The 576716-nt window shown below is 37.5% G+C and overlaps 1 protein-coding gene across 1 annotated transcript; it reads right to left on the bottom strand.

The window, feature by feature from the left end:
- Window positions 1–285355: 285355 nt before the first annotated feature.
- On the bottom strand, window positions 285356–498994 carry LOC137245146 (uncharacterized). Its single transcript, XM_067775333.1, has 17 exons — window positions 497437–498994; window positions 420900–422168; window positions 412456–412679; window positions 391329–391474; window positions 388529–388967; window positions 380906–381043; window positions 375466–375612; window positions 375018–375146; window positions 371841–371914; window positions 341177–341396; window positions 340937–341045; window positions 337249–337340; window positions 336023–336246; window positions 328137–328233; window positions 326664–326806; window positions 313204–313440; window positions 285356–285928 (listed from the first exon to the last, which is right to left on the bottom strand). The coding sequence occupies exons 2-17, from the start codon at window positions 421937–421939 to the stop codon at window positions 285845–285847; spliced, it is 3543 nt and encodes a 1180-aa protein (XP_067631434.1). The 5' UTR covers window positions 421940–422168; window positions 497437–498994; the 3' UTR covers window positions 285356–285844.
- Window positions 498995–576716: the final 77722 nt, after the last annotated feature.

Genomic DNA, 576716 nt, shown 5'->3' with positions numbered 1-576716 from the left:
CGTCTGTCCGTTAACACGATAACTTGAGTAAATATTGTGATATCTTCATCAAATTTGGTACACGAGCTTATCTTGATCCAGAATAGATTGGTATTGAAAATGAGTGAAATCGGATGATAACCACGCCCACTTTTTATATATATAATATTTTGTAAAACACAAAAAACCTGATTATTTTGTAAATAATACACCTAGAATGTTGAAATTCGACGTGTGGACTGATACTGAGACTCTTCAAAAAAATTTGGAAAAATTTTTTAAAACGGGCGTGGCACCGCCCACTTGTGATAAAATCAATTTTACAAATGTTATTAATCATAAATCAAAAACCGTTAAACCTATCGTAGCAAAATTCGGTGGAGAGGTTGCCTTTACTATAAAGAATGCTTTGAAGAAAAATTAACTAAATCGGTTAATGACCACGCCCACTTTTATATAAGAATTTTTTAAAAGGGTCGTGGACGAATAAAATAAGCTATATCTTTGCAAAAAAGAGCTTTATATCAATGGTATTTCATTTCCCAAGTGGATTAATAACAAGAAATAGGAAAACCTCAAATTTTAAAAAATGGGCGTGGCACCGCGCTTTTATAACTAAGCAATTTTCTATGTTTCGAGAGCAATAACTCGAAGAAAAATTAACAGATCGTTACAAAATTGGGTACACAAATTTTCCCTATAGCAGGAAATATTTCTAGAAAAAATGGACGAGATCGGTTAAAGACCACGCCCACTTTTAAAAGGGTTGTATACGAAAATTATAAGCTATATCTTGGCGAAAAGGAGCTTTATATCAATATAATTTTACTTTCTAAAATTTTTGAAAATGGGTGTGGCATCGCCCCTTTTATGACCATGCAATTTTCTATGTTTCGGGAGCCATAACTCGAAGAGAAATTACCATATCGCAATGAAATTCTGTACACATATTTTCCTTATAGCAGAAAATATTTCTAGTAAAAATGGACGGGATCGGTTAAAGACCACGGCAACTTAGATATGAAACAAGTTTAAAAGGGTCGTAGACTAGAATAATAAGCTATAACTTAGCAAAAAATAGTTTGAATCAATGATATTCCACTTATCAAGTTTTACTGTAAGAGGAAATGGGGAGACATTTTTTTTAAACGGGCGCACAGTGTTTCGTGTAGAACAAGCTAGCTGGACAAAATTATTTTATTAGATTTTCCGTTTCATATGCAGTCATTTATTACAACTACGTGATTTTTTTCAGCCATATTTTCTTTTTTTTATTTTTTTCCAAAATTTTACTTCATATGCATACATTTGCTTATTTCATATACAGTAACTCATGTGAATAAGTGACATAGGTCCAAACAAATTTAAAGGACTTAAGAATAATACTTTATTGTACTTAAATTGAATGGACTACAAATCTCAATACTCTAAAAAAATTTTAAAAATTCCGAAAAAAAATTAAAATTTTTTATGAAAATTCGTCGAATTTTTCAAACATTTTTTAAATATAAGTTAGTTTTTGTTATAGATCGTGACACATTTTATTATGGGAAATAAGTTAAAATAAATTAAAAAAAAAAAAATAAATGTAAGGCGCGATAACCTCCGAAGAGATCTAAGGCCGAGCTTCTCTTCCAATTTGCGTCGTGCTCCTCTTGATTTTTCCCTACAAATTGGCCGGACGGGACCTACATATTTTTTATGCCGACTCCGAACGGCATGTGCAAGGCAGATGAGTTTTCACTGAGAGCTTTTCATGGCAGAAATACAATCGGAGCGCTTGCCAGACACTGCCGAGGGGCGACCCCGCTTAGAAAAATTTTCTTCTAATTGAAAAATCTTATTTCTAAAATTTTGATGTTGCTTTGCCCGGGAGTTGAACCCAGGGCATACGGTGTGATAGGCGGAGCACGCTACCATCACACCACGGTGGCCGCCACCGAAAGCGAAAATTTAAGAATTGTCCAAAAAGGGGTGTCTACTTATTTATGTGAGTGACTGTACATATGTACATACATATTTTTTTATTTATTTAAGTATTTATCCTGGCACTACAATTTTTACAAAATTATTTTATAGTACCAGCCAGGAATTTAAAAGTGAATTACAATAATAATAATAACAATGTAAATAATTAAATTAATTATGTGAAAATTACTTATTACAAAAACTTAAAAGTAAAGTATCATACAAAGTAGAAAAGACAATAGATTTAAATTAAATAAAACCTGATCCAACAAAAAGTTATAGGGTAGGTTATCTTTTATAATTATGCTATTATTCGCTATCATCACTTTCATTCGATGAGTCACTTGTGGAATAGTCATGCGCATCAGCAACACTACTGTGAAAGCTTGAAACAACTTGACTCCTAAACATTATCGGGGGACAGTAAATTTAAGACTTCTGAAGTCAGACATTTAAATTTTTTCTTAGGTATCTCCCAAAAAATGTTAACTAAAGGACCCGATATTATAAGCAACATATTCATAAGATCTCTATTCGTGGCTTCACGCGACTGCTTTTGTGTGTTATCGTCCCTGAATCGTCTCAAACCTTTGTTACGGGCTTCCTCAGAAAGTTGACCAATAGGTAAAATTGCTGATTTTATAATATCAGTACTATGCACTAAGATTATATGAACTGTAACAGACATATTAAACCATGGATAGAGATCTATATATAGTTTTTTAGTCTCGACCGCAAATTTTTCAAATCTTTGGATATTTATATTGTACGCAGATGCTAATGCGTGAAGGAGAGTGTCGAATCTTTTGATGAGCGTTACATCCAATCCCGTATTCTCAGCACTAGCCTCAGAATTTTCGTTCAACCTACGAGCAGCGTTGCCGTCATCGGTATTGCCGAAACCTGGTTTTGGTTTATCTACTATCAATCCAAGTACACTTTTAAATTTATTCTGGATTTCGTTGGAACGTAGCTTTACACTCTCTTTATCTGCCTCATTCATAAGCTGCCATTTTTATATCAGTTGAGCAGAGCTCACAGAGTATATTAAGTTTGATTGGATAATGGTTGGTTGTACATATATAAAGGAATCGAGATAGATATAGACTTCCATATATCAAAATAATCAGCATCGAAAAAAAATTTGATTGAGCCATGTCCGTCCGTCCGTCCGTCCGTCCGTTAACACGATAACTTGAGTAAATTTTGAGGTATCTTGATGAAAATTGTAGGTTCCTGAGCACTCATCTCAGATCGCTATTTAAAATGAACGATATCGGACTATAACCACGCCCACTTTTTCGATATCGAAAATTTCGAGAAACCGAAAAAGTGCGATAATTCATTACAAAAGACCGATACAGCGACGAAACTTGGTAGATGAGTTGAAATTATGACGCAGAATAGAAAATTATTAAAATTTTGGACAATGGGCGTGGCACCGCCCACTTTTAAAAGAAGGTAATTTAAAATTTTTGCAAGATGTAATTTGGCAGTCGTTGAATATATCATTATGAAATTTGGCAGGAACGTTACTCCAATTACTATATGTACGCTTAATAAAAATTAGCAAAATCGGAGAAGGACCACGCCCACTTTTAAAAAAAAATTTTTTTTAAAGTAAAATTTAAAAAAAAAATTTAATATCTTTTCAGTACATAAGTAAATTATGTCAACATTCAACTCCAGTAATGATATGGGTCAACAAAATACAAAAATAAAAGAAAATTTCAAAATGGGCGTGGCTCCGCCCTTTTTCATTTAATTTGTCTAGGATACTTTTAACGCCATAAGTCGAACAAAAATTAATCAATACTTTTGAAATTTGGTAGGGGCATAGATTTTATGACGGTAACTGTTTTCTGTGAAAATGGGCGAAATCGGTTGATGCCACGCCCAGTTTTTATACACAGTCGTCCGTCTGTCCTTCTGCATGGCCGTTAACACGATAACTTGAGCAAAAATCGACATATCTTTACTGAACTTAGTTCACGTATTTATCTGAACGCACTTTATATTGGTGTAAAAAATGAACGAGATCCGACTATGACCACGCCCACTTTTTCGATATCGAAAATTACGAAAAATGAAAAAAATGCCATAATTCTATACCAAATACGAAAAAAGGGATGCAACATGGTAATTGGATTGGTTTATTGACGCAGGATATAACTTTAGAAAAAAATTTGTAAAATGGGTGGGACACCTACCATATTAAGTAGAAGAAAATGAAAAAGTTCTGCGGGGCGAAATCAAAAGCCCTTGGAATCTTGGCAGGAATACTGTTCGTGGTATGATATATATAAATAAATTAGCGGTATCCAACAAATGATGTTCTGGGTCACCCTGGTCCACATTTTGGTCGATATCTGGAAAACGCCTTCACATATACAACTACCACCACTCCCTTTTAAAACTCTCATTAATACCTTTAATTTGATACCCATATCGTACAAACTCATTCTAGAGTCACCCCTGGTCCATCTTTATGGCGATATCTCGAAAAGGCGTCCACCTATAGGACTAAGGCCCACTCCCTTTTAAAATACTCATTAACAAAATTCGTTTGATGCCCATATTGTACAAACAAATTCTAGGGTCGCCCCCGGTCCACCTTTGTGGCGATATCTCGAAACGGCGTCCACCTATGGAACTAAGGATTACTCCTTTTAAAATACTCATTAACACCTTTCATTTGATACCCATATCGTACAAACGCATTCTAGAGTCACCCCTGGTCCACCTTTATGGCGATATCTCGAAAAGGCGACCACCTATACAACAACCACCACTCCCTTTTAAACCCCTCATTAATACCTTTAATTTGATACCCATATCGTACAAACACATTCTAGAGTCACTCCTGGTCCACCTTTATGGCGATATTTCGAAACGGCATCCACCTATAGAACTAAGGCCCACTCCCTTTTAAAATACTCATTAACACCATTCGTTTGATGCCCATATTGTACAAACAAATTCTAGGGTCGCCCCGGTCCACCTTTGTGGCGATATCTCGAAACGGCGTCCACCTATGGAACTAAGGATTACTCCTTTTAAAATACTCATTAACACCTTTCATTTGATACCCATATCGTACAAACGCATTCTAGAGTCAACCCTGATCCACCTTTATGGCTATATCCCTAAATGGCGTCCATCTATAGAACTATGGCCCACTCCCTCATAAAATACTCTTTAATGCCTTTCATTTGATACGCATGTCATACAAGCACATTCCAGGGTTTCCCTCGGTTCATTTTCCTACCTGGTTATTTTCCCGTATGCTGTCACCATAGCTCTCAACTGAGTATGTAATGTTCGGTTACACCCGAACTTAACCTTCCTTACTTGTTTTACTTCGAGGCGATAACTTATGTGAAGCAAGCATTCAAAACATCTTATCCATGCATGGAGAGTAGACAAACCAAAACCAAAATTATCTAGGTTAGGCGTAAAGTCCCGTAACTCATTATTCATATCTTTTGGAGTGGCACCACAAATATAACACTTTTGTGCGGAAGAAGTTTCAGTCAAAGCATTGCAAACTTTTCTGTCTATCATTGTAAGAAGCATATTGTGATTTATGGAAACTTCGTATTCTTCGAGCATGTACTTTGTTGGCAACAACGCACTTATCTCCTCTAAAACTTTGTTCGTTTCAAAAAGAATAAAATCTTTTGTTTCTTTAGAAAAAATAAATTTAATTGGTAGAAGAAGGTCGAGGATTCTGCCAAACAATGTTACCTTTTTATACTCAGTTGAGCAGAGCTCACAGAGTATATTAACTTTGATTGGATAACGGTTGGTTGTACAGGTATAAAGGAATCGAGATAGGTATAGACTTCCATATATCAAAATCATCAGTATCGAAAAAAAATTCGATTGAGCCATGTCCGTCCGTCTGTCCGTTAACACGATAACTTGAGTAAATTTTGAGGTATCTTGATGAAATTTGGTATGTAGGTTCCTGGGCACTCATCTCAGATCGCTATTTAAAATGAACGATATCGGACAATAACCACGCCCACTTTTTCGATATCGAAAATTTCGAAAAATCGAAAAAGTGCGATAATTCCTTACCAAATACGGATAAAGCTATGAAACTTGGTAAATGAGTTGAACTTATGACGCAGAATAGAAAACTAGTAAAATTTTGGACAATGGGCGTTGCACCGCCCACCAAAAGAAGGTAATTTAGAAGTTTTGCAAGCTGTAATTTGGCTGTCGTTGAAGATATCATGATGAAATTTGACAGGAACGTTACACTTATTACTATATGCCTGCTTAATAAAAATTAGCAAAATCGGAGAACGACCACGCCCACTTTAAAAACATTTTTTTTTTTTTAAATTCAAATTTTAAAAGAAAAGTTAATATTTTTACAGTATATAAGTAAATTAAGTCAACATTCAACTCCAGTAATGATATGGTGCAACAAAATACAAAAATAAAAGAAAATTTCAAAGTGGGCATGGCTCCGCCCTTTTTCATTTAATTTGTCTAGGATACTTTTAATGCCATAAGTCGAACAAAAATTTACCAATCCTTGTGAAATTTGGTAGAGGCGTAGAACCTAGGACGATAACTGTTTTCTGTGAAAAAGGGGGAAATCGGTTGAAGCCACGCCCAGTTTTTATACACAGTCGACCGTCAAAGTCAAAGTCGTCAACCTTAAGAACTAAGGCCCACGCCCTCTTAAAATACTCATTAACACCTTTCATTTGATACCCATATCGTACAAACAAATTCTAGAGTCACCCCTGGTCCACGTTTATGGCGATATCCCGAAAAGGCATCCACCTATAGAACTAAGGCCCACCCCCTTTTAAAATACTCATTAACACCTTTCATTTGATACCCATATAGTACAAACAAATTCTAGAGTCACCCCTGGTCCACGTTTATGGCGATATCTCGAAAAGGCGTCCACATATAGAACTGAGGCCCACTCCTTTTTAAAATACTCATTAACACCTTTCATTTGATACCCATATCGTACAAACAAATTCTAGAGTCACCCCTGGTCCACCTTTATGGCGATATTTCGAAAAGGCATCCACCTATAGAACTAAGGCGAACGCCCTTTTAAAATACTCATTAACACCTTTCATTTGATACCCATATCGTACAAACCAATTCTAGAGTCACCCCTGGTCCACCTTTATGGCGATATCTCAAAAAGGCGTCCACCTATAGAACTAAGGCCCACTCCCCTATAAAACACTTATTAACACCTTTCGTTTGATACCCATATTGTACAAACGCATTCTAGAGTCAACCCTGGTCCACTTTTATAACGATATTCCGAAAAGGCGTCCACCTATAGAACTAAGGCCCACTCCGTTTTAAAACACTTATTAACACCTTTCGTTTGATACCCATATTGTAAAAACGCATTCTAAAGTCACCCCTGGTCCACTTTTATAACGATATTCCGAATAGGCGTCCACCTATAGAACTAAGGCCCACTCCCTTTCAAAATACTCATTAACACCTTTCATTTGATACTCATATCGTACAAACAAATTCTAGAGTCACCCCTGGTCCATCTTTATGGCGATATCTCGAAACGGCGTCAATCTATAGAACTTAGGCCCACGCCCTTTTAAAATACTCATTAATACCTTTCATTTGATACCCATATCGTACAAAATAAATTCTAGAGTCACCCCTGGTCCACCTTTATGGCGATATCTCGAAAAGGCGTCCACCTATAGAACTTAGGCCCACTCCCTTTTAAAATTATCATTAACGCATTTCATTTGATGATACCCATATCGTACAAACAAATTCTAGAGTCAGTCCTGGTCCACCTTTATGGCGATATCCCTAAATGGCGTCCATCTATAGAACTATGGTCCACTTCCTCTTAAAATACTCTTTAATACCTTCCATTTGATACACATGTCATACAAAATAAAATACTCATTAACACCTTTCATTTGATACCCATATCGTACAAACAAATTCTAGAGTCAGCCCTGGTCCACCTTTATGGCGATATTTCGAAAAGGCGTCCTCCTATAGAACTAAGGCGCACGCCCTTTTAAAATTCTCATTAACACCTTTCATTTGATACCCATATCGTACGTTATGGCGATATCTCGAAAAGGCGTCCACCTATAGAACTTAGGCCCACTCCCTTTTAAAATTATCATTAACACATTTCATTTGATACCCATATCGTACAAACAAATTCTAGAGTGAGGCCTGGTCCACCTTTATGGCGATATCCCTAAATGGCGTCCATCTATAGAACTATGGTCCACTTCCTCTTAAAATACTCTTTAATACCTTCCATTTGATACACATGTCATACAAACACATTGCAGGGTTACCCTAGGTTCTTTTTACAATATGGTGATTTTCCCTTACTTTGTCTCCACAGCTCTCAACTGAGTATGTAATGTTCGGTTACACCCGAACTTAGCCTTCCTTACTTGTTCATTCTGTAATTGAAGAGGAACGAAAGAAAATATAAACAAAAACTCATCAGTGTCAGAACTGCATGTAAACTTTTGCTTATATGTGCTATGGCCAGAGCTTCCATCGCAACCCCACTTGCTGATTAAAGTATACGTCAAGTTTGTAGCTAATAAACTAACAAACACTTCTTGATTTGTTAAAACTAAATGCTCAACAGTTTTATTTAATACGGACTGGACTTTAATTTCCGCACGTGTTTCACCCACATCAATTTAATTTGTATAGCATTCTGCCTTAGCTTTTCTTAGACTATAAAATGATGGATAAACCTTATAGCCTGCCTTGATGCTCCACTTCCAAGTCGTTTTATACCCATGAGTCGTCGACTTGCTATCTACGTAGTATGCTAAAGCTTCTACATTGCTCAATTATCTTGCATCTGGCTCACATGTAAATTTTTGCCGGATATTTGAGTGGTTTCCTGTGATTTTTTTTATAATGTTAGCAACATTTCTGTTGCCGGACATACGCGTTGATACCTCTGCCGCATAAAGTAACTCACCAGGACTTCTAGATTGCAAGAGGTCATCCACTCGACGCCGTTTGGTTTTTTCACTGCAGCTAACAAAGTCCTTCTTCCGTTTTCCGGGGTCGGGGTTACCTGAAGAAGTGGTTGGTTGGTCTGATGGCAACTTTGAATCCACCGTTATTGTAAATGTGAAGTCTGGACTCGAAAGCCACTCCGAGTTTTTATTCAAAAATCGCTCCTTATGTCTTCCAGAAGTGTTCCACTTTTGATTCAGCTTCGACGAATATGCCGATATTTGTAAGCTTAAACTTTTTATCGAATACTCGGCTGCTTCGCTTAAATCGTACTTAAGTACAACAAAACTCAATAATTCTTTATAACTGGTTTCCTTCGAATGTTGAACCCAAATGTCAAAAAACTCCGTTCTTGGTACGGTTATAACTAAACTGCTTTGTGTTGTTGTTTTCCGACAGGGTGAATAGCTGATGATTGTTGTGCTGCCATCTTAAGTGTCGTTGATCGTTCTGATTTGTTATCAGTTGTGCAGTATTTATATTACATTCAGGTATTGGCGTAGATGCTACCAAATGGGGTTGTTTTGTATAGCGTTCCTGTGTGATTATACCTGCATTAGGATTGTTTTGTATGTACCTGTTTTTATGCCTTGGTGACTGGTGCGGTAGGTTGCGGCAGGTTGAAGTCAGTGATCTTCGCCTTTTTGCTTTTGGTGTGCTCTCGTTGACCTTACGCGTTTATTTTTGTATGTTTTATGGCTACGTGTTTGTTCCCTGTACCTGGGAATTGGTTTTGCCGTTTGTAGATCAGCTTTAAAGGTTCAAATATCTCGTCGGAGCTGGTACGTACATACATCTTATTTTATATGTGGAGATAACAAAATCTACAAAAAAAAAATTTAAAATAGATGTGCAAAGAATTCGCAATGGTTTTTTCTTTCTACTATTAGAGAATACTTCCGACTATAACATATGTAAAATTTAGCCCGGATGTCCGCGGATGTATGTAATTTGTTTGTCCCTAAATTTAAAAATATAGAGAAAAAATACGTTTTCTTATTAATAACGGAATGTTAAATATATTGAAAATACGCCAATTGCGAAAGAATTACTATTAAAAATTTTTTCTTACCTTCGGGCTTAGAATGCATCAAAAAAATTATATAAAAGTGTTCACTTAAAAGAAATATGAAGCTTAATATTTAACAAGAATTTTGCAAATTAATCAATGCATTTTACGGTCACTCCTGCCTTCTTACTTCAATTACTCAATATATATGAGCAAAAATATCAAAAAAAAGCAGAAATCCCGTTACTTAGTTTGTTTTCTTTCATTTCTCATTACACTTTTCTTGGAATAAGAACTTTGTTTTTGTCCAGCTAGCTTGTTCTACACGAAAGACTGTGGGGCGGTGCCACGTGTTATGTAGAAAAGTAATTTTTCTGAAATAAAATATACAATTGAAGCGTGCTTTGCACACAGAGTATATTAACTTTGATTGGATAACGGTTGGTTGTACAGGTATAAAGGAATCGAGAGAGATATAGACTTCCATATATCAAAATCATCAGTATCGAAAAAAAATTTGGTTGAGCCATGCCCGTCTGTCCGTCCGTCCTTCTGTCCGTTAACACGATAACTTGAGTAAATTTTGGGGTATCTCGATGAAATTTGGTATGTAGGTTCCTGGCCACTCATCGCAGATCGCTATTTAAAATGAACGATATCGGATATTTTGATATCGAAAATTTCGAAAAACCGGAAAAATGTGATAATTCATTACCAAAGACGGATAAAGCGTTGAAACTTGGTAGGTGGGTTGGCCTTGTGACGTAGAATAGAAAATTAGTAAAATTTTGGACAATGGGCGTGGCACCCCCCCACTTTTAAAACAGGGTAATTTAAAAGTTTTGCCAGCTGTAATTTGGCAGTCGTTGATGATATCATAATGAAATTTGGCAGGAACGTTACTAATATTACTATATATATATATAAAAATTAGCAAAATCGGATGAAGAACACGCCCAATTAAAAAAAAATTTTTTGTATGTCAAATTTTAACAAAAAATTTAATATCTTTACAGTATATAAGTAAATTATGTCAACATTCAAATCCAGTAATGATATGGTGCAACAAAATAAAAAATTAAATGAAAATTTCAAAATGGGCGAGGCTCCGCCCTTTTTCATTTAATTTGTCTAGAATACTTTTAATGCCAAAAGTCGAACAAAAATTTAGCAATCCTTATGAAATTCGGTAGGGGCATAGATTCTATCACGATAACTGTTTTCTGTGAAAATGGGAGAAATCGGTTGAAGCCACGCCCAGTTTTTATACACAGACGACCGTCTGTCCTTCTGCTCGGCCCTTAACACGATAACTGACCAAACATCGATATATCTTTACTAAACTTAGTTCACGTACTTATCTGAACTCACTTTATTTTGATATAAAAAATGGCCGAAATCCCACTATGACCACGCCCACTTTTTCGATATCGAAAATTACGGAAAATGAAAAAAGTGCCATAATTCTATACCAAATACGAAAAAAGGGATGAAACATGGTAATTGGATTGGTTTATTGACGCAAAATATAATTTTAGAAAAAACTGTAAAATGGGTGTGACACCTAACATACTAAGTAGAAGAAAACGGAAAAGTTCTGCAGAGCTAAATCAAAAGCGCTAGGAATCTTGGCAGGAATACTGTTCGTGGTGCTACATATACAAATAAATTAGCGGTACCCAACAGACGATGTTTGGGTCACCCTGGTCCACATTTTGATACAACTAAAGGCCACTCCCTTTTAAAACCCTTATTAATACCTTTAATTTGATACCCATATCGTACAAATGCATTCTAGAGTCACACCTGGTCCACCTTTATGGCGATATCTCGAAAAGGCGTCCACCTATAGAACTGAGGCCCATCCCCTTTCAAAATACTCATTAACACCTTTCGTTTGATACCCATATTGTACAAACGCATTCTAGATTCACCCCTGGTGCACCTTTATGGCGATATCTCGAAAAGGCGTCCACCTATAGAACTAAGCCCCACGCCCTTTTAAACTCATTAACACCTTTCGTTTGACATCCATATTGTACAAACGCATTGTAGAGTCACCCCTGGTCCACGTTTATGGCGATAACTCGAAAAGGCGTCCACCTATAGAACTAAGGCCCACTCCCTTTCAAAATACTCATTAACACCTTTTGTTTGATACCCATATTGTACAAACGCATTCTAGAGTCACCCCTGGTCCACGTTTATGGCGATATCTCGAAAAGGTGTCCACCTATATAACTAAGCCCCACGCCCTTTTAAAATACTCATTAACACCTTTCGTTTGATACCTATATCGTACAAACGCATTCTAGAGTCACCCCTGGTCCACGTTTATGGCGATATCTCGAAAAGGCGTCCACCTATAGGACTAAGGCCCACTCCCTTTTAAAATACTCATTACCACCTTTCATTTGAAACTCATGTCAAACAAACACATTCCAGGGTTACCGTAGGTTCATTTTCCTACATGGTGATTTTCCCTTATTTTGTCTCCAAAGCTCTCAGCTGAGTATGTAATGTTCGGTTACACCCGAACTTAGCCTTCCTTACTTGTTTTTATATAATTTAAAGGCATTAGAAACCAACTGAAATTTAATATTTAATTATATATATATATAAAGACTTAACAAAATTATTACAAATGCAAGCAGATGTCAATGCTATCGCATACGTTGAAGATATAAAGAACAAACAATAATGATCCCCTTCTCTTTGAATAACTTTTGATTTTGCGAAAGTCGTAAATTTTTCTCACAACGTAAAGCAGTTTTGTATCCTTTATGACTGTCACACTTCATGCTGCTGAATCAATAATTTCTCCACCCACATACTCAGATTAAAAAAAATAGTTTATACCCGCACGTAATTTGCTCAATAAAGTTTTTGCTGCCTCCGCCTTCTCCACCAACTACGTTTTGCAACTTTCTCGATAAATCGCGTTGTAGTATTGAAAATAAAAGTAACATTACTTTGCTTGATTTAATACCATTGCGGTTGTTCATATGTAGAATAGTCGACAAGTTTTTTAATCATAGTTACCCAACACCAACAAGTTCAACAAAAGCTCACAGCTCTTAAATCCAGCTTAAAACTGAAAGTTGCAAAAACGATAGGGTGGCACAGCTGTAGAGTAAACCACAGCTGCCCCCAGCCGAACCGCAGACATGACCGCATTGCCATTGGCGGTAGCACTAACGGCAACAGCATAACTAACTGTTTTTGCGTAATTATGCTGCTATTTGTACAAAAACAATATTTGACAAACACAAACTCGTGCACTCAATTCCAATGTTTTGCAAAAAAAGGGAATATTTCAATGTTTTTTTTTGGAAACTACTTTGCGTTTTTGTTGTCTGTCATACTATTATTTTGGCATATTTGTGGTTACATGACTGTAATTAATTTATTGAATTAATAAAGCCGATATTCAACATATTGATACATTTACAAAGCCACAATTTTTTTTTGCTATTGTGAACAAATATCCGACCTTAGTATGTCAATTAATTGAAAATGGAAGTCTATAAAAAAAAATTAATACTTCTGATGTTTGATGCGTGAACTAACTTTGATGCATTAGGCTGAACCATGAGCACCGCACATAGACTGAACGGGTTTTGTTTAACAACCAAACTGAAAAACCAGGACCTATGTTATAGTTATAACTCCATCCTAGCAGCAAATACAAGAAACTTTCGTGGACATGTGCCACTTACTACTTCTAGATCGGACAGCCGTATCACTCCTTATATGTAGCTGGAGTATGAGCCTGGCAAGTATAGGGCAGGAGCAGAAAATGTGCTCGATCGCTTGCTCCAAGCCTAATTTAAAGGCATGTGACGCCGCCAGAAGGCAATGTAGAGTCAAATACCCGCCAGGAGTCTAAAGTAGTTTTTTTAATGATAGAAGTAACTTTGTTAGTCCAAGGTTGTAAGACCTGTACATGATCATCGACACTTTTCAGCCTAGCGCTTGGGTCCACGCTTTACCCTCTTGATCGATAATGTGCACTTCTCGTCTTTTCTTAATCTTGTTCAATCTTATTTGGACGTTTACGGAGCAAGCGAGCGGTGTTCTAAAGTCACACTTGGCATTCACCTTCATTTTGCATTACTAACTTGAGCTAAGAGATCTGCACGCAAATTTTCAGGGATACCACAATGCAATGTCACCCAAATAATATTTATTCATATGTAACTTCATGCTACCGCAAGCGATTTTAAATATTGGTGGGCTACGCTTTACCGCACAGTTTCGAGCTCAGCGCTAAAATATCCGTTGGCTTGTCTGAATGGATTGCTTAACTCATTTGGAACTTGGAAGACGATGCCCTAGTCGCTCAGCCTACAGTTCCGGCTCATCCGAGTTCCTTAGAGAATAAGCGCCCTGTAGTAAGGAGTCTTTCTTTCACCATCGGCAATAGTATAAATAAAAATAATAACTTGGCGGTATATATTTCCAGGGGGATTTATTCGAGCCTTCTTCTCTATGACGTCTACTATTTTGCAGTCCATTGTATGCTTGCCTATTCTAAAGACTGCGCATGGTCGATTTCTTTATCAGATAACTTCAGTTGCCACCAAAGCCTCCGACTACAACATGTCCAACAAAGCGCCTCGTCCTAAATCGATTTGGTTGAGCATGTACTAGCTCTTCCTGGTGTTGGAAATAAGCCTCTTATAAGAATGGTAATATACTTAACGGAGCTTGAAGTTGGTTAATTAGATACCAAATTCAGACACGCACGTTTGCTTTATAAAATTTTCTTAATGAATTTTGCTAATTAGTGACACTGATACCCATACATACTTGCAGTTTATTCCTTGAAGTTACGCATGTAGGCATATCCTGCCAAGTGTCGCATTATCAATATTTTATGCTTGGAACTTCATACATTGTCTTTCCACAACAACAATAAACATTACTAGAATATTAACATACAGGGGATGCGTAGATCAGAATCCAACATCCCGAAAAAACCGGAAGACCGTAATTTGTAGCTTAAAAAATTGTTGATTGGTAAACAGTTTTGCTTATGCTATGGAAAAGCCGAGAATGATGCGTAAGATCAGTGCAAGCGTAAGCGCAGCCTTTAAAAGTGGTATGGTGTAGGAAGGAATAGAAAATGTACGCTTACGAAAAAAAATCGATATGTTATTAAAAAGTTATTAATATGTTTTCGAGATGTTATCGGAGTGTTGTCGATTTTTATCAAAAAATTATCGATTTGATATCAAATTTTTTATCGATTTGTAATACAAAATTATTCAGTTTGTTATCGAAAATTGATCGTTATGTTATCAAAAAGTTTCCGATTTGTTAGCGAAATGTTACCAATTCCTTATCGGAGTGCTTCAATATTGTTATCGGCGTCTTACCGATATATTAACGAGGACTGTTTATGAAAAAGATAGCGATAAAAGTGCAATAGAAAGCAATGACACATTTGTGCTCGGTCGCTAACAAGCCGATAAGAAACCAATAAGAAGTCGATGACTTAGCAAACCAGTAACTCGACGATAATAATTCGCAAGCGATACTAAGCCTATACTGATAAGAAACCGACGTAGCTCTACTCTAAAAGCGCGAAATTATTTGTTTCCCTTAGATACCATTTAACATACGAGATCCCGTAAATCCGATATTACAAATATATTACAAAATCGGCATCCCTAATATAAATGAGTATAACGCCATGAATTTAAGTACATACATAATTCATTCAGATGTAAGCTCCAATGACTCTGTACCGCGCATAGTCTTTTGATAAAATTGAATACCATATTCAGGGACTACCGCGAGACCATCTATTTTACTTGGCACGTACTTAGTTAACCGCCAAATATAATTTGAGAACATACATTCAGGCGTTAAATAAGTGAATTATGGTGAAGCACAATTGTGGTATTTTGCTTTTGTATTAATTATGTGAGCGCGTTAAACTGCTTATTAAATTTTAGCACTGTAATGTGTAATTGGCTAAGTTCTCAGGATTGTCGTATGCACGAATAAGCATTATATATATACATATATATATACATATATGTAAGTATACATGCATGTTTTATATAAGTAAATATATTTTGGAGTTAAGCTAGAAACAAAATCTACAAACTTAAGCTTTTAGAAGGTTTTGTTACAAAGAAAAGGTAAAAGAAAGTCATGAATGGGGCTGAACGAAAATCTTAGCCCATTCGTAATATTCAAATAATCGGCTGTAAAAGAAAATAAATATATAGTGAAGAGATATACATTAGGGTGGGTCGATTTGTATGGACGAAAGTTAACCGATATCGCGCCATCGATTTTTCAATAGGATTTTGGCTCAGGAAAAAAAGTTCCACTACGCATACCCAAAAAAATTATTTTCCAGCCTGCGAAATTTTATTTTTTTGACTTTTTCGACTTTGATTTTTAGGGTTTTTTCATGACCTACTAAAAAAACTGTTCGCTAAAAACGTTGTCGATAACAGTTTTTTGAAAAAAAAAAAAAATATTTTCAAAAAACTATTATCGCCAACGTTTTTAGCGGAAATTTTACATGGAAATTTTACAATCAAATGAAAATTTTTTTAGTAGGTTATGAAAAAAACCTAAAAAATTAGAGTCGAAAAAAAGTAAAAAAATGAAATCCTATCGAAAAATCGATGGCGCGATATCGGTTAATAAATCGACGCAGTCTAATGTACATAAGTAAGCGATTTATAAGATAAATATAAAATAAAACAAGTAAGGAAGGCTGAGTTCGGGTGCAACCGAACGATACATACTCAGCTGAGAGCTTTGGACGCAAAATAAGGGAAAATCACCATGTAGGAAAGTGAACCTAGGGTAACCCTGGAATGTGTTTGTATGACATGTGTATCAAATGAAAGGTATAAAAGAGTATTTTATGAGTGAGTGGGCTTAATTCTATAGGTGGACACCCTTTCGAGATATCGCCATAAAGGTGGACCAGGGGTGGCTCTATTAAAGGTATTAATGAGGGTTTTAAAAGGGAGTGGCTCTTAGTTGTATATGTGAAGGCGTTTTATAGATATCGACCAAAATGTGGACCAGGGTGACCCAGAACATCATCTGTCGGGTACCGCTAATTTATTTATATATGTCATACCATGAACAGTATTATTGCCAAAATTCCAAGGGCTTTTGATTTCGCCCTGCAGAACTTTTTCATTTTCTTCTACTTAATATGGCAGGTGTCACACCCATTTTACAAAGTTTTTTTCTAAATTTATATTTTGCGTCAATAAACCAATCCAATTACCATGTTTCATCCCTTTTTCGTATTTGGTATAGAATTATGGCATTTTTTTAATTTTTCGTAACTTTCGATATCGAAAAAGTGGGCGTGGTCATAGTCGGATTTCGGTCATTTTATAGACCAAGATAAAGTGAGTTGAGATAAGTACGTGAACTAAGTTTAGTAAAGATATATCGATTTTTGCTCAAGTTATCGTGCGTGTTAACGGTCGAGCGGAAGAACTGGCGGTCGGCTGTGTATAAAAACTGGGCGTGGCCTCTACCGATTTTGCCCATTTTCACAGAAAACAGTTATCGTCATAGAATCTATGACTCTATCAAATTTCACAAGGATTTCTAAATTTTTGTTCGACTTATGGCATTAAAAGCATTCTAGACAAATTAAATGAAAAAGGGCGGAGCCACGCCCATTTTGAAATTTTATTTTATTTTTGTATTTTGTTGCACCATATCATTACTGGAGTTGAATTTTGACATAATTTACTTATATACTATAAAGATATAAAATTTTTTGTGAAATTTGACTTAAAATTTTTTTTCTAAGTGGGCGTGTTCGCCCTCCGATTTTGTTAATTTTGAGTGAGCACACCCATAGTAATAGGAGTAACGTTCCTGCTAAATTTCATTATGATATCTTCAATGACTGCCAAATTACAGCTTAGAAAACTTATAAATTACTTTCTTTTAAAAGTGGGCGGTACCACGCCCATTGTCCAAAATTGTATTAATGTTCTATTCTGCGTCATAAGGCCAACCCACCTTCCAAGTTTCATCGCTTTATCCGTCTTCGGTAACGAATTATCGCACTTTTTCGGTTTTTTCGAAATATTCGATATCAAGAAAGTGGGCGTGGTTATAGCCTGATTTCGTGCATTTTAAATAGCGTTCTGAGATGAGTTCCCAGGAATCTACATACCAAATTCCAATAAGATACCTCAAAATTTACTCAAGATATCATGTTAGGGGCAGACGGTCAGACGGACGGACGGACATGGCTCAATCAAATCTTTTTTTGGATACTGATGATTTTGATATGTGGAAGTGTATATCTATCTCGATTCTTTTATACCTGTACAACCAACCGTTATCCAACCAAAGTTAGTATATTCTGTGTGCAAAGCACGCTGAGTATAAAAATAGGAATGTACTTTGTACTATGACCACGAATAACTTATTTCAACAATATATGACGTGAGCGTTAGTTTTTTGATGAAATTCGAAGCTTTTATCCGAAAAAGGGGGCAGAAATGACAGTTTATATGGGGTATATACTATATATACCACCTCTATGATTTTTTCAGACAACAAAATATGCTATATACGTAAGCATTTGGAGAAAGTTGAAGGCTCTAGCTATTAAAATGGGGCAGAAATTACGAAAAGTTTGTTATCTGAACAATCGGTTGTACATACAATATACACGACCGATCTCTATGATTTTTTCAGACAACTATAAATGCTCTATACGTAAGCATTCGGTGAAATTTGAAGGTTATAACTGTGAAAATGGGGCAGAAATTACGAAAAGTTTCTTATCTGAACAATCGGCTGTGGGGTATATATGCTATAGATACGACCGATCTCAGCCATTTTTTTCAATATCTGCAATACACGAAAGCATATGGTGAAATTTGAAGCTTCATTAAGATAAATTGAGGAAGATGTGACAAAAATCCTCTTTTCTGAAAAATCGGTTATATGCTATAGTGGTCCGATCCTGCCGGTTCCCACAAATGTCTAATCGGACACCTAAATATACCCGCTTACCAAATTTTATCAAGATATTTCAAAAATTTAGGGACTAGTTTGCATACAAACAGACAGACAGGCATGGCTAAATCGACTCAGCTCTTCATCCTGATAATTTCGGTTTACTTTCTATTTTCCTTTAAGGACTTACAATTTTGAGATTCGTGACGAAGTTAATATACCATTTCATTTTCATGAAAGGTGTAAAAAGCTCCTACGCATTTCAGTCTGCTAATGCAACTTTTTAAGAAACAGCGCATTTCTTGTAACATTTGTTATTAGAAAATGTAGTATTTTATATATTCCTTTGTTTTTTTGACGAGTAAACATCTTTACTCACGCTATGAGAGAATCCAGAATGAAAGCGTAAGGTAAGTGTAAAAGTTAGTGTAAGTATAAACGTTCGAAACACGAAGTGGACGCCGGTCGTTGCCGGATTTTCATATTGTTCTATTACACTTACTTTTCGAGACGTTATCGGTTTTTTTATCCATTTGCTATCGATATGCTATCAGCGTATTAACGCCGAAGTAAAAATGAGTTATCGATTTGTTACCCAAGTGTTATAAATTTGCTGTCGCTAATATATATTGTCGATGAGTTATCGAATTTTTCTTGACGGGTTATTGATTTGATAATGATTTGATATAGAAAGATTATCGATTGCTTGTCGATTGGTAATATAAAACTGATTGATTATTTATCGTAATATTACTGAATTCTTACCAATTAGTTATATTCTTGTTCCCAACAAGTTATCGCTTTTTTTCGAAGTGTTATCGGTTGGTTAAAAAAGGTCCTAAATGGCGAAAATAAAGCAAATAAAGCTGGATTAAAAAAACATTAAGTTCTTTTAGTATACTAAGATTACTTTTCCATGGAATTATTTTCGAACACAGCCCCCAGTTGCTTCGGGGAGCGTGTGATATATCACAGTGTTAAAAAAACCCACTGTTTCAACGAAGTTATCAATTTGTTGTTATTCGAATGACAAATGGCGCTCCGGCTAAGAAAGTATTTTTGTTAGAGCACGCCTATGAAAGCAGAGAAAGGGGGAAAAACACGTGGAAAACGATTTAGATTCCCTTGGCGTGAATAATTGGCGCCTGTTAGCAGAGCGAAGAAGCGACTGGCGCGCCTTGTTGGACGGCTATAATCGCTTAAACGGTTAGGCGCCAATTGAGTAAGTAAGTAAGTATCGATTTGTTGTCGGTCTTCCAGTCTGCTTGAAACTATTGCAGATACCTTCTGGTTCACATGTTGCACTTGAGCGCAGTTTATTGGTGAAAAGTCTAATCTTACGCTTTGAAACAATATTTCGAGGGAAGAATTCAAAGCCAGCTTATAGTGGTTTGTACATTTTTGTTTGAAATATTAATTCTATGGTTTCGCAGCCTGTTAGAATCTGCGCAAGTCTAGCCATTTTGTTATTCTTATCAATTCCTGATTCAGCTGTTTCAATCTTTTTCTATCCGTAAATAAAAAAAAATAATAAATAAAAAAATACAAAGCGCGGTAGCTCCGCAGAGATTTTAGGCTGAGCTTTTCTTACAACTTGCATCGTCACCGTTTTAATTTTTCCTACAAATTGTCAGGACGCAACCCACATGCTTTACGCTGATTCGAACGGCATCTGCAAGTGGGACAACTCATGTTTATTTAGTGTTGCCTTTATGCAGGTAAGAACATTTTACACAGCGCTCATAGCCCTTCTGCAGTTCTGAAGTCATGATGCCTGAGGGGTAGTGGTCGTATAAGCCTTTCAGAGAGTACAATCATGTTTTTTGAGTTACCCCGCAGGATTCAAGTACAGGATCGACCCCGTTCTAGATGTTTCTACAAAGCGAATTTCATTATGCTTAATGATCTGTTGGCTTCCCATGATTGGTCGTATCTCTATGCTTGCACTGATGTCGATTCGACAATATCCATATTTTACAGTATACTTGACGGCTTCTTTGATAATTCCTATTCGCTATACCCTGTGTTCCATAAGCCGCCTTGGTTTTCAAGGCAACTTATCAGACTTAATAACATCAAATCTAGGCTTTATAAGATATTCAAGAAAACTGGAACATCTGCAAACTTCTCTAAATACCTAATAGCTCGTTCTAACTTTCACCGTCTTAATCAGCTTTGTTATAAAGATTATTTAAGTTTTTGTAAAGTTAAATTTTTTGAAAATCCAAAAAAGTTTTACAGTTTCGTAAATTCAAAACGGAAAACTTCTGGTTATCCTTCCTCATTAACCTTTGGTTGAAAAAAGCTTGCACTGATGACGACGTTGCTGAACTATTTTCTGAGTTCTTTAAGTCCACGTATTCATCCAGTGGTTTTCATTCCGGTCAATACCCCTATCGCTTAGATAGCTCGAATTCCATTACAAATCCTGCTATTGATGGTAATATTGTTCTCCATACTCTACAAGTCACTTATCGTACCCGTCCTGCTATATGGGGCAGAAGCATGGACCATGACAACAGCAGATGAAGCGGCTTTGGGAGTGTGCGAGAGAAAAGTTCTTCGAAAGATTTATGGACCTCTACGCGTTGGCGATGGCGAGTACCGAAGAAGATCTAATGATGAGCTTTACGAGCTATACGCAGACATCAACATAGTCCAGCGAATTAAAACGCAGCGGCTGCGCTGGCTAGGCCATGTTATGCGAATGAAAGATGATGCTCCGGCCAAGAAAGTGTTTCTATCGGAACCCGCCTATGGAAGCAGAGGTAGAGGGCGGCCCCCACTCCGTTGGAAGGACCAGGTGGAAAACGATTTAAACTCCCTTGGTGTGACCAATTGGCGCCGGTTGGCGGAGCGAAGGAGCGACTGGCGCGCCTTGTTGGACGGCCATAACCGTTTAGACGGTTAAGCGCCAATTAAGTAAGTAAGTAAGATGGTGTTCCTAGTTGTGTGCTTAAGTACTGCGCTGAAAATATATATGAGCCTGTTTAAAAATTATTTGAGCTTTCTCTGGGATCTGCGTCATTTCTGTCACTTTGGAAACATTCTTTTATTATACTCCTATATAAAAAAGGTAGTAGGTCAAAAGTTGAGAACTACAGGAGTATTGCTAAACTTTCGGCTATTCCTAAAGTTTTTGAACAGATTGTTACCAGTCAACTTCAATACCAGTGCTCTTCCCTTTTATCTCCATGCCAACACGGCTTCATTCGTAAAAGGTCAACCACTACAAACTTGCTAGTATTTACCTCTTTAGTTATGGAAGGATTTTTAGCGAACATGCAAACGGATGTCATCTATACTGATTTCAGCAAATCATTCGATAGCGTCAACCATGAGTTACTTATTCATAAGCTTGATTTACTGGGCTTTCTTTTTGACATATTAATGTGGCTGAAAAGCTATCTTTCTAACCGGACCCAAGTGTAATCTGTCGGAATCGTTTGGAGTTTCTTCCGGGCTACCTCAGGGAAGTCATGTATGCCCTTTGCTCTTTACCCTATTCATAAACGAATTGCCACAGATAATATTACTTTCCCATATTATAATGTATGCGGATGATGCAAAACTTTGGTACACTTACTGTCCTACCGACCCCGGTCCTGAGAAATGGTTTTGCTGCATCTGCCGGAAAAGAATCTTTTTAGGACGGTCATACTCTGCTCAGTGTGTCTCGTGCAAGGGATGGTTGCATCGGACAGGTTGTTCTGGGCTTGATCCCAAAACCCGACGTCCACGTAACTTTTATAAATCTTTTGTGGCTCCTTGCTGTTCACGCCCAAGGGCGTCCCGTAGTCTACGTCTAAGCCCCCCCCCCCCCCCCCCCCACTACCTTCCAGCAGTCCCGCTGCTCAGCAAGCCACAACAAGTACCCGCTGCTGCTCGCGCCCCACGGCGCCAACAACTCAAACAGCTGCTACCACTCATAACTACAATCTTCGTTGTAGAGTCGGAAGCAATGCTGAGCAGCAGCCCCTGCCCCCGTCTTCTCCCCCCCTCTTTTCCGGCAGCAATAGTGTAGGTCAGGGAAACAGACTCTTAGTCCCTACCTCCGTTTGCACCGTTTGCCAGCACAGAATATATATGTTTGCGACATCCGCCCAATGCAGCCCCTGCCTTGGGTGGTGCCACTTCCCTAGATGTTCTGGTCTCCGCGACGGCAACCCCCCGAGGGGTTTCATCGCGCCATGTTGCCAGGCCGCAAACCCAAATCATCCGGGTACCCCAATGCTTGCCCAAGGACGCCCAGTCCTAGGGCCACAACAGCAATTGCGTCCTGGCCTTCCCCAATCCAGGCGTAGTCACCCGTCACTTACCCCCAGAGTGGCGACGTCTCATCTTATGCACTTCAGAATACTGCAGTTAAATTGTAATGGACTAACTGGGAAGATTACGGAGATAGTCGATTTCATGAAGCGGCACAACATCCGCATTGCTGCGATTCAAGAGACTAAACTCACAGCAAGATCTGCATTGCAGACCTGCTCTGGGTATAACGTCCAAGGAAAGACCGCGAAAGCGGAAATGGAGGCGGTCTCGCGTTTATCATACACCACTCTGTGCAATATTGTATATTTGATCCTGGCATCGACCGCAGGGACAATGTCTTAGAACGTCAAGGCCTATCTGTCCGGTCAGGCGATGCAAACCTAGAAATCATCAACAACTACATCCCTCCTGCCACCTGTTGCCCCAGTGGATACCGCCCTAATATCAGGGCCTTACTCACTGGCAACAATCGCATTATCTTAGGCGATTTCAATGCCCATCATGATCTATGGCATTCAAACTTGCGGGCGGACAGTAGGGGTGAGATGTTGGCGGATCAAATAGAAGAAACGACGTTCTGCACAATACACGGAGACGCCCCCACACGTATGGTCGGAAGCTGTCACAGCTCGCCAGATATCTCAATCGTGAGCGCAGAACTCGTAAACTGCGTCAACTGGCAGCCGATGGTAACATTGGCATCCGACCACCTGCCCATACTTATTTCGCTTGAGCGTAACACCGACTTCATCGTCACTGAAAAACGCACTTTCATAAACTTCAAAAAAGGAAAGTGGGAAGAATATAAATCCTTTACAGACAGCCGCCTAGCTGCCCTCTCTATCCCGACTGATGCCCGCCAAGGGAAGCGTGCCTTCCGTAAGGTCATTAAATCCGCCTCGGCACATTTCATTCCCGCCGGGAGAATTCCCGAAATCCGGCCCCACTTCCCGGCGGAGGCCGCAAACTTAGCGAGAGAACGTGACCTTATAAGACAGCTTGACCCAGGCGACCCCCAAATAAGGGATATAAACCAACGCATCAGATTGCTTGTAGATGAACACAAGCTGGAGAAATGGGAGGAGCACCTAAGAGGTTGTAACCTCTCTACCGGTGTGGGTAAACTTTGGTCCACCGTAAAGTCCCTATCGAATCCGAGTAAGCACAAAGACAAGGTTTCCATCGCCTTTGGCGACAAAGTGCTGTCGGACGCGAAAAAATGCGCGAGCGCTTTCTGCCGACAATATATAATGCATCCTACGGTCGACAAAGATAGACGGAGAGCCAATAGACGCGCACATAAACACAAATTCAGCGCGTCACCAATCACCATCACCGCTAAAGAGGTTGAGGACGCCATTGGTCGTGCTAAACCATCCAAAGCAGTGGGCCCAGACGGCATAGCCATGCCGATGCTTAAAAACCTAGGGAAAGAGGGGTTCAAATATTTAGCACATGTCTTCAATCTGTCTCTTTCCACCTTTGTCATACCTGAGAAATGGAAAATGGCCAAGGTGGTCCCGCTACTAAAGCCTGGGAAACCAGCTAACAGGTGAGTCGTATCGTCCGATATCTCTCCTATCGCCAGTGGCAAAGACGCTTGAAGCCATTCTGCTCCCTTATTTCCAAGCAAATTTGCAGCTAGCCCCTCATCAGCATGGCTTCAGAAAACTCCATAGCACTACCACCGCGCTGAATGCCATTAGCACCCAGATAAATTGCGGTTTAAAAAAATACCCCCACCATAGAACAGTACTCGTAGCGCTAGACCTATCAAAAGCTTTTGATACGGTCAACCATGGCTCGTTACTGCAGGACGTGGAAGGGTCTACCCTTCCCCCATGTCTTAAAAGGTGGACCGCAAATTATCTGGGTGGTCGGCAGGCATCGGTGCAATTTAGAAACGAAACATCAAAACCAAGGAGAATTAAACAGGGGGTGCCACAGGGTGGTGTCCTATCCCCAGTTTTGTTTAATTTCTACATATCTAAGCTACCTTCACCACCGGAAGGAGTCACAATCGTTTCCTACGCCGATGACTGCACAATAATGGCCACAGGTCCAGGCCCAAAGATCGATGCGCTATGCAATAAAATAAACGGCTACCTCCTTGATCTCTCCAGTTTTTTCGCCTCGCGAAACCTGGCATTATCACCGACTATATCTTCCGCGACCTTATTTACAACATGGACGCCCCAAATGTCGACCATTTTGAACATCCACGTCGATGGCACTACGCTACCGACTGTCCGACACCCCAAAATCTTGGGTGTGACGTTTGATCAGGATCTACATTTTGGTGAGCACGCAGCCGCAATTGTTCCGAGAATTCAGAGCCGTAACAAAATCCTCAAATCCCTCGCTGGCAGTACTTGGGGAAAAGATAAAGAAACGCTTATGACTACATACAAAGCAATTAGCCAGCCGATTACGTGCTACGCGTCACCCATATGGTAGCCAAGCCTAAAAATCACCCACTGGAAGAAACTACAGGCCTGCCAAAATACTGCTCTCAGAATCGCCACGGGTTGTCTTTTTATGTCCCCAGAACACCATCTGCATAATGAGGCGAGAATACTCCCCATCAGGGAGAGAAATGAGATGCTGACCAAACAGTTCCTGTTGAATACCCAGAAACCTGGGCGTATATCTAGTGTAAATGATCTAGGTGTACTTTTTGATCCGAAACTGAGTTTCAACATACATATTTCATCTATTGCCAACAAAGCATTGGGAGTACTTGGGTTCGTTAAAAGATGGACTAAAGAGTTCGATGATCCGTATCTCACTAAGATTCTTTACACATCGCTGGTATGCCCAATACTCGAGTATTGCTCATGCGTTTGGTCCCCTGTTTCTCAAAATCATATAAAGCGTCTTGAGTCAGTTCAAAAGCAATTTTTGATATTCGCATTACGTGGCCTTAACTGGGACTCAAGTCTCCACCTTCCACCATACAGAAACAGACTTCTTGTTATTAGCTTACCCACTCTGGAAAACCGGAGAATATTACGGGGGGTATTGTTCATCCATAAGCTCATTATTGGTGAAATTTATTCTGCTGACCTTCTCAGCCGATTGTTTTTTGCAGTTCCTCCTAGGATTTCAGACACTACGTTCCTTTTTATTACCCCTTTGTCGTCGAAACTTTGCTAAAAATAATCCTCTGCTTATTTGGTGCTCGCACTATAATGACTTGTATAGCTGTATCAGTCTTGAATGTACTTTTGCCACTATACGTAATGCAATACTCGCCTATCTAAACTAAGAGATACAAGCTAATTTATTTTTTAAAAAAGCTGGAATTATTATTTCTTCCGTCGAAAACAGGCACGATCGTATAAGGATGGATTGGATACATCGGTACTTCAACCGGTTCGCGCGTTCCCACTGGGAATCGGGCTCCTTTATGAGCACGTCCCGTCAGCCCTCTTAAGGGCACCAAGCTCCTTTCTGAGCACCTCGCGTAAGCTGCCTTCTGAGCTCCTCACGACGACCCGCCACTGGGAACACTTATATTAATCTTATATATACTATATATATATTATACTTTAAATTTTTAGCAGTCGACCGCTCTATTTTTGAGTCGACTATAATTTTAAATAAATAAATAAATGAATAAATAAATAAATAAATAATCAATGAATGAACCAAAAGCTTTTTACTGTGAGTGCTTTGTAAAAACAGAATTCTGCAAAATAGTAAGGGCGAGTATATAAAGCGTTTTGGTATACCATAGTAAACACTCGAAGTAGAAAGAAGAACACTTCTTAGCTTCGAGCCAAGGGCATTGGCACTAATCACTTAATTGGTATGGTGGTATGTCCTTGGTGCGCTTAAAATTTGTTACACTTGGCCATTCTGTGCGCTTAGGTAAAAGCAAACATTTTCAAAAACCAAGGACCGTATGTCAACACGAGGCCAGTTATATGTACCGTAGCGACTCGGGGTTTGTTTTTAATTTGTTACTTCACTCTTACAATCACATCGTGCCAACAACTCTAGTAAGTTTACCTTGACGTTTTACATTACTTGGCAGATTTGGGTACTGGTAGCACTAAGGGACGGCGATGTTGACTTTTCTTATTATTTTAACCTCTTTTTCAATACTCAAATATGGCATTACAATTATTTTAGTTTTTTCCACTTACTTTTCTTATGTGCATTTAATATTTTCTAGTACATTGCATTCACGTACTCCAAATATTTATTTATCTGAGTTTTATTGCGATTTGAAGTGCGCTCATAAAACGCCAATACAAAGTTATTAAAAAATGGCACAGCACTATGAAGTGGACAGAAAATGTGGATGGAAAATGTCAACGAATGCTTAACTGTGACCCTCACAACGCATTTTAAAGTAAGCAAGAGTATGTTCAGATGAAAATGAGAATTATATACCCAGATGGTGCATTTTTAAACAGCTCATATATACATAGGTGATCGACATTTTAGCCAGAAATCAATAGCACTCTTGAATGTTTGAAGAGTGACTGGCATTTCAAATGACCAAAGGACGAATATCAGATTAGCCTCATATCAACCGTCAGGTAATAACTCTAAATTATCATCCTAAGAGCAAATTTGAACAGTTAGAACTTAAAATATGTGTAGGACCCAAATACCAAGAAATACAGAAATGCACTGAAGTAATTCACGACAGCATCACAAAATGATTCGAAAAATAAACCTGAAATTATCAGAGTATAGTGCCCGATTGATAAAGAAACATTTTTGATATAGTAACGAAATTCTTTCGAAAGAAATTTTGAAATGATCCTGATATACTAAAGAATTAATTACGAACTTGTTCCCTAATTATTTTAATATTGGGACTATATAAGGCCCGCAACAGGTCTAGAAAGATCTTCAAATAATTTCCAGATTTTACCAAAAATTTTCTGAATACAACATATTAATTATTTTGAAATAATTCCGCGAGAATCTCGGCCTAACATCTCTTCGGAGGTTATTGCGCCTTACATTTTTCGGTTACGTTTTCGGAGACGGTTCTTTTTCTGAAGGAAACCCGGTAGTTATCCCAAAACAGTTCCCAAAGCGGACTACTGCCAAATATTTTTTTTTGCATAAAGGGGAACATGGGTCCACGCCTCTGGGAAATACAAACACCAAACGAAAATAAATAAAAGTTTAAAATAAATTATCGGTCGAGCTAGTGTAAGATTTATTGATATGATTTATAAAGATTTTCCGTTATCCTTTGTCAATGTCGATTGTGCCATTGTCAGTGTCGATTTTCGTTCTATTGATATTGTTTCAGTAGCAAAAGACACAAAGCTTTTTCGTCCTCTTATAGTAATGGGGAGACTATCCAAAGGGAGTTTTATCGATGTTGATGAACCCTTGCCGGAATACCGAGAGTTTCTCTGACATACTTCGTTGGATATAATAAAGCCCAACTATTGTGCGGGTGATATGATTTGTCAAATAGAAGACGGTTTGAGAGGCCGTGATCACAGCCACTCAGCGATTTACTTAGCTTTGAACTGTCCACTTTTATCCTACAGAAACAAGAAGTAACAAGCATGCAAAACATCGTCCGTTGCCTGCCTCAGTTGTTTTATATGTTCAGTTATGGTTTATGGTTATTCCTTTGGCCGGCGGCCGCCGTGGTGTAATGGTAGCGTGCTCCGCCTACCACACCGAAGATCCTGGGTTCACGCCCCGGGCAAAGCAACATCAAAATTTTTGAAAAAGGTTTTTCAATTAGAAGAAATTTGGTCTAAGTGGGGTCGCCACTCGGCAGTGTTTGGCAAGCGCTCCGAGTGTATTTCTGCCATGAAAAGCTCTCAGTGAAAACTCATATGCCTTGCAGATGCCGTTCGTAGTCGGCATAAAAGAAGTAGGTCCCGCCCGGCCAATTTGTAGGGAAAAATCAAGAGGAGCACGACGCAAATTGGAAGAGAAGCTCGGCCTTAAATCTCTTTGGAAGTTATCGCGCCTTAAATACATTTTTTTTTTATTTGGAAGGTCTCTTAGAAATTAATAAGGAAACTAGTAGAAAATCGCATATTGAGACGATAGCCCCTACGCTCAGAATCTTATGGGATTTCGAGATATTCTTTGGAAATAGGGAGTCTTTTTACAAATCTTGACTACGAGATCTGATTCACAGATGGATCATAATTTGATGACGAAAAAAACGTGAGCTGGTAGCTATGGGCCGAACATAAAGAAAACGATACCAATGTAATGCTACTCCACTTTTTTCAGGCAGAAATCCATGCAATAAAAATTTGCGGGAGTAAATGTCTACGAAGGAGCTAATGCTCGAGGAGTCTGATGAAACTACTTTTACGCAAGTGAATGAACGCACTGGAGTCGGTTACCAAGGCCGTCGGTTCTATGTACCGGAGCGACTCGGGATTTTTCCTGACCAAGGACTGTCATTTCAGTGTAACCCCATTTAATTTGTTGCGTCCCTCCTACAAACTGTCATCCTCCCAGCAGCTCCTTGCAGCTGGACTGCTCCATATTCTCTTGCTCCGGGAAGGTATCGAACACAATCTGGGCCCGTCTCCTGACCCCGGTCTTGAGAAATGGTTTTGCTGCATCTGCCGGAAAGGAATCCTTTTAGGACGGTCATACTCTTGTCAATGTGTGTCCTGTAAGGGATGATTGCATCGGACGGCTTGTTTTGGGCTAGATCCCAAATCCAGACGTCCACTTAACTTTTATAAATCTTTTGTGGCTCCTTGCTGTTCACGCCCTAGGACATCCCGTTGTCCGCTCGGCTCGTTTCATTCCCGCCTGTAGAATTCCCGAAATTTGGCTCCTCTTCCCGGTGGAGGCCGCAAATTTAGCGAGAAAACGTGACCTTATAAGACAGCTCGATCCAGGCGACCTTCAAATAAGGGATATAAACCAACGCATCAGATTGTTTGTGGATGAACACAAGCGGGGGAAATGGGAGGAGCACCTAAGCGGTTGTAACCTCTCTGCCGGTGTAGGTAAACTTTGGCCAACCGTAAAGTCCCTATCGAATCCGTCTAGGCGCAATGACAAAGTTTCCATCGCCTTTGGCGATAAAGTGCTGTCGGATGCGACAAAATGCGCGAGCGCTTTCTGCCGACAATATATAATGCATTCTACGGTCGACAAAGATAGACGGAGGGCCAACAGATACGCACATAAACAGCGCGTCACCAATTACCATCACCGCCAAAGAGGTTGAGGATGCCATCGGTCATGCTAAACCATCCAAAGCAGTGGGCCCAGACGGCATAGTCATGCCGATATTTAAAAGCCTAGGGAAGGAGGGTTTCAAATATTTAGCACATGTCTTCAACCTATATCTTTCCACCTTTGTCATACCCGAAAAATGGAAAATGGCCAAGGTGGTCCTGCTACTAAAGCCTGGGAAACCAGCTAACATAGGATAGTCATATCGCCCGATTGCTCCCCTACTTCAAAGCAAATTTGCAGCAAGCCTGTCATCAGCATCGCTTCAGAAAACTCCATAGCACCACCACCGCGCTAAATGCCATCAGTACCCAGATAAATTGCGGTTTAAATCAAAGCCCCCACCATAGAACAGTACTCGTTGCGGTAGACCTATCAGAAGCTTTTGATACGGTCAACCATGGCACGTTACTGCAAGACCTGGAAGGGTCTACCCTTCCCCCATGTCTTAAAAGGTGGACCGCAAATTTTCTGGGTGGTCGGCAGGCATCGGTGCAATTTAGAAATGAAACATCAAAACCAAGAAGAATTAAAAAGGTGGTGCCACAGGGTGGTGTCCTATCCCCACTTTTGTTTAATTTCTACATATCTAAGCTACCTTCGCCACCAGAAGGAGTTACTATCGTTTCCTACGCCGATGACTGCACAATAATGGGCACAGGCCCAGGCCCAAAAATCGATGAGCTTTGCAACAGAATAAACGGCTACCTCCCTGATCTCTCCAGTTTTTTCCCCTCGCGAAACCTGGCATTATCACCGACTAAATCCTCCGCGACCTTATTTACAACATGGACGCCAAATGTCGACCATTTTGAATATCCACGTCGATGGCACTACGCTACCGACTGTCCTACACCCCAAAATCTTGGGTGTGACCTTTGATCAGGATCTACATTTTGGTGAGTACGCAGCCGCAATTGTACCGAAAATCCAGAGCCGTATTAAATTCCTCAAATTTCTTGCTTGCAGTACTTGGGGAAAGGACAAAGAAACGCTCATTACCACATACAAAGCAATTGGCCAGCCGATTGCACGCTACGCGTCTCCTATATGGTCGCGAAGCCTAAAAATTACCCACTGGAATAAGCTACAGGCCTGCCAAAATACTGCTCTCAGAACCACCACGGGCTGTCTTCTTATGTTCCCAGAACACCATCTACATAATTAGGTAAGAATACTCCCCATCAAGGAGAGAAATGAGATGCTAACCAAACAGTTCCTGTTGAATACCCAGAAACCTGTGCATCCCAACAGACATCTGATTGATGAGGCAACACCGCCTAGGGACTTGAGGAGTCATCACCGTAAGCATTTTGAGGAAATACGGCACCTGAGAACTCGGCCGTATGAAGCAAAAAAACGCAAGCAGGTCCTTGGTGAACTCCACAAACAGGCGTCGGATCTTTATGCCGGGAATTTCCCGGTGAATCCAGTACTCAAAGAACAGTACCCAAACTTGCAGAGGAGGAACGAATACTCCCCAGGGAAACGCGAGTCACTCTGGATCAACTTCATTCTGGATACTGTAACAGTTTAAACTCTTACATATCCATAATCAACCCCGACATACAAAATGTATGCCCCGCTTGCAATGTGTCCCCACATGACGCCAACCATCTCTTTAATTGTAATGTGGAACCAACGCCTCTAACACCCCTTTCATTACGGCCCCGTGTTGAAACAGCAAGTTTCCTTGGACTCCCGTTAGAGGATATTGATTACAATTTGTGATCCGTCGCAGCTATTAGGTGTGGCGAAGTACTGCTACAACAACAACAACAACGCACTGGAGTCCTCAAATGATCTGGTAGCGAAAAATTAGGTTTTTTGGAAGAGAATACGAACGAACAGTCGTGCCGTACAGACGTGTTGTGTTATCGCTCTGCAAACTTTATTTTGTTTTACCTGGTTTTCTGTTTTTTCTGCCAATATTGGTGCAATGGATAGTTTCTGTGCTAAGTGTGATAAGAGTTTGGCCGAAGTGAGACTCTAATTGTGACGTGCGGTGGCTTTTGTAAAAAATTCTTCCATCGTACATGCTGTGAAGGTAACATGTCTACATACGATGTAGAATTGCTAGCTATGAACCGGCATCTCAGTTACTCGTTCATGGAATGCTTAAATGCCTATTACAAGCTCTGTAAGGCACATAAAGTCTTGGCGTCACATAAAGTTGGCCTAGAATCTGCCTTGCTTGCAATTGATGTAAAATTTAAACTTTTGACTGAACAAATTGCAGAAATAAAAAATGATATTAACATTCATGTTAAATCAAAAGCTAATTCTCACAAAAACAATGAAGACTGTGTGGATGAGACGACTGATAGTATCAACAAAACGTCAATTGTTGTCAGCTCTCTCAATGCTGCGAAAACATTGCGCAGTGATATTAATAGTTGCGCGCTTACACATGTGTCGTTGTCGCCGTCTCTTGTTCTCCCCGATCAACAGTGTGTGCAAAGCCATTTTTTCGACCGATGACCTGTTTTTGCAAGTATTAATACTGCTGTTAATAACGGTGGGCCATCGTCTACATTGCTTTCTACTGCTAACTAACTGCATTGGCTTTGAATGTTCGTTTCCCGCTTTACATACTGCTATACTCTTATGTTTAGCCTGATATTGTAATTTTATTTTTATACTTAGTTGAGCAGAGCTTACAGAGTATATTAACTTTGATTGGATAACGGTTGGTTGTACAGGTATAAAGGAATCGAGATAGATATAGACTTCCATATATCAAAATCATCAGTATCGAAAAAAAATTCGACTGAGCCATGTCCGTCCGTCCGTCCGTCTGCCCGTTAACACGATAACTTGAGTAAATTTTGAGGTATCTTGATGAAATTTGGTATGTAGGTTCCTGAGCACTCATCTCAGATCGCTATTTAGAATGAACAATATCGGACTATAACCACGCCCACTTTTTCGATATCGAAAATTTCGAAAAACCGAAAAAGTGCGATAATTCATTACCAAAGGCGGATAAAGCGATGAAGCTTCGTAGGTGAGTTGAACTTATGACGCAGAATAGAAAATTAGTAAAATTTTGGACAATGGGCGTGGCACCGCCCACTTTTAAAAGAAGGTAATTTAGAAGTTTTGCAAGCTGCAATTTCGCAGTCGTTGAAGATATCATGATGAAATTTTACAGGAACATTACTCCTGTTATTATGTGTATGCTTAATAAAAACTAGCAAAATCGGAGAACGATCACGCCCACTTTTAAAAAAAAAATTTTTTTATAGCCAAATTTTAACAAAAAATTTAATATCTTTACAGTATATAAGTAAATTATGTTAACATTCAACTCCAGTAATGATATGGTGCAACAACATGCAAAAATAAAAGAACATTTCAAAATGGGCGTGGCTCCACCCTTTTTCATTTAATTTGTCTAGGATACTTTTAATGCCATAAGTCGAACAAAAATTTAGCAATCCTTGTGAAATTTGGTAGGGGCTTAGATTGTGGGACGATAACTTATTTCTGTGAAAAAGGGCGAAATCGGTTGAAGCCATTCCCAGTTTTTATACACAGTCGACCGTCTGTCCTTCCGCTCGGCCGTTAACGCGATAACTTGTGAAAACATCGATATCTCTTTACTAAACTCAGTTCACGTACTTATCTGAGCTCACTTTGTATTGGTATAAAAAATGGCCGAAATCTGACTACGACCACGCCCACTTTTTCGATATCGAAAATTTCCAAAAACGAAAAAAAATGCCATAATTCTATACCAAATACGAAAAAAGGATGAAACATGGTAATTGTATTGGTCTATTGACGCAAAATATAACTTTAGAAAAAAACTTTGTAAAATGGGTGTGACACCTACCATATTAAGTAGAATGAAATGAAAAAGTTCTGCAGGGCGAAATAAAAAACCCTTGAAATCTTGGCAGAAATACTGTTCGTGGTATTATATATATAAATAAATTAGCGGTAATCAACAGATGATGTCTGGGTCACCCTGGTGCACATTTTGATCGATATTTCGAAAACGCCTTAAACAACTAAGGGCCACTCCCTTTTAAAACCCTCATTAATACCTTTAATTTGATACCCATATCGTACAAACAAATTCTAGAGTCAACCCTGATCCACCTTTATGGCGATATCCCTAAATGGCGTCCACCTATAGAACTATGGCCCGCTCCCTCATAAAATACTCTTTAATACCTTTCATTTGATACACATGTCATACAAACACATTCCAGGGTTACCCTCGGTTCATTTTCCTACATGGTTATTTTCCCTTATGTTGTCACCATAGCTCTCAACTGAGTATGTAATGTTCGGTTACACGCGAACTTAACCTTCTTACTTGTTTCGTATACAATGCGATGTCAAATGTTTATAACATACTAATTTTCTATGTACCTTTTTTAAATTTTTAATTTTAAGAATGGCGCTGTACTTACATATATATCTGTCTATTACAATAATTAGTCGACCGCTTTGTGTTTGCGTCGACTTTAAATAAATAAATTAAATTAAATCAAATCTCGGGAATCAGGGACATGGACGTAATGAAAGGGCAGACTATTTAGTCATTCAGGATACAATAACAGCATTCTATGGTCATACTAGGAAAATCATAAGTTACAGGGAAGCAAAGCAGCTCCGACAAGATTGCATTCAGTGCACAGGGCAAACACTCCCGGTAACGAGAGCATCGGCCAAACTCATTGATCTAAGCAGAGAGGGCCTACAAACTCGGTATTATACAGGACAATGTAGCATACAATATCGCCTAAGTAAGTTAAAACTGTGAGCTGGAGAATGAAACGCCGGTTCATATTTTCTGCGAGTGTATAGCTCTGGTAAAGCACAGACTCTCCCATTCAGGTAACGTGATTCTTAATCCCTTCGCGATGTTTGGTAAAAATCCTAAAGAGGTACTTAAATTCATTAAAAGCTCTCACATGCAGAAATAGGCGGAGATTTCAAACATAATAGATAATAGATAACAATAACATAACGATATAACGATATAACATTTGGACTAGCTCTTGCTAATTTTTTATAAAACCTTAGAGATATGTTGCTATTCAGAAGAGACTAGACAGGATACAAAGTATACATGAAGACAGAAATATCACTTTGTACCGAAGAATCCAAAAAACGAAAGTGCACTGCTGGCCTTATGAGCAACTCTGCATTTACCTACGTAATCCTTATTGGAATGCGACAATGGAAGCAAAATAAAGAGGCCGTGCTCCAATCCGCTGGAAGCATCAGATGGCAAACGATTTAAATTCCCTTGGTGCGACTGGTGCAACGGTTAGGTGCAATTTAACTAAGTAAGAAAGTATCAATATACGTGATCTGGCTACTATCTTTCAAGCGGAAGTATGAAGTACGGTAAGCACTCACTGCGCTAAACTCGCATATTTAATCTTAGAAATGCCATCAGTTATTGATTGGTGCATAAACCGACTTTTCAGACACCACCTCGAGTTTAAAGACAATCGACAAGAATAAGGCCGTCAATACCCTTGAGGTTGACGTTGGTTGCGCCCTACTATGTACTGCTTTTCGCATTGATATTATTTCCTTTATTCGACATTCAAATATTCACCATATCAGCCCACCAAACCCAGGCTTGACCTTGCGTCGGGCCTTGGTTAATAATTTAATTAGTTTTAAAGTTTCCTCTTTGAATTCGAGTTTTTAATTTATTTCTTTCATTCCTCTTACTAAGTTTTAATCTGTAAGTGCAAACAATGCACAAGGCACAACGACCGCTGGTACTTGATGTTTTAATTGCTTGCAACAAACTTGATCTTGAGTGCTGGTTTACTACTTAGATTTAGAAAACTCTGAGTAGCTCATGCAGTCTTTGCAAAACCTGAAACAACTAGAAAGTACTTGTAACACCTGCTGCGTAAATGTTACGTCCATTTGGCATATTTGTTGCTCTGCATTTCCGCCTTGCATGCTATTTGGGTGTGTGCTGCACCATCACCACCTCAGTCGGTTGCAAAAACTAAGTTCAAGTGTTGTCCACTTAACTAAAATTTAATTGAATTTTATTAGTCTCAGTTTTGACTCTCATCACCCACACCTGCATCCGTAATGTTTACTATGTAGCAATTAAAACAAGTTATTGCATGTTTAGAGTAGAGTTCAGTCAGAAGGAGGTACAACAAAACATAAAAACAGTTTGGTAAAAGTAACAACCATAGTGATGAGGAGACATGAAAAGGGACGATAGAGAGTAAAAATTATAAATTGAAAAAGTATTGACTTAAAAGTACTTTTGAACTACAATCTGAGATTAAGAAAGCAAGAGAAAAAAATGGAATTAAAAAATTAAGAAAAAGGAAGACCAAAAAACAGGTTAAGCAGCCTGGAATATGCCAGAGGTAAGACGTGGGTGTCGTAAGACGTAACTCAAAGCCATTGATCTGAAGCTTCGAGGAGTGAAAAAACTGTTCACTTCGGAATCACATCTCCACCAAGGGACTACCAAAACCCGCGTGCACTCCCATTGACTTTCAGGCAGTGTTTTTGGGGTTAAAACAATAGAAAATAGACAAAGGAAAACGGAAAGAGTATGACGAAAGTGCTGCGGAAATGGAAAAACAAATGAAAGGTGATAAGGTAAGTATATTCAGAAAAGAAGATATATAAAGAAAAAAGTTTAAAACAGGAAGGAAAATCAAATAGCAAATAAACCTAAACAAAAGCAAAAAGGAGCATCGCTTTCAAAGGATAAAAGAAGAAAGAGAGAGATAAAAAGCAAAAAAGGATAAAACGTAGAAATGGGAGAATGAGGTACAGAAAGAGGGAATAAGAAGAGAAAAAATAATAATAGTAAAAAAGAAAAAAACAAAGACAAATAAAACAAGTAAGGAAGGCTAAGTTCGGGTGTAACCGAACATAACATACTCAGTTGAGAGCTATGGAGACAAAATAAGGAAAATCAATCTGGGGTAATCCTGGAATGTGGTTGTATAACATGTGTATCAAATGAAAGGTATTAAAGAGTATTTTAAGAGAGAGTAGGCCATAGTTCTATGGATGAACGCCATTTAGGGATATCGCCATAAAGGTGGACCAGGGCTGACTCTAGAATTTGTTTGTACGATATGGGTATCAAATGAAAGGTGTTACTGAGCATTTTAAGAGGGAGAGGGCCTTAGGTCTATCGGTGGACGCCTTTTCGAGATGTCCCCATTAAGGTGGACCAGGGGTGACTCTATAATGTGTTTGTACGATATGGGTATCAAATGAAAGGTGGTAATGAGTATTTTAAAAGGGAATGGGCTTTAGTTCTATAGGTGAACGCCTTTTCGAGAAATCGCCATAAAGGTGGACCAGGGGTGACTCTAGAATATGTTTGTACGATATGGGTATCAAATGAAAGCTGTTAATGAGTATTTTGAAAAGGAGTGATCCTTAGTTCCATAGGTGGACGCCGTTTCGAGATATCGCCATAAAGGTGGACCAGGGGTGTCTCTAGAATGTGTTTGTACGATATGGGAATCAAATGAAAGGTGTTACTGAGCATTTTAAGAGGGAGTGGGCATTAGGTCTATAGGTGGACGCCTTTTCGAGATATCGTCATTAGGGTGGGCCAGGGTGACTCTAGAATGTGTTTGTACGATATGTGCATCAAACGAAAGGTGTTACTGAGCATTTTAAGAGGGAGTGGGCATTAGGTCTATAGGTGGACGCCTTTTCGAGATATCGCCATTAGGGTGGGCCAGGGGTGACTCTAGAATGTGTTTGTACGATATGGGTATCAAATGAAAGGTGGTAAGGAGTATTTTAAAAGGGAGTAATCCTTAGTTCTATAGGTGGACGCCTTTTCGAGATATCGCCATAAAGGTGGACCAAGGGTGACTCTAGAATGTTTGTACGGTATGGGTATCAAACGAAAGGTGTTACTGAGCATTTTAAGAGGGAGTGGGCGCCTTTTCGAGATATCGCCATTAGGGTGGGCCAGGGTGACTCTAGAATGTGTTTGTACGATATGGGTATCAAATGAAAGGTGGTAATGAGTATTTTAAAAGGGAGTAATCCTTAGTTCTATAGGTGGACCCCTTTTCGAGATATCGCCATTAGGGTGGGCCAGGTGTGACTCTAGAATGTTTGTACGATATGGGTATCAAACGAAAGGTGTTACTGAGCATTTTAAGAGGGAGTGGGCATTAGGTCTATAAGTGGACGCCTTTTCGAGATATCGCCATTAGGGTGGGACAGGGGTGAGTCTAGAATGTTTGTACGATATGGGTATCAAACGAAAGGTGTTACTGAGCATTTTAAGAGGGAGTGGACATTAGGTCTATAGGTGGACGCCTTTTCGAGATATCGCCATTAGGGTGGGCCAGGGTGACTCTAGAATGTGTTTGTACGATATGGGTATCAAATGAAAGGTGGTAATGAGTATTTTAAAAGGGAGTAATCCTTAGTTCTATAGGTGGACGCCTTTTCGAAATATCGCCATTAGGGTGGGCCAGGTGTGACTCTCGAATGTTTGTACGATATGGGTATCAAACGAAAGGTGTTACTGAGCATTTTAAGAGGGAGTGGGCATTAGGTCTATAGGTGGACGCCTTTTCGAGATATCGCCATTAGGGTGGGCCAGGGGTGACTCTAGAATGTTTGTACGATATGGGTATCAAATTAAAGGTATTAATGAGGGTTTTAAAAGCGAGTGGCCCTCAGATGTATATGTGAAGGCGTTCTCGCGATATCGACCAAAATGTGGACCAGGTGATCCAGAAAATCATCTGTCGGGTACTGCTAATTTATTTATATATGCAATACCACTAACAGTATTCCTGCCAAGATTCCAAGGGCTGTTGATTTCACCTTGTAGAACTTTTTCATTTTCTTCTACTTAATATGGTAGGTGTCACACCCATTTTACAAAGTTTTTTCCAAAGTTATATTTTGCGTCAATAAACCAATCCAATTACCATGTTTCATCCCTTTTTTCGTATTTGGTATAGAATTATGGCATTTTTTTCATTTTTCGTAATTTTCGATATCGATAAAGTGGGCGTGGTTATGGTCAGATTTCGCCCATTTTTTATACCAAGAAAAAGTGAGTTCAGGTAAGTACGTGGGCTAAGTTTAGTAAAGATATATCGGATTTTGCTCAAGTTATTGTGTTAACGGCCGAGCGGAAGGACAGACGGTGGACTGTGTATAAAAACTGGGCGTGGCTTCCACCGATTTCGCCCATTTTCACAGAGAACAGTTAACGTCATAGAATCTATGCTCCTACCAAATTTCAAAAGGATTGGTAAATTTTTGTTCGACTTATGGCATTAAAAGTATTCTAGACACACTAAATGAAAATGGGCGGAGCCACGCCCATTTTGAAATTTTCTTTTATTTTTGTATTTTGTTGCATCATATCATTACTGGAGTTGAATTTTGACTTAATTTACTTATATACAGTAAAGATATTACATTTTTTGTTAAAATTTGAATTTAAAAAATTTTTTTTTTAAAAAGTGGGCGTGTTCTTCATCCAATTTTGCTAATTTTTATTTAGCACATATAGAGTAATAGTAGTAACGTTTCTGCCAAATTTCATCATAATATCTTCAACGACTGCCAAATTACAGCTTGCAAAACTTTTAAATTACCTTCTTGTAAAAGTGGGCGGTGCCACGCCCATTGTACAAAATCTTACTAATTTTCTATTCTGCGTCATAACATCAACCCATCTACTAAGTTTCGTCGCTTTATCTGTCTTTTGTAATGAATTATCGCACTTTTTCGGTTTTTCGAAATTTTCGATATCGAAAAAGTGGGCGTGGTTATAGTCCGATATCGTTCATTTTAAATAGCGATCTGAGATGAGTGCTCAGGAACCTACATACCAAATTTCATCAATATACCTCAAAATTTACTCAAGTTATCGTGTTAACGGACGGACGGACGGACGGACGGACATGGCTCAATCAAATTTTTTTTCGATCCTGATTATTTTGATATATGGAAGTCTATATCTATCTCGATTCCTTTATATATGTACAACCAACCGTTATCCAATCAAACTTAATATACTCTGTGAGCTCTGCTCAACTGAGTATAAAAATTTAAGAAGATTAAATCAAAAGAAATATAAAAATGCAAAATAAAAGTAAAGTAAAGAAATCAATAATATGAAAAAACAAGGAACATAAAAGATGAGGGAAAATGATAAAAAAAAATAGAAAGAAGAAATATAAAGGGAGAAAATTGAAGGATAAAAGAAAAAGGAAAATTAAAGAGAAAAAGTAAAATAAAGGAAAAGAAAAGGAGAAAAGAAGAGGATGGAAAAAATTAAAAGAAAATTAAAAAGATATAGAAAAACAAAAAAAAAGTAAAGAAAAAGAAAACAAAAACAAAAAGGAAAATAAAAATAATAATGCATAAGACATAAATAAGAAAATAAAAAGAGCAAGGCCAAACAAAAAAATTTTATAAAAAAATAAAATAGCCAAACAAAAAAAATTTAAATGGAAAAAAAATAATTAAATACAAATAAGCAAATAAAAAAACAGAAAGAGAAAAAGAAAATGAAAGAAAACAAAACGAAAAAAAATAAAAAGCCAAATTTAAATTGAAGTTTAAGTTAAATTTAAAATTCAAGTTCATATTAAGATTTCAATTTAAATTAAAAACAATATTAACGCTTGGGTTAAATTCAAATTTAAAATTAAATTAGTTTTAATATTATAACTTAAATTTAAACAATTAAAATTAAAATTAACATGAATGTTAAAATTAATATTAAAGTTAAAATTAAAATTTAAGTTATAATTAAAATGAAGGTTAAACTCAAAATTAAATTTAAATTAGAAATTAGAATTTAAAATTTAAAATAGGATTTAAATTAAAATTAAAGGTGACACTAAATTTAATATTAAAAATAAATTTTAATTTAAGTTAAAATTAAAAATTAAAATTTAAATATGTCAAAGTTAAAATCAAAAATAAATTTAAACTTAAAACTAGAATTAAAATTAATACTAAAAAAATATATTAAAATTAAAAGGTAAATTAAATAAAAGGAAATATAAAATAAAAAGGAAAAGAGAAATAAAACGAAAAGAAAAATAAATTTCAATTTCAATTTAAGTTAAAAAATAAAAATAAATTTAGGCATACAACTAAAATCTAAATTAAAATTAAAATAAAAAAACTCATTACAATAAAAAAAAAATAGTAAAATAATGGGAAATATGAAGATAAGAAGGCAAGGAGAAATTAGACGAAAATAAAAAATTTATAAAAGTATTAAATAATAAGAAAAAAAAAATAAGGAGGCGAAGTAAAGGAGGGAAATAAAAATTGAACAAATTAGAGAAAGTATACAGAAACATAAAAAAAGGAAATAGAAAGTAATTAAAAAGTAACAGAAAAACAAAAGGAAGGAGAGAGAGAAAAATTAAGTAGAGAAGAAAAAAAAAGGCAGGGTAAAAACAAAAAGGATGAGGTGAGATGAGTAAGTAAAGCAAATATTAAAATAGGAAGAGAAAGGATGACGATAAAAGAAGCACAAATAGAAGAAAAAGAAGGAAATAACATCAAAAGGTAGTTAAGGTTAAGTTAAGTTGTGGGCGGCATGCAAGCACCCCCAATTGGCTGAATGGGTCCATACTGCTCCAGGAAATTTGTTAGACGACAAAACTGTTACATCGTGTGAATAAAAAATTTGGTTCGGTCTTATGGCAAAGATGAGTTATCTGCTTTCGTTCAAAATTTTATATACAGAGTTTCGCTAAGGCTGAGGAAAGAGTGTCAGCTCGTAACCACAATTCTTCAATTCAAAAATCATATATGTTTTTATAGAAAAGAAGATTAAGTTCTTTCAAATGATGGGAAACAATGGGTATTCTATTATATATTGTTTCTACCAAACCCAAACTCCGTGTTTGCCTATTTTGATCGACTGCTAAAACACGTCCAAAAATGTTGAGTGGAATATCGAAAAGCGCGGGCTAACTCAATAATTCGAACGAATTTTGGACAAGAATCATGAGCATTTTTATTTTTTCACCGACGATATCAACGTGTGATAATATTTTATAACTTATGCACCGAACATCAATTTATTACACTTGCCTAGATAAAATTAAATTATCATGACTAAATGTGTGAATCATAATTTTTCACTTCACTTTCGACTGACTTTTGCTTAAGAAAATCTGCAACGAATTTATTTTTAATTAACCAAAAGTTGATTCAAACTATTCTGCTAAAAAAAACGTTTTCTAAGAAACCCAATGAAGATGATAGCAAAAGCCCTAAAAAATTTTCCAACTGCCAAAAGTTTCAACTTCAATGCTTCCTTGAATAAAAGAAAAACTATTCGTGCTCTTAATAAAGTAGCAAGAACAACTGAATCGGTGTCGGTTGCGCCTATTGAGCGCACTTCAGTCGCAGCTTCAAGAATTTATGAAAATAATTTGTTACGAGGCCTTAAGTACCCACCCATTGAGAAATTGAACGAGGTACTCTACACTTGCGTGCAAATAAGGCTAAAAAATAAAACGAGCTCAAAAGCGCAGCATGTTGGAAGCACTATTTAAGGGATATTTCTATGCTCAAATACATACATACAGCTATACATACGTACAAAGCTGCATACTTGCATGCAACAGCTGCTATTTGTTTTTCACGGCCAAACTTTTCTTCTCTTGTCGTTGGTCTGGTTGCCTATTTGTATGTGTATGCGTGCTTCCGTTTTTGGCTTGAGTGTGTGCCATTTCCTTCTTGACGCCAGTCACAGCTGGACCATAAAAACAAACTATTTCAAGTAATAGTAGCAAATAGCAGCAAAGTTCACAGAAGACTGTCACCATCCGATCTGAGGCGTTGTTAGTCGAAGTGCAAATATGCCATGTACAGACCGCATATAGTTGGGTCAAGCAAAGTTTACAACCTAAAAATGTCGCCGGCCAGTATGCTTTATGAAAACTTTTCATTTTGGAAAGAAAAAGGAGGAAATTTAACTGGTTGCAATGCGTAGCAATGTGTGACGTAGTGGAATCAGAGTATGATGAGAAACGAAATCAGTTAAATAAAAAAGTAAATGTAATGCGCGAAAATCTCCGACGGGATTTTAGGCTGAGCTTCTATTTTAATTTGCATCGTGCTCCTTTTTAATTTTTTCTACAAATTGACGGGACGGAACCTACTTGTTTTATGCCGACTCCGAACGGCATCCGCAAGGCAGATGAGTTTGCACTGAGAGCTTTTCATGGCAGAAGTACACCCGGAGTGCTTGCCAAACACTGCCGAGGGGCGACACCGTCAGAAAAATTTTCTTCTAATTGAAAAAATATGTTTCTATAATTTTATGTTACTTTGCCCGGGCGTGAACCCAGGATCTTCGGTGTGGTGGGCGGAGCACGCTACCATCACACCACGGCGGCCTTGAGCTCGAATCGAACCTTGAATCCTTTATCAAAAGGCCGATAAAAAAAACAATTAATATTTTTTTAATTTTAGGTAAGCGTCTGCTCTTGTCGTGCCTTCGTCCGAGACTCTAAAGCATCTTCTACTATAGATCAGTTCCGGATAGCGTCGAAACACAAAAAAGTCTTAACAAAGCAATCCAAAATTGTGGCTGACAGGAGGGATAGAGAAGCTGTAATTTAAATATAAGAAGATAAAACGACGATAAAAAATTCGTAACACATCAATAAAAAATCGACACATTTTTGATAGAAAAGCAATCGTTAATCAATAGCAAATCGAAAATATTTTGAAAACAAATTGATAACTATTCAATGACAAATCGATCACTTTCGGAAACAAATCGATAATACGTTGATGGCAACATGATAGAACCCGCATAACACATCGGTAACTTTTTTTGATAAATAGTCGATACATTTTCGATTATAAATCCATATTTTTTCGATAACAACTTAATATATTTTTGACAACTTATGGATGAAAAATCGACAAATGTTTGAAAACAAATCGGGAAAGCCAAAAGCAAAATGACAACAATCGGAAAACAAATCGATACGTTTGTCGATAATAAATCGAAAAATATTTCATAACATTCCGGTAACTTTTCTATTAAAGAACTATAAATTTGGGTACTAAATCGATAACATTGTCATTAAAAATCGACAACCTTTTCAAAACAAGTCGATAACGCTGATGGCAAAATGAATGACCACCCCGGAACATGTCGCTAACTTTCAATTGATAATCTATAAATTTTAATAAATCAATTACTTTTTGGTAACATGTCGATACCTTTATGTTGGCTTTTTGATAACATAGCGATGTAAATTCAATACGTTTTTGATATAAATTCGATTATTTGCCGACAAAAATCGATGACTCATCTATATCCTTTGCTATCGATAACACATATCTAACACATCAATAACAAATCGCTAATCTGTTAATGTCTCGTCGGTAACAAACCTTTCCTTTCCTTACCTTGTCTGTGTAGTTTTTGAAAACAAAGTTGGGAACTCAAAAATCAAAATGATAACAGTCCGAAAACAAATCGATAGTAAATCCATAAATCTGTTATGACGTATGCGCTACTATTCGATTCACAACCTATAACTTTTATAATAAATCGATTTAGTTTTGAATATAAATCGAAAACTTTTTGAAAACAAATCGGTAATTTCCGATAGCAAATCAGTCACTTTTTAGTACTAAATCGATAATTTTTTTATAATATATCGCCAACTTCTCTATTACTTTATGATAACATAGCGTTAAATAATCAATACATTTTTGATAGAAAATCGATTACTTGCCGAAAAAACCGATAACTCATCCATAAACCTTGTTATCGCTAAAACTGTATAACACTTCGATAACAAGTCAATAATATCCCAGCCAGAATTTTTTGAAAATTTTGATCAAAAAATATTTAAATATCATACCCCAAGATGATTAAAAACTTTCAAATTTAAAAGCATTTTCTGTTCGAAAATTAACGTTTCGTCGGGAGCAAAATGTACCATAAAAGTGATTATTCTTGAATAATCATTTATGATTCCTATTTCGAAATGCTTTTTATTCATATTTGATATCATTGTAAAATTGAGCTTTAATATTTTTAGAGAAATATTTGACTGCTTTTCACAGTCATTTTCTGATCATATTCGTGAACATATTTCAATGGTTTTGGTTGAGATTTTTGAATAGTTTTTGAATGCGATTATGATGCATTTATTCTTCATATCTCTTTCAAAATAAGCTACTGCATAGTAATCTTACTTCATCAGGGGAAGAAAGCATGCGGAAGTGAACTATTTGAACCACAGGTCACTCGCAAACAAACTTGACCGATATACAGCTGGACTACAACATCCAACATCAGCATTATCGTCTGCATGTGAAAATATGGATACGATACGGGATGTTGAAGCCGTATCCAGGTGTGTCAAGATAGTTTCACTTACCTGGGGTTCAAATTGCTCACAACCTATGTATTGTCCAATCATTATGTATTTTCTGGGAAGCTGAAATGGAGAAATGGTTGGGGAAAACTTCGTTCACGAGCAGCATTACATTATTTTTGTCTTGAAGAAATCTTTTGCATAAATAATACAATTTTTATTTATTTCTTTTTAGCTTCATGATTGAAAAAATATGTGTAAGTGAAAAAAATAAAATTTTTAATGAAAAGTAAGATTTCAACAAGTGTAAAATTCATTATACAGTCAACAAATATATTCATAAAAGATTCAGAAAGCTGAATGAGAAATGATTATAAGTTTTTGATCACATAAAGTTAACACATTTGATTCAAATATGATTCCAAAATGTGATTGAAAAATGCTTTTTAGTTTTTCATCATCAAAAGTATTCATATTTGATTATTTCTTCTGCTCAATTGTATGATAACTCATTATTTAGCCAGAAAGAGTAATCAAATTGTATTGATATGTAGGGAAATTCAAAATTGAATCACCTAAATGCTGAGTGGGATGTTTATATCTCGTCCATAAAAAATCTTGTCTTGCCTTGTCTGCATAGTTACCACATTATGCTACAGTGTAGTGAGTATACTTACGCTTATCCGTGAACTTGTGATTTTGTAACAGCTATTGAGAGATCATATTAAATAACAGCGACAGATTAGAAGAATTAACCATGACTAAGTGACTACTAAAGCATCTGATTCTCTTTCCCAATCACGCTTACCAACAACATCAATCACATACTCAAACATAGATCTCGTCACGGGAACAATTCGCTGATATGCTATGAACCAATGAGCATGTTATTTAAAGGGTGACTTAATAACAATAGATGTCAAAGAAAATGATACAAAGGCGATCGCTGTTAAAGCCAAAGGTAAAAATCATGAGAATCAAAGTAAAGTTTCCAATTTATTTTTCATGATAGTTCAAATCGATATTAGAAGCCAGGGTATTGTGATGACTTGGACATTTTTATGTAAGATGCAAAAAAATATATGTTTTGTTCTATTCATTGTATTGATATTCAGATTCATGATTCAATCACAAGAGGTTTGCTCGACAGACAAATTTTTTGACAATTGGGGGCAATTTGCTCCCAAATCGAATTGACATCCGTTAACTGTGTTGTTTCTTTGCGAATTTTCGAAAAATATTAGTAGTAGAAATAGGAAGCAATCAGTTTACAAATACCGGATAAGTACTGAACTGCATAATTCCTTAGAACATTTTTTTAAATTTTATAGTGAATTTATTAACTATGCCTCGATCCATTAGTATGGCTGAACATTGAACATATGTAATTTTATGAAAAGTGAGGACACCAAGAAATCGTGCACTTTCGTAAATCTGTGAATATACGAAACCTCGACGGCCACCGTGATGTGATGGTAGCGTGCTCCGCCTACCACACCGTATGCCCTGGGTTCACACCCCGGGCAAAGCAACATTAAAATTTTAGAAATAAAGTTTTTCAATTAGAAGAACGTGTTTCTAAGCGGGGTCGCCCCTCGGCAGTGTTTGGAAAGCGCTCCGAGTATATTTCTGCCATGAAAAGTTCTCAGTGAAAACTCATCTGCCTTGCAGATGCCGTTCGGAGTCGGCATAAAACATGTAGGTCCCGTCCGGCTAATTTGTAGGGAAAGTCAAGAGGAGCACGACGCAAATTGGAATAGAAGCTCGGCCTTAGATCTCTTCGGAGGTTATCGCGTCTTACATTTATTTTTTTTATACGAAACCTAAACCAATTCAAAATTCATCGATCAACGCCAAAACCTCGACTATTAAATCGATTCACGTAAAAATGTCATTAGTAAATAATGGAGATGCCATAACGAAATGTACTCATTGGCATGTTAACTTATTCAGGTAAAAGTCTAGAACAGGAGTATACTGCTAATACGCGTCCAAAAATATCGAGAGAGGTGACCTCGGCAATAATAATCCTAAGGGGGAAAAGAAAAATTGTATCTCTATCCGGAGATATTTGCAGTTGAAGTTGGCAATTTTCATCTGGTTGTTGTAATGTTTTTGTGCACTGAAAAAGATTTTGTGTACAAAGGGATTTTGCACGCATTTAATTTTGATCCTACCTCATTGATGGACCGGCCAGGGTAAATTTTTATAAGCTCGGCTGAAGGCCGCCAACGCAACCCGGGGTCATTTTTCGGGTTTTCGTCAATCTCGTTTGAGCGAGCTAAAATTTTTATTTCCGCCTTCGAATTATTGTTATCGAGGTCAATACGCGTCCTTTGACACTTCTCTCAATATTTTTGGGCGCGTATTAAAAGTCGTCCTTCTGTTATATTAATTTGGTATGTTCGGAACATTCGTCTCCATTTAAAAATTTGGGGAATCGGTTTATGTTTGGAATATTTTGTATATACTTATTTGATATATTCGGATCTCGTGAGGTAGTATCAAATGAACGTCTTCCAAATATTCTAAATTAACGGTTTATCCGGAACGCTTCCATGAATAGTTAACGGAAAAGAGCTTTCCGAAATTTCAAAATAAAAAGGTGAATACTTCCTGTGTAGCAGGACCGCACAAAAGCTTAACTCTTCTGTCAAAGTCAAGGTAGGAATATAATGTTCTAAGACAATAAGCCATTTTCTTTTATTTTTGTTTTTGTCAGTACATTGCGGCTGCTGAGTAGCGTATCACCCCATGTCGGCTGCCTGTTCAAAATCGTGCTAACTCAAAATATTTTTCAAAGATTTCCCAATTCAGGATATGTCACAAAACCACCCTATATTAGAGTTATATTGAAGAACGCTTCATCTCAGAATGCTTTTCATTCAGGGCTGTCATGGAATCCAATTGTGGTCGGAATCGGATTCAAAAACGACAAAAAAATTACTTTGGTGTCATGAAATCCAATGTTATTGGTTTATTGTTCGATGTGGAATTAGTGTCGGTTTTAGGTGTTGCAGAATCCGATAATATCGATTTTGCTATCGGAAGCAAACCAATCAGTTATATGCCGTGGGATTTCATTTTTTCATAGTTGTTTTTCTCTTGCAGTTGAATCTTTTATAAAAAGAGATGTAAATTTACATATGTTTTCATTTTTAATAGGGGAAAGCATAAAAATTTAATGCAAAACCGTGTTTTGATTGAATTTATGGAGATATTGCGAACGGCTTCAGAAAGCCCATCATCTAAAATCGTTGACACTGTGCTTCTACCTACATTTATGATAGAATCCTTGCCAACTTGTCTTTGATAGGATCCTTCAGCTAAAAATCGTAACGTAGCTGCTAGTTGCAGCACTGGCAGAAGTTTCGAGCGAGTTAAGTGCCCTTCTATGGTGTCCAATACCATTCGGAAAGCATCTTTGTTTATGCGATAGTATGCAATGAATCTGCATGTACATTATAAATATTTAGAAATCCACATTAAGAAATATTTTCAATTACGCTGTCTCTGGCAACTCAAATGGATTGCTGCGGTCTCTCAAAATTTTTCTTTTGACCTTCTCGCAACTCTCTTCTTCCAATAACATAAATGCTACACATGCTGATGCCATTTTGATCTCAATAAACAATTATTCTATAAAATTTTCTCAAAAAAATTAACATCAAAGTTGCTGGTGCACCGATAACACTGCAAAACAGCTGATTCGAACATCGCTTTTATTTACATTCGAAAAGAGCAAAACCAATACGGTTTTATGACACCAATTTAAATCAATATTGGTTTGTAATTCCAACAAAACGCAAAACCGACTTGGATTCCATGACAGCCCTAATTAACTCCCTCTTATGACAAAATGCATTGAACTTATGCTCATATAGGGAGTTTTTGAAACCAATGTTGAGATAGTGCATTTTCTATCTATTCTAACGTACGGCACTCTTCAAACAATTTGTGAAAGAATGACCAAACCAACATAACTTTATCAATTCACGAAATATTTAGTAGAAAATGAATTATTTCCCCAAAAACTGTTGGCTTTTACAAATTTATTATCACTACTAATATACTACCAAAGATACTTTTCTACTACAATTTTCACTTGAATTATTCCCCGTTTTCCTTACTTCGTAAAAGCAACCCGTCCAGATTTTTCAATTTGGGAGTGCCAAAGATCTGTCATCATTGGAGAACAAGCCTCTAGTAATTGAATCATGATTCAGATTATACTTAGTTATAAAAACGAAAAAAATGAGCTACCAAAAATGTAGTGACATAACAGCTTAAGTTTTATAAATACTAGAAAATCTCAAAAAAAGTTTTGCTAAAAAAGCCAAACTACTTATTTTGTTTTACTTACTTACTTTCTCTAGCTATTGAATTTAGAAATCCTGTTCTGAAGGTATTGAATTTAGAAAATCCGCGGTACTTCTAACTCCGAAATTTAACATTTTCGAGTTAGCTCCCTTTTGAACTAGGTGTGTGATATTAAGTGGTGAACTAAAATACAAATTACATACTTCGATATGCATATCTAATGTACGAGTTTCAAGTCAATCTCAGTTCTTCAATTTCTAGTAATGATTTATTAATTCTAAACCCTCTCCTGAAAACCTATGAAAAAATGTTGCATTAACAGCGGTTTTATGTACATATCTGCTGACAATGAGGGTGTTTGCAGATGCTATTCGGTAGGCTTTTGCAGCCACATATAATGCTGATTTTTCGTGATGGTGACAGATCACGTTTTTCCCTAAAAAAATGGAGTTGGCCAACACGAAAGCTTACATTCTAAATTCCCCCATACTGTGAGCAAAAGGTACTAAAGCATACAATATTTGCTTTTTGTATTATTGCAAAGTCTGCAAAATCGAAGTCTGCCTGGCAACGAAAACATTTTTCATCTGCATGCATAGTTTATAAAAGTGCCAGGGTGTGTAGTTGTTGCCCAAACTGCAAACAACATTTTACTATATTTATATATGGGAAAAAAATTTATAAACACAATTTAAAATACTTAAGAGGAATCGAAAAACTTTAAAGCAAGCTGAAAGTGAATAAAAGCACTAAAGAATATAAAAGTTTTCAGACAAAAAGTTAGTGCTATTTGTTAGTAGACAGCAGAGAAGAAGAAAAGTGTCAAGCAGTAATTAGCACCAAAAGAATGCGCATAGTTATGTATATGGGGTATTCCATCCCATTTCGACCAATTTTGAACCCGACCCCTTTAGAATTGGCTGAAAGTTTTTCTTCTTTTTCTAGCTTACGAAAGACGTTTTTCAGAAGTTTTTCAAATTTTTTCATCCAACTCAAAAAAAAAGTTATGAATTTAAAAAAAACACCGTTTTTGTTTTCAAAATTGACCGTTTGGGATCGTTTTTTTTATACTCAGTTGAGCAGAGCTCACAGAGTATATTAAGTTTGATTTGATAACGGTTGGCTGTACATATATAAAGGAATCGAGATAGATATAGACTTCCATATATCAAAATAATCAGGATCGAAAAAAAATTTGATTGAGCCATGTCCGTCCGTCCGTTAACACGATAACTTGAGTAAATTTTGAGGTATCTTGATGAAATTTGGTATGTAGGTTCCTGAGCACTCATCTCAGATCGCTATTTAAAATGAACGATATCGGACTATAACCACGCCCACTTTTTCGATATCGAAAATTTCGAAAAACCGAAAAAGTCCGATAATTCATTACAAAAGACAGATAAAGCGACGAAACTTGGTAGATGGGTTGAACTTATGACGCAGAATAGAAAATTAGTAAAATTTTGGACAATGGGCGTGGCACCGCCCACTTTTAAAAGAAGGTAATTTAAAACTTTTGCAAGCTGTAATTTGGCAGTCGTTGATGATATCATGATGAAATTTGGAAGGAACGTTACTCCTATTACTATATGTACGCTTAATAAAAATTAGCAAAATCGGAGAAGGACCACGCCCACTTTTAAAAAATTTTTTTTTTTAAAGTAAAATTTTAACAAAAAATTTAATATCTTTACAGTATATAAGTAAATTATGTCAACATTCAACTCCAGTAATGATATGGTGCAACAAAATACAAAAATAAAAGAAAATTTCAAAATGGGCGTGGCTCCGCCCTTTTTCATTTAATTTGTCTAGGAAAATTTTAACGCCATAAGTCGAACAAAAATTAACCAATCCTTTTGAAATTTGGTGGGGGCATAGATTTTATGACGCTAACTGTTTTCTGTGAAAATGGGCGAAATCGGTTGATGCCACGCCCAGTTTTTATACACAGTCGTCCGTCTGTCCTTCCGCATGGCCGTTAACACGATAACTTGAGCAAAAATCGACATATCTTTAATGAACTAAGTTCACGTGCTTACTTGAACTCACTTTATCTTGGTATGAAAAACGAACGAAATCCGACTATGACCACGCCCACTTTTTCGATATCGAAAATTACGAAAAATGAAAAAATGCCATAATTCTATACCAAATACGAAAAAAAGGATGAAACGTGGTAAGGTAAATGGATTGTTTTATTGACGCGAAATATAACTTTAGAAAAAACTTTATAAAATGGTTGTAACACCTACCATATTAAGTAGAAGAAAATGAAAAAGTTCTGCAGGGCGAAATAAAAAACCCTTAAAATCTTGGCAGATATTACATATATAAAAAAGTAAGGAAGGTTAAGTTCGGGTGTAACCGAACATTAAATACTCAGTTGAGAGCTATGGTGACAACATAAGGGAAAATAACCATGTAGGAAAATGAACCGAGGGAAACCCTGGAATGTGTTTGTATGACATGTGTATCAAATGAAAGGCATTAAAGAGTATTTTATGAGGGAGTGGGCCATAGTTCTATAGGTGGACGCCATTTAGGGATGTAGCCATAAAGGTGGATCAGGATTGACTCTAGAATGCGTTTGTACGATATGGGTATCAAATGAAAGGTATTAATGAGTATTTTAAAGGGGCGTGGACCTAAGTTCTATAGATGGACGCCTTTTCGAGATATCGCCGTAAAGATGGACCAGGGGTGACTCTGGAATGCGTTTGTACGATATGGGTATCAAATGAAAGGTGTTAATGAGCATTTTAAAAGGGAGTAATCCTTAGTTCCATAGGTGGACGCCGTTTCGAGATATCGCCATAAAGGTGGACCAGGGGTGACCCTAGAATTTGTTTGCACAATATGGGCATCAAACGAAAGGTGTTAATGAGTATTTTAAAAGGGAGTGGGCCTTAGTTCTATAGGTGGACGCCGTTTCGAGATATCGCCATAAAGGTGGGCCAGGGGTGACTCTAGAATTCGTTTGTGCAATATGGGTATCAAACGAAAGGAGTTAGTGAGTATTTTAAGAGGGAGTGGGCCTTAGTTCTATAGGTGGACGCATTTTCGAGGTATCGCAATAAAGGTGGACCAGGGGTGACTCTAGACTTTGTCTGTATGATATGGGTATCAAACGAAAGGTGTTAATGAGTATTTTTAAAAGGGAGTGGGCCTTCGTTTTATAGGTGTTCGCCTTTTCGAGATATCGCCATAAAGGTGGACCAGGGGTGACTTTAGAATTTGTTTGTATGATATGGGTATCAAATGAAAGGTGTTAATGATTATTTTAAAAGGGCGTGGGGCTTAGTTCTATAGGTGGACCCCTTTTCGAGATATCGCCATAAAGGTGGACCAGGAGTGACTCTAGAATTCGTTTGTGCAATATGGGTATCAAACGAAAGGAGTTAATGAGTATTTTAAGAGGGAGTGGGCCTTAGTTCTATAGGTGGACGCCTTTTCGAGATATCGCCATAAAGATGGACCAGGGGTAAATCTAGAATGCGTTTGTACGATATGGGTATCAAATGAAAGGTGTTAATGAGTAATTTAAGAGGGAGTGGGCCTTTCTGGAACAGGGGTGACTCTAGAATTTGTTTGTACGATATGGGTATCAAATGAAAGGTGTTAATGAGTATTTTTAAAAGGGAGTGGGCCTTCGTTCTATAGGTGTTCGCCTTTTCGAAATATCGCCATAAAGATGGACCAGGGGTGACTCTAGAATGAGTTTGTACGATATGGGTATCAAATTAAAGTTATTAATGAGAGTTTTAAAAGGGAGTGGTGGTAGTTGTATATGTGAAGGCGTTTTCCAGATATCGACCAAAATGTGGACCAGGGTGACCCAGAACATCATCTGTTGGATACCGCTAATTTATTTATATATGTAATACCTGCCAAGATTTTAAGGGTTTTTTATTTCGCCCTGCAGAACTTTTTCATTTTCTTCTACTTAATATGGTAGGTGTCACAACCATTTTATAAAGTTTTTTCTAAAGTTATATTTCGCGTCAATAAAACAATCCAATTACCTTACCATGTTTCATCCCTTTTTTCGTATTTGGTATAGAATTATGGCATTTTTTTCATTTTTCGTAATTTTCGATATCGAAAAAGTGGGCGTGGTCATTGTCGGATTTCGTTCATTTTTCATACCAAGATAAACTGAGTTCAGATAAGTACGTGAACTGAGTTTAGTAAAGATATATCGGTTTTTGCTCAAGTTATCGTGTTAACGGCCATGCGGAAGGACAGACGGACGACTGTGTATAAAAACTGGGCGTGGCATCAACCGATTTAGCCCATTTTCACAGAAAACAGTTAACGCCATAAAATCTATGCCCGTACCAAATTTCAAAAGGATTGGTTAATTTTTGTTCGACTTATGGCGTTAAAAGTATCCTAGACAAATTAAATGAAAAAGAGCGGAGCCACGCCCATTTTTAAATTTTCTTTTATTTTTGTATTTTGTTGCACCATATCATTACTGGAGTTGCATCTTGACATAATTTACTTATATACTGTAAAGATATTAAATTTTTTGTTAAAATTTTACTTTAAAAAAAATTTTTTTTTAAAAGTGGGCGTGGTCCTTCTCCGATTTTGCTAATTTTTATTAAGCGTACATATAGTAATAAGAGTAACGTTCGTACCAAATTTCATCATGATATCTTCAACGACTGCCAAATTACAGCTTGCAAAAGTTTTAAATTACCTTCTTTTAAAAGTGGGCGGTGCCACGCCCATTGTCCAAAATTTTACTAAATTTCTATTTTGCGTCATAAGTTTAACTCATCTACCAAGTTTCGTCGCTTTATCGGTCTTTTGTAATGAATTATCGCACTTTTTCGGTTTTTCGAAATTTTCGATATCGAAAAAGTGGGCGTGGTTATAGTCCGATATCGTTCATTTTAAACAGCGATCTGAGATGGGTGCCCAGGAACCTACATACCAAATTTCATCAAGATACCTCAAAATTTACTCAAGTTATCGTGTTAACGGACGGACGGACGGACGGACGGACGGACATGGCTCAATCAAATTTTTTTTCGATCCTGATTATTTTGATATATGGAAGTCTATATCTATCTCGATTCCTTTATATATGTACAACCAACCGTTATCCAATCAAACTTAATATACTCTGTGAGCTCTGCTCAACTGAGTATAATAAATTAGCAGTATCCAACAGATGACGTTCTGGGTCACCCTGGTCCACATTTTGGTCGATATATGGAAAACGCCTTCACATATACAACTACCACCACTCCCTTTTAAAACTCTCATTAATACCTTTAATTTGATACCCATATCGTACAAACTCATTCTAGAGTCACCCCTGATCCACCTCTATGGCGATATCTCGAAAAGGCGTCCACCTATAGAACTAAGGCCCACTCCCTTTTAAAATACTCATTAACACCTTACATTTGATACCCATATCGTACAAACATATTCTAAAGTCACCCCTAGTCCACCTTTATGCCGATATCTCGAAAAGGCGAACACCTATAGAACGAAGGCCCACTCCCTTTTAAAAATACTCATTAGCACCTTTGATTTGATACCCATATCGTACAAACAAAGTCTAGAGTCACCCCTGGTCCACCTTTATTGCGATACCTCGAAAAGGCGTTCACCTATAGAACTAAGGCCCACTCCCTTTTAAAATACTCATTAACTCCTTTCGTTTGATACCCATATTGCACAAACGAATTCTAGAGTCACCCCTGGCCCACCTTTATGGCGATATCTGGAAACGGCGTCCACCTATGGAACTAAGGATTACTCCCTTTTAAAATACTCATTAACACCTTATATTTGATACCCATATCGTACAAACGCATTCTAGAGTCACCCCTGGTCCACCTTTAAGGCGATATCTCGAAAAGGCGACCACCTATATAACAACCACCACTCCCTTTTAAAACCCTCATTAATACCTTTAATTTGATACCCATATCGTACAAACACATTCTAGAGTCACCCCTGGTCCACCTTTATGGCGATATTTCGAGACGGCATCCACCTATAGAACTAAGGCCCACTCCCTTTTAAAATACTCATTTACACCATTCGTTTGATGCCCATATTGTACAAACAAATTCTAAGGTCACCCCTGGTCCACCTTTGTGGCAATATCTCGAAACGGCGTCCACCTATGGAACTAAGGATTACTCCCTTTTAAAATACTCATTACAACCTTTCATTTGATACCCATATCGTACAAACGCATTCTAGAGTCAACCCTGATCCACCTATGGCGTCCACCTATAGAACTATGGCCCACTCGCTCATAAAATACTCTTTAATGCCTTTCATTTGATACACATGTCATATAAACACATTCCAGGGTTTCCCTCGGTTCATTTTCCTACATGGTTATTTTCCCTTATGTTGTCACCATAGCTCTCAACTGAGTATGTAATGTTCGGTTACACCCGAACTTAACCTTCCTTACTTGTTTTTTTTTAAATTTGTTTTTAAATGAACTTTTCGGGAAAAATTCAAAAAAATGTTTAAAGTTTTTTTTTATTTTTGTAATTTTTCAGTTTTTCGAGATTTTTCGAATTTCGTCCTTTTTTTTCTCATAAAAAACTTCAATCAATTTTGCAATCATCCCCACTAATTTTTTTTTTTTTATTTAATTGAAAAAAAAACTTTAAAATTTTTTTTTGCATTTTTTTCGAAAAGTACATTTAAAAACACATTAAAAAAAAAAAAAAAAAATGATCCCAAACGGTAAATTTTTGAAAAAGTTATAGCATTTTGAAAAAAACAACGTTTCCAACTCAAAATAAGTTTTAAATATTTTGAAAAAAAACGATGTTTTTCCAAATGCTATAACTTTTTCAAAAATTGACGGTTTGGGATCATTTTTTCAATTAAATAAAAAAAAAAAAAAATTCTCGGCCCACTCCGGGATTAGTGAGGATGATTGCAAAATTGATTGAAAATTTTTATGAGAAAAAAGGACGAAATTCGAAAAATCTCGAAAAACTGAAAAATTACAAAAAAAGCTTTAAAAATTTTTTTGAATTTTTTCCGAAAGGTGCATTTAAAAACAAATTAAAAAAAAAAGATCCCAAACGGTCAATTTTTAAAAAAGTTATAGCATTTTGAAAACAAAAACGGTGTTTTTTTTAAATTTCATAACTTTTTTTGAGTTGGATGAAAAAATTTGAAAAACTTCTGAAAAACGTCTTTCGTAAGCTAGAAAAAGAAGAAAAACTTTCAGCCAATTCTAAAGGGGTCGGGTTCAAAATTGGTCGAAATGGGATGGAATACCCCATATATACAGCAACGAATAGAAAAATGGCAGTAGCATTTTTCTTTAAATTTTGTCAGTTAAGTTTTCCCCATTTTCTTGGATATCTTAGGCAAAAATTTCTATAAACATTGTAAATCAAGCTTAACAATCGAATATTACAAATGGTTTCGTTAAGATTCGGAAACTCAAGAAAATTTAATAAAAATTCCAAATTTTTTTGTAAAGTTTTTGGAATTTTTTTGAGTATGCAGTTTTATAGAATAATCAATTTTGTTTCATAGGTCCCTCAAAATTCGCGCTTATTTTTGACAATTTCTTTTCCGAAGGTTATTTCATATTTTCTTCCATAGACAAAAAAAAAAAAAAGAATTTACACTTGTATGTAACATGACATAAATAATTATACCATGGTATATAGGAACATCTGAAACACACTCCCGAAAAAAAAGTTGTCGAAAGTTAATGCAAATTTTGAAAGTCCTACAACTTGCACTTTGTAAGGCTAAAACTGACTGGGCTTTCTAACAAAAAAAAAACAAAAAATTCAGAGAACACCAGATAAAAAGATCAAGTTTTCGTGAAATTTTCGAATATTTTCGAAAACGTTTTTGAAATTGGTTTGCAAAGTTTCTGTTACAATTCATAGAAGTTATTCCCTTAATTATATATAATTAAAAAACAAATAGCTAGAAAAAATTTAGGTTGGGTTCGAGTTGACGTAAACTTCTACCTATATAAAGAAATACCCTAAATCACTGGAACTGTTGGTAAGTGAAAAAAATTAAAAGTTTTGATGAGCATACTTTTCAACCTTAATTCAAATGTCAAAATTCAAAAAAAAAAAAAAAAAAAAAAAATTCTTACATTTTCATTTAATTTCATTTTTAAATTTGTGTATGCATAAGTACATATAAAATGCTCTTGTCCATTCATTTCAAGTAACACCTATGTTAAGAGATCGAAGGGCGGTGATCCATGCTACGCTTAAGGTCCAATAGATTGTACGTAGTGGTGGGCTCAAATTTATTCGTCTTAATATTGGCGGCACATGAATGGGATCCCGCTTCTCAAACATGGGCCACAATCTGCACATATATGGCAGCCAAGTGGAACTACTGACCGAAAAAAAGTTACTAGCGGCGTGCCAACATCACAGCATTCAATTCGAGATTGTCACAAACGTCCATGTGTATGTGCTTCATAATAAAAGGAAAAATAGTCTTATAAAATAGAGCTGCTGCATCTTCTTGCACTGTTTTTTTGGATATGTACTTGCCATGCACCCTCCTTGACCCCTGTTCTGCTTAAGCATGCATAGATATCGCCAAAATTATCAAATTTTCCATCTTATTATTGTTTTTCTAGCAGTTGTAACCTTGTGACCTTATCACGCCTTTAGTGCTACCAAGACAATATAAATTAAAATTAAAATTGTTTAAATACAAATTAGGTTTATTTCATTAGAATTATCAAATATATTAATAAAAATTTGCATAGTTATAAAAAATGTGTGAATTAAAAGCGTCTGCTTCGGATGCTCTTCATTTTCTTACTTAACGTTATTACAAATCGCTGTCAAACTCCTTCGAGTTATATTTAGTGTTGCCAGTTGATTACTTTTTTGATAGATATCCAACCTTTTTTAACACGTGCAGTTTTTCAGGAAGCACGTATAGTGCATTACTTCTGTATGCATATGGTTGTATTAATGCCGAATGCATACAAAAGCACTAGAAAAATATGTATACATCCAAACGTATGTTTCATACGTACGACAGCACTATCTCTGCACTGATAAGTAGGAATTTATTCCACATATATAATTACAAGAACGATAACTTCCAATTTGCGTCGTGCTCCATTTTTTTAATCTTTCCTACAAATTGGCGGGACAGGACCTACTTGTTTTATGCCGACTCCGAACGGCATCTGCAAGGCAGGTGAGTTTTCACTGAGAGCTTTTCATGGCAGAAGAACAATAACATTGATTTGATGAAAAATGGCGAAACTTGAAGCAATCAAATTGGCTTATATGAACCATGTATACACATACAATTTTAACCGGTTGGTCAAACCTTACCATCCTGAAAATCGCCTTCACAAAAGTTCAATGGCGGTCAAGCATCCTGAACCAAACGGTCGGCTGTCATAATTAATCCTCGATATAATCCAAATTTATTAGTGGATTTATAACAAGAAATAGGAAAAACTTCACATTTAAAAAAATGGGCGTGGCAAGGCGCATTTTATGACTAAGAAATTTTATATGTTTCGGGAGCCATAATTCGAAGAAAAATTAACAGATCGTAATAAAATTGGGACACATATTTTTCCTATAGCAAGAAATATTTCTAGTAAAAATGGAAGGGATCGGTTAAAGACCACGGCAACTTAGATATAAAATAAATTTAAAATGGTCGTAGACTAGAATAATAAGCTATAACGCAGCAAAAAGTAGTTTTGAATCAATAATATTTCAGTTATCAAGTTTTATTGTAAGAGGAAATGGGGAGACATTTTTTTTAAACGGGCGGTGCCACGTGTTATGTAGAAAAGTAATTTATCTGAAATGAAATATACAACTAAAGTTCACGCTGAGTATATAATCTTCGGTTACACCCGAATTTAAACACCTTTACTTGTTATATAAACAAATATGTTTAGAACTCAAAAAATATGAATCTTACATACCTTTTCATATATTCAGTATACATTAGGCCGGGTCGATTTGTGGGGAGGCAAAAATCGCCCATTGCGCTGTGAAAATCATATTCTAGGGATCAAAATAAGAAACTTTGCGAAGGAACCACACCTCCAAAACGAATTCTGATGTCCCCCCCTTTGGGTAGTAGGGGCAAATTTTGAAAAATCCCACTTTGAAACGCCTATGTTTTTTCTTTTTGGAGTTTATTTTTCTCTTTAGAAATTTATTTAGTCAGAACATATGTAAATGAAAAAATGAATTTAACTTAATAATAGAAAAGAAATTAAAAAAAATTATTAAAAATTTGCGTTTTTACAACCCCCTTTTAAAACTAAGGCGTCACTGTGATGAACTTGCATGTCGTAAACATAGTTGTGTGGGTTTTTTATTCAACCGTTTTAAAAAATGACACAATTGCAGATCGTAAAATTGCTTGTGTTGTTTTTTTTAAGCCAGCAGAAGATACAGCAGGTAGAATTGAAATTGCCCCTTCCCAAAAGTTCGACCCAAAGGGGGGGACATCAGAATTCGTTTTAGAGGTATGGTTCCTTCGGCAAAGTTTCTTATTTTGATCCCTAGAATACGATTTTCACAGAGCAATGAGCGATTTTTAAATCGACCCGCCCTAGTATACATACCTCCTGTATGCATACGATTTATTTTAGCTAGGAAACAATCAAGGTTGTTAAATGAACTCGCACAGTTTTGACAGCTTTTTCCCAAATTATTGCAGTGCTGGAAAGTTCCAATGGAATATTAGTTTAGGTACTTAAAATTTAGGCGAACTCGCACCCAGCCTAGGGCTATGCTGCTTTTGTGTTCACTTATGCATAAATAAATACATTTGTATATAGAGATTTGTATATAAACTTTAGTGTTTATAATCCTCTTTAACACATACACATACATATGTTTTTTGTATAACACATAAATGTCATGTTTAAATATCTTAGTACACCACACAACCTAATTTAAAGCAAACCGCAAAAACTATTTATGTTTTTTCCTTGTTTCGAATGTTTTTGGCAGGTTATCTAAAATTTTTGTTTTTGTTGCTTTAACAAAAGCGCACATAAATATTAATTTTCCAATTTCAAATGTTTTTGTGGTCAATGGAATTGAATGCTTGTGGCTTGTATCCATGTATAGTGGGCCGGGTCGATTTGTGGGGAGGCAAAAAAATCGCCCACTGCTCTGTGAAAATCATATTCGTAGGGGCAAATTTTAAAAAATCCCACTTTGAAATGCCTATGTTTTTTTTTTTTTGGAGTTTATTTTTCTCTTTAGAAATTTATTTAGTCAGAACATATGTAAATGAAAAAATGAATTTAACTTAGTAATAGAAAAGAAATTAAAAAAATTATTAGAAATTAGCGTTTTTACAACCCCCTTTTAAAACAAAGCCATCACTGTGATGCATTTGCATGTCGTAAACATAGTTGTGTGGATTTTTTATTCAACCGTTTTAAAAAATGAAGGTATCACTGTGACACAATTGCAGATCGTAAAATTGCTTGTGTTGTTTTTTAAGCCACCACAAGACACAGCAGTTAGAATTGAAATTGCCCCTACCCAAAGGGGGGGGGACATCAGAATTCGTTTTAGAGATATGGTTTATTCGGCAAAGTTTCTTATTTTGATTCCTAGAATACGATTTTTACAGAGCAATGAGCGATTTTTAAATCGACCCGCCCTAATGTATAGGTATGTATGTGTGGAAATATGTGGCTGCGTATGAGTATTAATTAAGATAACACTTCGGGTGTAGCTGAATATTTTATACTCAGCTGTGAACTTTAACAACAAAGTTTTTGTAGTCTAGTCTTTGATTAACGAAGTTGCATTAGTAGTTTGGTTATTGGGACGGTACATGTAGTACCGAGACAGATTACTACCCTCGCAAACTGAAGTTTGAGTACGGTTGTAATACCGCCATTCCAAGCAGGAACGATTGGAAGAGAAACCCGGGCATAAGGGTCGACGACATCCAAATCTACACTGACGGCTTCAAAATGGAATATGTAGTGGGGGCCGGAGTTTTCTCTGAGTCCCTAGATTTGTCTGCATAATTCAGACTCCCATCGCACTGCAGCGTGTTTCAAGCAGGAATACTCGCGATTTGGCAAGCTTGCAAATCACTGGAGGGCTTGAATATAGCTGGCAAAGTTTGCATCCTGTCGGATAGCCAAGCAGCGATAAAAGCGCTTTGCTGGCCACACATTAACTCAAAATTAGTGTGGGCTTGTAAGCGACTCATATCCCAGTTATCCACGAATCTAGAACTACGCGTTATCTGGGTTCCGAGTCATAGGGGGATAGAGGGTAACGAGAAGGCCGACGAGTTAGCACGCAGGGGCTCATCGGAGATGAACGAGGAAATAACCAGTGTCGAAGTAGGCATACCCTTAGCAGTAGCCAACGGGAATATCCAAAGCTTCTACTTGAAGAAAGCACAAACAAATTGGAATAACATCACCACCTGTGCGATATCAAAATCCATTTGGACAAACTATGATGGAAAGAGGACAAGAAGTCTTCTGAACAAATCCAGGGCTAACACACGCAAACTGATAGCAGTCTGCACCGGTCATTGGGCCGTAGGTACGTATGCGGAAAAGATGGGCATTCTGTAACGAGTACTGCCGAAGCTGCAAAGTTCCAAATTCCAGGGAGATAGTAGAACACTTTATGTGTAAATGCCCGGCTCTAGATAGAGCCCGGATAAGGTTCCTTGGAACCCCGTTTCTAGAAGACCTCAGAGGGTTATCTGTGATAGCAATCTCGAATATTTTTAATTTTATCAACAACTCTGGGTGGTTGTAATACATTGACCATAACATTCCGTATGTTTTTAGACCAGTTACATGACATCAAAACGGCTTTAAATAGCTACCTGGGCGACCAGGGTCGCAGCCATTTCACCTATCTACCTGGATTATTTCGGTCAATTTTAATATTTTGTTTTTAGTCTATTTGACCTATTGTGGGTTCCAGAAGGAAAAAGAAGCGGTAAAGATGGGTTTGATGGTGAATGAGGACAAAACGAAGTACCTGCTGTCATCGTACAAAGAGTCAGCGCATATGCGCCTTGGCAACCACGTTACTGTTGGCAGCCATAATTTCAAAATAGTAAAAGACTTCGTTTATTTGGGAACCAGCATCAACACTAGCAACAACATCAGCACTGAAATCCAGCGAAGAATCAATCTTGCCAATAAATGCTACTTTGGAATAGGTAGGCAATTGGAAAGTAAAGTCCTCTCTCGGCGAACGAAAATCATACTCTACAAGTCACTTATCGTAGCCGTCCTGCTATATGGGGCAGAAGCATGTACCATGACAACAGCAGATGACGCGGTTTTGGGAGTGTTCGGGAGAAAAGTTCTTCGAAAGATTTATGGACCTCTACGCGTTGGCGATGGCGATTACCGAAGAAGATTTAATGATGAGCTGTACGAGCTATACGCAGACATCGTAAATTAGTCCTTCCGTCTGCCCGTCGGCCCATCTGTCCGCTACCACGATAATTTATGTAAAAATTAAGATATCTTCACGAATTTTTTTTCCATCCCTAAACCACGCCCACTTTAACGATATCGAAAATTTCGAAAAAAAAAGCTTTAATCATCATATTACTATTAATACTAGGTCTGGAAGCACTGCGATCTTTGTGCAGATCTATTGTGGAAGACTTTTCAACCTAATTTATATCTGGGGCCTCTTCAAACTTTTTACTCCATATCACCTAGATGGGAGAGTCTCTGCCTAGACAGAGTGACGCATTCGCAGATAATGTGAACCGGCGTTTCATCATCCAGCTCACAGAAACGACAAATTTGGGTGTCGGATAGATTTAACTTACTTAGGTGATATCGTAGACCGCAGTGTCCCGTGTAGTACCCAATGAGAGTTCTTAGTTCTTCCCTGTTTAGATTAATGAGTTTGGCTGATACCTTCGTTGCCGGAATATAAACAGTTTGGCCTGTCTTTGCCCTGGGCAGTCAATGGAGTGACGTCTGAATTGTTTGGCTTCCCAGTCACTTATAGTTTCCCTGATGTGTGATTCTGTAAGTCTACAAAAGGGATCTGGACCATAGAATGCTGATGTAGCACCCTGCTTTGCTAAGCAATCTTCACGTTCATTACCTTCATGTCCCTGATATCCGGGAACCCATCCTAACAAAACCTTGTTTTTGGCTCTCAGGACATTAAGGATTTCAGTGCATTCATCCACTAGCTTAGATGTAACTGTGTAGGATTGCAAGGCACACAGGTCCGCCTGGCTGTCCTACATAATGTAGGTGCTCTTCGATGTTGAGCCTCTCCGCAGACATTCTCTAGCACAGACTATTGCATGGATTTCTGCTGAAATATGGTGGGGTAGCATGCCTTCAGATTTCATGAAGTTCGGCCAATAGATGCCAGCTCACATTCTTCTTTCATCGAATTTCGATTCATCCGTGAACAAGACCTCTGAGTCAGGGTCCTTATAGGGATTTCCTATTTCCCAGTGCGTCCTGTCCACAATGGATACTGCAAAGTTCCGTGAGATTCTGCGCTTAGGGTTAATTATCATGCAATAAAAGTGATGTTGGTTGTTTGGAAATAATTCCTGCGGTTCTACGTTTGTCGATTCTTTATTAATTTAAAAGTACATGTTTGCTACAAATAAGGAATGTGACCAACGATTTTAAATGAGAGGTGGCCAACCGTCAATTGAAAGATGGGCAACCGCTTAACAAAGGGTTAATAAAAGCTTTATAGCATCAGAGCTTCCGCAACGCAATTGTCAACCTCACCTACGCGATACAGGATACAACTGTTATAAATATGAATATGTCATACATATATTAAGTAGGCGAGACTCTGGCGGCTCCAAGTTCCACATAAAACTAGGGCGTGGGGGTGGGTGTGTGCTGTGGCCTAGAAGGTTTAATGTGGTCATGCTAATCGTTCCCGAGATGGTCGGGCTAGTACCTTAATGGTGCTTTGTTACCGGAAATTAGCGGATCTGAATCCGGCAAAGGACCATCAATATCGATAACACCATCCAAAACCGTCGGAGAGTGTCTTTATCGTTAATACAACAATTAAAAGTGCTACAGCTAGGTGAATTGACTTTTGGAAGCAAAATATAAATTTCGTAAACTTTTGTAAAATGGGCCAAGCTATCGCCTACATTTAAAAGAAAAAACATTTAAAGCTAGGCAAACCATGGAATGCGTGATTTTAGAATGTAATTTAAGAGTAGCATTTAGAATTTTTTCTGCTCCACGGGGAATATAGAACGTAAGTGTGAGGTAACTTTATGTGTAATGTGTAGGAATGGTAGAAGGAAAGGAAATGCAAGGGGAAAAAATGAAGACGAAATATGTAATGAGAAACCGAAACTGAAACTTGAGCCTAATCGGGATGGCGTGCTTTGTTTTGTTATCGATGATCTATCAGTTTGATATCGATAAGAACCTTTTGTTATCGACAGATTGCTATTAAAGGGTTATGGGCGTATTATCTCATTATTTTCGCAAAGTCTTACTCTAAAGTTATTCGCAATTTATCGCCAAGAAAAGTAAAATTGAGAGAATGCAAGCGAAAAAAAGTGAAAGAGGAGACGCAAGTTAAGAAACCAAAACCGAAACCGGATGGCGTGTTCCTGATTTTTATAGAAGTGCTATCGGTTTGTTATCGATAGAAATGTGATCAAATACTTATCCGTTTTTTTCGGTGGATTACGAGATTTTTATCGAAGTACTATTGGTTTGGTATCGCTAAGAAATTGTGTCCATTACCTATCGCTATTTTGTCACAATTTTAACGAAAATTATCGATTTGTCATCGAAAATTTACTGGTTTGTTAGGAGAGTCTTACCGATTTGCTATCGTCGACTTATCGGCGTGTTATCGATTTCTTATCTACGAGCTATCGATTTGTAAAGGGTGCGTTAATGAAATGGTACCGACACATTAATTCAATGTATATCGACTGCTTTATGGAATATTGACCTATCTCGGCTGCCGTTGCGAAAACGCCGTATTTCAAAATTTTTTTCAAAACCTGTCTGAACTCAAACTCAATACATTTTGACATAAGCTGGAGTGTCATGACAAAAATTCAGAGTTAGGACTTTCTTCAACCGAGTAATGAGATGGGACGGCATGTTCTTCTGGTAAAATTTCCTCTGTTGTGTTTAAATTTCATAAACTAAGCGAGCTCTAGCTAACTATAAAACAAAATTTTTCTAGACTACACTAGTACTTGATTTCTTAGCCGATTTTTTAGATCTCAACAAAAAACTCAACATCTTGACGGTGTACTTGGTGTCATCCAAAAATGTGTCGCCACATTCTCGCCTTTTTCTATATGGAAACCAGAATTGACAGCGAAAACTATGTCAGCTGGGAAATCAAAAGGAGAATAACTCTTGTAATCAAGAGCTACTTTGTGCTGAGAAGGCAATTGAAAAGTTAGTGAACCGAGCGACTCGTGTATTGCTCGGAATCACGGACTGTGTCGAGAGAAGATGAGATAGTTCTCGGAATGTTCGAGAGAAAATTCTCCGACAGATTTATGGAAGGCATTACTTCCATATTTTTAAGAAGCACATTTCGGCTTTCTTTTTATATACTTCTCGTGAAATTTCTCTTTTAATTTACTTTAATTTTCTTTGTGAGACCAATTAGCTGGGTATATAATGTTCCATTTCGGCCGAGATTCTACCGTTCATTTTTCATTATGTTACAATTACTTTTGTGAAAAACCTCATTAAATAGGCTTTTAGCATATTCAAACTAACACTTCTGGCAAACGTTCAACAGCAGTTTTACTTTGCCCTAAGGAAACTCTTTAAATGTAATAAAAATGCCGCAATTGGTCTCTTGCACTTCAAGCATCGTATCAATATTGACTGCTCGTGGCAATTTCATTGCAAAACTCTTTTATACCAAGTTCATTAAGGAAATTCAATGAAAGTCGATAGCAGAAAATTTAAAGCAAAATTAAGTGAAATACCCGCACACACATCAATCGAACCTTTATTACAACTTTAACTTACATTGTTATGCATAAGAACATTGTACATCAGTTGCAACAAGTTGTAAGCTACGAATAACATAATTTTGCCCATTATTATTATGGTCCGGTTGTAATGTACAGCTGCTTGCATTGCGGTTGGACATAAAATACATCTACAATTAAGAGTATATATGTTTGTTAATCTTGGTTGTTTTGCGTTTGCTTATGGAAGTCTACCAGTGCTCTGTATGCAAGTATACGAGAATCATTTATACTGCTTATCAGCACAAATGTGGTCTCTTACTATTTATGGCGTTAAACTACTAATGGGGTTTGCCTACTCTACTCTGCAACTAGTAGGCGGTTTGACCTACATGTACTTGTTTGGTAAACTGCCCTTTTTATATCTGAGTTTACTTAATACCCACCAAAATTTTATCTCTTTAACTTATTCCCAATATATGAGAAGTAACATCCATGAAGGGGAAGAGAGCCGAACAGGAAGAGGAATAGGATAAGCAACAGGAGCAGAAATAGGAGTAGGAATAGGAATCGGAAAAGAAATAGGAATACCAATAAGAATGGGAGTATGATTAGGAGTAGGAATAGGAATAGAGATAGGGATAGGATTAAGAATAATAAGTAAAGAAGGATAAGTTCGAACATTACATACTCTTCTGCCAAATTACAGCTTGCAAAACTTTTAAATTACCTTCTTTTAAAAGTGTGCGGTGCCACGCCCATAGTCCAATATTTTACTAGTTTTCTAATCTGCGTCATAAGGTCAACCCACCTACCAGGTTTCATCGCTTTATCCGTCTTTGGTAATGAATTATCACACTTTTTCGGTTTTTCGAAATTCTCGATATCGAAAAAGTGGGCGTGGTTATAGTCCGATTTCGCTCATTTTAAACAGCGATCTGAAATGAGTGCCCAGGACCTTACGTACCAAATTTCATTAAGATACCTCAAAATTTACTTAAGTTATCGTGTTTACGGACAGACGGACGGACGGATGGACATGACTAAATGAGTTTCTTTTTACGCCCAGATAATTTTGATATATATCTATCTTGATATGTTTATGCCGTACGGGGTACCGTTATGCGAACAAAATTATTATACTCTGTGAGCTCTGCTCAGCTGAGTATAAAAATGACGGAATAGGAACAGGAACCGGAAAAGGAATAGGGATAGAAATTGTAATAGAAACAGCAAAAGGAACAGCAATAGGAGTGGAGTAGGAGTGTGAATAGGAGAAGTGCTAGATAAAGGAATAGCAAGAATACGAATAGGATTAGAATTAGGACTAAGAATAGGGGTACCAATAGGATAAGACTAGGAATATAAATAGGAAAACGTATGGAATAGAAATGGCAACAGGAATGGGAGTAGAAATAGGAATACGAATGTAAATAAGAATAAGAGTTATATCAGAAATAGGAATAGGAAAAATAAAAGGAATAGGAGTAGGAATAGGAATAGGAATTGAAATAGGTATTGGAACAAGGATGGGAATAGGATTAGGAATGGGAACACGAATAGGAATAAATATTAACAAATATAAGGCACGATAGCCTCCGCAAAAATTTTAAGTTGAGCTTCCCTTCTAATTTGCTTCGTCCACCATTTAATTTTTCTTACAAATTGGCGGGACGGAACCTTCATCTTTTATGCCGACTCCGAACGGCATGTGCAAAGTATATGAGTTTCAATGAGAGTTTTGATGGTAGAAATACATTCGTAGTGCTTGCCAAACACTGGCGAGGGGCGACCCCGCTTAGAAAAGTTTTCTTCTAATTGAAAAAAACAATGTTTCTGAAATTTTTAAGTTGCTTTGCCCTTGGCGTGAATGAATAGGAATAGCAACATGAATAGGATTAGGAGTAGAAATTCGAGTAGAAATAGTAATAGGAAAAAGAACGGTAAAAGGATAATAAGCAAGAATTCGAATATGAATAAGAATAGGAACAGGAGGGGCAAAATGAATTGGAATGGAAATAGAAAAAGAAATTGGAATACGAAAACGAATGGGAATAGGAACAGGAATAGGAAAAGGAATAATAATAAGATTAGGAAAAGGATTAAGAATAACAGAAGGAATAGATTTTGGAACAAAAATTTATATACGAATGGAAAGAGGAACAGGCATAGAACTAAGGCCCACTCCCTTTTAAAATACTCATTAACACCTTTCGTTTGATACTCATATTGTACAAACGTATTCTAGAGTTACCCCTGGTCCACCTCTATGGCGATATCTCGAAAAAGCGAACACCTATACAACTACCACACTCCCTTTTAAAACCCTCATTAATACCTTTAATTTGATACCAATATCGTACAAACATATCCTAAAGTCACTCCTGGTCCACCTTTATGGCGATATTTCGAAACGGCGTCCACCTATAGAACTAAGGCCCACTCTCTTTTAAAATACTCATTAACACCTTTCGTTTGATACCCATATTGTACAAACGCATTCTAGAGTCACCCCTGGTCCACCTTTATGGCGATATCTCAAAAAAGCGACCACCTATACAACTACCACCACTCCCTTTTAAAACCCTCATTAATACCTTTAATTTGATACCTATATCGTACAAACACATCCTAGAGTCACCCCTGGTCCACCTTTATGGCGATATTTCGAAACGACGTCCACCTATAGAACTAAGCCGCACGCCCTTTTAAAATACTTATTAGCACCTTTCATTTGATACCCATATCGTACAAACATATTCTAGAGCCACCCCTGGTCCACCTTTATGGCGATATCTCGAAAAGGCGTCCACCTATAGAACTAAGGCCCACTCCCTTTTAAAATACTCATTAACACCTTTCATTTAATACCCATATCGTACAAACAGAGTCTAGAGTCACCCCTGATCCACCTTTATTGCGATACCTCGAAAAGGCGTCCACCTATAGAACTAAGGCCCACTCCCTTTTAAAATACTCATTAACACCTTTCGTTTGATACCCATATTGTACAAACGCATTCTAGAGTCACCCCTGGTCCACCTTTATGGCGATATCTCGAAACGGCGTCCACCTATGGAACTAAGGATCACTCCCTTTTAAAATACTCATTAGCACCGTTTTTTTTGATACCCATATTGTACAAACAAATCCTAGAGTCAGCCCTGATCCACCTTTATGGCGATATCTCTAAATGGCGACCACCTATAGAACTATGGCCCACTCCCTCATAAAATACTCTCTAATGTCTTTCATTTGATACACATGTCATACAAACACATTCCACGGTTTCCCTCGGTCCATTTTCCCTTATGTTGTCACCATAGCTCTCAACTGAGTATGTAATGTTCGGTTACACCCGAACTTAACCTTCCTTACTTGTTTTTGGATTGTTTTCGTTACTATTTTATGGAAATTTCGGAATTTTTGCAGAATCATTTCGGAAATGCTTTGGGGTCTTTTCGGAACCATTTCGGAAATATTTATTGGTTTATGATCGGCTTGATATCGACGGGTTATCGATGCGCTACTGACTTGATGAACAGTTATCGGGGTTTGATTAATAACGAATCTAAGTGACGTCGATAAATAAGCTATGGTTAGCAAAACCTTTAACTCTTTATCGGGGTGATAGCTTATCAAAAACAGGCTGGTTACAAAACCGATAACTCTTTGACCGATTTCAGGCCGATTGGGTATAATGGTTGATATCGATAGAAAAAACTTAACACTTCGATAACAAATCGATAACACGCCTTTCTGTTTAAATACAGTTTCGATTTCAGTTTTGGTTTTCCATATTTTTTCCTCTCTCCCAATACTTTTTTTATCGAAAATAATTTTCTCCAATTTGTCTTTCAATTTGCGTGTGCTCCTTTTTAACTTTCTCTACAAATTGGCGTAACGGGACCTACGAATACGAACGGCATCTACAAGGCAGATAAATTTTACCTGGGAAGCTTTTCATGACAGATATACACTCCAAGTGTTTGTTAAGTGGTGACACTGCCTAAAAAACTTTTTTCTAATTTAAAAACTTGTTTCTAAATTTTTAATGTTGGATCTTAAACCTTTGGTGTGGTAGGCGGAGCACGCTACCAGCACAAGCATTTAACTCCCTTTTACATACGTATATCAAGTATTAATGCAGTAACTACATTAACATTATGAACAATTGGTACGACTGAGAACTAGCGAATATGCACAAATATAAATTCAATCTATACAAAATATCTCGAAGAAGTGAATGGAATGAATACAACCTTACAAAACGCAGGTATAAACATATTATATAGATTAAAAAGGCCAAGTATATGGAACAATGAATCACACATAATGTTCGGGACAGTAAGACAATGTGGAAGCATTAGTAGAAAAGTATATGTATGTCCAAAGAATATAATGGAATAAATAAATATTGATAAACGACCAACTATATACTCAGGAGAATGAAAGAGCCGAGTCGCTCAATAACTATTTCATTGACAGTACAGTACAGTACAGACAGCTTTTTCGGCAGTTCAAAGTAGCACTCTTACTTTCAAATTTCAGAAGGTATCTGCAAGCGATAGAAATAGTAAATTCAAAAATAAAATTGGAGAGAAAAAACTTATAACTGAAGGAGTCATAAGGGACTCTATAACATACACGGGATACTTTTATACTCAGATTGTAAATGAAAGTCTAGACAAAAGGGTAGTTCCTAACCTATGGAAAACTTCAATTGTGGTACCAATAGTGAAAGTTAAGAATACTATAAGCGCTGATGAGATAAGACCAATTAACACGTTAGCGTGTAATGAAAAGATACTGGAAACTGCAGTTAAAAACCAGCTAGTGAAGTACCTAGATGATAATAAAGTTATTATATCGCAGCAATCAGGTTTTCGGAAAAAAAATTCTTGTGAAAGTGCCTTGAACCTTGTTTTAGCTAACTGGAAAGAAGAACTGAGCAGAAATAAACATATAATAGTTGTTTTCCTAGACTTAAAACGTGCTTTTGAGATTATCGATCAAAATTTATTGCTAAAAAAACTTTATAGCATAGGTGTTACTGAAACGGAGCTAAAATGGTTCCAAGACTTTATCATGAAGAGAAGTCAGAGGACTGTAATTGGATCATCCCTGTCAGAAAAAAGAGAGGTGTCTGTGGGACTTCCGCAAGGGTCGGTCCTGGCACCTATACTGTTTAATATCTATATTAACGATAAAAAGTACTGTGATATTAAACTCTTTGCTGACGATACATTGTTGATGCTTAGTGGAGATAATATCACTGAAATATATTGAAAATTACAAGAAGACTTAAACAGAGTATATGATTGGTTATGCTCGAATATATGGAAACTGAATATAAACAAAACAAAATTTACGGTTATATCAAGAAGGAATTTTCAAAACAATGAATTACCACTTCTAAATATAAACAGAGAAGCAAGTACTTAAGTAGACGGCACAAGGTAATGGTTTGCAGATCGATAATCGAACCTCGCTTCATATATTGTCCAACATTATTCTCCATTATGAGAGATAGCCAAATTTACAAACTGCAAAAGCAACAGAACCGAGCTATGCGATTTATCTTAGGAAACGCTATGACACACCTATCAGAGATATGCTCGCCGCTCTAAATTGGCTAAGCATTAACCAGATACTGTTTTATCATACGATGAAGTTCATTAGAAATATAATAGAAGGCAACTTGCCTGATTATTTGAAAAGTAACATAAAATATGTAAGAAATATTCATTCCTTAAATACAAGAAAAAGGAACGATTTTAACTTACCAGCTTATAGAACAGAATCAGACAAATGTAATTTGTACTATAAAGGACTAAAATTCAATAATGAATCACCAAATGAAGTAAAATCTAGTAACATAAGGGAATTTAAACACAAATTGTACAATTACTGTAGAACACTGCCATTCTAGTGCAAGGTGGGCAAACTTTCGAATCACCAATAGCATTGCATATATCCCGAGTACTCTACGCTGGCACTAGAAAGCTTTCCCATGTATGCAAAAAGTAGCCGAAGCGCATACTGTAACGCATCACTCAACCTAAAGCTGGAGACATTGGTGCTTTATCGGTAACCGTATCGGTAACCTTTTAACAGCTGATTCGACCAACCTTATGAGAATCAATGCAATCGATTATTGGTGCCGCTAAGGTCGTAACCGTATCGTAGCCAACCAATTGGGTTTTGGTTTACCGTCGTAAGGATAAACAGCTGATTACGTTAGGGATACGACTACAGCGATACGACAAACGTCACCAATGACTCCAGCTTTATAAGTGCATCGCCGTTCAGATGTCGCCTTCGCAATTTAAATACGTTAACAGCGCCAGATACAACTGGTACAATCCTAGCGTTGGTGTCATTCGTCTGCTACCTATCTCTCACTCCATTTGGGCAGTCAATAGACTCATATAAATAACTTAATTTAGATTATTTATTAGTTACTGTATATAGATATAAGCTAGGCTTAGTATAAGCTGTAAGAAGAAATAAATAAATAAATTAATAAATAAATAAATTAAATAAAAATGTTACGTATACGCACCGTTACCCGTCCTTTCATGTGGTATGGCGATGTTTGCGTGCTTTATTACGCAATAAATATTCTTGTCTCTTTAAACTTTAAGCAACTAGTTCCTTTTTGCACCGACTGACAACAAACCTGGGTGGTTTTGTAAATAATTTGATATGATATTGTGGTTACATAATGTGAATGTGAGGGACTGCAAAACTGTGAGGCATCATTCAAAATCAGGCCAAGCAATGCTAAACAGATTTCAGTACTAAAACTAAAATTTTAATGTTACATAATAAAATATAAATTTTTTAAATATCTAACTCAACTTCAATTCAAGATTATTCACTCAAAATGAATAAAGTCATGTCAGTGTAATTACCTAATATCCCCAAGACAAATTTTTATGAATGTAAAACGTTTAATACTGAACAGCTCACATGTCTATGCTTCGCTGCGCTTTGCAAAACTTAACATTCAAGATTTATCACAGGTGTACGTTCACGCTAAAAAATTGTGAGACAAAACATTCTTTGACATATTTTATGCCCACATACACACACATCATATATCTAGATATGTATATATGCATGTGAAAATCACGCATGCATGAACGTCCTGATTACCTCTTTGCATAAGGCTTTTGATTATGTTGTTTAAGCGCTTCCTTTGAAATAAGTTCCATAAAAATAAAATGTCTAAAAGGGTTAGATTTAGAGACGCTTAAGACAATATTTGGTTAAACTAAATACAAACATAAACTTGGTAAGGCCGTACAAGCGAGTGTGGCAGGCATACCATTTATGTGATGTCACAGGTGTGTGCTGTGATTTTGAGGCGTGATTATATGGTAATGTTTGGGCGGATATGTTTCTTGGGGGGAAATATACGAAATTTATTCCCATACCTTCTATGAATATTAGAAGTTTTATAATCTGCAGCAGTTGTCAGATGCCTATTTCTATCAAAAGTAGCAAGAAGAATGAAAGCAATAATAATAACTATTTATTTATCGTTAATGTGTCACGGTTGAATAAAAATATAAAGGTCTAGTTACTCGGAGGGATACAAAGCTATAAAGCAAAAATATCTGTGGTGAAGCAAATTTTCTAACAAAAATCCAAAACCAGATGACATTTCAGGTATAAAGCTGCGAACCCGGAAATAGCAGTAGCAATTTTTCAAAATTGGTCAGTCAAATAATTATTTTTGCTAATTAAAAAAATATACAACCTACTCGATCGTTTCTTTCTTCAACCCTCACTTCCTACATTTACTATCACTGACTAAGCATAATTTAAAGACGTGTGACACTAGAAGCTAGTGTAAAGTCAGAATACCCATCATGAGTCTGCAGTCCGCTCTTTCTAATGAGTAACTTTGTTTGTCTACAGCTGTAAGACCTACAAATGATCTTCGACACTTTATAGCCCCACGCCTTCAGGCTTGGTCGATCCATGTGCAACTCTCGGAAAATCTTGTGGGTTTATCGCCTTTTCGTTCAAATATTTTTCCATATGCCTTGTTACCTAATATAAATATATGTTTTCCTTAAAAGGGATTGTTGGTGTATAACACGTTGCGATGTTGCACTATGAGAGATTATTGCCTTAATTACTGCTTGGCTGTCAATATAAAAGTTAAAGTGGCTGCAGTTTAATCTTTTTTCCTTCAATATTTCTAGTGTTTTAGTAACGGCTTCTACTTCTGCCTGAGAAATACAGTGATCTGGCAGATTGTGGGATTTGTTTATTTCTAGATCAGCACAATAGATGCAGAAATGCAGACCCTACTCTTTCATTACTTCGGAATCATCGGTGTACACATATATCGCCTCGTCTGCCATTAAGGCACCCTTGCACCAACCACCTACCTCTGCTGCTGCTCTAAGAGAACCTTCAAAACGCTGGTTTGGAATAAGGTAGTCTTTTCTTCTAGTAATTTATAATACTTTACTACTATGGTCATATAGTTTGCGTCAGGATGCCCGGAGGGGTGAAAGGTATAAACACTTTCGCACATCCCAACTCAACATTCTTCCTAAAAACAGGTTGAAGCAAAGCTGTTTAGAGTCGTCGGAGCTTGTTTGTATGAACTCAGTCATGCTTCATGTTATATCAACCAAATTATGACAAGGAAGAAAAACTGCCAGAAGCGGATGCCTTTATTTGTTTATAGTACCTTTTGGAAGTAAGAGAACTGCACAATTTTAAACTGCCTTAAACGACTTTAGTGTCCTTTTAAAATACTATCAAATAGATATGAGATTTACATAACATACAAGAAATATATGATAGGATCCCTTTCTTTCTTTAGTGGTATGTTTATGCCGTTAGGAACACAGTACCAGCTATGCTCATCACCGATGCTGGTAGCAAGATAATGCGTCTTAAAGTGGCTTCTTCAGCATATTTAGGATTAAGGCTATATGAGATTCACTTCAGCTATTTGCTACGAGCTGCAATGATAGAGGGCTTCCGCTTTAAAAAAATGGGCACGCTATATAGAAGTGCTACTATTAATTTGAGTTTTAGATCCACCATCTCAAAGTCGCTTCCAACAAACTTTTTTTCCTTATTGAAGAAGTTCTTTTGGCAAATGTTTCAAGGATCATATTTGAGTGTATTAACTGAAGTCTTTAGGTCTTTTGACATCATCACTGAACAGAGATTGCGGACCGGTCAGGGAATAAATGCAATGCCTATGGTATCTACTCAAATTATAGAATATGATGTACTGGCAGAATTGATATTTGAGCAATGAAAGGCCGCAATAATAAAGATCATCGGAAGGAAGTCATTATTGGCGTTTACAAAGTTTTTGGCGCATATCCATCATATAAAGAAACGTGTTGCTTTTGTGCAGCCAAAGAAACACTTACGGTTGTCGCTTTTGTAGTTGTTATTGTTATTGTAGCAGTGATCAAGGCAGCCGGTTCTATGTACCCGAGCGACTCGGGATTTTTCCCGAGCAACGGCTGTCATTTAAGTGTAACCGCACACTTAGGGTAGTTTGCGTCTGTGAATTGGCATGCAACCGTAGCTATTTTACATAACATCTATGTGATCTTTAGAGGCAGAGTACGAAACGAGTTGTTGGCTTAGGGAAGAGAAATTCTAATTAGACGCTGTGATATCTTTCAATTCATCCCCAACATTGCGCAATAGACTTTATTAAGGTAGCCGGAAAAGTACCATTGTTTGCATGTGATCCGTATACGCGATACGTCCGAACATAATCAGCTTCGAATGAGATGCTATTATGTTATGTACCTCAATAGGCAATCTCTCATAAATTGATCGCATGACTCAATCAGATCCGTAAGTTTTTTGTAAATATTTTGATCCATACGACAGCTATAGAAATTTTTTCCACACTTATATCTTTATCTGTCGTTGACATCTGAAAACAGCATGCCTCTATCTTACGGGGGAGTTACCCATAATCCGATTCCAATTATCCCACTACCAAGTAGAATTTTACGGCTTTTAGAACACTGCGTTGATCCAATGAACTAATGTAAGGTTTCAAGCTCTTATTTAACGAGAACTTTAAATGCGTGGATTTTGTACAGACTGATATTTCAGGTCTCTATGTTACCAGGAAGGTATCTAAAGCTCGACATTAAAATTACCTAGTTGGGGTGACTTTTTTCGGCATCAAGATACTTGCGCCACCTAAAGAAAGTTTTGAAAGTTTTTGATGCTTAAGAATCTTCAATCGCGGTATAGGAAATCCAGAATGTAAATGTATGGTAAGTTTTGAAGTGTTATGCTATATGGGCTGGTCTAGAATATATGCGTAGGTTTGGTTAGATGGGAGCCCTAGTAGGGAAGGTCACTTGGACAATGTGAAATATAAGCATATATGTAGTCAAAACACTCTATCGTAATGTGAGTTAACAAGTAGAAGTTTCTTATCCATTTCTTAGGGAAGAGTTACATATGGGAGTTTGCGATTTGCTACCGAAATATTTTAACTTTCTGTGGAAAAATGGTTATCGATGAGTAATATAATTTTTTCGACATAAAAAATATTCGGTTATTTTACGACAATTATCGATATGGTATCAATCATTCTTTGATTTAATCTCGAAATATTATCGATAAACCATCGAAAGTTTTCGCATGTTTTCTAAAAAAGTCATCTTTTTTTTTCCAAATTTTATCGATTTGTTATCGGTTTGTTATAATAAATTTATCGATTTGATATTGAAAAGCTCTAAATTTTTTTGGGGGTTTTACCAATTTGTTACTGGCGCGTTACCAATTTGTTAAAATCGATTTCACATCTGGGGAATTCTATACGACAGCATTACATTCTTATTATACGTTCAAAAATATCGTGAGGGGTGACATCGACGATAGACGTCCCAATCCGTTTGGGAGAAATCAAAAGGAGACAGAAGGTGCGTATGATCCATCAAGCTAAAAAGGCGTGGACAAAAGCGCGGGCTGAAAAATTTCTAAGATCGTGAGCAAAGCTTACGATATTAGACTCTCAAAATGGCTCATATATATGAAGAGAGACGACTTAAGGCTCACGATGGGCATACTGACTGGGCACTGCTTCCTGGCGTCACATTTATTTATTATTTATATTTATTATTATAAGTTAGGCCTCGTCAGTAACAGCAAGTGCGGGAAGTGTGAGCTGTAGAAAGAAACGCGTCCTGCGCTCGCCAGGTCAAGACTCGAGCAATTAAGCTTGGTCCTAGAAAACTGCTAATGTTTGCAAAGAGGACGGATTTATTCTATAACATATGTCCTCACATTTGACTGGGGTTCTTCCGTTTCGTCGTCATACATATTTTGGTAACACTATGGACACATTCAGTCTATGTGAGGCCTTTATTTACCGGCCAGTTAAACCTAACCATCAGATAACAAGCCAATAAAAACCGATAACTTGACTAGCATTCTGTTTCCGATAATAAAACGATAACTTGTGGGTATCGGTTGTTACCGATAAGAGGCTGAAGCAGCTCTTCTCAAATAGCCCGAAATTCTTTGTTCCTTGTAAAGTTGGCTCTGTCATGGTTTAGCATCAACCCGTGGACGAGCTCTAGTAAACAAAATTTGTCAAAGCGTATGCCTACTTGATGCTCAAAACTTTTTCTCCCATGCTGCATTGTCATCGGATTCCGAAGTATGTTCCAAGTCCAAAATTATAGCTACATGGAAAATAGTCAAAAGCGGGTTGCAAGATATTCCAATCGCATTTGAAATTTTCTTAAAAACATGAAACCGGCTTTATATAAAGAAAGTAATTAAAAATAAATTTGTATATAATTTTTAAACATATATTTCTTCGAACTAAGATAGTCCACAACGGCGTTTCATCTTCTGTACTGTTTTATCATATTAGGAATCTACAATAGCGCTCTACATATCCCTTTCTTTGCTACATTTCTAAGGGAACTAGGAATTGGGAGAACTTCACTTGGCTACTCTCTTCTCGCATTATCTGTGTCAGAATTTTTAATCTTTCAATTTAAATTTTGCTAACTAAAAAAACTTAGTGGCCTTAATCAATAGTTTAGTATAAAATTTTTCTCAGAATCAACAAAACAAAATTTTTCACTTACATTTTTTGATGTGCGCGAATTTATCCTTTATTGAGAACATTAAAGTAATGCCATAGCGTCTCAATGAGCCCTGAGGTTTTTTGAGGTGTATAACATTATCATGAATATAGATTTCCTCATAAAGAGCACTGCATTTGTGATAAATAAAACTAAAGAAGAAATTACAACGGAAATACTCCCACCACAATGGTCACGAATGCTTAAGCGGCAGTTACCCACGAACGTACGTAGAAAAAACGTGTTTGCTGACACGACCTATCTTATGAGTGTGCAATGTAAACGAAAACTCACCGACGTGCAACGCCCGTACGTACGTAGCCCGGAACGTAGAAATCAAAACAATTTTGATTTTTTCCGTAAGAACATGTCAGCTGATCGCTCTCTCACTAGACAGAGTTGCCTAGTAAACTTTTGTGCGCTGATTTTTGACCGTTTGCAATTTTATGCAAAAACGCCTAATGCAAGTTTGAAAAATTGTGAAAATAATTCGAAATAATTATGTAAAAGTGCTGATTATAATTATTTAATCTATTTATACTTATTTACTATGTATTCCGGCCTTTTACAATATCAAAAATTAAATTGGAAAAAGTTGATGTTTCCATAAGCATACATGCAAAATGGTCAATGGCAACAGTGCTTATCTGTAAACAATACACACACAAATATGTTATGTACATGTACACAGACGCAAACATTGATTCCTACGGGCTTGAGAGTTCGATCAAACGTGTTTCGTACGACAAACGTCCGTACGTACAGCGCACGTCGGTGGGTAACTGCCGCATTAGCAACTGTCCTACGAGAAAAATCAAGCTAGTAATCTTTTATATATTATTTTTTTTTTGCGGAAAATTGGTGCTGCTTTAAGTTTGAAATTGACGTTCCCAACAAGCGTATCTTTATTAAAGAAATCTTACTTTGTTCAGGTATTCACTGAAATAAATTTGTGGGATATTATCAGCTTATTTAACTGTGACAATTCAAATACGTGCTTCAGTTAAATTCTTTTGTTGTACTCCCTTCCACTTAAGGTTTTCATTGTTGTGCTTCAAATATCTTGTAATTTGTTTGTTTCGTTTATTAAATGCTAAGATATTAAAGTTGACAATCAATGGAAACGCTTAAAGCATAAAATCGAAGCTGGAATTTTGTATGAAATTTTTGAATGAAACGGTGATAGGACAAAGCTTTTGATGGGGTTGGGTATTTCTTTTGACTATTTTCATTTTGTAAGATCATAAATGCAACCATGTCAACTAATTGATAGAATAAGCAAAAATACATCACTGTAAAGGAAGAAAAGAGAAGATGGTGGACTTCAGGTTCATTATTGGATTGACGACTGAAGAATAAATTATTAAGATAATTAATCCGGACGTTTCGCTGTTTTATTAACCATCGAAGGTAGAAATTACATCTCAGGTGTGTTAACAAACCTCGCGCAGTATTATAAACAACTATTTTGTAAAATGGATGCTCGATAAGGCATTATTAACGTTTTAACTGAAAATAATGTGGATTTTCCTCCTACTGTCAACATTATACAAATACGCAGATTACTGCAAAATATAATTGGCGTGCGAGATAATAGCTCCGCAAATACGATGAATACCACTCCGAACACAAATATATTGGAGAACATTCCGGACGAAATGATTGAGATAAACGCTGCCGTTTCTATTGAGTCCTCTGCCGCCATTGCCGTTACCGCCGTTCATACTGCCGCCATTGTCGTTCCAACTGCCTCTACTACCGATATTTTGGTTGAATTCAATTCAACACCTGCCGTTCACGATGTTTTTGCTGCTACCACTGCCGTCACCGCCGTTCATACTGCCGTTCCAACTGCCTTTACTACAGACGTTTTGTTTGAATTCAATTCAACAGCTGCTGTTCACGATGTTTTTGCTGCCGCCCCATCAAACTCTGCCCCAATTGACGCAAGAGCCACGACCATAAGTGTGGATGACGAACTGGTGACTAATGGAGTCGTCAAGAGCAGACGAACGATTTAAATTGCTTACTTTTCGTCGCTGCCTGGTGGAAACAGCCAAAGTTTTCCTTACCACCACCAAAGCGCTAAGCTATGCCGAGTTAAAAAAGGCCCTTACGACGGAATTTAACGTGCCGATACAGAGGAACGAAGTTTATAAGATGTTGGCAAGACGCAAGTGGGACAAAAAGAGCGAGTCATTATATTGCTACGTTCTATTGATGCAGGCAATAGGAAAACGGGCAAATATATGCGAAACAGAAATCATCGATTTCATAATAAACGGCCTTGGCAATGTAGTGCCAAATGCACATCTACTGTTACCGGATAAAACACTTGATGAGTTGAAGGTATTAGTGAGCCATTTTCGAAGAAAATATTTCACAGTAGATCCAGACTAATATTTGTTAGAAATTAAGTTATACTGTGTCGAGGTCGATCACAGTGTCAGATTGGCCGAGCGGTAACTCTGAACACAAATAGCGAATTGTATCAGATTAAGAATGACAGTAAAAATAGAAATTAAGATAATTTATCAAGGTCGATACCGTTTCAGGCTGGCCGAGTTGTAAGATCATAAATGCAACCATGTCAACTTATTAATAGAATAAGCAAAAATACATCATTGTAAAGGAAGAAAAGGGAGATGGTGGACTTCCGGTTCATTATTGGATTGACGACTGTAGAATAAAGTATTAAGATAATTAATCCAGACGTTTCTGCTGTTTTATTAACCATCGAAGGTAGAAATTACAATTTCTTTTATCATGCACTATTTTTTAGAATTTTCAATGATAATAACAATTTATTCCCTTAAGATTAGGTTATATGAGCCACCAGTGCCAGCAATAGTGCACTTAGGCCCATAAAGGTCCCGTTGTGGTACCACGTGGATCTGTCCCCTATTCACACCAACGGGTCGATTCAGCAAACGTCAGGAGTTTCTTTGGTTCCTACTTAGACAGATCACCATTATTATCAAAAAGCGAAATCCCATATGTTCCTTCCAATTTTGCTAAAGCGAAGGTAATCACACAGGGAGTGCTAAACTGTTTCTAACTACTCCTCGTTTCTACAGCTCCTGCAGTAATCATTATAGGTAGCACTCAACCATTGTGCATGCCTTTCGATTGCTATGTGGCTGGTTAAAAGGTTCGACCACCGGAGATATGTCCCTCCTCCCAAGAAGAAGCAGACTTTAAGTGCGTTTCGCATCTCATTCAGGTCGCAAGAGCTTAGTGTGATAGCAGGATTCAAGATTCGTCCATTTCACACCCACTTCCCCAAAGAAAATCCCTTTAATAATAAGCTTACAGATAGCAATCGGCATGCTCAACCACTTCCAGGACGACAAAAACGGAACGGATATGGCCGTTTCTGCAAGCTCATCAGCCAGCCAATTTCCCTGTATATCCAAGCGCCTTAAGTGCAGCCTGGATGTCAGAATATATACTTATTTTATTATAGCCATGAACAGCATTTCTCAGGTGATCAACGGTCTCATTAGTTGCAGCGAGCTCCGCCTGAAAGACGCTGCAATGATCGGGTAGGCTAAAAGATAGATTCCACCTCAGTTAATACCGCTTCCCATCTTATTATCCACTTTTTAGCCGTCAGTGTATATCGCCCATCGCCCAGGTTCGGCGGTTCCTTCAACCAATAATCCCTTTGTGGGATGAAAACATCGTACTTCATATTGAAAAAAGACAGTCGGAGCGCAATAGTTCAACGACAGCGAACCCAGATTCTTAAGAATTATTCCCAAATTAACATCCAAAAACATAAAAAAAAACAAGTAAGGAAGGTTAAGTTCGGGTGTAACCGAACATTACATACTCAGTTGAGAGCTATGGTGGCAACATAAGGGAAAATAACCATGTAGGAAAATGAACCGAGGGTAACCCTGGAATGTGTTTTTATGACATGTATATCAAATGAAAGGTGTTAATGAGTATTTTAAAAGGGCGTGGGCCTTAGTTCTATAGGTGGACGCCGTTTCGAGATATCGCCATAAAGGTGGACCACGGGTGACCCTAGAATTTGTTTGTAGGATATGGGTATCAAATGGAAAGGGGTTAATGAGCATTTTAAAATTGAGTGGGCCTTAGTTCTATAGGTGGACGCCTTCTCGAGATATAACCATAAAGGTGGACCAGAGGTGACTCTAGAATATTGTAACGAATTTACTGTAACTCCACTTATTTTCAACTTTCTTCTTACGTTCGTATCGCTAAATTGTCGAATAAATAAATCAAATATTTGATAATGCAAAACGGTCTTTATTACACTACTTTGAATAACACTTATACTTCACAACTGTTATCGTGTTTAAATCAAACTCAAGTCAGACTACTCTGCTTTTGCCGCTTTTATACTCTTTTCTGCATCATTGGGATATTCCAGATGTTTCTCCTTGTAGAATGTTCTACTTGTTTACCCTAGTAATTGAGCTACATATATGTATACCTATTTGTAGTTTATAGACTCTCACATAGGCATATGCGTGTAGATATGTGAGTAATACTCTGACTGTTGACTAACTATGTACATCTGTGTGTGAGTTATCTCTTCGTTGCCTTGTGTGCATGTGGGTAAACGACGGTTAATGTGTTTATGTGTATTTCCCCACTGCGTGTATGTAAATGTTGCTTGTGGTGATGTGTACATAATGATTTATTTATTTACGCACATACTGCTTAGAATCACCCTAGCGATGTGATGTGAGTATCACTTAGTGATTCTAATATTCGTGACACTGCCCTCCACCTAAGTCGGATCGTCCCGATTAGACAAATCTCCTGATATAAACGCTGCTAGCCTCTCCAAATGAACCACTTTTATTTTGGTTCGTGGTTTGCCGATGGTTTGTATGCGGTAAACTACATCGTTGATTCGCTTTAAAATTTTGTATGGGCCTTCACAATTACACTGCAATTTCGGGGACCTACCTTTCTTCCGTTGTGGGTTATATAACAGCACCAAATCGCCTTCCTGAAAACCTTCCGAATTAATTGCTTTATCGTATCTGGCTTTCATCTTGTCACTCATAATCTTTGTTCGTTGTCTTACAAGATCGTGTATTTCTCTCATCTCTTCTTCCAAGACACCAGTGGATTTCTTGGCATTTCTCTCCGCATCGGCATTAATCCCAAACTCCAAATCGACTGGCATTCGAAGGTCATTGCCAAAAATTACTTTTGCGGGAGTTTTGCCCATTGTCTCATGCACTGCCGATCGGTAAGCCATCAACAATAATTGTATGTGCGTATCCCACTCTTTATGGTACTTGTCGACTACTTTCCTTAAGTGCTCCTCCAAGGTTCTATTGAATCTTTCCACCATACCATCGGACTGTGGATGCAATGCAGTTGTCCGTGTTTTTCGAATGCCCAGTATTTTACACATTTCTTGGAACACAGCTTATTCAAAATTCCTGCCTTGGTCAGAATGTAATTCCATTGGTACACCATACCTTGCAACCCAATTATTTACAACCAAGACTGCAATTGTTTCCGCTTCTTGATTTGGGATTGGGTATACCTCTGGCCATTTGCTAAAATAATCCATAACTACCAGTACGTATTTTTGTCCGCTGTTGCTAGTAGAAAATGGACCCGCGACATCTAAAGCAATCCTTTCAAACGGTGCACCTGAGTTATATTGCTTCATCTGGCCATGACTTCGTGTTCTGGGCCCTTTGGCTCTGCTGCAAACCTCGCAGTTGGCAACCCACTCAGTGACCGACTGACGGCAACCAACCCAATAGAATCTCTGTTTAATCTTCTCGAGCGTTTTCGTGATTCCCAGATGACCTCCACTTGGACCATTATGTAGCTCGTTGAGAACGTCAGGCATCCTTTTCCTGGGAACAACTATCAGTTTCTTCTTGCACTGGCCAGCCTCACTCTCCCATATTCGATACAGGCAACCGGATATCAATTGTAAACTATTCCACTGGGCCCAATATGACTTCACAATAGGACTTTCTGCTGACATCTCCTCATTATTCGGTCTCTCATTTCGTTCGAGCCCGTGCATAACATGGGACAGATCTGAATCTTCTAGCTGACACTTCATTAGTTGTTCCATGTCCCAGTCATCCGAACACGTCATAGTCATAAGCCGAACATCTATAATGTCTTCTTTAGCCTCGGCCTTTGAACAGTGCTTGCATTCCAAACTACATGGCCTTCGTGAAATTGCATCGGCATTTCCATGGGTACTACCTTTTCGATGCTCAATGGAAAAGTCATAGCTTTGTAGTCGCTCGATCAACCGTGCCAATTGTCCTTCTGGATTACGGAACTGCAAGAGCCATTTTAACGCTGCGTGATCTGCCCTGACGCGGAATCCCTGCCCGTAGAGGTACTTGTGAAAATATTTAATGCACTCTACCAATGCTAATAGCTCTCTCCGTGTAACGCAATAGTTCCTCTGGTTTTACAATTCATCGGCTATAATATGCTACTACCTTCTCCTGTCCATCGACCAGTTGTGATAAAACGCCTCCTATAGCATATCCAATCGCATCGGTATCTAGAATAAACGGTGCTCCTGGAATCGGATATGCCAACATTGGGGCAGTGCACAACTGCTCTTTCAATGTTTGGAAGGCCACCTCTTGCTCCTTTTTCCACTGAAAAGGTTTATTTTTTCTTGTAAGCTCGTGAAGGTTATGGGCTACGCTGGAAAAGTTTGGTACAAATCGGCGGTAATATGTGCACAGCTCAAGGAAACTTCTTAATTCATGCAAGTTCTGTGGTCTTGGCCAATCTTTTACAGCTTCTATATTTTCATTCGCAGCACAGATGCCCTCTGACGTTACCTTGTGACCCAAATAATTTACTTCCTTTTTAAACAACGAACACTTTTTGGGACTTAGTTTCAGACCAGCGCCAGCTATTCTCTGGAAAACTTCCTCCAAGTTTTTAAGATGTTCATCAAAGTTCTTGCCCAATACGATAATGTCGTCCAGGTACACCAAGCATGTTTTCCAATGTAGTCCTTTCAATACCTGATCCATGAGTCTCTCGAAAGTAGCTGGTGCATCACAAAGTCCAAAAGGCATCACTGTAAATTGCCAAAGACCATCACCAACACTGAAGGCTGTTTTCTCTTTGTCTTCCTCCTTCACCTCCACTTGCTAGTAGCCGCTTTTCAAGTCCAGTGTGAGAAACCATTTCGTACCAGATAGGGAGCCCAGAGTATCGTCAATTCTTGGCAATGGGTAGCTATCCTTTTTCGTAACGTCGTTCAACTTGCGGTAGTCCACGCAAAACCTCATTTTTCCATCCTTCTTCTTCACAAGTACCACGGGTGAGCTCCATGGACAGCTGATGGTTCGATGACGCCGCTGTCGCTCATTTCTTGCACGATTTGATTTAAAACTTCCCGCTTCGCAAGTGGAACACTACGAGGAACTTGACGGATCGGCCTCGCATCTCCAGTGTCAATTTGATGTTTCACAACTTTGGTGCGGTCTGGTTTGGAGCCATCCTGGTCAAATATATTCGCGTAGTTTAGGAGCAGTTGTTTTGCTTTACTCTGATAATCTTCCTCTAGCCCCTCCGTCCATGCCACAATGTCATTTGAAATATCATTGTTGCTGGTTGGAACGTGCTCCTGGACCTGCTCACAGTTAATAATTAAATCAGCCTCTTGACATCTTCCCAATATAGCTTCTTTGGTAAGTTTGATTGGTGAATTGAACTCATTGAGTACCCTTATCGGAATACGTCCATCTTGTTTTGTCATAGCCAGGGTTTTCCCTACAAGAACATTCGGCGTTGATTTGTTTGCTGCTTCGACAACCCACAATTTGTTTGTCCCACAATCTCCATCAACCTTTGCCCAGATGACTGCTTCTGATTTTGGCGGTATTTGCTGATTCTCTTACACAATCACTCGTTTACTGCTGTAGCCTCTCTCGTAGCCGAAATTAAGTGGCACATCCATGTTCTTATATCGCATCATCTTGCTTTGCATATCGATCTTGATGCCTTGGTCGATTAAGAAGTTCACTCCGATTATGATTTCATCAACAATCTCCGCCACTATAAAATTGTATACTACCGTGACGTTCCCAATTGCGACTTCACATACTACTTCTCCTAGGACCGTGGTGTCTTCTCCAGTGGCTGTACGCAATCTTGCTCCATGCAATGGTCTTATCTTCTTGTTGACTAAATCCACACGAATAATGGAATGAGATGCACCCGTATCTAGAGTCAGTAAACGTTCCTTTCCATCCACATGTCCTCCTACAGTAAGATTGTTTGACCTTCTTCCGATTTGCGAGATAGAGATTATGGGGCATTCAATTGGGGGAGCCAGCTGTCGCCCCTTGCGGCTGACTCGCCTTAGTTTTACGATTGAGTGGTTTTGGGGATTTGCTCATCTCCTTCAGCTCTGCGTTTACGACCACCCACATTGTTGGAACTATTTGGAATTATATGGAATTGCTACTGCAATGACGTGCAATGTGACCTGGGTTACCGCACTTGAAACATTTCATAACTCCGGCATTTTTCTGTTGTTTTCCAGATATCGACCAAAATGTGGACCAAGGTCACCCAGAACATCATCTGTTGGATACCGCTAATTTATTTATATATAATACCACGAACAGTATTCCTGCCAAGATTTCAAGGGTTTTTTATTTCGCCCTGCAGAACTTTTTCATTTCATTCTACTTAATATGGTAGGTGTCACACCCATTTTACAAAGTTTTTTTCTAAAGTTATATTTTGCGTCAATAAACCAATCCAAATACCACGTTTCATCCCTTTTTCGTATTTGGTATAGAATTATGGCATTTTTCGATATCGAAAAAGTGGGCGTGGTCATAGTTCGATTTCGGCCATTTTTTATACCACTAAAAAGTGAGTTCAGATCAGTACGTGAACTGAATTTAGTAAAGATATATCGATTTTTGCTCAAGTTATCGTGTTAACGGCCGAGCGGAAGGACAGACGGTCGACTGTGTATAAAAACTGGGCGTGGCCTCAACCGATTTCGCCCTTTTTCACAGAAATAATTTACCGTCCTAACATCTAATCCTCTACCAAATTTCACATGGATTGGTAAATTTTTGTTCGACTTATGGCATTAAAAGTATTCTAGACAAATTAAACAAAAAAGGGCGGAGCCACGCCCATTTTGAAATTTTATTTTATTTTTGTTTTTTGTTGCACCATATCATTACTGGAGTTGAATGTTGACATAACTTACTTATATACTGTAAAAATATAAAATTTTTTGTTAAAATTTGACTTAAACATTTTTTTTTTTTTTAAAGTGGGCGTGGTCGTTCTCCCACTTTGCTAATTTTTATTAAGAATTCATATAGTAATAGGAGTAACGTTCCTGACAAATTTCATCATGATATCTTAAACGTTTGCCAAATTGCAGCTTGCAACTTTTAAATTACCTTCTTTTAAAAGTGGGCGGTGCCACGCCCATTGTCCAAAATTTTACTAATTTTCTATTCTGCGTCATAAGTTAAACTCACCTACCAAGTTTCATCGCTTTATCCGTCTTTGGTAATGAATTATCGCACTTTTTCCGTTTTTCGAAATTTTCGATATCGAAAAAGTGGGCGTGGTTATAGTCCGATATCATTATTTTAAATAGCGATCTGAGATTAGTGCTCAGGAACTTACGAACCAAATTTCATCAAGATACCTCAAAATTTACTCAAGTTATCGTGTTAACGGACGGACGGACGGACGGACATGGCTCAACCAAATTTTTTTTCGATCCTGATGATTTTGATATATGGAAGCCCATATCTATCTCGATTCCTTTATACCTGTACAACCAACCGTTATCCAATCAAAGTTAATATACTCTGTGAGCTCTGCTCAACTGATTATAAAAAGATACGATAAACTGACAAAAACAACTTTTTTCATCTTGTTCTAATACTTTCCGACTGTACTGTATATATGTAAATGAAAGCTAAAAGTGAATTTGTATCTAAATGGCCAACTTACGTTATTAGAGACAGCTGTTGTAGTGAAGTAAATTACTAAAATGCAGTGCAACATCTGCGGATGGTTGCGGTAAGTAGTAAAACAGTGCAAAATTGTATATTTGAGTATCTACTACGTTTTATTGGCAAAAGTGCTGAGTAAAATTGCCAAAGATGGTGACACGTAATGCGGTGTGGTGAAGTAATTTCAATGATTAAACATTTTGATCAATATGTCAAGTAAATATAAAAATGGTTATTGCAGAGATTTTGGAAGAGAGCAGCTGTTAAAAATAATAATTCATATACTACATATGAAGACGCAGCAAAATTGTTTGCTGTATATTATAAGGAAGTTGACATATGCCGCATGACATCTATACATTTATTTTAACGAAAATAATAAACCACTTTTTGTATTCTGACTACGCACAATTATGTTACAAATAAAATATGTGGTAACGTCTTGTTACTATACGAAATTGCACGTTTTTGTTGTTTGATAAATATTTGTTTAAATAAAAAAAAAACCAATGTATCTATATAAGTGTTTCTAAACAATATTAAAACCTTAAAGACAAAATTAAGTACATATTTTCATTTTACTCTCAATTGCGCATTTTGGTTTTTTGACAGTGTAGTCGTGTAAGCCATAATGGCGGCAACATTATTTTGCAGCCAATAACTATAAATCATCGCACGGGGTACTTTTTCCGGTCAATCCACCCTAAAGGCACTGGTGCAGCGATGAACAGCGTTATATGTAAGGAAAGTGAAATATCTTCTGCACAAATTCCCACTAGATTTGGAGTCACTTCGAGATCCTTATGTAGAGCATATTCGCACCAGAGTTCTATGTGACCAAGTCTTAAGTAGCTCCACGCTAATTCTATGCAAAAGTTAAAATACATTATTTCAAAGTTCCAAGCAAACGAAGTAGGGGGAAGAAGTTAAGTAGTAAGAAAATTCTTTGTCATTTAGGGCACACCAGGGCGTATACGTACTTTTGGCAAAAAATATTTTGGTGAATTAAATTATTGCGGCCGCCGTGGTGTGATGGTAGCGTGCTCCGCCTACTATAACGAAGATCCTGGGTTCACGCCCCAGTCAAAGCAACATCAAAATTTTAGAAACAAGTTTTAAGCTATTGCATTGATTTTATCGCGGCCTTGGCGACTAAATCAAAAAAAACATTAACGGATATTTGCCAAAAAAGGTTCGAAAAGGTTCGAAAAAGGTTCTTTGTTAGCAACAGGCCAAATACATAAAATGGGATCTCTATCATTCTCTATCTATTTTTTTTTTTTTTTTTTTGTGTTTCGTGGAAGGAGGAAATGCTTTATGCACTGACCGGGATATTTAAGCCTCACTGCGAGACTCTCCGAGTGTAGGACTCCCTTCTGCCATGAAGGCCTACCCACTAAAACCTAACCTCCCACGGCCCGCGCAAATCCCCGTACCTGGGACCGCGTTTAGCATTACTTCGGGTACGGGTGCGCGCTACGTGAGCTCTATGGCTACTCTCACGCTAATGGGCTAGGCATCCGTCTTCTCGTTTACTGGTAAGTATATGCCTCACATATGTGCTGACCGTATCCCATCTGTCTCTTCGACAGGTCATGTTATTAATGACACTGCCCGGGGATAGGTCGCCAAGTACCTCTTCTACCCTCCTTCGCTGATGGGAGAAGTGCCTGCATTCGAAGAAGGTGTGGCGTACATCGTCTATTTCCCCACAGTACAGACAGCTCGGGCTATCAACCTTACCCATTCTGTGTAGGTATTTGCGGAAGTAACCATGTCCCGTTAGAAACTGGGTCAGGTAAAAGTCTACCTCTCCGTGCGGTCGCTTCAACCATGGATCAAGTTCAGGGATTAGTTCCCTAGTCCACTTTCCTACGATGCTGTTGCTCCACTGATCTTGCCAACGTCGGATCGATTCTTCTCGCGCCTGCATGGCAACAGCAGCTCTACTTGCTTGCGATCCGTTGTCATATATTGTTTTTCTTTCCTCAACGAGAAGATATATCGGTATGGTTCCCGCAACGACCAGGACAGCTTCAGCTGATACCGTGCGGTAAGCCGAAGATATTCGCAGCGCCCCTCTGCGTTGGACCGAGGTGAGGGCGACTCGGTTCTTCCGGTATTTCATTGCGTCCGCCCAGATTTCTGCACCATATAAGAGTATAGAATCCGAGGCTGATGCAAGCAACTTCCTTGTGCATGGCTTTGGGCCACCTGTGTTTGCCATTAATCTACTCAACTGCGCTATTATGCGCGCAGCTCTTTCGCAGGTCCCTCGTATGTGATCCGAGAAGTTGAGTTTGCTGTCTAACCTCACTCCCAGATATTTCGCTGAAGCGAGTGTTTCTATTGGCTGGTCCCCAACCATCATGTTCCTGGTAGTGGGAATACGTCTCTTTGTGAGGATGACGATCTCCGTTTTGGCTGTTGCTAACTGGAGACCGTGCTCAGCCATCCACCTATTTACATTACGCATGACCTGGTTTAATTTTAGCTGTGCCAGCTCGCAGCTTGGTGCTGTTATCACAGCTGCCACGTCGTCTGCAAATGCAACGAGGAAGGTGCTTTGTGGCATGTCTAATCGAAGAAGACTGTCGTAAGTTATATTCCAGAGATCGGGACCTAGTACCGAACCCTGGGCTGCTCCACCTGTTATTTTTACCCTTTTTTGACCGTGAGTACTTTCATATATTAGATACCTCTCTCTTAGGTAGTCCCTTAAAATTTCTAACAAATATTGCGGTACTTTGAAAGTGCTTTCTAGTGCCTCAAGCATGTCCTCCCACCTAGCTGAGTTAAAAGCGTTTTTGACGTCCAGCGTGACCAGCAACACTATAGGTCTTGCTCTGTGGCACGTTGTCTCGGCTTTCTTGACTGCGTCTATAACTTCTGCTATGGCATCTATTGTAGAGTGCCCCCTCCGAAAACCATGCTGTCTGGGCGACAGTCCTCCGGCGTCCTGTCTATCATAAAGTTAAAGTTAAGGTAAAAGTTAAAGTTAAGGTTAACGTTAAAGTTAAAGTTAAAGTTAGGGTTAAAGTTAAAGTTCAAGTTCAAGTTAAAGTTAAAGTTAAAGTTAAAGTTAAAGTTAAAGTTAAAGATAAAATTAAAGTTAATGTTAAAGTTAAAGTTATAGTTAAAGTTAAAGTTAAAAATAAAGTTAAAGTTAAAGTGAAAGCTAAAGTTAAAGTTTAAGTTTAAGTTTAAGTTTAAGTTAAAGTTAAAGTTGAAGTTAAAGTTAAAGTTAAAGTGAAAGTGAAAGTGAAAGTTAAAGTTAAAGTCAAAGTTAAAGTTAAAGTTAAAGTGAAAGTTAAAGTGAAAGTGAAAGTTAAAGTTAAAGTTCAAGTTCAAGTTAAAGTTAAAGTTAAAGTTAAAGTTAAAGTTAAAGTTAAAGATAAAATTAAAGTTAATGTTAAAGTTAAAGTTATAGTTAAAGTTAAAGTTAAAAATAAAGTTAAAGTTAAAGTGAAAGCTAAAGTTAAAGTTAAAGTGAAGGTTAAAGTTTGTTGTTTTGTTTTATTTATTTTGTTTTATTGACACTAAGTTTGAATTTAATATTTCTGATCTCTAATTTTCTGATCTCCAATTTCTTTCTATAAATACGGGAGAAAGGGGTCGCAAATAATAACTCGCCTAGGGCCCCAAATTCTCTTGAATAATTGCATAAGTTGATAATATGCAATAGCCGCGGCAGTCCCGAGTGCCACACGTCCTTTTTTATTTAAATTCTGATATCTTAAAGCTACCATTGAAACAGACTGCCAATTGTTGCGCAACCCAAATCTACCGGCGATGAATAATGCCGCGAAGCATATCGTGAATCAGCTAATCTTATCAGTGTGACCTCAGACCTGGTAAATTTACTATTGACCAGACCGTCGCAATGCCCAATCTTGGAAAATATATGCGAAAAAAGAATTGACACACATAACTTTTCTTCGATTTCAAAGCCGCCTTCGACAGCACGAAAAAGAACTACCTATATGCGATATGTCTGAATTTGACTTCCCCGCAGAACTTATACGGCTGTGCAAAATGAGTTGAGTTACAACATCAGCCCAGTCAGAATGTAAAAAACCTCTCCGAGTCGTTCGAAACTGAACGAAGTTTCATACAGGGTAACCCATATCGTGCGATTTCTTTAATTTGATGCTGGAATGTTCTGCTTGCTCCAAACTGGAAAAAGAAGCGTAAGATGGATTTGATGGTGAATAAGGAGAAACCGAGATACTTGCTGTCATCGAGCAAAGAATCAGCGCATTTTCGCCTTGGCGACCACGCCACTGTTGGCAGCCATAATCTCGAAATAGTTAACCACCTCGTTTATATGGAAACCAGCCTTAATACAAACAACACAATCAGCATGGAACATCAGTTGAAGCGGCTCTGGGAATGTTTCACAGAAAAGTGCTTCGACAAATTTTCGGACCTCTACGACGCTTACGCAACTTTACGCCGACATCAACAAAGTCCAGCGAATTAAAACGCAGCGGCTTCCCTGGCTAGGCCATGCTATGCGAATGAAAGTTGACGTTTCGACTAAGAAAGTGTTTTATGGGAGCTCGCCTACAAAATCAGTGGAAGAGGCGTTCTCCAATCCTGTGAAAGGACAAGGTGGAAATCAATTAAAGTTTCCTTGGTGTGACCAAATCGCGCTAGTCAACCCAGCGAAGAAGCTAATCAATTAAGTAAGTAAGCCACAAATAAAAAATAGGTTTTAGGTGCTTTATAGAGTTAAGGTTATACAAATTTTTGGATATGGTGTCACTAATCTTGAAAATAACGTTAATTATTTGCATGCCGTCAATAAATCTTTTTTTGGTTGGAATTTGGAAAAAAAAAACTTTATAGTTATTCATACTCAACAAATCTACAGTTAAGCCAATCATTCCGACTTCGTGATGCATGCACTGTATTCCAAGCAGAGGTCTATGCCATTGACAGAACAGCAAAGCTGCTTCAAGGTAGTGCGGTCTCCGACAGTGAGGTAATAGTCTTTGTTGACAACCATGCCACCTTAAAGGCATTAGAAACCAACCTGTTAAAATCGGATATCGTGCGGAGATGTAGAGCCTCTCTGGCTTCTATAAGTCATCTCAATGTCTCCCTTTGCTGAGTCCCAGGGCACAGCGGTATTGAAGGGAATGAACTCGCCGATGAGATAGCTAGGAAAGGTTCCGATTTAGCCATAAGTGAGGTGGGAGCTGCGGGCGACCAATTTTGAGTCATCTCCTTGGGAGGATCGAGAAATATGAGAACAGTGCAACGGACTTGCTATGGACCAAAAGGTTTAACTGCGAAGTCTCAAGGAAGTTTTATGGCCATGCTTGGATAAGATAGGCACCAGCTTCCTTCTCCAATTGAAGAAATATACGGTCAGGGTACTTGCGGGTGTCATCACATGTCATTGTGCTATCGCACCAATGTTCCGACGGTGGCGAATACCAACAAGCTCCCTCTGCAGAAGCTGTCAGGATGAGGAGGAAGAGGAGTAGATCTACCACTTTCTCTGCCGATGTCCGGCGCTTCAAAGAGGAAGGCTCAAATTTCTGTGCTCACTGTTCTTGACAGTTTGGCAGAGGTTGGGAAGGTGAACGTGCTGATTCTTCTTGGGTTCATCAGGGAAAGCAAGTGGTTCGTTGGGGACCAATAGGAGGTAATGAGGTTAAACGAATGTGCTGCCATCCTGCATTTACTGAGGGCACTCACAATGAACAAATATGTCTCCGAGTGGAAGTGTGTGTAATACCGACGCACACCCTCTTAACCTAACCTAACCTATTCATATTTAACTGCTTCACTATGAAGGCGGAGATGTAGACTTTAAAGATAATGAATTTTCTCTTCGTTTAAATTGTTGTTATTGAGTTCGTTCTGATTTTAGTAGCGCCCAAGATTTTAAAGCCCCAGATCTTAATTTCAACCACTTATGTAAATTTGTAATTTCAGTCACGCAATATAAATCATGTATAACGAATAATAACAATTGTAAGCAGATTGTAAATGTGTCACCTTCGAAGATCCTTTAAAAAACCTGACATGAAAATAAAAATCAAAGTTTATGCACTGCCTTGCGGCATAAACACATTTAAATAAATGTTTATCTATGCAGACATATGTACATATGTACGTCTATGTCATTTACATATGTACGACTTTTATGTTTGTTGATGTAAATATACTTATGCATACATATATGCAGATATAAAGATGTTTTTTTATTACATCCATAGTGAAATCGTTGATCAACTGACAATCTACGCATGAAAACGCAAATGCAGTCAACCAAGTAAGCGGACAGCTGACGGGCTTACCAAGCTTCAAATACCTAGATAAATATCTTGCTCTGTAAATAGACCTTTTACTAGAGGACAGCTGTTCATATTTGTACGTATGCGGCTACTTGGGTAAACATTTCAATGCATTGCCTTTGTATTTGTTTTTTTTTTTTTTGTGTTGCTCATTGTGTGAGAAAAAAGTGAGTATCTTCACTGTGGGTTTTATCTCTATGTATCTATATTAGGCCGGATCGATTTGTGGGGAGGCAAAAAAATCGCCCACTGCTCTGTGAAAATCATATTCTAGGGATCAAAATAAGAAACTTTGCCGAAGGAACCATACCTCTAAAAAGAATTCTGATGTGCCTATGTTTTTTCTTCTTGGAGTTTGTTTTTCTCTTTAGAAATTTATTTAGTCAGAACATATGTAAATGAAAAAATGAATTTAACTTAGTAATAGAAAAAAAATTAAAAAATTATTAGAAATTAGCGTTTTAACAACCGCCTTTTAAAACCAAGGCATCACTGTTATGCATTTGCATGTCGTAAACATAGTTGTGTGGGTTTTTTATTCAACCGTTTTAAAAAATGAAGGTATCACTGTGACACAATTGCAGATCGTAAAATTGCTTGTGTTGTTTTTTTAAGCCACCACAAGACACAGCAGGTAGAATTGAAATTGCCCCTACCCAAAAGTTCGTCCCAAAGGGGGGACATCAGAATTCGTTTTAGAGGTATGGTTCCTTCGGCAAAGTTTCTTATTTTGTTCCCTAGAATACGATTTTCACAGAGCAATGAGAGCGATTTTTAAATCGACCCGCCCTAATCTATATATTTTTGTGGTTTTTCTTTTTGTTGAAATTTATGTTTATTATAGGTACGTGTACAACAAAAGTCCCTTATCAGCAATTCTATATATGTATGTGTGCCTGTTGTGATAAAAAGACAGAAATAAATTTATAAAAATATAATGTAAGTTAAAGCTGGAGGCTTAAGTTATAACATATATGTATATGTATGTATGTATGTATGTATATATGTAACTCGATGTGTTGCATTATGATTTCGTAAATGCTTTATATTCCTATTATCTTTATTTTGTTTACAGTTTCCTTTATTGTTTCAATTTCTTTTACTTCACATAACGCACTTTATTTAAAGAAATATACTTATTAATATACATTTTTATATAATGCCACTACACACATACATGCCTACATATGTATACATATTAAAATTGTCGTTTAAGCTGCTATCTTTTATTGGCTTAATATTTTTTTTGTTATACGGTATTATATAAATTTTGTTATGTTGGGTGAGGTTTCTTATGTTTCTGTTATGTTATGTTTTGCTATGTTATGTTATGCTATTATATGTTTTGCTATGTTATATTATGTTAGGTAATGTTATTCCAAATTATGTTTTATTATTTCATGTTATGTTATGTTATTCTATGTGTTTTTATGTTATCTTATCTTCATTTAGTGTTTTATTTCATTATATGCTATGTTATGATTTGTTATGCTATGTTATTTTTCATGTAATGTTATCTTAATTATGTTAGGTATTCTTAAGAAATGATGTGTTATGTGTTGCTAATTTAGTTCAATGGCCTAGAGTCATGGGTGGTTTAGCAGAAGAGGTTAATGAAACTCAACAGATCGCTAAGCGTATAAAGTGAAGGTTTGGAAATAACCTACCTCACAGCTGAGGCAGAATTCTAATACGCCATAGGAAGGAGGTTGGGAAGTTGGCAGCTGCTTATTTCTGTTTTCACCGAAAAAAACAAGAACAAGATAATCTTGCTCCCCCTTAAAAAAAAAAAAATTGTTTTCGACTGGATATAGTGCAGAAACAGACACACAACAATAGTTGGGTGCTATGTTACTCTAATGATCCCGTCTAAACCAAGGAACAGATAATATAAGGAAAGCTAGACGGCGAAAGGCTGCAATCTCAACATACTGCCACGACAAATATTCGTAACCGGTGACCAACGAAAACAACTGACACGATGGACAATGCAGCGTTGCAATCGAAAGAAAAGACACTGCAAACAGGACTACCGTAAAAGCGTACGCAACAAGAAGAGTGAGCTAACGCTACTGCGAGTTGAAAAGGGAAGCGAGATGCCTTTTCAGAAGAAAAAACAAAGGCAGAAAAGCGTGAGTGCGTGGAGTTTGAGCTGCTAGCCACCAGGTATAACGCTAATAAATTTAATTTCAGTAAACCTTGGCTAAAATAATATAGATGAAGAGCCGTGGAGGACCGAAGGTTATTCGAAGTATAATCTGTTGCGGCGGATTAGAAGATTGAAGAGAAAGTACACTGCTTCCCAAGACAGTTGGTTCTATGTACCGGAACGACTCGGGATTTTTCCCGACTAAGGACTGTTATTTCAGTGTAACCCCATTTAATTTGTTGCGTCCCTCCCACAAATTGTCATACTCCCAGCAGTTCCTTGCAGCGGGACTGCTCCATATTCTCTTGCTCCGGGAAGGTATCGAATCCAATCCGTGTCCGTCTCCTGACCCCGGTCCTGGGAAATGGTTTTGCTGCTTCTGCCAGAAAAAAATCTTTTTAGGACGGTCATACTCTTGTCAGTGTGTCTCGTGCAAGGGATGGTTGCATAGGACAGGTTGTTTTGGGCTAGATCCCATTGTGACCTTATAAGACAGCTCGATCCCGGCGACCCCAAATTAGGGATATGAACGAACGCATCAGACTGCTTGTGGATGAACACAAGCGGGCGAAATGGGAGGAGCATCTAAGTGGTTGTAACCTCTCTGCTGGTGTAGGTAAGATTTTGTTCACCGTAAAGTCCCTATCGAATCCGTCTAAGCACAATGACAAAATTTCCATCGCCTTTGGCGCTAAAGTGCTGTCGGCTGCGAAAAAATGCGCAAACGCTTTTTGCCGACAATATATAATACATTCTACGGTCGACAAAGATAGATGGAGGGCCAACAGACACGCACATAAACATAAATTCAGCGCGTCTATAATTACCATCACCGCCAAAGTGATTGAGGATGCCATCGGCCATGCAAAACCATCCAAAGCAGTGGGCCCGGACGGCATAGCCATGCCGATGCTTAAAAGCCTAGGGAAAGAGATTTTCAAATATTTAGCGCATGTCTTCAACCTGTCTCTTTCCACCTTTGTCATTCCCGAAAAGTGGAAAATGGCCAAGGTGGTCCCGATACTAAAGCCTGGGAAACCGGCGAACATAGGAGAGTCATATCGCCCGATATCTCTCCTATTGCCAGTAGCCAAGACACTTGAAGCCATCTTCCCTACTTCAAAGCAAATTTGCAGTTGGCCTGTCATCAGCATGGCTTTAGAAACTCCATAGCACCACCACCGCACTAAATTCCATTAGCACCCAGATAAATTGCGGTTTAAATCACAACCCCCATCATAGAGCACCCTACCTTCGCCACCAGAAGGAGTTACTGTTGTTTCCTACACAGATGACTGCACAATAATAGCCACAGGCCCTGGCCCACAGATCGATGAGCTTTGCAACAGAATAAAGGGCTACCTCCCTGATCTCTCCAGTAATTTCGCCTCGCGAATCCTGGCATTATCACCGAATAAATCCTTCGCAACCTTATTTACAACACGGACGTCCCAAATGTCGACCGTTTTGAACATTCACGGATGGCACTACGCTGCCGACTGTCCTACACCCCAAAATCTTGGGTGTGACGTTTGATCAGGATCTACATTTTGGTGCGCATGCAGCCGCAATTGTATCGAAAATTCAGAGCCGTAATAAAATCTTCAAATCACTGCTTGGGGAAAAGACAAAGAAACGCTCATTACCACATACAAAGCAATTGGCCAGCCGATTGCATGCTACGCGTCCCCCATATGGTCGCCAAGTCTAAAAAACTGGAAGAAGCTACAGGCCTGCCAAAGTGCTGCTCTCAGAACCGCCACGGGCTGACTTCTTATCTCCCCAGAACACCATCTGCATTACGAGGCGAGAATACAGCCCATCACGGAGAGAAATGAGATGCTAACCAAACAGTTTCTGTTGAATACCCAGAAACCTGGCCATCCCAACAGACATCTGATTGACGAGCAAACACCGCCCAGGGGCTTAAGGAGTCATCTCCGTAAGCATTATGAGGAAATACGGCACCTGAGAACTAAGCCGTATGAAGCAAAAAAACACAAGCAGGTCCTCAGTGAACTCCACAAACAGGCGTCGGACCTTTATGCCAGGAATTGCCCGGTGAATCCAGTACTCAAAGAACAGTACCCAAAACTTCCGGAAGAGGAGCGCACACTCCCCAGGGAAACGGGAGTCACTCTAGCTCAACTTTGATCTGGATACTGTAACAGGTTAAACTCTCACCTATCCAGAATCAATCCCGATATAAACAAGTAAGGAAGGCTAAGTTCGGGTGTAACCGAACATTACATACTCAGTTGAGAGCTATGGAGACAAAATAAGGAAAATCACCATGTAGGAAAATGAACCTAGGGTAACCCTGGAATGTGGTTGTATGACATGTGTATCAAATGGAAGCTATTAAAGAGTATTTTAAGAGAGAGTAGACCATAGTTCTATGGATGGACGCCATTTAGGGATATCGCCATAAAGGTGGACCAGGGCTGACTCTAGAATGTGTTTGTACGATATGGGTATCAAATGAAAGGTGATAATGAGTATTTTAAAAGGGAATGGGCTTTAGTTCTATAGGTGAACGCCTTTTCGAGAAATCGCCATGAAGGTGGACCAGGGGTGACTCTAGAATATGTTTGTACGATATGGGTATCAAATGAAAGCTGTTAATGAGTATTTTGAAAAGGAGTGATCCTTAGTTCCATAGGTGGACGCCGTTTCGAGATATCGCCATAAAGGTGGACCAGGGGTGTCTCTAGTTGTACGATATGGGAATCAAATAAAAGGTGTTACTGAGCATTTTAAGAGGGAGTGGGCATTAGGTCTATAGGTGGACGCCTTTTCGAGATATCGCCATTAGGGTGGGCCAGGGTGACTCTAGAATGTGTTTGTACGATATGGGTATCAAATGAAAGATGGTAATGAGTATTTTAAAAGGGAGTAATCCTTAGTTCTATAGGTGGACGCCTTTTCGAGATATCGCCATAAAGGTGGACCAAGGGTGACTCTAGAATGTTTGTACGATATGGGTATCAAACGAAAGGTGCTACTGAGCATTTTAAGAGGGAGTGGGCATGAGGTCTATAGGTGGACGCCTTTTCGAGATATCGTCATTAGAGTGGGCCAGGGGTGACTCTAGAATGTGTTTGTACGATATGGGTATCAAACGAAAGGTGTTACTGAGCATTTTAAGAGGGAGTGGGCATTAGGTCTATAGGTGGACGCCTTTTCGAGATATCGCCATTAGGGTGGGCCAGGGGTGACTCTAGAATGTTTGTACGATATGGGTATCAAACGAAAGGTGTTACTGAGCATTTTAAGAGGGAGTGGGCATTAGGTCTATAGGTGGACGCCTTTTCGAGATATCGCCATTAGGGTGGGCCAGGGGTGACTCTAGAATATTTTTTACGATATGGGTATCAAATGAAAGGTGGTAATGAGTATTTTAAAAGGGAGTAATCCTTAGTTCTATAGGTGGACGCCTTTTCGAGATATCGCCATAAAGGTGGACCAAGGGTGACTCTAGAATGTTTGTACGATATGAGTATCAAACGAAAGGTGTTACTGAGCATTTTAAGAGGGAGTGGGCATTAGGTCTATAGGTGGACGCCTTTTCGAAATACCGCCATTAGGGTGGGCCAGGGGTGACTCTAGAATGTTTGTACGATATGGGTATCAAACGAAAGGTGTCACTGAGCATTTTAAGAGGGAGTGGGCATTAGGTCTATAGGTGGACGCCTTTTCGAGATATCGCCATTAGGGTGGGCCAGGGTGACTCTAGAATGTGTTTGTACGATATGGGTATCAAATGAAAGGTGGTAATGAGTATTTTAAAAGGGAGTAATCCTTAGTTCTATAGGTGGACGCCTTTTCGAGATATTGCCATAAAGGTGGACCAAGGGTGACTCTAGAATGTTTGTACGATATGGGTATCAAGCGAAAGGTGTTACTGAGCATTTTAAGAGGGAGTGGGCATTAGGTCTATAGGTGGACGCCTTTTCGAGATATCGCCATTAGGGTGGGCCAGGGGTGACTCTAGAATGTTTGTACGATATGGGTATCAAACGAAAGGTGTTACTGAGCATTTTCAGAGGGAGTGGGCATTAGGTCTATAGGTGGACGCCTTTTCGAGATATCGCCATTAGGATGGGCCAGGGGTGACTCTAGAATGTTTGTACGATATGGGTATCAAACGAAAGGTGTTACTGAGCATTTTAAGAGGGAGTGGACATTAGGTATATAGGTGGACGCCTTTTCGAGATATCGCCATTAGGGTGGGCCAGGGGTGACTCTAGAATGTTTGTACGATATGTGTATCAAACGAAAGGTGTTATTGAGCATTTTAAGAGCGAGTGGGCATTAGGTCTATAGGTGGACGCCTTTTCGAGATATCGCCATTAGGGTGGGCCAGGGTGACTCTAGAATGTGTTTTTACGATATGGATATCAAATTAAAAGTATTAATGAGGGTTTTAAAAGCGAGAGGCCCTTAGATGTATATGTGAAGGCGTTCTCGCGATATCGACCAAAATGTGGACCAGGTGATCCAGAAAATCATCTGTCGGGTACTGCTAATTTATTTATATATGCAATACCACTAACAATATTCCTGCCAAGATTCCAAGGGCTGTTGATTTCGCCTTGTAGAACTTTTTCATTTTCTTCTACATAATATGGTAGGTGTCACACCCATTTTACAAAGTTTTTTCCAAAGTTATATTTTGCGTCAATAAACCAATCCAGTTACCATGTTTCATCCCTTTTTTCGTAGTTGGTATAGAATTATGGCATTTTTTTCATTTTTCGTAATTTTCGATATCGATAAAGTGGGCGTGGTTATGGTCGGATTTCGGAAATTTTTTATACCAAGATAAAGTGAGTTCAGATAAGTACGTGGGCTAAGTTTAGTAAAGATATATCGGTTTTTGCTCAAGTTATTGTGTTAACGGCCGAGCGGAAGGACAGACGGTGGACTGTGTATAAAAACTGGGCGTGGCTTCCACCGATTTCGCCCATTTTCACAGAGAACAGTTACCGTCACAGAATCTATGCTCCTACCAAATTTGAGAAGGATTGGTAAATTTTTGTTTGACTTATGGCATTAAAAGTATTTTAGACAAACTAAATGAAAATGGGCGGAACCACACCCATTTTGAAATTTTCTTTTATTTTTGTATTTTGTTGCATCATGTCATTACTGGAGTTGAATTTTGACTTAATTTACTTATATACAGTAAAGATATTAAATTTTTTGTTAAAATTTGAATTAAAAAAATTTTTTTTTAAAAAGTGGGCGTGTTCTTCATCCAATTTTGCTAATTTTTATATAGCACATATATAGTAATAGTAGTAACGTTCCTGCCAAATTTCATTATGATATCTTCAAGGACTGCCAAATTACAGCTTGCAAAACTTTTAAATTACCTCCTTGTAAAAGTGGGCGGTGCCACGCCCATTGTCCAAAATCTTACTAATTTTCTATTCTGCGTCATAACGTCAACCCATCTACCAAGTTTCATCGCTTTAGCCGCCTTTGGCAATGAATTATCGCATTTTTTCGATTTTTCGAAATTTTCGATATCGAAAAAGTGGGCGTGGTTATAGTCCGATATCGTTCATTTTAAATAGCGATCTGAGATGAGTGCTCAGGAACTTACATACCAAATTTCATGAAGATACCTCAAAATTTACTCAAGTTATCGTGTTAACGGACGGACGGACGGACGGACATGGCTCAATCAAATTTTTTTCGATCCTGATTATTTTGATATATGGAAGTCTATATCTATCTCGATTCCTTTATATATGTACAACCAACCGTTATCCAATCAAACTTAATATACTCTGTGAGCTCTGCTCAACTGAGTATAAAAATGTATGCCCTGCTGGCAATGTGTTCCCATATGACACAAACTATCTCTTTAATTGTAATGTGGAACCAACGCCTCTAACACCCCTCACATTATGGTCTTCCCCTGTTGAAACAGCCAAGTTTCCTTGGACTCCCGTTAGAGGATATTGATGGCAATTTGTGATCGGTCGCACCTATTGGATGGGGCGAAGCACTGCTACAACAAAAACAACACTGTCTGTGCTACGTTTGCGAAATAATCAACTAAATTGCATTTTAGCTGCGGCTTCGAACTTTAAGAAACTAACACGCTTCCTACATGTGCGCAAATGCGTCTATGTAAGGTCATCAATTTGTGAGCCAGCAGAAACTAACTTAAACTTCCATGTTTTGTCCTCCTCCTCCACATTATCCCTTCGTCCCTTTTATTTCCTTTCTGTACCCTAATGGTTTATGTTCACTAAGTGAGTAATTCTCATATCGTCCAACAAAGTAAATATCAACTAAACTACGCAATACAGCATATGAATTGAGATGTTTATTTATACGTAAAAAATTTCAAATTGAGTTTTTTTACCAAAAAGGTTTTTCATGAAATATATCGTCACCCAATTTCCAGAAGCATGTACATCAACCTGGGTCGATTTGTATGGACGAAAGTTAACCGATATCGCGCCATCGATTTTGCGATAGGGTTTTGGCGCAGGAAAAAATAGTTCCACTACGCATACCCAAAAAGAAAATAATTTTCGAGCCTGAGAAAAACAAAATTGGCGAAAGGGTCAATTTTTCGACCAAACCACTTACCAAAATATATATTTTTTTAAACTGTTGTAAAAACGTTGACGATAACAGCTGGGTAGATATGCGTAGTGGAACTTTTTTCCTGAGCATGACTTCCTTTATGGCTGCTTTTGCGTGCAGATTACGTATTTCCGGTTTTTCGCAAAATTACCTGGGTTCACGCCACGGTCAAAGAAACATCAAAATTTTAGAAATACATTTTTTTCAATTTCTAAGCGGGGCCGCCCCTCGGTAGTATTTGGCAAGCACTCCGAGTGTATTTCTGCCATGAAAAGTTCTCAGTAAAAATTTATCTGCTTTGTAGATGCCGTTCGGAGTCGTCATAAAACCAATAGGCTCCGTCCAGCCAATGTGTAGGGAAAATTAAAAAGGAGCTCGACGCAAATAGGAAGAGAAGCTCGGCCTAAAATCTCTTCCGAGGTTATCGCGCATTACATTCATTTATTTTTTTTTATTACCACGAAAGTCTGCTTACCCGGAAAGTCAACTTTATTCATAAAAATACTAGCTGACCCCGTTGCACTTCGTAGCAACCAACCAAAAAAAGAAATGAAATATTATAAATTTTTTTTATGGAATGAATGCATTGTATTTCAAAATTATTAATGTCAGTCCAAAACATTTGGATATACAATATTTTTAGTTTGCCCAAAAATTAATGAATGAAGTGGATCGGGGGGAGATTCAAATGCTGGTAGTCTCACTTTTCCATTAGCACAACACATGCCAGGCGTTTCACCCTGAAATTTGGCTGCATCACAATGTGGACATCTCACCGTCATTCCACCAATATTGGCATGTTCACTATAATCATTTTCGCTATTGTAAGCGAAAGCAGCGTATTCCATCTCTTGCACAGCACGACGTGAAAATCGTGTCGTTCGTCTCGATGCTGGATTTAATGGACTTGGATCTGTCGATCTATGACGACGTGCATTTCGTAATTGTTTTACTTGGTTTTGTTGTGAGCGTTCCTCTACACATTGCGCTCTCCTTTGATTAAATCTATAGGTAGAATTACGCGCACGTCGACCTATAGTTGATCGTTTTGTTGGTGGCATTTTGGTGCATATGATGAAATTATGGAAAAAAATCTTTTTTAACTATGTTTTCTTGCACTGAACACACTTAAAATCACTTTTTAAATTAATAATAGTTGGAGAAATGTAGAGCGTTTTCTACATCTATGTATATACCAAATCACTAGGCAAACGAAATTTGGTTTTTATATGGCTTTATTTTGTCGTAAGTCTTTGACGATTACAAATTCAATGATCTTACATGCTAAGAAAAAATTCAATTTAGGCAGCAGAATTTATGTTTAGGAATTTTCCATGGAAACGTCCTGCTATTTAATGTTGACAAAATAAGCGATGAGTGCGAAGAGTATATAGGGAAAGTAATATTAGTGCAGGTGAGTGTGCATTATGTTACTGCAGTGGGAGTGGGAGTGAGTGGGAGTGCAGTGCATTGAGGAATATGCGATAATAGCAAAATGATAAAAAGAAGCGAAAAACAAAAGCGAAGATGGTGACGTTACGTTGTACAACAAAAGCATGAATGCGTACGATGAGTGGGAGTGTGTGTTTGTATGTATGCAAATTATTAACTTAACGAAGATATGTTGGAAAGGCAGGCGTGAACAATTTCATTTCATTTCATTTAATTTATTTATTACGACTCGAAGAGCCTAGCTTATACAATTGAAAAAAAGAAAAATTATTGCATTAATTAACAATAGGTACATCAGTTTAAATAGATATATGTATATATATATATATATAAACGAGGAAATTTGTAATTTTAGAATTAGATATATAAATTAGGAATACGTATCACAAACCAGCTCAGATCTTAGTATTTATTTTATCCTCATAGATTTGACGTAAGTGTATAACCTTTTTTTAAACAAGTTATTATCACTATTTTTTATGTATTCAGGTAGTTCATTGAAGCATTTTAACCCTTTGTAAAAAAGACTATTATGTTCAGATTCTGTTTTATAATTAGGTAATTTGAAATAATTTCTTTGTCTTGTATTTCTTCCATGGACATCATAATTAACTCTAATATTTGTTCTTAAGTATTCAGGTAAATTTCCGGTTTTTATATTGTATATAAACTTCATCGTAAAGAAAAATATTTGTTGCTTCACGCTCATCCAATTTAAACTAAGTAGCATATCTTTTATTGGCGTATCATAACGTTTGTTTAAGATGAATCGCATAGCTTTATTCTGCATTTTTTGCAATTTATCGATTTGCGAATCTTTCATAACAAATAAAATTGTAAAGCAATATAAAAAGTAAGGTTCAACAACGGATCGATATACTTTAGTTTTATAGTAATTACTTAGGTTTTTGCATAAACCATATTTTAGTTGCTATTTTATTTGTTATATAAGCGACATGGGCGTTGAATTTTAATTTACAATCTATTAAGATACCAAGGTATTTAATAGAATCTACGTTTTCAATTTCTGAATTATTTATTTTGAGAGTACCAATATCGGAAACATTCTTTCTAGTTATTAACATGTATTTAGCATTTTCGATATTAAGTTTAAGTTTGTTAGCGCACAACCAAATATAAGGCGCATTTAAGTCACTTTGTAATTTATTTCTTAAATCATTTTCATTTCTAGCACTTATCCAAATTAGTGCATCGTCAGCAAACAATTTTATTGAACTATATTTCAAAATTGAATTAGTATCATTAATGTAAATGTTGAATAAAATTGGAGCGAGGACAGAGCCTTGTGGAAGCCCAACCCTAACATCCACTTCATCTCACAACGATGAGCCAATGATTGTTCTTTGTTTACGGTTGCTTAAAAAACTTTTAAACCAGTCTAGTTCTATACCTTGAATGCCTATGTCTGATAATTTTTCCACTAGTATTTTTATATCTATGGTTTCAAAAGCTCTTTTAAGATCAACAAAAACTGCTAAAATCGACATTTTATTACTAAGATCATCTTTCCATTCAGCTAAAACCATATTTAATGCTGTTTCACAGGAATGATTTTTTCTAAAGCCTGATTGTTGATGTATAAGTATCTTATTTTTTTCTAAGTACTCAACCAATTGGTTCTTTACCACAAGTTCTAAAATTTTTTCATCGCTGGGCAATGAATTTATGGGCCGTAATTCCTTTCCTTTAATAGTATTTTTAACTTGCTCTATGGGAACAATTGTTGAAGTTTTCCACATACTAGGCACTATGCCACTACTTAAACTTTCATTTACTATTTGAGAATAGAAGAAGCCTAAACAGGGGGTTGCATCTTTCACCAGACCATCTGATAACAATTTTTTTCCACCTCTTACAGCTTTGAACTTATTGACAAGTTCAGCGATGTCATCTGATTCAACTTTGATAAATTTAAAAACGCAGTTTCTTTGATTAGTTATATATACTTCTCTATAAAATACCTCTATATTATTACAAATATCAGTAATACTATCAACAAAATATTTATTTAAGTTGACAGCAATTTCCGATTCGCCATTGTACATTTGACCGTTTATTACAATCTTCTTTATTGATGTATCTTCTTTTCCCATACTTATGGCCTGTTTTAGATATTTCCACATCATTTTGCTATCATGACAATTTTTATTTATATTATATTCCATATACTTAACTTTTTTAATTTTTACCAACTGTTTGTATTTATTTTTTATATACCGGTATTCGTCCCAGTTTCCTGAGATTTGAGCTAGTTTGAAGAGCTCAAATTTGAATTTGTTCATATTGGCTAGCTCGTTGTCATACCATTTATTATGTATTTTTAAATGCACTACTTTTTCTCTGGTAAGATTTTGCATGATATTTAAAATGCTATTATTAATCAGCAAAACCTTACTCTCTAAATCAATATGATCAAAATTACTGAAATCACACAGACTCAGTTGGTTAAGAAGTGATTCATTATTATAATACTCCCATGAGGTTATTTTTCTAATACTTCTCATTTTTAATTGTGGACTACTTTTAATTTTAAGTTGGATTGTTTCATGATCAGTTATTCGATGTTCATCTAACCTTTCGCAAACAATATCATTATTATCCGAAAGTAGTAAATCGATTTTTGTTCTAGATATGAGTATGATTTAAACAGATCAATTAGTAGTGTACTATATGTGGATGTATTATTTAAATTAATATTAAAATCTCCTACAAGTATATTGTTTCCGGAATTTTCACAAGTAATACCTAAGACATTACGTAAATAGTTTATAAAATCTGAATCTGCTAGTTACCATCAGAAGAAAGTGATTGATAAACATATGAATTTGGACAGGTTCATCTGTTTAACATTTGTATGCTGTTAATGAAATGAACTTGTAATAGGTTGGATCGATTTTTTTCGTTAGGTCGGACCGAAATGTAAACTTTTTTTCAAATTTTGAATTAAAAAAAAAAAAAAAAATCATAACTCAAGAATGGCTAAACCGATTTGGGATTTCAAAATCAACTAACCATCATCTCTCCTTCCTGTATCTTTCCTAAAAATTTCATGGCAATCTGTAAGGCCGTTCTCGAGTTATGGAGTGACAATCAAAATGTACACTTATTTTTATATATATAGATATTTGTAGGTTTCTATTTTTATAGCAATGACAAATTCGCTTGGTTGACCATTTCGTCCTTTTGTCGTTAATGCTGTCACTATACAACGATTATCATAACTTGAATGTAATTGGTTCATGAATTATTATTCCGGCATAAAATTTTTCTTAATTTTTTTAGTGATTCCCAAGAACATTGTTTGTATGACGCTCTCCATTTAAACGACACCTTATAGTACCTTTTTTTTAGGACTAAACTTGGTTTTTTGTTTCTTCCAAGCTTGTACAAAGATTCTACACGTAATGTAGTCATTTGATGTGGCACAATTGAATTTATCGCAAACAATTTAGCAAAGCAGGTTATGTAGAGAAAGCGCTTTACTTGTATGTATGCAGTAAACTTTTGCATTTTTTAGAGGCAGTATTATCAGATGATTGGCGCTTTACTGCCTTACCTATTTTATAACAAATCACACCAGCTATTCCTATTTCGCCATAACTGATGCCTATTGAGAGCACCCAAGGAGGTGGTGTTTTCCTTCCCCTGTCTCCCCCAGCTCAGTCCTGCTCTGCAGCCAAAAGAGGATGCCGCTCAAAATACGTTATTGGTCGGATTGTCTTCGTCCATTCGCATAAAATGACCTAGCAAGCGAAGCCTTGCACTTTTATGCGCTACACTATCTTTATATCTTCGTAGAGCTCATCATTTTATCTCCTTCGAAACTCATCGTCGGCATCACGGACAGTACTATAAACCTTCCGAAGAACTTTTCTTTCTAACACTACGAGAGTATCTTATTTTCTCTTGACATTGTCTACGTTTCCGAGCAATACATCAGGAGCAACTTGTAGAACGTGATTTTTGTTCGTCTAGAGAGGACTCTACTTTTCAATTGCTTACTAAGTCCAAAGTATCACTTGCCGGTAAGAGTAATTCTCCATTTAATTTCTAAGCTGACACTGTCTTCGCTGTTAATTCTGGTTCCCACTCATTAAAAGTTCGTCACAGTCTCGACTCCGTAAACATGATGTAGTTTTTTGTTCAGATGTGCAAGACCTCCTTCTCAAAATGGGCATTTCAGAATACCACCCAAATTAATGGCGTCTCTTCATAGACAGCTCTAAACGAAGCCTTAATTGTGTTATTTTACACAATGGCAACCAATATGGTTCAATTCCCATAGCTCATTCAACTAAATTAAAGGAAGAATATCAAAATATTGCACTTGTTTTAAACAAAATCAAGTATAACAAACATAATTGGAGTATTTGTGTAGATCTAAAGTTGTTAACTTTTTGTTAGGACAACAAAGTTGATACACCAAATACCCATATTTTTATTGCCTATGGGATAGTCGTGCCAAGCACCAACACTGGACAGGAAGGGATTGGCCTGTACGTGAGATGTTGGAAATAGGAAAGCAGAATTGATAAACCCACCTTTAGATACAAGAGATTCAATTATTTTGCCACCCTTACACATTAAACTGGGTCTAATGAAACAATTCTTTACATAACGAGAAAATTTCCTAGGCTAAGCATAGAAAAAATAAAAGCGGGTATTTTTGATGGCCCACAGATAAGAATGTTGATAAAAGATACTGATTTTTCAAATTCAATGACCAGATTGGAACTGCTTGCGTGGAACTCGTTTGTTGAAGTTACTAGGAACTTTCTGGGAAATCACGAGTCAAGTAACTACTCTGATATTGTTAACAACATGCTAGAGAATTACAAAAACGTAGGATGTAACATGTCCATCAAATTCCATTATCTCCACAGCCACCTTGACCAGTTTCCGGAGAATCTTGGTTCCTATAGCGAAGAACAAGGCGAATGGTTTCACGAAGACCTAAAAACTATGGAAGAGAGGTACCAAGGCCGATAGGATCAGCATATGATGGCTGACTACTGCTGGGGAATGCAACGTGATTGTTTTGCCATACCTCATTCACGAAAATCAAGTATGTAAATAAAAAGTTAATAATAAAATAAATAACAAAAAACTTTTTTTTTTTCACAGTAAAAATTTACTAAAATAGAACATATTAGGAAGATCTACGCGGATATAAAAAAGCTATAGTTAGTTACATATTCACTGGTTGACAAATTATTCGAGAAAACCGTGATAAAAATGAAAAAATTAAAAAAAAAAATTGAATTATTCACATTATTTTTGTAATTTCTCTGACGCTTATGAAGATATATTAACAACTTGTATACTGATAGAAGGGGCCAAGTGCACTCTTCTCAGCGACATCAAAACTGTGTTGATAGAATAAACAGAAACAAAGTTATGGGGCCATACATGCCTTAACCTCTTAAAAAGGGGTTCTTGACTCTATCTAGAAAACTGTACGTAGTATTAAAAAAGTAAGTATACAGTTTTTATCAGGGTAACGAATAGTACCAAATTTGGTTTCAAATAGAGCTGCACCAAAATCACTGTTGATCAGTGTTATTTACAAGACAATCAAATAGTTCAGATTATAGCAATGACCACAGTAGCGGTCAGCAATAAAAAGCTACAATGTACAACATCAATAAGGAGAGTATATAATCAAAATATTTACGATCAACATTAAAAAGGAATAAACACTATTCTTCCCTTTACCTTCGCATGCTATAAATTTTCTTCGAATCTCTGTAAGAACATTTCTGCTCAATCGCCCGCTTCCTGCACTCTCCCATTCAGAATATTTTATAAATACAAACGTATTGAGCTTTAATGCATCCGTTTTATGCTTCAGTTGATTAAATTGCTTTTGCGTGAGATATGAAGGACTCCAGAAAGAAAGATTGTAGGGGAAAGGCCTTTTTTTAATTTTTTGCAAAGCAAATATATGCGTTAGGACTTCTAGATAGTTCGGAATTTTTCTTTCGAATATATTCAAAAATGTCATCTTACTTGTTAAGTTTTAACACGCTTAGTGAAAATCCCTGCTTAAACCTTAAAGTTTATTTTGTTACTAGTTTTATACAATTTTTTTATTTTTCTCGACGAGAAATCGAAAGTAATTTACATGCAGCAGTGGCATTTTTTTTCAAATTTCGTCAATCAAATTCCTCTTTTTATACCCAGCGTGTACTTGTATATAAGAGGTTTAAAACTTTGTTTGGATGACGGTAGTACATAATGTCATAAGGAAATCGAGATAGATATAGATTTCCTTAAATCAAAATTATCATCATTGAAAAAAAATTTAATTGAACCATGTCCGTCCCCCGTCCTTCCGTTAACAGGATAACTTGAGTAAAAATTGAGATATCTATAAATGCGATAAATTAATTAAAAGCTGATACCCAGCGAGTTAGGGGGTTAGAATATATCCGCGGTAGGTATACCTGTCGTAAGAGGCGACTAAAATATCAAATCGATTCAAGGGTTGTGTAGTGCAACCATTTAAGGTTTCCAGCGCAATATATAGCTTCTCCAAACCCAATTTTCAACCTCACCTATCGCCGGCGAATCCTGTTTCATTAACAGCCGATACTCTGGCGACCCCGAATTCTTCATTTATCTAGGGGGTGGGAGGGCGGTATGGCCTAGAAGGTCGCATGTGCTCATAAAAAATTGTTCCAGAGATGATCGGGCTTGGAACCGGAACGGTACCTTCGGGGAGTGTCCGCTACAAAAACAACAACAACCAATAGAGTGATGCAACTTGATATATGGGTTAACCTCACCCACTTTAAAAAATCGATATCGCAATTTCGAAAAATGTAAAAAATACGAAAACTCGTTACCAACGACCGACAACGTAATGAAACTTGACATACGGTTGACTTAAGAAAAAAAAAAAAAAATTGTGAAATTTTGGAAAATGGATGTAACACCGCCAACATTTGAAAGAAGAAAATTTGAAAGTTTTTTAAGCCATAAATCAAAAGCCTTTGGAGATCTTATTTTAAAATTTGTGTTATGGTAGTTGTCTTTGCTTTTATATATAAACATTGACACCCACTTCCAAAAAATCGAAATTTCGTAAAATTGGAAAAATGGTATAATACATTATCAAAGACCTATGAAGTGATAGAGCGTTGCAAAGAACAACAATTAAAAAATTTTTTTAAAAGGTGCGTGACTAGTGATAGAACTTTTAGAAAAAGTATCGATTCGTACTCATTCAAAATACTCGGATCAAAATATCAATGCTAGTACTCATACTTAGTAAAAGGTATTAAGAATACTCGATGCAAGTGAGTACTTTGGAGTATTTTCCAAAAGTGAAGAAACTTTTTTTAAACCAGATCGTGTATATTGATTTTAGCAGAAAGCAAGTATGGAAACCTAAGTTTGGGCGAAACCAATATATACCCAGTTGTGTACTCTCATATATATACTAAGCATACATTTAAAGAGAAACGTCAAGATCATTAAATGAAATAAACAAGTTAAACATATTCAAATATCGATTTCCTTAAGGGGTTATGAAACAGTTGATGATATAAAAACCAAGTTATTAACACATTTCATTAAAATTTGTCGATTTTTCATCTCCTTTGCTTATGCGGTTCGGAGTCGGCATAAAATATGTAGGTCCTGTTCCGCCAAATTATTTGGAAAATTAAACGAGCACGACGCAAATTGGACGTGAAACTGGGTCTAAACTGCTCGGAGGTAATTCGCGCCAAATATTTTTTTTCTATAGTAGTAAACGTTTTACGGAAAGAATAACTATAAAGAAGCGGATCAGAACGATTTTCCTTCCTTTCTTTTTTTAACTTTCGTACTTTGCACTACCATATATGTATCTACAGGTAGTGTTCTTACTACCATAAATATATTCCAAATTTTGTTAAGATACAAATTTTAGGCAACTTTTTTCCTTACGTACGCGGCTTCAACCGGCTTTCTTATCATCTAATTATAATATCAATTATAATTATAATATCTAAAATCTCTTCGGAGGCTTTCCCGTCTTGTATTTATTGTTTATATTTCGGCCAGAATGATATAAACGGCTTTTGATTCACATATTTGAGCACGAATCTCTGAAGGAATTTGATAAATAAATAATAGATAAGGAAAATACAAATTTTCAAATAAAATGTTCCAAGTTTGGCTCACAAGAAAAAGTAAAAAAAAAACCTTGAGCGTAAATTATCGGGGAAAAGCATCGAGGTAAAGGATCGATACTTTGCTCAGTACATGGTGAAAAAGCATCGAGTACGAAATACGCGAGTATTTTTCGGAAAAGTATCGATACTGCTCACTGAGTACTAGTATCTTTCTACCACTAGGCGTGACCTATCCCTTTTAAGGTAATTTGTCTATAATACTATAAACCAATGCCATAAATTGAACAAAAATCAAGCAATACTTAAAAGATTGGGTATAAGAATTATTTATGAGCAAAAAACTTAGTGAAAATTTATATAAATTTTGGAGAAGAGACGTGCCGTTGCCCACATTTAGCAGAAGACAATTTCAAAGTTGGTAAGCCATAAACAAGAAGCCATTAGTACCTCTTTGCAGGAATGGTATACATGTCGAGCCATAACCGCAGAAAGGGCTTTACCGATATAAACAAAATTGTTCAGTGGACGTTTTATTTATATTAATATTCGATTACTTTAGATAGTAACGTGAAAGTTGGTGTGTATATAAGAATATATAATTGACGTATACTAATGTGGGATTTTTTTGCATTTCTTTAATAATAATCGCGCATTTGTCGCTTACGCCCTGTTTGTTTTCCAAAAAAAAAAAACTTCATTACTTTAAAGTATCGGTGAAGCTAAAATTAAAATATTAAAAAGTACACATTTGAAAACATTAAAAACAGTAGTTGGTGATGCAGATCAATGTTTTTATTCAGGTTTCAAGACGCAATTCATATTTATTCAGATTAAAAGATGCAGGCTGATTAACACATATTTTAAATTTACAACTAAACTAAGGATCTTTAAATAAAAACTATATAACTAAGGTATAATATATTAAATTCACATTGCCGTTATCTACATCAGTATCTAGTAGTGTATCTGTGGTAAAAGAGTTGTGTTTTAAGTTTAGGTACTCTCTGTGGAAAGTTATTTTAAACCTGAGTAATTTAACGATGAAATTATATTGTAACGAATTTACTACAAATCCTATTATTTGCAACTTTCTGCTAAGTTCGAATCACTAAACTGTTGAATAAACAACTCCAATATTTAATAATGCAAACTGGCCTTTATTAAAGTTCTTTACAATAACACTGCAACTGATTTTCAAAATAATACTGCTATTGATCGACAGATAGCGTGCTTAATCGAAACTGATTCTCGCGCCTCTACTGGTGTCGCCTTTTATACTGTTTGATTTACTCGTTGACATTTCTAGGCGGTTCTGTTCTAGAATCTACTAGTTGGTTATCTGCTATAAGTTTATTTATGTAGATACATAATGATTGATTTATGGATGTATATACAAGTAACTCTTAGCATCGGCTTAGAGATGACAGTAAGTAAGCTCCTGTATAAAATGATATGCCTTTTTTCGTAGACTAATATCTAAGCAATACTCAACTTTTTTTGAATTTTCAAAGTATCCATACCTGAGTAGAATATTATTATTATTCCTTTCTAATTCACAGCAGACTGCAACGAATCGAAAGATAGTTCTGATGAAACTAGGAAAATGCTTTCCAGTTCTCTACCCTAGTTCGGACGATGATTTTTACACCTATTTTTGGCAGACGCAGTCACCACGGTGACTGCCAGAAAAATAATAAAAGTTTTCATCCCGTTACAGTTGTCTATGCCTAAAATTATAACCCCGCAGAGGTTAGTAGAATATACCCGCGGTAGGTATGCCTGTCGTAAGAGGCGACTAAAATACCAGATTCAAGGGGCTGTATAGGGCAACCTTTCAGGTTGCCAGCGCAATGTATAGCTTCTCCAAACCCAATTGTCAACCTCAACTATCCGCGGTGAATCCTGTTTCACTAACAGGCAAGGCTGTGGCGACCCCAAGCTCCTCATGGATCTTGGGGGTGGGGAGGGAGGGATGGCCTGAAGGTTTAATGTGGCTACATAAATCGTGCACTTTATGGTGCTGTGTTATCGGAGCGTACCGAATCTGTATCCGGCAAAAGACCATCACATCGATAACACTCCCCAAAGCCTTCGAGGAGCAACCTTATTGCTACAACAACAACAGCAACACTAAAATTATAAAACCTTGTTTTGTATTTTTTTTACCTAAAATTCATAAAATTAAGAGGTTACAGAGAATGTGTTAAAAAAAATTATTAAACATGTGTTTTTTTGAGGGAGAATATGAAAAGTCACCCCGGTGACTCGTCGACCGAATTAGGGTTAAAGTCCGAATATTTCATTGAAATACAATTATAATTTCTTTGATTAGTCTTCGCGCGGGCATTTCCACACTTCTTGCTTAAGCACGGGTTAGGTTTAACTGAAGTAGAAGGTCCCATCTTTCGTAGAAGTCTTTTGGGCAGTGGTTTCGGAATCATCCTACCTCGTTTCCCAACACAAGTCTCTTCTTCAACTATTCCCCCTGATGAATCGGTGCCGCTGTATGGAACTAGTGCAACTTTATTTAAAAATCTGCAACAATGATTTGGTTGATTTTGGATGATTTGTATTCATTATAATCCTTATAAATCCTTTAACCTGGGCTATAGGGTCGTTAAAGCCCTATAAGTCTCCGGGACCGGATGGAATCATTCCTGCGCAGCTTCAAAGGTCTTTGGGGATTTCCTGCCGCTGGTTGGCCATCATATATACTAACTGCCTCAGGCTTAAATATATCCCGAAGTCTTGGCACACGGTTAGGGTTATTTTCATTCCGAAGGCCGGCAGAAGCTCTCATGTATCAGCTAAGGATTTCAGGCCAATCAGTCTCTCGTCGTTTCTTCTTAAGACGTTTGAGCGGTTGATTGACCTGTACCTACGGGAAAGGATACCTCGGGGGTTACTGTCGGCTTCACAGCATGCGTACTGCAAGGGCAGATCGACGGAAACGGCTCTCCATTCGATTGTAAAGCAAATAGAGGGGTCCCTAGAATATAAAGAGTATGCTCTGGGTGCCTTTCTAGACATCGAGGGAGCTTTTAACAATATCTTACCGGGGGCAATCGAAAGAGCTCTGGTGGGTTTAGGAGTCGAAGCGGCTCTGGTTGAATTTATTAGCAAACTTCTATGCGGCAGAATTGTTGCAGCGGAGTGGGGAGGGACCATAATTAAGAGGAAGGTGTGCAGGGGCACGCCACAGGGGGGTGTCCTATCTCCTCTCCTCTGGGTTGTGGTAGTCAACGAGCTTCTTGTGGAGCTGGAAGCCAATGGTTGTCGGGTGGTTGCCTATGTAGATGACCTCGCTATCCTAGTCAGAGGCAAATTTCTGGGCACCCAGCGCGATGTTCTGCAGGGCTACCTGGATACTGTGGCTAGGTGGGCTGAATCATGTGGATTAGCGGTCAATCCGGGAAAAACGGAATTGGTTCTTTTCACAAGGAGATATAAGATGCCCAATTTCAGAACTCCCTCGATTGGAGGGGTACCGTTGGTACTTTCTGATAGGGTTAAATATTTGGGGATTGTTTTGGACAAGAAACTGTCCTGGAGACCCAATGTGGAAGATCGGGCCAGGAAGGCCGCCATTGCCTTGTACTGCTGCAGAGGAGCTATCGGGAAGAGATGGGGACTCTCGCCAAGAATAGTACACTGGCTTTATGAGAGGGGGGTCAAACCGATTCTGCTATATGGGGTGCTGGTCTGGTGGAAAGCACTGGACACGGCGAGCACCTCGAAAATGTTAGTGTCAGTGCAACAGACGGCGTTGATCGGTATCAGTGGCGCTCTCAGAACAACACCTACCTTGGCACTGAACGTCATGCTGAACATATACCCAGTAGATATTGCGGGAAAGGCGGCCGCGGCAAGGTCGTTGGTCAGGCTTCGTGATATGGGATATAGACTTTCTGACCGCGGACACTCTAGCCTTCTTACCAGTTTCGACTTTATCCCGGACAGAACGGACTACTGTATGCCGATAGCTGCTCCCTATACAACCTTCACCCCAGTTATTCCAGAGAGAGAGGATTGGGGAAGAGGAATTATCTGGGGCATGGGACCGGTTAACTTGTTCACGGATGGGTCAAAGGTGGATGGAAAGGTTGGTGGGGGGGGGGGGGGGTCTTTTGTCAAAAGCTAAATTTAAGCCGCAAGTTTAAGTTGGCTGATCACTGCAGTGTATTCCAAGCGGAAGTTGCTGCGATTCAGAATGTGGTGGATGAAATGCTATCCATTGCTACCATGATTAGGGAACTCAAAATCTACTCTGATAGCCAAGCGGCTATCAAGGCCTTGAGCTCAACTACAGTGCGATCGAGGGTGGTCTGGGAGTGCCTGACCTCGCTTGCGATTGCATCGAATTATTTTACAATTAAGATTATCTGGGTCCCGGGCCATAGTGATATCCCGGGTATCTGTCAAGCGGATTTCTTAGCCCGCATCGGTACAACTGAACCGGATGAAGATGGCTGTAGGGATTTCGGGATCCCGCTGGCCACCTGTGGATTGCTCCTCCATAGCTGGGCCTCGAATCAGCTCAGCAAACGTTGGGCGGATACCACGTCTACCACGGTAGCAAGATCTTTCTGGCCAAAAGTGGATGGCAGGAGGTCTGCTGAAATAATTGGGTTCACTAAGGCTCACCTATCAATGGTCATTGGGGTTTTGACAGGGCACTGTCCCATGGGTATCCATGCGGTACGTCTCAATATACTGGAAACTCCATCCTGCTGCAGCTGTATGGAGGATGATGAGGTGGAATCACCAAATCACTTTGTGCTTGATTGTCCAGCTTTTGCCAGAACTAGGCGAAAGTATTTCGGTCGCGACTCACTTGGATCTCCCGAGGATATATCCAAAGTTGAGATCGGTATCAATCGGAGCTTTATCGTTGCTACCCAACGATTCTCTAAGTAGCTAGATCTAAGTCACCGTTATTTTTTGGATATGTGGTATCACAACGGACCTTCGTGTTGTCCAAGTGAGCTATCCTTATCAGGGCAGCTACCACCTAACCTATCCTATCCTATCCTAATCCTTATTAAGAAAAATCCTAATCTAAAAAATAAACACCTGTGGCTGCAAGTAGTCCGTGTTTAACATAAATTACGAAACATGCACTCCAAAATGTAAAAAGTTCGTATTAAAATCACAAAATTTTCTCGGAAAAAAAGGCTTAACCTACAACATTGCGAGCACAAAAAAATATAAAAAAAGTGTTTTGTGCACTTGAACCAAAATTGCCCTATCTATAACTTCGTATCAGTATTTCGTAGGATTTTAATTTTTTTGGAGCTGGTGTATGTGGTAATGGTTTTTCGATTTCCATCAAAAACAAAAAATCAAAAATAATGTCGGTTAAGCCCTTTGTGCGGTTATGGTTCGATGTATATCTGAGAAAAATTCAGTAATGAACATGCTCAATTTTTCTTAAAAAGTTGGTTAAAATTTTAGTGATGGTTAAACATTGGCAATGTATTTAGCGCGCATATCTACGTCAAGGTGCAAAAATGTCAAAAATATGATGAATGGTTCTGGTGCGCTTCTCAGAATTTTCAATACCAAAGGCGAACTAAAAGTGACAAATTTTAACGAGATTTAATGAAAACATTTTATGATGTCAGTTTTGTAGCTTCTAACCGAAAATGATAAATTCATGCGTATAATTAGTACCTTTCAGCTTTCATATCAATTTAGAGATCCACACCAAAAGGTCATATACAAATGTTTCGTTTTGGCGTCGACCGCCACAATTAATGTTCGTGGTATTTTTCCGTAAATGTATTCTTAATATTTATAAATGAGAGTACAAAGACGGGTATATAAAGTTTTATTTATCCTTAACTTCGACTTCCTTACTTGTTTTATTTTCGTTTTTCAAAAAGATATTTCTTTGTACCTTGTAGCTGAAACTATGCACAACAGTAACAAAAACCTTTTAAAAAATTCGAAACAATTTTAAGAAATTTCGAACATTTTATTTAGAGTTTGTTGCTCATTCAATTCTTACTTACTTACTTACTTAATTGGCGCTTAACCGTCTAAACGGTTATAGCCGTCCAACAAGGCGCACCAGTCGCTCCTTCGCTCCGCCAACTGGCGCGAATTGGTCACACCAAGGGAGTTTAAATCGTTTTCCACCTGGTCCTTCCAACGGAGTGGGGGCCTCCCTCTACCTCTGCTTCCATAGGCGGGTTCCGATAGAAACACTTTCTTGGCCGGAGCATCATCTTTCGCTGCGTTTTAATTCGCTGGACTATGTGGATGTCTGCGTATAGCTCGTAAAGCTCAACATTAAATCTTTTTCGGTACTCGCCATCGCCAACGCGTAGAGGTCCATAAATCTTTTCTCTCGAACACTCCCAAAGCCGCTTCATCTGCTGTTGTCATGGTCCATGCTTCTGCCCCATATAGCAGGACGGGTACGATAAGTGACTTATGGAGTATGATTTTCGCTCGCCGAGAGAGGACTTTGCTTTTCAATTGCCTACCTAGTCCAAAGTAGCATTTATTGGCAAGATTGATTCTTCGCTTGATTTCAGTGCTTATGTTGTTGCCAGTGTTGATGATGGCTCCCAAATAAACGAAATCTTTTACTATTTCGAAATTATGGCTGCCAACAGTAGCGTGGTGGCCAAGGCGCGTATGCGCTGACTCTTTGCTCGATGACAGCAGGTACTTCGTTTTATCCTAATTCACCATCAAACCCATCTTTACCGCTTCTTTTTCCAGTTTGGAATAAGCAGAACTAACAGCGCGGGTGTTTAGGCCGATGATATCAATGGCTCAATCAATTCTAGTCTCTTAAAATACAAGTCAGGGGTCCCTTAAAATTTGCCTTGATTTTTCACAAGTTTTTTTCCTGAAAGATGATTTAGACTTCCACCATAAAAAGTGTAGCAAACTTTTGTATACCTTTTTCTTCGCTGCTGTATACACTCTGAAAGTGAAGTTGTACAGAAAATATTCGTTGAAAATGAAAGTGGTGGAAAAAAGAAAAGTGTAATTACACACATACAAATATTAGTTCATTTCTTTCCAACTAACTCTTTCGTTCCCAATTCACTTTGTATCTTCTGCAATTTTTCATTACATCTCCACTTTTTCTTTTTTTCGAGAGTCTAAGATTTGCGCAGCGTTTCACTAACTACCATTATGTAATTTGTCAGTGTTATTTGTGTTTCGTTAGCGCTTAAGTAATTGACACGAAGACTTCATTTATTCACGCTTGTAATGTGATGCATCCGTGAATAGATAAGTAATTGTATGGCACGTCGCATTTGAAAGAGAGCAAGAAAAAGTAGGAATAATACTATAAAACCATACCTTAATCTAAAAGAGTGGACAGATGGCAGAACTAAATCTACATAAGCTAAGATTAGGCGATGATGCTTCCCCAATTAAAACAAAAATCTGAAGAAGTGTTAGTTTTGGTTTTAAGAGATATTAGCTATATATCATTTTTTGGTGCAATTTCAGATTTTATGTCAAAAGCGCATGATATTTTTGATGCGTACACAACTTTGCCCACGGTATGGGGGAATGCGGTGGCATAAGGTCAACGGCCATAACGCAAAATATTTTCATAACCAATTCAAATGGCCATTCGAGGTCGGTGGACTTTTAGAAATTTTAAAATTTCTATTACCATATACGAAAATTTCAATGTTGACTTTTTGAATACTTTGGGGAAAAATCCCTAACTATATTTTACTGAACTGAGTCCAGCACAAAAAAACAGGTCAGAAGGAATTAGAGTTTACGATTTTGTCTCGAACACAACAGAATTCAAGACTCGAGAAATCGGGAGCTCGGCTACGCACTAGTATTCCAACTAGTGACATTCTATTCTATGTTATATGCACTCTGTTTTTTTTAAACGGTTTTATTTAGCTTGACTTGACAGGCTGGTTGGTTGGATGGCTGGTTGGCTGGCTGGCTCGAATTTTGTAATTGAAATTTAAGTAACTTCCCGAAAAGCTACAAGCTTGAAACTTGGAGTATAGTTCAGAACCCGATGACAATGCAATAATAAGAAAAAAATCGCCGCTAAGTGGCGCAAGGATCGAGATATTCACAAAAATCGTATTTGTGGTCCGATTTGGCTCATATTTGGAACACATAATACATACAAGAATAAAAAGCGACCTATGAAAAAAATCGCCGCTAGGTGGCTCAAAGATCGAGATATTCAAAAAAATTGTATTTGTGGTCCGATTTGGTCCATATGTGGAACACATAATACATACATTAATAGAAAGCGACCTATGATGTCCGATTTGGCTCATATTTGGAACAAATATTACATGCAGTCCGGTAGAAGTAATATCAACATATTTTATTTTAAATGGCGTAGAGTCGAGTAAATTCTTTAGAAGGATTATGTATTGAGGACTTATATTGTAACAAATAGTCAGGAAAGAGTCCTTGTAATAATGAGTCACTAAATGAATTAAATTGAATAAGAAATAATAGGCAATTAAATAAAGACTTATAACTTGAAAATAAAATAATTAAAAGAAAATTTTCAAGTTAAACGGTTTTATTGAAAACAATACTTACATGAAGTAATAATAATACTAAAAGCTAAAAATAATTAGGTAGGTCCTAGGTAGTAGTAATCTGACTCCTCATCAATCTAGGGCGTTGACCAGACAATTAAATAAAAGCGTTGGACGCGTAAAATTTTTATTGATAGTCATAAGTAAGACCAACTGAACCTTAATGAGGTTATGCTACGCCTCACATTTTTAGATATTTCAATTTTATTTAATTGCCTGATCAACCTCCTAGATTAATGAGGGTTTTAGTATTATTATCACTTCATGTAAGTATTGTTTTCAATAAAACCGTTTAACTTAAAATTTTTTTTGAATTATTTTATTTTTGTTTTGTTTAAATGTTATTTTTTTTTAACAATAATAATAACAACTCACTCAACGTTTCCACCAAACCCAAACTCCGTGTTTGCCAGTTTCGTAAGACTGTTGAAACATGTCTAAAAATATAGCGAAAGCTATCGAATAACGCGTTTTAACTTCGGTATCAATAATGCGAAAGCAAAAATCAAAAGTTGCATTTCTGCCAAGAGATATTTTGCATAAAAGAGTTGGCAAACACGGAGTTTGCAATTTATTCTCGAACGCTAGCGAGTATTTCTGGACTCAAGAAATCGAGAGCACGGCTTCTCGCGAAATTGACGAATCTCTAGTTATTGTAACGCTCGTGACCATGGCATTACAGCAATTAATTTGATTGCGAAGCTCGCGCGTCTTACGAACATTTCGGTATTCGGGAATCTTGAGAGAGGACGACACTCGTAAAAAATTTCGAACAAATTCGAGAAATTGTAGGCTCTGAAATGAATTGGACATTTAGCTAAAATAGTTCTTATTATGTCAAATAAATAACATAATAAATAATTCCTCCAGGGACGCGTTTTTCATCCGATTTTAAATGGTATTAATGCAGAAAAGGAGAAAAGAAGCCCAGACAGGCGAAAATTTGGAACACAAAATCGTGCGAACTTTTATTTAAAATCTTCATTAAACTTTGAGTTGCCCTTATTTCAGAGAAAACCTTACCGGATCAGTTTTCAAACCAATTTTTCATAACACTGAAACCAATACACAGAAAAGCGAGCCACATACAATTTCTTTGCAACACATGCATGCAATCGAATTCGAAAATAAGGGAAAATCACCATGTAGGAAAACGAACCTAGGGTAACACTGGAATGTGTTTGTATGACATGGGTATCAAATGGAAGGTGTTAAAGAGTATTTTAAAACACAGTTCTCTAAGTGGATACCTTTCCGAGATATCGCCATAAAGGCGGATCAGGGGTGACTCTAGAATGTGTTTGTACGATATGGGTATCAAATTAAAGGTATTAATGAGGGTTTTAAAAATGAGTGGCCTTAGTTGTATATGTGAAGGCCTTTTAGAGATATTGACCAAAACCTGGACCAGGGTGACCCAGAACATCATCTGTCGGGTACCACTTATTTATTAAATATGTAATACCACGAACAGTATTCCTGCCATGATTCCAAGGGCTTTTGATTTCGCCCTGCAGAACTTTTTCATGTTCCTCTACTTTATATGGTAGGTGTCACACCCATTTTACAAATATTTTTCTAAAGTTGTATTTTGCGTCAAAAAACCAATCCAATTACCATGTTTCATCCCTTTTTTCGTATTTGGTATAGAATTATGGCATTTTTTTCATTTTTCGAAATTTTTAATATAGAAAAAAGTAGGCGTGGTCATAGTCGGGTTTCGCCCATTTTTTTAGCCAAATAAAGTGAGTTCAGATAAGTACGTGAACTAAGTTTAGTAAAGATATATCGCTTTTTGCTCAAGTTACGGTGTTAACGGCGGAGCGGAAGGGCAGACGGTCGACTGTGTATAAAAACTGGGCGTGGCATCAACCGATTTCGCCCATTTTCACAGAGAAAAATTATCGTCATAGAATCTATGTTCCACTTATAGCATTCAAAATGTTCTAGACAAATTAAATGAAAAAGGGCGGAGCGACGCCCATTTTTTAAATTTTCTTTAATTTTTGTATTTTGTTGAACCATATCATTACTGGAGCCGAATGTTGATATAATTTACTGATTCTTTGTTAAAATTTGATTAAAAAATTTTTTTTTTAAACGTTGGTGTGTTCGTCATCTGATCTTGCTAATTTTAGGTAGTGATATAGTGATAGGAGTAACGTTCCTGCCAAATTTCGTCATGATTTCTTCAACGACTGCCAAATTACAGATTGCAAAACTTTTAAATTACCTTCTTTTAAAAGTGGGCAGTGCCGCGCCCATTGTCCAAAATTTTACTAATTTTCTATTCTACGTCATAAGGCCAATGCACGTACCAAATTTCATCGCTTTATCCGTCGTTGGTAATGAATTACCTCACTTTTTCGGTTTTTCGTAGTTTTCGATATCGAAAAAGTGGGCGTGGTTATAGTCCGATTTCGTTCATTTTAAATAACGATCTGAGATGAGTACCCAGGACGTTACATACCAAATTTCTATAAGATACTTCAAAATTTACTCAAGTTATCGTTATTCTTTCTTCGCCGAGATCATTTTGATATATAGAAGTCTATATCTATCTTGATTAGTTTATGGCGTTACGGGGTACCTTTATGCGAACAAAATTAATATATTCTGTGAGCTCTGCTCAGGTGAGAATAAAAATCGATAACACGAAAATTGGTAAACGTATAACTTTTCGATAGCAAATCAAAAACTTCTTGATAGGCAATTGAAATTTTTTCGACAAAAACTTTATATTTTTTCCTAGGAAATCGAAATTTTTCGATAAAAAATTAATAATTTTTTTATAACAAATCGATAACTTTTTGATAGGAAATCGAAATTTTTTTTACAGTTGTAACTCAATGAGAACTTACATAAAAATCAATCCCAAAATTCCCTCCGTTTCGTATGATTTTTCTAAATATCTCATCCCGTGTACCCCCTAGCGAATTTTTTTGTATCGTGTCGTCGGCTGTCATAGACATCTGAATTAGGTTTGAAATCTCAAGTCTCTAGCTCATCGAAAAGTTACTTAAAAGCTGATTTGAAAATTTCCAAATTCTTATCTAATTATTTCGATCCGTGCGCCACCTAACGGATTTTTTCCTTTTGTTGCATTTTCACGGTGTTCTAACCTATGTGCAAAGTTTCACGTTTTTAGCTCAATGACAAGTTACTTAAAAATCGATTGCAAGATTTGTATGAAAAGCGGACAAACATTCAACCGACCTAGTATATATATTTTTACTTCTCATAAAATTTAAAAATCAACGTTTAGCAAGAATATGTCTTTATATAAGGAGATATTTTCCGCTGATTTTTGTCCATTTATATAAAGGAAGTGCTTAAAATTTTTGTATATTATTATTTTTAGTTTTTATTCTGTTTCTCTTTTGTTGGTTCTGTTCAATAAATCACTTGAACGAAGCGTGTGTATTGATGCTAGCAAAGTCAGCTCTGTCACTTAAGTGTTTAAAAGTGGTAATAAAAATAATATTGCCAATTATACACCAATTTCAAATATATCCTAAGTCTCAAACCTATTTGAAGCTACAGTTAGAAATAAAATTTATATTGCAGTAAATCACTTGATCTCCGTTAAACCACACGTGTTTGTTAAGGCTCGATCTATGGTCTCAAACCTCGCAGTATTTTCTGTATTTTGCATTTCAAAATCGCCTTCAAGTTGATTCAGTATACACAGACTTTTCAAAAGCTTTTGACAAGATGAAACACACAATTTTATTATTGGAACTGAGAGCTCTAGGGTTTGATTCCACTGTTTTAAAATGGCTTTAATCCTGTACCGTATCCCACAGGGCAGCATTTTTGGTCCGTTTCTTTTCGTAATTTTCATCAGTGATATAACCAGCTGCTTCAATTACGCATATTTTGTTTTGTATGCAGATTATCCAAAGATTTTTTCGACAATTACGAGCAATCAAGACATGCTAAGCCTACAATCTGATTTATATAATGTTGTAAAAATATAAACGTAATAAGTTAAATCTTAATATAACAAGTAAAGGTGTCTAAGTGCGGGTGTAACCGAACATTATATACTCAGCGTGAGCTTCAATAGCACATTTCATTTCAGATAAATTACTTCTCTACATAACACGTGGCACCCCCCGTTTAAAAAAAAATGTCTCCCCATTTCCTCTTACAACAAAACTTGATAAGTGAAATATCATTGATTCAAAACTATTTTTTGCTAAGTTATAGGTTATTATTCTAGTCTACGAACCTTTTAAACCTTTTGAACTTGTTTTATATCTAAGTTGCCGTGGTATTTAAACGATCCCGTCCATTTTTACTAGAAATATTTCTGCTATAAGAAAAATATGTGTGCCCAATTTTGTTACGATATGTAAATTTTTCTTCCAGTTATGGCTCCCGAGTATTTGCACCTGCTTCCTATCGACTTGCATATACTTTGTACATCGTCACAAACTGCACTGAGACTCAGGGAGTCAGGGTGTTGGAAGGATACTCAGCAAGGGCATAGTAGTATCCTAAATAAATTTCCGGATGGTACATGTAGTACCGCGACAGATTACTACCCTCGCAAACTGAAGTTTGAGTACGGTTCTAATACCGCCATTCCAAGCAGGAACGAGTAGAAGAGAAACCCGGGCATAAGGGTCGACGACATCCAAATCTACACTGACGGCTCCAAGATGGAATCGGGAGTGGGAGCCGGAGTCTACTCTGAGTCCCTAGATTCGTCTGCATCATTCAGACTCCCATCGCACTGCAGCGTGTTTAAAGCAGAAAACCTCGCGATTTGGCAAGCCTGCAAGTCACTGGAGGGCTTTAATGTAGCTGGTAAAGTTTGCATCTTGTCGGATAGCCAAGCAGTGATAAAAGTGCTATCCTCGCCACCAATCTAGAACTATGCGTTATCTGGGTGCCGGGTCATAGGGGGATAGAGGGTAACGAGAAGGCCGACGAGCTGGCACGCAGGGGCTCATCGGATATGACCGAGGAAATCACCAGTGTTGAAGTAGGCATACCCTTAGCAGAAGCCAAGGGGTATATCCAAAGCTTCTACATGAAGAAAGCACAAACAAAGTGGAATAACATCACCTCCTGTGCAATATCAAAATCAATTTGGCCAAACTATGATGGAGGGAGGACGAGAAGTCTTCTGAACAAATCCAGGGCAACACACGCAAACTGGTAGCAGTCTGCACTGGTCATTGGGCAGTAGGCATGCATGCGGAAAAGATGGGCATTCCGTATAACGACTACTGCAGAAGCTGTAAAGATCCAAATGCCAAGGAGACAGTTGAACACTTTATGTAAATGTCCGGCTCTAGCTTGGGCCCGACTAAGGTGCCTTGGAATCCCATTTCTAGAAGACCTCAGAGGTCTATCTGTGATAGCAATCCCGAATATTCTTAATTTTATCAACAACTCTGGCTGGTTGTAATACATTGACCGTAACATTCCGTAGGTTTTAGACGAGTTATATGTCATCAAAACGGCTTTAAATAGCTACTTGGACGACCACGGTCCCAGCCATTTCACCTACCTACCTATGGCACCCGAAAGATAGAAAATTGTTTAGACAAAAAAGGGGCGGTGCCACACCCAGTTTTTCAAATTTAAGTGTTTTCCTATTTAATGTTATAATTCAATTTAGAAAGTAAAATTCTATTGATACAAAGCTCCTTTTCTCTAAGATATAGCTTATTATTTTCACCTACGACCCTTTAGAAATCTTTTACATAAAAGAGGGCGTGGTCTATAACCGATCTCGTCCATTTTTTCTAGAAAAGTTTTTTGCTATATGGAAAGCTTGTGTACCCAATTTTATTAAGATCCGTTAGTTTTTCTTCGAGTTATGGCTACCAAAACATAGAAAATTGCTTAGTCATAAAAGGGGCGGAGCCACGCCCATTCTTTTAATTTGAAGTTTTTCCTATTTATTGTTATAAATCCAATTGGGAAACGAAATACCATTGATACAAAGCTCCTTTTCTCTAAGATATAGCTTATTTTTTTCGTCCACGACCCTTTTAAAAATCTTTTATATAAAAGTGGGCGTGAACCTTAACTGATTTCATAAATTTTTCTTCAAAGCATTCCTTATAGTAAAGGCAACCTCTCTGCCGAAGTTTGTTACGATGGGTTTCACGATTTTTGATTTATGACCAATAATATTTGTAAACTTGATTTTATCACAAGTGGGCGGTGCCACGCCCATTTTAAACATTTTTTTTAATTTCTATCAAGAGTCTCAATATCAGTCCACACGTCAAATTTCAATATTCTAGGTGTATTATTTACTAAATTATCAGGTTTATATATAAAAAGTGAGCGTGGTTATCATCCGATTTCGCTAAGTTTCAATACCAATCTATCCTGGGTCCAGATAAGCTCGTGTACCAAATTTGGCGAATATATCTCAATATTTACTCAAGTTATCGTCTTAACGGACAGACGGACGGACGGACGGGCGGACATGGATAGTCAAATTTTTTTTCGATCCTGATGATTTTGATATATGGAAGTCTATATCTATCTCGATTCCTTTATACCTGTACAACCAACCGTTATCCAATCAAAGTTATAATATCCTGTGTACATGTGCAGCTGGGTATACAAAATAGGTAGGTAGTTTGTGTGAGGATGGATGCAAAGCTTCTCGTTTTTTGTGGTCTGCATGAATTAGCCATAACCCTGAATCACTTATTTCAACAATATATAAAGTAGGCGTAAGTATTTGATGGAAAATGAAGCTTCTAGCCGTTAAAAAGGGGGCAGAAATGATAGTTTGTATGGGGTATAAAATATATACCAACTATCTCTATGATTTTTTCAGACAACAATGAATGCTCTATACGTAAGCATTCTTTGAAATTTGAAGCCTCTGTCTATTAAAATGGGGCAGAAATCACGAATAGCTTCTTATCTGAACAATCGGTTGTGGGGGATATATGCTATATATATGACCGGTCTCATCCATTTTTTCAGATAACAATATGTGTAATAAACGAAAGCATATGGTGAGGTTTGAAGCTTCCCCGATCCGGCCGGTTCCGACAAATGTCTAATCGGACACCTAAATATACCCGCTCACCATATTTTTTTCAAGATATCTCAAAAATGGAGGGACTAGTTTGCATATAAACATACAGACGGACATGGTTATTACTAGTATACTTATTGGTGGGTCAATCTATTTTCCTTTAAGGACTTACAATTCTGAAGTTAATATACCATTTCATTTTCATGAAATAAAAATGTTCAGCCCACACTAATACACATATGTTGCAGCTCATTGCTATTTACACTTTCGCCACCTCATTAATTACTACCTCGACTGGTGTCAATGTCTACGTAGTTCATTGATGTCTTGATTGATTACGTTTTACTCGTTTTAGCACTTAAATCTAATGCTACGCCTTTAACAAAAAAATCTGTAAATGCTTAGGCACTGAACAAAGAGTGCCTTTGTGGATTTTGTAAAATTCCGATTAAACACTTTATTGAATATTTGATACAGGTGGAAAAATTAAAAGTTTTAAGCTATGTCGTATGCACCTGTGCAGCTGCCAAAGTACAAAACACATACATATGTACATGTATTGATTATTCAAATTTAGCTGCATGTCTCAAATATATTCACACTTACTGTTGGTTTGAAATTTCAATTTTAACTGCAAACAATTGAAGCGGAGCCGCGAATAACGTTGTAAATGACAAAATCGTTTTTTTACAAGAAAGAAAAAAACGTTTTTTGGAGGCTCTGTGATTGTTTTTTTTTTTCCTGTATTGTTGGCTTGTCCAAAACAATGACATTAATAACTTATATGAAAAAGAATTGAGGAATTTCAATTTCGAATTACAAGTAAGCGGTAATTTTAAAACTTTTTTCAGTGGAAAAACGTTTCATATCCCAAGCTCGACAGCAGTTAAAACGTTTTTCCATTATGCACAGCATCTGTACTGATGGCTTTAAAAACGTTGTTCCACTGAGCAATACGGTTTGTAGGAACGGATTTAAAATGTTACTATCGCAAAAAAAAATACGTATTGGTTTGTTTTTTAAAGAATGCTTACGGTTTACTTATTTCATACAAAAAGTTAATTCGGCATCAAAACAAAAATGTGTTCAAAACAGAAATGAAAATATTCCAAAAACTGTGAATAAAGCTTGGTTTGCTTTGAGCCCATTTACACAATAACTTTCCAACCTATCTTTTTTGTTTACTTCTTTTTACATATCAATTTCCGAGTGTTTTCACGGTCACTTTTACATAAAGAGGGCGAAAAACCATAGTGTAAGGGTGCTCTTTCAAGTAAGACATTTATATACTATATTTACTGCAGATCGATTTATAGAACTCAGCGTACTTCTCAGGCCAATAGTCCTTCATTTGACAAACACTAAATTTTTGGTAATTGAAATAGCAACGACAATCACAAACTTAAAATAAACAATAAATAAAATAAAAAGAAGTAAAGAAGGTTAAGTTCGGGTGTAACCGAACATTACACACTCAGTTGAGAGCTATGGTGAGAACATAAAGGAAATTAACCATGTAGGAAAATGAACCGAGGGTAATCCTGGAATGTGTTTGTATGACATGTCTATCAAATGAAAGGCACTAAAGAGTATTTTATGAGGGAGTGGACCATAGTTCTATAGGTGGACGCCATTTAGGGATATCGCCATAAAGGTGGATCAGGGTTGACTCTAGAATTTGTTTGTACGATATGGGTATCAAATGAAAGGTGTTAATGAGTATTTTAAAAGGGACTGATCCTTAGTTCCATAGGTGGACGCCGTTTCGAGATATCGCCATAAAGGTGGACCAGGGGTGACCCCAGAATTAGTTTGTACGATATGGGTATCAAATGAAAGGGATTAATGAGTATTTTAAAAAGGAGCGCCTTAGTTGTATAGGTGGTCGCCTTTTCGAGATATCGCCATAAAGGTGGACCAGGGGTGACTCTAGAATATGTTTGTAGGATATGGGTATAAAATTAAAGGTATTAATGAGGGTTTTAAAAGGGAGTGGTGGTAGATGTATATGTGAAGGCGTTTTCCAGATATCGACCAAAATGTGGACCAGGGTGACCCAGAACATCTTCTGTCGGGTACCGCTAATTTATTTATATATATCACACCACGGACAGTATTCCTGCCAAGATTCCAAGGGCTTTTGATTTCGCCCCGCAGAACTTTTTCATTTTCTTCTACTTAATATGGTAGGTGTCACACCCATTTTAAAAATTTTTTTCTAAAGTTATATCCTGCGTCAATAAACCAATCCAATTACCATGTTGCATCCCTTTTTTCGTATTTGGTATAGAATTATGGCATTTTTTTCGTTTTTCGTAATTTTCGATATCGAAAAAGTGGGCGTGGTCAGAGTCGGATTTCGGCCATTTTTTATACCAATTCAAAGTGAGTTCGGATAAGTAAGTGAACTGAGTTTAGAAAAGATATATCGATTTTTGCTAAAGTTATCGTGTTAACGGCCGAGCAGAAGGACAGACGGTCGACTGTGTATAAAACTGGGCGTGGCTTCAACCGATTTCGCTCTTTTTCACAGAAATAAGTTACCGTTTTAGAATCTAAGCCCCTACCAAATTTCATAAGGATTGGTAAATTTTTGTTCGACTTATGGCATTAAAAGTATCCTAGACAAATTAAATGAAAAAGGGCGGAGCCACGGCCATTTGGAAATTTTGTTTTCTTTTTGTATTTTTTGCACCATATCATTAATGGAGTTGAATGTTGACATAATCTACTTATATACTGTAAAGATATTAAATTTTTTGTTAAAATTTTACTTTAGAAAAATAATTTGTTAAAAGTGGGCGAGGTCGTTCTCCGATTTTGCAAATTTTTTTTAAACATACATATAGTAGTAGGGGTAACGTTCCTACCAAATTTCATCATGATATCTTCAACGACTGCCAAATTACAGCTTGCAAAACTTTTAAATTACCTTCTTTTAAAAGTATGCGGTGCCATGCCCTTTGTCCAAAATTTTATTAATTTTCTATTCTGCGTCATATGTTCAACTCACCTACCAAGTTTCATCGCTTTAGCCATCTTTGGTAATGAATTATCGCACTTTTTCGCTTTTTCGAAATTTTCGATATCGAAAAAGTGGGCGTGGTTATAGTCCGATATCGTTCATTTTAAACAGTGATCTGAGATGAGTGCTCAGGAACCTATATACCAAATTTCATCAAGATACCTCAAAATTTACTCAAGTGATCGTGTTAACGGACGGACGGACGGACGGACATGGCTCAATCAAATTTTTTTTCGATCCTGATGATTTTGATATATGGAAGTCTATATCTATTCCGATTCCTTTATACCTGTACTCCCAACCGTTATCCAATCAAAGTTAATATACTCTGTGAGCTCTGCTCAACTGAGTATAATTACAGCAAGTGCACTTAAAACGTTTTTCCACATTACTTGTTCTGGAGCGTTTTTTTGAGGGATAATTTTGTTTTTCCTGGTTGTATATGCATTTCCACTATTTCTTAACTTTTTGTTTTTAATATCTTTCCAATTTTCAACATTACATTTCCTTTTTGTACCTCTATTACACTTATCAATTACCTGCGACAACTGCGATCGTATCATTTTGCGTGTAACTTACAACGTTCTTCCACGGACTGACTTCTTCTAATTGCTTTTTAATTGCCTTCTAGTATGTAATTTTAACTTATTTGATGCTTTAGAGCAGGCATGCTGAACCAACGAACCGATATCATTTCGTTACGATAATTAACGTTAATAAACGAAACGAAGTCATTTCGTTTCGTTTATTAACGTTAAAAGCGTTAAATTAACGAAATGATTTCATTTCGTTTTCTGCGATATCAAAACGAAATCAAATCGTTTATGTTGATTATTAATTTCAAACTATGCTGGCAAAGCTGATAGATGGCGGAGTCATTAAAGGTGAAAGCATTAGCCAAGCTGATTGCAACTTTTCTCATGAATTTTGACAGTACGAACATTTATCAGAGTATTTTTGACATTACCACCAACGAATTACACAAACAAATTACATGGAGTTTGTGTGTGTATGTGCGCTCTTTGTTACCACCTTACGGCTTCACCATGGCTATAGCATTGCCAGCACAATTCAAACATAAAGTATCACGTTTTTGTTAACGTTTTTAACGTAAACCAAAGCTTTTAATTTCGGTTAAAAACGAGATACAATTTATCTTGATAATTTCTTTATCGATAATATTTCGAAGTGTTTCAACGGAAACGGTGGAAATTTTTTGATAAACGATTAGCTTAACGTTAAGGTGCATCCCTGCTTTAGAGATGCAAGAGAGTAACAGTAACGGAAATCTGCAAGAAAATACGTTTTGCAAAAATTGGCTTTTAAAACGTTATTCGTGGCTGCGCTTAAATTTTCACTTACCGAAAGTCAGTTATAACTTTTAAAGAGCTTTTGGAAATTTAATCACAATTTCGTCTATTTAACATGTATGAATTTGCTATGTTTGCATAGCATCAAAATCTTTTGTTCACACATATTGGTATACAGCTGTACAACAACACTTTTTTCCCTCTAGCACAGGTTGTGCATTAATTTACATAATTTATCTCCTCTGCTTCAGTGGACTTGGAAATTCTGAATGTAAGTCACAATTGTAAGACTTAAGACATTTATTGACTTTCGATAGAAATTTTGTAGCTACCAGATTTATGTTTATTCACTTCTCAAAGGAATAATAATTATATTTTGATCCATTTAGCTAGAAGCGGATTGAACAAGAACACATAAACAATTTTACTCTGGTATTATTATTGTTGTAACTTCAAACGAGTAATTCTTGTATATTTGTTCCTGCCCTGCTCTATGATGCAGAAGCATTGACTATGACACCATCAGATGTGATGGTTCTGGGAGTGTTCGAGAGAAAAGTTCATCGACAGATTTACGGAGCTCTAAATTTGCTGACGGCAAGTACCGAAGAAGATTTAATAATGAGCTGTACGAGCTTCACGCAGACATCAACATAGTCCAGCGAATTAATACACAGCGGTTAAGCTGGCTAGGCCTTGTTATGTGAATGGAAGATGATGCTCCGACTAAAAAAGTATTTTTATCGGACACCACGCATGGAAGCAAAAGAAGAGGGCGGCCCACACTCCGTTGAAAGGATCAGGTGAAAACTATTTAAATTCCCTTGGTGTGACCAATTGACGTTCGTTAATCCAACAAATACGCAACTGTATGTTTCTACGTAAGTAAGATATATTAGGATAGTCCTTATAACCCAAAAAATGTTCGCTTCTGATGGCAATACCTAAATAAAAAATATCTATATACATATATACAAACACGCCAAAAATAGTTCTTCAGTGCATAGGGGGTATAAGAATTGGTTGTAGGGGCGTGGCGTCTGACATATATGTATATAAACATATGGTATAATAAAATATCTGACTTAAAGTTTTCGAGACACCAGCCTTTAAGTTTATGAAGCTTTTGTTAAAAGTAGCAAAATTTAATAACATTTTCGTTTACTGTTTGCCTTGAAAAATTTGAAATAATTAAAAAAACATTTAAGCTGCAACGCATGTATGCTTAATGGGCTGTGCAGTAAACCCTTTTAGTTCTCTAAGTGCTGAATATCAGCAGTAAGACAAAAGCACCTCGATTGCCAACAAGACATAGCCGGAGTCCAGCGCTTGCCTTATTCAGCCGTGGCTCTTTCCACAAGCAAACGTCAAGTGACTAGCTATATTCGAAAGTCTCTACTGGCATTGTGACTACTACGTAAAGAACTTTACCCTTGCCCCCACATACATTTTACTGAAAGGTAGCATGGTAGCTCGGCGATCATGCTCAACCTCATGGATTTGAAGACTAGGACCTTACTGTCCGAGTTGATGCTCATTTCGTACCAGATATCATCGAATTCTGCTTTGATGATGCTGCAGTGGTCAGCCAGACTAAGCTCCTAACAATATTTCCCCTACATCCCCTTCCAATTTTATGATGTAGTTTGGGTTCTTCCGTAACCAAGTACACCATACTTATGTCCACTTCAAGCTCCCACTTTTATGAGCACCTAGCGTACTCGGCAGATTTTGTAGTGCTCGTAAGGTAGTTTGCTTTCATTAAAAAAGTTAGTCTCGCTTCTGCTATTCACTCTATTTCCCGTTATCTTCTACTTTATCTTCCATTTTTTTCGTATGCTTGTCTATGCCTAATAACATTTATCTTCCTCCCACTCTTACTTCCACACCCACCCCCACTATTAATCCTACTCCCACTCCCAAACTCACTATGAACCCCACTCCCTCTTCCATCACTCCCACTATCACGATCACTTCCCTTCCCACTCGTACTCCTACTCACACTCCCACTGCTACTCTCATTCTCACTCCCATTCACAGTCGACGTTCCACTCAAATGAAAATCCGAAAGCTCCGAAATGCAGCTTTTATAGCATGCAAAATAGTATTTTCTCCTCCAACTTTGTTTTCAAGGTCATGCATGAGCAAATTTCCCAAGTGGGTAAGTGTGTACATATTCAAACGCGACAAACACTTTAACTCCTCAAGCAATTTAATTTGTAAAATACAAACTTTAAATGAGTCATTAACACTATAAGCAAAAAGTTACAGTTAATATGTGGATAACAGCACCTATCCAAATTATCTAACAACTTGGAAGTTAAGTTGGGCATGGCGGAAGTGTTCACTGCACCTAACACAAGTACTTGCATATCTAAATAAGAATTCGTGAGTAAATTCAACTTCCAACTTTTACAGATTTAGTGTGGCGTTTGCCAAGAAAACTTGAAAATTTTACATCTTTTATGATTTAACAAACTAAACGCAAAAACAACAACAACAACACAAATGTGTAAATAACCTTAAGTTGTATGATCATGGGCTCGAATAGGAACTTACTTCAGCTGGCGACTAAATTGTTGTTTGCACGGGTGGCGTACCAAATGATGAAGTTGCTGAAACTTGCCAAACTCAGACGCAGATCGAATCTTAAGACATCGTTTCCACATCTAACGGAGCGTGCAACAACAACCAAATGTTTTTTATAGTTTTAGAAGTGTTTATTTAAGTGCTGTAAGAGTGTGAATAATATAACGCCGGCCTTGAAAAAGATGGCAAGTTTATGCACGAAATTGATTTCAATCCTTAAATTATCTCCCATACATAGCCATAGAGAATCAATTTGAGGTTTTGTACCGATACCGACCAATTGTTTTATTATTGGATTAATATGAAATCAAGTTATTGATTTGTTATCAGCTTGTTATCGCCCAGCCATCGGCTTCTTATTAGTTTCGTATCAGCTTGCTAAGGGCAGGTTATTGATATGTCATTGCTTTTATGTCGAAGATCTACCCGTATTTGTTTTATTCAAAACCGATGTGTGGTCGGTAAATAATCGATAACGGGCCGATAACAAATTTATTACATCCCGATAAGAAGTCAATAACACGCTGATAATGAACTGGTAAAACGCCAATAACAAATCCGATAGCTTATCTATAACAACTAAATATTTACGATAAGTTCTTCATAACGTATCGAAAATGTTTCGTTAAGTAATCGATAACTTTTTGATAGTAAATCGATACGTTTTTGATAGTAAATCGACAACTTTTTGATGATAAAAAGAAAACTTTCAAAAAAGTCGATAGCATTTTGATAACATATAGATACGTTCTCAATAACAAATCTATAGCTTTTCTAAAAAAAATCGACAGCTTTTTGGTGAACTATCGAAAACTTTTCGATAAACCACAGAAATAATTTAGATATTAAAACGATAACTTTTCGATAATATATCGATAATTTTTCAATAAAAAATCTAAAAACTTGCGATAACATGCCGAATATTATTGGTTAAACTTCGAATATGGTAATCTTTTGATAATGTATCAATAACTTTTCGAAAAATAATCGGTAAATTTTCGATAAAAAAGCAATAATTTTGGATAAGGAGTTGAAAGCTGTTCGATAACAAATCATGTTGTTCCACATAGTGCAAACATAATAATAAAACCTTCAACGAAACAAACTCGCAGTTCAATAGGGATGCCGTTGAAAGTAACAATTATAACAACATGTTATTCGTCGTGGTGTTGTGGTAGTTTGCTCCGCCTACCACACCAAAGGTCCAGGATTCAGTCAACATCAAATATTTTGTAATGGCGAACACTTGGAGTGTATTTATGCCACCACAATCTTTGTAAGCAAAATTCATCTGCCTTGCAGTTGCCGTTCGGAGTCGGCATAAAACATGTAGATCTCGTTCCGCCAATTTGTAGGAACAACTAAAACAAGGAGCACGACGCAGATGTAAATAGAAGCTCAACACGAATCTTCCCGGAGGTAAGAAGACCCCAGACGAGGCCTTCCCTCCACTACTTTGGGTTTAAGCACTGATTGGCATACTACTTGAGCTCGATAAGACGGGAGAAAACATAAGTTGTATGTGCAGAGAATGTTGGCACTGCGTTGATCCGGGGTCTTTCCCCTCAACGTTAAGTGAAATCCTGCAGGGTGTGCGGCGAGCAGCCTCAATATCAGTAGCATAAACAGTTAACCTCAGTTTCGGCTTCCTTCACTAAATAGCACTAAACTCCCTCTCTCAACAAGAGTCAAGTACCTTATCCATAACCAGCTGGCATTGGGCCTTGGGCCTGACAGCTACAGGCTCAGACAGCAAACTATGGTAGTCGGAAAGTTAGTTGCTGGTATGGGAGTTTTCTCCGAGCATCTAAGAGTAGCAATCTCAATTTGCCTTTCAAACTTAGGTAGTATCTTCCTAGCGGAGCTACGAACAGAGAAGGCCCTTATTTCCTGGGAGAAAATCATGTAAGAGGCTGTGAGTTATGCGTATACACAGACAGCTTAGCAGCGCCCGTAGAGATAAATTCACCATACACCTCCTCTAAGGACGTCGATAACTATAAGAGTGTGATGCGCGAAGCGGCAAACTTTACGCCCTTGCACTCACTTGAGTACCTCACTGGTCTGACTAAAACCAGAAAAGAATACATAATTTGCTGAATAAGGTCAGGAAAGATATTGCGGCGAAGAAAAACAGTTTCGATACATAACTTTGACACTAGTAATAAATGCTGGACAACAACAATAGCAAGGCAAGCAGATGAAATAAGAAACAGCCACACATAGTACATGTACACAGCAATAAAGAGCGCATATTACTCGGACACACGCACTCATAAACACAAGAGAAAGCTGTTCGTGAAAAGCCTAGACTTAGGGAGAAAAAAGCAAACAGGGCAACTGATAGCAATAAAGCAGCGCCAGCCAAATAATAGTAAATCAGTTTGATTTAATATCGTTGTAAGTAAAGTACGCGAGCAATTTCATTGCGAAGTACTACTATCATAGTAGTGCTGCTAAAAAAAAACATTTAGCTAAACTGAATATTTGAGTTACTTATTTGACAGTTGAGCGATTCGAACGATTTCAGGAAGCGCAGATTATCTGGGATTTCTTAAAATTCATACTAATATATTCAGGATCACAACCTCAATTACAGGATACTACCCTTTTGACCCAAACGCAAAAATAATGGGAGTTCTCTTTAATGACTGGTATAGAAACTGTTGTCGAGAATGCTGTAAGGAAAGGGTCAAACTCTGTGAGTCTCGTATTTGAGGCAGTTTTGCGTTACCTATTTTAAGGCCGATCTCTAAACGCTCCATAAAGGACATCGGTATATTGGTCCAACCAAATGGTTTGAGTAAAACAAACACAGGGTACTTAAAAAATTTGATTCAGGAGAATGTGCATCAAAATGGCTCCCAGAGCGCTAGTTGGGTCCAATCTCTCCTACCGGACATCATAAAAACCAGCTAACCAGTAAAAAACAGTTCTACACACCATTCGATTCTTATTTTTACTTTATTAGAGAGATTTAAAATTGTCTATCTTTTGACGGCATGTCTACTTACAAATTTACCTGAGTACTCGTAAAATAAATTTGCATAAAAAGCCAATTAAACATTTTCATTCACTTCGCACTTGTTGCTTGTGCTTCTTTTGAGAGTACTTTGCACTACTTACAGATGTGCGTGTGAGTGTAAGTGTGCGATGCAAGTTCTTAGCATCACTTGAATATGCAAAAACTGAAACGTACTTAAAAGGGACTGTGAAAATAATAATTAGAGTGGATTCGTTGCAGCAAATTGTTTTAATGCGCTTATCTAGAATTTGCAGAGATTTTCATTTTGACAATTTTTGTCTTGGTATATGATTTAGTTAATGGACACAATAAAATATTTAAATAGCCAACAACTGTTTATATACTAAAGTATTTTAGGCCAAACTTTTCCTTTTTTTAAGACAAATAAAATGTACCAAAATTGTTAACGCTTTTCTACATAGATAAGCCAAGGTTGGCTACTTTAAGTCTTTTACAGAAAAACTTTCTAAACTTGTATGCTGATTAGCATCACAATAAAGACCTCTTGAATGAGAATCAGCAAAAATGCGCTCGATATATCAGCCTTAAACAATTTCTACGAAAACCTTTATTCAAGTTACATATTTTACGCATTTCAAGTGAAAGTTCTAAAAAGCAAATTTTGCTCGAAAAATTTATGCTGCAATACAACAACAACAAATTTACAATCTGGTGCCGTATTATTGCCAGTCAACGAGTCAGGTGAATGCTGCTGTTGTTGTTGTTTAGTTCATACAACTCTACAACTGTATATATTGAAATGGAGATGCAGTCATGCCATATTTTGCCTTTTCGTAACGAAGTTTTAAGTGCATTTAATGAGGTTTATACCACAAAACTTCTAAATATTTCTAAGCAAAATTTATTATTGTATTCAAAGTACGTACTAAGTTTCAATTACGGCAAACACTAATAACGTTTTTTCTCTTAATTTACCGGAGAAATTTTTAGTAGTAGGTGGAAATTTGAAATTATATTCGATTATATCACAGAATCTGTTTAAGTTTAGATTTGTAGTTTATGTATTTTAAAAATAAATTTGAAGTATTACGTTTTCCATCTGGCCCCTGGAGCGAAATGTGGGACCTTCTTAGGCGGGTTCCGCTAAAAATATTTTCTATCATGTAGAGCATGATTTTTGTTACCCGAGAGAGGAATTAAGTTCTCAATTGCCTACCTTGTCCTATGTTATGTGTTTCCGGACTTAAGTGCGGTGTCAAACTGCCGAATCAAGGACATAAGTAGGTTTATTGATCTAACCAAGTGGTTTGAGTAAAACTTTAGCAGGGTACATCAATCCAAAACGTAATTGGTTCCAGGAGGAAGTACATCAAAATGGCGCCTAGAGCGCTAATTGGGCCCGGCTCCATAGCCGGGCAGCACAGCTACGAACCAACCAACCTTGTTGAAAGTAGCATTTATTGGCAAGAGTACTTCTTCGCGGGATTTCAAAGTTTATGTTGTTGTTTTTATTACAGCTGATTCCCATATAAGCAAAGTCTTTTTCTATTTCGAAGTTATGGCTACCAACAGTCGATTGGTAAGGGTTGATATATGTCAATTCTTTTTGTTTGTGTTTTTTCTAAGATTTGCGGCACAGTGAAAATCTGGTCGATGCTAGCTTTACCTGGTCTGAAGCCACTAATAAGGTCCAATCAGCCGATTCACGATGGCCTTCAATCTTTCGCACAATGCAATTGATAGGAGCTTCTATGCGATATTAAGAAGGCTGCCTCCGCGATAGTTGGTGCAGTTTGCAGGATCCACTTTCTTGTGAATTGGTCATAGAACACTAAGATTCCAATTGTCGGGCATGCACTCGTCCGACCATATTTTGCAAAAAAGCTGATGCGTGCGCCTTACCAACTGCTCACCGCCGTACTTGAATAGCTCCACAGGCAATCCATTAGCGCCCGTGGAATTAATGTTTCTTAATTTGGTTATTGCTGTTCTCATTTCGTTATCATCGGGCGAGGCGACATTTATTCCATCATCAGCGATTGAGCGATGGGATTCATCATACCTGTGTGGTACATAGCTCTCTTTATTTAGGAGATCATATAAGTGTTCCTTTCATAATTTTAGCACCTTTTGCTCATGAATTGCCTATTCGCCGTTTTCGTATTTAGAGGAGTTTGCCCTGGGCTTAAAACCTTCGGTCTGTCGCCAGATTGTTTGGTAAAATTTACGATCGTTATTCCTGGTAGCTAACAGCTCGAACTCCCCGCACTCACTTCTTTCTGTCTGGCCTTCAGGCAGCGTCTCTTCTTTCGCTTACAACGCGTTATTTTGTATTGTGTCATTGATTTTTCCGTAGTCGTCGGAAATCATTGTTTTCCTCGGCACCGCATCATTGGCAGTTTCTTGCGATTGCTGCCTTTCGACATCTAGCTTTCCTTGTGTTTTTTGTTCTTTGGTTTAATCTGCGCAGAGCCGGCGCGTATTTTAGTTGCGACGAGATAGCGATCCGAGTCAATATAAAGTCCTCGTGTTCGATCTAATTAAATTTTTTCCATCGGGGGGCACCCTTGTAGCTTGATGTATATTTTTAAGCATGTACTTCGTGCTAAATACGACCATGTTCAAAGCACCGACGAAGTCGATCAGCTTCAGTTCATTAGAAAAAGTTTCATTGTGTAGGCTGAACTTTCCGACCGTGGGACCAAAAATACCTTCTTTGCCCACCCTGGCGCTAAAATTGCCAAGCACGATTTTTTTATGATGGTGGGTCTAGCGCTAGTATGTGTATTCTAAACGTTTATTGAAGGCGTTTTACGCCGCATCGTGTTTCTCCTCTGTCGTTGAGTGGGCGCAGATGATTGATATATGGTTTTCGGATAGCGGCAAGATGCTCGTCCACAGGCATGAACGTCAGTACTTGGCGATAAAGACTATCTCCCACCACGAAACCGACAACGAATTTGCGCTTATTTGCAAGGCCACTTCAGTGTATGTCACCAGTCCCTTCAGTTCCTTTGAAATTAACACCATTTCATACCATCACTTTGAAATGCCACCATTTTTTCCGTTGCAATTTTTCATTTTTTTAACGATGGCATAGTTCAGTTTTCCTTTGGCTATCCCTTTGTGTTGGTTTCGTTATTTTTTTCCTATCACTTTGTCATCGCTTCGCTTTCATTTTGATTACGATGTCGCTGCATTATTGCTTTGTTACTGTTTCTTTTTCTCGTTATCGTGTAGGTTACGCTATCCTTTCGATTTCATCATACTTTCGGTCTCATTATTGTTTCGGTTTGTTATCGTAGCATTATCGTTTTGTTGTGGTTCGGTTATTGCTTCGTTGTAGTTATTTCGTTCTTTTGTTAGTATGTACTCGTACTTTCGTTATAGTTTCGTCATCTTTCGTTCTTGTTTCACTCTCACTTCGTTACAGTTTGTTTGACGTCTCGATGTTGTTTCTTGTTGTTATGTTACTGCTTCGTTATTGTTGAGTAATCGCTTTGTTAACGTTGCGTCTTAGTTTCGTTATCGTTTCTCTTTTGTTTCTCTGTCGTTTAGTTGTCGCCTCATTATCGTTTCCTAGCCATTTCGCCTTTACCGTCATCCTATTGTTATACTTTAACTTAATGATGAAATGATATTTTTTATCCTTCTTAATACTGCCAAAATCGGTTTTTTTATACTCAGTTGAGCAGAGCTCACAGAGTATATTAACTTTGATTGCATAACGGTTGGTTGTACAGGTATAAAGGAATCGAGATAGATATAGACTTCCATATATCAAAATCATCAGTATCGAAAAAAAATTCGATTGAGCCATGTCCGTGCGTCCGTCCGTCCGTCCGTCTGTCCGTTAACACGATAACTTGAGTAAATTTTGAGGTATCTTGATGAAATTTGGTATGTAGGTTCCTGGGGACTCATCTCAGATCGCTATTTAAAATGAACGATATCGGACAATAACCACGCCCACTTTTTCGATATCGAAAATTTCGAAAAATCGAAAAAGTGCGATAATTCATTACAAAAGACAGATAAAGCGATGAAACTTGGTAGGTGAGTTAAGCTTATGACGCAGAATAGAAAACCAGTAAAATTTTGGACAATGGGCGTGGCACCGCCCTCTTTTAAATGAAGGTAATTTAGAAGTTTTGCAAGCTGTAATTTGGCAGTCGTTGAAGATATCATGATGAAGTTTGGCAGGAACGTTACTCCTATTAGTTTATGTCTGCTTAATAAAAATTAGCAAAATCGGAGAACGACCACGCCCACTTTTTAAAAAAAAGTTTTTTAATTAAAATTTTAAAACAAAAGTTAATATCTTTTCAGCATATAAGTAAATTATGCCAAAATTCAACTCCAGTAATGATATGGTGCAACAAAATACAAAAATAAAAGAAAATTTCAAAATGGGCGTGGCTCCGCCCTTTTTCATTTAATTTGTCTAGGATGCTTTTAATGCCATAAGTCGAACAAAAATTAACCAATCATTGTGAAATTTGGTAGAGGCTTAGCTCCTAGGACGATAACGGTTTTCTGTGAAAAAGGGCGAAATCGGTTGAAGCCACGCCCAGTTTTTATACACAGTCGACCGTCTGTCCTTCCGCTCGGCCATTAACACGATAACTTGAGCAAAAATCGATATATCTTCACGTACTTATCTGAACTCACTTTGTATTGGTGCAAAAAATGGCCGAAATCCGACTATGACCACGCCCACTTTTTCTATATCGAAAATTACGAAAAATGAAAAAGATGCCATAATTATATACCAAATACGAAAAAAGGAATGAAACATGGTAATTGGATTGGCCTATTGACGCAAAATATAACTTTAGAAAAAACTTGGTTAATGGGTGTGACACCTACCATATTAAGTAGAAGAAAATGAAAAAGTTTTGCAGGGCGAAATCAAAAGCCCTTGGAATCTTGGAAGGAATACTGTACGTGGTATTACATATATAAATAAATTAGCGGTACCCGACAGATGATGTTCTGGATCACACTGGTCCACATTTTGGTAGATATCTCGAAAACGCCTTCACATATACAACTAAGGGCCACTCCCTTTTAAAACCCTCATTAATACCTTTAATTTGATACCCATATCGTACAAACGAATTCTAGAGTCACCCCTGGTCCACGTTTATGGCGATATCTCGAAAAGGCGTCCACATATAGAACTAAGGCCCACTCCTTTTTAAAATACTCATTAACACCTTTCATTTGATACCCATATCGTACAAACAAATTCTAGAGTCGCCCCTGGTCCACGTTTATGGCGATATCTCGAAAAGGCGTCCACATATAGAACTAAGGCCCACTCCTTTTTAAAATACTCATTAACACCTTTCATTTGATACCCATATCGTACAAACAAATTCTAGAGTCACCCCTGGTCCACGTTTATGGGATATCTCGAAAAGGCGTCCACACATAGAACTAAGGCCCACTCCTTTTTAAAATACTCATTAACACCTTTCATTTGATACCCATATCGTACAAACAAATTCTAGAGTCGCCCCTGGTCCACCTTTATGGCGATATTTCGAAAAGGCGTCCACCTATAGAACTAACGCCCACGCCCTTTTAAAATACTCATTAACACCTTTCATTTGATACCCATATTGTACAAACGCATTCCAGTGTCACCCCTGGTCCACTTTTATAACGATATTCCGAAAAGGCGTCCACCTATAGAAATAAGGCCCACTCCCTTTTAAAACACTTATTAACACCTTTCGTTTGATACCCATATTGTACAAACGCATTCTACAGTCAACCCTGGTCCACTTTTATAACGATATTCCACCTATAGAACTAAGGCCCACTCCCTTTTAAAATACTCATTAACGCCTTTCATTTGATACCCATATCATACAAACACATTCTAGAGTCACCCCTTGTCCACTTTTATGGCGATATTTCGAAAACGCGTCCACCTATGGAACTAAGGCCCACTCCTTTTTAAAATACTCATTAACACCTTTCATTTGATACCCATATCGTACAAACAAATTCTAGAGTCACCCCTGGCCCACCTTTATGGCGATATCTCGAAAGGACATCCACCTATAGAACTAAGGCCCACTCCCTTTTAAAATACTCATTAACACCTTTCATTTGATACCCATATCGTACAAACGAATTCTAGAGTCGCCCCTGGTCCACTTTTATGGCGATACTTCGAAAAGGCGTCCACCTATAGAACTAAGGCCCACGTCCTTTTAAGATACTCATTAACACCTCTCATTTGATACCCATATTGTACAAACGCATTCTAGAGTCTCCCCTGTTCCACTTTTATAACGATATTCCGAAAAGACGTCCACCTATAGAACTAAGGCCCACCTTTCATTTGATACCCATATCGTACAAACAAATTCTAGAGTCAGGCCTGGTCCACCTTTATGGCGATATCCCTAAATAGCGTCCATCTATAGAACTATGGCCCACTTCCTCTTAAAATACTCTTTAATACCTTCCATTTGATACACATGTCATACAAACACATTCCAGGGTTACCCTAGGTTCTTTTTACAACATGGTGATTTTCCCTTACTTTGTCTCCACAGCTCTCAACTGACTATGTAATGTTCGGTTACACCCGAACTTAGCCTTCCTTACTTGTTTACTTCAGAGTTTGAGGCTGAATTTGGCCTGAATTTGTTTTCAAATAGATGTGTCTACTGTACTAAACATTATCGAACTCAAAAGGACCTTATAATGAATTATTGAACTTCTGCAGGCAGGAATAAGTCGATATCAATCATAGTAGAGGACTAGAATTCAGCAGCACTGGGAGTGCAAGTGCCATTATTTTTCTAAATACCATCTCTGGAAAGAATAGGGACAGGGAGAATCATACATCTATATTGGGACCCAGGGCATATGGGAATAGATGGCAATGAAAAAGCAGAGGAACTAGCTAAAAATCTCGCATTCCTTGAAGCTTGCTCCGCAGACGTCCCTATTGGATTGAGCGAGATTAAGAGTAGGCGAGAGGTGCACATTATCGACCAAGCGGGAAAGGCGTGGGTTAAAGTGCGGGGCTGTAAAGTTTCGAAGATTATGTGTAGGTCTTACAACCTTAGGCTAACAAAGTTGCATCTATCATTAAAAATAGAGGACTATAGACTCATGACAGGTATTCTGACTGGACTCTACCTTCTGGCATCACATGCCTTTAAATTAGGCTTGGTCAGTGATAGCAGATGTAGGAAATGCGGGTTGGAGGAGGAAACGATCGAGCACGTTTTGTGCTCCTGCCCTGCGCTTTCCGGCTAAGACTCCAGCTATTAGGAGTAATACAGCTGTCAGTTCTAGAAGCAGCAAGTGGCGTAAGTCCTAGAAAGCTTCTAGTATTTTCCAAAAGAACGGAGTTATTTTATAACATAGGTCCTGGTTTTTTATATGGTTTTTCAGTTTGTCATTAAAACAGACTTCTGGTAACACTACGGAATCATTCAGTTTATGTGAGCTTCTCATGAGCCGGCCAGTTCAACCTAACTTACCTAGATTAGCTTTTCATCGCTATGTCTGTTCTTGCATTTTTATACTCAGTTAAGCAGAGCTCACCGATATCTCGAAAAGGCGTCCACCTATAGAACTAAGCATTACTCCCTTTTAAAATACTCATTACCATCTTTCATTTGATACCCATATCATACAAACACATTCTAGAGTCACCCCTGGCCCACCCTAATGGCGACATTTCGAAAAGGCGTCCACCTATAGACCTAATGCCCACTCCCACTTAAAATGCTCAGTAACACTTTTCGTTTGATACCCATATCGTACAAACATTCTAGAGTCACCCCTGGCCCACCCTAATGGCGATATCTCGAAAAGGCGTCCACCTATAGACCTAATGCCTACTCCCTCTTAAAATGCTCAGTAACACCTTTCATTTGATACCCACATCGTACAAACAAATTCTAGAGTCAGCCCTGGTCCACCTTTATGGCGATATCCCTAAATGGCGTACATCCATAGAACTATGGCCTACTCTCTCTTAAAATACTCTTTAATACCTTCCATTTGATACACATGTCATACAACCACATTCCAGGGTTACCCTAGGTTCATTTTCCTACATGGGGATTTTCCTTATTTTGTCTCCATAGCTCTCAACTGAGTATGCAATGTTCGGTTACACCCGAACTTAGCCTTCCTTACTTGTTCAAAATGTTTTTAATGTTCTTAAAGGTCAAATGCGAATATTTGGACTTCCCAAAACCGTACTCAGCACAGGTGTTTTAAAATATCAGTTCATTCTGACCTTCAGGTCTTCCACTATAATATCGATACAGTTGCGAATTGCTCAACCCCAAGGCAACATGCATTTCTTTTTCATAAGGTAAAAAGCGAAACTATAACAAGCATTCTTTATTTGCATCCAGAACGAAAAGGACGGCTAAATATTTGAGCAGGATGTGCTCTCTATATGCATTTCTGGCGCAGCAAACAATTTAACCCCTCTCTTCTCAGGCGGACAGAACAAAAGTGGGACATTTTATTTTTCTAAGCTATTAAAAAAATATTTTTCTAAAACTTGCGAAAATTCAGACCTTATTTCTTTAGGGAGACGCGTGAAGCAAAATAAACTGCTACGAATAGAGGTATTTGAGCAATATGGGCGGCCAAATATCAATTTTTCAAAACGCAGCAAATAAAATAAAAATTATAGCGTATTAGAATCAATAATTATTTATTTTCATAATTCAAATGCCTAGTTGGACATCCACTCAAAATTGGACCATTCGTGCGTATCTTGCGGCAGTTTTTCACCTTCTTAGAGTATATAAATTTTCAATTGATATTTTTACGGATTTCAGTGAAGCTTATAAAAAAGAAGCCATGGATTATTATGAAACAGATAAGTGTGTATAATATTTATGTATTTTAGGATTTATATAGTCCTTAACGCCTTCGTAATACAATTTTAAAAAAGTGATGAATTGGGGCAAAAATTTTTCCCCCATTTTTTTTTTCCAAAAGGTTTTTGTTTTTGTGCCCCGCTTTGCCCCGCATTGATTCCAATTTTTTTAGACAGCCTGTGTTTTGTTAATGTAAAAGATTGGTCTCGCTTATTCCCGATTTTTGAAAAAAATTGGTAATTTTGATCGTTGCACAGTGGTGCCATCTCCCATAGGGTGAGCAATAAAAAATAGCAAACGTACTCCAATTTTGTTGAAATTCGGCACGTGATCTTGTTGTAGCATAAATAGAATATATAAGCAATATGGTGATGATTGGTACCGTGCCACGCCCCCTACTATTGTGGGCGGTTATATTAAAAGTTGTCTGATTTTTATGAAACTAAGTTTGGACGTTAATCTCACATTTAGAAACGCAATTGTAGAATTCGATCTTGTTTGGTGAATCAATGTGCAGATACCGAATACAAGATCTATTTGGCCAATGTACCCGAAAAACTGCAATTGAAGACTAACATTTTTTTGTATGTTCTGTATATAGCTGTATTAAATTTTTTTTAATTATGGTTTCTCTGGTCGAGTAATCACCCGTAACGAATTATTCAATCACATGAAAGAATCAGATGCGGAAAGTATTAACGAGAAATTAAACAGTTTAGACAAATACCTTTTAAGCTTCGGACCTTATTCAAAAAAAGATACCATTGAAACTCGAAAGAGACATACATCGTTTGAAGTCCAAGATGATGACCTGCCTGACATACCCTCTGATGATGAGCCCTAAAGAACGATAACTAACCTCCACTCGCATGGTTATGTTACAAATAAAAGCGTATCGGATTGGGATACGAGTTTTAGCTTTAGTATTAATTATTTACTAGTCTGGTAATACCGCACACGTAAGCCATGTATACAAATTTACTATTTTTCCGCAGGCTTAAATTTTTTTTGATAATTACTTAATAAATTGTGTTAGAATTCTCGATGCCAGGCATATAAAAATAAATGCCAAAAATTTGCGAAACGTGCGATCAGCTTGTAAGTTGTACATTATTATACTAGAACGAATTATTATACTAGAACGTCCGTAGACTTTTTTTGGACCACTGTATATATAATAAAATAAAATAAAAAATCACCATGAGTAACATAATTAAACTATTTAAAGCCAAAAAATAATTTTGGCCGCCCAGATTGCTCAAATAACTCTATGTGCGATGATTCTGCTGTAAATATCTCATACATTTCTATACTTATCTGCATATTATAGTTCTTTTGCGAGCAATTAGAATAAATCAGTTTGCTTTTGTGCATATTTAACAAAGCCGTAGCCTTCACAATCACATACAAATTGCGACCTATTTATTCACAAGCAATTGTCAGCGTTAGCCAACCCTTTCCATGTTCATTGGATAACATTCATGCTTTTTCTCTACAATATTAGAAAAGTCTGCAACTTTACTAATACGTGTAGGTAGATATAGTACATTAGACAAAGCATTTTCTCTATTTATTTTTCGTGCTTTTACTGTTAATATTTTTTTTGTAGCTAAAGCATATATTGGTTACTCTGATTTCTGTATTATCCCGATTACGCACGCATCTGCACGGCCCACACACCGAATATACAAGCAACACAGTAAAAGTAAACAACAAAGTTTTTCGCAAGTGATCAAACAATAGCAATAATAACAGAGACAAAAAAAAAAAACAACTCTAAAAATTCTTTGCCTCCTTTTAGGCGCCTTAAACATATTTGTACTACTTCTATCAGCAACCAAACATATTAAATATAAAATGCATTTGTGTGTGTTTATGTAGCACCCATTTTCCTTCCTTTGTCCTTTTGTATTATTTCTCCTTTCAATGAATACCTTTGTTGTGATAGTCTGTTAGTCAAATGCTAACTTCTGTACAAGTAAATTTTATTCAATGAAGCTTCGCAATTTTTTTTTTTTTTTTTTTGTATTATGTTTTGAATTACTTTTTATTATGATGCGAAAATAATTGAATTGCTATTGCTGTTTTCAATAGTCTTCTCTTGTTGCCAGGATGTGGAGTACGTGCGAGCAGCCTATGGTCAATTGAACGGGTGTGTGTGTATGTGAGTTTGTGAAATGGCAATAAAGAGACATAAATATTAAAAAAAGAAGAAGAAAAACAAAATTTTATGAGCTGAGATATTCCTTTGCTATTAGGATGGCTTTGAAATACTATCCTAGCAAACAATTGATTACAATTTAGGGTCATTGGATTAGCATGCAACCGGAAATAATTTGCCCAATGGATAATTTTATTGCGACTGTAGACGGCTATTTGAAAGGTTATAGGAGCTTTTATTATTTTTTAGAATATGCTGTTAAAATATCTAACGAAACGTGCAAATTCTTCCGAATCCCGCAGCTCTCCTTAAATAATCAATTTAGTAATAAGTAGATAAGAAAAGGCGGTAGATCATATGCGAGAAAACCATCTGACGTCGTTATCCAGCGACTACTTAGGCTCAGGAGTGGAACAGCAGCTTAGTATACTCAAACTAATATCAGGACCCGAATGAAAAGTGCCACTTAAGTTGACATTCCGTATGGATAGCCTAGATGGTTCAATATGGTCACATTAAATCATTCCCGAGATAGTCGGTCTAGTAGCTCAATGGTGCTTGTTAACGGAACGTACCGAATCTATATCCGCAAAAGGATCATCAACATCCAGAATACTCAGCAAAAGCTTCGGCGGGTTTCCTTATCCCTACAACAACAGCAACAACATAGATAAGTTTCAGCAGGGTTGGACTGGACGGCCAATAAAGGCGTCACAACGCCAGACGATAGAGTTCAGTTAATATGCCCAACGTAAGTCTTATCTTTTTAGGGATATGATCTACTTTGTTAGCGTAACGTTAGTTTGCACAGGATCAGTCGATCATCGAGTGCTGCACCCTCCTTTACCAACGTTTCGGCCTTTCGTTATTTTCTGTCCCTTTATGACCTGGATCCCAGTATAGATATATGTTCCGGTCTGAGCGAATTATCTTCAATTCTTCTTTGCATTCCAGGAGACTTCTTAATGAAGTACTTTGCGATATTATCGCCTTGATTGCCGCCTGGCTATCAATATATATATATGCTGACGCGGCTGTAGCTTAAGCACGCTTTCTGCTGAATTTTTGCTGCATTTTTCACGGCAACAATTTGCTTCTGAAGGATACTAAAGTGGTCTGGCAGCCTGTAGGATCTACTTATTTCTGGATCGACGGAGTAAAAAGAGGACGCGACCCCTTCCGTTAAATTGGAATCATTGGTATAAATGTGTATAGTATTTTCCGCCATTTCTGCATACTTCCTCCAGCCCTTAGGCTCTATAGTCCCTACGCCCTACATTAGATTGCGCTATACTTTTTTAACCATAAGGCTTGCACTCACGCTGCCCCGAGGTCTTTAGCATAGGAAAAGCGTTATAATATATACCAAATATCGGATAAGGGGTCTAGCCAGCGGAAGCCGTAATGAAAACAGACTACAAGAGTTTGCTAGATTCTCGCCCCAATGACCAATACAAAAGTATACATGACTGCAGTTTGCGCAATATCTCTGGCAGTTTGTTCGATCTTGTTATTATCGGATAGGCATAGTAAACCAGAGACCAACCCGGTTCCATTAGTTTAAATCTCTGCGCTCATGCCCCACCCTTGCAATTCCATTGAGGCTCTGCGGTCCCAACTGAAGCACGGGCTTACATAGTTTTTAGAATAGAATATTATAATTCCACTCCATGGCGAACATTCACCTTAAGCCAAATTTTGTCCGCCCAAGGAAGGTTTCACTGTATTTCCTTCGATATTCTCCTCTGTATTATGTAGCATTCACAACGCAAAAAATTGATCAAATCCTCAGTTCCCGGCCAAAATGAGTGGCTATAAATACTTTAGAAAAATCTTCTTACGATCATTTGCACATTTTCGTCATTGACAATTTAAATTACCTTAAACGAACTTTTTTTAAACAAACCTGCAGCACAATGTAGGAGTGGTTTTAATACCCATATACATGCAACAATCTTAGAAGTAACTAATGGCTTTTGAAATTTACCGACATATAATGTGAAAACTCTTAAGTTCACTTTAACGATTGATTTACAACTTGAGTGCAATGAAAGTGGCAGCTGTGCAAAAGCGAAAAAAGAGGAACAAACAAAATACTTTCCCACCGTCCAGCGTAAAGTAATTGAGTGCAATTGTATTTTATTCTACTTCTCATTTACGCAGCAATCAAGTACGGCCAATATGCTGCTACACCCCTCCAAATACATATCTACATATATAAATATACACAATTTGTTTGTAATGTTATAAATGCCAGAGCTCTATTTCATTGTCGTCGTTGCGGTTTGCGCTCAATACACCAAAACAACAATAAAAACACCAACAACACATTAACATTTTGTGGTTACCTTAAAGCAGTTTGCTTTGACGCTGCGTTTCACAGTGGCGCCTTTTGAGTTTTTTCTTTGCAAAAATCATAACTTTTGAAACAATGAAGATGTTTTAAAAATATAAAATGCAAATGAAATCTAATTATTTTATTTTGTGAAAGCTCAGAATGTCACAGATACAGGGTGCTTCGAAAAAATTCGCCAAAATCGAAAATTTTTAGAAAAATGCAAAAACAAAATGTTTTTAGTAAAAAATAAAAAAAATGAGATTTGTCCTATAATGACATATTTAAGCATTAAATAAGATAAACTAATGATTTTTATAAGATAGCGTGGCACTGCCCACTTATGATAATAGGTTGTATCTAAGTAGTCACGTAATCAACAACTACCAAATCGATAGACGTATTGTTTCTTTAAATGGCAATACTCTTATAAAACTCAAATGTCCGTTTTTGGTGCCACAATAACAAGGTGCTTCAAAATTAATCGTAAAATTCTACATGTTCTTTTTTTTAATTTACAAGCCAAATATGTATTTTATTAATAACTAAAAGTTATAGGAAGTGGTTCAATTAAATTTTATTTGAGCTAAAGATTAAACAGCCAACGAATTTTGGAAAAGGGGAGTGGCACTGCCAATTTATGCTAAAAAGTTTGATCTTAGTAACCGCTTTACCAATTTGTACCAAACTCGATAGACGTATTGATTTCTATAAAAATTTAATAATCTTTTGAAGGCGAAATGCCTAAGCTTTAAAATAAATTTGATAAACTTTAGAGAAATGCAATAACGAAAAGTATATATTTATAAATTACTAAATTAATTAGTTCTTTTATTTGAAATAAAAAATTAACTTGTACATAGATATCTTATTTTTCAATAAAGTAACAAAATTGATTAGTAAATCTCTTTTTCATTGTTGTGATAAGAAGTGAGTAACTTATATTATCTTAACATAGTCATCGTCACTGGAACATATATCTTACAACGCAACCATATCTGAGCTATACGCATCTGTAAGATCTTTTTGTGTTCTTACATACCTCATAGATGATATGACTGGATCAGAAGAGATAGCTAACATGTTGAAAATGTCTTCGTTTTATCTAACTCGCGATACTTTGCAGGTGTTCATACATCTATATCTTTTGTAGTTTTTTTCTTAGATTCTTGAGCTTCTTCAGACAATTATCCTGATGGTAAGCGCTGGTACTCTTTTAAATATTTTCCATGTGCTAAAATTGTATGTACCGTTGGTGTAAGTTTCTTCTCAGGATACTTTTGATGCAGCAACTCTGTAGCTTTAGATGCATACTCTCCAAATTTGGGTCCATTAACTGGTTCATGGCAGTTTAAAATATTTAAAATTACTCCCAATCTTTTCACAATATCTCTATCAACTCATGTTATGCGAGCAGTCACTTCATCGTTTTCAAAAAATTTTATTGAGGAGTTACCATTATTTGTATTTCCGTATCCATACTTTGGACAGTCAACTCTAAGGCCAATCTCTTTATAGAATGCATCATGAATAATTTTTTTCTCCTGTTTTTTTCTCCTTATATGTTGTATTGTTGTCGAAAACTTCTCCTTGTTGTGGTAGTGTATAAGCCAGCTTCAAAACAAATTCCATACATCTTATGCAAAGGAGATATTCCATACTCAAATTTAGTTCGTCAGTTATTGAATCATCAAGATTTTCTAAGTCCTTTTAGCTCTTCTTACAAATTGGACATTTCATTTTAGATGTCGTATTTGTTATTAAGTTCAAAACTTTTCCATCGACCATTGCTAGAAGAAAATCATGCTTTATTGTAATGACATGTCCCTCTTCAATTTCAATTATTTTTGGTTCTAATTTGGCAATTTGATTTTTAATATCACTCACTGTAGCTTTTATGAGTTCCGAAGACTCCTTCTCGTATTTAAATAATATCGGGCGGCACAATATAGTTGATGACGGACGTGGATTTTTCCAATATTCTAAAGCTTTATTATCTTTTAGTCGTAATGGAACAATAGAAGCCATAAACATATTACTATCTGTAATATTTTCATCGTCTACATTTATTCTTTGTTTATATGCGCTTTGTCCTGATGATCCATCACAGCCCCACTTAGTTATCAATGCTAGCTCCTGTGGCAGTGATTTCAACTTTTCTTCAGTAAAACTTTGAAGAAGTCGTGTAGACGTATGATCCATTAGGTTTTATAGCTCAATTTCAGCTGATACTTCGGTTATTTTGGGACTTAGAGGAACTGCTTCTTTCTTGACTTAAGTAATTTTTTTGTATCCAGGTAAAATATGGGCATTACGTTGCAATAATGACTTACGCAATATAATATATTTTTTCTTCGTTAAACCGAGATCTATAAACAGCGCCAAAGCTTCTTCGGCAGTGTATTTCCTAGGTAGCGCATTTGGTGGTGTGAGAATGATGTTTTTGATCTTCATTAGTCGCACTGGACTTGCTACCGCAACTGCTTCTGTTATATGAGACTTCACGTTTTCTTCGTCTTTTTTATATTTAATAGCCAGTGCTTCTTATAGATGAGTCGTGGCCATAGCTTTTGTGGTATCAGACAGCTTCCTTTTCCTTGTGTAGGTAGAACACTCTTCTATGGGTTTTTTTGGTCTCTCTCTAATTGGATTGGTTGACGTGCTAGGCGTTTCTTCGTCCAAAAAAGTTTTGTCAGCTAGCCACTTTTCATGCTTACTTAGAAATTTTGAGTTGTTATGATAGACGTCCTTCCATTTTCTTTCTATCATAATGTATTGTAAACCATTGGTTTCTTCCAGACCTTCCTTTTCTTTAATGCTTGTTTCACTCGCTAATAGCCTCAACGAAGTCCCGTCTTGACTTTGTAGATTTAAACACCGCAAATAGTTTCGAGTTTTCTAGATACATATTAGAATTGGTTTCGAGTGTATCTGACTAAATATTAAACTGTGAACTATATTTAAAAATACTATTCACTTTATTTAAGTAAACAGAATACTTAGTTCCTTAATCTCCAAAAGACGAATGATAATGTGCATTGCATGATGGATAGCTTTATATACCTACTCAAATTATTAAAATTAATTTCAGGTATACAATTCGTAACTAAAAAAACGTATGTTGTTAACAAGTTCCAATAACAAAAACGACTTTACGGTCGTACTGAATTACATATACCTGCTCAGGCGCGTATTTATGTCCAAGGTTGTTTAACTTTATTTGATGTAAAAAGTGAAGTTGCAGCTGGATAACTACTGTTAATTTGACGTAGCACATATTTTAACATTTTTTTTTCATCAAAGTTTTAAAAAGGGCCTAAAATAGGCATTTCGAAAAACAGTTATATCCGCCAACTTTTAACAAAAAAAAAAAAACATTTTTTTTGTTTCAATCCCGAATTAAATTATCTTTAATTGCTATACAAGAAAACGACAACGGGCCGCCTTATTTACTCACAAAACCATTTTAAATACAACGAAAAGAAGACAAATTTCAAATTTTTCCCAATGTTGGAAATTGGTCAACTTTGGCTCACAACAAGTGGCTCTACCTGGTAAACTATAATTTTCTGTGAAAAAACAGTTGTATATTCTTGATCCCTGGAAAATTCTCTATAAGAAACATGTATTAGATTTAGCGAACGCTTTCATTATTTTTTTGATTTTTGCGATGCTTTAACGGCAGAGGCGCCACTGTGCGTTTGCTGACAGCTTGAATGCCAAATTTATGTTAGCAATTGCTTGGCGTTGAACAACGAGCAACGTAATGGCGTTTGTTGGCTATCAGTTTGCGTGTTGGCTGTTAACGAAGCGACTGTCAATTTGCGAATGGGATATCAGCGCAGACAGGGAAGTCGAAGCAACGAATGAAAGGGGTTGAAGAGGGTGGCCCGATTCAATTGAATTAGTATACGGCGGCAAATCGTTTGCATGAAAGTTGTCAGTGGAAAGAGAGTTCAAACAAACGTGCTTGCTGATCTATCTCCATTCATTTATTGACTTTAGCTCTCGATATATTTTTAGGTGGATTTATACGGGTTGTATAAGTACTATTAGAGAAAAAAATGGAAAGCAGTTTCAATTCTTCATTTGTTGAATTTGGTTAAAACTCAAGACTGAACAATGGCATGATTAGGGTGGGACCAGTAAGTAATTTTAAGCTCCGAGCAAACCAATGAAGATAAAAATAAAACTAAATAAATGTAAGGCGCGATAACCTCCGAAGATATTTAAGGGCAAGCTTCTCTTCTAATTGGCGTCGTGTTCAATGTAATTTTTCCTACAAGTTGACGGGACGGGGCCTACTTGTTTTATGCCGACTCCGAACGGCATCTGCAAGGCAGATGAGTTTTCACTATGAAGCTTTTCATGGCAGAAATACACTCGGAATGTATGCCAAGCACTGCCGAGGGCTACGCGCTTAAACAATTTTTCTTCTAATTGAAAAAACTTGTTTATAAAATTTTTTGATGTTGCTTTGCGCGTGGCGTGTACCCATAATAAGAAATTTGAAAATATAAAAAGACATTTTCTGGGAGCATTTGCAGCAGTGAGCAATGGAAATGCTCATCACATTTCGTCAATTAAATTCTACTTTTTTTTCACTATTTTAAGAAAAAACTTTATGAGGTTTTTTAGCGAAACTATTAGGCAATGTTCTTATTGCGATAAGGACACTCCATGAAGGTTGTGGGGAGTATTATTGATGTTGATGGTCCTTTGCCAGATATATATCTGGTACGTTTAAGATATTAGTCCGACCATCGCGGGAACGATTTGGTATGACCACATGGAACGTTCTAGGCCATCCCACTCTCCCAATCCCTAGATCCAGCGCATCGACTTTTACAGGAACATGATTCGCCCCGGGTAGGTGAGGTTGACGATTGGTTTGGAGAAGCTATACATTTTGTTGGAAACCACTTGAAAAGATGGCGCAACACAACCACTTGAATCAATTTGGTATTCTAATCGCCTCTTACGACAATCATAAATTCGAGAAACTTTTACAAAAATTTCCAACTTTTATTTGGAATTAATTGCATTTCGTTTTGATGAATTTTAGTTTTACAAAGTAAGAAATATAAAGCCCTCTATATTCATATTAGGTTAGATTAGGCTGAACTGGCCGATCAATAAAGACTTCACGTAGACTTAATGCATCCATAGTGTCACCAGAATTTGCAAGAACCCCATTTAGGTGCCAAGACTTATTTATAGAATAACTTCGTCTTCTTGGCAAATACTAGAAGTTTTTAGGAACTAGCTTAACTGCTGTCTTGAGATCTGCCAGTTCTGCCGTCTCTAATAGCTGGAGCCTTGACCTAGCGAGCGCAGGACATGAACACAGAATGTGCTCGTCCATTTGTTCCAGCAGCTCGCACTTCCCACACCTTCTAGATGAGTCCTGGGTCCTTTTGATTTCTACCAAACGGATCGGACGTTTACCGTCGACTCAGCGAGTGATGCACACTTTTTTGCCAACTCATCGACCTTTTAGTTACCTTCTCTTCCTTTATGACCGGGAATCCAGTACAGATGTATGGTCCGGCCTGGGCGAAGTTGTTTCAATGCTTCCTTTTATTCCTGGACACTTCTTGAAGAAGTACTGTATGAGCTTTTTTGAATCAGTCGCCGCCTGTTAGAAAATATATATATTGGCGCGACAGCAGCTTAAACATGGTTCCTCCTGAATTTCTATTGCTTTATTCAAGGCTAAAATTTCGGCCTGAAAGATGCTGCAGTTATTTGGTAGCCTGTAAGCTCTATTTTGTTCTGAACAGACACAGAAGACAGCAGATCCGATCCATTATGTTAATTTGGAACCATTGGTAAGCAAGTGTATAGAAGCATCAACCCTCCGACTCAACTCAGACCCCCAGACCCCCAGATCTCTTTCGAAGCTCAGGCCCGGGACCATATGCTCCGCTTGCCCGAAATTATATGGCGCTATGTTGCGGCTGCCGTCGTCCCTCATTAGTGATTTGGCAAGCTTTACAGATGCCGTTTAGAATCACCAATTTGTAGAAAAAATTAAAAACAGTGCGACGCAGTTTAGAAGAAAGACTCGGCCTAAATCTCTGCGGAGGTAAATCCAACCCGACTATTAATTTTACATTTAGACTTCTCACCAACAGCCATCTCGAATAGCTGCTTATTTACATTTCTCATATCTCTGCTTCTCATTGTCGCTGTTGCGTTCTTTGTATATCTGGGAGTATTGTCCTCTGCGCTCTTTGTTGCTGTATACGTTTGTGCGGAGCTATTTGTTGTCTCATCTGTTTACATTGCTGTTGTTTCGTACAGCGTAAATTTGCTGCGGCATAGTGATTGCTCGGCACAACATGAAGTGTTATGATATGTTTTGTTACACATGGTTCAAAGGATAGAGATCGATACTGTTACCCGGAGCCCGTCGTTTCAAAACCTTGCCTCCATCCACTATTTTTTTTTTAACTGCGAATGTACACCTCTCTGTGGTCTAAAATTTTAATACATTTCTGCTCACGCTTTTGTACCAAGACCGGCTTAATTTAAATTTAAGAAAAATTTGGTTTGCAATAAAACAAGTTTAAGATTTATTGAGTCTTAAAACTTTAACCGTATACAAATAACTTTCTAGCCCCGTTAAACCCTCTTCTAACAAATTCCTTTCAATTACTTCACTCCTATGATACGAACTATAAATATCCAAATAAGTGCATAAATCATATGAGATATTTAATTAACTATGCAAAGTACATAAATCATAACCTTAGCAGTGACGTTTATAATATTGATAGAGCCATTCATTATAATAGTTGATTTTCAAATTCATAAGGAAATGTTTTAAAATGTATATGAGAAAACGCGCATATACACAAATATGAAATTTGAAATTTCCGCACGGCTTTTACGGCCTATTTATTATTTTAATGTATAAGAAAAGAGTATCGATAGGCCTTCTCAAAGAGCAGTGCAGGCCATTACAAAAATTTCAAAAAAGTTTATTATAGCGCTAAAATATTTGCTAAAAAAAATGGCAGCACCACCAATGTAACTCACGTATTTAAATTATAAGAATGCTTTCACCCACACTACGTACGCTTCGTGTGATTGATGTCGTTGTGTTGGGAAAGCCAGCAAGCCTTGAATTCAGAATTTGATATCTCGCGGGCATATTAGCGAAATAAGGAAAGGAAACGAAAAAAATGAATTAGTGCGATAATTCATTACCAAAGACGGATAAAGCGATGAAGCTTGGAAAGTGAGTTCAACTTATGACGCAGAATAGAAAATTAGTAAAATTTTGGAAAATGGGCGTGGCACCGCCCACTTTTAAAAGAATGTAATTTAGAAGTTTTGCAAGCTGTAATTTGGCAATCGTTGAAGATAAATAAATATATGTATATATAATATATGTATGCTTAATAAAAATCAGCAAAATCGGAGAACGACCACGCCCACTTAAAAAAAAGAAACATTTTTTAAAGTCAAATTTTAACAAAAAATTTAATATCTTTACAGTATATAAGTATATTATGTCAACATTCGACTCCAGTAATGATATGGTGCCATAAAATACAAAAATAAAAGAAAATTTCAAAATGGGCGTGGCTCCGCCCGTTTTCATTTAATTTGTCTAGGATACTTTTAATGCCATAAGTCGAACAAAAATTTACCAATCCTTGTGAAATTTGGTAGAGGCTTAGATTCTAGGACGATAACTGTTTTCTGAGAAAAAGGGTGAAATCGGTTAAACCCACGCCCAGTTTTTATACACAGTCGACCGTCTGTCCTTCCGCTCGGCCGTTAACACGATAACTTGAGGAAAACTCGATATATCTTTACTAAACTCAGTCCACGCAATTATCTGAACTCACTTTGTATTGGTATAAAAAATGGCCGGGATCCGACTATGACCACGCCCACTTTTTCGATATCGAAAATTACGAAAAATGAAAAAAAAAAATGCCATAATTCTATATCAAATACGAAAAAAGGGATGAAACATGGTAACGGATTGGTTTATTGACGCAAAATATAACTTTAGAAAAATGGCTGTGACACCTACCATATTAAGTAGAAGAACATGATAAAGTTCTGCGGGTCGAAATCAAAAGCCCTTGGAATCTTGGCAGGAATACTGTTCGTGACATATATAAATAAATTAGCGGTACCCGACAGAAGATGCTCTGGGTCACCCTGGTCCACATTTTGGTCGATATCTCGAAAACGTCTTCACATATACAACTACCACCACTCCCTTTTAAAATACTCATTAACACCTTTCATTTGATACCCATGTCGTACAAACAACAAACTCTAGAGTCACCCCTGGTCCACCTTTCTGGCGATATCTCGAAAGGGCGTCCACCTATAGAGCTAAGGCCCACGCCCTTTTAAAATACTCATTAGCACCTTTCATTTGATACACATGTCATACAAACACATTCCAGGGTTACCCTAAGTTCATTTTCCTACGTGGTGATTTTCCCTTATTTTGTCTTCAAAGCTCTCAGTTGAGTATGTAATGTTCGTTTACACCCGAACTTAGCCTTCCTTATTTGTTAGCCCTCAGATTAGCGTTGTCGTCGGGCCGGACGAAATTTTACACTTTGAACTTTATCCACAAATATTTGAGTTTTTATTTAAATTGCAGAAAACTCGTCGCACACTGTGATAAGTTTGAATTTTTATTCATAAGTGTTGAAGTTAATTCGATCTATGAGGTTTTGTAGGCTTAAAAATATGTTCGTCTAGCCAAACGACAACGTTAAAATGTGATATAATCAATTTTAGTACAAAAAAACAGATAAAATAAAAAGAAAAAAATATCGATTTCGGAACTATTATAAAGACCGCCTCTAAACTTAAAAAGTCACTAAAGCTTTTCGTGATCGGGTGGGTAGCAGTAAAGTTATTCACGAAAATAAAGCCTTCTCTTCTGGCCAGACGCCACAATCTATCGGAGGGTTAGAGCTGAAGATACCATGATCACAAATAGGATTCCAAAAATGAAAAAATTAAATCGTTTTTTCCCATATTTTGACATTACCCAAAATATGGATTTTTACCTAAAGTTGTGTATGCTTCTTTGTGCCTTTCTTACGGCGATCGGAAATATTCAATATCTACTAAGCAATCAAATTAACAAAGATTCAACAACGAAGAAATATTTGAAACATACATGGCGTATACGTAATTTTTTTTTATGAAAACTTCATACAAAATCGAAGTTCGATTTTGAAAATCGAATAATTGTTATATTGTTATTATTCGAATATTCTAGGCAAATCAACTACTTCGAATAGTAAAATTCGATTCATAAAAGTACACAGTTTTTTTATCAAATAATCGAATACTCTATTAATCGAATTATTCGAATCTTTTTAAGAACCCTACTTCTTATGAATAAAACTTAAAGTAGAACATTTAGGTAATACATTTCAATAGCTCTAACTACACCAATATATAAGCTATGAGAATGCATGGGACTCCAAATAGCACAGTAACTGATAGCTCAATTAGACGAGTACCTGAGTGCCTTTTATAAGGTGGCTAGAAAGTATGTGTTTCCAATCCTTCTCTAAGATTTCCTTTTTAATTTTTAACGCTGCCGAAGTGTATCGGATTCCAATCAACTTAGTTGCTACATCTACATGGAATGTGCTAATTTATTTTAGGAGGTAAAGGACATGCTTCCACGCCTCCACTACTCCAAGGCTCATATAGATAGAGTGGCAATTTCAATTCTACCTTCTGTGTCTTGTGCTGGCTTAAAAAAACAACACAAGCAATTTTACGATCTGCAGTTGTGTCACAGTGATACCTTCATTTTTTAAAACGGTTGAATAAAAAACCCAGACAACTATGTTTACGACATGCAAATGCATCACAGTGATGCCTTGGTTTTAAGAGGGGGTTGTAAAAACGCTAATTTCTAATATTTTTTTTTTATTTCTTTTCTATTACTAAGTTAAATCCATTTTTTCATTTACCTATGTTCTGACTAAATAAATTTCTAAAGAGAAAAATAAACTCCAAAAAGAAACAAGTAAGGAAGGTTAAGTTCGGGTGTAACCGAACATTACATACTCAGTTGAGAACTATGGTGACAACATAAGGGAAAATAACCATGTAGGAAAATGAACCGAGGGAAACCCTGGAATGTGTTTGTATGACATGTGTATCAAATGAAAGGTATTAATGAGTATTTTAAAAGGGCGTGGACCTAAGTTCTATAGATGGACGCCTTTTCGAGATATCGCCGTAAAGATGGACCAGGGGTGACTCTAGAATGCGTTTGTACGATATGGGTATCAAATGAAAGGTGTTAATGAGTATTTTAAAAGGGAGTAATCCTTAGTTCCATAGGTGGACGCCGTTTCGAGATATCGCCATAAAGGTGGGCCAGGGGTGACTCTAGAATTCGTTTGTGCAATATGGGTATCAAACGAAAGGAGTTAATGAATATTTTAAGAGGGAGTGGGCCTTTCTGGACCAGGGGTGACTCTAGACTTTGTTTGTACGATATGGGTATCAAATGAAAGGTGTTAATGAGTATTTTTAAAAGGGAGTGGGCCTTCGTTCTATAGGTGTTCGCCTTTTCGAAATATCGCCATAAAGGTGGACCAGGGGTGACTCTAGAATGAGTTTGTACGATATGGGTATCAAATTAAAGGTATTAATGAGAGTTTTAAAAGGGAGTGGTGGTAGTTGTATATGTGAAGGCGTTTTCCAGATATCGACCAAAATGTGGACCAGGGTGACCCAGAACGTCATCTGTTGGATACCGCTACTTTATTTATATATGTAATACAAGCCAAGATTTTAAGGGTTTTTTATTTCGTCCTGCAGAACTTTTTCATTTTCTTCTACTTAATATGGTAGGTGTCACAACCATTTTATAAAGTTTTTTCTAAAGTTATATTTCGCGTCAATAAAACAATCCAATTACCATACCATATTTCATCCCTTTTTTCGTATTTGGTATAGAATTATGGCATTTTTTTCATTTTTCGTAATTTTCGATATCGAAAAAGTGGGCGTGGTCATAGTCGGATTTCGTTCATTTTTCATACCAAGATAAAGTGAGTTCAGATAAGTACGTGAACTGAGTTTAGTAAAGATATATCGATTTTTGCTCAAGTTATCGTGTTAACGGCCATGCGGAAGGACAGACTGACGACTGTGTATAAAAACTGGGCGTGACATCAACCAATTTCGCCCATTTTCACAGAAAACAGTTAACGCCATAAAATCTATGCCCCTACAAAATTTCAAAAGGATTGGTTAATTTTTGTTCGACTTATGGCCTTAAAAGTATCCTAGACAAATTAAATGAAAAAGGGCGGAGCCACGCCCATTTTTAAATTTTCTTTTATTTTTGTATTTTGTTGCACCATATCATTACTGGAGTTGAATCTTGACATAATTTACTTATATACTGTAAAGATATTAAATTTTTTGTAAAAATTTTACTTTAAAAAAAAATTTTTTTTAAAAGTGGGCGTGGTCCTTCTCCGATTTTGCTAATTTTTATTAAGCGTACATATAGTAATAAGAGCAACGTTCCTGCCAAATTTCATCATGATATCTTCAACGACTGCCAAATTACAGCTTGCAAAAGTTTTAAATTACCTTCTTTTAAAAGTGGGCGGAGCCACGCCCATTGTCCAAAATTTTACTGATTTTCTATTTTGCGTCATAAGTTCAACTCATCTACCAAGTTTCGTCGCTTTATCGGTCTTTTGTAATGAATTATCGCACTTTTTCGGTTTTTCGAAATTTTCGATATCGAAAAAGTGGGCGTGTTATAGTCCGATATCGTTCATTTTAAATAGCGATCTGAGATGAGTGCTCAGGAACCTACACACAAAATTTCATCAAGATACCTCAAAATTTACTCAAGTTATCGTGTTAACGGACGGACGGACATGGCTCAATCAAATTTTTTTTCGATCCTGATTATTTTGATATATGGAAGTCTATATCTATCTCGATTCCTTTATATATGTACAACCAACCGTTGTCCAATCAAACTTAATATACTCTGTGAGCTCTGCTCAACTGAGTATAAAAACATATGCATTTTAAAGTGGAATTTGCACCTACGACTCAAAGGGGGGGACATCGGAATTCGTTTTAGAGGTATGGTTCCTTCGGCAAAGTTTCTTATTTTGATCCCTAGAATATAATTTTCACAGAGCAATGGGCGATTTTTTTGCCTCCCCACAAATCGACCCGGCCTAATATATATATATATTTGTGATGAGTATTATTAAAAAAAAATGTGTATCCGTTTAGTACTATTCCCTTTTTCTCATTTATCTATTTCTTTATGGTATACATATAAAGGTACATTAATGATATGAGGAACGGAAATTACATTTTACGGGAAGTCATAGATTAGTTGTTATCTTGTTAACCACTTATTATTGTATTCAAACATAATTACATATGTGTAAGAAGAATTTGAATATCATTAATTCATATTCATTTATCAATTACTTTCAAATAGATACATTAAAATGTGATATGCTTATATCTAATTTGTATCCAAATAATTAAATTTTAAAAATTTCACACAGTTATCCATAATTATACCTCAGAACCACTACGGGCTATGTTCTTATGTCCCCAGAACTCCGCCTACAAAATGAGGTGAGAGTACTGCCCATTAGGGAGAGAAATTAAATGCTGAACAAACAGTTTCTCTTGAATATCCATAAACTTGGGCATTTCAACAGACATATGATTGATAAGGCTACACCTCCTTGGGACTTAAGGGGCCATATCGTGACACAAAATGTATGTCCTGCTTGCAATGTGTCCCCATATGACACCAACTATCTCTTCAATTGTAATGTGGAACCAACGCCTCTAACACCCCTCTCACTAGGGTCTACCCCTGTTGAAACAGCAAGTTTTCTTGGACTCCCGTTAGTGGACATTGATGGCAATTTGTGATCGGTCACACCTATTGGATGGGACGAAGAACTGCTACAACAACAACAACATTGGACAAGGATTACTTTGAACTAGCAGGCATAAGAGCCAAGTGACCTTATAATCAGTTGTGTGTTTCTTGAGCATTTGGTATGAAATTTGAGCCAAAATATTCACCAGCGTATCAATGTTGTAAAAAGGGATTTCGCATCATCAGGGTCGTCAAACTGTTTTGACCACCTTGCGGCTCGTAGTTGCTAAAACGCTTTCAGCTCCATTGACAGTTGCTTTTAAAGACTGGTACAGAAAGTTCTGCAAGTTTATGACCTTATTCAAGTTTTTTATTAACGGCAAAGTAAGCTTTGAGCAAATTATTTGTGAATTGGTGTCGAAAGTCACAGGATTTTGACACTGCCCAAAATATAGCTTTGAGCTTTAACAAGGGTGGCTTATGAGGACAAGCCGAAAAGTGGCCGCTTAAAAACAGAACCATGTCAACAAGGGATGTTGCCAAAATAGCCAAACCACACATATGTAAGTCACACGAATCAAGCAGAGAAATAGAATTAAAACGTCCAAAAAGAAAAAAGGTCCAAAATGAAGTTAAAAAAAAAATCAAATATCATTTATCTTAAATCGGCAAAAAAAAATTTAATAAGTTATTATATGTTTATATAAATCGATCGCGTGAACAGGATTCGCTTGGTTTCGTTGGGCCACTTGAGGGCAGCGCGCTGAACATAACGTTCATAAAAAATTGAAGACGTTCAAAGAGAAAAAACATCAGTGTTTAACAAATCATTTATGTTTTAAGAACACAGATCTGTTCCTGCGCTGTAACCGTCAATTAAAGAGACGTGCTTATGTAAACATTAGCAGACCCGTCAGAAGTTGTTCTGTCCTAAATTTGGTCTATCTGCATACGTTTTAATAAGCTTTTTCCATCTAACTCTGCGCCCCCCCCCCCCTTCCACCCCACACTTTTTCTTAATCCTTTTATTCACTCCTCCCTCAGTTTTTCGCTTCATCTATCTCTATCTTCGTCTCACTCTATCTCTTTCTCAGTCTACTTCTCCTACTATTCTTTCTCTTCTCTCACGTTTTTCCCATTCTTCTTCATTCCTTATTGCCAGGCAAATCGAATAGGACGTATGTAAATAGTTATGTGGGTATTATTAATTCATGTCTTTATTTCGGCTTCGCATGCATATTTATCAGTTTTGCCAGGTTGATGCGACTAAATCGAAAATCACAATGAAAATTACTTTAAAGCTCTCAGCAACAGCTTCCATTTGATATCCATATTACACACACATTCTACGGGTTTCCGGGTCCAGGTTTTGGCTTATATCTTGAGACTCTAGTCACCGAGCGGGATAAAAATTACTCTGTACTAAAGCACTCATCAACAGCTTCAATTCGATACCCATAATGTGAAAACACATCCTAGTGTTACCCTGATCTACGTTTTGGCCTATATCTCGAGTCACTTCACAAATAGGTATGAAAACTACCCTGTACTTAAAGCACTCATCAACAGCTTTCATTTGTTATCCATATTGTATAAACACTTTCTAGGGGTACCCGGATCTACGTTTTGGCCTCGATCTCGAGACCCTAGTCACCAATAGGTATGAAAACTATTCTGTACTAAAGCACTAATTTTTTATCCATATTCTATAAACACATTCTAGGGGTAGCCGCGTCCACGTTTTCGCTTATATTCCGAGAACCTAGTTACCCGCGGGTACGAAAAATACACCGTATCAAAGTATTCATAAACAGCTTCCATTTGATACCCATATTGTACAAACATATCCCAGGATTACCCAGGTCCACGTTTTGATCTCAAGACCCTAGCCAGGGCGAGATAACAATTATCCCATGTCTGTATCCTGGTTCTAAGCTACCCCTCCACCAATTTTAAGTCAAATATGTTCATCCGTTCCTTCCTCTTCAATCACTATTTATCTATTAAAAAAAGCGCATCAAAATCCGTTGCGTATTTTTAAAGGTTTAAGCATTCAAAGGGACATAGGGACAGAAAAAGTGACTTTTGGTGATTTCTTTTCTACACGAAAATGTCGCCACTTTCAGCGGTAAACATTTTTAAGATTCTCACTTCGCCCTGTGAAATTGTAGCCACTTAAAATTGTAACAATTTTTACAAAAAAATGCAGTTCGTGTGGTTGTTCGCTGTCAACTGTGATCGCAAATTGCTTTGTAGTTAGGCATGATGCGACACATACGTACATATATAGCATTCGCTTCAGCTTTGTGTGATTCATCAGCTAATTGACAGGGCTGTTTTCTGCACCGTAAATGGCAGCGAGGGCAAGTAATGTTGCATTTTTGTCAATTTTTATGGGTAGGTTGTTGAGAAAAGATAATGATGCCCTCTACTGAGGCTAAGTTGATTTTACAACAGAACACAACTTTTTGAAGGGTTGGCGTGAAGGCGACATTTTCGTGTAAAAAAGAAAACACCATTCGTTTTATACTATGTTGTGATGTACATCCATAAATACCTGTAAACCTACGCCCGAAGTTAAATAACGCAGCGAATGATATATATGTACGTATGTATGTATCGCATCATGCCTCACTCAAAAGCAATTAGCGCGCACAGTTCACAGCGAACAACCATACAAACGAATTTTTTCGGTAGAAATGTTACTTTTGTTTAAACAATTTGGCTGATATAAGGAATCAAGTATTTTGATGCAGATCGAAGGTAAATATTTCAAAGTTTTACTGAAAAGTAGAATTTTTTAAATCCATCCATCCGTTTATGAGTTATAACTGTGTAAACAAAAATTTTATGATTTTTTACCACATTTTGGCAATTTGCCACGCCCCTATAACACATGTCTTCAAATTATATTAACTGTGCCATCCCACGTAGCTAAGCTTTAAAATGCAAAAAACCGTTTTAAAATCGGAGCATTCTGTGTGAAGTTATGTGCATACATGGCATTTAGCGACTTTATTTTATAAGATTTATATAGAAGATATATGGGGTATTCCATCCCATTTCGACCAATTTTGAACCCGACCCCTTTAGAATTGGCTAAAAGTTTTTCTTCTTTTTCTAGCTTACGAAAGATGTTTTTCAGAATTTTTTCAAATTTTTTCATCCAACTCAAAAAAAGTTATGAATTTTTAAAAAAACACCATTTTTGTTTTCAAAATGCTATAACTTTTTCAAAAATTGACCGTTTGGGATCTTTTTTTTTTTAATTTGTTTTTAAATGTACTTTTCGGAAAAAATACAAAAAAATTTTTTAAGTTTTTTTTTTAAATTTTTCAGTTTTTCGAGATTTTTCGAATTTCGCCATTTTTTTTTTTTTTTTTTTCATAAAAAACTTCAATCAATTCTGCAATCATCCCCACTAATCCCAGAGTGGGCCGATTTTTTTATATTTTTTTTATTTAATTGAAAAAAAAATTTTCAAAAATAAAAATTTTTTTTATCAATTTTATTTATATAACAAAAAAATGTAAGAAAATGATTTTTAAGTATTCTTTTCTTTATATATTATGGCAATCTACGATTAAAATGACTCGCTTTCGCTGTCCAGCAACTGCATTAGGCAAGTATACACATAAATTCGTATGTGTACCACGGCTGTCGATAGATATAGACTAAAGGGTTGCAAAAATTAACTCATTGCTATTTATTTTTTGTTATATAAATAAAATTGATAAAAAAAATTAAATTTTTGAAATTTTTTTTTTTCAATTAAATAAAAAAAAATATAAAAAAAATCGGCCTACTCCGGGATTAGTGGGGATGATTGCAGAATTGATTGAAGTTTTTTATGAGAAAAAAAAATGGCGAAATTTGAAAAATCTGGAAAAACTGAAAAATTAAAAAAAAAAGTTTAAAACTGTTTTTGTATTTTTTCCGAAAATTACAATTAAAAACAAATTTAAAAAAAAAAAAAAAAAAGATCCCAAACGGTCAATTTTTAAAAAAGTTATAGCATTTTGAAAGCAAAAACGGTATGTTTTTTAAAATTCATAACTTTTTTTGAGTTGGATGAAAAAATTTGAAAAAATTCTGAAAAGCGTCTTTCGTAAGCTAGAAAAAGAAGAAAAACTTTCAGCCAATTCTAAAGGGGTCGGGTTCAAAATTGAAGATAGATAGATATAGATATGTAGAGTTTCTCCTTGCCTTCACGCTCTCTATCCTCTTTTAATTTCTAACTCTTTCTACCTTTTCATTTGGTGTGCTCAATACCTTTTTCGTGCTCCAACTAGAATCTGCCTAAAAATTATGCTTAATAAAATTTAAGCCTAGCACAATTCAAACGTTAACGTTGACAAGACATAAAAAATTTAATATGGGTCGTTAAGCCAAGTGTTGTGTTGACAAATGCCGTTAAAGCTGAATACTTCTAGCATGGCGTGTAATAATCTTTATATCCATAAACGAATGCGCATCCGTACATATACATATAAATGAACATAAATATGTACAATAAACATGTGACTGTGTACTGAGCTTCGACACACATTTTGCAAGATTTAATATGCGTTTCGAGAGTTGAATGTCGTGTAGATGTGTTTGCTTCTACAATAAGCATGTTGTTTTTTGTTTTTCAAAACGTCTCTGCACAGTTGTTGTTGTCTTGGTGGTGATCCCTGTATAGTCATTAAGGTCAACGACGTAACCAAAACATCTGCTGATGTGGGTGCACAAGAATGGTAGGCAAAATTGCTTAGAAAAAATGCGGTGCTTATCAATGGAAGAGCAGAATTTTCAGTCCTCCTCTATTTTGCTTTCTGCATTTTTTGTTGAATTCATGCAAATTGTAAAGGTAAAAGTTAGGAATGGGGAACAAATGAGCACAGCAACACAATGTTCTTCTTTTGTTAGGTGCATGCAAATATTACCATGTTTTTGTGCATGTACGAGGTTAAAAGCCCCGTCTCATAAGCAGTTTTACTCAATATTATGCATTATGAGTCGATTGCACGTATTTTGACGGAGGACGCTAGATTAAGCGACACTGGCGCCATCTGATATGGAAAAGTAGCCAACTCCCATATTTTGTTGCAAGCAAAGCATAAGAAGAAGATTTTGACATTTGCTTTGGCTAAGGGTGCTGGCACACTTTGCAAGTGAAATTATTTTTCCCACTCTTTGGTAACTTTTCTAACATTTTTCGCAATTAAAAACTGAATATAACAAATGAATACGACACAAAATACGTGAACAAGTATTTGTGTTGTATAGGGCGAATGCTCATAACTGTGCCTCGCGAAATTTTGTAAGTGAATGGGCAAAATGAAATAAGTTTCAATTGCTAAGTCTGAAGTTCTTTCATATTTATGAACTCAAAATCTTGGTTGATTGTGGCGTTGTTACTGGAATGCATAAGTTTGTGTTAGACACATATATATAAAATATGTCATTGTGCCGCGGCCTTAAGGAAAAGAAAGGAAAGAAAAGGAAAGGGAAGGAAAGAAAAGAAAAGAAGAGAAAAAGAAAGGAAAGGGATGGAAAGGAAAGGAAAAGAAAGGAAAGGAAAGGAGTTATTAACAAAAAAGGTTATCGACGAATAATCGATTTTTTTTTGACAACATATTGGTTTATTTTTGAAAGATATTGGTTTATTACAAAAACTTGCTCATTACCTATCAACATTTTATCGATATGCTATAAAAAATCAGTTTCTTATCGAAATGTAATCGATTTCCTTTAAAAACTGTTATCGGGTTGTTATTGATTTGATGAAAGTTTTCGATTTGTAATCGGGGTGCTGTCGACGAGTTATCGATTTGTGATTTGGTACAAATCCGATATTAATTCGAGCCAGTGCGCTACGTCTGCTTTCTGGAACCTGGAAGTAATAGCGGGCTGAAATAAAACGAAAAATCCATTTAGTCAACAAATGATACTTTAAATTTAGAAGATAATTGAAAAAAATATAGTCCACTATCAACGAAAAAAAATAAAGCTCTATTAGTCTTAACTACTTTTACACCTTCTTGGAATCATTGACTGTTTTGATGGAAATTGAGATTGCGATTGGAATATTCTATAGGAAAGTTCTACGGAAAGCTAGTTATCTTTCTGTCATTATAACGATGTGTATTGAAGGGAGAGATTTATGACATGGATATATACATAGCTACGAATAATATACCAAAGGCCTTAAGGTATAAGTCATGTAATGAAAATGATAGAAGACGATTGGGATCAGAAAATATTTCTTTAAGTACCTATAGTCTCAAGCGAATTAAGGGGCTTAGCATATATCCGCGGTTCGCATGGGCTTATAAGAAAAAACTTCAATTCACAAATGCGAAGGTTTGTAGGATCAAAAGAAATCGTTTCCATACCACAGCGTCCGGTTTTATGATTTACAGTGGTGCAGTGAGCGGGGGGAAAAGGGGACATCTTGCGCCGGGCTCTACTCACAGGGGGGCGCCAAATAGTCCGCAAAGCAGAACTTCCTCGATAATTTGTATTTTTATTATAACTGATTTCTGGAAGATATTGATTTGTGGAAAAAAATTCTATACTAAAAAATGCATGCATATATCCGGAACACTTGCTACAGGTTGTGGAATAATTGAAAGCATATACCTTTTTATCTCACGTTCAACGTTAAGATGGGAATTATTAAAAAATACTTTAAAAAAAACTGTCAAAAGTGAATCTGAAACACCATGGAGCGCTAGAATACAAACGGTTAGCATTATCGTCGATGGGCTAGTGAATGTAGTAGAATACTTAGAACAATTAGCAGAGGACACTAACACCACAATTAATACCAGAACCGAAGCCAAAATGTCAGTTTTATATGTGTTGATTTGGAGTTTTATGGCCGATGAATTTAAGGCAAAAAAAGGCTATAATTAAAACCAAAGACGTGGAATAGATTCTTTAGGTCTTAAATTCGCATCACATTAAGATTAAATTTACGATAGAAAAAGAATATGAGAACCAAATAACCTTCCTAGAACTAAAAATACGCAAAATCCATAACTTATGTTTTGACTGTTACGCAAAAGAAGTGGCATCTGGGAGAATAATAAACTACCACTCAAACCACCCTTGGTACCAAAAGAAGAATACTGTGACCAGTCTGGTTAGTAAAATATTTCTACTATGTGAAGACCAATTTAGGGAAAATAACAAAATTAAAGTGAAAAATATACTTAAAAAAAACAGGTATCCAATACAAGTAATAGAAAGAATATATGCAAAAACAACGAATCTGAGAATCCAGATTTCAAATATATACGATTAAGCTACACACCTGGTTTAACCAACAACCAGGCACTCAGCAAAATCATGCAGAACGCCAAAATTAAATATACACATAAAACACACATTACATTACACAAAATATTTACAAGAACAAAGGACCCAATTGAAAAAGAACAAGTAAGGAAGGCTAAGTTCGGGTGTAACCAAACATTAAATACTCAGCTGAGAGCTATGGAAACAAAGTAAGGGAAAATCACCATGTAGGAAAATGAACCTAGGGTAACACTGGAATGTGTTTGTATGACATGTGCATCAAATGGAAGGTATTAAAGAGTATTTTAAGAGGGAGTGGGCCATAGTTCTATAGGTAGACGACTTTTCGAGATATCGTCATAAAGGTGGACCAGGGGTGACTCTAGAATTTGTTTGTACGATATGGGTATCAAATGAAAAGTGTTAATGAGTATTTTAAGAGGGAGTGGGCCTTAGTTCTATAGGTGGACGCCTTTTCGAGATATCGCCATAAAGGTGGACCAGGGGTGACTCTAGAATTTGTTTGTACAATATGGGTATCAAACGAAAGGTGCTAATGAGTATTTTAAAAGGGAGTGGGCCTTAGTTCTATAGGTGGACGCCATTTCGGGACATCGCCATAAAGGTGGACCAGGGGTGACTCTAGAATTTGTTTGTACGATATAGGTATGAAATGAAAAGTGTTAATGAGTATTTTAAGAGGGAGTGGGCATTAGTTCTATATGTGGACGCCTTTTCGAGATATCGCCATAAAGGTGGAGCAGGGGTGACTCTAGAATTTTTTGTACGATATAGGTATCAAATGAAAAGTGTTAATGAGTATTTTTAGAGGGAGTGGGCCTTAGTTCTATATGTGGACGCCTTTTCGAGATATCGCCATAAAGGTGGAGCAGGGGTGACTCTAAAATTTGTTTGTACGATATAGGTATCAAATGAAAAGTGTTAATGAGTATTTTTAGAGGGAGTGGGCCTTAGTTCTATATGTGGACGTCTTTTCGAGATATCGCCAAAAAGGTGGAGCAGAGGTGACTAGAATTTGTTTGTACGATATAGGTATCAAATGAAAAGTGTTAATGAGTATTTTAAGAGGGAGTGGGCCTTAGTTCTATAGGTGCACGCCTTTTCGAGATATCGCCATAAAGGTGGACCAGGGGTGACTCTAGAATTTGTTTGTACAATATGGGTATCAAACGAAAGGTGCTAATGAGTATTTTAAAAGGGAATGGGCCTTGGTTCTATAGGTGGACGCCTTTTCGAGATATCGCCATAAAGGTGGATCAGGGGTGACTCTAGAATTTGTTTGTACGATATAGGTATCAAATGAAAAGTGTTAATGAGTATTTTTAGAGGGAGTGGGCCTTAGTTCTATATGTGGACGTCTTTTCGAGATATCGCCAAAAAGGTGGAGCAGAGGTGACTAGAATTTGTTTGTACGATATAGGTATCAAATGAAAAGTGTTAATGAGTATTTTAAGAGGGAGTGGGCCTTAGTTCTATAGGTGCACGCCTTTTCGAGATATCGCCATAAAGGTGGACCAGGGGTGACTCTAGAATTTGTTTGTACAATATGGGTATCAAACGAAAGGTGCTAATGAGTATTTTAAAAGGGAATGGGCCTTGGTTCTATAGGTGGACGCCTTTTCCGGACATCGCCATAAAGGTGGACCAGGGGTGACTCTAGAATTTGTTTGTACAATATGGGTATCAAACGAAAGGTGCTAATGAGTATTTTAAAAGGGAGTGGGCCTTAGTTCTATAGGTGGACGCCTTTTCGGGACATCGCCATAAAGGTGGACCAGGGGTGACTCTAGAATTTGTTTGTACGATATAGATATCAAATGAAAAGTGTTAATGAGTATTTTTAGAGGGAGTGGGCATTAGTTTATATGTGGACGACTTTTCGAGATATCGTCATAAAGGTGGACCAGGGGTGACTCTAGAATTTGTTTGTACGATATAGGTATCAAATGAAAAGTGTTAATGAGTATTTTAAGAGGGAGTGGGCATTAGTTCTATAGGTGGACGCCTTTTCGGGACATCGCCATAAAGGTGGACCAGGGGTGACTCTAGAATTTGTTTGTACGATATAGGTATCAAATGAAAAGTGTTAATGAGTATTTTTAGAGGGAGTGGGCCTTAGTTCTATATGTGGACGTCTTTTCGAGATATCGCCAAAAAGGTGGAGCAGAGGTGACTAGAATTTGTTTGTACGATATAGGTATCAAATGAAAAGTGTTAATGAGTATTTTAAGAGGGAGTGGGCCTTAGTTCTATAGGTGCACGCCTTTTCGAGATATCGCCATAAAGGTGGACCAGGGGTGACTCTAGAATTTGTTTGTACAATATGGGTATCAAACGAAAGGTGCTAATGAGTATTTTAAAAGGGAATGGGCCTTGGTTCTATAGGTGGACGCCTTTTCCGGACATCGCCATAAAGGTGGACCAGGGGTGACTCTAGAATTTGTTTGTACAATATGGGTATCAAACGAAAGGTGCTAATGAGTATTTTAAAAGGGAGTGGGCCTTAGTTCTATAGGTGGACGCCTTTTCGGGACATCGCCATAAAGGTGGACCAGGGGTGACTCTAGAATTTGTTTGTACGATATAGGTATCAAATGAAAAGTGTTAATGAGTATTTTTAGAGGGAGTGGGCCTTAGTTCTATATGTGGACGTCTTTTCGAGATATCGCCAAAAAGGTGGAGCAGAGGTGACTAGAATTTGTTTGTACGATATAGGTATCAAATGAAAAGTGTTAATGAGTATTTTAATAGCGAGTGGGCCTTAGTTCTATAGGTGGACGCCTTTTCGAGATATCGCTATAAAGGTGGATCAGGGGTGACTCTAGAATTTGTTTGTACGATATAGGTATCAAATGAAAAGTGTTAATGAGTATTTTTAGAGGGAGTGGGCCTTAGTTCTATATGTGGACGTCTTTTCGAGATATCGCCAAAAAGGTGGAGCAGAGGTGACTAGAATTTGTTTGTACGATATAGGTATCAAATGAAAAGTGTTAATGAGTATTTTAAGAGGGAGTGGGCCTTAGTTCTATAGGTGCACGCCTTTTCGAGATATCGCCATAAAGGTGGACCAGGGGTGACTCTAGAATTTGTTTGTACAATATGGGTATCAAACGAAAGGTGCTAATGAGTATTTTAAAAGGGAATGGGCCTTGGTTCTATAGGTGGACGCCTTTTCCGGACATCGCCATAAAGGTGGACCAGGGGTGACTCTAGAATTTGTTTGTACAATATGGGTATCAAACGAAAGGTGCTAATGAGTATTTTAAAAGGGAGTGGGCCTTAGTTCTATAGGTGGACGCCATTTCGGGACATCGCCATAAAGGTGGACCAGGGGTGACTCTATAATTTGTTTGTACGATATAGATATCAAATGAAAAGTGTTAATGAGTATTTTTAGAGGGAGTGGGCATTAGTTTATATGTGGACGACTTTTCGAGATATCGTCATAAAGGTGGACCAGGGGTGACTCTAGAATTTGTTTGTACGATATAGGTATCAAATGAAAAGTGTTAATGAGTATTTTAAGAGGGAGTGGGCATTAGTTCTATATGTGGACGCCTTTTCGAGATATCGCCATAAAGGTGGAGCAGGGGTGACTCTAGAATTTGTTTGTACGATATAGATATCAAATGAAAAGTGTTAATGAGTATTTTTAGAGGGAGTGGGCATTAGTTTATATGTGGACGACTTTTCGAGATATCGTCATAAAGGTGGACCAGGGGTGACTCTAGAATTTGTTTGTACGATATAGGTATCAAATGAAAAGTGTTAATGAGTATTTTAAGAGGGAGTGGGCCTTAGTTCTATATGTGGACGCCTTTTCGAGATATCGCCATAAAGGTGGACCAGGGGTGACTCTAGAATTTGTTTGTACAATATGGGTATCAAACGAAAGGTGCTAATGAGTATTTTAAAAGGGAGTGGGCCTTAGTTCTATAGGTGGACGCCTTTTCGGGACATCGCCATAAAGGTGGACCAGGGGTGACTCTAGAATTTGTTTGTACGATATAGGTATAAAATGAAAAGTGTTAATGAGTATTTCAAGAGGGAGTGGGCCTTAGTTCTATAGGTGGACCCCTTTTCGAGATATCGCCATAAAGGTGGACCAGGGCTGACTCCAGAATTTGTTTGTACAATATGGGTATCAAACGAACGGTGCTAATGAGTATTTTAAAAGGGAGTGGGCCTTAGTTCTATTGGTGGACGCCTTTTCGAGATATCGCCATAAAGGTGGAGCAGGGGTGACTCTAGAATTTGTTTGTACGATATAGATATCAAATGAAAAGTGTTAATGAGTATTTTAAGAGGGAGTGGGCATTAGTTCTATATGTGGACGCCTTTTCGAGATATCGCCATAAAGGTGGAGCAGGGGTGACTCTAGAATTTGTTTGTACGATATAGATATCAAATGAAAAGTGTTAATGAGTATTTTTAGAGGGAGTGGGCATTAGTTTATATGTGGACGACTTTTCGAGATATCGTCATAAAGGTGGACCAGGGGTGACTCTAGAATTTGTTTGTACGATATAGGTATCAAATGAAAAGTGTTAATGAGTATTTTAAGAGGGAGTGGGCCTTAGTTCTATATGTGGACGCCTTTTCGAGATATCGCCATAAAGGTGGACCAGGGGTGACTCTAGAATTTGTTTGTACAATATGGGTATCAAACGAAAGGTGCTAATGAGTATTTTAAAAGGGAGTGGGCCTTAGTTCTATAGGTGGACGCCTTTTCGGGACATCGCCATAAAGGTGGACCAGGGGTGACTCTAGAATTTGTTTGTACGATATAGGTATAAAATGAAAAGTGTTAATGAGTATTTCAAGAGGGAGTGGGCCTTAGTTCTATAGGTGGACCCCTTTTCGAGATATCGCCATAAAGGTGGACCAGGGCTGACTCCAGAATTTGTTTGTACAATATGGGTATCAAACGAACGGTGCTAATGAGTATTTTAAAAGGGAGTGGGCCTTAGTTCTATTGGTGGACGCCTTTTCGAGATATCGCCATAAAGGTGGACCAGGGGTGACTCTGGAATGTGTTTTTACGATATTGGTATCAAATTAAAGGTATTAATTAAGGGTTTAAAAGGGAGTGGTGGTAGTTGTATATGTGAAGGCGTTTTCGAGATATCGACCAAAATGTGGACCAGGGTGACCCAGAACATCATCTGTGGGTACCGCTAATTTATTTATATATATAATACCACGGACAGTATTCCTGCCAAGATTCCAAGGGCTTTTGATTTCGCCCCGCAGAACTTTTCATTTTCTTCTACTTAATATGGTAGGTGTCACACCCGTTTTACAAAGTTTTTTCCAAAGTTATATTTTGCGTCAATAAACCAATCCAGTTACCATGTTTCATCCCTTTTTTCGTATTTGGTATATAATTATGGCATTTTTTAATTTTTCGTAATTTTCGATATCGAAAAAGTGGGCATGGTCATAGTCGGATTTCGGGCATTTTTTATACCAATACAAAGTGAGTTCAGATAAGTACGTGAACTGAGTTTAGTAAAGATATATCGATTTTGGCTCAAGTTATCGTGTAAACGGCCGATCGGAAGGACAGACGGTCGACTGTGTATAAAAACTGGGAGTGGCTTCAACCAATTTCGCCCTTTTTCACAGAAAACAGTTATCGTCCTAGAATCTATGTCGCTACCAAATTTCACTAGGATTGATAAATTTTTGTTCGACTTATGGCATTAAAAGTATCCTAAACAAATTAAATGAAAAAGGGCAGAGCCACGCCCATTTTGAAATTTTCTTTTATATTTGTATTTTGTTGCAACATATCATTACTGGAGTTGAATGTTGACATAATATACTTATATACTGTAAAGATATTAAATTTTTTGTTTAAATTTGAATTTAAAAATTTTTATATTTAAAAGTGGGCGTGGTGGCTCTCCGATTTTGCTAATTTGTATTAGGCATACATATAGAAATCGGAGTAACGCTCCTCCCTAATTTCATCATGATATCTTCAACGACTGCCAAATTACAGCTTGCAAAACTGTTAAATTACCTTCTTTTAAAAGTGGGCGGTGCAACGCCTATTGCCCAAAATTTTACAAATTTTCTATTCTGCGTCATAAGTTGAACTCACCTACCAAGTTTCATCGCTTTATCCGTCTTTGGTAATGAGCTCTGCTCAACTGAGTATAAAAACAACACAATGTAGTATATGAAATCAGATGTAAGGGAAATGAATATGACGTATGCAAGTAACGCTACACTGGGACAACAAAGCGAGCATTAGGGGTGCGAGTCAACATATGAACATATGACTGATGCTAAAAACAAAAAAACAACAACAGCACTTGCAGCCCATTTAACTAAAAACCACATAGCGGACTTCGAAAATGCAAAAATATTGGATATCGAGAACAGGAGAAATGCACGAATGACAATCGAAAGTCTTCGCATACAGCAACAACTACACATAATGATGGATTTTATGGAGGACATGGATAAAATTAACAACGCATATACAGCTGTGATACAGTACGGAGATGGCAGCAAAGCCACCAACATTAAATAAGTTACTTTATTTCCTTTTCAGACATCCTGAAGAAGATGCGACAGCATCGAAACGCGTAGGAGGGAATAGGGAAAAATTAAAAAAAATTTTGTTTGCCTTAAATTCATCGGCCGTAAAGCTCCAAATCAGCACATACTGAATTTTAGTTTCATACCATTAGGTCTTTTCTGGTATGAAATTTTGAGGAGGATTGATCATTTGCAGCTCAAGTTACAAGATACGGGGATGAATTCTAGAGAAGCATATCATAATCTTAAATGATTAGCGACTGAACTATCCGAAATTCGAGACACTCTCTGTGAAGAAGCAATAGAAAAAGTGAAGTCTCTTTGTGAAAAATGGGATATTGATATAGTAAAACGTGTAAGAAGGCGCGTTATGAAAAGTGTTCTCGATCCTCTCCAATGAGAAATACGTACAAGATTTACACGAATGAATGACCTTAATTTTAAATTTGGATTTCTCTTAGACGTTGGAAATTTGTTAAACAAGGATAATAACGACTTAGAAAGAAATTGTAGGAATTTGGGTGAATTTTATAAGACAGATTTCGATGGAACAGAGCTTTTTATTTATTTATTTTATTTATCTATATAACGAAATATGTGACTGAATATTACTTCGCATTAGAAACGAAATTGAACCTAAAACTCCGTTAGAATTACTTTTATAATCTCGTATGGAGGAGACGTTTTTCCAACCTTGTCAGTGTCACTTCAAATACCCTTGACTATCTCAGTATCAATTGCTAGCTGCAAACGTTCATTCAGCAAATTAAAACTGATTTTGACATATTTACGATCAACGATGGGGCAAGGTCGCCTGAGTGACCTAGCATTATTAAGTGTGGAAAACGAAAAATTTGAAATGATAAATTTTAATGATATCATTGATATATTTGTTTCCTCATAGGCAAGCAAAAAAAAAATATTTTTCCGCGGACGCAAGAAAACCTCACTACGCCACTGATGATTTAACCAAAGTCTGCATATATCCAATATAATTTCCATATTTTGGGTAACGTTTTTGCGGGTACAACAACAACAACAACGGCATTGTAACCTATACGGCATCGCCAACTAATGAGAAGTGATGATGATTTTATCGAAATTCAAGCTCTTAAAAAATATAATTTAATCGTATTATTGAAGTTCTTTTGATTCTCCCACAATAGTGTACTTTGCAGCTGCATATGAACACAGAGAATTCCCAAATACATCAGGATTATTGCATATTTACAGATAAATATTAATTTTTAATTATATTGTCATGGAACTAATGGACTTTAATCGTTCAATCGCTTATGCAAATTTGGTCGCTCGGAAAAAGTCATGCCAGCTATCCCTGTTTTGCGATACCTGATAGCGATTGGGGTCAAATCTTCCGCCACCTGCCTCCCTCTTCCTCCGCTACCAAACTACGGTGTCGACTGAAATACTTTCTTGGCCGGAACGTCTTCATCCAACTCGCATAATATCATCTAGCCAGCGAAGCATTTGGGTCTTTATTCGCTGCACTATGGTCGTATATGCTTAAAGCTCATACAGATCATCAATATAACTCCTTCGATGTACGACTTGTAGAGCGTAATTCTTTTTCGTCGACAGCGGAATTTACTTTTCAATTGCTTACTTGATCCAAAGTGTCACTTGTTGGCAAGAGTTATTCTCCGTTTGATTTCTAAGCTGGCATTGTTGTAATGCTGGTTCCCAAATATACGGAATCCTTCACACACTCGAATTTATATCCGTCAACAGTGACGTGGCTGCCAAGGTCCGAATGCACCGATTTTTTTTTTTTTTGGATAACAGCAAATATTTCGTCTTGTCCTTATTTGCCGCAAAACTTATATTTTTGCTTCTTTATCTAGTCCCGATAATGCAGAACTCACAGCTCATTTTTCTAGGCCAGTAATATCAATTTCATCAGCATACCCTAGTCTTTGTACGCTCTAATAATAGATTGTATGCGCTTGCGCTCATCCGACTATATTTGGAGTTGATGCATGTTATTTACCAACGTCTTCGCCCCATGTTTGAACAGCCCGGCGGGTATTTCGTCATTACCTAGCGCCTTGTGATTTTTTGCAGGAATATTGTCATTCTTATTTCACCATAGTCGGGTACCGGAAAATGTTTTTCATAATCGAAAATTTGGGTTTCGGTTTCGTCTTCTCCATCGCTAGCTAGCGATGAAGAGAAGTGTACCCTCCACAACTTAGGCACACTCTGACGGTCAGTTATCCGTTCTCTTTTATTGTTCCTACAGGAATCTACCCCACTCTTTAAACCATCCGTCGTATGTCGCATTATTTGGTTGAATTTTCGGATATTATTCTATTAGACAGCATGTGAAGCTCCTCGCAGTTACGCCGGTTTGTCTTACTTTTTTCCTTCTAAAAAGATACCCCTCTTCCTTCTTTGCCTCGCGATAATACTCCAATATACCGTACGTACCGTGGCCCTTTAAGCAGTGTCTTTTTTTCCAAGGCAGCCAAATAGTCCCCATCCTGTCTGTTGTTTTTTACAGTGCGCTGGAAACCTTTGGTGTCGGCAACGGCAGTACGTAATGGGAGCGAAATATGCTCCCACTATCTGGTCACATCATCAAGTTGAAGATTCCTCTCGATGAGCAGGTGGGAGAGCCGAGTGGAGTGGTCATCAGCTATTTTTATGTGAGAAATCTTTTTGACGGAAACATTTTTTTGTGTCAACCGCTCGCACTTTCTTTGCTGCACAGGGGCGTGTACGTATCTTGGCTACCACAAGGTAGTGGTCCCAGTCGATATTTGTGCCTCGTAGAGTGTGCACATCAAGGACACTAGAGCGATGTCTACTGTCACAACATGATAGGTTTAATTTCGTGTTCTGCGATCTGGAGAAAACGAAGCAGCTTCGTGTATCCTTTTTTGCCCAAAACTGTTACTGCAGATGACCATATTTTGAGATGCGGAAAGTCAATCAGCCTTAGCCGTTGGGGCATGTTACATCGTTGAGGCTTAATTTTCCTTGGCCCACTTTGGCGTCCATCTCGAGAACGATTTTATGTGACCTTATTAAACCTTCAAGTCCATAACGCCCTAACCCTTCTTTACCCACCTCCTAGTTGCTCAAGGAACCAAAAGAGATGCAAAAATTCACCTGCTTAACACACGTATGATTAATTAATATTTGTAACAGGATTTGACGCTCGGAAGTGAAGTTGACAATTGTATAGCTGTGAATTGCGCTTATTAACCCCTTGAATTATTTCGCAACTCCCTTCTACCGGATACCATAAGATCTTGTGTTGGTCTTTTTGTTGTAACTATCGAATATCTTGGATTGTACTTTTGATAGTTGTCTTAATTTCTATTCATATACAACCACAATTGCCCCCGAAAAGGCTTGTTGGAAGCACGCGGCGCCGGCTTGATAGCCAGCATGTGAAGTATTTCCACACGATCCGAACCATCTTTTCCATTATAATGTGGGACCAATGCCTTTCGCTTTTTGACGCTCGTTTGACGTATCTTTTGTGGGCATGTAAACACGGGTACGAAAAATGATGAGGACGAATAATAGGGTCGTACATTTTAAGTTAGTGAGGTGATGCTGAATACGACTTTCAACATACCTCATAATTAGAAATTGTTTGTCTTCAATTTATACCAATATTAATCTGAATTTAGCGAATAAAAGCACAAAATACGATTTTAGCTGACGCCATCATAATCCGGCAAAGTAACTTACGCCTTAACAGTAAGATTGGGATCCAAGCACACAACGCTGAGTAAATACCAAGAATTTGCTAACTAAATAGAATTAACAACGGTAAAACATGTGAATAGGAAAGAAGATGATACACAGCCAATTTAAATGCTAAGCAACCCACATTCCCACGCAATTCAAAGTTTATCTAAAACCGCAACGCCACAGCGTTAAACACAGCGACAGCAGCAACGATAGTCAACTTAAACCACCATCGACACCACTAAGCATGCTAAATTCCATCTCTGCAGCAACATTTGATTTTATAATTTATATGACATAGCTAAAAATCCGCTTATAAATACATAGCTCAGACTTTTGGTGAATTTAAGTCTTTTTAATGTGAGCAAATAATGACAAAAATGAGAATAAGAAAAGATAGAAATTTTATTTCACTTGCCGGCATCTTGCGCATCAATAGCAATGGAGCTGGCGGGTGCTTAACCATTCCAATGAAAATCGTAAATTTGAATTTTATTAGACTTTGCTTGCCTAGTGTAGTTAGTCCAAGTAAAAACTCGTACTTTTTCTCCAATACACCATACGTTTCGCCAAGCTCCTTGGCATCCTCAGGGGTATAATCCTCAATTTACGTTGGTTTTTCAATTGATCTCTGTGAGAAGTTTAACTTCTTTGGTATAAATAGAAATACACCGGTCCCTGGTCTACTTCCCGGAAAAAAGAAGTGTCATAAATACATATCATTTATTCCAAATATCAGCCGAATCCAACTGTGAATAGAATTTGGAGCACTCTCCGGGTTCGCACAATAAATAGGAATACTAAATTTTAAGAAAATCAAGCTATAAACCATGGTATAAATATTACCAGGAAAACCATATACTCTTCTTGGCGGTCATAATGGTTTTTTGATTTTTAAAAAAATTTTAAAATCACTCCCTTAAACTTTGTGGAAATGCCAAACCAAAGTAAACACAAAAAAAAAATTTGGTTTGACGTTTTCATTTTTTTTAATACCAAAAAAATAAAATGCTTTTGAATTAAGTGAAAAAATGTTACGAAAAGTTTTGAAATCGGTTTTTATGTAAACGGCAAACAAATGAGTTACCAATATAATGGATGCCTCATCACGTGTTATTTTTGCAAAGGGAAAGAAGAACGAATGTTGAAGACCACCCTATTGATTTTTCATTCATCCTTCTTCACTTGGTTGATACGTCTTTAACCCTTAAATATGCTGAAACTTCACTTTATAAGAGATCACCAGTCTCAAGAGTCCTCGCTACTGCGGAAAAAATTATCTTGGAGCTATTCTTTGGTTTGTTTTGGTCCTTTTCCCCGCGGTTGGAAGATACATTTTTTAATTGGCGCTTAACCGTTTAGGAGATGATGGTCGTTGCATAACAAGTCACTCCAGCTAAGCCTGTTTTGCGATAACTGACGCCAACAGGGGACACCAAGAGAGATCAAAGTCTTCCCTCACCTGCTTCGCCGAACCCAGTGGAAATCTTCCCATAACTTGTCTACGTCAACAAAAACGCTCTAGCTGTTCGCAGCTTAGCTAAAAATCATATCCAGTTGGAGTATGATAGTTCGTGGAGGCTGCATTTAGCGGCTGAACTGTCAAAGTCTGCCGCCGTGCTGTAGAGATAGTGTGTTGGCCTATCCATCAAAAATATTGAAGAAAATTTGTATAAATGGTATTGATTGTCCCTCGGCATTACCTTGGCACCAAAAGTTCGTCCGAATTAGCAGATAAAATTTAGGGTCGGCAGAAAACATGTATGTAGGTGAGCCAGTTCGTAGAAAAACGAATACACCTTCGAATTGGATGGAAAGGTAGACCTTAATCTCGTCAGATATATACACCAAATTGTTGTTATTAGTAGGTATGTATCCCTACCGTGCACCTTGGCGGTAAGTCGGGTTTTTCTTCTCGTGGCGCAGACGCTGATACATTTCTAAACAATTTGTTGAAGAAAATTCCTCAGAAGAGGATCGTTGCCTGATTCTTCCGATTGCAGGAAACCACAATACAATTCTTGAATTTAAAATTCTGGAATGCGGTTGTCCGTTGAGATTTCTTATTTTCTGGGTATTTCCACCAATAAAAAATTCGGTTTGTTTTGGATAAAATATCATAATATAATTGTTAGAACGCAAAAATATATGGTAATTCTATACGACAGCATGGCACCGGTAATACGCGCCCAAAACTACCGAAAGAGGTGTCAAAAGGCTCGTATTGACCTCGACAACAATAATCCGAAGGCGGAAAATAAAAATTTTAGATCGCCCAAAAGATATTAAAGAAAACCTAAAAATGACCTCGGAGTGCTCCGAAACCGAGGGTGGGATCCATAGTATTTTTGCGCAGATCTCCTTTCTGCATTGGCGGCCTTTGGCCGCGCTTATAAAAATTTACATTGGGTGGGTTCAACACCGGTTTGGAGATCAAACCATATCCGCGGAAAACACTTATGTTAACAATTTTTTTGTGGTGATCACAAAATCATCAAAATTACAACAACCACATGAAAATTTTCAAAATTTCTTTTGCAAATATCTCTTGACAACCCAAAAATTGTTTAACTCCGCTGTCGGATTCGCGATCCTGGATTCAAAACGCGTCTTTTGAGAATTACGAAATATATTACAGTTTGTTATATTTTTGTTATGGAAACAACACCAAAATAAAAAAAAAATAAAAATGTGAGAGCAGTGAGAATTCTACAATTTTTTTAGACGTCATTTCGGCTCTTTCCGGTTTTACCTTGTAATATTTATAACATGCTATAAACTGTTTTATGTAGAGAGTTCTGCTCCTCTGAGTATAACTGTTGCTGCGTTGGTTTCGTAGGGTTTCGTATATGGTTTATAAGTGGTTTTTAATTCCATATCACATACGTTTGGGAAATATCGACTAAATTGTAGATCGAGGGTGACGTTTTGTGGAAAGATTTTCCTACATCCTTTGTCAAATAAGGGAAAATCACCATGTAGGAAAATGAACTTAGGATAACCCTGAAATGTGTTTGTAAGTATGACATGGGTATCAAATGAAAGGTATTAAAGAGTATTTTATAAAGAGTGACATGATTCCAAGGGCTTTTGATTTCGCCCTGCAGAACTTTTTCATTTTCTTCTACTTAATATCGTAGGTGTCACACCCATTTCACAAAGTTTTTTCTAGAGTTATATTTTGCGTTAAAAAACCAATCCCGTCACATGGTATAGAATTATGGCCTTTTTTATTATTTTTCGAAATTTTCGATATCGAAAAAGTGGGCGTGGTCATATTCGGATTTCGCCCATTTTTAATACTAAGATAAAGTGAGTTCAGGTAAGCACGTGAACTAAGTTTAGTAAAGATATGTCGATTTTTGCTCAAGTTATCGTATTAACGACCGAGCGGAAGGACAGACGGCCGACTGTGTATAAAAACTGGGCGTGGCTTCAACCAATTTCGCCCATTTCCACAGAAAACAGTCATCGTCATAGCAGCTATGCCCTTACCAAATTTCACAAGGATTGGTAAATTTTTTTCGACTTATGGCATTAAAAATATTCGAGACAAATTAAATGAAATGGGCGGAGCCACGCCCATTTTGAAATTTTCTTTTATTTTTGTGTTTTGTTGCACCATATCATTACTGGAGATGAATGTTGACATAATTTACTTATATACTGTAAAGATATTATTTGTTAAAATATGACTTTTAAATTTTTTCTTTAAAGTGGGCGTGTTCTTCATCCAGTTTTACTAATTTTTATTTAGAACACATATAGTAATAGGAGTAACGTTCCTGCCCAATTCCATCATGATATTTTCAACGACTGCCAAATTACGGCTTGCAAAACTTTTAAATTACATTCTTTTAAAAGTGGGTGGTGCCACGCGCATTGTCAAGAATTTTACTAATTTCTATTCTGCGTCAAAAGATCAACTCACCTACAAAGTTTCGTCGCTTGATCCGTCTTTGGTAATGAATTATCGTACTTTTTCCGTTTTTTGAAATTATCGATATCGAAAAAGTGGCCGTGGTTATAGTCCGATTTCGTTTATTTTAAATAACGCTCTGAGATGACTGCCCTGGAACTTACATACCAAATGTCATTAAGATACCTCAAAATTTACTCAAGTTATCGTGTTTGACGACAGACGAACGGACGGATGGGCGGACATGGCTAACTGAATATCCTTTTTCGCCCAGATCGTTTTGATATATTGAAATCTATATCTATCTCTATTACAATTTTTGGATCAAAATCATTCGATTCTTTTCAAGCCATAAATCAAAAGTTTTTGAAGATAACGTTATCATATCAAAATTCGGTACGTTTTTGACCTTCCCTGTAGGGTAAGTGTTTTTTTAACAACTGGTGCGCTCCTGTTGCATTAAAAAACACTACTAATTCGTCGTCTCTTTTAGATGGTTTCAAATGGCGAATTCAACATAGCGATGTCCATGGAGGTCGAATTGTCAGCGCCTGTTCTTTAGTTCCAAAATAGATAAAATCTTCCACTTTCGTGCCAATTGGTTGATTGGTGCTTTTTCGACAGTTCTAATGTATACAAATTTGCAGGTGAGATCTATTTACTTATTTTGTTGGTATTATTTCGTCGCTTCCGAACCAGACCGAAAATCAATAGTGTTTTGTAATACGATTTTATACTTTTTTCAATAGTACCCAACCACCCCATAAATATCTATATTGGAAATATCAACTCCCATTTTAAGATAGTTCTGATCCAAGGGACGATTCGAAATAGTTTGACTGGAACATTTCTACATTGCCAGCCTACGGCTGCTCTTTGAAGAAATATCCCTGGAACGATCTAGCACTGGATACGCGATACAAAGTATTTCCGCGTAGAGACCGTTTTATAAGTATTTCGGATTCCGCAATATTGCACTATGAAGTCTTTGGGCATACTTAGTAATAGCTTGACACTATGTAAAGGTACTCTGTTGAATCTATGGCGACAAATTTCCTGCTAATTTGCTTACCTTTTTGCTGTGGTGTTTACGGAAGAAAAAGGCTTTAAGGCGTAGGAAAAGTAGTAATACTCAAAGTGGAAACTCTTTAAAGCTGTAAGCCGTTTTTTGCAAATAGCATATTTATCAAATATATGTTAAATACAAAATACGAAAACTCACACTGTTGATTTTTGAACTAGAGAAAATCTAGTTACTATCGTAGTAGTACTTAATTATTTGGTACTTCAGGTCTAGTTCTACATGGCTGTTCTTCCTGCAATTAATATGCAAGGTGAAAATCGGTTGACGGTTAAGCCAACTATTTAAACATTTCTAATACTCTTAGTTTATCTTCACTTGTACGTTTATATGTACGTAACTACATACTATACTAAGGTCCAGTTTTTCAGTGCGAGTTTAAACTCCATTTAAAGTTAAACTCTGCCCTTCGACTGTTTGAGCTGAGTTAAGCAGTAAAATTTTATGTTTTTTTATCAAACAAAGTGGCAAGGTTAAACTCCAGTCAACTTTAACTGGTGTTTAAGCTCACACTGAACAAGTAAGGGTGTCTAAATTCGGGTGTAACCGAACATTATATACTCAGCGTGAGCTTCAATTGCACATTTCATTTCAGATAAATTACATTTCTACAAAACACGTGGCACCGCCCGCTTAAAAAAATGTCTCCCCATTTCCTCTTAGAATAAAATTTGATAAGTGAAATATCATTGATTCAAAACAATTTTTTGCTAAATTATAGCTTATTACTCTAGTATACGACCCTTTTAAATTTGTTTTATATCTAAGTTGCCGTTGTCTTTAAGCGATCCCGTCCATTTTTACTAGAAATATTTTCTACTATAGGGGAAGTTTGTGTACGCAATTTTATTACGATCCGTTAATTTTTCTTCGAGCTATGGCTCCCGAAACATATAAAATTGCTTAGTTATAAAAGGGGCGGTGCCACACCCATTTTCAAAAATGTTGGTGTTTTCCAATTTAATGTTATAATTCAATTTAAAAAGTAAAATTCTATTGATACAAAGCTCTTTTTTGCAAAGATATAGCTTGTAATATTCGTCCAGGACCCTTTTAAAAATCTTTTATATAAAAGTGGGCGTGGTTATTAACCGAGTTCATTAATTTTGCTTTAAAGCATTCCTTATAGTAACGGCAACCTCTCTGCCGAATTTTGTTACGATAGGTTTACCGATTTTTGATTTATGATTAATAATATTTGTAAAATTATTTTATCACAAGTGGGCGGTGCCACGCCCTTTTTAAAAAAAAATTTTCAAATTTTTATGAAGAGTCTCAATATCAGTCCACACGTCAAATCTCAACATTCTAGGTGTATTATTCCCTAGATAATCAGATTTTTTGTGTTATCCAAAATGTTATATGTATAAAAAGTGGGCATGGTTATCATACGATTTCGATCATTTTCAATACCACTCTATTCTGGGTCCAGATAACTGGTGTACCAAATTTGGTGAAAATACTTCAATATTTACTCAAGTTATCACGGACGGACATGTCTCAATGAAATTTTTTTTCGACACATGATTTTGTATATGGAAGTCTATATCTATCTCGATTCCTTTATACCTGTACAACCAACCGTTATCCATTCAAAGTTAATATACACCGTGTGCAAAGTACGCTGAGTTTAAAAACCCAGCCTAACTCTTCTATCTAGCGGCCACCGTGGTGAGATGGTAGCGTGCTCCGCCTACCACACCGTATTCCCTGGGTTCACACCCCGGGCAAAGCAACACCAAAATTTTAGAAATAAGGTTTTTCAATTAGAAGAAAATTTTTCTAAGCGGGGTCGCCCCTCGGTATTGTTTGGCAAGTGCTACGAGTGTATTTCTGCCATGAAAAGCTCTCAGTGCAAACTCGTCTGCCTTGCAGATGTCATTCAGAGTCCGCGTAAAACCTGTAGGTCCCATCCGGCCAATTTGTAGGGAAAATCAAGAGGAGCACGACGCAAATTGGAAGAGAAGCTCGGCCTTAGATCTCTTTGGAGGTTATCGTGCCTTACATTTATTTATTTTGTTTATAAGTCTTCTATCTATATCTATCTTCTATATAAATATTATAAAATAAAGTCACTAAATGCCATGTACACAAATAACTTCACACAGAATGCTCCGATTTTAAAACGGTGTTTTGCATTTGAAAGCTTAGCTACGTGAAATAGTACAGTCAATATAATATGAAGGTGTATATTGTTACTGCAATTCCCCTTATTTGCAATCTTCTGCTAACGTTCGAATCACTAAACTGTTGAGTAAATTACTCCACTTCCAAAATAACACTACTATTGCTCGCCATATAGCGTCTTACATCAAACTGATTCTCGCGCCTGTACTGTTGCTGCTTTTATACTGTGCGGTTTTCTCGTTCCCATGTTTCTAGGCGCTTCCATTTCCAGAACTTACTAGTTTGTTATCAGCTATAAATTATAACTACAGATGCACGTGTATAGCTTCTCATATGCGCGTGTATTTGTGAGCGACACTTCCACAATTATAATTGCATATTTTTGGGAGCATCCCAGGTAAGATATCTGCATGTGTTTGTGCGTCTCTTCTCCGCTGCGTGTACGTACATATCTGCAGACATAATGATTGATTTATTGATGTGCATACAAGTCACTACTTAGCATCAGCTTAGAGATGATAGTATCCCTTAGTGTTGCTAATATTCGTCACAATATTATAGGTGCGTGGCAAACTGCCAAAATGTAGTAAAAAATCATAAAATTTTTGTGTACACAGCTATATCTCATAAACGTATGGATCGATTTAAAAAATTCTACTTTTCAGTAAAACTTTGAAATATTTCCTTCGATCTGAATCAAAAAAAAATACTTGACTCCTTTCTTATATCAGCCAAATTGTTTAAACAAAAGTAACATTTTTACCAAAAAATGCGTGCCTGTGGTTGCTCGCTGTCAACTATGCACCCAAATTGCTTTTGAATGAGGCATGATGCGACACATACGTACAAACATAGCATTCGCTGTGTTATTTAACTTCGGGCGTAGGTTTATAGGTATGTATGGATCTACATATGTATGTATTTTCATACCATATCAGCTTGACATATATATGTATATTAGGCCGGGTCGATTTGTGGGGAGGCAAAAAAATCGCCCATTGCTCTGTGAAATGTTAATGCAATATAAATGGTTTAGAATGCATACATACATCTCTTGAAAAATACCCTTTCGTTAAAACTATTGAACACTTTCTTAAAATTATAAAACAAAAGTTTATTTTTTGGTATTTTTGCATGTATCACTATCACTATTACTACATAGTATAAAACGAAATCGCCTTTTCCCTTTGAATGCTTAAGCTTTTAAAACTACGACACGGATTTTGAGGCGCTTTTTTTTAATAGATAGAGTGATTGAAGAGGAAGATTTATATGTATAATAAAATCCATTAAATAGTGGAGAAATACTGTTATTTTTGAAGATTCTAATGTGATGTATATATATAAAAGAAAGTAGTGTTACACTATTTATAACTTAAGAACGGATAAACAGATTTGGCTGAATTTGGTTAATGCGCTCACTGATGACAGCAAAATAATTTGGTGTATCAGAGGAGGAGAAGGGCTTCTCGGCTAATTCCTTACCTAGAAAAGGTGCCCAATGATAAAAAAAAGAAAGAATTGCTCAAAACAAAAAAAATCTTATAGGCTGGGGTAGCTCAGAACCTGGAGACAGACATAGGGTATTTTTTTTATTCCGTTCTGGCTAGGGTCTTGAAATCAAAACGTGGACCTAGGTAATCCTTGGATTTATTTGTACAATATGGGTATCAAATGGGAGCTGTTTATGAGTACTTTGATACGTGGTATTTTTTGTGCCCGTGGGTGACTAAGATCTCGAGATATGGGCGAAAACGTGGACGCTGGTACCCCTAGAATGTGTTTACAGAATAAGGATAGCAAATGAAAGCTGTTGATGAGTAATTTAGTACAGGGTAGTTTTCATACCTATTGGTGACTAAGGTCTCGAGATTGAGGCCAAAACGTGGACCCGGGTACCCCTGGAAAGTGTTTATACAATATAAATAACAAATGAAAGCTGTTGATGAGTGCTTTAATACAGGGTAATTTTCATACCTAGTTGTGCCTAGGGTCTCGAGATATAGGCCAAAACGTGGACCAGGGTAACACTAGGATGTGTTTTTACATTATGGGTATCAAATTGTAGCTGTTGGTGTGTGGTTTAGTACAGAGTAGTAATTTATACCGCTGGGTGACTAGGGTCGCGAGATATAGTCCAAAACGTGGACCCGGATACCCCTAGAATGTGTGTGTAATATGGATATCAAATGAAAGCTGTTGCTGAGAGCTTTAAAATAATTTTCCTTGTGATATTCGGTTTGTCGCATCAACCTGGCAAAACTGATAAATATGCATGCGAAGCTGAAATAAAGACGGAAAAGCTTATTAAAATGTATGCAGATAGACCAAATTTAGGACAGAACAACATCTGACTGGTCTGCTAATAATAAATATAAATGTGACGTATACGCAGTGGTCCCCATATTTTTAAGGCCCGGATTTTCAGTGCAAGTTCAACTCAGTTTGTCAGTTAAACTACGCTTACACTTATACTGCAGTTCTTTAGTCTACTCTAACTGAAGTTTAAGCTGAGCTTAAGCGGCCGATCTGGCAGGGTTAAGCTCTAGTTAACCTACCAGTTATTTGCGTTCTTTCGAAATGGCATCAAATATACCCAACAAGCATTTGGGCTTGAGTACCATTAGAGCTCATGTTGATAACTAAAATCTCAAGAGTTGTTACGAAACAGTAGCTCAAATTGAGAATCATAGTGTACTCAGCAAAAGAGCGAATTTTTTGTAAAGCAAAAATGCTACTACTTAAGTTGAAAAAATTTAATTCTCAAGTTGGGGTTCTCTAACGTGACTCAAAAGTAAGATTCCATACTACAGTATTTGCACGAAAATGAAATATATGTAATTTATTTTGGATTTATTACGCCTCATTTCTGCTATCAACCAGGTGTTTACTTCTCACAATAAACAGCTGTCGGTTTTTGGTGGTACCTCAACTCGATATGCAATATAGAATATCAACAGGACAAATTTGTTGAATACTCATTTGAGAACTGTATTTCTCAAAATCTCTCTAAATTTGGATAATAATTGGAAAATATTGTTGGAGGTCAATGTTGGATATCAACTAGGAAACCTTTAATTTTACAAAATTTCTCAAAGGTTGGATGTTGATTGGAGAATGAAATTAGATATCAACTCGAGACCTTTCTGGTTTAAGAATAATTAAACAATAATGTTGAGTATCACCTCCGGAACTAGATATTTATATCGATGAAGAATTTTTTTTCATTTTTTGTTGGGTAAACAAAATCCTGCATAATTTACAAATAATAAATAAAAAATTAATGTAAGGCGCGATAACCTCCAAAGAGATCTAAGGCCGAGCTTCTCTTCCAATTTGCGTCGTGCTCCTCTTGATTTTCCCTACAAATTGGCCGGACGGGACCTACATGATTTTATGCCGACTCCGAGCGGCATCTGCAAGGCAGATGAGCCTTCACTGAGAGCTTTTCATGGCAGAAATACACCCGGAGCACTTGCCAAACACTGCCGAGGGGCGACCCCGCTTAGAAAAATTTTCTTCGAATTGAAAACCCTTATTTCTAAAATTTTGATGGTGCCTTGCCCGGGGTGTGAACCCAGGTGTGGTAGGCGGAGCACGCTCCTATCACACCACGGTGGCCGCCAGTTTACAAATTATCTAGATAATAAAAAACCAATGTTGCCGCACAAAAAGCATACCCCAAAGGCGGCCTTAAACTGGGATTGAAAAATTGCACTGGATTTAAATGTGGCTAGAGTTTAAGCCAACTTAGTTTAAGCTTAGCTTAACCAACTACTGCAAAACCGGGCCTAAGTGGTACAGATATGTTTGCGTGTTTGTTGGTTGGTTTTTAATTAAACAACGAGGTCACTTTTTCTAAGTCCAATTCTAACGAAAAATTTAACAATGGATCTCAGTAGAGATAGGGTAGGGCAAAGAACGAGGATAAAAAATTTCATGAAAATGGGCGTGTCATCTAGATAAATAAAAAGCCAGTGAGTAAAATACAAACCAAGTAGTATATGAGCGACTGAAATATTTGTAACAAATTTTTTAATGAAATACCCAATAAGAGTTTTATATTTTAATGATGGGGTTTCCTGTGTGACTTTATAGTCATTTTTCTGTAAATTGCCAGAGTTGACGTTCTAACAAAGTCTATTTTAATAAAACTAAAAATGCAAAGAACGCAACAATGAAAAAAGCAACCTTTCGAAAGACACTTCTAAATACGCGCGGCCACTTGTGGAATGAAAATCGACACAATTTTATATACACAAATCCTTTACAAGAAGCTTACAACCTACATGTTTTCTCCACTGACTTTCGGCTTTTTATCTAAATTTTTTTTGCTGCTTGTATAAATTATATTTGTAATGGCCACTTTTACGTGTATGCGAGTACATATAAAGTTTTTGTTCCATTGCTCTCTTGTAAACTATGTCGCTTTTGAACCTTGTATCTTGTGCACTGTTAGTGTATGTATGTATGTATTTTCAAATGACTTTGTATTTTTTAGTACCACTTTACATTGACACTACTTTTACTATTAATGTGTTTTCTGACTTTTAGAAGCCAATGTTTTTGAACGCCATTAAAAGGATGAACATGTAAGAATTGAAAAAAATTGCGTTTATTAGTGCAAACTACTTTTTTTGGACCAAGTTTATCAAATAAAGGGAGAAAGAGGTATAAACATCTAAAAGATATAAAGAAATTAAAAAGGCAGAAGAAATACGATTTTAGTTGATGCATACGACTCAATCATGAACCGCAGTATTGGAGAACTGCTCGTGTAGCTTTCCCTTCAAAAGTGGTTAAGATCGATCATATGTACCCCAAAGACTAAAATTTCATTAGCTTAACACCATTTCTGCTTATAAACATAGAGCAACGTAAAGAAGAGAATATAAAGGGTATGCCTAGGTAGTCTTCTTGTATGTTGCCAGGGCTTTAACAATGTCTCTAAATGGGTAATCATGGACGGTCTTAACTACATTGAAGTATACATCCAGCCATAACAAAATGTGTCGGACGCACGTAATTTGCAAGAAGTGTACTTCACAATTGGAGTCGTATGAGGCTACGAAATCAGTGGATAGAGGCACGCCGCAGGTCCGGTTATTGTCACCTCTGCTGTGAACGCTGGTCATAACCAACTACTCAGGCGGTTCGATTAGAGATCCCTGAATTTTACAGCGTACGCATACGATATTTCCCTTGTCACAAGTGGAAAGTGCCTCTCAATAATCAGCTCTTTGATGGATCAGGCGCTTCCGGATATACATACCTCGGCATCTAATTTTGTATTGACCGCCTACGCCCAAAAAAAGGGATATGGTCGTATTTAATAAGAGGTACAAGGCCCCGAATTGGACTAGGCCTTAACTCAGAGAGATGACTATTTAGCAGAATCATTGCGAAAAATATCTTTGAACAGTTATATAAAATACGCTGTCGTGGAAGCTGGACGTTGAGAAGAGTCTTAAGAAGACCCCGGCAGCACTTGGTGCATGTAAAAGTGTGTTTGTGAGTACGTGCGATCTCCGCATCAACGAGCAGGGCCAGGGTAAAATGTTTATTCACAATGAACTCCTCCACCAACTCATGTAGCGCTGTCTCTGTGAATTTTTCCCTCAAGTAGGCATGTTGTGCCATGGAATGGTGAATTTAAGCGAGCAGTTTTTTTCCGATCTCTCTGGTGTCTTAAGCACAAAAAAGATAAGACTTTTTGACCCGAAACCTTTGGCCAGGTCGTGTTCTTTTCTTTCCTTTTTGTTCTCATTAACCAAAGATTTTTGGTCTTATGTGGCATAATAGGGACAATACCTTCAGCCCTAAATCCTTAATGTGCTAAAAAGCTATTCATTGCGCTCGTAAATTTATCTTCTTCCAGGATCTTTCATGTAAGCCCATCAATTGCTTCCCTCTGTACTGTTTCTGTTATTTGTGGCCTGTGCCGTTTCTCTTTTTTTGGCCACGGAAAAGCAAGAGCCATCCAGAAAGTGAACATCTATGAGGATATGCAGGGTTTCAGCTGCTGATATTACCCATTTTGAATCAGCGCGCTTGACAAAGGTCTTAGTTAAATGATTTTTGGTTGGATCTTTCCAAGCCTTGGGGAGTTGTTGTTGTTGTTGTTGTAGCGATAAGGACACTCCCCGAAGCCCTTGGGGAGTTTTATCGAAGTTGATGGTCCTTTGCCGAATGCAAGCACCATTAAGTTACTAGCTCGACCATCTCGGGAACGATTTATTATGACCACAAATAACTTTCTAGGCCATACTTCCCTCCCACGCCCTAGATCTATAAGGAACTTGGGGTCGCCAGAGCCTCAGTTGCAAAACAAATATGATTCAGCACGGGCAGGTGAGGTTGACAACTGGGTTGGAAAAGCTAAATTGCGTTGGCAACCCCATAAAATTGTTACACTACGCATGCCCTTGAATTTGGTATTTTAGGCATACCTGCCGAGGGTATATTCTACGCATCCTAACCAGCTAGGGGAGCCTTGCCGCGTCGTTCGTGGTCTTGATGACTTCCCTCACGGAGGTTCTATACTCTCGAAATTCACCTGTTGAATGGCATTCGTTGTTCGTTGAATACCTTCTGATGTTTGATCTCAGGCCGCCAAGGTTTTTTGTTTTTGGAGGCAAGGTCTTCTTGCTCCATCATCAGTGTCTCCTTGCTCGTTGAAATTTGGCATGTAATTTTGTATGCTATCAGACGATTTTTTTTCCAAAAACCATACTCAGCCATCAAGATTATCTTCAGATTAAATGGATGTCTTATTTCTATCGAACCTATGACTTTCTATCTTGTTTAGTAGACTCCTGGATTTTCATTTTGAATTTCCTTGCGATGGTTTTATTTCACTCTGCCAGCTATAACGAAAAGAATCATGCGATAATCAGACATGGAGATCTTTTTAGAAACCTTCCAAGTTTTTAGTGAGAGATATTTGGAGTCAGTTCATATCATGACATCAAGGACTTCCTCCCACCCTGCCAAGTTCTGTGAACTTGGGAAGGCAAATGTCGTAATGTTGCCCCAGGTACATATACGAAGATCATTTGCTACTATTACATCTAGATGAGAACTACCCCGTTAATACATCTCACTGTTGCCTCAAACCGTATTTTCTTTGTTGAGTGTTTCAATTTTTCGGGGGTGTTGGCCGATCGTGAGCCATGTACGTGGAAGCGGCGGTAAAGTTCGGTCGCTTCATGACTCCACCTTGACCACGGAAACGACGTGCTGATATAAGATAAAAAAAAGATTTAAAGGTATTCCTTATAAGAGCAGATGCCCTCGGCTTAGCTTCTCTATGTGCGTAAAAAAGGTTGCAGTTTCTTGTTTATTGACTCATTACTTTTGAGCGACAGACCACCGCTTCCTGCACCATTAATGTCCTCCTCCCCAGGAATGCCATTAGAATAAATGAGTCAAGTTAGTTACAAATCTTATTAAACCTTTTTATAGACTGAAATTTTGACAGAGTGTCCCTTTGTTTGTCCTGAACAATGTTTTTGTATACCAAAAGAAAGAATTAATAATAATTTTTTTGGGCTCTCCCTTATATAATATATGGGGTATTCCATCCCATTTCGACCAATTTTGAACCTGACTCCTTTAGAATTGGCTGAAAGTTTTTCTTCCTTTTGTAGCTTACGAAAGACGTTTTTCAGAATTTTTTCAAATTTTTTCATCCAACTCAAAAAAAGTTATGAATTTAAAAAAAACACCGTTTTTGTTTTCAAAATGCTATAACTTTTTCAAAAATTGACCGTTTGGGATCTTTTTTTTTAATTTGTTTTTAAATTTACTTTTCGGAAAAAATACAAAAAAATTTTTAAAGTTTTTTTTTTAATTTTTCAGTTTTTCGAGAGTTTTTGAATTTCGCCATTTTTTTTTTCTCATAAAAAACTTCAATCAATTCTGCAATCATCCCCACTAATCCCGGAGTGGGCAAAAAAAAATTTTGAAAAATAAAAGATTACCATAATATATAAAGAAAAGAATACTTAAAAATCATTTTCTTACATTTTTTGTTATATAAATAAAATTGATAAAAAAAAATTTTTATTTTTCAAAATTTTTTTTTGCCCACTCCGGGATTAGTGGGGCTGATTGCAGAATTGATTGAAGTTTTTTATGAGAAAAAAAATTAAATGGCAAAATTCGAAAAATCTCGAAAAACTGAAAAATTAAAAAAAAAACTTTAAACATTTTTTTGTATTGTTTCCGAAAAGTACATTTAAAAACAAATTTAAAAAAAAAGATCCCAAACGGTCAATTTTTGAAAAAGTTATAGCATTTTGAAAACAAAAACGGTGTTTTTTTAAATTCATAACTTTTTTTGAGTTGGATGAAGAAATTTGAAAAAATTCTGAAAAACGTCTTTCGTAAGTTAGAAAAAGAAGAAAAACTTTCAGCCAATTCTAAAGGGGTCGGGTTCAAAATTGGTCGAAATGGGATGGAATACCCCATATACATCGTTAGCTTAATGTGAAAATGTGCTAAGTCACTTTTTTTGAAAAATTGTATTTTAATACAGTTTTAAAACTGAATTCAAAATACATCGATAACAAGAAAAAAATACTTTAATTTTTAATTTTTACGTGCTGTTTGCAATGATGTGTAAATGTGCTAAGTCGTCAGCTGTTAAAAAAAAATATGTGCTAAGTCAACCTGTCAATAATATCAATCTGAATTACTAGTCGTTTCTTTGTGCGCGCATTTTATTTACTTATTTAATTCATTCAGTCTAAAAGACATGCTTTGTTCTTATGTTAACGATAAAGACTCTCCCCGATGGCTTTTTGCCGATGTTGATGGTCCTTTGCCGCATATAGATCTGGTACATTCCGGTAACAAAGCACTATTAAGGTACTAGTCCTCCCATCTCGGGAACGATTTATATGACCACAATAAACTAGGCCATCCCGTCCTCGCCAGAGCCTCGGCTGTCAATGAAACAGAAGTGGCCACGGGTAGGTGAGTTGGCAATTTGGTTGGAGAAGATATATATTGCGCTGGGAACCCCTTGAGAGGGTTGCCTACACAACCCCTTGAAATTGGATTCACCCAATTAAGACATACCATTGGTGTTTGATAAATGCTTTGCCCTGACCATAATCTACTTCAATTCTTACATGTCGATAACTACATGCTTTGTTACAGGCTAGTTAAAAATAGAAAATAATTCAAGCTTAAACTTATATAAGCTGTTATTAAAATTAAGAACACACTCGATTTGCTAGATGTATAGTCCTAGTTATAGGTTCATTCATAGCATAATTCGTTTTATGAGTTATTTCGATACATAATCTATTATGCCGAATATCACACCATGGAATATATGGAATGAACAAATTGAAAATGAACAGAGCAATTCGTGCTAACGTTTATTACATTATAGGCAAGCATGAGTGAGATTCAAGTTGTTCTGTGATGCAAATCCTGAAGACCAAGCAATTTGCACCTGCTAGTATATCATGGGAGGCCGTCTGGCCAGTGAAGCATACGTAAAGCAATTTTTGTAAACAATTTTTGAACCCTCTCAATTTTATCGGAGTTATATTCATAGAAAAGATTCCATATTATTGAGCAATTCAAGACAATTTCTGGATATATAAAGTGCCTTCAACGTCATAGGGTCCTTAAAGTCACATTGCAACAAATTTTGAAACAACTAAGTCAGTGTGACTAGAAAAAGAGAGTTAGGAGTTAAAAAATTACAGTCAAGTCTTTATTGTCTTGACAACGATTAAGAGATTTAGCATTTAGTTTGTAGATAAAGTATGTGGCAGTTGTCGTTTTGGAAAGAGACACAACACATAAGTAAATTATGCACATATTCAACTCCAGTAATGATATGGTGCAACAAAATACAAAAATAAAAGAAAATTAAAAAATGGGCGTGGCTCCGCTCTTTTTAATTTAATTTGTCTAGGATACTTTTAATGCCATAAGTCGAACAAAAATTCACCAATCCTTGTGAAATTTGGTAGAGGCTTAGATTCAAGGACAATAACTGTTTTCTGTGAAAAAGGGCGAAATCGGTTGAAGCCACGCCCAGTTTTTATACACAGTCGACCGTCTGCCCTTCCGCTCGGCCTTTAACACGATAACTTGAGCAAAAATTGATATATCTTTACTAAACTCAGTTCACGTACTTATCTGAACTCACTTTGTATTGGTGTTAAAAATGGCCGAAATCCGAATATGACCACGCCCACTTTTTCGATATCGAAAATTACGAAAAATGAAAAAAATGCCATAATTATATACCAAATACGAAAAAAAGGGATGAAACATGGTAATTGGATTGGTCTATTGACGCAAAATATAACTTTAGAATAAAACTTTGTAAAATGGGTGTGACACCTACCATATTAAGTAGAAGAAAATGAAAAAGTTCTACGAGGCGAAATCAAAAGCACCACCACTCTCTTTTAAAACCCTCATTAATACCTTTAATTTGATACCCATATCGTACAAACACATTACAGAGTCACCCCTGGTCAACATTTATGGCGATATCTCGAAAAGGCGTCCACCCATAGAACTAAGGCCCACTCCCTTTTAAATACTTATTAACACCTTTCATTTGATACCCATATCGTAAAAAAAAATTCTAAAGTCACCCCTGGTCCACCTTTATGGCGATATCTCGAAAAGACGCCCACCTATAGAACTAAGGCCCACTCCCTTTTAAAATACTCATTAACACCTTTCATCATTTGATACCCATATCGTACAAACAAATTCTAGAGTGACCCCTGGTCCACCTTTATGGCGATATCTCGAAAAGGCATCCATCTATAGAACTAAAGCCCACGCCCTTTTAAAATACTCATTAACACCTTTCATCATTTGATACCCATATCGTACAAACAAATTCTAGAGTGACCCCTGGTCCACCTTTATGGCGATATCTCGAAAAGGCATCCATCTATAGAACTAAGGCCCACGCCCTTTTAAAATATCCATTAACACCTTTCATTTGATACCCATATCGTACAAACAAATTCTAGAGTCACCCCTGGTCCACCTTTATGGCGATATCCAGAAAAGGCGTCCACCTATAAACCTAAGGCCCACGCCCTTTTAAAATACCTATCAACACCTTTCGTTTGATACCCATAATGTATGAACACATTCTAGAGTCAATCCGGGTCCACCTTTATAACGATATCCCGAAAAAGCGTCCACCTATAGAACTAAGGCCCACTCCCTTTTTTTAAATACTCATTAACTCCTTTTCTTTGATACCCATATCGTACAAACAAATTCTAGAGTCACCCCTGGTCCACCTTAATGGCGATATCCCTAAATGGCGTCCACCTATATAACTAGGGCTCACTCCCTCTTAAAATACTCTTTAATACCTTCCATTTGACACACATGTCATACAAACACATTCCAGGGTTACCCTAGGTTCATTTTACTACATGGTGATTTTCCCTTATTTTGCTCTCAACTGAGTATGTAATGTTCGGTTACACCCGAACTTAGCCTTCCTTACTTGTTATTTATATTTTTTAAAGCTTCCACACTCAAAAGCATTGCAACTAAGGTATCCTCAATCACAGTTTTGAAAAAAGAAGGCTATTTCAAAAGTTATTCATTTTTTTCGTCTAAGTTGACTTAGCACATTTACACATTAATTTTACGACATAGTAAATAAAACATATTTATTCTTCCTCCTTTGCACCTAAAATTTGTTGCTCAACTATAGAATATATTTTGCTAAGCTGATGAATTTGTGAAAAAATAAAACAGCAATAAAACAATAAATGCACGAAGCTGTGATAAAAATACAAGAAGAACCGAATTGTTTGTGAATTTACCAATTTTGAAACAATACAGCCATACCGAAGTTTGTTGAGCGTAAACAATAGAACTAAAAAAAACTTGAGCGCATTGAAATAATTTAAAATAGGAAGGCTTTTTTTATCGAATCAATTAAAGTGTGAAAAAGCATTTTAGTAAAATTTATTAAGTGGAACACAAATTTTTCAGGACAAAGAAGATTGACTTAATACCGTTAAATAAATGACTAAATGAAAGGCGCGTTAACCTCCGTAGAGATTTAAGGCCGATACTCTTTTCAATTTGCGTGGTGCTCCTTTTAATTTTTCCTACAAATTTACGGGACGGGACCTACTTGTTTTGTGCCGACTCCGAACGGCATCTGCAAAGTAGATGAGTCTTCATTAAGAGCTTTTCATGGCAGAAATACACTCGAAGTGCTTGCCAAACACTGCCGAGGGGCGACCCCGCTTAGAAAAATTTTCTTCTAATTGAAAAAACCTGTTTCTAAAATTTTAATGTTGCTTTTTCCGGGGCGTGAACCCAGGATTTTCGGTGTGGTAGGCAGAGGACGCTACAATCACACCACAGCGGCCGCGGATTTAATACCGTTATATCAACTAAATTTGTTTTTCGAAGTTGGCGGTCCAATTGTATTACTAGTTTGACCGATGTTTTTCTTTAGTTCAGTTTACTAATTTTGTAGATCCAAAATATTTATGGTCAAAGTAGTGCTCGAAATACCACCCTCTCTGTCATCGTTAACAATACAATTGTGATCTCTGCAAGCCCTTTTAATGCAGTAATTTTTTAAGCGTAGGCATCAGTGTTGCCAGAACAAAAGTTCTTTGGGGTTAGAATCTAGAAAAAAGGCTAGAAAGAGCTAAATTTCTTCAAGAAAATCCAAAACCCGTTGCAAAAAGAGCCAAAAATCTATATATATAAAGAGAAGTGTACATTTTGATTGTCACTCCATAACTCGATAACGGCTTGAATGATTGCCATGAAATTTTTAGGAAAGATACAGGAAGGAGAGATGATGATTAGTTGATTTTGAAATCCTAAATCGGTTTAGCCATATATATATATATAAATCAAATTCTGTGTGTGTGTGTGTTCGCTATGAAAAGGTATTTCCCACACATCAATCATCACCAAATTTTGGTTATGGGTTCCTTCGATCAACGGGAAGGTTTTAGGCTAAAAATAATTTCGATATATAAAAAGGGCGTGGCACCTCCCATACAAATGGAATCTTTGGTACTGCATAACTTTGAAGGTATACATGCTAGAATATTGAAATTCAGTAAGGAGTTATTTGAGGTCAATCCTTTACACCACCAAGAATATATGGAATTGGGAAAAGGGGGAGTGGTACCTCCCATACAAATGAAATATATTATACTGCATATATCTGGATGTCGTCATGGTAGGATAATTAAAATTGGTAAGGAGCTATGTGACGTTAAGTCCTAAAACCTCCAGTAAAATGTGGAATGGGGAAAATTATGGCTGCCGTACAAACTTAAGTTATTTTAACCCCTAATGTTTGACTGCATTGTTGAGTTTAGCTCTTATGCCTTTTGGACGTTTAGTAATCTGCCGCTGTTAAAAAATTGTTTAGCTTCAGTCTATCTACATCTTCTATAAAAATCAAATTCTGTGTGTGTGTTCCCTATGAAAACGTGTTTGCGCATGTTTTTCATATTTCAGAATTAAGAATTTTAAATTTAAATGTTTTTATTTTTTGGCTATGCGAAAGAACTATCTTAGCTCCCAAAAATGATCATGTTAACAAAATCAATGATCGCTTTCAAAATAAATTTCCTGGTGAAGTGACGAAATACAAATCGATCGACACAGTTACAGATGAAGATAAAATTGTGAATTATCCAAATGAATTTCTATACTCCTTAGAACCAAGAGGAATGCCTGCGCATATATCAACTTTGAAATGCTTCTTCGAAATGTAATCAAAGCAACAATCATCAGCGTTAAAAGCAATGCAATAATATAAAATAAGATACAATGAGATACAAGAATAAAATGTTTTAACAGAAGATTTCACCAAATATGCGTACAAAATTCAATTCAATTTACAGAACAATAAATTAAATTATCAACAAAACAAAACAGAAAAAAATAACGCAACATCCATTCGATCCCGGGCGTTACAACGTGCGCCTGGTAAATCTAGTCTTCTTCTATATATATAAAAAGAAGTGTACATTTGATTGTCACTCCATAACTCGAGAACGGATAGAAAGATTGGCATGAAATTTTTAGGAAAGATACAGGAAGGAGAGATGATGGTTAGTTGATTTTGAAATCCCAAATCGGTTTAGCCATTCTTGAGGTCTGATTTTTGTTTATAAAAAATTCAAAATTTGAAAATTTGGTATACAAATTTGCCTATATTAGTATTTGCGAGCATTTTTTCCGGATAGTTAACCAGAGACGGACTGGGACTGGGATTAGAACTAGGACCGGGACTGAGAATCGGAGTGGGACTGGGACTGGGACTGGAACAAAATACATACCACCCTCTGGGACAGGCAATAAGGAATGAAGAAGAATGAGAAGCAGGTGAGAGAAGAGAAAATAGAGAAATAGAAGGATACTGAGAAAGAAATAGAATGAGCCGAATATGGAGATAGATGAAGCGAAAAAGACGGAAGGAGGAGTGAATAAAACGATCAGCAAAAAGTGAAGAGGGGTGGGGGAGGGCAGAGTTGGACAGAAAAAGCTTTAGGGTATATTTTTCAATGTAAGTTTTCACATTTCACATCAACCTTAAACAAAGTTATAAAAAAGGTACAGTAAAATAAAAAAAAAAAACCAAGTAAGGACGGGACTGTATTCGGCTGTGCCGAAGACCTCATACCTTTCATGAATTGGGCTGAACAATATTCTTATCCCATTCATAATCCCCAAATAATGCGCTGTATAAAATAAGAAATATATAGTGAACAGATGTACATACCTAAACGATTTTAAGATAAATATAAACAAGTAAGGAAGGCTAAGTTCGTGTGTAACCGAACATTACATACTCAGCTAAGAGCTTTGGAGACAAAATAAGGGAAAATAACCACGTAGGAAAATGAACCTAGCGTTACCCTGGAATGTATTTGTATGACATGTGTATCAAATGAAAGGTGTTAATGATTATGTAAAACGTAGTGGGCCTTAGTTCTATAGGTGGAAGCCTTTTCGAGATATCGCAATAAGGGTGGACCAGGGGTGACTCTAGAATTTCTTTGTACGATATGGGTATCAAATTAAAGGTAATAATGGGGGTTATAAAAGGGAGTGGTCCTTAGTTGTATATATGAAGGCGTTTTTGAGATATCGACCAAAAATGTGGACCAGGGTGACCCAGACCATCATCTGTCGGGTACCGCTAATTTATTTATATATGTAATACCACGAACAGTATTCCTGCCAAGATTCTTAGTGATTTTGATTTCGCCCTGCTGAACTTTTTCATTTTCTAGAGCAGGCATCGGCAAAATCAAAATGCAGATGTTTTGGTGAGAGCACGATAATCGAGCACATCACTTGATGCATTGGTTTGCGTAGTTCATTCGGTCATTAGCAAGCAACAAGACAAGATCGTTTGTTATCATATATTTAATTCGCAGAATGGCAAGCAAAAGGGTTGATCGACATTAAATATTTTTCGTTGTGCCCATTGAAAAAACTAATAAACGATCTTTGAAGAATACGCATGAATTGAGTGTGCACAATTGTGCCACTATTTGCCGATGTCTGTTCTAGAGCAACTAGGGGTATTTTGAAATAGATTTTATTCCAATTTCAAATCAAATATGTTTGAAATTAAGCTGAGAAGTACAAATCTACATTTTAAAGTGATTGCTAGAACGAGTTTGTGAATCATCATTTAGGCATCAGCTAGACTTTCACTCAGCTATACGCGTCATGTGACTTTTAGCAAATTGACAGTGTTGCTTTTTTTCGTTATATCATTCATGGATTATTTCTTCCCTTTTTCCTGTTAATAACTTTTTTTGCACTGGTTGCTTTTTCGGAACCGAGAGATTTTTGTAAATGGATATTTTTGGACTCCGTTTGGTTCTCGGATTTGGTTCCTTGTTTTTGGTTGATTGGCGTTTTGAAAGGCGTAACTTCTTTTTTATTGAAAGCCGTTACATTTTTGGAGCCTATGCTTATTTTGGGACATGCAACTTTTTAAATTTATTGGAAACAGTTTTTTTTTTTTGGAACCAGTCTCTTTTCTGTAGCCAATTACTTATTTCATTTTATTTGGAATTTTTTCTAAGCAAATCCTTTTTCGGAATCAGTATTTTTTTTTTTTTTTGAAATCGGTTAGTTTTCTGAAAGCAGTTAATTTTTTCAAACCAGTTACTTTTTTCAAAGCAAAATATTTTTTGGAAAAAAATCTTTTTTCACAGCAAAAAGTTTTTTCGAAATATCACTTCTTTGGAAGCAGTTACTTCTTTGGAATGAGTAATTTGGTTGAAACCATTTTTTTTATCAATTACTTTTCTTAACCGGTTGATTTTTTGAAATCAGTGATTTTTTGAACAAGTTAATTTTGGAACCAATTCCTTTTTTCAAGGCAAATATTTTCTGGGAAAATTACGTTCTTCAAATTAGTTACATTTTTGAAATCAGCTACTTTTCTTTGAACCATTGATTTCTTTGAGATAAGTTACACTTTTGGAACCATCAGAACCAATCTACTTTTTCAAGACAAACATTTTTTTGAAAAATTACATTTTTCAAACCAAATACTTTTTTGAATACAAGCAATTTTGGAACCACGTCCTTTTTTAAACCAGTTCCTTCTTTTAAAGTCAACTACCTTTTTGGAACCAGTTCCGTTTTTGGAACCACTGACTTTTTTGAAACCAGGTGGCTGCAGCCATGGTGTGGTTGTAGTGGGTACTTTTTGTAAACCAGTGCCTTTTTTTTAAATCAGTTACTTTTTCGGAACCAGCATCTTTCTGAAATCTATTACATTTTTCGAACCAGTGATTTGTTTGAAATCAGTTACTTTTTGAAACATGCTATTTTTTATAATCAGCTACCTTTTTGGAAGCAGTTTCGTTTTTGGAACTACTGACTTTTTTGAAACAAGGTGTTGTGCGGCCCGATGCCTTAATGACCATACCACCCCTCCCCCTCAGTCCTAGCTTCGGCTGGCTGAGTGGCAGGGGCGCCGTCATGGCGCGGGTCACCCTTAACTTAGGTAAGGACGACGGGGAGGATGCCTTGTGCTAATTTTCCCCCCGCGCCCTCCTAGACGTTGAGCGGCCCGACGCCCACAAGATCATTCCACCCCTTCCCCTCAGCACTGGTTTCGGCCGTGAGCCGATGCGTGCGCACGGGGGCAACCGCTGTGCCGTTAAGGTGCACTTCCCTCCGCCCACGGGTCGACCCACGGTGTATCGGCTGGTACAACCCCGCCCCCCTTACGCACCTTCTACTAGTGTGCAAGTAGGGAGGCGGGGGTGTCCAGCGGTGAAACCAGCACTAACCAGTCCTCGCAGTTTCTTCCCCAGGTGACCGACCCCGCGGACTACCGATCCTGCTGAAGACTACCGATCAATCCGATCCCGCCGATACCGTCAACCGACCCCGCCCGGAACGAGCCGCCGCTGTCCAGGTAAACACCATCGCCAGCCTACTTCCCCTCTTAACCCAGCCCTGGTACGCGCTCCGTAGCCCACCGCCGCTGCCATCGCATCGTCTCCCCTCTGGTGCCGCCGCTGCCACACTAAACGTTGGCCGTTCGCCATCCTACCGCCGTTAAGCCACTGCATCCGTCACGCCGCCGCTACGGCGACCGTTGGCCGTCTGCCATCCTACCGCCATTAAGCCGCTGCTACGACGACCGTTGGCCGTCTGTCATCCTACCGCCGTTAAGCTGCTGCATCCGTCACGCCGCTCCTACGACGACCGTTGGCCGTCTGCCACCCTACCGACGTTAAGCCGAGGCATCCGTCCCGCCGCTGCTACACTAGCCACTGACCGCTTGCCATCCTACCGCCGTTAAGCTGTTGCTTCCATCCCGCCGCTGCTTCCGTACCGCCGTACGAGTCCGCCCGTTACCCGACCGTCCAACCGCCCTATCGAACCTCCTCTACTCCAACGACCGTTAGCCGCCGCTCCGCCCCCTCGCCATCTTGCGACGGAAAGCTGCTGCCCGCCTAATATCTCCAGCCGTGTGTGCGTGTGTATGTAAACATAAATATTGTGTATTTATTCAGTAGGGGTTTGTGGGACCTTTATTCGACTCTGGATTGACTGAGGGTTACCCCAGCCTTAGACAAACCCCACCATAAATGGCGCCCGAGCAGGGACCCTCCTCCGCAGATGACCGTGGAAAAACAACTACAACCACCACCAACACACCGCTAGAAACAACACACACACTGGCTACGGAAGGCATGCTGCTGAACACCGACTCGCTCAATTGGATCCACCTACTGAGGACGGAGAGGCTGATCGAGGAGTGTAAGGAACACCGAATCGACGTGGAAGGACAAACCGTAGCCTTGCTGCGTCGCGCACTGAGTACTTACGCGCCAGAAAATCCAGTGAAGACCTGCTGAAAGAGCTGGAACGAGAAGTGAACGAGGAAGAGGGAAGTCCGCTATGCTACCTCAGCCAACAACACCCGATCCCTTCAATCCAGACCCACAGCCCACAGCCGCACGGAGGAAAGAGAGAGAACGCATCACCGAAACGATACAAAATGAGCGACGGTGAACTTATGAATACCGTTCGCTGCTGGGATTTGCACTTTTCGGGAGAGGACTCACTGAACGAATTTCTTGAGTGGATAGAGGAGCTCGCCGAATGCTACCGCATCCCCGCCGACCGGCTCCTCCCAACGCTGCCGGAGCTTCTACGCGGGAAAGCACTGCAATGGTACCGCGTCCGTCAGCAACACATACACCGCTGGAGCGATCTGCGGAGGGAGGTACACAATTTTTTTTTACCTTAGCGACACATACGACATTTGGAAGAGGCCATCCGACAACGCAAACAGCAAGGCCGGGAGAAGGCCAAGGACTACATCCTCGCACTGGAAACGCTGATCCGCCAACACCCGACGATGTGCGAAGAGAATCACCTCGAACGGATCTACGATGGTCTACGCGTGGAAAACCGCCTTTTCGTCAAACGCAGCGAGTTTAGGACGATCGAGGAGCTCCAGGAGCTAACGGAAGAGTATGGGCTGTTAAGAGGCGAGGAAGCAAAACAGGGGAAAATGGTGGTCCATAGCCTATACCACCTACCCATGGAATACGACAGCAAGGAGTGCTGTTGGCGCTGCAAGGAACGCGGACGCCACCGCTTCCAATGTAAGGGCCCCTGGAGAAAGTTCTGCTCCCGGTGTGGCCAAGACAACATCCTCTTCAGGGACTGCCCATGCCCTCCGACTAGCCCAATTACCGAGAACGCATCCCGGACGCCGCCCAACGTTATTAAAGGAAGCCGCCAAGCACCGTACGTCCGACCAGAGAAGCCGAAGGAACCACCCGCCGGCAAATCAACCGCAAAAAACGAGTAGATGGCCGATTATACATGCCAGTGGTCATTGAGGACATGAGCGTGCGCGCACTAGTGGACACCGGCGCCACCCTATCCTACGTAGATGACACCGTACGGAAACACCTAGAAAAGAACAACATTAAGGCGCGCCCCAACAAGCGAAGCATCCAGCTGGCAGATCAGACATGTGTCTTTACCTCGAACTCCTACCCGGCAAGGATTATGTATCAAGGACGATCCACAGACGCGATGCTGTCCGTCATCCCAAACTTGGCCGAACAGGTAATCCTCGGAATGGACTTCCTTAGAAAAAGGGGAATCATCCTCACGCTGGATGGTCAGCCGCTAGAGGCCACCGTGACCAAGAGAGCACCCGAACTGGATACGCTATATGCATTGACGAGCCGAGAACACCTGAGCGACGACCAAAACACAGAACTGGGAAACTTCCTGGCACATCACCAAAAGCGGTTTGGCGAGATCATCGGACCAACCACTGCAGCCGAGCATACGATTCATCTCAAACACAACGGACCGCTGAAGCAACGATACAACCCCCGCAACCCGGCCATGCAACAAGTCATCAACGAAGAGGTAGAGACGAGTTATTAGCAGGGGGAAGAATAGAACCATCACGAAGCGCGTACAGCTCGCCAATCGTGCTAGTCCGCAAAAAACAGGGCACTTGGAGGATGTGCATAGATTACCGTCAGTTCAACGCCGCCAGCGAACCAGACGCTTACCCGCTGCCGCAAATTGGAGCCATTCTCGACCAGCTGAAAGAGGCCAAATTCATCTCTACTATCGATTTGAAGAACGGCTACTGCAGATCCCGCTCGCCAGAGCATCTCGCCCATACACCGCATTTACAGTTCCTGGCAGGGATTGTTCCAGTGGAAAGTCATGCCATTTGGCCTACACTCTGCTCCGGCTACATTTCAACGCGCTCTGGATTCGATACTTGGGCCCGAACTCCAAACAAAAGTTTTCGCCTATCTGGACGATATCATCGTATTGGGAGATACCTTCGAAGAACACTTGGCGATCTTGCGGGAAGTGTTCGAGCACCTACAACGACACAAGATGCAAGTAAACTTCGAAAAGTGCAGCTTCGTCCAGCAACAACTCCATTACCTAGGACACATCATCAGTTCGAAAGGAATTCACACCGATCCAGCAAAAGTATCCGCTGTACAGGAGATGCCCGCACCGAAAACGCTCAAAGAGCTCCGCCGTCTTCTTGGACCCGCGTCTTGGTACCGCCGCTTCGTGGCAGACTTCTCTACGCTCGCCGCGCCGCTTAACCAACTGCTGAAAAAGGGACAAGTCTGGAAATGGGAGGCGCAACAAAATCACGCTTTCAAAGCACTCAAGGATAAGCTTTCCAGCGCGCCAATACTTTGTTGTCCAGACTTCTCTCGACCGTTTTTTCTCCAGACCGACGCGAGCGGAGAGGGCCTGGGCGTCGTCCTCTATCAACGCCATTCCGACCACGAGAATGTAGTAGCTTACGCCAGCCGAAGCCTAACCCAGCTGGAAAAGCCATACTCGGCCACCGAACAAGAACGCCTCGCCGTGCTATGGGGCATCCGTAAGATGAGACCGTATCTGGAGGGGTATCACTTCACCGTCATCACCGACCACCACTCACTAAAATGGCTGCACTCGCTCCAAAACCCCTCTGGACGTCTGGCCATATGGGCACTGGAATTACAGCAATATAACTTCGAAATAGAATACAGGAAAGGGGCACAAAATGTGGTAGCCGACTCGATCTCCCGCTGCCCGCTACAACTCGCGGAAGACGATGTTTTGTACACCATAACCAACAAAACAAAGCACGAGAGGAAGCTGTGCATCCCAGCCGACCGACGAAAATAAGTACTGCAGGAAGTCCACGATGCCGCCGCAGCCGGACATCTCGGAGTGAAGAAAACGCTCAAAAGAGCGCAGCAGAACTATTATTGGCCCGGGATGTTCCGCCACTTACTAAAACACGTACGGAAGTGTATCAAATGCGCGGAATACAAAGTCGAGCAAAGACCCCCAGCAGGATTGATGGCAACTATGCAATCATCATGACCGTGGGAAATAGTAACCGCTGACTTCGTGGGACTACTGCCTCGTTCCAAGCAAGAAAATACGTGTCTCCTCGTCATGGTGGATAAATTCTCCAAGTGGGTGGAGTTGATCCCAGTGCGCAAGGCGACAACGGCAAGCGTGATCAAAGCACTCCAAGAAAGAGTCATATATCGATTTGGCTGCCCGAAAACCTTCCTCACCGACAATGGCAAAAAATTCGTCGGGAAGGCATTAGCAACGTTTTTGAACGACCACCGCATCGATCACAAGTTTACGGCAGCCTACGCACCGCACGAAAACCCCACCGAGCGAACCAACCGAGTCGTGAAAACCATGATAGCTCAGCGATGGAAGGACGACCACCGCACCTGGGACCAGGAGATTCCGCAAATAGCATTCGCCATAAACCCGGCTAGCCACGAATCTACACTAGCATCGGCAGCAGAAATCAAGTTCGGTAGACATCTTACGGCACCACAGCAAGTGCGCACGGAGAGAGCAGTATCAGCAGAGCCACCAACCGTACCACCGTGCATCACCAAGTTATGGGACGAGATAAAAGGGCACCTAGCCAAAGCTTCAGAAAAACACTACGACTTACGCAGACGACAATGTAAACCACGCATAGGCGAGCAGGTGATGAAAAGAGACCACCCACTCTCATCAGCAGCAGACAAATTCGCGCAGAAGTTAGCACCAAAATTTTCCGGCCCATAGTTGGTGATGGAATATGTTTCCACGAACACGGTGAAACTAAGCCACCCGGAGCGACCAAAGCGTCAACACGCGCACTCACATTTGCAAGACCTGAAGCCGTACGAATCCTAAACAACCCGTTTACTTATTCATTCCAGAAACCAAACCGCCCCACATGAGTCACAAACACCGGCAACCCACACCACCGGACTCACCAAAACGTATCCGCCCATGGCGCCCACCGTTTGTGGCAACAGTATGGCCGGCGAACAAACCCAAAATCCAAAGAATCCAGATTTTTTGCGGCCCACCGATCTACGGCCACCTAATGGCCATCCGGGAGGAGTAGTCGGCGACAGAACCGCAAGAACGGCGCGCCCCGAAACCAACGAAACAACAAAAACAACGCAAGAAAAATTGCCGGACCCCGAGGAATTTTTCAAAGATGTATGGCTGAAGCGACCGAAAAGAGGGGGGAAGAAAACCTGGACATTCCGGTGGAAAGCACAGCGGGTGAGGGTCGAAATGATAAACGACAAACACGCAAAGGTGTCACTCATGGGAACGAAACGAATCATATCAATTGAATAAGGCACTGAAGAAGGAAGACGGGACCAATCGAAATTTTTTATTTTTATATATATACACCCTCTGTTAATTTTAAGAAAAAAATGAAATGTGAATTATTTTTAAAATTACAAAAAAAAAAAAAATATATATATATATCTACATAACATTATAAAGGGAACAAGAGAAGTACGACAACGGATACAGTTTAGTACGACTCCACCCCCGACAAAAACAAAAAAAAACAAAAAATTTTTTTTTTAATTAACTAGAATAATACTTTTTTGCGATTGAATTTGAAATGTTAACATTAACTCTGTTAGACATAAGTGAAATGACTCTGTATATTTTTGGAAAAAAATATTTTTTGTTAATAAAGTGCTTCGCCCACACGCACACCGGCATAACACCTAGGCCATGCCTGGAGATCCATCTTTCCCCACCGCAGCTTTCCGTCAACCGAAGTAGGAGGGGGACTGTAGCGTAGCGTTACAATAACGCATTTCCTTATTCACTTAAACCTGAACCTCCCTGTACTTATTTTTCTATAGCATAGCCAACAACCACTTATACTTATTCTTTTGTAGCATAGCCAACAACCACTGATAGCAAACCAATAAAAATCACAATAATGGTGTGTTGACTTCTCAACCAGTTTGCGGCACCACCCATATAAACATCGAATTTGCATTTTTGCAATTCAGTCCTCGCAGGTGAGCCAGCGGGAGTGGATGTCTTTTTTAAGACATACTTTCCCTCCTGCTAGCTGGCTGAGGGGAAGGGGCGCCGTCATGGAGCGGGTCACCCTTCACTTAGGTAAGGACGACGGGGAGGATGCCTTGTGGTACTTTGCCCCCCGCGCCCTCCTAGGCGTTGAGCGACCCGACGCTTTCATGGCCATTTAATCCCTTCCCCTCAGTTCTAGCTTAGGCTGGCTGAGTGGAAGGGGCGCTGTCATGGTGCGGGTCACCCTTCACTTGGGTAAGGACGACGGGGAGGATGCCTTGTGCTACTTTGCCCCCCAGCGCCCTCCTAGTTGTTGTGCGGCCCGATGCCTTAATGACCATACCACCCCTCCCCCTCAGTCCTAGCTTCGGCTGGCTGAGTGGCAGGGGCGCCGTCATGGCGCGGGTCACCCTTCACTTAGGAAAGGACGACGGGGAGGATGCCTTGTGCTACTTTGCTCCCCGCGCCCTCCTAGGCGTTGAGCGGCCCGACGCCCACATGACCATTCCACCCCTTCCCCTCAGCACTGGTTTCGGCCGTGAGCCGATGCGTGCGCACAGGGGCTACCGCTGTGCCGTTAGGGTGCACTTCCCCTCCGCCCACGGGTCGACCCACGGTGTATCGGCTGGTACAACCCCGCCCCCCTTACGCACCTTCTACTAGTGTGGAAGTAAGGAAGCGGGGGTGTCCAGCGGTGAAACCAGCACTAACCAGTCCTCGCAGTCTCTTCCCCAGGTGACCGACCCCGCGGACTACCGATCCTGCTGAAGACTACCGATCAATCCGATCCCGCCGATACGGTCAACCGATCCCGCCCGGAACGAGCCGCCGCTGTCCAGGTAAACTCCATCGCCAGCCTACTTCCCCTCTTACCCCAGCCCTGGTACGCGCTCCGTAGCCCACCGCCGCTGCTCCCATCCCGTCGATGCTACGCCGACCGTTGGCCGTCCGCCATACTACCGCCGTGCCCATCCCGCCTTGCTGGTGCCGCCGCTGCCACACTAACCGTTGGCCGTTCGGCATCCTACCGCCGTTAAGCCTCTGCATGCGTCACGCCGCCGCTACGACTACCGTTGGCCGTCTGCCATCCTACCGCCGTTAAGCCGCTGCATCGGTCACGCCACTGCTACGACGACCGTTGGCCGTCTGCCACCCTACCGACGTTAAGCCGAGTCATCCGTCCCGCCGCTGCTACACTAGCCACTGACCGCTTGCCATCCTACCGCCGTTAAGCCGTTGCTTCCATCCCGCCGCTGCTTCCGTACCGCCGTACGAGTCCGCCCGTTACCCGACCGTCCAACCGCCCTATTGAACCTCCTCTACTCCAACGACCGTTAGCCGCCGCTCCGCCACCTCGCCATCTTGCGACGGAAAGCTGCTGCCCGCCTAATATCTCCAGCCGTGTGTGCGTGTGTTCTTAACACATAAATATTGTGTATTTATTCAGTAGGGGTTTGTGGAACCTTTACTCGACTCTGGATTGACTGAGCGTTACCCCAGCCTTAGACAAAACCCACCGCATAAAGTTTTTCTTTTTAAAAAAAATGCTAAGTGGGTTGATTTGGAAAACACTCCGAGTGTATTTCTGTCATGAAAAGCTTCTCGTTGGAAACTCATATTGTCATGCAGATGCCGTTTATTTGTTTTAACCAGTTCCTTTTTAGAAGCAATTCTTGTGTTTTGGAAACCGGTAACTTTTTTGGAATCAACTGTTTTTTTGTCCCCAGTTACTCTTTGAAATAACACCTTTTACATTGTCAAGTGCGTTCCCGGTGTGGGCCGATATTTTTGTTTTTTTATTTAATTGAAAAAAAAACTTTAAAAATTTTTTTGTATTTTTTCCGAAAAGTACATTTAAAAACAAATTTAAAAAAAAAAAAAAGATACCAAAAGGTCAATTTTTGAAAAAGTTATAGCATTTTGAAAACAAAAACGGTGTTTTTTTAAAAATTCATAACTTTTTTTGAGTTGGATGAAAAAATTCTGAAAAACGTCTTTCGTAAGCTAGAAAAAGAAGAAAAACTTTCAGCCAATTCTAAAGGGGTCGGGTTCAAAATTGATCGAAATGGGATGGAATACCCCATATATAAAAAAAGGCTAAAATGTGTGTTAGTTGCTCGCCGGTGTTTGAAGAGATACGTCGGTCGATTTTGTTCAAACTTTCACACAAGTTGCGTAAACCTCACGCGGTGGTTACTACAGGTACAGGGTCTCGAGATATAGGCCAAAACGTGGGCCAGTGAATGCCTAGAAAGTGTTTATACAATATGGATATCAAATGAAAGCTGTTGATGAGTGCTTTAGTACACAGTAATATATTATGCAGAGACGGACTGGGATTAGGACTAGGACTGGGACTGAGACTCGGAGTGGGACTGGGACTGGAATAAAATACATACCACCCTCTGGGACATGCAATAAGGGATGCAGAAGAATGAGAATGAACTGAGAGAAGAGAAAAGAGAGAAGGAGATTGAGAAAGAGATAGAATGAAACGAAGATGGAGATAGATGAAGCGAAAAAGACGGAGGGAGGAGTGAATAAAAGGATTAGGAAAAAGTGAAGAGGGGGGGACAGAGTCAGACGGAAAAAGCTTATTAAAACGTATGCAGATTGGCCAAATTTAGGGCAGGACAACGTCTGCCGGGTCTTCTAGTATTTTAGTAAGATAATGATATCCAATTTATACCTTAACGCCTCTTGTATAATTGGAAAAGAAAAAAATAGAAGAAAGAAAAAATATAAGTAACCATACAAAAATTTCGGAAAGGATCGACATATTGGTAAAAAATTAAAAAAAATTTCAAAAATCGAAAGCTTTTACAACTTTTGGAAAACTATTTGTGGTCATCGCAAATATCTTTAGCTTTTAAAGTAAAGAAGTCATCCGTACATGTCATGCCTAATCTTAATGCGATGGAAAGTACACTTGAGTTGTGATGAGTGACGATTTGCTGACATCAGCGCTTTGAACAACAATCTCTCGAAAAAGGCCTATGAAGCCCAGAAAGATGTATTTCATTTCTCTGTCCACCTTGGCTCAAGGAATACGTGAGTATTAAGTATTTAAATGCCATTTCGGATCTCTATGTACACAGCAACGCTTATGATAGTAATGCCGATCTGCGGTCAAATTTTGATCGTTTGAGGATAACTTCGGTGTAACATAGTGATGATATCGGGGACTATTTGTGGTTCTGATGAATCAATTTCTTCATCATTTAAGTGCACTTAAAAGATCTAAAATTAGATACCGTAGTGATTTAGAAATAACTCACAAATGATTTCAAGATGATCTTCAGGACCCTGAAACAACTCTCAAAGATCATTACGAAATGACGACAAATTGCTACCCAAGTAGTCATCGTAAGAGCCCCGCAATAGTATTTTCCAAAACCATCCAGAAACTATCCCCAAGTGACCTCTAAATGAATACGGGAGGATATGGAAGTAGTCACAATTTCTACGTGTTATCTGCTAAAATCGTGATTCCCAAAACTCCATAGAACACTTCAATTTCTACTTCTGTTGAGTGCATTGGCCAAGGAAGTTTCAGCTTTTATAAAACCGCGAATATTTCGCAGACATGAGCTCTTTCTCTGTGGAATATATGAGTGAATTTAAGTGTACTAAAAGTGTACGCATTCTTTCCTCTATAGTGACATTTTTTGCTAGAGCATTTCCTTAAACATAGTTTCTTTCCTACAACAGCACAAATTTGTAAGTTCTAAGCGCTAAGATAAACTTTTTTTTAGCAACAATGTCACCAACGACAGGATATGCGCCATCGACTGAAAACTTTTCGCCCTCGTAATATAAATGCATTTAAAAGTGGGTGTATTTGCCGACATACATGTGGAGCTGAGCTCACATCTACATATGTAAGTAAATATTTAATACAAGTGTGTGCGCATTAAAGGAAATTGTTACGAAATAATAGCAAAAGTCTTAGCAAACGCTGTGCTCGAAGTCATCAACGGAAGGAAATGACTCCGTTCGTTTCGACAGGAACAATCGAAGAAGTCGGTAGTTCTTCGAAATTTATAGCAAACGATTGCAAATTGTTTGCGCCGAAAATGTGTTTGAATAAAATATGTAAATTTTCATGCTGAAATTAACGGAAAGCTTTTAAAATAATGATAATTTAGCGGATGGTGAAAACACAAAAAAAATTTTTAATTGAATGAATGATAGGAAGTTGTTAAAATTGTGTATGTTGAAGACATGTGATTAGTTAAGTATGCGTGTTTTATTCAATAGGAAGTTTACGTACATTATGTAATAAGATTTTACAACAAAAAATGCGATGTATGCATTCTCGAAATATTTAAAGAGTTATTACGAGTTTTATACGTCAGGTTGAACTGGCCGGTCCATGACCTACGTTTTATGCGTCAACTTAGAAATTAAACGGAGCGTAATTCTTGTTAGAAATAGTACTTTGGACTGAGTCGGCTATTGAAAAGTTAAGTCCTCTCTCGACGAACAAAAATTATGCTCCACAAGTCGGTCGTCATATCTGTCCTGGCATACGGCTTGGAATCAGGGACGGTGTCAAGAGAAGATGAGATGGATTTTGGAGAGAAAAGTTCACTGGAAGTTGTATGGTCGTGCCTGTGATGCCAACGGTGAGTATGGAATGAGATATAATCGTGAGTTGTGTAAGCTTTACGCAGATATGATGATAGTGCAGCGAGTAAAATCTCCAAAGACTACGCTGGTTTGGTTATGTTATGCGAATCTAAGACGACGCTCTGGCAAGAAAGTATTTCAGTCTGGAAGCAGAGGAAGGCAAACACCTCCACTGAGTTGGGAGAGACAGGTGAAGGAAGTCTTGACCACCACGAAGCAATGAAAATCACTTAGACCCTTAGGTACCAATTAATGATGAGTTTTTATATAGAGCTGCATAATTGAGTTTTTGGATGCAATAAACGGAAATAAATCACGACTGTTCTGATGTGGATTCTATCTTCTAAGAGCGTTTCAACTTCTTTTATTGAAAATAAGTTCAGAAGTTAGACCGTTGCAGCTCATCCTATAAAGAAAGCGTAAAGTGGTTGGAAGTATATCGTTCGGCAGTAAGTGAAATGGGCTTTGAGCGGTGATAAGGAATCAGAAGCTGCCTCCGGATATTCACAGTTTATTGTCCAGCTAGCAAGCTTCATTGACTGGTATTTTGGTCAAATATTAATGGCTGATCGTTGTTAATTAGACGCCGTTGTAGAAACCGAAATCACCTTGTAAATCGGTACTCGAATATTTTTGAAAAAGAGTTTGAATTGGTGCCTGAAGGCGCAAAACGTAGTCTGATAGAATCTCGGCTCTATTTAAATACTTAGAAGAAAAATAGGACAGTTTATTGCGATGATGAGGACGAGGCTAATAACTAATAAGTTCGCGGTTAGTGAAAAAGGCGAAGTAAGGGGAGGATATGAAAGAAAAATAGTCACTGATAGGAGAGGAAAAAAGGTCAAGGAAGCGGAACGAAACTAATACTAAGGAAACGAAACCGGTGTCAAAACGTAAACGTAGTTCTCTGTAAGAAACTTGAACCCAAAACAGAACCAGGCTCGAAATTGTACGAATACGATCAGTGCCACAATAAAAGCGAAATAGTACCATAATATGCAGGCAATCAATGATTAGCTTTATGGCTGCACTCTATGCCATACTGCAAATTCCACCTGTAGATCTGGTGGCAAAGAACAAGCTTTAACAACTGTAACGAGTCTCAGTGCCTCGGGGCAGCTTGAGCGCATACCACACGGCAATACTGATATAGCAGACATGTCAACTTTTATATTTATCGCCAAGCAGCAATTAAGGCAAAAATCTCGCATAGCACGGCATCTTAAAGTGTGTTAGAGTGTAAGCAATCCTTGGAAATAATTGGGACCGTAACATTTTTTTTGGGTCCCTGGGCATATTGGAATAAATGGGAATGAAAAAGCAGATGAACTAGCTAAAAAGGCGCGTGCCTCGAGGCTTGCTCCACAGACATCCCAACTAGATTATGCAGGATTAAGAGAAGGCGAGAGGTGCACATGATTGACCAAGCGGGAAAGGCGTGTACCCAAGCGCGGCGCTGTTAAATGTCGTAGATCATGTTCACAAGCTTAAAATAAAAAAGTAAGGAAGGCTAAGTTCGGGTGTAACCGAACATTCCATACTCAGTTGAAAGCTATGGAGACAAAATAAGGGAAAATCACCATGTAGTAAAATGAACCTAGGGTAACCCTGGAAAGTGTTTGTATGACATGTGTGTCAATTGGAATGTATTAAAGAGTATTTTAAGAGGAAGTGAGCCATAGTTCTATAGGTGGACGCTATTTAGGGATATCGCCATAAAGGTGGACCAGGGGTAACTCTAGAATTTGTTTGTACTATATGTGTATCAAAGAAAAGGTGTTAATGAGTATTTTAAAAGGCAGTGGGCCTTAGTTCTATAGGTGGATGCCTTTTCGAGATATCGCCATAAAGGTAGACCAGGGGTAACTCTAGAATTTGTTTGTACTATATGTGTATCAAAGAAAAGGTGTTAATGAGTATTTTAAAAGGGAGTCCTTAGTTCTATAGGTGGACGCCTTTTCAGGATACCGTTATAAAGGTGGACCTGGGGTGACTCTAGAATGCGTTTGTACATTATGGGTATCAAACGAAAGGTGTTAATGAGTATTTCAAAAGAGCGTGGGTCTTAGTTCTATGGGTGGACGCCTTTTCGGGATATCGCCATAAACGTGGACCTGGGGTGACTCTAGAATGCGTTTGTACAATATGGGTATCAAATGAAAGGTGGTAATGAGTATTTTAAAAGGGCGTGGGCCTTAGTTCTATGGGTGGACGCCTTTTCGAGATATCGCCATAAAGGTGGACCAGGGGTGACTCTAGAATTTGTTTGTACGATTATGGGTATCAAATGAAAGGTGCTAATGAGAATTTTAGAAGTGAGTGGGCCTTAGTTCTATAGATAGACGCCTTTTCGAGATATCGCCATAAAAGTGGACCAGGGGTGACTGTAGAATTTGTTTGTACGATATGGGTATCAAATTAAAGGTATTAATGAGGCTTTTAAAGGGGAGTGGGCCTTAGTTCGATAGGTGGACGCCTTTTCGAGATATCGCCATAAAGGTGGACCAGGGGTGACACTGTAATGTGTTTGTACGATATGGGTATAAAATTAAAGGTATTAATGAGGGTTTTAAAAGAGAGTGGTGGTGCTTTTGATTTCGCCCTGCAAAACTTTTTCATTTTCTTCTACTTAATATGGTAGGTGCCACACACATTTTACAAAGTTTTATTCTAAAGTTATATTTTGCGTCAATAGACCAATCCAATTACCATGTTTCATCCCTTTTTTTCGTATTTGGTATATAATTATGGCATTTTTTTCATTTTTCGTGCTCTTTTTCACAGAAAACAGTTATTGTCCTAGAATCTAACCCTCTACAAATTTCACTAGGATTGATACATTTTTGTTCGACTTATGGCATTAAAATTATCCTAGACAAATTAAATTAAAAAGGGCGGAGCCACGCCCATTTTTAAATTTTCTTTTATTTTTGTATTTTGTTGCACCATATCATTACTGGAGTTGAATTTGTGCATAATTTACTTATATACTGTAAAGATATTAACTTTTCTTTTAAAATTTGACATTAAAAAATTTTTTTTTTAAAAAGTGGGCATGATCGTTCCCCGATTTTGCTAATTTTTATTAAGCATACATATAGTAATAAGAGTAACGTTCCTTCCAAATTTCATCATGATATCTTCAACGACTGCCAAATTACAGCTTGCAAAACTTCTAAATTACATTCTTTTCAAAGTGGGCGGTGCCACGCCCATTGTCCAAAATTTTACTAATTTTCTATTCTGCGTCATAAGTTCAACTCACCTACCAAGTTTAATCGCTTTATCCGTAGTTGGTAATGAATTACCGCACTTTTTCGATTTTTCGAAATTTTCGATATCGAAAAAGTGGGCGTGGTTATAGTCCGATATCGTTCATTTTAAATATCGATCTGAGATGAGTGCCCAGGAACTTACGTACCAAATTTCAGCAAAATACCTCAAAAGTTACTCAAGTTATCGTGTTAACGGACGGACATGGCTCAATCGAATTTTTTTTTCGATACTGATGATTTTGATACATGGAAGTATATATCTATCTCGATTCCTTTATACCTGTACAACCAACCGTTATCCAACCAAAGTTAATATACTCTGTGAACTCTGCTCAGCTGAGTATAAAAATAGCTCCTTTCATTAAAAAGAGAGGTCTGTAGACCCATGACGGGTATTCTGACTGGGCACTGCCTTTTCGCGTCACATGGCTTTAAATCAGGTTTTTTAAGTGATAGGAGATGTAGTAAGTCAGGGATGGAGTAGGGAACGATCGATCACATTTTGTGATCGTGCCCTGCACTTCCCCATATGAGGAGTGACATAGCTATCAGATCTGAAAGCAGTAAATGGCATAGTTTCTAGAAAGCTTCTAGTATTTGCCATGAGGACGGAGTTATTTTATAACATAGGTCTTGGTTTGTGATAGGGCTTGCAGTTTGGTTAACAACTTTCTGGTGATATAATACGGTCAATGTGAGGTCCTCATGGATAGGCCAGTTTAACAAAACCTAGCCTAATCCTGAAATATTTCTGAAAACGTCCAGAAATAAACATGAAAAGTGGAGCTATCTGCTTTTAAATTTTCAAATCTTCATTTTATTACTCGAGGCCACCTTTTTTTAAGGTTTTAAAGTTTTGTAGTAACTTTAATGTGATTGATCTCATCTTGCATGGAATAATCCCACCCTTTTTCAAATAAATTCAGGCATTAGAAGAGGCAATTCTGCCACTCTGGGATGGTTGGGTCAGAATGATCATTATGATTAAAAGAAAAAGTTATAAGGAGGCGTAGAAGATCTCTTTTTAAAAAGTTAGCCCTACGCAGTCTTAAGTAAATACATACTTCAATAATATTATGTATCACAAGTTTCAAATCTGTTATCAAATCTACTTGAATAGGTTAGGTTAGGTTGAACTGGCCGGTCCATGAGGACCTCGCATAGACTAATTGAGTCCATAGTGTCACCAGAAGTTTGTTTTAGCGGCCAAACTGAAAACCCTATCAAAAAACAGGACCTATGTTATAAAATAACTCCGTCCTCTTGGCAAATACTAGAAGCTTCCTAGGACTTAAGCCACTTGCTGCTTCTAGATCTGACAGCTGTATCACTACTAATAGCTGGAGTCTTAGCCTGGTAAGTGCAGGCACGGACGCAGAACGTGCGCGATAATTTCCTCCTCCAACCCGCACTTCCTATATCTGCTGTCACTAACCAAGCCTAATTTAAAGGCATGTGACGCCAACAGGCAGTGTCCAGTCAGGATACCCGTCATGAGTCTACAGTCCTCTCCTTTTAATGATAGAAGCAACTTTATTAGTCTAAGGTTGTAAGACCTACACATAATCTTCAACACTTTATAGCCCCGCGCTTGAACCCACGCCTTTCCCGCTTGGTCTATCATGTGCACTATTTGCCTACTCTTATTCTCGCCCAGTCTAATCGGGACGTCTACGGAGAAAGCTTCAAGGGATGCGCCCTTTTTAGCTAGTTCGTCCGCTTTTTCATTCCATCTATTCCCATATGCCCTGGGACCCTATATAGATACATGCTTATCCCTCTCCAGATTCTCTCCAGAGGCTGCTTACACACTAACACGCATTGCTGTGCTATGCGAGATTATTGCCTTAATTGCTGATTGACTGTCAATATAAAGTTAACACAGTTGCAGCTTAAGCTATTCTTTTCCAGGGTTTCTACTGCTTTGGTTACTGCTAATATTTCCGCTTGAAAAACGCTACAGTAATCCAGCAGCCTGTAGAATCTGCTTATTTCAGGACCAGGACAGTATACCGCAGACTCTACTCCTTCCATTACTTTGGAACCATCTGTGTACACATTTATCGCCTCGTCCGCCCTTTGCGCACACTTGCGCCAACCGTCCATCTCTATTGTGGCCTTAAGGTCTCCCTCGAAGCGCAGATAGGGAATCAGGTAGTCTGTTCGTCTTGTGATTGATGACGCTATACTACTATGGCCATATGGTCAGTGCTCAAGCTGCCCGAGGCACCAAGCCTGGTTGCAGTTGTTAATGCTATGTTCTTTGCTACCAGGTCTGCAGGTGGAATGTCCAGAATTGCATATAGTGCAGCCATCGGGGTTGTTTTCAAGGCTTCCGTAATGCTAAGCATCGATAGTCTGCATACCCCCTCTAATTTTTTGAGGTATGTTGAATTTGTGTGGCTTTCCGCCAAATAAGAACTCCGTAGTATAGGATTGGGCTTACAATCGCTATAAAAACCCAATGAGAAAGAGAGGGCGATAAGCCCCACGTACACCCCAGCATTCTTTTACATGCATAGAGTGACGTTGAGGCCTTCTTCACCCTTTCCTCCAATTTGAGCTTCCATGACAGCTTACTGTCTAGGATGATTCCTAGATATTTTGTACAAGGTTTCTCCTGTAAGGTCAACCCTCCCAACTTAGGCCTGGTTCAATTTGGGACCTTGTACCTCTTTGTAAACAAGACAATATCCGTCTTCTCCGCATTGACTTTCAACCCGACATTAGATGCCCAGGTATGAATATCCCGGAGCGCCTGATCCATCAAAGAACTAATCGTTGGAAGGCACTTTCCACTTATGACAATTGCAACGTCATCTGCGTAAGCCGTAAGTTTTACGGGTCCCTCATCGAATCGCCTGAGCAGTTGGTTGATGACCAGCGTCCACAGCAGAGGTGATAGCACCCCTCCCTGCGGCGTGCCCCTGTCCACTGATTTCGTGACCTCGTACAATCCCCATTGTGATGTAATCTTCCTGCAATTTAACATGCTAAAGCTACACGAGCAGTTCTCCAAGAGTGCGGTACATGATTCAGCCGTATACATTCATCGAATATTATTTTAAGCCATTTTACTACCGCCATACTTGAAACTTGTAGCATGGCCGGGAATATACCGTCTGGGTTCGGCGATTTAAACTTAGACTACTACCCATTCGATCTTGGTATCGGTCACCAAGCCCAGCACTACCCGCTCCGTGATCGAAGTGTGAGTGATGTCTGCTCGCTCTTCTAAACCGTCTCCCGATGAAAAATGTGTGTCGAGAAGCACTTCAAGGGATTCGTCCCTATTACGTGATCATTCCCCGTTCTCTTTCTTTATTAGTCCCTGGACTATGGACTACTGTTTCGCTGGAGCACTCTATGTCCGTACAGAAAAAATATATAAGAAACATTTAATTTAATTACTTCATCACATAGATTCCAGTTTAGTCATCAATTTGCAGGAGATAAAGAACAAGCTTATTATAGTTATTTTAGTTACTTTAATTGATTTTTAACTGCATGCCAATGCCCAGTTTTAAATCTCCAGTACTTAGAAAATCCTAACAAAATTGATATTGTGACGCATCTGAATAACGCTAGTTTGTGAATTTAAATACTTACATTTACAAACACATAAGTATATGCTTGCTTACGTTAAATTCACATGCATATGTGCATGAGTGCTTTCAAAAAATGTATGTTTATAAAATATAGAATTTGCAAATTTAACAAAGCTTAAAAGAAGTATGAGTTGAAATAACAAAGGCAGCATGAACTTGTGCGCGAGGCTGCACCATACTGCGTACTATATCAACAGTGGCGGATTTAACGGGCGTCAAATGGGACATTTCTGACTGGACCCTCCTCAGAAATAGGCCAAAAGGGCCCTAAACCCTTCCATTCCATATAATGAGGTTAATCTCCATGGATAATTGTATATGAGTAGCCTTATAATTATTGACTCCCTAGAATTATTATACTCAGCTGAGCAGAGCTCACAGAGTATATTAACTTTGTTCGCATAGCGGTAATCCGTAACGGCTAAACTAATCGAGATATATATAGACTTCTATATATCAAAATGATCTGGGCGAAAAAAGAAATTGATTTAGCCATGTCCGTCCGTCCGTCCGTCCGTAAACACGATAACTTGAGTAAATTTTGAGGTATCTTGATGAAATTTGGTATGTAAGTTTCTGGGTGCTCATCTCAGATCGCTATTTAAAATGAATGAAATCGGACTACAACCACGCCCACTTGTTCGATATCGACAATTTCGAAAAACCGAAAAAGTGCGATAATGCATTACCAAAGACGGATAAAGCAATGAAACTTGCTAGGTGGGTTGACCTTTTGACGAAGAATAGAAAATTAGTAAAATTTTGGACAATGAGAGTGGCACCGCCCACTTTTAAAAGAAGGTAATTTAAAAGTTTTGGAAGCTGTAATTTGGCAGCCGTTGAAGATATCATGATGTAATTTTACAGGAGCGTTACTACTATTACTATATATGTGCTAAATAAATATTAGCAAAATCGGATGAAGAACACGCCCACTTTTTAAAAAAAAATTTTTAAAAATCAAATTTAACAAAATATTTAATATCTTTACTGTATATAAGTAAATTATGGCAACATTCAACTCCAGTAATGATATGGTCCGTTAACACGACAACTTGAGTAAAAATCGATATATCTTTATCAAACTTAGTTCGCGTACTTATCTGCACTCACTTTATCTTGGTATAAAAAATGGCCGAAATCGGCGTATGACCACGCACATTTTTTCGATATCGAAAATTACGAAAAATTAAAAAAATGCCATAATTCTATATCAAATATGAAAAAAGGGATGAAACATGGTAATTGCATTGGTTTATTGACGCAAAATATAACTTTGGAAAAAAACTTTGTAAAATGTGTGTGACACCTACCATATTAAGTAGAAGAAAATGAAAAAGTTCTGCAGGGCGAAATGAAAAGCCCTTGGAATCTTGGCAGGAATACTGTTCGTGGTATTACATATATAAATAAATTAGCGGCACCCGACAGATGATGTTCTGGGTCACTCTCACATATACAGCTAAGGGCCACTCTCTTTTAAAACGCTCATTAATACCTTTAATTTGATACCCATTCTAAAGTCACCCCTGGTCAACCTTTATGGCAATATGCAAAAATGGTGTCCACCTATAGAACTATATCCCACTCCCTTTTAAAATACTCTTTAGTACCTTCCATTTGAAAAACATGTCATACAATCACATTCCAGGGTTACCCTAGGTTCATTTTCCTGCGTGGTGATTTCCCCTTATTTTGTCTCCAAAGCTCTCAGATGAGTATGTAATGATCGGTTTCACCTGAACTTAGCCTTCCTTAATTGTTTTCCTTGTTTTGCCTACATACAAATTTCATAGTAGAATTACCTTTTCTCAAACTCCCGTTGAGGACCCTTAGGCTTACTTAGTAATTTTACTATACAAATTTTATGTAGGCGTTACAGAAGAGAGTTTTCTGTGCTTTGATAGGTTGAAGATGAGGAGATGTGACGTCCATTTGCAATGAAATCACAGCAATCTTATTTGAAAAATTTTATTTTGAGAAAAAATAACTTTTGGTCAATGGTGGCGGTGCCCCTGTCATGTCTGGTGGTAGCGGAGGTGTTCAAGTGAAATTAAAAGACTTTCTCGACGACAGCGATGGGTCATTTCTAGAGTATATTCACTGTTTCAGTCATCAAATTAACTTGGGTTTGATTCATACAGAAGAAAAAAATGCAAACTCCTCGTTTTTTTGCCACAATTGAAAGCATTTTTGTATATTTCGCTCATTCATATCGTCGATGGGAAAAATTTTGGTAAAAGTCTAGTTGAGGGGTCGACTGCTAATACGCGTCAAAAAATATCGAGAGAAGTGTAAAAAGACGCGTATTAATCTCGAGAACAATAATCCGAAGGCGGAAAAGAAAAATTGTATCTCTCTCCGGAGATATTTGCAGTTGAAGTTGGCGATTTCCATGTGGTTGTTGTTGTGTAGTACCCACAAAAAAAATTGTGCATCACCGTGGCGGTAGCCACGGTTATACCACACACCCGGACTTCGCATGGCGTAGCCCAGGGTTATTTTTCATAAGCGCGGCCGAAGGCCGCCAACGCAGGAAGGGGTTCTGTGCAAAAATACTATGGATCCCACCCCCGGTTTCGAAGTACCCGCGGGTCTTTTTTCGGTTTTTCGTTAATATCTTTTGAACGAGTTAAAATTTTTATTTTCCGCCTTCGGATTATTAATACTGATGTCAAGTAGCGTATTAGCAGTCGACCCCTCAACTAGACTATTACCGAAATTTTGAAGGAGAGCGAAAGTTTGTCACGAACCTCTGAATATTTTGGCATCAAGCTTCTAAAAGGATTTAAGAAAGAAATATTTGGTTTAACTAATAAATCTGTAGAGGACGCATCTGATGATCTACTTGGTGAGGAATCTCTCACTTGTGAAAGTACAAGACTTTGGGCATCTCGAATTAAAGCTATGGAAGCGATAACACAAAGTTTTGAATGTATCGTTTTTTTGAGTTTGTACGATGTTTGAATGTGATATGTATTAGCCTGTAATACGACATCATATGATAATCATGTCACATCACGTACAAATAAATCAATAAATTATGCCCTCAACAACTTGATTTAAGATTTTTTCTTTTGTTTTACTTTCAGATTTGCGTTCTCCTTTTTTTATCGCCCTGCTAGTAAACATTGCGTGAAAGTGTGTGAGATCTTTGCACTAAATTTAAACTTAATAGAATGCTGCTATATTTAACTGGTTGCCTGTGCAAAGAAAACGCTAAATCTTTGATACTCCTCCCAAAGTCGTGGGCATGCGATTCACTCTGTGCTTCGTTAGATATTTGCTTCTCTCTTCGCTTGCATTTTCTTTACCAGATAATCAACAGTTGTGAAAGGAAGTATATATGTATATTAAGTAGGAAGTTGAAGTTAAGACTAAAACAGAATGGTTTGTTTGTATGTACAATGCTAACGAGCACTATAGTCCGTACGAAGAATATTTATTTTTGAAGTGGAATGCGCCTTTCTTGTAATATGGCAGAAAGTTTTTTTTTGAAATCATAAACGAAGATGGACAATACGACTACCTAAGTACGATTTAAGAAAAAAACTTTTTGATAGAAAAATTGCGCTTCTTGAGCTTCAATACCGATTACTCAAACTCAAACAAAATAGATGACGGTCTGTTTTTAATTTACAAATAGGGAGGGAACTTCATTCCTTCTCTGAACACAAAATTTTTATTTCAGAGATTTAAACAACGCTTTTTTCATACTTTTAACCAAGTTTAAATGAAGAGCCATTCCTGCAAATGGTTTACTTCTTCAAGTTGTGTTGTTTCTCGAATAACGACCTGAAAGTTGATGTCTTGTATGCCCCGCAGACCCGGATATGCCACTTTACTCCACTGAACATTTTCTTTTTTACCACGTGGCTTCCATCTGTACAGTTATGGGTATCTTTGATGTAGTCTGGATTTCTTGTTGCCGATCATCTACACCGGTAACAAATGAAAGCAATCAGAAATTAATCTAAGCTGCCCTATTCTAACAACTTTCGCCTTTAACTCAATTTCAATCCCATCCACACAAACGCTTTATTTTGATTTTTTTCTAATGCCTGAACAGTTTCGCAGACCTATGGGGACGCGGCACTCCCCCATTTATGATATCATTTTTTTTGTTGGAATTTAAAGGAACAAAATCTTACTAGGCCGTAATGGAGATATTAAAAACTAAATGCATGAAGAATTGGGTAACTTTGCGATCGATGTCTGAAAGGCTTCCTGATAAGCCAGTGACTTCAAACTGGGAACGCTCTACCAGTTGGCGCAAGGATCAATTGAGTGGGATAAGTCGTTAAAAATTAAAGCTTATATCATAGTTCAGAACTTGATGACGGAGCAGCATATTAAGAGACTACGACTCGCTAGCTGGGACGCGGATCCTTCAAGAATTTTGTGAGATATGGTAGCTTCCCTCAGTAGCCTGCCGATGGGCTAAAAGTTTTAGGCTGGGAAAATATTAAGGAGTATATAAATGGCGGCCGCCGTGGCGTGGTATTAGCGTGCTCCGCCTACCACACCGAAGATCCTGGGTTCACGCCCCCGGGCAAAGCAACATCAAAATTTCAGAAACTAGGTTTTTCAATTCGAAGAAAATGTTTCTAAGGGCCCCTCGCCGGTGTTTGGCAAGAAATCTGAGTGTATTTCATCCATAAAAAGCTCTCAGTGAAATGATGTATATTGGAACGATTTTCCGTTATCCCTTATCAAATTTGGTTTCGATACAAACCGGTTTCGGCGTTGTGCCATTATCAGTGTCGACTTTCGTTGTGACCTGTTGTTGTCGTTTGTACTGTATTTATAGTTCGTAGGTATATGGGCAGGTATTGTCAAAATCACATGGTCGAAAATGAATGTTCCCCAGCAAACATCAATAAAACAGTTAGGGTTCATACAAGCAAAATGCCGACGTGTCAGCGTACTCGAAAATATGGAAATCTATAAACAGAAAACATTCGACGGTAGAATGATAAACAAACACATAAACACAATTTCTGACACAATATTCGAGCCTTTAAAACCTGTTTGCAAGAATCAAAGTAATCACACAGGTACAGCAGACTAACACAACACCAACAAATAAACACAAAACAATTAACGCACCAAAACAATAAACCCACAAAGAAGTTCAAACGACTATAATTACGGTTTTTACCTACCTCAGTCAGCCACACAAAGAGATCAGTAAAACCGACCCTCGGTTCTGAATGAGCATACAGCACATACACGTAACTAAATATACACAAGCATCAGTTTTGACAATACCTTTTCATATACATAAGAACTATTAATACAGGACTAACGACAACAACAGATCAGAACGAAAATCGGCACTGATGAAGGCACAACGCCGAAACCGGTTTGTATCGAAACCAAATTTGTCAAGGGATGACGGAAAATCGTTCCAGTATACATCATTTATCCACCCTGTCGAAAAATCAACAAAACAAAGTAAAACTCTCAGTGAAAACTCATCTGCTTGCGATTACTGATCGGGGTCGGCAGAAAGTATGTAGGTTCCGCCACGCCAAATTGTATAAAAAATTAAATGGAACATGACGCAAATTGAAAGAGGAGATCGGCCTAAAATCTCTTCGGTGGCTATCGCGTCTTACATTTATTTATTTATTTTTTAAATAAATATAAATGAGAGAACATCTCTCAGGTTTTGATACAATTTGGCACGTGATATCCAAAAGGCGACAAGTATCTACTATTTATATTCAAAGCAAAAATACGGAGCTTTGTTTCCACACTCCTGGGAGCAGTTACTATTTAATTATTATCTAATAATTATTTTACTAAGTACAATGACCTTAACCAGTGATGATGAGCATACGGGTCATTCAAGTCGCGATATGATCATAAGTATGTGACCGTTTCGGGAGCATTTTGGAATTACGCTCGAAATTACTTCGTCAAATCAAAATGGAGTTGTGTAGTTTTCTGTATCATTTCTGGACTAACTCCCAACAATTTCGGTAACTTTTAGCGAATATTTGGAGACTTACGCTATCGGGAACTCATCGGGATTGTTTGCGAATGGCTTTTGTCTCAGTCATAACAGGGCTATATTCGTACATCATTATCATTGAGACAATATCGGGATTGTTTTTGGGTCAATTAAGGATTAACGCGTCAACATTTCAGGATTGTTTTCTGAATAGCCTCGGCACTAGCTCCGACCAAATTTTGAGATCGCGATTAATGCGGATATTTGGATTAATTTAGCATTTTTTTTTTTCAGTATAGTAATAAGTTTGGAGTTGTTTTCAGTGTCATCTAGCGACAATTTCGGCATCACAATGTAGTGCGATTTTTTCAATGAAAATTTATTTTTCTGCAGGGGTCTGTTGCGCCCATCTATGATACCGATAATAATACTTCCTACCATGTTTACATTTAAGAGTTACAACACATGAATCACACAAAAATCGATTCACAATAAGCAACTGTCTCTCATAACTCTCTATTCCATTTCCAGATCACATTAAAACTAAGTAAACAACCGCAAATATTTTGTCTACCACAATCCGCAAAATGTTGGTTTCGATAGAAAAATGCTATAAAAAATGGCCTTGTAGTCGTAGCCCTTTCCATTCATACCTTGGCAAACCAATAACGTTCGGCATACCAATGAATTGAGAATATAGTGTTAATATCCTGTATGACAGTCAAATAAAAATACTCATAAAATTTTTGAATCATGCTAGAGGCTAGCACGAAATATAACAAATTCCATTCACAGACGTACGTAGCGCACATAGCGCTGTATATATACAGCTAACATTTTATAGAGACGCGAGCTGTGTAGACTGAAATGAAATGAGGGAGGAGTTTTGAGCATAAAGCGGTGCCAGCGTCCGCCGTTTGGCACTTTATTGCTTTAAATAGTTCAAAGCGAGGCTATAACCGTATATTTGTATATATTCATATAGTCAATACAAAGTCTGTGTATACTAGGGCGGGTCCACACATTAAATTCAATTTCATATACACTAATGTGTTTTTATTTAAGATATCATTGCAAACATAGAACTAGTTATTATTCTCATCAGAATCAGAATCTCCTGAAATGTTGGGTTCGGAAAAAGCATTGCTCTCAAGATTTTTATAAAAATAATGATATTATTTTGGTATAACCAGTTTTTCACACAATTTTTCCAAGTATTTTAGTTTTGATTCGGGAAGAGGCAACGGCTTCGAATAAACCGGTTTGCCTTCAATTAAACAACTATTTTTTCCGGATATTAAGCTATTAAAAATTCTTCATCGGTATAATTTTTTTGAAGAATACCAGGCACGTATACCCGAACATTCCAACATACGAAAATGTGCTTTTCTGATTAGTTTCAAAAATTGTTTAGCCCTATCAACGAATGTGTCATACAATGTGCCACATTCATTTTTCTGGCTCAACTTTGTGTGGTTGAATTATACATTCGTGAAAATAGTATTGCGAATTATTGGTGTTTCCATGTACCTAGGAAGCTCTAGATTTAACTAGAACCTAGAGAATCTAAACGGTAATCCAAAGAGGCACCTAACACAAAATCGGAAAAGTTGCACATTCATGCTTCTGGCTAGCGGGCGACGATAAGTAATGGAACAGCGATTCTACAGGTGATCCAGGCTGTTTAGTATTATTCCGTAAATTATGAAATGTATTGTACAAATATAAACTGTAGCTATGGCTTTCCTTGAAAAAAATCTACCAACTTTTACCAATATTTTAATTTTTCGTCTACCAACATTCTCTTTTTAAAAGTTCGTGCACTGAGGTATGGATGTATATATTCTAATATGTATTCGTATAAACGACGACCCAGAGACAACGTTTCACTCTGCACATATTTGTACTTACTGTTATAAATTCCTACCTTTATTAGGGTGTTCAATATTCAAGCAAATTTAACATTTTCTCACCAGAAAATAAATGTATTTTAAAGGAAACCTGGTGGAATCTTTAGAGGTATTTTTTTTCCTTAGTTTGAAAAATTTTCCTCCTTCCTATACCCTTTCCTTTTACTATATCTATAAATTCTTGCAGAAAGATAAGCATCGAGTAAAGTGGTGATACGATCCATATAGTTAAGACTGGGTTGTTCAAAACACTATTATACTTCCTTAATTTATTAGCATCGAGAAAATTTTTTATTGAGCCATGTCCATCTGTCCGTCAGTTAACACGATACTCTCAGCAAAAATGTGGATTTTCTTAGCTGAATTCGTATACCGGTATGGACTCGCACGATAACCACGTCCACTTTTTAAGTGAAAAATGAGAGGGAGGAAATGATAGTGATAGAGTGGGAGAGGGAGTGATGCACGGAGAGGTAGAAGATTAATGGCAGGTGGAAGAAGAGGAGAGGGAAAGAGAGAAAGTGATAAGGATAGAGAGTGGGAGATGAAGATGGAGATGTAGATGGTGATGGATATGGAGATGGAGATGAGATGGATATGGAGATGGTGATGGTGATGTATATGGAGATGGAGATGAAAGTGAGGGTGGATATGGATATGGAAATGGGTATTGATATGGATATGAATATTTATATGGGTATGGATATGGATATGGATATGGATATGGATGTGGATATGGATATGAATATGAACATGGGTATGGATATCGATAAGGAAATGGATATGGAAATACAAATTTGGATGGATTTGGAGATGGCTATGAATGAGGAGATAAAGATGGAAATGTAACCAATGAAGATGAAGCTGAAGATGGAGGTGGCGCTGGAGGTGCGGAGAAACAAATGGATATGATTCTGGACCTATATGGATATGCAAAATGGATCCAGATATAGAGTCAGAGAAAGGTTAATTTTAATAAGAAGAGGCAGAGCACGATTTTTGTAAATATAAAATTAATATAAAACAAGTAAGAAAGGCTAAGTTCGGGTGTAACCGAATATTACATACTCAGTTGAGAGCTGTGGAGACAAAGTAAGGGAAATCACCATGTTGTAAAAGGAACCTAGGGTAACCCTGGAATGTGTTTGTATGACATGTCTATCAAATGAAAGGCACTAAAGAGTATTTTATGAGGGAGTGTGCCATAGATCTATAGATGGACGCCATTTAGGGATATCGCCATAAAGGTGGACCAGGCCTGACTCGAGAATTTATTTTGTACGATATGGGTATCAAATAAAAGGTATTAATGAGTATTTTAAGAGGGCGTGGGCCTTAGTTCTATATGTGGACGCCTTTTCGAGATATCGCCATAAACGTGGACCAGAGGTGACTCTAGAATTTGTTTGTACTATATGGGTATCAAATGAAAGGTGTTAATGAGTATTTTAAAAGGGAGTGGGCCTAAGTTCTATAGGTGGACGCATTTCGGAATATCGTTATAAAAGTGGAACTGGGTTGACTCTAGAATGCCTTTGTACAATATGGGTGTCAAACGAAAAGTGCAATAAATGTTTTAAAAGGGAGTGGGCCTTTGTTCTATGGGTGGACGCCTTTTCGGGATATCGCCATAAACGTGGACCAGGGGGACTCTAGAATGCGTTTGTACGATATGGGTATCAAATGAAAGGTGTTAAGGAGTATTTTAAAAGGGAGTGGGTCTTAGTTCTATAGGTGGACGCCTTTTCGAGATATCTCCATAAAGGTAGACCAGGGGTGACTCTAGAATGCGATTGTACGATATGGGTATCAAATGAAAGGTGCTAATGAGTATTTTAAAAGGGTGTGGGCCTTAGTTCTATAGGTGGACGCCTTTTCGAGATATCGCCATAAAGGTGGACCAGGGGTGACTCTAGAATGCGTTTGTACGATATGGGTATCAAATGAAAGGTGTTAATGAGTATTTTAAAAGGGAGGTGGCCTTAGTTCTATAGGTGGATGTCCTTTCGAGATATCGCCATAAAGGTGGGCCAGGGGTGACTCTAGAATTTTTGTGTACGATATGGTTATCAAATGAAAGGTGTTAATGAGTATTTTAAAAGGGAGTGGGTCTTAGTTCTATAGGTGGACGCCTTTTCGAGATATCTCCATAAAGGTAGACCAGGGGTGACTCTAGAATGCGATTGTACGATATGGGTATCAAATGAAAGGTGCTAATGAGTATTTTAAAAGGGTGTGGGCCTTAGTTCTATAGGTGGACGCCTTTTCGAGATATCGCCATAAAGGTGGACCAGGGGTGACTCTAGAATGCGATTGTACGATATGGGTATCAAATGAAAGGTGTTAATGAGTATTTTAAAAGGGAGGTGGCCTTAGTTCTATAGGTGGATGTCCTTTCGAGATATCGCCATAAAGGTGGGCCAGGGGTGACTCTAGAATTTTTGTGTACGATATGGTTATCAAATGAAAGGTGTTAATGAGTATTTTAAAAGGGAGTGGGTCTTAGTTCTATAGGTGGACGCCTTTTCGAGATATCTCCATAAAGGTAGACCAGGGGTGACTCTAGAATGCGATTGTACGATATGGGTATCAAATGAAAGGTGCTAATGAGTATTTTAAAAGGGTGTGGGCCTTAGTTCTATAGGTGGACGCCTTTTCGAGATATCGCCATAAAGGTGGACCAGGGGTGACTCTAGTATTTGTTTGTACGATATGGGTATCAAATGAAAGGCGTTAAGGAGTATTTTAAAAGGGCGTGGGCCTTAGTTCTATAGGTGGACGCCTTTTCGAGATATCGACATAAAGGTAGACCAGGGGTGACTCTAGAATTTGTTTGTACGATATGGGTATCAAATGAAAGGTGTTAAGGAGTATTTTAAAAGGGAGTGGGTCTTAGTTCTATAGGTGGACGCCTTTTCGAGATATCTCCATAAAGGTAGACCAGGGGTGACTCTAGAATTTGTTTGTACGATATGGGTATCAAATGAAAGGTGTTAAGGAGTATTTTAAAAGGGAGTGGGTCTTAGTTCTATAGGTGGACGCCTTTTCGAGATATCTCCATAAAGGTAGACCAGGGGTGACTCTAGAATGCGTTTGTACGATATGGGTATCAAATGAAAGGTGTTAATGAGTATTTTAAAAGGGCGGGGGTCTTAGTTCTATAGGTGGACGCCTTTTCGAGATATCGCCATAAAGGTGGGCCAGGGGTGACGCTAGAACTTTTTTGTACGATATGGGTATCAAATGAAAGGTGTTAATGAGTATTTTAAAAAGGCATGGGCCTTAGTGCTATAGGTGGACGCCTTTTCGAGATATCGCTAAAAACGTGGACCAGGGGTGACTCTAGAATATGTTTATAGGATATGGGTATCAAATTAAAGGTATAAATGAGGGTTTTAAGAGGGAGTGGCCCTTAGTTGTATATGTGAAGGCGTTTTCGAGATATCTACCAAAATGTGGACCAGGGTGATCCAGAACATCATCTGTCGGGTACCGCAAATTTATTTATATACGTAATACCACGTACAGTATTCCTTCCAAGATTCCAAGGGCTTTTGATGTCGCCCTGCAAAACTTTTTCATTTTCCTCTACTTAATATGGTAGGTGTCACTCCCATTTTACCAAGTTTTTTTCTAAAGTTATATTTTGCGTCAATAGACCAATACAATTAACATGTTTCATTCCTTTTTTCGTATTTGATATATAATTATGGCATTTTTTTCATTTTTCGTAATTTTCGATATCGAAAAAGTGGGCGTGGTCATAGTCGGATTTCGGCCATTTTTTACACCAATACAAAGTAAGTTCAGATAAGTACGTGAACTGAGTTTAGTAAAGATATATCGATTTTTGCTCAAGTAATCGTGTTAACGGCCGAGCGGAAGGACAGACGGTCGACTGTGTATAAAATCTGGGCGTGGCTTCAACCGATTTCGCCCTTTTTCACAGAAAACAGTTATCATCCTAGGAGCTAAGCCTCTACCAATTTCACAAGGATTTGATAGTTTTTGTTCGACTTATGGCAATAAAAGCATCCTAGACAAATTAAATGAGAAAGGGCGGAGCCACGCCTATTTTTATTTTTGTATTTTGTTGCACCATATCATTACTGGAGTTGAATGTTGGCATAATTTACTTATATGCTGTAAAGATATTAACTTTTCTTTTAAAATTTGAATTTAAAAAAATTTTTTTTTAAAAAGTGGGCGTGGTCGTTCTCCGATTTTGCTAATTTTTATTAAGCAGACATAAAGTAATAAGAGTAACGTTCCTGCCAAATTTCAACATGATATCTTCAACGACTGCCAAATTACAGCGTGCAAAACTTCTAAATTACCTTCATTTAAAAGTGGGCGGTGCCACGCCCATTGTTCAAAATTTTACTAGTTTTCAATTCTGCGTCATAAGCTCAACTCACCTACCAAGTTTCATCGCTTAATGCGTATTTGGTAATGAATTATCGCACTTTTTCGATTTTTCGAAATGTTCGATATCGAAAAAGTAGGCGTGGATATTGTCCGATATCGTTCATTTTAAATAACGATCTGAGATGAGTGCCCAGGAACCTACATACCAAATTTCATCAAGATACCTCAAAATTTACTCAAGTTATCGTGTTAACGGGCAGACGGACGGACGGACATGGCTCAATCGAATTTTTTTTCGATACTGATGATTTTGATATATGGAAGTCTATATCTATCTCGATTCCTTTATACCTGTACAACCAACCGTTATGCAATCAAAGTTAATATACTCTGTGAGCTCTGCTCAACTGAGTATAACAATTGGACTGACTTACATATTTTCTAATTTCGTTGGATCCAATTGAACATAGCTTCGCAATGCAAAAATCCCCCAACTTGTTGGATGACTGACCCTAATTGGACTTTGGAAAAAAATAATTAGTACTAAAATGAGTCACTGCCACATGTTTTCTCTTTGAAATGCATATTTAGCAGCAAAGAAGAATGGAGGCCATATCTGGTTTGGAACGGACAGTTGGAAGATATACACCAGTGCTACACCAAATCGGCTTCATTTGTCGCGAAACATACGTGATTTATTACGTGGCGTTCAAAATGGACTTAGCGAATAAATGTGAATTAAAGATGATGACAATGACGTTCTACCAGACACTGTTGAAAGACGAAAAAATGTCAACTAAAAATGAACCACTCCAATATACATACTTGCACACTTAATATTCACAGCAATAAAATAATGCAAATAGCATCGAATAACATGTTTTGAATATCATTATATTGCTTAACATTAAAATTATGCAAAATTGCTACCGGCTGTGTGCGCTGACTAAACTACAAATGCCTCGAAATCCCAACAACACTCTGGCTGTTGTTAATAGATTCGCAAATAGAACGATAAGCTTGAAAACTATACATATGTGAGTGTGGAAAATATGACTACATATTTACTGATTTCAAGAATACATATCCGAACGAACTCCTGCAAATGTTTTCGTATGTATCCTGATTCGAGTGGTTTTGATTTTAGACGAATGGGCAAGAGGTTAAAATTCTTCTACGCAGTTATTAATATCAAGTGCTCAACTCTACGACTGTGGTTACATTGAAAGCAAAACTACATGAAAGATTAAAATAATTTCAATAATCAATAATTTCATATACTTTAAAAGTGAAAATTGTCAAGCCCTCTTCTCCTTCTCCATTGTTGGCTTCTTTTTTTTACTTGAGCAACACATGTATTTGAACTCTAAACAATCGAAGTGTTATGGGTGGCATTGTATGTGTGTATGTATATAAGTACTTGTACGTTTTATTTGTATTATTAGCAGGAGTAAGCGATACGTATTTACTTGGCTTTGTTTTTTAAAACGACCTGATTTGAATATCAAAAAAGTTTGTAAATATTATTTGGAGGCTTTAACTTTGTTTGGCAAAGGTAGCAGTGCATAATCGTATTCAGGGTGCGCGGGAAAATAAAATAAAATAAAACGATGAAAACAGGATGAAATTAATTTGTAGTTACACTGCAGCAAATCGAACTAGTAATTAGCCTTCATTAAGAAACGGTACTACTTCTAATTTTGTATCTTTTTAGTGCTTTCAGCTGCCACTTTTAACACTGTCATGTCCTTATAAGTGGAAATTGCCTCCTTTGCAGATATTTTGATGCATTCTGCTGCCATAGTCTAGGTGGCTCTGAAAAATGTACGGTACAAGTATGGCTACCAACTGTACCGATTAGCAACAGTTCGGATATAGTCATTAATACTGTAGTGTGACGTTGTAGCTTTGCATGGTTGTCTCTCATTCATTATCTACTGCGGCCACCGTGGTGTGGTGGTAGCGCGTTCTGTCTATCACATCGAAGTTCCTGAGTTCACGCCCCGGGCAAAGCAACATCAAAATTTTAGAAACAAGTTTCTTGAATAAGAAGAAACTCTTTCAAAGCGGGCTCCTCAGCGGTTATTTGGCAAGCACTCCGAGTGTATTTCTGCCATGAAAAGCTCCTCTGTGAAAACTCATCTGCCTTGCCGATGCCGTTCGTAGTCGGCATAAAACAGGTTGGGACCGTCCCGCTGATTTGAAGGAAAAATTAAAACGAGCACAACGCAAATTGGAAGAGAAGCTCGTCCTAAAATTTCTTTGGAGGTTATCGCAATTTACATTTATATAAAATTTATCAAGTTATCATGATCGATAAGTTATCGGTTTGTTATAGGTGTGTTATCGACTTGTTATCGAATTTTTATATCGATACCAAAGGTTACCAATAAGTTACTGATTTTTTTATCGACGAGTTATCGGTCTGATATCAAAAAAGATGCAATTTATCATAGAAAATTTATGACAATTTTTGGAATAATTGGCGATGTCCGCCAAAATATAGTAGATATTTGTCGAAAAGCTTTTGATTTGTTATGGGAAAACTATTCATTTTTTTTGAGAAGTTGTTAATTATTTATCAAAGAGTGATAAATTTTTTATCAAAAAATTAAGGATATATGTTTACCAAACTTGCTGATTTACTATAGAAAATGTATCGATGTGTTATCGTTCTTTTTATCGAAAAGTTATCAAGCTCGTTTAGGTAATCGAAAACTTATCGACTCATTATTGCAAAACTGTCGATATCACTCAAAAAATTATAGATTTTCTATAATATAATTTTCGATGTTAGGGTTTTTTTATTAAAAAAATATCTAGGTACACATATGTTATGGAAAAGTTATAGATATACTATAATCGATTTGTTATCGAAGAAATATTAACTAGCTATCGAAAAGTTTTCGATATGTTAACGAAAATTATCGGTTTGATACGAAAATTTATCGAAATGTGATCGTTTTTTATCGGAAAGTTAACTAAGTATATGTTATCGAATAGTGATTGTGAATGTAACGATTTGATTTCGCAAATATATGGAGTTCTTATCGGACTATTACCATTATTAATAAAAAAACATAATGGAACAGAAACCAATAAGAATCTGATAACCCGATGACAACAAGCAGATAATAAATTGATAATTCGGCGATAACTTGTCGGTTCGGTTGTTGGTGGTTAAAAGGCGACAAAGCTCTAGTCATAAAACCTGTAATTATTTGCTTCTAGTGAATTTACATCTGTTGTGGCTCAACTCTAGTCCTTAAGTGTGCTTTAGTTAACTTAAAACTTTTAGTTGTTTAGACTTTCGGCATGCAAGCACGTCAGCAAATATTATAAAATTATGGTTTATAGGTCCATTATAGAACCTCATTTCATATACTGCCCTACGATATTATTCATGTTAGGCGACTCGAACATCGCAAAACTTCAGGTGAAACAAAATAAAGCAATGCGGTTTATTCTTAGAAAACGATATGAAAGTTTAAATTTGCTGAATGTATAGCAACTCATTGTATACTACACTCTAAAATTCATACACAACATGAAACTAGGCAACCAGCCGAAATATTTAAATGACCAAGTAACATACAACAGCGAGGTTCATGACTACCACACAAGAAACAGGAATAACTTTCGTCTGCCAGCTGTTCGAACAGAATTCGACAAGAACAATATATACTACGAGGGATTGAGAGAGTACAACGATCTACCATCTGAAATAAAACAATGTCCAAATATCAATAAATTTAAGAAATTATTATATAACTATTGCAAAGCACTACCATTTAGATAATGATCTCATACATACATGTACCTAATTTAGGTCTACAAGACCGTAAATAAATAAATAAATAAATAGTCCTTTCAGTTTGTTGGTGTTTGTATACTTGGCGCTGTCACTAAGTGATTTGTTATTTTATTTTTATTTTTTTATTCAAAAATCATACACATACATACAACCCACTTAACAATATTTCTTTCTTTTCTTCGAAAAATTAAAAAAAAAACCTTTTATTTCCATTAATTACAAATGCACTTAGTTGCAGTTTGCATGCCTCCTTAATGGCTTCTGAGATTTCACTGGCTTCAAATTGACTACTCTAATTGCCTTGTTTTTTCATTTTGCTTACTTTTATATTTCTTTGCTTACACACGCAGCTTACGCACGTTTATTTTGTGTAGTTTACCACTTTTCTTTAATTGCTTTCTTACAGCTGGTACGCCCGTCCTGCGTGCAAGTTGTTCATGGAAGTATTCTGCAACTTCTTTGCCATCATTATGTTTACTGTGTACCTAGAAAAGGATATTACGTATTTTACGATTCTGCTTGTTGGCGCTTCCATTAACTACACCATTGTGCGTACTTTTATATCAAATTAATAGATCATGCCGCGTATTAGCTGCCATACGCTAGATAATTTAGTTGCAATCGATTCTTTTTGAGTATTTTACTTTGATTACATTGCAAAATTAATTGCGTCTAAGTTTTTTAGGAAAATGAGGACACTTTTCTTTTGGACGATACAATTACGAAGCACTTGCATTTTTCATGAGTCGAAGTGATGTCAATTTAGAGCTTTATATCAATTCAAGTGAACTCTTTTCATGTAAAAATTTTTCCGATCTGGGAATAAGTTACAACAGGATCATTGAAAGATTTTTTGCATACTATGTGTGAATGCACTCTTAGTGTAAATTTTTGATGTATATTTTTCTAGAATATTTTATTTAAACTGACTAATATAGGAGCCAAAAAAAGACCTTACTGTACCCACTTGTACGTATTTCACTCCAAACCAGGGATGCACCTTAATGTTAAGCTAATCGTTTATAAAAAAATTTCCACTGTTTCCGTTGAAACACTTCGAATTATTATCGATAAAGAAATTATCAAGATAAATTGTATCTCGTTTTTAACCGAAACGAAAAGCTTTCGTTAACGTTAAAAACGTTAACAAAAACGTGATACTTTATGTTTGAATTGTGATGGCAATGCTTTAGCCATGATGAGGCCGTAAGGTGGTAATAGCGAGTGGACATACACACAAACTCCATGTAATTTGTTTGTGTATTTTGTTGGTGGTAATGTCAAAAATACTCTGAGAAATGTTCGTACTGTCAAAATTAATGAGAAAAGTTGCAATCAGCTTGGCTAATGCTTTCACCTTAATCACTCCGCCATCGAAACGAACGAAATGACTTTGTTTCGTTTATTAACGTTAATTATCGTAACGAAATGATATCGGTACGGTTTAACACGGAGCTAGCTAAATAGAGGCACTCCGCAAGAAGGTGGTCTCTCAACTACTTTGGGTGGTGATCGGTAACCGACTACTAAAACTCATAGGGGTGGAGAGCCATAAGGTGATTACCTATAAATTCCCTTCAACTTTCTGTGGAGACTGCATTATCAACAATTTCTAACTGAACAAATGAAATTTGAAACTCGGGTTGAACTCCAAAACAAACTGAGCTTGTCCTCTTCACAACAAAGTTGACGGCGAAAGCCTGGCTTTCCGTGATGAAGTTAACTACCTTGTAGTCACTCTGTATAGGAAACCACTCTGGAGTGACAATATAGCAGATCGGGTATAAAAAGATGCATTGTTCTCTTGTAAATGCAATTGATTTGTGGTTGGTTTTTCTCCCAAATTAGTACATATATCGCATCTTTACAGCCATTGTACGCCGAATTCATCTGCTTTGTACTCTGATTGGTTTACAAAAGCCACGAACCTCAAACGCTTTCAAAATTCTAGAGGTGTTCAGGGCTATACATTAGCGGCGACTTTGTCTCCACTACGACGGAGGCACTCAACACTATACACTTACCACCACTGCCCAGCACTAAGGTGGTAGATAAGCTTCCATCGGTTAACCGCTTTTAAATGATTTTGCGAGGTAAGGCGATAGTTATATTTATTAGCTCCGCGAAGTGGTTCAATCTGCAGTGGCTGGTATAATAAGGCCTACTTACCGTTTAGAGCACCAGAATGTACTCATTAGTCTAACCTTTTACCAATCTCTGAATCATTATAACATATCCGACTTCGGCAATATTTCCGGATAATTCCGAGTAAGTATTGTAATAGTTTCGGGACTGTTTAACGAATATTTTAGGAATAGCTCCGAAAAATCGAAACTTTTTTGCTACTGCTATGGAAGATAATCTGTAACACCTTTCCATAAAAAAACTGTCGAAAGTCTCTGCTAGTTTTTAGAGAAATATAACTATTATTTTGCTAGGCTAGAATTGATTGGACAATAAAACAGCATTCAACAGAAAAAATTAGATAATTTCAAAAAAAAAAAAAAAAAAAAGATCGAAATTTTAAATAAATTTTCACAATTTGTAACTATCTACCCTACAGGTAACGAAAATATTCATTAAGGGAGTTCAGAATTTTGTGTATTTGGTGTTGGAAATGTTGCTATAGCAAATGAAAGCTACGGATCGTGAACAACTTTTTTTTTCGTTTTATATTTTTTCTACGCCTATTTTGTTTTGTTTTGACAGTTGTTAATTTGCTACTCAAAATTGAAAAAAACAAACTACGGTTTTTGATGTTGCCACGACGTAGCAAATAATAGCCATATAATTTTTGGCGTTTTGTGTAAAAATACTTCACCTGTTTGTAAATACAAAGATTCTAGACCATTTGCACAAATTCCTGAACTCCCCTATTATATTCTAGTTAACCAACATATGTATTTATTCACCGTGATAGATAAATATATAAGGGCCACTTAAAAAGTCAACAGTTTCATTCATTACGTAGCTGGAGCTCCAAATATTAGGCAAACATTTTTTCTGCAATTTTATTTTTCCTTTTTTTACTACACGCACACATATATATATATATTTACATATCTACACATACAAAGCATATGCTTTTATTTATTTTATGAACGCAAAAAGCAGTCAAAACAAAACCCACGTGCGCTATATTGAGTAGCCACAGGCAGCCGCTGTAGAGAGAGCAACATAAAAGTAATATATTTTTAGGCGCTATAACCCGGGATTCGCTCTGACTGAAATGTCGCAAATATAAGAGCAATATGAGTAAAAGCAGTATAGTTAAAGGATTACGGCGAATTTAAGAGAGCTATAAAATGCAGTTTTGCTGCCTTATAAACTGTTGCAACCATCAATAGTCAGTTAGTTCGGTGTTGATAAACGTAGCGAAATGTTAAAAGCAAAAGTACGGTGCGTTTGGAACAATCTATACTTAGAACAATTAAAAACGTAAAAAAAAAGTGTTTGTAAGCAGTCTCTTAATAGTTTGCAGTGTAACATTCCAACCTAATAAAACCGCACTGCGTTTTTTTAGCGCACGCAAACAAGCGGCGTTTTTTGCCCTAACCCAAATAAGCATGCGTTGCGACAATGTAAAGCATGTGTGCAAACGTCAAATATAAATGTCACGCAGAACAAAAATTGGAAATCGAGTTAGGTTTTCACGCAGCAAATTCAATTTGGGTTGCTCTCATACAAGTTGTATGTGCGTGAGACATTTTTGACAGAAAATTACTTGCGTTCGTTTATATAAGTTTGGCATGTAAAAGTAAAAACAAAAAGCATTTAAAAGAGTAAAAGCAAAAAATGTGTCTATATTTAGGCGCTTTTGACCATTTAGCGGACCTTGTCGCTTATTGTGTTTGTCGTATGTTGGAATTATCATTTGCCGTGCTTGCTCTAATGTGTGGCGCTAAAACGAAATTTCATGTTTATGTCTATAGTGTCCGTAATGGAAATATATGCAGCTGCTGCTCTACAAGGAATACATAAAAGTGGTCAACTACATATGTATGGAGTGTGGAGAGAGAATTTGGGATAGTATATGCTCTTAACGCTATGGAAGTCTTGCTAAAAATACTAAAATTAAGAAGAAATATTAAAATTTATAGGAATTTTAAAATTGTATCCGTATATAAGTAGTAGAACTTTAAGCATCTTGAGTGCTAAGTGATTTTGTAACAAATTAAATTGTAGAATTTTATAAGATAAAACTAAATAAAATTAATGATTGAAAAAATATTTTAAAATTTTTGGCAAAAGTTTAGTATTTACCTCGCTACACATGCATTTACCGTGAATTTGAGTACTACCATAATAACGGGTCTTGTTCGACAAAAATTTATATAGTATGTAGTAGGAATAAAATTACATGCGGTTTTGGTCTAAAGTGTGAAGGTGTACCAAAAAATATGCGAGACTCAAATTTAAATTTCGAATATTGCTTTCATAAGCAGATAAGCGCGTTGCTTTATTATTGATAATTGTTTAGTTTTTTCACCCTACGTCTTTGATCGCCGTGAACAAAAGCAAAATGTGGAGCACACTTTCAGGCAGACACTCTTGTATTGGATTTGGAGTTATTTAGCAGATGAAGTATTCGATCGATACAATGCGCCTTTTATCTTCAATGATTTCTTTTACTAATTTAATAAAAAAAAATTTTCGAATATGCATGGCTTGCTGAATTTAACTACCTGAAGTAAACTAACGTACCTAAAACCATGATACAAAAAATGGAGGTAGTTCCATTTAGTGTGACGTTAGTCACTTGACTTTTGCGGGGACAATGACATTTTCACCAAAAGCAAACTACCAGATTGAAAAATGTTACGAATTTTGATGGATTTCATAATAACGAATATGACTAAATTACTTTCATAGTTATTTTAATTAAAAAAGAAAAGAAAAATGAGTCCCCCGCCTTGGAAATATTTTAATACGAAATATCAGCCTATCCCGAAAATTGTTTGGGTAGAAGAAACATGGATCGAAGTATGCAAAGTAAGGGAAAATAGCATTCTTAAATATCCGATTTTGACAAAACATACATATTTTTCAATTGGTCCTTATAAACCGACACCGCAATTTCTTGATAAATTGGCTACAAGTCCACATTTGTTATTTTTTTATTTATTGTATAATTCAAGCGTTGTGCTTTAGGAGGGAATTGTCAAACCATTTTTTAGGGAGAATATTACCCTGTAGCTCTGCAGGTTAGCCACTAGTTATGAGAGTGTTTTGCCAGTTGTACCAGGGGTCACCTTGGGGCAGCCCCGCCATACACATTATGTGCCCTTGCAGCATTGAAATAGTTGTGCAGACTTTGGTTGTACAATTTTTCTCAACATGCCTTGAGAAATATCCACTGTAGGGGCATGATAATAGGGCCATGCTAGAACGACAGGATTTTTTTCTGTCTAGTGGTCCAGCTGCCATAAAGATATGAGTCATTAACCAATCTATTAGTCATTATCCACTATTTTTCAATAAAATTGCATGTTGCTGTATTCTCAATCGATATATATCACATAAATCGTGCTAAGGCATATTATTATTGTCTCAGATTACCATTGCCTTTTCATCCTAAAGGAAATTTCCATCCCGAAAAACCACAATTTCGCCTTAAACAGTAACGGCATGGCAACGCTTCTGGCAAAACAACAAACATTATGAAACTTCAAAAATCCCCAAATACATCAAAAAATTTTGAGTGGAACAACCTTCTTTTTTGTATCATGCCTAAAACTAGACCTCGAATTTTTAAAATATTTTGTATGTAGAATATACCGAAAACCTAATTCAGAATAAAGAAAAATATCTCGACTTCCAAAGGAAGCCTTCCGAAAACTTGGACCGCGTTTTAAAGGCACAACGCTAGATTTGCAAAATGTGTATGTGGTGTTTTTTATTAAAAGGAAGTTTTCGTGAGGACAAGACGAAGTTAAAATTGCAGAAAAACGTTTTTTTTAGCATTTTTATAAATAAACTAGTTCAGGAATTAAATTATTACGTAATTTGAAGTTAAGAAATTGATATCAAAAAAGTAATCCAGCAAACATTCGAAGTCAGCAATTTGTCCGAACTCATTTAGGAGCGTGAAGTAAATACGATATGAATCCTAGCAGGCGCATAAGCAGCTCATATTTTACCGCTAATATGAGTGCTACACAGGCCTCTTTTCGATGTCATTTATGAGCCTTATTGGCCTTATAAACTTCTATAATGACACAATTCAGGGCTTTCAAGAAGAATTATTGACACATATACGAAGCGGAAAATATAGGAAAAAATTTTTGTAGTAAAACTCCCCTGAAATTATCCTGTTAATAGAAATGAAATAAGTTTAAATTGAATTCAAATTTAATTAGAATAAATTTTTATTCCGGAGCTGCCTTGTTTACCAATTTAAATATTTTTCGTTTGTTCATAATTTCATCAAATTTGAGTCATAACAGACTCTTAGGTGATAAAATTTCTGAGGCTGATATTTTGCATATATTATTAGACTTCAGAATTTTAGGGGTTTCGAGAATGTTTACCCTCATAAACTACCCCTCAAACATGCTCATGACGGTCATAATTTAAGAAATCAAAATGAGCGATAAGTTAAGGAATCGTAAAAAGGATCATATGGGAGCCTTTTATGACTCCGATATGATGGCATGCCAAATATTTATATTTGTCAAAGCACGTTTGGAACAAATATTGATATTTTAATAGAAAAATTTTTCATTAAAAAAATAAATTACATATTTACATTATAGCTACCCTTGCTGTTCAATTTTTTGTATTGACATCGTCGTTTTATGATCGAGCGCTTCTCCGCAATCATCTGCATCTTAAAAATGTAAGAGTTTTGCAAATTGTTTAATGTGACCACAAAACTGTCGCGCTTTTTCCTGGCGTGTCGAACCTGATACGCCACCAACAAGCGCTGACGATGGTGTGCCCTACTTTTTACGGTTTCCTCCTAAATATTTTGTTATAGATTTTGTTATTTAATGGCAATGTGCCATTTGTCATTTATTTGTCAAATAGGTGTCATATAAAAAGAATTCATTAGAGGTATAGTGAAGATAGAAAGAGTTCCAGAAGAGACTAAATATGAGCTGTTTAAAAGTTTTTAAGATTCATATCGGGCTCTTATTTAGCCTAATGTCATATTTGAGAGTAGGCTCATATAGGACGACCGTCGCAAGAAGGTCATTCATTTCAGTCTCACAAATGAGCTCATAACGACTGTAAACGCCCCGATTTAGATATTTTTTCTTGCTCCTTTTTGACTTAAAATGTTAGCTGGGAAAATTAAAATGTTTGCAGCGGCATGCATTATTGGGTAAAGGTTTTTGGAAAACCTGGATTACAGATTTCAGTGCTGAAATCCACAGCACTGAAATCCAGCGAATAATCAATATTGCCAATAAATGCTACTTTGGACTAGGTAGGCAATTGAAAAGTAAAGTCCTCTCTCGGCGAACGAAAATCATACTATACAAGTCACTTATCGTACCCGTCCTGCAATATGGGGCAGAAGCATGGACCATAACAACAGCAGATGAAGCGGCTTTGGGAGTGTTCGAAAGAAAAGTTCTTCGAAAGATTTATGGAACTCTAGGCGTTGTCGATGGCGAGTACCGAAGAAGATTTAATGATGAGCTGTACGAGCTATACGCAGACATCACCATAGTCCAGCGAATTAAAACGCAGCGGCTGCGCTGGCTAGGCCATGTCATGCGAATGAAAGATGATGCTCCGGCAAGAAAGTGTTTCTATTGGAACCCGCCTATGGAAGCAGAGGTAGAGGGCGGCCCCCACTCCGTTGGAAGGACCAGGTGGTGTGACCAATTGGCGCCGGTTGGCGGAGCGAAGGAGCGACTGGCGCGCCTTGTTGGGCGGCCATAACCGTTTAGACGGTTAAGCGCCAATTAAGTAAGTAAGTAAGAATGGAATACAGATTAAAAGTAATTCAACCGATAGCAATGGATAACTACCGAACAATTTAGCACATTTTTGATTGAATTTGTGTGTTTTTTCCCATATTTTCTAAAATATAATTTTTACCCCTCTTTTGGGTAAATATTTGGGTATTTACCAATTTTTACCATATATAACAAATTTACCGGATATTTAACATTTATTTACCCCTTTCCCATCTCTAGTTATGCGGCAATATGGCCATACCATATTAAAATACGGGTACCAGTGCGTATACGTAACTTTTTTTAAATTGACGCTAGTCAACGTCTGTGAGACGTACGTCGTTTTAATTTTGCTCTCAGTCTCCCACAATCGTAAAGAGAGAACATTCTCATTCTCAGTTTTCTCAGCTACCATTACCAGCTTGTCAGTGGGGGTGGTTTTCAGTAGTAACTTTTTTGTTTGCTGAAATATATACGATTATTTTTTAAAAATACGTCTAAGAGACGTATCGTTATCTTTTACGAGACTACGTGACATGACTAATTTTGTATGAAATTTTTGCCGAAAATGGTAATTTTAGCTAATATTTTTTTAAATATAGTTTAAAACAGTTAATTCATTCATTTGGAGTACAAAAATATGTATTTTATTTTAATTTTTTTGCTATAAATTGAGGTCCTTCGAAAAAAACTGATTTTTGTAAGGACAAGTCCAAGACAAGTCAAACTTTATTTTGAATATATTTAAAAAAACAATATTTTTCTTTAAAAAACATATAAAACAAGTGAATATATATCAAATAAATGATAAAAAATATATAAATTTAAGTTTTTTTTATATCTTTAGGGTCATTAAACTTGAAGACGTCTCTCAGACGTACGTTATCTTTCTAGGGTAAAAAAATAACGTTATTTTTCTAGGGTTAAATAGAGTTACATACGAAAAACAATCATGTGAAGCTGATGTGAGCGTGTTGCTTCATATTTTATTTTTTTACCGCCAATATAAATATTTAACAAACTGCATGTACAACAACAAACTGCAGATCCATAGAATGTTACTCGTACGCCAAGGGTGTTTCCTGCAAACTTTTGGAGTATGTATGAATTTTTATTGTAGATACAGTGTCTGGTCAAATTTGATCACAAACATTGCTATCACACGCATTGCTGTGTACATAGTGATCCAAAGTTAAATACTTTTCTCACGCACTCCTTGAGCCAAGACGGACAAAAATACGAGATACATTTTTTTGAGTTTCATAGACCTTTTTCGAGATATCGAGTGCACGTTCATCGCAGAAAGATTATGACATATTGGAAAGGTACGGATGACTTCATAATTTTTAAAGCTAAAGATATTTGCGATGACCACAAATAGGTTTCCAAAAGGGGAAAAAAATTTCAATCTGTGACCATTTTTCTACTTTCTTACCAAAGTATTGATTTTTCCCATAAGGTTTGTATTCTCATCGTATTTCCCCGTAATCAGAAAGATTAGAAAATTCTAAAATTCTACTTGAGGATAACTATCTAAGTCATACTATTCCAAGATTTCAATACTAATCGATCAATTTAACAAAAGATTCAAGAAAAAAAACGAATGTGGTACATGCATGGCATTTACGTAATTTTTTTTAATTAAAAATACATACAAAATCGAGTTTCGAATAATTTAAATTAAGCAACTATTCGAAAAATGAAATTCAATTAAAAGATGTACAAAATTCTAAAATCGAATACTCAATTAATTGAGTTGTTCGAATATTTCATAAGCTTTATTGCGTAAGCTATGTATGCTCCAGCGTTGCCCATTAGCCGAAGTGGGCAACGGGTTACGAAAGCGAGTACTCAAAAGGTATTCAGATTGAATTCCCGTATCGAGTTCCCGGTACCCACTTGCTATAGCGACATCTGCAACTCATATTGTAGTGCATACGAGTGCTGGCCTAAATATATTGAATAGCAGTAAAACATAGAGCACAGATCAACAGTCTTTATCTTGTTCGTGTAAACTAATATGTGCGTGAGTATTAAAAAGCTTCACCCACGTGAAAGCCAATGATGGTCTCTGATCTAGATAATTGATGCAATGGGGGTATTGACTTCATTCTTCTGAAAAGAGAATAGAAATAATAGAAAAATCAACACGTTAGCCAGGTAGTCATGTTTTACGCTGTCTGACGCAAGTGTTTAATACACACTCCGCTCTTTAGATCTAGTAAGGCCTAGTTTAATTATTTCTCTATTCGATATATACGGAATTTTTGAAAGAATTTGAGTTTATATAGCACACATTGATATTAGAGGAAAATTACAAAGTTTACAAACGCTATGATTACTAAGACATGTTTCTGAATTTCACTTCTTCATCCGCTAGCTTCTTGGGAGAAAGTATTGATACGTATTGACGCACATGTACTTAGCAAATTTGCTTCCTGCAAAGTTTGTAAAGAAATAGAAATTTACAAAAATATAATTTTTCAAAATTTCTAAATCCTTAAATTTCTTACAGATTTCAATTTATTTATTTACCCTTTACTTAACACTGCTGTCTTAAGTAAAACAACCACAAATAATTCTAATCCCATGGTGGCTATAAAATAAATTTGTTAAGCTAAAGTTATCGTGATAAAGGGATAACCATACAGACTAATAAAGACAAGAGAAACGATATGTAACATAAATCCCGAAAAATATTTGCTTCTTGCCACAGAGATACGCATAATTTTTGATTATTCATAGAGAGAGCAAAATAAATTATTTGACAACGAAAGCTTATAACACGCATATTTACATAATTTATTAAATTCAAAAGAGGTTCCTTCATTGTTTTTGTTTGTTATTACAATAAATTAAGCAACATTTGTACTTATTAGCGTTTCGTCGTTGCTTTGTGAGATATACAAAAACAACAACAACGCTGTTTCGTATCTAATACTCTGCGGTCCTCTTGTGCTGCATCTAAAATATTGTCTACATATTTTATTATTGTTCTCATTGTTCGTGTTTATACTTACGAGAAATTTTCTCAGCTACTTGAAAATAAGGTTTTTGAAATATTTCGCTTCAGATTAATCATTATGTTGGACATATATTCTTACTAATAAATTGAGTTGAAGCAATGACATAGCAGCATCACATATTTCTCTACTTAATTAGGGAGATATGCTCATATTGCTTTATGCAATAGTTTTTATACTCAGCTGAGCAGAGCTCACAGAGTATATTAACTTTGTTCGCATAACGGTAATCCGTAACGGCATAAACTAATCGATATAGATATAGACTTTTATATATCAAAATGATCTGGGCGAAAAATGAAATTCATTTAGCCATGTCTGTCCGTCCGCCCATAAACACGATAACTTGAGTAAATTCTGAGGTATCTTAATAAAATTTGGTGTGTGTGTTCCTGGGCACCCATCTCAGATCGCTATGGAAAATGAACTAAATCGGACCAAAACTACGCCAACTTTTTCGATATCGAAAATTTCGAAAAACCGTAAAAGTGCGATAATTCATTACCAAAGGCGGCTAAAGCGATGCAACTTGTTAGGTGCGTTGACCTTTTGGCACAGAATTGAAAATTAATAAAATTTTGAACAATAGGCGTGGCACCGCCCACTTTTAAACGAAGGTAATTTCAAAGTTTGGCAAGCTGTAATTTTGCAGTCGTTGAAGATATCATGATGAAGTTTGACAGGAAAGTTACTCCTATTACTGTATGTATGCTAAGGAAAAATTAGCAAAATCGGATTAAGAACACGCCCACTTTTAAAAAAAATATTTTTTTTTAAAAGTCATCTTTTAACAAAAAATTGAATATCTTTACACTATATAAGTAAATTAAGTCAACATTCAACTCCAGTAATGATATGGTGCAACAAAATACAAAACTAAAAGAAAATTGCAAAATGGGCCTGGCCCCGTCCTTTTTCATTTAATTAGTCTAGAATATTTTTAATGCCACAAATCGAACAAAAAATTACCAATCCTTTTTAAATTTGGCAGGGGCATAGATTTTATCACTATAACTGTTTTCTGTGAAAATGGGCGTAATCGGTTGAAGCCACGCCCAGTTTTTATACCCAGTCGTCCGTCTGTCCTTCCGCTCGGCCGTTAACTTTCTTTACTAAGCTTAGTCCACGTACTTATCTGAACTTACTTTATCTTGGTATAAAAAATGGCCGAAATCCGGCTATGACCACGCCCACTTTTTCGATATCGAAAATTACGAAAAATGAAAAAATGCCATATATCTATACCAAATATGAAAAAAGAGATGAAATATTGTTTATGGGTTTGGTTTATTGACGCAAAATAAAACTTTAGAAATAACTGTGTAAAATGGAAAAACTTTGTTAAGTAGAAGAAAATGACAAAAGTTCTGCAGGGCGAAATCAAACGCCCTTGGAATCTTGGCAGGAATACTGTTCCTGGTATTAAATACATATATAAATTAGCGGTACCCGACAGATGATGTTCTGGGTCACCCTGGTCCACATTTTGGTCGATATCTCGAAAACGCCTTTACATATACAACTAAGGGCCACTCCCTTTTAAAACCCATTTAATACCATTAATTTGATACCCATATTGTACAAATAAATTCTAGAGTCACCCCTGGTCCAACTTTATGGTGATATCTCGAAAAGGTGTCCACCTATAGCACTAAGGCCCACTCCCTTTTAAAATACTCATTAACACCTTTCATTTGAAACCCGTATCGTACAAACACATTCTAGTGACACCTATGTCATACAAACACATTCCAGGGTTACCCTAGGTTAATTTTGCTAAATGGTGATTTTCCCTTATTTTCTCTCCAAAGCTCTCAGCTGAGTAAGTAATGTTCGGTTACACCCAAACTTAGCCTTCCTTACTTGTTGTTATTGATATTAGTGACAAAATAAAAAGTTTACAAACGGCGATGTTTACTAAGACATGCTTCTGAGTTTCACTTCTTCTTCAGCTAGCTTCTCGGGAGTTGAGTATTGAACTCGAAATCTCCGGCTTTCACACTTTGTACTAGTATAAAGGAAAGGAAAGAGGGTATTTCGTACTAAGCTTAAGTTTGCAAATAATAATGCATAAACAAGCACTTAATCTGGATTATTTGTTAACTTTTAAGTCAAAGAAACACTCAAAAAAAATCATAAAATTTACTGAAGACGAAAAAATGGAAATTTGCGCCATAAAAAAGCTTTCCTTAATCTAGACAAATAATTTTCTAAAAAACTAGGATATTTTTTTTCCCTTGGTTATAGGCAAAGCTACTCAAACGGTATGCACTTCAATCACTCTTGTTTTTGGTTTGCCCTGAAGAGTAGGCACAGATACAAATTCACTTTGAATATAAAAAAAAAACAAGTAAGGAAGGCTAAGCTCGGGTGTAACCGAACATTACATACTCAGTTGAGAGCTATGGAGACAAAATAAGGAAAATCACCATGTAGGAAAATGAACCTAGGGTAACCCTGGAATGTGGTTGTATGAAATGTGTATCAAATGGAAGGTATTAAAGAGTATTTTAAGAGAGAGTAGGCCATAGTTCTACGGATGAACGCTATTTAGGGATATCGCCATAAAGGTGGACCAGGGCTGACTCTAGAATTTGTTTGTACGATATGGGTATCAAATGAAAGGTGTTACTGAGCATTTTAAGAGGGAGTGCGCCTTAGGTCTATCGGTGGACGCCTTTTCGAGATATCGCCATTAAGGTGGACCAGGGGTGACTCTAGAATGTGTTTGTTCGATATGGGTATCAAATGAAAGGTGGTAATGGGTATTTTAAAAGGGAATGGGCTTTAGTTCTATAGGTGAACGCCTTTTCGAGAAATCGCCATAAAGGTGGGCCAGGGGTGACCCTAGAATATGTTTGTACATATGGGTATCAAATGAAATCTGTTAATGAGTATTTTGAAAAGGAGTGATCCTTAGTTCCATAGGTGGACGCCGTTTAGAGATATCGCCATAAAGGTGGACCAGGGGTGTCTCTAGAATGTGTTTGTACGATATGGGAATCAAAGGAAAGGTGTTACTGAGCATTTTAAGAGGAAGTGGGCATTAGGTCTATAGGTGGACGCCTTTTCGAGATATCGCCATTAGGGTGGGCCAGGGGTGACTCTAGAATGTTTGTACGATATGGGTATCAAAAGAAAAGTGTTATTGAGCATTTTAAGAGGGAGTGGGCATTAGGTCTATAGGTGGACACCTTTTCGAAATTTCGCCATTAGGGTGGGCCAGGTGTGACTCTAGAATGTGTTTGTACGATATGGGTATCAAATGAAAGGTGGTAACGAGTATTTTAAAAGGGAGTAATCCTTAGTTCTATAGGTGGACGCCTTTTCGAGATATCGCCATAAAGGTGGACCAAGGGTGACTCTAGAATGTTTGTACGATATGGGTATCAAACGAAAGATGTTACTGAGCATTTTAAGAGGGAGTGGGCATTAGGTCTATAGATGGACGCCTTTTCGAGATATCGCGCCATTAGGGTGGGCCAGGGGTGACTCTAGAATGTTTGTACGATATGGGTATCAAACGAAAGGTGTTACTGAGCATTTTAAGAGGGAGTGGACATTAGGTCTATAGGTGGACGCCTTTTCGAGATATCGCCATTAGGGTGGGCCAGGGGTGACTCTAGAATGTTTGTACGATATGGGCATCAAACGAAAGGTGTTACTGAGCATTTTAAGAGGGAGTGGGCATTAGGTCTATAGGTGGACGCCTTTTCGAGATATCGCCATTAGGGTGGGCCAGGGGTGACTCTAGAATGTGTTTGTACGATATGGATATCAAATTGAAGGTATTAATGTGGGTTTTAAAAGCGAGTGGCCCTTAGATGTATATGTGAAGGCGTTCTCGCGATATCGACAAAATGTGGACCAGGTGATCCAGAAAATCATCTGTCGGGTACTGCTAATTTATTTATATATGCAATATCACTAACAGTATTCCTGCTAAGATTCCTAGGGCTGTTGATTTCGGCTTGTAGAACTTTTTCATTTTCTTCTACTTAATATGGTAGGTGTCACACCCATTTTACAAAGTTTTTTCCAAAGTTATATTTTGCGTTAATAAACCAATCCAGTTACCATGTTTCATCCCTTTTTTCGTATTTGGTATAGAATTATAGCATTTTTTTCATTTTTCGTAATTTTCGATATCGATAAAGTGGGCGTGGTTATGGTCGGATTTCGGCCATTTTTTATACCAAGATAAAGCGAGTTCAGATAAGTACGTGGGCTAAGTTTAGTAAAGATATATCGGTTTTTGCTCAAGTTATTGTGTTAACGGCCGAGCGCAAGGACAGACGGTGGACTGTGTATAAAAACTGTGCGTGGGTTCCACCGATTTCCCCCATTTTCACAGAAAACTGTTACCGTCATAGAATCTATGCCCCTACCAAATTTGAGAAGGATTGGTAAATTTTTGTTCGACTTATGGCATTAAAAGTATTCTAGACAAACTAAATGAAAATAGACAGAGCCACTCCCATTTTGAAATTTTCTTTTATTTTTGTATTTTGTTGCATCATATCATTACTGGAGTTGAATTTTGACTTAATTTACTTATATGCATAAAGATATTAAATTTTTTGTTAAAATTTGAATTAAAAAAAATTTTTTTTTAAAAAGTGGCCGTGTTCTTCATCCAATTTTGCTAACTTTTATTTAGAACATATATAGTAATAGTAGTAACGTTCCTGCAAAATTTCATCATGATATCTTCAACGACTGCGAAATTACAGCTTGCAAAACTTTTAAATTACCTTCTTGTAAAAGTGGGCGGTGCCACGCCCATTGTCCAAAATCTTACTAATTTTCTATTCTGCGTCATAACGTCAACCCATCTACCAAGTTTCAGCGCTTTAACCGCCTTTGGCAATGAATTATCGCATTTTTTCGGTTTTTCGAAATTTTCGATATCGAAAAAGTGGGCGTGGTTATAGTCCGATATCGTTCATTTTAAATAGCGATCTGAGATGAGTGCCCAGGAATCCAAATTTCATCAAGATACCTCAAAATTTACTCAAGTTATCGTGTTAACGGACAGACGGACGGACGGAGGGACGGACATGGCTCAATCAAATTTTTTATCGATACTGATGATTTTGATATATGTAAGTCTATATCTATCTCGATTCCTTTATACCTGTACAACCAACCGTTATCCAATCAAAGTTAATATACTCTGTGAGCTCTGCTCAACTGAGTATAAAAATTGCATAGCACTCCTTCCTATAAGCCCTCACATATAAATTCGATTCTTATGAAATTGCCTGAATTTCACATGAAAGTGCAAAGAAAAAGCACTGCCATATGAAGCCAAGTCATTTCAGTATGTTATTCAAATTTACACATACAAATTGATACCAAAAAATTTTTCAAAACTGTTATAGCACAGAGAAAAATTTTAATTCAAAATATAGCCATTAAGGGGACCATTAAAATTCTTCAATCATTTAAAGTATATATGTATACTAGAAGACCCGGCAGATGTTGTCCTGCCCTAAATTTGGCCTACCTGCATAAATTTTAATAAGCGTTTTCCTTCTGACTCTGCCCTCCCCTCCTCTTCACTTTCTCCTAATCCTTTTATTCACTCCTCCCACCGTCTTTTTCGCTTCATCTATCTACATCTTCGTCTCATTCTATCTCTTTATCAATCTCCTTCTCTCTTCTCTCTTTTCTCTTCTCTCAATTCCTTCTCATTCTTCTGCATCCCTTATTGCCTATCCCAGAGAGTGGTATGTATATTATTCCAGTCCCAGTCCCAGTCCCACTCCGAGTCTCAGTCCCAGTCCTAGTCCTAATCCCAGTCCCAGTCCGTCCCTGGATAATATATTACTCTGTACCAAAGCATTCATCAACAGCTTTCATTTGATATCCGTATTGTATAAACACTGTCTAGGCATTCACTGGTCCACGTTTTGGCCTATATCTCGAGACCCTGTACCTGTAGTAACCACCGCGTGCGGTTTACGCAACTTGTGTGAAAGTTTGAACAAAATCGACCGACGCATCTCTTCAAGCACATGCGACCAACCAACACACATTTTAGCCTTTCTTTTTATACTCAGTTGAGCAGAGCTCACAGAGTATATTAAGTTTGATTGCATAACGGTTGGTTGTACAGGTATAAAGGAATCGAGATAGATATAGACTTCCATATATCAAAATCATCATAATCGAAAAAAAATTTGATTTAGCCATGTCCGTCCGTCCTTTAACACGATAACTTGAGTAAATTTAAATGAGGTATCTTGATGAAATTTGGTATGTAGGTTCCTGAGGAGGTGGCCGTGTGTAGAAGTCCACGAAAGTGGGGAAAGCTTCTGACCGCCATTCACCTGGGAATGGCCAGAGCGATTCTTTTGCATGCGGTTCAAGCAGCTCACTACTGCCGGTCGCTTGCGGCCAAGTATCCTCTGGGTAGCCGCTAAACACCCGTTTAGCGGTGAACTAATGTGAGAAGGCGACAACCTGGCTAGGCCACTCTGACATAATCGGTTTAAGGGCTAGCCGGGGGAGATCTCATCGGCAGCGTCTGTACACCTCTAGGTGCGGCTGCAAGCGGGCGTCTGTCTTGGAGCAAGCGGCTCGCTATATAAACGTGCCAAGTAATATTTTCACCCCCGCTGAGCGGGTTGTGCGTTAGGCTTGGGACCCGCCACGTAAAACCATACTCCAATGAAATGTAACAACAAGCCTCGGATAAATACACTCTCTATTGATGACGACCATGGCAAACGTTTGAAGGACAATGAATTGAGGGCATGCACCTGGAACGCCCGCTCCCTGAATGGGATTGGTGCAGATGCCCGGCTGGTTGATGTCCTCGTCAAAGCAAAATCTGACATCACCGCCATCCAAGAAATGCGTTGGACGAAGCAAGGAAGAAAAAAGATCAAAAATTGTGACATATATTGGAGTGGCCATGCGAATAAGCGCAGTTTCCGCGTCGGATTCATGGTGGGAGAGAGACTTTGTCGCCAAGTGCTAGCGTTCACGCCTGTGGACGAGCGTCTCGCCGCTATCCGAATAAAAGCAAAATGTTTTAATATATCATTCATCTGCGCACATGCGCCGACAGAGGAGAAAGACGATGAGGTGAAAGACACTTTTTATGAACAATTAGAACGCACATACGAGCACTGCCCCCGTCATGATATAAAAGTCGTGCTTGGCGACTTTAACGCCAGGGTGGGCAAAGAAGGTGTTTTTGGCCCTACAGTCGGAAAGTTCAGCCTACACAATGAAACTTCTCCTAACGGACTGAGGCTGATTGACTTTGCCGGTGCTCGAAACATGGTCATATCAAGCACGAGGTTCATGCATAAAAAGATACATCAAGCTACATGGCTGTCTCCTGATCGAAATACTCGCAATCAGATCGATCACGTTGTGATAGACGGACGGCATGCCTCCAGTGTTTTAGATGTGTGTACGATCCGAGGACCTAACATCGATTCGGACCATTATCTCGTTGCAGCCAAAATACGCACCCGCCTCAACGCGGCTAAAAACAAGGAACAAAAAACACAAGGAAAGCTAGACGTCGAAAAGCTTCAATCACAACAGACTGCCAATGATTGTGCAACTCGACTCTCACACCTGCTCTCTGAGGGCATAACTCATCCTGAAGGAATACAGGAGCAGTAAATCGTTCCCGAGATGGTCGGGCCAGCACCTAAATGGTGCTGTGTTACCGGAGCGTATCGGATCTGTATCCGACAATGGACCATCACATCGATAACACTCCCAAAGCCTTCGGGGAGTAACTAATCGCTACAACAACAACAACAACAACAGGAGCAGTGGGAGCATATCTCCAAAGCACTTCGTACCGCCGCCGAGGAAAAAATTGGTTACCGGCGGCCACGAAAAAACAACTGGTATGATGAAGAATGCCTCGTTGCAACCGAAAGAAAAGACGATGCCTACAGGGCTACGTTAAAAGCGAGCGCGACAAGAGGAGTGTGTGAACGCTATCGTGAGTTGAAAAGGGAAGCGAGACGCCTTTTCAGGAAGAAAAAAGCAGAAGCAGAAAGGCGTGAGTGCGAGGAGCTTGAGCTGCTAGCCACCAGGAATAACGCCCGAAAATTCTACCAAAAAATACGGCGACAGACGGAAGGTTTTAAGACCGGGGCAAACTCCTCTGTTCTCCTAAATGGAGGCAGCAATTCAGCGCGCAGAGATGAAGAACCCGATCCCGCAATCGATGATGATGGAATATATGTCCCCCCGCCCGATTATGACGAAGTTAGAATAGCAATAACCAGATTGAAAAACAACAAGGCCGTGGGCGCTGATGGATTGCCTGTGGAGCTATTCAAGTTCGGCGGCGAGGAGTTGGTAAGGTGCATGCAGCAGCTTCTTAGCAAAATATGGGCGGACGAAAGCATGCCCGACGGTTGGAATCTAAGTGTTCTTTGCCCAATCCACAAGAAGGGGAATACTGCAAAATGCACCAACTATCGTGGAATCAGCCTTCTTAATATCGCATATAAGGTCCTTTCAAGTGTATTGTGCGAAAGATTGAAGCCCACCGTGAACCGGCTGATTGGACCTTATCAGTGCGGCTTCAGACCTGGTAAATCTACCATCTACCAGATTTTCACAATGCGCCAATTCTTGGAAAAAACCCGTGAAAAGAGAATCGACACACATCACCTCTTCGTCGACTTTAAAGCCGCCTTCGACAGCACGAAAAGGAGCTGCCTATATGCCGCTATGTCTGAATTTGGTTTCCCCGCAAAACTTATACGGCTGTGCAAAATGACGTTGAGCAACACCATCAGCTCAGTCAGAATTGGGAAGGACCTCTCCGAGCCGTTCGAAACTAAACGAGGTTTCAGACAGGGTGACCCCCTATCGTGCGATTTCTTTAATTTGATGCTGGAGAAAATTATACTAGCTGCAGAACTTAACCGCACTGGAACAATATACTATAAAAGCGTGCAATTACTGGCATATGCTGATGGCATTGATATCATCGGCCTAAACACCCGCGCTGTTAGTTCTGCTTACTCCAAGCTGGAAAAAGAAGCGGTAAAGATGGGTTTGATGGTGAATGAGGACAAAACGAAGTACCTGCTGTCATCGAGCAAAGAGTCAGCGCATATGCGCCTTGGCAACCACGCTACTGTTGGCAGCCATAATTTCGAAATAGTAAAAGACTTCGTTTATTTGGGAACCAGCATCAACACTAGCAACAACATCAGCACTGAAATCCAGCGAAGAATCAATCTTCCCAATAAATGCTACTTTGGACTAGGTAGGCAATTGAACAGTAAAGTCCTCTCTCGGCGAACGAAAATCATACTCTACAAGTCACTTATCGTACCCGTCCTGCTATATGGGGCAGAAGCATGGACCATGACAACAGCAGATGAAGCGGCTTTGGGAGTGTTCGAGCGAAAAGTTCTTCGAAAGATTTATGGACCTCTACGCGTTGGCGATGGCGAGTACCGAAGAAGATTTAATGATGAGCTGTACGAGCTATACGCAGACATCAACATAGTCCAGCGACTTAAAACGCAGCGGCTGCGCTGGCTAGGCCATGTTATGCGAATGAAAGATGATGCTCCGGCCAAGAAAGTGTTTCTATCGGAACCCGCCTATGGAAGCAGAGGTAGAGGGCGGCCGCCACACCGTTGGAAGGACCAGGTGGAAAACGATTTAAACTCCCTTGGTGTGACCAATTGGCGCCGGTTGGCGGAGCGAAGGAGCGAAAAAATTTTTTTTTAAGTAAAATTTTAACAAAAAATTTAATATCTTTACAGTATATAAGTAAATTATGTCAACATTCAACTCCAGTAATGATATGGTGCAACAAAATACAAAAATAAAAGAAAATTTCAAAATGGGTGTGGCTCCGCCCTTTTTCATTTAATTTGTCTAAGATACTTTTAGTGCCATAAGTTGAACAAACATTTACCAATCCTTTGGAAATTTTGTAGGGGCATAGATTTTATGACGCTAACTGCTTTCTGTGAAAATGGGCGAAATCGGTTAAAGCCTCGCCCAATTTTTATACACGGTCGTCCGTCTGTCCTTCCGCATGGCCGTTAACACAATAACTTGAGCAAAAATCGACATATCTTTACTGAACTTAGTTCACGTACTTATCTGAACGCACTTTATCTTGGTGTAAAAAATGAACGAGATCCGACTATGACCACGCCCACTTTTTCCATATCGAAAATTCCGAAAAATGAAAAAAATGCCATAATTCTATACCAAATACGAAAAAAGGGATGAAACATGGTAATTGGATTGGTTTATTGACGCGAAATATAACTTTGGAAAAAACTTTGTAAAATGCTTGTGACACCTACCATATTAAGTAGAAGAAAATGAAAAAGTTCTACAAGCCGAAATCAACAGCCCTTGGAATCTTAGCAGGAATACTGTTAGTGATATTGCATTATGAATAAATTAGCGGTGATGTTCTAGGTAACCCTGGTCCACATTTTGGTCGATATCTGGAAAACGCCTTCACATATACAACTACCACCACTCCCTTTTAAAGCTCTCATTAACACCTTTCGTTTGACACCCATATTGTACAAACGTATTCTAGAGTCACCCCTGGTCCACCTTTATGGCGATATCTCGAAAAGGCGACCACCTATACAACTACCACCACTTCCTTTTAAAACCCTCTTTAATACCTTTAATTTGATACCCATATCGTACAAACACATCCTAGAGTCACCCCTGGTCCACCTTTATGGCGATATTTCGAAACGGCGTCCACCTATAGAACTAAGGCCCACTCCCTTTTAAAATACTCATTAACACCTTTCGTTTGATACCCATATTGTACAAACGTATTCTAGAGTCACCCCTGGTCCACCTTTATGGCGATATCTCGAAAAGGCGACCACCTATACAACTACCACCACTTCCTTTTAAAAGCCTCATTAATACCTTTAATTTGATACCCATATTGTACAAACACATCATAGAGTCACCCTGGTCCACCTTTATGGCGATATTTCGAAACGGCGTCCACCTATAGAACTAAGGCCCACTCCCTTTTAAAATACTCATTAACACCTTTCGTTTGATACCCATATTGTACTAACGCATTCTAGATTCACCCCTGGTCCACCTCTATGGCGATATCTCGAAAAAGCGACCACCACTCCCTTCTAAAACCCTCATTAATACCTTTAATTTGATACCCATATCGTACAAACACATCCTAGAGTCACCCTTGGTCCACCTTTATGGCGATATTTCGAAACGGCGTCCACCTATAGAACTAAGGCCCACTCTCTTTTAAAATACTCATTAGCACCTTTCGTTTGATACCCATATTGTGCAAACGTATTCTAGAGTCACCCCTGGTCCACCTTTATGGCGATATCGCGAAAAAGCGACCACCTATACATCTACCACATCTCCCTTTTAAAACCCTCATTAATACCTTTAATTTGATACCCATATCGTACAAACACATCCTACAGTCCCCCCTGGTCCACTTTTATGGCGATATTTCGAAACGACGTCCACCTATAGAACTAAGCCCCACGCCCTTTTAAATTACTCATTAACACCTTTCATTTGATACCCATATCGTACAAACATATTCTAGAGTCACCCCTGGTCCACCTTTATGGCGATATCTCGAAAAGGCGTCCACCTAAGAACTAAGGCCCGCTCCTTTTTAAAATACTCATTAACACCTTTCATTTAATACCCATATCGTACAAACAAAGTCTAGAGTCACCCCTGGTCAACCTTTATTGCGATACCTCCAAAAGGCGTCCACCTATAGAACTAAGGCCCACTCCCTTTTATAATACTCATTAACACCTTTCGTTTGATACCCATATTGTACAAACGTATGCTAGAGTCACCCCTGGTCCACCTTTATGGCGATATCTCGAAAAGGCGACCACCTATACAACTACCACCACTCCCTTTTAAAACCCTCATTAATACATTTAATTTGATACCCATATCGTGCAAACACATCCTAGAGTCACCTCTGGTCCACCTTTATGGCGATATCTCAAAACGGCGTCCACCTATGGAACTAACGATCACTCCCTTTTAAAATACTCATTAGCACCGTTTTTTTTGATACCCATATTGTACAAACAAATTCTAGGGTCATCCCTGGTCCTCCTTTATGGCGATATCTCGAAACGGCGTCCACCTATGGAACTAAGGATCACTCCCTTTTAAAATACTCATTAGCACCGTTTTTTTTGATACCCATATTGTACAAACAAATTCTAGGGTCACCCCTGGTCCACCTTTATGGCGATATCTCGAAAAGGCGACCACCTATACAACTACCACCACTCCCTTTTAAAATACTCATAAGCACCTTTTTTTTTGATACCCATATTGTACAAACAAATTCTAGAGTCAACCCTGATCCACCTTTATGGCGATATCCCTAAATGGCGTCCACCTATAGAACTATGGCCCACTCCCTCATAAAATACTCTTTAATGTCTTTCATTTGATACACATGTCATACAAACACATTCCACGGTTTCCCTCGGTTCATTTTCCTACATGCTTATTTTCCCTTATGTTGTCACCATAGCTCTCAACTGAGTATTTAATGTTCGGTTACACCCGAACTTAACCTTCCTTACTTGTTATATATATAGATTTTTATTTTTCACACTTCACTATAATATTAAACGAAATGCAGATTTTCGTTGTTTTTGAAATTCGGCTTAAAAAGTGCACATGGAACAACTAAAGACTCTCCTGTTTTAAAAACAATATCATAGTGCCTCTAAATCGCGGGCCCCCTCAGAAACCCGCTCCCCCTCCCCCCCCTCTCGCGGGAACTAGTGATGTGCTATACTTGATTTCATTCGCTATACTATTTTTTATTGATAAGCAGGTTGTTTAATTAAACACCAAGCAATTACACGGAAGTATATCCGCACCACCTGAAAATATTAGTGCCACTGCGTATACGCAACATTTTAATATTACGTATAAACAAATAAAAAAAATGCAATAAAATAATATTGCAACTATAAACTGAGAAATAACCTATCCTATATCTCAAGTTAGATCACACTACACACGGGGTGCAAAACAAATTCAAAATGGGTTCAGTAGTTTAGGAGTCCATTGGCCTCAAACCTGTGACACGTGTTTTTTATATATTAAGATATATATATATTTTTTCAATTTAAAAAAGGTTTAAGCGTACATATAATTTTGTATATGTATTGTGATTTGCATTTCAATTAACAAATTTTTGAACAGCCCTATAGAAGTAATCTTCTTTAAAATGGAGAAAATTGTATAAAGAATTAAATAAATTTAATGGTGTACTGTTATGGTTGTGATTTTCTAGTCGAAGCCCGCAACTTTGCAGCCAAGTACACTTATTCACTGATCTAACTCGAACATGTAAATGTTTTGAGAACCAATTAATCAAGTATTCTTGATTGAAAAAACTAAAAACAAAGTGTTCCCTCATATTAATGAAAAGTTTTTTTACAAAAACTAGAGTAACCGGCAAACTTTGTTCTGCCCGTCAATTGGTTTGCCGTTATTTAAAAAAGGAGCCACGTTTCCTCTTTTCACTCTCGATTCCATTTTTTTTCTACCTTACTCTTTATTTTTGTCTTTATTCTTGTCCATCTCTTATTCCATTTATGATTTCCAAAGCAAATCCCCCTTCCGCCCCCAGTCTCAGTCTAAGGTAAGTTTTTTTTTAATTGCAAATTTTTTTTTCGTATAACTGAAACGTCAAGCTGTAAAGTTGTGTTTTACTTTGTCGGTGCTTTTTGTACGTTTCAGCAAATGTTGGCTTTGGGTGTGCGTATGCAGCTAGCTTCGTTTCGACGTCCCGTATTCGATTTATAAAGCTCTATATTGTTACCCTCTAAGTGTATTCCACGGGAGCGTCCATATTTGCGAGTTGGTCCATCTTTAAATGTACAATGCAAACTCCTGATGTGTTTAATTCGCTTTTTGGCAGCGGTTTGCAGTTTAATTTGGTATATCTCTTTCCTGTGCTCGCTTCCATATCGTCTTTCAACAGCAGCAGTAGGTCCTTTAAATGCCATGAATAGTGCAGCAACTTTATCTTCAGTATTCTAGTTGTTCATCGCGGCGGTCTTCCCAAACTGTAGCTTAAGGTCTAGAAAGGAACAGAACCGTTAAGGGATGGAGTTTTTACCTTTGGATTACTCGCTGAGGCAGCGATTAGGTTGCAACTGTATACGACTTCATAAAGCCACCACCTCTGCCTCTATTTTATCTTGTCGTCAACTAAAAGTCTCCAGCTGCGATGACACCTCGGCTTCTTGTGCCTCCAACTTCGTTAAAATGCATTATTCTTGCTCTTCCAGTTGGGCAGAGGTCTGCGAAGATATCTGTGCTGAAATTTGTGCCGACAATTTGGATATACGTGCCTGTTATGCTTAAATCCTAGATGTTGTACGTGCCTTCTGCGATTGAAGTTAGGATGCCATTGTCGACGTTCGTGCAGGTATTGCGGCCAATTTCCTGTTCAAGTCTGTGTTCGTCACTGTGTGCGGTGTTTCGTTTTTCTCTTAAATTTTTGTTGTCGCGTCTTCCCAATAAGGGAGGAACACACACTCTCTTATTAATTCCTTCCGATTCCGTAACCTCTCGTAGTCGTACATAAAGCTCGGATTTATTGCCAGTTATATTTAATTCACGGCTCTCTACCTCCTTTTATAGTTGATGGATCTTCAATTCACTAAACTTGACCATATCCTTGTTGTCCTCTGCAACTCTGTTATTAATTCAACAATTCCTTTTCTGACACCAAATTTTGCGAAACTAAGAAAATCCTTGATTATTTTGAACCTTCTCTTATCGTTCCCTGAACTACTGAATAAATAACTCCAACATTCAAAAGGGCAAAATGTTTTGACTTATTTTGTTTTGTTGATATTCAGGCAGGGTGGATAAGTGATGTATATGGGAACGATTTTCCGTCATCCCTTGTCATATTTGGTTTTGCGACAAACCGGTTTCGGCGTTGTGCCATCATCAGTGTCGATTTTCGTTATCTTTGTTTTGTTGACATTCCAACAGTGTGGATAAATTATTTCTCGAAAATCGACACTGATGATGGCACAAGGCCGAAACCGGTTTGTCTCAAAACCAAATATGTCAAGGGATGACGGAAAATCGTTCCCATATACAGCAAAATGTTTTCTTTATTTACAACCATACTCTAGTAAGACTTATCAATTGAATTACTCGCGAACTATAATTATAGTGTGTAAAAATTTAACTGATTGATTATTCCTCAGCTTGCGCTACTTTTGTAAACTTTGTTGCTTCGTTCGTATATTTCTTCAAGGATTTAGACCTTTCACGAACAGCCTTCTAGAACAGGTCCTTATTTATTTCTCACTCTTGTATTCATATTCACGTTTGCCTTCTTGTTACATGCGTGCATATGTGTGAGTGATAAAAAAATCAAAGGAGCAATAGCGTCCGTAAATATTCTGCGCCGAGCTTCTCTTCCAATTGGCATCGTGCTCTTTTTTAAATTTTCCTACAAATTGGCGGGACGGCACCTTTACGCCAGCCGCCTACCACACCGAATGCCCTGGGTTCACACCCCGGGCAAAGCAACATCAAAATTTTAGAAATAAGGTTTTTCAATTAGAAGAACATTTTTCTAAGCGGGGTCGCACCTCGGCAGTGATTGGCAAGCACTCCGAATGTATTTCTGACATGAAAAGCTCTCAGTGAAAACTCATCTGCCTCGCAGATGCCTTTCGGAGTCGGCATAAAACAAATAGCGCGCAGACAATAACTTATTTTTAAATTCAAATAAATGCTGTGTTGTGTCTTATTCCATAAAGACAACTGCCACATACTTTATCTACAAAATAAATGCTAAATCTCTTAATCGTCAAGAGAGTAAAGACTTGGTTGTATTTTTTGACTCCAAACTCTCTTTTTCTAGTCACATTGATTTCGCTGTTTCAAAATTTGTTGCAATGGTTGTGTTCAGTAGACTTAACACCACGGACTTTAAGGACCCTATGACGTTGAAAGCACTTTATATATCCTTGTTCAGAAGTCGTCTTGAATATTGCTCAATAATATGAATTCTTTCTATGAATATATCTCCTATAAAATTGCGAGAGTTCAAAATTTGTTTACAAAAATGCTTTACATATGCTTCACAGGCCAGACGGTCTCCCATCATATACCAGCAGGTGCAAATTGCTTGGTTTTCAGGCTTTGCATCACAGAACAACTTGAATCTCACTCATGCTTGCCTATAATGTAATAAACTTAGCACGAATTGCTCTGATTTATCTAATTTGTTCATTCCATATATTCCACTGCGTGATATTCGGCATAATATATTATTTATCGAAATAACTCATAAAACGAATTATGCTATGAATGAACCTATAACTAGGACTATACATCTAGCAAATCGAGTATGTTCTTAATTTTAATAACAGCTTATATAAGTTTAAGCTTGAATTGTTTTCTATTTTTAACTAGTCTGTAACAAAGCATGTAATTATCGACATGTAAGAGTTGAAGTAGATTACGAGCATTTATCAAACACCAAATGTATGTCTTAATTGGGTGAATCCAATTTCAGGGGGTTGTGTATGCAACCCTCTCAAGGGGTTCCCAGCGCAATATATATCTTCTCCAAACCAATTGTCAACTCACCTTACCGTGGCGAATCCTGTCTCATTGACAGCCGAGGCTCTGGCGACCCCAAGATCTTCATTGATCTAAGGGGTGTGGAGGGCGGGATGACCTAGAAGGTTTAATGTGGTCATATAAATCGTTCCCGAGATGGTCGAGCTAGTAGTAACTTAATAGTGCTTTGTTATCGGAACATACCGGATCTATATCCGGCAAAGGGCCATTAACATCGGTAACACTCCCCAAAGCCTCCGGGGTGTGTCTTTATAGTTAATACAAAAACAACAACAAAGCATGTACTTTTAGACTGAATGAATTAAATAAATAAATAAAATGCGCGCACAAAGAAATGACTAGTAATTCCGATTGATATTATTGAAAGGTTGAGTTAGCACATTTACACATCATTGCCCGCAGTAAATAAATATGAAAAATTTAAATATTTTTTTTTTGTGATCGATGTATTTTGAATTCAGTTTTAAAACTGCATTAGAATACAATTTTTCAAAAAAAGTGACTTAGCACATTTTCACATTAAGCTAACGATATACTTTTAGCTCTTTTCGCAATGGGTTTTGGATATTCTTGAAGAAATTTAGCTCTTTCTATCCCTTTTTTTAGATTCTAGCCCCAAAGAAATTTTTTTTCTGGTAATTCTGGTAACACTGCTGTGTTATCTTGCTTCTTCGCTCTAAGCTTTGCTATGTACCTGTATGTGTGCAGCTTCATATTTTACAGGGTTTTGTAAACCACAGGAATTAGTTGGTCTTGTGGGTAAAGAGAAAGCTTTATTGTGACCTAAGAGACTAAATCTGATATCCAAAAACTACCATGGAGATGCATTCGAAGCAAATGCTTGTAGACCGTTATTAAAACAGGCAGACAAGTTATTGGATATAGAAATATACGAAAAGGTAGGTATTTACAAACCTATACCCTATGTTAATGCTTTCAAAGAAATGAAATAAATTGTCGATTGCTGTCTTACATCTGGAAAAGTTGGGAGCTTACTTGATACTCACATAAAAAATTTACATTATGCTTTGAAAAGCATCAACAAACTTACCGAAACACTAATAATTCATACAATTCTTTCTCACATTAAAGAAAGTTTACTTTTTATAGATAACAATAATGGATTAGGTTATTGGTCGGAGCAGTCTATACATCGTGATTTTATGAAATTCTGGAAACGTTATAGTGTAACAAGTATTCAACATAAGTCATATTCAACACAATTATTAAAAGCAGTAGTTGAATTTTCTTCTCTCCACTTATGATTCTACATAAAGACATAAAAATAAAAAAAACACAAAATAAAAAAAAAATACAAAAAAAAAATAAAAAATACATTAAATAAAAGAAAATACAAAAAAATTTAAAAAAGCAAAAAAAAAAAACAAAAAAAACAAATGGGATCATATAACCACTACTTCCTCGTCGTTGGTCCTGGGTTAGGCTGAAAGTGGTTCGCAAATAAAATATCATGGAAATAACTTTACTAACAAAAAGTTGAGCGAAAAACGCTTACTCAAACAAACGGTATTAACACAGGGATTTTTCAACTAAATTGTTTGAGGGATTGAATAAAATTATACCTTTTGTAGAAATCAGCTACATTTTTAGTGAAAATTACGTGTGGTGAATGTCAATAACACAAATTCAAGGTATAATTCAATACAAGTTAGAAGATGCCCTTATACGATAGCGTGAACCAAAAAGTTGTTATGCGAAAAGGGAGCAGCTAGGATTTTAAATTCAAGTGATTTTAAATGACCAAACAATGTAGAAACTTTCTGCGATAACCGATTTCGCGTCCATTTTAGTCAAACTTTCGGCTGTTTCGGGCACACCGTGTGTGGCTGTTTATTTCGCTGTTGTTGTGCATTTTTTTACTAGCGACTTATCGAAACCACTAATATTGACCACAATGTGTATGAAAAAATAAAATACTTTCCGCCTATCATATTTTATACCGAGACTTCTGTCGTCAGCTAATAAGTAAGCATTTAAACGAATTTTACTTTGATGAACAAAATTTATCAAATTCGGAGGCTAAAAGCACATTATTAAAACTAACACAAACACAAAGTACTCTACTGCGCTCTATTATAAAGTCTACTCTTAGGTGTGAGAGACCCAATACTTAATAAATCTCACCTTTCATGCTCTGCCACAACAAAAGACTGAATTAACTTTTAGAAATTTAAGCACACTTAAGGGCATTACTACATACAAAAACATGCACACATACATAAATTATGCTAAAAATCTGCTTATGGTTTTAAGTAGCTTAGTTTAATAAAGAAAACGTTTTCAAATTTATATATACATATTTCAATACACATACATTTTTCTCTATAAAAACTAATATAAATAGTACAGCAGCTAAATTTGAATGGACCTCATTTACTTAGCTGATACGTAATATACATTTTAGGTAACTTTTTAAATAAATTAGCGCCCATGGCCTTATGTAAAATAACTGTTAACAAAAACAAGGAAGGAAGGCTAAGTTCGGGTGTAGCCGAACATTACATACTCAGCTGAGAGCTTTCGAAACAAAATAAGGGAAAATCACCATTTAGCAAAATGAACCTAGGGTAACCCTGGAATGTGTTTGTATGACATGAGTATCAAATGAAAGTTGTTAATGATTATTTAAAACGTAGTGGGCCTTAGTTCTATAGGTGGACGCCTTTTCAAAATATCGCCATAAAGGTGGACCAGGGGCGACTCTAGAATGTGTTCGTACGATATGGGTATCAAATGAAAGGTGTTAATGAGTATTTTAAAAGGCAGTGGGTCTTAGTTCCATAGGTGGTCGCCTTTTCGATAACCAGAACATCATCTGTCGGGACCCGCTAATTTATTTATATATGTAATACCACGATACTCTTCCTGCCAAGGTTCCAAGGGCTTTTGATTTCGCCCTGCAGAACTTTTTCATTTTCTTCTACTTAATATGGTAGGTGTCACACCCATTTTACAAAGTTTTTTCTAAAGTTATAGTTTGCGTCAATAAACCAATGCAATTGCCACGTTTCATCTCTTTTTTCATATTTGGTACAGAATTATGGCATTTTTTTCATTTCTCGTAATTTTCGATATCGGAAAAGTGGGCGTGGTCATAGTCTGATTTCGGCCATTTTTTGTACCAAGATAAAGTGAGTTCAGGTAAGTACGTGAACTAAGTTTAGTAAAGATATGTCGATTTTCGCCCAAGTTATCGTGTTAACGGCCGAGCGGAAGGACAGACGGACGACTGTGTATAAAAAGAGGGCGTGGCTTCAACCGATTTCGCCCATTTTCACAAAAAACAGTCAAAGTCATAAAATCTATGCCCCTACCAAATTTCAAAAGGATTGGTACATTTTTGTTCGATTTATGGCACTAAAAGTATTCCATACGAATTAAATGGAAAAGGGTGGAGCCACGTCCATTTTGAAATTTCCTTTTAGTTTTGTACCGACTACCAAATTACAGCTTGCAAAACTTTGAAATTACCTTTTTTTTAAAGTGGGCGGTGCCACGCCTATTATCCAAAATTTAAAAAATTTTCTATTCTATGTCATAGGGTCAACCAACCTACCAAGTTTCATCGCTTTAGCCGTCTTTGGTAATGAATTATCGCACTTTTCGGTTTTTCGAAATTTTCGATATCGGACAAGTGGGCGTGGTTGTTTTCCGATTTCGTTCATTTTAAATATCGATCTGAGATGGGTGCCCAGGAAACTACATACCAAAGTTTATCAATATACCTCAAAATTTACTCAAGTTTTCGTGTTTACGGACGGACGGACATGGCTAAATGAATTTCTTTTTTCGCCCAGATCATTTTGATATATATAAGTCTATATCTATCTCGATTAGTTCATGCCGTTACGGATTACCGTTATGCGAACAAAGTTAATATATTCTGTGAGCTCTGCTCAGCTGAGTATAAAAATACAGCAACAAAAATGTAATATTTCTATAGAAAAAACTTGTAAAATAAATATACGCATTTGATAAATAAAATCTTTAAAAAATTTATATATGCTGATCAACGTTAGGCAGCCTCTGGTCATAATCAAGTCATTAAGAAAAAAAATTCAGATTTATGGCATAACCTTATGGATAAAATATTCATTGACTTTCTTAATATTTGCTCTGCGTGGTTCTAATGACAAGTAAATGAGCAAAGTGGAAGCTTTAAACAAATTTACACACACTACAAACACAAATCCATAGCCTTCTTTGTATAGGTGTAAATTTGGTAGTGAAAATGTGCGTATCTGCTTATGTTCGCTGTCGGCTGTTAAAATTTGTTGTTGCCTTCTTCTTTTGGGCTTATCTTGCAAAGAAGAACCAACGGAAAACAAAAAGTATACATCAATTACCATAAAGGTACAAGGTAGAAGGTAAGTACACCAACAACAATAGCCACTACTTTAAGCATGGTAATTGTGCACAATTAAGCTTCAGCTCGCTTTCATAAAGCAATTACTTCCTTTTTTGGTGTATATTTAACTTCAAAGGAATGTCCAAGGTCGCTACACAGAGCGTGTAATTTAAAAATGTATTCAAACAGAAGACATAATGTTTTATATGTAATCATCGGCCTTATTCTATGTAAAAATGTTATGCAATTCTTGAGTGTAGGTAACAAAAATATTTTATGCTAAAAATTTATTGGTGAATAAAAGAGCTTTGAATATTTTGTATCTATCCAAATGGAGGATGCTTCACAAAAAAGCCTTTTTAAATTTTCAAACGATGCAATGTGTTTGAATTATAAAAGAGTAGGCAGAAGGGCTGCAAACAAAGTCGACAGAAAAGCTATCAAATCGGATGGGTGATATAAGGTCAATGGCCACAAAGTCTTTAACGACTTTATGACAAGGCGGAGTTATTTTATTTTCATCAAAAAACATAAAAATGGCTGTATTTAATAAGCGAGATATGCTCATATTTCTTTATACAATTGTTATTAGATTTTATTGATATTAGAAAAAAATTAAAAAGTTTTTCATTTTTCTTAATAATTTAGGAAAAATTTAAACAAAGTGACTTCAGGACGGACAAGGCGACAGCTGTTTCGATTATACTTTGTAAATCTCTTCACAGCCTTTTCTCTCGGGAGTGGGATTCGAACCCGCACTCCTACGATAGTTGAAATGGTTACAAACGCATTCAGCTACGTTATGCCTTAGTTGTTGTAAAGCTTTTGCCAATTGCTTTCTTTTGCATATATTAATCTTCTACACATCACATACTTCGTATGTAATTATGTGTTGAAGTTATGCATGTTTGTAAGGCGGTTTCAGAGAAACTGGTATTGGTGCTGTTTTTGTTCTATTTATAGAACTACAACGAATTAACCAAATGTTGTCTGTTTGTAAGAATAAATCGGGGATTGCCCGTATTGCTTTAAATGTATGAAAACATTTATTTCAAGCAATTTTTAATTTTATAATTTATTTAATAATTTGGGAAAAATTTAAACAATGCCATAGCAGATAGATCCATTTCGAAGGGTGCTAAGCCTTCATCATCAGTACGCTTTAGGCATGCTGCGCTAACCATTTAGCTATACAGCGGTGGTTTGTTAGTTTTTTTTTTTTCAAAAAAAAATTTTTTAGCGGCTTCAATAGTTTTGATAACAAAGAAACGGCTTATCCGAATTAAAAAGACTTAGTACCAATGATTCTCCTGGATTCCTAAAATTAAAACTTTATGGCCAAAATGGTTCAAGAATATGACATACAATTCCATTTACCTTAAGTTTTTAAGAAGTCCGTCAATCCATTACGCCTGAAAAAATTTGGCACTTCGCACCAATTAGTTTATATATACACATCCTCCTTCACTGAATGTCACAAAGTGGTAGAGAGGATTCTTTTATTGTTTGAATCGATCTATCCCCGTTTGCATGGACAAAAATGATAATCCTCGTTTTTACTGGCCTTTTCTTTCCTTTACGGCACTTCTACAGTTATAAATTTCGTTTTTATTCCCATTGAATATAAATCCCCTTTAAACCGCCGATCATTCATTCATCAACTCTTCTTATTAAAATATTTAATAACTCTGCGTCTTTGTTTGTCCGTGTATGCACTAAAGAAGTCCGACATTAAAAATGCTTTCAACACCCAACAATATTATTTACAACTGTTATGATTGCATAATATCGAGAATAAGCATTTTCAACACCACTTGCTAAAGGCGTCATACCCTCCTCGCTCCTCCTACCAATGCCCTCCCACCATTTCATAACGCGCCTCCAGTAATTATTGACTATATATTTGAATTTTATGGCATTCTTCAGACTGCAATAACCGAAATTGAAATTAAAAATTGAAATACGTGATTGCGAAATAATGAAGAAGTGAAATAACGACGAACCAATGTAAAAACAACACAAAAACAGCAATCGAAAAGAAACTGAAAAAACAAATATTAACTAAGGCAATAAACTGCAAAAAAGTGGAAGAAAGAAATGGGAAATATTGAAATGGCAAATTGCATTTTGAAGGTGATGCTTTTTGGTTGCTGCTGTTAGTGTATCATCATCATCATTATCATCATCATCATCATTGTCATTAATTGGCGCTTAATCGCCCGAACGATTTTGGCTGTTTAGTAACAAGCCACGCCCGCTATCCCTGACGCCAATTGGGAGCACCACGGGAGGTCAATTCTTCCTGCTGCTGCCTCTCCAACTCAGTGGAGATCTTTCTTTCCACTGCTTCCAAAATACGGTATCGACTGAAATACTTTCTTAACCGGAGCGTCTGTGTCCATTGGCATAACATGACCTAGCCACTGAATACTTTCGGTTTCTATTTGCTGCAGTGTCGTTATACCTACGTAAAGCTTATACAGCTATTTATTATACCTCTTTCAATACTCGCTGTCGGTATTCCGGAAGGGACTATAAAGTATATTTACATAGTGCATTAAAATCAAACTTTTGTCGCAGGTGAAGGCTCCCTATTTGATTTTTTTATACTCAGCTGAGCAGAGCTCAGAGAGTATATTAACTTTGGATGGATAACGGTTGGTTGTACAGGTATAAAGGAATCGAGGTAGATATAGACTTCCATATATCAAAATCATCAGTATCGAAAAAAAATTCGATTGAGCCATGTCCGTCCGTCCGTCCGTCTGTCCGTTAACACGATAACTTGAGTAAATTTTGAGGTATCTTGATGAAATTTGGTATGTAGGTTCCTGGGAACTCATCTCAGATCGCTATTTAAAATGAACGATATCGGATAATAACCACGCCCACTTTTTCGATATCGATCGAAACGAACGACCACGCCCACTTTAAAAAAAATATTTTTTTTTAAATTCAAATTTTAAAAGAAAAGTTAATAGCTTTACAATATATAAGTAAATTATGCCAACATTCAACCCCAGTAATGATATGTTGCAACAAAATTCAAAAATAAAAGAAAACTTCAAAATAGGCGTGACTCCGCCCTTTTTCATTTAATTTGTCTAGGATACTTTTAATACTTTTTTTTTTTAATTTGAATTAAAAAATTTTTTTATTTAAAAGTGGGCGTGGTGGTTCTCCGATTTTGCTAATTTGTATTAGGCATAAATATAGAAATAGGAGTAATGCTCCTACCAAATTTCATGATGATATCTTCAACGACTGTCAAATTACAGCTTGCAAAATTTATAAATTACCTTCTTTTAAAAGTGTGCGGTGCCACGCCCATTGTCCAAAATTTTACTAATTTTCTATTTTTCGTCATAATTTCAACTCACCTACCAGGTTTCATCGCATTATCCGTCTTTGGTAATGAATTATCGCACTTTTTGTGTTTTTCGAAATTTTCGATATCGAAAAAGTGGGCGTAGTTATAGTCCGATTTCGTTCATTTTAAATAGCGATCTGAGATGAGCGCCCAGGAACCTACATATATCCAGATACCTCAAAATTTACTCAAATTATAGTGTTAACGGTCGGACGGACGGACGGACTCAATCAAATTTTTTTCGATACTGATGATTTTGATATATGGAAGTCTATATCTATCTCGATTCCTTTATACCTGTACAACCAACCGTTATCCAATCAAAGTTATTATACTCTGTGAGCTCTGCTCAACTGAGTATAAAAAGCGTGGCACCGCCCCTTCTATCACTAAGCAATTTTCAATGTTTCGGGAGCCATAACTCGACGAAAAATTAGATGCACATTAGGGCGGGTCGATTTAAAAATCGCTCATTACTCTATGAAAATCGTATTCTGGGGATCAAAATAAGAAACTTTGCCGAAGGAACCATACCTCTAAAATTAATTCATATGTCCCCCGCTTTGGGTCGAACTTTTGGGTAGGGGCAATTTCAATTCTACCTGCTGTGTCTTGTGGTGGCTTAATAAAAACAACACAAGCAATTTTACGATCTGCAATTGTGTCACAGTGGTACCTTCATTTTTTAAAACGGTTGAATAAAAAACCCAAACAACTATATTTATGACATGCAAATGCATCACAGTGATGCCTTGGTTTTAAAAGGGGGTTGTAAAAACGCTAATTTCTAATAATTTTTTTTAATTTCTTTTCTATTACTAAGTAAAATTCATTTTTCCATTTACATATGTTCTGCCTAAATAAATTTCTAAAGAGAAAAATAAACTCCAAAAAGAAGAAACATAGGCATTTCAAAGTGAGATATTTCAAAATTTGCCCCTACGACCCAAAGGGGGACATCAAAATTCGTTTTAGGGGTATGGTTCCTTCGGCAAAGTTTCTTATTTTGATCTCTAGAATATGATTTTCACAGAGCAATGGGCGATTTTTTTTGCCTCCCCACAAATCGACCTGGCCTAATGCACATATATTCCTTTTAACAGGAAAAATTTTCAGTAAAAATGGACTAAATCGGTTAAATCGCCTTGTTTTATATACAAGATTTTGTAAAAGTGCATAGTTGCAGTTAATAAGCTATTTCTAGTAAAATTTGGAAAATTTCGTTAATAACCCTGCCCTTTTTGTTTTTTTGTTTGTAATAATGCTTTTTAGTACAATGGCACTTGCGTGTTTATGTTTATTGTTCTGTTATATCTTTATTTTAAAATAAACAATAGCGAAATCCCCATATCTGAAGGAAAACTGCATTATTACCCGCTGAAGGTCTTGGTGTTAGTCTCTGTATCCGTTTTGCTTCGTTTACACGAAAATTAGTTCAGAATAGAACCATATGTATACGTATTATTGCGTGCCTTGTAACACTATTAGGCACACCAAACAAACAACAACAGCATTTCAAGTGTACAGCTGGGTATGTAATGTTCGGTTTCACCCGAACTTAAAGTTCCTTACTTGCTTTACATGAAAACAATGTAATTGCAAATGCTTTGTTGTTTTTGTTACGGTCAAACAATACAGTATGTGCTCTTAGGTTATTCCATTAGTGTTGGTAGCAATTACATTAAAAGGCATCAAAGTCACATTATCATCATCAGTCAACCCTACTCGTGCTACTTACATGGACGTGCATATTTGTAATTGTTTTAGTTACTGTTAAGTAATTCTGACATCAAAATGTACATTCGGATATGTTAAGTACACACAACGTACATTCGGACTAAAGTCGCTCTTAAAGCGCACAAATTTAGATTTAATTGTTCTGTGTGATGATTAATGCATAACATAGCTTAGTATACAGTAGTTGCTACACGTAAAATGCAAAATAGTATATCTGAAAAAAGAAAATGTGGCTTTTGGCAATAATTAAGTTATGAGAGACCAGATTCGCAATGTCCTAAAGTTTGTGTGTTTGATTGCAATTAAAAAGTAAAAACTTCTCTGCGCAAGTGAAAATCATGTTATTTTAAAGTTCATATCGTACCCGTCCTGAAATATGGTGCAGCTGAAATGATTACCAGATGAAACGGCTCTGTGAGTGCTCGAGAGGAAAGTTCTTCGAAAGATTTACGAACCTCGACGCATTGGTGACGGCGAATACGGAAAAAGGATTAAAGATGTGTTGTGCGAGCTTAACGCAGACATCAACATAGTCCAGTGAACTAAAATGCGGCAGCTAACTTGGCTAGGCCATGTAATCTGAATAAAAGTTCATGCTTTGATTAAGAAAGTATTTTTATCGGAACCCGCCTATGGAAGCAAAGGAAGAGAGCGCCCCCACTCCACTCTAAGGACCAGGTGGAAAACATTTTAAACTCCCTTGGTGTGACTAATTCGCACCAGCTACCCCACAAAGAAACGACTGCCTCGCCTTGACGCACGGCCATAACCGTTTAAACGGCTAAGCGCCAGTTGAGTAAGTTAGTAAGTGTAGTGGCTTAACTGCAACCCCTTGGCATATTATTAGATACAATTAATGTAGTTTATTAACATAGTTTTACAGGCTTATATAAGCATTTCAGGAGAATCGCAGCTCACGTGACGCAGCCACCATACCGGTGGGTCAGGTAACCGAATAATAAAATGAATCCATTTAAGACATCGGTTATCCCCACCATTGACACATTACACCGGTTAGTTTAGAAATTTGACATTCGTTCAACGGTACACTGTTTTACGAACCAACAGTTATTTTGGGTAACCGTAGCTTACGGTACACTGTTTTACGAACCAACAGTTATTTTGGGTAACCGTAGCTTGATTCACGTTTAAATGATTTCACTGTTTGGCTTTGGCATCAGCTTTCCTTTCAAACATTCACCATCAACCGACCGCTTCTCTTCGTACCTTAAGTCTGTAACTCAGTCATCCACCGTTCATCGCTCTATACTCCGTCAAGTAGTTCTAACTTTAAAGTTAAGAAAAATTGGTACAGAACCGCTCGAGAGTTTTCCTACAAGGTATGCGTATGTACGTTATGAATTACACACATTAATTTTCCTCGTAATCTTATCCCACGAATGCGTTATACATTTCAGTAGAATCAAGGATATTTTCAGTGAAATTTTGTTCACAAGCACTTGCGGAAAAACTAAACCATTTCGCTGTTAGTTGGAATATTATTAAAGTTTTCTCATATTTTTTTCAACAGCTCCATTTTCTTAATTTGCACGCTGCACCAGCATAAAAGTGCCGAAAAGTTTTCTAATAATCTCGCGCTAACAAGTTTTTCAACCAAATTGTAGCGCTTAAAATTGCCTCAGTCCGAAAATAGGCAAATGAGCAAATATTATGGCGTAATTGTGGGCACTGCTGCAATTTCTACGTAAACTGAACCGCAGATAAAACCACAGTGGCAAAATTTGCATTGCAAAACCAAATGTTTTTGCCTAATTATGTAATATTTTAAAACGAATTTCGCACGTTGGATGCAGCGAATCGCGCATAACTTATTACTTGGTACGAGTTTCATAACAGTACACATATGAATTTATATGAAAACCATTAGACACAATGTGCAGAAGTCTGAGAGTGGCCATAAAACCGTCCAGAGCAAGACACGTCATATGAGAAAATAAAATGGGTTTTGAAAGGGAAATGTAAGGAAACAGAAATTTTAAAGGATATGGTAAATTGGAGGGGAAAGGACGAGATAAAAAAAACAACAAGAAAAAGGAAAACAAATGGAAGAAGGTATAGAGGAAAAAGGCGTGAGTACCAAGTAGTTGTGAAGTTCGATGTGTAATCTTACAGATGAACATTTGGAGATGTAATGTTTTTGAAATCATTTAAGCTCGCTAATGGGATGAAGTTAAACTTAAATAGAGATAACTATATGAGATATAAATAGTTAAGCAACTTACTTTTTTTTATTATCGGATTGTGACCGATAGCGAAATTATAGTTAAGTTATCGGTTTGTTATCGGCTTCTTATTACTGAGTAATCAGCTTCTTATTGCATACTTGTCGGAGTGTTATCGACTGGCTACAGATGCGTCAACGATTTTATATTAAATTTTTATCGATATCTCTTTCGTTAATAGATACCAAACGGATGATACCCCTTAATAAATTTGTAGCACTCCGAATCCCAAACAATTATTTTTGATAACAAATCGCTAAATTTTCTTAGAAAATCGATTACTCTTCGAGGGTAAATGGGTAATTTTTTGATAAAGGTTAGGTTCGGTTGGGTGGTAGCTTCCCTGATAGGGGAAGCTTACTTGGACAACATGACGGTCCGTTGTGATACCACATATAATAAACTAAACTAACGGTGACGTAGATATAACTACTTAGAGAATCGTTGGGTAGCAACGATAAAGTTCCGAATGATCTCGATCTCAACCTTGGATAGCTCCTCGGGAGATCCAAGTGAGTCACGACCGAAATACTTTCGCCTAGTTCTGGCAAAAGCTGGGCAATCAAGCATGAAGTAATTTGGTGATTCCACCTCATCATCCTCCATACAGCTGCAGCAGGATGTAGTTTCCAATATATTGAGACGTACCGCATGGATACCCATGGGACAGTGCCCTGTCAAAACCCCAATGACCATTGATAGGTGGGCCTTAGTGAACACAATTATTTCAGCAGACCTCCTGCCATCCACTTTCGGCCAGAAAGATCTTGCTACCCTGCAAGACGTAGTGTCCGCCCAACGTTTGCTGAGCTGACTCGAGGCCCAGCTATGGAAGAGCAATCCACAGGTGGCTAGCGGAATCCCGAAATCCCTACAGCCATCTTCATCCGGCTCATTTCGGGCTAAGAGATCCGCTCGGCAGTTACCCGGAATATCACTATGGCCCGGGCCCCAGATAATCTTAATTGTAAAATAATTCGATGCAATCGCAAGTGAGGTCAGACACTCCCAGACCACCCTCGATCGCACTGTAGTTGAGCTCAAGGCCTTTATAGCCGCTTGGCTATCAGAGTAGATGTTAAATTCCCTAACCGCAGTAGCGCTGGATAGCCTTTCATCCCCCGCATCCTTAATCGCAGCAACTTCCGCTTGGAATACACTGTAGTGATCAGCCAACTTAAACTTGCGGCTTACATTTAGCTCTTGTCAAAAGACCGCCCGCCAACCTTTCCGTCCTACTTCGACCCATCCGTGAACAAGTTAACCGATCCCATGCCCCAGATAATTCCTCTTCCCCACTTCGCCACCGTGGTGTGATGGTAGCGTGCTCCGCCTATCACACCGTATGCCCTGGGTTCAACTCCCGGGCAAAGCAACATCAAAATTTTAGAAATAAGATTTTTCAATTAGAAGAAAATTTTTCTAAGCGGGGTCGCCCCTCGGCAGTGTCTGGCAAGCGCTCCGATTGTATTTCTGCCATGAAAAGCTCTCAGTGAAAACTCATCTGCCTTGCAGATGCCGTTCGGAGTCGGCATAAAACATGTAGGTCCCGTCCGGCCAATTTGTAGGGAAAAATCAAGAGGAGCACGACGCAAATTGGAAGAGAAGCTCGGCCTTAGATCTCTTCGGAGGTTATCGCGCCTTACATTTTTTTTTTCACTCCTCCCTCGGGGAATGTCTGTGGTGAAGGTTGCATATGGAGCGGCTATCGGCATGCAATAGTCCGTCCTGTCCGGGATAAAGTCGAAACTAGTAAGAAGGCTAGAGTGTCCGAAATCAGAAAGCATATAATCCATATCAAAAAGCCTGACCAACGACCGGGCGGCGGCTGCCTTTCTCGCAATATCTACTGGATGTATATTCAGCATGACATTCAGTGCCAAGGTAGGTGTTGTTCTCAGAGCGCCACTGATACCAATAAGCGCCGACACTAATATTTTGGAAGTGCTCGCCATGTCCAGTGCTTTGCACCAGACCAGCACCCCATAGAGCAGAATCGGTTTGACCACCATCTCATAAAGCCAGTGTACTACTCCTGGTGAGAGCCCCCATCTCTTTCCGATAGCCCCCCTACAGCAGTACAAGGAAACCGCAGCCTTCCTGGCCCTATCTTCCACATTGGGCCTCCAGGACAGCTTCTTGTCCAGAACAATTCCCAAATATTTAACCCTGCCAGTATGTACCAACGATACCCCTCCAATCGAAGGAGTTCTGAAGTCGGGTATCTTATATCTCCTTGTAAAAAGAACCAATTCTGTTTTTCCCGTGTTGACCGCCAATCCACATGATTCAGCCCACCTAGCCACAGTATGCAGGTAGCCCTGCCAACCAGCGGCAGGAAATCCCTAAAGACTTTTGAATGATGACATCCGGGCCGGGTGACTTATAGGGCTTGACGGAATTTATAGCCCAGGATATTTGACTTTCCTATAGTGGAATGACAGGCATTTCTGCAGGCCTTTCTTGATAAAACTGCAATAAGAATTTGGTAACACTCCGATAGCAAATTGATAACAAATCGATAAATTTTTCAAAACAAATCAATAATACATTCAAGGTTCGAATCGAGCTCAAGGCCAGAACAATAATTTTTTTCTAATGATAATTATTGTTATTTTTTAATTTTTCTAAATTAGATAATAATAATTAGATAATCAATAATATTTTAATAATATATGTACATATAACCTTTAGATAAAGACCCATAAATTATGAGTGCTCAGGAACTCACATACCAAATTTCATTAAGATACCTCAAAATTTACTCATGTTATCGTGTCTAGGGACAGACGGACGAACGGACATGGCTAAATTAATATCTTTTTTCGCCCGGATAATTTTGATATATGGATGTCTAATATATCTCGATTGGTTCATGCTGTTACGGAGTACCGTTATGCGAGTATAAAATTAATAAAAATTAATTAATTAATAAAAATTAAAAACTAATAAAAATTACTCTGCTGAGTATAAAATTAAGCATACATATGTACTTAACATCAAGAAATTTTGAATAGCAACAATTTCATACAAGGAATTAATAAACGATAGAATGCAAAGCGCGATAACCTCCTGAAAGATTTGTGGCCGAACCTCTCTTGCAATTTATATTTTTTCTACAAATTGGCGGGACGGAACCTTCATGTATTGCCAACTCCGAACGGCATCTTGAAGGCAGAAGAGTTTTTACTGAGAAGCTTTTCATGCCAGAAATACACTTTGAATGTTTGCCAAATCACTGCCGAGAGCGAATCCGCTTAGAATAACTTTTTTGTAATTGAAAACAACTTTTTTCTAAATTTACGATGTTGCTTTTCCCGTCGCTTGAACCCAGGATCTTCGGTGTGGTGGGCGGACCACGCTTCCACCATATGGCGGCGGCACCAGGCATTGTTATAAAATAAAATAATAATAAAAAAGTTTTAAGTAAACAGTTTTAGTTTTGTATGAGTTTAAGCGGGGATTACCGTTATAGGTTTTAAATGTATGAATACATTTATTTGAAGCAACTTTTAATTTATAAATTATTTAATAATTTGGGAAAAATTTGAACAACGCGACATCAGGGCGGACAAGGCGACAGCTGTTTCTACTATACCTTGTAAATCTCTGCAAAGCCTTTTCTCCCGGGAGTGGGATTTGATGCCACACTGCTACGACGGTTGAAATGTTACAAACGCATTCAGCCACGTCATGCCTTAGTTGTTGTAAACCAGTTTTATTGAAAACAATACTTACGTTAAGTAATAATAATACTAAAAGCTAAAAAATAATTAGATAGGACCTAGATACTACTCATCACAATCCTAGGGCGTTGATCAGACAAATTAATAAAAGCGTGAGCCATTATCCAAAATATGTCGGTTATTTATCGGAAATTATCGATTTATTATAGAAAAATGGAAACGTTATCTATTTGTTTTCGGAGTTTTAACGGGTACTTATCGACAAGTTATAAGCATGTTTTCAATTTTTTATCGATAGCTTTGTAGTTGGCATGTTATTGCTTGGTGGATACCACGAGTTATCGGCTTGTTTTAGGAGTACTAGCGCATTGTTATTGTTGTATGTGGATTCCTTGACACTCATCTACACCATCGTTATTAAATATAAAATTTTTAAAAACTCCAAAAAAGCCTATGGAAGCAGAGGAAGAGCGCTAACCACTCCGCTGGTAGAAAACGAGTTTAACTCCCTTGGTGTGACCAATTGGCGCTGTTGGCTGCAAAAGTGCTGCCGCTAAATCCTTGTTTCTCGCAAGTTGCACCGAGTTCTCACTACCGTTCTCCTATGTTCCCGGTCCACTCGTAGTACAACAGCTGATCGCTGAATTTGGCATTCTTGGGTTCTGAAGAAAACGTACCGTATTTTAAATAAATACGACCCGTTAAAGTAAAAAGTAATTGACATTTTTATTTTTGGCTTTTCGTCCTAATTATTTGACCAATATAGCATTGGATTGTAGTTCAATACACGTTACAATGGAATGCGCTATGCGTTTCAATAAATTTCACATCGATTTCACGCATGAAAATGTTTTTCATTAATATTTATTGTAAATTTTTTGCGGTAGCTGGTAGTTACTATAACTAATTACATAAAAAATACACAATTTTTTTTGAACACTTAAACATATAATTGTTTTCTAATCTAATTGCTAATATTTTGTATATAAATACATCAAGTATTTTAATTTTCTATCGACTATTCAGACATGCACTTTTAGTAAATTAAATACTTTTTTGCTAAAATTTTTATTTTTTTTTAATTAATATGTTTGTTCGACTTTACATAAATTGAAATATTATTAACACCAATCTTAAAAATGTATAATTTAAAATATTTGTAATGTAAACAAAAAAGTAATTTATTAACATAAATCATCCTTAAATTTGAGTTAATCAATTCTATTAAAACTCAATTAATTTTAAGTACTCAATTGGTAAGCAAGGTATTTTAATTGTTAACGATTATTTACTTTTTCTTATTAGTAGCAGACCTAAAACAATAACGAAAATCAAGAAAAATATTTAAATTATCTTTAATCGTTTAAAATAATTTTTTATTGCCTTTAACCACATAATAGCTGGTATATCTATTGTTTTGTCTACACTCGTCCTCTCACTTCATTTTGTGCATATGCAATGCATTTATGTGTATGTATTCATGTGTATTTGTTACGTTCCGCCACCGCTCACTGTATCCTCTTCGATTCGGCTTGGTTTATTTATGACCGGTCACCGTCGAGAGTTGGCTCGCGATAACGAATGGGATATGTGAGTGCATTTCCTTTGTCCCACGAGTACAATTCCTGCAAATAATAGCGGAATTGAGACAATGAATTACTTTTGTTTCAAACAAACTGAAAATAAATTTTATTTTTCGGACATAAAAGTAGTTAATGTGTGGTGTTTGAGCATATCAAAGTGATTTAATTAAATACAGATACAAACAATTTGATTTAAATGATAAATTAAAATAATCAGAATCACAAGGTACTCTTGCTTCACATATGTATACGTTTGAGTCGTTATATCTTCTATGGCACTTAGTGTTATGTATCTTTTGATCTTTTTTTGATCTCTTGATCTCTTTTCCTTTTTTTTTTGAATTTATTACATAACTTTTGCGCTTTTTTGGATTGTTACAAAGGTATCAGCAAAAACCACATAAAAAATATAAGGCATGTAACATAACATAGCATAGCATAACATAACATAACATAACATAACACAACATTACATGAAATAACATAACTTAAAATAACATATAACGAAACGTAACATAACGCGCCTTGCATTTATTTATTTATTTAATTTAAACTAACATACAAGCGGGAAAGGCGTGGGTTCAAGCGCGGGGCTGTAAAGTGTCGAAGATAATGTGTAGGTCTTACAACCTTAGACTAACAAAGTTGCTTCTATCATTAAAAAGAGAGGACTGTAGACTCATGACGGGTATTCTGACTGAACACTGCCTTCTGGCGTCACATGCCTTTAAATTAGGCTTGGTCAGTGATAGCATATGTAGGAAGTGCGGGTTGGAGGGGGAAACGATCTAGCACGTTTTGTGCTCGTGCCCTGCGCTTTCCAGGTTAAGACTCAAGCTATTAGGAGTGATACAGCTGTCAGATCTAGAAGCAGCAAGTGGCTCAAGTCCTAGGAAGCTTCTAGTATTTGCCAAGAGGAGGGAGTTATTTTATAGCATAGGTCCTAGTTTTTGATAGGGTTTTTCAGTTTGGTCGTTAAAACAAATTTCTGGTAACATCACAGACTCAATCAATCTATGTGAGGTCCTCATGGACCGGGTAGTTCAACCTAACCTAACATACATATCTTGATGTTACCAGAATTTATTTGACGACCAAACAGGAAACAGTTAGGTACCAGGTAAAAGAAATACATATACAATGGAAGCTCTCAGCTCAGCATTTAAAGTTCGGTTACACTCGAACTTGGACACCCTCACTTGTTTATTTGCTGGGCTCGCTTTCTGTCGTTCAAATAATTTTGACTGTTGCTTCACATGGTGCTGCTGGTTGCTCGAAAGCTGCAAAAAAAAAAAAAGAATTCCGCCCTCTCGGCAAATACTGCAAGTTTTCCCGGATCTAGCTTAGTTGCTGCTGGAGCTTTCACTTAGCGAGCGCAGAACACGAACACCTCACTAGTCGAATCTTTCTTATTGCAACAAGCTCTTCCTACGTCTACTGTTACTGACCAGGTTTAATTTATAAATTTATAAGCATGGACCTCTTTTTACTGAGCTCTGGCTTCGGCAGTGAACTCATGCATAAGCAGCTGAAGGTACAGTTTCGTCTTCAAGATGCAGTTCCCTTCCACTACTATCTTGCATAAAGTGTGTAAATATGGATGCGGGGGTGTCGAGCGTGGATGAAAGTGCTAACGCGATTCCTCGCGAATCTCCTTTATGTCACCATCCTGTCTAACAGTAGGTTTACCACCGCTGAAGAAGAGACCGCTGTACAATGTAAACAAAAAACAAATATCCGCCACCTCTTCGCCATCGACGACGAGGGGCTCCGTCCGTGGTACGCCCTCCGTCGCCTACTTCCGCCACGCTATTTGGTCGCCATGCTATCCGAGTGTTGCCGAATTTATCACGTCTCCGCCTTTGGACGCCTGCTCTCAACTACACGTTTGCCTCTTACTGATAGACAGGCTACCTGGCGCTTTCGCTCCTTTTTCTCTTGGTATGGAAATATGCCATCTTTCTAACATTTCAAGCCGTATGTGTGTGTGTGTACGGCTGTATTCCTACTTAGCTTATAGATAAAGATGAGTTAAATTGAAGTGGCTGCCGCGGAGGCATACACAGGCCAGTGTCAGCAGGCCCGATGTTATGCCACAAAAATACCCCCCTGGTAAAACCCACAAAGTCTCTGCTGTCGTCCTCCACGACCTTGCGTAGATCATTCCTGAAAGGAGCTCACAAGCAGCCTTGTTTTGCAGCACCTAACGCTGGGCAGTTGGGCACTAGATGACCTCTTTTTGTCATCTTTTTTTACAACTCCTACAGCATCGACGAAAGGGCGCTTCTGCACTTTCGGCATATCTACCAATAAATCAGTGCCAGCTATTGTCATCAGATTACACAAAGCTTGAAGAAATTTGCCTCTGTAAGCAAAAGCTATATCATTAGTATACGCCAAAATCTTTCCGCCCGAATATATGTTTTCTCCCGAGCCTTGAGTATAAGCGACGAAAGAATGATTGGTTTGTAGTAATGTGAAACTTTTAAAGTCTTAGGAATGACAAGTAAGGAAGGTTAAGTTCGGGTGTAACCGAACATTACATACTCAGTTGAGAGCTATGGTGACAACATAAGGGAAAATAACCATGTAGGAAAATGAACCGAGGAAAACCCTGGAATGTGTTTGTATGACATGTGTATCAAATGAAAGGTGTTAATTATTTTAAAAAGGAGTGGGCCTTAGTTCTATATGTGGACGCCTTTTCGAGATATCGCCATAAACGTGGACCAGGGGTGACTCTAGAATGTGTTTGTACACTATGGGTGTCAAACGAAAGGTATTAATGAGTATTTTAAGAGGGCGTGGGCCTTAGTTCTATATGTGGACGCCTTTTCGAGATATCGCCATAAAGGTGGACCAGGGGTGACTCTAGAATGCATTTGTACGATATGGGTATCGAATGAAAGGTGTTAATGAGTATTTTAAAAGGGAGTAATCCTTAGTTCCATAGGTGGACGCCGTTTTGAGATATCGCCATAAAGGTGGACCAGGGGTGACCCTAGAATTTGTTTGTACAATATGGGTATCAAAAGAAAGGTGTTAATGAGTATTTTAAAAGGGAGTAATCCTTAGTTCCATAGGTGGACGCCGTTTCGAGATATCGCCATAAAGGTGGCCAGGGGTGACCCTAGAATTTGTTTGTACAATGTGGGCATCAAACGAAAGGTGTTAATGAGTATTTTAAAAGGGAGTGGGCCTTAGTTCCATAGGTGGACGCCTTTTCGAGGTATCGCAATAAAGGTGCACCAGGGGTGACTCTAGACTTTGTTTGTGCGATATGGGTATCAAATGAAAGGTGTTAATGAGTATTTTTAAAAGGGAGTGGGCCTTCGTTCTATAGGTGTTCGCCTTTTCGAGATATCGCCATAAAGGTGGACCAGGGGGACCCTAGAATTTGTTTGTACAATATGTATATCAAAAGAAAGGTGTTAATGAGTTTTTTAAAAGGGAGTAATCCTTAGTTCCATAGGTGGACGCCGTTTCGGGATATCGCCATAAAGGTCGGCCAGGGGTGACTCTAGAATTCGTTTGTGCAATATGGGTATCAAACAAAAGGAGTTAATGAGTATTTTAAAAGGGAGTGGGCCTTAGTTCTATAGGTGGACGCCTTTTCGAGGTATCGCAATAAAGGTTCACCAGGGGTGACTCTAGACTTTGTTTGTGCGATATGGGTATCAAATGAAAGGTGTTAATGAGTATTTTTAAAAGGGAGTGGGCCTTCGTTCTATAGGTGTTCGCCTTTTCGAGATATCGCCATAAAGGTGGACCAGGGGTGACTTTAGAATATGTTTGTACGATACGGGTATCAAATGAAAGGTGTTAATGAGTATTTTAAAAGGGCGTGGGGCTTAGTTCTATAGGTGGACGCCTTTTCGAGATATCGCCATAAAGGTGGACCAGGGGTGACCCTAGAATGAGTTTGTACGATATGGGTATCAAATTAAAGGTATTAATGAGAGTTTTAAAAGGGAGTGGTGGTAGTTGTATATCTGAAGGCGTTTTCCAGATATCGACCAAAATGTGGACCAGGGTGACCCAGAACATCATCTGTTGGATACCGCTAATTTATTTATATATGTAATACCTGCCAAGATTTTAAAGGTTTTTTATTTCGCCCTGCAGAACTTTTTCATTTTCTTCTGCTTAATATGGTAGGTGTCACAACCATTTTATAAAGGTTTTTCTAAAGTTATATTTGGCGTCAATAAAACAATCCAATTACCTTACCATGTTTCATCCCTTTTTTCGTATTTGGTATAGAATTATGGCATTTTTTTCATTTTTCGTAATTTTCGATATCGAAAAAGTGGGCGTGGTCATAGTCGGATTTCGTTCATTTTTCATACCAAGATAAAGTGAGTTCAAGTAAGCACGTAAACTAAGTTCATTAAAGATATGTCGATTTTTGCTGAAGTTATCGTGTTAACGGCGGAAGGACAGACGGATGACTGTGTATAAAAACTGGGCGTGGCATCAACCGATTCCGCCCCTTTTCACAGAAAACAGTTAACGTCATAAAATCTATGCCCCTACCAAATTTCAAAAGGATTGGTTAATTTTTGTTCGACTTATGGCGTTAAAAGTATCCTAGACAAATTAAATGAAAAAGGGCGGAGCCACGCCCACTTTGAAATTTTCTTTTATTTTTGTATTTTGTTGCACCACATCATTACTGGAGTTGAATGTTGACATAATTTACTTATATAATGTAAAGATATTAAATTTTTGTTAAAATTTTACTTAAAAAAATTTTTTTTTTTAAAGTGGGCGTGGTCCTTCTCCGATTTTGCTAATTTTTATTAAGCGTACATATAGTAATAGGGGTAACGTTCCTGCCAAATTTCATTATGATATCTTCAACGACTGCCAAATTACAGCTTGCAAAAATTTTAAATTACCTTCTTTTAAAAGTGGGCGGTGCCACGCCCATTGTCCAAAATTTTACCAATTTTCTATTTTGCGTCATAAGTTCAACTCATCTACCAAGTTTCGTCGCTTTATCTGTCTTTTGTAATGAATTATCGCACTTTTTCGGTTTTTCGAAATTTTCGATATCGAAAAAGTGGGCGTGGTTATAGTCAGATTTCTTTCATTTTAAATAGCGATCTGAGATGAGTGCTTAGGAACCTACGTACCAAATTTCATCAAGATACCTCAAAATTTACTCAAGTTATCGTGTTAACGGACGGACGGACACACGGACATGGCTCAATAAAATTTTTTTTCGATCCTGATTATTTTGATATATGGAAGTCTATATCTATCTCGATGCCTTTATATATGTACAACCAACCGTTATCCAATCAAACTTAATATACTCTGTGAGCTCTGCTCAACTGAGTATAAAAATAAAAGTGGCAGTTCTCTATGCAGTCGGAATATACTTAAGATCCAAACAGGCGGTACAAATACATATTTATGGCGTAGAAGGTTTAAAAGGTTTCAAGCTTTTAAGTGTCCACTGAACCCCTCCTCCGTGATATGTATTTCTACAGCCAGATTTGTTGCACAATACTGTGTTTTATTCGTTCGAGGTTTGTAGAACCTCTGTTTACCCTGGATTGACTGAGTGTCACTTCAGCTCCCGACAAAACACACTTCACAACATTACATATATTTAGCTAACAAATTCAATTTTAAACTATTAAAAATATCGAAAGAAAAAACTATCGCCAACTACTTCATTCGTATGTATAGTTAAGGACAGCCATCCTTCATAAGGGCAACAAGAGCACACCATGTCGTATGAGTAACTTTACATTACAAAGGAAATCAATACCCCTCTACTCTCATATGCTAAACGAATTGAATAAGTTCACTTCTCAAAAGAAGTTCATTTCCTCAGAACTTTCTGGTACATCCAGAGTTTTGCATACATACACACGCAAGTATGTATGTAGTATACATCGATATCATTCATTGTTAAAATGTTACGCTCTCAACAACGAACTCATATGCCACTCAATAAACTTTTTAGTAAAGTAAAGATAATTAAATAGATTTGTTACTTTCACAGACAGAATAACTTTCAGTCACAATGCATTAAATGTATTTACATATGTACGTATATATATAAATGGCTTGCATCTATGTAGTAGCAGCTACAGCAATAAGAAAAGCGTTTGAACATATGCAAATAGTGCCGACATATAGACACAAGGCATAGCCAAATGAAATATGCATAAGAAAGACGGTAGCTCAAGGCAAACAAATAGAGGAAGAATTTAGGCCGATAGATTTGTCAATATTGTATGTCAATGCTTTAAGCATTTGTTTGTACGTTAATTCCAATATTTGAGCATTCAACTAAACGTCCATACGTATGTTTATACGTCAATACGTAAGTTTCTGCTTTTACTAATGCTGACTTTATTTAATCATATGTGAAAATTATGTATTTATTTTACTAGCGGCTAAAATTTAGAGCCGCAAGTAACTATATGTTTATTCGCCATACTAGATTCTTTTGTTATTTAAATGTAGATATATCGATACATCGATTTATATAGACGGCGTTCCTGAGAACTTCTGACACTTAAACTCGAAAATATTTAGCGAATTCCACTACTGCACAGTGGTCGGTTCCAAGGCCAAAAATAAAAAAAATCAAAGTGAAAAGTTTGTCACCAAATGTGTCGTTAGTATCTCTTATTAGCAACAGCCTTTTAAAAGGTATATTTGTTTTTGTTGTATACGAACTGTACTCTTTAAGAATAGCTTCAAAACTGAGGTTATGGTATTAGTTCGTTTTTGCAGTGTGAGCAAGTTAAAAATAAAGTTCAAGTTTAAGTTAATTAAAAATACATAAAATAGCATTGTATTGAAATAAATAAAAATGAATATTGGAGTCAAAGGTATTTACTTCATTTTGAAATAATTTTTGGGTCTTTAGCTTGTTATGTTTTTTTTTATACCTTTCATGAACACGAAATAGTATATTAACTTTGGTCCGATGTTTGTAACGTTGAGAAATATAGAAGATAGACTCACCATTAAGTGTACCGAATTGATCAGGGGGACGAACTGAGTTGATATAGCCATATCCGTCTGTCCGTCCGTCTGTCTGTTTGAACGCAAACAAGCCCCTTAAATTTTGAGATATCTCAATAAAATTTGGCACAAGGATGTAGTTTTGTATTATATTAGACATTTTTCGGATCCGGAAGGATCGGACCACTATAACATATATCTCCCATACAACCGATCGTTCAGATAAGACGATTTTGGTTATTCCTGCCGCAATTTAGAAAGTATAAAAATGAAACTCGGTGATATATATTCTAATATATCATAGAAGATATCCTGAAAAAATCATTTTGATCGGAGCTATATATAGTATATATCCCATACAACCGATCGATCAGATAGAAAGATTTTTGGCAATTTCTCCCTTAATTTCCAATATAAAAATGTTAAACTTGGTGATATTTATTCTAATATATCATAGAAGATTTCCTGAAAAACTCACTTTGATCGGAGCTATATGTATATAGTATATACCTATCCCATACAACCGATCGTTCAGATAGAAAGATTTTTGGCCATTTCTCCCTTAGTTTCCAATATAAAAACGTGAAACTTGGCGATATATATTCTAATATATCATAGAAGATTTCCTGTAAAAATCATGTCGATCGGAGCTATATATAATATATATCCCATACAACCGCTCGTTCAGATAAGGGGGTTTTGCCATTTTTATACTCGGTTGAGCAGAGTTCACAGAGTATATTAACTTTAATTGAATAACGGTTGGTTGTACAGGTATAAAGGAATCAAGATAGATATATACTTCCATATATCAAAATCATCAGTATCGAAAAAAAATTTGATTGAGCCATGTCCGTCCGTTCCATTCTGTCCGTTAACACGATAACTTGAGTAAATTTTGAGGTATCTTGATGAAATTTGGTATGTAGGTTCCTGGGCACTCATCTCAGTTCGCCATTTAAAATGAACGAAATCAGACTATAACCACGCCCACTTTTCGATATCGAAAATTTCGAAAAACCGAAAAATTGCGATAATTCATTACCAAATACAGATGAAACTTGGTAGGTGGGTTCACCTTATGACGCAGAATAGAAAACTAGTAAAATTTTGGACAATGGGCGTGGCACCACCCACTTTTAAAATAAGGCAATTTAAAAGTTTTCTAAGCTGTTTTGGCAGTCGTTGAAGATATCATGATGAAATTTGGCAGGAACGTTACTACTATTACTATATTTGTGCTCCATAAAAATTAGCAAAATCGGAGAACGACCACGCCCACTTTTAAAAGAAAAATTTTTTTAAGTCAAATTTTAACAAAAAATTTTATATCTTTACAGTATATAAGTAAATTATGTCAACATTCAACACCAGTAATGATATGGTGCAACAAAATACAAAAATAAAAGAAAATTTCAAAATGGGCGTGGTTCCGACTTTTTTTCAATTAATTTGTTTAGGATAATTTTAATGCCATAAGTCGAAAAAAATTTACCAATCCTTGTGAAATTTGGTAGGAGCTTAGATTTTAGGGTGATAACTGTTTTCTGTGAAAAAGGGCGAAATCGGTAAAAGCCACGCCCAATTTTTATACACAGTCGACCATCTGTCCTTCCGCTCGGCCGTTAACACGATAACTTGAGCAAAAGTCGATATATCTTTACTAAACTCAGTTCACGTACTTATCTAACTCAATTTGTATTGGTGTAAAAAATGGCCGAAATCCGACTATGACCACGCCCACTTTTTCAATATCAAAAGTTACGAAAAATAAAGAAATGCCATAATTCTATACCAAATACGAAAAAAGGGATGAATCATGGGAAAAATGGGTGTGACACCTACCATATTAAGTAGAAGAAAATGAAAAAGTTCTGCAGGGCGAAATCAAAATCCCTTGGAATCTTTAATTTGATACCCATATCGTACAAACACATTATAGAGTCACCCCTGGTCCACCTTTATGGCGCTATCTCGAAAAGGCGTCCACCTATAGAACTAAGCCCACGCCCTTTTAAAATACTCATAAACACCTTTCATTTGATACCCATATCCTACAAACAAATTCTAGAGTCAGCCCTGGTCCACCTTTATGGCGATATCCCTAAATGACGTTTACCTATAGAAATATGGCCAACTCCCTCTTAAAATACTCTCTAATACCTTCCATTTGTTGATACACGTGTCATACAAACACATTCCGGGTTTACCCTAGGTTCATTTTCCTACATGGTGATTTTCCTTTATTTTGTCTCCATAGCTCTCAGCTGAGTATGTAATGTTCGGTTATACCCGAACTTAGCCTTCCTTACTTGTTTATTTTATATTTAACTTAAAAATCGTTTAGGTATGTACATCTGTTCACTATATATTTCTTATCTTATACATCCGATTATTTGGAGATTATGAACGGGATAAGATTATTATTCAGCCCCATTCATGAAAGGTATGAAGTCTTCGGCACATCCGAAGACAGTCCCGTCCTTACTTGTTTTTTTTTGTGTTATTTAGAATTTCACCAGTGCCTTTATTAGTGTTCATTTACACAAATATTTCAATTTCAGCTAAAGTTTTAGTTGGGTTCCTCACCGATCCTCACGTTGGGACTCTTATATTATTATTAATCAAAGTTTTAGGATTCTAAAGTGTTAATATCAGCTGCCACTTTCTGCCACTAACTATATTTTGCGACAGTTTTCTGATATCGTCAACCTAATAAATTATTATCGTATGTCATATGCACTCCCATGTAACATACGACATTATTTTATACAGTCGACGATATGCAAATGTAAACGTTTGTGTGTGTTTGTTGTTTTCTTATTGTTATGTATGCAAGATCTTTTAATAACATTAATTTCTTTATTTAATCCTATTAAACATTGTGTTTGCGATAGACACATCTTACAATTTTTGCCCCTACATCTACTTACTTTTTGTATGCATGCGGTGAAAGTGGGAGGTTGTGGGTCAGTATGAAGGTATCACCCGCACCAATTTTATTGGAAAAAGAATTATCACATATCTGTAAAGCCGTGACCAAATTTTCACTTTGATATCTCTACCGGAAGTATTTTTGGCCACCAACTCCATATAAGACCGACCACTGTGTACTGGTGTGACTTATAAAGCAACCGCCGAAATTGATTATCATAATGACAACAACAATAAATACAACATAGAATATAGCCATCTAATATTACATACAGCTTGACGGTTACCATACAAATTTTCGACCGCCCGCTATCCTAGATTCAAAGCATTTCATAACAACTACGAATCAAATCGCATTTGAAACAATCTAAGTAACTGAAACATTTATACATAAATAAGTATTTGCATACGTGCCTGGTGAAGTTAGATTTTTTGTGAGCTATCAATAAAGATTTAAAAATGGCAAGAGCAATAACAGAATTCGTTACAAATTAAGCTCTCACATGTCAACGGCAATTTTGATGTGCCTTATTAAAGGGTGTTGCAAAATGTTGTGATATTTTACACGCATTTATAGAATTTCTTTACTTAACTGAACTTAGTTTTGAGCGAGGTGGCACTTCAAAACTTTTGAATTCACAAAATGTCCCCAAATTTCACCCTTTATATCAATCACAGACAATTAGAATACAAACATTCAAAAAACTGTGTGGAACTGTCGAACGCATCAATAAGTTTGATCGACAAAGACATATGACGAATGTAATGGAATTCTAAATTAATAAATTTACAAGTGGTTTAGCAGCACGTTTTTGGTCATGCAATCATCTATTCACAGTAACAGATTGAATAACCAATAATCAAAGCTTTATTTATGTACATATATACATGCATGTGTCAATACATTAGCGTGTAAAAATATAGATGTCAATATGTGACACGGTCTATGAAAAGGTGGCTTATGACTCAAAAAAGAAATTGCGAGAAACAGCTGTTAAAGATAAACAATGCATTTCTTCAGGACGTTTGTGCTCTTCTTTTTTTTTTGAGTCATAAGCCACCTTTTCATAGACCGGGTCACATATATTGTTTCCTCTTGCATTGTCGAAACCGTGAAATTTACCGCAATTATTATCATAACCATAAACGTAATTGAAGTCGGGGTCTTAATTTAAACCGTAAAACCGTTATAAAAGCTAATCGTAATCTCAACCGTAATCGTAACCGTTATCGTAATTGTAAAAGTTTACCGCAAACGTAATTGTAAACGTAGCCTTAATTGTAACCGTAAATCTCATCCTCAACGTAGGCATAAACGGTACCGTAAACGCAGCCGTAAGTGTCACTGTAAGTATAAACGTAACCATAACCATAACCGTAGCCGTAATCATAACCGTAACCTTCACGCAAAGAACACCAAAAGCAAATTCGTAGCTGTAAAAGTTGCTAAAAGAGTAACTGCCGCCTTACCGGTAACAACCAACCGTCACCATAATCCTCACCGTAACCCTAACTGCAACCATAACTATAAGCACAACTGTAACCATAGTATTGAACGCATCCGTAACTCCAACCGTAATCATTATTGAAACTCCAATCGTTATCATAACCGGATCGATTACCATAATACAACTACCGCAACCATTACTAAAAAATTAACTGAAACTTACTGAAACCGCGTCGGTAACCCGAACTGACATAGTAACTGGGGCCGTATCGGCGAGTTAACGTCATCCTAATTGGAAACATATTAATTAACATAATTGTAACCGGTAAAGTACCAGTTCGCACTAATTGCAGGTGATAAAAACTGCCCTTAGACTTCGTCCTCGTCCAACGATTTATTGCCTTTTTCGTCTCCTCTTCATCATCATCTCTCACTCTCATTACCAATATAATCCCAAAAATCATCACCTTCTGCCTTCTTCTTCTCTTGCAGTGCCTTTAATCTCCCCTTCTTATTCAAATTTATCTCTTTCAATTGCTCTTCAAGTTCTCTTCAATTCTACTTCTGCACTTCTCTACACCTTCCATCTCTTCTTCGCTCTTACCTCTCCTACCCTCAGGTGAACTCAGAGGCATTCATGCCCCATCTATTTTATTTACTCTTTCAATGTTCTGATTTCTTTTGTTTGTTGGTTTGGTTTACATACACTACTTGAGTCCTTTTCTCGATATTGGATCTGGTTAAATTTTCTTCCTTCATGGTCCTCGTTTTCTCTATGCTACTTTGAGTGATAACTGTTGACCAATTATTACGACTCACGAAGGTGAAAGGCCATAAAATGATGGACGATATCTATGTTGTCAGAGAAAAATCGCTTAAACTGTATGTAATATAGTGGTACGTGACACGAGCTTAACAAATTTGCTGCGTAAGCTTAGGCTTCAACGACAGATTGATGTATCTGGGGGATATTTTAAATAGAAAACTAAAACAATTACAATGGGACTCGGGGCTTAGAGCTGGCAGCGCTCATGTCTCCTTCCGTCGGAAGCACCAACCACCATTTGATTTGGTGTTGAAGAAAATACTCGCAGTAGCTGTTTCCATTGTCCTGAAAAATGTAGAAAGTTACCATGCGACAACGAGCACAAATTCCGTAGTTTTTATATCAATACCTACACGCAGCATATTGCACGTCTGACAACATTTTCTCTACACATTACAAGACAAGAGCAGATGAAGAGACAATAAATTTTTGAGGCTATTCGCCGATGGCTCTTAGCTTGATGGAAAGTGGGGAGGAACTATGTATATTTTCAAAAGACGTGGACTAGAGAAAATAAATGTTATTAGTGCGATTTACCACCGCTAGATTTAGGCCGAAATTCTCTTACAAATCGCTTCGTGCTCCTTTCTAATTTTCCAAAACTTGTTTCTTAAACCCAATGGGGCTTAGCCCGTGACTTGAACCTTGGCTTTCTGCTTAGTAGGCGGATAATGCTACCACCAAACCCCTGCGACTGCCTTTGCGAATATAAGCCAGAATGATCTCTGCCAGGACGTATTCAACTCTTCCGGGAATATATTCAGAATCGTTGGCTGTCTTGTTCATAACTTTAAAGATACTAAGCAGAGATTCGCTAAATGAATGATAGCCAGTATCGCCGTTCGCAAGTGTGATATTACAATGGAACGAAAAAGAATCCAAGTCTGCTGTCCGTTAACTGTCTAGTTGCCGACCGATCTAACCTAACTCGTTATTGGATTCTGCCATACAGTGTGCTCGCTGTGGTTGGGCACTTTTAGAGCAAATAATTTTAAATCGCTCCGCTAGAATTACCGAGCAAAGATACATGATGTTGAGAGGTATAAGGCGAACTTCGTTTTTTTGCGATACGCTCTAATACATTAATTTTTAAACACAATGCGTAAACGCGTTCACCGTACTATGCAAGAGAGATAAACTTTCAAAAGTATACACCCACAATTTGAAATGAAAAACAAACGAGGATGGCTAGAAGCACTTCCAAGTAAATTAATATGAAAGAATTTTAAGTTGGCTATAAAGGGAAGGAAAATTAATTGAGTGGGTGTTATTCAGTAGCTGATATATGTAGCACACATACATATGTATGTATATTTATTAATACAAACACAAGTCAATGAGTCTGTTAATCTGCAAGTGAAATTTTAAGTGATTTATGATGAAATAAGAATTCTTATGAAAATTGTTAAGTCAAACACATATGTGCTTGTTGGGCTATTGAATTTCAAGAAATGTGAAATAAGACAAAGATAAGACAAAGTCTAGGTTTGGGAAAAAACTGAACACTATATACCCAGCGTGTTCTCTCATTTGCATATTAAGGATAAATTCAAAGAGATATGTCATGAACATTAAATTATATTGTGGCGAATATTAGCATCACTTGCAACAACAAAAATATTAAAGCAAGCCAGACTTGTGTACAGGAACGCATCAATCATCATTTACACACATGTATAGAAGGCAACGAAGAGATATCTCACACACACAATTGTAGTCATCAGCCGAAGTACCCTGCAAAAATCATGCGATCAATCCCTAAAGATATTGATCTCCGATTGATCTCTTTTGTCGACGTTTCGGCATAATTGATAAAATAAAGGGAACTTTAATGTAAATCTTTGTAGCCCATTTTAAGAAATGTTAAAAAACAGCAACGAAATGCGTAAAGATTCGACTCCTCCAGTTCCTCCACATTGGCAACCTCAGTTTTGTTTCTACCTGTTTCTGAAATTTAGTCCAGTTCGTTGACCTAGGGTTTCTAAAGGTTCCTCCCTTCTCTACCCTCTTTAGGAAGATGCTGAAACTGATATACGCATGGTCGGAGAAGGATATGGTCTATCAAGAACCATCCAATCATACCTTGATATATCACGCTCGGAGCTCAGTGTAATATCCAAAACATTGCTGGATGTTGGACCAATGTATGTAGGGACATTTCCCCTGTTGGCTATCTGCAAATTGGTTTGCAGGATGTAATAAAAGAGAGATTCGCCTCCCTCGTTCGTATCTGCTCCTCCCCACGCATTGTGGTGGAATCCGCACCTATGACCAACCTCCCTTTGCGCTCTTCGTCCTGTACTAGCCTCTTGCACTCCATCGGTGGAACCTCCGCAGCATGGGCCATGTAACAGGATGCCAGGATAAATCCCGATGAGATGAGAGGATTCCTCCCGATGAGAGTCACGGCTCCGGGATCAGCGCCACGTCAAACGAACCCTTCTCAAGGGTTAGGAGGAGTTCGCTCGACGCCACTTTACTGTGTTGGAGGTTTATCTGTAGGACTCACAGCACCATTGGGCTGTTTGTCCCCCTCCAGCACCTTCGTCGTGACGTCATCGTCCTCCCCTAGCCCTTTTGGTTTAGAGTACTCGAGGCCGCCTTCATCCTCTCGTAACTGTTGTGCCGGGTGTTCCTCTGTGCGAGTCACAGCACCGTTTGGCGGTTAGTCCTCTTCTAACACCTTCGTGGTGACGTCGGGGACCTCCACCTGTCTTTTTTCCCTTAAGCTTTTGAGGTCCTTTTCGACTTCGCCCACCTCTAGCGTGTTAGGATTTTTATCCTCGGGACTTCTTTTCCTGAGTCGCATGTAAATTTTGTCTGTGCCAAAGGACATTTTACCAAGCTGCGTGTACAATATATCCTCCGCCTGCTTGTTTATTTGGAAGATGTAGAACTGACCTTCCTCCGTTGGCCGAGATACAGTAAGTACCTTCCAATCCTGTGTCGGTATGTTCTGCTTCTGGTTCTGCAGAAGTCGCAGTGTATCCTCCGACTTCATCACGCATGGTATCCATACCTTAACTTTTGGTAACGTGGGGATTTGTGCTTTACTACCCACCTCAAACCGCGCGTTCGTGCCTTACCTTTGGAGGTTTGGAACCACTTCCTCCGGCCACCGCAAGCTCGCGATGTTATCGCACACTATCATCTTCACACAATTATACCATCCCCTCGAATCAAAGGTTGGAAGGGGCTTACTTGGTTGTTCCCGCATCATCTTAAGCACTAAGCTAATAAGCTACCTTTCTACAGATCTCCACCTTTCAGTAGTCATCTGTCCGAAAGGACTGCAACGATCGACCAGCGCCACAGTCAGTGACTGCTTTGCCACATCACTCATCTTCTCGGGAAAAGCCGGAGTCTTAGTGTTATCTCCCTTTGGCACCTCCGATAAAGCCGGATTCTTGGCGTCAACTCCCTTTAGCACCTCCGACAAAGCCGGAGTCTTAGCGTTATCTCTTTTTGGCTTATCTCCTAATTCCATAGGTGGAACTTTCTTCTGACTCGCAGCTTTCGAGGTACTTGCTACCTCGTTATTGGGGCCCATCTGTCTTACAGCGTTGGGCCTACTTGTCTTGTCTATGCGACTGCCCTGCCTCGCGGCTCTAGGACTGGGTCCTTTATGCCTCTTGAAAGCAGGCTTGTCGCCATCCGCCGAACGTTGCCTCTTCATTCTGCCATTCGACGCGTCTTCCTCCCCGTACCTCTTGCAGAACCGAGAGTTTCTCGCAGCAAACCTGCCTTCGACCTACTTATACTGCCTCATGTTTCCAAGCGCTCGGTCTCCACATATGTTGAGTCGACCACTGCTCCCAAGCGTTGTACAATTATTAGTGATGCACGGTACTGCGTGAGAGCTCTTTTACTTCCTCTGCTCCGTACCCTTCTCCACTCTTCTACTCCGTTTTCATTTGTGTACTTCTCCAACACGGAGTTCATTGAATCAGCACTACTCTCGCTCCCCGAGTCCGACGCATCGTTTAATTCGTATTTTTCGTCCTTGGCTTGCGACTCAGTCCTCCTCTTATCATCGTCCTTATTACAATTAGGTAATGAGTCATTGATCTTGGTCGTACGACCACCTGCCCGACAAGGCGGGCTCAGCGGTCCAGTTTTATATACGGAGAAAGAACCGTCCGCCACAGCAGCGCCCCTTGCTGTGGTAAGGCCATCAATACTTCCCGAGGTGGCCCGGTATCGGGAAGGCTCCGTTCGAATACAGCCGAACTTATCCCCTGGCTGCAAATCGTCCAATAGGCACGTCCGCATAACACACTGGATTAGAGGGTTGGCAGTTCTTGGTCACCGACAATCCTCCGCCCTCCTTTGAGGCGAAACGGCGTAGATGTCAGTCCTAGACACCTCCGCCTCATAGTCGGGCGCTATGGGGTTCGGCTAAGCCCTCACACCAACGACAAGGTGCCTACCCTAGTCAGGGTATTTTATGTTTATTATCAATTTTTATCAAAATGCCCGTCGTCTACCAATTGCGTTTATTTTCACAAGGTGTTATAAAAAATTTCAATATGATTTCTGCACCGGCTTATAAATAAATGTAAGGCTTGATAACCTCCGAAGAGATTTTAGGCCCAGTTCTCTTTCAATTTGCGTCGTGCGTGCTCCTTTCAATTTTCCTACTAATTGGCGGGACGTAACCTACTTGTTTTATGCCGACTCCAAAAGACATCTGCAAGGCAGGTGAGTTTTCACTGAGAAGCTTTTAATGGCAGAAATACACTCGGAGTGCTTGCTAAAAACATTGCCGATGAGCGACCACGCTTAGAAAACTTTTCTTCTAATTGAAAAAACTTGTTTCTAAAATTTTTATATTGCTGTGGCCGGGGCGTGAATCCAGGATCATCAGTGTGGTAGGCGGAGCACAGTCACATTGCGCCCTAACATTTTTTAGATTTTCGTCTTAATGTGAGCAGTGCCACGCCCGTTTTCCAAACTTTTTTCAAACTTTAATTTTTCGGCACTTTATCTATGTTTGGTAATAAGTTATCGCATTTTGTGCATTTTTCGTAATTGGGATATAGATTTTTTTAAGTGGGCATGGTTGCCAACTGATTTTGGTGTTTTTCATAAAGTATATGGGCAAATCCCAACAACTTTTACTTTTTTGGATACTCGGGTTTTACACACGGGCAAAAAACTTAAGGCCAGAAAAAAGTACAAGGACATTAAGTTTGGCCTTTTGTCTATCCGATCTAATGGTTTAAAAATCAAGAAAGTTGATAGTAAGTTTTTGCAGTACTTCGAAACGTAAAAAAAGTCGATTTTTACACTTTTTCAAGCGATACCCTTAATTTTTGTTTTTTGAAATTTTTCCATAAAATTTTAAGGCATCGCGGAAACGCTATGGAATTTAAACTGAATGTTGCTTTTGAGGCGGAGATTATAAAAGTATGAGCAAAATTATGCGCCCCTGCAATACTCAAAACTATCATCAATCAAAGTAGCGATACTTTTTTTTTGTCATTTTCAATATTGACAGTTTTTTGCTTATAGCGTTTTGAGGCAACTGAGTATTGAAATTTGGATTATGCACGATAATAGCCTATCAGGGACTAAAAATACCTGGGGCTTCAAATTCGATGTGCCCCTTTCAGTTTTGAAGGTAGAAGTAGAAAAGGGGAAGCACTTGGTTGCGTAAATTTTTTTCAGGAGCATGCTTTTTTGTGGGCACAGCTACAATTTTACTTTTATCACTTCATACCCGTTTGTTAATTTTTTCTCTACATCACACTAGCCTCATCTTGGAATATTCACGCAAGGAAAGTTAGTGATGTTTGTACATGGGGCAAATATACAAAATTTTCGTCAAAAATTGGCAATCGTCAAAAAGTGTAAAATTTTTTTTTTTTTTTTAACCAGGTTTTATTTAAAAGCAAATGAAAAGAAACACAAATTTGGTACCAAAATTTAAAAAAAAAATAAATATAATAAAAATTCTACACTTTCTGACGATTGCCAATTTTTGGCGAAAGTTTCGTATATTTGCCCCATGTACAAAGATCAATAACTTTCCTTGCGTGAATATTCCAAGATGAGGCAATTGATGGTATACTACTGTGGTATAGAGAAAAAATTAACAAACGGGTTTGAAATATTTGACGGTTACCCGGTTTCATATTTTTGCCGATATCTCTAAAATCAGGTATCGGGTATCAAGAAAATTATACCTAAATATACCCCACATAGGTATGTATATCCTGATAAAATTTCAACACAATCGGTTAAGAAGTGTTTAAATAAGTAAACAAATTTAAGGTTTTCCGGGTTCATATTTTTATCAATATCTCCAAAACCGGATCTCGGGTATTAAAACATTTTTACCTAAACATACTTCGTTCACATATCTGTACGTTTTTAAAGTTTCAAAAGAATCGGGAGAAAGGTTTTAAAATAAATGTGTTGCAAACTTTGCAGTAAAAAATATTTGGCAGTTATTCGGTTTTATATTTTTACCGATATCTACGAAAACGGGTCTCGTGTATCAAAAAAATTTTACATAGCTAACAGCTGCATATATTTCCATTGCGACCTCAATTTATATATATTTTGCTCGATCTTTTGACTATATCTTTTTGAGGCATTATGTAAGACGAGTAACGGCGATGCACCAATTGGAGCTCCAATTTACCACTCAATGTTCCTCACAAAAAGATATTTGTGTGATACCATGTTTCAAAAAAAAAATTTTTCTCCAAAAAACCAAAGTATCGCGGATTTCCCCATATGTCATATGGCAAGGGCAACTCCGATACCAGATTTAAAAAATATATTTTCAAGGGCTTTCGATTAACGGCCTAAAAACTTTGAGACTTTCTTCTTCTAAAGTGGGCGGTGCCACTTCCATTTTCCAAAATTTTACTAAATTTATATTTCTCGTTATAAGGTCAACGTATAAAGTTAGATCTTAGAACCTTATCAGTCTTTTGCATTGAACTATTGCATTTGTTTCCATTTTTCGCAATTTTCGATATCGAAAAAATGGACGTGGTTACCGTTTGATTTCGCCCATTTTATATAGGACTCTATGCTGAGTTTAATTAAGGCGGTGTATCAAATTTGGTAAGGGTATCTGAATTTCTACTAAAGTTATCGTTTTGATGGACGGATGGACGTACGGGCAGACATGGTGTAATCAAATTTATTTTTTATTCTGTTAATTTTGGCATAATCTATATCTATCTCGTTTATTTTAGGGTATTATGTTCTACCGCTTTCAATTAAAGTTATAATACCATTGTGTAAGCAGACTGGGTATAATAACCAAATACAATACAGAGTTGGTAATTAGGTATGTATTTGAAGTAAGTTATTTCTGCTTATTTACGTCTGACCTAAAATGTCAAAAAAAAAAAAAAAAACAATTTACTAACGACCTTAAGTTCAATTAACCTTTTTAGATAAAATTCAACCCTCTTCAAATATCACCACTGAGTCTGTTGGTATCAATTCAATGTTAAAAATGTTTAATTAATTTGTACATATCAAAGCTTTTAAATCGAATAGAAAAAGTTATTTTGGCATACACAGTTAGTCCCATTTCAAATATTTTTTATCGTTAATATGGGATTTCAGTTGAAATGTTAGTTAATCATGCCATCTAGGTAATCATGGAAATGGCACAACAACAAACCAATTAAGAAAGTCTTAGTTGAGCTAAAACTGAACTTAACATTCTCAATTTTCATCTTCTATCTTACATTTCATTTAATTTCAGTTCTGTGTCAATAGTGAAAGAAAGCAAGTGTATCGAATATTTTCCACGATAAGTCAATTCTGCTTCAACTTATATCCTTCAAAATGCTGGGACTTATATCCTTCAAAATGCCGCTAAAGTTTTAAGAATAATATCTCAATTCTTAAAAGAAGCCTTCTAACAATTAGAATTAAATTTAAAAATAGCTCACCTCTAAATTTTATGATTTTTTTTTTGTTAAAGAAGTTTTCGTGAACTTGGCACTTTCAGGTACAAATATCTCCAGCATCAATTTAAAAATGCCGACGGAAATAGATCACCGTACTGAAGGCCTTTAGAAAATCATAGGCTGGTTTCTGGGTCTAAATTTTGTTGGCCTGTGCATTAACATTATAGCTTTATAAGTTAGAGAGATATCACACGTCCCCAAAAAGGTCAATACACTGAAAGAAAAAGACTGGTAAAATCAACCGAAATTTCTGTTAATTTTTATCCATCACAACAAGATGTTGAATCAACTGCGCACAAATCGTTGATTCGTAATTTACCGTTTTAGTAGTCAAATGAACAAGAAAAGTTGTTGTACGAAAGCACCTATGTTGCCATATAAATAAACAAATGTAAGGCGCGATAACCTCCGAAGAGATCTAAGGTCGAGCTTCTCTTCCAATTTGCGTCGTGCTCCTCTTGATTGTCCCCCTACAAATTGGCCGGACGGGACGCACATGTTTTATGCCGACTCCGAACGGCATTTTCATGGCAGAAATACACTCGGAGCGCTTGCCAAACACTGCCGAGGTGCGAGCCCGCTTAGAAAAATTTGCTTCTAATTGAAAAACCTTATTTCTAAAATTTTGATGTTGCTTTGCCCGGGGTGCGAACCCAGGGCATACGGTGTGGCAGGCGGAGCACGCTACCATCACACCACGGTGGCCCTTACTAACCGAACGTCAATTGGGCTTACATCAAATATGCTGGCACACATTAAACATTATACACTTTATTATTTTGTTTTAATAAACGCACTTTCACCAAATTTTATATTTTACAATTTATTTAATTTATAGTTTTGAGCTTCGCTTTGCAAATAGAAATGAAAATAGTAGTCACAAAACTGATTCTCAATTCTTTCAGTTGCAGCTCAGCTCGTTCTCAATTTCTTCGTTCGCATGTAGTTGACACTTGATTGTTTCGAACAAAACTTGTAGCTTGTGGTATAAATGTTTTACATAACATTGTAAATAGAGAACTTGTAAGTTATAGAAAAGTAAAGAATCGAATCGCTAGAAGGTAATTCACCACTGGAGTAACTTTGCATGTAAATCCGCAAGTTTAATTTTCGTAACACTTTAAGTTGAAACGATTCCAAAGCAACTCAAACTTTTATGTTGTCGGAAATATCAACATTAAAAAAGGTTTTTTTTTATTATCTTATTAAATTCGTTCGCGCGAGTGAAAATTCCATATATGTAATACTCCTATACTGTTACAAAAGGCTAGGTACATTCCCAAACATCAGAGTGCTGATATATTGCTGTTTAAACGTTTTTGTTTTTGTATTCAATAGTCGAATGTACCTAAATTTAAATTTTTTCTTGTCACACTTATGCTGCTACAATCACAAAAATTTTATAGGCTGTCTTGTTTTGATTTCGAATTCAAAACACATTGCGAGCATTTTCTATTAGGAATATAGGAGTATTGGATATATGGAAAATTCGTAAAAACTTGAACAAAATGGTACTAACTTTGGAAAAATCCTGCTCGTACAAACAAAACTTTTGCATTTCGCTTGGAGGAGAAGTTGCAAAATTGTACCCGATAAATAGGTGTCCCGGTATCTGATAATTTTTTGCACAGGAAATTCAAATAAGGATTTTTCGTTTTGTATTGATAACTGAAAAATTATTTTTTTGTTGTTTTACCATTTTGTGTGTTTTTTCGATTTGGTGGTTTTCTTATTTTGGTATTTTTTTTAAACAAGTGGCACCATCGTCATAAGTACAAAGTAGAGAGGGCAGTGAGCGTAAAATTCTCTTTGAAATTTGCTCATGTATTGACTCTTGATCGTTGTTGAAATTACCAGTGAGATCAGTTCTGTTAACAGAAAGATCAGTTAGATTGACCAGGAATCCGTCAATTTTACAGAAATTTGGAAAAACTGAAATTTTTGGTTGAGCTCAAGGCCGGGGTTTCTTAAATAAAACACTTGGATGTGTATTTTATTTTGTCTATATTTTTCAATATTTCGACTTCAGTCTAAAGTCATCCTCAGGAATCTTAAGCTACGCTTTGAAGACTAAAAAAGCTCTACAATAGTTATATGTAACAAGCATACAATTGGTATCGACCGAAAAAGAAATGCTACATATTTTGGACACCCCTAATGACAGCAAAATTAATTTCAAATCAGACACAGCCGATTGTGCATATGCATACCACAACCTGTTACTTAGGCACAAAAAACAATGCTGATCGAATTATTTACATATATGTATGTATGTACGTTCGTCGTTGGGACAACAACTATGACATGTTGGGATGATCATCTGTTTGCTGTCTTATGTATGGTTGTTTTTTATGAATTTTGTTTACGATTACTGTTCTTTTGTTTGTTTACTTTTTCGGTCGATACCAATTGTATACTTGTTACATATAACTATTTTAGAGCTTTTTTAGTCTTCAAAGCGTAGCTTAAGATTCCTGAGGATGACTTCAGACTGAAGTCGAAATATTGAAAAATAAAGACAAAATAAAATACACATCCAAGTGTTTTATTTAAGAAAACCCGGCCTTGAGCTCAACCAAAAATTTCAGTTTTTCTAAACACTAACGGCCAATAACGAGACAAATACAGAAATTTGTTAACTTAAGAGCGACAATTGCTCTTCTGTTTAAATTAACCGTAATGCGATCAATTTCACCGAATCTCCGTTAAGTCAAGAACAACAGAACCGATTTGTTGATTTTACTAGCAACATTTCTTTCAGTGTATAAATTTCGTTTAATATTTTTCCGCCAATTTCCATACAAAACTGGAGATTCATGCAACCCATTTTTAAGAAATTTCGAGTTTGAAGGAACTTCCGAATAACCTTGTGACTTGAAACCTTCAACATAGCGGCGGGCTTTAAAAGTTTTTTATATTTAGGATAAAAAGTTGTCTAGATGAGACAGGGATCGAGATATTTAGAAAGTCCGTTTAGAAAATGTGGAATCTTGCGACCGCTATTTGGGTAGCATCCCGTAGAACTAGATTCTTGAAGCTAAGAACCCCATGACAATGCAACTTAGATTCAGGTTCGCTAGGTGGTCCAGGAATCGCGAAAATTCAAATTCAATTCCGTCCTTGGAAATTTTGATTTTAAGTTTTAAGAAACCTCCCGATAACCCAGAGACCAGATAGTTTGAACGAAATTTTGGTCTCTGTTAGGTTGAAATATTTATGGAAAACGAGTTTTGTAGATGGGTCAGTGATCGATATATTCAGAGTTATTAGAAATCCCATTTACAACATCTTGAGTCTTGCGATCGCAATTTGAATACCTTCCCGTAGAGCTGAAACAAGCAACATACTTCAGAATCCCATAAAAATGCCACAAAGGGGGAAAATTGCTAGGTGGTCCAACGACCGTTAGAATTCAAATAAATATCCAAGCTTGGAAATTTTTATCTGGAGTTTTATGTAACTGCCTGATAACCCAAAGATCTGATACTTTGAACGAAATTTGGGCTCTGACAGGATAAAGTATGTATTTAGTGCAAAAGAGCTTTCTAGACGGGAAAGGGATCGAGATATACATAGATGTTTGAATAACTTCCCGTAGAGCTAGGTTCTCGAAACCAAGAACATACTTTAGAGCCCCACGACAATGCAAAATCAGGGAAACAAATTTTCTTTGCACATTAATATTTGTTGTTGTTTATAGGAGATAAACGCCTCAAATATAAATTTACCACAATTTTCAGTTGTGTACATACTTACACATGTATATACGTTTGTTTCTTCAGATTTTAAAAATGCCTCACGCTTTTATCAATTTTGGGACAGAGTCCACTTTGTTTATATACAGAAGCAATGTAACAGCACCAAATCAAATCATGCATTAAACAAAATACAGATAACAAAAAGCAAATGAATTCTTATGAAGAAAAAATAACATCAAAGACCTAAAGCTCATACCACATAATTCAGTTTTGTACCTCTTTTCTATTTCATTCATATTATATTTATATTATAGCACAACGGCCGCCGTGGTGTGGTGATAGCGTGCTTCTATTACCGCAACGAAGATCCTGGGTTCAAGTCCTGGGCAAAGCAGCTTCAAAAATTTAGAAAAAAAATTTTTTTTTTTCAATTATGAACAGTATGTGCTAAGCGGGGTCGCTCCTCGATAGTGATTTGATAAACACTCCGAGTGTATTTCTGCCATGAAAAGTTTGTCAGCGATGCCGTTCGGAGTCAGCGTGAAACATGTGGGTCCCGTACCGCTAATTCATGGGAAAAATTAAATGGAGCACGACGCAAACTGTAAGAGAAAACCGGCCTAAAATTTCTTCGGAGGCAATTGCGCCTTGTATTTTTTAAAGCATTGATTTTCTACAAATTTATTTCGATTTCTTTTGTTTTGTTCAATGTTTTGTTGATATCAAAATAATGAGTGCTGACAAGCGTGGCTTAAGGTATGCCTTCGTCAAATTTAATATATGTGACCCGGTCTATGAAAAGGTGGCTTATGACTCAAAAAAGAAATAACGAGAAACACTGTTAAAGATACACAATGCATTTCTTCAGTTTCTTAGTAGGTTTTCTTTTGCATTATGAACAGTCATGCCCAAAAGGCAAAGCACAAACCAGTTTCTGACCGATATTTTGGCTCCATTGCCATCGAAAAAAATGCTATCAAAAAAATCTGAGAATGCTTTACGAGCCACCAAAGTGGTATCGAAGGAACCAAAGGCTTCATCGTCTTTCATTTGTGCTCTTCTTTCTCTACATTTTTAGTACACTTCTAAGCAAGTTAGGACTTTCTAGTTTTCACCGGGTGAAAGAGCGTCTCAAACTATCGAAACCAGAAAAAAAGTGGAAATTTTTTTTTTGAGTCATAAGCCACCTTTTCATAGACCGGGTCACATATAAGCAATTGAAATAGAATATTCAGAGTTTAAATACTAGATGAAATATATGCCATTCATTCTTACATATCGTTAGAGTATAACCCAAATCATTGCTGACAGTTATAAATTTAAAACACGATTTAACAACAAATAACACAGCCCACCCAGAGCTTTTTCAAGGTTGATCAAAATATCGTAGTGAAATTCTGTGTTTCTGTGAACAATGGTTAGCCCTATTCTTAAAAAAAGTAATTTATTACTCAAATTTGATGAAATTTTGTACTCTGTTACTTCCTGAACTAGCTTTTTATTCGAGAAACTTTTCGAGCAATTAGAAGACACCGACATTTTTTGAGTTTAAATTGCGACTTGTTTGGTATTCGGTCCAGTGGAATCACTTAGGTCAGCTAAGTATTTGAGAAACTACGAAAAAGTCTTATTTATGGTGCGATTTTCTTTCAACCCACTTCGTTTCACTTCGACAAGCTTAATACATGGGGACCTTTCTTTCCGACAAGCGTATTATGAGGGGCCAACATATTCCAAAAAATCGTATTTGTGTTGCGATTTATTTGAAATTTCGTATAGCGGTCCTGGACTAGCTTATTATTTTAAAATTAGTTTTTTTCCGGGAAGTGGACTAGAATGGTGAAATTTATTTCAAATTTATTATTTAGGCAGCTTTTCGCATAGGCTAATCTTGTATACACAAAGCCGAAAGCAAAATCTATTTGTAACTTTATAACGCAAGATCGCATTTATCAGTTTTAGAAATTATAGCTGCATTGGTTTCGTAGTTTCGCAGATGGTTTTTATGTTCTAGTTGCGTTTGTGAACTCAATTGTGAGATATTCTTTTCACAGTTTGGTTGTCAAAGAGCATATGTATTGAGAGTTTAAGCACGGCGGGTTGGTTAAAAAGAGCGAGAATGAAATGGAGGCCTATACTAAAAGCCGTAGGTAGAAAAATAGAAAAAGGAATACAATAGATAGGAATAGGAACTGGAGAGGAGTGTTAGGAAGAGGGAAGAAAGTGGGAGTAGGATTTGGAGAAAAATGAGGGAAGTGCGAGAGGATAGAAGGAAAGAGAAAGCAAGAGAAGAGAAGCACTTGCAAAAAATATAGGGAGTCAGAGGAAAGAAAGTGGTAGTACAGTGGAAGAGAGGGAGTGGTAGTGGAAGTGGGGCTAGGAGTGGAAGTGGGAGTGCAAATGGCAAAAGATATGGCAATGGGAGTGTGATAGTGGGAGTGGGTGGGTGTATGTATGGTAATGTGAGTTAGTATTTGAGCGGGAGTGGAAATGGGAAATGGGTTGGGAAAGGAAAAGAGATAAATGAAATGAGTGAGGAACATAAATAGAAAAACAAATGGAAGATAAAGTAGAGAGAATGGGATAAAGAATGAAGGGGGAGAGACCCAACGCGGTGTGAGTTCTGCCTTCTCTGGATTAGATAAACAAACAAAAAAAGTGTGTCTTGCTGTAAATGAGGATAAGACGAATTACTTGCGTTCATCCAAGAAAGAATGGGCGCATTCGCGCCTTGATAGCCAAGTCACTGTTGACAGATATAAATCGTGACTGTGAAGGATTTCGTCTATTTGGAAACCAACATTAACAGCAAAAACAGTGCCAGCTTAGAAATCAACCACAGAAAAACTCTTGCCAGCAAGCGCTACTTTCGACTGAGTAGGCAATTGAAAAGTAAAGTACTCTCTCGAGGAAAAAAAATAACACTACAAGTCGCTCATCATACCTGTCCTGATGTATGGCTCGGAATCATGGATGGTGTCGAGATAAGATGAGATGACTCTTGGAATGTTCGAGAGAAAAGTTCGTCCTATCCATGATGTCGACGGTGAGTATCGAAATAAGTATAATGATGAGTTGTATGAGTTTTACGCAGATATGATGAATAAAAACCCAAAGGCTTCGCTGGCTAGATTATGTTATGCGAACTAACGAAGACGCTTCGGCCAAGAAAGTATTTCATTCGGCACCGCAATTTGGAATCAGAGTAAGGGGGGGGGGGGGGGGGGGTAGCTCCACTGAGTTCGGAGCAGGTGGAGAAAGATTTGATCCTCCTTAGTGCTCCCGATTGGCGTCAGTTAACGCGAAACAGGGATTGCTCGCGAGCCTTGCTACAAAACGGCCAAAATCGCTTAGGCGGTTAAGCGCTAATTAATAACGATGCTGATGATGAGGGAGAGACCCACTTATTAAATGTAGGCTAACTAATTTCCATGGTTAGAATCTTGCAAAAGGCATATTCATTATAATATACTTACGATAGTAAGAGGGTTGTATCCCACAGTTGTTGTCTTGCGGAACGGATTCGAGAATGGCAGATCAACATTTAACAATTTTCCATTATATAAATCGACGACGTAACGTATATGTGAATTTGTTTCCGTACACGAATCGATTGCATATAAATGGCCGCATACAATAAACATTTCACCAAACTTCCGATGATCCAAAGAAATGTTGAAATTGTATTGCATCTTTAAAGTTTCGGAATCGAGCTGAAAGTAGAGAATATTTATTACAAAAAATGTGTCTCTATAAAAAGGATATTAAACGATTGAAAATTAATGTTATAACAGAAGACTCGGCAGACGTTGTCCTGCCCTAAATTTGGCCTATCTGCATACATTTTAATAAGCTTCTTCTGTCTGATTCTGCCCTTTCCCCTCTTCACTTTTTCCCAATCGTTTTATTCACTCCTCCCTCCGTCTTTTTCGCTTCATCTATCTCCATCTTCGTCTCATTCTATCTCTTTCTCAATCTCTTTCTCCTTCTCTCTTTTCTCTTCTCTCAATTTCTTCTCATTCTTCTGTATCCCTTATTCCCTGTCCCAGAGGGTGGTATATATTTTATTCCAGTCCCAATTCCACTCCGGGTCTCAGTCCCAGTCCCACTCCGAGTCTTAGTCCCAGTTCGTCTCTGGATAATATATTAATATGTACTAAAGCACTCATCAACAGCTTTCATTTGATATCCATATTGTATAAACACTGTCTAGGCATTCACTGGCACACGTTTTGGCCTATATCTCGAGACCCTAGGCACTCAGGGGTATGAAAATTACCCTCTACACAACTAAAGACTCTCCTGAATTAAAAAAAATGTCATAGTACCACTAAATCGCGGGCCCCCTCAGAACCCGCCCCCTCCCCCCACCCTCTCGGCGGGCCTGGTGATGTGCTATACTTGATATCATTCGCTATAATATTTTTTATTGATAAGCAGGTTGTTTAATTAAACACCAAGCAATTACACGGAAGTATATCCGCACAACCTGAAAATATGAGTGACACTGCGTATACGTATTATTACGTAGAAACAAATAAAAAAATTCCAATAAAACAATATTGCGACTATAAACTGAGATATAACCTATCCTATCTCTCAAGCTAGATCAAACTACACACGGGGTGCAAAAAAAATTTAAAATCGGTTCAGTAGTTTAGGAGTCCATCGCGGCCAAAAAGTTTGTCACACGTTTTTTTATATATTAAGATACAAAGTTTACAACAACTACATGACGTGGCTGAATGCGTTTGTAACACTTCAACCATCGAAGGAGTGCAGGTTGAAATTCCACTCCCGGGAAAAAGGCTTTGAAGGTATAACCGAAGCAGCTGTCGCCTTTTTCATCCCGATGTCAGGTTGTTTAAATTTTTCCCAAATTATTAAATAAATTATAAATTAAAATTTGCTTCAAATAAATGTTTTCATACATTTAAAAGCAATAAGGGCAACCCCCGCTTAATTCATACTAATGTTATACCAATCGGCAACTTTTCGATGAATGTTCGATGACATATCGATAATTGTGTAATAATGTAACGATATACTTCTGATAAATAATCGATAATTTTTCGTTAACTTTTCATAACAAATTGATAAGTTCTCGATAATTTCTCGAAAAAATATAATAACTTTTCGAAAGTAAATCGATAACTTTTATTGAAAACCCCGAATGCTCGCTAAAATACAACAACAAAAATTTAAAACCCTTGCTATCGAAAACAAATATAAATACATTGTTTCCACTCTCGAAAAAATCGTGCGCGTAGTCCCCAAAGAGAGTGATCTGCTATTTATCTCTTTTCTTCATCATTGGAGCATAACTGATCCCCTCTAGTGCTTTTTAGGTACAGCTGGGATTATTCAGTTTGAAATTTAAGTAACTAATTTTCAGAAACAAGCAAACGGCAAAGAGATGGGTAAAATAAAAAAAAAACAAGTAAGGAAGGCTAAGCTCGGGTGTAACCGAACATTACATACTCAGTTGAGAGCTGTGGACACAAAGGGAAAATCACCATGTTGTAAAAAGAACCTAGGGCAACCCTGGAATGTGTTTGTATGACATGTGTATCAAATGGAAGGTATTAAAGAGTATTTTAAGAGGAAGTGGGCCATAGTTCTATAGACGGACGCCATTTAGGGATATCGCCATAAAGGTGGACCAGTCCTGACTCTAGAATTTGTTTGTACGATATGTGTATCAAATGAAATGTGTTAATGATAATTTAAAAGGGAGTGGGCCTAAGTTCTATAGGTGGACGCCTTTTCGAGATATCGCCATAAAGATGGACCAGGGGTGACTCTAGAATTTGTTTGTACGATATGAGTATCAAATGAAAGGTGTTAATGAGTACTTTAAGAGGGCGTGGGCCTTAGTTCTATATGTGGACGCCTTTTCCAGATATCGTCATAAAGGTGAGCCAGGGGTGACTCTAGAATTTGTTTGTAAAATATGGGTATCAAATGAAAGGTGTTAATGAGTAGTTTAAAAGGGCGTGGGCGTTAGTTCTATAGGTGGACGCCTTTTCGGGGTATCGCCATAAAGGTGGACCAGGGGTGACTCTAGAATTTGTTTGTACGATATGGGTATCAAATGAAAGGTGTTAATGAGTATTTTAAAAGGGCGTGGGCCTTAGTTCTATAGGTGGACGCCTTTTTAAGATATCGCCATAAAGGTGGACCAGGTATGACTCTAGAATTTGTTTGTACGATATGGGTATCAAATGAAAGGTGCTAATGAGTATTTCAAACGGGAGTGGGCCTTATTTCTATAGGTAGATGCCTTTTAGAGATATCGCCATAAAGGTGGGCCAGGGTTGACTCTAGAATTTTTTTGTACGATATGGGTATCAAATGAAAGGTGTTAATGAGTATTTTAAAAGGGCGTGGGCCTTAGTTCTATAGGTGGATGCCTTTTCGAGATATCGCCATAAACGTGGACCAGGGGTGACTCTAGAATGTGTTTGTACGATATGGGTATCAACTTAAAGGCATTAATGAGGGTTTTAAAAGGGAATGGCCCTTAGTTGTATATGTGAAGGCGTTTTCGAGATAACGACCAAAATATGGACCAGGGTGATCCAGAACATCATCTGTTGGGTACCGCTAATTTATTTATATATGTAATACCACGAACAGTATTCATTCCAAGATTCCAAGGGCTTTTGATTTCGCCCTGCAAAACTTTTTCATTTTCTTCTACTTAATATGGTAGGTGTCACACCCATTTTACCAAGTTTTTTTCTAAAGTTATATTTTGCGTCAACAGACCAATACAATTACCATGTTTCATCCCTTTTCTCGTATTTGGTATATAATTATGGCATTTTTTTCATTTTTCGTAATTTTCGATATCGAAAAAGTGGGCGTGGTCATAGTCGGATTTCGGCCATTTTTTACACCAATACAAAGTGAGTTCAGATAAGCACGTGAACTGAGTTTAGTAAAGATATATCGATTTTTGCTGAAGTTATCGTGTTAACGGCCGAGCGGAAGGACAGACGGTCGACTGTGTATAAAAACTGGGCGTGGCTTCAACCGATTTCGCCCTTTTTCACAGAAAACAGTTATCGTCCTAGAATCTAAGCCTCTACCAAATTTCACAGGGATTGGTAAATTTGTGTTCGACTTATGGCATTAAAAGTATCCTAGACATATTAAATGAAAAAGGGCGGAGCCACGCCCATTTTGAAATTTTCTTTTATTTTTGTATTTTGTTGGAATATGTCATTACTCGAGTTGAATGTTGACATAATTTACTTATATACTGTAAAGATATTAACTTTTCTTTTAAAATTTGAATTAAAAAAATTTTTTTTTAAAAAGTGGGCGTGGTCGTTCTCCGATTTTGCTAATTTTTATTAAGCAGACATATAGTAATAGGAGTAACGTTCCTGCCAAATTTCATCATGATATCTTCAACGACTGCCAAATTACAGCTTGCAAAACTTCTAAATTACCTTCTTTTAAAAGTGGGTGGTGCCACGCCCATTGTCCAAAACTTTACTAGTTTTCTATTCTGCGTCATAAGTTCAACTCACCTACCAAGTTTCATCGCTTAATTCGTATTTGGTAATGAATTATCGCACTTTTTCGATTTTTCGAAATTTTCGATATCGAAAAAGTGGGCGTGGTTATTGTACGATATCGTTTATTTTAAATAGCGATCTGAGATGAGTGTCCAGAAACCTACATACCAAATTTCATCAAGATACCTCAAAATTTACTCAAGTTATCGTGTTAACGGACAGACGGACGGACGGACGGACGTGGCTCAATCGAATTTTTTTTCGATACTGATGATTTTGATATATGGAAGTCTATATCTATCTCGATTCCTTTATACCTGTACAACCAACCGTTATGCAATCAAAGTTAATATACTCTGTGAGCTCTGCTCAACTGAGTATAAAAATTTGTGTAATCGAAACGAATTATTTAAGAAGAATGTGGTGTCCATTATCAAGGTATTTCTGTTATTTTTATTTCTCTACAATACGAAAACATTATAAATTTTGTATAAGAGTTAGAAAAAGTGGTGAAATCGGTAAGAACAAAAAAGAATTGTCTAACACTACCCGTAAGAGTACAAAGATGACCTGTTCGACACTACCCATAGCAATACAAATAGAACGTGTCCAACAGTAGCCGTATAATTTCTGAAATTTTTGCGGAATATTATCGCTGATGAACGTAACGATCATACATGGGACACATTTTGTATGACCACGTCGAGCCGTCTTGGACTATGTATTAAGTCACCTCCTAGAACAGGTACGTATACCGCGAGAACATTCTAAGCCTCTTAACCCACTGGGGTCATTCACCGACCAACCATTCTAATGGTGATACTGCGAATTTATTAACTAATTCACTGATTAAATTGGCTGCTCTGGGATCATAAATCGACTTATTCATTACCCGCTCACCTCTCCTCTTTTCTCGTCCGCTTATTATATTACTTACTTACTGTTCAACTCGCAATCGTCTCGACAATTTCGAACTCAAATAAAGCCAAAAAATTATCGTGTATTCACAAGTGATGGAATTAATTATCTTAAATGGTTCTCATCCCGTCTCAGCATGATTTTGGCCTGCCTGCATGTAAACCTCAATTCTTAACTAGCTAAGCACATAATCGTGTAGTAATTAGTAAAAGGAGTGTAATCTTTACTCTATTCAGGGTTGGCTTAGTGATATACCAGCCCATTTGAAAATTCACCATACAATTCGCCGGAGCGATGATGGTAATTATTGATGTCCTTCTTTGCAGCCCGTAATACACTTGCGGCTTATTATTTCTCTAGAATGGCTCTGCTTTAGCCTTGGTATGATGGAGTCCCGTTTGTATTTCAACTTAGAATCATAAGTCGCAGACTAATCCTGTATTCATAATTAAACTAATTGGGATCTCCACAAGTTTTTGGATTGGCGCCAGAGCAGGGATGTTTTCGCGTTTCATTATTAACATAAAAGCTTTCACAATAAATCGATGCTATTTATCAGTCATAAAGCATACAACTTTAAACTATTTAGAGCGTTCAAGTGTCAGACCTTTTATTCTTCCACGTAGCCCCTATCGTAAGCCGTCTTATTGATTTATCGTTCACAACTTCTCTAAAATAGTTGTAATACTCGCTAAGCTTGATTTTGGTTGACTAATTGTTATGTTTTCATTAGTAGAAGAAGTAAAATTAAACCCTGGCCTGGTTTCGTGCCGCCCTCTACTTCTCAATGGCGCCTGAGCATGAACTTTTTTCTTTATATTTTTTGCTGTTGACATGAGTTCTTCCACAAGAGGCCAAACCTGTCGGTCAGAAAAACAGATGAATTTGAATATTTAAAGAACGACCAAGAGTCAATCCTCACTTTCCTTTCTGTGGCCCGTATCGTAAGCTGTCTAACTAATTTACCGCACATAACTTTTTTAAAATGTTTCTAATACTAGCTCAGCTTGATTTTTTCTCGATTTGTAAGCCAACCTTAATTCTGAAGAAGTTGAACATGATTACATCTGTTTATCTAAACGAATAATCTTTTACTAGACATAAAAAGCTGAGTAAGGGCTATGAAATAAAAGAGATGCGAGATGCTCATGAAGGTGTTAACTGTACTTCAAGCACGTACATTTAGTACGAAAAGAAACCCTCTTAAGTACTTAAGACTTATGCTTAAACTTTACGAGCAAACCAGCACTCAAGTTGAGATAAGAAAAAAACTTAAATTATATTTTTATTAGCAAGAAAGATAATATGTAGCATATGCTCTTCTGACCTTATTACGAACCCAATCTTCCTGCTTTGAAATAATATTTTAAGCATTATTTTTATTCTTTTTTGTTTTTTTTTTTAGAGAATTTCTTATATCCATCTTTGTTTTTTCATGGAAAATGGAAAATTGCACAGAATATTACTATTATGAAATTCACTAGATTGTTGAGTGCACTTCTTGCCGAATGCTTTAGAGCACAAAATGGCATACTTCAATCCTTCTACACTCACACATACATATATACGTACCCAAGGACCAACGCAACTCCCCGTAATGCTGTTTATACAAGACCTGCGTTTTATACAAATACGATTGTATGCATGTACGTATGTATGGATGTGTATGTTTGTATAAAGGTAATGCTTATTTTATTTTTCTTGGCAACAAATGGCAAATATGATGATAGCAAAGAGAAAACAAAATTGCTATAGCGAAGATAGCAAACAAAGTGGCGCAGAAAAATAAGGTTGATTGCCTGTGAAGGACACTGCAGTAGGACAATAGTTTGCTGTACCAAAAAAAAAAAAAAAAAAAAGGACAAGAGCGCACGCATGAATTCTTATGGATAAACATATTGTGAACTCATATGGCTAATGCATTACAAAAGAAGATAGAAAACTATTTTATTATTCTATTGTCAAATAAATATGAATAGCTTTAAAATGTGTTACAACTTAGGTTTAAGATCTGAAGATAATGATAAACTAGATCAGTGAAAATAAATACTAAAAAACGAAAAGTATGTCGATTCGTGGTAAAAAATTTTCAACCACAAGTTTACTTTTCGCTTGAATTGTTTCATAAAAAGATGAAACAGCTATTTTCTTTGTAACAATAAAAGCTTGAACACGTGGATCGCAGCAGATGTCGCTGCTCTCATTCACCAATAAATGTTGTTTACATAGATGTAACGCGACCACTGTAATCCACAAGGTACGCACAAACATACACAAGTACAGTGGCGAACACGAAAATAGCAGCGGCTATTTTTATCATATTTCGACAGCTAAATTATGCTTTTTCTATTTTCGATTATTCAAGCAAAAACTACCATTAACTTTATTACTGAGACTATTCAGACTGATCTCAAAACCGTTTTCTAAAAATTTCGAAAATTCGATACATTTCACGAGAATTTCAAATTTTCAGTTTTCTAAAATTTTTAAGCTTAATAATTATTTTTTTCTCTCAAACTGCAAGTTATAAGTCTCTCAAAATTCGTACTGTGCCCGTATCGTGTGTTACGATTCGTATAGGAATCCATTCTTCACTCAATTTATAAATATTGTGACGAATATTAGTGACACTAAATGATACTCCCATCACTTATCTGATACTAAGTAAATAAAGCCACAACAACAATAAAGCGAGCTGCTACACTTGTATGTACGTAAGCAAATTCATCATTATGTCTGCACACATACATGCGGGGCAACAGAGAGATACTCACAAGCGCATGTCATCACCAGCCGCTCACATATACACACGCATATGGCTACAAATTGCAATTATACGTGTATATAGCTTGTAAACAAGCATCAGGTTCACGAAATTACTAGACCTTAGGAGAAATGGGTGAACGAGGAAACCGAAGAGTATAAAAGCGGCACAGGCTGAGGCATCACGAGTCAGTTTCGATTAAGCACGCTATCTGTCGAGCAATAGAAGTGTTATTTTGAAAGTACCTGAATAAAGGCCATTTTGCATTATTAAATATTGGAGTTATTTATTAAACAGTTTAGTGATTCGAACTTAGCAGAAGGTTGCAAATAAGATGATTTGCAGTAAATTCGTTACAATATAATTATCAACTGCCAAACTATTTTATGATAAATTAAAAATCCAACTAGTTTTCGAAGTCTATAGATCACATATGCCCTAATTCGGACTCACGATTTTAGAGCTATTTGGGCTTAATGTTCGAGTGAAAATTTGATTCCGATGCGAAACGTAACATACGATATGGGCCCTCATTTTGACAAATTTTATTCTGGAGTGTGTTTCAGACTTCTTCCATAAAAAATGAACCCGTCGGAAAAAAATTTTCAGAAATCAATACAAATTTTGTGATCCATATATTAGCCCTTCACAGGCTAAAGTTCACTGAGCTAAAAAAACTGCATACTCAAAAAAAAGTTCAGAAAATTTTCAATAAAAAACTCGAAGTTTAAGAAAAATTTCTTCGAATTTTCGAAATTCCTCGAAAACCTTTATGTGATTGGTTTGCATAGTTTCAGTTACATAATTCATGGTAGTTAAAATTGCCACTGCTATTTTTATGTTCGCTACTGTATATATGAACAGGTGCTCGCAAAAGTAACCTGAATAGAATACATGGGCATAATGCAATAAAAATGCCGATGAACGACATCGCTTAGAAAAACTGTTTTATAATTGAAAAAACTTATTTCTAATTTTGTATGCTGCTTTGCCCGGGACTTTGACCCACGATCTTCGGTGAGGTAGGCGGCGCACGCTGTCATCACACCACGGCTTAACTGGTTATGAAAAAATCATGTCCAACACTAAAGTGCTAGACTTTAAGCTGCCTTACAATCGGGTAAGAGGCACACGAAGGTGGATGAGCAAGAGCCTTTCTTTTTTAGTGTTACATTGAACCGATTTATCCATGTAATGTAACGCAGAATGTCTTCCAATTTCCACTTTGACAGAAATCATTTATTTGGATTCTCACTTGTTCGCTGTGTACTCTCATTATCAAAATATAATGGACCAAATTAGATTTACTGATTAGCTTCCCATTTATGTACTTCCAGATTTGCTTGCCCACATCACCAGCGAGTTCCTGTGTTCATCTGACATTATCCCTCTCAATGAAAACTGACACGTGCCAGTATTCCACCACAGCAAGTGCAACAGCGTTGTCACTCAGCTGGTTAAACTCGGTCTGTTCAGTGAGCTTCCCTGTTGGTACATTGGCAATACAGTTCTAGTTCACCACCTTGAACCCGGACCAATAACATCTCTGTCATGCATCACGAGACCAATGCGTTCAGCCATCGTTTGCGGTCTATTGCTTTCTACGATGAAGTGCCCATACCCTGGAGGGCTTTGGTAGCTGCTTCACTCTCGAAATAGATTACTACAGATTTGGAGTTTGTACTTTAGCATAAAATACGCTTTAATGACCAAACCATGTGTTTAAAGAGCGTGAGAAATCTTGTGAGTATATACCACTACCCATATAACAATTTAGTTTAGCACTATCCCTAAAAACGGTCATGGACTGAGGGTTTAAAGTGGAAATACCGGTCCACTCATGTCTAGCTTGGAATCTAATGAATAATCTGTTGACGTAAATTTCTGGCAACAGTCACAAAATACAACATTGCATAAACAATACACTCACATGTGTATGACCACAGCTAGTATAAGATACTAGAGTACTATTAGAAAGTAAGCAACTATACGGTAAGGCGTTTCATGAAAATTCTACACCCTGGGAACCATAAAGACGAAGCAGCTGACTTGTATATAAGTAGCTTAATCCATGGTATGTGGAATGAGTTTGGGTATGAAAACCTTTGCGAGTGTCTTTATCGTTAAAACAATAACCAACAACTCTACCGGATTACCTGCAATCAACATAACTAACTTTCGGATACACATTTCTTCCAACTTATATTGCGAAATGACCATCTCTATAAAATGTCACAGCTATTATTTTCCTACTCCCCCGACGTGTCACATTTCCAACGATTTGCAGGATGAGTGAATGCATCTCCCAAAGATACTTATAGCATGTAGAGCACTGTCATGTGTGCACTTGGAGGAACAAGTGATAAAAGCATTCTGCGCCTTAAAGTAACGCACACTGACATTGGCAATGACACAACGTCAATACTGCGAAGCTATTATTGTTTCAAATAACCGACAGATGGTTAGGAAACAATAAAGTTGGCTGCTTTTTCAGGTTGCCATATGTTTCAAGTGGCATGACAAGAACAAGAAAGATGACAGTGAGTACGACTACTTGGAAATACATATACATACAATATGTGGCATGTAAGTGGCCATTAAGTGTGAGAGTTGGTATTAGGCCAGTTGACACTTTATGACTGCACTGGTTTGAGAGTAAGTGGAAACTTTTATACCGAATATGAAGTTCTAAAATTTGAACTAAACAGAAGAAGGCACTGAAATTGCAGGTATTTTTAATGTTTAACAAGTCATTGCCAGTATTTTAAAGACTATTAAAAAAAGGTTTAGGTTAGGTTGAACTGTGCGGTCCATGAGGACCTCACTTAGACTGATTGAGTCCGTAGTGTTTCCAGAAGTTTGTTTTAACGACGAAACTGAAAAAATCTTATCAAAAACCAGAACCTATGTTATAAAATAACTCCGTCCTCTTGGCAAATACTAGAAGCTTCCTAGGACTTAAGCCACTTGCTGCTTCTAGGTCTGAAAGCTGTATCACTCCTAATAGCTAGAGTCTTAGCCTGGCAAGTGCAGGGCACGACACATAACGTGCTCGATCGTTTCCTCCTCCAACCCGCACTTCCAACATCTGCTATCACTGACCAAGCCTAATTTAAAGGCATGTGACGCCAGAAGGCAGTGTCCAGTCAGAATACCCGTCATGAGTCTACAGTCCTCTCTTGTTAATGATAGAAGCAACTGTGTTAGTCTAAGGTTGTAAGACCTACAAATAATCTTCGACACTTTACAGCCCCGCGTTTGAACCCACGTCTTTCCCGCTTGGTCGATCATGTGCACCTCTCGCCTTCGCTTAATCTCGCCTAATCTAATTGGGACGTCTACGGTTAGTAACCTCTTTGGGTTGTCCCGGGTTTGTTTCTACATGTTTCTGGAATTTAGTTCAGTTCGTTGACCAAGGGTTTCTAAAGGTTCCTCCCTTCTCAACTCTCTTTAGGGGGATGCTGAATCTGATATACGCATGGTCGGAGAAGGATAGTCTATCAAGAACCATCCAATCATACCGTGATATATCACGCTCGGAGCTCAATGTAATATCCAGAACATTGCTAGATGTTGGACCAGTGTATGTAGGGACATTTCCCCTGTTGGCTATCTGCAAATTGGTTTGCTGGATGTAACAAAATAGAGATTCGCCTCTCTCGTTCGTATCTGCTTCTCCCTACTCATTGTGGTGCGCATTTGCGTCTGCGCCTATGACCAACCGCCCTTTGGCCCTTCTTCCTGTACTAGCCTTTTGCACTCCATCGGTGGAACCTCCGCAGCATGGCCATGTAGCAGGATGCATGGATAAATGCCTGCTTATTCTCTTGCTCAACGGCTACCGCTGCGAGATCCTCAGTGGTGTAATTATGCAGCATATATGAATGCAGCTGGTGACTGTTGTGCCGGATGTTCCTCTGTGCCAGTCACAGCACCATTTAGCGGTTGGTCCTCTTCTAGCACGTTCGTGGTGACGTCGGGGACCTCCACCTGTCTTTTTTCCCTTAGGCTTTTGAGGTTCTTTTCGACTTCGCCCACCTCCAGCGTGTTAGGGTTTCTATCCTCGGGACTTCTTTTCCTGAGTCGCATGTAAATTTTGCCAGTGCCAAAGGACATTTTGCCAAGCTGCGTGTACAAAATATCATCCGCCTGCTTTTTTATTTGGAAGATGTAGAACTGACCATCCTCGGTAGGCCGAGATACAGTAAGCACCTTCCAATACTGTGTCGATATGTTTGGATTCTGATTCTGCAGAAGGCGCAGTGTATCATCCGACTTCATCACGCATGGTATCCATACCTTAACTTTTGCTACCGTGGGGATTTGCGCTTTATCCACCACCTCATGTTCGTGCCTTGCCTTTAGAGGTTTGGAACCACTTCCTCCAGCCACCGCAAGCTCGCGATGTAGTCGCACACTATTATCTTCACACCATTATACCATCCCCCCCATCAAAGGTTGAAAGGGGCTTACTTGGTTGTTCCCGCATCATCTTAAGCATTCAGCTAATAAGCTCGCTTTCCACAGATCTCCACCTTTCAGTAGTAATTTGTCCGAAGGTACTGCTACGATCAACCAGCGCCACAGTCAGTGACTGCTTTGCCACATCACTCATCTTCTCGGGAAAAGCAGGAGTCTTAGTATTATCTCACTTTGACACCTCCGAGAAAGCCGGAGTCTTAGCGTTAACTCCCTTTAGCACCTCCGAGAAAGCCGGAGTCTTAGCGTTTTCTACTATGGCTTATCTCCTACTTCCGTATTTGGAACTTGCTTCTGACTCCCAGCTTTCGAGGTAGTTGCTACCTCGCTATTGGAGCCCATCTGTCTCACAGCTTTGGGCCTACTTGTCTTGTCTATGCGACTGCCCTGCCTCGCGGCTCTAGGACTGGGTCCTTTCTGCCTCTTGAAAGCAGGCTTGTCGCCTTCCGCCTAACGTTGCCTCTTCATTCTGCCATTCGACGCTTCTTCCTCCTCGTACCGGTTGCAGAACCGAGGGTTTCTCGCAGCAAATCTTTTTAACTGCCTTCGGCCTACTTCTACCGCTTCATGGGCCCATTCCAAGCGCTCTATCTCCACTTCTGTTGGGTCGACCACTGCTCCCAAGCGTTGTACAATTCTTAGTGCTGCACGGTACTGCGAGAGAGCTCTTTTACTTCCTCTGCTCCGTGCCCTTCTCAACTCTTCTACCCCGTTTTCATTTGTGTGCTTCTCTAACACGGAGTTTATTGAATCAGCACTACTCTCGCTCCCCGAGTCCGACGCATCGCTTAATTCGTATTTCTCATCCTTGGATTGCGACTCAGTCCTCCTCTCTACATAGTCCTTATTACAATCAGGTAATGAGTCGTTTATCTTGGTCGTACGACCACCTGCCCGACAAGGCGGGCTCAGCGGTCCAGTATTATATACGGGGAAAGAACCGTCCGCCACAGCAGCGCCCCTTACTGTGGTATGACCATAAATACTTCGCGAGGTGGCCCGGTATCGGGAAGGCTCCGTTCGAATACATCCGAATTTATCCCCTGGCTGCAAATCGTCCAATAGGCACGGTCCGCATAACACCCTGGATTAGGGGGTTGGCAGGTTTATTCAAGTTAGAAAAATTTTATTTATTTTGCTCTGATATGATATTTTGCTCTTGAGTGCCACTTTTTCTCACTGGGTAATTCTTCACATCAACATAGTAAATACACTTAAATCCAGACTGCAATATGACCGCACTTACCTTACCAACCAAAGTATTGTTAGAGTCGTAAGTACTGTAGATCACCCACAGGCCAAGCTCATCTACATTGAAATCCATGTAATTGTGGTCAGTGGAATAAAGTCGATTACCAACAGCTGTGCCAGCATATGGCATTGGAGTACCTGCAACAAAATAATAAAAATTATAGCGAAAGGAAACATGTGGAAAAATGGACGAATAAAGACATAAACACGCAATTTTCTAAGAAATATAATATAAATATAAAAAATAATAGTGCCTGTTGTCGTTGTATAATGGGAAGTATGTTGGCTATAAAAATCAAAAGCCTTTGGCTCGGCTTACCGGGCTTTGGGGTGGCCGCTATAGTTTGGTGGTAGCCTCCTCCCTACCACAGGGAAGGTTCTGGGATCAAGTCCCAGGAAAAAAAACATCAAAATTAATAAAAATTTATTTAGTGGTTTGCCAAACATTCCAAGTGTATTTCTTCTATGAAAAGCTCCCCAAGGAAAATATAGCTGCCGCCCCAAGTCCCATAAAATATGTTCCGTCCCGCCAATGTATAGGAAAAGCTTAAAAGGAAACGAAATCAATCCGAAGCGGTCACAAAATAGCACAAAATTTTATCAAATATAACTCAAATTCGTTCCTAAATCATTCAACAATAATACCGAAGCGATGATGATACAAGCCAAAACTAGCCTGAAACTCTTCCATACCGGTTATGGAATTCTTCCAAAAGCAAAGACAACATGAGCTGACAGTAATCACGAAGAGATCCAAAAGCGGTGCAAAATTAATTAATAAAGCATCAAAAGGAGCAAGAAAGAATTTTACAAGGATTCCCGATATATCTCTGATATGAGGTCGAAAAGAGCTGTAGATAGCCCCGAAAGCTATTCGAAATCAACGGGGAATAGCGATTGCGAAAACAATACCGAAATTATATAGAGAGGTTCCCGACGGTATCTTTACTGAAATTGCTAAGACTTTGATCTATATGACTCAGGTAGCGAATCTCATTGGTTTTGAATAAACTGGCTACATAAAAGACCGGTTTCTAAGGTACGAAACCACCCCGGTCAAAGAACGCACAACGTATATATACATATATATATCTCTTAATATATTTCTTTCCCTCACTCTCACTTTCTCTCTCCCTTCTCTTCATCCCTCTCTCCCTCTCCCTCTCTCTGACTCTCATTCTGGAAATCCCAGTCTCTCTTTCTCTTTCTCTCTATATAATTCCACTTCTACCTCACTTTCTTCTTAGGATTAAGAGGTAGCCGAATTTTTGCTTCATAGAGCATTTTGAGCTTAAACATTTAGAAACTACTTTTGATTATTTTTACATATTCCACAAAGTAGCACACTCGTCACAAAACTACAAATTCTACACTAAATAGCAATAGTCGTACTTAATATAAGTGAGAGTAATAGACGAACATACTATAACTGTGTAAATTTGTAGACACTTAATGCCAAATCACTTACTTATTTTCTTCAATGTTGCCAATTCCAGCTTGACGACCAGATCAGAATTAAATTGGTTATAGTAAAATGAGCCATTGTAAACGACATGAGCATTACCCTGGAAATAAATTGAATACATTTTAGATGAAAGGCTGATAGACATGGCAATTAGAGAAGCATTAAAAGGAATTGCTAAGCTTGCTATATATATTTTAATTATAAAATATTTATGTTTGTAGGTATGTTAAAATATGCTTTTATGATATGCTTTGTTAAAGTCAAAGTGGTATTAGGACAAATACTTAGCCTGTAGATGTCAGGGCGAATGAAAGTATTTATTTAAAAACTACTTATAATAAATTGCTCATACATATTTTCATTTCAAAAGCGGTTAATGAAACTAAACATGGATGAGTGCATTTACTACTAACTGCTTTCTTATTTATCCATATACAGTAAATGATCCTTAAAATAGCCCTGTTCGTGAAGTCATACCGATATACTAACGAAACAGTCCTTAAATAGTTGCAAGTTGGTCCAAGAATAAACGGTACAGTTCCAATCCCTTTTCCCTCTTAACTAAATAACATGTATTCACCTTGAACTGAATTATCTGGTATATCGTCTTATTATGGAAAAAATGATGACACCCCGTTTTATTCCATTTTATCACATTTTTACAGCCGACCGTTCATATATTACACAAACAAACTTTCTTGCAAAAATATGAAAAGTTAATTGAATTCGTTAGGCTTGCCTTTCTTATATTAACTTGTGTTTTCCACTCAGCCTCACGTTACTGGTATAATAATAAAAGTTTCTCCTGCATGATGACTTGACATTACTCAACTTTTTTAAACTTGTACAGAATATGCTTGTTAACGGCTATGTACATCCACTTATTTTGTAAATTTCGATTGAAGACTTTTAATTTTTAATCGAATGGCATCTCTCAATCCCTTTTTTCTGTCCTGACTGAACAAAAAAAGGATGTGTGGCACTCGGGAACTGCCGCGGTAAAGCTATTGCATATTATCAACTTATGCAATTATAATATTTATGCAACATTTTGTTTTCTTTGATATTAATTCAAGTTACACTTTTTAAGCATGGTGACCGATAAGAACACAAATTTTTTTACTTTTATTGAATAAATGAGAAGTTAATATTGGTTAAAAAATTTGTATTATTATCTTACAAGATATGTACATACATAATTGAAATTATAGGTTTATGGTAACTGAAATAGGAAACATACGTTTGAGACTTGATATCCTCTAAATATCTTGAAAATACCGCGTCAATGGTGGTCCCATATTTTGTTGTGGAGTCTTTTGGATCATTATTTATTTTCAAATTGAATTTTCAAAAAGAAAACTTGTCAACCGCTCTGATTTTTTGTCAGCGAAATTGATGTTGAAATCGCCGGCCAAGATAACTAATGAAACTTTAACTTTCACTTTAACTTTAACTTTAACTTTATTTTTAACTTTAACTTTCACTTTCACTTAAACTTTAACTTTAATTTTAACTTTAACTTTAACTTTAATTTTAACTTTAACTTTAATTTTAACTTTAACTTATGATAGAGATCCAATTTTATGTATTTGGCCTGTTGCTAACACCAAACCTTTTTCCAACCTTTTCCAACCTTTTTTGACAAATATCCGTTACGGTTTTTTTTGATTTAGTCGCCAAGCCCGCGATAAAATCTATGCAATAGCTTAAAAATTTATTATGAAAAATATCACAAACATTGGTCAAAACTTAATATTGTCTTTAAGTTTTATTTCATTACTTTAAATTCCCTTAGCGGTAAGACGTAAGACCTCTAAAGTCACGTATGCAATTCGATTTCTCGCAATTTCTACTACATAGCTTAGTATGCGTTGGTATGTGAATGTAAATTAGAATTGAAATTTCTATACGATTGCACTTTAACTTAATTACTTTATATAAAGAATAACACTTTGCTGTAACAAATTGAAAGTTGTTAACAATTTATTGTCATGTCGAAGTGCGCCTAAGTGAATTGTGTGAAGTGCTAACCACCATGGCGTATGAGCAACAAACATTCGCAGCCAAATGAACAAAACGACTATAGTCGAATATGTGTAAATATGTAACTCGTGTACACTATAACAACACCACAAATATGCGTTCAACAAAATTGTTTTAAAAGTTGTTTGTAGAATGAAAAATGTATTTATTTTACTAGACAAATGCATGAGCCAAATACAGATGAATTTCGAGTGACCTTTTGACCAACATCAACACAAGCAACAACATCAGCTCTAAAATCCAGCGCAGAATCAATCTTACGAATAAATGCTACTTTGGACTAGGTAGGCAATTGAAAAGTAAAGTCCTGTCTCGGCAAACAAAAATCATACAGAAGAAGATTTGATGAGCTGTGTGAGCTTTGCGCAGACATCAACATAATCCAGCGAATTTAAGCACACCGGCTACGCTGGCAAAGCCATGTTATACGAGTGAAAGATGATGCTCCGGCTAAGAAAGTACTTTTATCGGAACCTGCCTTTGGAAGCAGAGGAATACGGCGACCCCAACTCTACTGGAAGGACCAGGTAGAAAACGATTTAAGTTCCCTTGGTGTGACCAATTGGCATCAGTTAACTCAAAGAAGAAGCGACTGGTGGCCATGGCCGATTAAACGGTTAAGCATCAATTAAGTGAGTAAGTAAGACTTATTGACCAAAAATTGGATTTATGTACAGAGCGAACACATTTGAGTTTTAATTAATACTAACAGGGTATCTGGCATTGCTCGGGTTGAGCAGATGCTAACATAAATAAGAAGGTGTATTTTAACGCATTCCTTCCCGTTGCTCAAAGTCAAGCAATCAGTATAAAAGATTTTATTGATCTTCTTCAAAATGTATCTCCAAATTTATCTCATTCTTACCCTTTATAATTTCCTTATCTCTGCCTCTTATTTTTTGCACCTTCTACCTCTCTCCTTCTTTTTTCTTGGATCCCTCATTACTCTAATTTATCATTCATTGCTTTATTTTTCAAATTTTATTTTGTCACACACAACTCATATTCAAAATCTCATAACTTAATCAAAATATTTTAGCTGCACAATTATTGTCTATCATCTCATATAGACAGCTATTTTTACAATGGAATGCTTAAATTTAATAAAAACTTTGAAATCACTCAATGCAGTCGCTTTAACTTTTTGTGAATTCAATGCTATGACCAAACAAAAGTTCTGCTCTTAAGTGCGTACATGGCATATGAGTAACTTTTGGGGACAACATTTTTCGGACCACCCAGTGGCGCACGTGAAATTGAAAAAATTTTTAATTTAAAATTCTTAGTTTTGAAATATAAAAAACCTTCGTATTGATCGAAGGAACCTATAGCCAAAATTTTAAGTGTGGGAAATACGTTTCCATAGGGAACACACACACACAGAATTTGATTTTTATATATATAGATTTACTGTAGTGTGCATGAAACTTAAAAATGTTGTGCACATATTTTGGCAGAAGCTATTTTCAGTTATTAGCAATGCTATGCTTCGTTAGGGTGTTATCTCCTCTTATTGGGGTCGAAAGTTCGATAAAAGAACTGTTAAATTATTCAACTCTGCATACTTTGGAGAATCTATTTTTTTATACTCAGTTGAGCAGAGCTCACAGAGTATATTAAGTTTGATTGGATAACGGTTGGTTGTACATATATAAAGGAATCGAGATAGATATAGACTTCCATATATCAAAATAATCAGGACCGAAAAAAAATTTGATTGAGCCATGTCCGTCCGTCCGTCCGTCCGTCCGTTAACACGATAACTTGAGTAAATTTTGAGGTATCTTGATGAAATTTTGTACGTAGGTTCCTGAGCACTCATCTCAGATCGCTATTTAAAATAAACGATATCGGACTATAACCACGCCCACTTTTTCGATATCGAAAATTTCGAAAAACCGAAAAAGTGCGATAATTCATTACAAAAGACAGCTAAAGCGACGAAACTTGGAAGATGAGTTGAACTTATGACGCAGAATAGAAAATTGGTAAAATTTTTGACAATGGGAGTGACACCGCCCACTTTTAAAAGAAGGTAATTTAAAACTTTTGCAAGCTGTAATTTGGCAGTCGTTGAAGATATCATGATGAAATTTGGCAGGAACGTTACTCCTGTTACTATATGTACGCTTAATAAAAATTAGCAAAATCGGAGAAGGACCACGCCCACTTTTAAAAACAAATTTTTTTTAAAGTAAAAATTTAACAAAAAATTTAATATCTTTACAGTATATGAGTAAATTATGTCAACATTTACCTCCAGTAATGATATGGTGCAACAAAATACAAAAATAAAAGAAAATTTCAAAATGGGCGTGGCTCCGCCCTTTTTCATTTAATTTGTCTAGGATACTTTTAACGCCATAAGTCGAACAAAAATTAACCAATCCTTTTGGAATTTGGTAGGGGCATAGATTTTATGACGTTAACTGTTTTCTGTGAAAATGGGCAAAATCGGTTGATGCCACGCGCAGTTTTTATACACAGTCGTCCGTCTGTCCTTCCGCATGGCCGTTAACACGATAACTTCAGCAAAAATCGACATATCTTTAATGAACATAGTTCACGTGCTTACTTGAACTCACTTTATCTTCCTATGAAAAATGAACGAAATCCGACTATGACCACGCCCATTTTTTGGATATCGAAAATTACGAAAAATGAAAAAATGCCATAATTCTATACCAAACACGAAAAAAGGGATGAAACATGGTAAGGTAATTGGATTGTTTTATTGACGCGAAATACAACTTTAGAAACAACTTTATAAAATGGTTGTGACACCTACCATATTAAGTAGAAGAAAATGAAAAAGTTCTGCAGGGCGAAATAAAAAACCCTTAAAATCTTGGCAGGTATTACATATATAAATAAATTAGCGGTATCCAACAGATGATGTTCGGGGTCACCCTAGTCCACATTTTGGTCGATATCAGGAAAACACCTTCACATATACAACTACCACCACTCCCTTTTAAAACTCTCATTAATACCTTTAATTTGATACCCATATCGTACAAACTCATTCTAGAGTCACCCCTGGTCCACCTTTATGGCGATATCTCGAAAAGGCGTCCACCTAGAGAACTAAGCCCCACGCCCTTTTAAAATACTCATTAACACCTTTCATTTGATACCCATATCGTACAAACATATTCTAAAGTCACCCCTGGTCCACCTTTATGGCGATATCTCGAAAAGGCGAACACCTATAGAACGAAGGCCCACTCCCTTTTAAAAATACTCATTAACTCCTTTCGTTTGATACCCATATTGCACAAACGAATTCTAGAGTCACCCCTGGCCCACCTTTATGGCGATATCTCGAAACGGCGTCCACCAATGGAACTAAGGATTACTCCCTTTTAAAATACTCATTAACACCTTTCTTTTGATACCCATATTGTACAAACAAATTCTAGGGTCACCCCTGCTCCACCTTTATGGCGATATCTCGAAACGGCGTCCACCTATGGAACTAAGGATTACTCCCTTTTAAAATACTCATTAACACCTTTCTTTTGATACCCATATTGTACAAACACATTATAGGGTCACCCCTGGTCCACCTTTATGGCGATATCTCGAAAATGCGACCACCTATACAAGAACCACCACTCCCTTTTAAAACCCTCATTAATACCTTTAATTTGATACCCATATCGTACAAACATATTCTAGAGTCACCCCTGGTCCACCTTTATGGCGATATTTCGAAACGGCGTCCACCTATAAAACTAAGGCCCACTCCCTTTTAAAATACTCATTAACACCTTTCGTTTGATGCCCATATTGTACAGACAAATTCTAGGGTCACCCCTGGTCCACCTTTATGGCGATATCTCGAAACGACGTCCAGCTATGGGACTAAGAATTACTCCCTTTTAAAATACTCATTAACACCTTTCATTTGATACCCATATCGTACAAACGCGTTCTAGAGTCACCCCTGGTCCACCTTTATGGCGATATCTCGAAAAGGCGAACACTTATACAACAACCACCAATCCCAATGCTTTGATCAGGGGTACAGGGGTGGACCAGGGACCGGCCTCATCTACAAATCGTATTTATGGTGCTAGTTGCCTGAAATTTCGCATTGGGATATCACCTTGACTAGCTTATGCTTTCAGAAACATTTCTTACAGATTGGAGATCAGAGCTTTTAAATTGTTGGGGCGCCTTATGCGTATCCGACACTTAAAAAGTTTGAAACAAACTCTAATTTCGATCACACCTAGCCATTGTACAAGATTTTTCGGTTGAATGAATCCTTCTTATCCCTCACATATTGTCACTAAGCGATTGAGTTAGCATAACCTTCAACCCCCTCGCCCTGAATGGAGCCGTTTGCTTGTGCTCCTCGAAGAAAATATTTTTTTGGCATTCAGCAGTCTGCGTTCAAATTAAACGGTTTTGTTTAGCTTGACTCTATGTGGCGAGCGGCCGGCCGCTGTTTACGAATTTTGTAATTAAAATTTAAGTAACTTCCCGATAAGCTACAAGTTTGAAACTTGGAATATAGTTCAGAACCCGATGACAATGCAATTATAAAAAAAAAACTCCGATAGGTGGCGCATTGATCGCAATATTTAAAAAAATAGTACTTTTGGTCCGATATGGTTCATATTTGGAACACATAATACATACAAGAATGAAAAGCGACCTAAGAAGAAATCGCCAAAAGGTGGCGCAAGGATCGAGATATTGAAAGAAATCGCATTTGTGGTCCGATTTGGTTCATGTATGGAACACATAATATATACAAGAATGAAAATCGATCTAAGAAGAAATCGCCGACAGGTGGCGCAAGGATTGAGATATTCAAAAAAATCGTATTTGTGACCCGATTTGGCTCATATTTGGAACAAGTATTACATACAATCTGGTAGACTTGACATCAAAATACTTTGGAGTTCGCGGAGAGACAAGCATACGTGGCGCAGAGTCGAGTAAAGTCTTTGGAAGGATTATATGTTGAGGACTTAGATTGTAACAAATTGTCAGGACAGAGTCCTTGTAATAATGAGTCACTAAATGAACGAAATAGAATAAGAAATAATAGGGAATTAATTAAAAACTAAACATTTGAAAATAAAATAAATAAAAAAAAAAATTTAGTTAAACGGTTTTATTGAAAAAAATACTTACATTAAGTAATAATAATACTAAAAGCTAGAAAATAATTAGGTAGGTCCTAGGTACTAGTCATCGTACTCCTCATCAATTTAGGGCGTTGATCAGACAATTAAACGAAAGCGTTGGGCGCGTCAAATTTCTATTAATAGTCACAAGTAAGACCAACTGAACCTTAATCAGGTTATGCTACGCCTCACATTTTTAGAAATTTCACGCGCCCAACGCTTTTATTTAATTGTCTGATCAACGCCTTAGATTGATAAGGAGTGTGATGACTAGTACCTAGGACCTACCTAATTATTTTATAGGTTTTAGTATTATTATTACTTAATGTAAGTATTGTTTTCAATAAAACCGATTAACTAAAATTTTTTATTTTTTTAATTTTTATTGCTTACAATCTATGTGCCCAACATACTCACATTTGACTTCATTTAAAAAAGAGCAACTGACAGTAGGAATCTGACATTGCAGATTACTTGGTCTGTTCATTTTACATCCAAAAAGCATCTGCTTTTTCATGCATCTGTGTAATTAAATTTCGCTTTCGCAGAAGGAGGAAAATATACACATTTATGAATGTAAAAAAGAAAGCACCCTTTTCAAATCACGAACTCGCATCCTCTTTCCAACTCATTAAAATAATCATACAAATGCAAACACATGCATACATATATATAAACAAAAGTAGTTAGTTATGTACAAACCTGGAAACCTTCTGGAATATTATATTTACGTCGTGGCGACCAATTCATGCGATATTTCAATTTCGTTGGATATTCGTATAAATTATGTGTGTCATTCTCTTCGGTAACATAGGTTTTCTCATGGTCTATGTCCGCCGAGGCAGCTGGATCACGCAACCAACAACCATACATTTCATTTACGGACTTATGAAATACCGGCTTACCAACTGCGTACAATAGCCAAGCTATGTGAGGGGAGAGAAAATTGGTTGAAAAAAAAATTGTGTGTGGTTACGATTTAATGATAAAAAGTTTTTAAGTGAGTAAAGTGACCAAAAAGTGTGAGTAAGTGAATAAATATAAGTATGTGAATGTAAATAGCATTCGTGAAAGAAAATGTCACCCGAAATCGCGGCCCATTAAATATTTGCGAAATAAAATAAAAACAGCCAAGTGCACTCCCACTAAAAACAAAGTACAGCTTCATAAATATAAAACCCCACATCAAATGCTAAAATAAAAGAAATTTCATGTGCTTTTGTTGCTTCCCTACAAAAAATGTGACTAGTCTAGGAATATGCGACTATAGCCACTTCTTTTCCTTTTATATGGGTTTGTGCGGTCCCTTTTGTTAGAGCATGTCCTATGGAGAGACCAGTTGTACCTGTTAATGCCTGAACGGATAGTGTCGGACTCGTCCTCTTTATACTCCTACGGGTACTGTCGGACAGATCCTTTTTGTAATGTTCTCCACTTCCTCTTAGTACCCCTTTGCGTACTGTTGTACACGCCCTCTTTTTACCCGTACGGGTACTGTCGGATAGATCTTTTCTGTAGTGTTTGACACTTCCTCTTTGTACCCCTATGGGAAGTGCCAGACAGGGCCTTTTTTTATCCATACGGGTAGTGTCGGACATATTCTCTTCGTGCCTATACATCCAGAGTCACAGAAGTCACTTTTGTTCGCATATGGGTACTGTCGGACAAGTCTTTTTTCTACCCGTACGGAATTTCTTATGGATTTTATAATTTTTAAGCTCTAATTTCAAACTAACTGATGCCAAATATACCCAAAGGGGAGTATAGGGGTTCAATTATACCCCAATGTGGGACAAAAGAGATCAATCGCAGATCGCTCTCTTTAGGGATTTATCACACGATTTTTTGCAGAGTTGATACATATATAATACATTAACACACGTATACACATATATACATACATACATACACTTATATATAAGACTCACTCTTTTGCCGCTTGGGCAGTCCAGGATAACTATAATTTCCGGTTGGTTGAATTTCAAAATTCGAATTAATTGAATCCTTGCATTGGTAAAGGCTGTCAAAAGAAACAAATTTAATTGTTCGTAATAAGCGCCAAGTGATGAATATTTTTGTAAAAATAAAAGCAACAACAAATTCAATAGAGTCACGGCTGAAAGAGTGCGCGCAGGTGTTAATAAACCGATTTGAATGCGGCGCAAAAAATAATTTTTTTCGTAATGGCCAAACTCCTAATGAGAAACAATGACAGATGAGAGTTGCAGAAAATGTTAATAAAAAGTAAAACAATAACAAATCTTCTCCGAGATAATATTCTGTATAGAAAAAAAATTAGGTTTTAGAGGCAGGAGCTATGGGGTGGGCGTATTAGTACAAGTTGTACTTGGAAATGAATATAAAATAAAAAAGAAAAAGGAAGATGGATGCAGACAAAAATATATAAATCTGCGTGTGTAAAATAAATAAGCAAATGTAAGGCAAGATAACCTTCTATGAGATTTTAGGCCGAGCTTCCCTTTCAATTTGCATCGTACTCCTTTTAATTTTACCAACAAATTGGCGAGACGGGACCTACATAGTTTTCTGGAAAAAATTTATTATGCAAATTTGTAGCACAATCGGTTTTATTCTAATAAACTACAAATTATAGATTTCTCAACACGTGCATAGATCTAAAAATAAATTCCGCAGGACATTTCAGATTTGTTCCATATAAAAAATAAAGTTGTACGTCCCAAAACAACCTCCCGAAAAGCAAAAATTGTCTAAATCAATTGGAATTTTGAGAGACCAATCACTTCTTTGTTTTGGTCAGAAAACTGCATGCTCGAAAAATTCAGAGAACTCTAAATAAAAAAATTGAAATTTTCGTAAATTTTGTTTAAAAATTTAGAACTTTTTCGAACAGTTTTTTGAGTTTGCTTTGCATAGTCTCAGTCACAAAAATTCATAAATGTTTTTTTTTTTTTAATGTTAAATGAACGAGAAATTTATTTGACGAAATTTAATATAAATATTCAGTGCTATTTTTCTGCTCGCCACTGTATGTACATTAGGGTGGTTCTTATAAAAAAATATAAATGATTTTATTTTTCAATCTCAGTTCTCAAAGCGGTAATACCAAGCTCAAAAAATTTTGCATGCAATATTTGGTTTCATTAGGAGGTGAGTAAAGAAAGGCACAATAGAGTTCAAGTTAAGACTTACATAACTACAGAAGCTCAAACAATTTAAAGAAATTTTTGTTTTTCTAATAGAAATTCAAACATTATTGTGGTACAGCGTGGTTCAAACTTTGGCAGGCTTTTGTTTTCACGGTTTTATATATTTTCAGCACAAAAATAATACACATTAAAAAACTCATAATTTCTCAACCAAAAAACTTTTGAACACCTCGAAAATAATAAGGGAATTCAGAATTTTGTGTATTTGATGTTGGAAGCGTTCCTATAGCAATTATAAGCTACGGATCGTGAGCAACTTTTTTCATTTAAAATTTGTTCTTTCCATGTTTTGTTTTGTTTTGACAGTTAATGATTTGCTATTCAATATTGAAAAAATAAACTATAGTTTTTGATGTTTCGTTTTTGCCATGACGTAGCAAATGCATAGCCGTATAATTTTTTTGGCGTTTTGTGTAAAAATACTACACCAGTTTGCAAATATAATGATGCCAGACCATTTGCACAAAATCCTGAACTCCCTTAATACAATTACTTGTAGATTTTAATTAACAAAAAAATATATTAGCTTTTATTTCACCTCAAAGTTTTACTTAATTTTAAACCACGCGTTATTTCACTTCTGTAAATTGCGCTACTTATTGCGTCATCAACAACTCATAGTTTGACAGCAGATTATCCAATGAAGAACAATAATTATAAGAAATGATAATTACCGTTATATACTTTGAACATTTTAAAAACAAACTGAATTCAAATTTCAAAAAAAAATTATATGAAAGTTATTACTTTTTCGCATCTAAACCAAGCAAAAATGCCACTGTGCGGCGGTCGTAAAATATTTCTACACATCAAAATTATTATATGATTTAGATTTGCATTCACTGTATTTTCATACCATGCACCATAGCAACATAAGTACAAGTAAAACTAGAGCTGAGCCACTAACGATCAAACTTACATAATTTAGATTTAAGCGCAGGGGATTAAAGTTGTGATTGTACTTTGTATGGGTAAGATTTTACTAGACTCCCTGAAGAAGGCCAATCAATGGATGAGCTTTTATGAAGCAAATGTAAGGGCGTGTGTTTGAACGTGTACCGTAAAGTAAGTGAAGCAATGCAACAGCAGATACGAAAATTTATTGTTTGTAACTAAACTTTAAACCAGTGATGCACCTTAACGTTAAGCTAATCGTTTATCAAAAAATTTCCACCGTTTCCGTTGAAACACTTCGAAATATTACCGATAAAGGAATTATCAAGATAAATTGTATCTCGTTTTTAACCGAAACGAAAAGCTTTCGTTAACGTTAAAACGTTAACAAAAACGTGATAATTTATGTTTGAATTGTGCTGGCAATGCTATAGCCATGATGAAGCCGTAAGGTGGTAACAGCGAGCGGACATACACACACAAACTTCATGTAATTTGTTTGTGTAATTCGTTGGTGGTAATGTCAAAAATACTCTGAGAAATGTTCGTACTGTCAAAATTCATGAGAAAAGTTGCGATCAGCTTGGCTAAAGCTTTCACCTTTAATGACTCCGCCATCAATCAGCTTTGCCAGCATTGTTTGAAATTAATTATCAACATAAACGATTTGATTTCGTTTTGATATGGCAGAAAACGAAACAAAATCATTTCGTTAATTTGACGTTCTTAACGTTAATAAACGAAACGAAATGACTTTGTTTCGTTTATTAACGTTAATTATCGTAACGAAATGATATCGGTTCGTTGGTTAAGCATGCCTGCTTTAAACGTATGTAGATGCAACAATTTATTAACAGACTTTGTTGTACGCTTCGTCTAACAAATTCGTTGTGGTAAATTTTGATTTTTAATTAAAATACGGCGATGGTGCAACGTATGGATGATGTTGCTGAGTTCAAAAGAAAAACCCCACATAACAGCGAAAGCGAAAAAAAGGAAATGAACTCAACTTCCCAAATGTGATAAGTTCAACAGAAGTTACAACTACAGGCACATACAAGGATATGCAGCATGTTGAATTTCGTAAAGGATTTTGACTGTCCTGTAGGAAGGCAATGACGAAAAGAATATTGCTACATTTGGCTGATATAACTAAATGGCACGGTTCGTGGCCAATAATTTCATTCTTGTTTGGTGTATATTTAACGAGTTTTATAATCGATTTCTTATTATTATTGCACACTTTTTCGCTGCCTGTAAATTTTTCCTTTTTTTATTCGCAATGTTATTCACAAAATGAAATCACCTTGGATCTGGGCTCTTTTGGTTTTTAATAAGAAACTGTCCATAGGGTAAAATTTTAACATATCTAATATTTGTTCTTGTTGCTTAAATAAGCACAACACAAACAAAAAATCTTTGCTAGCATTGGGACATTTTCAGATTTATGTATTTTATGTTCCTTTGCACACTTTTTCGCTGGCTGTAAACTTTTCCTATTTTATTCGCAATCTTGTTCACAAAATGAAATTACCTTGGATCTGGGCAATGCTCACATACTGGACATTCACTTTCCGGTGGACGTTGGCCGTAGAGTTTAATTTCCTTCCCCACATATGGAATTTCACTGTTCGGATCTTGCGCTGCAATATTTTTGAAAAACAAAATGAAAAAGCAAAAAAGAGAAAGCAATTTAGTGGCCAATTTATTTGTATGAAGGTTACCTGGCACATATTGTGCTCTTACTCAAATTTAGTTGCACTAACATACTTACGCGCTAGTTCAAAGTTCACCATTGTAGCATTCACTTCGTTACGCGCCACACAATAATAATAGCCAAAGTCATCTTTTCGCAAATTGGTAATTGTCATGCGCATTGTTGTTTTGAAACTATTGTCTGTGTAAGATTCTATGCGGTATTTGTCGCCCGGATCTAAGGTTTTGCCGTCGTAAGCACGTTCCCAGTACTTTATGGCCTCGGGAAATGCTTCAACCTAAAATATTTGAAATATTTTAAATTATTGTAAGGGAGATATTTCGAAAAGAAGAAGTGAATTTTTGTAAACTTTAGTTTCGTATTTTCGTGACCGGACCCAGGGAACAGAGGTAGAGGTAGAGGTTGAGGTAGCGGTAGAGGTAGAGGTAGAGTTAGAGGTAGCGGCAGAGGTAGAGGTAGAGTTAGAGTTAGAGGTAGAGGTAGCGGTAGAGGTAGAGATAGAGATAGATATAGAGGTAGAGGTAGAGGTAGTGATAGTGAGTGAAGGTGCTTTTTCACACAACATAATTATTATTTTAGAATAGCTACATAGCAACGATGTGCATAGTTAAGAATATGACTAATCTCAACACTGAAAAAATTTCCCGGTGATACGAAAAAGCCGAGTCCGAAATATTTGTAACTAGTTCTGGTGAAAGTTGGACAATAATGTATAAAGCACCTCGATGATTTCACCTTCCCATCGCTTATGCAATTGCACGTGAAGTGTTTTTCGAGTATAATGAAATGTTTCACAAGGACTCCTAGTGAAAAGTGACACATAGAAACCCAATCGCTTTGGCGAATCCAATTTTCTACCCAAACGCTTACTAACCACTTTAAGCCAGAAGTAGATCGCTACTCTGTAAAGGTAGTATTTGTACAAGATCAGACTACAACTAGGTTGCTGAGCTCCGAGTTCTCTGCAGCGCGCCAAGTCAATTGAAGCCACTAAGGCGAAGAGATTCACGAGACAGTTATCTGGGTTATTAACTCACCTCAACATCTATACTATTCTAAATTTTTTAATTCGAGGCAAACGCAAGCGAGGTCAGGTACTCTATAGCACCCTCGATTGTTTCCCAAATGTGCCTAGGACTACTGCCGCTGGGCTATACGAGTTGATGTTAAACTCTTTAGTCGTGATATCGCTCTATAGCATCTGATCCTCATCTGTAAATGGGTAAACTTTCGTTCTAGAGAGCAGGAGGCATGAACTTGTAGCTTACGTCAAGCTTCTGTGAACACACCTCGCCACTAGCCTTTCCTTCCGCCTTTAACCCATTCGTGAAATATTCATTGGACACTCTGCTCTATTTGATTTTCTCCTCTTTTAGGTAATTGAGGTGTTGATGTCAGCACCGGGGGAAATTTTTAGCGCACAGGTAGCACGTCCTGGCTGGAATAAATTGAAATTGGTAAAGAACGTCGGAGCGCCAGAAGCCAGTCAACCCATATTGCGAAGCCTGCTAACTTGAAATGTTAAATCGCTCTTCGAAAAACTTAATTCAACTCCTACTTTCAGCCAACGACAAGTACAAAATCTTTAAAAATTTAATTTTTAAAATTTGAAAATTTTTTTCTTGACTATGAACACGAGTTTAACATCCCATTCATTCATTTAGTCCCTTGTTATGTTAAAGGAGAGGGACGATCCCATGCACTATTTTAGAAGAAGTAAGTTTTTTTAATGGAATATAGCTCAATCTGTTCAGAGCTGAAAAATAAGAAAGGTACAAAAATACACTGCATTTTACATAATCAGGCCCTAATATCTTAGCAATATATCACAGCTATTTTTTAAACAATGGAGATGTAGAATCACACGGATTTCGTAGCATCCTTTGGAATGAGGATGGGGTTGATGTGACTGTTTGCAAGCCACCGCCTCGTGCTGTGTAGCCTACGATCCATCCGTTTTTTCTTGCAACGAAACATTTTTCCAAAATGTACTGAAATTCTTAGATTTTCAACAGAATTGTGGAAAATTTACACTTACATAACTTTTATTTGTACATACATACATACTTTCAGGATATACCTGCAGGATATATTTTACATTTCCAACTAAAATAGTGGCTGCAAAATGGCATAAGGAAATAAATGCCAATACGTAAGTCCCATATTTTATTACAATATCATTTTCTCTTTACACTAAATAAAGCATGGAATATGTGAGAATATGCTTTTTCTTCGTTTGTTTATTTTACTTTTTTCTAAGAGATGAATGCCTTAAGCTACTGACGCATTAGGGCTTCCAGGGTTATATGGTGACATAGTAAAGTAGTAAATTTGTCATGCTGAAGCATCGAATTGAAATAAAACAGATAAAGGCTAGGAGATAGTTGGACCAAGTAGAGGAAGTTGAATTTTAAAAATATAACCATTTGTGGGTTTCAGGAATTCAAAGAAATAAATTTAATGTCTGATTTCCTTCAGCCAGGCTTTAATATATAAGATTCAACTTCCACTTCAGCTTTAAATAGTCGCAGTCCAACGTACGGGACTAGATTCCATAAATTTTAGATAGGAAAGCTTCTCAGCTTTTTATCTTTATATCGAAAGCGAATCATTTTCGTCGAGTTATCCGTTCGTTAGATGAGTCATCGTCTGAGCCCTGGGAGAAATAGTTGAGCGAGGCGAACTGAAGCATAAAACAGCGCAGTCCAAGTGATGATAAATCAGTTTGATTTTAACACGCTATAAGTGAATTACGTGAGTAATTTAATTGTGAAGTGCTACTACCATAGTAGTGTTGTAAATAAAGAACTTATTGCTATACTCAATATTTGAGTTACTTACTCGACAGCTCAGTGATTCGAACGATAACAAGGGGAGCAGAGTGATCGACAATCTTTAAAACTCGCTACAATATTGACAACAAATCAATAACAAATCATAAACTTTCGGTAGAAAATCAATAAATTTTCAATAAAAAATCAGTCTCTTTTTGACAACATATGGATAACATTTTTTGATAAACAATCGAAAACTTCTCAATAATAAATCGAAAATATACCTACAACTCATCGATAAGGATCGGCAAATGATGTTGTGTTGTTGTAGCGATAAGGACACTCCCCTAAGGCCTAGGGAGTGTTACCGATGGTGGTGGTCCTTTGCCAGATGCAGATCCGGCACGTTCCGGTACCAAACCCGACCATCTCGGGAACGATTTGCTATGACCATATGCGATCTTATCGGCCATCTCGCCCTCCCACCCCCTACATCAATGAGGAGTTCGGGGTCGCCAAAGCCTCGGCTGTTAATGAAAAAGGATTCTCCGCGGATACGTGAGGTTGACAATTGTGTATGGAGAAGCTATATATTGCGCTGGCAACCTGGAAGGATTACGCTACACAACCCTATTTGGTATTTTATTCGCCTCTTACGACAGGCATACCCACCGCGGGTATATTCTGAATCCATAATCCGCGGGGGATCGATAACTGATCAATAGCCTCTGTTGTCGACAGCAAATTCACTATACTTCGACAACAAATATCTCCTCTATACCTCGTCGGTAACATATTACGTATGCACCCATAACCCTTGGAAAACTCATCGATAACAAACCGTTAATGCTTTGATAACAAATTCATAAAACGCTGTCCAGTTTCGGTTTCTTATACGGCTTTGCTACTTCTCTTCCATTTCCTGTTTCCTTTTATTTCCCTTCCCTTCCTTTTCTTTCCTTTATTTTCGCTCATATTGCCCTGGTTCGAAACTATTGCGACGCGATGCGGGGTGCTAGCGCCGTAGAGTTCGGACTTTATTTATATACGGAAAATACCTTTCCGTATCCGACATACTCCGGACGGCTCTGGGCGATGTTTTTTGCTTTTTTTTGTGGTTAAAAGAACTCTCCATATCCGTCACACTCTTTAATGCAGCATTGTTTTTTCGGTTGAAAAAATTTTCCATATCCGTCACACTCCCTAAGACTCCCAGCATTGTTTTTTTTTTCGATTGAAATTTCAACAAAATCGTTGATGGTAGCATAACACTGAATCATGCGCAAAACTCCTCGCCCAGCTCTAGAGATGAGTGATTAGGCCACACATTTTTTGCTCAACACCATTAAGAAGACAATAAAGCTGTTTTCTGCACGTACACCAACCGGCTTGTAGGTACAGCAGCGAACAGAAAAATACTTACTTACTTTACTTAATTGGTGCTTAATCGTTTAAACGGTTATGGCCGTCCAACAAGGCGCGCCAGTCGCTCCTTCTCTCTGCCAACCGGTGCCAATTGGTCACACCGAGGGAGCTTAAATCGTTTTCCACCCGGTCCGTCCAGCGGAGCGGGGGCTCTACCTCTGCTTCCATAGACGGGCTCCGATAGAAACACTTTTTTGGCGGGAGCGTCGTCTTTCATTCGCATAACATGGCCTAGCCAGCGCAGCCGCTGCGTTTTAATTCGCTGGACTATGTTGATGTCTGCGTATAGCTCGTACAGCTCATCGTTAAATCTTCTTCGGTACTCGCCATCGCCAACGCGTAGAGGTCCTAAATCTTTCGAAGAACTTTTCTCTCGAACACTCCCAGAGCCATTTCATCTGATGTTGTCATGGTCCTTCTGCACCATATAACGGGACGGGAACGATAAGTGACTTTTATGATTTTCGTTTGCCGAGAGAGAACTTTACTTTCGCTGGATTTAAGAGGTGATGTTGTTGCTAGTGTTGATCCTGATTCCCAAATAAACGAAGTCTTTTACTATTTCAGTAGTAGCGTGGTTGCCAAGGCACATATGTGCTGAGACTCTTTGCTCGATGACAGCAGGTGCTTCGTTTTGTCCTCATTCACCATCAAACCCAACTTTACCGCTTCTTTTTCCTGTTTGGAGTAAGCAGAACCAGCGGCGCGGGTGTTTAGGACGATGATATAATTGTTATCAACATATGCTAGTAAATGCAGGCTTTTATAGAATATTGTTCCAGAGAGGTTAAGTTCTGCAGCTATTATAATTTTCTCCAGCATCAAATTAAAGAAATTGCACGATGACCCCTGTCTGAAACCTCGTTTAGTTTCGAAAGGCTCGGAGAGGACCTTCCCAATTCTGACTGAGCTGATGATAATGCTCAACGTTAATTTGCACAGCCGTATAAGTTTTGTGGGGAAACCAAATTCAGACATAGCGGCATATAGGCAGCTCCTTTTTGTGCTGTCGAAGGGGCTTTAAAATCGACAAAGAGGTGATATGTGTCGATTCTTTTTTCGCGGGGTTTTTGGCGCATTATGAAAATCTGGTCGATGGTAGATTTACCAGGCCTGAAGCCGCACTGATAACGCCCAATCAGCCGATTCACGGTGGGCTTCAATTTTGCGCACAGCACACTTGACATGAGGTTAAGTACGATACTAAGAAGGCTGACTCCACGATAGTTGGTGCAGTTTGCAGTATCCCCCTTCTTGTGGAGTGGGCAAATAACACTTCCAATCGTCGGGCATGCACTCGTCCGCCCATATCTTGCGAAGAAGCTGATTCATGCGCTTTACCGACTCCTCGCTGCCGTATTTGAATAGAGGAAAATAGCTGTGACAATTCTATATGTATCTCGTCAGTTAAATTCTATTTTTTTGTTTTCATTTCGAAATTCTAAGCAAGAACTTCCAGGAACTTTTAACTTAAGCTATGCAATACAATCAATTTTAATCTAGCAGATTTTTAGGTCTCCCAAATTTGTATTGATTTTGAAATTATTTTTTCAAACGGTGTTTTTGGTTTTCCTTTGTCATGATCGATTTGACCGGCAACGAGGAGAATATCAATCTCGCTTTAGGAGGAATAAGGCACCGCACTGAACTAGGAATAATCTGCGGGAGGTAAGTCTGAAGAAACAAAAAATATCTAAGAATGATTTTAGACAACAACTTTTCGCTAAAGCAGAAAGTTTAGGCGAGCTCGAAAGAAACCTGAATGATAAAAGTAAGCAAGTGAAAGAATGAAGTAGGTATGTGACGTGGTAATGAGCACTAGAACGAATTAGTATAGGAAGGAATATACTGATTATGCGGCTATTTTGACAAATATAGTAACAAAAAAACAGATGAGCTACTAAAGAGTGGCCTTAATCTTGAAGCACTTACGACAGAAGCACATTTGGTGAGATATATAGAAGACAAGAAGAAGAAAAAGCTGTAATGATGAAGCAATTACACAGCCTTCGTCAGTGGTGACGCTCTATTGACTGAGTAATGCTTATGACGATGTACACTATCGCAACTGGGTATAAAAATGTTCTACTTAGAATCACCGAGCGACCTTCACACGACAGTTGTATGCGATAAAGTGAGGAAGCGATTTATATTGAAGTTGAAAACGCAATTCATATTTACCCTAGGAACATCTTAAAAACACAAAAGAAAATATGAAGGAGCAATTGTTTTACTCTGCTTGTTTAAGCTACTCTACTGCGACAGTTATCTGGTTTACTGATGAGTTGTGGTTGCTTTTGTGTATGCGTTTGTAGAAATGACAACACAATGACAATAAAGCAATAATAAAGACAGTAAAAACCGTGCTTCTTGTCACGATTAATTAAATTTTCCTTACAGGTGAATGCCTGTTGCACACACACACACACACAATGTCGTTAAGGTCGCATAAAATTACATGTGTGTATATGCGTATGTATCTATATATGTATGTATTGACGTTTATGTTAGCTTTTCATTCTTCAGCATTTTACTTGGCGCTCTTGTTTAACAGGCTGTGGATTTAGCTGCGGTTGTGGCTGGAATGTGCAAATGTTTGGTGGGCGTATTCATTTCATTCTTGTCTTTATTATATTGCTTGGTACTACGTGCTCGTTGACAGCCCCCGCCTCGTTTTTTCGTTCAAATGCTTGTTAAAGTTGTCGCTTTCCCTTGTTACTTTCTGTCGATGTAAATAAGTTGTTGTAATTGTTGCATTTGTTGATATTGTCATTGTGGCTATTAACCTTCTGTGCTAAACGTACTGGCAAATTGGCTACATCACTTAACATGACATAACTTAACATAAATATTTTATTTTATAATTGGATTTCTTTTTATTTAGGATTTTTTTTAGAATTTTTCCGTGTCATGTTTCATGTTTTTGTTTTATTTTATTTTTAATGTTCACTTTGAAGAAATTAGGCTCGATTTTATTTGATTTCGCAATTTTAAATTTTCAAGGACTAATTTTTTACCTGATTTGCCAAAGACAAAATGGGATTATTGAATTCATTTTTATGCATATGTTTGTACATAAGTATATATTACTTGTGCGTGTGCATTTCACCGAAATCCTCCTTGACGACTGGACCGATTTACATAGATGAAATTGTTTGTGTGTATTTAAAGAAATTTGAAAGCAGGGTACTTTTTTAGGCGTGGTTCGTTTTGTTTTTAAACCGGGAACTTTTCAGATCTGGACACTTTTTTAGAACCGGGTACTTTTTCGGATACGGGAAGTTTTTTTAAGACCGCACCCTTTTTAAGAATGGGGATACTTTTTCAGATCTGGAAACTTTTTTAAAACCCATTAATTTTATGGATTAAAGTACTCTTTTTATACTCAGTTGAGCAGAGCTCACAGAGTATATTAACTTTGTTTGGATAACGGTTGGTTGTACAGACTTCCATATATCAAAATCAACAGTATCGAAAAAAAATTCGATTGAGCAATGTACGTCCGTCCGTCCGTCTGTCCACTAACACGATAACTTGAGTAAATTTTCAGGTATCTTGATGAAATTTGGTACGTAGGTTCCTAGGCACTGATCTCAGATCGCTATTTAAAATGAACGATATCGGACAATAACCACCCCCACTTTTTCGATATCGAAAAATTCGAAAAATCGATAAAGTGCGATAATTCATTACCAACTACGGATTAAGCGATGAAACTTGGTAGGTGAGTTGAACTTATAACGCAGAATAGAAAACTAGTAAAATTTTGGACAACGGGCGTGGCACCGCCCACTTTTAAAAGAAGGTAATTTAGAAGTTTTGCAAGCTGTAATTTGGCAGTCGTTGAAGATATCATGATGAAATTTGGCAGGAACGTTACCCTTATTACTATATGTCTGCTTAAAAAAATTTGCAAAATCGGAGAACGACCACGCCCACTTTTTAAAAAAAATTTTTTTTAAATTCAAATTTTAAAAGAAAAGTTAACATCTTTACAGTATATAAGTAAATTATGTCAACATTCAACTCCAGTAATGAAATGTTGTAACAAAATACAAAAATAAAAGAAAGTTTCAAAATGGGCGTGGCTCCACCCTTTTTCATTTAATTTGTCTAGGATACTTTTAATGCCATAAATCGAAAAAAATTTACCAATCCTTGTGAAATTGGGTAGAGATTCTAGAGCGATAACTGTTTTCTGTGAAAAAGGGAAAAATCGGTTGAAGCCACGCCCAGTTTTTATACACAGTCGACCGTCTGTCCTTCCGCTCGGCCGTTAACACGATAACTTGAGCAAAAATCGATATATCTTTACTAAACTCATTTCACGTACTTATCTGAGCTCACTTTGTATTGGTGTAAAAATGGCCGAAATCCGACTATGAACACGCCCACTTTTTCGATATCGAAAATTACGAAAAATGAAAAAAATGCCATAATTATATACCAAATACGAAAAAAGGGATGGAACATGGTAATTGTATTGGTCTATTGACGCAAACTATAACTTTAGAAAAAAACTTGGTAAAATGGGTGTGACACCTACCATATTAAGTAGAAGAAAATGAAAAAGTTTTGCAGCGCGAAATCAAAAGCCCTTGGAATCTTGGAAGGAATACTGTTCGTGGTATTACATATATAAATAAATTAGCGGTACCCGACGGATGATGTTCTGGATCACCTTGGTCCACATTTTGGTCGATATCTCGAAAACGCCTTCACATATACAATTAAATGCCACTCCCTTTTAAACCCCTCATTAGTACCTTTAATTTGATACCCATATCGTACAAAAAAATTCTAGAGTCACCCCTGGCCCACCTTTATGGCGATATCTCGAAAAGGCATCCACCTATAGAGCTAAGGCCCACGCCCTTTTAAAATACTCATTAACACCTTTCATTTGATACCCATATCGTACAAACAAATTCTAGAGTCACCCTTGGTCCACCTATATGGCGATATCTCGAAAAGGCGTCCACCTATAGAACTAAGGCCCACTCCCTTTTAAAATACTCATTAACACCTTTCATTTGATACTCATATCGTACAAACAAATTCTAGAGTCAGGCCTGGTCCACCTTTATGGCGATATCCCTAAATGGCGTCCATCTATAGAACTATGGCCCACTTCCTCTTAAAATACTCTTTAATACCTTCCATTTGATACACATGTCATACAAACTCATTCCAGGGTTACCCTAGGTTCTTTTTACAACATGGTGATTTTCCCTTACTTTGTCTCCACAGCTCTCAACTGAGTATGTAATGTTGGGTTACACCCGAACTTAGCCTTCCTTACTTGTTTAACCCTGTAGTTTTGCGGATACGGGTGCTTATCCAAAACCGGGTACTTTTTCGGATCCTGGTAGCTTTTAGAACTGGTCACTTTTATACTCTGGTATTTTATTTAACCAGAAGTTTTTTAAGAACTGGGTAGATTTTAGAACTAAGCACTTCAGAACTAAGCACTAGAGCCGGGTACTTTTTAGACCAGTTACTTTTTCCGTGTACTTTTTAAGAACCGTTTGCTTTCTTAGAACCTAGTACTTCCCTGAGCAGGGTAGTTTTTCGAATCCAGTTACTTTTTAGAAACGTAAATCTTTTTATCCGAATACTTTTTGAAACGAGTACTCTTTTAGAGCCTTGTACTTTTTTGAACTGGATACATTTCGAAGCGGGTGCTTTTTATAACCATGTACTTTTTTAGAAGCGGCTGAACCACTCGGATAACAAACACACTTAAAACGGGTGGATATACTAACAATAATAAACCTCTAGCTCTTATTTTAAAAGGGTTTTGCATACATACATATATACACGCTTTCATAAGCGTGTTAGTGACTATATAATTGTCGAATTAAAGACGACTGTGCAGTCGGGTCCGCTAGTTTGAAAGCAGCTGAATTGTAAGCGTCAGGAGCGCTTTTGTTTTGTTATGATGAATGATCGGTATTATTTTCCATATCCGACTAAAAACGATTACACAATCGAAGCCAAGCGCAGTCAGCTAGAGGCTGATAATTTTCACAAAACCAGTCAGTATTGAATGTTGTTGTGGAGCTACTCTCGAGTCGAGAAGAGGGGAGCGCAATTGTTGAGTAAATGGGACAGGATATCGAAGTCTCTTCTGCATTTGCAACAGCGCTTATTTGCGTCTATCAGCCATTACTTTGGGGCGTTCAGGGAGAATACAAAGCGCCAATCGCACAAGTGCACAAATTTAGCAGTTCGAAGGGAGTAGTTGTATACGGGGGTTTGCCTCGATACATCAAGTACTTTCTATTGGCCCGGTTTTTTTAGAAAAGTTTCCTCATAGTACTTCGCAACGCAACGTTGCAGCGTACAGATGATGCGATTGGTATCCCCTGGCTTAACGACGGTGAAACCAGTATTGGTCGGTTGGCAAAACTGCATACAGAATTCCGATTCCGATGGGGACCATAAGTAGTGTAATATTATATTGTAATTCTGGTCGACGCCTTCCGCAGTTTCGACCAGTAAATTGTCATATCTATGTGGCAAGCCGCCTTCTTTTGCTCTTCTGGCGTGACCTGCCTTAGCGATGCTACCGATATGCATCTCACGACCTGGTCCTTTGATCCCAGCACCCTAAATACATGGATATGGTGAGCAGTCTATCATGTCGTTTTTTCTAAGAGTCTTCTGTTGTTCCTGTGTACAGTCATCGCTTTCTTAGATATTGCTGATTTCTTTCTCCAATTCTGGTCCGCTCAACATTTTTGCGGTAACACAGTGATTTGGCGGACTCTTTTTCGTGCATTTGTGGGTTCTGACTTCATCGCCTAATAATATTTTTTATGAACTCTTTTTGCTTGAAAGCGAGACGTAGCCTTGTGCTACCGCGACCTTCTAAGCATACACGTTTTAATAAATTAAACCATCGTTCTCAAAATAAATTTTACTTTTTTGACCGTAATCAATGTATTTTGTTTTCGCATTTTCCATTAATAAATAAATCTTTTATAAATTAAACTAATTGGAAAATTGCAGTTTAATCCTGGCATAGTACTTTTGTATCGCTTTTATTTTATTTTCATAAGAATTAATAGCAACCAAATGAAACATAAATTAAATCAAAAACACACAACTTTTATTTGGCAAAAAAAAATTATAAATTTACGACACTCGACTCGAGTGTAAATAATGCAAATACAAAGCGAATGTTCGCGCAATACTCATTTTGTAAATAAATAAAAATATTACAAAGTAAAAAAACCAAATAGGTCCATTCTATTAACAAGAGGACCGAACAATGGATACTAGACCGCAATTATTACATAATGACCATTGATGGTTAAAACAAATTAAATTACAATTCAAATATACAAAACATTAAATAATTTACACATATGTGGTAAAGACAATCGCAATTTTTAAATACATAATTTCATAAGAACACACACATCGTTAGCTTAATGTGAAAATGTGCTAAGTCAACTTTTACGAATTTTACAGGGGACGAAAAAAATGAATAACTTTTGAAATAATTTCTAACTCATAACTGTGAATGAGGATACCTTAATTGCAATGCTTTTGAGTGTAGAAGTTTTGAAAAAGATAAATAAAAATCATGTATGCCAACCCAGCAGCTAGTTTATGACTTAGCACAATTTCCGCACTCAAAACAAATTTTTTCTACTGACTTAGCACTTGTTACTCAATATGTTTTCCCATCACTCCTCCACTTTAATGATTGAAATAAAACAATAAAACTATATATTTCACAAAAAATACTATTTATTTGTCAAACTATTTCTAACGGTTCTGATCTGGACTCTTTTGCCGGATGGTGCGCAGACAATAATTTATATTTAAATTCAAACAAATGCTGTGTTGTGTCTTATTCCAAAACGACAACTGCCACATACTTTATCTACAAACTAAATACTAAATCTCTTAATAGTTTTCAAGAGAATAAAGACTTAACTTCAAACTCTCTTTTTCTAGTCACATTGACTTCGTTCTTTCAAAATTTGTTGCAATGGTTGGGTTCAGTATACGTAATACCAGTGACTTTAAGGACGTTGAAGGCACTTTATATATCCTTGGTCAGAAATCGTCTTGAATATTGCTCAATAATATGGAATCATTTATATATATCTCCTATAAAGTTGAGAGAGTTCAATTTTTTTTTATAAAAATTGCTTTACGTATGCTTCACTGGCCAGACGGCCTCCCATCGTGTACCAGCAGGTGCAAATTGCTTGGTTGTTATTGTTGTTGTAGCGATAAGGTTGCTCCCCGAAGGCTTTGGGGAGTGTTATCGATGTGATGGTCCTTTGCCGGATACAAATCCGGTACGCTCCGGTACCATAGCACCATTAAGGTGCTAGCCCGACCATCTCGGGAACGATTTATGTGGCCACATTAAACCTTCAGGCCATTCCCTCCCTCCCTACGCCTAAGTTCCATGAGGAGCATGGGGTCACCAGAGCCTCGTCTGTTAATGAAACAGGATTCGCCGCGGATAGGTGAGGTTGAAAATTGGGTTTTGAGAAGCTATATATTGCGGTGGCAACCTGAAAGGTTGCGCTACACAGCCCCTTGAATCTGGTATTTTAGTCGCCTCTTACGACAGGCATACCTACCGCGGGTATATTCTGATCCCCTAACCCGCTGATCTTCAGGCTTTGCATGACAGAAAAACTTGAATCTCACTCATGCTCGCCTATAATGTAATAAACGTTAGCACGAATTGCTCTGATTTATCTAATTTGTTCATTCCATATATTCCACTGCGTGATATTCGGCATAATATATTATTTATCGAAATAACCAATAAAACGAATGATGCTATGAATGAACCTATAACTAGGACTATACATCTAGCAAATCGAATCAGTAGTGTTATTAATTTAAATAACAGCTTATATGAGTTTAAGCTTGAATTGTTTTCTGTTTTAACTAGTCTGTAACAAAGAATGTAGTTATCGACGTGTAAGAATTGAAGTAGATTATGGTCAGCGCAATGCATTTATCAAACACCAAAGGCATGTCTCAATTGGGTGAATCCAATTTCAAGGGGTTGTGTAGGCAACCCTCTCAAGCAGTTCCTAGTGCAATATATAGCTTCTCCAACCCAATTGCCAACCTTACCTACCCGTGGCGAATTCTGTTTCATTGACAGCCGAGGCTCTGGCGACCCCAAGTTCCTCATGGAACTAGGGGGAGTGGAGGACGGGATGGCCTAGAAGGTTTAATATGGTCATATAAATCGTTCCCGAGATGGTCGGAGTGCATAGTTCTTTGTTACCGGAACGTACCGGATCTATATGCGGCAAAGGACCATCAACATCGGCCCAAAGCCTTCGGGGAGTATATTTATCGTTAATACAGCAATAACAACAAAGCATGTGCTTTTAGACTGAATGAATTAAATAAGCAAATAAAATGTGCGCACAAAGAAATGACTAGTAAATCAGATTGATATTATTGACTGGTTGACTTAGCACATTTTTGTTAACAGTTGATTACTTAGCACATTTACACATCATTGCAAACAGCACGTAAAAATAAAAAGTTAAAATATTTTTTTCTTGTTATCGATGTATTTTGAATTCAGTTTTAAAACTGCATTAAAATACAATTTTTCAAAGGTAATGACTTAGCACATTTTCACATTAAGCTAACGACATTCCAATCTATATCTGAATGTATTAGAGCTCCTGCAAAACTCACAACCATGATGATGATGAAACGAAATGATATGTAGCTGTTATTCAAAGAGATATAAAATTTAGTCTGGAAGTAACGATTATAATTCAAATATTGTAGTCAATATATTTAGTATTTGTTTTTGTTTTTTGAAATACAATAAACATTTTGTTTTAACGGTTTTATTTAGCTGGACTCTGTGTGGCGGCCGGCCGGCTGTTGTGGACGAATTTTGTAAATAAAATTTAAGTAAATTCCCGATAAGCTACAAGCTTGAAATTTGGAATATAGTTCAGAATCCGACGACAATGCCATAATAAGAAGAAAACTCTGATAGGCGGTGCATGGATCGAAATATTTCAAAAATCGTATTTGTCGTCCGATTTGGCTCATATTTGGAACACATAATACATTCAAGAATAGAAAGCGACCTATAAAAAAATCGCCACAAGGTAGCACAAAGACCGAGATATTCAAAAAGATAGTGTTTGTGGTCCGATTTGGCCCATATTTGGAACACATAATACATACATGAATAGAAAGCGAGCTTTTGGCTCATATTTGAAACAAATATTACATACAGTCCGGTAGAAGTGACGTCAAAATACTTTGGAGTTCGAGGAGGGACAAGCATACATTGCACCGGGTCGAGTAAAGTCTTTATGTATTGAGGACTTAGATTGTAAAAAATTTTCAGGAAAGAATCCTTGTAATAATGAGTCACTAAATGGACTAAATAGAATGAGAAATAATAGGCAATTAAATAAAGACTAAAAACTTGAAAATAAAATAATTAAAAAAAAAAGATGATATAAACATTTTAAGGACTACCTTTATATAAATGGATCAAAAATAGAAGGATTTTTTGCTTTAATACAGACATAATCTTGTTGAATTTTGACCAAAAAACTTTAACAATAGCGCTTGTAAAAGAATTTTGGGATTTAGAACTATAAAGGTGGAGCGCGATCTTTCAATTTAAGGCAAACCATGTACTTGGGATTAACTAATTGATTATTTAAAATTTAAGCACGCGCTCTACCTTTATAATTTTAAATCCCAAAATTCTTTTACAATAGCTATTGTTAAAGTTTTTTAGTCAAAATTCAACAAGATTACGTCTGTATTAAAGGAAAATTTGCCTTCTGTTTTTGGTCCATTTATATAAAGGTAGTCCTTAAAATTTTTTTATAGTCTTTTTATTTTCACTTCTCTAGTGCTGCCTACAAAAAGGCATTTGGAATTTTGGGTTCTGACCCACGGCCCAAGTTTCAAGCCTCTAGCTCACCGGTAAGTTACTTAAAAATCGATTGCAAGATTCCCCTCGTTTTTTAAGGATTTGCAGTTATCTTGACTAGCGTGCCACCTAGCGGAAATTTGTTTTCTATAAGGTGTATTGTCACCAGGCCTAACTAAGTGCTAAGTTTCAAGTCTCTAGGTAACCTGGATGTTAGTTAAAAATGGATTGAAATATTCCCAATATAAAATTTGTTTTCCTACCATCTCGATTCGCGTGCGCCACCTAGCGATTTTTTTTTTTGGATCAAATGTTGCACTATCTGACCCACGGCCCAAGTTCCAAGTCTCTAGCTAACCGGCAAGTTACTCAAAAATCGATCGTAAGATTCCCTGCATTTTTTCAGGGATTTTCGTTTATCTCGATTCGTCTGCCTTCTGGCGGCATTTTGTTTTCCACGAATTTTAGTGCCATCGACTCGCAAACTATGTGCTAAGTTACAAGTTTCAAGGTAACCGGGAAGTTAGTTAAAAATGAATTGACAGATTCCCAAATCAAAACTATTTTTCTTAATATCTCGACCCATGCGGCACCTAGCAAAATTTTACTGATAAAATATTGCATTGTCACCGGGTTCTGACTCACGGCTCAAGTTTCATATCTCCAGCTCACCGCGAAGTTACTAAAAAATCAATTGCAAGATTCCCCTCGTTTTTCAAGGATTTGTAGTTATCTAACTCAGCGCACCACCTAGCGGAATTTTGTTTTCTGTAGATTGTATTGTCACCAAGCTTCGAACTGTGTGCCAAGTTTCAAGTCTCTAGGTCACCGCGAAGTTAGTTAAAAATGGATTGAAAGATGCCCAAATCAAAATTAATTTTCTTAATATCTCGATCCATGCGCCACCTAGCGAAATTTTTTTGATCATTGCATTGTCGCCGGATTCTGACTCACGGCACAAGCTTCAGGTCTCTAGCTCACCGGGAAGTTACTTAAAAATCGATCGCAAGATTCCCTGCATTTTTCAGGGATTTTCGTTTATCTCGATTCGTCTGCCACCTGGCGGCATTTTATTTTCCACGAATTGTAGCGCCATCGACTCGCAAACTATGTACTAAGTTTCAAGTCTCTGGATCACCGAGAAGTTAGTTAAAAGTCAATCGCAAAATTTCCATTTTAAAATAAATGTTCTGTTTATCTAGCGGATTTTTTTTCACTTGCATTGTAATGTCTCCCAGATCTAAATATGCTCTAAGTATCAAGTATCTAGCTCAACGGGAAGTTACCGAAAAAGACTTTTCTTTGGGTCAAAAATTCGTATGGAAATGAGGTGACAAACATGAAAGAGACTTATTATAAAGGTATAAAAAAAATTAGTTAAACGGTTTTATTGAAAAAAATATTTACATTAAGTAATAATAATATTAAATGCTAGAAAATAATTAGGTTGGTTCTCATCACACTTCTCATCAATCTAGGGGGTTGATCAGACAATTAGTAAAATTGAAATGTCTAAAAATGAGAGGCGTAGCATAACCTGATTATGTTTGTGACTATTAATAGAAATTTGACACGCCCCACGATTTTATTTAATTGTTTGGTCAACGCCGTATATTGATGAGAAGTGTGATGACTAGTACCTAGGACCAACCTAATTATTTTTTAGCTTTTAATATTATTATTACTTAATGTAAGTATTGCATTCCAATTTTATTATGGATTGAACCACAAATAATGCTTAAAATAATCCCAAAACTGTCTCAAAGTGACAAAAGATCATTCTCTACTGAAATAGTTTCGAAGTAGTCATAACACGATTGCTAAATGATCTCAAATATAACGAAGATTATCCTTTAACAAGCTCTGAAGTGTTCGAGAAAACCCGAAATAATAATAAACTAGAAAGGTTCAAAATAGTCCTGAAATTGTGCAGACCAATCCCGAAATCTTCCGTTGCAGTGAAGAAACTTTCCGAAAAACCAACTGGATAAAAACTTGGAAAAAATGTCGAGTGCTTTTTAAAAGTCATCCCGATCCTATGCTGGAATTATTTAGAAATTATTCTTAAAATAATTTCGAAATTGCCTTGAACTAATTCCTAAAACAGTTCGAAACCATCATCAGAACATCTGCATCATCATTAATTGGCGCTTGGTCACTTAAGCGGTTTTGGCCGTTTCGTAACAGTTCACGCCAGTTATCCCTGTTTCGCGATAACTGTTGAGAGCTCCAAGGGAAGTCAGGTCTTCCTCCACCTGCCCCTCCCAAATAAGTGGAGATCTCTTCCGTTCTCGTTTCGCAGCACTATTGTCATATCTGCGTAAAGCACATCACGCACAAGACCATTAACCATCAAGAAACAGTACCGAAGTATATCTAAGTAGCTCTGAAATTATCGTGAAGTTGTTCTAAAATAATTTTTAAACTAACCTAAAATTTTTTCGATATAATCTCGAATTAAATCCCGAAACGGTTCAAAATTTCCTGAAAACAGTTTCGAAAAAATCCGCGAAATAATTCCGAAAAGATCTCCGGAAATAATCCAAATATAAAATTTCAAACAGTTTCAAAATGTTCGCGAAGAAAATAAAAACAACAATTCCAAATTGTTTAAAAGTGATGCCGAACGCAGTTTCGAAATGGTTCAAAATAACTGAGAAATAATCCCAAAAATAATCTGAAATATTCCGAGCATATTCCGAAAAAACATCGAGGCTGTTCCGAAAATCCCGAAACAATACCGAATCGGTTTAAAGGTCATCTTCAAAATAGATCCGAAAGAGTCACAAAGTAATATCGAAAATACCCCAAAATAGTACTTTAAAAATGTCTGAGGTAAACCAAAAAATAATTCATAACTATCCCAAAATAATTCCAGATTATCCTTACGTATTTCCGATGTTATCCTAAAATGATCCCGAAAGCAATCCCAAAAGCAATCCCGAAGTAGTCTGACTAACTATGAATCAGTGGCCAACTAGTCTTGAAATAGCCGTTTAAACAATTCCGAAAAATTTTAGTTATAATTACGAAATAGTTCGAAAATTATACCAAAACCAAGACTGAAGCTGTTCCAAAAAATTCCTGCCATCATTCCGAAGAACTACTTCGAATAAAGTAATGCAAAATTTTGAAAATAGCCAAACCTTAATAAAAATTTCCAGTAAAAAAAGCAGAATATAAATTTTTTTCTTTTGAAACTTTTGAAAATAAAGGATTTTTTCAGTAATATATATATATAGGTAGTAAAGAGATTTGAGGCCAAACTTCTCTTCCAATCGTCGCACTTATTTTAATTATTCCTACCAATTGGCGGGACGGGACCTACATGTTTTATGCCGACTCCGAACGGCATCTGCAAGGAGATGAGTTTTTATTGCGAAGTTTTTCATGGCAGAAATACACTCGGAGGGTTTGCCAAATCACTGCCGAGAGGTTACCCTGCTTAGAAAAACTTTTCTCCAATTGAAAAACTTTTTTCTAAATTTTCGATGTTGGTAAAGGGCCATTGTAAAGTTTTCGTTAGTCCATATTTTGGAACCCTGACATGTGTGAATGTAGTATATGCACTTGTCCCTAAAATTTGCGTTGGACTAAGCTGTGAGTATATATTCAATATTATGGCGTGCAATTTATTTTTATTGGGTTTTTATATAGCGCATACCCAAAATATGAATATATTATTAAAAAGTAGTTTGTATACCTAATTGTGATTGTTACGCCAAGTTTTGCTCATCTAGTGGTGGCTTTTTATTAATGGACGTTGTGGCAGCGCGCTGCCCCCAAGTGGCCCAATGAAACCGGGCGTATCCTGTCCACGCGATCGAAATACATATTTATATAAAAAATAACTTTTTTTTTTGCCGAGTCTTTGATGGGCAGCGGCTTGTCAAGCGTCGAGATCTGAGACCGCTCAGATAGAGAAGAGATATCATCAGCCAAGCGTAATGCTTAAAGAGAACAGAAGCAAGCGTTTTATACATTAATTATTTAAAGTGTTGAGAACAGTATTTTTATAGAAAAAAGGGAGTCCGAGCTATCAAATATGTATGGGTGAGAGCATAGATACCGCAAAAGTTCATTTAGTGTCTCCAAGTCCGAAAGGAAACACAAAAGCTCACTTCGTTCAGAAGGAATGGGCTTCAAATTGATCCATTTAAAAGTTTTGTCATAAATATTACACCAAGTATTTGCTTACAAGTTGGAAGGTTGATAAGCTTTAATCGATTGGTATAATGTGGAATATTATCCCATTGCAAATTTCTTAAGGGAAATAGTAAAAATTGTTTTTGTATTGATTCGAGATTGTCTGCATTAGGGCGGGTCGATTTAAAAATCGCTCATTGCTCTGTGAAAATCGTATTCTAGGGATCAAAATAAGAAACTTTGGCGAAGGAACCATACCTCTAAAACGAATTCTGATGTCCCCCGCCCCCCCCCCCCTTTGGGTCGAAATTTTGGGTAGGGGCAATTTCAATTCTACCTGCTGTGTCTTGTGGTGGCTTAAAAAAACAACACAAGCAATTTTATGATCTGCAATTGTGTCACAGTGATACCTTTATTTTTTAAAACGGTTGAATAAAAAACCCACACACCTATGTTTACGACATTCAAATGCATCACAGTGACGCCTTGGTTTTAAAGGGGGGTTGTAAAAACGCTAATTTCTAATAATTTTTCTTAATTTCTTTTCTATTACTAAGTTAAATTCATTTTTTCATTTACATATGTTCTGACTAAATAAATTTCTAAAGAGAAAAATAAACTCCAAAAAGAAAAAACATAGGCATTTCAAAGTGGGATTTTTCAAAATTTGCAAGTTCGAACCAAAGGGGGGGACATCAGAATTGGTTTTAGAGGTATGGTTCCTTCGGCAGATTTTCTTATTTTGATCCCTAGAATACGATTTTCACAGAGCAATGGGCGATTTTTTTGCCTCCCCACAAATCGACCCGGCCTAGTCTGCATGGACTTGATAACGCGGATTCCAGATTACTGAGCCATATTCTAATATTGGCCTAACTAGTGTTGTAAAAAGTGCGTCAGTTACGTAAGGATCGTTAAATCCTTTTGACCACCGTTTAACAAATGCAAAAATACATTTGCCTTTATTCATTGTAGCATTATTATGAAGGTTGAAACTAAGTTTGGAATCCATTATGACTCCCAAGTTAACAAAACTATTTACAATTTCTAGACTATAGTTGTTAATTGTATATGAAGCTGGCGGCGAAATTCTCCGAGAAAAACCCATGACTTTACATTTTTTTAAGATTGAGCGGCATATAATTTACACCAGGTAACCAAGTGATTTAAATCCGTTTGAAGCAAGGAGTGTTCCTCAACATACTCATATGATTCGAAAAGTTTTACGTTGTCAGCGTACATCAAGATTTTTGAGTATATTATTGTATTGGAAATATCGTTTATGAACAACAAGAACAGAAACGCACCAATATGGCTGCCCTGAGGAACACCAGAAGAAACACTAATGACCCCAGAAAGTGTAGTTTGAAAGATTACTTTTTGCGTACGATTACCAAGATACGAAGAAATCCAGCATATAAGAGGGGGTTGAAAACCAAGTTGTCCGAGCTTATAAATAAGTAATCGGTGTAATACTTTGTCGAAAGCTTTACTGAAATCGGTGTAAATAACATCGGTGTGAAGGCTTTTTCTAAATCCATTAGAAAAATGAGTGGTAAATTCCATTAAATGAGTGATAGCTGATTTGCCCTTACAGAATCAATGTTGCGAGCTTGCAATTATGGGGGAAATAGAGAACGTTAGGTGGTGAGTAACAATAGCTTCAAATAACTTTGGGATAGCGGATAACTTTGCTATGCTCGGGTAGTTTTCTATTTCATTTTTATGTTAGTGGCTGATAGATGTATGCAGCACATTTTTTAAGAAAGTGTGTCGAGATCCTGTCAGGACCGTATGTATATGATACTTTTAAAGTTTTTAAATAAGATAATACATCTTATGAAGATATAAATGGAGCTCTGATTGAATTACATGTATCAAGATGGTATGAGTATTCATTAGGGGAAAGGTTGGTCTCAATAGAGTAATTTGATTTGAAAAATCCCGCAAAGAAGCCGGCAATACCTTTATCATCGCTGGAAATATTATCTTGGAATTTCATGGATGATGGAAAACCTTTCAGCATGCGTTTATGGTTAAAGAATCCGTAAAATGCTTTCGAATTGCAAATTATATTTCTTTTCATTTTGCAAAGATAAGCTTTGTAATACTTTTTGTTCAATTGAAAATACTTATGACGCAGAATCGAGCAATAATTAACTGAAACGCTTACATATTGTAACGAAGGTAGGGAAAATCCGCCTATTTGAAACCTTCTGCTAACGTTCGAATCGCTAAACTGTTGATTAAATCACTCCAATATTCAGTATTGCAAACTGACTTTATTTAGATTACTTTGGGAGTAGTACTTCACAATTATACTTCACAACCAATAGAGTGTTTATATCAAAACTGATTCGTTAATACGCTTGTTTCCTGGTTCACCCATATCTCCTAAATTCTAGTAATTTCGCGAACAGTTGTAGCTTATGCTTGGTTAGTTACCAGCTATATACTGCCATATGTGTGTGTATATGTGAGTAACTACTTCGACTGATGACTACATGTGATTGTGTGAGATGAGATATCTCTTCGTCGCCTTCTACATAAGAAGAGTGGCTGTTTTATTGTTGTTGTGCATTAATTTAGTAGCAGCTTAGTGATGCTAATATTCGTAACAGTATGAACATATAGTCTTACATAAGAGTAAGACAGGATATTTGTAAATATAATTTAAAAAGTTAAATTTTGCAAAACATTTTAAGCAAAAGCTTTTAAATTAACGCAAAATTAGATATATGATGTGCATCTACAACTAGACTTTAACTGCCCTCTATTTTTGGTTTACTGTAGTTGTTTGTTTTTATGATTTTCTTGTATAAATTAAAAACAAATTATTCAATTATTATGCGATTACATGGAAAATAGGAAAAGCCTATCAAATAGATAAATAAATAGTCTGTGCATTTTTGCAATAACCGCTTATATGTTAGTTCGCCGTTATGTTAGTAATTCTTTTTTCTACCCATTTAGCGTGGTTTATAACTCGACTGTTTCTTGATGCATTGACTGCCCATTCTGCAATCGCTAAACTAGATCTTAGTTGTTGTTTTGATTAGGAAGAACTATTTTCGCCGCCAATTTATAACATGTTTGAAAAGTATCTAGCTTCGGCTTTTAAATTTAATTTTTATTACTAAAAATAAAGGTACCGAGTTAAAAATAATCATACTACATAAACGTGTACTTGTTAAGTCATGAAAATTTGAAAACCTTTCAATATGAAGACAAGCTCACTGATTGCGATGTATATTTGTCACAAAATAATGCATACATTTTCGAAAGCGTTAAACCGGCGTGAAGTTGAGCTTGAGTCCCTTCTTTTGCAATGACTGTCATAGCTTGGAAAACTGTTAGTTTATTCTTTTATTGTGATTTTTGTATCCTCAGATCGCTTCTTCCATCCAGCTGCGTCTATCAAGAAACTTCAGTTGGGAATACTTTTTTTTCGCAACGCTTTTTAAAGAACTTTCAGTTTCTCCAAAACACTTGCAAAAGCACATTTGACTTACTTGAATATTGTTCCGCTTTCATTTATATTAAACATAATAGTACTTTTTTTGGAGAGTAGGTGATATTTTAGTCTCATATTTTCTGCGGCATTCGTAAAATATTGGCTGGAAAACTTTTTCACGTACCACGTTTTCTTTAGAGTTTACGTAACAGTTACCATTATGCCGTTTAACTTTGGAGTTTTTTTTCGCGAGAAGGAACCTTCTTAAGTGCTTGAGATAGTTCCATCGATTTCTTGGTGGTCCCATTTCCACTCAATGGTACTGATTTGATACTGCAATGTTCACTCTAATGGAACACTTTCAAATGTAATTTACTAACGCATTCATGCTTAGTGCGTAACTTTAACATTAAACGAATCATAAACTGGTGAAGAACTTCAACTCCAACCAACGCAGTTAAAGCTCCTAATCTTGTTTAAGTTACGCCACATACTATGCAATTGTCGTCGTACCTCAAGAACAGCCTTTGGCGCATGAGTATGAGACTTGCTTGCAGTCGGAAAGTTGTGAGATCAAATCCAGGGAAAGAATTTTTTTTATTAATTCTTATTTCTTTTAACGAAATATCTGGTATGAAAATTATTGATAAGTACATTGGATGTGAGCTATTTGATTGTACTAAAAAAACTAATGTATACTTAAGAACTCAAACGTATTATACAATGGGTGCAGTAGCCGCTTATCTTGATAAAGGTCCGTTATTCGCGACATAATAAATTTACAATAAAAACCTAATTTTTACTATCGTTCCACTTTGTAAGTTTTCTATTTTGGAATAATCGTTTATTACGACTTAAACTATTTCAACGTTATACTAAAATGTGCCGCTGTGTTAAGAAAAAAATGTGCAATAACCGCTTATCTCGAGATAGACGTATTATGCAACAAAAACAAATGTTTGCAATTATTCTTAAGTACACATAAGTTACTTATGCAAATGTAAACTGGTACAGTTTCAAGTTTAGCGATTACCTGCTAATAACTTCTCTATTATTTTACTTAGATACTGGTTGGACGCAAATGTGTAGCTTAAATTCGCGAACACCATACCACTCATAACTCAAATTCTTCTTAAGTCGACTTAAGCGGTTTTTGCATGAGACCACAGATATCATTTTAATAAAAATACAAAAAAAAAAACTCAATGGCTGTTAGCATACATTTATTTATTCAACGAATTTTTTGCTTTTGATTTAAAGCTCACACTCAAAAAATGGTGATTTAAAAATTTAATATAAACTAAATCGATTAGGATTAAGATTTTTTGGATATTTTTTCGTGATTGTTTAATAGGAGATATTAATAGGAATAAAATAAATAGCAGCGCCTTTTGATAGATGATTTGAAGTATGATTTTATTATTGTCTGACATACAGATACAGTTAATGCCTCTGGTTATAGTAGCCGAATCAGCTGAAGAATATAGACCAACAAGTTTCGGTACCAACTTTAAGCTTGCTTTTAGCTTCATTTCACCAAACATGAGTAGCTATTAGTACCTGCATAACCAACCCTTCAATACACTCAGAAAAAATCACTTTTCTAATATGAGGAAAACATTTCCTAAAACAAAATTTTTCTTGAGGAAAATTTCAAATCAATGAGTAAGAATTTTTAATTTTTGTACAACCGAGTACTCAATTTTTCGAATTTAAATGTTTGTACGGTTATTAATTGCATATCTCAACACAACGATTATTCGAATTTCAAAACCGAACTTCGAATTTGTACGAAATGTTCATACATAAAATTACGTATATCTTTCTTAATTTGATCGGTTTTTATTTCATTATATGTGACCTGGAATCATAAAACGACCCTATTGTGCGAAGACACGTTTTCGAGAATAATATCGGCTGGCCGTTGTGAACGAATTTTGTAATTAAAATTTAATTAACTTCCCAATAAGCTACAAGCTTTAAACTTGAAATATAGTTCAGAACCCGATGACAATGCAATAATAAGAAAAAAACCTCCCATAGGTGACGCAGGGATCGAAATATTTCAAAAAATGGTATTTGTGGTCCGATTTGGCTTTAAATGCGATTTGTGAAAAAACTAAGAAAGATAGAAAACTGCGGGTTGTTCCATTGAAAAGGGCGTTAAATTTCCTACAATAATCACTAAAAGTGCAGAACGGTATTTTCTCACAATAGGGTCGTGATTCCAGGTCATATATCGTCGGTACAATGCCAAAGTCACGAATGTGCCATTTTTGTTTTAACGAAATATTATATGTGTCAAATTTTGCAAAGCCAAAACAACAAATGTTAATTTTTTTGAAAAAAAAAATTTTAAAATCATTTTTCAATTAACATTACTTAGTGGTTTACAAAAGTAAACCTTCCAATAGTGGTTGAAAAATACAAAATTAAATATCTATTAATTCAATCTCTATTTTTGACAATGTCTTACGCGTTTTTTGTTTCAAAACATCAAATATGCACATTCCTGACTCTAGCATTTCACCGTCGCACAGTGGCCCCTCTGCCGTTAAATCATGGCAAAAATCAAAAAAATCATGAAAGCGTTCGCTAAATCTAATACATGTTTCTAATAGATAATTTTCGAGGGATCAAGAATATACAACTGTTTTTTCACAGAAAATTACAGTTTACCAGGTAGAGCCGCTCAAAGTTGACCAATTTTCAACATTGGGAAAAATTTGAAATTTTTCTTCTTTTTCGTTGTATTTAAAATGGTTTTGTGAGTAAATAAGGCGGCCGGTTGTCGTTTTCTTGTATAGCTATTAAAGATAATTTAATTTTTTTTTTTTGCTAAAAGTTGGCGGATATACCTGTTTTTCAAAATGCCTATTTTTTTTTTTTTGTTAAAAGTTGGCGGATATACCTGTTTTTCAAAATGCCTATTTTTAGGCCCTTTTTAAAACTTTGATGGAAAAAAAAATATGTTAAAATATGTGCTCCGTCAAATTAACAGTAGTTATTTGCGAAATATTCAGTTACCTAAATTCATAAAGTCTTCCTGCGTCCAGCTGCAACTTCACTCTTTACATCAAATAAAGTTAAACAACCTTGGGCATTAATACGCGCCTGAGCAGGTATACATAATTCAGTATGGCCATAAGGTCGTTTTTTTTTTATTGGAACTTGTTAACAACATACATTTTTTTAGTTCCGAATTGTATACCTGAAATTCATTTTAATAATTTGGGTAGGTATATAAAGCTATCCATCATACAATGTACACTACCATTCATCTTTTGGAGATTAAGGAACTAAGTATTCTGTTTACTTAAATAAAGCGAATAGTATTTTTAAATATAGTTCACAGTTTAATATTGAGTCAGATACACTCGAAACCAATTCTAATATGTATCTAGAAAACTCGAAACTATTTGCGGTGTTTAAATCTACAAAGTCAAGACGGGACTTCGTTCAGGCTATTATGAGAGAATTAGCGAGTGAAACAAGCATTAAAGAAAAGGAAGGCCTGGAAGAAAAAATTGGTTTACAATACATTATGATAGAAAGAAAATGGAAGAACGGCTATCGTAACAATTCAAAATTTCGAAGTAAGCATGAAAAGTGGCTAGCTGACAAAATTTTTGGGACGAAGAAACGCCTAGCACGTCAACCAATCCAACTAGAGGGAGACCAACAAAACCCATAGAAGAGTGTTCTACCTAAACAAGGAAAAGGAAGCTGTCTGATACCACAAAAGCTATGGCCACAACTCATATTTCAGAAGTACTGGCTATTAAATATAAAAAAGACGAAGAACACGTGAAATCTCATATAACAGAAGCAGTTGCGGTAGCAAGTCCAGTGCGACTGATGAAGATCAAAAACAACATTCCCACACCACCAAATGCGCTACCTAGGAAATACACTCCCGAAGAAGCTTTGGCACTGTTTATAGATCTTGGTTTAACGAAGAAAAAATATATTATATTGCGTAAGTCATTATTGTAACGTAATGCCGATATTTTACCTGGATACAAAGAAATTACTCAAGCCAAGAAAGAAGCAATTCCTCTAAGTCCCAAAATAACCGAAGTATCAGTTGAAATTGAGCTACAAAACCTTACCATTAGGAGAATTGTCTGAAGAAGCTCAAGAATCTAAGAACAAGGACTACAAAAGATATAGATGTATGAACACCTGCAAAGTATCACGAGTTAGACAAAACGAAGACCTTTTCAACATGTTAGCTATCTTTTCTGATCCAGTCATATCATCTATGAGGTATGTAAGAACACAAAAAGATCTTACAGTGTATAGCTCAGAAATGGTTGCTTTGTTAGATATATGTTCCAGTGACGATGACTATGTTAAGATAAAATAAGTTTCTCACTTCTTCTCACAACAATGAAAAAGAGATTTACTAATCAATTTTGTTACTTTATTGAAAAATAAGATATCTATGTACAAGTTAATTTTTTATTTCTAATAAAAGAATTAATTAATTTAGTAATTTATAAATATATACTTTTAGGTATTGCATTTCTCTAAAGTTTATCAACTTTATTTTAAAGCTTGGGCATTTCGCCTTCAAACGAGTATTACATTTTTATAGAAATCAATACGTCGCCAACAATGAAATAGTCGTCAAGATCATCACAAATTGACCACAAATTCATATCGAAGTGACACTGGAAGAGCCTCGCCGAATACATCCCCCGAAATAAACTCGTAGTGATTACTAATTGACCTCGCGAGAGTCCACAAAACCAAGAAATTAGAATAAATTGGTCTCGAAATGACCCCGGAATAACCACGAAATCTTCCCCAAATGATTTCGAAATAGCCCCCAGGTTAATCCGTAAACGATTTCGAGATAAGCGCATCATTGGATCGGTTAAATCTACAATTTAGCGGAATCCCCAGTAATATCAATGGCCTGTATCGAAGTAAGAGTAAAGAGAAAAAATTAAAGATCAAATCTCACCTGGGATCCTGGGATCAATTACCGCTAAGAATAGATAGCTTTTGTGATTTGTATTCAGTTGACGAAAATCGCGATGGGTGGTAAGAATCATTAAAGAATAACTGGCACATATTTATTTATTTATCGGATCCTTTGCAATTTGGTACACCCCTCACAAAGTAGTGTCAGATCTAAACGAAGTCACCATAGGTGTAAAAATATTTAACTAGTATGTTGTAAGATATCTGAGACTAGAGCACATACTCATCAAAAAGTTGTTCACAGACTCTGATAGTCGCTTATACAATACTGCCGTGCTAACAAAGAATGTGGTTTTTTATTTCGAAGATAAGTAATTTACAAAAGCTTCAAATTCGCTTTTAAAGAGTTCATATTTTAACACTTTTTTGCATAAATAGAAAGATTATATCCCAATTGGTTCAAATGTACTTATTTTCAACAAAAAGAGCATATGTATATCAGAAAGTTACAAACAGGTTAAGTTCAATATGTCAGTTTCAGTAAGAATGTAGGCATCCACATTCTTTTTTAGGACGGCAGAATAATTATGTATGTTAGGGTGGGTAGATTTGTATGGACGAAAGTTAACCGATATCGCGCCATCGATTTTTCGATAGGATTTGGGCTCAGGAAAAAAAGTTCCACTACGCATACCCAAAAAATAATTTTCGAGCCTGCGAAATTTCATTTTTTCTTTTACTTTTTTCGACTTTGATTTTTAAGGTTTTTTTCATGACCTACTAAAAAATTTTCATTTGATTGTAAAATTTTCATGTATACCCTGTCCGACCCATATATGTATATAAAAAATATTTTTTGTTCTTTTTTTTTCAAAAAACTATTATCGGCAACGTTTTTAGCGGACATTTTTGGGTAGGACTGGATATGCATATGAAAATTTTTTTAGTAGGTCATGAAAAAACCTTAAAAATCAAAATCGAAAAAGCCAAAAAAATTAAATTTCGCAGTCTCGAAAATTAATTTTTGGGTATGCGTAGTGGAACTTTTTTTTCCTGAACCCAAATACTATCGAAAAATCGATGGCGCGATATCGGTTAATAAATCGACCCAGTCTAATGTATGTATAGGTAGGTGTCAAAACCGTCATGAATAGGATTCTTCATAGGAGTGAATGTGAAAAACTGTTCCCCCAATAAAGAACTTTCAATAACAGCTGAGCAGATCTCACAGAGTATATTAACTTTGTTCGCATAACGGCAATCCGTAAAGGCATAAACTAATCGAGATAGATATAGACTTCTATATATCAAAATGATTTGGGCGAAAAAAGAAATTTATTTAGCCAAGCCCGTCCGTCCGTCCGTAAACACGATAACTTGAGTAAATTTTGAGGTATCTTGATGAAATTTCGTATGTAGGTTCCTGGGCACTCATCTCAGATCTCTATTTAAAATGAACGAAATCGGACTATAACGACGCCCACTTTTTCGATATCGAAAATTTCGAAAAATTCAAAAAGTGCGATAATTCATTACCAAAGACGGATAAAGCGATGAAACTTGGAAGGTAGGTTGACCTTATGACGTAGAATAGAAAACTAGTAAAGTTTGGAAAATAAAAGAAAATTTCAAAATAGGCGTGGCTCCGCCCTTTTTCATTTAATTTGTCTAGAATACGTTTAATGCCATAAGTCGAATAAAAATTAACCAATCCTTTTGAAATTTGGTAGGAGCATAGATTATATGACGATGATTGTTTCCTATGAAAATGGGCGAAATCGGTTGAAGCCACGCCCAGTTTTTATACACAGTCGACCGTCTGTCCTTCCGCTCGGCCCTTAACACGATAACTTAAGCAAAAATCGATATATATTTACTAAACTTAGTTCACGTACTTATCTGAACTCACTTAATCTTGGCATAAAAAATGGGCGAAATCCGACAATGACCACCCCCTTTTGCGATATCGAAAATTACAAAAGATGAAAAAAATGCCATGATACCAAATATGAAAAAAGAGATGAAACATTGTAATTCGATTGGTTTATTGACACAAAATATAACTTTAGAAAGAACTTTGTAAAATGGGTGTGACACCTCCCATATTAAGTAGAATAAAATGAAAAAAATCTGCACGGCGAAATCAAAAGGCTTGGAATCTTGGCAGGAATACTGTTCGTGGTATAACATATATAAATAAATTAGCGGTACCCGACAGATGATGTTCTGGGTCACCCTGGTCCACATTTTGGCCGATATCTCGAAAACGGCTTCACATGTATAACTAAGGGTCACTCCCTTTTAAAACCCTCATTAATACCTTTAATTTGAAACCCATATCGTACAAACACATTCTAGAGTCACCCCTGGTCCACCATTATGGCGATATCTCGAAAAGGCGTCCACCTACAGAAGTAAGGCCCACTCCCTTTTAAAATACCCATTAACGCCTTTCATTTGATTCCCATATCGTAAAGGCACATTCTAGAGTCACCCCTGTTCCACCTTTATGGCGATATCCCGAAATGGCGTCCACCTATAGAACTATGACCCACTCCCTTTTAAAATACTCTTTAATACCTTCCATTTGATACCAATGTCATACAAACACATTCCAGGGTTACCCTAGGTTCGTTTTCCTACATGGTGATTTTCCCTTATTTTGTCTCCAAAGCTCTCAGCTGAGTATGTAATGTTAGGTTACACCCGATCTTAGCCTTCCTTACTTGTTTTTATTATATTCATAAACTAACAACTAACAATGCATTTTCGTTGTTAAAGCGATTTGGGATTAGCCCAGTTTAAATGCATTTAAAGCATTTATTCTGTGTATGCATTTTAAAATTTTTTAGAAGTTTTCTATTTATTTCCTTTAAAATTGCAAACATGAGAGGCATTTCGACGAAAATTCCACTTCTGCAAACCCTTTAGTGAATACTTACGGAAAGCACACGTACACATCTCTAAATAATATACACATTTATATGTGCATATTTTTTGCATACAAAATTTCATATTTGGCTATTTTTTCATTTACTTTGTATGTGTATTTTGTACATTTATAAATTTACTCACCAAACATTCCAGCGTTGCACTTTTTCCATATTCAGCATAAATCATTTGCTGGTACACCGCAATCATTGGCGCAACTAAAGGTAAAAAAACGTGAAACAGTAGCAGAATCAGAAAGGAAAAGAGAAAAAGAAGGAAATTGCATTTTTTAAGTTAACTATTTGAAAATATTTATCAAAAATATTTGTACATAAATATTTATGTATAAAAAACATTTCCTAGCACGAATTTGTAAAAATAAGCTGAAAGTCAATGCAGGCATTTTTCTTTTATGCGGGTATATACAGTAGCGAACACGAAAATGGCAGAGACAACTTTTTTCAAACTACATATATCAATTAAGTATTTTTTTTTTTTTTATTTACTATAATTAAAAAAACTTGTGTTGCTTTTCCTTTTACACATAATAAAATAAGCGATATATTTCTAATCCATATTGAAGGGAATATTTTTATGCTCCTTCATCAGAACTGGATCAAAACTATAAATATATACAGCATTATGAGCCTGCCTCGCTATTTAAATAAATATCAATAAGGCCCCTATTATGAGACAAATTCGATCTTCGACTGTGGTCGAAAGAGCTGATCGAACGAATTTTCATTCGGCATAATGACGCGCGTGCGATGAAGGCAAGCATTATTGTGAACTTCGGTAAATTCAAAAGTTCACAATAGCACATTTCCATCAGCTGTCAAATAAAATAAAATAAACAAACAAAAGAAGAACTAGTTTTTAAATGCAAATTTTAAAAATAATAGTATGACTAGGACGAAATTGTGGTTTGATGACTCGTTACATGAAGAGGAAAGCTAACTGAAGCTAGCCAGAACTAGAAGACGGGTGAGGGATGCTTCAAATCCTTTGGAAATGAATTCCACCACGTAAGTGTAGCTTTCTAAATAAATTGTTAAATTGTTGAAATTATAAGTTTTGTTTATAGATTTATTCAAAACGCTCATGGAATTGTTGTCCAGTACAGATGAACTGCTTCAGCAATGCACAAGAGCAAATTTGCATTTCTATAAGGTTAGATTTGTGACCATTCTACGACTATACGATGCATAAATGCAAAATATCCGGGAGCAACACATGATTCTTTAGTGTTTAATATGTCGGCCTTGAAATCACATTTGGAACAGCTACATCATGAAAGTCTTCGTAATACATGGCTTCTTGGTATGTGTTTATGAACATATAGTTGAATTTTAGACATAAAATACATTATTTTTCATTTGTAGGCGGTGCTGGATATGCCTTAAAGCCATGCTTACTAACGCCTAGATACTTCATTTTACTGAAATCTGAGACGACAAAAATAAATTTGTGTTATACTGAATTGACTTCTATGGTTCGTTAGTTCACCTTAATACACTTTTTTGTCGCCTGAACCTGTGCGCAAGTTCCTTTTGCTATATGGGGATTTTGTTCCATAGTTGAAAGCAGCCTTTCAAGCTGTTGTTTTGCACTCACGACCTTGGATCTATATAAAATTAATTCAAATAGTTTAAAATTACTACTAGGTAGTAAAAAAGTAGAACACAAATACAAAAAACTTACATTTTAAACCATTCTTTTTCTATTCGATACATGGTCGACAACAAATTTCTATTCGCTTCAAAATTCGGTACATAACGAAAATTTCGACAGCGATGAGGTGTCATAATACCAACTTTAAATTCGATTTTCGATGTTCGATAGCCAACGAAGATCGAAGATCGAAAGATGTTTATAATAGGGGCCTAATATTATAATAGTGAGCAGTGGAAGCATTGCTTATAATGCACTGCTAGAAATACCAATGTCACCGATCAAGTTCTGTTGAACGAGCCTTAGGATATTCCACACAATTTGGATTAAAAATATATAAAATACATATATGTATACACCTTATTGTGGAATTATTCACTAAAAGGAAAAGCAACAAAAGGGCAATACTTAGGGACAAAAACTACAAAGCGTGCAGCGGTGCATTCATATAACTGAGTGGATAGAAGCATGTCTTTTACACTAATGTGTATGTAGGAGATTACGCGTACAACACTCAGCTACCGAAAAGCTAGATGATGAAGTAATGAAATGCAAAAACATGTCCTAGTCATACTTCATCATCGAATTGACTGTTTGTAACAGTAAAATATGGTGCATATACAATGTTAGATCAGAAGACGGTGAAATATATCAAACGGCTAAGTAAATATGGCCCCGGCCTAGTAAGATTCGGATGCATTTCAACTCAGTAGAATCAACAGCGGGTAAATTAACATCTCCAGATGGAATTGAAGAATGTACAGCAAGCAAAACGCCACCCCCTGTTTTATTTAAGCGGTCATTTCTATAGGTCTGCTACTCACCGCAAAAAAAATCGAAATTAAAAACAATAGGTTTCAGCCATGTTTCGGTAATAGCAATAATATTATAGTTACAGTGAATGCTTTTCAAATATAAGTCAGTTAATTTAGTATTTAATTCCACACCCTACAAAATTTTTTTGTTAACGTTAGTCGGCCATTCATTCTTCCATAAATTTTCTCGCGTCCCAAGTCTAACTCTCACTATTACTTTTAATTTTATCCTTATTCTTTATCTTCCTGCTGACCTCTTTTTACTACTTTGTCTCAAACCTTTACCCTTATTCTTACTTTTACTTTTATTCACTATCTTCCTCTTGTTCTCTTTACTTTTCCGAATTCACTCCAAATTCCTCTACTTTTTCTTTCCCTTTTTTTTTCTTTTGTTTCATAACCCCGCTCCTAATGTGGACATTAATCGATATTGACTCTTTTCCGCATATTTCATTAATAACTTAGTAAAAACGTAGCAAAACAGACCAAAAATGTTCGCTCTCTACTACCTTAAAATTCATGACCGGTTTATGAGGGCCGTGAAATTTTTGTGTTTGTACTTCTGACTTCACCTGTCTGGATTTATTGCGTTCGACCCTTCGGAAAAAAATTTAAAAAATCAGTGAGATTTTTGAGTGAGAGTCCTATAACTTGTATAAGTACTAACAAACGTCAGAGTTTAAATTCTACCCAAAAGCTATCAAGCAGCTCCACAATGAATTTCCTTATCAATAAATTTCATTTCTTTCAAATCGAAATACAAAATAAATTAAGCCACGAGCTATTAACCTTAAATAGAAAATTCATACAAAATCTTATTTAATTAAATACTTACACTGAACTTGAACAAGGAAGGTAGCATTCGCCACCGGCGCTAGACCGTTATCCGCAAAACATGTGTAGGCAGCCATTTGATGTCGAGTTATATTTACAAATTTCAAATAAGGCCCACTTATTGAAGACACTGCAAAAAGGAAACCAAATCAGAAGGAAATTCAGCAAGGAATCAAATACTTTTAATTACAGGGATCTTTGAGCAAATAGTGCCATAGTTTACTTATATAATGTTAAAGGTCATAGTCGGAATTAAAAAGTTTTTCTATATAGTCATACTACTAATCCGAAATTTCTAGGAAATTAGGTAATTAAAATTGGCTCTTCATTTCATTGAAATACAATTAGCTATTAGCCAACGGCAAACACACACACATACCCACCCACACACACAGCTTCAAGTCACCTACGCATTCACATGCCTACATATGTAGGTAATTAATACTCACTTTCAACGCCGTTCACATTAATTGTACGTCCGTCATCTCGTCGCCATTCAATATGCGGCATCGGATTTCCACTTGCGGCACAGCTTAAATTCAACGTTTTGCCCTCCTCAACAATTACAAGTCGTTCAATGTTTGGCGCATTCAAATCTGAAATGGTTAAGCGTAATTGGACAGACTTAGAAATGGATGCCGACTAAGAACTTAAATGATGTAAAAGTGAATAGCACTGTGTGATAATACAAAAAAAAATTGTTATACTTTTTGCGCGCATACAAACTCATACTCAAAACTTCCAATAGACCTTCGAAATATGGAGCTAGAGACCAAAGGCTCCTTATTCATAGGTTGAATCATATATTGGCCTATAACTTTATTAACGTTTAGTCTACGGACAACACTTATAAGCCTTATACAGCAGCGAACAGAAAAGTAGCAGTGGCAAATTTTCCGCATCAGCAATTTTGTGCCCCATACATTTTAGTTTACCAAAGTACGACTAAGGGGCTCACAAAATTCATAAAACTCCAAATAAAAAGCTCAAAATGTTTGTAAATTTAAAAAAAAAAAATAATATAAATGAAGAAAGTTCAGAGAAATCCAAATAAAACGATCGAAATTTTTCCGAATTTGATTTTGCATACTTAACAAGTAAGGAAGGCTAAGTTCGGGTGTAACCGAACATTACATACTCAGCTGAGAGCTTTGGAGACAAAATAAGGGAAAATCACCATTTAGGAAAATGAACCTAGGGTAACTCTGGAATGTGTTTGTATCAAATGGAAGGTATTAAAAAGTATTTTAAAAGGGAGTGGGCCATAGTTCTATAGGTGGACGCCTTTTCGAGATATCGCCATAAGGGTGGACCAGGGGTGATTCTAGAATGTGTTTGTACGATATGTGTATACAATTAAAGGTATTAATGAGGGTTTTAAAAGGGAGTGGCCCTTCGTTGTATATGTTAAGGCGTTTTCGAGATATCGACCAAAATGAGGACCAGGGTGACCCAGAACATCATCTTTCGGGTACCGCTAATTTATTTATATATGTAATACCACGAACAGGCATTTGATTTCGCCCTGCAAAACTTTTTAATTTTCTTTTACTTAATATGGTAGGTGTCACACCCATTTTACAAAGTTTTTTCTAAAGTTATATTTTGCATCAAAAAACCAATCCAATCACCATATTTCATCCCTTTTTTCGTATTTGGTATATAACTATGGCATTTTTTTAATTTTTCGAACCTTTCGATATCGAAAAAGTGAGCGTTGTCATAGTCGGATTCCGCCAAATTTTAATACCAAGATAAAGTGAGTTCAGATAAGTACGTGAACTAAGTTTAGTAAAGATATACCGATTTTTGCTCAAGTTATCGTGTTATAGGGCGGAGCTACGCCCATTTTGAAATTTTCTTTTATTTTTGTAGTTAGTTCCACCATATCATTACTCGCGTTGAATGTTGACATAATTTACTTATATACTGTAAAGATATTCAATTTTTGTAAAACTTGACTTAAAACAGTTTTGTTTAAAGAGTGGGCGTGTTCGTCATCCGATTTTGCTTATTTAGAACACATATGGTAATAGGAGAAACGTTCCTGCTTAATTTCATCATGATATCTTCAACGGTTGCCAAATTACAGCTTGCAAAACTTTTATTTTATTTTAAATAACCTTCTTTTAAAAGTGAGCGGTGCCGCGCCCATTGCCCAAAATTTTACTAATTTTCTATTTTGCATCATAATACTAGGTTCAAACATACACCAAATTGGCAATTTATACTGTTGGGCAATTTATTACGCAATTTGTCATATAATAAATTGTAATAATAAATTGCCAATTTAAAAAAAAAAAGCGTAATAAATTGTTACAACCTGCAAATGCAACATTGTAAAGTGTGTTTATTGAGTATATTTAAACGTCACTTACGTATGGCTGAACTATATGGTTGGCTCATTTCATCAGCTGATTTTATGCCTTTCATTTCACTTGTGTAGGGACTGTCAAAAGAAGATGGCAAAATCAAAATGAAAACAAAACATTGAACACATTTTCTTACAACACACAAAAATTTCAAAGTTTTATGTTTTCATTCCATTCCATTCACCTAATACCAACACGCACATTTTGACAGTCTCAACAAAGATATGTCGTTACTGTAGAGATGAGCCAACCAGCTATCAAATTACTGTTGTGTAAGCTAAATAGAGTTGTATGAATACCACTCAATTTAAATCGAAATAGCCTCAATTTATTTTTCTGTTTGAACATAGTATAAGTTCAACTCACGTACCAAGTTTCATCGCTTTATCCGTCTTTGGTAATGAATTATCGCACTTTTTGTGTTTTTCGAAATTTTCGATATCGAAAAAGTGGGCGTGGTTATAGTCCGATTTCGTTCATTTTAAATAGCGGTCTGAGATGAGTTCCCAGGAACCTACGTACCAAATTTCATCAAGATACCTCAAAATTTACTCAAGTTATAGTGTTTACGACGGACGGACGGACATGGCTAAATGAATTTCTTTTTTCGCCCAGATCATTTTGATATATATGTCTATATCTATCTCGATAAGTTTATGCCGTTACAGGGTACCGTTATTTTAATATACTCTGTGAGCTCTGCTCAGCTGAGTATAAAATGGTCAGAAAACTTCAAATAAAACGATCTAAATCGCCGTAAAATTTTATCGTAATTTCAAATTATTTTTCGAAAACGTTTTTGCATACTAAAAACAAGGTCAGTGGACTCTAAAAAACGATCAAAATCTTCGTAATATTTAACCGTATTTTCAAATTTTTTACGGAAATGTTTTTGCACACATAAAAGATTTAGGGCACTCAAAATGAAACGTGCGAAGTTTTTGTGAAATTTTATCGAACGTTCGAATTTTTGCCGCTTCGAAAAATGCCACTGCTATTTTTCTGTTCACTGCTGTATAAAAAATTTAATTAACGAAAAAATTCAGAGAACTATAAATAAAAAGTTCGACGTTTTATCGAATTTTTTCGAAAACACTTTTGCATACTAAAAAAGTTCAGATAATTACAAATAAAAGGGTCGAAATTTTCGTAAAACGATACCGTATTTTCAATTGGAACGATTTGCCGTATTTTCAATTCTTTTTCGGTTCTTTTTCGAAAATGTTTTTGCATAATCACAAAAATTTAGGGAACCCAATATAAAACGTGCGAGATTTTTGTAAGACTTTCTCGAATGTTCCATTTTGTTTAGGCCACAGGCCTAAATATATCTGTCCTCCCTCGTAGCAATTTACTTAATTAACCAACACATTCATAAATATGTATTCACAAATACACACACGCGTTCATTTGTATAAGCTGCTATTGTTTATGCACATATACTTTAAATTTTTTTTACTTTACTGCTATGGACCGACTGTCAAGCGCGCGGCCTCTTTTGATCCAGCCGCCTAAGTGAAAGCATCCTGCCAACATACGTCCACGTAAGTGTCAATTTTCATATTGTATAATTTCATATCCACAACATTTGTTAAAATTTACTTTCTTAGCACTTGTTGTTCTTCAATTTATTTAATAAAAAAAGCTATCATATTGTTATTGAATTAAACCAAAATCTTCTTTTGTTGTTTTCCATTCTCTTCCTTTTTCCGCCTAAACACATTCCTTTGACGATTTCGTGGCGGCGCGCCGTTGCCACCACGAAATTGTACACATTTTTTTCGAAAACTGCTATTATTCTGTTCGTTGCTGTATAAAAAATAAAGTTTATGAAAAAATTCAGAGAAATTTATAGTTCTTAGTTAAAAGTTCGAAAATTCACTCGAACTATTTCCGAAAACATTTTTGCACGCTTAAAAAAGTTTAGAGAACTCTATACAAAACGATTGATATTTTCGTAAAGTTTTACCGTATTTTCAAACTTTTTTCGAAAACGTTTTTGAATACTCAAAAAAATTTAGTGAAGTCAATATGAAACGTGCCAAAGTTTTGACAAATTTTTTAAAATTTTCGAATTTTTTCGCAAAGTTTTTGAGATGGGAGCTCTTAGTTCATAGAATTTATTGAAAAACATGCCCACTGCTGTTCTTCTGTTCCCTGCTGTAAATCATCAGAAAATGGAAATTTTTGAGCTGTAAAATTGCTTGTGTTGTTTTTTTAAGCCACCACAAGACACAGCAGGTAGAATTGAAATTGCCCCTACCCAAAGGTTCGACCCAAAGGGGGGGACATCAGAATTCGTTTTAGAGGTATGGTTCCTTCGGCAAAGTTTCTTATTTTGATCCCTAGAGTACGATTTTCACAGAGCAATCAATGATCGATTTTTTAATCGACCCGCCCTAACATACATGGTTTTATTCTGAAGTCATTTTCCTTCAAGAGAAGCAAAAATCATACAGAGGCTGCTACTCATGAACTTGAGTGGGTAAAAATACAGTTTAACAATTGTAGTTATGAAAAAAAATTTCATGCCAAATTTCGTTCGGATTGAAAAATTTTTGTTCGACTTATGGCATTAGAAGTATTTTGGAAAGAATAACAAAAGAAGGGGCGGGACATGCTCATTTTCACAATTTGTTTAAGGTTTGTTCTTAGCTCAATCATACCACTACTGAGGTAGAATATCATTCAAATGTAGTTAAATACCATAGAGTTATTGCAAACTTAGTTAAGGTTACACCTTTAGGAAAAGTGGGCATGGTCATTAATCGATTTTTATTATCTTTACTCAGTCTATATAATTTTGCAAGGATATGTCTCTTTCAAATTTTAATGTAATATCACGTCCATAATCCAATTCTTTTTTCCAATTTATCAATTAAAGTAATACCCTGTGTACAAGTACAGCTGGGTATAAAAAAACTAAACCTAAAAGATTCTTTGAGGTTCACACCACGTTGAAAACCGAATTGACTAAGCATTCGTCTTAACAATCTAAATTCTGCTCTTGCGAATAAAATAGTCCAAAAACCGGTTACTTTAAATGATAAATTTTAAAAAGGATTAAAATTTTTGTTATATACAGTTTCTCAGATATTCATATCGGTCAAAACCAAAAAAAAAAAAAAAAAAAAAACAGTTGTACACCGTTGGAGGCACCGAAATGTACTTTATTTTCTTTATGTCATAAAAAATTGTGTTTAAGAATTAAATAGCGATATAGTTTTAGGCCAATATATGCTTTACCTTATAAAGAAGAGTGGGTTTTTGGCCCTAACTTAAATATTTAAACTTGAGATTTTTACTACATAAAATTAAATATTTAAAGATATATTCGAAATTTTAAGTATGCAGTCCATCTATACTCGACCAGACCTACAACTTGAGGTATGTCTCGCAAATAGTATATTTTTAATGTCCCACAGTGTAATTTTTTGCGTCGGTGTTATGAGTTATGACTAATTTCTAATTCTACGAATAAACGCCATTAAAGAACAAATACTAAATTAAAAATTACCCGCAATTGATGGTGGAATCAGCAAATCATTGGAGAAACTGCCGTTCAAGAGCTGCACTTTCCAAGCATTGATGCCCGGTACTCCAGGCGTTCCATCTTTACCAGCTTTACCAGGCCGCCCCCGAGGTCCAGCAATACCTGAAAAATTAAGAAAAATGTTTTGTTAGGTGGCATACATATCTCATAACTTAACATGTTCATAATTTTCTAATTTCGTAGTTTAAAACGCCATAGATCATGGGATTTAAGCTTTTTAAAATTCGAGGCTATTTTATACTTATTTTAATTCTTAAATTTCAAATTTTTGAACATGGCATGAACAAGGCTAAAAGTCTTAAAAAATCTTTTGAAGGGGTCTCAAGCCCCCTAATTTCAAACTTTTTGTAAATGCTTTAACTCTGAGTATACTTCCCATGAACCGCTAATATTAGTCGGGGCTGACAAGCGCGATTAACAGCTTCCGCAACCCAATTGTCAACCTCACTTGCGCGAGGCGAACGCTGTTACAGATATGAATGTATCATACACATATTAATAGGCTATGGCAACCCCAAGTATCTCGTGAAACTTGGGGCTAGAGGGGGAGCGTTATGGCCTACAACATTCAATGCGATCATCTCAAATCTTTCCGGATGTTGCTTGTTGCCGGAACGTACTGGATCGATTTATCGATTTGCTATTAATTTTTTACTGACGTGTTATCAAAAAGTTGTCGATTTGATGTCGAAAAGTTATTAACCCATATGTTATCGGCGTGTTTCCGACGACTTTATTATAAAAACAGTGATATATTTGGAACCTATCGATAACAAGCCTATAAAAAATCCATAAGAAGACGATGATGCAGTGATAGCAATCCGATAGTTGGTGTCAGTTGTTACAGGTAAGAAGCCGATTCCGATTACAAAGTGAGGGGTCTAGGCAATTTTGGAAAAGTGAGCAGTTATACACGTTTTGAAACAGGCAGCCTTGGACAGGCTCTCTGTTCACCGATCTACCGGTGATTCCGACATATGTGCACCGAGCCGCTGGTTGTTTTGAATTCTACGCACCCATTCTAGGTTATACAGACATTGGCTTATTGCTCACTGATATACCGCTTATTTCGATAATCGCTTATCACTTAACTTAAGCATAGAGCGATCCAATGGACTTGGAGCCATTTTCGTTATTACAACTACAATTACATTTATGGTTCAAACGGTATTTATTGGGCATTCGTCACCGTGTGCACCAATTAATTACCCTTATTCTAACAGGGGTTTGTCACCTGCCACCTGTTCATGGAAGGCGCGGGAATAATATCGATGATGACGGGGTCCTCTGCCGGATATTGATCGGGTAAGTTTCACGAACTATTACCTTTTAGGTACCATCTTGGATACAATTTCATAAAACCACGTTGAATCTTTTAGGCCTGTGGATTTAAATAGACTCTTATGACAGGCATTCGTAACGCGGGAATATTCTAAGCTCCTTAGTTCGCTTGGGGGTTGCCACTCTTCGTCATTGTGTATGTGGAATTCATTAGAAAAATAACCTCAAACAAGTAAGGAGGGCTAAGTTCGGGTCTAACCGATCATTACATACTCAGCTGAGAGCTTTGGAGACAAAATAAGGGAAAATCACCACGTAAGAAAATGCACCTAGGGTAACCCTGGAATGTGTTATCAAATGGAAGGTATTAAAGAGTATCTTAAAACGGAGTGGGCCATGGTCCTATAGGTGGGCGCCATTTCGGGATATCGCCGTAAAGGTGGACCAGGGGTGACACTAGAATGTATTTGTACGATATGGATATCAAAAAAAAAGTTGTTTATGAGTATTTTAAAAGGGAGTGGGCCTTAGCTCTATAGGTGAATGCCTTTTCGAGATATCGCCATAAAGGTGGACCAGGGGTGACTCTAGAATTCGTTTGTACGATATGGGTATCAAATGAAATGTGTTAATGATTATTTAAAAGGGAGTGGGCCTTAGTTCTATAGGTGGACGCCTTTTCGAGATATTGCCATAAAGGGGGACCAGGAGTGACTCTAGAATGCGTTTGTACGATATGGGTATCAAATGAAAGGTATTAATGATTATTTGAAACGGAGTGGGCCTTAGTTCTATAGGTGGACGCCTTTTCGAGATATCGCCATAAAGGTGGACCAGGGGTGACTCAATAATGTGTTTGTACAACGTGGGTATCAAATTAAAGGTATTAATGAGGGTTTTAAAAGGAAGTGGCTCTTCGTTGTATATGTGAAGGCGTTTTCGAGATATCGTCCAAAATGTGGACCAGGGTGACCAAGAACATCATCTGTCGGGTACCGTCTAATTTATTTATATATGTAACTAGCAGACCCGTCAGACGTTGTTCTGCCCTAAATTTGGTCTATCTACATACATTTTAATAAGCTTTTTCCGTCTAACTCTGAGACCCTAGTCACCCAGCGGTATAAAAATTACTCTGTACTAAAGCACTTATCAACAGTTTCAATTTGATAACCATAATGTAAAAACACATCCTAGTGTTACCGTGATCCACGTGTTGGCCTATATCTCGAGACCCTTCACAAATAGGTATGAAAACTACCCTGTACTAAAGCACTCATCAACAGATTTCATTTGTTATCCATATTGTATAAACACTTTCCAGGGGCACCCGGGTCCACGTTTTGGTCTCAATCTCGAGACCCTAGTCACCAACAGGTATGAAAACTACCCTGTACTAAAGAACTCATCAACAGCTTTCACTTGTTATCCATATTCTATAAACACATTCTAGAGGTACCCGCGTTCACGTTTTCGCTTATATCTCGAGACCCTAGTTACCCGCGGGTACGAAAAATACCCCGTATCAAAGTACTCATAAACAGCTTCCATTTGATACCCATATTGCACAAAGATATCCCAGGATTACACAGGTCCACGTTTGGATCTCAAGACCCTAGCCAGAACGGGATAAAAATTATCCTATGTCTGTCTCCTGGTTCTGAGCTACCCCTCCACCAATTTTCAGCGAAATATATACATCCGTTCCTTCCCCTTCAATCACTCTTTATCTATTAAAAAAAAGCGCTTCAAAATCCGTTGCGTGTTTTTAAAGGTTTAAGCATTCAAAGGGACATAGCGGCAGAAAAAGCGACTTTGTTTTATACTATGTAGTGATGTACATCCATACATACCTATAAACCTACGCACGAAGTTAAATAACGCAGCGAATGCTATATATGTACGTATGTATGTGTCGCATCATGCCTCACTCAAAAGCAATTAGCGCGCACAGTTCACAGCGAACAATGACACAAACAAATTTGTTGGTAAAAATGTTACTTTTGTTTAAACAATTTGGCTGATATAAGAAAGGAATCAAGTATTGATGCAGATCGAAGGTAAATATTTAAAAGTTTTACTGGAAAGTAGAATTTTTTAAATCCATCCATTCGTTTAAGAGTTATAGCCGTGTAAACAAAAATTTTATGATTTTTTACTACATTTTGGCAATTTGCTACGCCCCTATAATATATATCATCAAATTATATTAACTGTACCATCTCACGTAGCTAAACTTTCAAATGCAAAAACCGTTTTAAAATCGGGGCATTCTGTGTGAAGTTATGTGCATATGGCATTTAGCGACTTTATTTTATAAGATTTATAGATAGATAGATAGATACCACGAGCAGTATTCCTGCCAAGATTCCATGGGCTTTTGATTTCGCCCTGCGCAACTTTTTCATTTTCTTCTACTTAATATGGTAGATGTCACACCCATTTTAAAAAGTTTTTTCTAAAGTTATATTTTGCGTCAATAAACCAATCCAATTACCATGTTTCATCCCTTTTTTCATATTTGGTAAAGAATTATGGAATTTTTTTAATTTTTCGCAATTATCGATATCGAAAAAGTGGGCGTGGTCATAGTCGGATTTCGGCCATTTTTTTGTACCAAGATAAAGTGAGTTACGATAAGTACGTGAACTAAGTTTAGTAAAGATATATCGATTTTTGCTCAAGTTATCGTGTTAACGGCCGAGCGGAAGGACAGACGGTCGACTGTGTATAAAAACTGGGCGTGGCTTCAACCGATTTCACACATTTTCACAGAAAATAGTTATCTATGCCCCTACCAAATTTCACAAGGATTGGTAAATTTTTGTTCCACTTATGGCATTAAAAGTATTCTAGACAAATTAAATGAAAAAGGGCGGAGCCACGCCCATTTTACAATTTTCTTTTATTTTTGTTTTTTGTTGCACCATATCATTACTGGTGTTCAATATTGACATAAGTTACTTATATACTGTAAAGATATTTAATTTTTTTGTTAAAATTTGGCTTTAAAAAAAACTTTTTTTTTTAAAGCCGGCGTGTTCTTCATCCGATTTTGCTAATTTTTATTTAGCACACATATAGTAATAGGAGTAACGTTCCTGTCATATTTCATCATAGTATCTTCAACGACTGCCAAATTACAGCTTGCAAGACTTTTAAATTACCTTCTTTTAAAATTGGGCGGTGTCACGCCCGTTGTCAAAAATTTTACTAATTTTCTATTCTGCGTCATAAGGTCAACCCACCTACCAAGTTTCATCGCTGTATCCGTCTTTGATATATCGCATTTTTTCGGTTTGTCGAAATTTTCGATATCGAAAAATTGGGCGTGGTTATAGTCCGATACGTTTTCTAGCGTTTTAAATAGCGATCTGAGATGAGTGCCCAGGAACCTATATACAAAATTTCATCAAGATACCTCAAAATTTACTCAAGTTATCGTGTTTACGGATAGACGGACGGACGGACATGGCTAAATGAATTTCGCCCAGATCATTTTGATATATACAAGTCTATATCTATCTCGATTAGTTTATGCCGTTACGGATTACCGTTATGCGAACAAAATTAATATACTCTGTGAGCTCTGCTCAGAAAAAAACCCTCTACACGACTTCGGATGCGCTGATTGTGAAATGTTGTTTATAGGGTTGCCACCTAATCTTATTGTATATATAAATTTGAAAATCTTTAAAATATAAAAAAATTGAGTGAGATATCATGCAATGGGTTGGAAGAGAAAGGTATGTTTCTGAAGTCGTAATTTTATAGAAATTATACACAGGTTTGCCACCTAGGATTGGCACCAAACCTTTCGATACATAAAAAGAAAGTAGATAATCCCACTTACATCTTTTAGCTTTTGCCCATCACACTATTATAAGCTCTTGGCAACACAGTTACTCAACACTTTGAAAGTAGCAACAAACCAAAAACGTTGCTAAAGGTAAATAAACAATGTAAAGGAAAGAGTGATATAAACAACAAAACAAACCAATAAGTAAGTCCACAAATGAAACAATAAAGCAACTTCTATAGAAAAAAAAACATAGAAAAAAAAAAAAAAAACAAACAAAAACCAAAAAAGCAAAAATAAATGCATAGCAAGAACGAAACTGAAACAAATAAACTTAGATTGGCCGAATAAGTCAACAACACGAACACAAATCAGTGGCGAAAGGAAAATGTTTAAAAGTAGGAAAGTCAACGTACCTTCCAAAAATCATACATATAAACTCATTCGGATTTTTAATTGTGCCATGAGAAAGTGTGGCCCATTCAACTGTTCATTTTCGGTGTAAAACTTCTGCAACACCCCACAAGTATGAAATTTCAGCTAAGCGGAAAAAAAGTGAAACATTTTTGTTGCTATAGGGTCACCTTTTTCAAGAGCTCTAAGATTCGTGTGCTTTTTGAAATGTCGCAGAGTCTGTTGTAAAAGTGGTTAAAGTTTGAAGAGCTTCTAAAGGATTTAGTTTGGTCGTTTTGCATGAAGTGGTTGTATATCTGTTTATATTTGCTTGAATAGTAACAGCAGGCAGATGATAAGCAAAGCAAATTGAAATCGTATATATGTATGTGTGTATAAGCAAGTATCTAAACATAGAGGTTTTATGGCTCAATGCAAAACTAAAAAATGTTGTGGCAGTCAAGAATCGTGTTCTTAGAACGACTTTGGCTAAAATGCAAATAAATGATAAGTTGCTGAACGCACTAAGGATAATTCTTAGAATACGCTCGTCATTAAGGTATGTTTGGCATGAAAAGTGACGCAAATCACAATCCTGCAGCGAACCTCAGCACTGGCTTTAAACGCATATCGCTTAGCCTATTTTGTCCGTTTTTGCCTTATCTGAAGCCTCCTTTGGTTTCGAATGGCTCGCAGAAGTCCTTCTCAATTCTTACGTAGTTTGTGGTGTTGCTCTACGTCATTCGGCAGAGCCTTATTAACTTTTCAGGGGTCTTAAATTCAGACATAGCAGCAATCAATCAGCTTCTTTTTGTGGAGGCAAAGGCTATTTTGAAGTCAACAAAAACATGGTAGGTATCGATTTTATAGTGAGACTGATTCAGTATCCGGCGCAGCTTGAAGATCTGGTCGATAGTAGGCTTACCAGGTCTGAAGACGCACTGTTGAGGTTCAATCAGTTTGTTGACTATGGGCCGCGGTAATTGGCGTGGTTTTCGGGATCTCGTTTCCTGTGGATTGAGGAGAGCACACTTAAATTCTAATCTGAAGACATGTGCTCATCCGACCATACTTCGCGTAGGAGCTGATGCATTCTCTTTACCAATTCTTTTTCTCCGTATTTTAACAGCTCAGCGGGTCCTTAGTCATTACCTGACGCCTTGTGATTTTTTAGCTAGAATATTGCCATTCTCAATTATAAACTATTAACAAATCTTGGATATGTTATTTTTGCTGTGATGACTACCATGGCAAACTTTTAAGACTAAAATTTGAGGGCATTTACCTGAATTCTTTACTCTTTTGGGGAAGGCAGAGTTTTTTATTAAGCTAGTTAGTGGTCTTTTAAAGGAAAATGCTGGCATTCCCGCAAAACAGAAAGTACAATGAGCCAAGCAAAGCAGAGCGACAAACAAGCGCAGTTCGTAGCCACGCTGTCGACTTTGTTATTCACATTAAGGCAAAGTTTTTCATATATAAACTCTGCAAAGGGAATATGGGGCCTCCTTTTATCACAAACTTTATCGTGATCGAGGAACGTGAAACTGAGTCGGTCAAATCGTGATTGACGGAGGACGTTCGGGAGGCTTTCACTATCTTACCCAGAACTACTTCCAGTTATTCTTAAAGCGTCCTGTTTACCACACTTTAGCTTCTGCGTCACAGCAGATGTGAAGGCTCCGCAAAGCCACTGAAATGGTAGAAGGTGTAAAGAAAATAAGTACAAGGCACGACATACCTCCTAGAAGCTTTATTCCGAACTTCTCTTCCAACTTGCGCCGTTTAATTTTTTTTTCGTAAAAGTTGTCGGGACGGAACTGACATGCAAGCAGATTCATTTTCGCTAGGAAGCTTTTCATGGCGGAAATACACTCGGAGTGTTTGCCAAACCACTGCCGCTTGCCGACCCGGCCCGAAAAATTTTTTAAACTATAAAAAAAAAATGTTTTTAAAAATTTTGATGTTGCTTTTATCGGACACTACCGTCACACTACGTAACAAGGAGGCTTCCCCCAGCTATTTATCGAGTTTTACTTAACTTTCTTTCTATAAACAACTTATATTTTAAACATGTTCACATTTCCATACATAAATATACCAAATATCTCACTTACCTTTTAGTCCTCTCTCGCCTGGCGGTCCTTGCGCTCCTTTCGGACCCATCTCTCCATCTTTACCATCTTTTCCATTCAAGCCATCACGTCCATCCAAGCCAGGCAGACCATCTTTTCCGGGTATACCATCGGCACCGGCACGTCCAGGCACACCATCCAAACCAGGCTCACCAGGTACACCATCACGTCCGTCAAGTCCAGCACGCCCTGGTATACCAATATCGCCTTTGGGGCCACGTGGTCCTATAGGACCGTTTGCGCCATCTACTCCACGCGGACCTGGCAACCCAACATCACCGCGATTTCCTTTTGGTCCCGGAATACCGGGAAGTCCTGGTGAACCAGTAGTGCCTTTGGGACCGACTGGTCCTGGGGGACCCTGTGGCGCTGGCGGACAGTAATCTTGTGTACCTTTGCAGAAACCGGTTATAATTTTTTCCTGTAGAACATTGAATTTAATTTTTATTTTGTTTTATTGCATTTCAAATTAATGTGAAATTTCAGAGGTGGGCGATAAGGAATGTATATACAATCGAATACAGCTATCTTTAAGGTTACCCAAAACGTGCTTCTGCGATGATGTGTAGCCTCAATTGATGAGGAAATAAATACTTAGAGGAACAACAAACTGGAAAGATAACAGAACTGACTCTTTATACAGAAGAAGTCCCTTTAACTCTGAACCAAGCTTCCAATATCACTTAGGTGTCAACAGCTCCTCAAGATATTTTTTTATTCCTGGAAGCCTTGGCTGTTGATTTTCCCATAATTGATTTTCGAGCTAATGTTAAACGCACTAACTCTGTTTTTTCGCTTGATCCTGAGATATGCTTCTATCCAGTCAGGTGCTTCAGTGTTTTTTTTACGATTCCCTTCATGAGGTAAAAACACAAATGGTGAAAGCCGATCTCATAGACATCACAACAGAACATTTTATACCTAAGGGAATATTGTTTGGTCAAACAGATGAAAAGGGGAAAGTTGCAGACGCTATAATGATGAGGAAACAACACCAGGATTTGAAGTTGTAGTGTAGCACAACTCTTTCAAAGGATAGACACTACAATTTACAGATTCTTTAAACCAATTGTGAACCTCACGTATCCCTAGCGAATCCTTTTTATTACGCAGGTAAAATTCTGGCCACCGCAAGTTTCTCACTGAAGGAGTTGGATGACTTAGAAGATTCCACGTGGTTGTTGTTGTTGTGACAGTGCTTCGCCCGATCCAATAGGCGCGACCACTCACAAATTTAAGACTTTAACCCATTACAGTATCCAGATCGAAGTTGAGCTATAGTGACGGGTGTCTCCTTGGGAAAATTTCCTCTTCTGAGAGTTCAGGGAATTCAACTTTAGGTGCGGGGTTCGCAGTGTTTTGACAGACCTGTATCTTCTTTCAGTGAGTAACCTGTACGCTCGGCGATCATATCGGGCACACGTAGCTCGCAAGAGGCTGGCCAATTACTGTGTAAGTGGTAACGAGAGTGTCTTTATCTTTAACGCAAGTGCTGCCAGCAAGAGATTTGAGGATTTTGTTACGGTTGTGGATTTAAGGTACAATTGTGGATGCATGCACGCCACACTGTATATCCTAATCGATTGTCACACCCAATATTTTTGGGTGTAAGATAATCGGTAGCGTTATGCCATCGACGTGATCATATAAAATGGTTCCTGACTTGATTGAGCTAATCTTTAAATGGCGCTGTTTTCAGCTAACGTACGGGATCAACTTCCGGCAAAGGACCATCAACATCGATATAACTCCCCTGACCTTGCTTATCGCTAAAAGGCGAAAGAATTCTCTTAAATTTATAGTTACAGTAATCCCCACGATTATGGTGACAGCTATGGTTATGATTACGGTCACGTTTACGGTAATGGTTATGGTTATGGTTACGGTCATGGTTACGGTTATGGGTAAGGTTATTGTAGCGGTTGTGAATGGTTTATGATTACGGTTGTGGTGGTTATGATTACGGTAGTAGTTACAGTTATAGTTAGATTGTGGCTCCCTTTAAGCTAACGATTATATTTTCGGTTACTTCGACAGTAGTTCTTACGGCCATGATTATGGTTAATGTTATGGTTGTGTTTCTGTTAGTGTCATAGTCATGGTAAATATTACGTTTAAGCTTATGATTATGGTGATGGTAACGGCAATGTTTACAGTTATAGTAACGGTTACGGTTACGGTTGTGGTAACGAGTATGGTTATGGTTTTGATTTCGGTTACCATAGTATGATGATTAAGTTTACTATTATTGTTATGCTTATGGTTATGGTTGAGGTTTCGGTAATAGTTGTTAAAATAGTTTCGATAATCGTTACGGTTATTGTTACAGTTATGTTTATGATTATATTTTCGCTCACTCCTCCTAATACCGTCATGACTAGGAAATATTATCGTAACAGTTTCAGTCATGTTACGGTACCAGTTGTCGTTATGACAGTGCCTTTTGCTGTACGTGTCATAATTTTGGTTATAGTTGTGGGAGTCTTTGTATAATAAATTGCGGGTGACATTGTGGTTATGGTTAGGATTACGGCTATAATTATTTCTATGGATACGTTTATGATTACGGTTATGTTTTCGGTTAGAGCCATGGACTAGTTACATTTCTCGGCACTGTCACTTTAACCGACATAGGTTTGGTAATAGTTAAGGCTATGGCTATGTAAAGTATAAAAAATGATATGTACTTTCGCCCACCTCTGTATAGGAAAATAACTAAAATCTAAATTCAAATTATAGCAAATATTTACTCTGCTTTGCACAGGCTCAACTTAAAGCTTACCGGCACACGGCAATAGGTATTCAAATAAATCCATTCATCTCCACCCGGCGCTGCACCTTTCAATCCAGTTCGTTTACGTATTTCCTTATCTTGTTCTTCGAGTACTTTTCTATGGTCGGGATTGAAAAACTCTATAAAAGGATCAGCTGCAACAAATAGAAAACATAAACAATATCAATGGAAATTTCACATTTTCACAACACACACAACCACATATGCCAGCTTTTCCATGCTAAAGAAAAATCGCTATGAAAATTGTAGCGTAAATCATTGCAGGAATAAAAAAAAAATAAGAAGATGCACGAATGAATAAACTGAGCAGATGGAAAAGCAAACAGATGGAAAATTTTACTTTAGTGAACAAAATTGCTTGACAACGGGGGAGTAAATTACATTTTCGTCGAAAAATTATTTTTGCACCTAAGAAGCGCGTAAAATTTAAAACGAAAATAAAATATGAGAAAGCGCAACAAATTTAAATTCAAACCAATTTTGATAACATTAAATGTTTTGGTCAACGAATTACTTTTGATTTTTTCTGTGCGGACAGTGTTTAAGATTTTAACGATTAATGATTTCAAGCAACCTAAAGCAAATTTTGTCCATTTTGGGTTGTTGATGAGACGCGTAGACAAACTTGATAAATGATTTTATTGGATAAGACAAATTGGATAAGTTTTTTGTAATGCACCTATAGACATACATACATATATACAAATTAATAGGGTCGCTTTAAGATGATATAATCTTATTTAAATGGTGTATGTGTATTTAAGTTTCACACATAAAGTACATTTTTCAACTTAAGATTTGTAAAAGTTTTTTACGAAAATATGTGTGGCATTCACCTTCTTATTTTTACGGTAACGGTTATAATTACGATTTTGGTTACTGTTATGTTTCAGTTTATGATTACGTTTATGTTTAAGGTTATGGTAACGGTTATGATTACAGTTATGGTTACGGCTATGGTAACGGTTGTGGCTACGGTTATGTTTACGGGAATGGTAGCGATTATGGTTACGGCTATGGTTACGGTTGTGATTATGGTTTCGGTAATAGTTTTTAAAATGGTTTCGGTAACAGTTACGAGTGTTGTTACAGTTATGTTTACGATTATGTTTTCGTTCACTCCTACGGTGTTTCGATAGGGTGTTTGAGTTTGGTCGTTAAATAAACTTCTGGTAACAATACGGACTCATTCAGTCTATGTTAGGTCCTCATCGGCCTCTCTGTCTAATGGGGAGTACTCTTGCCTCACTGCGAATATGATGTTCTGGAGACATAAAAAGATAAGAAGATAGCTCGTAGTGATTTAAGGAGCATTGTTTTGACAGGACTGTATTTTCTTTCAGTGAGTAACCTTAATGCTCGGCGACCATATCGAGGACGCGTAGCTTGCAAGCGGCCGGCCAATTTCTGTGTAGGTGGTAATGAGAACCTCTTTATCTTTATCGCAAGTGCTGCCAGCAAGAGATTTGAGGATTTTGTTACGGTTCTGGATTTAAGGTACAATTGCGGATGCATGCACGCAAAACTGTAGATCCTAATCCAATGTCGCACACAGTATTTTTGGGTGTAGGACAGTCGGTAGCGCTATGCCATCGACGTGGTCATATAAAATGGTTCCCCACATGATCGGACTTGCATTTTAATGCCGATATTTTCAGCAAACGTACGGGATCAACATACGGCAAAGGACCATCAACATCGATATAACTCCCCAAACCTTGCAGGAGTATCCTTATCGTTACGGTTATGTTTAAGCTTATTGTTACGGCTATGGTTACGATTACGATTATGGTTACGGCTATGGTAATGATTATGGCTACAGTTATGGTTACGGGAATGGTAGCGATTATGGATACGGTTATGGTTGCGGCTATGGTTACGATTATTATTATGGTTTCGGTAATAGCTGTTAAAATGGTTTCGGTAACAGTTACGAGTTTTTTTACAATTATGTTTACGATTATGTTCCCGCTTAATCCTACGGTTTTTTGATAGGGGTTTTCAGTTTGGTCGTTAAGTAAACTTCTGGTACCACTACGGACACATTCAGTCTATGTTAGGTTCTCATCGACCTCTCTGGCTAATGGGGAGTACTCTTGCCTCGCTGCGAAGATGATGTTCTGGAGACATAAGAAGACAGCCCGTAGCGATTTAAAGAGCAGTGTTTTGACAGGACTGTATTTTCATTCAGTGAGTAACCTTTAGGCTCGGCGACCATATCGGGGACGCGTCGCTTGCAAAAGGCGGGCCAATTATTGTGTAAGTGGTAAAGAGAGTATCTTTATCTTTACCGCAAGTGCTGCCAGCAAGAGATTTGAGGACTTTGTTACCGTTCTGGATTTAAGGTACAATTTCGGATGCATGCTCGCCAAACTGTAGATCCTAATCAAATGTCACATCCAGTATTTTTGGGTGCCAGACGGTAGCGTTATGTCATCGACGTGGTCATATAAAATGGTTCCCGATGTGATCGAACTAGCCTTTTAATGCCACTATTTTCATCATACGACAGAGGACCATCAACATCGATATAACTCCCCAAACCTTGCAGGAGTCTCCTTATCGTTACGGTTATGTTTAAGCTTATGGTTACGGCTATGGTTACGATTACGGTTATGGTTACGGCTATGGTAATGGTTACGTTTATGATTACGGTTTCGGTAATAGTTGTTAAAATGCTTTCGGTAACACTTACGAGTATTGTTACAGTTATGTTTACGATTATGTTTTCGCTTACTCCTGCGTTTTCTTGATAGGGTTTTCAGTTTGGTCGTTAAGTAAACTTTTGGTAACACTACGGGCTCATTCAGTCTATGTTATGTTCTCATCGACCGGGATGAAATGGAAGGTATTAAATGGTATTTTAAAAGGGAGTGATCCTTAGTTCTATAGGTGGACGCCTTTTCGAGATGTCGCCATAAAGGTGGACCAGGGGTGACTCTAGAATTTGTTTGTACGATATGGGTATCAAATGAAAGGTGGTAATGAGTATTTTAAATGGGAGTGATCCTCAGTTCTATAGGTGGACGCCTTTTCGAGATATCGCCATAAAGGTGGACCAGGGGTGACTCTAGAATGTGTTCGTACGATATGGGTATCAAATGAAAGGTGTTAATGAGTATTTTAAAAGGGAGTGATCCTTAGTTCTATAGGTGGACGCCTTTTCGAGATATGGCCATAAAGGTGGACCAGAGGTGACTCTAGAATTTGTTCGTACGATATGGGTATCAAATGAAAGGTGTTACTGAGTATTTTAAAAGGCAGTGCGCCTTAGTTCTATAGGTCGAGGACCAGGGTGACGCAGAACATCATCTGTCGGGTACCGCTAATTTATTTATATATGTAATACCACGATACTCTTCTTGCCAAGATTCCAAAGGCTTTTGATTTCGTCCTGCATAACTTTTTCATATTCTTCTACTTAATATGGTAGGTGTGACACCCATTTTACAAAGTTTTTTCCAAAGTTATGTTTTGCGTCAATAAACCAATGCAATTAACATGTTTCATCCCTTTTTTCATATTTGGTATAGAATTATGGCATTTTTCGTAATTTTCGATATCGAGAATGTCGGCGTGGTCATAGTCGGAAATCGGCCATTTTTTATACCAAGATAAGGTGAGTTGAGATAAGTACGTGAACTAAGTTTAGTAAGGATATATCGATTTTTGTTATCGTGTTAACGGCCGAGCGGAAGGGCAGGCGGTCAACTGTGTATAAAAAGTGGGCGTAGCTTCAAACCGATTTCGCCCATTTTCACAGAAATCAGTTAGCGTTATAGAACCTATGCCCCTACCAAATTTCACAAGGATTGGTAAATTTTTTTCGACTTATGGCATTAAAAGTATTCTAGACAAATTAAATGAAAAAGGGCCACGCCCATTTTGAAATTTCCTTTTTTTTGTATTCTGTTGCACCATATCATTACTGTAGTTGAATGTTGACATAATTTACTTATATACTGTAAACATATTAAATTTTCAGTTAAAATTTGATTGAAACATTTTTTTTAAAGTGGGCGTGTTCGTAATCCGATTTTGTTAATTTTTATTTAGCCCACATACAGTAATAGGAGTAACGTTCCTGCCAAATTTCTTCATGATATCTTCAACGACTGCCAAATTACAGCTTGCAAGACTTTGAAATTACCTTCTTTTAAAAGTGGGCGGTGCCACGCCTATTGTCCCAAATTTTACTAATTTTCTATCCTGCGTCATAAGATCAATCCACCTACCAAGTGTCTTCGCTTTAGCCGTCTTTGGTAATGAATTATCGCACTTTTTCGGTTTTTCAAAATTATCGATATCGAAAAAGTGGGCGTGGTTATGGTCGGATTTCGTTCATTTTAAATAGCGATCTGGGATGAGCGCCTAGAAACTCACACACCAAATTTCATCAAGATACCTCAAAATTTACTCAAGTTATCGTGTTTTCTGACGGACATAGCTAAATTTCTTTTTTATCCCAGATCATTTTGATATATAGAAGTCTATATCTATCTCGATTAGTTTATGCCGTTACGGATTACCGTTATGCCAGCAAAATTAATATACTCTGTGAGCTTTTCTCCACTGAGTATAAAAAGTCATGGCCGACCACAGGAGAGCACGTTTGTACCTTGTAAATGTTTATATCATGGGTCTATCAACATATTAAATATTAACATTATCATTTGCCCTTTAGTGCTTTACAATCTTTAAATTTTATCTTACTGTATAAAGTGGACAAGCCTCAAATTCTCCTCTTCCTCCCCACACCTTTTAGTTACCTTACCTACTTAAGAAATTATTGGATAGATATTGGTCCTTCATAAGTAAACAAATCAAATCTGCAAAATAAAATGCGAAAGCCCCCTTCCTATTCTCAGCCATCTCTACACCCTTCATTTGCTACATCAGTGTTAGTTTTATTTTTTTTTTATTGTCAGCCGGCCTAAATATGTAAATACAGTTTGAATTTAATTTTACAGTATGAAATGCGAAAACCATCCTGCTTATTCTCACGTCACTTAGCTACGCCCGTGAACTTGTTAAATTATGGTATTTTTAACGATCCTCGACAAGTTAGCAATACTAAAATCGTATTAACCATGTGAAATTGGAAATCGATTTCATCTTAATTCAAGAGGGTGTTTTAGCTTTGCAATTGAAATACAATGTTTTTTTTTTTTGCCATCAGCCTTTGACAAGCCTGTAAATTTTAAACTAAGTCCGACGGTTCGTAGCCTAAAGGGTTAAGATAAACGTGTCTTAATCATGTGCGCCTGAGAATCGAGTCAAAAACATGTGAGAAAAGAAGTAGTTCTGTGTTTGGAAAATGGTCACTGAGCAATAAAATATGTCCCATCCATGACAAGTATGGCGAAAAAAACAGTAGTAAAGCATTGCTAATACGCCTTGTAATCCTCAACAAAGAAATCAATCAGCTGGACGAATGTGCCACCACCCGGCACTCACTAAGAGCACTTGCAATGGACGAGAGTGACTCCCAGAATATATTCCAATGCAACTTGTCCAGAATTGGAAAGTGAAGTTGTCTAGAATTGGAAAGTGAAGCTAGCCACTTTCATAGCCGTGTAATTTCGTATTCCCCCTCCTCATTATAATTATTTGCTCTTGTAAGTTGCACACCTAGGTGTGCATTAGCTTCGTATCGAATAAGTATTCGTCTCAAGAGTCAAAACCGACCGACAATGTCGGATCCGTCACTTTGTTTATTGTATCGATTCCATGACGTGTGGTTTAAAACCTTCAGCATACTTTATTTATCATTGTAGGGTTCTTATTATTTTTATTTAACTTTGTATTTTAGTTACTTTGAACCTTGTAATTTTTAAATGTGTTATCAATATTTTAAGTTTCAATATTGATTTTCAATTTTCAAAAATTTTCATTATTGTGAAAAATAAAAAAATACTGACGCATACATTTAGGCGTATTAAAAAAATTTTTGTTATAAAATAAAAACGTAGTTTCAATAACTACATTGGCGATCTCTGCCTATTTTAAAAATTGTGTTGTGTGCAAATTAAAAAAAACAAAGTTCAAAAATTCGCAACAAAAGTTGTTTACAAAATAGCAAAAACCAACGCGACTTTGGAAGTTAGACGGAGACAAGTGAAAAATAGAAACATAACAAATAGAAAAGTGAAAGTAGAAAATTCACAAAAGAAAAACTTGAATCAGTGCAGTATGATGTTGGAAGAACTCAATAAAAAGAAAAGTGTTTTAATGTAAAACCAACCAAAGGCCACACAAAGAGCTTACAACACAGAAACAACTTGATGAAATCCAAATCAAACGTCGAAAATGTGGCTAATTTAAAAAAAAATGAAATATTGAACGATGTGACGATTTGTGATAAATTCTAACCTAATTGCAATTTAACAGAAGTAGAAAGTGAAGAAGTAAATAAATATGCAAGTGAATCCAATAACAACAACGATAAATAAAATCTGACATAATCAAATCAATCAGATTGTAATGCAAATCAAGTTGCTGGAACTATTGGTTATTGATATATAATACAGAACTGAATTTTAAAATTTTACAAACTGAACAACAAAAAGATGATGACTTAAATCAACTTGTATCTGATTCTCAATATCTAAATTTAAAGTTAATTAATATCCCCATTTTAAATTTTAATATTTGGTGTGAAATTTCAGGAGAAACTCCTAGGACATTTGTACCGAGTAATTTGCGAAAGACAGTATTTGATATTTTACATGGAATAGCACATCCGGGTACAAGAGCTACACGACGGCTCATAGTTAAAAAATATTATTGGCCTAATTTGAATAAGGATATTAATATTTTGTCAAAAGAGTGTCTTAATTGTCAAAAGTCTAAAGTTTATCGTCATACAAAATTCCCTATTGTCAAAATTCAAATTCCCAAGAATAGATTTGAACACATTCATTTAGATATAGTTGGACCATTACCTATTTCAAAAGGACATCGCTATATTTTAACGATTATTGAAAGATTTACCCGTTGGCCTGAGGCATATGCATTAAAAGTTATTTCAGCATCTACAATTGCAAATACGTTTTTTAGAGAATATATTTCTCGGTTTGGAGTTCCGTTAAAGATAACAACTGATCAAGATAGCCAATTTACATCGAAATTGTTTTCAGAGTTAACTAAATTACTTGGTAGTCACCAAATTACAACATCCGCATATCACCCTCAAGGAAATGGTATGGTTGAAAGGTTTCATAGACAATTAAAGACTACTATAATAGCTAGAGAGGACACAAATAATTGGTATGACGAGCTACCTGTCATATTACTTGGTTTGCGATCTATTTACAAAGAAGATATTTCGGCTACACCAGCGGAAATGGTTTTCGGTCAGAATTTACGTTTGCCAAGGGAACTTGTTGTGCCATCAGCTAAAAATTTCTCATCAGCTGAAATTTTAAATAATTTACGTGAACATTTTCGAAATGTTAGATCAAATTTAAGTCATCATAAAGATGCTGATACTGGAATTTATGTTCCAAAAGATCTTCAAACTTGTAAATTTGCATTTGTTCGAGTCATTAATAAATATTCATTACAACAACCATATGAAGGACCTTACAAAATTGTGGAAAAAGACCAAAAATGGTTTAAACTTGAAATAGATAATAATATTAAAACTATTCCTATTGATAGATTAAAACCTGCAATAATTGAAACAACGGACACAAACAACACGAAGAATTTACATAAAAAGAGAGTTACATTCAATTTGTTTAATGGTAAATTTTCTTGAAGGGGGAGTAAAGTAGGGTTCTTATTATTTTTATTTAACTTTGTATTTTAGTTATTTTGAATCTTGTAATTTTTAAATGTGTTATCAATATTTTAAGTTTCAATATTGATTTTCAGTTTTTAAAAATTTTCATTATTGTGAAAAATAAAAAAATATTGACGCATACATTTAGGCGTATTAAAAAAATTGTTGTTATAAAATAAAAACATAGTTTCAATAACTACAATCATATATAGATTCATTATGTCCCACCCGGAACAGGCTCATATTCTTGAAACACATTACAGCCATATCGACGCTAGATAAACATTCCCTCAAATGTTGAGGTGCTCGAAAAAGAGTCGCCTATGCCAACATAACTCTAAATTTACCTGTATGTGCAGCTATCAGCGATCACAAGCACGAAGCGCAACATTCATTTAAAAGGCGTACAAATGCATACAAACAAAATGCTCTTTTGCCTATCTGGTGCCAAATTCAAACTGACACATTTTTATTCAATTCATATTTTCTTACACATCTGGATATGTCTAATATACGCTTTTTGTCACTTTATTTACATTCTATTTCCAATTTAATCTCAGTTTTCTATTCATAAACACAATTTCGTCATTTCAAATATCATCACTTCTTTTTATACTCAGTTGAGCAGAGCTCACAGAGTATATTAAGTTTGATTGGATAACGGTTGGTTGTACAGGTATAAAGGAATCGAGATAGATATAGACTTCCATATATCAAAATCATCGTTGTCGAAAAAAATTTGATTGAGCCATGTCCGTCCGTCCGTCCGTCCGTCCGTCCGTTAACACGATAACTTGAGTCTGAAATCATCTTCAGGACTGTCAAACACAAATAGAAAAAAGGACTCTCTCTCGCTCTATTTGTGTTTGACAGTCCTGAAGATGATTTCAGACTGAAATCGAAATATCGACGAAGTAAAACTAAAACACAACTTTAAATATTGTGTTTTATTTAACTAAGGCCTATCAGCTCATTAAATTTTTTACAATAATAAATACTTACAAGGCTATCAAAAATCAGCAATACGATAACTTGAGTAAATTTTGACGTATCTTGATGAAATTTGGTACGTAGGTTCCTGAGCGCTCATCTCAGATCGCTATTTAAAATGAACGATATCGGACTATAACCACGCCCACTTTTTCGATATCGAAAATTTCGAAAAATTGAAAAAGTGCGATAATTCATTACCAAAGACAGATAAAGCGATGAAACTTGGTAGGTGAGTTGAACTTATGACCCAGAATAGAAAATTAGTAAAATTTTGGACAATGGACGTGGCACCGCCCACTTTTAAAAGAAGGTAATTTAAAAATTTTGCAAGCTGTAATTTGGCAGTCGTTGAAGATATCACGATGAAATTTGGCAGGAACGTTACCCCTATTACTATATGTATGCTTAATAAAAATTTGCAAAATAGGAGAAGGACCACGCCCACTTAAAAAAAAAAACTTTTTTAAGTAAAATTTCAACAAAAAATTTAATATCTCTACAGTATATAAGTAAATTATGTCAACATTCAACTCCAGTAATGATATGGTTTAACAAAATACAAATATAAAAGAAAATTTCAAAATGGGTGTGGCTCCGCCCTTTTTCATTTAATTTGTCTAGGATACTTTTAATGCCATAATTCGAACAAAAATTTACCAATCCTTTTGAAATTTGGTAGGGGCATAGATTTTATGACGCTAACTGTTTTCTGTGAAAATGGGCGAAATCGGTTGAAGCCACGCCCAGTTTTTATACATAGCCGTCCGTCTGTCCTTCCACATGGCCGTTAACACGATAACTTGAACAAAAATCGACATATCTTTACTGAACTTAGTTCACGTACTTATCCGATCTCACTTTAACTTGGTATAAAAAATGAACAAAATCCGACTATGACCACGCCCACTTTTTCGATATCGAAAATTACGAAAAATGAAAACAATGCCATAATTCTATACCAAATACGAAAAAAGGGATGAAGCATGGTAATTGGATTGGTTTATTGACGCGAAATATATCTTTAGAAAAAACTTTGTAAAATGGTTGTGACACCTACCATATTAAGTAGAAGAAAATGAAAAAGTTCTGCAGGGCGAAATAAAAAACCCTTGAAATCTTGGCAGGTATTACATATATAAATAAATTAGCGCTATCCAACAGATGATGTTCTGGGTCATCCTGGTCCACATTTTGATCGATATATGGGAACGCCTTCACATACACAACTTCCACCACTCCCTTTTAAAGCTCTCATTAATACCGTTAATTTGATACCAATATCGTGGCGATATCTCGAAAAGGCGTCCACCTATAGAACGAAGGCCCACTCCCTTTTAAAAATACTCATTAACACATTTCATATGATACCCGTATCGTACAAACAAAGTCTAGAGTCACCCCTGGTCCACCTTTATTGCGATACCTCGAAAAGGCGTCCACCTATAGAACTAAGGCCCACTCCCTTTTAAACTACTCATTAACACCTTTCATTTGATACCCGTATTGTACAGACGCATTCTAGAGTCACCCTTGTCCACCTTTATGGCGATATCTCGAAAAGGCGACCACCTATATAACTACCACCACTCCCTTTTAAAACCCTCATTAATACCTTTAATTTGATACCCATATCGTACATACACAATCTAGTGTCACCCCTGGTCCACCTTTATGGCTATATTTCGAAACGGCTTCCACCTATAGAACTGAGTCCCACTCCCTCTTAAAATACTCATTAACACCTTTCGTTTGATACCCATATTGTACAAACGCATTCTAGAGTCACCCCTGGTCCACCTTTATAGCGATATCTGGAAACGGCGTCCACCTATGGAACTATTGCCCACTCCCACATAAAATACTCTTTAATGCCTTTCATTTGATACACATGTCATACAAACACATTCCAGAGTTTCCCTCGGTTCATTTTCCTACATGGTTATTTTCCCTTATGTTGTCACCATAGCTCTCAACTGAGTATGTAATGTTCGGTTACACCCGAACTTAAACTTCCTTACTTGTTACAGATGATATCAGCATATGCGAAACCACTCGGGGATATATGTAATAGAATACATGTCCAGAAAACATTATGGAAGTGATAAGAATATGAGTGTGGAGGATGCGTACTATATGAATCTCAGAAAATGGATATCACATCGCCAATGTTTCAATGTCCGATGAATGCCGCAACTAATTAGAACCTCTCCCTTATTTTCATACAAAGTTAGGCTGACGATCGTATTTTGTTGTACGAAAGAAGTCCCAGGTATTCAGCTGCTTCGCGCAATATTGATATCATTTTCGGGGGAACTCTTCGGGGTGATTCGAGGGTAATTTTAGAAGGATTTTGCGGACTTCTTCGAGATCTTGCCGTGGTCATTTGGCGGTCATTTCGGGATGATTTTGGTGACTCTCTTCATTTGGGGATCATTTTGGATTGATTTGAGGGCACTCTCGGGGTCCTCCCAGGGTAACTTGTGGGTCATTTGGAGATAACTTCGTGGTCGTTTGGAAATTGTGTATACTTGGTAAACAGAAAAAATAGGAATATGAATAAACATTTGGCTTTTAAATGGGTGGCCATTTTTGCTTCCTTTGAGGACTCGTTTATGACTCACATATGACTCTAAATGTTTTCTAGTTGGCTTCATGTACAATTAACCTTGCACATGCGTATGTTAAACTGAAATTAATAATTTTCGGTCTAGCGAAGAGTATTTGCAGTCCGCAGGTGGTATTTAATTTGAATGAGAAAATATTTTCAGTTTAAATAAATATATTTAAAAGCTGTGGTAATACATTTTGTGGCAACTCTACAGAGATTTCATTTAAAATAAAATATAAAAATATATGTAGCGAATTTTTGGAAATTTTATTAAATATATACAATACTTTCCAGTAATTTATGGGAGTTTTAACATTTTGTCACAGATATAATTTTAATATAGTAATTTATTTTTCAACGTATGTGCGTAACAAGTTTTGAAGTACTTACTCTAATATTTATGTGCGACACGGCGTATACGCAACTTTTTATGTATAGAATGATGTAAACAAACGAAATTTATATCATTCTTCACACATTACTTACTGTCGCCATAAATTTACACATACGCAGGACGTGTCACACATACTAACACACACTGGTTTGCCGCAGCAGCATAATCACGTCTGAGAAAAGCAAACTTGCTGGAAAAAGAATTCTAAAATGAATTTACATCTTTCATTGCTTACTCACTTACGCACATTGCACTGCATTGAAAGAGAAACTGTGTGTGTGTGTGCGGTTTTATAACTTCTGCCGTAAATTATAAAGTGGAGAGTTATACTATTAGAGATGATAATTGAAGGATTTATGTAACTCATGTTTATACGTTGCTAAAGATTTCAATTTAAGTTACAGAAACTGGAGTGTATAGAGATAATTAAGGCAATAATAAAAAAATGTTAGCTCTTTTATTTATGGGGGAATAGTTGGGAAAGTGCTCCGATACAATCCTTAAAACAAGAACGCAAATAACCCCGATAGACACCTAATAAGTCTCGATGATAACGCAAAAACAACTCTGAATAATCCAGAAATAGTCCCGAAATAATCGCAAATATATGCCATAACACCCCTAAGACAAAATTTATAAAATCCGGAATGTATGTTAAAAAAAAGTCTGGAAGTTGTCTGAAAAAAAATCCCGAAACCTCTCTGAGCGTGCCTTGGAGGCACTCCTAAAATAATCCTGAAAACATTTTCGAAATAATTTCAAAAACAAAACTAAAATTATTCGTAACAAAATGACGTAATAGTCCTAAAATGGGTCGCGAAATATCTTGAAATAGCCCAATAAGATATTTAAAACAGTACCGAAAAAGCATTTAGTTTATCCCAAATTCATCCCGAAATCAAGCAAATAATCTTCCTACATGGGCACGATATCATTCTAAATACAATGCTGATATCAGCCTATTGCAATCAGAAAATATTCCTGAAGTTAGTCCTGAAAGTATACGGAGATTGATCTCTAAATGCTACACAACCGTTCACAAAAGGAGTCACTTTATAACGAATTGTCCTAATATAGTTCCAAATTGGTTCTGAAATTGACTTCGGATTATCTCTAAAACAATCCTGAAATCATCTCTAAGAATTAGATTATTAAATGATCCCGAAAATGCACGCAGATGCTCGTTGTATAAAACTTAATGTGTTCTCAAACACGCATGAAATAACTCTCATGATTCGAAATAAGTAGTCAAGAAATAATTACCAGCTTATTTCTGCACAAAACTTTACAACTTGTTCATCAATAATTAGTGCATAACCACCTAAGCGATCTTAGCCGTTTCGTAGCAAGTCATGCCAGCTATCGATGTTCTGCCATAACTGATGCTAGTTGGAAGTACCAAGAGAGGTGAACTCTTTCTTCGCCTGCCACTCTCATCTCAGTGGAGGTCTCCCCCTTCCTTTGTTTCCAAACTGCAGTGTGGACTGTAAGACTTTCTTGGACAAAGCGTCTTCGTCCGCTCGCATTTGGGTTTTTATTCGTTGCGCTAGCGTCATAACTGCGTAACGCTCATCATTATACCTCTTTTGATACTCGCCGTCGACATGACGTACAGGATCATAAATCGTAGAACTTTTCTCTCGAACACTGCAAGAGCCATCCACCTTCTATCGACGCCGTCCATGATTCCGATCCATACATCACTACAGGTATGACCAGCGACTTGTAAAACATAATTTTTGTTTGTCGAGAGAGGACTCTACTTTTCAATGTCCTACTCAGTACAAAGCAGCACTTATTGGCAAGAAATATTCTCCGCTCGATTTTTAAGCTGACACTATTTATGCTGTTAATGCTGGCTCGAAAATAGATGAAATCATTCACAGTCTCGAATTTATATTCGCCAACAGTGACGTGGCTGTCAAGGCGCGAAAACAGCGATTTTTTTGGGTTACAGCAAATATTGCGCCTTGTCATCATTTACCGCAAGATCTAATTCTTTTGCTTTTTTGTCTAATTCCGAGAAGGCAGAATTCACAGCGCGTTTATTGAGGCAAATAATATCAACATCATCACACATACGCCAACAGTTGTACGCTCTTATAATATATTGTACCATCATGATCTAGTTCTGCTGGTAGAATTATCTTCTTCAGCCTCATGTTAAAGAAAACGCACGAAAGAGGGTCGCCTTGTTTGAAGCCTCGTTTGGTTTCGAATGGCTCGGAGGGGCCCTTCCCAATCTTTACTGAGCTGATGGTGTTGCTCAAGGTACTTTGGCAGAGCCTTACTAACTTTGCAAGGAACTTAAATTCAGACACCGCATCTTATTTGCAGCTTCTTTTCGCGCTGTCAAAGGTTTACAACTTGTACAAAACAAAACCGAATAGCATCTCTAACGCCCGTTACCACGCTCCTGCTCTTTGTCTCCCTCACTTTAGATCGGTTGTGGCATTTGACATTCTTGATTCCTAAGTCTTATCTATAGCATTCGTGACTAACTTTCTTAGAAGATTTCCTTGATTCCTTCCTTCCATTTAATCATGGGGCACAAACTGTCTAGCAAAACAAAGGGGGGAAATAATTTCACAACACTTAATTTAGCTGCTCCGTACTCATTATTGACGCATACACCAAGAATCAAATCCACGGGTTATACTTATATATAAATGCAAATGAAAAAAAAAAAACGCCAACAAACACTCATTTGCAAATTTCAACCACTAAAGATGTCGCGATATTAAAATAATAAAACACAACCAAGAAAACGCCAGCAGCAATTGTGACGTGTGGCGCAAATCAAAAAACAAACAGCTACTTTGTTGTTGCATTATTATTAATAAAGACTGAAATAGATTTTATTATGTGCAGTAAAAAAACGAAGAAAAATAATAAAAAATTAAAAGTATAAAAGATAACAAATATAATCTGCAGGTAAATAAATACAGCACCATTGGGAAATGCAGAAAAAAATGGCGAAAAATAAAAAAAAAGTGAATGCAAGCGAAGCAGAGCAGAAAATGAAGTAAATAAATAAACATTTTTCATTTGCATTGTGCGCCATTATCACAACGCTTTCCCCATAGCCTTAGTGCTCGCTATTCGCACACATTCTGCTTATTCTTACATACATTTTTTACGCGCGCTTTTACTGCGCTAGTCATGGTTGCCGTCTTACAATTTTTCATTTGCCATTTTTGGAACTTATCTGTCATATAAAAAAAAAAAACTTTCACTAAAACCCTCTTTACCGGACGAATGAATTTTTATATTAACATGAAAAAACAGCCCGAAAGAGTGTCAATTGCTTGGCTCGATATTATATAATATCAAACGAAACACAACTGATACGATGTGATATGACACGAAACTGAACTGAGCACCAGATTTTGCGGCCGCTATGATGTGGTGGTAGCCTGCAACGTCAACCATATCAAAGATTATTGGTTCAAGTCCCATGCAAAACAATACCGAAAATTAAAAAAAAAAAAGTTTTTTAATTAGAAAAAAAAATTTCTAAGCGTGGTTGCCCCTTGGCAGTGGTTTCGCAAACACTTCGAGGGTGTTTCTACCATGAAAACTTCCCAGCCTTGCAAATTCCGTTCAGAGTCGACATACAACATGGGACTGTTATGCGCCAAATTGTAAGAAATAGTTTGAAAGAAGCATTTCGAAATTAGAAGAAAAACTCGGCCTAAATCTCTTCGCAGCTATATCGCGAAAATTATTTATTTTAATATTTATTTGACTTAAAACGACTTCTTCTTCATTAATTTGGCCCGAACTTATTTAATGTGGTGTTATTAGGTTTAATTGAATTTTACCTGATCTCATATCACGTACCATCTTTCAATTGAATTGCTTGATATGCTGTGATAATATATAAAAATGCGCTGCCATGATGTGATATCATATCAAATCTAAATAATATGGTGTAGTGGGATACGAGCCGAGCAGTTTCAATTTGAAGCAAACTTTATATTCGATTTGAAACTACATTTTTCTAGTGGGATTGGATTGGATTTATTCGATATGATGTTATTTGGTCTAACTTGATCTGACCTAATCTCATATGATGTAAAAGTATATAAAGTTATATGATTTCCCTAAAATTTTGATCTATGAGCTCAATCACACTGAATCTAGTGTCTGATTTATGTGCAAACAACCGATAAGTTTCAAATCAAAAGGATTGAATAACTCTATAAGATGTGATATCATACATGATGATTCCAATCAGGTGCGATGTGACCTAAAATCTGATGCAAACTTTTACATCATCTTCGAACGTTAGTTGCTGATAACTAATTCAATATGAGGTAATTTAGTGTGGTATGATATGATTTTGTTTGAACCGTTGTGGAGTCTTTCGATAAAGTTTGATATTAATTGTTCAGATACGCATCTTGCAATTCTGTGACAATGAACAATAACAACCTAAATTTGCTTTGAATGTGAAAATCATTTAATAAAGTTACGTTACATTATAATGGCTATAGATCTTCGTACGGAGAACACAATGCGGGTAATAACTTATCTGTTCCTAACTCTACTTCAACTATATTTTCTTAATGTCAGAGAAATTAATTGGTGGTATTTTTGATGTTGCTTCACCCCGTGATCGTAAGAAAAGAGGAAAAGCACATTATCTTCTTAAATGGTGCAACCGCGTGATATAATATAATATATTTATGCATCTGATGCTAAAGTAGTTTAGACTTTGTTGACATCATATCATAGTGTAACGAACTTTAGCAGCACTGAGCGATGCTATCGTCTCTAAGCCGATGCTAAGCAGTGACGTGAATTCACATCCATAGACCAATCATTATGTATCTACATAAACGAAACAATAATTACGTCTACACATATGCACCATGTACGTATACGGGCAGCGGAGAGTCAATGCACAAACACATGCACATATCTGAGATACTCCTATAAGTATGCAATGAGAAAAACTATAAAATTGTGCAATTGTAGTTACAGCTGAGAAGTTTGAGAGCTACTGTACTAGTAGATTCTGGAAGTGCCTAGAAGATGCGAAGGTTGAAATCAAAGAGTATAAAAGGCGGCAATTGTAGAGGCGCTGGAATTCAGTTTGATTTGAGTTGTCAAGCAGTTTCGACTAAGACGCTATCTAGCGAGCAAGAGCAGTATTATTTTGAATAGTAGAGTTTCATTTGAGCTATCAATCAGTTTGGTTATTAAGCAAGCTATTCGTTGCACAGTTTGAGTGTTATTGTGAAGTACTTTAATAAAGGCCATTTTGCATTATTACAAATTGGAGTTATTTATTCAACAGTTTAGCGATTCAAACTTAGCAGAGGATTGCAAATAAGAGGATTTGCAAGTAAATTCGTTACAATATCCTACGTTTCGACCATTTGTGACTAAACTATATATAAGTGGCATCTGGGTATTAATATCAACTATTTAGAGTCATTTTAAGCTGAGGCATATTTTCAAGAAACACCGTATGTGTTTATACTAATGAGTATATCATCATATTGCTATAATTATGTGGAATGACGTGATGAGGCGTATTGTGATCCGATATGAGCAAAATTCTTGCAAACTGTATATCGCATAGTGTCGCTCAATCCTATCCAATATGCACTTATCAAATTTAAGTATAATTAAATTTGGCATCATTCTATTTGATATGATGTGATAGTTTGATATATCTTATATGATTTGACGAAATTTTATGTGATCGGATAGAGGATAGCTAACATATTGTAGAAAAACAAAAACATTTCACAAATAATTCATCAACGCCACGGAAAGAACACACCTAAAGAAGATCCAAACACAAATAACAAAAAACATTGACAAATTTGGCATACGATGCAACGAAGACTGGTTCATTAACAAAACGAATATCGACGTACCTCAAGAAAGCTGCTTATTGCTCTCGCTTGGCACAAAGTTTGCATTACCGGTCACAAAATATAATTTTTCTCCAATACATCTTATCGCGCAGCTGGAACAAGGTTTACATGAGATCGAAGATGAAAAAAGTAAGGACGCAATAAGAAGCAGTATAGCTGAAAACGACTTCGACGAAGCAACCAGAACCCCAAAGATAAGCTAATTATGAGAACTTTCGAAGACAAAAAGAAGTTTTTACGTCAACACAAGGACAAAATAGTACTGACACAGACGGATAAAGGTAACAAAACGGTATTAATGAATAAAACCGAGTACGAGGAAAAAATGAAAGACTTACTAAGCAACAGAAAAGTCTACAAAATAATTAGGAAGGATCCAACACAACAACTAATGAGGAAAAACAATACCATCGTTAACGAGCTATACAAAGAAAATAAAATTAATGTAAGAGAAAAATTTCAACTATCATGTACTGCGGCTGTCGCGTCCTGAATATACGGTCTACCAAAAATTCATTAAGATAGTATGCCACTGCGACCGATCTCATCATCTACGAAAGTACCTTGCTATAGGTTAGCTAAACATACCGGTGCCATACTGAAAAACTTAATATCTGATGATTACAATGTAAAAAATGTGTTTCAATTAAAAGAAAGATTGAAAAATATTAATATTGACGATGACGAAATACTTATATCATTTGACGTAATTTCACTTTTTACAAACATTCCCACACACATAGCAATACATACGATAATGAAACAATGGACGCAGTTGGAAAGGCATACAAATATTTCAAAGAAACAATTCCAAACCACACTAGAATTTTGCCTGCGAGAAAACAATTATTTCATGTACAATTCAAAACTGTATCAACAAACCTACGGGACGCCAACTATAGCGGATATAGTACTAGACAAAATTCTTGACGACAGTATAGCTGAATTGAAGAAAAAGGACATATACATCAAATACATCAACAAGTATGTAGATGATGTATTCGCAATTATCAAATCTAAGGACGCGGAAGAAATAGTAAACACATCAAATTCTCAACTCACGAGTATAAACTTCACTATTGAAACGGAAAAAGACAACAAATTAGTCTTCCTAGATGTAGAAGTGAGTAGGAAAAAAAAAATTATTAATGAATTGGTACGCAAAATCCATTGCCTCGGGACGATTAATAAATTACCACTCAAACCATCCATGGAAACAAAAAATCAACACAACAACAAATTTAATAAGAAAAGTAATATTACTTAGCAATGAAGAATTCTTGATGGATAACATTAAACAGATAAAGAAAATTATATTTAAAAATAGCTATCCAAGTTCTCTTACGGATAAACTCATCCAAAATACGGTGAACAGAGTTCACCAAAAAGATAACAACACACAACAAGATAATACGAACAAGAAATATATCGGCGTAAATTACATCCCGGGCCTTACAGAAAATGAAATATTACATAAAACTATAAATAACAAAAACATTAATTACGCGCATAAAGCAAATAACACGCTCAAAAATATTTTCACTAGAACAAAAGACCCAATTACAAAAGAAGAACAAACAGATGTTGTTTACAAAATAACTTGCAATGATAACGAAAACGAAAAATGTAACAAATGTTACATCGGTACAACAATACGGCAACTGGGTATAAGAATTAATGAACATAAGAAAGATGCAGAAAACAAAAAAACGTCGACCGGTCTAGCACAACACCTTACAAAGAGCAAACACGTAGCGGATTTCTCAAATGTTAAAATTTTAGACATTGAACGGAGAGAGAAAACGAGAATGACGCTGGAAAGTATTCGCATTCAACAACAACTACAAAACGCGATGAACTTCAAAGAAGATTTTGACAACATAAGCAGCGCCTACTCAGCTGTTATACAGAGATGCAAGAGAATGTAAAAAATAAACAAATGTCATTTTAATGTACCTATGTTAATAATGTTGTGCAAAAATTATATTAGTACCTGAAATAAATAATTGTTAATGTTAATATTAATAGGGGGACTCATGAAAGCATATAAACTTATAAGGTGTAAAATTATATCCATTTACACACGCTGTTATATGAACGCACCTAGTAATACTCTTGATAAACTTGATTGTTTATCAGCTGTATTATTGCCAAATAAAATTTTTTTGATTGTTATACAAATTAAAAAATGCCAAGATTAAATGAAAAATCAAAACTAAAACGCCTTGACTTGCTGATGTTGGAGATTTCTGATGAAAATGCCTGCTGTAATGTCTGCAAGGTTGCATTCCTTTGAGTTTACCGCGTTTACACAATGAAATGTGCGCGTAAATTTATACAAATTGTGTAAATGATTTTTCATACAAAATTTGACAGCTCGCTTACGCACTAGATAAATTTATACGTTTACACACTTTATAAGGCATTTATACGGTTACATGAGTCCCCCTAATGTAAGTAGCTAAATAAGTGTTAAGTGATGTGCCAGTTTTATGTTTATTGTTAGATATCCTAAAATAAAGTTTAATGTATTTAATTTTATATACTTAACATTAAACAGATCCCCAAAGAAGAAGACGTAAGGCAACGTCGAAACGCGTCGGGAATAATAAATATACCCTGTTTTAATTTATGGCCACAAATGCTCATTTTAGCAAATAAAATATCAACCATTTAGAGTCAGTCTGGCGTAATCAATTTGTCAATGTATACGGACGTGTACGACGTAATATGGCGTATTATAAGCTGTTATGAGTAAAATTCTTGCAAAATAAATTTGATATTGTAACGTTCAATATCATTTAATAAGAACTGATGAAATTTGAATACAATTAAGTTTAGCATGACCCTATTTTGTGTGACGTAATTGGATCATATATCATATCATATGAGTTGACGAATATCATTCATTTAGAGTTCCTTTAGCTTACTCAACTTTTTAAGGCATATGTGTTCTATTCTAAACGGAATATCAATATATTGATATGACCGTACTTGATGTGACGTGACGTGATTTACTTACAAACTGTAATTGATATAACACAAATAAATGTGATTTTGAAAAGCACTTAATCAATTTGAATATGGATACTGAAATTTGCTACGACTTTATTTGAAGTTATGTGATGTGGTGAGATGATATGATGCGACATTAGCAAACTTCTTGAAAGGTGATGTAACATACAACAATGTGATCTTATTTACTCTGGTATGACCTGTATTTACCGAACCTTTCAACAAAAGCTTGCTTTGGTTATGTTTTTTGATATCTGAAAACTTTCTCAAGTAAAGTAGTAACTTAGAAAGAACATGCGCTGCTTGAGAATGAATTTTAAAGCATTGATATGCATCAAATTTGGCGCAGTTTCAGCAAAACGGCAACAATGACTCTTGCACATTTTCTTCACATTTACCACCATACCAGCTATACATATACTTACCATGCATGGATGCCGGCGAAGATGCAATATCACGACGTGGCCTTCTTGTCACACGACTCACACTACTACTTTGCGTAGCCAAGGTTTGTTGCACGTCATACTTGTTAGCCAATTCCGGCATATCTACAACGTGTCTGGCATGTCCAACATATTTACGCTCGTTTTTCACTATCGTACCATCGTTTGCCTGTCCTGTTGTCAGTGGTGACGTCGCACGAATTTTGCTGCAAGTGAAAAAAAAAAAAAAAAATACAAATAAATAAGAATTGCTGTAGAAATGCACAAAAGAATTATTCACAGTCGCATGTTTAAAAGAATGAAATTTTTATGATAATAATAGAGTTGAGTGCGAAAAACACGTATACTAAATTGTATAAATAGCTTTGTGTGATGTAAGGCGGGTAGTATATCGTGTGACATTTCCAATGAATTCGACGCCTAAAATATAAAAGCATTTTAAATTATTTTAATAAATTTTTCTGCTAAATTTAAAGCAATTTTAGAATTACTTTTTAGATTTTCATGAAAGCTAGTGTGCACAGTTTTCTTAGAGTACCGAGGGGCTCTAACGACCCAAAGTTCTTCATGGAACTAGAGGGAGGGCGGCGGATGGCTAGAAGGTTAAATGTGATCAGATTAAATCTTTTCTAAGATGGTCGTAGTATCTTAACAGGTTCCCTGTCCCATGCATCATATATGATTAATGTTAGCAATTTTGTACCGTGTCCGATACGCTCGTGTATCATATATTCGTAATTTTTTTTTTTTTTTTTGTATATTTTTTACTATTATCTTTAAAAAGCTTATACCTTCAATATTTCTTCCAACGTAATTACGAATCTTGAAAAAAAAATCTTTCAGCGTGGAGCACTTCACGGATATTGTTATATGGGACAGGGAAGCTGTTAATCCCTTCAAGAAAAAAAAAATGGAAGATACATGACATTTTCGAACTCTTACGAGGTAAGAATGGCAATATCATGTCTCGAATAAAAACCACTGGCAAATGGCACACTGCGCGCTGAGCTTTTCGAACAAGGTAGATAAATTGACTCTTATGCAAATTATGGTCACATGACTTTCTGTAATACGACGTTTGTCGTATGCACACTTCCCCCCCAAATGAACCGGGGGCTTGTATAATCAGACTTCTTCAAGCTATACAGAGCAGTTTTTGATTTAGATCGTACTTTGCGGAGTCTTGATGTCTCATTTGTTGGCTGGGAGCTTTCCCGGTATTGCTCTCATTATTTCCTTCTGATAATAACTGCAGATCTTTTATTCCTTTGAGCCAATCTTTTGATTTTTCTAGGGCATACAGAAGCAATTAATAAATCATAAGCTATAATAAATTTATGCTGCCTAAAAATATAGATGTGTATTAGGGTAGGCCCCAGTAAAATATCGTTTTTCCTTTTGGTATAGTGAAAGTATTGCCTGATCGTGACTTTAGTTTTTCCTTATAAATTGTGTCATACAAATAACAAATAAATATTTTGAAATAAAGTGGACAAATAAAATTCGTAATCACTACAATTTCATCATGCAGACTTTATCATGTCTAAAATGAAATTTTATTGTAAAGATTTTCTAATAGTAACACCAAACCTTGTTACGCGAGTCAGCTGTGTCATTACATCAAACGCATACAAAAATGACTGCGTACTGGTGTTGTTGTTGTTGTAGCGATAAGGACACTCCACGAAGCCCTTGGGGAGTGTTATCGATATTGATGGTCATTTGCCAGACGCAGATCCGGTACGTTCCGGTACCAAGCCCATTCGGGAACGATTTATTATGACCACATGCGACCTTCTAGGCCATCCCGCCCTCCCACCTCCTAGATCCATGAGGAGTTCGGGGTCACCAGAGCCTCGGCTGTTAATAAAACAGGATTCGCCTCGGATAGATGAGGTTGACAATTGGGTTTGCAGAAGCTATATATTGCGCTGGCAACCTGAAAGGGTTGCGCTATACAACCCCTTGAATCTATTAGGTATTTTGGTCGCCTCTTACGACAGGCATACCTATATTCTAACCCCCTAACCCACTGGTGGAGGCGTGACACCTCCCAGTTGAAAAGGTTGGCCGCATCCATTGATTGTGGCAATACAAGTCTGAAATTATAGAAGGATTGATGAGACTGATTGATATTTGAGTGATTGACTGCTTAATAAATAAGTCCTCTGTATGCTCTAGCTAATGAGTAATGAGTACTCTAGGCCGTATGATGTGACGCTTGCTTTGTCCAATTCATTTGAAATGCTCAGAATTTAGTTAAGGCCACCAGCATACTGAGTAAATTAAATGTGCTAAAACGAATTTTATGTGCTTACTTGTACACGTGCTCATTGAAAGAAAAATTTGAAATTAAAGCAAGCGCATATACTACGTGATTTCTCTGTAACATATGTACAAAATCTAAGTACATATATAAAGTTAACGTTGTTTGGTAAACATAACAAGTTCAAGGTTAGTTCATCTAACATATGACCTTGTTTGTATTTATCAAGGATGTGATTGTAAGTCACCGCGAACTAGACACGCGTCTCACAATTTTGATATATTGTCGTCGCACTAAGAGTGGCATAAATACATCTGGCAAATGAGTGAGAGTTGACGTTTTTTTTCATTAGCAGCGTCTGTAATTTTTTTAGAGGAGTAAAGCTTGCATTACTCATACTAAGCATAGACTCTACTTGACTTGGCTTGACCTAGCAACTTATCCTTGGTTATAATTCGCATTATCGGCATTGTATTAGAGTTTTTGTAGAAAGAAATATCAAAATAAAGTTAGAAAGTATAAATAGCATCCAAAAATGTTGGCACTACTTAGAACTTACGTAGCAAACCAAAAATCAATAGACTTCCAAGTCAAGTTTGGTTTTCTTAGTGTTGGATAATCAGTTACGTGCAAAGCTCAATAAACATTTAGTATTAGCAACGTGCGCTTTAGAACCTCATTTGTATTTGATTGACTTTACGTCAACAAAATATTGTTGAAAATTAATTTTAGATTATTAAGTGTTGTGAAGAACCAGTCCACCTGGCTAGCCGTGGGATCTGTTCAGAGTATGCAAAGCTCATTTCCAAACTTTCTTAAAAATTGATAACGGATCGATAATATTTGAACAAAAATCGATCATCCGCTGTTAAGAAATTTATAATACTCCCTAAAAACTCTTCAAATAATCGATAAATTTTAAATATTAAAAGGATAACTTTTCGATAGAAATTCGATAACTTTTTGATAACAAATCGAAAACTGTATTGGAATAAATATGAATTTGTTGGTTCCTAACCTATAGCTTTTCGATAGCAAATCTATAACATGCAGATAACAAATAGGTAAAACTCAGATGACAAATCGAAAACTCTTTGATAGCAATTCTCTAACCCCTTTGAGATCGTATCCATAGCATTTCGATAAATATCAGATATTTTTTCGATATCAAATAGATACTTTTTGTCATAATAAACCGAAAACTCAGCGATGAAAAATTTATAACTCATCGGTAACTTTTTATCGGTGGCAAACTCATAACACTTCGATAACCAATCAATAACTCATCTATACGTCGTCGATAACTCACCTTTAACCAACGTTTCCATTCTATTATTTTTATTTCCTTTTCTGTTCATTCATTTCCTTTCCTTTTTTTCCCATCCTTTCCTTTCCTTTCCTTTCCTTTCCTTTCCTTTCCTTTCCATTCCTTTCCTTTCCTTTCCATTCCTTTCCATTCCTTTCCTTTCTTTCCCATCCTTTTCTCTCCATTCCTTTGCTTTCCTCGCCTTTATTTTCCCTTTTATGGACAATCCAAAGTCTCAGTCTCCCAATGTCCGGCCAGGAATTAAGGTCACTAAAGAATTACTAACCTACCACAAATCAAGCACGAAACTCCGCTCTGTTTTTTTTCGAGGGCATCGACGTAGGTTATCCGAAAATTTATCCCCAGTGAGTATAGAGGCTTAGACCGTTCCCGCCAAAGGCAAGAGGCGACTAAAATCCATAGACCAAGTAGGTTTGACATGGTATTTGTTATTGTTGTAGCGATAAAAATACTCCCCAAAGGTTTTTATTCTGATAACAAACACCATTAAGGTACAAGCCCGACCACTTGCGAATAAAATGACCACATTGAACCTTCTAGGCCAACACTCCCCTCAATACCTACGTTCGTGAGGAACTTGGGGTCGCCAGAGCCTCGGCTGTTAAGGAAACGGGTTTCGACATGGGAAAGAGGGGTTGACAATTGGGAAGGAGATGCTATAAATTGCGCAGGCAGCCCCTTGAAAAGGTTGCGCTACACAACCCCTTGAATGATTTGAATATTTTAACCGCTGGGGATAAACTTTGAAATTAATAAAGAATTGACAAATGTCAACCTTCGTGAAGTGTCTTTATCGCTACAAAAAGAAGAAGGCACTAGCTAAGAGATAAATTATACCTGCAGTAGGTCGTGATAATCTTAAAAATCATATAATTTTTTTCTTTGATCGGAGGAGGAATAAACGGTGAATATTGCATGAATGTCTGTTCCTTTTAAGTTAGCTTCGTGTACGAGGTTTTGGGTTAAAAGGTTAGATATCAGCTTTATTCCTGTTTTAAGGATAATGAGTTTATGACATATTTTCAGTGCGTTTGCCTGGCCTTAGCTTGGCAGAGCTCCTTGTTTGCATCTACCGCCAATTTTCTTGGAGTAGGTATGAGGAACTCGAACAAAAGTGTAAGTATTAACTCCAAAGCCCCATTTTGCCTTGAGGAGGATGATACTGTTGAGAAATTTCACTTCATTTGGACTTACTTCGTTAGAGTTCAGAAAAATTGTATGCTTTTCTGCCAACTTGCTTAGAGGGAATGAAATACGGATCTTTTCTAAGGGCATCTCATGGATGAGGCATTTCGACCAGCTTTAGGATATTAAAATCAGTTATACATAAAACAGATTAAACGGAAACCGACGATATTTTGCTGCACGTCTGTCGTTATCTATATGTTTTCCATCGCATTTAAGAGGACAAAAATCAACCAGGCAGACGCACTTTCCCATTTAGAAGTTTAGGCATCCCAGGTGTCGGCCTTTAAGCTATAGTTATAAAGTTGTCGTGATCGTTATTAGAAATAGTCATCGAAACCGAGAAACTGTTTAATTTTTCATTGGAGGGCGCCTTTGCGCGGCCAGTCCCAACCCAGTATAATACCCGGACTACGTATCTAAAAAATTTACTCATTTTTATACAACTAACCGCTAAATTTTAGACAGAACCCAATGTGCCTGCCTCAAACTCAGTTTAAAGGGGTAGCAAAGATGGTTACCACTTGCCACCCAAAGAGGCGTAGCACTTCACATTGATCGCACTAACAACCGTCCTTTTAAAGTCTTACACTTCTACCATCAAAAAGCCTATCTCTGTCCAAGCGTCTACAGTTTCGATTATTCGTATACAAATCATTTTTCAATTTATCGACTGCAGACTCATTACACACACCCGCTCTCACAAAATTTATAGCTTTCTAACGGCGCAATCACTCCCGCCATTGAATGGCGAAGTCAAAAATTGTATGTCACCTTTTAGTAATCAACCAGCACTCAAAGTATTTCTACGAAAGCTACTGAAGCAACCAACCGACGTGGCACGCTGTCGCATGCCAACTAATTGTCAAACAACCTACTTTGTACTGAGTTGTTCCAGCGTTAATAGCGCAGCAAATTCGCATGAGGCGTTGCGATGGAGATGGAATGAGATAACGCGTAGAGTTGGCAAATATTATGGTTCTGTGGTTTTTTCACAGCGACTGAAAGGTCAGAGCCTGGTTCGCAATCATATACCCAATCATAGCCATAGTCACAGGAACAATCAGCTACATTAACGTGACACAACCAGCCTGTGACTTGAGATGCGACCAGGTAGACCTGTAGTAGCTATCGCAATAAGGTGCTAAATATTCGGCTATACAAACGCGTCCCACCAGCGGCTGCTATCTAATGCTAGATGTTGGAGTAAGATGACAGCATAAACGTTTGTTTAGCTGCTTGCGTAGTAGTTCACTACGACATCGGGCACTCTTGTGGTACTCTGCCTACCACACCGATCCGGGGTACTAGTCCCTTGCAAAAGCAACATCAAAAATTAAGAAAGGTTTTTTTTCTATTAGAAATATTTCTTATTAAGCGGGGACGCCCCTCGGCAGTGATTTGGCAAACACTCCGAGGGAATTTCTGCTAGAAAAAAACTTCTTAGCGAAAATGCATCTACCTTGCAGATGCCTCTCAAATTCGGCACAAAACCCTTAGGTAGGAAAAACCAAAACTTGTAGGAAAAACTGGAAAGTAGCACAACGAGAATTGGTAGGAAAACTCGGCCTAAACCTCCTCGAAGGTAAATCTCGCCAAGTATTCATTTGGTCATATTCATATCAGGGATCATAAATATAAAAATCGACTTGCATCTCTTTATTTCGTGTGCAAAATAACAGTTAGTTTCTGAGTTTTTTATTTCACTCGGAAAACAAAAGTAATTTTTAAATTTTCCCAACCCCACTATAATGTCTGTTCCTTTTCCGTATTTCACTGTACAAATAACAGTGATTTTTTGAGCTTTTTATTTCGCTCGCAAAAATGATAGTTTTGGTCAGGGTTTTTTATTTCACTCGGAAAACAACAGTTATTTTTTAATTTTTTTATTTCACTGTGAAAATAACTGTGATTTTTTACATTTTATTTCACTAACAGTTATTTTGTGAGTCTTTTATTCCATTCAGAAAATAACAGTTATTTTTGAGTTTCTTATTTCACTGTGAAAATAACTGTGATTTTTGAGCAATGATTTTGCGATTTTTTCGTCAGTAGATAACAGTGTTCTATGAGTTTTTATACCCAGCTGTACTTGTATACATGGTTTTATATCTTTGATTAGATAACGGTTGGTTGTATAGGTATAAAGGAATCGAGATAGATATAGATTTCCATATATCAAAATCATCAGTATCGAAAAAAAAAAATGATTGAGCCATGTCCGTCCGTCCGTCCGTCTGTCCATTAACACGATAACTTGAGTAAGTATTGAGATATCTTCACCAAATTTGGTACATGAGCTTATCTGGACCCAGAATAGATTGGTATTGAAAATGAGCGAAATCGGATGATAACCACGCCCACTCTTTATATATATAACATTTTGGAAAACACAAAAACCTGATTATTTAGTAAATAATACACCTAGAATATTGAAATTTGACGTGTGGACTGATATTGAGACTCTTGATAAAAATTTGAAAATTTTTTTAAAAAAGGGTGTGGCACCGCCCACTTGTGATAAAATCAATTTTAAAAATATTATTAATCATAAATCAAAAATCGTTAAACCAATCGTAACAAAATTCGGCAGAGAGGTTGCCTTTACTATAAGGAACGCTTTGAAGAAAAATTAACAAAATCGGTTATGGACCACGCCCACTTTAATATAAAAGATTTTTAAAAGGGTGGTGGACTAATAAAATAAGCTATGTCTTTGCAAAAAAGAGCTTTATATCAATGGTAATTTCACTTCCCAAGTGGATTTATAACAATAAATAGGAAAACTTCAAATTTAAAAAAATGGGCGTGGCACCGCCCATTATTATTATATTGGAGTTCATTTCCGAACAGTTATTTGTTTAGTTTTATATTCCACTTATAACACAAATCTCGGAAAAAAGTCGCTGCGACTGGGAAGTTCTTAAAAATCACGGGATTCTCAGCTCTGGTGGCGTGGAGTGCAGAGAAATTGTGAATATTGAACACGGTGCTACCACGTTATACCCAAAATCAAAATCCTCAAAATCAAAATCCCCAAAATCAAAATCCCCAAACTCATAATCCCCAACACAAAATCCCCATTTTATGTGTGAAATAAATTCAAATTAGGTTTAAAATCGCCGCGACCAAAAAAGGCTAATAATCCATATCAACCTTCTGCATAGGCGGCCTTCGGCCGCGCTTATAAAAAATAACCCTGGGCTACGCCATGCCAAGTCCGGGTGTATGGTATAAGCATGGCTACCGCCACGGTGATGTCCTTCTGCATAGTACACCCTTCTGTTAGTTTGTTCGAATTAGAGCGACTAGCAGTCCTATATATGTATAAGTAAAAATATGTATTGTCAAAACGTGAATATATAGTTATACATACATAAATATGAATGAAAGAGGAAAGAGATATTGCTATTTTTTACACGGTCATGATGTTTATCATAGCACTGGGATTTTTTCTTTGGGGATTTTTACTTTGGGGATTACTTATTTGGGGATTTTTTTCCGTGGGGATTTTGTGTTTGGGGATTTTTTTTTCGGGGATTTTGTGGCACTCCCATTGAACACACCATTAATCATTGCCTATGATGAACCCATCGGGTCAATTATGACCCTTCATGCGCTTTATGTAGCTCCACTTCACTTACTTACCGTTTTTGTTGTTGATAGTTGTTGTTGTGTATTGCCTCTGAACCACTACCACCACCACCACCAAATGCTTCATAATAAGTTGCTGTTGTTGCATCAGGATATTTTTGCTTTTGTTGTTGTTGACTAACCTCACGAAATTGTTGTTGCACAAGTTCCATCACAATGCCGCGCAACACATGCTCCGAAGCATGCAATTCACGTTGAAATTGTTCGCGAAATACAAAATTTTTGTCCGCTGCTATCGTAGCACCTATTGGCATTTTGTTGCCAATTTTTATTATGTCGCTATTTGTGCTACTGGAATGCACATGCGAGTAAAAGAGCACTGAAAGTGTAGCAAGCGCTAAAGTGAGCACACCCAGGCACATATAGACCGCATACAATGAAGTGGGAGGCGGTGTAGGTGGCTGCAATGTCATTGCTGTAGGCGGCGCGACTTTAAATGGCGTTGGCGGGTTAAATGTAGGTGATGTGACTGTGGGCGCACACGCACTTATGCTACTGTGCAAAGTTTTATTTATACAATTGCATTCACAACTACAGCTGACATACGATGTGAGGGGCGTTGTAGCATCAGCCTTTGATGTCAACTGCTGTTGCTGCCGGCCACCAGTGAAATGCGAAAGCGCATGTTGGCAATTTTTACATTTTGCTGTCGATTGCAATTCTGTAGCTGTCAGCATTGTTGCAGCATTTTTGGGCGATTTCAATGTGCCAGCAGCAGCAGCGGCATTTATTGTCATACCACCGGTGGCATTTTCCAGCAGTAACATATCATCAATGAGATTGGCCGTCGAGCTGGCGGTTGAACTTGCAACCGACGCGGATGCACCGATGTGTGGTGATGTTGTTCGTGTTGTTGCTGCCACTTCTATTAAATCCGCTTGGGGCTGTACTATCGCATCCATTTCTGCTTTTGTTACGCCTGTCTTCCCTAGAGACACAGCAGCTGCAGCTGCAGCTGCCGCCGCACGTCGTTTTTTCTCCTTTTTGCGTCTTTTGGCTGCCTGCCCATTGATTTGATTTATTGCCAGAAACATTTTTGTGAGCTAATATCGGTCCTCAGTTCTCACGCAATGCCTGTTCGTTTTGCTCGGGTGGCTTTTTTGTTGTATGCTTCCTTTTTTTTGATATGTTGTTGCTATTGCGCTTTTGTTTATTTGGAGGTGTTTTGTTGCAGCAAAGGTAGCCAAAGCGCAGTACTGCGACGCTTGCGACAAGTCAGTCTCGTTTATTTGCTTTGGTTCAGCTTTTGCAACTATAAATAAACTGAAAGTTGGAATAAAATTAATTTTTGTGAAAATAGTCAAATGAAAACGAAAATATGCAAAACTGTCAACCAGCCAAGCAGAAATTTTACAATTGAGGTAAGTGGAGCGGTATACGGATCCTCCTCTATCACAAGGTTAATCCTGGAGTGAGAACAAATAGGATATGCGTTTGTATACAAGGGTGGGCCAATAAAATTTGGTTTCCATTAAGTTTAGTGAAAATATTGTTCATGACATCCAAAAAGATAGCCATTAAAAACTTCAGCTTTTCATGTTAAGAGGTGCCTCAACTCGACTTTAGTTTTTGCATACAATTCGTATTGGAAATATCTAAGTTTTTATAACCAGAACTCTAACTCTTAGTATTTAACGATAAATATTCATATAGGGAATTGTGCGATCTACAAAAAAGCTTAAAAAAATTTGTTTGCTTACCTTAATCGAGGTTACAGTTGAACTTCAAATTTTATGAGATTTCGCGCATGAATTGTATGGAAAAAGTAAAGTCGCGATGAGGCACCCTTAGACATTAAAACGAAAAGCTGATACTTAAACAGGCTATCCTTTTAGATGGCGTAAACATATTATCACTATAACAAAATGAAACAAAATTTTTCTTGGCAGACCCTAGCCATCAAAAACTTTGCCGCTTTGCCCAATGGTTTCAATGTGGATTTCCCCTCCTGTACAAACAAATGATTGCCAGAAACTCTGCGAGTAAATTTTGTTGTTTTTTTAGCGACAAGAACAAGGTTTTGGGGAGTGTTATCGTTATTGATGATCCTTTTTCGAATGAAGATCCGGTACGTTCTGGTAACAAGCACCAGTAAAATACAAGCCCGATTATCTCGATAACGATTTAATATTACTACGTTCCACCTCCTAGGCCATTCCGAACCATCTCGCGAACGATTTGTCTAATGCCTCAAGGAGATTCTTCCTAGTTGGATTACACAAAATGCAATGCAGAGACTGGAAATCAACCAAGAATACTACCTAGTAAAACGCAAAGAGTGCGGATTGAGGCTAGACGACTACAGCCTAATTTCACCGTAGTTAATGGGTAAAACAACAGTATGATGACGCAACTCTGCTATCGTCCGCATGCTTCCCTTATGAGAAAGACATGGTAATAACGATGGTAATAAGACGTACATCACGATTGCGTAGTGACAAGAGATGAACAAGATTATAAGCACGATATCAATGAATATCTCTAGCTCTGAGTTAACGGTTTGTGCGAGGTTTACGCAAATATGAACTTGGTGTAACGAATAAAACGCAAAGGCTTCGCTAGCTAGTCCATGTTACGCGAATAGCGGAAGACGCTCCGGCGTACAAAATATGCCATTCAACACTGGTAGCAAGGCTGAGATCTCCAATGCGCAGAGATAGACAGGTCGAGGACTACTTAATTTCCCTTGGTTCCTCTAAAGGGCTAAGCAGTGTAACGAACGCAAGAGCTACCAACCAAAATGTTCATGTGGGCGTGGACTTTTTCTCAATCAGAATCGATAACTAGAAGGATCTGGATCTACCTTTTGGCGAGCAAGCATCCTTAATCATACCTAAAATTAAGAGCCATAATAAAATACTCAAATCTCTTGCCGGCAGCACTTGGCGCAAAGATAAAAGACGTTTAATATCAATTGCAAATCAATTGGCCGGCCGCTTGCATGCTACGCTTCTCCAGATGATCGTTGAGCCGAAAGGTTACTCATTGGAAGAAAATACAGGCCTGTCAAAAGACCGCTCTGAAAACTGCTACGGGTTATCTTCTTATGTCCCCAGAACAGCATTTACACAGCGAGGCGAGAGTAATCTCCATAAAAGAAAGAAATAAAATGCTAAACAAATAGTTTCTGATTGGAGATGCGCTTCCTGCCAGGAACTAAAGAAGTCATCTCTGCAAGCATTGTGAGGGAATATGGCACCTTAGAACTCAGAGCACAAAACAGTCTTCAGGAAAATCTATCAAAACGCATCGCACCTTTTATACAAGGATTTACCTGGTGAACCCCGTTCTCGCAGCTACATACACTAAACTCGATGTAAAGGAAATCAAGCTGACCAGGGAGAGACGCGTCCCTCTAGCGCAACTTCGAACTGGATACTGTAACAAGTTAAACTCTTACCTATCCAGAATCAACCCCTATATACATAATGTATCTCCTGCTTGTAACGTGCCCCCACATGATATCACCCATCTTTTCAATTTGCATGTGAAACCAATGCCTCTAACACCACTTTCTCTCTGATCCACCCCTATTGAAACCGCAAGTTTCTTTGGACTCCCGTTAGGGGTTGGTAATGACAATCATATAGGAAAATGATAATATTAGTAGGGCTGCAAATCAGTTAACCATAGGTTATGGCTGTAGGGTTCTTATTTTTATTTAACTTTGTGTTTAAGTTACTTTGAAATTTGTATTTTAATATGTTCCATCAATATTTTAATTTTCAATTTTGATATTTTAATTTTAAAAAATTTTCAGTTGGATTCAATTTTTACCTTCAAGAAGTTATACTCTTTATATGTGAATATTCTTAATAAAAATATAAATAATAAAAAAGGATACTACAATTGGCGATCCTGCCAGGAGGATTTAACTAAACATCAACCTTTAAACAAAAAAGAATGTGATATTTTAAATATTTATTGTACGCATAAAAATTTACTACCCCAAACAAACATAATTTATTAGTGCGCCTAAAATCAGGCAGAAATTCGAACAAACCAAAGATTAGTGTGACCATCAGTTCAAATTCAGTTCTAAAATTTTTGAATTTACAATATATTATTTTTATCAGTTACACCATATTGTTGAACGACAATTGGCAATAAACATTTAAACTAGAATTACAAAACAAAAGCAATTTCAAAGCAGAAATTATAGAAGAAAGGAATATTAAAAAAAAAAACAAAAAATATTGGTTTTGGCGTAAAACTACATAAATCCGAAAATTTCAACAATAGCAGCTCAAAATTAAATAACAACAAGTACAAACAAATAGCCCAGCAGCACCGACAACAACACATCAATTCAAGAAGAGCTTTCAACAACTCATGTTTTAATTAAAAGTGCATGAATTGCAATAGACCAAATGCAAATTCGTTCAAATCCAGAAATAGATTTCCAAAAGTGACTTACCGGTAACTTAAAAAAACCGGAAAAGTGCGCTGAGTTTAACACAACACCGTCAGCCGTCAACACAGCTCCATAACACAGTTACAACAATAACAACAATAACGATAGATATAACAAGCAACAACAAATCAAAATAAGGAAGAAATGGTGAGCTGTTATTCAGAACTATGTATATAAATTTTGATATATTTTAAATATATATATAACTATATTAGTTAAGGTTTATCTGATATTAAAATTTAATACATTTTAAATAATTGTAAACTCTTTCTTCTGGAGATTTAAAAGAATATTTTGCATTTAATAACGTTGAGTTTTGAACGTTATTTTAAAAAATTAATTTTTTGATTTTTGAGATTCCATTTCAATTATGCTTCGCACGCCACCAAACGACAGAAACACGTCTACACCAACACATCGGGTTAACGATTCGCTTATTGATTTAGAAGGTGTTTCTTCGCAAAATGATCTAATAAATCCATATGCGAACGAAAACAATAACGAAATTTTTTCCACTTCAGTAAAACTTCCTCAGTTTTGGACAAGTTGTCCTGAGGCATGGTTCATACATGCTGAAATGCAGTTCAATACTAAAAAAATTACGCAAGAAACGACCAAATATGAGTATATTATTACTGCATTACCTCAGGATGTCATAATGACGATTTTGGATTTTGTTCAAAATCCACCGGAAATAAATAAATATTCTGCATTAAAACAAACTTTGATCGAAAGACATTCCTTAAGTGAGAATGCAAAATTAGATAGTGTTGTCTGATTCTGAAATGGGTGATCGCAAGCCTTCAGAATTTTACCGATCTTTAGTTCTACTTTCTGGTTCTAATTTTAGCCAAGAAATGTTAAAGAAACTTTGGATGCGAAAATTACCCAAAAACTTGAATGTAATTTTAACAAGTTCGAATTTCAATGACATAAATGATCTAACTAAATTAGCTGATAACGTTTGGGTAAAAAATGAAATTGCTTTGATAAACAGTTCTCAAAATTCTAAAGGCGAAAATTCTATTATTACTAATTTGGTTAAGACAACATCTTTAATTTGTGAAAATTTTCAAAAATTATCTTTGGAATTAAGTGAAATTAAAAAAGAAATTAGTCAGAATTATTCAAGATCACGTTCAACAAGTAGAAATAGTTTTAGAAGTCCTGTTAGATATCGTTCGAAATCTCGTGATAATCCCAACTGGTTATGTAGATATCATTACAAATTCGGAAATAAAGCTAGGAGATGTGAGGAACCATGCGCGTTTGTAAAAAATAGTAATCCAACAAACTAAAATGTTCCGTTGTTGCAGCGACAAATAACGGAGTTTCAGAAATATCAACTCGTCGCTTATTTATATTTGACAAAGAAAACAGGTTAAAATTTTTGATTGAGAAATTTCTGTGCTTCCAGCTTCGAAATTCTCGTGTACAAAAAAATCATCAGATATTATTTTAACAGCAGCCAATGGTTCAACGATTTTTACATATGGAAAAAAACTTGTAAATGTTAATTTAGGTTTAAGACGGGAATTTCCTTTTGTGTTTTTGACAGCTGATATAGCAAAGCCGATAGGTGCATATTTTTTATGCAAATATGGACTACTTATTGATATTAAAAACAAATGTTTAATAGATCCATTAACAAATTTATCAGTTAACACAATTTCGTACTATTGTAACATCTCTCTTCCAAAAATGTTTTCAGTAGAAAATCAATACACAAAATTGTTGAAAGAATTTCCTTCTCTTATAGAAGAGCCAAACTATTCAAAACCAGTTAAACACGCCACAGTTCATAGACTTGTTACAGAAGGCAATCTTCCTTTCTCACAGCCCAGACGTCTAGACCCAATCAAATTTAAGGTAGCTAAAGCTGAATTTGATTTTCTTGTAAAAACTGGAATTTGTAGATCATCAAATTCTTCTGTAGCTTCACCACTTCATTTAGTACCAAAAAAGGAAAGTAATGATTGGCGTCCCTGTGGTGATTTTAGACGACTTAATACTGTTACTGTTCCTGACCGCTATCCTTTACCACATATTCAGGATTTTAATATTAATCTAAGAAATAAAAAGATATTTTCAAAATTAGATCTTGTTAGAGCGTATCATCAAATTCCAATGGCAGAAGAAGATATTTATAAAACGGCAATTACTACTCCTTTTGGCATGTTTGAGTTCATTCGAATGCCTTTTGGTTTGAGGAACTCAGCACAAACTTTTCAAAGATTCATCAATGAAGTTGTAAATGAATTAGATTTTGTTTACGCGTACATTGATCATATTTTAGTTGCTAGTGAGAGTGAAGAGCAACATATTAAAGATCTCCGTATACTTTTTGAACGTTTGTGTGAATATGGTTTGAATGTGAAACCAAATAAATGCATTTTTGGTGTTACTAGAATTTATTTTCTAGGACATAGTATTTCTGAATTAGGAATACGCCCATCGGAAAATAGAATAAAAGCTATTCGAGATTTTGAACTACCAAAATCCATTAAACAAACTCAAAAGTTTATTGGTATGGTTAACTATTACCATAGATATATTTCACAATTAGCCGAATTTACTGGAGTTATATATGATTTAATTAATAAAACAAGTAAAAACCGAGACAAAACTCTAGTTTGGGATGATAAATCTATTAAAGCGTTTGAATACATTAAAGACAAGTTTGCATCTAAGGTCTTGTTAAATCATTTTAGCAAAGATGCAAAATTAACTTTAACTGTAGATGCATCCAATACGGCAGTCGGTGGTGTTCTACAACAAAATTTCAACAATAAGTCTGAACCTCTCGCATTCTATTCGAAGAAACTTTCACCAGCTGAAATGAAATATAGTGCTTTTGATAGAGAGCTATTAGCAATTTATCTTAATATTAAACATTTTCGATATCTATTAGAAGGAAGAGAATTCACTGTGTTTACTGATCACAAGCCCTTAGTTTTTGCTCTAAATTCAAAAACTGAACGTAGTCCACGACAAACCAGACATCTTGAATTTATTGCACAATTTACAAATTATATTCAGCATATTACTGGACAAGCAAATGTAGTACCCGATACTTTATCTAGGGCATTTGAAATAGAAGCAATTCAAAATTCAGAACTTAATTTTAAAATTTTAGAAAAGGAACAGCAACAAGATGATGAGCTAAACAATCTTGTATCTCAACAATCATTTCAAAATTTAAAATTAGTTAAAATTCCTGTTTTAAATTTCAATATATGGTGTGAATCATCCGGAGATTGTCCTAGACCGTTCGTTCCAAATAATTTACGCAAAACAGTATTTGATAAGTTACATGGGATAGTGCATCCGGGTACTAAAGCCACTCGCCGTCTAATTATAAAAAAATATTTTTGGCCAAACATGAATAAAGAAATTAATAGATGGTCCAAGGAATGTATTAGTTGTCAAAAATCTAAAGTTTATCGACATACGAAGTCACCAGTTAGTAAAATTTCAATACCGAACAAAAGATTCGAACATATTCATTTAGATATTGTAGGACCTTTACCTATTTCAAAAGGACATCGCTATATTTTGACTATTATCGATAGATTCACACGTTGGCCAGAAGCATACGGATTAAGGGAAATTTCTGCAGAAACAATTGCAAATAAATTTTTATGTGAATATATATCTCGGTTTGGTGTACCTCTAGAAATAACTACTGATCAGGGTGCTCAATTTACTTCAAAATTGTTTACAGAATTAACAAAGTTATTAGGTAGTCATCAAATTACAACGTCAGCTTATCATCCTCAAGCGAATGGCATGGTAGAGCGATTTCATAGGCAATTGAAATCTTCTTTAATGGCTACAAATGGAACCAGAGATTGGTATGGAGAGCTACCTCTAATACTGTTAGGTTTGCGATCAACATTTAAAGAAGATATTTCGGCTACACCGGCTGAAATGGTTCTTGGACAAAATTTAAGATTACCCGGTGAACTTATTGTTCCAACATCTGAAAATTCATCATCAAATGAAATTTTGGGTAAATTACGTGAAAAATTTAGAAATGTTCATTCGAGTTTAAATCATCATAACTCTAATGTTGGTTTTTATGTTCCGAAAGATTTGCAAACATGTAAATTTGTTTTTGTTCGTTTAATTAATAAGCGTTCTTTACAACAACCGTATGAAGGTCCATACAAGATACTTGAAAAAAACAAGAAGTATTTTAAAATAGAAATTGATAATGAGATCAAAACTATCCCGATTGACAGGCTAAAACCAGCGATTATTGAAACGTTACCTAACAACTCTAACACTCATCACAATAACATTAAAACAAAGAAGAAAGTCACATTTAATTTATTTAATGTTAATTCTCTGGAAGGGGGAGTAATGTAGGGTTCTTATTTTTATTTAACTTTGTGTTTAAGTTACTTTGAAATTTGTATTTTAATATGTTCCATCAATATTTTAATTTTCAATTTTGATATTTTAATTTTCAAAAATTTTCAGTTGGTTTCAATTTTTACCTTCAAGAAGTTATACTCTTTATATGTGAATATTCTTAATAAAAATATAAATAATAAAAAAGGATACTACAATGGCAACCTATTTCGAGCTCTGTTATACACTGACTAGCTCACGTACTAAACACAATGCAATTACTTCGTCAAGCTAGATTGAGGACGAACAAACTCTTCAAGAAAGCATAAACGACTTGAAGAGTATTTGAATTCCTATAGATACAACTTTAACAAATACTAGGGCAGCCTAAAAGATATCATGGGAGTAATAATTTGAAAACCTGGGGACAACGAACGAGTCATCAAAATTTCGCAAAGTGCATCCTGAAAGAATTTAACTACAAGTAGCATAAATAAGGATAATGGCTCAAAAACCGTATCCGTCCAAAAAGCGGAGATACAGCGCGGATAGCCATGCAGAAAATTGTGTTTTTTTGTCTGGATGCCGATGCCCTAAACATCCCGTGCAAATAAATGCTCAGGAGTCGGTTAGTTAACGCAACTTTTGGCTAGGGTTCGGTATAAGGGGTCCCATTTACTCTTTGAATGCTGATACTTTTTGAAATAGTGGAGACGAAATATTCCAACGATACAAGAACTCTGAAAGAGCTTTGTTTAATCGTTTGTCTTCTCGCTAAAACAAGAGGAGTGTATAACCATGATGGGTATTCTCAAAGCACACGGCCTTTTGTCTTTTAAATAAGGGGTGAGCCCCGTGTAAAATGTGCAAGCTGCAGGTAAAAAGGTTAAGCATACTTTTGTTTTTCATATGAGTTTTTTATTTCCTTGGAGTTGAGTAGGCAACTTAAAAATTCAGCCGATCTAGAGAGCAAATCTATGTATTTATGTGTACCATCCAACTCTCTAACGGGATGGGATAGATCAAAATTAAGCATAAACAAACATTTCATATTTTCACCCACACAACGTTTATAGCTTCCGCTGAAAGAGGTAAAACCTTTAACCAAAAAAATGTATAAAAGTCAAACAGAATCAACAAAGCTAGCTGACTCTATCATATAACGGATGCCCGTGAAAGAGGGGTGACACGGCAAAGTATAACGGACGAAATGGAATGGCGGCCATGTGGGGAAATTGTCGCATGCAACAATGCAGTTACGTTTTGCGTATTCATTTGAAAATATTTCATGTAATTCCATTTTCTGTTGCCAAAATACAAGCGAAACAATTAATTATAAAACACGTGGCAGGCTGTACAACAGCTGCCCGTTAGAATAGCAACAATGTTGTGTTGGAAATAACTGTCAACACCCAGAAACTTTACTTGTTAAAGCAGCAGCAGTCAAAAGTTTATAATTCTGTAAAACGCATAAGCCAAAATAACAATCGGATAGACCTAGTTGTAAAGAAAATAAAAGAAAAGAAAAGAAAAGAAAAGAAAAGAGAAAGGAGAGGAAAGGAAAGGAAAGGAAAGGAAAAGAGAAGAAAAGAACACAAACGAAAAGGGAATGAAAAGAGAGGGAAGGGAAGGAAAGGAAAGGAAAGGAAAGGAAAGGAGAGAAGAGGATAGGAAAGAAAACGAAAGGAAAGTAAAGGAAAGCAAAGGAGAGGAGAAGAAAGGAAAGAAAAGAAAAGCAAAGAAAAGAAAAGAAAAGAAAAGAAAATAAAGGAAAAGAAAGGAAAGGGATGCGAAGGAAAGGAAAGGTAAGGAAAGGAAATGAAAGGAAAGGAAAGAAAAGAAAAGGAAAGGAAAGAAAGGAAAGGAAAGGAAAGGAAATGAAAGGAAAAGAAAGGAAAGGAAAGGAAATGAAAGGAAAGCAAAGGAAAGGAAAGGTAAGGTAAGAAAAGAAAAGAAGAGAAGAGAAAAGAAAAGAAAAGATAAGAAAAGAAAATAAAAGAAAAGAAAAGAAAAGAAAAGAAAAGAAGAGAAAAGAAAAGAAAAGAAAAGGAAAGAAAAGAAAAGTAAAGAAAAGAAAAGAAAAGAAAAGAAAAGAAAAGAAAAGAAAAGAAAAGAAAAGAAAAGAAAAGAAAAGAAAAGAAAAGAAAAGAAAAGAAAAGAAAAGAAAAGAAAAGAAAGGAAAGGGATGCAAGGGAAAGGAAAAGAAAGCAAAACAAAGGAAAGGGATGCAAAAGAAAGGAATTATAAAGAAAGGAAAAGAAAGGAAAGGAAAGGAAGGAAAAGGAAAGGAAATGAAAGGAAAGGAAAGCAAAGGAAAGGAAAGGAAAGGAAAAAAGGATAGAAAAGGAAAAGAAAGTAAGCCGGACCATAAGCAATAAGCAAGTTTTTAAAGTTATTTTTTTCACTTAGAACTAAAGCTCACTCCCTTTTAAAATACTCATTAACACGTTTCATTTGATACCCATATCGTACAAACAAATTCTAGAGTCAGCCCTGGTACACCTTTATGGCGATATCCTTAAATGGCGTCCACCTATAGAACTATGTCCCACTCCCTCTTAAAATACTCTTTAATACATTCCATTTGGTACACATGTAGTACAAACACATTCCAGGGTTACCCTAGGTTCATTTTCCTACATGGTGATTTTCTTTTATTTTGTCTCCATAGCTCTCAACTGAGTATGTAATGTTCGGTTACACCCGAACTTAGCCTTCCTTGCTTGTTTCGAGATAAATTTGATAATATTTCAGAACCATTTCGGGGTAATTTTGGGATTCTTTTCGGGATCAATTCGGTACTATTCGAGAATGGTTTCTCGATTGTTTTCGGAGCAGTTTCGGGACTATTATTGTGTTTTTATTAAAGTTTTTTAAGTCTTACCATCGCTGGAACTTTTCACGCTATCGGTAATTACTTCGTCTATAATCTCTGAAGTCAATTAAATGTAACAATTCTCGGCTGTTCGTTACAGGCCGAGCGAAAAAATGATTCCCAAAAAGTCCTGGCATGATCCCGAAACAGTCCCAAATAAAATCCCGAAATATGGTAATTCTTTACTTTAGCTCACAACTGCTAAAACTCGTCCAAAGATATCGCGAGAGGTGTCAAAAGACGCGTTATGAACCCAGAATCACGAATCCGAAAGCGGAAATTAGAAATTTTATTTGTTTTCGGAGATGCGTGGTTGTTGTAATTTTGATGGTTTTGGGGTACCCAGAAGAAAAATTGTCGGTAAAAGTGTTTTGCGCGGATACAGTTTTGGTCTCCAAACCGGTGTTGGACCCACCCAGGGTAATTCTTTATAAGCGCGGCCGAAGGCCGCCAATGCAGAAAGATGTTCTGCGAAAAAATACTATTGATCCCATCCCGGTTTTGGAGCGCTCCGCGGCCATTTTTCGGTTTTTTGGAAATATCTTTTGACAGAAAAAATTTTTTTAATTTCCGCTTTCGGACTCGTGGTCCTGGGTTCATAACGCGTCTTTTGACATCTCTCCCGATATTTTTGGATGAGGTTTAGCAGTTTTGAGCTAAAGTAAAGAATTACCGGAAATATTCTGAAATGATACGGAAGTATTCCCGAAATCATCTAAAACCAGTCGCGAAATTATTCCAATACGATACATAAAATACACGAAATTATTCATTAATAGGTAAGTACACAATTTTTTTAAATACGGCAAATAAGCTTTTGTTCGATACTCACGTAGGCACTTATTCGTGTTTTCGTTTCCGAGTTCTCTTTAATTATAAAAAATCAAAAAACACTTTTGATTATTAATTTTTATAATAAAAGTCCACAAAACCGTTTCCTGCTGAAAATCATTAAAAAAACTATATTCCAAAAGCATAGCAGTAAACCTATATATAAACTAAAATTAAGGAATTAAATATTTAAACTGAGAAAAAGTCATTAACGCTGCGTATATCAAAAGGAACGGTATTTTTCACCATCACTTAATCACCAAGTTTCGATTACAAAGACTTTCTCTCATTTGAGAGCTGGATGCCATTACAGAAAAAAGAAGCATTTATCACCTATCAACTTCACATAGAACGAATGAACTGGCAATACAAATATAAATCCAACATTTGCGTATTTTAGGCAGCATTCATTACTATCGCACTGCAATGGATAATTGCCGCAAATGCAAGCAACGGACAGCATATCAACCAAAGCCTCGTAGTCATCAGAGCTGGATATAGGCAGCATCCAGAAGAGCTCAAAGTGCTTGCGGGAATTCATATTCGCTTGCAGCAAATCACCAATATTGAAGGTTCAACGATATACAGACATATGTATGCAAGCAGGAGAGCTTTAATCACGGTTGCCAGAACACACTTTTTTGCAATTGTTACGTTATGAAAAAGAACTAAAAACTATAAAAAGGACTAATATTTTTTTTTTAAATTGGTAGGAGTTATAAGTGACTAAACAAATACAGATGAAAACTCAAAAAAGTGATTAACTAAAAGAACATAACATAAAAGAAAATGATAAAAAGAGCTCCTCATTCACCAAAATCTTACCTTTCAAGATATTTGACTAGTTGACTCCCTATTATTAATTCTTTTAGAATAAAACGGTATATGGATATCACGGAAAGGTATTTTACTTCGTATTTCAAGGGAAATATTCTTAGATAGTATTGCCACCTGATTACGTTTTTCAATTTAATGAGATTTTTCAAAATAACTATCAGCTGAAGGCTAATTTATGTCATATTTCTATAGAAATATTTTTAAGTGCCACTTGATAGCTATCTTACCCTGTTTTACTTATCCCTTTATACATCCGCTTCCATCTCCAAAACGGTCCACACATATTTGCAATTTTGCATATATGTAGCACGCTACATTCTAAGCTCGTTAACCTAAGATCACCATACCTAAGGTAACTTCTAAAAGGTTTGGGAAGTGTAGTAGATAAGAACAGTTCATTTCCGAATAAAAATACTGTATGCTCCGATATAAACACTGTCTGGTACTAGCCCCGACTGCCTCGGAAATTATATTTTTTACTTCTTAACCTTCGCATCTATGAATTTGAATCGCTTTTTACGACTGGCACGCCTACCGTGAGAATAATCTAAGTCACTTGGCTTGCTGGAGGCAATACCGAAAGGTCAGTTCCCTTAGCGACTATCTGCAGGCCTTTTCTTCCGTAGATGAAGTTTTTCCGCAAACGAAGGTGTTGGTTATTGTTCGACTGTAAGAGTAAATAAGTTCGGTATTGCGTCTCCTAGAGGAAGGCACATGTATTTAAGGGGATTACTCTATTATCAGTTTGTTTCGTGTAAGCCATGATGATCGACGGAATTTCTGCAAACCTTTTGTTTGCTGTTCATGTCGGAGAACGCCTTGCGTCTTCTTCCTCCAATGGATATTAATAGTCAAGAGAAGCAACAATTCTGCCCAATAAGACAAATAAAACTCTCGCTGCCTCTTAGCTACAAACGCCGTTACACGCTGTCCACCAATGCCGAGCAGCAGCTCTTTGCCCGTCCTCTTTTTTTTATAACACAAACACTGTAATGGGATATCGTTCTCAGTCCCTTGTCAATTGCAAAGTAGGTAAAATGCGTTTAATGCCTTGGTACATTTCATTTTCCTAGATATTCATGGCTTAACATCGGAAAATCCGGGATGGACTTTCCTTGGTCCCTGTTGGGCTGCAATAGCACCCGTTGGGTTGCTAGCACAATTTATACCTTCTCCAACTCAACTCTTAACCTCACCAGTTGCAAATCTTTTTTATTTTTATCAGAGGAGGGTCTGGCGATCTGATGGAGTTATGATCTATAAAGCTTAACGTGGCCATATCAAACCGCCTTCGAGATAGCGGGGTAGTTCCTCAATGGTGCTATTTTCCGGAACGTACCATATCAATATCCTCGAAAAGTCTACTGGCATTGCAAATTTCTCCAGGACTATCGAGTGTCTTTATCATTACAAGAAGCTAAAAAAGAAGCCTCGTACAGAACTCATCTACTTCTAACCTTTATCTCGACGATGTGCAATTATTTCTAACGGTTTTACTGCGAAGATAAAAGAGGTGACCTTATGAGAAGGCATATCAACGGAGACAGCGATAAAAGAGACTAAGCTTATAGCCATATCGGGGATCGTGCAAGAGGTATACGGGCCGTTATCGCATTCTTAACGAAATTAAGATAGTTCACGAGATATCTCCAACGTTACCCCAAGATTTTCCATCGTCTGCGAACGCCGAACATTCTCTGGATAGAAAGAGCTTATTGGAATGGCTTCATGGACACAGCACTCCCTTGCTACTGTCTCCATTTCCATTGATGCCCGACAAGCCAAACGCGAGTTTTGAAACATCATCGATCACCCGACAAAACACAACCACAAGGTACTAATAATTTTTTTCGATTCAGTTTTGCAGAAAAAATATAAGAACATTTTTAATGCGATCGCGCCTTGCCGTTGTTTCTATGTGATCAACTGTGATTTTAAAATCACATATGCCAGATATGACGCAAGTCGTATAGCCGATTTTTGAGATATCGACAACTAGTTTTGCACGTAATTGAATTTAAAGGGAAAGGCATCAAAATTTGTGAGTGAATGACAGACAACCTTAAAGACACCAGCACGGTGATCTATTAAGTATATTCAAAATTTAAGGGATAAAACCATGGAAGCCAATTTTGCAAATCTGTAGGAATACTTCAGCAGAATGGCCACTGGCTTTTTTAACCCAATACATATACATATATAACATTAACGTTAATAATGCCAACAACACCTATAGCAAGAAATTAACAGATATGTTTAATGATTTGGCAATGAGCCAAAAAATACTCTTCAACACACGTATCACAGATACAACTGAAACAAAAATCGACCTTCTATACTCAAATTCGAATGACGTTATTTGTCAAAACATGGACAAGTATAAAATATCAGACCATGAAACGATAGAAATAAAAATTAATACATCAGCACCATATAAAATGAGAACAACAAAAACAATTACCTCATGGGAGCTTTATAATAAAGAAAATCTACTTAACTTGTTGCGCGCATGCAGTTTTGTGATAAATGATTCAACCAGTATAGAATCCCAATTAGACATAGTAAACGATTCAATTCTACAATGTGTGTGGGTTTTAACATTTGAAAAAGTAGTGAAAGTAAGACTTATGAATAAGTGGTATGATCATGAACTTACACAATTAAATAAACTTAAATATAATATTTTAAATGAGTCTAGGCAAACAGGAAATTGGGACTATTATAAAGAAATAAACAAAATTGGTTTTATGTGTATCGGCTCGAGGTCAATATATTTAGCAATAAAAACACCAGATTTTATTTTTTATTCCGATATATTTCGGTTACACGTCGGTAACCGTCTTCAAGGGACTATACAAAACAATGTAAAAACAAATTTTCATACATGTAATATGTCATATTTTATAAACGTACATACATTTTTGAGTTAAACGTCCGTTCGCGTTGGCGTGGAGTTTTGTACTGTCGATTTTGTTGTGAGTAAGTGTCTGTACAAGTGAGCGACGTTGATCGTGTCTGTTTTGAAGTTTAGTCGTATGTCTGGTGGTGTATGTATTATGTGTAACATTTCCAGGTTAATCTCTTTCTATAGTGATTTTGATGTTGTAATACTGACGCTTTCTCAAAGTTCGGACAGTGGCCACTAGATGCACAGTGGGCTGTTAGTGCAGTTTTTTGGTTATTTAAATTATGACAATGTTTCATATCCGATTTGTGCTGTGCTATTCTCGTTTTTAACTTCGATTTGGTGGTGCCTACGTAAATACTTCTGCATGCTTCGTAGTTGTTGCCATTGCACGGAATTTTGTAAATGACGTTGCTTTTTTCCATAGGAGGTATTATGGACTTGGTTTTATTGAACATGCTTTTGAGTGTGTTGCAGGGTTTATCGGCTATTTTAACTTGTTTATTATTGTAACAGTTGGACTTGATTAGACGCTTTGATGGTTGAGGTGCGTAGATTACCGATTTAAACGTTTTTGGTGTTGCGGATTTTTCTTGATTACCTGTACACATCGATCTTCTTATTAATGTCTTTATAATATTTTCAGGAAAATCATTTAGTTTGAGTAGCGAAAAAATTTCTTGTCTAATTTCTTGATGATAGACATCGTCTGATATCTGTAGCATGCCTCGTATACAGCTTATTGCTGTATTCATAATCATACTCTTCGGGTGTTTAGAGTAAAAATTTATTAGTCGCCCTGACGCAGTTGTTTTCTTATACCATATAAGTTTTAACTGGCTATCTCTTTTTATAACCATAGAGTCTAAATAAGGTAGTTTTCCTTCTTCTTCCTGTTCTATGGTGAACTTTATGTTTTTATGAAAAGTGTTCAGCGCGTTCAGGGTATTCTGTATTTCATTATGTTTTACAATTGCGAATAAATCATCCACATATTTTGTCATAATTCTTGGTTTATGCACTAATTTTTCAATCGTATTGTTCAAAAGTTCTTCCATTATAATGTCCGCGATAACTGGAGATGCCGGCGATCCCATGGGCATACCTCTTAATTGTGTATAAACCGTGTCATTGAATTTAAAGTATCTGTTTTCTTCGATAAAAAACTTTAATATGTCCATAAATAGTTGTTTGGGCATATCAGTGTGTTCTTTTATAATCGTCCATTTATTACGTATGATGTCAAGTGCCATTTGTGTTGGTATACTTGGAAACAATGAAACCACGTCAAAGGAGATGAGTCTTTCACCTTCGCAAATAAAGGTATTATTGATTCTATCTTTAAATTAAAGGGTGTTCTTAACGTTGTATTTGGAGTCAGCCGCGATATTTTTTAAAATATTTATTAAATCGGCCTGAGAGGAAGTCCTTTCTTGTGGATTTTCGGTAGCCCATAAATCCTGGGCGGTAGTGCCGTCGTTGTCGAGAGTTTGCCTTTTTCCGACTTCGTGATACATCCCATTGTGTATAGTTTTTCCACTAAATTGTTGTTCTTCGTTTGTAGCCTTGAGGTGGGATCTTTTCTATTCACTCTGTAAGCCGTCAATTCATTGAGAATCTCGCTCATTTTATTGTTGTAATCGTCTATCTCCATGGTTTTGTTTCCTTTGTCAGATGATAAAATTCGTATGTGGTTGTTTTTACTAAGAAATTTCCGCGTCCGGCAACAACTACGAAGCATGCAGAAGTATTTACGTAGGCACCACCAAATCGAAGTTAAAAACGAGAATAGCACAGCACAAATCGGACATGAAACATTGTCATAATTTAAATAACCAAAAAACTGCACTAACAGCCCACTGTGCATCTAGTGGCCACTGTCCGAACTTTGAGAAAGCGTCAGTATTACAACAACAAAATCACTATAGAAAGAGATTAACACTGGAATTGTTACACATAATACATACACCACCAGACATACGACTAAACTTCAAAACAGACACGATCAACGTCGCTCACTTGTACATACACTTACAACAAAATCGACAGTACAAAACTCCACGCCAACGCGAACGGACGTTTAACTCAAAAATGTATGTATATTTATAAAATATGACATATTACATGTATGGAAATTTGTTTTTACATTGTTTTGTATAGTCCTTTGAAGGCGGTTACCGACGTGTAACCGAAATATATCGGAATAAAAAATAAAAACTGGTGTTTTTATTACTAAATATATTGACCTCGAGCCAGTACACATAAAACCAATTTCTTTAAATATAAAGGTCGCCAAAAAAGAATATTATATGAAATAAACAAAAGATACAAAAAACTTATCAAAAAGAAAAAGGCGAAATATATAGAAAACCAAAATCTTAATTAGTAAAAATAATAGCAAAGAAATGTAGAAAAATCTAAAGCAAACCATAAACCTGAAAAAAGATCATCTAGAAATCAACAAAATTCAAATAATAGATAAGCAAATCGAAGAAAAGATCGAAATTGCGAATGAGCTCAATAACTTTTTCGTAAACAGTGGATTAGAAATAAACTAAAGTATCGAACATTTTAATTTAAATTTAACCATATCTGAGAGCAGTTCGACATTCAAATTTAATAAAGTTGTAACAGATGACATTGTCAAAATAGTTCGGCTATTCAATAACAAAATTGGTGGCAAAAATCTTTTATCAGAAGGAGTTTTAAAAGATTCAATTGAGTATACAGCTTATTTTTATGCAAAAATTATAAATGAAAGCATGGAAACGGGCATTCTACCACAAATATGGAAAACGTCGACCATTATACCACATAAAAAAATAAAAAAATACGTATAAACCTGAGGAAATGCGACCTATAAATACACTACCATGTGATGAAAAAATTATGGAAACAGTTATAACATAAGTTAGAAAATTACTTGGAAGACAATAAATTAATAATAAGTGAACAATCGGGATTTAGAAGAAAACACTCATGTGAAACGGCACTGAATATAGTGATCTCTAACTGTAAGGAAGATCTAAATAACAAAAAAGGCACTGTTTGCATTTTCCTGGATCTGCAAAGGGCATTCGAAACAGTGGACCGGGACATTTTGCTCCAGAAAATGAAAGTTATGGGAATTCAGGGTAAAGAATTAAAGTGGTTCCAAAATTACTTGACTGGCAGAAAACAAAAAGCCATAATCGGTGATGAAGTATCGAACGAAATTTCGGTCCCATTAGGGTTACCGCGAGGTTCTTTATTGGCTCCTTTATTATTTTTGACTTATATTAATGATATTGTTAAAGCTGTAAAGTACTGTAACATAAAACTGTTTGCGGATGATGCTCTGCTTAGAATAAGTGAAAGTAATTTAACAACTGCATTGACAAAAATGCAGTGTGACTTAGATAGTTTATATCAATGGCAATGTGGTAACAGACTTAAACTTAACGTGAGTAAAATAAAATATATGGTTATTAGCCAAAAAATCGAAAGCGAAGTTGCGAGTATTCAGCTCAGGGTGAAAGATGAAATGTTAGAGCAAATAAAATCAATAAAATATCTTGGGATTGTAATTGACAACAAACTCAAATTTGATGAACATATTCGATGCACTGTAGGAAAGATAGCTAAACAAGTCGGTTTTATGCAAAGAACCTGTAAATTTATAAATAGAGAGTTTAAGGATATTGTATACAAAACATTGATTGAATCTCATTTTAAATATTGCCCATCAGTCTTATTCATTATACCAGATACAAAAATTGATAGACTTCAGATATTGCAAAATAGGCGTATGAGATTTGTGTTACGGGAAAAGTCAGATGCGTCGATAAGCGACATGCTAATAAAACTAAAATGGTTAAGTGTCAAACAGATTATTTTTTATTATACTATGAAAATGATCTTCAATATACGAAAGGGAAATGTACCTGAATACTTAACAAATAATGTTGTATATATTAACGAAACCCATAATTTTAATACCCGTAGAAAAAATGATTTTAAACTGCCACTCTATAGAACTGAAGTGGACAAACAAAACCTTTTCCATAAAGGATTTAAAAACTTTAATGAATTGCCTAATGAAATAAAAAATTGTGAAGAAATTTATGTTTTTATATGATATGAACATTGTAAAACCCTACCTATAAGATAAGTTCGACAATGTGATTTAATAAATATTGTTAAACTAGGCTTACGCTGTAATAAATAAATAAATAAATAAAATACGCCAAATACTACAGTTTGATCTAAAAGACCTAAGATTACGGAGCGTTTTACAGTAAAAATCTAAATTAAAAAAATAAATGCAAGGCTAAAGTGACCATTTATTTTTTTCTTCAGGGCGCGACAATTTCTGAATAAAAATGCTCTGGTATTTCATTAAGTTTTAATCAAAAATGAAGATTATGTATATATATATATGTACATAAATAGTTGACTTGCACTGTACAATAGCAATTTTAACACAGCTCAATATATTTTGATCTTTTATTTGTTAGAATAATTTTCGCATAAAAAAGATACAAACAGTTCAGGCGTGCTGGACTATAAGCATGCTCCACAGAGATGATCTGTACGAAGTCCCCTTTCTTAAAAATACCACGGTAACCATTTAGCAAACAAAAGACCTACATTTGTTGTACTGCGTTATTATTCCATTATTGCATCACTTTTACGTGTATGTATTTGTTTTATATTTGTGCGCAGAGCAAATGGATTTTAAGATATCGGACCTTGTTTTCAAGTAGAAATGGAGCTGATTACATGATTTTTCGATGTTGATATAGTAATCAAAACAGCTTCTAAAACTTTGACACTTAATTGGGTATTTTCGCTAGTCCATGTTTTACTCATTAGGGAAAAGCCTCTTTCGATAGGTGTGGTGCTTCCAGGCAAACAAAGAATATACTTCTGCTGGAACAACTCCACCCAACGGCCTTCAACGGCAACATTTCCGTCGTTCCAGCTTCCATCTTTTCTTCTGCGACATAACTGGTAATAAGCGTAAATTCGTCGAACACTGCTGTATCTTGGTTGCAGTTAATAAAATCTTGCATAAACAGCAAATCCGTAACATTCTGTACTTCTTCCCAAGAAGGCACTTTAGTCAAATGTTACCAATCAAACACCGCTAACTCTTCATTGAACTGGCACTAAGTATTGTTTACTTGTCTTATAAAATTCAACAGCAACACTTTTCACATTCTGCACATCTACAGCAATGTCACTTTCTTTCAGATTTCTAGTAGATTACGAACGGTCAGAGGAAGAAAAATTCAGTCCTCTTTAAGCGCTAAATTATCTCGAAGACGATTAATTTCATTTGCAGACTCTATTGCCGACACCTTTTGTCCCTCGATTTTCAAAATAGCTTGACTGAAAGTTGCTGCCTGTGCGTATAAAAAATATAACCACAACTTCGAACTTGGGGTTTCGAAAAACGTTTTTAAAATTGGTTGGAAGCATTCGTTAATAAATATATGCAGTGGGCATCCTGATTTTGCTCTTTTAACTCCTCCAATACCATAGGTGTTAACACATTTACAATTATGGCCTGTGATTTTGTACGAGCACATCTAAATGTTTGCTCGAAACATGTTTGTATTAAATTAGAGGTACAATCATTCGAGCGAAAACTATCGTTTTCTTGCACCCTCTGTTGCAGCTATATCCAAATCTTTGGAAGTTGGCAAATCAGTTCTTTTAAAATAAGCATTGTTGAGCTTGAAGCGGCAGCTTGATCAGAAAGCTTGTGTCTTTCAGATCTCAAATGCTTTTCAATATCGCTCGCGCCACCATGTCCGACACTAAAATCAGTACACTACTTTTCGCACGTAACATCGGCTATCCCACTTCCTTGTTTTATAAATGGGAACTTACTTTGAAAAGTAATATTAAAAGTACACATAGGTTTCGGTATTTTTTAATTTTATAACCACGAATAACTGCAAATTAATTGTTTTATGACTCCGGTGTTTTTCTTCTCGGCGATTGAAAGGATGCATACAAACTTGACATAATCAGCTCATATTAAAGGGCTGCCGTTATGAACCATTTCTAGAAAAACTGGTAGATTTTTTCTCTGTTGCGTATTCTGTTGGCGAAAGCGGGACATTTTAGGTCTCTCTGGGGACGGCGGGACAGACAGCCTCATAGCGGGACTGTCCCGCCCAAATCGGGACGCATGGTTACGTTATGCAAGGCGCGATAGCCTTCGAAGAGATTTAAGGCCGAGCTTCTCTTCTCAATCTTTTTTTTTAATTTTCGATGTTGCTTTGATCGGGAGTTGAGCCCACGGATAGACGGAGCACGCTACAACCACACCACGGAGGCCACAATACAATCACAATAAAAGAAAAGAGGACTGACATACCAAACCTGATCCAAAATGGACCACATTCGGGCTTACTGCACCAAAGTGGCAACCATGTAAACAAAAACAAATGCTGGCGCCAACGGCAACGCCAATGTCAGCAAGCAGCTTTTACACCGTTATCAACGCTCATATCTTGTTGTTAATGAAGCCTGGCGGTGTTGAAATGCGAGCGCAAAGGACAATAGGAAAAAATTAAAAGAAAAATTTAGTTGTGGAAAAAGACGTAAAACGAGGTGGAAATCTGGAGCGAAAATTGTGGGAAATGTAAGTATCTACGTTCCAAAAAAAATGAAAAATCTCAGCTTTTAATGCGATTTTACCACTTCATTTTCAACAGTTTCTTTAAACCGCCGGAATTCACATGCTGTGCTGCTGACGGCATATTTGCTATGGAAGCAATCCTTTTGCAACGCAAGCTTTTGCTTTCATTTTATCCCCCTGCTAAACTTCATTACAACCCCACTCAGTCTGCAATCGACTTGAAAAAGCAATCAAGCGCTTGATCCTCAATACCGTACCTACGGCTCGTCGCTTGCTTGAGCAAATCCCTTCGCGATTTTCGTAAAATCTAGCATCACCTCCGGTTGTTGTAAATATGCGTAAGGCATATCGATAGCTTAACGTCATACGGTCAGATAGATATTCATGTATTTGCACTCACACATTCAGTTAATAGTCAACAGATGATGCCGGTCGAGCCATTACACAATCGGGTGAGGTTTAAAGGGGCCATGCGGTTATATAGTGTTCGCAGGTAAATCGATGCCGCTGCCAATGCAAACGTGATAAACTGTAAATGCAGTGTTCCGATGAGTATTTTGTGGTGTGACAGCACATTTTATTATTGCAATCGTTAGCAATATTCTTAATCGTATTTTCACCTATTTTTTTTGTGCTTACTTCGTCGCACTAATGACGTCTTGCTGCACATTGTAGTGTCATGAAAATGCTGTGCTGTGGCGATGTCATTGGAAGACATACAATGAAATCTTTAGTGGATTAGTTAGAGAAGATATTTATACTGATTGCACAAAATGGTATTATTTTTTACCTTAAATACGCTATTTATATTTTAGCTTGTAAGTCGCTCTAGGTACCGTTCTGACATTTAAATCTTGTTTAGGAAGAAGAATGAAAACAAGTAAAAGGCATGATTCAAACACAAGAAATTGAATCATGAGTTAAATGAATTTTTTTTATTCTATAAGTCAGGAAAAAAAAAGTATGACTTCAGCTGTCATAATTTACGAAATCTACTGAAGAGACTAGTAAAGTAAGGTGGAAACGACTATGCATGGGCATCTCGACGAGTTGTCTATACAATGAGATGGGTTTTGTGAACTTATGGAGACAAAGAGGATTTGGATATCGTGAATGAAAGCATCTCACCAGGGTTTTCGTTTCGGTTTCACTCGGGCTGTATGCCAACAGGAATCTTTATATATATTAAGTGCTTTTTTTGTGATTACGCGTGTCTGCGCGATGAATTTCAAACAAACTTACACACAGTACAGTATAATACTTTACTTTAGCTATTGTGACGAATAATAGCAACACTAAGGGATACTATCATCTCTAAGCCAAAACTGAGCAGTGACTTGTATGCACATCAATAAATCAATAATTATGTCTATACATATGTCCATGCAAGCAGCAGAGAGCAACGCACAAATACATGCATATATCTGAGATACTCCCAAAAGTAGCAATAATTTGTGCAAGAATCACTCACATATACACGCGCATATGAGAAGCTATAAACGTAGTTATAGCTGGTAATTTTATAGCTGACTAACTAACTAGTAAATTCTAGAAATAGAACCGCCTAGAAATATGTCAACCAAACCAAAACACTATAAAAGCAGCAACAGTTGAGGCACGACCAATGAGTTTGATTTAAGCACGCTATCTGTCGGGAAGTAGTAGGTCGTTGAATAAAGGCCGTTTTGCATTATTGAATAGTGGAGTTATTTATTCAACCGTTTAGTGGTTCGAACGTTAGTAGAAGGTTGCAAATAAAAGGAATTTCAGTAAATTCGTTACACTATTGTGGCTTAGCTAAACCAAGGAAAGGAAAGGAAAAGAGAAAAGCAGGGAAGAGTGAAAGCCAAAGCAGATACCGGAACCGAAACCGGACGGGAAGTATTCAATTTAATAGCTCAGTGTTAACGGCTTCTTATCGAAGTTTTATAAATTTTCTCTCAATGACGAAGATTACACGGCTCTACAAAAAAATTTTTGTTTTTTGTCTTAAGTTTATTTCATGATTTTCTGTTTTATTATAAACAAAAACGAAAAGAAAATAAATTTTTTCGTTATAAAGTTTGCTTTCATAATAGTTATAGTAACAATACTCATGACGCTAGAGTAAATATGAAGCTTTTTGTTATATATGTGGGCAATTTATTAAAGTTCGAGATATAAAATATTAATTAAATACATCTGTCATCCTCTGTGAAGCCTACGAAGCATATTTTGGTTGTCTTGTTTGGAATCAAGACAAGACATGAGCTCCAAATGTTGTTTGTAGTTATTATAAAAGATGCTTGGAAGGTAAGCAAATTTTATTTAGATATTAATTTAAATAAAGTAGACATATAGATTTTTCTTTCTATATTTTAGGCTGGTATTGAGGTCAGAAAAGATCTATGAAATTTGCAGTACGAAGAATCTGGCGAGAACCAAAGAGCACGTTAAAGACTGCCACTTTTGCATTGTGAGTCCGAGTAAAAGACGTAGAGGTAAAAATGCAGAACCTATCGAATATCCTGATCTCGAATCTTCTTCTGCTCCAGTCGCACACGATCTGACACGACCAGAAGTGGCTAATTTCTTAGTTCTTATAAAAGCAATGCCAATAAGGAGTTTTTACCGACATCAGAACAACCAAAACATCATTTCATCACTACTGAAGATTTTAATGATTTGATTCGAGATTTAAGTTTGCCAAAAAGTAAGGCAGAGCTTTTAGGCTCTCGCTTAAAACAGTGGAATTTGGAAATAACAAAGCTGAAAGCTACGAAAAGCTAGTTGAAAATGTGCTAAAAAATTTTAAGGTGATGGGATGTAGGATGTCATTAAAAGTACATATTCTGCACGCTCATTTAGATAAATTCAAAAACAACATGGGAGCATATTCAGAAGAGCAAGGAGAAGGTTTTCATCAGCACATTATGAGCTTCGAACAACGTTACAATATAATGAAAACATGATGGGGACTATATTTGGGGTTTATTGAGGGATAGTACCTATGAACATAGAAGAAAAAGTAAAAGTGTACACTTTTAACTCATTTTTCACTTTTTGTGAGTTATTTCGAAATTAAAACGTAATAAAAATATATATTTCAATTGTTTCATTTTCAAGTAAAAATTAAAACCACAGATTTTGAAAAATATCGTTCAAGCAGTTTCCTAAATAGGAAAGCAAACTTTTTCATGACATATATTTTTTTCCGTCAAATTACGACCCAAGAGATGAAATTTAATGTTTTGAAGTCAAAGTAAAATTTTGTGCTGACCCGTGTTATTAATGAGTTACTGAATTTCTATTAAGGAGTTAGCGGTCTTTTATCAATTTATGATAGAAAAGTTATTTTTGATTTGTAAAAACAACGATCGACATATTACTAGAAATGTATCCAAAGTTATAGATTTGTTATAAAAAAGTTGCCGACACTTATATACATATATTTGCTATCGCAAGGTTATCACTTTATTATCGACTGCAAATCGAAAATGTGTCGATAAGTTATCAAACAGTTTTTGATTTGTTATGAAAAAGCTTTCGATTTGATATCGAAAAGTTCTCAATTTCTTAACGAAAAGTCCCTCGCTAGGGTAGGCAACTTGTCCACGATGTGAGGGCTTAGCCGATCTCCATAGCGCCCGACTATGAGGCGGAGCTTTTTAGTACTGGCATCTACGCCGCTTCGCCTCATAGAAGGGCGGCGGGATGTCGGTGACTAATAACTGCCAACCCCCTAATCCAGGGTGTTATGCGGACCGTGCCTTTGGACGATTTGCAGTTAGGGGATATTCGACTGTATTCCAACGAAGCTTTCCCGATACCTGGCCACCTCGGGAAGTATTGATGGCCTTACCACCATAAGGGGCGTTGCTGCGGCTGACGGTTAGGTGGTCGTACGACCAAGATGAACGACTCATTACCAAATTGTAAGAGGAGGACTGAGTCGCAAGCCAAGGACGACAAATACGCATTAAGCGATGCGTCGGACTCGGGGAGTGAGAGTAGTGCTGATTCAATGAACTCCGTGTTGGAAAAGCACACAAATGAAAACGGAGCAGAGGAGTGAAGAAGGGTAAAGAGCTATCTCGCAGTGCCGTGCAGCACAAATTGTCCTACGCCTAGAAGCAATGGTCGATCCAACAGAAGTGGAGATCGAGCGCTTGGAATGGGCCCATGAGGCGGTAAAAGTAGGTCGAAGGCAGTTCAAAAGGTTTGCTGCGAGAAACATTCGGTTCTGCAAGCGGTACGAGGAGAAAGAAGCGTTGAATGGCAGAATGAAGAGGCAACGTTCGGCGGAAGGCGACAACCCTGCTTTCAAGAGGCAAAAAGGATCCAGTCGCAGAGCCACGAGGCAGGGCAGTCGCATAGACAAAACAAATAGGTCCTAACTGTAAGAGAGATGGGCCTCGATAGCGAGGTAGCAACTACCTCGAAAGCTGCGAGTCAGAGGGAAGTTCCACCTACGAAAGAAGGAGATAAGCCAAAGGGAGATAACGCTTAGACTCCGGCTTTCTCAGAGGTGCTAAAGGGAGTTAAAGCTAAGACTCCGGCTTTCTCGGGGGTGCCAAATGGAGTTAACACTTATACTGCGGCTCTTCCCGAGATGAGTGATGTGGCAAAGCAGTCACTGACTGTGGCGCTGGTTGATCGTAGCAGTCCTTTCAGACAGATGACTACTGAAAGGTGATGATCTGTAGAAAGAGAGCTTATTAGCTTAATGCTTATGATGATACGGGAACAAACAAGTACGCCTCTTCCAACCCTTGATTTGGGGGCATGGTATAATGGTGTGAAGATGATAGCGTGCGACAACATCGCGAGCTTGCGGTGGCTGGAGGAAGTGGTTACAAACCTCCAAAGGCAAGGCACGAACGCGCGGTTTGAGGTGGTGGATAAAGCGCAAATCCCCACGGTACCAAAAGTTAAGGCATGGATACCATGCGTGGTGAAGTCGGAGGTACTTACTGTATCTCGGCCTACGGAGGAAGGTCAGTTCTACATCTTCCAAATAAACAAGCAGGCGGAGGATATATTGTACACGCAGCTTGGAAAAATGTCCTTTGGTACAGGCAAAATTTATATGCGACTCAGGAAAAGAAGTCCCGAGGACAAAAATCCTAAAACGCTGGAAGTGGGCGAAGTCGAAAAGGACCTCAAAAGCCTAAGGGGAAAAAGACAGGTGGAGGTAGCCGACGTCACCACGATGGTGTTAGAAGAGGACCAACAGCCAGATGGTGCTGTGAGTCGCGCAGAGGAACACCCGACACAACAGTCACTAGAGGCTGAAGGGGGCTGCGAACACTCTAAACCAAAAGGGCAAGGGGAGGACGACGACGTCACGATGAAGGTGCTGGAGGGGGACAAACAGCCCAATGGTGCTGCGAGTTCTACATATAAACCTCCAAAACAGTAAACTGGCGTCGAGCGAACTTCTCCCAACCCTTGAGGAGGGTTCGTTTTACGTGGCGCTGATCCACGAGCCGTGTCTCTCATCGAGAGGAAAGGTTTCTGGACTTAGCGCGCGCGTATTTGGCGTTTACTATGCGCAAACGGAAGGACGGGTGCGAGCTGTAGTAATGGTAAGGAAACAGCTGCATTCATATATTCTGCCTAATTAAACTACTGAAGACCTCGTTGTGGTGGCCGTTGAGCAAAGGAATAAGCAGGCATTTATCCTGGCATCCTACTACATGAAGGGCGCAAAGGGCGGTTGGTCATAGGCGCGGGTGCAAATGCGCACCACAATGCGTGGGGAGGAGCAGATACGAACGAGAGATATTTGCAGATAGCCAACAGGGGAAATGTCCCTACATACATTGGTCCACATCCAGCAATGTTTTGTATATTACACTGAGCTCCGAACGTGATATATCAAGGTATGATTGGATGGTTCTTGATACACCATCCTTCTCCGACCATGCATACATCAGCTTCAGCATCCTCCTAAAGAGGGTAGAGAAGGGAGGAACCTTTAGACACCCTAGGTCAACAAACTGGACTAAATTCCAGAAACAGGTGGAAACGAAACAGGGACAACCCAAAGAGGTTGCCAATGTGGAAGAACTGGAGGAGCCTAATGAATTCCTAACAAGAACGCTTATGACTGCGTATAACAAAGCTTGCCCTCTAAGAAGATTCAGAGGAAAAACAAAGCCGCCATGGTGGAGCAATGAGCTGAGTCTTCTAAGAAGACGGGTAAAAGGAATGTTTAAGCTAGCAAAGACCGCGGAAAGCGAAGCGTGTCGGGACGAGTACCTTGATCTACTGAGGATCTACAAGCGTGAAATATCCAGGGCGAAGAGAATCTCATGGAAAAGTTTCTGTACGGAAATAGAGTGCTCCAGCGAAACAGCACAGTTGAGAAAAGTCCTAGTAAGGGAAAACATAGTCCAGGGTCTAATAAAGAAAGAGAACGGGGAATGGTCACGTAATAGTGAGGAATGCCTTGAGGTGCTTCTCGATATACATTTCCCATCGGGAGATGGTTTAGAAGAGGCAGCAGACAGCACTCACACTTCGATCACGGATCGGGTAGTGCCGGGATTGGTGACCGATACCAAGATCGAATGGGCAGTGAAGACGTTTTCTAAGTTTAAATCGCCGGGACCAGATGGTATATTCCCGGCCATGCTACAAATCTCAAGTAGGGCTTAAAATAATATTCGATGGGTGCATAAGACTGAATCATGTACCGCACTCTTGAAGAACTGCTCGTGTAACTTTCCTACCAAAGGCGCGGAAGATCGGTCACGTGTATTCGAAAGACTATAGACCCATTAGCTTAACATCATTTCTGTTCAAAACCTTTGAGAGGCTGCTAGATGTGTACATAAAGTCCAACGTGGATGTAAAACTGCTCTGCACAACACAACATGCGTACACCAAAGGCAAGTCGGTAGACATCGCATTGCATAGGGTCGTAATAAGCACAGAGAAAGCCCTGGAGTATAAGGAATATGATCTAGGAGTCTTCTTAGACATTGCCGGGGCTTTCAATAATGTTTCTAAATGGACGATTATGGATGGTCTTAATTACATTAAAGTACATCCGGCCTTAACGAGATGGATCGGTTGTATGTTAAATTGCAGGAAGATTACATCACAATGGGGATCTCGTACAATCAGTGGACAGGGGAAAGCTGTAGGGAGTGGTGCTATCACCTCTGCTGTGGACGCTGGTCATCAGCCAACTGCTCAGGCGATTCGATGAGGGATTCGTAAAACTTACGGCTCACGCGGATGACGTTACAATTTTCATAAGTGGAAAGTGCCTTTCAACGATTAGCTCTTTGTTGGCTTGTGCGCTTCGGGATATTCATACCTGGGCATCAAATGTCGGGTTGAAAGTCAACGCGGATAAGACGGATATGGTCTTGTTTACAAAGAGGTACAAGGTCCCAAATTGGATCAGGTCTAAGTTAGGAGGGGTGACCCTACAGGAGAAACCTTGCACAAAATATCTAGGAATCATCCTAGACAGTAAGCTGTCATGGAAGCTCAACGTTGAGGAGAGGGTGAAAAATGGTGCTCAAATGGCGGACGAGGCGATACATGTGTACACCGATGGTTCCAAAGTAGTCGAAGGAGTAGGGTCTGCGGTATACTGTGCTGATCCGGAAATAACCAGATCCTACAGGCTGCCGGATTACTGTAGCGTTTTCCAAGCGGAAATAGTAGTCGTAACCAAAGCAGTAGAAACCCTGGAAGAAAATAGCCCAAGCTGCAATAGTGTTAACCTTTATATTGACAGTAAAGCAGCAATTAAGGCAATAATCTCACAGAGCACAGCATCTAAATGCATGCTAGAGTGTAAGCAGTCCCTGGATAGAATCGGGACAGGGAGAAGCATACATCTATATTGCATCCCAGGGCATATGGGAATAGATGGCAATGAAAAACCGGGTGAACTAGCTAAAAAGGGCGCATCCCTTGAAGCTTGCTCCGTAGACATCCCAATTAGACTGGGCGAGATTAAGCGAAGACGAAAGGTGCACAAGATCGACCAAGCAGGAAAGGCGTGGGTTCAAGCGCGAGGTTGTAAAGTGTCGAAGATTATGTGTAGATCTTACAACCTTATACTAACAAAGTTGCTTCTATCATTAAAAAGAGAGGATTGTAGACTCATGACGGGTATTCTGACTGGGCACTGCCTTCTGGCGTCACATCCCTTTAAACTAGGTTTGGTCAGTGATAGCAGATGTAGAAAGTGCGGGATGAAGGAGGAAACGATCGAGCACGTTCTGCGCTCGTGCCCTGCGCTTTCCAGGCTAAGACTCCAGCTATTAGGAGTGATACAGATGTCAGATCTAGAAGCAGCAAGTGGCTTAAGTCCTAGGAAGCTTCTATTATTTGCCAAGAGAACGGAGTTATTTTATAACATAGGTCCTGGTTTTTGATAAGGGTTTTCAGTTTGGTCGTTAAAACAAAGACTTATTCAGACTATGTGAGGTCCACATGGACCAGCCAGTTCAACCTAACCTAACCTTATCGAATTTTAATAAATTTAGGCGTGTTATCGATTTGTTTCTTGCAAAACAGATTACGCTGAAACTTCATTCTAAAAAGGACGAAAGAGCTATAGCTCGGTTATAACAAGCCAATGAGAAATTATTACGCAGCCGAGGATTCGGTGATAAAAAGTCGACAGCAAACCGATAGACTTCGTTTTCCTAAGAACCAGCATTCACACAAACAATAACATCAACTCTGAAATCCAGCGAAGAATCACTCTTGTCAATAATTATTTCTTTTTGCCAAGGTAGGCAATTGAAAAATAAAATCCTCTCTTGGCAAACAAAAATCATGCGGTACAAGTCAATTATCATACCAGCCCTGCTTAATGGTGCAGAAGCATGGAACATGACAACATCAGATGTGGTGGATTTGGGAGTGTTCTAGAGAAAATTTCTTCGAAAAATTTACGGACCTCTACGCGCTGGCGACAGCGAGTTCTGAATGGAGGATGATGGAAGATGATGCTCCGGCTTAGAAAGTATTTTTATCGGAACCAGTCTAAGGAAGCAGAGGAAGATTTGATTTCCTTTGGTGTGATCAATTGGCGCCAGTTAACCCAGAGAAGAAGCGACAGTCACGATAAAATAGCAATACCTGGCATAGGATAAGATACCGGCAAAGCTCTTCTTAAAACGCTTGAAATTATTAGTTTTTGATAAAGTTGCTTCCCATAAACGAAATCTTGGAGAGGTCCCCTGATAATAAAAGGGACTCGCCCGATCTCACCAAACGAACTTTCAAGAAAGGCGACTATATCATGACTTGTTTTACCTGTTGTTCGAGGAGGAGGCACCAGCAACCGTAACAGTCATGCTGTTAGTCTTATCCTTACCGTACTGCAAAAAGAAGAAAAAACAAGCAAAGGTGTCTATGTTCGGGTGTAACCGAACATTATATACTCAGCGTGAGCTTCAATTGTACATTTCATTTCAGATAAATTACTTTTCTACATAACACGTGGCACCGCCCATTTAAAAAAAATGTCTCCCCACACCATTGATATAAAGCTTTTTTCGCTAAGATTTAGCTTATTTTATTCGTCCCCGACTCTTTTAAAAATCTTTTATATAAAAGTGGGAGTGGTCCTTAACCGATTTCGTTAATTTTTCTTCAAAGCATTCCTTATAGTTAAGGCAACCTCTCTGTCGAATTTTGTTACGATAGGTTTAACGATTTTTGATTTATGATTAATAATATTTGTAAAATTTTTTTTATCACAAGTGGGCGGTGCCACGCCCATTTTAAAAATTTCGTTCAAATTTTTATCAAGAGTCTCGATATCAGTCCACATGTCAATTTCAACATTCTAGGTGTATTATTTATTAAATAATCAAGTTTTTTGTGTTTTACAAAATGTGGGCGTGGTTATCATCCGATTTCGATCATTTTCAATACCAATCTATTCCGGGTCCAGATATACTCGTGTACCAAATTTGGTGACGATATCTCAATATTTACTCAAGTTATCGTGTTAACGGGCAGACGGACGGACATGGCTCAATCAACTTTTTTTTTTTTCGATACTGATGATTTTGATGTATAGAAGTCTATATCTATCTCGATTCCTTTATACCTGTACAACCAACCGTTGTCCAATCAAAATTAATATACTCTGTGTGCAAAGCACGCTGAGTATAAAAAAAGATGTAGTTTGGGGAAAGCGATGCCAAGACAAAGTACTTGCTTCAAACAAGGACATGCTCGGCGCTTTTCGGCCTTGGCAGGCACGTCACAATCGACAGACACATGCTCGAGCTTTGAAGGAACCCTTTTGTGTATGAACCAGCATTTTTTTATTTACAGTCGGCAAGTTGAGCAATTCATCCAATTCGATACGGAAGTATTAATATATGCAGCAGATGGGAAGTGGAAAAAAACTATACAACAACAAGACATGATTTTTATCTCTTCTTTAAACAGATCGATCATTGCGAGTTCTAATCCTACTCCCATGAGAAAAGGCTTTGTCCTTGATTTTTTATTTTTTTTTTTTCAAAATATTTAATAAATACAGACTTAATGTACAATCTCACTTAAGGATAGTATGTTCTATTAAATAATCTTTTCACTTCCAATTAGCAAAAATTTAGTATTGCATGCGAGCACCATTAGGGGCTGACGTTAGGTGCTTAGAATGAAACGGAGAAAGGAGCTGAACACGCAGTAGGGGACTTGTGTTCCCAAAGAAGTTTTAGCCCAGTGGGGCAGTGATGTAAGGTGCTCCAAAAGGAGCTGTTTTCCAGTAGAGTCAGCTGTGAACTGCGGCTACGCCTCAATTACTGACTCTATGGGTCAATTGCGCAAATCCTCTCCCACTGCAAGCTTCGGTGGAAGGCCTTAGCGCATGAAAAATACTGTTTTCCAACCAACAATTACACAAATAAATCGTTGACTAACCGCATTATAATAACAAGCATCATTAGAATGAAGGATGAACATCAAAAGATGAAAGTGATAAATTTGGATATTTGTTAGTTGGTTGGGATGATGGCAGCACAATCAATTGTAGACAAAGTCGGAGTTACTCAAACATACATAAAAAATTTGTAAATTTTATTGATATTTGTTGTATGCGGGAATATTCTCCTTTTAGCGTTTATTTGTGAAGGAATTTACATATGTAAATGAAGAAAATTTCAAATTTTGTTGACTTCAATTAAGTCACTTGGCACTGAGTGATGAAATGGAATAGTGTGGAATATAATAGAATTTTTTAGGAAAATAAATTTACGGGAGGTAAGTTTAGGAAAGATTAAAATTTGATGCGAATAGAGAGCATCATTTCTTTATATAAGCTCTCAAGTTGTCGGGGTGAATATGCGGAATATCTGACAATCAAACTGAAAGTAAGATTTCTGAATGGCCTAAGCGATGGTTTTGGCCGAGCTACCTTGAAGCTGTAAGGTACCAGAATGTACTATATATTTTATCCAACCCAATTGTCAAACTTGTCTCCATGTAGCAGGAGAGGCTCTGGTGAAGCCAAGTTCCTCATGGAAGGAGGGAGTTGGAAGACCTGGAAAGTTTAACGAGGCCATATCAAATTGTTCCCGCGAAGGTCCGACTATCGGAAAAGGACTATCAACATCGCTTAGACATCCCAAACTTCGAGGAATTTTCTTCCCACTACAAAAAAATGAGGAAGAAAAACAGGAGGGGATGATGGTCTTTCGTTATAATAAATAGAAATAGACTAAACAGTTTTTTATTTGGCGTTGCCGTTGCGCTGTCTGTGGATCGAGAACATTTCCAACAGGCATTTCTGTAAATGGTTTTAAAAGTAATTTAAGGAAAACTTGCTGTGTTACACAACAAATGTATAAGAGTTTTCAATATTAAATATATTTTTTATTTATTTTTTATTTATTTAAAGAGAAACAACTATAAATAGTTATTACACTGTGTAAAGCACTGGCTGCCAGGGCCATCAGCTAATACTAAATATATTTTAATGTTTTTCAGAAAACATTTTGTAAGCGTTGGGGGTGAAGGTTTATAAATATTTTAGCTGTGAAAGTAAATTGTAAATGTTTAGAAAGAAAAACTCGAAAAATTTATTTGTCAACTTTTTTCAACTTGCCAAATTTTTCAATTATTTACTTACACGTTTGTATATGAAAGAGAATTTCCTGCATTTAAACAGCTTTTTGAATTCTCCAAGAATGCGTTAGAATTGCAGCTAAACATGTAATATACGTATAAATTATTGAAATAAATGATTTATTAACAATTCTTACTTATGTATAAGAAACTTTTGTTAATTGTCTATAAGATTATTTCAAATCATGGACTTAATAAAAAACAAGTAACGAAGGCTAAGTTCGGGTGTAACCGAACATTACACACTCAGCTGAGAGCTTTGGAGACAAAATAAGAGAAAATCACCATGTAGGAAAATGAAACTAGGTTAAACCTGGAATGTGTTTGTATGACATGGGTATCAAATGAAAGGTGGTAATGAGTATTTTAAAAGGGAGTCAAACTTAGTTCTATAGGTGGACGCCATTTCGAAGGTGAACCAGGGGTGACTCTAGAATGTGTGTGTACGATATGGATATGAAATGAAAGGTGTTAATGAGTATTTTAAAAGTTAGTGGGCCTTAGTTCTATAGGTGGACACCTTTTCAAGATATCGACATAAAGGTGGACCATGGGTGACTCTATAATGTGTTTGTACGATATGGGTATCAAATTAAAGGTATTGTGACGATTATTAGCAACACTAAGGGAAACTGGCGGCCACCGTGGTGTGATGGTAGCATGCTCCGCCAATCACTCCGTATGCCCTGGGTTCAACTCCCGGGCAAAGCAACATCAAAATTTTAGAAATAAGATTTTTCAATTAGAAGAAAATTTTTCTAAGCGGGGTCGCCCCTCGCCAGTGTCTGGCAAGCGCTCCGATTGTATTTCTGCCATGAAAAGCTCTCAGTGAAAACACATCTGCCTTGCAGATGCCGTTCGGAGTCGGTATAAAACGGCCAATTTGTAGGGAAAAATCAAGAGGAGCACGACGCAAATTGGAAGAGGAGCTCGGCCTTAGATCTCTTCGGAGGTTATCGCGCCTTACATTTATTTATTTTTTTAAGGGAAACTATCATCTCTAAGCCAATACTAAGCAGTGACTTGTCTGCACATCAATAAATCAATCATTACGCCTACACAGATGTACGTACACGCAACGGAGAAGAGACGCACAAACACATGCAGTTATCTTATCTGAGATGCTCCCAAAAGTATGCAATTATAAATTGTGGAAGTGGCGCTCACAAATACGCGCGCATATGAGAGCTATACACGTGCATCTGTAGTTATAATTATACAGCAGTAACTAAGTAAATTCTGGAAAAGCCTAGAACTATGCAACGAGGAAACCAGACAGTATAAAAGGCGGCAACAGTAGAGGCGCGAGAATCACTTTCATTTAAGCAAGATATTGGGTGTGAAGTATCAGTGTTATTGTGAAGCACTTTAGTAAAGGCCATTTTGCATTATTAAATATTGTAGTTATTTATTCAACAGTTAAGCGATACGAACGTTAGTAGAAGGTCGCCAGTAAGAGGATTTGCAGTAAATTCGTTACAGTATTAATGTGGGTTTTATAAGGGAGTGGCCCTTAGTTGTATATGTGAAGGCGTTTTCGAAATATCTACCAAAATGTGGACCAGGGTGACGCAGGACATCATCTGTCGGGTACCGCTAATTTATTTATATATGTAATACCACGAACAGTATTCCTGCCGTGATTCCAAGGGCTTTTGATTACGCCCTGCAGAACTTTTTCATTTTCTTCTACTTAATATGGTAGGTGTCACACCCATTTTCCAAAGTTTTTCTAAAGTTATATTTTGCGTATATAGTATAGAATTGTGGCATTTTTTTCATTTTTCGTAATTTTCGATATCGAAAAAGTGGGCGTGGTCATACGCCGATTTCGGCCATTTTTTATACCAATATAAAGTGAGTGCAGATAAGTACGGAAACTAAGTTTAGTAAGGATATATCGATTTTTGATAAAGTTATCGTGTTAACGGCCAAGCGAAAGGACAGACGGTCGACTGTGTATAAAAACTAGGCGTGGCTTCAACCGATTTCGCCCATTTTCACAGAAAACAAGTATCGTTATAGAATCTATGCCTCTACCAAATTTCACAAGGATTGGTAAATTTTTGTTCGACTTATGGCGTTAAAAGTATTCTAGACAAATTAAATGAAAAAGTACGGATCCACGCCCATTTTGAAAACTTCTTTTATTTTTGTATTTTGTTGCACCATATCATTAGTGGAGTTGAATGCTGACATAATTTACTTATATACTGTAAAGATATTAAATTTTTTGATAAAATTTTACTTAAAATTTTGCTCATTTTTATTTAGCATACATATAGTAATGGGAGTAATGTTATAGCCAAATTTCATCATGATATCTTGAACGACTGCCAAATGACAGATTGCAAAACTTTTAGATTACCTTCTTTTAAAAGTGGGCGGTGCCACGCCTATTGTCCAAAATTTTGCTAATTTTCTATTCTGCGTCATAAGGTTAACCCGCCTACCAAGTTTTACCGCTTTATCCGTCTTTGGTAATGAATTATCGCACTTTTTCTGTTTTTCGAAATTTTCGATATCGAAAAAGTAGGCGTGGTTATAGTCCGATATCGTTCATTTTAAATAGAAGTCTGAGATGAGTACCCAGGAATCTACGTACAAAATTTCATCAAGATGCCTCAAAATTTAATCAAGTTATCGTGATAAAAGACAGGCGGACGGACGGACATGGCTCAATAAAATTTTTTTTCAATGCTGATGATTTTGATAAATAGAAGAAGTCTATATCTATCTCGATTCCTTTATACCTGTACAACCAACCGATATCAAATCAAAGTTAATATACTCTGTGAGCTCTGCTCAACTGAGTATAATGAAAAAAAAGGAAAGAACTGGCAGATTTTCTTGTAATTGAAAACAGTTCATTGATATCAAATTGTTCAGATGTTTATACTGGAAAATGTTGTTGACCATCCCAGCAACAACTGCCACCGCTGAACAATCGTTTTCAAAATTAAACTTGATCGCGAAGTGTGTTGGGTAATGAACGATTAAGTGGGCTGGAAGTCCTATATTTTGGAAATGAAAGAGCTCGGAAAGTTAATTTTTCAAAAACAATCGATGATTTTGCGAGTATGAAAAGTAAAAAAAAACTTTTCTGGAATGAGAGACACAAAAAAATCACAATATGTGCAAGAAAATTTGAAGTTATAATGTTTCTAAAATTTTACATTGAGTATTAGTCATTAATTTACTAGTCAAAGTAGTGATATAAGAATATTTATTTTTTTGTAACGCTAATCCCTTGTGATTACCAACAAAATTAGTACGACAATTTGGCTGTAAAAAAGTATCTAAAGAAACTATGTATGCAAGATAATATAAAAATATCCTACAAGCAAAACCTTTTGTGTCGTATAACCTTTTTTTTATAAAAAAGGCCTCCTGTGAATTTTGCAAAAGAGCCCCACGATCTCCGGTACGGCCCTGTTAAACATACATTTTTAAATTGTTTTCATATTTCTGAAAACTTGAAGAAAAAACATTTCCTTATTATTTATTCACACAACACAATAGAATATTTAATTAATTTCTCTTTAGCAAATCTTTTGTGTTATTTTCAGTTCAACAAATAAAAGAATTACGAATTAAAACCCCATGATCGTTATATAATATTTACTTAAAAAAAAACAAAAATATTTTAAACAGAGTGTGCCATAAGGCTATGCTCACCTGGTTGCTATGGACTCCAGTAAAATTTTAGGTAATCAATGGCCAATCGTTATACAGATAACTTTTTCGAAAATATTTCGTTTTATCAGACTTTCAAACGTTTGTCGTGCATAAAAGCTTTGTGGTCACCAATTAAGGACACATTTGAAATTTAAACAAAATTGGACCTAGGAAATACTCACCTCAATTATAACTGAAAACTAAGAGTATCGATTTTATATGAAAAATTTTATCCCATTCCCACCAAATTTTATATATGACCAAACATGATGGCAAATCTCCAACAAACCTTATAGTCTTCGAAATTAAAGTTAAATCTACTTAAAGTAAATGCTAAGTTTTTTTATTCACTTCTCTAATTGTCTTGAAATTTTAAATAGTCTTAATGAATAGACAAACATATTTCAATACGTTCATATCCTTTCCAAGAAAATTCTTTTGTCCGCATGAAATTTGGAGCTATAATTTTTCGTATAAAAAGACTGTTGGTGACAAGCCTTTTACAGTTATATATTCAACTTCTGATAAGTTTGATTAAGTTCGTGTCTAAAAAGAAATGAGAGCTCTTACTACTTTACTAGCTGCCCTAGTAGCTTTGGTGTTGATGGTGAACGAGGTTACATCTAACAATATTCGTCAAACTGGCCTTGGAAATTATCCTTCTCAACTTGGTAAGGAACATATTGAACCACAAGGTGCTCGTCTTGCTGCTCTTTTAGCTGACCGTGTAATAGGTGCTGATCATCCAGAATCTCCACGCAGCCCGCTAGACGTTGGACCTGGTAGAAGAGTTGTGCAGCAAGGGGGGGGAAACGCTGGTGGTAATCATTCACGAAGTAATCCTCCACCAAGTAATCTTCCACCAAGTAATCATCCACCAAATAATCCTTCACCACGCAGCCCGACACGTCGAGACACTTCAAAACAACAAGGTGGGGAAAGCTCTGGTAGTAAAAGGAAAGAGCGTCCACAATCTTCAAAAGGTAATAAAAACGCTGGTGGTAAAAATGGTCAAACTTCATCAAGTGTAGCGCGCAACAAACGCCAATCACGCAAATAATCCCAGTCATCAGACGAATAGTCCACGATGTCGCATAGAGTCAAAAGATTTTGGGAGCTTCAAATTTCATTATAAGTACTTCGTACAAAGGAAACTTTGAAGTATTATTATATATACATATGTAATGGGTTGTAGAATAATAAAGCACTTTCAAAAAAAAAGAAGAAAATTTTATTTCGTTCACTTTTTTTGTGTTTCCATGACAATATACAATTTTAGTTTAAGTGTAAGTTTTTTACTTTAACATTTAAGCTTATCGAAAGAGTCCCGAAGTGGTTCCTAAATAGCACCGACATTTCTTTAAAATATTACAAAAATAATTCAAAAAATATGTCTCTAAAAATCGTAAAGGCAGATCAACATGATGGGTCAAAAGGTGAGTGTTGCCCGAAAAACCTTGGTCCCGAACATAGATGTTCGACGAAAAAAACTGCCTCCGAGTTATTTATGTAAATCTTCGTTTTAGACTCAGAAATCACAATATCACAATTGGGATTATGACACCCCATATGCAGTGACATAATCTCAAGTGAAAAACTTGAAGCTATGCCATTTGTAATTATGTCATGTACATAACCGCATTGAAACATGTTTGCTCACGTTTCAGATTGTTTATTCTTTCAAAACAATGGGCCTAATGACTAATAAATAAAGATTTGTTTTTTTTTTTATAGCTTTAACATACATTTTTAAATTGTTTTCATACAAATTCCTGAAAACTTGAAGAAAAAACATTCCCTTATTTTGTATTCACACAACACAATGGAAACTTTAATTAATTTATTTTTAACAATTCTTTTTTACTAATTAAAACCCCATGATCGCTGGATAATATTAACTTTTTAATTAAAAAACATATTTTAAACAGAGAAGGATTAGCGTGTGCCATAAGGCTATGCTCACCTGGTTGCTATGGACTCCAATAAAATTTTAAGTAATCAATGGCTAATGGGAAAGCTGTGTTCCCCTTCGATGTGTTAGTGCTGGAAAAAGTAAACCACCTTCGTTCACAAGACAACTTATAAGACTCAATAATGTTAAATCTAGGCTTTATAAACGTTTCAAGAGATCAGGATCTTCTGCCGATTTTTCTAAATATTCGGTTGCTCGTTGCAACTTTCATTGTCTAAACCAACAATGTTATAATTTGTACTTAAGCAGTTGTAAATTTCAATTTTTCAACAATCCGAAAAGATTTTACAGTTTTGTTAATTCCAAGAGGAAAACATCTAGTTTTCCAGCTACCTTTTCTTTTGGTTGCAAGAATGCTAGTTCTGATAATGATATTGCGGAATTATTTGCAGAATTCTTCAAGTTGATCTACTCATCTAAAAGTTTTCAACCCGGTCAACACTCCTACAACTTGGAAAGTTTTAATTGCATTCCTAATGCAGTAATTGATAAGAATACGGTTCTTCACAGCCTTCTTGGTTTGAAATCGATTTTTTCTCCGGGTCCAAATGGTGTTCCTAGTTGTGTACTCAAATACTGTGCAGTTAACTTATCTGAGCCAATACATAAATTATTCCAATTATCTGTGGAATCTGTCACTTTTCCATTGATTTGGAAGAAATCATTTATTATACCTTTGCGCAAAAAAGGTAGTAGGTCTAGTATTGAGAACTATAGAGGTATAGCTAAGCTTTCAGCTATTCCCAAAACATTTGAGATAATGTCAACTTCAACACATGTGTAGCTCCATATTATCGCCCTGCCAGCATGGTTTTGTGCCGCGTAGATCAACTACTACCAACTTGCTAGAGCTTACTTCTTTTGTAATGGATGGATTTTTAAACAATAGGCAAACGGATGTGATTCATACCGACTTCAGTAAAGCGTTTGACTCTGTCAATCATGAGCTTTTAGTATACAAACTTGATTTACTTGGATTTCCGAAGCACTTACTTGCATGGCTTTAAAACTATCTCGCGAATCGGACTCAACAAGTTTTGTTTAAAAACAGTCTTTCTAGGTTGTTTGATGTAACGTCTGGTGTGCCTCAGGGTAGTCATTTGGGTCCGTTACTTTTTACCTTGTTTATAAATGACTTACCACAAACTCTCATACATTCCCGAACTCTTATGTATGCGGATGATGTTAAACTTTGTTACTCATACTTGCCTTCGGAGTCTTGCCGTGTGGAGTTTCTTCAGGCAGACTTGGACTAATTTCAATGCTGTTGTACTGCAAATTTACTAGTTTTGAATTGCTCGAAGTGCAAACTAATGAAATTTCACCGAGTGAAGCCAAGTTTGACATCGTATACGTTAAACAGCACGCCTTTGGAGCGTATATCTGTCGTAAGTGATCTAGGCGTTCTTTTTGATCCTAAACTGACTTTTAATACGCATATTTCATCAATGGTAAGCAAAGCAACGGGTATACTCGGTTTTGTGAAGCGATGGGCTAAGGAGTTTAATGATCCGTATCTGACTAAAACCCTCTACACATCCTTGGTACGACCAATCTTAGAGTATTGTTCGTGTGTCTGGTGCCCAGGGTATTAAAACTTTATAAAGCGTATAGAGTCAGTACAGAAGCAATTCATTATATTTGCACTACGTGGTCTTAACTGGGATTCTAGTGTGCATTTGCCACCATATAGAAATAGGTTTCTCCTTATAAATCTGCCAACTTTAGAAAATCGAAGAACTTTACTCGGGGTAATGTTCATTCACAAGTTCATTATGTGCGAGATCGACTCATCTGATCTTGTTAGTCGACTAAATTTTGCTGTTCCTGGTAGAACGTCCAGGTACTTTGTGCCTTTTTATTTACCACTTTGCCGGCAAAATTTTGCCAAAAATAATCCACTGCGAAGCTGGTGTTCGCACTACAACAACTTGTATAACTGCGTCAGTTTTGAATGTTCGTTTTCCGAGTTACATAATTCAATACTGTCACGGCTGGCCTGATATTTTGTACTTTCTTTCATATGTATGGTTGAATTTTATTATTTTTAATTGTAACGTTAATTATATATTTTATATATCTTAGTAGTCGACCGCATTGTGTCTGTGAAGACTTTAATCCAAATAAATTAAATAAATTAAATAAGTTTTTCGCAAATTTAGAACATCTTAACATCGAAGAACTTATTAAAACTGCTGCTATCTTATGAAAATTTGTTTTATAATGAAGGGGAAAAGCTGACAGCAACACAGAATATTCAACACAAAATTGTGACTACAACTAATAACCCTTTATTTTCCAAAATGTGTCGTTATCCTAAAATCAATAAACAGAAGATAAATCGACAGATAAATGAAATGTTAGAGTAAAATATTACAACCCCATCTTGTTCGACAGCCCACTGCGGATTGCCCCAAAGAAAATATATGGTACAGGATCAAAACAATGGAGGATAGTGATAGCCTATAGGAAATTGAACGAAAATACGATTTCAGATAAATTCCCAATATCGACGAAATATTGGACAAATTGGGCAGAGCCATGTACTTCATCACACTGGACCCTGCAAACTATTTCCATTAGATTGTGCTGAAGCCAGATGATCGTAAGAAAACCGCATTTTTAACCCTACACGGACACTTTGATTTTATTATAATGCCATTTGAGTTAAAGAATACACCATCCATTTTCCAAAAGCTCATGAACTCTGTACTTAAAAAGTACATTAATAGAATACGTGTCGTATTCAGTGCCGTAGAGAGAAATTCTGGGCCCGGAACTAAACAATTCACGGGCCCCCTTAAAAAAACCACGAATACATTTGATTAATTTGAATAAATGCCGCCTCATTCATCAATCATTATTGATGGATTACATCAAAAAAAATGTTTGCCACATTAACTAAATGATTTTTGGAATAAGAGCTGAAAATAATATTAACACAGAATATTTACTATTTATACTGGATTATTGTAATACATATGTGGCAGTACTTTATTATCTCTGCATTTTTCTTGTATTTTCTCTTATATTTTTTGTCGGCCTCCCTCCTAATACAGTTTCAGTACTGGTGTAAGCGTGTAAACTATATTTCAAAAAACTAACGAAATACAAGAAAAATACAACCTATTGTTTTTGTATTTTGAAGTTACGATAAAGTTTCGTCAGTTTTTCTTGTTTGGAATCCAAGGCAAAATAAAGTAGTGTCATATAGGCATAACGTAGAAATAAAATTGTTTCAAATAATCTTTTCTAGTGATTTCGTAACTTTTTAGTACATTTCTGATAAATATAATGATGATTATAAGTTTTAATTATTAAATAAAGAAGGTTCGGATATCAAAGAGTGGCCTTTCTTGCTTTTTTCGCTGCATTTTTATACTCAGTTGAGCAGAGCTCACAGAGTATATTCACTTTGATTGGATAACGGTTGGTTGTACAGGTATAAAGGAATCGAGATAGATATAGACTTCCATATATCAAAATCATCAGTATCGAAAAAAAATTTGATTGAGCCATGTCCGTCCGTCCGTCCCTTAACACGATAACTTGAGTAAATTTTTAGGTATCTTGACGAAATTTGGTATGTAGATGCCTGGGCACTCATCTCAGATCGCTATTTAAAATGAACGATATCGGACTATAACCACGCCCACTTTTTCGATATCGAAAATTTCAAAAATCGAAAAAGTGCGATAATTCATTACCAAAGACGGATAAAGCGATGAAACTTGGTAGGTGAGTTAAACTTATGACGCAGAATAGAAAGTTAGTAAAATTGTGGACAATGGGCGTGGCACCGCCCACTTTCAAAAGAAGGTAATTGTTTTGCAAGCAGTAATTTGGCAGTCGTTGAAGATATCATGATGAAATTTTGCATGAATGTTACTTGTATTACTATATGTATGCTTTATAAAAATTAACAAAAACGTGAAATTTTTACAAAAAATTTAACATCTTTACAGTGTATAAGTAAATTATGTCAACATTCAACTCCAGTAATGATATGGTGCAACAAAATACAAAAACAAAAGAAAATTTCAAAATGGGCGTGGCTCCGCCCTTTTTCATTTGATTTGTCTAGGATACACTTAATGCCATAAGTCGAACAAATATTTACCAATCCTTGTGAAATTTGGTAGGCGCTTAGATTCTAGGACGATAACTGTTTTCTGTGAAAAAGGGCGAAATCGGTTGAAGTAATGCCCAGTTTTTATACACAGTAGATCGTCTGTCCTTCCGCTCGGCCGTTAACACGATAACTTGAGCAAATATCGATATATCTTTACTAAACTCAGTTCACATAATTATCTGAACACACTTCGTATTGGTATAAAAAATGGCCGAAATCCGACTATGACCACGCCCACTTTTTCGATTTCGAAATTTACGAAAAATGAAAAAAATGCCACAATTATATACCAAATACGAAAAAAGGGATGAAACATGGTAATTTCATTGGCTTATTGACGCAAAATAGAACTTTAGAAAAAAACTTTGTAAAATGGGTGTAACACCTACCATTATTAAGTAGAAGAAAATGAAAAAGTTCTGCAGGGCGAAATCGAAAGCCCTTGGAATCATGGCAGGAATACTGTTCGTGGTATTACATATATAAATAAATTAGCGGTACCCGACAGATGATGTTCTGTGTCACCCTGGTCCACATATTGATCGAAATCTCGAAAACGCTTTCACATATACAACTACCACCACTCCCTTTTAAAATTGTTATTAATACCTTTAATTTGACACCCATATTATACAAACACATTATAGAGTCACCCCTGGTCCACCTTTGTGCCGATATATCGAAGAGGCGTCCACCTATAGAACTAAGGCCCACTCCCTTTTAAAATACTCATTATCACCTTTCGTTTGATACTCGTAATGTGCAAACGCATTCTAGAGTCAACCCTGGTCCACCTTTATAACGATATCCCGAAAAGGCGTCCACTTATAAAACTAAGCCCACTCCCTTTTTAAATACTCATTAACACCTTTCATTTGATACCCATATCGTACAAACAAATTCTAGAGCCACCCCTGGTCCACCTTTATATCAATATTTCGAAAAGGCGTCCACCCATAGAACTAAGGCCCACTCGCTTTAAAATACTCATTAACACCTTTCGTTTGATACCCATATTGTATAAACGCATTCTAGAGTCATCCCTGGTCCACCTTTATGGCGATATCTCGAAAAAGCGCCCACCTATAAAACTAAGGCCCACTCCCTTTTAAAATACTCATTAACACCTTTCATTTGATACCCATATCGTACAAACAAATTCTAGAGTCACCCCTGGTCCACCTTTATATCGATATTTCGAAAAGGCGTCCACCCATAGAACTAAGGCCCACTTGCTTTTAAAATACTCATTAACACTTTCCTTTGATACCCATATTGTATAAACGCATTTTATAGTCATCCCTGGTCCACCTCTATGGCGATATCTCGAAAAGGCGTCCACCTACAGAACTAAGGCCCACTCCATTTTAAAATACTCATTAACGCCTTTCATTTGATACCCATATCGTACAAACAAATTCTAGAGTCACCCCTGGTCCACCTTTATATCGATATTTCGAAAAGGCTTCCACCCATAGAACTAAGGCCCACTTCCTTTTAAAATACTAATTAACACCTTTCATTTGATACCCGTATCGTAAACAAATTTTAAAGTCACCCCTGGTCCACCTTTATGGCGATATCTTGAAAAGGCGTCCACCTACAGAACTAAGGCTCACTCCATTTTAAAATACTCATTAACGCCTTTCATTTGATACCCATATCGTACCAACAAATTCTAGAGTCACCCCTGGTCCACCTTTATATCGATATTCCGAAAAGGCGTCCACCCATAGAACTAAGGCCCTTTCGCTTTTAAAATACTCATTAACACCTTTCGTTTGATATCTCGAAAAGCCGTCCGCCTATAGAACTAAGGCCCACTCTATTTTAAAATACTCATTAACACCTTTCATTTGATACCCATATCGTACAAATAAATTCTAGAGTCACCCCTGTTCCACCTTTATGGCGATATCTCGAAAAGGCGTCCACCCATAGAACTAAGGCCCACTCCCTTTAAAATACTCATTAACACCTTTCGTTTGATACCCATATTGTATAAACGCATTCTAGAGTCATCCCTGGTCCACCTTTATGGCGATATCTCGAAAAAGCGCCCACCTATAGAACTAAGGCCCATGCCCTTTTAAAATATTCATTAACACCTTTCATTTGATGCCCATATCGTACAAACAACACATTCCAGGGTTACCCTAGGTTCATTTTCCTACATGGAAAATCACCCTTATTTTGTCTCCATAGTTCTCAACTGAGTATGTAATGTTCGGTTACACCCGAACTTAGCCTTCCTTACTTGTTTTTATAATAATATCAATATTTCACTGTCTTGCCAAAACGGATTCACACAAAGCGTGGCAAGTCCTGAAACTCGCTCTGGAGATGAACGCGATCTATGAAAGTTTCTGATTCTTGCAAAGACGCTGAAAGAACGTTCTGCACCAGCTACAGGACAGGTATAGTGCAAAAGATACGTAAAGCAACGCAAAGGTTGGGGAAAATTGTATACAGATTTTGGATATAGATGGCATTTAGCAATTCCAATAGTGACAGACCTTTATCAAAATTTGCTTCGTAAATGTGTTTTAAGTGAATTATTTCGCATTCAAAGCTTTGAAAAACGTCCGACTTGTATTTTTCGACAAATTTTGCTGCGCTCGCCCGAATCGTAGTTTCATCCATGTCTTCAAATTGCCACAAAAAGGAAAACGTCTCGCTCAAATTTCTCATAGCTAAAAATCGTTCCGTAATGCCAGTGATTACCGAATCAACGATCACCAAGAATCTATTGTTTTTAAAATCAAACTCTGGATCATCCGTAATCATCTCATTTCCATTATCTTCAAAACATCTTTCGGGTTTTCTCTTTCGAATATCCGGAAACTTTGGCGAGATGTTCAATTGAATAGCAACTGTTTTGCACTCGTTTAAAATCGTTTCCCATTGGTTCCTGATCAACTTCAAATCAGCTAATAAAGCATCTAGATGTCTGACCTCAACATCTATGGTGGTGTCTCTAGCTTGGAGGACCACGTTTCTTTCATTAATGGTAATCAGTATTTTGAACCAAATTGAGGACAGCAAGATACATTCGAACTTGTTGATGTACTTGAGAATGCCGGTAACATCGCCGTATGCTTACGCAGTCAAATTTGGCTTTTGGCTGAGGATGTCCCATCGTTGTGGGGTGCTGCTTAAAATAGTAAAACATTTCTGTACAACTCCGAAGAGAGTAATTGCAGACTTACAAAAGTCTGCACTATCAACACCACATAAATTGAGACTGTGTGTTGCACAAGGCGAGTAATCAGCATTAGAGTTTTTGTCGAGAATGTGAGTTCTAAACTCCTTTCATATTTCCGCCGTTATCTTACCCTTGTGCACGACAATCTTTTAGTGGGATTTAATGTTTATCTAGAGTATGGAAAATTAGATCAGCGATTTCCTGACCAGTTTCTGGTTACAATTCACCAAAGCCAAAAACCGTCCTTGATATGTAAAATTTGTTGCTTTCGAATTGCAATGGAGTAAGCGCAAAATGAACGTAATCAACGTGACTAGCATCAGGCATAGCATCCACGATAATAGCAAAATACTTGGCTTTCTTGCCTTGATCTAATATAGTTTCCCTCACGTGTTTTGCACAAATTTCTACAAACTCGTTCTGAATGTCTGGGGAATATAGTGAACTTGTAAACGTTTGTGCTGCTGTTGTGAAATCCTAACTTTCTCCAAATGATCTCTAAGTATCGGATCTTATGAGATCTTAGATGCCCAAAAAATGTCCATCGTTTCGTCCACCAAGATATATACTTTCGCCTTTGAGAGCTAGGCCTCCTTCACCCAAGAATAAAATAGTGTACAAAAATTCTATATAAAATTTCTTTCCACTTTTGAGTTTCAGTGATTAGCTGTTCATTGATAAGTGTATCAATTGTAGCCTCCTTTTGAATTAGATTTTGTAAAAACCGCAATTGAATATAACATTTAATGTGATCTTGAGTGTTTTCATGTGATGGCAGTTTATCGTATAGCTCCTTCCATACCTGGAATTTCGAATATCCGCCAGGACAACAAATTTTAGGTCGATCTCAAGTATTGCTGCTTAACAGACGACATGGTAGGCAAAAAAAAAGCATTGCTGCTGGCACTCCACACTAACCAGTCACGCTCCACTTTCTCTCCATTTGACAAGATTCTGTTTAACTACGAGGTAGGAAATGCCTCGTCATGACAATCACGTGGAAAAATATCAGGACACTTTTGAAGATGAACCTTCATCAGTGTCACCACCAAAACTTTACGATTTCGGATTCATGTAAACATACATTTTTGTTTGATGTTTTATTGTCTCTTCACACCCAGCCAAAAAGTCATTATCAATATTCGTTGTTTTTGAAATTCGGCTTAACATTTGCACACGGAACAACTAAAGACTCTCTAGAATTAAAAAAAAATATCTTAGTATCTCCAAATCGCGGGCCCCCTGAGAAACATATTTTTGTTTGATGTTTTATTGTCTCCTCAGGCCCAGGCAAAAAATCTTTATCAATATTTGTTGCTTTTGAAATTCGGCTTAAATTTGCACATGGAACAACTAAAGACTCTCCTGAATTAATCCCCCCCCCAACCCCCCATCCCCCCCCCCCCCCCCCCCCCCCACATCGACGGGCCTGGTTATTGGCTATGGCCGAACCGCAATGGACTTTTAGATGCGTTCAATGCAAACTTATGAATGATGAGTATTTTTATTGAGAACGGCAGATCGAGTGACACTAGCGCCATCTGACATACAAACTCAACTTCAACTCTTCTAGCTCCGACCCATAAGCAGTTGGTAGATTGAGCGACACTGGCGCCATCTGATATTGAAAAGTAGCCAACTCTCAAACTTTGTTGCCAACAAATCATAAGAAGAATAATTTGACATTTGTTTACAAAATGAGCGTCGAAACGAAGAGAAATTGGAAAATGTAAATAAATGTGATTATCTGCGAATATAACTTGCAATAATATGAACAAACGCCAAATATATTGTTACGAATATTAGCAAAACTATGGGGTGCTGCTATCTCTAAGCCGATGCTAAGCAGTGACCTGAATTCACTTCAATAATTCAATCATTATGTATCTACATAAACGAAACAATAATTGCGTTTACTAATGCTTACTTAGGCTCTTTTGACCATTAGCGTTTGGTGCAAATAAAAACAAACTTATTTCGCCATTCCAACCCGACGTTTCGCTAGTCTCTCTAGCCTTTTCAAGGGCGATCTGTGTATTTTAATAACAAAAAGCAATACATTAATATAAAAACAGAAAAGGCATAAGTGCGTAACATTTCAATATTAGTAATCACAGTATTACATACAAACAAATATCACAAAACAAGAGGCAAAAAACACTTTGAATAATATAACACGATTTATATAGAAAACTCACATAATAGGACTATTTAAACAAATTTGTTAGAACTAAAAATATTTTCGGTACCATTCCATAGTGGTATCATTGTCATACTAAAACGAATTAATGTTAGAGACAGAGGGTGTAGGCAGCAGCAACGTCATCTGTATCTTCCTTTTTGTTTATTGTTTTGTCTCTTCTTTGCAATATTCGCAGGCTTTCTAATGTGTACCTGGCTTTTCCTACACACATGTACCATGTACGTGTACGAGCAGGGGAGAATCAATGCACAAACACATGCATACATCTGAGATACTCCTGAAAGTATGCAATGAGAGAAGCTATAAAATCGTGCAATTCTAGTTAGAGCTGAGAAGTTTGAGAGCTGATGGCAACTAGTAGATTCTGGAAGCGCCTAGAAGATGCGAGCGTTGAAATCAGATAGTATAAAAGGCAGCAAATGTAGAGGCGCTGGAATTCAGTTTGAGTTGAGCTATCAAGCAGTTATTGATTAAGCACGCAATCTGGCGGGCAATAGTAGAGTTTCATTTGAACTATCAATCATTTTGGTTGTTAAGCACGCTAGTTGCTAAGTATAAGTGTTATTGTGAAGTACTTTAATAAAGGCCATTTTTCCATTATTCAATATTGGAGTTATTTATTCAACAGTTTAGCGATACGAACTTAGCAAAAGGGCAAATAAGAGGATTTGCAAGTAAATTCGTTACAATATTTTATTTATTTATTTATTATACTCAGTTGAGCAGAGCTCACAGAGTACATTAACTTTGATTGGATAACGGTTGGTTGTACAGGTATAAAGGAATCGAGATAGATATAGACTTCCATATATCAAAATCATCAGTATCGAAAAAAATTTGATTCAGCCATGTCCGTCCGTCTGACCGTCCGTCCGTCTGTCCGCTAACACGCTAACTTGAGTAAATTTTGAGCTATCTTGATGAAATTTGGTATGTAGGTTCCTGGGCACTCATCTCAGATCGCTATTTAAAATGAACTAAATCGGACTACAACCATGCCCAATTTTTCCATATCGAAAATTTCGATAAACCGGCCGTCTGGGTTTCCGCTCGGCTGTTAACACGATAACTTGAGCAAAAAACGATATATCTTAACTAAACATAGTTCACGTACTTATCTGAAGTCACTTTATCTTGGTATAATATATGGCCGAAATCCGACTATGACCACGCCCACTTTTCCGATATCGAAAATTACGAAAAATGTCATAATTCTGTGCAAAATATGAAAAAAGAGATGAAACATGGTAATTGGATTGGTTTATTGACGCAAAATATAACTTTAGAAAAAACTTTGTAAAATGGCTGTGACACCTACCATATTAAGTAGAAGAAAATGAAAAGGGCGAATGCAGGGCGAAATCAAAAGCTCTTGGAATCTTGGCAGGAATACTGTTCGTGGTATGACATATAAATAAATTGACGGTACCCGACAGAAGATGTTCTCGGTCACCCTGGTCCACATTTTGGTTGATATCTCGAAAACGCCTTCACATATACAACAAAGGGCTTCTCCCTTTTAAAACCCTCATAAATACTTTTAATTTGATACACATATCGTACAAACACATTCTAGAGTCACTCCTGGTCCACCCTTATTGCGATATCTCGAAAAGGCGTCCACCTATAGAACTAAGGTCCACTACGTTTTAAATAATCATTAACACCTTTCATTTGATACACATGTCATAGAAACACATTCCAGGGTTGCCCTAGGTTCATTTTGCTAAATGGTGATTTTCCCTTATTTTGTCTCCAAAGATCTCAGCTGAGTATGTAATTTTCGGTTACACCCGAACTTAGCCTTCCTTACTTGTTTTTCCCATTCTTTGGTACTTTTCCATCGTTTTTCACAATTTAAAACTGCATTTTAACAAAAGAATATGATATAAAGTATGTTAGCAAGTATTTTTCTTGTGTAGTGGGAATATTTATAACAGTGCTTCGCGAAATATTGTTTGTGAATGGGTAAGGCAAAATTTGTTTGAACTGCTAAAAGCAGTTTATTTGGTCGATTAGCCCTTACCTTGCACGCATGCCGCCTTTTACTCAAAATTCGATACTGCGTTCGAAATATTCGATTCTAAAATGTCAAAAGTATCGATATGGTGAAGTATCGCACCGAAATTTTTGTCCCGACTTGTTTATGCAGTGCTAAACCATTGTTTTTACATTAGTCGCGCTCTTGTAAGTACAAAAAATATAATAAATAACACCATACATTTGTTTGAGATTGTTTTTCAATGAAATATCTTTTAATTATTTTGTTTTTTTTTTTCATTGGAAGCTGCTTAGCATTGCTCTATTAAAAACAACAAAACCAACTTCTCGACTTAAATTGCTCCATGCTTGCTTAAGTTTTTTCCTTGTGATTTATGTATGCTTTTCGAGAAATAAATTATTTGGCGATTTACATTTTAAATTTCTTTAATTTATTTGTTCTCTTTTGCGCATAATTTACGAAATTTTCTTTCGATTTACGTCCCCCATTAATACAGATGTTCGATATTTTTATTTACCAATTTACCGTTAATACACTTAAAAAATAAAAACAGAAATAACTTTAATTTCTTCACCAATTTCAATTAAATTTATGCCAATTTTCTTGCCTGCTTCTCTTGCCTGACTTCTTCTCCCGGCAGTTTTCGATACGTTGTCCTTTCAAAGTACGAAATTGCATGGCTTGCCGTTAAATCCACAATTTTCCAGCTTTAATTGCATTATTTCATTATTAAACGGTTAAAAAATTCATCATCAGTTTGAAATAAATTTTTAATTAAATTTGAAATCAGTGCATTATCTCAGGCAGCTTTATGTTGTTCTGCAGGTATTTTAATGCCTTGACAAGCGAGCGGCAGGCAGGAAGTTAGCACATGCAACGGACATCGGCTACATACAGCAGCGAACAGAAAAATAGCAGTGGCAATTTTTTATCACATTTTTCCAACTACATTTTTCTGTTTTTAATTTTTGATAGTCTACGAAAAAACTTAGATGCGGTTTGTAACTTTAACTGTGCAATTCAATCTCCAAACCGGTTTCGAAAAAGTTCGAAAAAAAAAAATTTATGAAAATATCGAGTTTTCTCTTTAAAGTCTTTTTCTTCAGTATGCAGTTTTCTAGAACAACCAATTTAAGTCCAACAAAGTACATGTTATAGGTCTCTCGAAATTAACATTGAACTTTGACAGTTTTGGTGTTTGCGTTTTTTTTTTTTTTCATTTAAAAAAAAATAACTATGCGCCTCAATATGGAGGAAAAGTTAAAATACCCATCGGAAAAAAATGGTCAAAAATGGTAAAAATCATGGCGAATTTTGAGAGAACTCCAAATTGTCTTGGCGGCCGCCGTGGTGTGATGGTAACATGCTCCGCCAACCACACCGAAGATCCTGGGTTCACGCTCGGGTAAAGCAACATCAAAATTTAGAAACAATTTTTTTCAATTCAAAATTTTTCTAGGCGGGGTCGCCTCTCGGCAGTGTTTGGCGTATTACATTTATTTATTTTTTTCAAATTGTGTTTTTTTGGTGGACTAAAATTGGTTGGGATACAAAACTGCATACTAAAAAAATCTGAAAACTATATGTGACATGTAAGGACGGGAATTTCTTGAGATGTGCTGAAGACCCTTTTATCGTAAATAATAGAACCTAATAAAGCCCGAAGTTTCGTTGAAAGTATCAGGACTCTGAGTAATCGGGAAGCTTTTCAAAACTCGAAAGCGAAATTTCTAAGTACGGACGATCTTTTTAATTTTCACGATCCCTGGACCATCTAGTGAACATTTCTTTCTCTGATATTGCATTGACATAGGGATCTGACTTCAGGCTGGATGCGAGTTCGCCTAAATTTTAGGTACCTAAACTAATATTCCACTGGAACTTTCCAGCACTGCAATAATTTAGGAAAAAGCTGTATGTCAAAACTGTGCTAGTTAATTTGAAAACCTAAACTGTTTATTTCTTCTAAGAAAATAACAACAATATTTCGTATTTTTGATACGTTTTCATGCTTAAAAAGAACATATGTCAATTAGGGTCCGTGGTAAATACCTATCCCAAGATAGCAGTTCAAGAAAATGCAGTGGCTCCGTTTTATAAGGTTTTTTTTCGGACATAGTGGAGCACGTGCACACTGACCTTTTCCACAACCTCGAATTCAATATTGTGATGTGGGTATGCCTCCAATAACTTCTTTAGACCAATTAGTGCACTTGGCTGCCAAATATGTTCAGATTGCGGTCCATATTTGAGAAGGATCCAGTGCTTGTGTCGCCAACATCAGCTTGAACAAAATTGAGCTCACCATCACGTATAATTGATCGGATCTTAATCGCAGGAGGGATCATCGGTCTATGATCTATGATTTACTTAAATTGGATGGGCAAGGGCCATTTATTTGCATATACGAGTACAATGTTGAAAAATCAATAATTTGTTTTTGAAATTTCACATTTGAATTAAGGTTGAAAAGTATGCTCATAAAAAATTCTAAATTTACCAGTGATTTAAGTTTTTTCTATATTTAGCCAGAAATTTAGGTCAACTCGCACACAGCCTAATTTTCTTTCAAAGTTTCAGGTCTCTGGGTTATCGCGAAGTTTCTTAAAACTCGAAAGCGAAATTTCCAAGCTCGGAAGATTTTTTGAATTTTCACAATCCCTGGACCACCTAGCCAAAATGTTCTTACCCTCATGAGGGTTCTGAAGTATGTTTTTATGTTCAGTCCAATCATTGCTAGATTCTCCAATTTAATATAAAGGAAGTAATAAAATAGATCGGTACTTAGTGTGAGGATACAAAGTTTCATGTTTCTTGTAGTCTGCATGAGATAGCTATGACCATGAGTCACGCATCTGAACAATATAAGATGCTTATTTAAGTATTTGCTGAAATTTTAAGCTCCTAACTGATAAACTGAGGAATATATGTATTACACCTCTATTTACTTCCTTTATATTAGGTCGGTTGAATGTTTGTCGGCTTTTCATACAAATCTTGCAATCGATTTTTAACGTGAAACTTTACACATAGGTTAGAACACCGTGACAATGCAACAAAAGGAAAAAAATCCGTTAGGAGGCGCACGGATCGAAATAATTAGATAAGAATTTGAAAATGTTCAAACTAGCTTTCAAGTAACTTCTCGATGAGCTAGAGACTTGAAATTGCAAACTTCGATGATGACAAAAATAAAAAAAATTGTAAACACTTCCTTTATATAAATGGACAAAAATCAGCGAAAAATGTCTCCTTATATAAAGACATATTCTTGCTAAACTTTGATTTTTAAATTTTGACATAGGAATTTTTTGTTTCTGTTGCTCTCATGTGTGCCAGATGTTGTGAATATTTTGTATGTTATAAATAAATAAAATTGTTTTTCTCTTGAAATTCGATAATTAATTGCAAAAATAAATAAACCAATAAGCAATGGGAATAAAATTCTCACTTCAACCATCGTATGAGTGCGAGTTCAAATCCCACTCCCGGGAGAAAAGGCTTTGAAGAGATTTACAAGGTATAATCGAAAAACCTGTCGCTTTGTCCCGTCCTGATGTCACGTTGTTTAAATTTTCCCCAAATTATTAAAAAAAAATCTCAAAAGTTAGAGAGAGGATGTAAATTTAGACTTTTCTCAAGCGATATTTCAACTTATTTGCTATTTGAAAATTATTTGCGGAGAGCGTTATTTGCTTGACATTCAAACTCTGTTCGGTCTTCAAATCTACGCTAAGTAGTAATTTTGTTTTTTATTTATGTAGTTTCATGTAATCAGTAAAGAAAGGATGTTGATGCCGCATTGTTGCTCGAAATAAATATACTGAAATAACCAAACTTGTTTTATGAGCTTGATGGGCGCATTGTCTGCCTCTCTTTCGCATAATCAAGAATGTGGATTCAATTCAGATTCGGTCATGTTTAAGAAATTGTACTTTGGCTTTAGAATGCCACTCACGGATATTTAAGGTACACTTGAGATGTAACGTTTGAGATTTGAGAATAAGGTCCGGTTTTTCAGTAGTTGGTTAAGCTAATCTTAAACTAAGTTTGCTTAAACTCTAGTCGAATTTAAACTCCAGTTAAACTACTGAGCAGTTTTTCAGTCACAGTTTAATGCCGCAGCGTACCTTAAGCTTTTTTGTGAGGCAGCATTGGTTTTTATATTATCTAGATAATTTGTAGATACGGCAACTGCTGGATTTTGTTTACCCAACAAACATGGAAAAAAAATTCTCCAGCGAAATATATATCTAGTTCTGGAATTGATATCCAACATCATTATTTAATTATTCTTAAGCCAGATAGTTCACGAGTTGATATCCAACTTCATTCTCCAATCACTATCTAACCTTTGAAAAATTAAAAGTTTTCTAGTTGATCTCCAACGTCTTTAATATTTTCCAATTAATATCCTAATTTCGAGATATTTTGAGAAATATACAGCTTTCAAATGAATATTCAACACATTTTTCCGGTTGATATCATACATTGCACATCGACTTGAGGTGGAGTTGAAAAAAATATCCAAGGTGGTACCACCAAAACCACGGGCCAAGCAACATCAAAATTTTAGAAACAAGGCTTCTCAAATAGTACACACACAATATTTCTAAGCGGGGTCGCTTCTCGGTAGTGTTTGACAAGCACTCCGAGTGAATAAAAAGCTCTCAGTGAAAACTCCTCTGTCTAGCAAATTCCATGCGGAGTCGGCTTAAAACAAGTAGGCTCCGCCCCGCCAAATTGAATAAAAAAGAGCACGACGCAAATTGGAAGGGAAGCTCGGCCTACAATTTTTTCGGAGGTTATCGCGTCGCATTTGTTCATTATTTATTCAACTTAAGTAATATCATTTTTTGCTTTATAAAAAAATCCCTCTTTCCCTGAGTACGCTATTATTATTGACTTGAGCCAATGTTTGAAAAAACTCTTACTTATACATATATGAAAATATCGTTTGTAAAAATATGAGCGGTTGATTATGAATAGAAATTTTGATGCGACCCTCGCTTTTATTTATTTGTCTGATCAACATCATAGATTTATGAGGAGTGTGATGATTAGTACCTGGAACCTACCTAATTATTTTCCAGCTTTTAGTATTATTATTACTTAAAAAGCGCGATAACCTCCGAAGAGATCTAAGGCCGAGCTTATCTTCCAATTTGCGTCGTGCTCCTCTTGATTTTCCCTACAAATTGGCCGGACGGGACCTACATGTTTTATGCCGACTCCGAACGGCATCTGCAAAGCAGATGAGTTTTCACTGGGAGCTTTTCATGGCAGAAATACACCCGGAGCGCTTACCAAACACTGCAGAGGGGCGACCCCGCTTTCTAATTTAAAAACCTTATTTCTAAAATTGTGATTTTGCTTTCCCCGGGGTGCGAACCCAGGGCATACGGTGTGGTAGGCGGAGCACGCTACCATCACACCACGGTGGCCGCCATTATTACTTAACGTACGTATTCTTTCAATAAAACCGTTTAAATAAAAAAAATTTTTTTTTTTGAAACATACATGTCTGAAATATTTTTGTATATCTTGTAAACCTTCTTGAAAGACATTGCACATTCCTTGACACCATAAAAGGGGGATGTTATTTGAAAATGATTGCAGCCAAGCCATCCCTGTCCAATCGTTAAGCGAATTTTATACCAGTTGTTGTTGTTGTAACGAAGGCCCCGAAGGCGTTTGGGAGTATTATCGATGTACCGGTACAAAGCCTAACCATCTCGGGAACGTTTTGTTATGACCACATGCGACCTTCTTGGCTATACCCCCTCCCACCCTTGCGCAGGCAACATGAAAGGATTGCGCTATACAACCCCTTGAATCTGGTATTTTAGTGGGCTCTGACGACAGACATACCTACCGCGGGTATATTCTGACCCTCTTACCCGCTGGGGTGATTTTATACCAGTCATGCATTTTGGTACCTCTTCTGCTGTCAAACTAAGTGAACCGAAACCAAGATAGAGTTCCGCCGCTACGCAAAATTTGGGTTACATTTCCAACACAACAGCTTTGTACCTTTCATTTTATTTTCTGGCTGTATTTGGTGTCTTTCGGCATTTTTGGCGCTAATATCATCCATGTGTGAGAAAAACAACACTTTTGTGTGAAATGTGCGCCTATTTTACCGTATATGTGCACACATATGTACACTAGGGTTGCCTTTGTTTTCCGATTCTCGATCTTACCCCCCCCCCCCCCTCCAAATATTTAAATAGCTTAGAAATTGATATGTATAAAAACTTAGGCCAATCAAAAAACAAAAAAGTAGAGGTTGCGCAAGGAGTCTGAAATCGTGAAAAGGGTGAATTTTTACATTTCTTACCTTATTTCATTTATTGTGAGCAGAAATGTCTCTCACTTTTTAGCGAAACCTCTAAAGATTTTTTTCAAGCGCATTTAAAATTACAAAAATTGATCAAATAATAAACATGTTATAAAATAGAAAAGGTGTTAAGATTTCAATTAAGCACAAAATTTTCAACGTTTTATTATGAATTTTTAGAAATATTTCGAGTACACAGGTATGTAGCTCATTCAATGTGACTTCAAAGAGGTGCAAGTTTCAAAACGCTATCTACTTTTGTTTAATTTTGAGAACGTTTTTCGTGACGGGTATTGGTTATTTTCCTCTATATAATGAATGAAGAAATCAGGACGGACAAGGCGACAGGTGTTTCGATTATACCTTGTAAATCTTTTAAAATACATTTCTTCTTGGAGTGGGATGCGAACCCGCACTTCTACAATGGTTGAACTGTTGCAGACGCATTTAGCCACATCATGCCTTAAACTTATCCCAATTACTCTGTTAATAATGGACCGATTTCTAAGATTGTAGTCATTTTAAAAAAGCAAGGAATAAGACATAAAAATTGCTTCGAAAAGTAGTCAACGTTTCTAGGATAAAGGAATATGAGCACTTGCTTGAAATGTTTAAAATTCGTGCTTTTTCTGGACATCATGTTCCTTGCGCAACCCCGAAATCTTTATAGATCTGAATAAGATTTGGTATTTTTTTGATTTTGAGCTATTTGCATTTTTCTATGTGGTGAGATCGAAAATCCAAACACTTTTTGTATTTCTTCATACAACGAAAGGTAACACTAATGCATACATTCATAGACACCATCACGTACATAGAACATGCCTGTGATGTAACAATAGGATGGCAGGGCTGGCAAAATGCCACGTGCCCCCGGCCCAAGAGGGCCCCAGGCCAAGAGGCTGCGTACTCAAAAATATATTTTTACATTGTACCTCAGTATTTTATTTTATTTGAAAAGTGTATTTTTATATGTTCTGCTTAAAATCCAAATTGAGACAACTAAAGATCATAAAACAATTTTAAGTTAATCGTTAAGCATTTCAACCAAACTAAACCAAAAGATTTTTTAATTCATTTTTTGAGATGTATATGTTGCACGTGAGAGGTTATTGATATGCAACATTTTTCTGAAACAATTGAACAAGTGTATAATTTTTTTGTATAGTATCAAAAGATGGAATATTTTATCAAGTTTTATATCTAATAATGAAATTGAATCATCAATTTCAATAATATTAAAAACATTAAACCCTAAACTAGATGGGCAGGATGTTATGATGTCGCTTTTACTTTAAAAGTTCGGTTTGTTGAAGTCCAAAATGCGCTAACGAAAACATTCTGTTAAATTGCAAATCAGATGAAAGAAACAAAGCTGTTTCACCCAAAAAGATAATCGAAAACTACAATTTTGTTATGTTATTGGTTTCCATTGCAAGATCCTATAGATGGAGCCTCTAAAGCACTTCAGTCTAAGGGCACCGATCTTTCAAATGCCTTAAAACGTTAGAAACTTTGTCTATTATGAATTTGAAAATTTAAAAATGGAAGGGAACAGTGTAGCAGAAAAACGATCCATTCCCTGAATTTTCTAAAGCTCGCCAGAGGATGGTATAACGCCTTTTCGATGAGCTTTGCGAAGATGAGCGTCTCGAAGATCCGGAAAGTTTTTCAAGGCGAACATATTTCATAGAGTATTGGGCATCATTATAAATCAACTGAAATCGAGTTTCATTCCAATGAATGAAATTGTTTCAAATTCCAGTGTTTTGCAACCTTTCACTTTAAAAGTTTTAAATTACACTGATCTATTAAAAAAAGCTCTAGAATTGAGATATATAAAAAAAGACATATCTGAATCATTTGCCACAGAAATTCTCAGTTTTCGACCCACTTTCAGAGACGAAATAGAAAAATCTTCATGTATTAGAGACCTTGCTGATTTATTAATAATAAAAAATAATTGTATGTCTTGCAGCTTTCTTAAAGTTTGCACTGCATTACTGTTATTTCTTACAATTTCTGTGACTACAGCTAGTGCTGAACGATCATTTTCAAAACTAAAATTGATAAAAACCTACTTAAGAAACTCTATTAGATAAGACAGGTTATGTAGCTCGGCTATTCTGTCTATTGAAAATTCTACAGCCCGACCCTTAAACTTTGATGATAGTATGGACACTTTTGTGGAAGCGAAATTTTGAAAAAAAAACATTTTTCTTAATCAATATCTTATGCAAATTAAATTGTTATTTTTATTTCATTGTAAATGCATTCAGGATTCGGCATTGGGCTAGTCTGGACTACAAAACATTCTCTTTTGCCTAATAGAGGAGGCCTATGGCCATTAGTGGGACATATACAAGGTATAATTTAGTACGCTGAAAATCCCGAAATTTATTAAAACTCAGCCCAGTACAACATGACAATTTTTATTGATAGGGTCACATTAAGTTACGCCACTGGAACATGCAACACATTTTTCACAGTCAACAAACAAAAATGGCAAGTTTTATCATTTCACGCCACCACAATAATTTTGTGTTTTTTGTTTTTTTGTTTTTTTTTTTTTTTTTTTTGTAAATTATTTTTGTATAAATTTTTCATATTTTCGTTTTCATTTTTCTTGTATAGTACATTTTTCATAAAATGTGTGTTCTCGTGTATGTATGTATGTATATATAAATGTATGTATGCTTAGTCTGTTTAGCTGTTTATGGTAATTTATGACACACAAGTGCACAGTTGAAAGTTAATCTTTAATAATTCATTTTTATTTGACTGCTCTCGGTTCCCTATATTATGTATGTGTTTGTGTTTATGTATGTATGAGTTGTACATTATGGCACACGAATCGTTCGTCCGCTCGCTGTGTTTTCATCCAACAATTACAAACATGCCGCAATATTTCAAAGAATTCTCTTTCTTTGGTGGGGTCTCTCCAAGTCACAGTGTGTGGATGGATTGTCTATGAGATTTTATACCGTTCATGAAAATGAAATGGTATATTAACTTTGTGACGAATCTTAAAATTGTAAGTCCTTAAAGGAAAATAGATAGACCCACCAATAGGTATACCGAAATGGTCAGGATGAAGAGGATTTACTCATATATTTTCGTAATTTCTGCCCCATTTTAACAGCTAGAAGCTTCAAATTTCACCGAATGCTTACGTATATAGCATATATTGTTATCTGAAAAAATCATAGAGATCGATCTATATATGGCATGTATCCCATACAACCGCTTGTTCAGATAAGAAACTTTTCGTAATTTCTGCCCCATTTTAATAGCTAGAAGCTTCAAATTTCAGCATATGCTTTCGTATATAGCAGATACTGCTGTCTGAAAAATCAAAGAGATCGGTTGTATATGTAGCATATGTCCCATACAACCGATTGCTCAGATTATAAACTTTTAGCAATTTCTACACAATTTGAGCAGCTAGAAGCTTCAGAATTCATCAAATACTTACGTTTACGTTACATATTGTTAAGATAAGTGATTCATTGTCATAGCTATTTCATGCAGACCACAAAAACCGTGAAACTTTGCATCCTTACTAGGGTGGTTACAAGGTATATGGTGAATTTTAATTTTTTTCTATCTTTCGGGGTACCCTCCTAAAATATGCCAATAGATCAGAAAATGATTATTGCATAGTTTCAGGCCAATCCGATAATGTTAACACGTGCCTCATTGAGGTCAAAATTAGGAAAAACAGCGAATTTTCAGAAAAAATTTTAGTGTTTCGTCAGTAAAAGTGAAACCATTAATGCCAGGAACTTGACTCGTATACCATTGAATTTGTAATGTCCATAGACGTTTGCATAGAAATTCAAAATTAGGGATATTCACTATGACCTGATCTAATAAATGCTAAATTCTGCTAAAAATAATTGTTTTATAAAAATATTATTACGACCAAAATCAATACAAATAAAATTACCTATCGAATTGTGTACGAGTCAAGTTCCTGGCATAAATGGTTTCACTTTTACTGACGAAAAACAAAAAAGTGTTTCTGAAAAATCGCTGTTTTTCCTAACTTTGACCACAATGAGGCACGTCTTAACATTATCAGATGGCCTGAAACTTTGTATGTATCATTTTCTAATCTATTGGCATATTTTATGGGGGTGCCCCAGCGGAAAATCTATAACTGATTTCTTGTGGCCACCCTAATCCTTACACAAACTACCTGCCTATTTTTACTTCCTTTATATTAGGTCGGTTTGTCCCCTTTTCATACAAATCTTGCAATCGATTTTTTAGTAACTTCTCATTGAGCTACAAACGTGAAACTTTACACATAGGTTAGAACACCGTGACAATGCAACAAAGGGAAAAACCGTTAGGTGGCGCACGGATCGAAATATTTATATAAGAATTTGGAAATTTGGTGTTTTGAGATCGATTTTAAAGTAACTTCTCATTGAACTACAAACATGAAACCTTAGAGACATGAAAACGTGAAAGTGGAGCGCAATTGACTGACTAATAATATCTCCTTTCCTACCAACTTTCCAATCCAAGTAATATACGCTCAACTTTTATATTTTTACTTCTCATAAATATTTTTGCAATTTCTATGTCAAAATTTAAAAATCAAAGTTTAGCAAGAATATGTATTTATATAAGGAGACATTTTTCGTTGATTTTTGTCCATTTATATAAAGGAAGTGCTTAAACTTTTTTTTTTCTTATTTTATATTTATCTTAAAAACCGCTTAGGTATGTACATCTGTTCATTACATATTACGAATAAAATAAATAAATGTAAGGCGCGATAACCTCCGAAGAGATCTAAGGCCGAGCTTTTCTTCCAATTTGCGTCGTTCTCCTCTTGATTTTCCCTACAAATTGGCCGGAAGGGACCTACATGTTTTATGCCGACTCCGAACGGCATCTGCAAGGCAGATGAGTTTTCACTGAGAGCTTTTCATGGCAGAAATACACCCGGAGCGCTTGCCAAACACTGCCGAGGGGCGACCCCACTCAGAAAAATTGTCTTCTAATTTAAAAACCTTATTTCTAAAATTTTGATGTTCCTTTGCCCGGGGTGCGAACCCAGGGCATACGGTGTGGTAGGCGGAGCACGCTACCATCACACCACGGTGGCCGCCGAATGGTATAAGATTATTGTTCAGCACCAAGGCATAGCCGAAGGCAGTCCGTCCTTACTTGTTTTAATACGCATTTGTATAAAATTTTACAAAAATCGTATCTTATATTTATAATTTCAATTTACGAAATTGTATTGTAGTAATAAATAAAAAATGCACATGCTGTGCATATTAGGATGGAACGAAATTACGTGTAGTAAACTTACTGAAGGAAAAATTTTTCACAGCCATATTTATAGGAAAATATTTTTAGAGAATATTATAAATATTAAATCTTTTGAAGAAAAATTCAAATCAGCTTTAAGACTTCAAACTTGAAAACAGTTTAAAATATTTTACGTGAAAAGCTTTCGTTACTTTCGCAAAATTTTTCATTGTTTTTTTTTTTTGTAGGTTTTAAGTAAGGTATGCTATATGAAGAATGTAAATAAAGGCGTAAAACACATTTAATATTGGTATATGTATTGTATGGAGTACTAGAGAGTGCATAAGTGTAGGCGAAGTGTGTGGTAGATAAAGACAAAGAATGCGAGCGAATGTATAGTAACAATGACTACACTCTAGCGTAATTTGGTAGCAAACTACGTGGTAAAGCTGATATGAGCGAAATCACACAGCAACTCAAGGCAAACATGTCACACACATGCATAATAAAGTTCCTGAGCATATACACAATTTTTGGGCATGCAAGTGCAAGATATGTATAAAATGCTGTATTTGTTGGAAATAAAGAGCTAGAGCAGATATGAGCAAATGCGTGATTTTTTTTATTAATACAAAAAGTGTCATAGCGACAAAAACAAATCAGGTGGTGAGTTATAGTTGAAATTAGCTTCTTTTTAGGATTTTGTTGGTTGTAGCATCTTTGTAGATTATGTAGTTAAATTTTAATGAAGTCATAAGGCGGCCGCCGTGCTGCAATGATAGCTTATTCCCCCTACCACACCGAAAATCCTGGGTTCAGGTACCGGTCGAAGCAACATCCACAATTTATAATTTTCAATAAGAAAGCGTGGTCGCCCCTCGGCAGTGATTTGACAAACACTGCGAGTGTATTTCTGCTATAACAAACTTATTAGTGAAAGCTCATCTGCCATGCAGATGCCGCTCGGAATCGGCGAAAACATAACAGCAACAACAAGATAAAAAATTAGTGAAGAATGTGGTAAATAAACTTTATTTAGCGAACTTTATGAGCTCACAAACAATTTAGTGTATCATATTTGGTGAAAAGTTCGATTAATAGTTAATAATATTTGTAAAACCTTGCGATATACCACCGGTGATATTTAGACCAATAGAGAAATGGGAGCCAGTAAACATTAGTGATATAATAAGAAGTGTAGCCTGGAGTACAATTTGGTTATTAAAGACTAAAGGGCTCGGCAGCTGTGTGTTTTATACGAATGTATGAATATCATTCGGCTTAGAAAATATTCATACCGAGAAAAGCGCTTGTCAGCAAACTAAGGAGAACTCTTCCGAGTGGTTGAAAATAGGTGGGGGCTAGCTTGATCAGTAGGCAATATTCTTATTTATACTCAGGTCGTCTAACCCTCATCAGTATCTTTATGTCCATATCTAAGTCAACTGTCGTTACCATGTCCATCTGTATACCCAACTTCAACTTTCTCTTCATTGCTCTCTTTCCATTAGTCGCACTCTACATCTCTGTATTCCCCAAAGCCCCTCGGTATATTGTCATCTTCCTCTGCAATTTACTCCTAACAAAGTTCTTGTGTCTATACCCTAACCGTTATATTCTAGGTCAGCCTGTATATCACTGCACTCTACAAGTGTCTGCTCTCCCTCTTGCTTTTTCTGCCTATGCACCTTAGCGGTTTCTAAATATTTTTAGAATTCGCGTGGCAATTAATTAAATTTAACTCCGAATAACTACTAAACGAGTATAGTTAGCAAAGACCTTTTTAGGTCTTTTTCGTAGGCCGTTAAATTTATTATTGGGTGTCCCGAACAATAACCTCAAATCTCCAAAGGAAAGCTGATAATTTTTCCCACCCTTGTGTACTTATTTATTTATTTACTTATCGCTTCGGATTTAGTGTGAACTAGAATTTGTCAAAAATCATTTAATTATTTTAAAATAATAAACTCCTTTATGTATGTTTGTTTAATGGTGTGTTTAGTTTATACTTATATTTAAGAATTCATGAGCTTAACACCGGCTTATAATAATTGAATTTCAATTATTATGTTTTTTCTAAGAGAAACTGAAAAGAAAGAAACATTTACTGGCATATTGCGATGGACCATTTCGAAAACCGCCAACGTAATCATCATCAGGCAATATTGTAATGTTATCAAATAGAAATGTGAAAAAATGAGAAAAACCTGAATTAAGCATGGAAACAAATACCAGCAGGATGGCCTAGTGGTTAAAGGCTACTGCAGTTTCACCATGTGATTCAGGTTCGAATCCCGGTGAAACCTTTGATGACATTACAAAATTGCCTGATGATGATTACGTTGGCGGTTTTCGAAATGGTCCATCGCAATATGCCAGTAAATGTTTCTTTCTTTTCAGTTTCTCCTAGAAAAAACATAATAATTGAAATTCAATTATTATAAGCCGGTGTTAATCTCATGAATTCGTAAATATAAATAATAAACTCCTATTTTATTACTAATTTAATGACCCATGAAATTTGAAGATACGCGAATGGATTCAATGGAAGCAAGGCATTTGTGAAAGTGGGTAAACATTTAGTTATCTTTACTTGCTTTTTATTTATTTATTGTTCAAGCAAATTTAATAACAGACATTTTCCAAAGCGAATAGCTGCAAATAAAACAGCACGAAGTACTTCTTATCATAGAGCAAAGAGTCAGTGCGTATGCGCCTTCGGAAACTACGCTACTGTTGGCAGCCATAATTTCGAAATAGTAAAAGACTTCGTTTATTTTGGGAACCAGCATTTACACGAATAACAACATCAGCTCCGAAATCCAGCGAATCACTATTGGCAATAAATGCTACTTAGAACTAGGAAGACAATTGAAAAGTTGTCTCTAGGCAAACGAAAATCATGCTCTACAAGTCACTTATTGTACCCTATTTGCTATATGGTGCAGAAGCATGGACCATGCCAACATCAGATGAAGCGTCCCTGGGAGTATTATAAGAAAAGTTCTCGAAAGATTTACGGACCTTTACGCGTAACGAAGAAGATTTAATGATCTACTCCGCGAGCTTTACGCAGAATTAAAACACAGCGGCTACGATGACTAAGCCATGTTATATGCGAATCAAAGATGATGCACTGGCTAAGAAAGTTTTTTTATCAGAACCCGCCTATGGAAGCAAAGATAGAGGGCGCCCCACTACGCTGGAAGCACCAGGTGGAAAAACAATTTAAATTCCCTTGGTGTGACCAATTGGTGCCAGTTAGCAGAGCGAAGAAACGTCTGGACGCGTCTTGTTGGAATCATTGTTGTTGTTATTGATTTTACTGACTGATTACAAACAAAAAATCTGCTATTTATTTAAATGGCATAATTCCACTGCACAAAACTTTTTTCTGCTGCTAATTTTAGTGCATCCAGTTATCCCACTTAGTAAAATGAATGTGAGGAAAGTTTCAAAATAACGACTCAAATAATACTCTCACGTTACGGTGTTAATAAATACTAAAATGTGTTGTGAATATCAATTGGCACGAACCAGAATAGAAGTAGGATTAATGAAGACAAACAAAAAACCGCTGTGATGGCTGAATGGTTATAGCAGTGGCGCCTAAACGTTGCCGATGAAGGAATTTAGCAGTTCCCGAAATGGATCTATACAACGAGCTTTGGCAGTTGTCTAAATTTTTTCTTTCTTCTATTCTAATTTAAAAATTTTTTCAATTAAGAAAAAATGTATCATAACAATAATAATGATAAAAAATTATTGTTAGGCCTTGAGCTCGATTCGAACCCGCGATCTTAAATTCAGTAGGCCGATATAACAACAAAAATTGTTAATACATCCCAGAGCACGGGGAAAAAAGTGTCAATAAAATATGACACTATGGCAGCATTGCCATCAAATAAGTCCAATTTTCACATCCATTCTGCAACAGATGTCGCAGTGTTGTGAATATCAATTGGCACGAACCAGAATAGAAGTAGGATTAATGAAGACAAACAAAAAACCGCTGTGATGGCTGAATGGTTATAGCAGCGGCGCCTAAACGTTGCCGATGAAGGAATTTAGCAGTTCCCGAAATGGATCTATACAACGAGCTTTGGCAGTTGTCTAAATTTTTTCTTTCTTCTATTCTAATTTAAAAATTTGTTCAATTAAGAAAAAATTTATCATAACAATAATAATGATAAAAAATTATTGTTAGGCCTTGCGCTCGATTCGAACCCGCGATCTTAAATACTAAAATTATAAATTAACACACAAACAAAGATATTGTATCGAATTAGCATGCTTTTACTTGAAATATCATTAGTGGACTCAATTTCATATGTAAGCTAATTTACGTCTAATTCTCCAGATATGTAAATTTGTTTAAAAATGAAATCGGCTTAAGCAAGTACTGCTCACACTTGTGGTTCTTTTGCATGTAATTTGCTTGAATGATTCAATGGCAGAAAATGAAAAAAGAACACGCAAGTTTATTTTTATAATTATATTTAATTGTAACAGCACAAAACGTGCTCGATCATTTCCTCCTACTATGAAAAGTGTTTACAAAACAAAATAAGCGGTTAAGTTGAAATGAATTTCCTTTTAGGGTTTTGTTGCTTGTAACATCTTTGTATATTATTTGGTTAGTATGCCTGTCGTAAGAGTCGCCTAAAATTCCAAATTGATTAAAGGGGTTGTGTAGCGCAACCCTATCAAGGTGTATCCAGCGCAATGTACAGCTTCTACAACCCAATTATCAACCTCACCTACCCGTTGTGAATCCTGTTTCTTTAATAGTCGAGGCTCCGGCGACGCCGAACTTCTGATGAATCTAGGGTATGGGAGGGCGTAATGGCCTAGAATGTTGCTTGTGGTCACACCAAATCGTTCCCGAAATGGTCGGGCTAGTAGCTTTGTGGTGCTTGTTACCGGAACGTGCCGGATCTGCATCCGGCAAAGGGCCATCAACACCGATAACAGTCCCCAAGGCCTTCAGGGTGTGTCCTTATCGCTACAACAACAACAACGACGCAAATTGGAAGAGAAGCTCGGCCTAAATCTCTTCGCAGTTATATCGCGCCTTGATTTTGTGTACTTAAGAAATTTAAAAAAATTAACAACTAAAATAAAATAAAACAAAATAAAATAAAATAAAATAATATAAAATAACACAAAATTAAATGAAATGATATATTAATGAAATTAAGTTAAATTAAAAAAGTTTAAATTAAATTAAATTAATATTCATTTAATTTAATTTAACTCAACGAAATATTAATATAATTTAACTAAATTTAAATTAAATTAAATAAACGTATGCTTAATTAAATTAAATTAAATTCAATAAATAATTCAAGGTTCGATTCTAGCTCAAGGCCAGAACGATAATTTTTTTCCCATGATAATTATTGTTATTTTTTAATTTTTCGAAATTTGAAAAATTGTATTTTGTTTTTGGAATAGTAAGTAGCAAATTTTTCAGACAACCTGCCATAGCTGCGCAGATAGATCCATTTCGAAGGGTGCTAAGCCTTCACCATCAATACGCTTTAGACACGTTACGCTAACCATTTAGCTATACAACGATGGTTTATTTGACTGGCAAATTTGTATGCCTAAATCGTACTGATGATGAAGGCTTAGCACCCTTCGAAATGGATCTATCTGCGCAGCTATGGCAGGTTGTCTGAAAAATTTTCTACTTACTATTCCAAAAACAAAATATAATTTTTCAAATTTAGAAAAATTAAAAATAACAATAATTATCATTAGAAAAAAATTATTGTTCTGGCCTTGAGCTCGAATCGAACCTTGAATCATTTATCAATAGGCCGATAAAAACAAAAATAAATTCAATAAATTTAATCGTTTTTTATAAGTTATCCGTTAGTTACCGAAAATTTTTGGATTTATTATCGAAAAATTATCGATGTTTTAACAATATGTAGATTTTTTATCAACAACTGGTTGATTTATTAATGGCACTAAGCGTATTAGAGAAAGATTATCTAAAAAGTGGCCGAAAAGTCAACCCACTCATCAAGTTGCATCAATTTGTAGGTCTTGGGTAGTAATTTATCGCAGTTTGCACACTCAGAGAAAAAATCGTTCTAAAACGAACGTTGTTACGTTGTTTAAATTTTTCCCAAATTATTAAATAAATTATAAAATTAAACAAGTAAGGAAGGTTAAGTTCGGATGTAACCGAACATTACATACTCAGTTGAGAGCTATGGTGACAACATAAGGGAAAATAACCATGTAGGAAAATGAACCGAGGGAAACCCTGGAATGTGTTTGTATGACATGTGTATCAAATGAAAGGGATTAAAGAGTATTTTATGAGGGAGTGGGCCATAGTTCTATAGGTGGACGCCATTTAGGGATATAGCCATAAAGGTGGATCAGGGTTGACTCTAGAATGCGTTTGTACGATATGGGTATCAAATGAAAGGTATTAATGAGTATTTTAAAAGGGCGTGGACCTAAGTACTATAGATGGACGCCTTTTCGAGATATCGCCGTAAAGATGGACCAGGGGTGACTCTAGAATGCGTTTGTACGATATGGGTATCAAATGAAAGCTGTTAATGAGCATTTTAAAAGGGAGTAATCCTTAGTTCCATAGGTGGACGCCGTTTCGAGATATCGCAATAAAGGTGGACCAGGGGTGACCCTAGAATTTGTTTGCACAATATGGGCATCAAACGAAAGGTGTTAATGAGTATTTTAAAAGGGAGTGGGCCTTAGTTCTATAGGTGGACGCCGTTTCGAGATATCGCCATAAAGGTGGACCAGGGGTGACCATAGAATTTGTTTGCACAATATGGGCATCAAACGAAAGGAGTTAATGAGTATTTTAAGAGGGAGTGGGCCTTAGTTCTATAGGTGGACGCATTTTCGAGGTATCGCAATAAAGGTGGACCAGGGGTGACTCTAGACTTTGTTTGTACGATATGGGTATCAAATGAAAGGTGTTAATGAGTATTTTTAAAAGGGAGTGGGCCTTCGTTTTTATAGGTGTTCGCCTTTTCGAGATATCGCCATAAAGGTGGACCAGGGGTGACTTTAGAATTTGTTTGTATGATATGGGTATCAAATGAAAGGTGCTAATGATTATTTTAAAAGGGCGAGGGGCTTAGTTCTATAGGTGGACCCCTTTTCGAGATATCGCCATAAAGGTGGACCAGGGGTGACTCTAGAATTCGTTTGTGCAATATGGGTATCAAACGAAAGGAGTTAATGAGTATTTTAAGAGGGAGTGGGCCTTAGTTCTATAGGTGGACGCCTTTTCGAGATATCGCCATAAAGATGGACCAGGTGTGACTCTAGAATGCGTTTGTACGATATGGGTATCAAATGAAAGGTGTTAATGAGTATTTTTAAAAGGGAGTGGGCCTTCGTTCTATAGGTGTTCGCCTTTTCGAAATATCGCCATAAAGGTGGACCAGGGGTGACTCTAGAATGAGTTTGTACGATATGGGTATCAAATTAAAGGTATTAATGAGAGTTTTAAAAGGGAGTGCTGGTAGTTGTATATGTGAAGGCGTTTTCCAGATATCGACCAAAATGTGGACCAGGGTGACCCAGAACATCATCTGTTGGATACCGCTAATTTATTTATATATGTAATACCTGCCAGAACTTTTTCATTTTCTTCTACTTAATATGGTAGGTGTCACAACCATTTTATAAAGTTTTTTCTAAAGTTATATTTCGCGTCAATAAAACAATCCAATTACCTTACCATATTTCATCCCTTTTTTCGTATTTGGTATAGAATTATGGAATTTTTTTCATTTTTCGTAATTTTCGATATGGAAAAAGTGGGCGTGGTCATAGTCAGATTTCGTTCATTTTTCATACCAAGATAAAGTGAGTTCAGATAAGTACGTGAACTGAGTTTAGTAAAGATATATCGATTTTTGCTCAAGTTATCGTGTTAACGGCCATGCGGAAGGACAGACGGACGACTGTGTATAAAAACTGGGCGTGGCATCAACCGATTTCGCCCATTTTCACAGAAAACAGTTATCGCCATAAAATCTATGCCCCTACCAAATTTCAAAAGGATTGGTTAATTTTTGTTCGACTTATGGCGTTAAAAGTATCCTAGACAAATTAAATGAAAAAGGGCGGAGCCATGCCAATTTTTAAATTTTCTTTTATTTTTGTATTTTGTTGCACCATATCATTACTGGAGTTGAATCTTGACATAATTTACTTATATACTGTAAAGATATTAAATTTTTTGTTAAAATTTTACTTTTAAAAAATTTTTTTTTTAAAAGTGGCGTGGTCCTTCTCCGATTTTGCTAATTTTTATTAAGCGTACATATAGTAATAAGAGTAACGTTCCTGCCAAATTTCATCATGATATCTTCAACGACTGCCAAATTACAGCTTGCAAAAGTTTTAAATTACCTTCTTTTAAAAGTGGGCGGTGCCACGCCCATTGTCCAAAATTTTACTAATTTTCTATTTTGCGTCATAAGTTCAACTCATCTACCAAGTTTCGTCGCTTTATCGGTCTTTTGTAATGAATTATCGCACTTTTTCGGTTTTTCGAAATATTCGATATCGAAAAAGTGGGCGTGGTTATAGTCCGATATCGTTCATTTTAAACAGCGATTTGAGATGAGTGCTCAGGAACCTACATACCAAATTTCATCAAGATACCTCAAAATTTACTCAAGTTATCGTGTTAACGGACGGACGGACGGACGGACGGACATGGCTCAATCAAATTTTTTTTCGATCCTGATTATTTTGATATATGGAAGTCTATATCTATCTCGATTCCTTTATATATGTACAACCAACCGTTATCCAATCAAACTTAATATACTCTGTGAGCTCTGCTCAACTGAGTATAAAAATTGCTTGAAATAAATGTTCATACATTTAAAGCAATACGATTAATTCATATAAAGAGACAACATTTGGTTAATTCGTTGTAGTTCCATAAATAGAACAAAAACAGCAATAAAAACCAATTTTCTATGAAACCGCCTTACAATCATGCATAACTTCAACATATAACTACATACGAAGTATATGATGTGTGAAAGATAATATATGCGAAAGAAGGCAATTGGGAAAAACTTTACAACAACTAAGGCATGACGTAGCTGAATGCGTTTGTAACCATTTCAACTATCGTAGGAGTGCGGGTTCGACTCCCACTCCCGCGAGAAAAGGCTTTGAAGAGATTTACAAGGTATAATCGAAACAGCTATCGCCTTGTCCGTCCTGATGTCACGTTGTTTAAATTTTTCCCAAATTATTAAACGAACGAAACAAGTTCAAAATTAAGAACATTCGTTGACAAAAGTCTGTTAAGCATGTTTTTTCTTAACTCTTGACCGATGCGCTTGTTTTAAGAACAGTTTTTCCAAGCACACCTTTCGTATTTTATTACCAGTTTGGTATTGATGAGGAACCTTCTGTTCTCATTTCAACCACTACTTCGGCAAGTTTTAAGACTTTTCGTTCTCACGCTTCGAAAACGATTTGTGGTCGATTTAACATTTTTCGGTCTCAATTCAAGATCGGTTTGGGCTTGATCTTTGGGGGGAGTGCGAAGGTAATTTTTTCAATTAATACCCATTTATTTTTTTTTATTAATAATAATTTTTTTTTGCGTTTGATGGTGAATGAGGACAAAACGAAATACCTGCTGTCATCGAGCAAAGAGTCAGCGCATATGCGCCTTGGCAACCACGCTACTGTTGGCAGCCATAATTTCGAAATAGTAAAAGACTTCGTTTATTTGGAAACCAGCATCAACACTAGCAACAACATCAGCACTGAAATCCAGCGAAGAATCAATCTTGCCAATAAATGCTACTTTGGACTTGGTAGGCAATTGAAAAGTAAAGTCCTCTCTCGGCGAACGAAAATCGTACTCTACAAGTCACTTATCGTACCCGTCCTGCTATATGGGGCAGAAGCATGGACCATGACAACAGCAGATGAAGCGGCTTTGGGAGTGTTCGAGAGAAAGGTTCTTCGAAAGATTTATGGACCTCTACGCGTTGGCGATGGCGAGTACCGAAGAAGATTTAATGATGAGCTGTACGAGCTATACGCAGACATCAACATAGTCCAGCGAATTAAAGCGCAGCGGCTGCGCTGGCTAGGCCATGTTATGCGAATGAAAGATGATGCTCCGGCCAAGAAAGTGTTTCTATCGGAACCCGCCTATGGAAGCAGAGGTAGAGGGCGGCCCCCACTCCGTTGGAAGGACCAGGTGGAAAACGATTTAAACTTCCTTGGTGTGACCAATTGGCGCCGGTTGGCGGAGCGAAGGAGCGACTGGCGCGCCTTGTTGGACGGCCATAACCGTTTAGACGGTTAAGCGCCAATTAAGTAAGTAATTTTTTTGTCGTCTTCTTATTTGATGATGCAATCAGAATATATATTTAAAATATTTAATAACAAGTTTGAGAATTACCTGTACATATCTGAATGGAATTGAACGAAAAATAAAAGTTAAAACAATAGAATATATTAAAATTGTTTTAAAAAATTTCAGAGTTTGACGGTGATCGAACTCCCGTCACACGATCGCAACCGCGACATCATAGCCGCTGGGCCACCACAACTGCTTGATAGCTTGCGCCAAATGTTGTATTTGTACCGTTTCTTTTTACTTGCACTTAATTTTAGAACATTTTTCTTAATTTAAGAACACTGTTCTCATTAATAAAACATTTGTTCATATTTTAAGACCAGCCGTTCTCTTTTCAAGAAAATGATTGTCAGTTCAAGAACAAGGTTGTTGTTTTGAGAACAGGTCGATCGTTTTTCAAGAACAAAAAAGTAAGAACATGAAAATCTTGAATTGAGAGCGGTGGTTCTGGATTTTAGAACAGCGTTTTTCTCTGAGTGTACGTTGTTCGCAACTTTCGATATCGAAAAAGAGGGTACGAATCTATTCTAGATATAAATAATCCATTACACCGAACTTTGTAAATACATATATCTCATTTTTACCAAACTAACGTGTTAGCAGGTGGACGGAGATAACGCAATCAATAACTTTTTCGATGTGAATAATTTTGAACTAAGGAAATCGATAAAAGTTTTAGGACAAAAACCAAGAACTTGTTCAGAGGATAGGTTTAACAGCCGCGGCGTATACAAGCTTACCTGCCAATGCCCACACAGTTATATAGGACAAAGAGGACAACGAATAAGAACGAGGTTCAGAGAACACACTAGATATTACACAAAAAAAAAAAAAAAAAAACATGGACTCAAACCATTATACCACAGTCCAGCTTTGTGAATTAAAAAAAAAAAAAAAAATAAATGTAAGGCGCGATAACCTCCGAAGAGATCTAAGGCCGAGCTTCTCTTCCAATTTGCGTCGTGCTCCTCTTGATTTTCCCTACAAATTGGCCGGACGGGACCTACATGATTTTATGCCGACTCCGAACGGCATCTGCAAGGCAGATGAGTTTTCACTGAGAGCTTTTCATGGCAGAAATACACCCGGAGCGCTTGCCAAACGCTGCCGAGGGGCGACCCCGCTTAGAAAAATTTTCTTCTAATTGAAAAACCTTATTTCTAAAATTGTTGATGTTGCTTTGCCCTGGGTTTGAACCCAGGGCATCCGGTGTGGTAGGCGGAGCACGCTACCATCACACCACGGTGGCCGCCAGCTTTGCGAATTACATGCTCGAAAATAAATACTCCCCAAAAAACATCAATAAAACAGTCAAGGTCTTTCACATGTAAGCAAAAGCCCGACGTCTGAAAGTACTCGAAAACATCATTAATCTACAGACAAAAATATTCGACGGTAGAATAATAAACGAACAAACACTATTTCCGGCATAACCATGTAATCACATAGGTACAACAAACAAACAAAAAACATTAAACCAAATGAACAAACATACAAAAAGGTCGAATGACTGAAATTACTGACTTCTACCCGCCTTAGATAATAACACAAGTTGATTAGTGAAAACTACTCCTTCTGCTTATGAACACATAACACGCACATATATACACATACGAACTGTAAATATAATAAAAACGACAACAGCAGATCAGAGCGACAGATGACACTGCTGGCGGCGCAACGCCGTAACCGGTTTGTCCCCAAACCCGATTTGACAAGGGATGACGAAAAATCGCAATGAAAACCACTGCCGTTTCTTTTATGACACACATAACACATACATATACACATACGCACATTCAATTTGACAAAACCTGCTCATGTACATACGTACTGTATATATAAGACAAACGACAACAACAGATCAGAGCGAAAAATTACACTGAACGCTCAACGCAGAAACAGGTTTGTCCATTTCATTTGACATTGAAAATCCGAAGTCGTTTTTGTTGTTGTTGCTGTAGTGATAAGGACACTACCCGAAGGTTTTGGCGAGTGTTGTCGATGGTTATAGTCTTTTTGCGAAGGCAGATCCGGTACGTTCCGGTAACAAGCACCATTAAGGTATTAGCCCGACCATTGTGGGAACGATTTAGTATGACCGCATGAAACCTTCTAGGCCATACCGGAACTTGGGGTCGCCAGAACCTCGACTGTTAAAGAAACAGAATTCGCCACGGGTAGGTGAGGTTGACAATTAGTATGGAGCAGCTATAAATTGACAGGGTTGCGCTTGAACCAATTTGGTATATAGTCGCCTCTTACGACAGGCGTACCTGCCGCAAGTATATTTTAATCCCCCTAACCTGAAGATGTCAGGATAAGAAGCGTAGAACATGAATTGAAAATAAACTTTGTATATTTACCTCGCTGCTACTGATTAATCTGCATACTAAAAACTGTATCACAAAAGTTGCAGCTCCAAGTATTATTTTTTTATTATTTTTGAGAAGAGTTTTACAAAAAATTATTTTACTAAACACTGCACTTATTTATAAATGAATATATGTATTTAATTATTGTTAATATTATTATTACAACTTGTAATCACTGGCATTTAATTTCTTATGCACAGAAGGACATTTTTTCGGTGTATTATTATTATTATTACTATTTTTTGTTTGTTTATTTTTATAAATTTTTACAATTTACTACTAGCTAAATACACTTCACAGCGCTAAGAAAGTAACAGTTTTTTTCGTAAATTACACACGTTACTTTGATATTCATATGCATATGAACTGAACATACTTTCTATTTACTTATTTTTTGTTTATGTATTTAAATACACACATTTTTTATTTTAATTTTATTTTTAGAAGCAACTCATCTATTTTTCGTTGCACCCTCTTTGCACATTTTGTTGGGTCTTTTAAAAATGAAATGATTTATAGCACATTTACACACAAGCATCAAGCACTACACCTTTGGCTGCGCCATAACAACTTTTTTAACCTCAATTTCTAATGCTTTTGTCACCATTAATTTATCATTAGCCAATTTATCCGAACACAACACAATCGCTGTTGAATCTCCAATGTCTGAGGTGACAGTGGAGGCATCGATAGCTGCTTTAGCCTCAAAATACTTGCTGCGCGTAGCTGACTTTGTAGTAGCCGCTTTCTTACTTTGACAATTAAGTAAAAATAACACCAGTGACACTTCAATTAGATGCGAAGCGCCATCACAAACAGCACCGGCAAAACGTTCCAGGCTAATCCAACGCGGCACACTCATATACAAGCACATACTGAGCAGCGGTACGGGAGGGGTGTCTTTTTTTAAGGCAACGTTAAGCAAGCAAGATTTGTGGGAATTTTATGCGATCTCATTTTTATAGCGGAAGCGAGCAGCATCAGCAAGGCAGAGTGTGACGTTTCGATGGTGTGCAACGAAATTAACATAACACCGTTAAATATCGAGAGTGGGGCGACGATGACGACGAAAAAATTAACTGAGTGCCGTTAGTTCACGCGCGCTTCAACGTAACACACCGGCACACTAAAATTCACTTTTTAATAGCACGCTATAAACGGAACCAACGTTTCCCGCGCTCTGCGCTGCTTTGCGTTGTTAAAGAGTAAGAAGCTGAATTTCATGTAACTCGGTAAAGTTACACAATTTCACCAACGTTGTTTCAACAAAACTTTATCACGTTGATGGCGATGAAAAAAGAAAATCAATATTAATTGGTTAGTTGGCTTCAAGTACACTATTAAAGTGCCGCAGGCCAATGACCCACTCAGCTGTTGCACATATTTCCCACTTTCCTGTTGCACATACATACACATACGCTTTTGTTTCGGTATTTTGCTTTACACGACCGACGCGCTGCCATTATTTGTCTAATACATCAATATTCTCACTAACGGTTCTTTTTAGAATTTCCGAATTTCAAAATACAACCGACCGCTTTGGCGTACAAACGCCAACTGACTCTGGTCGGAGCGAAAACCGGTGAGCTTTGCTGTGTAGCTGGTGTTCTCTATGTAGAAAGTTCGTATTTACATAAATCAGATGGTCATGGCTTCAGCTGCGCCATGTTTTCGCCGCAATTATTTGTTTTGATTTTCCAATTCGTTTGTTTTGTTTAGTTTGCAAGGCGCGGTGAATTCCTACCCCATAGACCGGCATATCATTAGCAATGAGTTTAGCAAAAGGTCGCTGTGAGACGTTACAGAATATTTTGAAAAAATTTCCGTTAAGGAAATTAAATTTCCTGTAGCCAGTTGAAGTAGGCGACGTGACAGCGACGTGTACGACATACATATTTAGAAAATATTTTGACGGAGGATTTCTTGTAATAGTTTGAGAAATATGAAAGGCAATTGTGTAAAGACACAGAGGGGAAAGACATTTTTTTTAAAAAATATGTATAAATATTAAATATAAAAGTAAATGGTATCCATCTGCTTTAATCTTTTGTACTATGACGAATTTTATAGTTAATTTCTTTGCACTGATTAGTCTCTCGATTGAATGCCGCCCTTTAATTAGTATGCTGATCGGCAGTTGATCTTATGCATCACTGGATTGCTTGCACATTACATTCTAGAAGCTTTGTCCTATTATTTGGTTTAATAAATTATTTTTAATTAAAAAGATGGCAATTTTAACAAATATTTTTCTTTCGAAGCGGTTAATGAAACAGGATTATCTGATCAATCATAAAATAACTGGGAAACTTGCTGGGCTACAAAAAACTCGATCTCTCTTTCTGACCTTCTCATCAACTGTTTTTTTTTTTTTTTTTTTTTTGTTTTATAATGATTTTGAGACTCACCCTCTTTCTCTCCTCTAAGCTTTCCCCAAATATTGCGTCACTTCCTCTACACCAGATTCTGAGAGAAGTTGAACTACGCCGTGAATTACAATCCCGTAACTACTTTTAAGCTGATAAATGGATATGATGTATGATGTTTGAGTTTAAAAGATAAAAATGGAGTTGTTTCACGAATTTTTGCAGTCACGAATTTTTATTTCCACTTCGGGAAGTCTGTGCATAAATTAATTCCTCGATACCGCCCAATATCTTACCAAGCAGAATAGGATATCATCTCTGATTTGAAAATCGTTCTTGTTTCACCTCAACGAGAACTGTGATTCCATTGTCGCTAAAAACTTAATCAAATTTACTAATTTTTTATCATAGATGAGGACAGCATTGTCATTTAAGGTAATCTTTCTATTCAAGGTTCGATTCGAGTCTAAGGCCAGAACAATAATTTTTACGATAATTATTGCATTTTATACCTTTCATAAAAATGAAATGGTATGTTGACATCGTCACGAATCTTCAAATTGTAAGACCTTAAAAGATAATAGATAGACCCACCAATAAGTATACCGAAATGATCAGGATGAAGAGCTGAGTTGATTTACTCATTTCCATATGTCCGCCTCTCAGTTTTTATGCAAAATAGTCCCTCAATATTTGAGATATCTTGATAAAATTTGGTGATCGGATATATTTAGGTGTACGATTAGACATTTGCCGGAACCGGCCGGATCGAATCACTATAGCATAAATCCCCCATACAACCGGTTTTCCAAAAAAAAAAATGTTTGTCATATCTTCCTCAGTTTGCAGCTGAGTTAAATCACGTGAACTGGAACCCCATTTACCACTTGATCACAGAAATAAAGTCCATGTATTTTTTTCATAAGCAGGTACCATGAAAAATTGAACCCCAAATTATTTTTAAAAAATTTTAATTTTAAGGGCACTTTTTTTTAAAAAGAAAATTTTTGGTACTTTTTGTTCAAAAATTAATTATAAATCAACCGTGAAAGATAAATTGATGAAACTTTGAGGGTTTATTTCTAAACGTTCATATTTTATTAAAATATTTTTATCTTAAAAAATATTTCTTATTATCACATTTTTAATTAACTTTGAAATTTTTAAAAGAAAACTTAACTGACTTCGCGGCCTCAGAATTGAAATTCTTTTTATGAGTTACATGCGATAGTTATTTAATATTAACATTCCAAAAGAAAATTTTGATGATCGCTATTAGTTTAAACAATATGAATTTTTTTATCACAGCACCTCGCACGCTAGAACGGTGCGCGACAAGACGACATGCTACGTTACAGTATAAAACAAAAACAATGTGAAATGTTTACCACAGCGCGTGGGCGCGCAAACGCGACAGACTGTGTTGCAATCGTCGCGAGGATACAAACTAAACCAAGTTTAGTATGTTTTTCTTTTATTTCAGCGTATTTAGTGAACGAGTTAAGAAGTAAATGAGATTAGGTTGTGTAAAAATATTATTGCTATAGTTTTGGTGTTTTAAAATGGGTCAAAAAAAGAAGTGTTGCAATCCACTGAATAAAAAAAAACCAGAAGAACATTATAAAAGACTTAGTTTTTATTACAGCTAATCGAGCTAGTGATTTTAAAGGTTTTGTCGGATGTAACATGTGCAAATCTTGTGTCAGATCAATTTATCTAGGCCGCAAGTCTGCAATACCAGAAAATTTTGGCGAAAATCCGTTAAATAACAATTTAAATATTGATGTGTCCAACACAGAAAATAGTGAGATCCAATATGATAACAAGAAAGACCCAACCTTCAAATGTGATATTGTGGATAATCAATTAAAAATTGATACGTTAATAAACTACTTTTGGAGATCGGGGAGCCACCAGTAAAATTGAGACGAATGTCGAGTGTCTCTGAGTGTAAAACAGCTGTTGTAACTTCTGTGAGGAAATTGAGTGGTAGTGATATTTATCATAATAATTCAAATGAAGCTCTTTTAACCAATTTTAAGTCTGCTTTTAACAAAGCAAATACTAGATCCGAAAAAATCCAAGTGTTGACTACTCTTCCGCTGGATTGGCCAATAAAAATGATAAAACGTGAATTCAAGGTTTCAAAAAGAATGGTACAAGCTGCAAAAAATACTATAAAAAAATCAGGAACGCATGAACGCAAGTATCAACAAAGATTTGAACGAGCACTAACTATAAAAAATACTCGTCAATTCCATATTTATAAGCCGCTAAACGATGAATCACTGCAATTCAAGCTGGTATCAGAAGATGAGAAAGTTTATGTAAATAAAGTTTTAAAAAAACATTAAGAAAACGAATGTATATAAATTTAAAAATTTAGTGTCTAGTTCATTCTTTCTCTTTTTAATGTATTATCCATTATTTTCATATCATAAATAAATAACTGTGTTTAATAATCATGTAGGTATGCTCGTTTTTATTTGTTTGTTTGTGGTTGCACCGTAGCATGTCGTCTGGTCGCGCACCGTTCTAGCGTGCGAGGTGCTGTGATAAAAAAATTCATATTGTTTAAACTAATAGCGATCATCAGAATTTTCTTTTGGAATATTAATATTAAATAAATGTCGCATGTAACTCATAAAAACAATATCAATTCTGAGGCCGCGAAGTCAGTTAAATTTTCTTTTAAAAATTTCGAAGTTAATTAAAAATGTGATAATAAGAAAATTTTTTTAAGATAAAAATATTTGTTTTTATTTTTATCGGCCTATTGATAAATCATTCAAGGTTCGAATCGAGCTCAAGGCCAGAACAATAATTTTTTTCTAATGTAATGATAAATGTAGTTGGTAAAAATGAATAGAAGTAGCAGTCAAACAAACCACCGCTGTATAGCTAAATGGTTAGCGCAGCATGCCTAAAGCGTATTGATTATGAAGGCTTAGCACCCTTCGAAATGGATCTATCTGCGCAGCTATGGCAGGTTGTATGAAAAATTTTCTACTTACTATTGCAAAAACAAAATACAATTTTTCAAATTTAGAAAAATTAAAAAATAACAATAATTATCATTAGAAAAAAATTATTGTTCTGGCCTTGAGCTCGATTCGAACCTTGAATGATAAAAATATTTTAATTAGATATGAACGTTTAAAAATAAACCCTCAAAGTTTCATCAATTTATCATTCACGGTTGATTTATAATTAATTTTTGAACAAAAAGTACCAAAAATTTTCTTTTTAAAAAAAAGTACCCTTAAAATTAAAATTTTTTAAAAATATTTTGGGGTTCAATTTTTCATGGTACCTACTTATGAAAAAAATACATAGACTTTATATCTGTGATCAAGTGGTAAATGGGGGGTCCGCCCAGTTCACGTGATTTAACTCAGCTTCAAACTTCACCATATGCACATATTGTTGTCTGGAAAAATGGATGAGATCGTTTGTATATATAGCAGATATCCCCCACAATCTATTGTTCAGATAAGAAGCTTTTCGTAATTACTGCCCCATTTTAACAGCTAAAAGCTTCAAATTTCACAAAATGCTTACGTATATAGCATGCATTATTGTCTGAAAAACTCATAGAGATCGGTGGTATATATAGTATATACTCCATATAGACTCATTTCTGCCCCTTTTTAACGACTAGAAGCTTCAAATTTCTTCTACTTACGTTTACGTCATATATTGTTGAGATAAGTGGTTCATGGTCGTGCAGACCACAAAAAACGTGAAAATTTGCATCTTCACACAAAGTACCTACCTATTTTTTATTTATCTTAAAAAGCGCTTAAGTATGTACATCTGTCCACTATATATTTCATATCTTATACACCCGATTATTTAGATATTACGAATGGGATAAAGTTATTGTTCAGCCCAATTCATAAAAGGTATGAAATCTCCGGCACAGCCGAAGACAATCTCATTCTTACTTGTTTTTATTTAATTTTTCTAAATTTGTTTTTTATTTTTGTAATAGAAAGTAGAAAGTTTTTCAAACGACCTGCCATAGCTGCGCAGATAGATCCAATTTGAAGGTTGCATCATGAAGGGTTACATCATCAATACGCTTTAGACACGCTGCGCTAACCATTTAGCTATACAGCGATGGTTTATTTGACTGATAAATTACTAGTTCTATTACTGCGCTATTCAATGCGCTAGGCTCTGCCACTGCTGTTGTTGTCGTATTAACGACAAAGACACTCCACGAAGGCTTTGGGTAGTGTTACCGATGTTGATTGTCCTTTGCCGGATAAAGATCCGGCAAGTTCTGGCAGCAAAGCACCATTAAGGTACTAGCTCGACCATCTCGGGAATGATTTATATGATCACATTTATATGATCACCCCCTCGTTCCATGAGGAATTTGGGGTCGCCAGAGCATCGTCTGATAAATATGTATGATACATTCATATTTGAAACGTGATTCCCCTCGCCAAGGTGAGGTTGACAATTGGGTTGCGGAAGCCTTGACGCTATAAAGCTTTGTATTGCGCCTTGAATCCCTCTCTACCACCATACGAACGAGATCTGTATGGGATTACTCGAACTCACTTCCAGTGGCATCTATCAACTTTTTGATAAAAATTATCTAAATGCCAAGGCATAAGACAACCGTTAGGCTAATCTATTGGTCCTGACAGGCTCTGAAGAACTGGACAAGTCTGCCAGGGGAGACTTTTGGCGTCCACTGGACACTTGATTTCTACTTCTGGACAGGTGCCAGCTAAGCACGCTCTTGCCGTGTGTCTAGACCTTTCTGGCCCATTGTTGACTCCAACTGCGGTGCTATTAGGGTATACAAAAGCTAATCTACCCATGGTTTTTGGAATGTTAGCAGGGCTCCGCCCAATGGGAATCCATACGATGCACCTAAATTTACTGGACAGCCCCAGCGTTAGATAATATACTAACTCAACGGACCAACATACATAATAGTCTCCAAATAAACTGTTTCTTTGCTGCGCAGTTGTCAATCAACCTATGGTTGCTTTGTGGCACTTCTGGAACAATTACTAATAAATCGATTAAGAGCTACCGCAGCAATTACAATCTAAAGCGCGTTCAATCTATGCTTACTTACTTAATTGGCGCTTAACCGTCTAAACGGCTATGGCCGTCCAACAAGGCGCGCCAGTCGCTTCTTCGCTCCGCCAACCGGCGCCAATTGGTCACACCAAGGGAGTTTAAATCGTTTTCCACCTGGTCCTTCTAATGGAGTGGGGGCCGCCCTCGATCTATGCGCTATCTGTCTTATATGTTCCATGATTGACATTGTGATTCGCAACTTAATTTTAAGGTTTTGAAACACGTGTTACCATCAAAGGTAGCGTAGTTTTCCGTTTCTGTTTTGATTACCGTATATCTGTTGCGATAAGTGCGGTATAGTAAACAAAATTGTATTAGTTTCTCTTTACAAGTTCGAAATGTTTATTCAAGAAAAAAAAAGCCCGAAGAACTAAGAGGATTTGTGAGTGTGACGAGCAAATCTAGAAATTGGTCACGCGCTATTCCTTTTCAAATATTATTAGTTCTCTTATTTTTTAAAGCGAAATTAGTTTAAAGAGAAAATTTAAGCTTCATATATGTAAAGCAGTGAACAGAAAAGTAACAATAACAACATAAATTCTTCTTTATTTATTTTCGATATTTTAAAGAAAACTTTAATGAATTTTCAAAAACTTTTTCGAATAAATTCGAAAATAAGCGAAAGTTTTATGAAAATTTCGATTTTTTAAGAAAAATCTTCTATGAATTCTGTAGCCGAAAACAATGAAATTCAATCTCCAAAACATTTTCGAAAACTCGGGAAAGTTTTCGATCCCATTATTTTTTTTGAGAATTTTTTCGAAAACGTTTTTCAAATGAATATGAATAGTTTTAGCTACAAAATTCATCGACATAATTTTTTTAAACATCGAAAATAAAAAATGAAGAATTTAACTGACCAATTTTGGTAAAAAATTGTCACTGCTAAAAATAAATAAAAAAATAAATGTAAGGCGCGATAACTTAAGAGATCTAAGGCCGAGCTTCTCTTCCAATTTGCGTCGTGCTCCTCTTGATTTTCCCTACATATTGGCCGGACGGGACCTATATGTTTTATGCCGACTCCGAACGGCATCTGCAAGGCAGATGAGTTTTCACTGAGAGCTTTTCATGGCAGAAATACACCCGGAGCGCTTGCCAAACACTGCCGAGGGGCGACCCCGCTTAGAAAAATTTTCTTCTAATTTAAAAACCTTATTTCTAAAATTTTGATGTTGCTTTGCCCGGGGTGCGAACCCAGGGCATACGGTGTGGTAGGCGGAGCGCGCTATCATCACACCACGGTGGCCGCACTGCTAAAAATAGAATACACAATTTATTAAAAAAATATTTTGCGCTGGTTTATGATTCCACGAATCTATCTGCATTTTTTTTGGAATTTTATTACGGAAGGAGTTAGCATATTCTCTTATCTTTGAAGCAGATATTACCATTAATTTTTGTAACTCAAGTTTGAAAATTATGCAACCCTGTTCGTTCTTCTCTGTTGTCTTGTAAGTTTGCGTGTTCCTTAAACAACATATTTTCCTTTGAATGAGAAAAGGGCCAAAAAATCCTACAAATTTTTATTCATTCAGAAAACGCTTTTACTCTAGAACTTGTGTGCTATTGTACTCGCATTTCATTGTGACACAGACATTCACGATATTGTCTGTTTGTGAGAATACTGATCCATGTACGGGGAAGCTTTATAATTTAGTTAAAGGGGATGTGGAATTTACGTCAGGATGAGGCAAATTATTGGTCTAAATAAAAGTTTGGGAATATCATCACTTATCTAATCTGCTGGACTCTATAACAAACACCTACAGGAATTGAATTTAGGAGATGGTATACCGGCTTCTCAAGATGTGCGTAGATAACTTGAGTTACAAAAATTAATGGTAATATCTGCTTCAAGGATAACAGAATATGCGAACTCCTTCCGCAATAAATTTCCTACTAACGTAAAAAATGCAGATAGGAATCGCAAAATAATTTTAAAAAAATTGTATATTCTTTTTATAGCAGTAACAATTTTTTACCAAATTTGGTCAATTAAATTCTTCATTTTTTATTTTCGATGTTACAAAAAATAAAATCGGTGAATTTTGTAGTTGAAACCATCCACATTCATCTGAATTTGAAATTTGAAAGACCTATAGCGTTTTCTTTGTTAGACTAAACATGGTTAGGTTACAAAATTGCAAACTCGAAAAATTCAGAGAACTTCAAATAAAAATTCTAAAATTTTTCCGAGCTTTTTCGAAAACTTTTTCGAGATTGAATTTCACTGTTTTCAGTTACAAAATTCGTAAAAGATTTGTCTTAAAATCTCGAAGTTTTCATAAAATTTTCGCGAATTTTCGAATTTATTCGAACGAGTTTTTGAAAATTTATAGAAGTTTTCTTTAAAGTATGGAAAATGAATAAAGAGGAATTTATGTTGTTATTGTTACTTTTCTGTTCACTGCTTTACATACATCTATGAAGCTTATATTTTCTCTTTCAAATAATTTCGCTTTAAAATTTAAGAGAATTAATAATATCTGTAAAGGAACAGCGCATGACCAATTTCTAGATTTGCTCGTCCCACTCACAAATGCTGTTAGTTCTTCGAGATTTTTTTTTTTTTTAATAAACATTTATAACTTCTAAAGAGAAACGAATACAATTTTGTTTACGATACCGCACTTATCGCAACAGAAAGACGGTAATCAAAACAGAAACGAAAAACTAAGCTAACTTTAATGGTAACACTTGTTTCAAAACATTAAAATTAAGTTGTGAATCACAATGGCAATCATGGAACATATAAGACAGATAGTGCATAGATTGAACGAGTTTAGATTGTAACTGCCGCGGTAGCTCTTAATCGATTTATTAATAATTGTTCCAGAAGTGCCACAAAGCAACCATAGGTTGATTGACAGCTGTGCAGCAAAGAAACAATTTACTTGGGGCCTATTATGTATGTTGGTCCGTTTTGTTAGTATATTATCTAACGCTGGGGCTCTCCAGTAAATTTAGGTGCATCGTATGGATTCCCATTGGGCGGAGCCCTGCTAACATTCCAATAACCATGGGTAGATTCGCTTTTAGCTCCGCAGTTGGAGCCAACAATTTCCAGAAAGGTCTCGACACAATGCAATAGTTTGCTTAGCTGGCACCTGTCCAAAAGTAGAAAGCAAGTGTCCAGCGGACTCTCAAAGCCTCCCCTGGCAGACTTGTCCAGTTCGTCAGAGCCTGCCAGGACCAACAGATTAGCCTGATTGCTCCCTTATGTCTTGGCATTTAGATAATTTTTATCAAAAAGTAGATAGATGTCCAGATCGCGGTTTCAAATCGAGCGAAGGCCCAACAATAATTATTTTATCATTATTATTGTTATGATAAATTTTTTCTTAATTGAAAAAACTTTAAATTAGAATAGAAGAAAGAAAAATTTAGACAACTGCAAAAGCTCGTTGTATATATCCATTTCGGGAACTCTAAAGCCTTCATCGCGAACGTTAAAGCACCGCTGCTATAACCATTCAGCTATCACAGCGGTTGTGTGTTTGTCTCGTCTCGTCACCGATACCGATACCAATCTAGCCCTGAAATACGTCCCTTAGTGCTTTCGGAAAAATACTCCTGAAAAGAGTTACGCGTCTTCGGTATAGGTCACCTTTATCTGCTGATTACTTGTACCAGAGTAGGTTCGACTACCAGTGTGGAGAGGGTTTTTTCAGTTATCGATAATAGAATATTGTTGAAGGTTGCTTCTATGTCAAGAAAGGCAACCAAATAGCGCATTACCAGCGCCATCTGACATGAAAAGTAGCCAGCTAGCAAGAAAACAAAGTGTACAAAAAAGGATCTGGCATGTGTTTTGGAAGTGAGTGCTTTCAGACTTTGTAAGTGTAATATTTCTTCCACTTTTACTTTTCTATTGATAATTTAAAACTTTTCTATTCACAATTAAAAACTGCATTTTAACAAATGAATAGGAGACAAAATATGTTACTAAAATTTTTCTTATGTGAATGGGCTAGCCGAAATAAGTTTCAAAACTCATGAACATGAGAAATTTCATGTGACGCAGCCTTTAGGTTTTAGTAAGGATCGTTTCAAAAATTTGCGTAAGTTCAGTAGATAACAAATGAAAATACGCAGTTCTTCGATGCAATGTTGTTAATACTATTTTTATAAATGCTCACTTTTTCCTAAACGTTAAAATATCATACCAGAACCTAGACTCAGTAAGTGTAAGTTTTGGAAAACACAAAATTACTGAATATAGCCCAAGGCCTTAGGTTAAATTACATTTAATAAGTTCGAGAATTAAGTTGTTATTGAAATTTATGGGGCTATGCTAGCACTTACAGGAATAATTTTACACAAACTACATATTCCGAAATCAAATCACATTTGCGGTTGCTTCAAAAGCTGAATATAAAAATTATTTTTTTTTATCGCTCTTCGTTGTACGTTCATTCAAATATAGCTTTCAAGAAGTATTTCTGCCTTAATTTCACTTAAAACATTTCTTGTGCAAAGATACTTACTTTGCCAGTATCTTGAGTCGCCTAACACCACAATAGTCCTGGAATTCTTTGAACTCATTGAGCTGCTTTGAGATGCGTGAGAGAGATTTAAATATCGGCGTGCCAAACGAGAATTTCTTTGTAAAAACTTTGTAAATGTTACTTTTTGTTTGGCACATTGTCATATGTATTCCTACACAAACTCTCAATATCTCTGTGTTAGGGTGACTTAAACTATGAACATTTTTCGTTCGTTTGTTTCATTAGCTATTGAGTGTGCTCAGGGGCGTAGCGACGGGGGAGGCGATTTTGGGGGTTAGAACCCCCCTTGCCACAGGATCATTTGATTTTTTAGGTCGTTACAATTCAAATATTTGATGTTTTTATGTCTATGTTAATAAATTTCTTTATAATTCTGCTACGTATTTACTTTGTTGGTGTTATTATATTTTTAGTATGCAAGCATATGTATGCACGAAGTGAATGTAGGTTATAATTAAAAATTCTTTTTTTTAAAACGTATTTTGGATTATATTTTATTTTGACCTTTTTTATTCTTTTATTTTACCAACTTCAAACAATGAAAATTTTTGATAATTGAATAATCAATATTGAAAATATTAAAATATTGATAAAACATTTTAAAATTACAAAGTTCAAAATAACTAAAATACAAAGTTAAAAAAAATAATAAGAACCCTACAGGGAACACTTATATTTTAATCATATTAGGGGGACTCATGAAAGCATATAAAATTATAAGGTGTAAAATTATATCCATTTACACACGCTGTTATATGAACAGACCTAGTAATATTCTTGGTAAACTTAATTTTCGATCAGCTGTATTATTGCCAAAAAAAAAAACATTTTTGATTGTTATACAAATTAAAAAATGCCAAGATTAAGTGAAAAATCAAAACTAAAACGTCTTTACTAAGATGTTGGAGATTTCTGATGAAAATACCTGCTGTAATATCTGCAAGGTTGCATTCCTTTGAGTTTACCGCGTTTACACAATGAAATGTGCGTGTAAATTTATACCAATTGTGCAAATGATTTTTCATACAAAATTTGACAGCTCGTTTACGCACTAGATAAATGTCCCCCTATTCTGTTTCATAATAATTCTGCAATTTATTAAATATACAAATGTACATGTTAACTTTTACTATAATTTCATAAAGAAGTTTACTTGTAAATTTGTCCAACGACCATCTACATACATATCAGAGAACAGCAAAAATCAAACACAACAACGTTCGATTACATTCGGCAACATGATCGTGTTCAATGATCCAACTTGCTTAAACGGACATAATGGAATATAATCAATATAGCTCCGATAAAAGTGAATTTTTCGGGATATATTCTATGATATATTAGAATATACATCACCGAGTTTCATGTTTATACTTTCTAAATTGCGGCAGGAATGACCAAAATCGTCCTATCTGAACGATCGGTTGTATGGGAGATATATGTTATAGTGGTGATCCTACCGGATCCGACAAATGTCTCATATAGTACAAAAATACATCCTTGTGCCAAATTTCATTAAGAATCTCAAAATTTGAGGGACTAGTTTGCGTTCAAACAGACAGACGGACATGGCTATATCAACTCAGTTCGTCGCCCGGATCAATTCGGTATACTTAATGGTGAGTATATCTTCTATATTTCTCAACGTTACAAACATCGGACCAAAGTTAATATACCATTTCATGTTCATGAAAGGTATAAATATGCAAAGAAAAATTTAAAACGAAAAAAAGTTGTTCAGGATCCCTAGCTTCCATTTCCCTTATGGTGAAGTTTGAAGCTTCAATCTGATAAATTGAGGAAGATATGACAAAAATCATCTTTTCTGAAAAATCGATTGTATGGGGGATATATGCTATAGCGGTCCGTTCCGGCCGATTCCGACAAACGTTTAATCGGACACCTAATATACCCTCAAACCGCTTTATCAAGATTTCTAAAAATTGAGGGACTATTTTACATACAAACAGACAGGCGGACATGGCTAAATCTACTCAGCCCTTCATCCTGATCAATTCGGTATTTTGCTTTAAGGACTCCCGGTTTTGAGATTCGTGACGAAGTTTAATTTTCATAAAACAAGCTGGGGAAGCAGTAAGCAAGTTGTGCCTTACTTTTATATTTAAAGTCTTACTCTATGATGAAGTAGTCTTAAAATATTAGTTTAAAAAAAATCATCAATAAAAGACGTATGTAAATATTAAAAACTTCGTCATAAAACAATATGAGACCCAACAGATATTTCTAACAAAATTAAGTAATTCTATCATCACCATCGTTTGTTGACGCCTAGGCTATTCCGGCAATTGCTTAAAAAGTAACTCCAGTCATCCCTGCTTTGCGATAACTTCCACCAATTGGAATTACCTGATATAATATAAGATCAGATGACCAGCGAAGCCTGATTTACTGCACAATGTTGATACCTGCTCTCGAAAAAAATCGTAAAAATTCCTGAAAACGAAGAAAGAATGGGCTTGATTTTATCCCATAGAAACGCTTCCTTTAATCTATACAATCAAGTAAAAATAAAATAAATGTCAAGTAGTTTTCTCAAAAACTGAGATGTTTTTTTCCTTGCTTATAGGAATAATTTTTTTTAAAGTACCCAAGTACTCTTGATTGAGAAAAAATGAAGAAATATTTTTCCTCAAGTTAATGAAGTTTCATACAAAAATAAGAAATTCTTACTTATTGCATTGAAATTTTCCTCAATTTAAAGAAATTTTCTAGGAAATGTTTTTCTTCATTTTGTATAAGCGTTTTGTCTGAGTATAAGGATACAGTAAATTTCTCGGGCTCATACACATCACATACAAATCACATCAATGATCAAGCATAAGTACAAGCACGTAAATAAATACTAAATGGAAAATTTAAAACACATTTGAAGATCAGCGGTACCATTGCGCAATACCGGCCAAAACAAGAGTACAATTAGCAATGTTGGAAAGAGCCGGCGTATGCGTATACGGGTTTAGCCCAAATTTATAAAACGCAGTGTAACTATGAAAGTACTGCAACGTGAACCCAACCGACTAGTGCTCAACCCACCTCTCAACGGTAGTCACAGAGGGATAAAGGGAATTACTTAGACGGTAGGAGTTGAGGTGCACGTTAAAGTCGCTTACGACTTTAAAAAAAAGATGCGTGACTTATGTATGTACGCGCGTTATAAGTTTTACTTCTTAGTAATTAAAAAGTAGTTTCTAATTACAATAAAAGGACGGGAAAAATATTGTCAATAAAGTCAATAAATTTCAGTTTAAATTTGAAATATTAAATAAATAAATATTTATTTGCTTACATTAAGTAAATTCGCGAGTTAATCTAATTTTATTATTTTTAAATTATGTACACTGCCGTAGCATCTTCCAGTAATGTCGGAATCGGAACTTCAGTTATCAGTGGCTTATGATAAAAAAGGCTAGCTACCTATATATGTATCAAATTTCAGGCAAAAGGAGCCATAAATAGAGTTTGTAGGAATAGACTGGTCCCTGGTCTACTTTCCGAAAAGAAAGGTAGTTCACCTTATAGTGTTTATTATTTATTATTAAATTATTAATTTTGTATTTTATACTTTACATTTTGAATATTTTGTTATCGAATTAGTTTTTAACAATGAAAATTTTGGTAATATCAAAATGAAAATTTTTGATTAATAAAATTTTAAACATCAAATAAATAACATAATATTTTTAAAAAATAAATATTTAAATATTTAGTTAACCGCCAAATATATTGGCGATCCTCAATCGAACCAATTAAATCGCAATGAACAATATATTTTATTTTTTTGACAAAAGTGGTGTAGTTCTTCCGCGCAACCAATTTTTCCCATCTAGCTGAAAGTAGTTACTAAAAGAGCTCTTAAGAAGTTTCAATATATCTTCAACTGTCGCCTTGTCAATATTAAATGCAAAACTAAAATATAAAAGACATGTTTGGTTCAAGTCACCATGAATTGCTAAATAGAATTTAAAAATATATGAAGAAAAATTAAGACAACCCAGTGTAGCTCGTGAACTAGAACATTTAATACATGAGCGAAATGAATAATTAAACCTAACTTTTACGCTTAATTATATATATATATACGAAAGCTCATAACAAAAGGTAAAAAAACCTGTTAAATTAATTCTGATAAAACGTTAGAAGACAACCAATAAAGGATGTACCATTGTCGCAGAGTGTTTAACAGTACACCGGATTTTGTTAAAAGTAGGCTTTGTAACCAGACAAACAGTTATTTATATACTCATCAAAACGTGCGCTAAACTAAATTTTTTATTCGGTGACATAGACAATAGCAAAATGAAATCGCACCAGCAAAGAAAAATAATCGTATAACAAAATTATTCCTTAAATTTACCTAAAATTCCGACAAAAACATTTCCACATAAACAAATAAACTAAAATAAAAGTTTATCATCTAAACAAAATGAATCTTAAGAGATAACAATACAAAGATAAATAAAAAATTAACAAAAAAAAAAAAGAAATTTTTAAAAATTTAACAGATACCAAAAATCACTGTGCAGATTTAAAAAACAAAACTGAAACTTCATCCACAAACAAAATAATTTTCTCATCTCCAGATATCTACGTCATTCATTGCTGTATTTTTAAATCAATTTTCACATTCTATTTCACTTATGATCAACAAAATCATAAATGCATTTGCAAAACAACAAATCCATTGCATAGACAGCAACAACGATGTTTTTAATTGTCATCACGTCAAAAAAACGCAATTGGTTCGCTTAAAATCTTTACAGTCATCAATCAACTACTTATTAATTTTAATATTTTTTATTAAATTTAATTTTATGTAAGTATAATATTTATTTTAATATTGAATTAAAAATTTTCCAATTATAATTTAAATTAAAATTTTAAACCTTTTAAACTTTCAAATTTAATTTAAGATTATTTTTATATTTTATCAATTTTAATATAAATTATTTGAGTTTACTTATTTTTATATAAAAAGAATCATTGTATTTAAATTGTTAACTCCCTTTCCAAAAAAAAAAAAAAAAAGCAATTCTTAAATATTTTCTAATTTTCAAACTATTCACTTAATTTTTTTTTTCATATGGTTCTACGTTCACCAATACGAACTCGTAATTTTACAAATTCAGAAAATGGAATTAACAACTATACAAATAACACAATGACTTACAATACAACTCAAAATTCTAACATTAATACAACACAAAACAACTTCTCTAATATAACACAAGATACTTTAAGACAAGTTAACTCTACAAATGTTTCTTATATTAAATCTATTAAATTACCTCAATTTTGGCCAGAATCTCCCAATGCCTGGTTTTTGCTTGGTGAAGAAAATTTGAAATTAACAATATCAATGATGATAATTTAAAATTTCAAAATGTTTTAGTTACTTTTCAACGAGATACTATATCTAAAATTTTAGACATTATTAACCCTCCTCCTCTTTTCAATAAATATTATACAATCAAACAAATTTTGTGTGAAAGATTTTCTCTTAGTGAAGAGAAACGTTTAGAACAATTATTTTCAAAAACTGAACTTGGTGATCGTTCACCATCTGAATTATTCAGATTTATGACATCACTTATAGGTACTGACTCCACTGTAAGTCAAGAATTACTTTTCAAATTATAGATTCGTTAATTGCCACAAGAAATACAAATCCATTTAACTTCTAGTAACAATCAAAATAAAGATGAAGTAATTATTTCAGCTGACAAACTTTTTGATCTAATCAACAAACCTCATTCTTCCAAATCTCCTATAGTTTCGAGTATAAATAATAATATTTTAGAACAATGCGTTAAAAATTTAACTGAATTAACTACGGCTGTTTATCAAAATTTAAATGAAATTTCTAATGATATTAATTAATTACAAATCCGTTCAAGATCTAAAGATAGAAATAGATCTAAATCTCGAAATTTTTCAAGATCAAGAAATTTTTCAAACAATCGTAATTTTAATTTACAAACAAATATTTGTTGGTATCACAAAATATTTAAGAATAACGTTCTTAAATGTATACCCCCATGCAACTTTAATCAAAACCATAATTAAAATTCCGAACAAAGTTTAAACTGAAACAATCCATTATGACGGTGACGGATAATGGAACTATTGTTAAACCTACTCGTCCACTATTCATATTTGATAAATTCAATAAACTTAATTTTCTTAACGATACCGGCGCAGTCATATCAGTTATTCCTTTTTTTCAAAATTAAAAATTTTTAAAAGAAATTCGGATCTTACTTTGACTGCAGCAAACGGTTTTTCAATTGAAACTTTCGGTACAAAACTATCTAAAATTGATTTAGGTTTAAGAAGAGATTTTGAATTTCCATTCATTATTGCGAACATTGATACACCCATTTTAGGAACAAACTTTTTAGAAAAATTCGGAATTATTGACAATATTAAAAATAAAGAAATAATGGATTCTACCACAAAAATTAAAGTTGCTGGATTTTCTGGATTTTCTGATATTTTCTCACTCAAAATTCCTATTATTGAAAATAAGTTTTCAAAATTACTTAATGAATTTCCGTCTATTACCTGTGAACCAGATTATACTAAAAAAGTTAAACACCATTTTCGAAACCCAGACGTCTTGATCCAATCAAAATTAAAATTGCTAAAGCTGAATTTGGATTTTTAGTTAAAACTGGTATACGCAGACCCTCAAATGCTTCTATTGCATCTCCATTTCATCTCGTTCCTAAAAAAGAACCAAATGATTGGAGACCTTGCGGAGACTATCGAGGACTTAATTTTATTACCACACCAGATCGGTATCCTTTACCACATATCCACGATTTAACAATTGATTTAAAAAACAAAAAATTTGTTTCCAAAATTGATCTTGTGCGTGTTTACCACCAAATTCCAATGGCAGAAGAAGACATTCATAAAACTGCAATAACTAACCCTTTTGGAATGTTTGAATTCGTAAGAATGCCTTTCGGTTTACGAACCAGTGCTTAAACTTTCCAACGCTTTATTAATGAAGTATTTTCTGATTTCGATTATGTATTTACATACATTGATGACATTCTTATTGCCAGTGATAGCGAAGATCAACATATAAATCATTTAAAATCAGTTTTCAAAAGACTTGAAGAATATAATTTAAATATCAAACCTTCAAAATGTACTCTCGGTGTAAAAAAATTAAATTTTTATACCTTTCATGAACATAAAATGGTATATTAACTTTGGTCCGATGTTTGTAACGTTGAGAAATATAGAAGATAGACTCACCATTAAGTATACCGAATTGATCAGGGCGACGAACTGAGTTGATATAGCCATGTCTGTCTGTCCGTCAGTCCGTCCGTCTGTCTGTTTGAACGCAAACTAGTCCCTCAAATTTTGAGATATCTCAATGAAATTTGGCTGTATTTTTTGTTGGATGTATTTTTGTATTATATTAGACATTTGTCGGATCCGGTAGGATCGAACCACTATAACATATATCTCCCATATAACCGATCGTTCAGATAAGACGATTTTGGTTATTCCTGCCGCAATTTAGAAAGTATATATTCTAATATATCATAGAAGATATCCTGAAAAATTACTTTGATCGGAGCTATATATAGTTATATCCCATACAACCGATCGTTCTGATAGAAAGATTTTTGGCCATTTCTCCCTTAATTTCGAAAGTATAAATGTGAAAATCGGTGATATATATTATATCATAGAAGATTTTCTGAAAAAATCACTTTGATCGGTGCTATATATAGTATATATCCCATACAACCAATAGTTCAGATTGAAAGATTTTGGCAATTTCACCCTTAATTTCCAATATAAAAACGTTAAACTTGGTGATATTTATTATAATGTAACGTAGAAAATTTCATGAAAAAATCATTTCGATCGGAGCTATATATAATATATATCCCATACAGATTTTTAGCCATTTCTCCATTAATTTCCAATATAAAAACGTCAAACTTGGTAATATTTATTCTAATATATCATAGAAGATTTCCTGTAAAAATCGTTTCGATCGGAGCTATATATAATATATATCCCATACAACCGATAGTTCAGATAGGGGGGTTTTTTGCCATTTTTTATTTTATATTTATCTTAAAAATCGTTTAGGTTTGTAATCTATTTCTTATCTTATACAACCGATTATTTGGAGATTACGAACGAGATAAGATTATTGTTCAGCCCCATTCAGGAAAGGTATGAAGTCTTGGGCATAGCCGAAGACAGTCCCGTCCTTACTTGTTTAAGTTACGAAATTTCAGGCGAAGGTATTAAACCATCTTTAGATCGAATTGAATTCATAACAAATTTTGAAAAACCAATTTCTATAAATAAATTAAAAAAATGTTTAGGTATGATAAATTACTATCACAGATATATTAAAATGTTAGCAATAGAACTTAGTCCTCTACATGAAATGTTAACACATGTAATTAAAAACAAACTCAAACAATTAAATTGGACAAATGAAACCACAACAGCTTTCGAAAATGTTAAAAAACTTTTTGCTAAAAATACCTTACTTACACATTTCGACAAAAATTGTCCCCGCCAACTACGTAATCTTGAATATATTGCTCAGTTTACAAATGATATTCAATATATATGTGGAAAAGACAACATAGTTGCCGACACACTTTCCCGTATTCCAGAAATAAATGCAATTTCAACTCAAGATATAAATTTAGAAACTTTATATAAAGAACAACAAACTGATACATTTTTACAAAAAACCATTTCTGATCAAAATTCTAAAAATAATTTAAAAGAAATTCATATTCCAGTTATTAATTTAAATATATGGTGTGATGTTTACCTACAAGCTTTACGACCTTATGTTCCACTTTCTATGAGAAGAATTATATTTGACAAAATTCACTCATTATCTCATCCAAGTATAAGAACAACTAGAAAATTAATTCAAAATAAATATTATTGGCCTAACATGCGTAAAGAAATTAACCATTGGACTTCATGTTGCATCAATTGTCAAAAATCAAAAATTTCAAGACATACTAAATCTCCTATTCAAAAAATTCAAATACCATCAGGTCGTTTTGGATATATTCATATGGATATTATTGGACCTCTTCCAGTTTCAAATGAAAATTGTTAGATTTTAACAATTATTGACAGACTTTCACGTTGACCTGAAGCTTATCCACTTAAAGAGATTTCAACAAATACTATAGTAAAAACTTTTATTCAAATTTATATACCACGATTTGGTATACCATTAAAATTTACAGTAGATCAAGGTTCACAATTCATATCAAAATTTTTTACGGAATTAACTAAACTTTTAGGTTCTCATAAAATTCATACATCTCCTTACCATCCCTAAGCAAATGGCATGATAGAGAGATTTCATCGAACTTTAAAAACAGCAATTATAGCATCAAACGACTCGGTTCATTGGTCTGACATTTTACCATTCATTCTACTTGGTTTACGAACTTCTATTAAAGAAGATTTAAAATGTTCATCTGCTGAACTTGTTTATGGCCAAACACTTCGAATACCTGGTGAATTAATTATTTCAAATAGTAATAAAGAACACGATTTTTCTAATGACGCTCTTCAAACAATAACAGAATATTTTTCGCTTGTTCGTTCTAAAGTTTTTCATCATAACAAAGAAAACTTTTTCGTTCCTAAAAAATTAGAAAATTGTGATTATGTTTTTGTTAAAGTTCTTCGTAAATCTAATTCAGAATCACCTTATGAAGGACCTTTTAAAGTTATTTCTAAGAAACATAAAACATTTACAATTCAATACAAAAGTACTATTAAAAATTTTTCGATTGATTTATTTAAACCAGCAAATATACTTATTAACCCTAATTTAAATACAAATACAAATACATTAAACAACAAAAAAAAAAAAAAAAAAAAGGTTACATTTCATATTAATTAATAATTTGTTTGTTTTAAATTTTCTTGGAGGGCGAGTAAATATAGTGTTTATTATTTATTATTAAATTATTAACTTTGTATTTTATATTTAACACTAGCTTTACCTGGCGTACGTTGTAACGTCCGAGATCGAATGAATGTTGCGTTATTATACTCAGTTGAGCAGAGCTCACAGAGTGTATTAACCTTGATTGGATAACGGTTGGTTGTACAAGTATAAACGAATCGAGATAGATATAGAATTCCATATATCAAAATCATCAGTATCGAAAAAAAATTCGATTGAGCCATGTCCGTCCGTCCGTTAACACGATAACTTGAGTAAATTTTGAGGGATCTTGATGAAATTTGGTATGTAGGTTCCTGGGTACTCATCTCAGATCGCTATTTAAAATGAACGATATTGGTATATAACCACGCCCACTTTTTCGATATCGAAAATTTCGAAAAATCGAAAAAGTGCGATAATTCATTACCAAATACGGATAAAGCGATGAAACTTGGTAGGTGAGTTAAACTTATGACGCAGAATAGAAAGTTAGTAAAATTGTGGACAACGGGCGTGGCACCGCCCACTTTTAAAAGAAGGTAATTCAGAAGTTTTGCAAGCAGTAATTTGGCAGTCGTTGAAGATATCATGATGAAATTTTGCATGAATGTTACTCTTATTACTATATGTTTGCTTAATAAAAATTAGCCAAATCGGAGAACGACCATGCCCACTTTAAAAAAAAATTTTTTTAAGTCAAATTTTAAAAGAAAAGTTAATATCTTTACAGTATATAAGTAAATTATGTCAACATTCAACTCCAGTAATGATATGGTGCAACAAAATACAAAAATAAAAGAAATTTTAAAAATGGGCGTGGCTCCGGCCTTTTTCATTTAATATGTCTAGGATACTTTTAATGCCATATGTCGAACAAAACATTACCAATCCTTGTGAAATTGGTAGACGCTTAGCTTCTAGGACGATGACTGTTTTCTGTGAAAAAGGGCGAAATCGGTTGAAGCCACGCCCAGTTTTTATACACAGTCAACCGCCTGTCCTTCCGCTCGGCCGTTAACACGATAACTTGAGCAAAAATAGATATATCTTTACTAAACTCAGTTCACGTACTTATCTGAACTCACTTTATATTGGTGTAAAAAATGGCAGAAATCCGACTATGACCGCGCCCACTTTTTCGATATCGAAAATTACTAAAAATGAAAAAAATGCCATAATAATATACCAAATACGAAAAAAGGGATGAAACATGGTAATTGGATTGGTCTATTGACGCAAAATATAACTTTAGAAAAAACTGTAAAATGGGTGTGGCACCTACCATATTAAGTAGAAGCAAATGAAAAAGTTTTGCAGAGCGAAATCAAAAGCCCTTGGAATCTTGGAAGGATAACTGTTCGTGGTATTACATATATAAATAAATTAGCGGTACCCGACAGATGATGCTCTGGGTCACCCTGGTCCACATTTTTGTCGATATCTCGAAAACGCCTTCACATATAGAACTACCACCACTCCCTTTTAAAACCCCCATTAATAACTTTAATTTGATACCCATATCGTACAAACACATTATAGAGTCACCCCTGGTCCACCTTTATGGCGATATCTCGAAAAGGCGCCCACCTATAGAACTAAGGCCCGCTCCCTTTTAAAAAACTCATTATCACCTTTCGTTTGATACCCATATCGTACAAACAAATTCTAGAGTCACCCCTGGTCCACCTTTATAGCGATATCTCGAAAAGGCGTCCACCTATAGAACTAAGGCCCACTCCCTTTTAAAATACTTATTAACACCTTTCATTTGATACCCATATCGTACAAACAAATTCTAGAGTCACCCCTGGTCCACCTTTATGGCGATATCTCGAAAAGGCGCCCACCCATAGAACTAAGGCCCACTCCGTTTTAAAATACTTATTAACACCTTTCATTTGATACCCATATTGTACAAACGCATTCTAGAGTCACTCCTGGTCCATGTTTATGGCGATATCTCGAAAAGGCATCCACTTATAGATTTAAAGCCCACTCCCTTTTAAATACTCATTAACACCTTTCATTTGATACCCATATCGTAAAAAAAAATTCTAAAGTCACCCCTGTTCCACGTTTATGTTGATATCCCGAAAAGGCGTCCACGAATAGAACTAAGGCCCATTCCCTTTTAAAATACTTATTAACACCTTTCGTTTGATACCCATATTGTACAAACGCATTCTAGAGTCACCCCTGGTCCACCTTTATGGCAATATCTCGAAAAGGCGTCCACCCATAGAACTAAGGCCCATTCCCTTTTAAAATACTTATTAACACCTTTCGTTTGATATCCATATTGTACAAAAGCATTCTAGAGTCACCCCTGGTCCACCTTTATGGCAATATCTCGAAAAGGCGTCCACTCATAGAACTAAGGCCCACTCCCTTTTAAATACTCATTAACACCTTTCATTCGATACCCGTATCGCACAAACGTATTCTAGAGTCACCCCTGGTCCACGTTTATTGCGATATCCCGAAAAGGCGTCCACCTATAGAACTAAGGCCCATTCCCTTTTAAAATACTTATTAACACCTTTCGTTTGATACCCATATTGTACAAAGGCATTCTAGGGTCAACCCTGGTCCACCTTTATAACGATATTCCGAAAAGGCGTCCACCTATAGAACTAAGGCCCACGCCCTTTTAAAATACTCATTAACACCTTTCATTTGATACCCATATCGTACAAACAAATTTTAGAGTCACCCCTGGTCCACCTTTATGGCGATATCTCGAAAAGACGTTCACCCATAGAACTAAGGCCCACTCCCTTTTAAAATACTCATTAACACCTTTCGTTTGATACCCATATTGTACAAACGCATTCTAGAGTCACCCCTGGTCCACCTTTATGGCGATATCTCGAAAAGGCGTCCACCTATAGAACTTAGGCCCACTCTCTTTTAAAATACTCATTAACACCTTTCATTTGTTACCTATATCGTACAAACAAATTCTAGAGTCACCCCTGATCCACCTTTATGGAGATATCTCGAAAAGGCATCCACCTATAGAACTAAGGCCCACGCCCTTTTAAAATACTCATTAACACCTTTCATTTGATACCCATATCGTACAAACAAATTCTAGAGTCACCCCTGGTCCACCTTTATGGCGATATCTCGAAAAGGCGTTCACCCATAGAACTAAGGCCCACTCCCTTTTAAAATACTCATTAACACCTTTCGTTTGATACCCATATTGTACAAACGCATTCTAGAGTCACCCCTGGTCCACCTTTATGGCGATATCTCGAAAAGGCGTCCACCTATAGAACTTAGGCCCACTCCCTTTTAAAATACTCATTAACACCTTTCATTTGTTACCTATATCGTACAAACAAATTATAGAGTCACCCCTGGTCCACCTTTATGGCGATATCTCGAAAAGGCGTCCACCTATAGAACTTAGGCCCACTCCCTTTTATAATACTCATTAACACATTTCGTTTGATACCCATATTGTACAAAAGCATTCTAGGGTCACCCCTGGTCCACCTGTATGGCGATATCTCGAAAAGGCGTCCACCTATAGAACTTAGGCCCACTCCCTTTTAAAATACTCATTAACACCTTTCATTTGTTACCTATATCGTACAAACAAATTCTAGAGTCACCCCTGGTCCACCTTTATGGCGATATCTCGAAAAGGCGTCCACCTATAGAACTTAGGCCCACTCCCTTTTAAAATACCCATTAACACCTTTCATTTGTTACCTATATCGTACAAACAACTTCTAGAGTCACCCCTGGTCCACCTTTATGGCGATATCTCGAAAAGGCGTTCACCCATAGAACTAAGGCCCACTCCCTTTTAAAATACCCATTAACACCTTTCGTTTGATACCCATATTGTACAAACGCATTCTAGAGTCACCCCTGGTCCACCTTTATGGCGATATCTCGAAAGGGCGTCCACCTATAGAACTTAGGCCCACTCCCTTTTAAAATACTCATTAACACCTTTCATTTGTTACCTATATCGTACAAACAAATTATAGAGTCACCCCTGGTCCACCTTTATGGCGATATCTCGAAAAGGCGTCCACCTATAGAACTTAGGCCCACTCCCTTTTATAATACTCATTAACACATTTCGTTTGATACCCATATTGTACAAAAGCATTCTAGGGTCACCCCTGGTCCACCTTTATGGCGATATCTCGAAAAGGCGTCCACCTATAGAACTTAGGCCCACTCCCTTTTAAAATACTTATTAACACCTTTCATTTGTTACCTATATCGTACAAACAAATTCTAGAGTCACCCCTGGTCCACCTTTATGGCGATATCTCGAAAAGGCGTCCACCTATAGAACTTAGGCCCACTCCCTTTTAAAATACTCATTAACACCTTTCATTTGATACCCATATCGTACAAACAAATTCTAGTGTCACCCCTGGTCCACCTTTATGGCGATATCTCGAAAAGGCGTTCACCCATAGAACTAAGGCCCACTCCCTTTTAAAATACCCATTAACACCTTTCGTTTGATACCCATATTGTACAAACGCATTCTAGAGTCACCCCTGGTCCACCTTTATGGCGATATCTCGAAAGGGCGTCCACCTATAGAACTTAGGCCCACTCCCTTTTAAAATACTCATTAACACCTTTCATTTGATACCCATATCGTACAAACAAATTCTAGAGTCAGTCCTGGTCCACCGTTATGGCGATATCCCTAAATTGCGTCCATCTATAGAACTATGGCCCACTCCCTCTTAAAATACTCTTTAATACCTTCCATTTGATATACATGTCATACAAACACATTCCAGGGTTACCCTAGGTTTATTTTACTACGAGGTGATTTTCCCTTATTTTGTATCCATAGCTCTCAACTGAGTATGTAATGTTCGGTTACACCCGAACTTAGCCTTCCTTACTCGTTTTTATACTCAGTTGAGCAGAGCTCACAGAGTATATTAACTTTGATTGGATAACGGTTGGTTGTACAGGTATAAAAGAATCGAGATAGATATAGACTTCCATATATCAAAATAATCAGGATCGAAAAAAAATTTGATTGAGCCATGTCCGTCCGTCCGTCCGTCCGTTAACACGATAACTTGAGTAAATTTTGAGGTATCTTGATGAAATTTGGTATGTAGGTTCCTGAGCACTCATCTCAGATTTAAAATGAACGATATCGGACTATAACCACGCCCACTTTTTCGATATCGAAAATTTCGAAAAACCGAAAAAGTGCGATAATTCATTACCAAAGACGTATAAAGCGATGAAGCTTGGTAGGTGAGTTGAACTTATAACGCGGAATAGAAAATTAATAAAATTTTGGACAATGGGCGTGGCACCGCCCACTTTTAAAAGAAGGTAATTTAAAAGTTTTGCAAGCTGTAATTTGGCAGTCGTTGAAGATGTCATGATGAAATTTTGCAGGAATGTTACACTTATTACTATATGTATGCTTAATAAAAATTAGCAAAATCGGAGAACGACCACTCCCACTTTTAAAAAAAAATTGTTTTAAAGTCAAATTTTAAAAGAAAAGTTAATATCTTTATAGTATATAAGTAAATTATGTCAACATTCAACTCCAGTAATGATATGGTGCAACAAAATACAAAAATAAAAGAAATTTTCAAAATGGGCGTGCCATATGTCGAACAAAACATTATCAATCCTTGTGAAATTGGTAGACGCTTAGTTTCTAGGAGGATAACTGGTTTCTGTGAAAAAGGGCGCAATCGGTTGAACCCACGCCCAGTTTTTATACACAGTCGACCGCCTGTTCTTCCGCTCGGCCGTTAACACGATAACTTGAGCAAAAATCGATATATCTTTACTAAACTCAGTTCACGTACTTATCTGAACTCACTTTATATTGATGTAAAAAAATCAGAAATCCGACTATGACCACGCCCACTTTTTCGATATCGAAAATTACTAAAAATGAAAAAAATGCCATAATAATATACCAAATACGAAAAAAGGGATGAAACATGGTAACTGGATTGGTCTATTGACGCAAAATATAACTTTAGAAAAAAAACTTTGTAAAATGGGTGTGGCACCTATCATATTAAGTAGAAGAAAATGAAAAAGTTTTGCAGGGCGAAATCAAAAGCCCTTGGAATCTTGGAAGGATAACTGTTCGTGGTATTACATATATAAATAAATTAGCGATACCCGACAGATGATGCTCTGGGACACCCTGGTCCACATTTTGGTCGATATCTCGAAAACGCCTTCACATATTGAACTACCACCACTCCCTTTTAAAACCCTCATTAATATCTTTAATTTGATACCCATATCGTACAATCACATTATGGAGTCACCCCTGGTCCACCTTTATGGCGATGTCTCGAAAAGGCGTCCACCTATAGAACTAAGGCCCACTCCCTTTTAAAATACTTATTAACACCTTTCATTTGATACCCATATCGTATAACCAAATTCTAGAGTCAGCCCTGGTCCACCTTTATGGCGATATCTCGAAAAGGCGTCCACCCATAGAACTAAGGCCCACTCCGTTTTAAAATACTTATTAACGCCTTTCGTTTGGTACACATATTGCACAAACGCATTCTAGAGTCACCCCTGGTCCACGTTTATGGCGATATCTCGAAAAGGCGTCCACTTATAGATTTAAGGCCCACTCCCTTTTAAATACTCATTAACACCTTTCATTTGATACCCAAATCGTAAAAAAAAATTCTAGAGTCACCCCTGGTCCACCTTTATGGCGATATCTCGAAAAGGCGTCCACCTATAGAGCTAAGGCCCACTCCCTTTTAAAATACTTATTAACACCTTTCGTTTGATACCCATATTGTACAAACGCATTCTAGAGTCACCCCTGGTCCTCGTTTATGACGATATCTCGAAAAGGCGTCCACTTATAGATTTAAGGCCCACTCCCTTTTAAATACTCATTAACACCTTTCATTTGATACCCATATCGTAAAAAAAAATTCTAGAGTCACCCCTGGTCCACCTTTATGGCGATATCTCGCAAAGGCGTCCACCTATAGAACTAAGGCCCACTCCCTTTTAAAATACTTATTAACACCTTTCGTTTGATACCCATATTGTACAAACGCATTCTAGATTCACCCCTGGTCCACGTATAAGGCGATATCTCGAAAAGGCGTACACTTATAGATTTAAGGCCCACTCCCTTTTAAATACTCATTAACACCTTTCATTTGATACCCATATCGCAAAAAAAAAATTCTAGTCACCCCTGGTCCACCTTTATGGCGATATCTCGAAAAGGCTTCCACGAATAGAACTGAGGCCCACTCCCTTTTAAAATACTCATTAACACTTTTCATTTGATATCCATATTGTACAAACGCATTCTAGAGTCACGCCTGGTCCACGTTTATGTTGATATCCCGAAAAGGCGTCCACGAATAGAACTAAGGCCCATTCCCTTTTAAAATACTCATTAACACTTTTCATTTGATATCCATATTGTACAAACGCATTCTAGAGTCACGCCTGGTCCACGTTTATGTTGATATCTCGAAAAGGCGTCCACCCATAGAACTGAGGCCCACTCCCTTTTAAAATACTCATTAACACTTTTCATTTGATATCCATATTGTACAAACGCATTCTACGTTTATGTTGATATCCCGAAAAGGCGTCCACGAATAGAACTAAGGCCCATTCCCTTTTAAAATACTCATTAACACTTTTCATTTGATGTCCATATTGTACAAACGCATTCTAGAGTCACGCCTGGTCCACGTTTATGTTGATATCTCGAAAAGGCGTCCACCCATAGAACTAAGGTCCACTCCCTTTTAAAATACTTATTAACACCTTTCGTTTGACACCCATATTGTACAAAAGCATTCTAGAGTCACCCCTGGTCCACCTTTATGGCAATATCTCGAAAAGGCGTCCACCCATAGAACTAAGGCCCACACCCTATTAAAATACTCATTAACACATTTTATTTGATACCCATATTGTACAAAAGCATTCTAGAGTCACCCCTGGTCCACGTTTATTACGATATCCCGAAAAGGCGTCCACCCATAGAACTAAGGCTCATTCCCTTTTAAAATACTTTTTAACACCTTTCGTTTGATACCCATATTGTACAAAAGCATTCTAGGGTCAACCCTAGTCCACTTTTATAACGATATTCCGAAAAGGCGTCCACCTATAGAACTAGACCCACGCCCTTTTAAAATACTCATTAACACCTTTCATTTGATACCCATATCGTACAAACAAATTCTAGAGTCACCCCTGGTCCACCTTTATGGCGATATCTCGAAAAGGCGTTCACCCATAGAACTAAGGCCCACTCCCTTATAAGATACTCATTAACACCTTTCGTTTGAAACCCATATTGTACAAACGCATTCTAGAGTCACCCCTGGTCCACCTTTATGGCGATATCTCGAAAAGGCGTCCACCTATAGAACCTAGGCCCACTCCCTTTTAAAATACTCATTAACACCTTTCATTTGATACCCATATCGTACAAACAAATTCTAGAGTCACCCCTGGTCCACTTTATGGCGATATCTCGAAAAGGCGTCCTCCTCTAAAACTTAGGCCCACTCCCTTTTAAAATACTCATTAACACCTTTCATTTGATACCCATATCGTACAAACAAATTCTAGAGTCACCCCTGGTCCACCTTTATGGCGGTATCTCGAAAAGGCGTCCACCTATAGAACTTAGGCCCACTCCCTTTTAAAATACTCATTAACACCTTTCATTTGATCCCCATATCGTACAAACAAATTCTAGAGTCAGCCCTGGTCCACCGTTATGGCGATATCCCTAAATGGCGTCTATCTATAGAACTATGGCCCACTCCCTCTTAAAATACTCTTTAATACCTTCCATTTGATAAACATGTCATACAAACACATTCCAGGGTTACCCTAGGTTCATTTTACTACGAGGTGATTTTCCCTTATTTTGTATCCATAGCACTCAACTGAGTATGTAATGTTCGGTTACACCCGAACTTAGCCTTCCTTACTTGTTTTAATACTCAGTTGAGCAGAGCTCACAGAGTATATTAACTTTGATTGGATAACGGTTGGTTGTACAGGTATAAAGGAATCGAGATAGATATAGACTTCCATATATCAAAATCATAAGGATCGAAAATAATTTGATTGAGCCATGTCCGTCTGTCCGTCCGTTAGCACTATAACTTGAGTAAATTTTGAGGTATCTTGATGAAATTTGGTATGTAGTTTCCTGAGCACTCATCTCAGATCGCTATTTAAAATGAACGATATCGGACTATAACCACACCCACTTTTTCGATATCGAAAATTTCGAAAAACCGAAAAAGTGCGATAATTCATTACCAAAGACGTATAAAGCGATGAAACTTGGTAGGTGATTTGAACTTATAACGCGGAATAGAAAATTAGTAAAATCTTGGAAAATGGGCGTGGCACCGCCCACTTTTAAAAGAAGGTAATTTAAAAGTTTTGCAAGCTGTAATTTGGCAGTCGTTGAAGATGTCATGATGAAATTTTGCAGGAATGTTACTCTAATTACTATATGTATGCTTGATAAAAATTAGCAAAATCGGAGAACGACCACGCCCACTTAAAAAAAAATGTCTTAAAGTCAAATTTTAAAAGAAAAGCTAATATCTTTACAGTATATAAGTAAATTATGTCAACATTCAACTCCAGTAATGTTATGGTGCAACAAAATACAAAAATAAAAGAAATTTTCAAAATGGGCGTGGCTCCGCTCTTTTTCATTTAATTTGTCTAGGATACTTTTAATGCCATATATCGAACAAAACATTACCAATCCTTGTGAAATTGGTAGACGCTTAGCTTCTAGGACGATAACTGTTTTCTGTGAAAAAGGGCGAAATCGGTTGAAGCCACGCCCAGTTTGTATACACAGTCGACCGCCTGTCCTTCCGCTCGGCCGTTAACACGATAACTTGAGCAAAAATCGATATATCTTTACTAAACTCAGTTCACGTACTTATCTGAACTCACTTTATATTGGTGTAAAAAATGGCAGAAATCCGACTATGCCCACGCCCACTTTTTCGATATCGAAAATTACTAAAAATGAAAAAAATGCCATAATAATATACCAAATACGAAAAAAGGGATGAAACGTGGTAATTGGATTGGTCTATTGACGCAAAATATAACTTTAGAAAACAACTTTGTAAAATGGGTGTGGCACCTACCATATTAAGTAGAAGAAAATGAAAAAGTTTTGCAGGCCGAAATCAAAAGCCCTTGGAATCTTGGAAGGATAACTGTTCGTGGTATTACATATATAAATAAATTAGCGGTACCCGACAGATGATGCTCTAGGTCACCCTGGTCCACATTTTGGTCGATATCTCGAAAACGCCTTCACATATAGAACTACCACCACTCCCTTTTAAAACCCTCATTAATACATTTAATTTAATTTAATACCCATATCGCATAAACAAATTCTAGAGTCAACCCTGATTCACCTTTATGGCGATATCCCTAAATGGCGTCCACCTATAGAACTATGGCCCACTCTCTCATAAAATATTCTTTAATACCTTTCATTTGATACGCATGTCATACAAACACATTCCAGGGTTACCCTTGGTTCATTTTCCAACATGGTTATTTTCCCTTATGTTGTCACCATAGCTCTCAACTGAGTATGTAACGTTCGGTTACACCCGAACTTAGCCTTCCTTACTTGTTTAAAATAACTTTTGAACAGTTAGAAAGAGTTAAATTTCGCAATTAGTTTCTTATAACTGGCAGTGATGCGCATCCATTGATACCACTTTCGACCATATCCGCCCAATTTTCGACATGAGCAATAAATGGCCTAAACAGTCGTTAAACGAGTAGAAAATATAGTAACGTCCCGGACGCCGCCTCCGCCGCCACCGCGCCAATATATTTGACATTCGGCGGCGGAGTGTGAAAAACGGCCAAAATCGGCGGCGTATATCTCTAATATACATAGACGTACATACAAACATACCAAAAATAGAGGCGCTATTTTTACTTTGATGGTGGCCTTTTTTCGAATATAAACGTACATTAGAGAGGGTCACAAAAAGAATTTGTAACAATCCGCCCTTAAGTTAAACCTACATTGAGAAGGTTTCGGGAAAAAACTTTAAACATTTGCTGAAAATGCTTTTTTATTGTTATTTGAGTGTTTGAATCCGATTTTTGATTTTGATACGTCATTATTCCGGGCACTTCATTGGGATCCTTCCGCTTAGTCGTCAAACAAATTCTGGTAACACATGAACATATTCAGTCTATGTGAGGTATTTATTGACCGGCCAGTTCAATATTGTAACGAATTTGCTGCAAATCCTCTTATTTTCCCTTTTGCTAGGTTCGTATCGCTAAACTGTTGAATAAATAACTCCAATATTGAATAATGGAAAAATGGCCTTTATTAAAGTACTTCACAATAACACTTATACTTTGCTACTCGCTGGCTTAATAACCAAACTGATTGATAACTCAAATGAAACTCTACTATTGGCGCCAGATCGCGTGCTTAATCAAACTGATTGATAGCTCAACTCAAGCTGAATTACAGCGCCTCTACATCTGTCGCCTTTTATACTCTTTGGTTTCCTCGTTCACATTTTTCTAGAATCTACTAGCATTGTCCATGAGCTCTCAAACTTCTCAGCTATAACTAAAATTACACAATTTTATACATCTTTTAGGCGCTTCCAGAATCTACTAGTCCAGTAGCTCTCAAACTTCTCAGATATATGCATGTGTTAGTGCATTGACTCTCCGCTGCTCGTATTCGTACATGGTACATATGTGTAGACGCAATTATTTATTCGTTTATGTAGATACATAAAGATTGAATTATTGATGTGAATGTTTGTAGTTTACAGTCTCTCGCGCACACATAGGCGTATAAGTAAATGCATCTGTGTGTGACATCTCTCGGTTGCATTATATATGTGTATACATGATTTGATTATTGACGTAAATATCGCTTAGCATCGCCTTAGTGATTGTATAGCTTAGTGATGCTTATATCCGTGACACTGCCCTCCACCTAAGTCTGATCGTCCCGATCAGACAAATCTCTCGATCTAAACGCTGCTAGCATCGCCAAATGTACCACTCTTCTACTCCGTGGTTTCTCAATGCTTTGTATGCGGTAGATGGTATCACTGATCTTCTTCACAACATTGTATGGGCCTTCCCAACTGCACCGAAATTTGGATGGAACACCTTTCCGCCGGTGAGGGTTGTATAACAATACCAAATCTCCCTCCCGGAAACCTTCCGAATTATTTTCCTTGCCTTACCTGTGTTTCATCTTACTACCCCTTATCCTGGATCGTTCCCTCGCACTGTGTTGCTCGGCCAATGAAGAACTACTTCGCAGAGCTTGCGGTGGACGGATTTGCTTTGCATAATCAGTATCGTTCCGACGCTTCACAACAGTAGTGTTCCTTGGCTTGAAACCACCCTTGCATTCTTTCTTCGTTTTAGTACGTCCGTTAGGGCTTTTCAATGCCAGTGTTTCTCTCACAGGTACCTTCGGTTTTGATTTGTTTGGCCCATTTTTTCCATCAACCTTTACCTTTGAATTTCGTGGCCTTCGTCGAGTCTTCTCCACCAGTACCCGATTACTGCTGAACCCTTTTTCCAAACTAAAGTTAAGTGGCACATCTTGGTTCTCATAACGCATCACCCTTCTCTGCATATCGATCTTGATGTCATGGTCAACCAAGAAATCCACTTCCAATATAACTTCATCAACAATCTCCGCCACAACAAATTTGTGTAGATCCATGACCTTCCCAATCAATACTTCACATATCACTTCTCCCTGAACTTGGTTATACCCGCCAGTGACCGTACGCAACTTTGCTCCAGGTAACGGTTTTACTCTCCTGTTGACCAAGTCAGATCGGATCAAGGAATGAGACGCTCCCCTATCTACAGTCAGTACACGTTCTTTACCATCCACATTCCCTCTGACGGTAAGACTGCTTAATTTTCTTCCAATTTGCGACACAGATATCACAGGACATTCAATAGCCGGGGCAAGTTTTCGTTCTTTACATTCGACACGCTCTTGCTCATTTCCGCCAGCTTTGCGTTTACGGCCACCCACATTGTTGGAACTATTAGGACCAAGATCGCAACGACGTGCAATATGACCAGACTTCCCGCATTTGAAGCATTTGATAACTTTTTCACTCTGCTTTTGCGATCCTTTCAGTGCCTCCAATATTGCGTCTACCCACTCTGGCCTTTCTACTTCCATACGGCGTGCTTTGAAAACTGGCTTACTCAATAGCGACGCTGTTTCTTGAGTCAGTGCATAGGATACCGTTTCTGCGAATGTGGGTTTTGGGTTTGCATTTGTCGCTCGCTTCGTTTCTACGTCCCGTATGCCATTTATAAAACTCTGGATTTTTACCCTCTCGGTGTACTCCACGGGTGCGTCCGAATTCGCCAAATGTGCCAACCTTTCAAAATCCGAAGCAAACTCCTGCAATGTCTCATTTCCTTTTTGGTAGCGGTTTTGCAACTCTATTTGAAATATCTGTTTCCTGTGTTCGCTTCCGTATCGCCGTTCTACATCAGCCATCAATGCGTCATAACTGTTCCGTTCGTACTCTGGAATAGTCTGTAAGATTTCGGCAGCTGGTCCTTTCAATGCTACGAAGAGTGCGGCAACTTTATCTTCCACATTCCAGTTGTTCACTGCTGAGCAGAGATCTGCGATGATATCTGTGCTGAAATTTGAGCCGACATTTCGGATATCCGTGCCTCTTGTGCTTCAATCTTCGCTGTTATACGGTTCTCCTGCGATTCCAGCTTAGATGAACTTTGCGACGACATTTCTGACATACGCGTTTCTTGTGCTTCAATCTTTGATGTTATACGTGTCTCTTGAGATTCCATCTGTGATGACATTGTCGATGTTTGAGCAGATATTGGAGCCAATATCATGTTCAGGTCTGTGTTCGCCATTGTCTGCGGTGTTTCTTCCATTTTTGTTATTTCCTCGCCATCAAGATGAAAGTCATACTCTTCCACATCAATTCCTTCTGCTTCCATTGCCTCTCGTAGACGTGCCTGAAGTTCAAGTTTAACGCCGCTTGTATTCAATCCACGGCTCTCCAACTCCTTCTTTAGTTGCTGGATCTTCAATTCACTGAACTTTGCCATGTCCATTTTGTCCTCTGGAATTTATTCAACAATTCCTCTTCTGACACCAATTGTAACGAATTTGCTGCAAATCCTCTTATGTACCCCTTTGCTAGGTTCGTATCGCTAACTGTTGAATAAATAACTCCAATATTGAATAATGGAAAAATTGCCTTTATTAAAGTACTTCACAATAACACTTATACTTTGCTACTCGCTGGTTTAATAACCAAATTGATTGATAACTCAAATGAAACTCTACTATTGGCCGCCAGATCGCGTGCTTAATCAAACTGATTAATAGCCTAACTCAAACTGAATTACAGCGCCTCTACATCTGTCGCTTTTTATAATCTTTGGTTTCCTCGTTCGCATTTTTCTAGAATCTACTAGCATTGTCCATGAGCTCTCAAACTTCTCAGCTATAACTAAAATTGCACAATTTTATACATCTTTTAGGCGCTTCCGGAATCTACTAGTCCAGTAGCTCTCAAAATTCTCAGATATATGCATGTGTTAGTGCATTTACTCTCCGCTGCTCGTATTCGTACATGGTACATATGTGTAGACGCAATTATTTATTCGTTTATGTAGATACATAAAGATTGAATTATTGATGTGAATGTTTGTAGTTTACAGTCTCTCGCGCACACATAGGCGTATAAGTAAATGCATCTGTGTGTGACATCTCTCGGCTGCCTTATATATGTGTATAAATGATTTGATTATTGACGTAAATATCGCTTAGCATCGCCTTAGTGATGGTATAGCTTAGTGATGCTAATATCCGTGACAATATATTTGTTTTATTTATTTATTCAAATAACTCAAAAATTTAACAAATTGTTTTCCGCTTTGACGCAGACGTTGTTCTGCCCTAAATTTGGTCTATCTGCATACATTTTAATAAGCTTTTTCCGTCTAACTCTGCCCTCCCCCCTCTTCACTTTTTCATAATCCTTTTATTCACCCCTCCCTCCGTCATTTTCGCTTCATCTATCTCCATCTTTGTCTCATTCTATCTCTTTCTCAGTCTCACTCTCTCTTTTCTCTTCTGTCAAGTTCTTCTCATTCTTCTTCATCCCTTATTGCCAGTCCCAGAGGGTGGTATGTATTTTGTTCAAGTCCCACTCCAAGTCTCAATCCCAGTCCTAGTCCAAATCCCAGTCCCAGTCCGTCTCTGGTCTACTTCCCGGAAAAAAGGGTCGTAAATACTAATATAGGTAAATTTGTATACCAAATTTCAGGCAAATCGAATAGGACGTACATATGTAAATAGGTGTGTGGGTATTATTAATTCATGTCTTTATTTCGGCTTCGCATGCATATTTATCAGTTTTACCAGGTTGATGCGACTAACTCGAATATCACAACGAAAATTACTTTAAAGCTCTCAGCAAAAGCTTTCATTTGATATCCATATTCTATAAACACATTCTAGGGGTATCCGGGTCCACGTTTCGGTCTATATGTCGAGACCCTACTCACCCAGGGGTATGAAAATTACCCTCTACTAAAACACTCATCAATAGCTTTCATTTGTTATCCATATTCTATAAACATATTCTCGGGATACCCGGGTCCACGTTTTGGGCTATATCTGGAGACCCTGTGCGTCGACCGCAACCAAACCTATTGTAACGAATGTTAGCAGCACTGAGCGATGCTATCGTCTCTAAGCCGATGCTAAGCAGTGACGTGAATGCACATCAATAATTCAATCATTATGTATTTACATAAACGAAACAATAACTGCGTCTACATATATGTACCATGTACGTATACGAGCAGCGGAGAGTCAATGCACTAACACATGCATATATCTGAGAAGTTTGAGAGCTACTGGACTAGTAGATTCTGGAAGCGCCTAAAAGATGTATAAAATTGTGCAATTTTAGTTATAGCTGAGAAGTTTGAGAGCTCATGGACAATGCTAGTAGATTCTAGAAAAATGCGAACGAGGAAACCAAATAGTATAAAAAGCGACAGATGTAGAGGCGCTGTAATTCAGTTTGAGTTGAGCTATCAATCAGTTTGATTAAGCACGCGATCTGGCGGCCAATAGTAGAGTTTCATTTGAGTTATCAATCAGTTTGGTTATTAAGCCAGCGAGTAGCAAAGTATAAAGGTTATTGTTAAGTACTTTAATAAAGGCCATTTTTCCATTATTCAATATTGGAGTTATTTATTCAACAGTTTAGTGATTCGAACTTAGCAGAGGATTGCAAATAAGAGGATTTGCAGCAAATTCGTTACAATTGGTGTCAGAAGAGGAATTGTTGAATAAATTCCAGAAGACAACAAGGATATGGCAAAGTTCAGTGAATTAAAGATCCAGCAACTGAAGAAGGAGTTGGAGAGCCGTGGATTGAATACAAGCGGCGTTAAACTCGAACTTCAGGCACGGATACGAGAGGCAATGGAAGCAGAAGGAATTGATGTGGAAGAGTATGTCTTTCACCTTGATGGCGAGGAGACAACAAAAATTGAAGAGAAAAACGAAACATCGCAGACGGTTACCAGCACAGACTTTAAGATGATATTGGCTGCAATATCTGCACAAACATCGACAGTAGCATCAATGTCGTCGCAATTGTCGTCTCAACTAGAAGAACAGAAAACGTATATGTCATCTGAACTAGTAGAACAGAAAACGTATATGTCATCACAGATGGAATCTCAAGAGACACGAATAACATCGAAGATGGAAGAACAGAAAGCACACATGGCGTCACAAATTGCAGAACAATTAAAAGAACAAGAGGCACGCATAACATTACAGCTCGAAGCACAAGAAGAGCGTATCCCAACAAAGCTGGAGGCACAGGAAACAATTTTCTCATCACAGCTGGAGGCTGTTAGTGAACGACAAAATAAAGTGGAGGCCGAGATGGATGCTTTGAAAGATCGGATTCAGGAGTTACAATTGAACCGTCCAATCACTTCACCGTCTACTCTGAAGGTAAAATCCCGAACGTTTGATGGTTCTGTTCCATTCCAGGTATTTAAGCTCCAATTTGAGAAGACGTCGGCAGCGAACAACTGGAATGCTGAAGATAAAGTTGCAGCTCTGTTCGTGGCATTGAAAGGCCAGCAGCCGAAATCGTACAGACGATTCCCGAAGGAGAGCGGAACAACTATGAAGCATTGATGGCCACTGTCGAGAGACGTTATGGAAGCGAGCATAGGAAACAGATATTCCAAATTGAGTTACAAAACCGTCACCAAAGAGCTAATGAGACTTTGCAGGAGTTTGCCTCGGATGTTGAAAGGTTGGCTCATCGCGCAAATGCGGATGCACCCGTGGAATACACCGAGAGGGTAAAAATCCAGAGTTTTATAAATGGCATACGGGACGTGGAAACGAAGCGAGCTACACACGCGAATCCAAAACTAACATTTACTGAAACGGTATCGCATGCTCTAATTCAGGAAACAGCGTCGCTTCTGTGTAAGCCAGTTTTCAAAGCACGCCGTGTGGAAGTAGAAAGGCCAGAGTGGGTAGACACAATTTTGGAAGCACTGAAGGGATCTCAACAGAAGAATGCCGGAGTTATTAAATGTTTCAAGTGCTTCAACTCAGGTCACATTGCACGTCTTTGCGATCTTGGTCCTAATAGTTCCAACAATGTGGGTGGCCGTAAACGCAAAGCTGGCGGAAATGAGCAATAGCGTGTCGAATGTAAAGAACGAAAACTTGCCCCGGCTATTGAATGTCCTGTGATATCTGTGTCGCAAATTTGAAGGAAATCAAGCAGTCTTACCGTCGGAGGGAATGTGGATGGTAAAGAACGTGTACTGACTGCAGATACGGGCGCATCTCATTCCTTGATCCGATCTGACTTGGTCAACAGGAGAGTAAAACCGTTACCTGGAGCAAAGTTGCGTACGGTCACTGGCGAGTATAACCAAGTTCAGGGAGAAGTGATATGTGAACTATTGATTGTGAAGGTCATGGTTCTACACAAATTTGTTGTGGCGGAGATTGTTGATGAAGTTATATTGGAAGTGGATTTCTTGGTTGACCATGACATCAAGATCGATATGCAGAGAAGGGTGATGCGTTATGAGAACCAAGATGTGCCACTTAACTTTAGTTTGGAAAAAGGGTTCAGCAGTAATCGGGTACTGGTGAAGAAGACTCGACGAAGGCCACGAAATTCAAAGGTAAAGGTTGATGGAACAAATGGGCCAAACAAATCAAAACCGAAGGTACCTGTGAAAGAAACACTGGCATTGAAAAGCCCTAACGGACGTAGTAAAACGAAGAAAGAATGGAAGGGTAGTTTCAAGCCAAGGAACACTACTGTTGTGAAGCGTCGCAACGATACTGATTATGCAAAGCAAATCCGTCCAGCGCGAGCTCTGCGAAGTAGTTCTTCATTGGCCGAGCAACAGAGTGCGAGGGAACGATCCAGGAAATGGAGTAGTAAAACGAAACACTGGTGCGGCAAGGAAAATAATTCGGAAGGTTTCCGGGAGGGAGATTTGGTACTGTTATACAACCATCACCGGAGGAAAGGTGTTCCATCCAAATTTCGGTGCAGTTGGGAAGGCCCGTACAAGGTTGTGAAGAAGATCAGTGATACCATCTACCGCATACAAAGCATTGAGAAACCACGGAGTAGAAGAGTGGTACATTTGGCGATGCTAGCAGCGTTTAGATCGAGAGATTTGTCTGATCGGGACGATCAGACTTAGGTGGAGGGCAGTGTAACGAATGTTAGCAGCACTGAGCGATGCTATCGTCTCTAAGCCGATGCTAAGCAGTGACGTGAATGCACATCAATAATTCAATCATTATGTATTTACATAAACGAAACAATAACTGCGTCTACATATATGTATCATGTACGTATACGAGCAGCGGAGAGTCAATGCACTAACACATGCATATATCTGAGAAGTTTGAGAGCTACTGGACTAGTAGATTCTGGAAAAATGCGAACGAGGAAACCAAAGAGTATAAAAGGCGACAGATGTAGAGGCGTTGTAATTCAGTTTGAGTTGAGCTATCAATCAGTTTGATTAAGCACGCGATCTGGCGGCCAATAGTAGAGTTTCACTTGAGTTATCAATCAGTTTGGTTATTAAGCCAGCGAGTAGCAAAGTGTAAGTGTTATTGTGAAGTACTTTAATAAAGGCCATTTTTCCATTATTCAATATGGAGTTATTTATTCAACAGTTTAGTGATTCGAACTTAGCAGAGGATTGCAAATAAGAGGATTTGCAGCAAATTCATTACGCGATGTAATAGCCATGACGTGTGGCATGTGAAAGTTTGAACAAAATCGGCCGACGCATCTCTTCAAACGTCGGCGACCAACTAACACACATTTTAGCTTTTCTTTTTATATATGTATAATATTGTATATATATTTAGGGAAATTCCACTTATTTGAAATATTCTGCTAACGTTCGAATCGCTAAACTGTTGTTTGAATAAATACCTCCAATATACTGTATTGCAAAATTGTCCTTATTAGACTTCTTTGGGAGTAGTACAATTATACTTCACTTCGCAACTGATAGCGTGTTTAAATCAAACTGATTAGTTAGCTTGCACTACTTATATACTCTCCGTTACCTTGTCCGCATATTTCTCCAAAGGTCTAGACATTTCACCTTCTAGAATCTCGTGCTTGGTTACCAGCTATATGCGTGAGTATATATGAGAACCAACTTCTAGCTCGTCTGTGTTTGTGAGAGATCCCTTATCGCCTTCTACATAAGTATTGCTAGCTTTAATGTATACATGTACATAAGAGTGGCTGCTTCATTTATTTGTTGTTGTGTGATTATTTACTAACAGCTTAGTGATGTTTATATTCGTCACAATATAGATTACTTTCACATTGCAACATTTTTGCAACCGATTTTTTGGTGCTGCTTTCGAGGAAACCAATCCTTTAATGAAATTTTTTAAAAGCAACGATGTCAACAATTTGAAAATACTTTCGGCTCGTAAAACAAACAGGTTCTTTAGGGGGGATAGAACACAATTAAGAGACCCAATCAAGTGAAAACAACTTCATTGCTCGAAATGACATTAAAAGCAAATATGCAGACTTCCAAGACCAAAATAATGACGTAGCAATTAAAAAAATTGGATGTCAAATATCCTAGCAAAAAAAAAAAAAAAAATTTTTGCGAAATTCTCTCAACATAGGTTTCAAATTAAGGGGCGGACTTAATAAAACCTTGTTTTTTTAATGGGGACCAACCCGGTCTGATGTACATCCCACTCAAAACAATTTTACGCGTACAATTCACATCGAACATACGCACGAACTCACTTTTGTGTGACATTTTCTAAAATTTCACTCTCAATCATTTTTCATAAAGCGCATAAAGAAGTATAACTTCAAAAATGTAATAACTTTATAAAAGTAGAATATACAAAGAAACTGATAACAAGCTACAGAATCAATAACTCACGTACTTAGCCAGAACATATCAAAACAAAAAATAATCATATATATTATTTCTATTTGCTGTTTTTATGTACGGGTCCCGTTTTCGCTATTATTTGGAATCCAAATCTATAAATAAAGTTTTGGCTGTAAAGATGAAGATTCGGGCTATTAGCGAGCTTTGGACAATTTTGGTCTAGTGCTTTTATTTATCTATATTTTATTAAAATAAATTGTTAAAAATAAACGATTGTGAGCACGCGCAGAAATTTATTTTTACTGAGGCACTATTGTGGATATTTGATTAGAACTAACAATGCATTACTCTGCCAAATACCTAGGAGTAATTTTGGATAAGAAACTATCCTGGAGGGAAAACGCTCAGGAGCGTGTGAAAAAAGCAAAGGTGGCACTGTACAGCTTTAGGGGAGCTGTTGCGCGAAGATGGGGATTATCACCGGATATTGCCCTGTGGCTCTACAGCGCTGTGGTTAGACCAATTCTCTTATACGGGGCAGTGGTCTGGTGGACGAGCTTAGATACTAAATCAAACCTACGGGTATTCCAGAAGGTACAAAGAAGTGCTTTAATCTGCGGCGGCGCTGGACACTATTTTTAATGTGTTGCCAATAGATTTAATGGCCAAGCAATGTGGGGCCTTTTCCGCTCTGCGGCTGCGAGAGTTATCCGGATGGAGAGACACTGTGGATGGCCATGCAGCTATCCTTAAGTATCTGGATTCGCCTTCGTCGAACTATTGCGCTCCGACTGTATTTTTCAATATGAAGTACGTTGTTGAAGGAGACGCCGGACCTGAGCGATAGACTGCAGATATATGCTGACGGCTCCAAACTGGATTATAAGGTGGGTAGCGGTACCTTTGCACCTCGACTAGGGTGGAATCTATCCTTTAGCCTGCCCGATCATTGCAGCGTCTTTCGGGCGGCTATAAATGAGGCCGCTGATCACCTGGGAAAGGCTGCTCACGGCTATAACCAAATTTGTATTTACTCTGACAGCCAGGCTGCACTAAAAGCACTTGGATTGGTCACATGTAAGTCCAGGACAGTAGAGAAGTGCCGCAAATCTCTTAACGAGATCGCTGAGCAAACCTCCCTCAGTTTGGTATGGGTGCCTGGACACTCGAATATACCGGGCAATGAGATGGCTGACGAACTTGCAAGAGGGGCACATCCGTTCCACTTTCGTCGTCCTGGAAGGGACTGAGCATGCCGCTCTCTACCTGTAAGATCATTTGAAAGGGATTTTTCTTAGGGAAGCGGATGTGAGATGGAGCAATCTTGAATCCTGGTACCACTCCAAGCTCGTGTGGCCTGAATGGGACGCGAGACGCACAAAAAGTCTCCTTCTTCTTGGTAGGGGGGCATATCTCTGGTGATTGGACTTATAACCGGCCACATAGCAATCGGGAGGCGCGCACAACGGCTGGGTGCTCCCTATAATGATTATTGCAGGAGCTGCAAAGACGAAGAGGAGATAGAAACAGTCAAACATTTTCTGTGCTATTGTCACGCGCTTTGGCACAAGAGGAAGAAATCTCTGGGATCTCCCTTCTTCCACGATCTCTGTGATCAGTCTAAGTAGGAACCTAAGAAACTCCTGACGTTTGCTGTATCGAGCTGTTGGTTTGAGTAGGGGAGAGATCTACGTGGTATAACAATGGGACCTTTTTCGGCCCAAGTGCACTGGTGCTCGCACCGGTGGCCACTCTAACCTAACCTAACCTAACACTGCATTACCGGCAGTTGCTAACGTTCGCCAGATGGCAACGCAAGCGCATGTACGTTTATAGATGTTTCATTGATAGAACAGCTGATTTCTGTTGATATTTGATAAGGTACTTTTATATAGGTTGCGCACTCCAAAATATGAATAAATTCGTGAAAACAAAAATTTATAAATAATTGATATGGCTGAAAACCAAAAACTAATTAATTGGCTATGGTAAGGTTATGACAAAAGCGGTACGCTATAAATAACAAATACATTGATTTCCATAAGGTTGGCTGGATCATTTGTTTTATACCCTCATGGATCGCTCAAATTTGCATTACTTATTTCGCAGTTTTCTTTTTTTATGTTCTATTCATTAACGAGGGCACTTTAAAGCTAGGATTAAAGTTTGATTTCACAACCTAAGGAATTTGCATGCGCCACACTTTAATTGAATACAACCAATTTTTTTTAAATCGCAATTATAAACATTTATTTATACATAACGCTTCCACTCTGCATACCCTGCAATTAATTTGGTGCCACTGAATTTATAAAATATCGAACATATGCATAATTTATATATGTATGTACAGTCGGATAAAAGGAGTTATAAGGGGTTGTCCCAGCTGATACCACAGAACAAAGTCGTCCATTCACAACGCCCGGGGAACCAGAATCTCCATAACAGGTATCAACTACCTCATTTTCAACACAAATCATTGATACTGTTATAACTCTCCCTGCCGGCCTATAACGATCCGCACACACTTCCTTTCTAAATATACGCGTGAGAGCAGATTGGAGTATAAACGAAAAGTCCATATGACGAATTGTGCAACCCCATCCACTAACTCTAATTGCTGTGCGCGGGTGCAACATAGTTTCGCAAAGTTCTATTTTTTTTACTGTATCACACTCCAAAAAGGGCCCACGCAGTTTAATCACAGCTATATCCATATGCATTGAATCGTAATTAAAACCAGGTGCAATATATATATGTTCTCCTTTGCGTATTTGTCGGTTTGCTGATAAATCACGTAAATCGGTCACACCAGCTACAACAGTGATGTCATCAGCTGCAACAGTGAAGTGATCATCTGTCAAGCAATGAGCAGCTGTAACCACCAGCTGCATAGTGAATAAAGAACCAACGCAAGCATATCCGTTGGTATCATGTATTGATACTAAATATGGACTATCCTGTATATTCCTATTACTGCCACCAATAACGCGATATTGCGAATTTGTATTAGCCAAAATGCAGATAAGGACGAAAATCAGGATCGCGAAAGAACCGAGGAAATTCATTTTAGTTTAAGACTTTCCGTCGATTGATAAGTTTAAGCTAAAGCAAGTTGAACTCTCTGGGCGCTATTTATACAAAATTTTGTTATGTGAATAAACAAAAACAAGTAAGGAAGGCTAAGTTCGGATGTAACCGAACATTACATACTCAGCTGAGAGCTTTGGAGATGAAATAAGGGAAAATCACCATTTAGCAAAATTAACCTAGGGTAACCCTGGAATGTGTTTGTATGACATGGGTTTCAAATGGAAGGTATTAAAGGGTATTTTAAAAGGGAGTGGGCCTTAGTTCTATAGGTGGACGCCTTTTCGAGATATCGCCATAAGGGTGGACCAGAGGTAACACTAGAATGCGTTTGTACGATATGGGTATCAAATGAAAGGTGTTAATGAGTATTTTAAAAAGGAGTGGGCCTTAGTGCTGTAGGTGGACGCCTTTTCGAGATATCGCCATAAAGATGGAGTATTTTAAAAGGGAGTGGGCCTTAGTTCTATAGGTAGGCGCCTTTTCGAGATATCGCCATGAAAGTGGTCCAGGTGTGACTCTAGAATGTGTTTATACAATATAGGTATCAAATGAAATGTGTTAATGATTATTTACAACGTAGTGGGCTTTAGTTCTATAGGCGGACGCGTTTTTGAGACATCGCTATAAGGGTGGACCAGGGGTGACTCTAGAATGTGTGTTGTACTATATGGGTACCAAATGAAAGGTGTTAATGAATATTTTAAAAGGGAGTGGGCCTTAGTGCTATAGGTGGACGCCTTTTCGAGATATCGCCATAAGGGTGGACCAGGGGTGACTCTAGAATGTGTTTGTACGATATGAGTATCAGATGAAAGGTGTTTATGATTATTTAAAACGTAGGGGGCCTTAGTTCTATAGGTGGAGGCCTTTTTGAGACATCGCCATAATGGTGGACCAGGGGTGACTCTAGAATGTGTTTGTGCGATATGAGTATCAAACGAAAGGTGTTGATAAGTGTTTTAAAAGAGAGTGGGCCTTAGTTCTATGGGTGGACACCTTTTCGGGATATCGCCATAAACGTGGACCAGGGGTGACTCTAGAATGTGTTTGTGCGATATGAGTATCAAATTAAAGGTATTAATGAGGGTTTAAAAAGGGAGTGGCGCTTAGTTGTATATGTGAAGGCGTTTTCGAGATATCCACCAAAATGTGGACCAGGGTGACCCAGAACATCATCTGTCGGGTACCGCTAATCTAATCTAATCTAATCTAATCTAATATCTAATATCTAATATATATTATAAATGGCAAAGTTTGGATGTGAAGATGTTTGGATGTTTGGATGTTTGGATGTTTGGATGTTTGTCCAGACGTTTGTCTTTGTGACTCAATCACGCAAGAACGGCTGGACGGATTTGTATAAAATTTGGCATGCATATAGCCAATAGTCTAGAAGGATCTACTAGCTATATATTTTTCAAAAGGGGCGTGGTCTCCGCCCCCTAGGAACAGTTATAATTTAATTATTATATTTTTTTGTCTTTGCGACTGAATCACGCCAGAACGGCATCACGGATTTTGATGAAATTTGGGACAGAGATAATAGGCTACTGGCGAAATTTTTTTCGGACATGGAAAGGGGGAAGGGGGTCCCACGACCCCTTCGAATAATTACTTTTTAACAATTTTTACACATTATAACTTTACGTATACTGATCTTCACCAATATTACAAACTCAATGGGTGAAATAAGTCGAGGGCTTACAAAGTGAGCAGTGATACACTCCCCCCCTCCTTTCCCCTCTCCAGCAAAATCTATAAATTGTTATAACTCAGTGTAAATTTTGTCCTAAAATCAATAATTTTTGGTACCTGGCTCATACAGATCGAGATCTAAACATTTTTGGAAAAACGATCAGTGGTACTCTCCTCCTCCCGCCATCCGCCCTCCTTCAATTGTTTTTATTAGCCCGCTTTTATTAGCTTTACCTGTATGTTTCTTTGTAACTCTTCATTCGCTCCAATGCGCCTGTTGCCTTATTAACATGGTTTTATAATTATCTTCACCCTATTTGTAATCCCGTTTGGGTCATATCGAGACCCTTCCGGGATCATTTCTGGATGGTTTTCGGGATCCGTCCGCGATCCCGCCGGGGTCATTTCTGGACTTTTTCGGGACTATTCCGGGATTATTTTGGGACCCTTCCGGGATCATTTGTGTATAGTTTTCGGGATCCGTCCGGGATTCCGTCGGGATTATTTTGGGACATTTTCGGGACTATTCCGGGATAATTTCGGGACTATTTCGCGATCATTTGGGGACCCTTCCGGCATCATTTCTGGACGGTTTTCGGGATCCGTCCGGGATCCCGTCGGGGTCATTTCGGAACTTTTTCTCGACTAAGACTGGATCATTTGGGGACCCCTTCGGCATCATTTCTGGATGGTTTTCGGGATCCGTCCGGGTCCCGTCGAGGTCATTTCTGGACTTTTTCTCGACTGATACGGGATCATTTGAGGACCCTTTCGGCATCATTTCTGGATGGTTTTCGGGTTCCGTCCGGATCCCTTCAGGGTCATTTCGGGGCCCTTTCTCGACTAATACGGGATCATTTGGGGACCCTTTTGGCATCACTTCCCAATGGTTTTCGGGATACGTCCGGGATCCCGTCGGGGTCATTTCGGGACTTTTTCTCGACTAATACGGGATCATTTGGGGACCTTTTCGGCATCATTTCTGTATGATTTTCGGGATCCGTTCGGGATCCCTTCAGGGTCATTTTGGGACTTTTTCTCGACTAATGCGGGTTCCTTTGAGGTACTTTCCGGCATCATTTCTAGATGGTTTTCGGGATCCATCAGGGATCCCGTCGGGGTCATTTCTGGACTTTTTCTCGACTAATACGGGATAATTTGGGGTAGCTTCCGGCATCATTGCTAGATGGTTTTAGGGATCCGTCCGGGATCCCGTCTTGGTCATTTCGGGACTTTTTCTCGACTTATACGGGATCATTTGGGGTACCTTCCGGCATCATTTCTATATGGTTTTGAGGATCCGTCCGGGATCCCGTCGGGGTCATTTCGGGAATTTTTCTCAACTAATACGGGATCATTTGAGGACGCTTTCGGCATCATTTCTGGATGGTTTTCGGGGTCCGTCCGGTATCCCGTCGGGGTCATTTCGGGACTATTTCGGGATCATTTGGGGTACCTTCCGGCATCATTTCTAGATGGTTTTCGGGATACGTCCGGGATCCCGTCGGGGTCATTTCGGTACTATTTCGGTATCATTTGAGGTACCTTCCGGCACCATTTCTAGATGGTTTTAGGGATCCTTCCGGGATCCCGTCAGGGTCATTTCGGGACTATTTCGGGATACCTTCCGGCATCATTTCTGGATAGTTTCCGGGATCCATCCGGGATCCCGAGGGGTCAATTCAGGACTTTTTCTCGACTAATACGGGATGATTTGGGGACCCTTTCGGCATTATTTCTGGATGGTTTTCGGTATTCGTACGGGATCCTGCCAGGGTCATTTCGGGGCTATTTCGGGATCATTTGGGGTACCTTACGGCATCATTTCTATATGGTTTTGAGGATCCATCCGGGATCCCGACGGGGTTAATTCAGGACTTTTTCTCGACTAATACGGGATGATTTGGGGACCTTTCGGCATCATTTCGGGATGGTTTTCGGGATCCGTACGGGATCCTGCCAGGGTCATTTCGGGACTATTTCGGGATCACTTGGGGTACCTTCCGGCATCATTTCTATATGATTTTGAGGATCCGTCCGGGATCCCGTCGGGGTTATTTGGGGACTTTTTATCGACTGGTATCGGATTATTTGGGGACCCTTTCGGCATAATTTCTGGATGGTTTTCGGTAATTTCGGGACTATTAGGGGATCATTTGAGGACATTCCGGCATCATTTCTGGATAGTTTTCGGAATCCGTCTGGGATCCCGTCGGGGTCATTTCAGGACTTTTCGGGACTAATACGGGATCATTTTGGGACCGTTCCGGAATCATTTCTGTGTGGTTTTCGCGATGCGTCGTGGATCCCCTAAGGACCCTTTCTGGATATTTTCTGGATGGTTTTTGAGAACCATCCGGGAGCCCGTCAGGGTCATTTCGGAACTTTTTCGGGACTATTTCGGGATCATTTGGGGTATTTTCCGGCATCATTTCTGTATGGTATTCGGGATCATTTGGGGTCCCTTCCGGCATAATTTCTGGATGGTTTTCCGTAATTTCGGGACTATTAGGGGATCATTTGAGGACATTTCGGCATCATTTCTGGATAGTTTTTGGGATCCGTGCGGGATCCCGTCGGGGTAGTTTCTGAACTTTTCGGAGATTGTTTCGGGATTATTTTGGGCCCTTCCAAGATCATTTCTGGATGGATTTCGAGATCTGTCCGGGATCCCGTCAGGGTCATTTAGGAGTCCGTTCGAAATACCGTCAGGGTCATTTCGGGACTATTAGGGGATTATTTGAGGACCTTTCCGCCATCATTTCTGGATAGTTTTCGGAATCCGTCTGGGATCCCGTCTGGGTCATTTCAGGACTTTTCGGGACTAATACGGGATCATTTTGGGACCCTTCCGGAATCATTTCTGTATGGTTTTCACGATCAGTCGTGGATCCCCTAAGGATCCTTCCTGGATATTTCCTGGATGGTTTTTGAGAACCGTCCGGGAGCCCGTCAGGGTCATTTCGGAACTTTTTCGGGATCATTTAGGTACCCTTCAGGCATCATTTCATTGTGTTTCTCTGGATAAGTCTAGAATCGTGTCGTTGTCATTTCGGGTTTTTGGGACTATTCCGGGAACTTTTGGAGACCCTTTCGTTGCATTTCTAGATGGTTTTCGGGATCTGTCCGCGATAGCGTCGGGGTCATTTCGTGGATTTTTCTGGATAATTTCGGGATAATTTGGGGATCCTATCAGGTTATCAGCTCATTTAGTTCTTTTTTTACTCAATTACAAAAATAAAATGTATTAGACAGAAACATCTTTTTAAACAGATAACTTGATAAGCAGGCTAACGTGAATATCCCATATATTTAATTTTCTCCTTGCGGACGGGACCGCGGGTAAAGGCTAGTATATTATAAATGGGAAAGTTTGGATGTTAAGATGTTTGGATGTTTGGATGTTTGGATGTTTGGATGTTTGTCCAGACGTTTGTCTTTGTGACTCAATAACGCAAGAACGGCTGGACCGATTTGGATGAAATTTTGCACACATATAGCCAATAGTCTAGAAGGATCTACTAGCTATATATTTTTCAAAAGGGGCGTGGTCCCCGCCCCCTAGGATCAGTTATAATTTAATTATTATATTTTTTCGTCTTTGCGACTGAATCACGCCAGAATGGCTACACGGATTTTGATGAAATTTGGGACACAGACAGTAGTCTACTAGCGAAATTTTTTTCGAACATGGAAAGAGGGGTGGGGGTCCCACGACCCCTTCGAGAAATTATTTTTCATAATTTTTACACATTATAACTTTACGTATACTGGCCTTCACCAGTATCACAGACTCAAGGGGTCAAATAAGTCGAGGGCTTACAAAGTAAGCAGTGACACCCTCCGCCCGCCCCCCTTTATCTCCCCCTCTGGTGTAAAATCCATAAATTGTTATAACTCAATCTAAATTTTCTCCTAAATCAATAGTTTTTGGTATCTGGTACATACAGAACGAGATCTAGACAATTTTGGAGGAACGATCAGTGGTCCTCTCCTCTACTCCCGCCATCCGCCCTCCATCAATTGTTTTTATTAGCACGCTTTTATTAGCTTTACCTGTATGTTTCTATCTAACTTTTTATTCGCTCCAATGCGCCTGCTGCCTTATTAACATGGTTTTATAATTAGCTTCACCTTATTTGTAATCCCGTAAGGGTCATATCGAGACCCTTCCGGGATCATTTCTGGATGGTTTTCGGGATCGGTCCGGGATTACGCCGGGGTAATTTCGGGACTTTTTCGGGACTATTTCGGGATCATTTTGGGACCCTTCCGGGATAATTTCTGTATAGTTTACGGGATCCGTCCGGGATCCCGTCGGGGTTATTTTGGAACATTTTCGGGACTATTCCGGAATCATTTCGGGACTATTTCGCGATCATTTGGGAACCCTTCCGGCATCATTTCTGGATGGTTTACGGGATCCGTGCGGGATCTCGTCGGGGTCATATGGGGACTTTTTCGGGATCATTTGAGGGCTCTTCCGGCATCATTTCTGGATGGTTTTCGGGATCCGTCCGGGATATCGTCGGGGTCATTTGGGGACTTTTTCGGGATCATTTGGGGGCTCTTCCGGCATCATTTCTGGATGGTTTTCGGGATCCGTCCGGGATCTCGTCGGGGTCATTTGGGGACTTTTTCGGGATCATTTTGGGGCTCATCCGGCATCATTTCTGGATGGTTTTCGGGATCCGTCCGGGATCCCGTCGGGGTCATTTCGGGACTTTTTCGCGACTAATACGGGATCATTTGGGAACCCTTTCGGCATCATTTCTGGATGGTTTTCGGGATCCGTCCGGGATCCCGTCGGGGTCATTTCGGGACTTTTTCGCGACTAGTACGGGATCATTTGGGAACCCTTTCGGCATCATTTCTGGATGGTTTTCGGGATCCGTCCGGGATCCCATTAGGGTAATTTCGGGACTATAAGGGGATCATTTGGGAACCTTTCCGGCATCATTTCTGGATAATTTTCGGGATCCGTCCTGGATGCCGACGAGGTCATTTCGGGACTATTTCGGGATCATTTGGGATACCTACCGGCATCATTTCTGGATGGTTTTTGGGATTCGTCCGGGATCCCGTCGTGGTCCTTTCGGGACTTTTTTTCGACTAATACGGGATCATTTGCGGACCCTTTCGGCATCATTTCTGGATAGTTGTCGGGATCCCGTCACGGTCATTTCGGGACTATTAGGGGATCATTTGAGGACCTTTCCGGCATCATTTCTGTATTGTTTTCGGAATCCTTTCGGGATCCCGTCAGGGTCATTTTGGGACTTTTTTGGGGCTAATACGGGATCATTTGGGGATCCTCTATGGGTCGTTTCGTGACTTTTTCTGTTTTATTTCGGGATCATTTGGGGACCCTTCCGGCATAATTTCTTGATGGTTTGCCGGATCGATCAGGGTCATTTCGGGACCATTTTGGGATCATTTGGGCACCCTTCCGAGATCATTTCTGGATCCGTCCGGGATGCCGTAGGAGCCATTTCGGGATTTTTTGTTACTTTTCCGGGATAGTTTTTGGACCCTTCCGGGATCATTTCTGGATCTGTGCGGGATCCCATATGGGTCATTTCCGGACTATTTCGGGATCATTTTGGGATCCTTCCGGAATCATTTCTGTATGGTTTTCGCGATCCGTCGTTGATTCCCTCGGAGCCATTTCGGAACCTTTTCTGGAGTATGTCGGGGTCATTTGGGGACTTTTTCGGGATCATTTGGGGCTCTTCCGGCATCATTTCTGGTTGGTTTTCGGGATCCGTGCGGGATCTCGTCGGGGTCATTTGGGGACTTTTTCGGGATCATTTGGGGGCTCTTCCGGCATCATTTCTGGATGGTTTTCGGGATCCGTCCGGGATATCGTCGGGGTCATTTGGGGACTTTTTCGGGATCATTTGGGAGCTCTTCCGGCATCATTTCTGGATGGTTTTCGGGATCCGTCCGGGATCCCATCAGGGTAATTTCGGGACTATTAGGGGACCATTTGTGGACCTTTCCGGCATCATTTCTGGATAATTTTCGGTATCCGTCCGGGATGCCGACGAGGTCATTTCGGGATTATTTCGGGATCATTTGGGATACCTACTGGCATCATTTCTGGATGGTTTTTGGGATTCGTCCGGGATCCCGTCGGGGTCATTTCGGGACTTTTTCTCGACTAATACGGGATCATTTGCGGACCCTTTCGGCATAGTTTCTGGATATTTGTCGGGATCCGTTCGGGATCCCGTCACGGTCATTTCGGAACTATTAGGGGATCATTTGAGGACCTTTCCGGCATCATTTCTGGATAGTTTTTGGAATCCTTTCGGGATCCCGTCAGGGTCATTTCGGGGCTTTTTCGGGATCATTTAAGGATGGCTTTCAGGATTCGTCCGGGAACCCGTCAGGGAATCCGTCAGGGTAATTTCTGAACTTTTCCGAGACTATTTCGGGATCATTTTGAGACCCTCCCAAGATCATTTCTGGATGGATTTCGGGATTTATCCGGGATGCCCTCAGGGTCATTTTGAGACTATTAGGTGAGCATTTGAGGACCGTTCCGGCATCACTTCTGGATGCTTTTCGGTATCCGTTCAGATTCCCGTCGGAATAATTGCGGAACTTTTTCGGGATCATTGGGGTCCCTTCCAAAATCATTTCTGGATGGTTTTTGGGATTCGTCCGGCATCCCGTCGGGGTCATTTTGGGACTTTTTCTCGACTAATACGGGATCATTTGCGGGCCCTTTCGGTATCATTTCTGGATAGTTGTCGGGATCCGTTCGGGATCCCGTCAGGGTCTTTTCGGAACTATTGGGAGATCATTTGAGGACCTTTCCGGCATCATTTCTGGTTAGTTTTCGGGATCCTTTCCGGGTCCCATCAGGGTCATTTCGGGACTTTTTCGGCATCATTTAAGATTGGTTTTCAGGATTCGTCCGGTATCCGTCAGGGTAATTTCTGGACTTTTCCCAGACTATTTCGGGATAATTTTGGGACCCTCCCAAGATCATTTCTGGATGGATTTCGGGATCTGTCCGGGATGCCGTCAGGGTCATTTTGGGACTATTAGGTGATCATTTGAGGACCTTTTCGGCATCACTTCTGGATGGCTTTCGGTATCCGCTCAGGATCCCGTCGGAATTATTGCGGGACTTTTTCGGGATCATTTGGTGTCCCTTCCGGCATCATTTCTGGCTGGTTTTTGGGATTCGTCCGGCATCCCGTCGGGTTCATTTCGGGACTTTTTCTCGACTAATACGGGATCATTTGCGGGCCCTTTCGGCATCATTTCTAGATAGTTGTCGGGATCCGTTCGGGATGCCGTCACTGTCATTTCAGGACTATTAGGGGTTCATTTGAGGACCTTTCCGGCATCATTTCTGGATAGTTTTCGGAATCCTTTCGGGGTCCAGTCAGGGTCATTTCGGAACTTTTTCGGGATCATTTAGAGATGGCTTTCAGGATTCGTCCGGGAACCCGTCAGGGTAATTTCTGAACCTTTCCGAGACTATTTCGGGATAATTTTGGGACCTTCCCAAGATCATTTCTGGATGGATTTTGGGATCAGTCCGGGATGCCGTCAGGGTCATTTTGGTATTAGGTGATCATTTGAGGACCTTTCCGGCATCACTTCTGGATGGTTATCGGTATCCGATCAGGATCCCCTCGGAATCAGTGCGGGACTTTTTCGGGATCATTTGGGGTCCCTCCCAAGATCATTTCTGGATGGATTTCGGGATCTGTCCGGGATCCCGTCAGGGTCATTTAGGGGTGCGTTCGAGATCCCGTCAGGGTCATTTCGGGACTTCTTCGGGAATATATCGGGATAATTTCTGGATGGTTTATGGGATCCGTCCATGACCCCTTAAGGGTCATTTCGGGACTATTAGGTGATCATTTGAGGACCTTTCCGGCGTCACTTCTGGATGATTTTCGGTATCCGTTCGGGATCCCGTCGGAATCAATGCGGGACTTTTACGGAATCATTTGGGATTCCTTCCGGCATCATTTCTGGATGGTTTTCGGAATTTGTCCGGGATCCCGTCGGGGTTATTTCGGGACCTTTTCGGGGCTAATACGGGATCATTTGGGGATCCTCTAGGGGTCGTTTCGTGACTTTTTCTGTATTATTTCGGGATCATTTTGGGACCCTTTCGGCATAATTTCTTGATGGTTTGCCGGATCCATCAGGGTCATTTCGGGACCATTTTGGGATCATTTGGGGACCCTTCCGAGATCATTTCTGGATCCGTCCGGGATGCCGTAGGAGCCATTTCGGAATTTTTTGTTACTTTTCCGGGATAGTTTTTGCACCCTTCCGGGATCATTTATGGATCTGTGCGGGATCCCATCTGGGTCAATTCCGGACTATTTCGGGATCATTTTGGAATCCTTCCGGAATCATTTCTGTATGGTTTTCGCGATCCATCGTGGATCCCCTCGGAGCCATTTCGGAACTTTTTCTGGAGTTAGTCGGGATAATTTAGGGACCCTTCCTGGATATTTTCTGGATGGTTTCTGAGATCCGTCCGGGAGCCCGTCAGGGTAATTTCGGAACTTTTTCGGGACTATTTCGGGAACAATTTGGTACCCTTCAGGCATCATTTCTGTGTGGTTATCTGGATAAGTCTAGAATCGTGTCGTTGTCATTTCGGGTTTTTTTGGGACTACTTCGGGAACTTTTGGAAACACTTCCGGGGCGTTTCTGGATGGTTTTCGGGATCCGTCCGGGATCCCGTCGGGGTCATTTCGGGACTTTTTCTCGACTAATACGGGATCATTTGGGGACCTTTTCGGCATCATTTCTGTATGGTTTTCGGGATCCGTTCGGGATCCCTTCAGGGTCATTTTGGGACTTTTCTCGACTAATGCGGGTTCCTTTGAGGTACTTTCCGGCATCATTTCTAGATGGTTTTCGGGATCCATCAGGGATCCCGTCGGGATCATTTCTGAACTTTTTCTCGACTAATACGGGATAATTTGGGGTAGCTTCAGGCATCATTGCTAGATGGTTTTAGGGATCCGCCCGGGATCCCGTCTTGGTCATTTCGGGACTTTTTCTCGACTAATACGGGATCATTTGCGGACCCTTTCGGCATAGTTTCTGGATATTTGTCGGGATCCGTTCGGGATCCCGTCACGGTCATTTCGGAACTATTAGGGGATCATTTGAGGACCTTTCCGGCATCATTTCTGGATAGTTTTTGGAATCCTTTCGGGATCCCGTCAGGGTCATTTCGGGGCTTTTTCGGGATCATTTAAGGATGGCTTTCAGGATTCGTCCGGGAACCCGTCAGGGAATCCGTCAGGGTAATTTCTGAACTTTTCCGAGACTATTTCGGGATCATTTTGAGACCCTCCCAAGATCATTTCTGGATGGATTTCGGGATTTGTCCGGGATGCCCTCAGGGTCATTTTGAGACTATTAGGTGAGCATTTGAGGACCGTTCCGGCATCACTTCTGGATGATTTTCGGTATCCGTTCAGATTCCCGTCGGAATAATTGCGGAACTTTTTCGGGATCATTGGGGTCCCTTCCAAAATCATTTCTGGATGGTTTTTGGGATTCGTCCGGCATCCCGTCGGGGTCATTTTGGGACTTTTTCTCGACTAATACGGGATCATTTGCGGGCCCTTTCGGTATCATTTCTGGATAGTTGTCGGGATCCGTTCGGGATCCCGTCAGGGTCTTTTCGGAACTATTGGGAGATCATTTGAGGACCTTTCCGGCATCATTTCTGGTTAGTTTTCGGGATCCTTTCCGGGTCCCATCAGGGTCATTTCGGGACTTTTTCGGCATCATTTAAGATTGGTTTTCAGGATTCGTCCGGTATCCGTCAGGGTAATTTCTGGACTTTTCCCAGACTATTTCGGGATAATTTTGGGACCCTCCCAAGATCATTTCTGGATGGATTTCGGGATCTGTCCGGGATGCCGTCAGGGTCATTTTGGGACTATTAGGTGATCATTTGAGGACCTTTTCGGCATCACTTCTGGATGGTTTTCGGTATCCGCTCAGGATCCCGTCGGAATTATTGCGGGACTTTTTCGGGATCATTTGGTGTCCCTTCCGGCATCATTTCTGGCTGGTTTTTGGGATTCGTCCGGCATCCCGTCGGGTTCATTTCGGGACTTTTTCTCGACTAATACGGGATCATTTGCGGGCCCTTTCGGCATCATTTCTAGATAGTTGTCGGGATCCGTTCGGGATGCCGTCACTGTCATTTCAGGACTATTAGGGGTTCATTTGAGGACCTTTCCGGCATCATTTCTGGATAGTTTTCGGAATCCTTTCGGGGTCCAGTCAGGGTCATTTCGGAACTTTTTCGGGATCATTTAGAGATGGCTTTCAGGATTCGTCCGGGAACCCGTCAGGGTAATTTCTGAACTTTTCCGAGACTATTTCGGGATAATTTTGGGACCTTCCCAAGATCATTTCTGGATGGATTTTGGGATCAGTCCGGGATGCCGTCAGGGTCATTTTGGTATTAGGTGATCATTTGAGGACCTTTCCGGCATCACTTCTGGATGGTTATCGGTATCCGATCAGGATCCCCTCGGAATCAGTGCGGGACTTTTTCGGGATCATTTGGGGTCCCTCCCAAGATCATTTCTGGATGGATTTCGGGATCTGTCCGGGATCCCGTCAGGGTCATTTAGGGGTGCGTTCGAGATCCCGTCAGGGTTATTTCGGGACTTCTTCGGGAATATATCGGGATAATTTCTGGATGGTTTATGGGATCCGTCCATGACCCCTTAAGGGTCATTTCGGGACTATTAGGTGATCATTTGAGGACCTTTCCGGCGTCACTTCTGGATGATTTTCGGTATCCGTTCGGGATCCCGTCGGAATCAATGCGGGACTTTTACGGAATCATTTGGGATTCCTTCCGGCATCATTTCTGGATGGTTTTCGGAATTTGTCCGGGATCCCGTCGGGGTTATTTCGGGACCTTTTCGGGGCTAATACGGGATCATTTGGGGATCCTCTAGGGGTCGTTTCGTGACTTTTTCTGTATTATTTCGGGATCATTTTGGGACCCTTTCGGCATAATTTCTTGATGGTTTGCCGGATCCATCAGGGTCAGTTCGGGACCATTTTGGGATCATTTGGGGACCCTTCCGAGATCATTTCTGGATCCGTCCGGGATGCCGTAGGAGCCATTTCGGAATTTTTTGTTACTTTTCCGGGATAGTTTTTGCACCCTTCCGGGATCATTTATGGATCTGTGCGGGATCCCATCTGGGTCAATTCCGGACTATTTCGGGATCATTTTGGAATCCTTCCGGAATCATTTCTGTATGGTTTTCGCGATCCATCGTGGATCCCCTCGGAGCCATTTCGGAACTTTTTCTGGAGTTAGTCGGGATAATTTAGGGACCCTTCCTGGATATTTTCTGGATGGTTTCTGAGATCCGTCCGGGAGCCCGTCAGGGTAATTTCGGAACTTTTTCGGGACTATTTCGGGATCAATTTGGTACCCTTCAGGCATCATTTCTGTGTGGTTATCTGGATAAGTCTAGAATCGTGTCGTTGTCATTTCGGGTTTTTTTGGGACTACTTCGGGAACTTTTGGAAACACTTCCGGGGCGTTTCTGGATGGTTTTCGGGATCCGTCCGGGATCCCGTCGGGGTCATTTCGGGACTTTTTCTCGACTAATACGGGATCATTTGGGGACCTTTTCGGCATCATTTCTGTATGGTTTTCGGGATCCGTTCGGGATCCCTTCAGGGTCATTTTGGGACTTTTCTCGACTAATGCGGGTTCCTTTGAGGTACTTTCCGGCATCATTTCTAGATGGTTTTCGGGATCCATCAGGGATCCCGTCGGGATCATTTCTGAACTTTTTCTCGACTAATACGGGATAATTTGGGGTAGCTTCAGGCATCATTGCTAGATGGTTTTAGGGATCCGCCCGGGATCCCGTCTTGGTCATTTCGGGACTTTTTCTCGACTTATACGGGATCATTTGGGGTACCTTCCGGCATCATTTCTAGTATAGTTTTTGAGTATCCGTCCGGGATCCCGTCGGGTCATTTCGAGAATTTTTCTCAACTAATACGGGATCATTTGGGGACGCTTTCGGCATCATTTCTGGATGGTTTTCGGGGTCCGTCCGGGGTCCCGTCGGGGTCATTTCGGTACTATTTCGGTATCATTTGAGGTACCTTCCGCACCATTTCTAGATGGTTTTAGGGATCCGTCCGGGATCCCGTCAGGGTCATTTCGGGACTATTTCGGGATACCTTCCGGCATCATTTCTGGATAGTTTCGGGATCCATCCGGGATCCCGACGGGGTCAATTCAGGACTTTTCTTCGACTAATACGGGATGATTTGGGGACCCTTTCGGCATTATTTCTGGATGGTTTTTCGGGATTCGTACGGGATCCTGCCAGGGTCATTTCGGGACTATTTCGGGATCATTTGGGGTACCTTCCGGCATCATTTCTGTATGGCTTTGAAGATCCATCCGGGATCCCGACGGGGTCAATTCAGGACTTTTTCTCGACTAATACGGGATGATTTGGGGACCCTTTCGGCATAATTTCTGGATGGTTTTCGGGATCCGTGCGGGATCCTGCCAGGGTCATTTCGGGACTATTTCGGGATCACTTGGGGTACCTTCCGGCATCATTTCTATATGATTTTGAGGATCCGTCCCGGATCTCGTCGGGTTATTTCGGGACTTCTTATCGACTGGTATCGGATCATTTGGGGACCCTTTCGGCATAATTTCTGGATGGTTTTCGGTAATTTCGGGACTATTAGGGGATCATTTGAGGACATTCCGGCATCATTTCTGGATAGTTTTCGGAATCCGTCTGGGATCCCGTCGGGGTCATTTCAGGACTTTTCGGGACTAATACGGGATCATTTTGGGACCCTTCCGGAATCATTTCTGTATGGTTTTCGCGATGCGTCGTGGATCCCCTAAGGACCCTTTCTGGATATTTTCTGGATGGTTTTTGAGAACCATCCGGGAGCCCGCCAGGGTCATTTCGGAACTTTTTCGGGACTATTTCGGGATCATTTGGGGTATTTTCCGGCATCATTTCTGTATGGTATTCGGGATCATTTGGGGTCCCTTCCGGCATAATTTCTGGATGGTTTTCGGTAATTTCGGGACTAATAGGGGATCATTTGAGAACATTTCGGCATCATTTCTGGATAGTTTTTGGGATCCGTGCGGGAGCCCGTCGGGGTAATTTCTGAACTTTTCGGAGATTGTTTCGGGATTATTTTGGGCCCTTCCACAAGATCATTTCTGGATGGATTTCGAGATCTGTCCGGGATCCCGTCAGGGTCATTTAGGAGTCCGTTCGAAATACCGTCAGGGTCATTTCGGGACTATTAGGGGATCATTTGAGGACCTTTCCGCCATCATTTCTGGATAGTTTTTCGGAATCCGTCTGGGATGCCGTCTGGGTCATTTCAGGACTTTTCGGGACTAATACGGGATCATTTTGGAACCCTTCCGGAATCATTTCTGTATGGTTTTCACGATCAGTCGTGGATCCCCTAAGGACCCTTCCTGGATATTTCCTGGATGGTTTTTGAGAACCGTCGGGAGCCCGTCAGGGTCATTTCGGAACTTTTTCGGATCATTTTGGTACCCTTCAGGCATCATTTCATTGTGGTTCTCTGGATAAGTCTAGAATCGTGTCGTTGTCATTTCGGGTTTTTGGGACTATTCCGGGAACTTTTGGAGACCCTTTCGTGGCATTTCTAGATGGTTTTCGGGATCTGTCCCCGTTAGCGTCGGGGTCATTTCGTGGATTTTTCTGGATAATTTCGGGATAATTTGGGGATCCTATCAGGTTATCAGCTCACTTAGTTCTTTTTTTTACTCAATTACAAAAATAAAATGTATTAGATCAGAAACATCTTTTTAAACAGATAACCTGATAAGCAGGCTAACGTGAATATCCCATATATTTAATTTTCTCCTTGCGGACGGGGCCGCGGGTAAAGGCTAGTATATCTAATATATATTATAAATGGGAAAGTTTGGATGTTAAGATGTTTGGATGTTTGGATGTTTAGATGTTTGATGTTTGGATGTTTGGATGTTTGGATGTTTGTCCAGACGTTTGCCTTTGTGACTCAATAACGCAAGAACGGCTGGACCGATTTGGATGAAATTTTGCACACATATAGCCAATAGTCTAGAAGGATCTACTAGCTATATATTTTTCAAAAGGGGCGTGGTCCCCGCCCCCTAGGAACAGTTATAATTTAATTATTATATTTTTTCGTCTTTGCGACTGAATCACGCCAGAATGGCTACACGGATTTTGATGAAATTTGGGACACAGACAGTAGTCTACTAGCGAAATTTTTTCGAACATGGAAAGAGGGGTGGGGGTCCCACGACCCTTCGAGAAATTATTTTTCATAATTTTTACACATTATAACTTTACGTATACTGGCCTTATCACAGACTCAAGGGGTCAAATAAGTCGAGGGCTTACAAAGTAAGCAGTGACACCCTCCGCCCGCCCCCCTTTATCCCCCCTCTGGTGTAAAATCCATAAATTGTTATAACTCAATATAAATTTTCTCCTAAATCAATAGTTTTTGGTATCTGGTACATACAGAACGAGATCTAGATAATTCTTGGAGGAACGATCAGTGGTCCTCTCCTCTACTCCCGCCATCCGCCCTCCATCAATTGTTTTTATTAGCACGCTTTTATTAGCTTTACCTGTATGTTTCTATCTAACTTTTTATTCGCTCCAATGCGCCTGCTGCCTTATTAACATGGTTTTATAATTAGCTTCACTTTATTTGTAATCCCGTAAGGGTCATATCGAGACCCTTCCGGGATCATTTCTGGATGGTTTTCGGGATCGGTCCGGGATTACGCCGGGGTAATTTCGGGACTTTTTCGGGACTATTTCGGGATCATTTTGGGACCCTTCCGGGATCATTTCTGTATAGTTTACGGGATCCGTCCGGGATCCCGTCGGGGTTATTTTGGAACATTTTCGGGACTATTCCGGAATCATTTCGGGACTATTTCGCGATCATTTGGGGACCCTTCCGGCATCATTTCTGGATGGTTTTCGGGATCCGTGCGGAATCTCGTCGGGGTCATATGGGGACTTTTTCGGGATCATTTGAGGGCTCTTCCGGCATCATTTCTGGATGGTTTTCGGGATCCGTCCGGGATATCGTCGGGGTCATTTGGGGACTTTTTCGGGATCATTTGGGGGCTCTTCCGGCATCATTTCTGGATGGTTTTCGGGATCCGTCCGGGATCTCGTCGGGGTCATTTGGGGACTTTTTCGAGATCATTTTGGGGCTCATCCGGCATCATTTCTGGATGGTTTTCGGGATCCGTCCGGGATCCCGTCGGGGTCATTTCGGGACTTTTTCGCGACTAATACGGGATCATTTGGGAACCCTTTCGGCATCATTTCTGGATGGTTTTCGGGATCCGTCCGGGATCCCATTAGGGTAATTTCGGGACTATTAGGGGATCATTTGGGAACCTTTCCGGCATCATTTCTGGATAATTTTCGGGATCCGTCCGGGATGCCGACGAGGTCATTTCGGGACTATTTCGGGATCATTTGGGATACCTACCGGCATCATTTCTGGATGGTTTTTGGGATTCGTCCGGGATCCCGTCGTGGTCCTTTCGGGACTTTTTTTCGACTAATACGGGATCATTTGCGGACCCTTTCGTAATCATTTCTGGATAGTTGTCGGGATCCCGTCACGGTCATTTCGGGACTATTAGGGGATCATTTGAGGACCTTTCCGGCATCATTTCTGTATTGTTTTCGGAATCCTTTCGGGATCCCGTCAGGGTCATTTTGGGACTTTTTTGGGGCTAATACGGGATCATTTGGGGTTCCTCTACGGGTCGTTTCGTGACTTTTTCTGTTTTATTTCGGGATCATTTGGGGACCCTTCCGGCATAATTTCTTGATGGTTTGCCGGATCCATCAGGGTCATTTCGGGACCATTTTGGGATCATTTGGGGACCCTTCCGAGATCATTTCTGGATCCGTCCGGGATGCCGTAGGAGCCATTTCGGGATTTTTTGTTACTTTTCCGGGATAGTTTTTGGACCCTTCCGGGATCATTTCTGGATATGTGCGGGATCCCATCTGGGTCATTTCCGGACTATTTCGGGATCATTTTGGGATCCTTCCGGAATCATTTCTGTATGGTTTTCGCGATCCGTCGTTGATTCCCTCGGAGCCATTTCGGAACCTTTTCTGGAGTATGTCGGGGTCATTTGGGGACTTTTTCGGGATCATTTGGGGCTCTTCCGGCATCATTTCTGGATGGTTTTCGGGATCCGTGCGGGATCTCGTCGGGGTCATTTGGGGACATTTTCGGGATCATTTGGGGGCTCTTCCGGCATCATTTCTGGATGGTTTTCGGGATCCGTCCGGGATATCGTCGGGGTCATTTGGGGACTTTTTCGGGATCATTTGGGGGCTCTTCCGGCATCATTTCTGGATGGTTTTCGGGATCCGTCCGGGATCCCATCAGGGTAATTTCGGGACTATTAGGGGATCATTTGTGGACCTTTCCGGCATCATTACTGGATAATTTTCGGTATCCGTCCGGGATGCCGAAGAGGTCATTTCGGGATTATTTCGGGATCATTTGGGATACCTACCGGCATCATTTCTGGATGGTTTTTGGGATTCGTCCGGGATCCCGTCGGGGTAATTTCGGGACTTTTTCTCGACTAATACGGGATCATTTGCGGACCCTTTCGGCATAATTTCTGGATAGTTGTCGGGATCCGTTCGGGATCCCGTCACGGTCATTTCGGAACTATTAGGGGATCATTTGAGGACCTTTCCGGCATCATTTCTGGATAGTTTTTGGAATCCTTTCGGGATCCCGTCAGGGTCATTTCGGGGCTTTTTCGGGATCATTTAAGGATGGCTTTCAGGATTCGTCTGGGAACCCGTCAGGGTAATTTCTGGACTTTTCCGAGACTATTTCGGGATCATTTTGGGACCTTCCCAAGATCATTTCTGGATGGATTTCGGGATTTGTCCGGGATGCCCTCAGGGTCATTTTGGGACTATTAGGTGAGCATTTGAGGACCGTTCCGGCATCACTCCTAGATGGTTTTCGGTATCCGTTCAGATTCCCGTCGGAATAATTGCGGGACCTTTTCGGGATCATTGGGGTCCCTTCCAAAATCATTTCTGGATGGTTTTTGGGATTCGTCCGGCATCCCGTCGGGGTCATTTCGGGACTTTTTCTCGACTAATACGGGATCATTTGCGGGCCATTTCGGTATCATGTCTGGATAGTTGTCGGGATCCGTTCGGGATCCCGTCAGGGTCTTTTCGGAACTATTGGGAGATCATTTGAGGACCTTTCCGGCATCATTTCTGGTTAGTTTTCGGGATCCTTTCCGGATCCCATCAGGGTCATTTCGGGACTTTTTCGGCATCATTTAAGATTGGTTTTCAGGATTCGTCCGGTATCGGTCAGGGTAATTTCTGGACTTTTCCCAGACTATTTCGGGATAATTTTGGGACCCTCCCAAGATCATTTCTGGATGGATTTCGGGATCTGTCCGGGATGCCGTCAGGTTCATTTTGGGACTATTAGGTGATCATTTGAGGACCTTTTCGGCATCACTTCTGGATGGTTTTCGGTATCCGCTCAGGATCCCGTCGGAATTATTGCGGGACTTTTTCGGGATCATTTGGTGTCCCTTCCGGCATCATTTCTGGCTGGTTTTTGGGATTCGTCCGGCATCCCGTCGGGTTCATTTCGGGACTTTTTCTCGACTAATACGGGATCATTTGCGTTGTCGGGATCTGTTCGGGATCCCGTCAGGGTCTTTTCGGAACTATTAGGTGATCATTTGAGGACATTTCCGGCATTATTTCTGGATAGTTTTCGGGATCCTTTCGGGGTCCAGTCAGGGTCATTTCGGAACTTTTTCGGGATCATTTAGAGATGGCTTTCAGGATTCGTCCGGGAACCCGTCAGGGTAATTTCTGAACTTTTCCGAGACTATTTCGGGATAATTTTGGGACCTTCCCAAAATCATTTCTGAATGGATTTTGGGATCAGTCCGGGATGCCGTCAGGGTCATTTTGGTATTAGGTGATCATTTGAGGCCCTTTCCGGCATCACTTCTGGATGGTTATCGGTATCCAATCAGGATCCTCTCGGAATCATTGCGGGACTTTTTCGGGATCATTTGGGGTCCCTCCCAAGATCATTTCTGGATAGATTTCGGGATCTGTCCGGGATCCCGTCAGGGTCATTTGGGGGTGCCTTCGAGATCCCGTCAAGGTCATTTCGGGCCTTCTTCGGGAATATATCGGGATCATTTCTGGATGGTTTATGGGATCCGTCCATTACCCCTTAAGGGTCATTTCGGGACTATTAGGTGATCATTTGAGGACCTTTCCGGCATCACTTCTGGATGATTTTCGGTATCCGTTCGGGATCCCGTCGGAATCAATGCGGGACTTTTACGGAATCATTTGGGATTCCTTCCGGCATCATTTCTGGATGGTTTTCGGGATTTGTCCGGGATCCCGTCGGGGTTATTTCGGGACCTTTTCGGGGCTAATACGGGATCATTTGGGGATCCTCTAGGGGTCGTTTCGTGACTTTTTCTGTATTATTTCGGGATCATTTTGGGATCCTTTCGGCATAATTTCTTGATGGTTTGCCGGATCCATCAGGGTCATTTCGGGACCATTTTGGGATCATTTGGGGACCCTTCCGAGATCATTTCTGGATCCGTCCGGGATGCCGTAGGAGCCATTTCGGGATTTTTTGTTACTTTTCCGGGATAGTTTTTGCACCCTTCCGGGATCATTTCTGGATCTGTGCGGGATCCCATCTGGGTCAATTCCGGACTATTTCGGGATCATTTTGGAATCCTTCCGGAATCATTTCTGTATGGTTTTCGCGATCCATCGTGGATCCCCTCGGAGCCATTTCGGAACTTTTTCTGGAGTTAGTCGGGATAATTTAGGGACCCTTCCTGGATATTTTCTGGATGGTTTCTGAGATCCGTCCGGGAGCCCGTCAGGGTAATTTCGGAACTTTTTCGGGACTATTTCGGGATCAATTTGGTACCCTTCAGGCATCATTTCTGTGTGGTTATCTGGATAAGTCTAGAATCATGTCGTTGTCATTTCGGGTTTTTTTGGGACTACTTCGGGAACTTTTGGAAACACTTCCGGGGCGTTTCTGGATGGTTTTCGGGATCCGTCCGCGATAGCGTCGGGGTCATTTCGTGGCTTTTTCTGGATAATTTCGTTATCATTTTGGGATCCTATCAGGTTATCAGCTCATAAAGTTCTTTTTTTTACTCAATTACAAAAATAAAATGCATTAGACAGAAAAAAATTTTAAACAGATAACTTTATAAGCAGGCTAACGTGAATAGCCCACATATTTCATTTTCTCCTTGCGGACGGGGCCGCGGGTAAAGGCTAGTCTAATATATATTATAAATGGGAAAGTTTGGATGTTAAGATATTTGGATGTTTGGATGTTTGGATGTTTAGATGTTTGGATGTTTGGATGTTTGGATGTTTGGATGTTTGGATGTTTGTCCAGACGTTTGTCTTTGTGACTCAATAACGCAAGAACGGCTGGACCGATTTGGATGAAATTTTGCACACATATAGCCAATAGTCTAGAAGGATCTACTAGCTATATATTTTTCAAAAGGGGCGTGGTCTCCGCCCCCTAGGAACAGTTGTAATGTAATTATTATATTTTTTCGTCTTTGCGACTGAATCACGCCAGAATGGCTACACGGATTTTGATGAAATTTGGGACACAGACAGTAGTCTACTAGCGAAATTTTTTTCGAACATGGAAAGAGGGGTGGGGGTCCCACGACCCTTCGAGAAATTATTTTTCATAATTTTTACACATTATAACTTTACGTATACTGGCCTTCACCAATATCACGGACTCAAGGGGTCAAATAAGTCGAGGGCTTACAAAGTAAGCAGTGACACCCTCCGCCCGCCCCCTTTATCTCCCCCTCTGGTGTAAAATCCATAAATTGTTATAACTCAATCTAAATTTTCTCCTAAATCAATAGTTTTTGGTATCTGGCACATACAGATCGAGATCTAAACAATTTTGGAAAAACGATCAGTGGTCCTCTCCATCTCCTCCCGCCATCCGCCCTCCATCAATTGTTTTTATTAGCACGCTTTTATTAGCTTTACCTGTCTGTTTCTTTGTAACTTTTCATTCGCTGCCACGCGCCTGCTGCCTTATTAACATGGTTTTATAATTAGCTTCACCTTATTTGTAATCCCGTTAGGGTCATTTCGAGATCCTTCCGGGATCATTTCTGGATGGTTTTCGGGATCCCGCCTGGGTCATTTCGTGACTTATTTGGGACTAATTCGGGATCATTTTGGGACCCTTCCGGGATAATTTCTGTATAATTTTCGGGATCCCGTCGGGGTTATTTTGGGACATTTTCGGTTCTATTCCGGGATAATTTCGGAACTATTTCGCGATCACTTGGGGACCCTTCCGGTATCATTTCTGGGTGGGTTTCGAGATCCGTCCGGCATCCCGTCGGGGTATTTTCGGTATAATTTGCGTACCTTTGAGAGATAAATTCTTTACGGTTTCCGGGATCAATATGGCACTTTTTCGGGGTCATTTTTGTCCCTTCCGTAATCATTCCTGGATGGTTTTAGGGATCCGTCCGGGATCCCGTCGGGGTTATTTCGGTATCATTAAGAGTACCTTCCGGCATCATTTCTAGATGGTTTTCGGGATCCGCCCGGGATCCCGTCTGGGTCATTTCGGGACTTTTTCTCGACTAATACGAGATCATTTGGGGGCCCTTTCGGCATTATTTCTGGATGGTTTTCGTGATCCGTCCGGGATCCCGTCAGGGTCATTTCGGGACTATTAGGGTATCATTTGAGGACCTTTCCGGCATCATTTCTGGATAGTTTTCGGGATCTGTCCGGTATCCCGACGGGTCATTTCGGGACTATTTCGGGATCATTTGGGGTACCTACCGGCATCATTTCTGAATGGTTTTCGGGATCCGTCGGGGTCCCGTCAGAGCCATTTCGGGATTATTAGGGGATCATTTGTGGACCTTTCCGGCATCATTTCTGGATAGTTTTCGGGATCCGGACGAAGTCATTTCAGGACTATTTCGGGATCATTTGGGGTACCTACCGGCATCATATCTGGATGGTTTTCGGTATCCGTCCGGGATCCCGTCGTGGTCATTTCGGGAATTTTCGGGATCATTTGGGGTCCCTTTCGGCATCATTTCTGGATGGTTTTCGGGATCCGTCCGGGATTCCGTCGGGGTGATTCCGGGACTTTTTCGGAATCATTTGGGGGCCCTTCCGGTATCATTTCTGTAGGGGTATCGGGATTCGTCCGGGATCCAGTCGGGGTCATTTCAGGACTTTTTCGGGATCATTTGGGGTACCTACCGGCATCATTTCTGGATGGTTTTCGGGATCCGTCCGGGGTTCCGTCGGGGTCATTTCGGGACTATTAGGGGATCATATGCGGACCTTTCCGGCATCATTTCTGGATAGTTGGGATCCGGACGGAGACATTTCGGGATCATTTGGGGTACCTTCCGGCAGCATTTCTGTATGGTTTTCCGAATTCGTCCGAGATCCCGTCGGGGTCATTTCAAGACTTTTTCGGGATCATTTGGGGTACCTTCCGTCATCATTTCTAGATGGTTTACGGGATCTCGTCTGGGTCATTTCGGTACTTTTTCGCGACTAATACGGGAACATTTGGAGGACCCTTTCGGTATCATTTCTGGATGGTTTTCGGGATCCATCCGGGATCCCGTCAGGGTCATTTCGGGACTATTAGGGGATTATTTGGTGTACTTTCCGGCATCATTTCTTGATGGATTTCAGGATCCGTTCGGGACTTTTTCTCAACTAACACGGGATAATTTGGGGATCCTTTCCGCATCATTTCTGGACGGTTTTCGCGATCCCGTCAGGGTTATTTCTTGACTATTAGGGGATCATTTGAGGAACTTTCCGGCATCATATCTGGATAGTTTTCAGGATCCGTCCGGGATCCCGACGAGGTCATGTCGGGCCTATTTCGGGATCATTTGGGGTATTTTCTGGCAACATTTCTAGATGGTTTTCGGGATCCGTCCGGGATCCCGTCGGGGCTATTTCGAGACTTTTTCTCGAATAATACGGGATCATTGGGGACCCTTTCGGCATCATTTCTTGATGGTTTTCGGGATCCCTCCGGGTTCCCATCAGGGTCATTTCGGGACTATTAGGCGATCATTTGGGGACCTTTCCGTCATCATTTCTGGATAGTTTTCGGGATCCCGTCGGGGTCATTTCGGTCCTATTTCGGATCATTTGGGGACCCTTTCGGAAATCATTTCTGGATGGTTTTCGGGATCCGTCCGGGATCCCGTCAGGGTCATTTCGGGATTGTTAGGGAGATTATTTGAGGACCTTTCCTGCATCATTTCTGGATAGTTTTCGGGATCTGTAAGGGAACCCATCGGGGTAATTTCGGAACTTTTTCGGGACTATTTCGGGATCATTTGGGATCCCTTTAGGGGTAATTTCATGACTTTTTCTGTATTATTTCGGGATCATTTGGGGACCCTTCCGGCATCATCTTAGGTCATTTCTGGATCCGTCCGTGATGCCGTAGGAGTCATTTCGAGATATTTTTGTTACTTTTTCGGGATAGTTTTGGGACCCTTCCGGGATCATTTCTGTATGGTTTTCGCGATCCGTCGTGGATCCCCTCGGGGTCATTTCGGAACTTTTTCTGGACTATGTCAGGATAATTTAGGAACCCTTCCTGGATATTTTCTGGAAGGTTTTTCAGATCCATCCGGGAACCCGTGAGGGTCATTTCGGAACTTTTCCGGGACTATTTCGGGATCATTTTGGTACCCTTCAGGGATCATTTCTGTGTGGTTCTCTGGATAAATCTAGAATTGTGTCGTCGTCATTTCGGGTTTTTTGGGACTATTTCGGGAACTTTTGGAGACCCTTCCGGGGCATTTCTGGATGGTTTCGGGATCCGTCCGCGATATCGTCGGGGTCATTTCGTGGTTTTTTCTGGATAATTTCGGGATTATTTGGAGATCCTATCAGGTTATCAGCACATTTAGATCTTTTTTTTACTCAATTACAAAAATAAAATGCATTAGACAGAAAAAATTTTTTAAACAGATAACTTGATAAGCAGGCTAACGTGAATAGCCCATTTATTTCATTTTCTCCTTGCGGACGGGGCCGCGGTTAAAGGCTAGTATATATTATAAATGGGAAAGTTTGGATGTTTGTATGTTTGTCCAGACGTTTGTCTTTGTGACTCAATCACGCAAGAACGGCTGAGCAGCACACATATAGCCAATAGTCTAGAAGGATCTACTAGCTATATTTTTTTGAAAAGCGGGGAGGTCCCCGCCCCCTAGGAGCAGTTATAATTTAATTATTGTATTTTTTCGTCTATGTGACTGAATCACGCCAGAACGGCTTCACGGATTTTGATGAAATTTGGAACACAGACAATACTCTACTGGCGAAATTTTTTTCGAACATGGAAAGGGGGGCGGAGGTCCCACGACCCCTTCGAATAATTACTTTTTAATAATTTTTACACATTATAACTTAACGTCCCCCTCCCCCTTTCTCTCACCTTCTGGTGTAAAATCTATAAATTGTTATAACTCAATATAAATGTTCTCCTAAATCAATAATTTTTGGTTTCTGGCTCATAGAGATCGAGATCTAAACAATTTTGGAAAAATGATCGGTGGTGCTCTCCATCTCCTACCGCCATCCGCCCTACATCAATTGTTTTTATTAGCACGCTTTTATTAGCTTTACCTGTATGTTTCTTTGTAACTTTTCATTCGCTCCAACGCGCCTGCTGCCTTATTAAAATGGTTTTATAATCAGCTTCACCTTATTTGTAATCCCGTTATGGTCATATCGAGACCCTTCCGGGATCATTTCTGGAAGGTTTTCGGGATCCGTTCGGCATCCCGCCGAGATAATTTCGGGACTTTTTCGGGACTATTTCGGGATCATTTTGCGACCATTACCGGATCATTTCTGTATAGTTTTCGGGATCCGTTCGGGATCCCATCGGGGTTGTTTTGGGACATTTTCGGGACTATTCCGCGATCATTTCGGGACAATTTCGCGATCATTTGGGGACCCTTCCTGGATGGGTTTCGGGATCCGTCCGGCATCCCGTCGAGGTATTTTCGGGATCATTTGCGTACCTTTGAGAGATAAATTCTTGATGTTTTCCGGGATCATTATGGGATTTTTTCGGGGTCATTTTGGGTCTTTTCCGGCATCATTTCTGGATGGTTTTCGGCATCCGTCCGGGATCCCGTCGGGGCCATTTCGGGGCTATTTTGGGATAATTTGGCTTATCTTCCGGCATCATTTCTGGATGGTTTTGAGATCCGTCTAGGATCCCGTCGGGGTAATTTCGGGCCTTTTTCGCTACTAATACAGGATCATTTGGGGACCCTTTCGCCATCATTTCTTGCTGGTTTTCGGGATCCGTCCTGGATCCCGTCAGGGTCATTTCGGTTCTATTAGGGGATCATTTAAGACCTCTCCGGCGTCATTTCTGGATAGTTTTCGGGATTCGTCCGGGATCCGGACGTGGTAATTTCGGGACTATTTCGGGATCATTTGGGGTATCTTCCGGCATCTTTTCTGGATAGTTTTCGGGATCCGTCCGGGATCCCGTCGGGGTCATTTCGGGACTTTTTCGGGATCATTTGGGGTCCCTTCCGGCAACATTTCTGGATGGTTTTCGGGATTCGTGTGGGATTCCGTCGGGGTCATTTCGGGGTCATCTGGGGTACCTACCGGCATCATTTCTGGATGGTTTTCGGGATCCGTCAGGGATCCCGTTAGCGTCATTTTGGGACTATTAGGAGATCATTTGGGGTACCTACCGGCATCATTTCTGGATGGTTTTCGGTATCCGTCCGGGATGCCGTCGGGGTAATTTCGGGACATTTTCGGGAGCATTTGGGGTCCCTTCCGGCATCATTTCTGGATGGTTTTCGGGATTCGTCCGGGATCCCGTCGGGGTCATTTCAGGACTTTTTCGGGATTATTTGGGGTTCCCCCCAGCATCATTTCTAGATGGTTTTCGGTATCCGTCCGAGATGGCATCGGGGTCATTTCGGGACTTTTTCGCTACTAATACGGGATCATTTGGGGACCCTTTCGCCATCATTTCTCGATGGTTTTCGGGATCCGTCGGGGATCCCGTAGGGGCCATTTCGGGGCTATTTTGGGATCATTTGGCTTATCTTCCGGCATCATTTCTGGATGGTTTTTGAGATCCGTCTAGGATCCCGTCGGGGTAATTTCGGAACTTTTTCTCTACTAATACAGGATCATTTGGGGACCCTTTCGCCATCATTTCTTGCTGGTTTTCGGGATCCGTCCTGGATTCCGTCAGGGTCATTTCGGTACTATTAGGGGATCATTTAAGACCTCTCCGGCGTCATTTCTGGATAGTTTTCGGGATTCGTCCGGGATCCGGACGTGGTAATTTCGGGACTATTTCGGGATCATTTGGGGTACCTACCGGCATCATTTCTGGATGGTTTTCTGTATCCGTGCGGGATCCCGTCGGGGTCATTTTGGAACATTTTCGGGACTATTCCGGGATCATTTCGGGACTATTTCGCGATCATTTGGGGACCCTTCCGGCATCATTTCTAGATGGGTTTCGTTAACCGTCCGGCATCCCGTCGTGGTATTTTCGGGATCATTTGCGTACCTTTGAGAGATAAATTCTTGATGGTTTCCGGGATCATTATGGGACTTTTTCGGGGTCATTTTGGGTCCCTTCCGGCATCATTTCTGGATGGTTTCTGGGATCGGTCCGGGATACGTCGGGGCCATTTCGGGGCTATTTTGGGATCATTTGAGGTATCTTCCAGCATCATTTCTGGATGGTTTTCGAGATCCGTCCGGGATCCTGTCGGGGTAATTTCGGGAATTCTTCTCGACTAATACGAGATCATTTGGGGACCCTTTCGGCATCATTTCTGTATGGTTTTCGGGATCCGTCCGGGATCCCGTCAGCGTCATTTCGAGACTATTAAGGGATCATTTGAGGACCTTTCGGGAATCATTTCTGGATAGTTCCGGGATCCGTCCGGCATCCCGAGGGGGTCATTTCGGTACTATTTCGGGATCATTTGGGGTACCTACCGGCATCATTTCTGGATGGTTTTCGGTATCCGTCCGGGATGCCGTCGGGGTCATTTCGGGACATTTTCGGGAGCATTTGGGGTCCCTCCCGGCATCATTTCTGGATGGTTTTCGGGATTCGTCTGGGATCCCGTCGGGGTCATTTCAGGACTTTTTCGGGATTATTTGGGGTTCCTCCCAGCATCATTTCTAGATGGTTTTCGGCATCCGTCCGGGATGCCGTCGGGGTCATTTCGGGACTTTTTCGCTACTAATACGGGATCATTTGGGGACCCTTTCGCCATCATTTCTGGATGGTTTTCGGGATCCGTCGGGGATCCCGTAGGGTACTTTCGGGACTTTTTCGGGATTATTTGGTGTCCCATCCGGCATCATTTCTGGATAGTTTTCGGGATTCGTCCTGGATCCCGACGGGGTCATTTCGGGACAATATCGGGATCATTTTGGGGTGCCCACCTGCATCATTTCTGGATGGTTTTCGGAATCCGTCCGGTATCCCGTCGGCGTCTATTCTGGACTTTTTCTCAACTAATACGGGATCATTTCGGCCATTTTGGCATCATTTCTGGATGGTTTTCGAGATCCGTCCGAGACCCCGTTAGGGTGATTTTGGTACTATTAAGGGATCATTTGTGGGCCTTTCCGGCATCATATCTGGATGGTTTTCGGCATCCGTCCGGGATCTCGTCGGGGTCATTTCGGGACTTTTTCAGGATCATTCGGTGTCCCATCCGGCATAATTTCTGGACGGCTTTCGGGATCCGTCTGGGATCCCGTCGGGGTTATTTCAGAGCTTTTTTGGGATCATTTAGGGTACCTTCCGGCATCATTTCTGGATGGTTTTGGGGAGCAGTCCGGGATCCCTTCGGGGTCATTTTGGGAATTTTGCGACTAATACGGGATCATTTAATGACCCTTTCGACATCATTTCTGGATGCTTTTCGGGATCCGTCCGGGATCCCGTACGTCTCACTTCAGGACTTTTTTTCGACTAATACGGTATCATATGGGGACCCTTTCGGCATCATTTCTGGTTGGTTTTTGGGATCCGTTCGGGATCCCGTCGGGGTCATTTCGGGATTATAAGGGCATCATTTGGGGACATTTTCGGCATCATTTCTGGATAGTTTTCGGGATCGCGTCGGGGTCATTTCGGGACTCTTTCGAGATCATTTGGGGTAACATCCGGCATCATTTCTAGATGGTTTTCGGTATCCGCTCGGGACCTCGTCGGGGTCATTGCGGGACTTTTTTGGAGCTAATACGGGATTACTTGGGTAGCTTTTCGGCATCTTTTCTGTATGGTTTCCGGGATCCGTACGGGATCTCGTCAGAGTAATTTCGGGAGTTTTTCGGGATCATTTAAGGATGGTTTTCAGGATTCGTCCGGGATCCCGTCAGAGGGTAATTTCTGGACTTTTCCGATACAATTTCGGGATCATTTTGGCACCCTTCCAAGATCATTCCTGGATGGATTTCGGGATCTGTCCGGGATCCCGTCAGGGTCATTTAGGCATCCGTTAATACGGGATCATTTGGGGACCCTTCCGGCATCACTTCTGGATGTATTTCGGGATTTGTACGGGAACCCATCAGGGTAATTTCGGGACTATTTCGGGATCATTTGGGGACACTTTAAGGGTAATTTCATGACTTTTTCTGTATTATTTCGGGATCATTTGGGGACCCTTCCGTGGCCATTTCTGGATCCGTGCGGGATCCCATCGGGGTCATTTCCGGACTGTTTCGGGCTCATTTTGGGACCCTTCCGGAATCATTTCTGTATGGTTTTCGCGATCCGTCGTGGATCCCCTCGGGGTCATTTCGGAACTTTTTCTGGACTATGTCGGGGTAATTTGGGAACCCTTCCTGGATATTTTCTATATGGTTTTCGAGATTCGTCCGGCAGTCCGTCAGAGTCATTTCGGAAATTTTTCGGGACTATTTCGGTATCATTTTGGAACCCCTTCAGGGATCATTTCTGTGTGGTTCTCTGGATACGTCTAGAATCGTGTCGTTGTCATTTCGGGGTTTTTTGGGACTATTCCTGGAAATTTTGGAGACCCTTCCGGGGCATTTCTGGATGGTTTTCGGGATCCGTCCGCGATAGCGTGGGGGTCATTTCGTAGCTTTTCCTGGATAATTTCGTGTTCATTTGGGATCCTATCAGGTTATTAGCTCTTTTAGTTCTTTTTTTACTCAATTACAAAAATAAAATGCATTAGACAGAAAACAAAATTTTAAACAGATAACTTCATATGTGAATAGCCCATATATTTAAATTTATCCTTGCGGACGGGGCCGCGGGTAAAGGCTAGTTTATTTATATATGTAATACCACGAACAGTATTCCTGCCAAGATTCCAAGGGCGTTTGATTTCGCCCTGCAGAACTTTTTCATTTTCTTCTACTTAATATGGTAGGTGTCACACCCATTTTACAAAGTTTTTTCTAAAGTTATATTTTGCGTCAATAAACCAATCCAATTACCATTTTTCATCTTTTTTTTCGTATTTGGTATAGAATTATGGAATTTTTTTACTTTTTCGTAAATTTCGATATCGAAAAAGGGGGCCTGGTCATAGTCGGATTTCGGCCATTTTTTATACCAATACAAAGTAAGTTCAGATAAGTATGTGAACTGAGTTTAGTAAAGACATATCGATTTTTGCTCAAGTTATCGTGTTAACGGCCGAGCGGAAGGACAGACGGTCGACTGTGTATAAAAACTGGGCGTGGCTTCAACCGATTTGGCCCATTTTCACAGAAAACGGTTAGCATTATAAAATCTATGCCCTACCAAATTTCACAAGGATGGGTGAATTTAAGTTCGAATTATGGCATTAAAAGTATTCTAGATGAATTAAATGAAAAAGGGCGGAGCCACGCCCATTTTGAAATTTTCTTTTATTTTTGCATATTGTTGCACCATATCATTACTGGAGTTGAATGTTGACATAATTTACTTATATACTGTTATTAAATTTTTTGTTAAAATTTGACTTTAAAAAAAATTTTTTTTTAAAGTGGGCGTGTTCGTAATCCCATTTTGCTAATTTTTATTTAGCACACATATAGTAATAGGAGTAACGTTCCTGCCAAATTTCATCATAATATCTTCAACGACTGCCAAATTACAGCTTGCAAAACTTTGAAAATAACTTCTTTTAAAAGTGGGCGGTGCCACGCCCGTTGTCCAAAATTTTACTAATTTTCAATTCTGCGTCATAAGGTCAACGCACCTACCAAGTTTCATCGCTTTAGCCGCTTTGAATTATCGCACTTTTTCGGTTTTTCGAAATTTTCGATATCGAAAAAGTGGGCGTGGTTATTGTCCGATTTCGATCATTTTAAATAGCGATCTGAGATGAGTGCCCAGGAACCTACATACCAAGATAGATAGATATCTCAAAATTTACTCAAGTTATCGTGTTTACGGACGGACGGACATGACTAAATGAATTTCTTTTTTCGCCCAGATCATTTTGATATATAGAAGTCTATATCTATCTCCATTAGTTTATGCCTTTACGGATTACCGTTATGCGAACAAAGTTAATATACTCTGTGATCTCTGCTCAGCTGAGTATAACAAACAAAAGCTAATTATTATGTGTATATCTTAAGGAAGTTTTTGGGCAAATTATCTAATAAAATTTCAAGTATAATACAAGCTGAACAAACAGCTTTTGTTCTATAAAAACAAATAGAGAAAATTTCCTTGTAATTGTTTATTTTTATATACGTAAGCATTTTCACATTTGAATAGATTTATTAATTTGAGAACGACAACTTTTTTTTTAATGAATAAATAGAGAAAAGTACAAAGACATACTTATTTGGTTCTATCTGTTTCTAGACTGCTAATATGTTCTATTGTATTCTCCTGCCGCAACACCATAGTTGGGGGCAGTGCACTAAATTTCGAGCAACAGCAATGCCCTAAGCTAAATGGGTTGACGTAATCAAGATGTTTTAATAAGTCTTAATGGGACGTTAGTTTAATATTCGTACAATTTAATGGGCTTAAGACGACATATGTATATTGGAATATAGAAATTGAGTTTACATCGCTACAAATTAAAAAAAGGCGTGCGTGTATTTATGAACGCGCATGAGAAGTCATACTTCTTTGACATCATTAAAAATAGCTTTTAATTACACCCAAATAATTAATTTCAATAAAATAATAAGAGGACTGGAAAAAGATTGTCAACAAAGAAAATAAAGTTCAGTTTAAATTTTAAAAATAAAATACATATTTCTTTGTTTACATTAAGTGTAGCATAAATTCGCGAAGTAATCAATTGTTAATATTTTTAAATTTTGTCCACTGCCGTATAATCTTCCAGTAATGACTGAGGATTTCAGTTATCTATCAGTGGCTTATGATGAAAAAAAAGCTACCTTTATACCAAATTTCGGGCATGGGCATCGGTGTTGGAATCCCGAAACATCGTTAGTACTTATCTAGACAAAGGGCTACCTACAACCCAAAGTACAGGCAAATCGAACATTGAATTGAATTTGATCGAATAAATCGGTCGCTGGTCCACTTCCCAGAAATAAACTCAACAGGAACACTCTCAGGGTTGACACAATAAATACGATTTATTACAATAGATGAGACCCTGGTCCACTTTCCGAAAAGACAGAACTACCCCTATACCAAATATCAAGCAAGTCGCACTATAAACTCTTCTATGTAGAATAGGTCGGCCTTGGTCCACTTCCTGAACGAAATTGTAAATCTATAGTATCCTGAAACTCCCTTGAACTCGCACAAAAAATTCTATCAAAATCGGTCCAGTCGTATAGGAGTTCAGTGACAAACACACGTACATAAGAAAAATTATATGTGTATAAGATGAATTAAATCTTATGCCCCGTTTTTCAATGCGAGTTTAAACTACAGTTAAAGTTGACTCTGCCACTTCGGCGGCTTAAGCTGAGATGAGCGGCAAAATTGTATATTATCGAAGAAAATGGCAAGGTGAAACTCTAGTGAACTTTAACTGTATTTTAAACTGGCACTGAAAACCCGTGCATTAGTGTAGAACCATTAGTATTGAGGCGCTATTTCTATTTTGATGGTAGCCTTTTTTCGGATATAAACGTACATACATATAATAAGTATGTACATTAGAGCGGGTCGCAAAAACATGATGTAACAACCCGCCCTTTAATTTAAACCCATGTTGAGAAGGTTTCTGAAATAATTGTAATGATTTGCTGAAGTTTCTTTTTTATTGTTACACCGAGAGAAAAAAACGCATTTAAACCAAATAATTTCAGCTCTTGTAAAATTATGATGGAAAAGTATTTGCCGCAAAAAGAAAATCCTTAAAGCAAGATATCGCTTTTATTTCAACGACTGTCTTGTTATGCAGCTAACAGCTTCGATCTTCGCATAACAGTTGATACGCAATTAAAAATAGACAAAAGTAAAATTGTTGGCAACAAATGTAAAGTTTTTGGATGAAACATTTTTACTGTTGAATTTTAATTTCAAAGGCAACGCTGTTGATTTAAAAGTAAATCTGTCTGCCAGCAATGTAATTAACAAGAAATAACGGTACTTCTGAAAGTAAAGTTGTTAAGACAACTGCATTAGTAATTGAAATTACTGCAGAAATAATTGATTAAAATAAAGACGCATCATTTCTTTAGCAACTGTTTGTTTTGTAAAACGGACACTCCTTTAAAGTTTACAATTATGGAATCCAATGTTATAAATGCC

The sequence above is a fragment of the Eurosta solidaginis genome, chromosome 3 (genome assembly GCF_040869045.1).
Source record: "Eurosta solidaginis isolate ZX-2024a chromosome 3, ASM4086904v1, whole genome shotgun sequence".
Classification (NCBI taxonomy): domain Eukaryota; kingdom Metazoa; phylum Arthropoda; class Insecta; order Diptera; family Tephritidae; genus Eurosta; species Eurosta solidaginis.
This window is presented reverse-complemented; position numbering and strand designations above follow the sequence as displayed.

Bases quoted from the DNA above. Each gene is read 5' to 3' on its own strand.
- LOC137245146 (XM_067775333.1), bottom strand. From the start codon at position 421,939: ATGTTTCTGGCAATAAATCAAATCAATGGGCAGGCAGCCAAAAGACGC. The intron at 412,680-420,899 runs GTAAGTAAGTGA...TTTCACTTGCAG, and splicing joins AACTATCAACAACAAAAACG to CAAAATTCGTGCGACGTCAC. The intron at 328,234-336,022 runs GTTTGTACATAA...ATTTATTTCCAG, and splicing joins ATATTCCAGAAGGTTTCCAG to GGTAATGCTCATGTCGTTTA.